At 43.7% G+C, this 495,714-nt stretch overlaps 6 protein-coding genes across 9 annotated transcripts in view; 3 read left to right on the top strand and 3 right to left on the bottom strand.

The window, feature by feature from the left end:
• Positions 1-29,837: 29,837 nt before the first annotated feature.
• Positions 29,838-255,311, top strand: LOC140728086 (ATP-binding cassette sub-family B member 6-like). The gene is made up of 20 exons (XM_073046274.1): positions 29,838-30,022; positions 37,766-38,298; positions 52,845-52,982; positions 70,761-70,947; positions 90,741-90,833; positions 94,865-95,057; positions 101,475-101,596; positions 118,589-118,698; positions 125,064-125,129; positions 133,734-133,859; positions 135,897-135,973; positions 138,427-138,490; positions 141,020-141,105; positions 155,968-156,025; positions 158,063-158,167; positions 199,736-199,910; positions 202,365-202,477; positions 204,333-204,427; positions 240,083-240,151; positions 250,535-255,311. The coding sequence occupies exons 2-20, from the start codon at positions 37,783-37,785 to the stop codon at positions 250,692-250,694; spliced, it is 2,553 nt and encodes an 850-aa protein (XP_072902375.1). The 5' UTR covers positions 29,838-30,022; positions 37,766-37,782; the 3' UTR covers positions 250,695-255,311.
• Positions 255,312-255,806: 495 nt separating this feature from the next.
• LOC140728085 (uncharacterized) lies at positions 255,807-284,308 on the bottom strand. 2 transcript variants are annotated; one of them, XM_073046272.1, is made up of 7 exons: positions 282,407-284,308; positions 272,621-272,893; positions 267,062-267,232; positions 265,521-265,652; positions 263,702-263,874; positions 258,924-259,178; positions 255,807-257,611 (listed from the first exon to the last, which is right to left on the bottom strand). In XM_073046272.1, the coding sequence occupies exons 1-7, from the start codon at positions 282,813-282,815 to the stop codon at positions 257,411-257,413; spliced, it is 1,614 nt and encodes a 537-aa protein (XP_072902373.1). In that variant the 5' UTR covers positions 282,816-284,308; the 3' UTR covers positions 255,807-257,410. The 2 variants fall into 2 exon arrangements, with proteins under 2 accessions (XP_072902373.1, XP_072902374.1); XM_073046273.1 differs by lacking the exon at positions 255,807-257,611 and having other exon boundaries at positions 259,072-259,178; positions 263,698-263,874.
• Positions 284,309-290,462: 6,154 nt separating this feature from the next.
• Positions 290,463-310,592, bottom strand: bcs1l (BC1 (ubiquinol-cytochrome c reductase) synthesis-like). Its single transcript, XM_073046270.1, has 8 exons — positions 310,265-310,592; positions 309,354-309,850; positions 306,663-306,802; positions 303,658-303,852; positions 301,205-301,268; positions 298,993-299,162; positions 292,571-292,688; positions 290,463-290,820 (listed from the first exon to the last, which is right to left on the bottom strand). Exons 2-8 carry the CDS (start codon positions 309,671-309,673, stop codon positions 290,568-290,570), a joined length of 1,260 nt encoding a protein of 419 aa, XP_072902371.1. The 5' UTR covers positions 309,674-309,850; positions 310,265-310,592; the 3' UTR covers positions 290,463-290,567.
• A 4,669-nt stretch (positions 310,593-315,261) lies between these two features.
• usp37 (ubiquitin specific peptidase 37) lies at positions 315,262-394,068 on the bottom strand. Of its 2 annotated transcripts, XM_073046269.1 has the most exons (25): positions 393,974-394,040; positions 391,546-391,602; positions 383,143-383,352; positions 379,842-380,001; positions 375,416-375,516; positions 371,204-371,379; positions 370,558-370,635; positions 369,175-369,263; positions 368,380-368,458; positions 363,324-363,485; positions 356,970-357,101; positions 354,521-354,644; positions 348,109-348,314; positions 347,129-347,246; positions 343,917-343,996; positions 340,731-340,895; positions 338,627-338,689; positions 336,129-336,270; positions 333,404-333,671; positions 329,478-329,641; positions 328,540-328,600; positions 325,782-325,897; positions 324,175-324,244; positions 322,388-322,526; positions 315,262-319,473 (listed from the first exon to the last, which is right to left on the bottom strand). In XM_073046269.1, exons 3-25 carry the CDS (start codon positions 383,296-383,298, stop codon positions 319,386-319,388), a joined length of 2,937 nt encoding a protein of 978 aa, XP_072902370.1. In that variant the 5' UTR covers positions 383,299-383,352; positions 391,546-391,602; positions 393,974-394,040; the 3' UTR covers positions 315,262-319,385. The 2 variants fall into 2 exon arrangements, with proteins under 2 accessions (XP_072902370.1, XP_072902369.1); XM_073046268.1 differs by lacking the exon at positions 391,546-391,602 and having other exon boundaries at positions 393,974-394,068.
• Positions 394,069-394,437: 369 nt separating this feature from the next.
• On the top strand, positions 394,438-415,864 carry cnot9 (CCR4-NOT transcription complex subunit 9). Of its 2 annotated transcripts, none has more exons than XM_073046266.1 (8): positions 394,438-394,674; positions 397,648-397,824; positions 406,875-406,990; positions 409,426-409,535; positions 410,358-410,467; positions 411,141-411,239; positions 412,817-412,908; positions 413,919-415,864. In XM_073046266.1, the coding sequence occupies exons 1-8, from the start codon at positions 394,651-394,653 to the stop codon at positions 414,085-414,087; spliced, it is 897 nt and encodes a 298-aa protein (XP_072902367.1). In that variant the 5' UTR covers positions 394,438-394,650; the 3' UTR covers positions 414,088-415,864. The 2 variants fall into 2 exon arrangements, with proteins under 2 accessions (XP_072902367.1, XP_072902368.1); XM_073046267.1 differs by lacking the exon at positions 394,438-394,674 and adding an exon at positions 394,890-395,019.
• Positions 415,865-458,813: 42,949 nt separating this feature from the next.
• The window catches only part of plcd4b (phospholipase C, delta 4b), a 58,190-nt gene continuing 21,289 nt past the window's right edge, over positions 458,814-495,714 (top strand). The window contains exons 1-9 of the mRNA XM_073046265.1: positions 458,814-459,289; positions 461,606-461,664; positions 464,231-464,389; positions 465,568-465,796; positions 468,719-468,848; positions 472,931-473,165; positions 482,079-482,280; positions 487,574-487,718; positions 488,654-488,806. Coding sequence (XP_072902366.1) covers positions 458,970-459,289; positions 461,606-461,664; positions 464,231-464,389; positions 465,568-465,796; positions 468,719-468,848; positions 472,931-473,165; positions 482,079-482,280; positions 487,574-487,718; positions 488,654-488,806 — 1,632 coding nt within the window. The 5' untranslated portion in view covers positions 458,814-458,969. The remainder of the gene's footprint in view (positions 459,290-461,605; positions 461,665-464,230; positions 464,390-465,567; positions 465,797-468,718; positions 468,849-472,930; positions 473,166-482,078; positions 482,281-487,573; positions 487,719-488,653; positions 488,807-495,714) is intronic.

Here is a 495,714-nt window from a genome sequence, read left to right as displayed (position 1 = left end):
GAGGACTAGTTCTGTGGTATTCAAGTCTGGGGATCCAAGACAAGACCAGGTACAACTTGCAGAGGGCTAGCTGAAGAGCAAAGGAACAATTCTGAATGAGGTTAGAGGCAGAATTGAATGCACATTAACTCTGGCAGGGTTTACTGGCCATTACTTTTTACAAAGCAAAGCCTAACATTGTGAATGGCAGTGATGCTCCATGACTTAAATGCCTTTTATGCATGCTTTGAAAGAGAGAATAAAACTAGTTTTGAGGATCCTTGTAGCTCTTGGTGACCGTGTGTGATCTCTATCTCAGATGCCAACATCAGATTGTCTTTCAAGAGGGTGAACCCTTGCAAGGCGACAGGATCTGATGGAGTACCTGACAGGTAAAAGTTGTGTCAAAGACGCTTGTGACTGTGTTCAAAGATGCTTTTCGATCTCTCATTGCTACAGACTGAAGTTCCCACCTGCTTCAAAAGGACACAATCGTACCAGTGCCCAAGAAAAGCAGGGTGAGCTACCTTAACGACTATTGTACAGTAGCACTAACTTCTGTGGTGATGAAGTGGTTCAAGAGGTTGGTTATGGTTTGAATCAACTCCTGTCTCAGCAAGGACCTGGACCCACTGCAATTTGCCAATCACCACAATAGGTCTACAACAGAAGCGATCTCTTCACACGGCCTTAGATCACCTGGACAATACTAATACTTGTGTCAGAATGCTGTTTATTGACCACCGATCAGTGTTGAACACAAAGATTCCTGCAGTTCTGATCAAAAGGATCCAAAACCTGGGCCTTTGTACCTCTCTCTGCAACTGGATCCTCTACTTCCTCACTGGAAGACCACATTCTGTGGATCGGAAATAACATCTCCGCCTTGCTGACAATCAACACTGGCGCACCTCAGGGATGTGTGCTTCGTCCACGCTCTGCTCTCTACGTGGCAAGGCACAGCCCAAACACCATCTATGACCTTGTCAACAGCACAACTATTGGCAGAATTTCAGACGGTGATGAGAAGGTGTACAGGAGTCAGATGTATCAGCTAATTGAGTGGTGTCACAGAAACAACCTTGCATTCAAGGTCAGTAAGACTAAAGAACTGATGGTGGACTGCAGAAAGGGCAACACAAGAGAACACACACCAGTCCTCATCGAGGGCTCAGAAGGAAAGAGTGAGAAATTTCAAGTTCCTGGATCAACGAGATCTATCTTGTGCCCAACATATTGATGCAGTTACAAAGAAAGCATGACAGTGGCCATATTTCATTGGGAGTTTTAAGAATATGGTATGTCACCAAAGATACGCCAAATTTCTACAGATATATTGTGGAGAGCATTCTAACTGGCTGCTTCACTGTCTGGTGTTAGGGAGGGGTGCTACTGCACAGGATTGAAATAAGCTGCAGAAAGTTGTGAACTCAGTCAGCTCCATCATGGGCACTAGCCTCCGTAGTATCCAGGACATCTTCAAGGAGTGATGCCTCAAGGCAGCATCCATCATCAAGGACTCCCATCACCTAGAATATGCCCTCTTCTCATTGATACCATCAGGGAGGAGGTACAGAAGCCTGAAGGCACACACTCAACCATTCAGGAATAGCTTCTTCCCCTCTGCCATAAGATTTCTGAGTGTACATTGAACCCAATAACACAACCTCCTTACTTTTTTTGCATTACATATTTAATTTAACTTTTTCCATATATATTATAAATAAATAAAATCCAATCAACTGATTGGATGGCATTTCAGAAACTCATTTGTGATGCAGGGAAGAAATCTTGTTGCTGATTGGCTGTGTGGTAAACTCCATGCATTGTGGTCAGAAGTTTTGCCCGCACCATCTCATAAATAGGATTAAGGTGTACATTTTTGTTTAAAGAATTGTGTGTGGAAAACCATGCTTCTAGGGATTCTCTTGCATGTTCACTTGTTCACTGATGCCTAGTCAAATTTGTACCCCTCTTGATCTTCATGGATATAGACTAAGAAGAGTTCCATGTTGCTTTACAGCCAGTTGATGTTCATGGATCCTTGTGGATAGTTTTCTCCCAGTTTGGTTGACGTAATATTTACTGCAGTCCCCAAATTGGATTTTGTAGACCACATTGATCTTGTCCAATAGCTTAGTTTGTTCTTTTGGTCTGCAAAGTACTCTCCTCAATGTTGCTGTTGGCTTGTGTGCAACTGAAATTCTATGAGCAATCAGGCTGTAATTTCTGAGATATTTTGAATGTGTGGAAGGACAACTTGTTTGGTCACTTCTTCGCTGGTGCATTGTCAACCTCGTAGGCATACCTGTATGAAGTTCAGCTGGTATCCATTTCATGTGAATACTTTAAGGAGATGTTTCTCCTCTTTATCCTTCAGTTCTGCTGTGCTGTACTGTGTCTCTGCTCCTTGGAACAAAGTTTGATACAGCTTTTATTGTGTGGTTTTGGGTGGTTGCTGTGATAATTTAGGATCTGATCTGTATCTTGCAGACAAAAGAATGAACCAGCCTATTAGACAAGACCAACATGGTCTACAAAATCCAATGCGTGGCTGCAGCAAATAGTACGCTGGCCAAACTGGGAGAAAACCATACACTAGGATTCATGAACATCAAAAGCAACACACACAAGTTGATGAAGGAACTCAGCAGGTCAGACAGCATCTATAGAAAAGAGTAAACAGTCAGCATTTTGGACCATGAACCTTCATCAGGACTGAGAAGGAAGAGGGAAGTTGCCAGAATAAAAAGGGGGGGGGTGGAGGGGAACAATGCTAACTGGATGGTGATAGGTGAATCCAGGTGGGAGGGAAAGGTCAAGGGCTGGAGTAGAAAAATCTGATAGAGGAGAGTGGATGATAGGAGAAAAGGAAGGAGAAGGGTCCCAGGGGGAAGTGATAAGCAGGTAATAGAAGTAAAAAGCCAGAGTGGGGAATGGTGGGGAGAGTTTTGTTCACCAGGAGAAATCAATATTCATAACATTAGGTTAGAGAGTACCTGGACAAAATATAAGGTGTTGCTCCTCCACTTGAGGGCGGCCTCGTCGTGGCATAGAGGAGGCCATGGATTGACACGTTGGAGCAGGAATGGGAATCAGACAAGGGAGCAGCGGAGGGAGTGACTCCTGTGCAAAGCGGGGGCTGGGGGGGGGGGAAGAGATAAAGATATGTTTAGTGGAGATGGCGGACATTGCAGAAGATAAAGTGTTGTATGTGGAGGCTGATCGGGGAGGTATGACTGTTCAAAAGTGATGATTTGCACCTGAACCCGAGGGGGACCAATATTCTCGAGGGCAGGTTTGTTAAAGCTGTTGGAGAGGGTTTAAACTAACTTGGCAGGGGGGTGGGAGCCAAATGAAGGGACTCAGGAAAGGATGGGTGATAAAAAGTGAAGATAGCGTGCAGTCAGATTGTCAAGAAGGGCAGGCAGTTGATGGGACTTAGTTGCAGCCAAGAGGCTGGGTATCAAATCATTAGGGATGCAGATTCAGAAAGGATAGCAAATACAGTACTCAAGGTGTTGTATCTAAATGCACATAGTATAAGAAATAAGGTGAATGATCTTACAATATTACAGATTGCCAGGTATGATGTTGTGGCCATCACTGAATCATGGCTGAAGGATGGTTGTAGTTGGAAGCTGAATGTTCAAGGTTACACATTATATTGGAGGGATAGAGGATAGGCAGAGGGGGTGGTGTGACTCTACTGGTAAAGAATGGCATCAAATCAGTGCAAAGATGTGACATAGGATCAGAAGGTGTTGAATCCTTGTCGATTCAGTTAAGAAATATTGGAGTATAAAAGTTGCATTGTTTGCTGTGTAACCAAAACTATGTAGTCAGCTTTGAGCTTGCTATTTGCTATGCATGTATCCAATTTAGTAGGAGAATGAAATCTTAAGAATGTAGAAGACAATGGTGTGTTAATAAGAGGCTAGCTAAGAGATGTAGATTAGAACATGATTAAGTCAATAGGTAGAAACAATAGTGGCGGATGTACTTGTGATACGCAACTATAGACCGATTGGATATGCTAATGCAACTAAACCAGGAGATTGCTATAAAAAATGTTGTGTACAAGGATTGGTGGGCAATCAGTGACCAGCCTCTGATGACTAGCTCGATGACTGTCTCAGCTTTGATTTGCAAATTAAAGTTTAACCCTTCTTGAAGAATCTTCTGCGTCTCCTGGTCGTATGTGGGGCACGAGAAACCACGACAAAATTGGCGACCGCAACAGGATCGGAAAGAGACCCGCGGAAAGGAAACGGCAGATTGGGGACGCTTCCCAGTCCTCCAGGGACCCCCACAAGGCTAACAGAATTAAGGGTGCACCCAAACAAAAGGTAAGCGCTTTTTGCGACAATTTGGACTAAGAATTCTGTTGGTTTTGGGGAGGTCTTGGAGTCTCAGAAGTGTGGAACCACTGCCGAAGGGTCTCTCTGGTCCAAAGAATCTGGCAGAATTGGGGGTTAACAGGAGGCTCAGAGGATTGATCAAGAACACTGCAGTGAGGGTAAGTACAAATAAGTTAATAAGAAGTTAAGTTAAGAAAAATTCCACGTGGTGTTGGAAAATCCCTGTGGATACCGCTTCATATGAAACGAAGGTCTGAACGGGCAGGAAAAGGGAAAATAGAGAAAATCCCTGTGGATACCGCTTCGTATGAAACGAAGGTCTGAACGGGCAGGGAAAGGGAAAATAGAGAAAATCCTCGTGGATACCGCCTTAAGAGATAAGGGTCTGAATAGACGAGGTGTAAAGAGAAAGTTCTGTGGATACCACTCTGAATAGAGGTCTGTACGGGCAGAACAGAATAGGAAACAAGGACAGTCCAATATATAGTTTAAAGCGCTGGTAGATAGATGATAGACTAGGCATAGAATTAGAGTAAATAATATTATCCAGTAAACGAACTGTGAAACTCTGAAATACCTTAAAAAGAGAGAACAACACGACAGGTAAAGGAACAGCAGTAGAGATTCTGAGCAAAAAATTCCCAGTAAATAAATATGAGATCATAAAAACTTCAGAAAAATAGGAAAAAAGAACCAAAAACCTGGTCACAAAATGGCCAAGAGAAGGAACGTTTGATGTAAGCTTGTGCGAAGAAATGGAGGCACTAATTAAAAATTACAAACCAAAAGATAAATCTAAGAAAAGAGGGCAAAAAAGAGAACGAGAAGTGGAAGTGCTAAAACACTTCAGAACGGAGGGAGAAAGGCTGAGGAGGACAGGTAGAATATTGATTACAAGCGAGGAAGACACTAAGGTGCTGGAGAAACAGCCTGTTAGAGAGAGAGAGGAAGGTACAGTGAGAAGCTGGCTTCAGCTCCGTACCCGGATGCGAAAGAAACAGAAAAGCCCCCTCCCTATAATGAGGAAGGAACCCCGAAGCAGTGCCCCCTGCTGACGGGAACAGTAAACATGCAGGGAGAAGTACAAGTTTGGAATAATGAGGAGGAAAAAAGACAATATGAGAAGGAAAAAGCGGCGATATGGAAGGAGATACAGGCAGAAAGGATAAAGGTGGAACAGGCAAAGAGAGAAATGAAAGAAGAGATTGAACGGATGAAATACTTGAGAGAGGAAATGGAGTATGTGTAGTATCGGTTATACCATAGAAATAAACAGACTAGAAAAGAAAGTGGCTCATCAGAGCAGGAAGAGATGAGGCATTCAAGAGGAATTGGAAAAAAGATAGGAGATGAGAGTCTTGGAGAAACACAAGAGAGAAGGGAATCAAGCAAAAGTAAGGATCATGAGGAGTCCCTGCCACAGGTGTACAGACACGGACAGGAAGAAAGAGAAGGTGTCTCATTGGAGGAGCAAGAGTTAAGTGGAGAGAGAGAGGATGCGAGAATTTGTGGGGAAGAGGTAGGAGGCAGAAGCCTAGAAGAGTAGAAGGAGGCGGTAGGGAGGCGACTTGCGGAAGTAGAGAGAGAGCTAGATAAGTTACTGAGAGGGGATTGCCAGAGGAGATGCGAAAAATACTCCAGGGGCCAACCAAGTATTGAATCAGGACAGAAAGGAAGGACTCCATAGGGAGACCGAGGGAAGAGCAGGACCCCGGAGACATTTGTGTGGGAGGCAGTAAAGACAATACCCTGAGACAGATGGGAAGTCAGGTGAGGAGGAAAGCCAGGGCAGGTGGGAAGGAGCAGGAAGAATGATGCCGTTGTTAGTTAAAGGATCAGGACAAGTGCAGTATATCCCTTGGGGATCCCAGGACCTAGAAGGGCTGAAAAACACTCTGCCCAATCTACATGAAGGAGCAGGGAAATGGATTAGAGCCTTTGAAGAAGAAACAGCGGGACGATTATTGGCTATGGGAGATTTGAAGGCACTATTGATAATGTTGATGGGAACCTCCAAATTTAACGAACTAATGGAAATGGCTGGCATAGTAAACTCGAACGACCCGAGAACTGATGGAGATGGGTTTGACAGAGTGAGGCAGAGGGTATGGCAGGCCCTCAGGAAGCTTTATCCACCCAAAGTGGACCCCAAAGCCTTAAAGGGGGATCCACTGGGAGACACTGAAAACCCAGCAGCCTACGTAGAAAACCAGTTGAAAAGGTGGAGACTGGAGACTGAGCAAGAGGTGGAAAATAGCTTATTTATCTCCACACTGTTCCGACATAGCATTTTGGGTGCAATGCCTCCGCAAGTAAAATCCAAACTGGAGGAAGTGGTTGGGCTGACGTCAATGACCCCACAAGAATTTAGAGACCACGTAGTCCATACGGTTGGGAAATACTGGAAAGACAAACAAAGGTTGGCTGAGCAGCAGGAAGAGGTGCAAAGAAAGTTAATACAAATGCAGCTCAAAGAACTCAAAAAGAAGGAAAAAGAGAAAAGCAAAAAGATGCTGCCAGCAACCACCGGTTCGAGTACAGCCATCGAACTGGATGAAGCACCACTATATGGAGGAACCGATCATACTGTAAGACAAGGGCTGGAAAACTCCATGCCAATAATCAACGTCTTTGGAGGAGCATTCCCACAAATGCCCTATCAGGAACAGACTAAATTCAAACAGCCCAGACAGGACTGGAAGTCCCAAGGAGGGGTACAGAGGAGCTATGGGCAAAGGGGACCAGTGAGGAAACAGGCGGAAAGAGAGGTAGAGAGACTGTGCTGGGGATGTAATCAGCCAGGTCACATGAGAAGAGATTGTCCGTTTACACCATAGCCTGTCACACACCAGCAGGAACTGATAAGAAGGGAACTAAAGTTTAGCCAAGGACCAGCCCCAACAGGCCCAAGCGGACCCGTGAACCCCTATGCGAGGTATTAGGGGTGCCCCGAGAACTTGAGTGGGAAGGGACATTACCCAATGATAACAAGGGAGGCAGATGAGGAACCCATTGTTCAGGTTATGTTAGAAGGGCAACTGACACCAATGATGATAGATACAGGAGCCACGTACACTTGTGTACAGCCACAGTATGCCCTTCACCTTCCCATGTCAGGAAAGTTTATTAAGACGGTAGGGTTCTTGGGGAAAACACAGTTGACACAGTGCACGGCTCCAGTGCGGTTGAGAATGGGAAATAAAGGAATTGTTTTGCTGGTGCTAGTATTTAAAGGAACTCCGATTAATTTGTTAGGCAGAGATGCCTTATTGAAACTGGAATTAAAATTAGAATGCACCAGAAATGGGCTGAGTGTGGAAAGAGCAGGGGCTCAATTGATAGTACGAGAAGACAAGAAGGCTAATGTCTTTTGGATAGGAGACATCACAGATCAGATTCAGGAAACCTGGGAAAAATGGAAAAAGGACGTGCAGGCTATATTACCCAGGGCTGTAATGCCCAAATCTGAGCTACATTGTACAGTGATTTTTGACGAGACTCAGAACAGGGAGTTAGAGGAGAGATGGCACCTGGAGGCATGTACCCAACAGCACCTGGAAGGGGAGGCTGTGATAATTAGAAAGCAAGGGGCAGCTTTACAAGTTAATTGGAACACCTTTTTAGAAAAATGGTACAGGATACCAGAGGCTGCGCCCCCCATAACGTTGTTGGTAAACAAGGGATATCAGTCTAAAGACTTAGGACCTTTAGTTAAGAGTGCTGAAACCGTAACAGTGTGGAGGAAAATCACACCAGAGGTGTGGATATCAGAAGACAACAATTGCATTAAAATAATGGTAAGTGTAGACATGGTAGGGACAGTGAGAGAGGTCGAACTAACTCCCCAACCACACATGCCATTGCTGGGAAAGGAAAGAGGCCAGCAGAAAGATAGGTTAGATGAGTTGCCATCTATTCTGTGGTCACAGCATGACACGGACGTAGGGAAAATAAAAACAGCTAGTCCGGTGGAAATAAGGCTGAAAAGAGGAGCAATTCCACCCAGGTGATCACAATACCCTCTAAGACCAGAAGCAGAAGAGGGAATAGCATCGACAGTGCAGGGGTTGCTTGAAATAGGAGTGCTTAAAAGAACAAACAGTCCATGCAATACCCCGTTGCTGCCGGTCTTAAAAGCAGATAAATCTAAGTGGAGATTGGTGCATGATTTGCGAGCGGTAAACGATGTGGTAGAGGACTGGCCAGCGGTAGTCCCCAACCCACACACGCTTTTGACTAATGTTCCACCAGAAGCAAGTTACTTTTCAGTGATTGATTTGTGTTCAGCTTTCTTCAGCATTCCTCTAGCCGACCAGTGTCAGTATCTGTTTGCATTTTGTTACGAACCCCGTAACTGGGTCACTTACCAGCAAAGATAGAGAGGTCCGTTGAAGTCTGATGGTGTCGTGGTTTTTCGTGCCTCACAAATGAGCAAGAGACGCAGAAGATTCTTCAAGAAGGGTTAAACTTTAATTTGCAAATCAAAGCTGAGACAGTCATTGAGCTAGTCACTGATTGCCCACCGATCCCCGGACACAGCATTTTTTATAGCAATCTCCTGGTCCAGTTGCATTAGCATATGTAATCGATCTATAGTTGCGTATTATACGTACCTCACGTACATCATTGTCCCTATTGTTTCTATCAATTGACTTAATTATGTTCTAATCTATATCTCTTAGCTACTTCTCATTAACACATCATTGTCTTCTACATTCTTAGGATATATGCATAGCAAATAGCAAACTCAGAACTGAGCAATGTTCTAATCTACATTTCTTTAGCTCTTTAGCTACCTCTCATTAACACACCATTGTCTTCTACATTCCTAAGATTTCATTCTACTAAATTGAGTACATGCATAGCAAATAACTGACTTCATAGTTAAAAATTATACTTTTATACTCCAATATATCCCCCCTTTGAGACCCAGAGGGTCTCACACAGAGAAGGAAGACGAAGAGTCTGCGCACAAAAGCCCCAATATACTCAAGCATTTATTCCCAAATCTCGGGTTAAACTATAATTTTCTGCGCCAAGACCTCAAAGTATTCTCTCCCTGTTACCCTGGGCCGCTGAGCCAAAAACCTGTCCCTTTGTACCTGAGATAGGGAAAAAGACTCAGCAGCCCTTACAATCTACTCCCACACTGTTGTTTTGCTTTTGTTCATCCTGCAAGTGTTGTAGGCTGTAACAATACACTTTCGGTGTTTCTTTCTCCACTAAGCTTGCTTCAGTAATTGCCACGAGCATCGGAAATTGTTTGGTTGCAGCACGCACTACAAGAGACTTGAGACAAGGAAGAAAGCAGCACAGCACAAACGCACAGCTCAACAATATAATACTGACAGTAATTGCTATTTTAGTCAGCCATGCTCCCCATCCTCCGAGTCTACTTTCTAACCAGTCAAATAACTGATGTCCAAACCCTGCATTCTGTTTGACCTCCGTCCGCAAATTCCTTAACTTATTCATTGCTCTGGTGAAAGACCCTTCTGGGCTAGTATTGTTTGGTATGAAAGTGCAGCATTGTTCTCCAAACACTACACACACACACACCCTTTTTCTGCCAAAAGCCAATCCAGTACCTGTCTGTTTTGCCACGCCACCCTGCTAGTTGCATCTAGCTGTTGCCCTAAGGCCTCCAGTGCATCATCGGTGTAGTTGATGAACCTCTGTTGATTGTAGTATATATAGTTTATCCATTCAACATTTTTGCTTACCCCTATCACAGGTATGATAGCTTTCCAGCCTGCATCTCATGCGGTGTCAGGCATGTTATTCGATTAGTTTGCATGTGGTAACTCATCAATGCTAACGGTAAAGCATCGACCCAATTAAGTTTAGTGTCTGCACAAATTTTGTTTAGTTTGGCTTTCAGGGTTCCATTAATTCTCTCTACCATGCCCTGCGACTGAGGGTGGTATACACATCCAAATCTTTGCTTTATCCTCAGCGCCTGTAGTACCAGTTTGACCACTTTCTGGATAAAAGCTGAACCATTGTCTGAGCTAACCTCTGTAGGTATTCCAAACCTTGAGATCACTTCATTTGTCAGGAATTTTACCACTGTCTTTGCCCCTTGATCTCTTGAAGGTACCACCTCCACCCATCTGCTAAATCGATCAATTACTACCAGCATGTATCTTTTCCCTCTCACTGTCTTTATCATGTCTACGTAGTCGATCACTAAATGTTTAAATGGTCCTTCAGGTACAGGAATGTGACCTATTGGGGTTGTAATTCCCTTCCGAATATTATTTTGTGCACATACCTCGCACTGTGACAAAACAAAGTCCACTGAAGCCTGTAAATAAGGTGACCAAAAACCATCCTTCTTTATTTTCCTTATCACTTCCCCCCTTGCACAATGGTCCATCCCATGCGCTTCTGAAACCAGAATCGTCAGTAGAGGGGTGGGCGCTACCAACAAACCATCTTCCATGCTCCACAAGCCTTCCGGGTTCTGCTTGGCCCCCCTTTTTCTCCACATTGTCTGTTCTGCCAAAGTTGCCTTACCTTGTATTTCAATTAGGTCCTCTATGTCAGGTTCTGGAGTTAGGCTTACCTGGGGGGCAATGACAGCTGACGTACACCCAGATGCTTTTCTGGCTGCCTCGTCCGCAGCTTGATTTCCCTTTGTTATTACATCATTTCCCTTTTTGTGTGCCTGGCATTTTACTATAGCCAATGCTTTAGGTTTCATTATGGTTTTTATTAAGTCTAGAATTTGCTGACAATGTTGTATGGGATCTCCATTACCTTTTTTAAAACATCTCTGCTTCCACACTGCCCCGAACAAATGGCATACTCCGTGAGCATATGCCGAATCAGTATAGATGTCTACTTTCTCACCTTCCATCATTTCACACGCAGCTGTCAGGGTGTTGATTTCTGCTAGCTGGGCAGAACACGGTTGGGGGCAGGACTCCATCCTAATAATCTTATAGCTCGACTGATCCTGCTGCACCACTGAGAATCCTGCGTGATTTCCATCATAATCCCTATAACAAGAGCCATCTACGAACAGAACCTTTTTATCTATATCCTCTAGTGGTTCTGACCGTAAATCTGCTCTCAATTTGGCAAATGCCATCGTCTTCCCTACACAATTGAGCCCCTGCTCTTTTCACACTCAGCCCATTTCTGGTGCATTCTAATTTTAATTCCAGTTTCAACAAGGCATCTCTGCCTAACAAATTAATCGGAGTTCCTTTAAATACTAGCACCAGCAAAACAATTTCTTTATTTCCCATTCTCAACCGCACTGGAGCTGTGCACTGTATCAACTGTGTTTTCCCCGAGAACCCTACCGTCTTAATAAACTTTCCTGACATGGGAAGGTGAAGGGCATACTGTGGCTGTACACAAGTGTACGTGGCTCCAGTATCTATCATCATTGGTGTCAGTTGCCCTTCTAACATAACCTGAACAATGGGTTCCTCATCTGCCTCCCCTTTGCCCATAGCTCCTCTGTCCCCCTCCTTGGGACTTCCAGTCCTGTCTGGGCTGTTTGAATTTAGTCTGTTCCTGATAGAGCATTTGTGGGAATGCTCCCTCAAAGTCAATTATTGGCATGGGGTTTTCCAGCCCTTGTCTTACAGTATGATCGGTCCCTCCATATAGCAGTGCTTTGTCCAGTTCGATGGCTGTACTCGAACCGGTGGTTGTTGGCAGCATCTTTTTGTTTTTCTCTTTTTCCTTCTTTTTGAGTTCTTCGAGCTGTATTTGTATTAACTTTCTTTGCACCTCTTCCTGCTGCTCAGCCAACCTTTGTTTGTCTTTCCGATATTTCTCAACCGCATGGACTACATGGTCTCTAAATTCTTGTGGGGTCATTGACGTCAGCCCAACCACTTCCTCCAGTTTAGATTTTACTTGTGGAGGCATTGCATCCAAAATGCTATGTCGGAACAGTGAAGTCATAAATAAGCTATTCTCCACCTCTTGCTCAGTCTCCAGTCTCCACCTTTTCAACTGGTTTTCTACGTAGGCTGCTGGGTTTTCAGTGTCTCCCAGTGGATCCCCTTTTAAGGCTTTGGGGTCCACTTTGGGTGGATAAAGTTTTCTGAGGGCCTGCCATACCCTCTGCCTCACTCTGTCAAACCCATCTCCATCAGTTCTTGGGTCGTTCGAGTTTACTTTGCCAGCCATTTCCATTAGTTCGTTAAATTTGGAGGTTCCCATCAACCTTATCAACAGTGCCTTCAAATCTCCCATAGCCAATAATCGTCCCGCTGTTTCTTCTTCAAAGGCTCTAATCCATTTCCCTGCTCCTTCATGTAAATTGGGCAGAGTGTTTTTCAGCCCTTCTAGGTCCTGGGATCCCCAAGGGATATACTGCACTTGTCCTGATCCTTTAACTAACAACGGCATCATTCTTCCTGCTCCTTCCCACCTGCCCTGGCTTTCCTCCTCGCCTGACTCCCCATCTGTCTCAGGGTATGTCTTTACTGCCTCCCACACAAATGTCTCCAGGGTCCTCTTCTTCCCTCGGTCTCCCTATGGAGTCCTTCCTTTCTGTCTTGATTCAATACTTGGTTGGCCCCAAGAGTATTTTTCGCATCTCCTCTGGCAATCCCCTCTCAGTAACTTATCTATCTCTCTCTCTACTTCCGCAAGTCGCTCCCCTACCGCCTCCTTCTGTCCTTCTAAGGTTCTGCCTCCTACCTCTTCCCCACAAATTCTCGCATCCTCTCTCTTTCTACTTAACTCTTGCTCCTCCAATGAGTCACCTTCTCTTTCTTCCTGTCCGTGTCTGTACACCTGTGGCAGGGACTCCTCATGACCCTTACTCATGCTTGATTCCCTTCTCTCCTGTGTTTCTCCAAGACTCTCATCTCCTATCTTTTTCCCACCTCTTCTTGAATGCCTCATCTCTTCCTGCCCTGATGAGCCACTTTCTTCTCTAGTCTGTTTATTTCTATAGTATAACCGATACTCCTCATACTGCTTTTCCTCTCTCAAGTATTTCATCCGTTCAATCTCTTCTCCCATTTCTCTCTGTACCTGTTCCACCTTTATTCTTTCTGCCTGTATCTCCTTCCATATCGCCGCTTTTTCCTTCTCGTATTGTTTTTTTTTCCTCCTCATTATCCCAAACCTGTACTTCTCCCTGCATGTTTACTGTTCCTGTCAGCAGGGGACACTGCTTAGGGGTTCCTTCCTCATTACAGGGAGGGGGCTTTTCTGTTTCTTTCGCATCCGGGTACGGAGCCGAAGCTAGCTTCTCACTGTACCTTCCTCTCTCTCTAACAGGCTGTTTCTCCAGCACCTTAGTGTCTTCCTCGCTTGTAATCAATATTCTACCTGTCCTCCTCAGCCTTTCCCCCTCCGTTCTGAAGAGTTTTAGCACTTTCACTTCTCGTTCTCTTTTTTGCCCTCTTTTCTTAGATTTATCTTTTGGTTTGTAATTTTTAATTAGTCCCTCCATTTCTTCGCACAAACTTACATCAAACGTTCCTTCTCTTTGTGACCAGGTTTTTGGTTCTTTTTTCCCACTCCTCTGAAGCCTTTGTGATCTCATTTTTAATTAACTGGAATTTTTTGCTCAGAATCTCTACTGCCGTTCCTTTACCTGTCATGTTATTCTCTCTTTTAAGGTATTTCAGAGATTCACAGTTTGTTTACTGGATAATATTATTTACTCTAATTCTACAACTAGTCCTAGTCTAACACCACGTGGACTTTTTCTTCCTAAACTAATCTAACACCACGTGGACTTTTTCCTTAACTAATCTAACTCTAATTCTACACCTAGTCCATTTTCCTTTCCCTGCCCGTTCAGCCCCTCGCTTCATACGAAGCGGTACCCACAGGGATTTACCAACACCACGTGGACTTTTTCTTAACGTCTTATTAACTTATTTGTACTTACCCTCACTGCAGTGTTCTTGATCAATCCTCTGAGCCTCCTGATAACCCCCAATTCTGCCAGATTCTTTAGACCGGAGAGACCCTTCGGCAGCGGTTCCACACTTCTGAGACTCCAAGACCTCCCCAAAGCCAACAGAATTCTTAGTCCAAATTGTTGCAAAAAGCGCTTTCCTTTTGTTTGGGTGCACCCTTAATTCTGTTAGCCTTGTGGGGGTCCCTAGAGGACTGGGAAGCGTTCCCAATCTGCCGTTTCCTTTCCGCGGGTCTCTATCCAGTCCTGCCGCGGTCGCCAATTTTGTCGAGGTTTCTCATGCCCCACAAATGACCAGGAGACGCAGAAGATTCTGCAAGAAGGGTTAAACTTTAATTTGCAAATCAAAGCTGAGACAGTCATTGAGCTAGTCGCTGATTGCCCACCGATCCCCGGACACAGCATTTTTTATAGCAATCTCCTGGTCCAGTTGCATTAGCATATGTAATCGATCTATAGTTGCGTATTATACGTACCTCACGTACATCATTGTCCCTATTGTTTCTATCAATTGACTTAATTATGTTCTAATCTATATCTCTTAGCTACTTCTCATTAACACACCTTTGTCTTCTACATTTTTAGGATATATGCATAGCAAATAGCAAACTCAGAACTGAGCAATGTTCTAATCTACATTTCTTTAGCTCTTTAGCTACCTCTCATTAACACACCATTGTCTTCTACATTCCTAAGATTTCATTCTACTAAATTGAGTACATGCATAGCAAATAACTGACTTCATAGTTAAAATTTATACTTTTATACTCCAATAATGGTACTATCTTTAACAGTATTTATTGGTAAAAAGACACAAAAATAATATCAATGCAAACATACAGATAAGATACGTTGTCAATACTAAATCTAAAAGTGCAGGTATAATAATAATCAATAAGAAATAAGCTCTATCGTTGTCTAGGGGATAAATGTATTGTCCGATGGAAATATAAAAGTCACTCAGTTCATTCAGGCTGCAGCCTTTGGTTGGAGTCAAGAGAGAGATTTTTAGAACTTGCTGGCTTTTCCTTTTATGATTTCGATCCTTCCAGAGTTTCGTTGGTGTGGCCTCTCCTTTAGCTAAAGCCGTTCTTCCGTGGTGAGCCCGCCAATTCCCAGGCAAGGGAAAAGGACGCACGCGAGCCCTACTGGCTGTCGCTATTAAACGCTGTCACGGGATTTCTAGCGTTTCTCCTGGTGCGTCTAAAGGGGTTGTTCCCCAGACCCTCTTTTATCCTTACTCACGGGGTCTCAGATGTCAATCAGGTTGGGATGATGCAATCCCTCAACCAGCCCACTCTGGTCATTCCCTGAGGGGCTTCAATGAATAGCACAGTACTCAATACACAATTCCGTCTCCAAGAGACAACAGCCGTTATCAATGGTTCCGCCTTGCTGAGGCCAGGACACATTCCAAGCCTTGTGTATTCTGGATGTCTCTCTCTCATTTCCTAGGTCCCAGACCCGAATTAATAGCAATCTTGCGATTCTCAAAAAGGAGGGGGCTACTTTGTACTCTTCGGCCCCTCAGAGTTGTGGCACATTCGTAACACCCCCTTCCTTCAAAGCCTTTTTACCATCAGTAAAAATGAAGTAATACAGTCTTACAGGATTTTAGAATCTAACCCAATACAAAAGAGTTTTTTTTTCACTACAGAGTAATACAGTTATACATTCAATTCAGCATCTAAACAGTTAACAATTACATTGTCACTTCCTTTAATATCTTAACATCTTGTACCTTACTAAAGTCTTGTAGCATCAGACTTCAATTGGCTAACCACCTATTTTTATTCCTTTTCTTCAGCAAACAAAAACTAAAGAGTTGTGATCTTAGCTTACGTGTATACTACAAAAGTTCATGCAAATACTAATCTTTATGTTACTTTCAAACTTAACAGTCAATCTTCCATGGGGGTTGTCTTTATTATTCACATGCTTTGTCGAAATCCCTTAAAACCGGATCCTGCTATTTAAAATGGCAGCCCGTCAACCCTCACCCTTTTTCCAGTTAACTCCCACGTGGTGAGCTTGTGCACCATGGCGAAATAGGCTTTCGCCCGCTCCTTTCATAGGAGTTATTTTATCAACAATGTGTTCCAAACTTATACCATTTTCCGAATTTCCACACAATTCTTTAAGTTTAAGCAAGTTGCTAGTTTTCTCTTCAGGACCCTTCATGCTATTAGTTCTCAATTTAAGATCTGCAAGCGATCCCTCTTTGTTCAAACAGCATTTTGAATTCTGCTTTTTCACACCACACTCTTGAATAACAATAGCGTGTGGGGCACCTTTACATTCCAACTCAACCTGTAATTGATTCGCAGGCAATGTGTTACCAAGCCATTGTCTCTGTAGCCTGGTTGCTGCTTCTGACATCAATCCAGACTTTAAAATTTCTTCATTCAATTTAGGAACTACACTTTTCCCTTTTCCTTCAATAATAAGATTCACATCACCACCTTTTATCTCCTCACTAACTTTTAACACACCTTCGAGCACAAACAACTGGGAATTCTCACTTCCCACTATTACCAAGGTTAACCCTTTCCTCACTGAACCAAGTCCATCTGACCCACAAGGACTGCATTCCTTTTCAACTGAATCAAATACCTCAGACTTTTTCTGAGCTCCATTACTAGGTTCGGTACCTCGTACATCCACACCTTGGACACACTCAAACGGGACATTTGCCTCTTCCAGGCTTTCAATACCCGTACCCTTTTCAAATTCTAAATTCCCCTGATCCTCCCAGTTACTCTCTGGGCAACTCCCTTCCAGTGTAAACTCAACCCCATCTGCCAACCCAGCAGACTTCTTCAAGGTAATGGCATCCTTTTCATCTAGGACTGCTCTCATTTCATTATCGGGAACATCTTTAGAATTTTCAACTTCTTCAAACAGTTCTGCCAAACCAGACAGATCATCCATGTCCAACCCTGGACCTTTTAACAGCCTTATCTGTTTCTCATCTTTACTTCGTGCTTCTATAAATTTTCTCCTGGCTAAGGGCAGGACTACCTCCTCTCCCTTACTCTCTTTCACTTTACTATTCTCCGTTTTACCACCCTCTAAACCCTCTTGGAACAGGGTCGGTAAAAACGTCTCGGCCAAATCGATACTGGCCTGATTTAAACTGCTCTCGTTCTCAGCTGCCTTTCTCGACATGCTGCGAGTGATCGTGCATGTGGGATAGATCTTGGAATCTAGGGGCGGGACCTCAACACTTTACAGGCTGGCTCGTCAGCTTCATTGCTGACCAAACCTTACCACCGGCTAAATCGTTACCAAGAAGGACGTCCACGCCAGTTCTCGGGAATTCTGATCGCACCCCTATTTCAACTGGTCCAGATACCAGATCACAATTTATAATGATCCTATGCAAGGGCACCAGTTCTGTCCCTTTTCCTATTCCTCTCAAAGCTACCATTCCAGTCTAGCGACCAAAATCTAGTACCTTACTGCTAATCAATGACAGTTCAGCTCCCGTGTCTCTCCAGATCCGCACTGGAACTGGTGGGTCTCCCTCTCTCACAGACACGGTTCCTTCTGAAATACATGTCTCAGACCCTTCTCGTACTCTGTCTACCTGGGGCTCTCTCGTCGATTTACTGATCACCACAGCACATCCTATAGGGACTGCTGCTTTCCATTTTCCTGTCTCCTTCCTCGGAGCAAGGCACTTGGATGCAATATGACCCACCTTTCCACAATTAAAACAGGTCAAGCCAGGACCTCTCCTGCCGTCTTGCCTCTCCTCCTCAATCTTACCACTAGCTCCCGGCGGGACCTCTGCCTCAGCCGGCGAGCTTTCTCTACCGTTCCCACGGTCTCTCTGGTAACTTTAATTCGAGGAAAACTTTGTCTTGTGGTTTAGGGCATATTCATCTGCGAACCTAGCAAATTCGGAGATGGACTTATTCGGTTTCTCATTCAAATACATCCGGATATCATCCAAAACACAACCTTTAAATTCCTCAATCAGAATTAACTCCCTGAGACGCCAAAAATCTTCGTCCACTATTTCTGCTGCACACCAGCGATCCAGGAGCACACCCTTCTCATAGGCAAACTCGGTATACGTCTGATTCCACCCTTTCTTTAAATTTCTGAACTTTTGTCTATAGGCTTCAGGTACCAATTCATAGGTCTGAAGAATGGCCTCCTTTACTTTCTCATAATTCTCAGACTCCTCCTCCTCCATGGACAATGCCGCATATGCCTGTTGTGCCTTCCCTTTTAACACACTTTGTAACAACGCCACCCACTGCTCTTTGGGCCACTTCTGATTCACTGCCTCCTTTTCAAAATGCAAGAAATAACTATCAACATCCGTTTCCTCGAACGGAGGTACTAACCTAAACTCCCGACTAACATTAAACCGCTCCTCTCGGTCTGACCCTTGAACTCTTTGCCTTTGCCTTAACTTCTCCATATCCAAGTCATGTTGCCTCTGTTTCTCCGCCTCCCTCTCCTTCTCGGCTCTTTCCTTTCCTTTCTCAGCTCTCTCCCTCTCTTTTTCAGCTGCTTCCAGCTGTTTTAACTGAATTTCATGCTCCCTTTGTTTCTCAGCTCTGTCCTGCTCCCTTTTCACCTCTAACTCCTTTAGCTGGAGCTCATGCTCCCTTTTCCTCTGTTCTGCGTCCAACCTCAATTTCTCCAACTCTAACTGAGCCGTCCCACTAGCTGGTACCTTTTCAGGGATATTTTCCAATATGTCTGCTGAAAACACATTCTTCACAATATAATACTGAGTTATGGCCCTCCGCATCTCCCGCTTTTTCATTGACAACCTCACCTCTGCGAGGTTTAGTCCTTTCGCAATATTTATCAATTCCGACTTTGTGGCCGCCTCTAGTGCCTCCAGAGTCGAGTTTTCTATAAATTCATCCACGTCCATCTTTGCTGATTTCCCATCTGGCTACCCGCGCAACCAGATCCAAGTTTGGACTTACAAGCCCGATTCACTGGCCCTCCAATTTGGTATCAAATCCCGAGACGAGATCCCCAAGTTGTTACGAACCCCGTAACTGGGTCACTTACCAGCAAAGATAGAGAGGTCCGTTGAAGTCTGATGGTACTATCTTTAACAGTATTTATTGGTAAAAATACACAAAAATAATATCAATGCAAACATACAGATAAGATACGTTGTCAATACTAAATCTAAAAGTGCAGGTATAATAATAATAAGAAGAAATAAGCTCTATCGTTGTCCAGGGGATAAATGTATTGTCCGATGGAAATATAAAAGTCACTCAGTTCATTCAGGCTGCAGCCTTTGGTTGGAGTCAAGAGAGAGATTTTTAGAACTTGCCAGCTTTTCCTTTTGTGATTTCGATCCTTCCAGAGTTCCGTTGGTGTGGCCTCTCCTTTAGCTAAAGCCGTTCTTCCGTGGCGAGCCTGCCAATTCCCAGGCAAGGGAAAAGGATGCACGCGAGCCCCACCGGCTGTCGCTATTAAACACTGTCACAGGATTTCTAGCATTTCTCCTGGTGCGTCTAAAGGGGTTGTTCCCCAGACCCTCTTTTATCCTTACTCACGGGGTCTCAGATGTCAATCAGGTAGGGATGATGCAATCCCTCAACCAGCCCACTCTGGTCATTCCCTGAGGGCTTCAATGAATAGTACAGTACTCGATACACAATTCTGTCTCGAAGAGACAATAGCCGTTATCAATGGTTCCGCCTTGCTGAGGCCAGGACACATTCCAAGCCTTGTGTATTCTGGACGTCTCTCTCTCATTTCCTGGGTCCCAGACCCGAATTAATAGCAATCTTGTGATTCTCAAAAAGGAGGGGGCTACTTTGTACCCTTCAGCCCCTCAGAGTTGTGGCACATTCGTAACAATTTACTTACAGAGGTGCTCAGTATACCTATACCAGAATGCCGCAAGGGTTTAAACATTCACCACATGTTTTTAATCAGGTGTTGAAGGCAAACCTAGAGGGCAAACCATTGGAAAGTACATTGTTACAGTATGTGGATGACCTGTTGATTTGCTCCCACAGTAAGGAACAGTGTGAGCAGGACACTATAACTCTGTTAGAGAAACTGGCGCACGGAGGACATAAAGTATCCACAAAGAAACTGCAATTTTGCACGCAGCAAGTGGAATACTTAGGCAGGGTAATATCCAAGGGAGTGAAGGCGATAGCACCAGTTCAGATTGAGGCAATAACTAAGGCCCCAAAACCCCAGACTGTAGGGCAGATGATGACGTTTTTGGGAATGGCAGGGTACAGCTCAGATTAGATAGGAGAAAATGCTGAGATTGTGGCACCTTTGAGAAAGATAATGAAAGAAGCAGGACATACAAATTTGAAGAACGGCTTACAGTGGAATGAAGAGGCGGAGATAGCTTTCAATACTATTAAGCAGGAATTGCAGTCAGGACCAGCATTAGTTTGCCTGACTACGAGAAGGTTTTTCATTTGTATGTATCCAACCGACAGGAGGGTTATGTCACAGCGGTTCTAACACAAGAGACAGGCACAGGAAAAGCAAAGCAGCCGATAGCATACTACAGTACGAGACTAGATGAGGAGGCTTGGGGGTATCCACCCTGTTATCAGGGATTGGCGGCGCTGTACTATGCATATGAAAAGGCATCATCTGTAACCCTGGGCTACCCTGTGACTCTGTACACACACCACAAAGTAGCAGAATTGCTGGAAAGAGGGAAATTTGTGCTGACGCCAGCCAGGATAGCAGCGTATCAGATGCTATTGACATTTCCAGACATAACTATACAGAGATGCACTACCAGTAATATAGCCGATTTTGTCCCTTTGGGCTATGAAGGAGAACCCCATGATTGTGTAGGGAAGAAGATGGCATTTGCCAAATTGAGAGCAGATTTACGGTCAGAACCACTAGAGGATGCAGATAAAAAGGTTCTGTTCGTAGATGGCTCTTGTTATAGGGATTATGATGGAAATCATGCAGGGTTCTCAGTAGTGCAGCAGGATCAGTCGAGCTATAAGATTATTAGGATGGAGTCCTGTCCCCAACCGTGTTCCGCCCAACTAGCGGAAATCAAAGCCCTGACAGCTGCGTGTGAAATGATGGAAGGTGAGAAAGTAGACATCTATACTGATTCGGCATATGCTCATGGAGTATGCCATTTGTTCGGGGCAGTGTGGAAACAGAGAGGTTTTTAAAAAAGCAGTGGAGATTCCATACAACATTGTCAGCAAATTCTAGACTTAATAAAAGCCATGATGAAACCTAAAGCATTGGCTATAGTAAAATGCCAGGCACATAAAAAGGGAAATTATGTAATAACAGAGGGAAATCAAGCTGCAGACGAGGCAGCCAGAAAAGCGTCTGGATGTACATCAGCTGTCATTGCCCCCCAGGTAAGCCTAACTCCAGAACCTAAGGTAGAGGACTGTCAGAAATGAGCCACGCTCCCGAATAATGGCTTCAAGACAAATTCAAGGAAACAGTTTATTAACAGTTCTGCAGAGTTGGGTGCCTTCAGAGAAGGGAACCCCGAACCTTACAGGGCAGCAGGTTTTATCCTTCTTCCTTACCCCTCCTCTCCCTGACTCGGGAGGTACACAGTCTTAGATTCAGTGTTTTCCCATTCCATATTTGGAGTTGTTTTTTTTTTTACACATTTCTGTAAAACAATAGTCCATATCTCAGGACTTCAATGATTACAATCTTCGCATATCTGCTCTGTTTTCCACAAGCAGTTAATCTTGTCAGGCGCTTCTGCATTCCTGCTTATCAGACATAATTAAATCACATTTGTTTACTGACTTTAACCCAGACATAATTAAATCACATTTGTTTTCTGCACTGACTTTTAACCTCTTCCAAGCCCACGCACATCTTAATTTACTTCAACTCTCACAAGGACCTAATTGAAATACAAGGTAAGGCAACTTTGGCAGAACAGACAATGTGGAGATGAAGGGGGGCCAAGCAGAACCCAGAAGGCTTGTGGAGCATGGAAGATGGTTTGTTGGTAGCGCCCACCCCTCTACTGACGATTCTGATTTCAGAAGCACATGGGATGGACCATTGTGCAAGGGGGGAAGTGATAAAGAAAATAAAGGAGGATGGATTTTGGTCACCTTAAGGCTCAGTGGACTTTGTCTTGTCACAGTGCGAGGTATGCGCACAGAATGCAGGGTTTGGACATCAGTTATTTGACTGGTTAGAAAGTAGACTCGGAGGATGGGGAGCATGGCTGACTAAAATGGCAATAACTGTCAGTATTATATTGTTGAGCTGTGCGCTTGTTCTGTGCTGTTTTCTTCCTTGTCTCAAGTCTCTTGTAGTGTGTGCTGCAACCAAACAATTTCCGATGCTCGTGGCAATTACTGAAGCAAGCTTAGTGGAGAAACACCGAAAATGTATCGTTACAGCCTACAACACCTGCAGGATGAACAAGAGCAAAATGACAGTGTGGGAGTAGATTGTAAGGGCTTCTGAGTTTTTTTCCCTGTCTCAGGTACAAAGGGACAGATTTTTGGCTCAGCAGTCCAGGGTAACAGGGAGAGAATACTTTGAGGTCTTGGCGCAGAAAATTATAGTTTAACCCGAGATTTGGGAATAAGTGCTTGGGTTTATTGGGGCTTTTGTGCGTGGACTCTTGGTCTTCTTTCTCTGTGTGAGACTCAAAGGGGGGATATATTGGAGTATAAAAGTTGCATTGTTTGCTGTGTAACCAAAACTATGTAGTCAGCTTTGAGCTTGCTATTTGCTATGCATGTATCCAATTTAGTAGGAGAATGAAATCTTAAGAATGTAGAAGACAATGGGGTGTTAATGAGAGGCTAGCTAAGAGATGCAGATTATAATGGTGTGTTAATGAGAGGTAGCTAAGAGATGTAGATTAGAACATGATTAAGTCAATAGGTAGAAACAATAGTGGTGGATGTACTTGTGATACGCAACTATAGACCGATTGGATATGCTAATGCAACTAAACCAGGAGATTGCTATAAAAAATGCTGTGTCCGGGGATCGGTGGGCAATCAGCGACTAGCTCAATGACTGTCTCAGCTTTGATTTGCAAATTAAAGTTTAACCCTTCTTGAAGAATCTTCTGCCCGTCTCCTGGTCGTATGTGGGGCACGAGAAACCACGACAGAAACTGCAAGGCTAAAAGGACGTTGATACTGTATACAGGCCTCCCAACAGTGGCTGGGAGGTGGACCACAGGTTGGAACAGGAAATAGAAAAGGTGAGTCAAAAAGGCAATATTATGGTAGTCATGGGAGATTTTTAACATGCAGGTTGATTGGGAAAATCTGGTTGGTAATGGATCTCAAGAAAGTGAGTTTGTTGAATGCCCAAGGAATAGCTTTTTAGAGCAGTTTGTCATTGAGCCTACTAGGGGATCAGCTATCCTGGATTGGGTGTTGTGTAATGAACCGGAGGTGATTAGGGAGCTTAAGGTAAAAGAATCCTTGGGAACCAGTGATCACAACATGATTGTGTTCAACTTGAAATTTGATGGGGAGAAAGTAGTCTGATGTAGCAGTATTTCAGTGGAGTAAGGGAAATTACAGTGGTATGAGAGTGGAGTTGGCCAAAGTAAATTGGAAGGAGCTGCTGGCAGGGATGTCAGCAGAGCAGCAATGGTGTGCGTTTCTGGGAGAAATGAGGAAGGTGCAGGACATGTGTACTGTATTCCAAAACTGAAGAAATACTCAAATGGTAAAATAATACAACCGTGGCTGACAAGGGAAGTCAAAGCCATTGTAAAAGCAAAAGAAAGGGCATACAACAAAGCAAAAAATTAGTGGGAAGATAGAGCATAGAGTTTTTATAAACCTACAGAGAGCAACTAAAAATAATCATTAGAAGGGAAAAGATGAAATATGAAAGCAAACTAGCAAATAATATCAAAGTGGATAGTAAAAGTTTTTTCAAGTATGTTTAAAAGTAAAAGAGAAATGAGGCAGGAAAAATAATAATGGGGGACAAGGAGATGGCTGATGAACCAAATAAGTATTTTGCGTCATTCTTCACTGTGGAAGACACTAACATTATGCTTGATGCTGTAGTGCATGAAGGATGAGAAGTGGCTTACTGTTACAAGAGAGAAGGTGCTCAAAAAGCTGAAAGACCTAAAGGTACACAAGTCCCCTGGACCAGAGGAACTGCACCCTAGGGTTCTGAAAGTGGTAGTGTTAGAGATTATGGTGGCATTAGAAATGATCTTTCTAAAATCATTGGACTCTGGAATGGTGCCAGAAGATTGGAAAATTGCAAATGTTACTCCACTCTTTAAGAAAGGAGGAAGACAGCAGAAAGGTAATTATAAACTAAATAGCCTGACCTCAGGGGTTGGGAAGATGTTAGAGTCAATTGTTAAGGATGAGTTGGTGACACAGGACTAGATGGTACAAAGTCAGCATAGTTTCCTTCAGGGACAATCCTGTTTGACGAACCTGTTGGAATTCTTTGAGGAGATTACAAGTAGGATAGATAAAGGGGATGCAGTGGATGTTGTATATTTGGATTTTCACAAGGTGCCACACGTGAGGCTGCTGACCAAGTTAAGAGCCCATGGTATTACATGGTTAGAGCATTGGCTGATTGGTAGGAGGCAGCGAGTGGGAATAAAAGGATCCTTTTCTTGTTGACTGCCAGTGACTAGTGGTGTTCCACAGGGGTCGGTGTTGGGACCGCTTCTTTTTTATGCTGTGTGTAAATGATTTAGATGATAGAATAGATGACTTTATTGCCAATCTTCATTTGCAGATGATATGAAGGTTGGTGGGGGGCAGGTAGTGTTGAGGAAACAGGTAGGATGCAAAAAGACTTAGATTAGGAGAATAGGGAAGAAAATGGCAAATGAAATACAATGTTGGAAAATGCATGTGCGGACTATTTTCTAAACGGGGAGAAGATACAGGAATCTGAGATGCAGAGGGACTTGGGAGTCCTTATGCAGAACACCCTGAAGGTTAACTTGCAAGTTGAGAAGGTGGCGAGGAAGGCAAATGCCATGTTAGCATTCATTTTAAGAGGTCCAGAATACAAGAGCAAGGATGTGATGCTGAGGCTTTATAAGGGACTGGTGAGGCCTCACCTTGAGTATTGTGAACAGTTTTGGGCCCCTCATCTTAGAAAAAATATGCTGGCATTGGAGGAGGTTCACAAGGATGATCCCAGGAATGAAAAGGTTATCACACGAGGAACGTTTGATGGCTCCGAGTCTGTACTCACTGGAATTCAGAAGGATGAGGGGGGAATCTCATTGAAACCTTTCAAATGTTGAAAGGTCTAGACAGAGTAGATGTGGAAAGGATGTTTCCCATGGTGGGAGAGCCTAGGACAAAAGGGCACAGCCTCAGGATAGAGGAGCACCCTTTCAAAACAGATGCGGAGAAATTTCTTTAACCAAAGGATGGTGAATTTGTTGAATTTATTGCTACATGCAGCTGTGGAGGCCAGGTCGTTGGGTGTATTTAGGGCAGAGAGTGATAGGTTCTTGATTGGACATGGCATCAAATGCTACAAGGAAAAGGCCAGGAACTGAGGTTGAGGAGGAGATAGAAAGGATCAGCCACGATTGAATGGCGGAGCAGACTTAATGGGCCAGGTGGCCTAATTCTGCTCCTATGTCTTATGGTCTTATGGTTTTATGGAGTTTTGAATTTTCTGCTTGTTTAGAAAATTGTCTATACATTTATTCCTTCTACCAAAATGCATGACCATACACTTCCCTACACTACATTCCATCTGCCACTATTTTAACCATTCTCTTAATCTGTCTAAGTCCTTCTGCAGACTTCCTGCTTCCTCAGCACTACCTGCCCTTCCAACTATCTTTGTATCATCTGCAAACTTGGCCTCAAAGCCATCAATTTCATCATCTAAATAGCTGACATTTAATGAGATAAGCAGTCCCAACACCAACCCCTGAAGAACATGTCACCGACAGTCAATCCCCTTTATTCTGACTTTTTGCCTCCGACCAGTCAGCCAATCCCCTGTCCATACTAGTATTTTTCCTGTAATACCAGGGCCCTTATGTTGTTAAGCAGCCTCACGCACAGCACCTTGTCAAAAGCCTTCTGAAAATGCAAGTAAACAACAAACACAGGCCCGAAACATCGACAGTGCTTCTCCCTATGGATGCTGCCTGGCCTGCTGTGTTCCACCAGCATTTTGTGTGTGTTGTTTGAATTTCCAGCATCTGCAGATTTCCTCGTGTTTGCTCTCCTTTGTCTATCTTGTCCGTTATTTCATCAAAGAATTCCAACAGATTAGTCAGGTAAGATTTTCCCTTAAGGAACAACTTTGACTTTGGCCTACTTTATCATGTGCCTCCAAGTGCCCTGACACCTCATCCTTAATAATGAATTCCAACACTTTCCCAACCACTGACGTCAGGCTAACTGGCCTATAATTTCCTTTCTTCTTCCTCCCTCCCTTATTAAAGAGTGGAGTGACATTTGCAATTTTCCAATTCTCCAGAACAATTCCAGAATCTAGTGATTCTTGAAAGATCATTACTAATGCTTCCACAAACTCTTCAGCGGCCTCTTTCAGAATCCTAGGGTGTAGTCCATCTGGTCCAGGTGACTTTTCAGACCTTTTAGCTTCCCAAACACCACCTCCTTAGTAATAGCAACTCCACTCACTTCTGCCTCAATACTCTCAAATTTCTAACTTGCTTGTGTCTTCCACAAAATACTTATTAAGTTTGGTCCCTATTTCTTTGTCCCCATTATTACCTTTCAGCATCATTTTCCAGCAGTCCAATATTCATTCTCGCCTCTCTTTTACTCTTTATATATCTGAAAAGACTTTTAGTACGCTTTTTATATTATTGGCATACCTTCATATTTCATCTTTTCCTCTCCTTATGTATTTTTTCAATGCCTTCTATTAGTTTATAAAAATTCCCAGCCCTCTGAGCTCCCACTAATTTTTGCTAGATGATATTCCCGGTTTTGCTTTTATGCCATCTTCGACTTCCCTTGTCAGCAATAGTTGCCTCATCCCTTTAGAATACTTATTTGTCTTGAGTCCTATCTATCCTGTGCCTTCCAAGTTGCCTCTAGTTAATAGCAGGAGACTAGCCATTGTTATTCTGCCATCATCCCTACTACTGTCCCTTTAAATCGACTTTGACCAGCTCCTCTGTAATTCCCTTTACTCCACTTGCCCATTTACCTCCTCAGGGCCTGCTGTAGTGAAGCATCCCCACAGGATGATGCGGCCACCACCATGCTTCGCAATAGGGATGATGATGTGCAATGTTTGGTTTATACTAATCATAGCATTTAGTTTGATTGCCAAAAAACTCAATTTTGGTTTCCATCAGACCAGAGAACCTTCTTCCAGCTGACTTCAGTGTCTCCCACATGCCTCCGGCAAACTCTAGCCGAGACTTCATGTGAGTTTTTTTTCCCCAACAGTGGTTTTCTCACTCTCCCATAAAGCTGTGACTGGTGAAGCACCCGGGCAACAATTGTATGTGCAGTCTCTCCTACCTCAACCACTGAATCTTGCAACTCCTCCAGAGTTGTCATAAGTCTCCTGGTGGCCTTCCTCACTAGTCCCCTTCTTGCACGATCAGAATCAGATTTATTATCACCGGCATGTGATGTGAAATTTGTTGATTTAGCAGCAGCAGTTCAATGCAATACATAATCTAGCAGAGAGAGAAAAAAATAAAAATAAAACATAATAAACAAGTAAATCAATTATGTATATTGAATAGCTTTTTAAAAATGTGCACAAAACAGAAATACTGTATATTTTTAAAAAAGTGAGGTAGTGTCCAAAGCTTCAATCTCCATTTAGGAAGCTGTTCCTGAATTTCTGAGTGTGTGCCTTCAGGCTTCTGTACCTCCTACCTGATGGTAACAGTGAGAAAAAGGGCATGCCCTCGGTGCTGGAGGTCCTTAATACTAGACGCAGCCCTTCTGAGACACCGCTCCCTAAAGATGTCTCAGTTTTTGAGGATGGCCTGCTCTAGGCAGATTTACAGTCATGCCATATTCTTTCCATTTCTTGCTGATTGACTTATTTGTACTTCAAGGGATATTTGGTGACTTGGAAATTTTCTTGTATCCATTTCCTGACTTGTGCTTTTCAATAACCTTTTCACGGAGTTGCTTAGAGTGTTCTTTTGCCTTCATGGTGTAGTTATTGCCAGGATACTGACTCAACAGCAGTTGGACCTTCCAGCCACAGGTGTATTTTTATAATCAATTGAAAAACCTTGCCTGCACACACTAATCTCAATTTAACTAATTATGTGACTTCTAAAACCAATTGACAGTGATGATTTGGGGTGTCATATTAAAGGGGGTGAATACTTATGCAATCAATTATTTTGTGTTTTATATTTGTAATTAATTTAGATCACTTTGTAGAGATCTGTTTTCACTTTGACACAAGTGTCTTTTTCTGTTGATCAGTGTCAAAAAAGCCAAATTAAATCCACTGTGATTCAATGTTGTAAAATAATAAAACATGAAAACTTTCTGTGTGTGTGTGTGTGTTTTATAAATACCTGAATTGCAGCCATTATCACGCTACCATGTCACACGTGGGCGTCTCGCTTGAAGTAAACATTAAATTAGACTCACATTTCTGACTGCTATGTCTTCCTTTGAATTAGTTTATTGTTTTGAAGTTATAAACCATAAGTTACCTGTACATTAGTGAAACCCAAGAGATTTGGGGTCTGTTTTGTCGAATACTTTCACTCCGTCTACAACGTAAGACCTTAAGACATGGAAGCAGAATTAGGCCATTCAGTCCCTGTCAAGTCCATTCTGCCATTCCATCATAGCTGATATACTATCCCTCTCAACCTTATTATCCCGCCTTTTCTCTGTAACTGTTGTCACCCTGACTAATCAAGAACCTTAAATATACCCAATGAGTTGGCCTCTGTCAGAAACCAGCCACACTCCCGAATAATGGCTTCAAGACAAATTCAAGGAAACAAAGTTTATTAACAGTTCTGCAGAGCTGGGTGCCTTCAGAGAAGGGAACCCTGAACCTTACAGGGCAGCAGGTTTTATCCTTCTTCCTTACCACCCCCCTCCCTGACTCGGGAGATACATAGTCTTATCCCATTCCATATTTGGAGTCGTTTTTTTACACATTTCTGTAAAACAATAGTCCATATCTCAGGACTTCAATGATTCCACAAGCAGTTAATTTGTCAGGCGCTTCTGCATTCCTGCTTATCAGACATAATTAAATCACATTTGTTTTCTGACTTTAACCCAGACATAATTAAATCACATTTGTTTTCTGACTTTAACCCCGACCTCTTTCAGAAACGCACATCTTAATTTACTTCGACTCTCACAGCCTCCATGGCTCTTAAAAGTCGTTTAAATGTCTCGGTCCGAAATGTCGATTGTTTATTCCCCTCCATTGATATTGTCTGGTCTGCCGAGTTCCTGCAGCATTTTGTGAATGATATTGAAGAACAGTTGATTGGTTAAACAGATTTGAAAGCGTTGGGCACTTTGGCGGCGTTAGATATGTTGCAGGTCGGAAACTTATTCCAGTTCCTGTGCGATGTGCTACAGCGAAGGCTGAACTCTCGTTCGTATAACCGAGCCACCGTAGAATTCTAGGGCGATTACACATTCAGGTCGAAGTGGTAGTTGTCTGAAGCCACAGACGCAAGAGATTCTGCAGATGATTGAAATGTCGAGCAACGCTCACACACAATGTTGGATTTCATGTGAGCTGGCTGAAGCGCTGTGTTATTGAGTGTGTCGGTCCCGGGTGTTCAAGTTTGCAGAGCGAGTGAATGTGAAACGAGGTGAGTAAAATCGTTTGTGTTGGAGATGGGAGAGCTGCGGCACACGGGTGGAAGGAGCTGCTGATCGTCACACGCTCCCTCCTCATTTTCTTTGAAGTACTGTTCGACTCTGCCTTTCTGAATTTAAAGTTAGATTCAGAATCAGGTTTAATATCACTGGCATGGATGAAATTTGTTTTGCGACAGCGGTACAGTGCGTAATTTCTAAAAACTATAAATTACAATAAACAATAAATATATAAATTAAATAAGTAAGGCAAGAATAGAGCAAAAAGATATATATATTCTGTGCATGTACGCAACATGTATATAGTGTACATGCACAGTAAGGGAGTTTAAGCTTGAAGTGACTGCATTTGGTTCCGTACACTTGGCTCAGCTGTTTTGACATTGACACCACTGTACTAAGCATGAGATCTTATGTAAAGCGCCAGTGTGTAATAATCAAATGTGCAATGTCATGGAACCAAACTTCAGAATATCTCTTCTGGGAACCTGATTTACCAGTCATACATTGGTCATTGCATAATAATGCTGTCTGGTAACACAGATTAAAAATTCTTCCTATCCTGTCTGCTCCTGATCTCTACTCTGTGACCTTCTTTATCTTTATGTTGCTTTTTATCATTTTCCCCATTTTTCCAGCATTTTGGCGGCACCCTTGAACCTGATTAACAGCTGCATGCCTGATGTGTTTGTATCAATGTTGATTGCAGGCCCAGTAAACATTCATTACCTACACTAAAGCACATCCAACAGTACAGGCCCTTTTGCCCATGATGTTATGCATTAGGTTTAATCCACTCCAAGATCCCTTCTACAGAGCCCTCCATTTTTCTTACATCCATGTACTTATCTAAGAGTTTCTTAAATAACACCTAATGTTTCTGCCTCTACCACCACCTGTGGCAGAGCATTGCACACATCCACCAGTCTGTTTTTTAATTTTAAGAAAGCGGCCTCTGACGTCCACCCTATACTTTCCTCCAAACAGCTTGTATTGGCCAATTGGATGGCTTTTCATAGAACATAACAGCAGAAGCCCTTGGGCCACAATGTGATGCCAACTTTTTAAATTGCTCTTAGATCAATCTAACCCTTCCTATCTACGTGATCCTCCGCTTTTCTACCATCCATGTGTCTATCTAAGAGTTTCTTAAATACCTCTAATGCATCCACCTCTACTACCACCAACCACTCTCTGTATTTAAAAAAAAGCTACTACTAACACCCCCTGTACATTACTCCAAACACCTCATATAAGCCATTTCAAAGTTAATTTATTATTAAAGTACATATATGTCACCATTCACTACCATGAGATTTGCTTTTTTTGTAGGCATTCGCAGTAGAAGTCCTTGGGTGGGTATACTTGAAGCAGAGGTTAATTGGCTTTAGATTAGTAAGGGCATCAAAGGTTATGGGGCTAAGGCAAGAGAATGAGGTTTTGAGGTATTATAAATCAGCCATGTTTGAATGGCAGAGCAGACTTGATGGGCTGAATAGCCTCATTCTGCCCCTATGTCTTATGGTCTAGTACAAAGAAATAAAACAGAATTAAAGAAAAACTACACACAAAACAGACAAACAACCAGTGTGCAAATATGTTCAAAAAAAGACAATAAATAAATGTTGCCTGAAGAAGGGTCTCAGCTGAAACATCGGCTGTTTGTTCATTTCCGTAGATGCTGCCTAACCTGCTGCGTTTTTCCAGCATTTTTTGTGTGTTGCTCTGAATTTCCAGCATCAGCAGAATTTCTTGTGTTCATGAATAAATAATACAGAGAAGGTAATACAGAGAAAGTAAGGTGGAAATGTGGATAGCTATCCCTATGAGCTCCTTCAGTGCATGTCAGTTTTTTAAACTGCAGAACCTGTATCTAAAGAAGAGGCTATTAACAGGTAAAGGGACATCGGGTTACTGGGAAACTTTAGTGGGATAGGAAGGTTCAGGACCTACATGTTCCTTGCAGGGCAAGGCTAGCAGGATAAGGGAACCCTGACTGACGAGTAATACAGACTTTCTGGTCGGGAAGAAGAAGGAGCACGTGTCAGGTATAGTAATCTGGCATCTAATCAATCCTTTAAGGAGTATTAAGAATGTAGGAAACCATTGTGGGAAACAAGGGAAGAAACTTCAGAGGAGAACCTGGCAAAGATTTTTGTAGTTTTATTAGCCACAGGTGAAGTACTGGAAGACTGCAGTGAGAGAACTTGGTTCATGGCCGCATTTCTGACTAGCATTCAGTTTACAAGAATGGAACACTGCCATAACCTGGGGATGACCTGTAGTTGGTTTATTTCAAATTCAGATGCATATGGTTGGGGAATTAAAGTTAAAGCAAATAATTATATTTTTAAAGGAAAGCAATCTAGTCTTAGAAATGTAATCCATTATCTTCATCTGATTCTACTCAAGGATAGTCAACATAGCTTTGTGAAGGGAAAGTCATGCCTCATGAGCCTAATTGAGTTTTTAGAAGAGATTACAAAAGAAATTAATGAGGGTAGGGTGGTAGATGTGGTCTACATGGATTCTAGCAAGGCATTTGACAAGGTCCCCCACAAGAGACTCATCCAGAAAGTTATGAGTCATGGGATCAGTGGAACCTTGGCTGATGGATAAAAAATTGGCTTACAGGAAGAAAGCAGAGGGTAGTAGTGAAAGGAAAGTATTCTGCCTGGAGGTCGGTGACTAGCGGAGTGTTGCAAGGATCTGTCCTGGGACCCCTGCTCTTTGTGATTTTTATAAATGACCTGGATGAAGAGGCAGAAGGATGGGTGAGCAAGTTTGCGGATGACATGAAGTTTGGAGGAGTTGTGGATGGAGCTGTAGGTTGTCGAAGGTTACAAGAGGATATAGACAGGATTGCAGAGTCGGGCAGAAAAGTGTCAGATGGAGTTCAATCTGGATAAGTGTGAGGTGATGCATTTTGGAAGGACAAACCAGAAGGCTGAGTACAGGGTTAATGGTCGGTTACTTAAGAGACAGACAGGCAGACATACTTTATTGATCCCAAGGGAAATTGGGTTTCGTTACAGCCGCACCAACCAAGAATAGTGTAGAAATATAGCAATATAAAACCATAAATAATTAAATAATAATGTTAATTATGCCAAGTCAAAATTAGTCCAGGACCAGCCTATTGGCTCAGGGTGTCCAACACTCCGAGGGAGGAGTTGTAAAGTTTGATGGCCACAGGCAGGAATGACTTCCTATGATGCTCAGTGTTACATCTCAGTGGATTGAGTCTCTGGCTGAATGTGCTCCTGTGTCTAACCAGTACATTATGGAGTGGATGGGAGTCATTGTCCAAGATGGCATGCAACTTGGACAGCATCCTCTTTTCAGACACCACCGTCAGAGAATCCAGTTCCACCCCCACAACATCACTGGCCTTACAAATGAGTTTGTTGATTCTGTTGGTGTCTGTTACCCTCAGCCTGCTGCCCCAGCACACAATAGCAAACATGATAGCACTGGCCACCACAGACTCGTAGAACATCCTCAGCATCGTCCGGCAGATTTTAAAGGACCTCAGTCTCCTCAGGAAATAGAGACAGCTCTGACCCTTTTGTAGACAGTCTCAGTGTTCTTTGACCAGTGCAGTTTATTGTCAATTCGTATCCCCAGGTATTTGTAATCCTCCACCATGTCCACACTGACCCCTTGGATGGAAACAGGGGTCACGGGTGCCTTAGCCCTCCTCAGGTCCACCACCAGTTCCTTAGTCTTTTTCACATTAAGCTGCAGATGATTCTGCTCGCACCATGTGACAAAGTTTCCCACCGTAGCCCTGTACTCAGCCTCATCTCCCTTGCTGATGCATCCAACTATGGCAGAGTCATCAGAAAACTTCTGAAGATGACAAGACTCTGTGCAGTAGTTGAAGTCCAAGGTGTAGATGGTGAAGAGAAAGGGAGACAGGACAGTCCCCTGTGGAGCCCCAGTGCTGCTGACCACTCTGTCTGACACACAGTGTTGCAAGCGCACGTACTGTGGTCTGCTGGTCAGGTAATCAATAATCCATGACACCAGGGAAGCATCCACCTGCATCACTGTCAGCTTCTCACCCAGCAGAGCAGGGCGGATGGTGTTGAACGCACTGGAGAAGTCAAAAAACATGACCCTCACAGAGCTCGCCGGCTTGTCCAGGTGGGCGTAGACACGGTTCAGCAGGTAGACGATGGCATCCTCAACTCCTAGTCGGGGCTGATAGGCAAACTGGAGGGGGTCTAAGTGTGGCCTAACCATAGGCCGGAGCTGCTCTAGAACAAGTCTCTGCAGGGTCTTCATGATGTGGGAGGTCAGTGCCACCGGTCTGTAGTCATTGGAGCCACTGGTGCACGGCGTCTTCGGTAAAGGGACGAGGCAGGACGTCTTCCACAGCACAGGAACCCTCTGGAGACTCAGGCTCAGGTTGAAGACATGGTGAAGTACTCCACATAGCTAGGGGGCACAGGCTTTGAGCACCCTGGGGCTGACACCATCCAGGCCTGCAGCCTTGCTTGGGTGGAGACGCTTCAGCTATCTTCTCACCTGTGAGGGCCGAAGAGTGTGGATGAACAGAGGGACCTTGGGGTTCAAATCCATACATCCCTCAAGGTCGCTGCACAGGTTGATAGGATAGTTAAGAAGGCCTATGGAATGCTAGGCTTCATTAATAGGAGGATTGAGTTCAAGAGTAGAGAGGTCTTTTTGCAATGCTACATATCTCTGGTGGGACCACGTTTAGAGTATTGTGTTCAGTTCTGGTCACCTCATTATAGGAAGGATGTGGAAGCTATGGAAGAGGGTGCAGAGGAGATTTACCAGGATGTTTCCTGGATTGGAAAACAGGTCTTTTGAGGCAAGGTTAGCAGAGCTGGGACTTTTCTCTTTGGAGTGTAGAAGGATGAGAGTGGACTTGATAGAGGTCTAAAAGGTTTTGAGAGGCATAGATAGAGTGGATAGCCAGTATCTGTTTCCCAGGGCACGAATAGCAAACACCAGAGGGCATATGTACAAAGTTAAGGGAGGGAAGTTTAGGGGAGACATCAGGGGTAAGTTTTTTAGACAGAGGGTTGTGAGTGCCTGGAATGACTTGCCAGGGATGGTGGTGGAGACTAAAACATTAGGGGTATTTAAGATCCTCTTGGACAGGCACATGGATGAAAGAAAAATGGAGGGTTATGGAGTAGTGTGGGTTTAGTATTTTTAAGGAATATATGGGTTGGCACAACATCGAGGGCCAAAGGTTCTGTACTGTGCTGTAGTGTTCTAGTGTCTAGTGATTCACTAATGCTGTGCAGGAAAGGATGCTTAGCTTCTTATCAGGTCTCTCCTGAATTTGACTCCAGGCCCACTGGTGTGGTGACTTAAACTACCTCTATATCAGTCGTAATTGTATATAGACAGTAAATGTTAGCTCAACATTTTAGGAACAGCTTCTTCCCCTCCACCATCAGATTTCTGAATGGATAATGAACGCATGTCCACTATCTCAATATTTTCTTTTGTTTTTTTTTTGTTCTCTTATGTACTACTTATTTACATTATTTTAAAATTGTATTTCTTGTTGTCATTGTTTTTTTTACTATTGTGTACGCAATATACTGCTGCTACAAAACAAATTTCACAACATAAGCTAGTGATATTTTAAAAATGATTCTGACTCTGAAATTTAAAACAAAACCAGAAGATGTTAGTAATAAATTAAGAAAATTACAATGTTAATTTAAAACAAATGAACAACAATGCTGAGCACTGAAGGAGTTTTAAAATTCATCAAAGTTGACAGAAAAGTTGATAAAGCCCAGAAGTGGTTGAGGCAAGTACAATAATGTCACTCAGGCAGAAATTGGGTAGGTACATTTAAAGGCGGGGGGGGGGGGGGGGGTAGAGAGAGAGAGAGAGAGAGGGGGGGGGGGAGGGAGGGAGAGAGAGAGAGAAAAGAAATTAGGATCGGCTGGATGGGCTCTGACTGGCATGGACATGTTGGGCTGAAGGGCCTGTATTCAAGATTCAAGAATCTTATTGTCATTCCCAGTACACGTGTAAAGGAGAACAAAATAATTGTAATTTGGATCCAATGCAGCACAAAAAAAACAAAATAAGACAACACAATAATAATAAAAACACAATAATTATCAATACATGAGATGCATAAGATATTACTCTGACTCAAAATAAACAGGCTGAAAGCTAGCAAGCAATACACTGAGAGAGATTTTACAGAATACAAGAGAAAATGAGGTGTGTAAATTAAATATGGGTCCCATAGAGCTGGGAGAAATGATATTGTATGACGAATGGAATGGTAGAAATGTTAAATATCAAATGTTCTCACTGTTACAGTAGCAGATGCAATGCACTGTGGGAGAGAGGAAGCAAAGGTCTAAAGAGTGATCATATGAAATAGTCTTAATGAAGTTAAAGTTTGCGAGATGTTTATGTGGTTAAGAGGCACCTAGTCTTCTGGATGTGTTTTTGGGAATAAACAATCTCAGGAGATATAGGAGTAGGACAGGAAAATATATACAAGTTTATCCAGGATTTAATGAATTAGTGGATCAGGATTTAGGAGGCAACTGACCTACTTCCATTCTGACATGTTAGTCTATGGCATCCTCTACTGCCACAATGAGGTCACTGTCAGGTTGGAGGAGCAACACCTCATATTCCGTCGGGGTGGCCTCCAAAGAGCTTGCAGTAATTTCACCCCCCTTTCCATTCTCCATTTTTCCATCATGCAACCTCACCCACCCGCTTTCCCCTTCACCTGATCTCATTTGCCAGCTTGCCAACTTTCCCTGTTCTCCTCACCATCTTATTCTGGCTTCTTTCCCCTTCTCCAGTGCTGATGAAAGGTCTCAGCCTGAAATGTCAACTGTTATTCCCCTCCATAGATGCTGCCTGACCTGCTGAGTTCTCTAGTATTTTGTGTGTATTGCTCTGAATTTCTAGCCTCTGTAGAATCTCTTGTGTTTACGATCTATTTCTTACATTCTTGGATTTCATTACACTTAAATTTCAGACTTGAGCCACAAGTTTGTACCCAGGGTTATGAATCATTGTAGAGAAATAATTGGTTATTTAACAATAATATACAAAGTATGTTTGAGTTAGCACTGTATATACATTCAGTGTGCACTTTATTAGTTACCTCCTGTACCTAATCAAGTGGCCACTGTGTAGTTTGTGGTCTTTTACTGCTGGTTTGTGGTTCAATGTGTGCATTCAGAGAAGCTCCTCTGCACACCACTGTTGTAACGTGTGGTTATTTCAGTTACTGTCGCCTCCTGTCAGCTTGAACCAATCTGGCCATTCTCCTCTGACCCCTCTCGTTAACGAGGAGTTTTTGCCCATAGAATTGATGCTCACTGGATGTGTTTTTTTTTGTTTTTACACACTATTCTCTGTAAACTCTGGAGATTGTTGTGTGTGAAAATCCCAGGAGATCAGCAGTTTCTGAGATACTCAAACCACCCCATCTGGCACCAACAATCATTCCGTGATCAAAGTCACTTAGTTCATATTTCCTCCTCATTGTGATGTTTAGTCTGAACAACAACTGAACTTATTGATGATATCTTCCTTCTTTTATGCATTGATTTGCTGCCACATGATTGGCTGATTAGATGTTTACATTAATAAGCAGCTGTACTAGTATACTTAATAAAGTGGCCACTAAGTATATAAGTTATTGACTGTAGCAATTATTCTTAGTTTCTGAGATTCTGATCTTGTTCTCTTATTCACAGCTGTCCGATTGGAAACAATGGTTGTTCTTGAAGGTTACTGCGAAGGCAATGCATCCTTATCCAAAATATGGATTCAACACGGATTATTCCCATGTTTTTATTTTACACTCGTCCCAACAGTACTTTTGAGCATTGCCTTTCTCCTTGGTGCACTGCAATGTGCTTGTTACAATATCTATGGGACTACAATGGAGCCAAAGTACATACCTCGCTCTCGTCTCTTCCGCCTTCAATTGTTCCTAACAGTAATCATGCTGCTGCAGTTTGGAACCTACATCCTTTGGCAAACCTTTGGCTTGGGCATAATCTGTGGATACATGATTCTATATTCGTGCCTATCTCCAGCTGGATGGGTGTGTACCATCTTACTACTACACCTGGAGCGCAACAGGGTGATGGTGCGGGACAGAACACGCGGCCATGGTACCATCCTACTGCTCTTCTGGGCTCTGGGATTTGCAGCGGAGAATCTGGCATTTGTGTCATGGAAAAGTCCTCTATGGTGGTGGTCACTGGACAGTACTGACCATAAGGTACGTTAGAACATAGTGCATAAAACATAGACCAGTACTGTACAGGAACTGGCCCTTCGGCCCACTATATTGTGCTGAACCAATTAAATTAGCAGTCAAATGACCAACTAAACTAATCTCTTCTGCCTACACGATGTCCATGTCCTTCCATTTTCCTCGCATTCGTGAATCATCCACACCAGGACCAACAAACTTAGAAGCAGTTACTTTCCCAAGCAGTATGGTTGATCAACACCTCCACCCATTAACTCCACCACTAGTTTATTATTTCCTTATGATTTTGCCAAACGTCAATTTATTAACATACAATGAATCTATGTATATAAGTTATCTTATGTATTTACATTTAATGTGTTTGTTAATTATTTTGTGCTCTTTATCTTTGTAGTTATTTTTTGGGGCTGCATCGGATTGGGAGTAACAATTATTTCTTTCTCCTTTACACTTGTATCCTGTAAATTGCATGAAGCAATCTTGAATCTTGAGAAGTCCAAAATGTATCTGCCTCTACCACTACAGGTAGTGAACTTCAGGCACCCACCACTCCCTGTATGTGGGTGGGGGGGGGGGGGACCCTTGAAAAAAGATGCTGTCTGTCTATCTATGCTTCTCATAATCCTATAAACCTCTAACAGATCTCCCCTCAGCCTCCACTTCTCCAGAGAATACAATCCAAGTTTGTCCTTGCCCTCTAATCCAGGCAGTATCCTGGTAAACCTCTCCAAAGCCTCAACATCCTTTCTATAACAGCACCATTGTTTAATACTAAGGTAGAGGTGAATTGTGTATTTACATTATGCCGAGCAAAATTCTTCAGAGCCACAGAAGATTAAGTGCTAAGGCACTCGTAATTTGGGTATCTACTGAGATTGATGGAACCCACCCACCTTCCCCCTCATCTGGTTTTACCTATAGCCTCCAGTTTGTACTCCTACCCCTTCCCCACATCTTATTCTGGCTTTTCCCCCTTTCCACGCCTGATGAATGATTTTGGCCCGATGCGTACTTTAAGTGTTGGTTTGTACCCAGGCTGTAGTGTATTATCACTCTACAGCATAACCACCTCTTTACTAGTGCTGTCCTTTCATTCCTGTTTGATTCCATCAGGGGAGATGTAAAAGTGGTTGATTTAACCACTATCGTCAGCTCAGCATACAAGATACTTGGGGAGCTCAAGTTCGAGTTCAAGTTTATTGTCATCTGACTGTACATTTACAATCAAATGAAACAATGCTCCCCCAGACCAAGGTGCACCTACTAAACATATATCTCACCCAGCACATAAACCAAACTATTATAAATACATGAATAAAGCATAATTCAAAATGCATGCAGTGCACAGCCAACTAAGTTATACAGTAAACAGCTTGCTGTCCTAGTGACAAGACCTTGGTGGTGACAAGGTATTCATTAGTCTCAGTCTGAGGGAAGAACCTATTACCCAGTCTGGCAGACCTAGTCCTGAAGCTTCTGTACCTCCTTCCTGATGGTAGTGAATCAGAGATTGTGGAATGGGCATTGGGGATTCTCAACAATGCTTTGGGCCCTTTGTCTGCGATGCTCCCAGTAAATGTCAGAAATAGTGGGGAGGGTGACTCAGCAAGTCAGGCAGCTGGTGCTGTCAAGCAGTGTGCGATCTGCTATGCTACTGTGCCACTTTAAAATCAGTCTTCAATATCACAACAGTGAAAGTTTATTTTATCTTCAGGAATCTAGACGTATAGGTGGGAAGCTGATGAACTTGATTGAGTTTAGAATGAAGTATTTTTCATAAGAACAAGGCTAGAGAGTCATAGAAAACTACAGCACAGAAACAGGCTCTTCAACCAATTCAGTCTGTGTCGATTTTTTTTTATCTGTTCAATGCCATCGTGCTGGCCCTGAATCAAGCCCTCCATAACTCTCCCATCCAGAATTCAAATAAATTTATTATCAAAGTACATTTATGTAATCATATACAACCCCAAGCATACTCAATAAATCCAATAACCATAATAGAATCAATGCAATATCACACCAACAGGGTGGACAACCAGTGTGCAAAAGACAACAAACTGTGCAAGTACAGTAAAGGAAAAAATATATATTGAGAACATGAGATGAACAGCCTTTGATAATGAGTCCATAGGTTGTGGTAAAAATTCAGTGATGGGGCAAGTGAAGTTACCCCCTCTGGTTCAGGAGCTGAATGGTTGAGGGTAATAACTGTTCCTGAACCTGGTGGTGTGAGTCTTGAGGCTGATGGCAACAACGAGAAGAAAGTGTGATCTGGGTGGTGAGGGTCACTGACAATGGGTACTACTTTCCTGCGTCAATGCTCTGTGTAGATATGGCCAATGGTGGGGAGGGCTTTACCCATAATGGACTGGACTATTTTACAGGACCCTCCATGCAAGGGCTTGGGTATTTCCATACCAGTCTGTGATGCAGCCAGTCAATCTACTCCTCACCGCACATCTACAGAGGTTTTGTCAAAGTTATAGATGTCATGCCAAATCTTCACAAACTCCGAGGGAAGTAGTACTTCCATGTACTTCTCTCACATGCTGAAATTAAATTTGCATCCACTACTTTCAGTGGGTGTTCGTTCCACACTCTCACCACCCTCTGAGTGAAGAAGTGACCCCTCATGTTCCCCTTAAACACTTCATCACTCGCCCTTAACCCATGACCTCTAGTTCAGGCTTCACCCAACCTCAGTGGAAAAAGCCTGCTTGGATTTACTCTATCTATACTCCTCGGGTGTACTTACTTGCTGCTCGTTACGCCACTGGCGTTTAAGGCAGCAATGAAAGTCCTCCATCTATGTCTATCCATACAGTCGCACACAGATACAGAGGGATTGCTGTTTCTGTAACAATATGTTTTTTGCTGGTCAGGATTGTTAAGCCTGAGCTGAACCCCCTAACCTGGAGGACTCTTAGTCTGGGCTCTATCCTTTGACCAGTTTGGTATGGGTGGCCCTACCACTAGCTGGAACACGAGGCCCTGACTCCATCCAACATAGTCCAGGTCATTGAGGAACACAAGCCTCCAAACTCCATGACAAGAATGAGGTCCTCTTGGAGGCCTCAGATAAATCTTAGTTCTTGACTTGTTTTGCATTGCTTACAAGGCACTTCCTGTGCAATATACAGTACCATGTATAAACTGCATTCTGTTATTGCTTTTCCATCTCAGTGTACTTGTGTTTGGAATGATCTCTCCGGATGGAATGCAAAGTAAGCCTTATTTCTGTTTCTGTATGGTCAGAGATGGAATCCTGGCACTGTCCGTAAAAGAATTTGTTCGCTGTCCCCATGATTATATGCATTTCTTCTGTGTGCTCTGGTTTCCTCTCACATTCTGAAGATATACAGTTAGGGTTGGTTGTGGACATGCTGTGTTGGTGCTGGAAGCGTGGGGACACTTGCCCAGCTCAATCCTTACTGATTTGATTTGACACAAATGACACTTTTCAAAGTACATTTTGAAGTAAATGTGACAGATAAAGTTAATCTTTAATCCTTAAACCTTTTGCCAACTAATGAGTCATCTCCGGATCTGTCTGATGGTATGTTTTTGTTTTCCTATGCAATCTTTCTGAAGACATGTGAAAGTGCCCCCAACTTTTGTTTCAGTAATGATTCAGCATTATTACAACTGTTCTAGCAACTCTGATGTAATCTTATTGTGGCATCCAAACGGCATTGCTGAGTCTCTGTTGTTCCAGGTTGTAGCTTTTAGATTCAAATTATTGTTATATATGTTAAATTATTGAGAAAGTTGTATATCTATTTGAAAAGCTGCTGAAAGAGCAAAGGAGTGAAGAGCTGAGATAAAGTGGGTAAGAATACAAGAAACAGAAATAGGAATTGGCAGTTCAGCCTCTGGGCATGCTCTGCCATTCATAAGCTTTAATATTACTGGCATATGTCATGAAATTTGTAGCTGTTGGTAGCAATATACAATTTTTAAAAACTAAATTATAATAAGAAGTATACAAATAGGTCATTGTAAATTGTTCTGTGATTAGGCTCGGGTTAAATGGGTGGGTTGCTGGACAGTGGGGCTCATTGGCCTGGAAGGGCCTGTTCACCCTGCATCTCTAAATAAACAAAGAAATAAATGAAATGAATAGTACAAAAAAAAATGAGGTACTGTACATGGATTCGTTGTCCATTCAGAAATGTGATGGTAGAGGGGAAGAAACGGTTCTGAAACATTGCCTTCAGGCTACTGATGGTCACTCCCTGAGTGATGGTGGTCCCTAACCATGGATGCTGCCTTCTTGAGACATCAGCTTCTGAGGATGTCCTTGATGGTTAGTGCCCATGATGGAACTTGCTGAGTTTCAGTAGAATAAAGGGCAGTCAGTTTACCTTACTGCCATCTTCTTGCACTAAATGCATTTTCATTGCTTTCCTCTCTATCCAAAAGTAGAAACAAAGACATTTGAAGCAGGAGACAGACATTAAATCAACTCTGCCATTCTATATGATCATGCCTGATTCTGTATTGTAGTTCTAGATATCTACTCTCTTCCTATTTCCCAGGTGCCTTCTCCTTCAAGTTGATAGAAAGGCATAGACAGAGCGGACAGCCGGAGACTTTTTCCCCAGGGTGGAAATGACTAATACTGGGGGGCCTAATTTTAAAGTGATTGGAGGAAGATCTAGTGGGAATATCAGAGGTGGGTTTTTACACAGAGAGTTGAGTACTTAGAATGTGCTGCCTGGGGTGGTGGTAAAGGCAGATACGTTTGGGGCATTTAAATTTCTTAGATGGATACATAGGTAAAAGAAAGATGAAAGGCTATGTGGAAGGGAAGGGTTAAGTTGATCTTCGAGTAGGTTATCGGATCGGCAGAGCATCACGGACCAATGGGCAAGCATACTGCCCGACTTTCCAACATATTAAGTGACTTAGTCTTGGTAGCTTTATGTGATAGAGAATTCCACAAGTTAATGAGCCTGAATAAAGAAAATTCTCATCTCAATCATTGTGTACTCTCTGATTATGTACTGACTTTCTTATTCACCTAGACTAATCATATCTTCCCTGAAGCCTCTCTATTTGTATGTAGGATGAACTGTTCTACAATAGATATTTGTCATCTCATCTGGCTTGTGACTTTGGTGCTGTTGGACTTGCAGATTTTTGAGAGTACTGGGTGTCATTGTTATTACTCTGCTACACATTTTAGTAAGATGTTACCAGGTGAGATCATAAATATTCTCGTGAACCTGGTGAGCCGAAGACTGCAGTAAATGAGCCTCTGAGATTAATTGAGCATAGAAAACAGGATCTCAGTGAACCTGACAAAGAACTATCAGAATTTCTGAAATGTGTCTCCTCATTTGCCATGATAAGGTCATTCTCAGAGTGGAGATGCAACTCCTCATCATATTCTGTCTAGGTAGCCTCCAACCTGATGGCATGTACATTGATTTCTCCTTCCAGTAATTTTTCCCCCTCCCCTTCCCTCTTCTATTCCCCACTCTAGCCTCTGACCTCTTCTCTTCACCTGTCTGTCACCTTCCCCTGGGCCTCTCCTCCTTCCCTTTCACCCATGGTCTACTCTGCTTTCTTGTCAGATTCCTTCTTCACTTCTTTACTTTCCCCACCCAGCTGCTTTCATCTATCACCTTCTAACTAGTCCTTCCTTCCCACTCCTGAAGAAAAGACTCGGCCCAAACCGTTGACTGTTCGTTCATTTCCATAGATGCTGCATTTTCTGTGAGTTGCTCAGAAACCTGAGTTTTACCATATTCCGTTACAGTAAGTCGTTATTTTTGGAGAATGAACTTTTATAAACAGGTAATTTAATATTGGCTCTAAATGGCTTCGGTTTGAATGTCATGTAAACAAGGGTGTAGCGAACTCATGATTTGGTGGGGGTCCAGTATTATTCCTGCAAGTTGTACAATCTTTTTGTTTCAAAGTTCAAAGTAAATTTATTATCAAAGTATGCATACTTTATACATCTTTGAGATTCCGTTTATTGTAGCACCCACAGGAAAGCAAAGAAATACAATATATCCCATGAATAAACCAAAGAACTACCCATAGTGGATCACTGTGACAAGTGAACCTGTGAAATGTCTTGAGCTCTTTTTCCAGAGATTACAGTCCTCTATAGGCTGACCAATATTTTCTTTGTAATACACCATTCCTCCTTGCACTTCTCTTGAAACAGGCAGGAGCATTCCTTTTGAAGATGTGGGTGCAGAAAATGACTTGATATGAGTCATGAGGACAATTTCTTCATTTTATCTCCTCTTTGAAATACACTTAGTGGCCACTTTATTAGGTACCACTGAGTATATGTTCATGCTCTTCTGCTGCTGTAACCAATCTACTTCAAGGTTTGATGTGCTGTACTTTTAGAGATGCTTTTCTGCACAGCACTGTTGCAATACCTGATTACTTGACTTATTGTCGTTTTCTTATTAGCACAAGACATTCTGGCTATTCTCCTCTGATGAGATGTTTCTACCATTCACTGGAATTTTGTTTTTTGCTTTTTGCACTATTCCCTGTAAACTCTAGAGACTGTTGTGTGTGAAAATCCCAGAAGATCCAGTTTAAAATGGTGCCGGTGAAGCTCTGCGACTACTGGCTGGTGGCCGCTGTTCTAAGTCAGGTTACTTGCATTAAAGATAATTTTTAGGTTACTAAAAGGACGTGTTTCCATTAATGGGAGAGTCATGGAGCCTAAGATCACGCCATTTGGCCTGTCTTGTCTGTGCTAAACTATTATTCTGCCTAGTCCCATTGACCTGCACCCAGACCTTAGCCCTCCATACTTCTCCCATCCATGTACCTATATAAATTTCTCTTAAACATTGCAATCAAACTCGCATCCACCACTTCCACTAGCACCTCATTCCACATTTTCACCACCCTCTGAGTGAACTAGTTCCCCCTCGTGTTCCCCTTAAACATTTCACCTTTCACCCTTAACCCATGACTTCTAGTTCTAGTCTCACTTAATCCCCAACTTTTGTTTCAGTAATGATTCAGCATTATTACAATTGTTTTAGCAACTCTGATGTAATCTTACTGTGGCATCCAAACGGCATTGCTGAGTCATTGTTGTACCTGAGTCATTGTCTCGGGTTGTAGCTTTTAGATGTCAAATTATTGTTATATATGTTAAATTATTGAGAAAGTTGAATATCTATTTGAAAAGCTGCTGAAAGAGCAAAGGAGTGAAGAGCTGAGATAAAGCGGGTAAGAATACAAGAAACAGAAATAGGAATTGGCAGTTCAGCCTCTGGACATGCTCTGCCATTCATAAGCTTCATTATTACTGGCATATGTCATGAAATTTGTAGCTTTTGGTAGCAATATACAATTTTTAAAAACTAAATTATAATAAGAAGTATACAAATAGGTCATTGTAAATTGTTCTGTGATTAGGCTCGGGTTAAATGGGTGGGTTGCCGGACAGTGGGGCTCGTTGGCCTGGAAGGGCCTGTTCACCCTGCATCTCTAAATAAACAAAGAAATAAATGAAATGAATAAAATAAATAGTGGAAGTAATAAGTGAGGTAATGTAGGTGGTTTCATTGTCCATTGTCCATTCAGAAATCTGGTGGAGAGGGGGAACATTGCTTGTGTGTCTCAGGCTCCTGTCCCCGCTCTCATGGTAGCAATGAGAAGAGGGCATTCCTTGGGTGATGGTGGGCCTTAATGATGGATGCTGCCTTCTTGAGGCATCGCCTTCTGAAGATGTCCTAGTAACCTAGGACCGAGATGTTCTAGTACCTTCTGTACCTAATAAACTGGCCACTGAGTGTATGTTCATACTCTTCTGCTGCTGTAGTCCATTTATTTCAAGATTTAATGTACATTTGGAGATACTCTTCTGCACACCACTATTGTAACATATGGTTATTTGACTTACTGTCACTTTTTTTGTCAGTTTAAACCAGTCTGGCCATTCTCTGACAAGATAGTTTTGCCATTAGAACTGCCGTTCACTGGATTTTTTTTTTGCTTTTTTTTCACCATTCCCTGTAAACTCTAGGGACTGTTGTGTGTGAAAATCCCAGAAGATCCAGATTAAGATGGTGCTGGTGAAGCTGTACGACTACTTGCTGGTGCCAAATTAAACAAAGAAAAAAAAGTCAATATTTTATTATTCACACTTTTTCTGGTACATGATTACTACGAACAATAGCGTGTAACTTCCCTGCCAGAATTGAGCTTAGAAACTGCCTGTAGGACCTGGCATTTTTGGAATGTGAACTGAAGTCTCGAAGGCGCAGGACAGTTGCGGCGTGTGTTAGTCCAGGCCAGAGAGCAGACAATAAGCCAATATATGGCCATTGCTGGAGCAGACGATGGCAAGTTTTTGTTTTGTGGCTGCCTGTAAGGAGGTGAATTTCAAGGTTGTATAAAGTATACATAATTTGACAAATGTACTTTTAACTTTGAGTTTGAGGTACTCAAACCACTTTATCTGTCACCGACAATTATTCCATGGTCAAACTCACTTAGATCACATTTCTTCCCTATTCTGATGTTTGGTCTGAACAACAACTGAACCTGTTGACAATGTCTGCGTGATTTTATGTATCGAGTTCCCACCACTGTTTACATACTTGCATTAACGAGTAGGTGTACCTAATAAAGTGGCCACTGAGGTTGTAGCTTGTAAGAAAGTAACATTCTTTTCCCGATGATAAAAAGCAAAACAGTGGATGATTAGACTAAAAATCTGGAGAAAATTAGATAATCAGAAAGCTAATGAAAAGAACAGTAACTGTAATCCAAAATTACAATAGATGGTATCTGAAATAAAATAAAATGATCTGAATAAATGTGGAAAATCTGCCCGAGTAATAAATAAAATGTCAAAGTAATAGTAGATTAATAAGCCAAAGGGTGGTGAATTTGTGGAATTTGTTGCCACAGGCAGCTGTGGAGCCCAGGTCATTAGGTGTATTTATGGCACGGATTAATAGGTCTTGATTGGGCGTGGCATCAAAGGTTACGGGAGGAAGGCCGGGAACTGGGGTTGAGGAGGAGATAGAAAAAAAAGGATCAGCCATGATTGAATGCCAGAGCAGACTTGATGGGCCAGATGGCCTAATTCTACTCCTGTATCTTATGGTCTAAATACATTAAATAAAATAATATTTTCTATGTTCTATAGTCAATCAGATCACTTATGTTAAAGATAATTTTTAGGTTACTGAAAAGGATGTGGAGAGGATGTTTCCATCAGTGGGAGAGTTATTAATTCATAGAACACTGCAGCATAGAATCACGCCCTTTGGCTTGTCTAGCCTCTGCCCAGCTATTAATCTGTCTAGTCCCATCAATCTGCATCTGTACCATACCCCTCCATACCTCTCCCATCCATGTACTTGTCCAAATTTCTCTTAAATGTTGCGATTGAACCCACATCTACCACTTCCGCTGGCAGCTTTCTTAGCCAACCTCAGTGGAAAAAGCCTGCTTGCAACGACCCTGTCTATACCCCTCATTGTATTGTATACCTCTAGCAAATTTCTTCAAATTCTTCTGTGTTCTGGGAAATAAAGTCCTAACCTATTGAACCTTTCCCTGTAACTCAGGTCCTCAAGTCCTGGCAATCCACTGACATCTTTCCTGTATGTAGGTGGCCAACATTGCACACAATACTCCAAATCACCAATATCTTACACAATTTCAACAATAGGTACCAACTCCTATACTCACAAATTTGATTTATGATGACCAATATGCCCAAAGCTCTCTTTACAACCCCAACTACCTGTGATGATAGTTTCAAGGAGCTATGGAATAGCATTCCCAGATCCCTCTGTTCTATAGCACTCCTCTGTGCCCTACCATTCAACATGTTAGCCCTATGCTGGTTTGTCTTTCCAAAGTGGATATTGGATCTGAGGGCACAGCCTCATAATAAAGGGATGTCTCTTTAAAACTGAGATGAGGGACAATTTCTTCAGTCAGAAGGTGGAGCTGTAAAATTCATTGCCACAGCCTGCTGTGGATGTCAAAACATTGGGTTCATTTCAGGCAGCAGTTGATAGTGAATTAGAGTTACAGGGAGAAGACAAAGGAAGGTGGTTCAGAAAATAAAAATCTGTCATCATTAAATGTTGGAGCAGACTTGGGGGACCAATAGCTTAATTATGCTTCTATATCTTATTTTCTTATGAAGTAGTAATGGTGCAGTCATTCAAACCAGTATGATGTGGGTTCTCTTTTGATGGGTGCTCGGGTGGCTGAGGGGCCTACCCAGGATCCACATATTCTGGTGCAGTGTGGGCAAGAATAAGTGGTGCTTGTGGTTGTTCGGTCTCTACTTTCACAACTGCCACTTGTTCTCCGCAGGATAGCAGAGGTCGTTCTCATGTAGTGCAGCCCCCTCCTGAACAGATTTCCTCTGGGTATACCTATTCAGTCTTCCCAGTTTTTTAGCTGTAATGTTGAATTTCTTAAGGCTGGTTTTGATGTTAAGTTAGAACGTAGAACATAGAATAGTACAGCACATTACAGGCCCTTCGGCCCACAATCCAGGAATATTGAGAATCCATTCCTGCCCTAGTGCCAGCCAAGTCTTCGTAATGGCCACTACATCATAATTCCATGTATGTATCCAAGCTCTCAGTTCATCACCTTTGTTCCTGATGCTGCTTGCATTGAAGTACACACACTTTAGCCCTTCTACCTTACTAACTTTATACCCTTTATTCTGCTGCTCTTTCCTCAAAGCCCGTCTATGTATTAGATCTGGCTTTACTCCATGCACTTCTTTCACTGCTCTATCGCTCCGGGTCCCATCCCCCTTGCAAATTTGAAGGGATTACTTTGCTTACTAGGGCTCGGTGACCTTGCTTTAACTGGGAGTAAACGATCTATTTGGGAGATGTGAGTTAGGCATTTGGATAACATTTATCCACTGGAGTTGGTGCTGCTTTATTGTGGTGGAGATGCTGTTCATGCTGGCAGCCTCCAGTGTGCTGGGGCTAGTGAGTCTGTCCTGACAACAATTGAAATAAAACAGATTTCTGTATTGGAAGGCTGCCTTGGGCTTGGGAGTATTTTTGGAGCGGGAGATAGGATGAGTAACTTCTGTGGAATGAGAAACAAAGTTACTTAGAATTACCTTGCATGTAAAAGCATACGTTTCAGGTGAAGGGGGTAATTTCAAAGGAGATTTTGGGGCAAGTTTTTTCCCACACACGGAGAATGGTGTAGGCAGAGGAAATTAGTTGGGTTGCCCATTTGATTACTAATTTAATGCTTTGGCACAACATTATGGGCTGAAAGGCCTATTCCTGTTCTGTACTGTTCTATGTTTTAATAATAACAACAACACAGCAATAACTTTATATAGCACCTTTCATACATTAAGGTTCAAGCTCAAAATACTTTACATAGATTGTAAAGATGAATAAATATAGTCATAAAAATATGAGACAAAGTTAAAAGCCTTAAGTAAAGACCAATGTTATATGGAGTACAATGTAATCATATATGCCAAATTATATAAATGTAATCAATATCAACAGGCATTAAGTAATCCGATAAGTATGTCAATTAAAAGAAAAATTAGGTTTTAAGAAATGTTTTGAAACATTCCACAGTACTAGCCTGACGTCAAAAGAGTATTCCAGATTTTTGCTGCATAAGAGTAAAATGACGCATCACCAGTTCTTGTGCTTGGCTCCAGGAACACTAAGCAAGCTAGTGTTCGTGGATCTAAGTTTATGATTTGCGATGTAAAGGGACAGAGACTCCAAAATGTGCGGATGAGCTAGATTTATTCAGAGCCTTGTATACAATTAAGAGCATTTTAAAATTGCCCTTCAAGGACACAGGCAGCCAGTGCAATGATGCCAAAACTGGTAAAAATGTGCTCAGATTACCCGACGTAGATTGGGAGATCACATCGCTGAGTACCTACTCTCTGCCAGAAAAAGCGGGATCTCCCTGTAGCCACCATTTCAATTCCACTTCCCATTCACATTCCAACATGTCAGTCCATGGCCTCCTCGATGAGGTCACACTCAGGTTGGAGGAGCAACTCTTTATATTCTGTCTGGTAGCCTCCAACCTGCTAGCATGAACATCGATTTTTCGAACCTGGTAATTGCCCTTCCTGCCCCCACCCCCCTTCACCATTCCTCATTCCTGTTTCCTTCTCTCATCTTAACTCCTTGCCAGCCCATCACCTCCCTCTGGCATTCCTCCCCCTTCCCTTTCTTCCGTGGTCTTCTATCCTCTCCTATCAGATTTCCCCCTCCTGCAGCCCTTTATCTCGTGGACCAAGCAACTTGCTGCAGTGGTGTCCCAGGTGAGTGAAGATGTTTATCCCAAGAGGGTGAACTTCCTCACCCTCTTGAGTGAAGAAGTTCCTCTTCAGGTTCCCCTTAAGATTTTCACTTTTTACCCTTAACCTTGTTCTAGCTGCATTTAACCTCAATGAAAAAAGCTTACTTGCATTTAGCCTGTCTAAATCCATCATAATTTTGTATACCTCCATCAAATCTCCCTTATTCTCCCATGTTCCAGGGAACCTTTTGTGTAGCTATAGTCCTCATCCAAGGAATCATTCTCAAATCTTTGCCGTACTGAATATCTAACGAGGATGTCATGAACGGAGCAAGCACAAAGAGCGAATGTATGAGATCATGAAAAGGCAACGTGACTTCATTGGACATGTGATTAGGAAAGAGGAGTTAGAATGCACGGTAATTATGGGAAAGACTGGAGGGAAGAAAGCGACAGACAGACAGACATACTTTATTAATCCTGAGGGAAATTGGGATCCCGTAAGGAAAGCAAAGACAAATGATGATGGAGACAGCAACCAGAGAACCGGAAATGAATACCAATGAATTGATCCACTTGACCCGAAACAGGAGTGTGTGGGCCATGGCAGTCAGAGCTCAAACTGGGCATGGCACCTGATGAGGATAATGACCATCTCCACTGCCCTTAAATCCTATAATGGTGTGAGCAGAATTGAGGGTTCTACTTCAGTTGAAGATGGACTAAGAGTTTTATAAAAATTAGGCAAAACTTCCCTGCTTTTAGACTCTATGCCTCTGTGGATAAAGCCTAAAGTTGTATACACCTTGTTAGCTGCTTCTCAACTTGCTTTGACAATTGTGAACAGCATCCTTGTCTATGTATCATAACTACACTCAGTGGCCACTTTATTAGGTACACTTGTACACCTCATTGATGCAAATATCTAATCAACCTATCATGTGGCAGCAACTCAGTACATAAAAGCTTGCAGACATGGTCAAGAGGTTCATTTGTTCAGATCTAACATCAGAATAGTGAAGAATGTGATCTAAGTGACTGACTGTGGCCTTTGACTTTGATTGTTGGTGCCAGAAGGGATGGTTTGATTATTTCAGAAACTGCTGATCTCCTGGGATTTTCATGCACAATGGTCTCCAGAGTTTACAGAGAAAGGAAAAACAAAAAAAAAAGCATCCAGTGAGTGAGTGGTAGTTCTGATGCTAAATATGCCTTGTCAGAGGAGAATGGCCAGACTGGTTCAAGCTGACAGGAAAACACCAGTAATTCAAATACAACAGTGGTGTGCAGAAGAACATCTCAATGCACAATGCATCAAACCTTGAAGTGGATGGCCCACAGCAGCAGAAGACCACGAACATTCACTCAGTGGCCAGTTTATTAGTGCAGGAGGTACCTACTAAAATGGCCACTGAGTGTATATGTGATGTGTATGACTGTATGTTCTGTGGTTTGCACCTTTACCCAGGAGGAGCACTGTTGCATTTTCCTGTATAAATATTATGGTTGACTGGCAATTGAACCTGAACTTGATTTTGATATTGCCTCTCTTCATTCTTCCTACCAAACTGCATCATTTTTTATTTTTGTTTAGAGATACAGTGTGGAACAGGTCTTTCAGGCCTAATGAGATGCACTGCCCAGCAACCCAATTATTTAACATTAACCTGATCACAGGACAACTTACTATGGCCAATTAACCTACTGACCCACCCATCTTTAAACATGGGAGGAAACCAGAGCACCTGGAGCAAATCAGAGGGTTTACTGGGAGGAACATACACATTCCTTACAGGTAACATCAGCATTCCACTCCAAACTCTGCCCGAAGATGTAATAGCATCGCACTAACTGCTATGTTGCCCTGGCACCCTGTATCTTGTCTTTCTCTGTGTTTGCTATTCTGCTAACCTGTTTGTATTCCACTGTAATTTATCAATGTCCTTCTTGTTGTTCGCAATCTAGTTGAATGCTGATGTTATCTGTAAGGAATTTCTTAACTCAACCCATAGGGACTCTACACCTTCCAATCCTATGTCATCTCTTTCCAATGATTTAATATTTCTTAAACACAGGGCCACAACACCCCCTCTGCCTACTAACCTATCTTTTCAATGTGCCGTATATCCTTGGACATTCAGCTCCCAATGGCAGCCGTCCTTTAGCCAAGTTTCAGAGATGGCCACAATGTATTGATGTCTGGTTCAGCTGCTGTTGACCATTCTGCTATTATATGATTATCACTACTTACCTTTATTTCTGTTTCCCAGGTACACTTTGGTCTGTGGATGGTGCGATACGTCTGTACGTTTCTGTTGTTTATCCTTGGGATAAAAGCCCCTGGTTTGCCTCCAAAACCCTACATGATGATCATTAATGAGGATGAACGAGATGTTGAATGCAGTGAGGTATGTGGATACTTCAAAGGGAGTATGGATCTGTTTCGCAGTTAGTCAAAACCTTGGAATAAAGCAATATGAGGAATAAAAACTGTCCGGATAACCAAAGGGAATCTTCCTCCACTTTCATTAGTCTGAAAAGATGGAATCAGAATCGGGTTTATTATCACTGAACTATGTTGGGAAATTTATTGCTTTGTGGTAGCATTAAGTACAAAGACAAAAATTACTACAATAAAGAAATAGTGCCAAAGATAAAATAACGAGGCGAGGTTCATGGACAGCTCAGAAATCTGATGATGGAGGGGAAGAAGGTATTCCTGAAGATTTGAGTGTGGTTTCAGGCTCTTGTACCACCTTCCTGAGTCTATAATCAATTCCTTGGTTTAATGTCTTGCTGGAGAGTTCAGAAGCTGTTTGTCACTACCAAATAATCGGTGTGTTGAGATGTGATGTGGATGAGCAGTATCAAGGTGTGACTGTAGAAGCAACTTTGAACTAGAAAACTCTCTTTGAAAATATCAATAACCACCTTTCTTCTAGGCTAACTACTGAAATACAAGGCATACAGAGTAGCAACCAGCTTTCAATCATTGACACCACACGTTCTGCCTGGGTAGTTTAAACCCAATGGTAAGAACATTAAATATTCTCCTTTCAGGTAAAGAACCTCCTGTGTTTTGATCTCCCACCTCCTCACCTCTTGTATTCCAATCCAAACTCCTGGTCTTTTTTATTCCACCCCCCCCCCCCCCAACCCCTCTTGGTTTCACTTTTCAATATAAATTTATCAAAGTAAGTACTACTATATATATCTGTATGAAATCCCTTGGCTGCGTAAGTCTAGTGAAGACCACCTCCAGCCCTGCCAAACTTGAGATTTTGAGGCACTCTCCCACCCCAAACTCCTATTTGTGTGGATGCTGTGTAATTTGCTACCCTGTTGTAAATTAGTGCCATGAAATAACAGACAGTACACTGCATACATTTAAAGGAATTTATATTTAAGAATCTTAACTAAAAGGTTAGTAAAGAATAACAAAAAGAAAAGGGCTCATTCTAATTCAACAGTCGAATGTGTACAAGTTGGAGTTCATCTTGAACTTCTCTGTCACTCATGAACTGGGCCCTCAGTCAGCGTGAACGCCCACACCATCTTCTGAATGTCGCTGAATGAGACCTTGAACAACAGGTCTCCCACCAGATCGTACGCTATGACCCATTCTCCCCAGTATCTTCTCTCTTCATCTCCCCCCGAACCAAAAGCCGAAGAACCAACCTTATTGTCCCTCACCAAAAAGAACCTCTGGCTAATTCGATGGCACACGTTCCACATCATCCCTTATCTTCAACAATAACCCAAACAGGCTGCTCTTACAGAACTGCTAAAATGAAATACATACAGCATAAAATGAAATGCCTACAGCATTACAGTAAAAGTAAGAACTAGGGCATTACACGTAACCAAATACTACCCTGAGCAAATTTGTGTAGATGTACTGTGGAGCACATTCTAGCTGATTGCATCACTGAACAGGATTGGAAAAAGCCACAGAAAGTTGCAAACTCAGCCGAGAGTCTCCATCATGGGCACTAGCCTCCCCAGCATCGAGAACATCTTCAATAGGCGATGCCTCAAAACGGTGGCATCCATCATTAAGGAATCCCATCACCCAGAACATGCCCTCTGCACATTGCTACCATCAAACAAGAGGTACAGGAGCCTGAAGGCACGTACTCAATGTTTCACGAGCAGCTTCTTCCCCTCCGCCATCAGATTTTTGAATGGACAATGAACCCAGGAATACTACCTCACATTTTTTTTTCCTTTTTATTGCTCTCTTTTTGCATTATTTTTTATTTGTTTATATATTTATTGCACGTTGTTTTTTTAAATAATGTATATTAACAAGTGCTGCTGATGTGAAACAACAAATTTCACGACATATGCCAGTGATTATTAAACCCGATTCTGATTCTGAGATTCATTTTCTTGTGGGCATTCACTAAGAAATACAATGGAATTGATGAAAACTACACAAAAGGATATAGAAACAATCAATGTGCAAAAGAAGACAAACTGCAAATACAAAAGAAACAAATAGCAATAATAATATTGAGAACTAGTTGTAGAGTCCTTGATAATGAGTCTGTAGGTTGTAGAATCAGTTCAGAGTTGAGATGAGTGAAGTTATCCACACTGGTTCAGGAGCCTGATAGTTGAAGGGTAGTAACTGTTCATGAACCTATTGGTGTGGGACCTGAGGTTCCTTCCCAATGGCATTAATAAGAAGCGTGCATGGTTGAGGACCCCACTGATGGATGCTGCTTTCTTGAAGCAGCATTCCTTGTAGATGCGCTCAGTGGTGGTGATAGGTTTACTTCACTTGTGACTGGATCTCCCCCTCCCTCATCTAATTCTGTCTGCCCTTCACCTCTTCTTTAATTGTCCCATTATCACCTTTGTAACCTTTATGTTCCTACATATCTTAATTTTCTCCACCTCTGCCATCCCCTTCTGGCTCCATCTGCCTCTCGTAGGACTCGTGGTCAAGCGAATGGGTTTGTGTGTTAAGGCCTGAACTATTTACTTGTTAAAGTTTTAAATGGTTGGATAGAAAGGTACAAATCCTAATTTATCAATCACACAAAAGTAGGCGATTTTTGTACATAGCAGACTGAAATACTGTAGATAAATATAGAACTGTAGTGAAAGAACAAAATACTGTTGTTCAATACAGATGGTTTGTAGGCCTTGGTAAGACTATAAAAGACGAGCAGAATTAGGTCATTCGGCACATTGAGTCTGCTCCATTATTTGATCATTTTCCCTCTCAACCCCATTCCCTTTCTTCCCCCTGTAACCTTACTAATCAAGAACCTATTAGCTTCCACTTTAAATATACTCAATGACTTGGCCTCCACAGCTATCTGTGGTAATGAATTCCACAGATTCACCCCTCTCTGACCAACAAAATTCCTCCTTATCTTTGTTCTAAAAGACCATGCTTGTATTCTGAGGATGCGCCCTCTGGTCCTGCTCTCCCGCTATAGGAAACATCCTCTTTACATCCTTTATATCTGGGCCTTTCACTGTTTGATAGGTTCCAATGAGCTCCTTCTCATTCCTCTGAACTCAGAATGCTGTTCCAAATCCGTCAAAAGCTCCTCATATATGAACCTTTTCATTCCTGGGTTCATTCTGGTAAATCTCAGTCCCTTCTCCACTGCCGGCAAATAAGGAGCTGGATACTGCTCACAATACTCCAAGTGCAGGCTGGCCAGTATCTTATAAAGCCTCAGCATTACATCCTTGCTTTTAGATTCTGTTCCTCTCAGAATGTATGCTAACATTGCATTTGCTTCGGTGTTGGTTTGTATGTTATCTAGAAACACAGCTTTAAACTTGCATCCTCTCAAACATTCAGGTTTCATAATTCCGTCAGTTACATTGTTAGACTTAATAACTCAACTTTAGGGATATCACTTACTGCAAGTATTTTCTAGGCTGCAATGACTCATGGCAACTCTATACAAAATACTACATCTTGAACATGTTATGTTGCATACATGGGACACGATCAGTTAAATTTCACCCGAAAAACGGGTTGTGGTGTTCTATACTTCTAGGTTTATACTGTACCACAGCACAGAAACAGGCCATTCAGCCTACCAAGTCCATGCCAAACTGTTGCCTGTATACTACTAAAACTCTCACACTCTGTTTGTCTGATTGTGACCTCCAGTTAGCGCAAACGGTGCATTACAGCAGCACTATTTTTGGCTAAATCGACTTAAAATGAGCTAACTTACAGAATGCAGGCAAAATTCAGGGTTATATATTCATATAAAATTGCTCACTCGCCAAAATCAACAGCCCCACTTTCACCCGAGAGCTGATGTCAGCCATGATGGAAACCGCGACGTGACACCACGACGCATGCGCACGGCCAGCCTCAGCAGCGACTCGCGATGCTCACAGCAGCGACAACAACCGGAGCAAAAGGGCAGAGCAGCTCCATTTCGAGCGCTCACATTCTGCTGATCACCATCAGCATGTGCAGGATTGGGACAGATCTAACTGCCACCCATCAATAAGAGATAATTAAATCTTATTGTAATGACGTACTTTGAGACACCCATCAAACCCTTTGCTGCGGTCAAAGGACAGTGGTGACTATATCACGTGCATTTAGGAGAGCACCAACCTCATCAAGAACAATCAGCATCCTGGAGGCTTTGGTGTTACTGCTTCGTATCTTCTATCCAGCATTAGGGTAAAAAAAAATGCCACGTGGAAAGAGAAGGGGGACATTACGGTCAAGAGATGACGCCAAACGTCGTCGGGAAGTGGCAAGGAAGGGAGAGAATAAGAATCGGTTGAGGCCAGAGCCATGCAACTCCAGGATCAAAGAGTCAGGACAAAAAAGATGAGAGAAGAAGAGACAGAGGAGGAGAGGCATGCATGTCTCCAAAATGACAACAACTGGCACAGGAGGAGGAGAGAGGAAGAGACAAAGGAGCTGAGAAATGCATGACTCCAAGATCAGAGACAAAGAATAAACAGCAGAAGAGGAGATGAGACAGCAGATGAAAGGACTGCACGTCTCCAGAATGACAACGAGGGGCACAAGGGTGGCAGATCCATGAGAAATGTTGCCATCAAAGTGTCCTGCGTTAAACGAGGAGGAGCTATATTTGCATTGCTACGTGTCGTCCTTCTTTAATAAACTGAGGTTTTCTTCTTCAATTCCCAAAGCAAAGCCATACCAGTAGCATTCAGGAAAATTTAATGCTCATTCTGGTCACATCAGACTGCACTACCCTTCTTTCAAAGGGTGCCCCAATGGGTCACCCCGTTGTCTAGTTCTTCCTAATCCCATTGACCTGCACATTGACCATAATCCTTCTTACCCCTTCCATACATGTACTTACCCGTACTTCTCATCAGTTTTGCAATTGAACCCGCATCCACCACTTCTGCTTTCTTTCAGCTTGTTGATCATTCTCACCACCCTCTGAGTGAAGTAGATCTCCCTTATGTTCCCCTTCAATATTTCACTCTTAACCTATGACCTCTATTTCTAGTCTCACTGAACCTCAGTGGAAAAAGCCTGCATGTATTTACCTTGTCTTTGGCCCTCAATTTTGTATACCTTTATCATATCTCCTCTCATTCTGCTATACTCCAGAGAATAAAATCCTAACCTATTCAACCTTTCCCTATAATTCAATTCCTAGCAACATCCTTGTAATTTTTTTCAGCTCTCCTTTCAATCCTAATGGGTTCTTTTCTGTTGGTAGGTGACTGGAACTGCACATACTGCTCCAAATTTGGCCTCACCAATGTCCTATACAACTTCAACATAACATCAGAATTTCTGTACATAGTACTCTGATTTATGAAGGCTATTGTGCCAAAAGCTCTCTTTACACCCCTACCTACCTGTGATGCCACTTTCATGGAATTATGGATCTGTACTCCTAGTTTCCACTGTTCTTTCACACTCCTTACTGCTCAACCATTCACTGTGTAGGACCTACCCATGTTGGTCCTACTGAAGTGCAACACCTCACTTGTCTGCATTAAATTCCATCTGCCATTTTTCAGCCCATTTTTCCAGCTGGTCCAGATCTCACTGCAAGCTTTGATAGCCTTCCTCACTGTCTCTATGCTCCCAATCTTGGTGTCATCCGCAAATGCTGATCCAGCTTACCACATTATCATCCAAATCATTAATATAAATGACAAACAGATGATGTGGACAATACAGATGACAAACAGGACCTTGTGAAGACATTGTTAGAGGTTTATACACAGTTTAGTTTTAGTTTTGTGCCTGTGCTAGTAGTCCAGGTTACAGAAGGTACCCAGTGATTGAGTTTTGTGTCAGATTTGAGCCCTTGATCTACAAACACCTTTCTCCTCACCAACCACAGGTTGTCTTGATGCATTGAAGGTGATGGTAAATTTAAACTGATGTCTGACTTTGAGAGGTTGGCTCTCGGGTTTGAGAATTAGTCCCTGTTTATCATGGGGACTAGTTGGTAAAGGACCATAAACACGAGAGGTTCTGCAGATGCTGGAAATCTTGAGCAAAACTCAAGTTCGAATTTCAATTCCAATGTCATCTGTAAGGGGTCTGTACATCCACACGGTGGAATGTGTGGATCTTCTCTGGGTTCTCTGGTTTCATAGAAACAAAGAAATCTGCAGCACATTACAGGCCTTTCAGCCCACAATGTTGTGCTGACCATGTAACCTACTCTAGAGACTACCTAGAATGTGCCTACCACATAGCCCTTCATTGGTATTGTCATTCTGCACTGTTATTGTTTTACCTTGTTCTGCCTCAGTGCACCGTGTGATGATCTGATGTGTATGGACAGTGTGCAAGATGAGCTCTTCATTGTATCTTGGTATGTGAGTCAAGAATAAACCAACACCAATATTTTTTCTGTATATTTTGTGCATATCTATGTTATGTTATAATTTCTTAATTTAAGTTTGTTAAATTACATTTGTTGTCATCTTGTAAAGTACTGTGCTGCTCCTGCAAAAAAAATATAATTTTCATGGCATATATACCATGGTTATCCAGTCCTAGTGTGTTTGTGTGTTGGTCTGTGTCTGTCTGTGTTTGTGCCTGTGGGTGTGTCTGTGAATGTGTATGTCTGTGTGTATATGTATGTGTCTGTGTGTTTCTGTTGTTCTCTGTGTGATGTAAGTGTGTATGTGGGTGTGCCTGTGTGTGCGTGTCTGTATGTGGTATATCTGCATGTTTGTGGGTGGATGTGTGTGTGTGTGTGTGTGTCTTGTATCTTTGGGTGTGTGTTTGTGTGTTGGTCTGTGGGTGTCTGTGTATGTCTCTGTCAGTATGCATGTGTGTGACGTGTGTGGTGTGTGTATGGGTGTGTGTCCTACAAGTCCAAAGAAGTACTGGTTAGTAGGTCATTGTAAACTGTCCCGTGATTAGGCTAGGGTTAATTGGGGTTTGCTGGGTGATGGGGCTCAAAGGGACAGAAGAGCTTATTCTGCACTGTATCTCTAAATTTAAAAAAAAAAGTAAAATTGCTGGCGGAACTCATCAGGTCAGGCAGCATCTATGGAGGGAAATAAACGATTGATGTTTTGGGTCAAGACCCTTCACCAGTCCTAATGAAAGGTCTTAACCCCAGATCACTGTTCATCTCCCTCCAAAGATGATGCCTAACATGCTGAGTTCCTCCAGCATTTTGTGTATGTTGGCAGAGGACCACTTTTACCTTGTAGATATTGTGAAAGGCCAATTTCCTCATGTGCTTCAGTGACTGAGTGGATGAAAGCTGGTAGCTCAGCCCTTGGGTGTTGCTAGGATCATCTTCACACCTGCAGCTCAATTACTAAGATTTGGATGACCTTGAGGTACACCAGGTGTGGTCTCACCATAAGACATAGTGGCAGAATTAGGCCATTTGGCCGTCGAGTTTGCTTGGCCATTCCTTGTTTATTATCCCCCTCATCCCCATTCTCTGGCCATCTCCCTGTAATCTTTGATGCCTTTACTAGTCAAGAGCCTATCAACCTCCGCTTTAAATATACCCACTGACTTGACTTCCATAGCCGCCTGGCAATGAATTCCATCGATTCACCACCCTCTAGCTAAAGAAATTCTCCTCATCTCTATTCTAAAGTGACATCCTTCTATTCTGAGGCTGTGCCCTCTGGTCCTAGACCCCCCCCCCCCCCCCAGAGGAAACATTCTCTTCATGTCCACTCTATCTAGGCCTTTCAATATTTGATAGGTTTCAATGAGATTCCACCCCCTCCCTATTCTCCTAAACTCCAACAAGTACAAGCCCAGAGCCATCAGAAGTGCTCCTCATACATTAACTCTTTCCTTCCTGGGATCATTCTGGTGATCCTCCCAATGCCTGCACATCTTTTCTTAGATAAGGGGCCCAAAATTGCTCACTATACTCCAAGTGCGATCTGACCAATGACTTACAAAGCTTCAGCATTACAGCTTTGCTTTGATATTCTGGTCCTCTTGAATTGAATCTTAACATTGAATTTTCTTTCTTACTACCAACACCAATGTGCTGTTTGTCGTAAGACTTCATCCCCTTACAAAAATAGACTTGCAGTCTGTTTGTCCTCCTAAGTATGTTACCTTTTGAATAATCTGATAAATTGACATTTACAGGTTTGCAAGAAAAGTATCTCGGTACAAGTGACATGTCCATTGACACTCCAGTTCCACTTTTGAAACTTAGAACAATTTGTTCTTTCAATTGCTTGCAAAACAAATTCTTTACCAGTTTGAACAGGGGCAGAAACGAACATTATTTTTCAATTTTGTCCCAAGTATTTGATTTATTTTAATAGTATTGAATGAGGGATAAACATTAAGATATTGGAGTGAGCCTCCCTGTTCATTTCCAGAGAATCTTTTGCAGAACAAGCCTCAATTCAACATTTCATTTAAACTCTCAGTGTAACTATGTGACTGTCATCCTGGATTATGGTTAAGTCTATGGAGTAAGGCTTGAAATTACAACATTCAGAGCATTACTTATTGAAACATGAGTGATGCTAAAATGTTAAAATGGTTTAATCAGATTTTTAAAAATCTGTTTAGTGATAGATAGTTTATTTGCTGAAACTTCTTGAACTGCTTCTGAGTATGGTAGCAAAGCTTATTAGCAAATAAAAAAGAAACAAGCTGCAGGTGCCGGAAATCTGAGAGTAAAAAGGAAATTACTCGAAGCACTCAGTGATTTAGAGAGTGTCTGCTGGCACCATTTAGATGGTTGCAAGAAGATGTGATGGCACAATAAGATACAGTGCCAGCAATCACCAATCGATGTTGGATTCCCTCTGCAGTCTATAAAGACCTTGTCTGCACTCCCTTTGACTGTGTGGATTTCCTCCGGGTGCTCCAGTTTCCTCCCACATTCCAAAGACTTAGGGTTATGTTTAGCATTAGTAAGTTAGTAATTGTGCAAACATATAGGGTGTCCCTAGGATAATACTCGTTGATTTGATTTGAAGCAAACGCCGCATTTCACTGTAAGTTTTGATGTGCATGTGGCAAATAAAGCTAATCTTTAATCTTTTTAATCAATGATGATCTCTGCTCAGAATTACCATGGAATGTGAGAAAATTGTTTAGAAGATTGCTGCCAGTTTGGGCTTACTCTCTCAGAAAGGTTTGCCATTCCTGCTCTGAACTGAGCCCTTTTCAAAATGAAAGTTTAAACGAAACAGTTTGGAAAAAGTCAAATGGTAAGGTTTGTTTTGTAACCGTTGAGACAGATTGTGGAATAGGGAGGGCTGCTGTTGGTCAGCCTTTCTTGTTACTTTTGCACCAAAAAATACAGTTTGCTTTTTAATTTATTTTCTCTTCTTCCTGACATTTAGTCTTTTAGCACAGGGAAAGCTGTGCTGCCTGAAGTCATTTCATAATGGAAGTGGACGAAAAGTTAAACAAGGGTAGGGTAGTGTAGCAGTTTGCGTAACCCTAATACAATGCCAGTGATCAGGGTTCAATTTCTGCTACTTTCGATAAAGAGTTTGCAAGTTCTCACTGTGGTCACATGGGTGAGTTTCCTCCCACATTCCAAAGATACTGTATTTGGGTTAGCTTTCATAAGTTGTGAGCACTGGAAGTGTGGAGACACTTGTGAGCTTCCCCAGCCTAGTTCTTGGAATGTGTTGGTACAAAATGCCACATTTCATTGTATGTTTGGATGGAAATGTGACAATAAAGCTAATCTGATCAAAGCATTCAGACTGAGGAAAGTTATAGAGATAGACTTCCAGGTACCAAGTGTGAGTATTCATTATCAAAATTCTAGCAAAAAGGGAAATTCCACCAGCTCTATCAAAAAACATGAATATGAGGAGACAAGACAAAGAAAACACTTTGAGTTTTGCACATAACCTAAGAAATAAATTGTCCAACATTGCAAGCATCTATCACTGTTTAGCAATGTCTAAATTCCTCTGCTCATCAAGACTTTCAAAATTCTTGCCTTTAATAGTGTATTGTCTCTTCACATTTTCAAAATTATATTTAATTCAGATTTCCGACAACTGTTGAGTTCTGTCTTTTAGTCCAATATGTTCTCTATTGATTTTCTTGCTCCTGGGCTTCCCTCATTCTATCACAAACAGCAACTTCCCTTCAACATTCAGTTTTTGAACCAAATGGCAAAACACTAATCTCTACACTTTGACAACTTTGCACTAAAATTAACTATTGTTGTTCTATTTGTAATTAAATTGTTTTGTAAATAAGTTTTTCATTGCCTCTGTACTTGTGCATTTGACAGTGAACCTTTGAAGCCTTTGAAATTGATCACCGGCCAGAATGCTGTCCATTCTTCAGAGTATTTCCAGCATGCCACTTTTGATAATCGTACAAAACCAAACTCACGGCAAGAGAATTTCTAAGAGAGCAAAGCTGACTAAGAGCAGAACTCTGCCTACTTTAAAATAAATGAGTTTACGAATAATTACAGCAAGGTAAATCTTTCTCATAGCTCAAGTGAGGCCTGCTTTTATAATACAGTAAGATTGTTAACAAAAACTGCTGTCTTCTAAAAATTAAAATAGTGAAGAGCCACCATACCAAGATGATTGAATTCCTTAACCCTCATATTTTTCCCTTTCATTACTTTCCTACATAGAGTTTAAACACCAAAATAAGATATTTTGCCCAATGGGAACCATGCTGGCATAGGTCTAACTTTAACTACCTCCATTTTTACTTTATTGAATCCTATATCAGGTTTTTTTTACTATTCTGATCGCTATCTAGCATACATTCCTCTCAATCATCGTTTATTATGGACAAAAATATTGGTGTTGAGACGGAGTTTTCACTCTTGAGTAACAGCTTTGTTTATTTTCTTCCTGTGGTTGTATCTACACTTGCATAATTTAAAAATTGCCATTTCTATTTCTTTCCATGTCCCTCAGCCTTCATTAGTTTTTTTTTTAGAGATGCAGCGTGGTAACAGGCCTTTCCGGCCCAGTGAGCCCTCACTGCCCAATTAAACCTATGTGACCAATGAACCAACAAATAACTCGTACGCCTTTGGAATGTGGGAGGAAACCCACGCGGTCAGGGGAGAACGTACAAACTCCAAACAGTTAGCAGCGGGAATTGAACCTAGGTTGCTGGCGCTGTAATAGCATTATGACAACTGTGCTGCCCGTAAATGGAAAATGCATAAACTCATCACTGAGTTCATTGCTCCCTGTAAGTGGCTACACAGATGGATCTAGTGATTAAGATGGCTTAGGGATGCTTGCCTTTATTAATCAAGGCATTGAATTGAAAAGTCAGGAAGTTACGTTGCAGCTTTATCAAACTCTTAGGTTGTATCTGGAGCATTATAATCGCACCATTATAGGAAAGGTGTCACTGATGAGGGTGATCTTTTACCTGAGAGTCATTTTTTCTGCAGTGTCCCCTTTGATTTTCCTTAACATCCAGTATTCCTGTCTTAAATATGCTCAGCATTTAGCTTCATTGCAGCTTTATAAAACTAGTTATGTCGTATCTGAAGTATTGCATAGAGTTCTGGTCACCCCAGATAGGAAGGATGACAATGCTTTGAGAAGGGTCCAGAAGAAGTCTTTCAGGATTTCTGTTTATTTTCCCTTCTATCCTCATCGTGTCAGCGCTACAAAAAATGCATGGTCATGTTAAATGATGATTAGTCTACATGCCTCTGTTTTAGGCCTACCTCTCTTCAGCTTTTCTAGTGACATCAATGAAATGGCCAGGTCATCACATTAGGCTTTCTGTTCATTTTACTAGTGGAGGATTGGTAAACTGGGAGCTGATTGATCCAGAACTGTCCAGCCCCACAAAGCACTTTTTTTTCCCAACCGAGTATGCAAAAATACTGGTAGTCAGCTGACATTTTGCTTTCCCACAGTTGAGCCTCGGAGATTATAGGGTTTTCGGCTGAAGTGAACAATGTCTCCTCTCTGAGAGCAATTTTCCTTTTACGACATCAGAGGATTAACTGAGGACAGAAACTTCTCCGTGTCCAATATGCAAGGGAAATCAAAGGAGACATAAAAACAAAAGAGGCTGTATGATATAGCAAAAATTAGTGGAACATTAGAGGATTGGGAAGCTTTTAAAAACCAGTAGAAGGCAACTGAAGCCAAAAGAATAGAAAAGATGGAAAAATGAAGGCAAATGATATGAAAGAGGATACCTAAAGCTTTTTTCAGATACATAAAAAGTTTAAAGAAAAGGGTGAAAGTGGATATCGGACTGCTAGAAAATGTACTGATGACGTAGTAATGCGGGTATGATCTTAAGTATTTTTTGTTGGTCTTCACAGTGGAAGATACTAGCAGTATGTCAGAAATTCGAGAGTGTCAGAGGGCAGTAGTGAGTTCAGTTGCTATTACCAAGGAGAAGGTGCTTGGGAAGCTGAAAGGTACGAAGGTAGATAAGTCACCCGGACCAGTTGGTGTACACCCTAGGGTTCTGGAAGAGATAGTTGAAGAGATTGTGGAGGCATTAGTAATGTTCATTCAAGAATCAGTAGATTCTGGAATGGTTTCAGAGGAATGGAAAATTGCAAATGAAAACTCCACTCTTTAATAAGAGAGGGAGGTGGAAGAAAGGAAATTGTAGGCCAGTTAGCGTGACTTCAGTGGTTGGGGATATGTTGGAGTCCGTTATTAAGGATGAGATTTCAGGGTAATTAGAGGCACATGATACTATAAGCTAAAGTCAGCATTATTTCCTTATGTGGAAATCTTGTCTGACAAATCTGTTGGAATTCTTTAAAGAAATAATAGGCAGGGTAGACAAAGAAGAGTCAATGGATATTGTTCACTCAGATTTTCAGAAGGCCTTTGATAGGGTTTTGCACAAGAGAGCTCATGGTATTACAGGAAAGATGCTAGCATGGATAGAAGATTGCCTGACTGACCAGAGGCAAAGAGTGAGAATAGAGGGGATCTTTTCTGGTTGTCTGCATGTGACCAGTGCTCTACAGGGCTCAGTGTTGGGACCACTCCTTTTCACGCTATATGTCAGTGATTTGGATTGCGGAAATGATGGCCTTGTGGTTGAGTTTGCAGACAATACAAAGATGGGTGGAAGGGCAGGTAGTGTTGAGAAAGCAGGGAGTTTGCAGGAGGACTTTGATTGGCAGAATGAGCACAGAAGTGGCAGATGGGATATAGTGTAGAGAAGAAGCATATGGCTGTCCACTTTGATAGAGGGGATAAAGGCATCGACTATTTTCTAAACATGGAGAAAATTCAAAAATCATAGGTGCAAAGGGACTTGGAAGTCCTTGTGCAGGATTCCCTAAATGTCAGTTTGCAACTTGAGTTGGTGGTAAGGAAGGCAAATGCAATGTTAGCATTCATTTTGAGAGGACTAGAATATAAAAACAAAGATGTAGTGCTAAGCCTTTATAAGACATTGGTCAGACCTCACTTGGAGCATTGTGGGCATTTTTGGGTCCCTTACCAAAGGCATTGGAGAAGCTCCAGAGGAGGTTCTTGCGAATGATTCTGGGAATGGCAGTGTTAACATATGAGGGGTGATTGATAATTCTGGGCCCGTTCTTGCTGGGGTTTAGAAGAATGAGGGGTGATCTCATTGAAACTTGTCGAACAATGAAAGGCCAAGATAGAGTGGATATGGAGAGGATGTTTCTTGTACTGGTTGACATAGGGCACAGCTTCAAACAGAGGGCTGTTCATTTAGGACAGAGATGTGGAAGAATTTATTTAGCTGATAGTAGTTAATTTATGGAATTCATTGCCACAGACAATGAAAATTCCAGTTTCTTGATTAATCAGGGCATCAAAGGCTATGGGGAAAAGGCAGGTGAACAGGGTTGAGAGGGATAATAAATCAGCCATGATGGCACGGTAGAGCAGACGATAGCTGAATGGCTTAATTCTGCTCCTATGTCTTATGGTCTTCTGATTTAATGACACAATTGTTGTTGGACAAAGCACATGTAGCGATGAATCAGCTTACCTTATTGATATGGAACACCTGATGGAGTAGTACTGCAACATAACCTCTCACTTAACGTCCGCAAAACTAAAGGACTGACAATTGACGTCAGGATAAGAAAGGTGGGCTTATGTGTGCCAGTATAGATTGGGCGTTAGTGGTGGGAGAGTCTGCAGTTTTTAATTGCTGTGCATAAGCTTATCAGATTATCTGTCCTGGAACCGGCACATAGATACAATCGCAATGTCTTTACTTTCCTTGGAGGTTAATGTTGTTCACTTGTCACCAAACACTAACAGACTTCTACGGATGAAAGAATCATGACTAGTTGCATCATGATCTGGTATGGCAATTTGAATGCGGAGATAATGTCCGAAGCTATAGAGAGTAGTGGACTCAACCCAGTACATTGTAGGCACATCCCTCCGCACCATCGGTAGTATCTATATGGTTTAGCAACATTGCGATCACTCTGATCACCTTACAGTTAAAAGGACTTTATTTGTTCTAGTTGTGTTTTTTTTCTCTCTGGCAAAATTTGCGTATATTTTATGTTTAATGTTTTATTGTGAATACTGCTTATCTGATGCAAATTGTCAGTGATGTTGCTGCAAGTAAAGTTTTCAATACACCTGTGCATATAAGAGCAGGAAGGTAATGTTGCAGCTATATAAAACTCTGGTTAGACCACACTTGGAGTATTGTGTTCAGTTCTAGTCACCACATTATAGAAAAGATGTGGAAGCTTTAGAGAGGGTGCAGAGGAGATTTACCAGGGTGCTGTCTGGATTAGAGAACATTGTCTGAAGAGGATAGGTTGAATGAGGGGCTTTCTCTTTGGAGAGGATGAGAGATTTTACAGAGGTTTATAGATAAGAGGCATTGATCAAGTGGACAGCCAGAGACTTTTTCCCAAGGTGGAAATGGCTAATAAAGGGGGGTATAATTTTTAAGTGATTGGAGGAAAATATGGAGGATATGTCAGAGGTAAGTATTCTTTTATACAGAGTGTGGTAGTTGTGAGAGGTGGACACAGACACTTAGGCATGTGGATGATTGAAAAATGGGGGGCTATGTAGGAGGAAAAGGTTAGATTGATTTTAGAGTAGATTAAAAGGTCAGCGCAACATCTTGGGCTGAAGGGCCTGTACTGTGTTGTTCTATGTGCTTCTGAATATGACAATAAACTCAAAATTGACATTGATTCTGGATTCTGCACCTTAGACAGTTTATTAGATTTGGTTTGTGAGCAGCACAAATCTGTTAACTAGGATTCAAGTATTAAATTAATTGAGTAAATCAGTCTTTACACTGAAATGTTAAAGCTCAGCAAGTGATTTCATAATAGAGCTGAGGAGGTAAAGCAATTTTTTTTTCCTGTTTGAGTGGAAAGACCTCAGGTTGGTGTGCCTTCCTTCAATCTTTCCCATCCTTGAGTATCCAAAAGGTAGGCTCTTGTGGTTTGGGTGTAGATTAAAGAATGCAACCCCTTGAATATCTGTAAATCTAACCCTTCCCTCCTATATAATCCTCCATTTTTCTATCATCCATGTGCCTATCTAAGAGTTCCTTAAAAATCCCTAATGCATCTGCCTTTACCACTGCCTCTGGTAGCACGTACCACACACCAACCACAAGATGCCAGGAGTTATAGATCGAATCAAATTCATAAATGTCTACCATTGCAAAAACATTTCTCATTCCCACTCTCCTTATTTGGACTCTGATAACCCCGCTTTTGATTGTTTTGCCACAGAGACAGCCCCTTAAGCATGTACCTAGTTAAACCCAGGAATTTTCACGGAGATGCGCCCAGCACATCTTTGGTTGTTAACACAAACAACACACTTCACTGTATGTTCCGATGTACACATGAGAAGTAAATGAACTTGAATCTGATAAAATAAAATTTATAGCAGGCAAGAAAGTTCAAAGTTGAAAGTAGATTCAGTATCAAAGTACGTATATGTCACATATAGTCACTCTGAGGTTCATTTTCTGGGGTCATTCACAGTAGAACAAAGAAATACAATAGAATTAGTGAAGAGCTACACGCCAACAAAGACTGACAAGCACCCAATGTGCAAACACAAATGAAAAATAATTATAATAAATAATTAAATAAATAATACTGAGACTATGAGTTGTAGAGTCCTTGAAAGTGAGTCGTTGTGGAACCAGTCCAGGGTTGAGGTTATCCATGCTGGTTCAGAAGCCTGATGTTTGTAAGTCCTAGTGGTCTGGGACCCAAGGCTCCTGTACCTCCTGCCCGATGGCAGCAGTTAAACCCAAGAATTTTCAAGGACATTACCCCAGCACATCCTTCAATTGTGTTGGTTGTTAACGCAGGTCACCTTTCAATGTATGTGTGATAAATAAATGAAATTGAATCAGATAAAAGAAAAGGTTACAGGAAGAAAGTCTGTTTTTTGCCCATCAAATCAATACCAAAAGATGTAGGAGCAGAACTAGACCATTCAGCCCAATGAGTCTGCTCTGTTATTCCATCACTCTCAACCCCATTCTCTTGTCTTTTTCCTATAATCTTTTGACACCCTAATTAATCAAGAACATATCAACCTCTGCTTTCAATATACTCCAAAGCTGTCTATGCCAGTGAATTCCATAGATTCACCACCCTTTGGCTAAAGAAATTCCTCTTCATCTCTGTTCTAAAGGGACATCCTTCTATTCTGAGGCTGTGCCCTCTGGTCTTAGACTCTCCCACTATTGGAAACATCCTTTCCACATCCACTTTATCTAGGCCTTTCAATATTTAATAGGTTTCAATGAGATTCCACCCCCCACCTTTCAGTTTTCTAAACTCTGTTGAGTACAGGCCCAAGCCATCAAACACTCCTTATACAATATCCCTTTCATTTCCAGAATCATTCTTGTGAACCTCCTCTGGGCCCTCAACAATGCTGGCACATCCTTCATCAGATAAGGGGCCCGAAACTGCTTACAATACTCCAAATGTCGCCTGACCAGTGCTCTCTATACAAGAGCAATCCATCTGATCCAATTCACCACCTTCTCCCCTTGGCCCTTGGTATTTGGATGCAAAATTTCCTTGTCTCACAGTTCCATGAGACAGATTCAGATTCATTTCAGATTCATACATTCCTCAAACCTACGTTGAAATGCCATTTGCATTAACAAGCAACACAACCTACGAGTATGCTAGGGACAGCTTACAAACGTCACCATACATTCCTGATCTTCCTAAGTAAAGAGAATAATTTCACTTTTGAAGCATGCTGATAACATAAATATAAACACAGGGGATTCTGTAAATGCTGGAAATGTAGAACAACTACACAAAATGCTGGAGGATAAAAGAACAATGTCTCATTATTTCAACCTTAAATAAATAACTCTTTCCCAAGTTGCTAATTGGACAACCCTCTCATCGTACAAAACAACTAGAACTAGAGGCCATAGGTTAAGGGTGAAAGGTAAAATATTTAACATGAGGGGGAGCTTCGTTTAGAGGTTGGGGTGAGTATGAAATGACCTGTCAGAGAACTTGGAACGTGGATTCAATTTCAACATTTAAGAAAAGTTTCGGTAAGTACGTGGATGAGAGGGTATGGAGGGACATTGTCAGATGCAGGTTGATGGGACTAGGCAGAATAATAGTTGAGCACAGACTAGATGGGCCAAAAGACCTGTTTCTGTGGTGTTGTGTTCACTGACTTGATTTATTACTTATCTAATATAATAATCTGATTATCCTTTTTAGCTTTTGTTTTCTACATTTAAACATCTCTACGTTTTCTCTTTCCAGCCTCTCTTAAATCAGAACAACAATCAGTCCACCTGGAAAGATTTCCGTAAGAAGGTGCAGTTGCTGATACCATACATGTGGCCCAAAGGAAGCCTCTTGCTGCAGCTTTTCGTTCTGTTATGCCTTCTGCTCCTTGTGATCGAACGAGTCATCAATGTTTTTGTGCCCATCTACTATAGAAACATCGGTAAGTTTTTAAAAATACACCAACTTCTTTGAAAATCTTCCCACGTTGGTGCTTGCACTAGGCAGAATGGTGGAAGGGGAGGGGAGGAGATTGAAACACTGGAGGTGAAAATATTCCCTACAGTGTGTAAACATTGTTAGTAATCCCTGTGGATCCATCTGGGGGTGGGCTTGGGGACAAGATGGTCTGTTGTATCTGATGATGACAGGAAACTTGGTGGAGAGTTTTTTAAAAATAGGAAAAGATGTTGCACTGGGACGGTTTCACTCTCTTGACATTGGAAGGCTGGGTCCAGTGGGATGAGTAGTCGTCACAAACTGGGATCATCCTTGGTTGTGGTGGATGATATGACTGCTTCTGTGCCTTATCATGTCCTTCACTCACCTCAAAGCATTGCAGAATCACCTTCCTGGCTGCTGGATTTCGTCTGTCCAGTCTGCTGGGACGGACTGTGCATGCTAGGACAGACATGTCCCAGTCTCACTAGGGTGTGAGGCCCATTGGCTACCCTCACCTGGTTTATACTGCTTGCCAAAGCAGTGTAACAGGGTGTGGCCACTGTTACGTGCAAACAGATACTTGGAGGTGAGAGCATCAGTGTCCAGTGAAGACCAATGGTGAGTGAGCTGCCCCAGATTGGACACGGCAAGCCCCTCCCTGGATACCCCATACACCCCTGGGGTACAAGATAGAACTGGAATAAAACTCTTTGCTGTTCACTGAACTGATTCCACAACTTATGGACTCGCTTTCACAGACTACAATTTATGTGCTCAGTATTATTTATTACTTATCTAATATTATTATTCTATTTTTCTTTTTGTATTTGCACAATCTGTATTGTCTTTAGCACATTGGTTGTTTGTCCATCTTTGTTTATAAATCTTATAAACTTTTCATTAATTCTACTGTGTTTCTTTCTATTTATAGACAATAGACAATAGATGCAGGAGTAGGCCATTCGGCCCTTCTAGCCAGCACCGCCATTCACTGTGATCATGGCTGATCATACACAATCAGTACCTCGTTCCCGCCCTCTCCCCATATCCCTTGACCCCGCTATCTATAAGAGCTCTATCTAACTCTCTCTTGAATGCATCCAGAGACTTGGCCTCCACTGCCTTCGGGGGCAGAGCATTCCACATATCCACCACTCTCTGGGTGAAAAAGTTTTTCCGCATCTCTGTTCTAAATGGCCTACCCCTTATTCTTAAACTGTGGCCTCTAGTTCTGGACTCACCCATCAGCGGGAACATGCTTCCTGCCTCAAGTGTGTCCAATCCCTTAATAATCTTACATGTTTCAATCAGATTTACTGTGAATACCCGAAAGAAAATGAATCTAGGCTTGTATACAGTGACATATATGTACTTTGATAGTAAATTTACTTTGAAATTTGAATTTTGATGGACGTCTGCCTCACCCAAGGTACCAAAAAGGGCAATCAGAGGATTAGGTTCTAAGTGGCAATTAAGAATATGGGATAAAGATTAAAAAAAGACTAAATGCTGAACATTATCTTTTGCCTTTCTTTTGGCTATATGCTTAGTTCTCCTTAGCTGGAGAGATGTTGCCCCACCCACTCATGCTCAATGGCTTAATGATATTATGTCCTGTTTAGATCTTGAAAAAATTCATTACTCACTTCTGAATTCGGACATAAAATTTCAAAATGTGTGGGGACCTTTTCTTGAATATTTTCATAACTCCTCTTTAGATTAAGTTTATTTTTTTAATCCCTTAGAGCTTTTTTCCCTCTAAGTTTTATGGTTTCTTTTTGATGGAAATTACATTATAGTTTTGGTAGTAGGCATTATTATTCTTTTTTTGTTTATATTTATGGTTTTGGGGGGGGTTGAATGCTCTGTTTAATTTTTTTTACATATTGTAATAGTTGGCCTAGAGTTTCTCAGTGGGAGGGAGGGAAGGATACTAACTTTATATGAGTTTATTCTAGGTGCTGTTTCCTTATTGTTATGAATTACACAATTGATATGTTTATTTTGCACTGTATTAATTTTCATTTTGCTGTTTTTTTTCTTTGTAGTTGGTTTGTAGAAATGCATAAAAAAAATTTAAAAAAAGAATTTTGATGGAAATTAAATTTCTAATAAAGGTTGCCTCTGTATAATTGGAAAGCTTTTCTAGGCTTGCCTTGGTTTAAACCTAAGTGATATATCATTAACTGGGTTTTAGTAATTGGAGGTTGTGATAGTGAAAATTTGGCTTATTATTGACACATAGACTCAGTGGCTACTTTAGGTGCACCTGTACATGTGCTTGTTAATGCAAATATCTAATCAGCCAATCGCATGGCAACAATTCAGTGCATAAAAGCATGCAGACATGGTCAAGCGGTTCAGCTGTTGTTCAAACCAAACATCAGAATGGAGGAAGAAAAGTGATCTAAGTGACCTTGACAGTGGAATGATTGTTAGTGTCAGACAAATTGGTTTGAGTATCTCAGAAACTGCTGATCACTTTAGATTTTCACACACAGCAATCTCTAGAGTTTACAGAAAATATTGCAAGAAACAAGAAAAAAAATCCATTGAGCAGCAGTTCTGTGGGTAAAAACACATTTTAAACGAGAGAGGTCAGAGGAGAATGGCCAGGCTGTTGAACCTGACAGGAATGTGACAGTAACTCAAATAAGTACGTGTTACAACAGTGGTGTGTGGAAGAGCATCTCTGAATGCACAACACGTTGAGCCTTGAGGTGGGTGGGCTACAACAGCAGAAGATGACACCAGTTACTACTCCTGTACCTAATAAAGTGGCCAATGAGATACAGTGAAAAGCCATAATTTTACACGCCCTCCTTACAGATAATTTCATCACATCAGTGCATTGAGGTAGTTCAAGGTAAAACAGAATGCAGAATAAAGTCAGCAAAAAATGCAGAATGCAGTTCTGATAAAAGGTTTCTGCTTATTCCACTTTATTCCATTTATGTTTATTCCACTCCAGAGATGCTGCCTGACCTGTTGAGTTTCTGTAGCACATTGTATGTTTTGCAGCAGAATAAACTGTTGTAGTTACAGAGAAAGTGTAGTGAAGGCAGACAAGGTGCAAGGTCACAACAAGGTAGATTGTGAGGTCAAGAGTCTCTTATCATATTAAGGATCATTGAATAGTCTTAGAAAGCAGCAGGCTAGAAGCTGTCCTTGATGCTGGTGGGATATGCTTCTGTGTCTTTTGCCTGATGGGAGGGATAAAAAGAGAGAATATCTGGAGTGAGTGGTGCTTTGGAAGCAAAGGTGAGAATAATCAGAATCAGGTTTATTATCACCAGCATACGATGTGAAATTTGTTAACTTAGCAACAGTTCAATGCAGTACATAATATAGAAGAAGAAAAAAATAAAATAAAATAAAATAATAAATAAATCAATTACAGTATACATATATTGAATAGATCAAAAATCATGCAAGAAAACAGAAATACTGCATATTTAAGAAAAGTGAGGTAGTGTCCAAGGGTTCAATGTCCATTTAGGAATCGGATGGCAGAGGGGAAGAAGCTGTTCCTGAATCGCTGAGTGTGCGCCTTCAGGCTTCTGTACCTCCTACCTGATGGCAACAGTGAGAAAGGGGCATGTCCTGGGTGCTGGAGGTCCTTAATAAAGGACGTTGCCTTTCTGAGACGCTGCTCCCTGAAGAGGTCCTGGGTACTTTGTAGGCTAGTAGCCAAGATGGAGCTGACTAGATTTACAACCCTCTGCAGCTTCTTTTGGTCCTGTGCAGAAGCCCCTCCATACTAGACAGTGATGCAGCCTGACAGAATGCTCTCCACAGTACATCTTTAGAAGTTTTTGAGTCTATTTGTTGACGTGCCAAATCTTTTCAAACTCCTAATTAAGTATAACCACTGTCTTGAATTCTTTATAACTGTGTCGATATGTTGGGACCAGGTTAGATCCTCAGAGATCTTGACACTCAGGAACTTGAAACTGCTCGCTTTCTCCACTTCTGATCCCTCTTTGAGGATTGGTATGTGTTCCTTCTAAGGAGGCCTTTTCTGGTTGTCAGTCGGTGAATAGTGGTGTTCCACAGGGGATGTTCAGTTGTGCTGTTCACGTTATATGTGAATGAACTAGATGATGGATTTGTTGGCTTTCTGGCCAAGTCGATATGAAGAGAGCTGGAGGAACAGATAGTGTTGAGGAGTTTGATAGGGACTTCGCAGAAAGACTTGCATAGATTAGGAGAATGGGCAAAGAGGTGGCATGTGGAATATAGTGTGGGGAAGTGTATGATTATGTACTTTGGTAGAAGGAATAAAGGCATGGACTATTTTTAAACAAGGAGTGAATTCAAGAAATTGGAGATACAAAGAGACTTGATAGTCCTGGTGCAAGATTCCCTAATGTTAATTTGCAAGTTGAGTGAATGGTAAGGAAGGCAAATGGAATATTAGCTTTCATTTTGAGAAAATAAAAGCAAAGATGTACTGCTGAGGCTTTATAAGGTGTTGGTTAGATCATATTTGGAATATTGTGAGAAGTTTGGGGCTCCTTATCTAAGAAAGGATGTGCTGGCATTTGAGACTGAAAATAATTCAGCCATGATTGAATGGCAGAGAGACTTGATGGGCCAGATGGCCTAATTCTACTCATATGTCTTATGATTTAAAATATATTTGATCAATTTTCATTTTTGTTTGTAATATCTTGTTCACATTAGTGGCTGCACAGTGAAAAATATTTCAAATGTTCTTTAGTAGGTGGAAGATACTTTGGAAAATCTCGAGGTTATTATAAGTGCCTTAGAAGCACAAATTATTTTTCCTTCCACTAGGGAATGGGGAGAAACGATGCTGTTTGGAAAGGGCGAGAAAGTCTAAATTGCATCCACAAACACAGAGAGGCAGGGATGAGATGCAAATTTGTGAAGCGTGCCATATTCCTCTGGTTCCAGAATGTGGTGACACTTGCAGGATGCCCCCAGCGTACAAGAACATCAGACATTGGAGCAGAATTAGGTCATTTGGCCCATCGAGTCTGCTCACCAGTCCATTGTGGCTGATTTATTATCCCTCTCAGCTCCATTCTCCAATTTTCTCCCCTGTAACCTTTGACATTAGACTAATCAAGAGCCTATCAACTTCTGCTTTATGTATATCCAATGACTTGATCTCCACAGCCTTAGGTTAACACAAATGACACTTTTACTGTATGTTTCAATGTATGTGTGATAAATACATGAATTAGAAGTAGATTAGATGCATTTAAGATTAAAAGGAGAAATGAATTTGATGGAGTGAGGTCAGGGATAACAGGAGAAAGCTAGTGTTGGATATATATACAGTAATTTGACATTGATAATTTGGGTAAAATGGCAGTGTCTGTGCTGTAAATCACATTTGGTTCTGCATTGTCTTTTTGTCGCAATAAGCTAGACCACATTCTCCTGTGGGTGGCACAGTAACGTACTGGTTAGCGTAATTCTATTACAGAACCAGTGACTAGACTTCATTTTCCTACTGCTGTCTGTAAAGAGTGGGTACACTTTCCCCATGACTCTGTAATTTCCCCTGGGTGCTCCAGTTTCCTTCCACATTCCAAAGATGCACGGGTTGGGGTTAATAAGTTGTGGACACCAGTGCTGGAGCTAGAAGCATGGTGACTGTTGTAGGCTGCCCCTAGCACATCTTTAGACTGTGTTGGTTGTTGATGCAAAATAATGCATGTATGTTTCGATGTACGTTTGATAAAGCTAAACATTTATCAGTGGAAAAGCAGTGTTGGGAGATCTTTCTTGCAGTGCTACTGTCTCAGCCAGGAGGGGGCACTCCTGACTGGTCAAACCCATGTTCCAACGTAAGTGAATTAGCACGAAACTACCTTTCAGCTCACGTTCACAAAACACACCAAGGATTCAAAAAATATAAAAATAATCATAGGCCTAGATAGAGTGGACAGCCAGAGACTTCTTCCCTGGGCAGAAATGGCTAATTCGAAGGGATATAATTTAAAGGTGATTGGAGGAAAATATAGGGGGGGGGGGGGGTGTTATGTTTTGTAACTCCAAAACATAAAAACAAATTGAAAGGAAACATGGAGTTGGGAATGTGGGTCTAACTTTGTTTTTACTTTAATCAAGGCATGTAATATGACATGCTGGCTTGATGATGTGTGCCATTCATAGACTATATGTATATATAAACCATAATGAATCAGAATCAGGTTTATTATCACCGGCAAGTGACGTGAAATTTGTTAACTTAGCAGCAGCAGTTCAATGCAATACATAATCTAGCAGAGAGAGAAAAAAAGTAAATAAAACATAATAAATAAACAAGTATTGTGGAATGAATGAATTATTTAAACAAAAGAATGCTTCATCAAACAATATATTTACAATATTACTGAAAAATTAAATACACTGCACTCCTCCCTAGTTAGCTATAAACTCTACATCAATATAGAATGCATCTCAACTTGTGTACATATATGCCGTATGTACTGTATACTATATAATATAACTACCATATAGACATCCACAGCATAGTAAATTTTAAAGTGCCCCATTCAAGCCTGAATATTCAATCACTGTGGAGGATTTCTTACCCTTATAAGATAATGACTTTCCTGACAAGGGTGGGAATCACTCTGCTTGGCTGCTGAGATTTGTGGCTGTGAAACAATCTGCGGTCATGGGGCCACCTTGTGGTGGTTGTAGGAGTTGACTCTGGGGCTGCAGGAGGTGGTTCTGACAACTCTGGTCAACTTTCTTTGCTAAAAAGTCAACTCTGCTCTCCTCGATTGATGTGTTGTCTCAAGGTGATATCAGATGCAATCTCCACTGTGTAGGAGAGTGGTCCAGTTCTGTCCTGAATTCACTTTCAGTTGACTTTATTGCAGGGGATGTGGGATGCAAATGGTGGATGGATCTCCAATCAGGTTGTAGTTGTCTCAGCCACTCAAACCCCAACAATGCTGGCCCTCCTGTTTTTACCACAAGCATGCCCAGTGTAACTTGTTGATTGTTGTATTTCACTGCTACTAATGTTATTTCCCACAAGAGTTATCTTTTCTCCAGTCTAAATTCTTAGTTGGATATCTGCAGGCTTCAGTTCCGTATGTTTCAAACTCATTTTGTGGAATGAATGAAACAGCCGAGCCTGTGTCCAATTCCATTTTAATTAATTTACTGTTCACTTCTGGTGTAAGCCATATTGCTTGTTTTTGTTGTTAGTCATACTGTATTGTTAGTTTTCACATTGTAAATCTCAAGACTATTCAGTTCTGTGCCACTCTCATTGTTACCAGAGTTTACATAAACAGCGTGCAAATTAGTACAACACACACAAACTGCTGGTGGAACACAGCAAGCCAGGCAGCATCTATAAGGAGACGCACTGTCGACGTTTCGAGCCGAGACCCTTCGTCCAGCATTTTGTGTGTGTTGTTTGAATTTCCAGCATCTGCAGATTTCCTCGTGCAGATTAGTGTTCTTTTTGAAACTGCAACTCGACCTTGTAGCTTTTTCTCTTCCCTGTGCTGTCCATTTATTCTTATCTGCCTGACATGCTCTTTGTTTGTCTCATACTTTGTTACATTTCCGTAAATTTCATCTTAAAACCTGCTTTAGTGTGGTGTATGTGAGCACCTGTCACAATGGTAATACAGTTTGTTCAGCCAAGCCAGTTTCTGGTTTGGTGTTACAGTTTTGTTCACACCATCTGGTATGGGGGAGGGGGGCTACTGCACAGGATCAAAGCAGGCTGCAGAGAGTTGTAAACTTAGTCAGCTGCACCATACGCACTAGCCTCCGTAGTATGCAGAACATCTTCAAGGAGCACTGCCTCAAAAAGGTGACATCCATCATTAAGGACTCTTGCTCCATCAGGAAAGAGACACAGAAGCTTGAAGGCACACACTCAATGATTCACTCTTCCCCTCTCATCAGATACCTGAGTAGACATTGAACCCATGAACACTACCTCACTCCTTATTTGATGTCTATTTTTGACTACTTATTTAAAAATTATATATATTTCTTGTAGTTCATTTTTTCCTCTATTATTATGTGTTCCACTGTACTGCTGCCACAAAGACGACAAATTTCACGACATATGGCAGTGATATTAAACCTAATTCTGATTCTGCTATGTGAGCCCTATCCACAAGGGTAACACAATTTGTCCAGCTAGGCCAGTTTCTGTTTTGATGTTGCAATTTTTTTCACACTCACTTTCATTACTGACTGCAATTCAATTGTATCTCTGTCTCTGTTTCCATTGATACAAGTATTTCAAATGCTCTTTTAAATGGGAGTTGTGCTTCCATTAGGACCTGTTTTTGAATGTTTTCCAGTAAGATTTTATAGACTAAATAATCTCTCCGTACATCCTTAAGCCCATGTTACGTACCCCGTAACTGGGTCACTTACCAGCAAAGATAGAGAGGTCCGTTGAAGTCTGATGGTACTAATTTTAACGGTATTTATTGATAAAAATACACAAAAATAATATCAATACAAACATACAGATAATATACGTCGTCAATACTAAATCTAAAAGCGCGGGTATGATAACAATCAATAAGAAATAGCTCTATCGTTGTCTAGGGGATAATGTATTGTCCGATGGAAATATAAAAGTCGCTCAAGTTCATTCAGGCTGCAGCTTTTGGTTGGAGAGAGAGACGATGTTTTTAGAACTTGCCCGTTTTCCTTGTTATGATGTCGATCCTTCGAAATGTCGTCGGTGGTGATCTCTTCTTTAGCTAAGCCGTCTTCCGTGGTAAGGCCTCAATCCCGGGCAACGGGAAAGGACACACGTGGACCTTCCACCGGCTGTTGCTATTAAACGCTGTCATGGGATTTCTAGTGTTTCTCCTGGTGCATCTAAACGGGTTGTTCCCCAGACCCTCTTTTATCCTTACTCACGGGGTCTCAGATGTCAATCAGGTTGGGATGATGCCATCCCCCCAACCAGCCCACGTTGCTCATTCCCTGAGGGCGTCGATGAATAGCACAGTGCTCAATACACAATTCCGTCTCCAAGAGACAATGGCCGTTTCCCGTGGCTTTGTATCGTTGAGGGGCCAGGACATTCCAAACCCCCTGTGGATTCTGCATCTCTCTCTCATTTCCTGGGTCTCCTGACCTGAATTAATAGCGATCTTGCGATTCTCAAAAAGGAGGGGGCTACTTTGTACCCTTTGGCCCCTCAGAGTTGGGGCACAGGCGTAACACCCATTACTAAACTCTCAATATTCAGGCAACTTCTTCAATTCAGCTACATACGCTGAAATGAACTCCTCTTCCTTTTGATTCTGCTTACGAAACCTAAAGCATTCTGCAGTTAACAATGGCTTTGGTTCTGAGTGCTGCTGCATTACTTTCATGATTTCAGCAAAGCTTATTTCGGCTGATTTGGTTAGAGCTATTAAACTTCCAAGCAAACTGTATGCCTTTAAACCCAATGCACTCAGCAAAACAGGTACTCATTTTTCACTGGCTATTTCATTTGCTTTAAAGAACTACTCAGTTCACTCAGTATACAAGATCCAGTTATCACTCGTGCAATTGAACACATCAATCTTTCCAATGTAGCTATCCATTTCTGCTCTTTTTAAAAAAAAATTATGATTATTATTACCAGGTACTCAATGGTTGTGAACCCATGAATTTGGCTGTTTTCTATCTTTTTTAAACTTCACTGTTTCTAATACCCTTCAATAGGTAGGTCATCTCAGGTTTACTTAAAACTTCCTTGTCTCCACTGTTATGTTTTGTAACTCCAAAACATAAAAACTAACTGGAAGGAACTCGTATGATGCGCTGATTGTGATGACGTATGCTATTAATGCATTTCGTACGTATAACCAAAATGAATTATTTAAAGAAAGCTTAATCAAACAATATATTTACAATATTACTCAAGTATTAAATACATAATGGGGAGGGTGGAGATATCAGAGGTAAGGGTTTTTTATACAGAGGCTGGCGAGTTCATGCAATGCACTGCCAGGGGTGGTGATAGAGGCAGATACATAGGAGTATGGATAGGCACGTGCATGATAGAAAAATAGAAGGCAAAGTGGGAAGGAAGAATTACTTATTTATTCAGAGAGAGAGTGCCGATCAGGACCTTCCAGCCCAATGAGCTACACTACCCAGCAATCCAGCTATTTAACCCTAGCCCAATTGCATCACAATTTACAATGACCAATAAACCTACTAATTTGTATGTCTTTGGAAAGTGGGAGAAAACTGGAGTACCTGGAGGAAACCCAAGTGGTCATGGGGAGAACATTTGAATTCTTTACAGACAGTCGCTAGCGTAATGCCAGCTGCTGTGCTACAACATTGCTACTGTGCTGTAGTGTTCTGTGTTTTAAGTTCTAAACTTTGTACTTGGAAAGTTTGAATCTTTCTGTGACAAGTAAAACCATAATAAACCAGTAATGTAAAACAGTACACTTATAATAGATATATCAAGAACATTTATGTTTAAGTAACACTATCACAACCTCTGGGCTTTCCAAAGAACTCTTATAGCTAATTGAGTGTTATGAAAGTGACTTGTCATGTGTAGGAGTTTCATAAACCTGACCACACTCAGCAAAGTTCCTCAGTTAGCAATGATACATGTGAATGCGTCATCTGTTTTAGGTGAAAGTTAACAAATCACAGATGCTAAAAAATAAAAAGAAAATTCTGGAAACGCTTAACAGGTCAAACAGCATCTGTGCCAAGAGAAACAGTTAATGTTTCAGGTCAGAGCCCTTCATGTTCAGGAATGGTTATTGCCCGTCAACCATCAGGCTCCCGAACCAGCGTGGATAACTTCACTCACCTCAACACTGAACTGATTCCACAACCCATGGACTCACTTTCAAGGACTCTACAAATTATGTCCTCAACATTATTTATTTATTTACTCGGTGTTATTATTTTCTAAGTGTTTTTCTCTTTTCTGTTTGAACAGTTTGTTCTCTTGTGCACATTGGTTGTTTTGTGTGCAGTTTGTATTTATTTAATGGCACAGCGCAGTACAGGCCCTTCTGGCCCAATGAGCCACACTGCTCAGCAGCCCGCCCATTTAACCCTAGCCTAATCACAGAACAATTTCCAATGACCAGTTAATCTACTGAACACCTTTGGTCTGTGGGAAGAAACCAGAGCACTCAGAGGAAGCCCACACAGTTGCGGGGAGAAGGTACAAACTCCTTACAGGTACCTGAATTGAACTGTGAACTCCACTGGCCTGAGCTGCGCTACTGTGATACAAAAGAATAATTGATGCTGTTGTGTTTCTTTGTGTTTATGTTGCGTGCCCACAAGAAAATGAATTTCAGGCCAGCATATGGTGACATATATGTACTTTGATAATAAATTTACTTTGAACTTTGAGGGTTGACTTTGAACATCACAGTTCTGAACTGTTTCTCTTTACACAGAAGTGCAAGGCGTGCTAAATGTCTTCAGCATGTGAGTTCCTCCAGCACTTTGTGTTGCTCCAGATTTCCAGCAGCTGCAGGATCTCTTGTGTTTATGTTTCCAGTAATTTCTGTTTTTTGAGTAATTTCTGTTCTTATTTTAAAGGGTTCATATTGATTACAACATTGGGAAGAGGTCCCTGCTTATCAGGAGTACCACAGAATCCTTTATGCCCACCAGAAAGGGAGAAAGGGCCTTGGTTTAATGTTTTAACCAAGGCAACAAATCTGAGAGTGAAGAACTGGTTCTTGGGAATCAGCTTAGATTTTGTACTGATTCAGGCCTCATTGTAGAAAATGAGGAGTTTTCAGCAGGGCTTCTGACCAAATTCAAGTTCAAATTTATTGTCATTCAACCATACACATGTATATAGCTACTTAAAATAACGCTCATCAGTGACCAAGGTGCAAAGCATATATCACGTACAGCACATAAGATAATATTAACAGACAAAAAAAAGTATTCTGTCAATGTGAAAGTTCACATAAAGTGCCTATACTATATATAGTTAAATATACAATAATATTACAGCTCCTAGCACTGTTATAAATAGTGTACTTAGTGATAGTATCAAAGCATACTGAAGGTATCAAAGCGTGGCAGAAGAAGCTATTTCTTAACCCAACCATCATTCTTCTACTGAGGTACCAAGCTTTCCAATCCAGGCAGTATCCTAGTAAATCTCCTCTACATCCTCTTTAAAACTTCCACATCTTCCTATAATTAGGCAACCAGAACTGAACAAACTATTCCAAGTGTAGTTGAACAGGAACTTTTTTAGAGTTTCAGTATTACCTCTTGCACTCAATCCCCTGATTAATGAAGGACAACACACCATATTCAAATTTGCAAAGATTCAAAGTACATTTATTATCAAAGTATGTATAAGTGATATATCGCTGAGATTCGTCCTCCTGCTGACAAGCCAAAAAACAAAAAATCACCATGGAACCCATTCAAGAAAACATCAAACACCCAATGCATGAAAAAAGAACAAATTGTGCAAATGGCAAAATGTGAGCAAACAACACGTGAGATATCAAACATCAAGCCAGGAGTCCAGGAGTATTCAGCTTAGTCCAGTTCAGCTAGTCCACTGCATGGCTGTGTTCTCTTTACCAACCTATCAACTTGAGCTGCCACTTTGAGGGGATAGTTTTTATTGGACGGGGATAGTTGATATGTGGAACTCACTGTCAGTGGAGGTGAGGGGAGTTTAAAAGATATTTAGACAAGCAGTTAGTTGGCAAAGTATAGAGAGAGCTATGTGGGCAGATGGCAGAAATTTGGCATGGACATGTTGGGCTGTGTTTCTGTGTTGTACAGCTGTGAGTTTAGTTAGTTAGTTAAGCCCATCATCCCTACTGGGGCATAGGCCTCCAATAGCAGCTTGCCAGAGTTTTCTGACCTGGGCTTGTCTTTCAATTTTTCTGCAGATGTAGCCCATCTTCAAAGATCCTTCCTCTCCCAATTTGGCATTTCTCTAGCTCTTGGTTTTTAAGGGGTGGGATGGCTAGCCTCATGCCCAACCCTCCTCTTTTCACAGCCAGCCTTGGCACAGCCTCAGAATAGAAGGGTGTCCCTTTAGAACAGAGATGAGGGGGGATTTCTTTAGCCTGAAGGGGGTAAATCTGTGGAATTTATTGCCGTAGACAGCTGCAGAGGTTCTTCTTGATTAGTAAAGGTGGCAAATGTTATAGGGAGAGGGCAGGAGAATGGGCTTAAGAGGGATAATAAATCCACCATGAGGAGTAGACCCGATGGGCTGAATGGCCTGATCCTGCTCCTGTGTCGTTTGGAATGTGATGAGTGACATTATTGTTAATTGTGAAAGCGGTCCAAGCTGCATTCTGCAGTCTGATCCTGGATAATGTGTGTGCGGCTTTTCACATGGATACCAGTTGTACTTGCCTCTCCCATCCAGTTCTCGAGACATCAAACATCTTGATTGTGGGATTTCTCAAGCTTTTTGCAGCAGTGCTCACATCGGTTCTGTCAGACCCTGAGGAAAACTCATTGATTTTTCTCTTCTTTTTAAACAAAATGCTTGCTGCTTGCCCTCTTCCCTGAACCAGTTTTGAAGAATATCAAAAGAGCCTGTGAGCTGGGCCCTATGAGAAATGTGTTGGCGCCACATTAAAGAGACGGAGTTAAATGCCATCTTTTCAACGCTCCATGACCTACGGGGGGTGAGGTCATCTTTCTTGCCAGTTAAGATTAGGGGCAGCGGTCCTCGAACAAAAGCAATGCCAAGCTGGTTTCCTTGCTGAGACAGTGCTGCTTTTGTCTCCATGTGTAAACTAGTGCCAAAGGGAGATTGCCGAGGGTTGGAGACTGACGTGGGACGTGTTTTTACTTTGTTTCTCAATCGCAGCTGCAGTGAAAAGGGAGCAGTGGCTTGCGAAGGAGGGATGAAGTTCCGAAAGATTGTCAGGAGCTGAGATCGGCTCTCACCAGTCCTTTGTGTGGGGGCAGGGGGATTGGGTGAAGAAAATGGAGGATTGTTTCTGCAGAGCAGTGGTACTGACACAGTAAGAATTCTACTTCACAGGAGTTAAAACGGAAAATGTGGAAATACTCAGGAGGTCAAGCAGCAACAAGGGATATTTTGGTTAATATTTCAGGTTTTACTTTCCTCAACTCAACACTGAACTAATTCCTCTACCTAGGGATTCACTTTCAAGGACTCTATAACTCTTGTTCTCAATTTTCTGTATTTATTATTGATCTATCTGTGTATTGATTTATTCTTTATTTTTCTTTTGCATTTGCACAGTTTGTCTTTTCCACATTAGTTATGTCAGTCTTTGTGTGTAGTTTTTAATTGGTTCTGTTGTGTTCATTTATTTGTTCTACTGTGAATGCCGGCAAGAAAATGTATCTCAGGTGACATATACATATGTACTTTGATAATAAATTTACTTTGAACTTGGAAAAATCTCTTGTCAAAACAGAGAGACGAATAATAAGCAAGAGATTTTTCAGATGCTGAAAATCTTGAGGAACACAGAGTGCTGAGGAACTCAGCAAGTCAGGCAGCAACAGTGAGAGAGGAATAAAGAGTCAATACTTAGGGCTGAGATTAGGATTGGAGAGAAACCAAGTTTATCAGTCAAAGTAAATTTGTTATTAAGGCATGTATACAGTGGCATGCAAAAGTTGGGCACCCCTTGTCAAAATTTCTGTTACTGTGAACAGTTAAGTGAGTAGAAGATGAACTGATCTCCAAAAGTCATAAAGTTAAAGATGAAACATTCTTTTCAACATTTTAAGTAAGATTAGTGTATTATTTTTGTTTGTACAGTTTTAGAGTGGGAAAAAAAGGAAAGGAGCACTATGCAAAAGTTTGGGCACCCCAAGAGATTTTAACTCTCAGATAACTTTTACCGAGGTCTCAGACCTTAATTAGCTTGTTAGGGCTATGGCTTGTTCACAGTCATCATCAGAAAAGGCCAGGTGATGCAAATTTCAAAGCTTTATAAATACCCTGACTCCTCAAACCTTGTCCCAACAATCAGCAGCCATGGACTCCTCTAAGCGGCTGCCTAGCACTCTGAAAATTAAAATAAATGATGCCAACAAAGTAGGAGAAGGCTTTAAGAAGATAACAAAGCGTTTTCAGGTAGCCGTTTCCTCAGCTTGTAATGTAATTAAGAAATGGCAGTTAACAGGAACGGTGGAGGTCAAGTTGAGGTCTGGAAGACCAAGAAAACTTTCTTAGAGAACTGCTTGTAGGATTGCTAGAAAGGCAAATCAAAACCCCCGTTTGACTGCAAAAGACCTTCAGGAAGATTTAGCAGACTCTGGAGTGATGGTGCACTGTTCTACTGTGCAGTGACACCTGCACAAATATGACCTTCATGGAAGAGTCATCAGAAGAAAACCTTTCCTGCGCCTTCACCACAAAATTCAACATCAGAGTTTGCAAAGTAACATCTAAACAAGCCTGATGCATTTTGGAAACAAGTCTTGTGGACTGATGAAGTTAAAATAGAACTTTTTGGTCATAATGAGCAAAGGTATGTTTGGAGAAAAAAGTGTGCAGAATTTCATGAAAAGAACACCTCTCCAACTGTTAAGCATGAGGATTGATCTATCATGCTTTGGGCTTGTGTTGCAGCCAGTGGCATAGGGAACATTTGGTAGAGGGAAGAATGAATTCAATTAAATACCAGCAAATTCTGGAAGCAAATATCACACCGTCTGTAAAAAAAAAGCTAAAGATGAAAAGAGGGTGGCTTCTACAACAGGATAATGATCCTAAACACACCTCAAAATCCACAATGGACTACCTCAAGAGGCGCAAGCTGAAGGTTTTGCCATGGCCCTCACAGTCCCCTGACCTAAACGTCATTGAAAATCTGTGGATAGGCCTCAGAAGAGCAGTGCATACAAGATGGCCCAAGAATCTCAGAGAACTAGAAGCCTTTTGCAAGGAAGAATGTGCGAAAATCCCCCAAACACGAATTGAAAGACTCTTAGCTGGCTGCAGAAAGCGTTTACAAGCTGTGATACTTGTCAAAGGGGGTGATACAAAGCACTGACCATGCAGTGTGCCCAAACCTTTGCTTCGGGACCTTTTCCTTTTTTGATATTTTGAAACTGTAAAAGATGGAAATTTAAAAAAAGTAATCTTGCTTAAAATATTAAAGAAATATGTTGTCTTTAACTTTATGCCTTTTGAAAATCAGGTCATCTTTTACTCGCTTAGCTATTCACAGTAACAGAAATTTTGACCGGGGGTGCCCAAACTTTGCATGCCACTGTATGTCCCCTTCCACTACCTTGAGATTCATTTTCTCACAGGCATTTACAGGCCTAGAATATAACAGCAAGGATGCAATGTTGAGGCTTTGGAGTATTGTAAGCAGCTTTGGGCCCCTTATCTCAGAAAGGACATTCTAGAGGGTTCATGTAAGTGATTCTGGGATTGAAAGGCTTGCTACATGAGGAGTGTTTGATGGCTCTGGGCCTGCACTCACTGGAATTCAGAAGAATGAGGGGTGACCTAATTGAAACCTATCGAATGCTGAAAAGCCTCGATAGAGTGGATGTGGAGAGGATGTTTCCTTTGGTGGTAGAGTCTAAGACCAGAGGATACAGCCTCAGAATAGAGAGGTGTCCTTTTAGAATGGAGATGAGCAAGAATTTCTTTAGCCAGAGAATGGTAAATCTGTGGAATTCATCACAGATGGCTTGGAAGCAACGTCTATATGTATATTGATAGAGTCTTGATTGGTCAGGGCATGAAGGGATATGGGGAGAAGGCAGGAGATTGGGGCTGAGAGGGAAAGTGGATCAGTCTTGATGAAATGGCGGAGCAGACTTGATGGGCCAAATGGCCTAATTCGACTCCTGTATCTTATGATTTTAAAATAAAAAAAAATACAATTGAATGTATGAAAAACTATATTTAAACAAATTCACACAAATTATGTTCAAAAGAAGAAAAACTCTAAATCAATAAATAAATAGATTAATAAACATCATTAATAATATGAGTTGTAAAGAGACCTTGAAAGTGAGTCCGTAGATTGTGGAATCATTTTAGAGTTGAGGTGAGTAAAATTATCCACATTGGTTTGTGAGCCTGATGGTTGAAGGGTAATAACTTCCAGAGCTTGGTAGTGTGGGACCTAAGGCTCCTGTATCTCCTTCTCAATGGTAATAATGAGACAAGAGCATGGCCTGGATGGTGGGGATCCTTAATGATAGATGTTGCTTTTTTGTGGTGAATGTCCTCAATGGTGGGGAAGGCTTTGCCTGTGATGGGCTGGGCTGTATCCACCACTTTCTGTAGACCTTTCTGTTCCTGGGCTTTTCAGTTACAGAGAATGTCAGAAGGACAGATAGGATAAAGGTAATATCACTGAGGGGTCAGGCTGGAGTTTCCATGGGGATAAGCTGTAGAGATCACATTGCCAATGGGTTAATTTGGATATTTAGGGAAACTGGAGTGGGGAAGCAGGAATTGAGCCGGAAGTATTAAGATGGAGATAGGTCAGTGTATCCAAGATAGTTCACTTTTTCTAAAAAAAAACACACTAACAACAGCACAGAATATACACTCAGTGGCCATTTTATTAGGTATACCTGTACACCTGTTTGTTAATGCAAATATCTAATCAGCCAATCATATGGTAGCAACTCAATGCATAAAGGATGCAGACATGGTCAAGAGTTTCAGTTATTGTTCAGTCCAAGTATCAGAATGAGGAACAAATGTGATAAGTGTCTGACTGTGGAATGATTGTTGGTGCCAGACAGGGTGGTTTGAGTATCCCTGAAACTGTTGATCTCCTGGGATTTTTACACATACCAGTCTCTAGAACTTACAAAGAATGGTATGAAAAACTAAAAAAAATCCACTGAGTGGTAGTTCTGTGGGCAAAAATGCTTTATTAACGTGCAGCGTCAGAGGAGAATGGCCAGACTGGTTCAAGCTGACAGGAGGGCAACAGTAACTCAAATAACGGTGCTTTACAACAATGTTGAGCAGAAGAGCATCCCTAAACACACAACATTTTGAACCTTGAAGTGGATGGGCTGCAGTAGCAGAAGGCCACAACATACACTCAGTGGCCAATTTATTAGACACAAGAGTCACCTTCAAAGATTACTTATTTACTTTACTATTTTCACGATTTGTCATCTTTTCACATTGCATGTTTGTCAGACTTCCTTATGTATAGTTTTCATAAATTCTATTGAATTTCTTTATTTTCCTGTGAATGCCGGCAAGAAAATGAATCTCAAGGTAGTAAAATTACTACCTATTAAAATAATAAAATTACTTTGTACTTTGACTAAGAACAGCTGGTTCCTGTCAAAATGACATGGAAGTGTGGCAAAATTTATTTTACCTCCTATACTACTAACATACCTATTACAGCTGAAAGCATTGCTGTCCTAGCGGTGGCATTGTCTGCATATTCCTCATTGGAATTACAATGCGAAGTTGATTCTTAAGACAGAAGCAGACTTGGGTCATTCAGCCCATTCATCGTGGCTGATTTATGATCCCACTCAACCCCATTCTCCCGCCTTCTCGGTTTAACCTTTGACACCTTACTCATCAAGAACATAGCACCCCTGCTTTAAATATACCCAATGAATTGGCCTCCACAGCTATCTGAGGCAATAAATTCCTCACACACTGGCTAAAAGAAGTTCCTCCTCATCTTTGTTCTTAAGGGATGTCCTTCTATTCCGAGGCTGTGCCCTCTGGTCCTAGACCCCCCCCCCCACTATAGGAACCATTCTCTCCATGTCTAATCTGTCTAAGCCTTTCAATAATCAATAGGTTTCAGTGAGGTTCCCCCCCCCCCCCCCTCCATTCTACTAAACTCCAGTGATTACAGGCCTGGAGGGACTGACTAAGAAGATGATATTTAGCTATTACTCACTGGTCATTCCACTGTAGCCTGATCTCTTAATGTTTCTAGTTCAAGTTCAAGTTCTGTTTTATTGTCATCAGCCTGTTCATATATACAACCAAACAAAGCAATGTTCCTCCGGACCCTGGTGCACCCACGTAACATATATCATACACAATACATAAAGTACAAATATTACCACAAATAAGTTAATAAAATTAAATATAAAATGCATGTATTGCACAGCACAGGTAGACAGTAAACAGCTTGCTGTCCTCATGATGAGACCTTGGTGGTGGCAGGGTATTCATTAGTCTCACAGGCTGAGGGAAGAAGCGGTTACCCAGTCTGGCAGTACCAGGCCTGATGCTCCTGTACCTCCTTCCTGACAGTAGTGCATCAGAGGAATTGAAGGATGAAACAGGTGGGAACTTCTGACCATAGCAACGAGAGATTGAAAATGTCTTTGAATACTCCCATCTGTTGGTTGGCACAAGTTTTCAGAACCTTACCAGGTACTCCATCGGGGTCCTTTGCCTTGTGAGGGTTCGCCTGTTGGCCTCTGAGACAGAGATCGCAGGGTCATTGGATGCTGCAGGGATCCTCATGGCTGTGGTTTTATTCCCTTTCAAAGTGTGCATAGAAGTTGTTGAGTTCGTCTGGGAGTGAAGCATCACTGATATTCATGATGATGGGTTTCGCTTTGTAGGAAGTAATGGCCTGCAAACCCTGGCAGAATTCATGTGCATCCAACTTGGCCTTTAACCTCTTAGTACTTGAAGTAGACCTCCACAATTCATTCCTTTTCTCCCTATAGATGCTGCCTGGCCTGCTGCGTTCCACCAGCATTTTGTGTGTGTTGCTTGAATGTCCAGCGTCTGCAAATTTCCTCGTCTCTGCAATTCATACCTGGTTTTATGGGACTTTCATCACCACACTAATGCACACCTCTTTTGTTCCACAGTGAATGAACTGAGTGACAGAGCCCCATGGAAAACTCTAGCCACAACTGTCTGCCTGTATGCCTTCCTTAAATTCCTACAGGGAGGTGGCACAGGTAAGAGATTGATTTAAGCAATATCAGTTTGAATCTCTGTTTAATCTAACCGATAGTGACATCAATGTCCCCAACTGAAGGCTGTGATACTCTGGAATTCTCTCCTTTATCTTGTTGTTTTGGTTAAAACATACATGTTTCTGCAGAGAAGGATCAGAGTCAAAGATCAGACTTCTCTTTCAACAACTCTTCCTCATGAGCACTCTACAACACAGTCGTAATGGGGGCTTCAATATGCAAGGTGATTGGGAAAATCAGGTTGATGTCGGATCACAAGAGAGGGAACACTTTTTAGAGTAGCTTGTGCTTGAGCCTATTCAGGGAAAGGCTATTTTAGATTGGGTGTTGTGTAATAATCCAGATTTTATTAGGGAGCTTAAGGTAAAGGAACCCCTAGGAGCCAGCAATCATAATATGATTGAATTCATATTGCAGTTTGAGGGGGAGAAGCACAAGTGACATGTATCAGTATTGCAGTGGAATAAAAGAGTAATGTGAGAGGAGCTTGCCCAGGTAGATTGGAAGGGGATGCTGGTGGGGCAGAGCAGAGGTGGTTGAAGTTTCAGGGAATAGTTTGCAATGCTATATGTCCCACAGAAGAAGTACTCCAGTGGCAGGGGTAGGCAACCGAGGCTGACAGAGGAAGTTAAGGGCTGCATAAAATGGTGGATAATGTAGCAAAGTGCGTGGGAAGTTGAATAATTGGGAACAGTTTAAAATACAACAAAAGGCACCTAAAAAAGCCATAAGAAGGGAAAAGATGAAATATGAAAGCAAAGTAGCCAACAATATAAGGGAGGTGGGAGTTGATAGTGGACCACTGGAAAATGATGCTGATGAGGTAGTAATAGGGGACAAAGGAATGGTGGATGAACTTACTTTGCTTCAGTCTTCACTGTGGAAGACACTAGCAGTGTGCCAGAGGTCTGTGAGTGTCGGGGAGCAGGAGTGAGTGCCATTGTTATTACAAAGGGGAGCATGTGAGGCAAACTGAAAGGTCTTAAGGTGGATAAGTCACCTGGACCAGATAGACTGAAGGAGGTTGCTGAAGAGATAGCAAATGCATTGGCTATGATCTTTCAAGAATCATGTAATTCTGGCATGGTCCTGGAGGACTGCAAAATTGCAAATGTCACTCCACTCTTTAAGAAGGGAGGAAGGCAAAGGAAAAGAAATGATAGGCCAGTTAGCCTAACCTTGGTGGTTAGGAAGGTGTTGGAGTCCGTTATTAAGGACGAGGTTTCGGGGCACTTGGAAAGATACTGGCATGGTTAAAGGAATGGCTGACAGGCAGGAGGCAGCGAGTGGGGATAAAGGATTTTTACCTGGTTGGCTGCCAGTGACTAGTGTTGTTCCTCAGGGCTGAGTTTTGGGACCGCTACTTTTCACATCGTTTGTCAATGATTTGGATAATGGAATAGATGGCTTTGCGGCAAAGTTTGCAGATGATACAAAGATAGATGGAGGGGTAGGTGGTGCTGAGGAAGCAATGTGATTGCAGAAGGACTTAGACAAATTGGAAGAATGGGCAAAAAAAATGGCAGATGGAATTCAGTGTTGGGAAATGTATGGTAATGCATTTTGGTAAAAGGAACAAAAGTAGACTGTTACCTAACTGGGGAGAAAATTCAAACATCAGAGGTGCAAAGGGACTTAGGAGTCCTCGTGCAAGACACCCAGAATTTACAGGTGAGTCTGTGGTAAAGAAGGCAAGTGCAATGCTAGCATTCATTTCAAGGGGAATAGAATATATAAAAAAGGAGATAACACTGAGGCTTTATAAGATACTGGTCAGGCCACACTTGGAGTATTGTTAACAGTTTTGGGCCCCATATCTCAGAAAGGATGTGTTGTCATTCGAGAGAGTCTGGAGGAGGTTCACGAAGGTGATTCCAGGAATGAAGGGGTTAACATATGAGGAGTGTTTAACAGCTTTAGGCCTGTACTCACTGGAATTTAGAAGAATACAGGAGAATCTCATTGAAACCCACCGATGGTTGAAAGGACGAGATAAAGTGTATGTGGAGAGGATGTTTTCTATGGTGGGGGTGTCCAGAACTAGAGTGCACAGCCTCAAAATTCAGAGGCAACCCTTTAGAACAGAGGTAAGGAGGATTTTTTTTAGCCAGAGGGTAGTGACTCTGTGGAATGCTCTGCCACAGAGGCCAAGACCATGGGTATATTTAAAGCAAAAATTGATAGTTTCCTGATTGGCCAGGGCATCAAAGGTTATGGTGAGAAGTCAGGTATATGGGGTTGAGTAGGATCTGGGAACAGTCATGATGGAGTGGCAGAGCAAACTTGATGGGCTGAATGGCCTAATTTTCTCCTATGTCTTATGATGAAATGGAAATCTCTTCACTCAGAGGGTGGTGTGAGTATGGAACAAGCTGCCAGTAGAAGTGATGGATGCAGACTCGACTTCAACATTTAAGAGAAATTTGGATAAGTACACAGATGGGAAGGTTGTGGATGGCTATGATCCAGCTGCAGGTCAGTGGGCTAGGCAGAATAATAGTTTTGCATAGACTAGATGAGCCAAAGGGCTTGCATTGTTCTATGACACTATGTCAGCCTGTAGCAGACAGATAAGAACTTTTGAACTGCAGACATAGTTGCAATGTAGAAAATGTTTGAGCCAGTTTGGATCTGGGAAGATTCCACTTCATGTCAGATGATAAAGATTATTTTCAAGATATTAATGATTCAAGGTTGTTTCATGTAATTTCCAGTATATCAGTGTAGAAGAGAACAAAATAATTGTTACTTGGGATCTGATGCAGCACAAAAAAAAACACAATAACAAAAAAACAGATTAAATATAAATCCATACGATAACTTATATACATAGATTGATTGTATGTCCATAAAGTGACACTAGGCACAGGAGTGTCTGCACTTAAGGTGACTCCAACAGGAAATAATGAAGTAGTGATGGTGCGGGGTGTGGAGGGGTGGGTTAGTGGGTGGTTGGGAGTGTGGAGGGGTGGGTTAGTGGATGGAGATGTTGATCAGCCTTACTATTTGGGGGAAGTAACTGTTTTTGAGTCTAGTGGTCCTGGCGTAGATGCTACGAAGTCTCATTGCTGATGAGAGTTGGAACAAACTGTCCATGAGGAGGCTGGGTGGGATCCTTCATGATATTACTGGCCTTTTCTGGAACCTTTCTGTATATGAACCCTTCATGGAAGGTAGGCTGGTACGGGTGGTTTTGGATATGGGATAAATGTTCTGGAGTCATTGAGTCACAGAAACCTACCCTTCAGTCCAACTAATCCATTCTGACCAAGTTGCCTAAATGACCTAGCACCACTTGCCTTGTTAAGCCCATATCTCTCTAAACTGTTCCTATACATGTTCCTGTCTAAATGCCTTTTAAAATGCTGTACCCACCTTTGCCATTTCCTCTGTCTGCTAGTTACACATACCCATCATCCTCTATGTAGGAAAAGCTTGCCTCTCAGGTCCACATGCAGCACTCTGTGCAAAAGTCTTAAGTGTGTATGTATGTGTGTATATATGTATATTTTTTTTAAGGTGGCTAAGACTTTTGCACAGTGCTGTATTTGTCAATGTGAAGAGGAGAATGAGTTTGTAAATCTTGTGGGAGCAAAGCGTGTTGGGAATGGTGAGGATAGAGTGACGCAGCAATCATATGGGACAGGTGACAGAGAAGGAATGCCAGGGCAGGGGATGGTGGGAGATGCAGGCACACCCAGCTCTGAGACACCAGGCAAGGTCATTTGAGTCCAAACAACTGGTTTAGTGATCATTACAGAATATCTCTCTGGTGCTTCCCATTCCCTTCCCTCTCCCTTCCCTTTTCCCCAGCCATGATTCCCGTCTCCTTGTCCCCTCCCCACTCTGAATCCACAAAAGAGGCCCATCTTAAAGTAGCCTTTGGAGAAAAAGGTCTCTGGCTGTCCATTCTACGGTATCTATGCCTCTTATCATCTTGTTTGCCTGTATAATTACCGGATAAATGAAAGTAAACTGCGGTTTATGCATAACTTACGATTGTTTCTGCTCAGGTGCATCTGGCTTTGTAAACAACTTACGATCCTTTATGTGGACTAAAGTCCAGCAATACACCAGCCGACACGTTCAGGTTGCACTTTTTGCTCACCTTCATTCTCTTTCACTGCGCTGGCACCTTGGCAGAAAGACTGGAGAAGTTCTCCGCAGTGTGGATCGTGGAACCAACAGTATTAACACCTTACTAAGGTAATTAAGATGATGAGAAAGGATATTCTTCAATTATAGTGATGATTCAGCCAAGATTTATGAGCGTTATATTCAAAGTTAAAAGTAAATTTATTATCAAAGTACTTACACATCACTATATACTTCCCTGAGATTCAGTTTCTTGCAGGCATTCACTGTAAATACAAAGAAGCATAATAGAATCAATAAAAGAAGCATATAAAACAAAGATGGGCAAACAACCAATGTGCAAAAGACAACACACTATGCAAATATAAAAAATTTTTAAAAACAAAATAATAATAAATAAATAAGCAATAAGTATTGAGAACATGTGTTGTAGAGTCCTTGAAAGTGAGTCCAAAGGTTGTGGAATTAGTTCAGTGTTGGATGAGTGAAGTCATCATACTGGTTTAGGAGCCTGATGGTTGAAGGATAATAACTATTCCTGGACCTGGTGGTTTGGAACCTGAGGCTTCTGTACCTCCTTTTGATGGTAGCAGAGAGAAGAGAGCATGGCCTGGATGGTGAGGGTCCTTGATGATGGTTGCTGCTTTCCTGTGACAGCATTGTTTGTAGATGTACTTAATGGTGGGAAGGGCTTTACCTGTGATGGACTAAGCTGAATCTACTGCATTTGGCCCTCCTTATCCGCGAGTTCCGCATGTGCGAATTCAACCAACCGTGAATTGAGAAAACCCAGAGGTGCTCTTCCAGCAATTGTTGTTCAAGCATGTATTGACTTTTGTTTTTCTTGTCGTAATTCACTAAGCATCACAGTATAACAACTATTTACATAGCATTTACATTGTATTAGGTATTATAAGTAATCTAAAGATGATTAAAGTATATGGGAGGATGTGCATAGGTGATTGTGGATCGGGATCGAAAAAAAACAGAAGTTCTCTAACGAAGTAAGTTGGAACAGGTATATCCGGTATTATTTAGCATCAGTTAGTCAAACGTTTGTCCTAGTATATATTTTACCTTTCTATGCATATAAAACACTTAAGAAATGTATGTATTTCAATACTAAGCAACGCAGTGGTTTAATTAATAATTGTAGCTTTCATCAGGGTAGGGCCTTTCTCACTTTATCCTTTAAAATTGTTCCGATCGTTGACTGACTGTACCCTAATGCTTTTCCAATGCTGATGGCGTTTCACCTCTTTCCGATCACTTTATTATTTCCGCTTTATTTTCAGTCGCAATCATGATTATTTTCGGATTCAGAGCTCCACCGGGTCCTAAGACCACTGCACTGAGACAGGTTAAATAAGGTCTGGGGTTCTGCTGGGTCCTAAAGTCCACCGCAGTGAGACAGGTTAAATAAGGTCTGGGGTTCTGCTGGGTCCTAAAGTCCACCGCAGTGAGACAGGTTAAATAAGGGATTTGAGCATCCGTGAGGGATCCCGGAACCAATCCCTCGTGGATAAGGAGGGCTGACTGTACTTCCTGTAGGATTTTCCGTTCAAAGGCATTGGTGTTTCCATACCAGGCTGTGATGCAACCAGTCAATATACTCTCCATCCCACATCTATAAAAGTTTGTCAAAGTTTTAGATGACATGAATCTTCATAAACTTCTAAGAAAATAAAGACACTGCAATGCCATCTTTGTAATGACATTAAAGTGCTGTTATCCAGGATCAACTTTGTTCGCCATATACATTTACATATGTTAACGATTTGCTGTGGGGTGTTGCCGCGACATGAAGTTAAAGAGCAGCGTTTGATGGCTCTGTGCCTGTAGCCATTGGAGTTTAAAAGAATGAGAGGAGATCTCATTGAACTCTATTGAATGTTGAAAGGCCCAAATACAGTAGATGTGGAGAGGATGTTTCCAGTAGTGGGGGAGTCTAGTACCAGAGGGCACAGCCCCAGAATAGAGGAGTGTCCCTTTAGAACAGAGATGAGGAGGAATTTCTTTAGCCAGAGGGTGGTACAACTGTGGGATTTATTGCCACAGATGGCTGGGAGGTCAAGTCATTGGGTAATTTAAGGTGGAGATGGCTAGGTTCTTGATTAGTAAGGTTGTCATAGGTTACGAGGAGAAGGCAGGAGAATAGGGTTGAGATGGAATCTAAATCTGCGAAGAAGGAATGGTGGACAAACTAGACTGGCCAAATTCTGCTGATGTCTTAAAAAAGAGCATTAAACAACTATAAATAAAGAATCATATAAAATACAGATCTGGAATAGAATGTCCATAAATACATAAATACTGGCGTGTATTTACAATGTAAACAGCATGATAAAAAGTGGTTTAAAGTGTTTATAGTGCAATGCATTGATGGGGGTAATAGATAGAAGGGGGTAAGGAAAAGGGCATACTACAATGTTGATCAGATTAACTGCTTGGGGGAAGAAATGTTTAAGATGCTATGAAGTTTTAATTTTAATAGCCCTATACCACTTTGCAAAAGGGAACTTTTTGGAATAATTTAGATTTGATTGGTAATGTCTAATTTTGCGCAAAACTGCAGGTGTTTCTAAGAGCTAATAAGTTTTAGAATTGTAGAGGAAGATCCCACAATAATTCCTTTGTGTTTTTTGAGAAATCTGTTTCTGAATGGCTGCACAACAGGGACAGTCAAGATGAAAGGAAAAACATTTTTTATTAATTATATTTCGTTTAGTGTGAAAGTTTTAAAACGCTTAAAATATTTAGATTTTATTAAAACTTTTTTGTAAATATTATTTGCTTTACTTTATTAGTTTTTGTCTTTCTGATAGTCAAATAAATTTAAGAAAACTTTTGGTTAGGCTGAATAGCTGAATTATACTCCTATGTGTCCTATGTCTTATGGTCTATTAGTCTTAACATGGAAAAGTACAGCGCAGTACAGGCCCACAATGTTGTGCCAACCTTTTAACCTACTCTAAGATCTAACCCTTCCCTCTTACATTGTCCTCAATTTTCTTCTTATCTATCTGTCAATCCAAGATACTTAATACTTAAATGCCCCTAATGTATCTGCCTCTTCCACAACCCCTGGCAGAACGCTTCACACATCCACCACTCTGTGTAAACAAAAATCTACTTCCGACATCCCCTCCTCTACTTTCTTCCAATCACCTTAAAATTATGTCTCCTTGTTTTAGCCATTTGTACCCTGGGAAAAAGGTCTCTGGCTATCCAGTCTATCTAAGCCTCTTACTGTAATGTACATCTCTATTAAGTCATTTCTTATGCTTTTTTTGCTCCAAAAAAAAATCCCTAGCTCATGAAACATGCTCTCTAATCCAGGCATCATCCTGGTAAATATCCTCTGCACCCTCCCTAAAGGTTCCACATTGTTACGAACCCCGTAACTGGGTTTCTTACCAGCAAAGATAGGAGTATCCGTTGAAGTCTGATGATACTATTTTTAACAGTATTTATTAGTAAAAATACACAAAAATAATATCAATGCAAATATACAGATAATATACGTCATCAATACCAAACCTAAAAGTGCGGATATAATAATAATCAATAAGAAATAAGCTCGATCGTTGTCTAGGGGATAATGAATTGTCCGATGGAAATATAAAGTTCAGTTCAGTTCATGCAGGCTGCAGTAGTTGTTGTTCGCGGTGTTGCAATTGTTGGAGAGAGAGAGAGTAACAGCTATTAACTTGCCGACTTTCCTTTTACGATCTTGATCCGTCGATGCGTTGTTGTTGTGGCCATTCACTTATGACCACTCCGTCCTTTAGCTAGACCGTTCTGTGGAGGACTCGTCACCCAGGCAAGGGTGGACACACACAAAAGCCCCCACCGGTCTCGTAGCGTCCCTCCTGGTGCGTCTGAGGGGTGTTTCCCCAGACCCTACTTTTATCCCCACTCACGGGGTCTCAGGTGTCAATCAGGTTGGGATGATGCAATCCCTCAACCAGACCACTCTGGCTGCCCCCTGAGGGGTTTCAATGAATAGAACAGTACTCAATACACAATGCCTTCTCCAAGAGACAATAGCAGTAATCAGTGGTTCCGTTCCGCTTTTGTTAGGAGGAGACATTCCACCTTTGTGTATCCCTGCGTTGTCTCTCTCTCATTTCCTTGGTATCAGCCCCGAAATAATAGCGATTTTGCGATTCTCAAAAAGGGGGGGGGGGGGCGACTTTGTACCCTTCTGCCCATCAGAGTTGCTCCTCATTCGTAACAACATCCTTTGCAATAATGACTTGACCAGGTCTGAACACAATATTTCAAGTTTGGTCAAACCAGAGCTGTGACATTACCTTGTGAGACTTTTGAACTCAATCCCCTAATTAATGAAAGGCAAAACACCATTTGCCTTCTTAACCACCCTATCAACTTGCACGGCAACTTTGAGGGATCTGTGGACATATTCTTTGCTTCTTTTTATTTGTTTTATACTTATGATTGAAAATAAATTTAAGAAAACTTGCAAGTTTTACTGTCAGTAAATAGTTTTGAAATAGAGTTATTGTTCCTTTAAATTTGTTGGTGTTACCACATCAGAGGATCTGCCCTTGGACCAGTTGTAAGAGCCATCTCAGAAAAGGCACACTTCTACTTACTTAGAAGTTTGTGTGGATTTGACATTTTACCAAAAACGTTGCCAAACATCTATAGATGCACAGTGGAGAGTATACTGACTGGTTGCATCATGGCCTGGTATGGAAACATGTTCAAGAACGGAAATGTCTACAGAAAGTGGTGGACACGACCCAGTCCGTCACCGGTAAATCCCTCCCCACCATCGAGCACATTTACATGGACTGCTGCCACAAGAAAGCAGCATCTATTATCAAGGACCCCGACACCTAGGCCATGCTCTCTTCTCGCTACTACCAGTGGCAGGAGATTTAAAAGCCTTAGGCCCCACACTGGCAGGTTCAGTAACAGTTATTACACTACAACCATCAGGCTCCTGAACCAGCCTGGATAACTTCACTCACCTCAACTCAGAACTGATTCTACAATCTACAACTCACTTTCAACTCAAGTTTTCAGTATTAATTTTTTTATTTGTACAGTTTGTCTTATTTTGCACATTGATTGTCTTTTTTTTAAAATCAAAGTTAAAGTAAATTTATTATCGAAGTACATAAGTACAAAGTACATATTATCAAAGGATTCAATTCCTTGCAGGCTTTTATAGGAAAATAAAGAAATACAAGAGAATTTATGAAAAAAACAATACTTAACAAAGACTGACAAACAACCAATGTACCAAAGAGGACGAACTGTGTAATTAATAAGTAGATAAATAATACTGAGAACGTGAGTTGTAGACTTCTTACAAGTGAGTCTGTAACTTGTGGAATTAGTTCAGTGTTGAGGTGAGTGAAGTTATTCACACCAATTTAGGAGCCTAATTGTTGAGGGGTAATATCTTTTCTTGAACCTGGTGGTGTGGGACCAAAGGCCCTGGTCCTTCTTTCCCGATGTCAGCAGCAAGAAGAGATGATGCTTTCTTGTAAGGTGTTTGGTCAGACCACACTTGGGAGTATTGTGAGCAGTTTTGGGCCCCATATCAAAGAAAAGATTGGCATTGGAGAGGGTCCAGAGGACATTTATAAGAATGACCCCAGTATTGAAAGGGTTAATAAATGGCCTAATTCTTCTCCTATGTCTTATGGACAAATGTTTTCCTTAATGTAGTCAACCTTGATTCGTCCTTGTCTTCAGTTTTTGACTCTTCAAGTCCAGTTCTTGTATTATCTCATCATCAAACCACTCTCCCTCCTCTCTCACTATGGCCTGTCTATATTCATTTTTTTATGGATAAGTCTGTGTGGTTGCCATTCTGCACACTGCAAATAAACTTTAAAGCAAAAGCATACCTTTTTCCTACCGGATATGCTTGTTTTAAAAAGCTACAATATTATCAGAGAACTGTTTGAAATCATATTGCTGAACAGAAGCCAGTGTTTCTCTTACCCATTGGGCAGAAGATACAAAAGCCTGGATGATGTAGCCCCAGGCTGAAGGGTAACTTCTTTTCCAATGTTATCAAACTCTTGTTATATAAGAAGGACTCTTGGCCTTACAATGTACCTTGTTATGATGTTGCACTTTATCGTTTATCTATACGATAATTTTTCACTACACTTTATTCTGCATTGTTATTATTTTACCTTATTCCAGTATTTTTTATGTATGAACAGTATGCAGAACCAGCTTTTCACTGTACGTGTGGCAATAATAAACCAATAACCAAACTGTTTGCAACAATTAGGTTTAATTTGGCATTTGTATTCAGCACAGACATCACAAACTAAAAAAAGTCTGTTCTTCTGCTGTACTGTTCTTTGCTCTTTGTAGGGGTAGTTAATCCAAATGTGTCCAAGCTGCAATCTCCTATGTTATCTCTTTACAGATGTTTAGTTAAGATGTTAATACTTTGCTGAGTATTTCCAGTAGTTTGTATCCTTCTAAAGATTCTAATTTTGCTTCATTTAATAAATAAATCTTATTTTCCAGCTACATCATCTTCAACATCTTCCCAACGATTGCTGACATCGTCATTGCCATCATTTACTTCAGTACCAATTTCAACGCCTGGTTTGGACTCATTGTCTTTGTTTGTATGGTGTTCTACTTGAGTAAGTACCCTATCATGTAATTTTTCCTATACTCTTTGAGTATTAAGTGTTACCGATTGTTTTAAACGATTACAATAAGATAGATAGGCCATAATGAGGTCACTCTCAGGTTGGAGGAAGAACTCTACATTCCCTCTGGATAGCCTCCAAGCTGATGGCATGACATTGATTCCTCTAGCATCAGCTAATTATTTCCCCTCCCCCTTCCCTCTTTTTTCATTTTCCATTCTGACTCCCCTCTTGCCCCCTCTCTCCTCACCTGCCTATCACCTCATCTTGCCCCTTCTTACCTTTCTCCCGTGGTCCACTATCCTCTCCGATCAGATTCTTTCTTCTCCAACTCTTTATCTTTTCCAGCTATCACCTCCCAGCTTCTCACTTCATCCCCCTCGCTCACCCACCTGGCTTCACCTATCACCTTCCAACTTGTCCTCCTTCCCCTCACCCTACCTTCTTATTCTGGCTTCTGCCCCCTTACTTTCCAGTCCCGAGGAAGGGTCTCAGCCTGGACCATCGACTGTTTAGTCCTTTCTATAGATGCTGCCTGGCCTCCAGCATTGTGAGTGTGTTACAGCAACTGCAGAATATCTTGTGTTATAGGATTATGAAAAGCATAGACAGGGTATGTAGTTGGTCTTTATCCCATCGTAAGGTTGTCAAAAATAAGAAGGTATAGTGTAGATTTAAGGTGAGGGGTAGGAGATTTAAACGTGACAATCAGGAAGTTTTTTTACACAGGGAGTGGTTGATGCTGGAGAAAGTAGTGAAATCAGATATAATTACACAATCAAATGTAAATTCATTTGAAAATGCAAGACATAAATTCAGTGGCCACTTTATTAGGTACCTTCTGCACCTAATAAAGTGGCCACTGAGTGTACGTTTATTGCCCTCGGCTGCTGTAAACAATCCACTTAAAAGCTGAATGTATTGTGTGTTCCGAGATGCTCTTCTGCACACCACTGTTGTAACATGTAGTTGTCTGAGTTATTGTCAGCTTCCTGTAATCTTGAACCAATCTAGCCATTCTTCTCTGACCTCTCTCATTAACAAGGCATTTTCACCCACAGAACTGAATGTTGTTTGTTTTTCAAAAGTTCAAAGTAACTTTATCATCAAACGACATACGTGTCCCTGTATACGACCCTGAGATTCATTTCCTTGTGGGCATTCTCAATAAATACATAGTATAATAACTGTAACAAAATCAGTGAAAGATTGCATCAACATTTCATCCAACCAGTGTGCAAAAGACAACAAACTGTACAAGTGCAAAAAGAAAGAAATAATAATAAATACACATTAAATATTGATGAAGGGTCCTTGAAAGTGAGCCCATAAGTTGTGGGAACATTTCAGTGATGAGTTAAGTGAAGTTGAATGACATTATCCCCTTTGGGTCAAGAGCCTGATGGTTGAGAAGTAGTAGCTGTTCCTGAACCTGGTGGTGTGAGTCCTGAGACTCACCTTCTTCCTATTGGCTGCAGAAAGAGACTCACCTTCTTCCTATTGGCTGCAGAAAGAGACTCACCTTCTTCCTATTGGCAGCAGAAAGAAGAGAGTGTGTCCTGGGTGATGGGGGGTCCTGACGATGGATGCTGCTTTTCTCTGACAGTGTTTGGTTTAGATCTGCTCAATGATGGGGAGAGCCTTACCTGTGATGGACTGGGCTGTATCCACTACTTTTTGTATGATTTTACATTCAAGGGCATTGGTGTTTCCATACCAGGCTGTGATGCAGCCAGTCAATATACTCTATATTCACCTCTATATTATAGATGTGTAATATAGTCAATATTACACATCTATCGAAGTTTGTCAACATTTTAGATTTCATGCTGAATCTTTGCAAACTTCTAAGGAGGCAGAGGTACTGCAGTACTTCCTTTGCAATTGAGTGTATGTGCTGGACCCAGGACAGATACTCTGAAATAATAACTCTGAGGATCTAAAAGTTGCTGACCCTCTCCATGTCTCATCCTCCGATGAGGATTAGGTCATGGACCTCTGATTTTTTTTCTCCTGAAGTTAACAATCAGTTCCTTGGTTTTGCTGATGTTGAGTAGGAGGTTATTCTGGAACCACTCAGCCAGATTTTCAGTCTCCCTCCTATATGCGGATTCATCACCACCTTTGATTCGACCTATGACAGTGGTGTCATCAGCGATCTTGAATATAGCATTGGAGCTGTGCCTGGCAGATAGTCATAAGTGTAAAGCGAGTAGAGCAGGGGGCTAAGCAAGCAGCCTTGTGATGCACCCGTGCTGATGGAGATTGTGGAGGAGATGTTGCCAATCTGAAATGACTGAAATTCAGAATCAGAATCAGGTTTATTATCACTGGCATGCGTCATGAAATTTGTTAACTTAGCAGCAGCAGTTCAACACAATACATAATATAGAAAAAATTAAAATAAATAAGTAAATCAATTACAGTATATGTATATTGAATAGATTAAAAATTGTGCAAAATCAGAAATAATATATATTTTAAAAATGAGGCAGTGTTCATGGGTTCAATGCCTATTTAGAAATCAGATGGCAGAAGGGAAGAATCCTGAATCGCTGAGTCTCCTGTACCTCCTACCTGTTGGTAACAGTGAGAAAAGGAAATGCCCTGGATACTAGGGGTTCCTTAATAATGGATGCTGCCTTTTTGAGACACCACTCTTTGAAGATGTCCTGGGTACTTTGTAGGCTAGTATCCAAGATGGAGCCGACTAGATTTATGACCCTCTGCAGCTTCTTTCGGTCCTGTGCATTTGCCCCCCCCCCCCACCCACCGCTCCCCATACCAGGCAGTGATGCAGCCTGTCAGAAAGCTCTCCATGGCACATCTATAAGAGTTTTTGAGTGTATTTGTTGACATACCAAATCTCTTCAAACTCCAAATGAAGTATAGTCACTGTCTTGTTTTCTTTATAGTTGTATTGATATGTTGGGACCAGGTCAGGTCCTCAGAAATTTTGAAGCCCAGGAACTTGAAACTGCTCACTCTCTCCACTTCTGACCTCCCTATGTGTTCCTTCATTTTACCTTTCCTGAAGTCCACTATCAGCTCTTTGGTCTTACTGACATTGAGTTCAAGGTTGTTGCTGCGATACCACTCTACTACTTGGCTACTCGCTCCTCATCTCCATATGAGATTCTACCAACAATTGTGTCATCAGCAATTTCATAGATGATACTTGAGCTATGCCTAGCCACACAGTCATGGGTATAAAGAAAGTAGAGCCATGGGTTAAGCACACACCCCTGAGGTGCACCAGCGTTGATCGTCAACGAGGAGGAGATATTATCACCAATCTGCAGGGATTGTGGTCTTCTGGTTAGGAAGTCGAGGATCCAATTGCAGAGGGAGGTACAGAGGCCCAGGTTCTGTAACTTATCAAACAACACACACAAAATGCTGGTGGAACACAGCAGGCCAGGCAGCATCTAACTTATCACTTACTACTTATTACTTGCCCTGTAACTTATCAATCAGGATTGTGGGAATGATGGTGTTAAATGCTGAGCTGTAGTCAATGAACAGCAAATTGAGGATCCAGTTGCACAAGGTATTGAGGCCAAGCTCTTGGAGCTTATTGATTAATATTGAACACTGAGCCATGGTCAATAAAAAGCATCCTGAAATGTGCATCTTTGCTGTCCAGATAGTCCAGGGTTGAGTGAACAGCCAATGAGATGGCACCTGCTGTGTATATGTTGATCTGATAGGCAAATTGGAGCAGATCCAAGGCGCTTCTCGGGCAGGATGTGATATGTTTCATCACCAACCTCAAGTCATTGAGGCAGGTCACCATGTTCTTTTTAGGCACCGGTATAATTGAAGCCTGCTTGACGCAGGTGGGTACCTCATGCTGCTAAAAGATCTCAGAGAACACTCCACCCTGTTGATCGGCACAGGTCTTTAGTACTTCCCCAGGTACCCCATCCGGGCCGGATGCTTTTCATGGGTTCATACAAAGTACACTGCAGATGCTGTGGTCAAATCAACATGTACAAACACGCTGGATGAACTCAGCAGGTCGGGCAGCATCCGTTGACTGCTCACTTCATGGGTTCACCCTTCTGAAGGCTGCTCACAATTCCACCTCAGAGACTGGATTATCAGGGGCTGTCGGAGTTCATGATTTGATGGTCAATGCAAGCATACAACCCATTGATCTCATCTGGAAGTGAAGCCCTATTGTCACCTATGTCGCTTGATTTAACTTTATGAGGTGATAGCATTCAAGCCCTGCCACAAACATCCAGCATCCTTTATTGATTCAAGTTTAGTCTGGAATTGCCACTTTGTTGTGATCTGTACCTGGACCTCTTGTAATTTTCTTGGTCACCAGACTTGAATGCCTCTGTCCTGGTCCTCAGCAGATTGTGGAACTCATGGTTCATCCAGGGTTTCTGATGGGGGAAGACTTTTAAGGATTTTGTGGGGACATGCCCGTCCACTACTGTTTTAATTAAGTCCATGATAACTATCGTGTATTCATTCAGATACACACTTGAACTCAGCCCCGTCCGCTAACTCAAAGCAATCCCATAGCTGCTCCTCCACCTCTCATGACCATCTCTTTGCTTTAATCTCTGGAGCCTTTGCTCTTTAGCCTCCGCTTGTATGCAGGTAGGATGGGTAGTTTTGCAGTGTTCTCTGTAAACTCTGGAAACTGTTGTGTGTGAAAATCCCAGGAGATCAGCAGTTTCTTTTTTTTTATTAGTTTTTCAAAACATTTTACAAAATTAAAAACCCCAAATCCCAATGAGGAGCATTAATACAGAGCAAGGTTAAGCATACAATAACAATATGCTACAGAGGAAGAGAATTTAACAAAAAAGCACCTAAATTAAAGACAAGTGAGCTTAGTGTCCTCCCCAATCCCCACAACACAAGAAAAAAACAACAACTCCAGACCAACCACCACACAATCTAGAGAGTATAAGTCCGGACAGTCAAACTCCCAGACTGTAAATACACTTAGCAACAGAGGATAATAATGCCTACTACCAGAAAAAAAAAGGGAGCTGAAAGCAAGGGACTGAAAAGAAAAAAAAACCCTAGTCAAGAGGAAGGTTATGAAAGTACTCGATAAAAGGCCCCCAGATCTTATGGAACTTTAAATCCGAATTGAGAACTGAATAATGAATTTTTTCGAGGTCCAAGCAGGCCATAATGTCGTTAAGCCATTGCGCATGAGTGGGCGGGGCAACATCTCTCCATCTAAGGAGGATCAAGCGTCTCGCCAGGAGAGAGGCGAAGGATAGTATTCGGCATTTGGTCGGACCCAGACATAAATCTGTCTCACCCCAAAAACCGAACAGAGCAATTAAGGGGTTAGGTTCTAGGTGCTGATTCAGAATACCCGATAGTGTAGTGAAGACATCTTTCCAGAATTTCTCCAAGCTAGGACAGAGCCAGTACATGTGGATGAGAGAGGCCACACCCCTCTTGCATTTATCACAGAGCGGACTAATGCCAGGGTAGAATCGAGATAGTTTAGATTTAGACATATGGGCTCTATAAACAATCTTAAACTGTAAGAGACAATGGCGAGCACAAAGAGAGGTTGAGTTGACCGATTTGAGAACTGAGTCCCAGCTCTCCTCGGATAAGGAGATATTTAAATCCTGCTCCCAGGCCAGGAGATCAGCAGTTTCTGAGATACTCAACCCATCCTGTCTGGCACCAACAATCAAAGTACCTTAGATCATATTTCTGCCCCATTCTGAGTTTGGTTTGATCAATAACTGAACTTCTTTACCATGTCTGCATGCTCTTATGCATTGAATTGCAGCCACATGATTGACTGACTAGATATTTGCATTAATAAGCAAATGTACCTAAGTGGCTACTGAGTGTAGAACAATTCAGTCCTACTGTGGACAAATGAAATTAGTGTAGTTGAGGCAAATATGTCAGCAGAGAAGTTGTGGACTGAGTGTTCTTCCTGTTTATGTGCTGGATGTCTCAATGATTTAGAAATATTAAGGTATTTAAATATAACCCTCAGGCTCGCCCAGCTCGTGTTCGTTTAGGGTAGTGGTCACCAACCTTTTTGAGCCCAAGATCCCCTACCTCGGTCTTAGTGAAAGGGGAGAGCGACTAGTTACACGCATGTGCACCGGGGCAGAAAAGACCGGAAGTAAAACCCCACAACCCGGAAGTAGAAATAATGTATAAACACAAGGGATACCCACCCTTTTTTGCACCGCGGACCTGTTTAATAGTGACAATATTCTTGCGGTCTGGCCGATGGGTGGGTGGGGAGGAGTTGGTGTTAAACACGACCAGAATACACCAATGCAGGTTCCTTATGTCCAGTCTATTCCGCAATTTTTTCGCGGCCCTCGGCACTTAGTTTCTGTCCCGCTTGCTCATGTTTTTTCCGTTGAAAAATCTCAACGCATTTGCCTTTAAGTGCGGGGTGCTTGGACTCAGGGTACTGAAGCCAGTTTGAGGGCTTCATTGCCTCGGACAGCCTCCCAGCCCAAACTGCAGCCTCCGCCCGCCCGCCGCCAGGTGCGGCTGGTCGCGGTTGGGGTGAGAGGACAAGGTCATGGCCGGAGAGGTCCCCTTGCCGGGGCCGCGGCGGTTGCAGTCCGGACAGAGTGACCGACTGAGCGAGGAGAGTGACAGGCCTGCCCCCCCCCCTGACCCCCCCGTACGATCTATTGGCTGACAAAAGTTTGTTTCAGTGGATCGCAGCATGATAGCTGCTCTGATACTTATGGAACCCTGAGCCTGAATTAGATAGTCTGCGAATATTTTAGCACCGGCTTCCCCACTTCCCCACGAACATTTGGTGTGGTGAACAGGTTTAGAGGCGGCACCCATCTGTCCGCGCTCCGGGCCCGTAGCAACAGCACTTCCTGCCAGCCACCCGAGGCGAACAGTGGCGCGAGGGTATCACTGCGTTTAGGCGCCTGATGACCTTGCATGGGTTCAAGTTCAACAGCGGGCATGACGGGGAAAGAGGAGAAGTGCAACTGACTCATATTGTTTCCTCGCGGCCCAGTGGTTGGGGACCACTGAAGTACACTGTGTACATGACGGGGGAGCTACACACATGCGCACTGGGCAGAAAGAACGGAACTAAAACCCCGCAACCTGGAAACAATCTCTCAACAGTATTTGTGTATTTATTTTTCTTTTTTTTTCGGGATCTACTGGGAAAGTCTCAAAGATTGACCAGTCGATTGCGATTGACGGGTTGGCGACCACTAGTCTAGGGAAATCAGCCTTCGGCCCCGCCAAACTGGGTAATCACATTTGTGTGAATGCTGTGTAACGTACCCCCAGTTACAAACCCACAACGCAAAATATCAGACAGTGCACCATATGCAGTTAAATGACAGACTTTATGAATCTTAATCTGAATATAGGGTTAGTCATGAAAATAAACAAAACAAATAAAAAGGCCCAAGTCAAAGTCAAAGTTACAGTTCGAGCTCACTCAATCGTCATCCTTTCACCATCGATCTCCGAATGTCGCCGACCTTCAGACCCTCAGATCCCAGTCCACTCCGTCTGGTGTTCTACCAGCTCTCTCCACACGCGTCTTCCCTCTTCGTCTCTCCTCGACAAAAGACCATGAAGACCTGGCTCCCAGATAGACAAGAAAGAACAACATGTTCTCATTGGCTAATCCCTGCATACCAAGCCCCGTTATCTCCTAGCCGTAACGCAAACATTGCTGCTACAGAGAAAGCATTACATCAGCAATGAACATTACAGAGAAGCCATTACATCAGCAATGAACATTACAGAGAAGCCATTACATTAGCATTAGCAGTGAAACATTACAAAGAAGCCATTGCAGAAAGGATCAACTTTGTTTGCCATATACAGGTACACATCTGAGGAATTTGCTGTTGTGTGTTGGCATGACATGCAACAAAAATCAACAACATGCAACAATTATAAAGAATAAAGAATTATATAAAAATAAATTAGATGATAAAGTATGGATATGGAATAAAATGTGCATAAATGCCAGCTGCTGGTGTCTAAATGGCTAAAGATTTAAAGAGAGATTTAAAGATTAGCTTTATTTGTCACACATACATTGAATCATCAAACCATCACTGAAATGCATCATAACCAACACATTCCAAGGATGTGCTGGGGCAGTCCACAAGTGTTGCCATACGTCTGGTGTCAAAATAGCACGCCACAGCACGTTAACTGTAACGTACATCTTTAGCACGTGGGAGGAAACTGGAGCACAGGGGAAAATTCACACAGTCATGGGGAGACTGTACAAAGTCCTTACAGACTGGTGAAGTGAACCCAGCTCACTGGCACTGTAAAGTATTACGGTAACCACTATAGTACTGTGCAGCCCTGCTACTGTGCCACTCATTGTCTTTTCTAATTGATAATAGCTGCAACAACTAAAAACATAAATACAAGGGGTTCTGTAGATGTTGGAGATCCAGAGCAATGCACATAAAATGGTGGAGGAACTCAGCAGGTCAGGCAGCATCTATAGAAATGAATAAACAGTCGACGTTTTGGGCTGAGGCCCTTCATCAGGATGGAAGCATACAACTCTTTAGAATGTCTAAAGGACATCAGGATTTAATGGAACATTTCCATGGTGATAAAATCAAGCACTCACACTGGAGAAAGCCCAGCTCCTCAGTTCCTTTCCTTAAACTGCAAGGCTGATCAACACCTCAACCCACTGCCCCCTCTCCATGCACCCCTACCACCACTATCATTTCCTGCCTGTCACCTTATGTACAGACACACTTGTGCCTACTCTCACTTTATGTTCATACCATCAATCCCTTTTTATATTATCTTGTGTATTTACACTTATTGTGTTTTTTATTACTACGCTCTTTATCTTACTGTGTTTTTGCTTGCTGCCTTGGATCCAGAGTAACATGATTCTGTTCTCCTTTAAACTTGCGTATTGGAAATGACATTAAACGAACTGGATCAAAGGCTCACTTGTTATCAAAACATCATCCGTACACAACTCAAATGTGTCTTCTCTAGGTAGCCACAAAACAAGAAGGAACATGAAAGTCATTCAGAGAGAAACATCAAACCACCCTCCACACGAAAAAGAATCGTATCCCAATCATCAGCCTCCAAGCCCTCCTTGAATCTCGAATGTAATTGGCACTGAGCCACAGCCTATAACTCCATTGTAATTAGTGAGTAATGTTCAACCTGGGATCAGTGCTCCTGCTGTAGCACATAAAAATGTTTCCTTAACTTGGGAGTCTCTGCAATTCTACATGTGGAATTGAATCACCTTCTTATTCAAAAGCATCTTGTTCCTTGCATTTTTACCCCAAACGTTTATAATGGAACAATAGGGGCGGTTAACATGATGCTTTTGCAGTGCCAGCGACCTAGGTACAACTCCCACTGCAAGGAATACTCTGGTTTCCTCCCACATTCCAAAGGTGTATGTGTTTGAGTTGGTAAGTAGTGGGTACGCCTTGTATGCCAAGTGTCAGAAACATGGTGACACTTGCTGACTGCCCCAGCACATCACTGGGCTGTGTTGGTTGTTAACACAAATGACGCATTTCACTGTATGTAGCAAAGCACAAGCGACTAATGAAGCAAATCTTTCATCTTTAGTGGCTAACATAACACTATAATAACGCCAGGGACCTGGGTTCAATTCTTGCTGCTTCCTGTAAGGAGCTTGCATGTCTTCCCCGTGGCTACGTGGGTTTCCTCCGCGTTTTCCTTTCCTCCCGTATTCCAAAATGTGCAGGTTCTGAGGTCAATTGGTCACATCGGCGTGACTGGGGTGCCGTGGGCTCGGTGGGCCAGAAGAGTCTGCTACCTTGTTGTTCTTTAAGTAAATAACATTGTCGAGGGAGCCTTTTCAAGATGTTGATTTTAGTGGTTTATTATTAGGATTTATTAGTCATCTCAAACTGCTTTTGGGAAAGTGATGGATGGAAAGCCATCGCCTTCTGAGGAAGGTGGTCCAAAAGTTGGGAGTGTGGGTTGGAGGAGATCTGGGGCTTGGATCAAGTACTATCAACAGAATATCTCCATGTTAGGATGGTATTGAGACTTGGATGGGAATATGTAAGTAGTGGCATACCCACGTGCGTGAAACCTTGTGTATGTTTTCCCTGTATCGCATTCGGAGAGGTGCTACAGAATGGTGGGTAACTTCCATTCATTTTGTCAGGTGGGCCACACCGCTGCCAGTTTGTGCTTGTGGAGGAGAAAATGTATGCTTTAGGTAGGTTGAGATCGACCGAGGCACTCTGGCTGCTGTGGGAGTTTTTGATAGGAAAGTATAGAGGAAGGTTTATACTCAAAGTTCAAATTAAAATTATTATTGAGTACATATATGCCAGCATATACTACCTTGAAATTCATTTTTGTGCAGGCATTAACAGTAGAACACGAGAGTCAATGAAGAACTACACACAAACAAAAACTGACAATCAACCAATGTGCAAAAGAAGCCATATTGTGCAAATAAAAAGAATAATAATCCAAAACACTTAGAACATGAGTTGCAGAGTCATTGATAGTTAGTCTGTAGGTTGTGGAATCAGTTCATTGTTGAGGTGAGTGAAGTTATCCATGTTGATTCAGGAGCCTGATGGGTGTGGGGTAATGACTGTTCTTGAACCTGGTGGTATGAATGCTGAGGTTTCTGTATATCTCCTATTTCCAAAGACATACGTCTTATGGTTAGTAAGCTGTGGGAAAGCTATATTGATGCAAAACCTGTGGCAACTCTTGCAGACTGGCTACAAATAATACAAATAATGACACAAATAATACATTTCACCTATACTTCCTGATGAAGGGTTTCAGCCCGAAACATCGTCACTACCTCCTCCCATAGATGCTGTCTGGCCTGCTGAGTTCTGCCAGCATTTTGTGTTTTTCACCTATGTTATGTTGTGCATATGACAAAAGTAAAGCCAATCGTTTTTTTTTAATCTAACCCACCTGTTTTGAGAGTGTTTGGAGTGGTTCTGAGAGTCGCTGGAAGTAGAGGGCTTTGCCACTTTAAGAGCTACTAGATGGTAACTGTTTCTGTCCCATTAAGGGCACGTGATGCTGAATTGATGTGTGTTTGTCTGTCGGCAGCACAATGCAATCTCCAGCTTTTAAAGTGGTCTCATCTTACATCACTCAGAGCAGAAAAATGCTTTCTGATGATAATTAAATCCTGTGTTCTTGGGAGAGAGCCTGTTCAGATGAAACCTAAAGAGCTACCTCGGGGCTTTTCCGTGTAATCGAACATCACTCCCTTTGTTAGAGAGGCCAGCTGTTTGGCTTTAATGTCTGTGATTCAGGAAACATGAAAGAGAGCCATTCCACCTCTGATTGACCAAGAGCTGAAACCAGAGAATATGACTTGTTCCCCACAGTAGGTAATTGAGGGGGTTGTGCTGAGCCACACTTTCCTGTATTGGTAATGTCTGATATGAAAGAACTGATTGTCAGGAGAGGCATTGCGGGAGTAGTAAACTGACACTTCGCTGCATTGTTAATAGTAGCGAACAAGAAGTGAATGAGTGCCTGACTTAGCTTCTGTTTAGGAACATAGAGATTGCTAGAGTTGACAGGCAGATCTACTTGCACTCAGTGGCCACTTTATTAGGTACCTGCTGGACTATCTAAAGAGACATCCTAAGAAAGTTGACTTTCTTAGGTTCTCTTATTAATTTCTAATCCATGGGCTCTACTCAAAGAATCCCACCCACCCAGCTCTTGGACTGTTTGTCTCACTTCCATCAGTGAGGAGGCATCCATGCTAGGACCACCAGACTCACAAATAGTTACTTTCCCTAAGCAGTAAGTCTGATGAACACTTCCACCCACTAACCCAACTTCCCCCCCCCCCCCCCACCACTACTTTATCATTTCTTGTAGGTCATCTTATGTACAGACACCCCTGTGCCTAATGTCACATTACGGACGTACAATCAATCTGGTATATATGCACGAGAAAATCTGCAGATGTTGGAAATCCACAAAATGATGGGGGAACTCAGTAGGTCAGGCAGCATCTGTGGAAAAGAATAAAGAGTCAACATTTGGGGCCGAGACCCTTCCTCAGGACCTGATGCTTGTATGTAAGATGCTGCCTGACCTGCTGAGTTCCTCCAGCATTTTGTGTGAGTTGCTATGTATATAAGCCATCCTATGCATTTATCCTTATTGTGCTTCTTTTATTATTGTGTTCTTTATCTTTTTTGAGCTGCATCAGATCCAGAGTAACAATTATTTTTCGGGAGCAGTGCTGTCGACAGCGCTTCTCCCTATAGATGCTGCCTGACCTGCTGTGTTCCACCAGCATTCTGTGTGTGTTGCTTGAATTTCCGGCATCTGCAGACTTCCTCGTGTTTAACAATTATTTTGTTCTCCTTTACACCTGTGGACTGGAAATGACATTAAACAAACTTGAGTCTTGAAAGTCAAAGTTGAGTGTTTTGTTATTACCCTACAACCATCAGGCTCCTGAACTGGCATGGATAACTTCACTCACCCCAACTCTGAACTGATTCCACAACTTATGGACTCGCTTTCAGGGACCCTACAGTTTTCTTTCTCAATATTATCTGTATATTTATTTACGCAAATTGTCTTTTGCACCTTTTTTTAGTCTTTATACATAGTTTTTCAAAAATTCTATTGTATTCCTTTATTTTCCTATAAATGCCTAGAAAAATTGAATGTTAAGGTAGTATATTATGACGTATATGTACTTTGGCAATAAGTTAACTGTAACTCTGAGTAATGTTATATGCACAAGTACGTGTATGCACAGATGCAATGAAAAACTTACATGCAGGCATATAGCATCATGTAAAGATTAAAGATTATCTTTATTGCTCATATGTATCTCTTGTACCTAATAAAGTGGCCACTGAGTGTATGTTCATGGTCCTCTGCTGCTGTAGCTCATCCACTTGAAAGTTCAATGTGTTGTATATTCGGAGATGTTGTAATGCATGATTATTTGAGTTACTGTCGCCTTCCTGTCAGCTTGAACCAGTCTGTCCATTCTCCTCTCACCTCTCTCATTAATAAGGTGTTTTTGCCCACAGAACTGCCACTCACTGGATGTTTTTTGTTTGTTGCACCATTCCCTGTAAACGCTAGAGACTGCTGTGTATGAAAATCCCAGGAGATCAACAGTTTTTGAGAGGCACAACCCACCCTGTTGCACTCACCATCATTTAATGGTCAAAATCACTTAGATCATATTTCTTCCCCATTCAAATGTTTGGTCTGAGCAACAACTGAACCTCTTGATCATGACCAGGTGCAAAGGAGCTTGGGAGTCCTTGTACGAACGAGATTCCCCAGAGGTTAACGTAGGTTGAATCTGTGGTGAGGAAGGCAAGTGCAATGTCATTCATTTCAAGAGGACTAGAATATAACATCAAGAATGTAATTCTGAGGCTTTATAAGACATTAGTCAGACCGAACGGAGTATTTTGAGGCATTTTGGGTCCCTTCTCTACGAAAAGATGTGCTGGCATTGGAGGAGGTCCAGAGGAGGTTCACAAGAATAATCCCAGGAATGAAAGGATTATTGTATGAGGAGTGTCTGATGGCTTTGGACCTGTACTTGCTGGAGTTTTGAGGAATGAGGGAGGAGAATCTCCTTGAAACCTAATGAATATTGAAAGCCTAGATAGAGTGGATGTGAGGAGCATGTTTCCTATAGTAGGAGAGTCTAAAACCAGAGGGCACTGTCTCAGAATAGAGGGAGGACAGAGATGAGGAGGAATTTCTTTAGCAAGACGGTGGTGAAACTGTGGACTTAATTGTCACAGACAGCTGTGGAGGCAAAGTCATTAAGTATATTTAAAACAGAAGTTGATAGGTTCTTGATTAGTCGTGGTGTCAAAGGTTACAGGGAGAAAGCAAGACATTGGGGTAATAAATCAGCCATGATGGAATGGCCAAGCCAAATGGCCTAATCTTGCTCCTATATCTTATCGTCTTATGTCTGCATGCTTTTATGCATTGACTTGCTGCCATGTGATTAACTGATTAGATATTTGCATTAACATGCAGGTCTATAGGTAAACCTAATAAATTAATCACTGAGTATGGTTCTGCTACTATCTAATCATAGATAATCCAGTAATGGTTGATTACATGCTCAATCTGTATTGTACTTGGTGGTTTGTGCTGAGAATATTTGCCAAGTGTAAGAAACTTGAATAAGACCATCAGACATAGGAGCCAAATTAGGCCATTTGGTTCATTGAGTCTGCTCTGCCACTTGATCATGGCTGGTTGTTCCTAATGACGCTACTTGAGTTTTCCTAGGTGAACGAACAAATTGGTGACAGTCTGGTGTTAGATATAGTGTATATGGATTTTAGTAAGGCATTTGACAAGGTTCCCCATGGGTAGACTTGTTCAAAAAGCCATGAGCATGGGATCCATGGAGACTTAGTTGTGTGTATTTGGAATTGGTTTGTGCACAGAGAGCAGAGGGTGGTAGTAAATGGAAGTAGTTCTATCTGGGGGTTGGTGAGCAGTGGTGTTCTGCAAGGGTCTGTTCAGGGAACACTGATCTTTGTGATTTTTATAAATAACTTGGATGAGGAAGTGGAGGATGGGTTAGTAAGTTTGCAGATGACAGGAATTTGCAGGTGGTATTGTGGATAGTGTAGAGCATAGGTGTCAAACACAAGGCCCGTGGGCCATATCCGGCCCAGCATACAATTATATCCGGCCCGCGAGATCATTTTAGATAGATCTATTATTTTAATTATTAATGGCCTGGCGATATGAAGCGCTGATAACACACAAACTACAGATCCCATAATGCAGCGCAACAGCTGCCGATAGGCTACCCGGGAACATTCCCGCGTCAAGCGTCTGTTGCTGTATACAACGCTATTCTGAAGTCAAAGCTGCAGTGTAATGGGACACTAAAGGCAAAGTACGACACTGCAGGGCCCGTACAGTTTATTCGCTCCATTCCTGAAGCAATGACTCAGCTCCGTCTACATGCGGCTCAAACCTTGTGCATGTTTGGTAGCACATATCTGTGTGAGAAGCTTTTCTCAGTGATGAAGATTAACAAAACATCACACAGAAATCGTCTCACTGATGAACACCTGCAGTCCATCCTGAGAATCTCCACAACACAGAACCTTACACCAAACCTAAACGAACTTGTTGCCAAGAAAAGATGCCAAGCATCCAGCTCTGACAAAACGGCATAAGAGCAAAGAAAACTGAGTGTTTTGATTTGTTGTTTTAACTTTTGCAGAAAAGCACAAATTTTATTTATATTTTCAGGGTTTTTTTGCAGCATGCTCATATTTCTAACTTGTATAATACTGACAGGAGATATTTTTATGGAGAGCAAAATATTTAAGTTATTTAAAGTTTTAGTTTATTTTTTCTGGAATAATATTCCTGTCTGTTTTTATTCATATTTATGTTCAAAAAATGTTTAGTTTTAGTGTGTTCAATAAATGTTTATCCTGTTCGGCCCGCGACCTAAAGTGTGCTTTCAGTTTTGGCCCCATGTGCAATTGAGTTCGACACCTCTGGTGTAGAGGGTTGTAATAGGATATAACGGTGCATTGATTGGATGCAGAGCTGGATGGAGAAGTGGCAGATGTTCAATCGAGAAAGACTGTGAAGTGATTCACTTTGAAAGGTTAAATTTGAAGGTGGAGTACAAGGTTAGTAGCAGGGTTCTTGAGTGCGGAGGAACAGAGGGATCTTGGATACCTCAAAGGGTGCGCAAGTTGATAGGTTGTTAAAATGGCTTTTGGTGTGTTGGCCTTCATTAATCAGGAGACTGAGTTCAACAGCCATGATTAATGTTGCACCTCTATAAAACTCTGGTTAGACCATATTTGGAATACTGTGTTCAGTTCTGGTTGCCTCATTATAGGAAGGATGTAGAAGCTTTAGAGGGGGTGTGGAGGAGATCTACCAAAATGCTGCCTGGCTTAAAGAACATGCCATATGAGGAAAGGCTGAGCGAGTTGTGACTTTTCTCTTTGGAGTGATGGAGGATGAGTGGTAACTTGATAGTGGGTGGCATGGTTAGCGCAACACTTTACAATGCCAACCGTAAAGTCAGGGTTTGATTTCCATTACTGTCTGTAAGGAGATTTTACATTCTTCCCATGACCACGTGGATTTCCTCTGGGTGTTCCAGTTTCCTCCCGCATTCCAAAAGGATGTACGGTCAGGGCTAGTGAGTTGTGGACATACTAGGCTGACACTGCTCTGCCTAGTACAATCCTCACTCATTTGATATGGCACAATGCAACACATTTCGTTGTATGCTTCAGTATAACAAGTGACAATTCAGAATCAGGTTTAATATCACTGGCATATGTTGTGACTTTTTGTTTTGTGGCAAAAAAGCTGTAAATTACAGTGAGAAGTATAAATACAAAAAAATTAAATTAGATATGTAGTGCAAAAGAGAGGATAAAATACTGAGGTAGTGTTCATGCATTCATTGCCCATTCAGATATCTGATGGCAGAAGGGAAGAAGCTGTTCCTAAAATGTTGAGTGTGTGTCTTCAGGCTCCTGTACCTCCTCCCTGATGGTAGCAATGAGAAGATGGTAACTTCCTCAAAAACCTCTATAAGATTGGTTAGACACGGTCTACCATGTACAAAGCCATGTTGACTATCCCTAATCAGTCCCTGTCTATCAAAACACTACCAGTGTATGTCCAGTCTCTTAGAACACCTACCAATAACTTGCCTATTACTGATGCCAGGCTCACTAGCCTATAATTTCCTCTTATGCTTTAGTATTAGCCATTTCCAGTCTTATGACATGTGACAAATAGAGCTAATCTTTAATCTTCATCTACTCAAGATGAAGGATGTGAGCGATCTTTCAGGAGTGTTTTCCCTGATGTGACTGGTAACTGGTTGAGAATGCTATCTTGATTTCCACTCATTATAGCCATTATAATGACTTTAGGTTTTATTTATATAATTGTTTCATGCTGTTGCTTTTTCTTGGTCTGCAGCTGCAACCATTCTGATAACTGAATGGAGAACGAAGTACAGGAGAGAAATGAACACCAGGGACAACGAGGCAAAGTCTAAGGCCGTTGACTCCTTGCTCAACTTTGAAACGGTAATGTTGATTTCCTGAGGTCATTACACTTCCCACATCAGACACCTGCTAAAGTGAACAGCAGCTGAAAGGATGGAGCAACTCATGCAGCATGTTGGAGGAACACAGCATGTCAGGCAGCATCTATAGAGAGGAATAAACAGTTGATGTTTCAAGTTGAGGCCCTGGTTCAGAACAGGAAAGGAAGGGGACGAGATCAGAATCAGAATTAGTTTTATTATTACTAACATATGTTTTGAATTTCAATGTTTTGTGACAGTAGTACAGTGCCATACATAAAATGTACTATAACATAATTTTTTCAAAAAAATTAAATAAATTAAACCAAGGCTTAGACCCAGGGGGAAGGGGGGTATACCTGGCAAACAGCCAGACCCACCCACCTTTCCCCTCATTTGGTCTCACCTATCATCTATTAATTTATACTCCTACCCCCCCCCCCACACCCATTGTCCCAACCTTCTTATTCTGTCTTCTTTCCCTTTCCTTTCCAGTCCTCATGAGTGGTCTCAACCTGAAACATCGGCTGTTTACTTCCCTCCATAGATGCTGTGGTCATCCAGCCTTTTGTTTAGGGTTGTATTCATGGGTGACTTTAACTTCCCTAATATTGATTGGCACCTGATTAGTTCCAGTGGTTTAGACGGGGCAGAGTTTGTCAAGTGTGTCCAGGATGGATTCCTGTCACAGTATATTGACAGGCTGACTAGGGGAATGCCGTGCTAGATCTAGTATTAGGTAACAGACCAGGTCAGGTCACAGATCTCTCAGTGGGTGAGCATCTGGGGGACAGTGATCACCGCTCCCTGGCCTTTAATATTATCATGGAAAAGGATAGAATCAGAGAGGACAGGAAAATTTTTAATTGGGGAAGGGCAAATTATGAGGCTATAAGGCTAGAACTTGCAGATGTGAATTGGGATGATGTTTTTGCAGGGAAATGTACTATGGACATGTGGTCGATGTTTAGGGATCTCTTGCAGGATGTTAGGGATAAATTTGTCCGGGTGAGGAAGATAAAGAATGGTAGGGTGAAGGAACCATGGGTGACAAGTGAGGTGGAGAATCTAGTCAGATGGAAGAAGGCAGCATACATGAGGTTTAGGAAGCAAGGATCAGATGGGTCTATTGAGGAATACAAGGTTGCGAGAAAGGAGCTTAAGAAGGGGCTGAGGAGAGCAAGAAGGGGGCATGAGAAGGCCTTGGTGAGTAGGGTAAAGGAAAACTCCAAAGCATTCTTCAATTATGTGAAGAACAAAAGGTTGACAGGAGTGAAGATAGAACTGATTAGAGATAAGGATGGGAAGATGTGCCTGGAGGCTGTGGAAGTGAGCAAGGTCCTCAATGAATACTTCTCTTTGGTATTCACCACTGAGAGGGAACTTGATGACGGTGAGGACAGTATGAGTGAGGTTGATGTTCTGGAGCATGTTGATATTAAGGGAGAGGAAGTGTTGGGAGTTGTTAAAATACATTAGGACGGATAAGTCCCCAGGGCCTGATGGAATATTCCCCAGGCTGCTCCATGAGGCAAGGGAAGAGATTGCTGAGCCTCTGGCTAGGATCTTTATGTCCTCGTTGTCCACGGGTATGGTACCGGAGGATTGGAGGGAGGTGAATGTTGTCTCCTCGTTCAAAAAAGGTAGTAGGGATAGTCTGGATAATTATAGACCAGTGAGCCTTACGTCTGTGGTGGGAAAGCTGTTGGAAAAGATTCTTAAAGATAGAATCTGTGGACATTTAGAGAATCATGGTCTGATCAGGGACAGTCAGCATGGCTTTGTGAAGGGCAGATTGTGCCTAACAAGCCTGATAGAGTTCTTTGAGGAGGTGACCAGGCATATAGATGAGGGTAGTGCAGTGGATGTGATCTACATGGATTTTAGTAAGGCATTTGACAAGGATCCACATGGTAGGCTTATTCAGAAAGTCAGAAGGCATGGGATCCAGGGAAGTTTAGCCAGGTGGATTCAGAATTGGCTTGCCTGCAGAAAGCAGAGGGTCGTGTTGGAGGGAGTACATTCGGATTGGAGGGTTGTGACTAGTGGTGTCCCACAAGGATCGGTTCTGGGACCTCTACTTTTTGTGATTTTTATTAACGACCTGGATGTGGGGGTAGAAGGGTGGGTTGGCAAGTTTGCAGATGACACAAAGGTTGGTGGTGTTGTGGATAGTGTAGAGGATTGTCGAAGATTGCAGAGAGACATTGATAGGATGCAGAAGTGGGCTGAGAAGTGGCAGATGGAGTTCAGCCCGGAGAAGTGTGAGGTGGTACACTTTGGAAGGACAAACTCCAAGGCAGAGTACACAGTAAATGGCAGGATTCTTGGGAGTGTGGAGGAGCAGAGGGATCTGGGGGGTACATGTCCACAGATCCCTGAAAGTTGCCTCACAGGTAGATAGGGTAGTTAAGAAAGCTTATGGGGTGTTAGCTTTCATAAGTCAAGGGATAGAGTTTAAAAGTCACGATGTAATGATGCAGCTCTATAAAACTCTGGTTAGGCCACACTTGGAGTACTGTGTCCAGTTCTGGTCGACTCACTATAGGAAGGATGTGGAAGCATTGGAAAGGGTACAGAAGAGATTTACTGGGGTGCTGCATGCTTTAGAGAGTATGCATTATGATCAGAGATTAAGGGAGCTAGGGCTTTACTCTTTGGAGAGAAGGAGGATAAGAGGAGACATGATAGAGGTGTACATAATATTAAGAGGAATAGATAGAGTGGATAGCCAGCGCCTCTTCCCCAGGGCACCACTGCTCAGTACAAGAGGACATGGCTTTAAGGTAAGAGGTGGGAAGTTCAAGGGGGATATTAGAGGAAGGTTTTTTACTCAGAGAGTGGTTGGTGCGTGGAATGCACTGCCTGAGTCAGTGGTGGAGGCAGATACACTAGTGAAGTTTAAGAGACTACTAGACAGGTATATGGAGGAATTTAAGGTGGAGGGTTATATGGGAGGCAGGGTTTAAGGGTCAGCACAACATTGTGGGCCGAAGGGCTTATACTGTGCTGTATTGTTCTTTGTTTGTGTAACTTCAGATTTCCATCATCTGTGGTATCCAATGTGTCTAGGTTAAAGGATTGTTCGTGTGCACATAGTGAATGGAGAGATACAAGGTACACAGTTGTTAGCAGGGGTAAAGAGATGGTGCCTTGCTGGAGGTGGTGGGAGGGTAGGGGGAGATGTTATATGATTGCTGAAGAAAAATGCATGAATTGATGTGAGATTACTTTCCCACGGGTTTGATAAGTTTTTTTTTGCTTTGTTGATTTGTGGCCAGTCTGATTGTAACAGTGCTTCAATTTTATGTCTTTCATTAAGAAAAAAATAAAATTAAAATCATATCCATATTTACCTCCCTCAACTTTTACATACCAATGTTCTTCATAGCTAATGAAAGTCAAAATAAGATTTATAATTAAAGTATGAATGCATTACCATATTATGTGCGTGTTGCTCAGAATAAAAAGATCCATTTAGAATAAAGATGAGGAGAAATTTCTTTTGCCAGAGGGTGGTAAATCTGTGGGATTCTGATAACCAAGTCATTGGGTATATTTAAAATGAAGGTTGATAAGTTCTTGATTAGTAAAAGACAGGAGAGTGGGGTTGAGAGGTAAAATAAATCAGCCACGATGGAATGGTGGAGTGACTTGATGGGCCAAATGGCCTAATTCTGCTCTTAGAAGAACTTTGAAAGTATACATAATATTAGTATGCACAGCAAACTTCCACAACTATACATGTCATAATGACCATGCAGCCTGTTTCTTTGCATGTTAATTGGGCAATAAACATAATCAGAATCAGAATCCCATTTAATCTCACTGACATATCGTGAAATTTGTTGTTTTGTGGCGGCAGTGCAGTGCTGTGCTCTACATAAGCAACTATAAATTACAATAAGAAACATATATGTATAAAATTAAATTCAATAATTAGTTCAGAAATAGTGAGGTAGTGTTCATCTGTTGGTTCATTGTTCGTTCAGATATCTGATGGCAGAGGGGAAGAAAAACATTTATTTAGAGTTACAGCGCAAAATAGGCCATCCTGGCCCTTTGAGCTGCACCAGCCCACAATCTCCCCGACAACCCGGATTTAATAACCATCATGACCAATTAATCTACCAATACGTCTTTGGACTGTGGGAGGAAAGCAGGGGACTTGGCAAAAACCCGCACGTTCCACAGGGAAGACGTACAGACTCCTTAAAGACGGCACTGAAATTGAACTCCGAACTCCGACAACCCGAGCTGTAATAGCATCGTGCTAAGCTCTATGCTACCATGACGTAGATGAAGCTGTAGCTAAAATGTTGAGCATGTCTTCAGGCTCTGGTATCTCCTTCTTGATGGTGGCAATGTGAAGAGGGGATTTCCTGGGTGATGGGGTCCATAATGAAAGATGCCGCCTCTTTGAGGTGTCACCTTTTGAAGGTGCCCTCAAGGCTGGGGAGACTAGTGCCCACAATGGAGCTGGCTGAGTTTGCAACTTCAGCACCTTTTTCCGATACTTGTAATGAACGACTATACAACCTATTCCATTGCATGTTAATTGGGGCAATAAATGTGAGGTAATTTATAAAACATATCGGGGCAAGAATAGTAGAGAGAAACTTCCCTGTTGGTCAGATAAAGGTAGGGTTCTTTTATGCCCACCATAGATACACGCAATGATCACTTTATTAGGTACAGGATGTATGTTCATGGTCTGCTGCTGTGGGCCATCCACTTAAAGGTTTGACGTGTTGTGCATTCAGAGATGCTCTTCTGCACACCACTGTTGTAATGCGTGGTTATTTGAGTTCTGAGATACTCACACCATCCCATCTGGCACCCACAATCATTCCATGGTTAAAGTCACTTTGATCAAATTTCTTCCCCATTCTGATGTTTGGTTTGAACAACAACTGAATCCCTTGACCACGTCAGCATGCTTTTATGCATTGAGTTACTGCCACATGATTGAGACGCATCAGGACCAATACATTTTGGCCCCATTAAGCCACTGCCCCAATTAGCCGAAGTTTCATGGAAATAGTTAAAAAGTTATTTTTTAAAAAGGCAAACTACCAAATAACTGATTAACAAATAAGGTGTTTAAACAAAATAGATAACAAATTTGAACACTACCAATACTACCACAGTACTATAAAGCTGTGTATTAGTTTGTAATGGTTATTGACAGAGGAAATCATCCGGTGTACGCTGCCATGTTCTTTTGATTAACTGTAAATAAACAAAATCAGGGTAATTTTATTGGCTAATGTCAGATCTTATCATGGTATCTGAGCAAGGGTCTAAAGTTTTTTCAAGTCAAAATAGAAAACAACATCATCAAAAGTCACTGCTTTTTGAATCAGCATCTGCTAGCCCAAATGGATAATGTAACACAAGCACACACAACTGATGCTATATAGAAACTGTTCACTCTAAGCACAGCGTAGTGTCTAATGCTAATGGCCACACAAATACACACGGCTGATGTGAGTTAGAAACTGTTCAGCACCAGTCTCCTATCCCAATTGAGCAGCACAGTGTCCCAAATAAACAAAGGGAATCCCGGCTATTTTCTCAATTTGTTTTTGTTCTTGTAAGAGTTGTCCCAAGTAAGTGGCTGCTCTGATTAACTGATGGCCCAGTTAGCTGGAATCAACTATATTAGGAAATTGCTGTGATGTGTTGGTCAGGGCACGACCAGCAACAAAAAGCAACAACGTTCAACAATGGTGCAGTCTAAAGCATTATGTAAAAATAAAGTTAGAAGTACAAATATGGAATCAAATGTGCATAAACACATAGATACCAGCATGTATTTAAAATGTAATAAAATGTAAGCAGCAATATTAACAGCATTATAAAAAGTCTACTATAAATGCAGAAGTCTGTACTTGATATGCTGTCTTGAAATGGCCTTATTCTGGGAATTGTTCCATGTCTGAAGAATGGGTGCGATACCACAGTGAGATAAGACAGTGCATGAATCTAATTTTCCTCTTTCTCAGCCTGGACACATACACACTGACATTTTAGAGTGCTGAACTTTATATTGGTAATCACCTGACTGCATTGAATAAATGCGTTTGTATCTTTGTTTACAGCTCAGACTTAAGTAATGCTGCCAAAAGTGCAGGAGGAACTTAGCAGGTCAGGCAGCATTTATGGAAGGGATAAGGAGTCGATGCTTTGGGCCTCCTGTTTGAGCACTAGAAGATCCTGATGAAGGGTCTCGAGCCTGAACTGTCGATTCTTTATTCCTTTCCATAGATGCTACCTGACCTGAGTTGCTCCAACATTTTGTGTGTGTTGCTCTGCAGATTTACTTGTGTTTCTCAGACGTGCACTGACTACCTTTTCCTTCAGGTGAAGTATTACAATGCTGAGCGTTACGAGGTGAATCGTTTCGATGATGCCATACTGAAGTATCAGGTAAGAACACATCAGAGTCATGACAATTCATAAAACAGTTCAGCTTCTCGATTGGATTAACTATGGTTTAATAAAAGTTTGTCAGCACTTCCTAATGCATTACCTGCACCAGCCTACCTGCCATACACAACTGTGCAGCACCAAATGGGTGTTGGATTCCCTAACAGAGGAGGGTACAGTGCTCATCCTCTTCAACAGGGGTACCCCCAGGGCTGTGTGCTGAACCCACTGCTGTACACTCTGCTCACACGTGACTGCAAGGCCAAATACCCGAGCAATCACATTCACCGATGACACAACAGCGGTGGGTCTCATCACCAACAACAATGAGATGGCCTACAGAGAGAAGGTGGAATTTCTCAGGGCTTGGTGCCACACAATTAACTTCTTCCTCAATGTCAAAAGACAAAGGAGATTGTTATCGACTTCAAAAGAATTCACTCCACTCACACACCGCAGCACAGCAGTGGAAACTGAGCAGTTTCACACTCCTGGGTGTGCACATATTTCACAACCTAGTATAGTATGGTTCCAGAACACATTCTACACAATCGAGAAAGCTAACCAATGTGTCTACTTTCTGAGGAGGATGAAGAGAGCTGGGCTATGCACATCTATACTCACATCCTTTTACAGACTGCCCAATGCATCACTGGCGTCAGCCTACCCGCCATTATGAACATACAGAAAAGTGCTGGGAAAGGGCCAGTAACATCATGAAGGATCCCACCCACCCTGTTCATGGACTGTTTGTCCCACTCCCATCACGGAAGAGGCTACACAGCATGTACACCAGGACCATCTGATTCAAAAATAGTTACTTTCCCCAAGCAGTCAACACCTCCACCCAGTAACCTACCCCACAACTCCCCCCACCACTACTCATTCACCATTTCCTGTCAGTCACACTATGTACAGACACACTTGTACACTTTATGGACATACAATCAATCTATCTATATATGGTATCTTACGTATTTATATTTATTGCATCTTTTATTATTGTGTTATTTATCTTTCTGTGTTATTTGTGCTGCATGGAATCTGGAGTAACAATGATTTTATTCTCCTTTGCACTTGTGTACCGGAAATGACATTAACCATCTTGAATCTTGAAACTATGGTCAAAGCCCAAGCTTCTTGCATCCAGCTGCACACTTGTTCCAGCTCCTAGTGTAGAGAGCCACAGGGCACCTATCATGCCGGTTATTCCTGTCACACGAGGCCTTCCATTGGTTGGGGCCGAACGTGGATGTTGTGTGTCAGCTGTTCTGCATTGTTGGTGCAGCACTGTCAGTCGATACACAAACCAGTATGCAAGCTGCAGAATGATATGCTGTTGTCCACACAGCAGGCTCCCTCTCTCCATGCAACTGATAAATCCAAAGGAACGGCAGAGACTGATACAGTTTGGCACCAGCAGTATCAAAGGCATTTCCACAGCATTGAATTCAACATAAGGCTGCATTAGGGATTTCAGCTCTAGACTTTTCCTTGGGATTTACTCCCAAAGCCAGTGCTATGAGTGGGTATAGCCGCAAGGCAGCAGAGGCTCGAGATCAGCATTTTCCTTCTGCCACAATGGAGCTTTGAAAATTAAAAAATAATTTGGAGTTGCAAGATTCCACAGAGATTTGATAGAATAGGTGCTGAGAGATGATTCTACAGACTAGAAATTTCAGATGAGGAGCACAGTTTTGGGATAAGGGTTTGGACATTTCAAAGTTCAAATTACATTTATTATCAAAGTACATATATGGTCACCATATACTACCCTAAGATTCATTTTCTCAAAGGGATTCACGGCAGATACAAAGAAATACAATAGAATCAATGAAAAACTACACACACACAGAAAAAGAAATGTACAGACATACTGTGCAAATACAAAAAGAAAACAACAATAATAATAAATAAATACAAACCCCATTTCTAGAAAAGTTGGGATATTTTCCAAAATGCAATAAAAACAAAATTCTGTGATATGTTAATTCACATGAACCTTTATTTAACTGACAAAAGTACAAAGAAAAGATTTTCAATAGTATTACTGACCAACTTAATTGTATTTTGTAAATATACACAAATTTAGAATTTGACGGCTGCAACACACTCAACAAAAGTTGGGACAGAGTTAAAATAAGATTGAAAAGTGCGCAGAATATTCAAGTAACACCGGTTTGGAAGACTCCACATTAAGCAGGCTAATTGGTAGCAGGTGAGGCATCATGACTGGGTATAAAAGTAGCGTCCATCAAAGGCTCAGTCTTTGCAAGCAAGGATGGGTCGTGGCTCACCCCTTTGTGCCAAAATTTGTGAGAGAATTGTTAGTCAGTTCAAAAGGAACATTTCCCAACGCAAGATTGCAGAGATGTCTTTCAACATCTACAGTACATAATATTGTGAAAAGATTCAGAGAATTCAGAGACATCTCAGTGTGTAAAGGGCAAGGTTGGAAACCACTGTTGAATGCGTGTGATCTTCGAGCCCTCAGACGGCACTGCCTAAGAAACCGTCATGCTACTGTGACAATTATAGCCACCTGGGCTCGGGAGTACTTCAGAAAACCATTGTCACTTAACACAGTCCGTCGCTGCATCCAGAAATGCAACTTGAAACTGTATTACGCAAGGAGGAAGCCATACATCAACTCTATGCAGAAACGCCGGCGAGTTCTCTGGGTCCGAGCTCATCTCAGATGGACTGAAAGACTGTGGAATCATGTGCTGTGGTCAGATGAGTCCACATTTCAGCTAGTTTTCTGATAAAACGGGCGTTGAGTTCTCCGTGCCAAAGATGAAAACGACCATCCTGATTGTTATCAACGAAAGGTGCAAAAGCCAGCATCTGTGATGGTATGGGAGTGCATCAGTGCCCACAGCATGGGTGAGTTGCATGTATGTGAAGGTACCATTGACTCTGAGGCGTATATTAGGATTTTAGAGAGACATATGTTGCCATCAAGGTGACGTCTCTTCCCGGGACGTCCATGCTTATTTCAGCAGGACAATGCCAGACCACATTCTGCACGGGCTACAACAGCGTGGCTTTGTAGACACAGAGTGTGTGTGCTTGACTGGCCTGCTGCCAGTCCAGATCTATCTCCTATTGAAAATGTATGGCGCATCATGAAGAGGAGAATCAGACAACGGAGACCACGGACTGTTGAGCAGCTGAAGTCTTATATCAAGCAAGAATGGACAAAATTTCCAATTGCAAATCTACTACAATTAGTATCCTCAGTTCCAAAACGATTAAGAAGTGTTATTAAAAGGAAAGGTGATGTAACACAATGGTAAACATGCCTCTGTCCCAACTTTTGTTGAGTGTGTTGCAGCCATCAAATTCTAAATTTGTGTATATTTACAAAATACAATTAAGTTGGTCAGTAAAACTATTGAAACTCTTTTTGTACTTTTGTCAGTTAAATAAAGGTTCACGTGAATTAACATATCACAGATTTTTGTTTTTATTGCATTTTGGAAAATATCCCAACTTTTCTGGAAATGGGGTTTGTACATAAATAATATTGAGAACATGGGGAGTAGAGTCCTTGAAAAGGGATCCATAGGTTTGTGAAATCAGCTCAGTGTTGAGGTGAATGAAGTCATCCATGCCTGTTGACTGAACGGTAATAATTGCTCCTGAACCTAATGGTGTTGGACCCAGGGCCTAAAGCTTAGGTTCCTCACTTAGTTTAAGGCTGAGAAGAAATTATGCTTTTGTTTTAACTTCAAAGGCTAAACACCTTTGTAAATTTCTGCCCTAGGTGACTGTTTACAGACATGGAGCATATTCATCCTTAGAGTGGTTAGATAGTTGTACACTAAAGGAATCATGGAAAGTTGAGAATAGATGAGCAAGGAACGAGAGCATAGAACATAAAACCATACAGCACAGTACTGGCCTTTGGGCCCACGATGCTGTGCCAACTTTTTAACCTGCTCCATGATCAATCTAACCCTTCTTTCCCACGTAACCCAATATTTTCTTTCATTCATGTGACTAAGAGTCTCTTAAATGTCCCTAATATATCTGTCTCTACCACCATCCCTGGCAGGATGTTCTATGCACCCACCAGTTTCTGTACAAGAAACTTACCTCTGACATCCCCTCTATGCATTCCTCCAATCACCTTAAAATCACTGCCACGTATTAGCTTTTTCTGCCCCAGGAAAAACGTGCTTGCTGCCCACTCTGTCTATCCCTCTTATCATTTTATGCACCTCTACAAAGTTACCGCTCATCCTCCTCCTCTCCAGAGAGAAAGGATAAAGAGCTAGGTAAGGATATGCCATTGTGTTTGAAAATGAAGGAGCCAGTGTAAAGAGCTGTACATCCTCCTATTACTTGTTCTTGAGCCCTCTTTATATCAGTTGTGATTATTGTTGCTGGTTAGTCAGACAGCACAACAGCACAGAAACAGACCCTTTGGCCCATCTAGTCCATTCCAAATTATTACTCTGCCTAGTTCCATTAACCCACACCAGGACCATATCTCTCTGTACCGTTCCAATCCGTGTACTTAACCAAACTTCTCTTAAATGTTGACATCAAACCCACATTCACCACTTCCACTGGCAGCTCATTCCACACTGGCACCACCCTCTGAGTAAAGCAGTTCCCCCTCAAACCTTTCACCTGTAACCTTTGACCTCTAATTCTAGTTTCACCCAACTGCAAATTTCCCATCCTTACTATTTATTACTCTGCCTACCAATATTAGAAACCATTTTTAATAGATCTAGTATAACTCTAATCACATACATAAAATAGTGTGATCACTCAGGTTGAGTGTGATGTTCTCCTAGGGAGTTATCTATTGGTAGGTTCTCGGGTGGCTCTACAGGCCAGTCTGGGATCCTCCTATTCTGGGCAAGAGTAAGTGATAGCTGTAGTTAGAGGTCGTGTCTTTTAGTGGTCCAGTCTCTCCGTTCACGGCTGCCACTCATTCCCATGTATAAACGAGGGAACAGATTTCCTCCAGGTTCATCTATTGAGTGCGGTGTCTTCCTAGTTTTAGATGTAATGCTGAATTTCTTCAGGCAGATTTTGATGTTATCTTCAAAGCGATTCCTTTGCCAATTGAAACAGCTTTAATCAAGCAAGGATTGAATTATCTTTCATATAAAGTACTGTATTTTACTTCAGTGGAACACTAAAGATTTTTAAATGCATTCAGTGACCACTTTTTAGATACCGTCTATGCCTAATAAAGTGGCCATTGAGTGTATGTCCATTTTTTCTTCTGCTGCTGCAGCTCATCCTCTTTATTCATGGAGAACGTGTGGCTCTTTGATTCGCTGTTGCCTTTGAGTCAGCTTGAATTAGTCTGGCCATTCTCCTCCGATCTCCTTCATTAGCAAGGCATCTTCATCCACCGAACTTCCACTCACTGGATTTTTTTTTCTGCACTGTTCTCTGTAAACTTTAGAGATGAGTAATGATATGGAAGATGAATATTAAGAAACTGAGGAAATGGAATGCAATTCTTGCAGGAAGTAGGGTGGGAGGAAATCTAGTAGCTGTTGTGAGACCATGGAAGTCATGGTGGATACAGAAAGCAATCCAAGTGCCAGATTACTCCAGTTGTGACTTTGAGTTTAACACCTATTGTTATGTCTGATTCATTCATTCTTATTGTGGATCTGAAATTGTCATCAGTACTTTTCAATATCTCTTCTATTTAATGAACACTACCTCAGTGTATTTTGGCTCTCTTTGTCAAAGTTCAAAGTAAATTTATTATCAAAGTGCACAAATGTCACCATATATAACCGTGAGATTCTTGCGGACATAATTAGTCCATAATGGAATAATAACCATAATGGAACCAACAAAAGACCAGGCCAACTTGGGCATTCTGCCAGTGTACAAGAGACAACTAACTGCAAATACAAAAAGACAGAAATAACAATAATAAATAAATAAATAAGCAGTAACAATCAAGAAGTGAGGTGAAGAGTCCTTGAAAGTGAGTACATAGATTGCGAGAGCATTTTTATGATGGGGCAAGTGAAGTATCCCATTTGGTTCAAGAGCCTTATGGTTGAGGGGTATAACTGTTCCTGAGCCTCGTGGTGTGAATCTTGAGGCCCTTGTACCTTCTTCTTGATGACAGCAGCGAGAAGAGAGCGTGTTCTGGGTGGTGGGGGTCTCTGATGATGGATGCTGTTTCCCTGCAAGAATGCTTCGTGTGGATGTGCTCAGTGGTGGGCACGGCTTTATCAGTGATGGACTGAGCTGTATCCACTATTTCTTTATCAGTGATGGACTGAGCTGTATCCACTATTTCTTTATCAGTGATGGACTGAGCTGTATCCACTATTTCTTTATCAGTGATGGACTGAGCTGTATCCACTATTTCTTTATCAGTGATGGACTGAGCTGTATCCACTATTTCTTTATCAGTGATGGACTGAGCTGTATCCACTATTTCTTTATCAGTGATGGACTGAGCTGTATCCACTATTTCTTTATCAGTGATGGACTGAGCTGTATCCACTATTTCTTTATCAGTGATGGACTGAGCTGTATCCACTATTTCTTTATCAGTGATGGACTGAGCTGTATCCACTATTTCTTTATCAGTGATGGACTGAGCTGTATCCACTATTTCTTTATCAGTGATGGACTGAGCTGTATCCACTATTTTTTTGGTAGGATTTTCCACTCAAGGGCGTCGGTGTTTCCATACCAGGCTGTGATGCAGCCAGTCAATATATCTCCACTACACATCTATAGAAGTTTGTCAGAATTTTAGATTTCATGCAAATCTTCACAAACTCCTGAGGAAATGGAGGCACTGCCCTGCTTTCTTCATAATTGCACTTACTGTATGTGCTAGGCCCAGGAAAGGTCCTTCGAGAAATTTAAAGTTGCTGACCCTCTCAACCTCTGATCCTCCTCCTGAAGTCAATAATCGGTCTTGCTGACATTGAGTAAGAGGTGGTTGTTCTGGCACCACTCAGCCAGATTTTCACTCTCCCTCCTATATGCTGATTCGGCACCACTTTTTATTTGGCCAAAAACAGTGGTGTCGTCAGCAAACTGGAACATGGCATTGCTTAGCCACATGGTCATAAGTGTAAAGCAGTTAGAGCAGGGTGGTAAGCACACAGCCTTGTGGTGCACCTGTGCTGATGGAGATTGTGGAGGAGACGTTGTTGCCAATTGGAACAGACTGGGGTCTGCAAAAGGAAATTGATGATTCAATTGCACAAGGAGGTATTGAGGCAAAAATCTTGAAGCTTATTGATTAGTTTTAAGGGGATGATGGACTACTTTTTGTACAACTTATATAATTTGTTTTTTATAGATAGATAGATACTTTATTCATCCCCATGGGGAAATTCAACTTTTTTTCCAATGTCCCATACACTTGTTGTAGCAAAACTAATTACATACAATACTTAACTCAGTAAAAAATATGATATGCATCTAAATCACTATCTCAAAAAGCATTAATAATAGCTTTTAAAAAGTTCTTAAGTCCTGGCGGTTGAATTGTAAAGCCTAATGGCATTGGGGAGTATTGACCTCTTCATCCTGTCTGAGGAGCATTGCATCGATAGTAACCTGTCGCTGAAACTGCTTCTCTGTCTCTGGATGGTGCTATGTAGAGGATGTTCAGAGTTTTCCATAATTGACTGTAGCCTACTCAGCGCCCTTCGCTCAGCTACCGATGTTAAACTCTCCAGTACTTTGCCCACGACAGAGCCCGCCTTCCTTACCAGCTTATTAAGACGTGAGGCGTCCCTCTTCTTAATGCTTCCTCCCCAACACGCCACCACGAAGAAGAGGGCGCTCTCCACAACTGACCTATAGAGCATCTTCAGCATCTCACTACAGACATTGAATGACGCCAACCTTCTAAGGAAGTACAGTCGACTCTGTGCCTTCCTGCACAAGGCATCTGTGTTGGCAGTCCAGTCTAGCTTCTCGTCTAACTGTACTCCCAGATACAGATATACACATACTGTATACTTATTTTAATTTATGGTTTATTTTATGTATTGCACAGTACTGCTGCCACAAAACAACAGATTCCACGACATATGTCAGTGATAATAAACCTGATTCTGATTCTGACTTGGTTCTGCATTGCTGCAACACACACAAAATGCTGAGGAGCTCAGCAGGTCTGGCAGCATCCATGGAGAGGAATTAACAGTCAATGTTTCAGGCCGAGACCCTTCGTTAGGACCCTTTAATGTTTAAAAAGGTGCATCCATCATTAAGGACCCCCATCACCCAGGTCATGCTTTCTTCTCATCGCTATCGACAGGGCAGAGATAAAGAAGCCTGAAGACACACACTCAATGTTTTAGGAATAGCTTCTTCTCTGCCGTCAGAATTCTGGAAGGACAATGAACCCATGACACCACCTCACTATTTTAGCTTTGTTTTTGCACTTGCTATTTATTTATTTATTTCTTACTGTATAGTTTAGTTGCATTGTACTGCTGCCACAAAACAGCAGATTTCCTGACATAAGCCAGTGATATGAAATCTGATTCTGATCTATAGTAATGTTTGATTTATTCAGTCTTATTGTGGATCTGAGTTTGCCATCAAAACTTTTCAATATTACTTTTTGTTTAGGTGGCAGAATGGAAAACAATTGCAAGTCTCCCAATTTTAAACCAAACTCAGAACATGATCATCAGTCTCGGGCTGCTCGCCGGATCACTGCTCTGTGCCTACTTTGTCACTGAGAAAAAGCTTCAGGTAGGTGGTGTCCTGCTGAGAGTGTCCATGGAACCTGTGGGCACTTCATGCTATTATGATCATGCTAGCATAAAGAATACTCCTGATTAATCCTGAACACAAGAGATTCTGCAGATGTTAGAAATCCTGAGCAACACACACAAAGTGCTGGAGGAACTCAGCAGGTCAGGCAGCGTCTATGGAGAGGAATAAGTCATCGACATTACAGGCCGAGACTGGTAATTCACTGCTTAGGGTGGTGCAGTAGCTCAGCAGTTAGTATTACACTATCATAGCGCCAACGACCTGAGGTCAAGTCCTGCCACTGTCTGTTTGTATTTTCACCCCATGACCGCTGTGCATGCTGCAGTTTCCTCCCACATTCCAAAGAAGTACAGGCTAGTACAGTAATTGATCACAAGGGTGATCAGTTAATCAGATCAATTTATCAGATGCTACCTGACTTACTGAGTTCCTTCGGAACTTTGTGTGTGTTATAGATTAATCCTCTTTTTCAGCTTGAGGCTTTATAAGGCATTTGTCAGGCCGCACTTGGAGTATTGTGGGCAGTTTTGTGCCCTTTATCTAAGACAAGATGTGCTGGCATTGGAGAGGGTCCAGAGGAGGTTCACAAAAAATATTCTGGGATTGAAAGAGTTAATGTATGAGGAGCATTTGATGGCTCTGGGCTTGTACTAACTGGAGTTTAGAAGGATGATGGAAGGGGGATCTCATTGAAACCTATTGAATATAGATAGAGTATATGTGGAGAGGATTTTTCCTTTAATGGGGGAAGTCTGGAATCATAGGGCACAGTCTCAAAATACAAGGATGTCCCTTTAGAATGGAGATGAGGAATTTCTCTAGCCAAAGGGTAGAGAAATTCCAAGAGTTATCTGATTATTTCTATTCCCTCATGCCTCCACTATGCCCTGTAAATTCCTCCTATCAAATATACATTCAGTAGCCAATTTATTAGTTACCTCGAGTACCTAATAAGGTGGCTACTGAGTGTATTTACAATATAAACTGTAAAGTTAACAGCACTGTAAGAAGTCAACCATATATACAAAAGCCTGTGCTTGATGTGCCTTCTTGACATTGCCCTGTTCAGGAAATTGTTCCATGTCTGAGAATGGGCATGTTGCAACAGTGAGGTACAACTCTGTATGAATTCCTCCATAAGAGTGGGCATGGAGAGGATGTTTCCTATATGGGGGAGTCTTAAGACCAGAGGGCACAGACTCAGAATAGAAGCACAAAAATATGACTGCAGATGCTGTGGATCAAAGAATACGTACACGATGCTGGAGGAACTCAGCAGGTCAGGCAGCATCCATGAGAAAAGAGTAGCCAACGTTTCGGGCCGAGGCCCTTCATCAGGAAACCTTTCTCACGGATGCTGCCTGACCTGCTGAGTTCTTCCAGCGTCGTGTACGTATTCTCAGAATAGAAGGACAGTCCTTTAGATCAGAGATGCGGGGGGACTTTCTTCAGCCAGGGGATAGTGAATTTGTGGAATTCACTGCCAAAATTGGCTGTGGAAGCCAAGTCATGGAATGCATTTAAAGTGGGATTTGATAGGTTCTTGATCAGTAAGGGTGTCAAAAGTTATGGAGAGAAGGCAGGAGAATGGAGTTGAGGGATAATAAATCAGCCGTGATGGAATGGTGGCACTGAATCAATGGGCTGAATGGCCTAATTCTGCTCCTATATCTTATGATCTTTCAGCCTGTAGTCAAGTAGGTTACAAATCAGAGTGTTCATCCATCTAGTCACATGTTGTGGGTCTGCCTTCCACTACCTTTTCTAGCAATGAATTCTGCTCCCTTGTCATTCCCTGTATGAAAACATTCCTAGTCAATTCCCTTCTAACTCATTCAAAGTTCAAAATAAATTTATCAAAGTACATATATGACACCATATTCAACCCTGAAATTCATTTCCTGGCGGGCATACTCAATAAATCCATTAACCATAAAAGAATCAATGAAAGACCACATCATCAGGGCAGACAACCATTTGAAATAATTGTATTTCCTTGTCTTATCTGTGCAGGTTGGCGATTTTGTCCTTTTTGGGACATATATCATTCAGCTTTACACGCCACTTAACTGGTTTGGGACATATTACAGGTAAGTGGTATGGTTTTTATCTTTTATCTCAAGGACCCCTCCTTTATTGCAATACTTTTTACTGCCACATAGAGTCATAGAACACAATAGCACAGAAACAGGCCCTTCAGCCCTTCTAGTCTGTGCAAAATTATTATTCTGCCTAGTCCCATTGATCTTATGATGAAGTCCTGATGAAGAGTTTTGGCCCGAAATGTTGGCTCTTTATTCTTCACCATAGATGCTGCCTGACTTTAGCATCTTATGTGTGAGTTACTGACTGTGGACTCTGTTCTGCACCATCAAAGTGGTCTCCCAGCAGACTCCAACTTGGTAAAGAACTGTTAAGAGGTACAATGAGTTGATCTCCTCACTGGTGAATTCTGTAGAATACATTGGGGCTTGTGCCCAGAGAGAGAGACTTTTTTTTTGTTTATTTCATTATTATGATTGGTCATTGTGGAAACCCCATGAGATGTTCTTTCAGAAGCAGATGTGTTCACCATCTCTCCTTCTGGTCTGTATTCACAGCCACGGGCATGGATTGGGGGGGGGGGGGGGTTGTAATCATCAGAATCAGAAACAGGTTTTTCATTACTGACGTACAGTACTGTGCAAAAGTCTTAGCCATGTGTAAAAGAAAATCTGTGAAGCAAAGATGCTTCAAAAAATAATGAAATATAAAGTTTCTAAATATCAAAAAATATTATAAAGAGCAACAAATTAAATCAGTGTTTGGTGTAACCACCCTTTTCCTGTAAAAGTAAATCAGTTCTCTTAGGTACGCTGTTACTTAGTTCTATAAGAAAATTGGTTGGTAGATTGTTCCAAGCATCTTGGAGAACTTGTCACGGATCTTCTGCAGATTTTGGCTGTCTTGCTTGCTTCTGTCACTTCAGGTAATCCCAGACAGCCCCGATGATGTTGAGATCAGGGCTCTGAGGAGGCCGTGCCATCTGTTGCAGATCTCCTTCTTTTCACTGAAGATAGTACTTTATAATTTTGACCCTGTGTTGGGGTTATTGTCCTACTGCAGAATCCACAAAAACAAAAGGGTGCCCCAAAGAATGACTGACAGTAAAAACGTTCAAATCTCAAAGCCCTCCCACTTCAGCCCCTCATGCACAAGCAGCAGCAAAGCACCGAACCTCCTCCCCCCCCATTTACTTCACCAAAAAGCATCAGAACCCTTTGCCCACTAAACAAGCAACAGCAAAGCCCATGATCTGCAGTACAACAAAAACGAATTGTTCACCTGACAATTCAACATGCCAGAGCCTCTCGCTCTCTCCCTAATAAAGGGAAAGAGAGGTGTTACTCAGCAAAAGGGGAGATATAAACAAAACAACTCACTGATTTACCGAGTTAAAGTCTGCCATGTCGCTTTTTTCTGAGTTCTCTGACTCAAGAATCGGCAGCAAACTCTCCCACTAATGAAAGAAAGAGAGAGAGCACACGATTCGCAAGTACAGGGCCCCTGACAGCTGATTCGCTGTTCCCGATGTTCTGCTTTCTTCCTCAATGCTTCAGTCGGCATAGAATCAGCTCATCCTCAGGGCTACAAAGCCGTGGAATCCCGAAGACGCGCTCGTGACCTTGGGATATCGAAAAATGGCTGGTCGGTGATTTGTCGATTTATTTGTTTGGTAATTTTATTTCTTGCACTGTACATCTGCTGCAACAACAAATCTCAGTCAGTAATGATAAATCTGATTCTGAAGCTGGGAGAGTCATGGAACACTATCTGCTTGCTCTCCCAACAGTTGCGTAAAAGTTTGATACCCTGCAGGACAAAGAAGCCAGCTCAATTGGCACTTCAGCAAAACTCTCATCCCCCCCCCCCCCCCCCACTGACAATTCTCTCAATTATTCTCTGCTTCTGAGATGGTGGAGGCCAGAGAATATATAAGTATGATAGTTAGATATTTGAAAGATGGTGGAATTGCGGGTAATGGGGAAGTAGCACAGAAGAGTTGAGGCCAACATAGACGAGCCATGTTTATATTGAATGGTGAGACAGGCTTGAGAGGCCAAGTGGCCCTAAATCTTAACTTTTTATCCACTCCATTGATACTGCCTGACCTAATGAGTTTGTTTCAAAGATTGAAAGATTAGATTAGATTTATTTGTCACATGTACATTGAAACATAGAGTAAAATGTGTTGTTTGTGTCAATGACCAACACAGTTCAAGGGAGCAGTCTGCAAATGTCAGCATGTTTCCAGCACCAACATAGCATGTGCACAATTCACTAACCCGAACCCTTTGAGATGGGGAAGAAGCCAGAGCACAGAGATGAAACCTACATGGTCACAGGGAGATTGTACAAACTTCTTACAGATGGTAGCAGAAATTGAAGCCTGATCTTCTGACCACTGGCACTGTAATTTGCCATGTAAACCACCACATTAATCTGCTGCTTCCTGGTACTTCCATTTTAAAAGTACAATTGTCTCACCTGTATTTTCCTACAGGATGATCCAGAGTTCGTTCATAGACATGGAGAATATGTTTGATCTATTCAAAGAGAGCCAAGAGGTGGGTGTTTTTTTTTCATCTTAAATTAATAATCTGGTTTTAAGAGCCAGCCCAAATGTAAATTTGGTCTGTTACTGTCAAATGTACAGGACCTAGTGAAAAGCTTAGTTTTGCATGCCATCCATGCAGATCATTTCATCACAACAGTGCATTGAGCTGGAACATGGGAAAACAATAGCAATTTATAATAACTTCTCTTTGAGAGGTCAAGGGTAAAGGGTGAGAATTGAAATGTTTAAGGGGAACAGAGGGTGGTGAGAGGGTGAGATGAGCTGCTAGTTGAAGTGGCGGATTTGGGTTCCATTTCAACATTTCAGAAAAATTTGGATAGGTACATGGATGGGAGGCATATGGAGAGCTATGAAGCAGGGTACTGGCCGATGGGACGAGGCAGGTTAATAGTTTGACGTGGACTATCTGTGCTGCAGTGTTCTACGATTCTGTGATTCAAAGCAGTATGGATGCCTTCACTCACCTCAAGTCTGAACTGATTCCAGGACCTATGGACCTACTTCGAAGGACACTGCAACTCATGTTTTCAGTATAATCTATCAATCTAGGTGGAGAGGGTCAGCAACTTTAAATTCTTCGGTGTTACCATTTCAGAGGATCTGTCCTGGGCCCAGTATGTAAGTGCCATTACACAAAAACCATGGCAGCACCTCTACTTCCATAGAAGTTTGTGAAGATTCAGCATGTCATCTAAAACTTCGACAAATTTCTGTAGATGTGTGATTGACTAGTAGTGTTATGGCATGGTATGGAAACACCAATGCTGTTGAATGGAAAATCTTACAGAAGGTGGTGGATCCGGTCCAGTCCATTACGGGTAAAGCCCCTCCCACCATTAAGCACACCTACTCAAAGTTCTGTCGCAGGAAAGCAGCATCCATCATCAAGGATTCCCAACACCCAGGCCATGCTGCCTTCTCGCTGCTGACATCAGGAAGGACGTACAGGAGCCTGAGGACCCATATCACCAGGTTCTGGAACAATTATTACCCCTCAACTGTCATGTTCCTGAACCAGAGGAGATAACTTCACTCAACTTCACTCACCCCATCACTGAACTGTTCTCAAAACCTATGGACTCACTGTCAAGGATTCTTCATCCCATTTTCTCAATATTTATTGCTCATTTATTGATTTTTTTTTCTTTTTTGTATTTGCTCAGTTTGTTGTCTTTACACATTGGTTGTTTGACCGTTGGGGGTGCAGTTTTTCATTGATTCTGTTGTGTTTCTTGGACTTACTGTGTATGCCTGCAAAAAAATGAATCTTAGGGTTGTATATGGAGATGTGTAGTTTGATAAAACTTTTACTCTGTACTTTGAACTATCCATCCATCTATCTGGCTGTCCATCTATTGATCCATCCATTTATTCATTTGCACAGTTTGTCTTCTTTTGCAAATTAGTTGCTTGTCAGTCTTTGTTTGTATGTGGTTTTTCATTGATTCTAATGTATTTCTCTGAACTTCTGTGAATGCCTGGAAGAAAATGAATCTAGTGATATTTACATAACTTCGTTAATAAATTTAATTTGAAGTTTGAACTTTGAATGCAAAATCAATGTTGTAAAAGATGAGAGGCATAAATAATATGGGCGGTGATAGTATTTTCCCCAGGGTCGGGAAGTCCAAAGCTTGGTGACATAGTTTCAGAGTGAGAGGGGAGAGATTTAAAAGGGATCTGAGGGGCACCTTTTTTCACCCAGTAGTGTCGTAAGCATGTGGAATGAGCTACCAGAAGAAGTGGTTGATGCAGGTACATTAGTATCAATTAGAAAGTATATGGGGGAGTAGGGCTTAGAGGAGTACGGGCCAAATGCAGGGAATTTGGACTAGTTGGATGGGCACTGTGGCTGCCATGGACTGGTTGGACCGAAGGGCCTGTGTTTGTGTTTTATTACTTTATGACCCTAATAAAGTCATAGTGGGTAGCGCGGTAGCGTAGCGGTTAGCACCACGTTTTATAGCGCTATCGGTAAGATCAGAATTCCATTTCCACACTATCTGTATGGAGTTTGTTTGTTCTCCCTATGACTGAATGGCTTTCCTCCAGCTGCTGCAGTTTCCTCTCGCATTCCAGAAGATATACAGGCTAGGGTTAGTAAGTTGTGGGGGTGCTAAGTTGGCTCTGGAAGTGTGGCCACACTTGTGGGCTGCTCAGCACAATTCTCACTGATTTGATTTGGTGCAAAACGGGCATCTCAGAGTTTCGTTTTACATGTGACAAATAAGGCTAATCTTTAAAGTTACAGTTGGAGAGAAAGTGCAGTACGGGCAGACAGTGAAGCGCAAGACGACAACAAGGTAGATTGTGAAGTCAAGGGTCCGTCTTATTGTATTAGAGGACCTTTCAGGAGTCTGATAACAGTGGAGCAGAAGCTATCCTTGAGCCTGGTGATACGTGCTTTCAGGCGTTTGTATCTTCTGCTAAACGAGGGTGGGCAGGAGAGAACAGATGACAAAGAGAATAATATTTTAAAAGAACGGTAAACTCAAAATGATTACTACGTATCTTTCAGGTTACTGATGATATCAATGCAACAAATCTTGACTTCAGAGTTGGAAAAGTGGAGTTTGACGAGGTTTATTTCAGTTACGTCGATGGGTATGTAAAATAATCGTGAATGAAGGCGTGAAGTTGAAGATTCTCAAAAAGGAGAAATAGTCTGCAATGGCTAATAGAATGTTGGGTCTTTACCTTATGTGTTCTGGAATACAATGGGGCCGAAATTATTCTTTAACTATTTAAAAAGCTTGCTCATAGCCCATCCGGATCATCAAACACATCGGTACAGCACAAGAACAGGCTCTTTGGCCCACAAGGTTGTGCTCAACCAAGTGGTTTACTGAACCAAACTAATAGCTTCTGCCTACGTAGTGTCCATAACCATCCATTCTTGCAAATTCCATAACATCACAAAGCATAGGAGCAGAAATAGGCCATTTGGCCCCTCGAGTCTGCTCTGCCATTCCATGGCTGATTTATTATCCCTTTCACCCTCAGTCTCTTGACTTCTCTTCGTCACCTTTGATGCCCAAACTAGTTAAGAATCTATCAACCTCCACTTGAAATGTACCCAATGACTTGGCCTCCACAGCCATCCGTGGCAATGAATTCAAAGGTTCATTTATTATCAAAGTATACAAATCTGAAATTCTTCAATTCTCCGGATGGCCATGAAACCAAGAAAAAAAAGAAAGGCAGCACAATCATCAACCCCCAAATCCCACCTCCCCACAAAAAAAAACAAACAGGAAAGGTACAGGCACATCATCCCCCCAAATCCCTCCTCCTGCACAAAAACCGAGCAAAATGGATCTGGCACATCAACCCCCAAATCCCTCCTCCTGCATAAAAATCAAGCAAAACCGATCAGGCACATCGACCCCCAAATCCCCCTCCCCACAAAAAAGACCAAAAAAGGATCAGGCATGTTGATCCTCAAGTCCACAGATTCACAGCCATCCTCATCTCTGTTCTCAAGAGTAGTCCCTCTAATTTGAGGCTGTGTCAGTGATATTGATACCTGATTCTGATTCTGAATGTTGGGAACAGGAACATGTCATTCAGCAGGTGCCATTTAATTGGGTTGTGGTTAATCCACAAAAGACCGTTACATTGTCTTTAATGCACCTAACTATGAGAAAGTACTTATAAATCTTGTAAGGTTCTGTTGACCAATATGCTCTGTAACCTCCTTTTATGAGGGAAAATAGGGCTTACTACTTCACTCCAAAATGACTTAGTTCCATTTTTAAGATTACATTTTATAAGATAAGCTTTGTTTGTCACATGTACATCGAAACATACAGCAGAAGGCATAGTTAACATCAACAACCAATATAGTTTGAGGGTAGCCCCAAGGGTCGCCATGCTTTCAGTGCTAAAATAGCATGCCCACAACTTACGAACCCAACCTATATGTCTTTGGAATGTGGGAGGAAACCAGAGCACCCGGAGGAAACCCACACAGTCACAGGGAGATAATGGCAGGAATTGAACCTGGATCATTGGCATTGTAGCGCATTGCGCTAACCTCTACATTGTCGTGCTGCCCTTTCTGGAACTCCTCACCAGATCAGATAGTTTCACCATACAATAGACAATAGGTGCAGGAGTAGGCCATTCGGCCCTTCTAGCCAGCACCACCATTCACTGTGATCATGGCTGATCATACACAATCAGTATCCCGCTCCTGCCCTCTTCGCATTCCCTTGACCCGGCTATCTATAAGAGCTCTATCTAACTCTCTCTTGAATGCATCCAGAGACTTGGCCTCCTCTGCCTTCTGGGGCAGAGCATTCCACATATTCACCACTCTCTGGGTGAAAAAGTTTTTCCACATCTCAGTTCTAAATGGCCTACCCCTTATTCTTAAACTGTGGCCTTTAGTTCTGGACTCACCCATCAGTGGGAACATGCTTCCTGCCTCCAGCGTGTCCAATCCCTTAATAATCTTAATAATACGTAGTCCATATATGTCAAACTCAAGGCCCGCGGGCCAAATCCGGCCCGCGGTGGAATTATCTTTGGCCCGCGAGATAATATCTAATTACTATTAAAGCTGGCCCCAGTAATCGAAGCGCCTATGGCATATGATATGGCTAATGCTGAGTTTATTCAGGACCAGGTTTTCAGGGTTTTTAGTGTTTATTCGGCAGTCTTGCTCAGCAGTCTTCTTCATAAGAAACGGAATTTGTAAAGTGAAACACCTTGTAGTTATAGCAGAGACTGAGACACATGAGAGCAGGCTGAAAAAACGGAGGCAACGAAAGCTGCGTTCGCACGCGTCCGACTGATCCGGCCCGCATGAAGCTGCATTTTGCTCAATCCGGCCCGTGACCTAAAATGAGTTTGATACCCCTGACGTAGTCTATTAAATTGATTTAGTATTTTAAATACCTCAGTTAACCTATATCCTATAGTCAAAAGATTGGATCTCAAGTTTTTTTATTGAACATAATACAAGCAATGTACCTTCCCCAAACCGAACAGACTTTCTCTTGCCTGAAGGATCAAGTATTTGTATTAAGAGAGTGTAGTTGGTGTCAGGAGTGTGCTGCTGATGTAGTGGTGGAAGCAAATGTTCCAACAGGCTCCTAGAAAGGCACGTGGATTTGTTAGCATTCATTTCGTGCAGACTAGAGTATAAAAGCAAGGCTGTAATGCTGAAGCTTTATAAGGTATTGGTCAGACCACACTAGGGGTATTGTGAGCAGTTTTGGGCTCTTTATGTAGGAAGATGTGCCTGCATTGGAGAGGGTTCAGAGGAGACTCGCGAGAATGACACCGGGAGAGAAAGGGTTAATTTATGAGGAGTATTTGATTGCTCTAGGCCTGTACTAGCTGTAGTTTAGAAGAACGAGAGGTGAATCTCATTGAAACTAACTGAATATTGTAAGACCTAGATAGCGTGGGTGTGAAGACAAAGTTTCCTATTGTCTTGGACCAGAGGGTACAGCCTCAGAATAGAGGGATGTCCCTTTAGAACAGAGATGAGGATGAATCACTTTAGCAAGAGGGTGGTGATATGTGGAGTTCATTGCCACAGAAGACAAGTAATTGGGTACATTTAAAGTGGAGGTTGATAGATTCTTAACCAATTAACCTACTAACCCATATGTGTTAGGAACATGGGAGGAAACTGCAGCATCCAGAGGAAACCGACAGGTTCATGGGAAAAACGTACACACTCCTTACAGACAGAGATGGGAATTGAACCTGGGCTGCAGGCACTGTAAAGCATTGCATTAACCACTGCTCCGCCATGCTGCCCATAAAGCAAAGGGTCGATATATGTGCGGAAATGCAGCAGCGAGGTCGCAGACCCTATGCAAATTACAGAGGGCGAGATGCTCACTGTCTTGAGGCAAATTAGGGTGGATAAATCCCCAGGGTCTGACAAGATGCTCCCTTGTACCCTGTGGGAGGCAAGTTCAGAAATTGCGGGGGCCCTAGCAAAGATATTTAAAACATCCTTAGCGACAGGTGAGGTGCCGGAGAATTGGAGAATAGCTGTTGTTGTTCCGTTGTTTCAGAAAGGATCTAAGAATAAACCCGGAAACTATAGGTCGGTGAGCTTGACATCAGTAGTGGAAAAGTTATTGGAAGGTATTCTGAAGGACAGGATATATAAGTATTTGGATAGAAAGGGACTGGTTAGGGATAGTCAGCTTGGCTTTGTGCGTGGTAAGTCATGTCTAACCAATCTTATAGTTTTTTGAAGAAGTTACCAGGAAAGTTGATGAAGGCAAGGCAGTGGAAGTTGTCTACATGGACTTTAACAAGGCCTTTCACAAGGTCCAGCATGGGAGATTGGTTCAGTCGCTTGGCATTCAAGATGAGGTGGTAAATTGGGTTAGACCAGGCATGGGCAAACTACGGCCCGCGGGCCATATGCGGCCCGTTAAGCTTTTTAATGCAGCCCGCAGAACTTGATGAAATTATATTAATAAACCTTGTTAACACCTCAGATCCATCCTGAGAATCGCCACAACAAAACTAAATCCAGACTTTGATGCGCTGGCTAAAAAGGGAGACCAACAACACTATTCCCACTGAAATTAAAAATAAGTTTCTTCGTTGTGTTATGTAAAAAATGCATTTGAAAATATTTTTTTCAATAAGCCTTACATGTTACATGTCATTTCTGTTAAGTGATGGACATGAGTAGTGCGCAGGTGCACGTACGTTCTCAAAATAAAAAATGCGCTCCAGATCAAATAACGCGCTCCGCATACTGGCGCGCTGTCACTGTTCTGTCCTTCTGCTGGTCGTTGTTGAGTTTTGGCACAGGGGACAATTGAATAAGAAGGAGCAGGACAAGTAGACCTGCATCTCCTACCGTTTTTGAAATAAAGACAGTCAGGAGGAGAGTGATGATGATAATATCTTGAAGGATAACAGAATTTTCAGTGCTTTAAAATAATAACTGTTACTATTAAAAAAAGCTGTATTTTATTCATTTAATTTTCAGTGTTTTAAAAGACATTTCAATAAATAGCTAAATACCATGGGACTTCAAAGACAGATATTTTGTTGTAATGCATTTGTTCATTTTCAATTGAAATTAAAGCACATGTTTTCTACATATTCCATGATATTTTATTTTCTCTTATGAGGTGTATTACCAAAACACTCCGTCCATCTGCTCCTGGTCCGGCCCCCCTGTCAAATTTTAGAACCCTTTGTGACCCACAAGTCAAAAAGTTTGCCCACCCCTGGGTTAGACATTGGCTTCACGAAAGAAGAGTCATCAAAAATGTCATCATAGGAAAGGCAGATTATGGTGCTGAAGGTGAGGTGGCTCGTTTCCAAACAGAAGCAATGTGTAGTGTGGAGAGGTTGTTGATAGAGTTGCAATGTAAAAGGTGGACAAAGTCAGAAAGAGTAACTAGAGTACTGAAAGTATTGTAATTGAATATAAGCAGTTTCTGGAATAAGGTAGATGAACTTGCAGCACAGTTGCGGAATGGCAAGTATGGTGTTGAAGGCATCACGGAATCATGGCTGAAAGAAGATTATAGCTGGGAGCTTAATGTCCAAGGATACACATTTTATTTTGGTTAAAAAATCAAATCAAATCATTACAAAGAGTTGACATGGGATCGGAAGATGTTGAATCATTGTGGATAGAACTCAGGAACTACAAGGGTAAAAAAAAACCCTGATGGGAGTTGTATGCAGAACCCCAAATAGTAGTAAGGATGTGGCCTACAAATTACAGTGGGAGATAGCAAATGCATGCCAAAAGGGCAATGGGGGACTTCAATATGCAAATAGATTGGGAAAATTAGGTTGATGCTGGATCCCAGGAGGGGAAATTTCTAGAGTGCCTACGAGATGGCTTTTTGGGGCAGCTTATGGTTGAGCCCACTAGGGGATCAGCTATTCTGGATTGGGTGTTGTGCAATGAACCAGAATTGATTAGAGAGCTAAAGGTAAAAACCCTCATAATATGATCAAATTCATCCTGAAATTTGAGAAGGAAAAGCTGAAAGATGTACTAGTATTACAGTGGAGTAAAAGGAATTACAGGGGCATGAGAGAAGAGTTGGCCAGAATTGATTGGAAAAGAAAACTAGCGAGTATGACAGCAGAGCAGCAATGGCGGGAATTTCTGGAAGCAATTCGGAAGGCACAGGATATATACATCCCAAAGAGGAAGTACGGTAGTATTCTGAAGGAAAGTTAACACAACCTTGGCTAACAAGAGAAGACAGAACCAAAATAAAAGCCAAAGAGAGGGCACAAATTGAAGCAGAAATTAAAGGGAAGATAGAGGGTTCGGAAACTTTTAAAAACCAACAGAAGGTAATTTAAAAAGGCATTAAGAAGGTGAAGATGGAATGGAAACGTAAGCTAGAGTATAAAGAGTATACCGGAAGTTTCTTTAGATACATAAAATTAAAAGAAAGGTGAGGCTGGAAGATGATGCTGGAGAGGTAGTTATGGGGAACAACAAAATGGCAAATGAAATGAATAAGTATTTTGAAGCAGTCTTCACTGTGGAAGACTGGTGAAGTTCCAGGTGTTAGGAATCATGAAGTGTGTGAAGTTACCATAACTACAGAGAAGGTTCTTGGGAAAGTGAAAGGTCTGAAGGTAGATAAGTCACCTGGACCAGATGGTGTACACCCCAGGGTTCTGAAAGAGGTGTCTGAGGAGATCATGGAGGCATTAGTAATGATCATTAAAGAATCACTAGATCCTGGAATGGTTCTGGATTTATCTCCTAGCCCTCATTGGGTAAATTTGGAAATTAAATCTGTACAAGGATTTTCATTGGGTTCTATCTTAGGGATTTCTCTTCCTTTTGCGTTTTCTAAATTACATAAACGAGTTGACAATCCAATAGTCAAACATACTCTACGTATATGGTTTCAATTTTGGAAATTTTTCGGGTTGAATCAATTTGTTTTAGCAATTCCTATTGTATCCAATTTCTTTTTTTCATCCCTCTATTATAGACAAAGCTTATTTAGCTTGGAAGACTAAAGGTATACTACAATTTTCTGATTTATTTTTGGATAATTGTTTCATGTCTTTTGAACAATTATCTAATAAATATAATTTGTCCAGATCTCATTTTTTTAGATATTTACAGATTAGGAACTTTTTAAATACTGTACTTCCTACCTTTCCAAATCTAGACTCAATGGGTATTTTGGAGAAATTGTTAGAACTAAATCCTTTTCAGAAAGGTGTAATATCAAATGTTTATGGCATAATTATGAAAATACGTTCAGAGGCCTTTTATAAGATTAAGAATGATTGGGAAAGAGAGCTTAACTTTATTGAGAATTGGGATAGAATTCTTCAATTAGTTAATTCATCCTCTATATGTTCTAAACATTCATTGATACAGTTCAAATTTGTGCACAGGGCTCATATGTCCAAGGATAAATTAGCTCGTTTTTATTCCCACATAAATCCTATATGTGATAGATGTCATTCTGAGGTTCTGGAAGACTGGAAAATTGTAGATGGCACTCCACCCTTAAAGAAGGGAGAGAGGCAGACAAAACAAAACTATCAGCCAGTTAATCTGACCTCAGTAGTTGGGAAGATGTTGGAGTCGACTATTAAGAATGAGGTCTCAAGGTCCTTGGAAGCACATGATAAAACAGGCCGTCGTCAGCATGGTTTCCTCAAGGGAAAATCTTGGCTGATAAATCTGTTGTAATTCTTTGAAGAAATAAGAAGCAGGATAGACAAAGGAGAATTGGTTGATTTTGTGTACTTGGATTTTCAAATGGCCTTTGACAAGGTGCCACACATGAAGCTGCTTAACAAACTACAAGCCCATGGTATTATAGGAGAGGTTTTAGCATGGATAAAGCAGTGGCTGATTGGCAGGAGGCAAAGAGTAGGAATAAAGGGAACTCTTTCTGGTTGGCTGCCAGTGACCAGTGGTGTTCCACAAGGGTCTGTGTTGGGATTAATTCTTTTTATGTTATATGTCAGTGATTTGGATGATGGAGTTGATGGCTTTGTTGCAAAATTTGCAGATGATATGACAATAGGTGGAGGAGCAAGTAGTTTTGAGGAAGTAGAGAGGCGTATAGGAGTGAGATATACCAACTAGTTGAGTGGTGTTGCAGCAACAACCTTGCACTCAACGTCAGTAAGATGAAAGGCCTGAAGAGCTGAATGTGGACTTCAGGAAGGGTAAAACGAAGAAACACATTGAAGGATCAGAAGTGGAGAGAGTGAGCAGTTTCAAGTTCCTGGATATCAAGATTTCTGAGAACCCAACCTGGTCTCAACGTATCGATGCCCCTATAAAGAAGGCAAGAGAGCGACTATACTTCATTAGGAATTTGAAGAGATTTGGTATGTCAACAAAAACACTCAAAAGCTACTGCACAGGACATATACATATACTGTAATTGATTTACTTATTTATTTTTATTTTTTTCTATATTATGTATTGAACTGCTACTGCTGTTAACAATCCACAACATAGGCCGGTGACAATAAACCTGATTCTGAGGAGGTTTATGAAATGATTCCAGGATTGAAAGGCTTGTCATATGAAGAGCGTTTGATGGCTCTGGGCCTGTACTCACTGGAATTCAGAAGAATGAGAGGTGACCTCATTGAAACCTATCGAAAGACTTTGATAGTGTGGATGTGGAGAGGATGTTTGCTGTGGTAGGGGAGTCTAAGACTACACACACCTTCAGAATAGAGGAGCATCCTTTTAGAACGGAGATGAGGAATTTATTTAGCCTGAGAGTCGTGAATCTGAGGAATTCTTTGCCACAATCAGCTGTGGAGGCTAAATCTTTATGTATATTTAAGGCAGAGGTTGATAGATTCTTAATTGGTCAGGACATGAAGAGATACAGGAAGAAGGCTGAAGATTGGGGCTGAGAGGAAAATTGGATCAGCCACGATGAAATGGCGGAGCAGACTCGGTGAGCCAGGTGGCTTAATTCTGCTCCTATATCTTATGGTCTTATGGTTGCCTCGCTGACTGGAGGCCTGTGACTAGTGGTGTGCTACAGAGATTGTTGCTGTGTTCATTGTTGTTTGTCATCTATATCAATGATATGGATGATAATGTTGTAAACTGGATTAGCAAATCTGCAGATGACTCTTAGATTTGGAGTGTTGTGGACAACAAAGAAGACTATCAAAGCTAGCCAACAGGATCTGGACCAGCTAGAAAACTGGGCTGAAAAATGGCAGATGAAATTTAATACAGACAAATGTGAGGTGTTGCACCTTAGAAGGACCAATCAGGCTAGGTCTTATACAGTGAGCAGTAGGACACTGAGGAATGTGGTAGAACAGAGAGATCTAGGAATAGAGATTCATAATTCCTTGAAAGTGGCATCACAGGTAGATAGGTTCATAAAGAAAGTTTTTGGCACATTGGTCTTCATAAATCAATATACTGAGTACAGGAGTTGAGATGTTATGTTGAAGTTGTATAAGACATTAGAATATTGTGTGCAGTTTTGGTCACCTACCTACAGGAAGGATGTAAATAAGATTGAAATAATGCAGAGAAAATTTACAAGGATGTTTCTGGGTCTTGAGGAACTGAATTATAGGGAAAAGTTGAATAGTTTAGGACTTCATTTCTTACAATATAGAAGATTGAGGAAAGATTTGATAGAGACATTATGAGTGGTATAGATAGGATAAATACAAAACAGGCTTTTTTCATTGAGGTTGGGAGCAACTAGATCTGGAGTTCATGGGTTAAGGGTGAAATGTGAAATGTTTAAAGGGAACGTGACAGGGATCTTCCGCATTCAGAAGGTAGAGTGTGGAACAATCTGTAAGAGCAAGTGGTGCATGCAGGGTTGATTTCATCACTTAAGAAAAATTTGCATAGGTACATGGTTGAGAGGGGTATGGAGGGTTAAGATCTGGATGAAGGTGGATGGGACTAGGCAGATTTATGGTTTGGCACAGACTAGATGGGTCAAAGGGCCTGTTTCTGTGCTATTGTGTTCTATGACAACCAGTACTAGTACAGTACAGTATAAATGCTATCAGTACAATACAATAAGTTCTTTCGTACAATAGCACTTACAAACACAGTGATGAAGTGCTTTGAGAGAGTGGTGATGAAACATATCAACTCCTGCCTGGGAAGTGACTAGGATACACTCCTGTTTGCCTACCATTACAACAGGTCAACACCAGATGCCATTTCATTTGGTATTCATTCAACCCCGGAACATCTGGACAGCCAAGATGGTGTGCATCAGGTTGTTTTTCATTGATTACAGTTTGGAATTCAAAACTATCATCCCCTTAAAACTAATCAATAAGCTTGAAGAGCTTGGTTTCAATCCCTCCATGTGCAACTGGATTCTACATTTCCTCACTTGAAGGCTCCAGTCAGTTTGGATTGGCAACAACATCTCCTGCATGATCTCCATCAGCACAGGTGCACCACAAGGCTATGTGTTTAGCCCTCTGCTCTACTCTGTGTGGTTGAGCACAGCTCAGAATTAGAATCAGGTTTAATATCACTGGCCTATGTCATGAAATGTGTTGTTATGTGGCAGCAGTACAATGCAAAACGTAAAAACTGTGAATTATGGTAAGAAGCATATATTTTTAAAAAAGTTAAATAAAGTAAGTGGTGCAAAAAGATAAATAAAAAATAGCGAGGTGGTGTCAATGTCCATTCAGAAATCTGATGGCAGAGGGGAAGAAGCTGAATTGTTGAGTTCCTGTACCTCCTCCCTGATAGTGGTAATGTAAAGAGGGCATGTCCTGGGTGATGGGGTTTTTGAGGCATCGTCCCTTGCCAGGGAGGCTAGTGCCCACAATAGATATGGCCGAGTTAACAACTTCCTGGAGCTTATTTCGATCCAATGCCATATTTAAGTTTACTGATGTTGTTGGCCAAATAAAAGGTGGTAGTGAATCAGCATATAGGAGAGAAATTGAAATTCTGTATGAATGGTGCCATAACAACTACTTCTTAGTCAATGTCAAGGAACTAATTATTGACTTTAGTAGGAAACCGGAGGGCCTTGAGTTGTTCTCATCAGGAGAACAGAGGAGGAGAGGGTCGGCAGCTTTAAATTCCTCGTTGTTATCATTTCAGAGGATCTGTCCTGGGCCCAGCACACAAGTGCCATTACAAAGAAAGCATGGCAGCACCTCTACTTACTTCGAAGTTTGTGAAGATTTGGCAAATCATTTAAAACTTTGACGGACTTCTATAGATGTGTGGTAGAGTGTATATTAACTGGTTACACCACATCCTGGCATGAAAGCACCAATACCCTTGTTGTAGATATGACCCGGCCTATCACGAGCAAAGCCTCTCAGCCATTGAGCCCATCTGCATGTATCATCAAGGACTCTCACCTTGCAGACCATGTCCTCTTCTCACTCCTACTGTCAGCGAGAAAGCACAGGAGCCTCAACACCCACACCATCAGGTTCTTAATACCCCTCAACCATCAGGCTCTTAAACCAAAGGCGATAACTTCGCTAGCCCCATCACTGAACTTTTCCCACGTCCATGGACTCACAGTCAAGGACTCTTCCTCTCATCTTATCGATATTTATTCCTTTTTTTTCCTTTTATTTGCACAGTTTGTTGTCTTTTGCACATTGGTTGTTTGCCTGTCCTGTAGGGTACAGTCTTTCAATGATTGCGTTTCTTGGATTTGCTGAGTATGCCCACAAGAAAACAAATCTCAGGGTTGGGTATGCTGACGTATATGTATTTTAATAATAAATCTGATTTGGACTTTGATAAAACTGTGTATTAGTTCCTTGTCCTTTACTGTCTAATTAACTGTAATCCACTGTATTTCAATCAAGTATCCTTCACTCCATGGACAAACAAGCCCAGCCTATAGCTAACATGCATGTACCATGCAGGCAGCACAGTAGTGAAAAAGCTCTTTACATCACCAGTGATCACCAAGGATTCAATTTCTGCCACTGTCTGTAAGAAGTTTGTAATGCTCTCCCCGTTACCATGCTGGTTTCCTTGGAGTGCTGCAGTTTCCTCCACATTCCAGAGACATACAGGTTAGGGTTAGTAAGTTGTTGGACTGTTGTGTTGGCACTGGAAGCGTAGAGACACTTGTGGGCTGCCCCCATCACATCCTCATACTGTGTTGGTTGTTGACCTGTAATCCGAGTCTGGTCTCACCACAGCTGACACATACACTGATAATACTGGGATTTCTCAGCAGGTCTGGCAGCAGCAGATTCCCGGCTTCTGCAGTTTTTAGATTTCTGTTATATTATGACAGTTGGAAGGTCTCTCCATGAGCAAATACACTAGATCTAAGCTAGCGTTGGAAGAAAAGCTGTGTAGATCAGATGCACACAAAAGATTTTGCGGATGCTGTAAATCCATTGCAAAATGCTGGAGGAACTCAGCAGATCAGGATCATCCATGGACCCTTCATCAGGACTGGAAAGGAAAGGGGACGATGCCAGAATAAGAAGGTGGGGGGAGGAGAAGGAAGACAAGCTAGAATGTGATAGGTGAAGCCAGGTGGGTGGGGAGAGGGAATGAAGTGAGAAACTGGGAGTGATAGGTGGAAAAGGTGAAGGGCTGGAGAAGGAATCTGATAAGAGAGGAGAGTGGACCATGGGAGAAAGGGAAGGAGAAGAGGTAAGAGGCCAGAGTGGGGAATTGAAAAAGAGGGAAGAGGGAGGGTAAAAATTATTGGATGTTTAAGGAATCGATGTTCATGCCATCAGGTTGGAGGCTACCTAGGCAGATTATGAGGTGTTGCTCCTCCAACCTGAGACTGGCTTTATCATGGCAGAAGAGGAGGTCATGGGCTGACCTGTCAAGATGGCAATGGAGATAGGATTTAAAATAATGGCCAGCTGGAAATTTCACATTTTGCGGATAGAACGGAGATGCTCAACAAAGCAGTCCCCCAGTCTACGCCGGGTGTCACCAATGGATCAGATATGAAGAGACTGCTGACTAGGGAATGAGATGCAATAAAATACAGTACTCTGTGAAAATTAGCAGCAAAATTTTGTCATGAATCAGAATTAGGTTTATTATCACTGGCATATGTTATGAAATTTGTTAACTTAGTGGCAGCAGTACGATGCAACACATGATACTATAGAGAAATAAAAACAGCCAGTGCTTGCTGTCTTCCCGATTCCGATAAGTGAAACTACTCTGTACGTACATTATTTCTACATTATATAGGCTGTGTATTTATCATTTTATTCCAGCTTTTACTATATGTTCGTGTTATTTTAGGTTTTATGTGTTATTTGGTTTGATTTGGTAGGTTATTTTTTGGGTCTGCGAACACTCAAAAATGTTTCCCATATAAATTAATGGTAATTACTTCTTTGCCTTACGCCATTTCAGCTTAGAAAATGTTTCATAGGAAGACTGTACTTTCGGATAGCGGGGTAGGGGTGGGGGTGTGGCGTGCGTGTGTGTAAAAAATAATTAAATTGAAAATAGTGCAAAAACAAAAATAATGTTCAATACAAAAAAAGTGAGGTAATGTTTATGGGTTCACTGTCCATTTAGGAATCAGTAGAGGGGAAGAAGCTGTTCCTGAACAGCTGAGTGTGTGCCTTCAGGCTCCTGTACCTCCTTCCTGATGGTAGCAATGAGAAGAGGGCATGTCCTGCATGATAGGGGTCTTTAATGGATGCTACTTTTCCGAGGCACTAGTACCCAAGATGGAGTTGACTAGTTTTATGACTTCTGGGGTTTTCTTTCGACCCTGTGCAGAAGCACGTGAAGAGGCTTTGAGGTTGCATCTGCCATAGACCTATTGTGGCAGTAGGCAAGTTGCAGTGGGTCCAGGTCTTTGCTGAGGCAAAGGTTGATTCTAGCCATGACCAACCATTCAAACCATTTCATCACTGTAGATGTGCCCACCTATCTACATGTCCACATTTTATGCTCAAAGAGATAAAGATTAAAGATTAGCTTTATTTGTTAAATGTACATTGAAGCTTGAAACATGCAGTAAAATGCGTAGTTTGTGTCAAATCAAATCAGCAAGGATTATGCTGGGCTACCTGCAAGTGTCACCATGTTTCCAACATAGAACACTCACAATTCGCTAACCCTAATCTGTGCGTGTTTTTTGGAATATGTGAGGAAACCAGAGCAGCCAGAGGAAACACGCACAGTCACAGGGAAAACATACAGACTCCTTACAGAGAGCTGTGGGAATTGAACCCCAATCACTGATCGCTGGGGCTGTAAAGCAAAGTTACCATTCTCAGCTTTGCTTTAGTATCCAAGTACATTAGATGAACTGATGCTTGCTCTCAGAGGTATAGTCATAGAGTTGAACAGCACCAAAACTCACTCAGCTATGCTTGCATCGCATTTGCCTTCCTACCACTTCAACTTTAAAGTTAACCTTTGGGGAATCCTGCACGAGGACTCCCAAGTCCCTTAGCACTTCTAATTTCTGAATTCACTCCCCATTTAGAAAATGGTCTATATATGTATGTCTTCTACCAATACACATGGCCATGCTCTTCCCATGTGTGTTGTGCTGGATGGGCAATATCCACAACTCTGGTAACCTCAAAAAGACTCCAGGAGATTGTGATTAGTTTTAATAAATTAGTTTGGCTGAAAGATTTAAACTATGATTGTTTGAAATTGGAGGCATTATACTGTAGGTTTACAAAAATAATGGCGTTTGATGATATTATAGAGTCACAGAGCACTTCAGCACAGAAACAGGCCCTTTGGCCCATCTAGACTGTGCTGAACTATTATTCTGCTTAGCCCTATCAACCAGCACTTAGACCATAGCCCTCAATACCCCTCTCATCCATTTTCTTATCCAAACTTCACTTAAATATTGAAATCAAACCAGCATCTGCCACTTTGACTGGCAGCTTATTCCACACACTCACCACACTCTGAGTGAGGTTCACCCTCATGTTCCCCTTTCACCCTTAACCCATAGTTGTAGTCTCACCCATCCTCAGTGGGAAAAGCCTATCTATATCCTCATAATTTTATGTACGTTTATTAAATCTCCCCCTCATTCAACCTTTCATTATAAATCAGGTTCTTAAGTCCCATCAAAATCCTTGTAAATTTTCTCTGTAGTCTTTCAATCTTGTTGACATCTTTCCTGCCTATGAGTGACTTGAACTACACATGATAATTTTATTAATATTAACATTGGTTAATATTGGAAAATTGGGTTTAGGTTAATTTGTTTACTATTGGAAAATGATATTTAAAGAGTGTCTTTGGCACCATTTATAAAATTTGCTGTTACTCTTTTGGACAATATTTCACAAGTAAAGCAATGTAGAAATGTACATGATTTTGCATTCTAATCTCTCCTAATCATCATAAAAACAGTTTCCTCTGTTTGAAGCTGTTGAGTGATGGATGCCTGTAAGGATTGCAAATGCTAAGATTCTTTAAATAGAGCTTACACTTTTACTTGGCCAACACTGTTAACACTGTTGTATTTTGTGCCTTCTCTGTTGCAGTAAAGAAATCTTGAAAGGCATAACATTCTGTGTTCAGCCGGGACAAACACTGGCCCTGGTAAGTTTACTACAGTGTGTTAACAGTGCATTTCTTTTTTTCAGACAGTAAAGTCACATTGTGGCAAGAATTCACAAACCCAAAACGGTCATGGGAGTCACATGACCTACCCAAGCAGCGGGAGTCCTCTCCCAGGTGGAAGGGTGCACACCATAACTTGCCCAAGTGGAGAGCACCACCTTGTTAACAGTAGTGCTGTTAATTGATGTCAGAATAGAATTAACTGAACTGTTTCACCCATGGCTAGGCAACCATCATCACCATAGAGACTGCAAGGATTTAGAGAAAATTTCTCCAGGAAATATCAACTGAAACTCCACCATAGATGGTCTCAAATCCAGCTGCAAAATGAGCAGGTTTGAACAACTCCCATCCTGTCAAAACCCAGAGCTACAGAAGCTCCAAAAACCTCATCCCTTGGAGAGGAAGGATCTTCAAAGATAGGCTACACTTGGAGATAACTTGAAAGACTACCCCAGGACAAAGGACTCTAGCAAACTGCTGGTGACAGCTTACACCCCAGTCAGGGTGACAGGCTTAAGAAGAATGATGAATGAGTAATAATTATGACCATGCCAATTTTTAGAGATATTGTCAGGTTGTTATAGCCGGGGGTGGTAATGGGGACAATCTCCCACTACCTATTAAATGCTCCCAATGGTGTGTGCCTCAAATAGCCTCTGACAGCCAAGTCCAGCTCCTGGCCTTCACAAGTGGCTTAGCTACTAAGCCTGGCGGAACTGTTCCTACTGACAGGAGAGGGGGCAAAGGCGGATTCCTGTCTCCTTAAAACCAGTGGCTTCAGACGGATGGGGCTTGCCAGCCGTGGTTGGCTGCTCATCTAGGAAAAGGAAATCTCTGATCTCAAAGCTCTGCTGTCTTGCAGCTATACCCACTCATGGGGAAGGTTTCGGGAGTAAACCCTGGGGGAAAAATCTGGAGCTGGAGTCCTGAAGGCAGTCTTACATTGCTGACTGGCAACTCCTGTGACGCTGCTGGTACCAAACTATATTGGACTCTACTGTTCCTTCGGCTTCCTCAGATGCATGGAGAGTGGGAGCTTGCTACATGTACAACAGCTTGTTCTCCATATCGTACTGGCCAGGCTTGCGTATCTAGACAGCTAGGACGCAATACCCATGGTCAACTCGGACCGACAGAGGCCCTCACTCACTCATTCACTGTAAGAATTACATTTTCAAAAAGAATAGTAAAATGGTATTTGTGCCCAGTTTGGCTAATGGAAAAATCTTCTTTTTACACAGAACATTTTATAACTACTGTATATTAAACAATATTATATTAAGGGCCCTCACCACCCAGAACATGCCCTCATCTCATTACTACTATCAAAAAGGAAGTACAGAAGCATGAAGAAGCACACTCAACATTAAGACAATGAACCCATGACGTCTACCTCATAATTTGCTCTCTTTTTGCACTACTGATTTAATTTTTAATATATATTTATAATTTATAGTATATTTATGAATTGTACTGTACTGCTCCTGCAAATCAACAAGTTTCACAGCATATGTCAGTGATAATAAATGTAATTCTGTTTCTGATTCTGAAAACGCAAGAGATTCTGCAGATGCTGGAAATCTTCAGAATTAAAATCAGGTTTATTATCACTGACATATGTTGTGAAATTTGTTCTTTTGCAACAGGTGTGCAGTACATAAGAAAGCTATAAATTACAATAAGAAATATATATGAATTTAAATTAAATAAGTAATGAAAAATTAGAGTAAAAATAGTGAGGTAGTGTTCATGGGTTCATGAATCAATGAGAAATTAGTGGCGGTGGGGAAGAAGCCGTTCCTAAATTGATGAATGTGTGTCAGGCTCCTGTACCTCCTCCCTGATGGTAGCAATGAGAAGAGGGCATATCCTGGGTCTTGAACAACTCACACAAAATGCTGGAGGAACACAGCAAGTCAGAGTATGATTCTAAATATGGGAATACTGCTTACCTGTAGATGATGTAGTAGTGGCTATTGAGTTAATAATTTTACGTCTTGTTATTTTTTTCAGGTTGGTCCGTCGGGCTCAGGGAAAAGCACCATCATCCGGCTCCTCTTCCGGTTTTATGACATCAACGGAGGTTGCATCAAAGTGGATGGTCAAGACATCTCAAAGGTAAAAGTGCAACTTCAGCTACTGGGATCTGCATAAATCATGAAGCTGCTGTCTGGATCTGAGAGCGTGGTGTATGAGGAAAGGCTGAGCAAGCTAGGGGCTTTTCTCTTTGGAGCAAAGGAGGATGAGAAGCGACTTGATAGAGGTGTACAAGATCATAAGAGGCATTGATAGAGTGGACAAGCCAGAGACTTTTCCCCCAGGGTGGAAATGGTAAGTAGAAGAGGGCATAATTTTAAGGGTATTGGAAGAAAGTCTAGCTGGGGTGTCAGAGGTCAAGTTTGTTAACATAGAGCGTGATGGGTGCATAGAAAATGCAGCCAGGGGTGATAGTAGAGGCAGATACTTTAGGGGCATTTAAAATACTATTAGATAGCTACTGTACATGGACGAAGGAAAAAATGGAGGGCTATGTAGAAGAGGAGGATTAGATTGATCTTAGAGTAGGTTAAAGTACAATATTGTGGGCTGAAGGGCCTGTCCACTGCTGTAATGTTCCAGGTTCTATATTCTATGTTCAAAGCTGGAATTGTAGTTTGTTTCAATGTGAATGAAATAAAGCTCCATGACCCTGCTTCACCTTTTAATAATACCAGTAATAAACTGCGTTTTGCTTCAACCGCACTCTCCTACCAGATACCCCAAACTGACTTTATTAGAGCTTTTAAAATATATCTAAGAGGCATCTTTTCACCCAAACAGTGATCAGTTCAGAGGGAGCTGCCAGAGGAAGTGGTTGAGGCTGGTATAGTAGTATCATTAAAGAAGGGCTTGGATAGGTAAATGTTACATTCTATATGGGGGACATCAAGGAGCAGTGGGCATGTGAAACCAGGGGTGGTGGCTGTATTGCCCTATGGATTTAATAACAATGGGAGGTAGCGGGTCGAGAAATGGAATGGGATTTGCTGTGGTTGGTGGAGGAGGTGAGAAGGGAACCTCTTTGAGGAAGATAGCCTGGATAGGGTGGGATTCAATTGTCTGTTTAAAAGCTGTTCCTGTTTTTGATTGTCAGCCTCACATATATGCAAGTTAGATTTTGTGCATTCAAGTTCCATTGTGTGTTGTATGTCAATTGGCATCCTTGTTCAAGTGTAGTGATCTACCAAGATCAGAAGTCAAAAGTGTTTTGTCTGTATCATTCAGTTTGCATCTCAGGTTCTGCAATCTTCCTTGAAATACTTAGGCATTGGATTAGGAAATAACTCATTCTGTCCTGGATTTTTGAATATTAGTTTTACATGTACGGTGAAACATCGAAGCATACAGTGAAATGCATCGTCTGCATCGACTACTAACACAGTCCAATGATGTGCTGGGTACAACCCGCAAATGTCGGCATAGTATGCCCAAAATTACTAACTGTAACCTGTACATCTTTGGACTGTCAGAGGAAACCAGAGAACCTGGAGGAACTCATGTGATCAGGGGCAGAACATACTAACTCCTTACAGCCAGCAGTGGGAATTGAACCTGGGTCACTTGTGCTGTGATGCTAACCACTCTGCTGTTTACCTGCCTGGTCAATAAAATATCGGAGCAGGATAGTGAGTAATCACTGCCATTTAATAAGATCATTCATCATTCTGTAGCTCAGCAATTTCCTGTCCAGTTCCCATCTCCTTTCAGTCTAATCTAACCGTACAGCTTCATCAGATTTCAACACCACACATTCTGTGACTGAATCCGGATCATTACACACAATTGACTAGAAAGCTGAGAAGACTGGCTGAATTGGAGACTTCAGAATCTGAATAAGGTTTATTATCCCTGGCATATGTTGCGAGATTTGTTATTTTGTGGCTGCAGTACAGTGCAAAACATAAAAATAAGTGGTAAATTACAGTAAGAAATATACGTATATAAAATATTTATTTGAGCATTTCTTATGTATTGCACTGTACTGCTGCCACAAAACAACATTTCACAACGTACTACATGGCAGTGATAATTCAAGATTTAAGATTGTTTAATGTAATTTCCAGTACACAGGTGCAGAGGAGAACAAAGTAATTGTTACTCCAGATCGGATGCAGCATACAAAAAAAACAATTAGATAAAGAACAGCATATAAAAAGACACAATAAATATGAATACATAAGATAGCTTGATACATAGATCGATTGTATGTCCATAAAGTGACACTAGGTGCAGGAGTATCTGTATATAAAATGACTGACAGGAAATGATAAGGTAGTGGTGGTTGGTGGTGTGGAGGTGTGGGTTAGTGGGATGTGGTGTTGATCAGCCTTACTGCTTGGGGAAAGAACTGTTTTTGAGTCAAGTGGTCCTGGTATGGATGCTACATAGCCTCCTCCCTGGTGGAAGTGGGACAAACAGCCCATGAGCAGGGTGGGTAGCATCCTTCATGAAGTTACTTGCCCTTTTAAGGGACCTTGATTCTAATATATGTGTATAAAGCTTTGATGGAGGATGAGTAAACAGGATTTATAATGTAGGCTTCATAGACAGAGTGTACACTCGGTGGCCACTTTATTAGGTATCGCCGCCTCTCAATGTAGTGAACAACGCTGATGACACTTTTTTAAAAAAACACAAATTGGTTCTGCTTCAGCTGGAAAACTGCGTCCAATTGTGGTCATTCATTTCAACCCACTCTGTAAAGCTCTTGTTAACTTCTTACCTAGTTTCTTTCTTGAACCAATTTTGTGCTTCTCTAGTTCTGTGCCCCTTAATCTCCTCCACTAATCTCTTGCATGGTACCTAGTCAAACTTCTTAATAACATCCATACATACTCCATTTCCCTGCTCTCTGTGTCTATTAATTATATCTTCAAAGATTTGTATGTGGCTGCATAGTAATATCTATTAAATACAAGTGCCTCTTTTTAAAATCTGTTCTGGCTATTACTAACTATTTGATCTTTAACCAGATACATGGGAATTTCATTTTTAATTAACTAATTTTATCTACCGCAGATGTTAAACTGGCTTTGCTTTAATTACCCGGATTAGTCCTACCTTCCTTTTTAATAAAGGTATCATATTGGCCATTCTCCAGTTCACCAGCACGCAGCAGACCTTCAAGTAGAATTTTGGAGGCCTTGGTAACGTCATCTTTGACTACTTTTGAAGTAAAAAGGGATGCATCCTGTTGAGAACTGATGTTTTGTCTTCTTCAGTGTATGCAAAGTTTTCCTTCAATAAGTTCATTCATCACCTGCAATATCTTTAGTAAATATTGATGCACGTTTAAAGGACCCTCACCACCCAGGGCATGCCCTCTTCTCATTGCTACCATGAATGAGGAGCTTCAGGAGCCTGAAGGCATTTTAGAAACAGCTTCTTCCCCTCCACCATCAGACTTCAAAATTCAAAGTAAATTTATTATCAAAGTACATATGTCACTATATGCAACCCTGAGATTCATTTTCTTGTGGGCATTCACAGTAGAACAAAGAAATACAATAGAATCAGTGAAAAGCTACACACAAAACCTGACAAGCAACCAGTATACAAAAGGAGACAAACTGTGCTGATAATAAGCAAATACATAAATAAATGGATAGATTCTGCACAGTCCATGAACCCATGAATTCTACCTCACTATTTTGCTCTCAGTTTGCACATGTTTGTTTTTTAAAATATATTTTTAATTTATAGTAATTTTTATGTAGTGTACTGCTGCTGCAAAACAACAAATTTCACGACATCATGCCTATGATAATAAACCTGATTCTGAAATTTTGCTAACCGTACTTGGGGCAGAAGGGGGGAGTGAAAAAATTCAGGAGATATGGTTAGTGCAAAAGGAAGACATGATAATACATTGAGGACAGGGTGCATGACTGGGGGAATATTGGAATAACGATGTGGATATTTATGTAGATCTCTAAACATGTCAGATTGGGGTGAGAGAATATTTCAAAACTACATGGAATTCTGGTCTCTGAATAGAGGTGTAGAATAATAGAATGAAGAAGTTATGCTACATTATTGGAGAACATGGTGGCATAACAAGTAGCATAACGCTTTACCATACCAGCGACTCAGATTCTTTCCCACTGCTGTCTGTAAGGAACTTGTATGTTCTCTTCATGACCACATGGGTTTCCTCCAGGTGCTCCGGTTTACTCCCACATTCCAAAGACATAGAGGTTAGGGTTAGTGAGTTGTGAGTATGCTATATCGGCACTAGAAATGTGACGACACTTGCACCCTGACCCTAGTACATCCTTCAAATTATGCCCCCTCATTTATGATGATTGACAAAAGAACAAAAACCCATTGAAAGTTTCTGCAGAGAGAGTATTTACTTTTCTCATCCCGGTCTCTTCCTGATATTCTTCAGAATTCTTCAAGATCTTCATTGAACTATTCACAACCCATGGATTCACATTCTAGGATTCGACAGCCTATGTCCTCAATATTATTTATGCACAGTTTATCTTACTGGTTGTTTGTCTTTGTGTGTGTACTTTTTCATTGATTCTTTTGTATTTCTTTGTCCTACTGTGAATACCTGCAAGAAAATGAATCTTGGGGTAGTACATGATGACATAAATGTACATAGACAATAAATTTATTTTGAAATTTGAACTTTGATCTTAATCTATCAGAAGTTTATCTCAAGATGGAAGTGGTACCGAAAGGAAAGCAAATTCAAGAACAATAATTTTTTTTTAAATTCTAAAGATACTGGAAATAAAACAACTACTAGAAGCATTTAATAGTTCAAGTAGCATGTGTGGAAGGCAAAACAGTTTTAACATTTGAGTCTAAAACTGAGAAAGCAAGTTTTCAAATTCTTTGCGGTTCTTTCTCAAAGGTCCTTTCTCAAAGATCCATCCTTCATGGGATTATTTCTCAAAGATCTTTTCTCACAGATCCTTTTACAATGATCCATTCTTTATGAGATTCTTTCTCAAAGATCGTTTCTTAAAGGTCTTTTATCAGGGATCTATTTAAAGATCCTTTAACATTCAAAGTAAATTTATTATCAAAGTGCATATATGTCGTCACATACAACCCTGAGATTTGTTTTCTTGTGGCCGTACTCAACAAGTTCAAAAATCTTAATAGAATCAATGAAAGACTACGCCAAACAGGGTGGATAACCAGTGTGGAAAAGACAACAAGCTATGCAACTACAAAAGAGAAGAAAAGTAATAATAATAATAAATAATAAACAAACAATAAACATTTGAGAACATTTAATGAAAAGTCCTTGAAACTGAGTCCATAGATTGTGGGAACTGTTCAGTTCAGATGAGTTAATATCCTTTATTAAGAACCTTTATTAAAGATAATTTCTTATCCTTCAATAAAGATCCTTTATCAGAACTGAGAAAGAGAGAAAGCAAGTTTACAGTAGCCAGGAAGGTGGAAGAGCAGGAGTTAGAACAAAGGGAATACCTCTGATAGAACGAGACCAAATGACTTCATGTAGTAGTTAAGAATAGCAGTTAGGATCCAGTTTTTTGTGTAACGTGTTGCCAACAGCAAAGCTAGTCAAGAAAAAAATCAAGAAAATGGCTTGGGAGAGTCTCTGTTGATTCACTGTCTTCTCACTGCAGCAATCAGAGTGCTAGGCCCCACACCATCAGGTTCAGGAATAGCTACTACCCTTCAATCTTCAGACTGAACCTGCGTGGATAACTTCACTCACCTCAACACTGAATACAACCTATGGACTCACTTTCAAGAACACAACAACTCATAATCTCAATATTATTTATTTATTTTTTTATTATTACTGTATTTTCACAGTTTGCACATTGCTTACTTGTCAGTTTTTGTTGTGTGTGGTTTTTCAATTTTGGGGACTCTGCAGCTCATATTCTACGTATTTTTTTATTCTTCACACGAATGAATGTGTCCTCTTGCACATTGGATGCTTGTTGGTCTTCGTTGTGTGTGGTTTTTCATGGATTCTATTATGCTTCTTGTTTTGTGGCTGCCTGCACAAAGATGAATCTCATGGTTGTATATGGCATACGTACTTTGATAATATATTTACTTAGAACTTTGAACTTTCCTTGAGAAGTTGCTTCTTGCAAACCAAGCACTGGTACTTGAATAGAAAAAGAAAAGAAAAAAAGACCTTAAGATATAGGAGCAGAATTAGACAATTTGGCCCATTGAGTCTGCTCTGCCATTTCATAATAGTTGATACAACCACATTCTCATGTCTTCTTCCCATAGCATAACAGTTAGCACAACGCTATTACAGCTAGGTATGTTTTGAAGTTCAGAATTAAGTTTTGGCGCCATCTGTAAGGAGTTTGTATGTTCTCCCCATGACTGCGGAGGTTTCCTCCAGTGCTCCGGTCTCCTACCACAATCCAAAGATGTAGGGGGTTAGCAGGTTAATTAATCATTGCAAATTGTCCTGTGTTTAGGCTAGTATTAAATAAGTGGGTTGCTGGATGATGCAGCACATTGGACTGGAAGGGCCTGTTCCGTGCTTTATCAATCAAACTGTCAATCAATAAACTAATGGATGAATGAATGAATATATAAATAACAGCCTATCAACCTCAACTTAAAATATACTCAGTGACTTCCCTCCACACCCGTCTGTGGCAATGAATTGCACAGGTTCACCATCCTCTGGCTAAAGGAAGTCCTCTTCATCTCTGTTCTAAAGGGACGTCCTTGTATTCTGAGGCTGTGCCCTCTGGCCCTAGACTCCCCCACTATAGGAAATATCCTCTCTGTATCCACTCTATCTAAGCTAGTGGTCACCAACCTTTCTAAGCCCATGATCCCCAACCTCGGCCTTAGTGAAAGGTAAGATCAACCTACTAAGTCATTTAGAGAAAAAAACAACTCAGATTGTACTTCCAACTTGAGGCCTTTTATTTGGGCTAATTGTATTTGAATTACATAAAATACTTTTGTCAAACTTTCAAATTAATTCACCCAAGAAAACACTATAACTAGCATATCAAACAGGCCATAGCTGTCTTTCTTTAAGAATATTACAATATTTCATACCTTTAATTCTAAGTTTCATTATTTAATTTTATTTCGACATAAAACAAATAAATAAAAATTGACTGTTGCACTCAGTGTGATGACTGGGGCTGAATACTTTCTGCTAGTTCCCTGAAATTTGGCTCATAACTACAGACAGCCAGTCTGAGACAGTCTGTGAAGTGCATCTGTCAGTAAGACAGCTCCTGTACGTAGATTTAATCATTTTCATCTGTGAAAATGGCAATTTCACACAGATAACTTGACCCGAAGTAGGCACTGACTTTTAGTGCACATGTGGTGAGATGAGGAAACTTCTCCCTGCTGACAAGCCCCCAAAAGTCACCGTCCCTTCATCTTGCTTTAAGCTCGATGTCATTTTGCAAATCAATTATTTCCATTTCAGTATCACTTGGCACACCAAATATTTGCTGGAATTTGGCTGCTATCTGTTCTATATCGATCGGCAGAAAGGGGCTTGAAATAAATGCAGCAATATCTTTCATGAAGTTTAACTCCCCAAAACGCCAATCAAACTCTATTGCCAATTTGTCTAGGTAAGCACAGTATATTTATATTTTAGCAGTAGCTCAGGGCGAAAAGCATTTTCTTCCTTGATGGCCTGTAGCATTTTCTCCAAGTTGGGGAAGTGTGTCAGCCTCCCGTTCTTTAAATTTGAAACCCAAACACCGAGCTTGGCCTTAAACCCATTTACTGCACTTAGCATGTGGGGCAGGTGTTGGTCTTTTCCCATGAGCTCGTTGTTCAGTGCGTTTAATTTAGCCATTAGGTCTGTCAGAAACCCTAAATCCAGTAGCCACACATCATCTGACAGTTCCTCGTGCTCCTCGTTTCTTGTCGACAGAAAAGTCTTTATCTCAGGCAGCAAGTCAACAAATCGCTGCAGCACTTTGCCGCGACTCAACCACCAAACGGAGGGGTTATACACCCATACGCACCAGGCAGAAAGAACGGAAGTAAAACCCCGCAACCCCGGAAGCAACCTCTCTTTACAAACAGCTTTCCATAGCAAGAGTATTGCTATATTACCATTATCCTAATTAGTATTGCTTATTTTTATATTGCTCACATTACAGCAGTATTTGTGTATCTATTCTTTTTTTTCGGGATCTACTGGGGAAGTCTCAAAGATAGACCGGTCAATCACAATCAACTGGTTGGCGACCACTTATCTAAGCGTTTCAGTATTCAGTAGCTTGCAGTGATATCCTTCCTCGTACTTCTATACTCCAGGTAATACAGGCTCAGAGCCACCCTGAGCTCATACCCTGTCATTTCTGGAATCATTCTCGTGAACCTCCTCTGGATGCTCTCCCATGCCAGCACATCCTTTCTTAGATTAGGGACCCAAGACAGCTCGCAATACTCCAGGTGTGGTCTGACCAATGACTTATAAAGCCTCAGCATTTCATCCTTGATTTTATATTTTAGTCCTCTTGAAATGATTGCTAACATTGCATTTGGCTTCCTTACCACCAGCTCAACCTGCAAATTAACCATTAGGGAATCCTGCACAAGAACTCCCAAGTCCCTGTGGTAGCTCTGATTTCTGAATTTTTTTCTCATTTAGCTTTATTCCTGCTACCAAGGTGCATGATTATGCACCTCCTTACATTATATTCCATCTCCCACTTCTTTGTACTAATTTGTCCACGTCTTTCTGCAGACTGCCTGCTACCTCAACACTACCTGTTCCACCACCTATCTTTGTATCCATCTGCAAACTTGGCCACAAATCCATCAATTCTGTCATCCAAATCATTGATATATAATGTGAAAAGAAGGGATCCCAACACTGACCCATACGGAACACTACTACTCACCAGCAACCAACCAGAAAGGGCTCCCTTTCTTCCTACTCTTTTCCTCCTGCCTGTCAGCCAGTCTTCTAAAGGTGGAGTACTGTCACATCCTGGTAATCAAAGGGTTAATTTGATTGATGAAGCTGTTCAGGTTGGTGGTTTCCCTGTTTACTCAGTGGGTTTGTAGATGATAATGTAAACTGCACCAACGTTTGATGTCGAGACAGGGATTAAACAGCCACTCTTGGATGAATGTGCCGATGGGTTCCTGTCCACAGATGTTTATGCATTTGGGATCACAGGAAGTCCTGATGCGAGCTGGTAAACTCTGCATTCAATCCTTTTATTTGTTTAGCCTTTGGATAAAAGACGCCACATGTGTAACTGGAGCGACTTTGTGTTTTTAATGTTGGGACCATTTAATCTGCTTCCAAACCTCAGTCATTTTCTCTTTGAATCAGCCTGACGTTTGGTGCCTAACAACAGGCACTTAATTAACCAAAGACAACACCTCGCAGTGGAGGTATCTTGCTGAGAATCATGTCACTCCCCACTAATCTGAATAGACTTAAAATCTTCTAATCCTTTTTATTGAGCCATTTTATACACCATTGAACTGAAGCACAGAAGAATTCCATTCAGCTTGTCGTGCCTGGAGTGTCCCTTTGATTACGCCGTCCAAGTAATCCCATTCCCCCTGTTCTTCCCCCGTGGTTTTGCATCTTTCCCCCCCCCCCTTCAACCATTGATCCTGTTCCTGTTTACTATTGAATCTCTTTCCTCTGCTCTTTCAGGCAATGGTTTCAAGGTGCAATAGAACATTGTTCTATTTCCAGTGTGAATAGTCTAAGGAAAAGTGATTAACTTTATTAACCATGTTCAAGATTGAAGATTCAGGATTGTTAAGTGTCATTTCCAGTACTCAAGTATAAAGGAGAATGTAATAATTGTTACTCTAGATCCGATGCAACACAAAAAACATCACAATAAAAAAACACAATAAAATAGCTTACATACATTGATTATATGTACATAACCTGACACAGGCACAAGAGTGTCTGTACATAAGGTGACTGTCAAAGGAAATGATGAAATGGTGGTGGAGTGGGTTAGTGTTGGGGAAAGTAACATGTACATCAAAACAGTGTCATGTGCATCAAATAAAATCACCCAGGATTGCTCTAGAGGCAGCCCACAAGTGTCACCACACTTCTGGTGCCAACATAGCTTGTCCACAACTTCCTCATCCTAAGCCATACATCTTTGGAATGTGGGAGGAAAATGGAGATCCTGGAGAAAACCCATGCGATCATGAGGAGAACATACAAACTCCTTACAGACAGCAACGGGAATCAAACCCCAATCGGTGATTGCTGATGCTGTAAAGCGATTGCACTAACTGTTTTCCTACTGTGCCACAAGTACAGTAGCATAGAAATTCTTGTGGAAGATCTCTGTTACTCCTGCCTCTCATCACCAACAACAATGAGACATCCTACAGAGGGGAAGTGGAAGAACTCGAGGGCTGGTGCCAGTCAAATAACCTCTTCTTCAATGTCAACAAGACAAAGGAGATGGTTATCGACTTGAGGAGAATTTGCACCGTTCACTCCCCTCTTTACTTTGGCGGCACAGCAGTGGAAGATAAGGGAGTGCACATCTCGCACAGCCTCTTATTGTCCCAGACCAACACCTCTACTTTCTGATGAGGCTATATCATTCTGGTTTAAGATGGCGTTGGTGAACCTCTGTGACTTCTGGCTGGTGGCTAACAAAACAAGGATAGCAACTAAATACTTCATTACCCACACTTTTTCTGGCAAATGATCGTCACAACAAATAGTCTGTAACTTCCCTTTGAACTTGGAGGCAATTTGATGTGCCAGGACCAAGGGAAGGTGAGGCGATGGGCGTGTTGCTGAGAGCATGGAAGAACATGCACGGGCACGGGCCAAATCAAAGCCATGGAGTCCAGGTGCCAGACGCAACTGAGTATAATGTGCAGATAGAGATTTACAAGCTGAATTGAAGCGGTGGAGTCCGGCGTATCTAAGTGGCAGAACATGTTCTTCGGACGGAGAGTTAAGCGCTGGGCCAGATTGAAAAGGTCAACGTGTTGGAAAGGTTAAGGTGTTGGGGCCTGAGGTGAGGTATGGGCTGATTAAGATCGCTGCTCCACTGCGTTTACTTGGTTCTGTGCTGAACTATGGGACTCTCTTGAGGACTTAAGTTCAGAAACACTACTTGCTTGCAGTTACTGTTTGCATGATGTATTTTTTCAATGCACGTTGGGTGTTCGACAGCCTTTTTTATTTTATTTTCTTATGGACATGATGTGGCTTTTTATTCTCTGCACGTTGGGTCTCCTAACAGTCTTTTTCATAAGTTTTAGTTTGCCTGTTAGGAAATGAATCTTAAGGTTGTATAATGTATACAATACTTTGATAATAAATGTACTTTGAACTTTGAGAACGGGACTGTACACATTTATACTCATGTCATTGTTCAGATGTGCAGTAGAGAGCATCCTACCAAGCTGCATCACTGCGTGGTATGGAAAATGCACTCCAGCAGCCAGGAAGGTTCTACAAGTCAAAACTTCCCAAAGTATCACTGGCACCAGCTTACATGCCTTCAAAGATTTATGCAGTTACAAGAAAAAGTTTGTGAATCCTCTGCTGTTACTTGGTTTTCTGTATTAATTACTCATAAAATATGGTCTGATCTTCATCTAATTCACAATCTATCTGCCTAAACTAATAACACACAAACAATTGTACTTTTCATGTCCTTATTGAACACAATGTTTACTTATTCACAGTCCAGGCTGCAATAACCTCCACCAAACGTTTCCTGTAGCTGCTAATCAGTGTTGCACAATGGCAAGGAGGTATTTGAGACCATCTCTCCACACAAAACTGTTTCAGTTTATCAGTATTTCCGAGATACCTTGTATGAACAGCCCTCTTCAGGTCATGCCATAGTATCTCAATTGGATTAAGGCCTGGACTCTGACTTGGCCAAAACACATATTTTCTTATTTTTAAACTATTCTGTTGCTGATATACTCTTGTGTTTCAGATCATTGTCTATTGCATCATCCAACTTCTATTAAGCTTCAGGTGACGGACACTGCCCTGACATTCTCCTGTAAAATGTCTTGGTACAGTTTGGAATTCATTGTTCCCTCAACAATTGCAAGCTGTCCAGACCCCGGGGCAGCAAAGCAGCCCAAGCTTCCTTCCGCCATTCCTCATCGAGATTTGGTGTTGGTGTGAAGTGCCTTTTACCTCCAAACATGGCGGTGTGCATTTCTGCCACGAAGTTCAAGCATTGTGGAACATCCAGGTGGTCTTTTGCAAACTTGAGATGTGCAGCAATGTTTTTTTTTTAGAGCAGTGGTGTCCTTCAACAAACACCATTCTTGTTCAGTGTTTTTCTTATAGTGGACTCATGAACAGAGTCTTTAGCAAATTCTAGAGATTTCTGCAAGTCTTTTGCTGTTACCCTTGGGTTCTTTTCAGCTTCTTCAGCATTGCACGTTGTGCTCTTGGTGTGATCTTTGCAGGAAGCCCACTCCTAGGGAGAGTAGCAACAGTAATGAGCTTCCTCCGTTTGTAGACAGTTTATCGTACTGTAGACTGATGAACACTCAGGTGTTTAGAAATGATTTTGTAGCCTTTTCCAGCTTCATGCATCTCCACAATTCTTCTTTTAAGTTCCTCTGAAGGTTGATTTGATGGAGGCATGGTGCACATAAGCAGATCTTTTTTCAAAGAAGCAGGCTCTGTCAGTAACCTGATTTTGTGTGTTTTTTTAATAGGGCAGGGCACCTCTACAACCCACACCTCTAATCTCACCTCATTGATTGAAACATCTGACTCCAAATAGCTTTTATAGAAGGCATTACCCCAGAGGTTCACATTATTTGTAAGCTTTTGCAACTGTATGCAGAAAGGTGCTGGAAAAGAGCCGGTAATGTTGTGAAGGATTTACCCACCCTGCTCATGGCCTGTTTGTCCCACTCCCATCAGGAAGGAGGCTATGTAGCATCCACGCCAAGACCACCTGTCTCAAAAACAGCTACTTTCCCAAGTAGTAAAGCTGATCAACACCTCCACCCACTAAACCACCCCCAGCTGCCACTACTTTATTGTTTCCTGTTAGTCACCTTATGTACAGACACTCATGTGCTTAGCCTCACCTTATGTACATTAAGATTAAATAATCTTAATTAGAGTAAATAATCTTGAACCTCCAACAGTCTGTTTAGTTCAGAGTTGGATCAGTTTATTGTCATATACATCATTGAAGTGAAATTCCTTGCTCACACGAGGCTCACAGAGTAAATGGTATAGATATTAATCATTAATACAGCGAGTATAAGACAACAGAACTGTGCAGAGTGTAAAGTAGTGCAGAAAGAAATGCTAAAGTAATAATGGAACAGGTATGAGAGTCCTGATGAGGAGTGTCGGCCCAAAACGTCAACTCATTATTCCCCTCCATAAATTCTGCTTGACCTAAGCTTCTCCAGCATTTTGTACATGTTACACTGGCTTTCTAACATCTCTTGTGTTTAGGGTTGAAGAATGAGGCAGCAATACCAGGAGGGGAATGTGAAAGAGATGAATGGTTCAGTAGTCTGATGGCACTGGGAAGAAGCTGTTCTTGAGTCTGGTCATCTGGGCTTCCAAATTCCTGTACCTTCTCCCAAAAGGTAGAAGGCAGTCAAGGGAATGGTCTGGGTGGCAGTATCCTTGACAATGCTGTTCGCCTAACTGATGCAGTACACTCTAGAAGACACCAGCAGTATGGTGGGAAGTTCCAGGTGTCAGGGGTCATGAAGTGTGTGAAGTTATCATTACTAGAAAGAAAGTTCTTGGGAAACTGAAATGTCTGAAGTAGATAAGTCATCTGGACCAGATGGTGTACACCCCAGGGTTCTGAAAGAGGTGGCTAAAGAGATTGTGGAGGCATTAGTAATAATCTTTAGAGAATTACAAGATTCTGGAATGACTCTGGAAGACTGGAAAATTACAAATGTCACTCCACTTTTCAAGAATGGATAGAAGCAGAAGAAAGGAAACTATAGGCCAGTAGTCTGACCTCAGTGGTTGGGAAGATATTGGAGTCGATGATTAAAGGATGAGGTTTCAGGGTACTTGGAGGCACATGATAAAATAGGCCATAGTAGCCATGGTTTCCTCAAGGGAAAATCTTGTCTGACAAATCTGTTGGAATTATTTGAAGAAATAACAAGCAGGATAGTCAAAGGAGAATCAGTTGATGTTGTGTACTTGGATTGTCAGAAGGCCTTTGAGAATGTGACACACATGAGGCTGCTTAACAAGCTATGAGCTTATGATATTACAGGCAAGATTCTAGCATGGATAAAGCAGTGGCTGATTGGCAGGAAGCAAAGAATTGGAATAAATGGAGCCTTTTCTGGTTGACTGCCGGTGACTAGTGGCATTCCACAGTGGTTTGTGTTGGGACCGATCTTTTTATGTTATATCTCAAAGATTTGGGTGATGGAATTGTTAGCTTTGTTGCAAAGTTTGCAGACACTATGAAGATGTGGAGGGGCAGATAGTTTTAAGGAAGTAGAGAAGCTATAAAAGAGCTTAGACAAATTAGGAGAATGGGCAAAGAAATGGCAGATGGAATACAGTGTTGGCAAGTGTACGGTCATGCACTTTGGAAGAAGAAATGAAAGGGTTGACTATTTTCTAAATGGAGAAAAAATACAGAAAATTAAGGCACAAGGGGATTTGGGAGTCCTTGTGTAGGATTCCCCAAAGATTAATTTGCAGATTGAGTCTGTGGTGAGGAAGGCAAATGTGATATTAGCATTCGTTTCAAGAGCGCTAGAATATAACAGCAAAGATGTAATATTGAGACTTTATAAAGCACAGGTGAGGCCTCCCTTGGAGTATTGTGAGCTATTTGGGCCCCTTATCTTAGAAAGGATGTGCTGAAACTGGAGAAGTTTCAAAGGAGTTTCACAAAAATGATTCCAAGATTGAATGGCTTATTATATGAAAAGTGTTTGATGGCTTTAGAAACATAGAAACTAGGTGCAGGAGTAGGCCATTCGGCCCTTTGAGCCTGCACCACCATTCAGTATGATCATGGCTGATCATCCAACTCAGAACCCTGTTCCTGCTTTCTCTCCATACCCCCTGATCCCTTTAGCCACAAGGGCCATATCTAACTCTAACTTTGGGCCTGTATTCACAGGAATTCAGGAGAATGAGGGGTGACATCATTGAAGTATATCAAATGGTGAAAGACCTTGATAGAGTGGATATGAATAGGATCTTTCCTATGATGGGAGAGTCTAGACCAGAGGACACAACCTCAGAATAGAGGAGTGATCTTTTAGAATGGAAATGAGGAGGAATATCTTCAGCCAGGTAGTGGTGAATCTGTGGAATTCTTTGCCACAGACATCAGTGGAGGCCAAGTCTTTATGTATATTTAAGGCAGAGGTTGATAGATTCTTGATTGGTCAGAGCGTGAAGAGATATAGGGAGAAGGCAGGAGATTGGGGCTGAGAGGAAAATTGGATCAGTCATGATGAAATGGCAGGGCAGACTCGATGGGCCAAATGGCCTAGTTCTGTTCCAATATCTTATGGTCGTATGGTCTATGATGGACTGGATGGAACAAAGTGATCAGGTTTATTATCACATATTGTGAAATTTGTTCTGCAGCAGTAGAATATGTGAAAAAATAGTATAAGTTACAATAAGAAATATACGTGTGTGTGTGTGTGTGTGTGTGTGTGGGGGGGGGTGGGGTGTGTGTGTGTGTGTGTGTGTGTGGGGGGGGCGGTGGTGCAAAAAGAGAGTAAAACTAGTGAGGTAGTGTTTTGGTTCATTGTCCATTCAGAAAGGGGAAGAAGCTGTACCTAAAACATTAGTGTGTCTTCAGCCAAACTGTCTTTACTGCTCTCTGTAAAGATTAAAGATTAGCTTTATTTGTCACATATACATCAAATATACTGTGAAAAGTATGAAATTGTACCACTGGATCTGGCAAGGTCTGTACAGGAGTAACCTCTACGTTGCAGTGTGTAATGTTGTGGTTTGTATTTATCTATTATGGGCACAATGTAGCACGTACAGACCCTTCAGCCCATAATGTTCTGCCAACTTTTTAACCTCCTCTAATATCAAAATAAAGCATCCCCCCTACTTAGCCCTCCATTTTTCTATTATCCATGAACCTATCTAAGACTGTCTTAAATGTCCAGAATGTATCTGCCTCTACCACCATCCCTGGCAGCACATTCCACACACCCACCACTGTGTAAAAACACCTACTTCTTACATCTCCCCTATACTTTACACCAATCTTCTTAAAATTATTCCCCCTCAAATTAGCCTGGGAAAAGTTCTCTGGTTATTTACTCTAAACTATGCATCTTGTATTCCTTTGTCAAGTCACCTCTCATCCTCCTTCACTCCAGAGAGAAATAGCTCAATCAACCTTTCCTCATAAGACACACCCTCTAATCTAGACAGCGTCCTGGTGAATCTCCTCTGCAGCCTCTCTAAAGCTTCCACATCCTTCCTATGATGAGGCGACCAAAACTGAACACGGTATTCCAAGTGTGATCTAACTGGGGTTTTATAGAGCTGCAACTTTATCTTGAGGCTCTTGAACTCATTTCTCCAACTGATGAAGGCAAGCACAACATAGGCCACATTAATAACTTGTGCGACCTTTGAAATGTCTTTGGATGTGAACCTCAAGATCGTATGGTCTTGTGCTCTCCCTGGTATTCTGACCTACAGCCACCACAGTGAACCACTTGCCTAGCCATTTTCTCATTACTGCTTGTGGGACATTGTTGTGAATGAGTTGGCTGATGTATTTTTTATATTAAGACAGTGATAAGACCATAAGATATAGGAGCAGAGTTAGGTTGTTTGGCCCATCAGGCCTGCTCCACCATTCCATCATGGCTGATTTATTATACCTTTCAAATTGTGGCTGTACATACATCACATACAGCATATAAAATAAAATATTACCACAACTGTTAATAAAATATAGTTCAAAATGCATGTGAAGTGCGCAGCACAAGTAAACAGCTTGCTGTCCTCATGATGAGACCTTGGTGGTGGCAGGGTATACATTAGTCTCACAGGCTGGGGGAAGAAGCTGTTACCCAGTCTGGCAGTCCTAATTCTGATGCTTCTGTCCTCCTTCCTGATGGTAATGGGTCAAAGAGATTGTGGGATGGGCTGAGGGATCCTCAGCAATGCTTTGGGCCTTTTATCTACATTGAATAGGGAGGAGAGAGACCCCAGTGATCCTCTCAGCAGTTTTCCATATCTTCTGTAGGATCTTGTGGTCCGATCCCTTGCAGCCAGAGGAGATATTCTCGATGGTGCTTCTGTAGAAGGTTGTTTGAATGGGAGCAAGGAAACTTGCTCACCTCAATCTCTTCACAAAGTGTAGATGCTGCTGTGCCTTTTTGACTGATGAGGGTGTGTGAGCCCAGGTTAGATCATCCATTATGTGCTCTTCACGCTCTTCCATTGATGTGAAATGGAGAATGGTCAACCTGCACCTTCCTGATGTCCATAGTCATCTCCTTTGTCTTGTCCATGTTGGGACTCAGGTTGTTGTTCTCACACCAGTTGACAGTCCTCTCTACCTCCTCTCTGTATGTCGACTCATCGTTGTTGCTGATGAGGCTGACCACTGCAGGACGCCAAGGTGGGATTTTGTACGAACCGTTACCAGCTGCTCAAAGCACTGCATGATTGTTGAGGTCAGTGCTGTTAACCCATAACCTTTGATGCCCTTACTCATCAAGAACTTACAACTTCCGTTTTAAATAGACCCAATGACTTGGCCTCCACAGCCACCTGCGGCAACAAATTTCACAGATTCATTTCCTCAGGCTAAAGAAATTCCTCCTCATCCCTGTTCTAAATGGATATTCCTCTATTCTGAGGCTTTGGCTTCTAGTCCTAGACTCCCCACCATAGGAAACACCTTCTCTACATGCACTCTGATGCATCACAGTGATGCAATCATTAGAATGCTCTCCGCGATAACATAAAACCATAAGGTAAAGGAGCAGAATTAGGCCATTCCACTCATTAAGTCTGCTCTGGCATGTCACCGTGGCTGATTTAAGTACTCTATGCTCTGTGAAGTTGAGTTGTCCAGGAACATGTAAACAGGTGTGAAAATGGATCTTATTCTTCTAACACTGTCAAAGATGCTTAAATTGGGTAATGACTGTCAGAATCGCATCAGATTTATTACCACTGACATATGTCATGAAATTTGTTGTTTTCTGGCAGAAATACAGAATAAGACATAAAAATTACTATAGCTGACAATAAATAGATAGTGCAGAAGAGGAATAGCAAGGCAGTGTTTATGGGTTCATCGTTCAGAAACCTGGTGGCAGAGGAGAAGAAGTTGTTTCTAAAATGTTGAGCGTGTATTTTCAAGCTCCTCTACCACCTCCTCAATGGCAGTAAGGAGCAGAGGAGATGTCTCCAATGGTGAATGTCCTTAATGATAGCTGTCAGCTTCTTGAGGTATTGCCTTTTGAAGATGTCCTTGATGTTGGTGAGGCTAGTGCCTCTGATAGAGCTGGCAGAGTCAACAATCCTTTTCAGCTTGATGCTATCCACGTTGGTTCGGGAGCCTGAATAACTGGTCCTCAACCTGGTGGTGTGAGTGGAAGGCTTCTGTGCTTCACGGTCAATGGTAGCAGTGAGAAGAGAGATGGTGAGGGTCCTTGATGATGGATGCTGTGTTCGTGTGGCAGAGCTCCATGTAAATGTGCTCCCAAATCTCCTCAAACACCTAATGAAGTCAGCCACCAGTATAACACGCACAAAATTCTGGAGGAACCTAGCAGGTAAGGCAGCATCAATGGATAGAAATAAACATTTAACGGTTCAGGCCGAGACATCATGCCAAGCTAAGATGTGTTATGACAGCCACTAGTGTGCTCTCTTCGTGATTATGTAAGTCTGTTGGGCGCAGGATAGGATCCAGAATGCTGTCAATGCATATCCAGTATCCTTTTGACCACATTGATTCCCAATGTGATTTCTCAAGAACACAAATCAAATTTGTCATATTTCCTCTTAAGATTGAAATTGGTATCTTATTTATATTTGAAATACAGCATGGAACAGACCCTTCTGGCCCAATGAACTGTATCGCCAGCAAATCACCTATGTAACCCTAACCTAATCACAGGACAATTTACAGTGATCAATTAATCTACTAACCTGTACATCTTCGGAATGTGGGAGGAAACCGGATCACCCGGAGGAAACTCAGTCATTAGTGGAGAGGAATGCACAGATTTCTTAGAGGTGATGTTGGAATTGAACACTGAACTCTGATACCCTGAACTGTAATAGCATCGTTTTAACTGATACTCTACCATGGTGTCCTTATTACAGTAGAACTAAAAACAATAAAGTAACCACTACCTCACTATTTTCTTCCTTTTTACACTATCTTTTGATTTATTTTTATATATGCACTAAGTCACCACTTTATTAGATACATCTGTACACCTGCTTGTTAATGCAAATATCTAACCATTCGGCAGCAACTCAATGCATGAAAGCATGCAGACATGGTCAGGAGGTTCAGTTGTTATTCAGGCCAAACATCAGAATGGGGAAGAAATGTGATCTAAGTGACTTTGACCGTGGAATGATTGTTGGTGCCAGATGGGGTGGTTTGAGTATCTCAGGAACTGCTGATCCCTGGGATTTTCACGCACAACAGTCTCTAGAGTTTACTGTGAAAGGTGCACAAAAACAAAAAGATCCAGTGAATAGCAGTTCTGTAGGTGAATTGCCTTGTTAATGAGAGAGGTCAGAGAATAGCCAGACTGGTTCAAGCTAACAGGAAAGTGACAGTAACTTAAATAACCACACATTACAACAGTGGCAAGCAGAAGAGCATCTCTAGATATACAGTACAACATGTTGAACCTTGAAATGGATGGGCTACAGCAACAGGCGGCCACAAACATATTCTCAGTGGCCACTTTATTAGGTACAGGAGGTACTCATAAAGGGTCCACTGAGTGTAGAGTCAAAGAGTACAGAAAAGGCCCAACTCATCCAAAGTGACCATGGTGTCCACCAATAAAGTAGCCACTAAGTGTATTTCTTATTGTAACTTGTCTTCATGCATTTATGCATCGAGTTGCTGTGACACGATTGGCTGATTAGATAGTTGCAATAGCGAGCAGGTGTGCCTAATAAAGTGGCCACTGAGTGTAAATTTCTTACTGTAACATAGTCATTTTTATGTATTGCATTGTACTGCTATTGCAAAACAATAAATTTCACGACATTTGTCAGTGATATTCAACCTGATTCTGATTCGGACCTGGTGGGGGTGGAACACCTCGTCCTGCTCCCTCTCTCTCTTTCTCTCTCTCAGCAGATGTTTAATTGTTTGCTTATGTTAGGTTGTGTTTCATTAGTGTTTCTGTTTTTTTAATGTAAAATGTGGGTTTATTTATTGGAAGATGAAAGGGCAGCAGGAATGTGAGCTTTGGTCAGTGCTGTGAAATGCTTTATTTCCCCCTTTTGAAAAGCTGTACCAAAGGAATCATTTCCTATCTGGTATGCGTTACTCTAGCTATGGACTTGAAAGAAGAAATACACAGGCACAGACAATTTTAAATTTCCTCGACATCGTGGTTGTAGTCCTGTCTGTTTATGTCTGTCTCAAGCAAAGGCTAGTAAAAGTAATTGGGCTAAGTGAACAAATTACTGCCATTTACAATCCCGAGCTTATTCCTTAAACAAGCAGTACCAGAATCAGGTTTAATGTCACTGATATAGGTCATGGCATCTGTTGTCTTGTGGCAGCAGTATAGAGCAAGACGTTTAAAAAAAACTATAAATATATTTTTAAAATTAAATTAGTGCAAGAAGAGCAAAAATAGGAATTCTTAATGGGTTGGTTCACTAACTGCACAGAAATCTGATGGCGGAGGGGTAGAAGCTGTTCCTAAAACATTGAGTGTGTGTCTTCAGGCTCCTATACCTTCTCTTTGATGGTAGGAATGAGAAGAGGGCATGTCCTGGATGATGAGCCTCCTTCGTGATGGATGCCACTTTTTGAGGCATTACCTTTTGAAAATGTCCTCGATGCTGGGGAGGCTAGTGCCCACGATGGAACTCGCTGAGTTTAGAAATCTCTGCAACTTTTTCCCAATCCTATGCAGTGGCCCCTTCATACCAGATGGTGATGCCATCAGTTAGAATACTCACTATGATACTATAACCACATGGGAGCAGAATTAGACCATTTAGCCCATCGAGTCTGCTCTGCTATTCCATCATGGCTGATTTATTATCCCTCTCTACCCCATTCTCCTGCCTTCTCCCAGTAACCTTTACTAATCAAGAACCTATCAATCTCCATTTTAAATATACCCAAAAACTTGGCCTCTACAGCCACCTATGCCAATGAATTCCACAGATTCACCACCCTCTATTGAAAGAAATTCTTTCTCATTTCTGTTCTAAAGGGATGTTCTTGTATTCTGAGGCTGTGTCCTCTGGTTGTAGACTTCCCCACATAGGAAACATCCTCTCCATGTCCACTGTGAGGAGAAAGGAGGAAAGTTAGTTGCATACAGAGTCGTATCTCACTGTTGTAACATACCCATTCTCAAACATGGATAATTTCCAGAATCAGGCAATTTCAAGAAGGTATATCAACCACAGGCTTTTGCATATATGGTAGATTTTTTATAATGCTGTTAACATTGCAATTTACATTGTAAGTACACTCAGTGAGCACCTTATTAGGTACAGGATTAGGTAAAGTAGCCCTTGAGTATACATGTTGATATTTATGGGCAGTGCCTTGAAAAAGCATTCAGCCCCCAACCCTTTGTTCACATAAATGAGTATTACAACCAGGGCTTTTGCTCAATTTAATTGAGAATTTATATTTGTGAATCACATGGTCCACTTTTCACAGTAGAGCCAAAAAAACAGGGAAAGTTATAAAGCATGAAAAACTACAAATTCAGAAATAATCATTTCCCCCCCCCCCCGGCCGCCCTTTGCTGAGTACTTAGCTGAACCACCTCTCGCAGCTCTAACAGCCTTTTGGAAAAGTATTAGTGTTGCACAACGTGATGGAGCAAGATATCCCTATTCCTCCTCGTAAAATTGCTCAAGCTGTGCCAGGTTATTTGAAGAGTGGCAGCAACCTTGAGGTCTTGCTAGAGATGTTCAATCAAGTTAAGGCCACTCAAGGATGTCAATTTTCTTCATTTGAAGCCACTCCATCTTTGGTCTGGCAATGTGCTTTGGGTCATTGTCCTGCTGAAAGATGAACTTCCTTCCCAGTTTAAGCTTTCTGTCTGAGGCTAGTGAGTTCTTATACAGGATCTCTCTGTATTTAGCAACTTTCATCTTCTCATCAATCCTGACCAGATTTACAGTCACTGCTGCTGAAAAGCATCCCCATGGAATGATGTTACTTCCACCATACTTTACAGTAGGTATGGTGTTAGCTGGCTGACGCGCAGTATTAGATTTACGCCACATGCCATTATTTGTTCTATCAGAGTGCATGACCATACTCTTCCCTACACTATATTCCATCTGCCACTTATTTGCCCATTCTCTTCATCTATCTATTCTGCAGACTCCCTGCTTTCTCAACATTACCTGCCCCTCTACCTATCTTTGTGTCATCTGCAAACTTAGCCACAGCACCATCAATCCCATCATCCAAATCACTGACATATAATGTGAAAAGCAGTGCCAACACCAACCCCTGCAGAATACCACTAGTCACTGACAGCCAGTCGGGAAAGATTTCAAAGGTACATTTAATGTCAGAGAAATGTATACAATATACATCCTGAAATGCTTTTTCTTTGCAACCATCCATGAAAACAGAGGAGTGCCCCCAAAGAATGAATGACAGTTAAATGTTAGAACTCCAAAGTCCCCTCCCTCCCATGCGTAAGCAGCAACAAGCAATGATCCCCCCTCCCCCCACCATCAAAAAAAGCATCGGTAGCCACCACCGAGCACGCAAGCGTGCAGCCTAATGCAACAACAAAGACCCAGACTTGCAGTACCCCTAACACTACTCGTTCACCCAGTATTCAACATACCATCGGTGCACGCTCTCTCCCTCTCCCCCCCAATAAAGGCGAAAGGGGTGTCTCCATTTCACAGCGAGAGGGGAGACATAACAAGCAACTCGCTGGTTTACGATGTTAAAAGTCCACTGTGTCACTTTTTCCGAGCTCTGTGCCCAAAGATCTCAGGTCTCTGGGTCACACAACCATAGATCTTCTGATTCCCACGACACACCGATCTGCTGGGACACCAACTTTCTATCCATCTCCAGAGCCATGAGATCTCGGCCCTCCAAAGGCGAGCTGAGCTCTCAGGCTGTGTCCTTGGCATGTCGAATAACGGCCAGTCGTGAAACCCTGCGAGCGGGTCCCATTCCCGCAAAGAGCCGTAGTCAGCCTGTAACTCCAGGTCAGGGTCTTCAAAGGAACCCTGAAAGGGAAAAATAGAGATATTAAAGATGGAAATAGAGCTGTTCCCGAAGATGCAAGCAAAGGAGTCGCTGTCAGGTGCCATTGTCTCCTCCTAAGCTCCTCCTCCTTTTAAAAGGCCCCCTTTATTCCCTCTCTTTGTCACCAGCCAGTCAGCCAATCTTCTTTCCATGTTAGTATCTTTCCTGTAATACCATGGGCTCTTATCTTGTTAAGCAGCCTCATGTGCAATATTTTATCAAAGGCCTGTCAAGAATTTAAGTAAACAACCTCCACTGGCTCTCCTTTATCTCTCCTGGCTGTTATTTCCCCAGTGAATTCCAACAGATTTGTCAGGCAAGCTTTTCCCTTAAGGAGATGATACTGACTTTTGCCTATTTTATCGTGTGCCTCCAAGTACCCGGAAACCTCATCCTTAAAAATGTTCTCCAACATCTTCCCAACCACTGAAGTCAGGCTAACTGGCCTATAATTTCCCTTCTTCTGTCTCCCTTATTTCTTAAAATATGGAGTGCCATGTGCTATTTTCTAGTCCTCCTGAATCATACCAGAATCTATTGATTCTTGAAAGATCAATATTACTTTCTCCACAATCTCTTCAGCTAGCTGCTTCAGAACCTTGGACTGTAATCCTTCTGGTTCAGTTGACTTAACTACCCTCAGATCTTTTAGCTTCTCAAGTACCTTCTCATTAATAATAGCAACTACCCTTCCTTCCTTCCTCTGGTACTCTCGAATTTCTGGCATACTGTTAGTTTCTTCCACACAAAATGCTTATTAACTTTGTCCACCATTTCTTTATCCCCCATTACTATCCACTCTCAACTCTCTTTCCCTCTTAATATATATGGAAAAACTTTTGGTATCCTCTTTTATATTTTTGGCTAGTTTTCTTTCATATTACATCTTTTCTTATGGCTTTTATCGTTGCCTTTGTTGGTTTTTAAAAGCTGCTTAATCCTCTAACCCACTAATTTTTGCTGTATTGTATGTCCTGGCTTTTGCATTTATGCTGTCTTTGACTTCCCTTGCCAGCCATAGTTGCCTTCTTCTTCCTTTGGAATACTTCTTCATCTTTGGCATGTATCTATCCTGCTCCTTCCGAATTGCTCCCAGAAACTCCAGCTATTGCTGTGATGCCATCATCCTTGCTAGTGTCCCCTTTCAATCAACTTTGGCCAGGTCCCCCCTCATGTATCTAATCCCTTTAACTCCATAGTAATACTGATACATCTCAAACTAGAAGGTGAATTCTATCATATTGTGATCACTGTTTCCTTTACTTTAAGCTCCCTAATCAAATCTGGTTCATTCATTACACAACACTGAGTCCAGAATTGTTATTCCTGTGGGCTTAATCACAATCTGCTCTAAAAAGCCATCTTGTATGCATTCTACAAATTCCCTCTCTTTAGGATCCAGCGCCAATCTAGCCGCAGATTGAAATCCCCAATGACTATTGTAACAATGCCCTTTTCACATTCCTTTTTCTATTTCCCCTTGTAATTTGTATCCCACATTGTGGCTTTCTGTTGAGAGGCCCATATTTAACTCCCATCAGGGTATTTTTACCCTTGCAGTTACTTAACTGTACGCACAAGGATTCTACATCTTCTGATCCTATGTATCACCTCCTCCTAAGGATTTTATTCCATTTGTTACCAACAGAGCCACCCCTCTGCCTACCTGCCTGCCCTTTCAATAGAATGTGTCTCCTTGGATGTTAATCTCCCAACTATGATCTTTTCAGCCATGACTCAGAGATAATGACAACATCATACCTGCCAATCTCTAACTGCACTATAAGATCATCTAGCTGATTCTGTATACAGCATGCATTTAAATATAACACTTTCCATCTTGTGTTTATCACCCTTTTCAATTTTGTCCCTGTGTTACAATTCAACTCACCCCACTGACTGCAATTTTGCCCTATCAGCTGCCTGTTCTTCCTCACAGTCTCACTACACACTGCATCTACTTGTATACCAATTGCCCCATCCTCAGCCCTATCACTCCTGTTCCAATCCCTCTGTCAAATTAAACCCTTCTCCAACAGTTCTAGCAAACCTGCCTGCAAGGATCTTAGTCCCCCTCAGGTTCAGGTATAGCCCATCTTTTTTTGTACTGGTCATACTTTTCCCAGCAGAGATCACAATGATCCAGAAATCTGATACCCTGCCCCCTGCACCAATTCCTCAGTCACGTATTCATCTGCCAATTATCCTATTCTTTCTATTCCTGCTTTCATCTTTCTACCTAACCTCAAATATTCTCTCTTCAGGACCTCCTCCCTTTTCCTACCTATGTCGTTGGTACCAACATGTGCCACAACTTCTGGCTGTTCCCCCTTCCCCCCTTAGAATGCTGTGGACCCAATCCAAGACATCCCTGACCCTGGTACCTGGGAGGCAAAATGCCATCTGGGAGCCTTTGTCACGTCCACAGGAATCTTCTGTTTGCTCCTCTAACTATGAAATCCCCTATCACTAATGCACTGCCCTTCTCCCCACTTCCCTTCTGAGCCATAGAGACAGACCCTGTGCCAGAGTTCCAGTTTCTCATGGTAGGTTGTCCCACCCAACAGTATCCAAAGCAGTATACTCATTATTGAAGGGGAATAGCCACAGAAGTACTCTGCACTGGCTGCCTAGGCCCTTTCTCTCTGCTGATAATCACCCAGATACCAGCCTCCCTGTAGCTTCAATTGATCACCTCTTCATTCTCCCGTATGAGCTGAAGGTCATCAAGGTGCAGCTCCAGTTGCTTAATACAGTCTCTAAGAAGCTGCATCCTGATACACTTCATGCAAATGTAGTTATCACGGAGGCTGGAAAATAAATCTCAAGATAGTATATGGTGACGTACAGTCAGTGGCCACTTTATTAGGCTCAGGAGTGGAAACTCGTGGTCTTCTGCTGCTGTGACCCACTTAAAGGTTCGATGTGTTGTGCATTAAGAGATGCTTTTCTGCACGCCACTGTTGTAATGCATGGTAATTTGAGTTACTGTCACCTTCCTGTCAGCTTGAACCAGTCTGTCCATTCTCCTCTGACCTCTCTCATTAACAAGGCATTTTCACCCACAGAACTGCTGCTCACTAGATTTTTTTTTGTTTGTTTTAAGCTTTTTGCTGCATTCTTTGTAAATTCTAGAAACTGTTGCACATGAAAATCCCAGGAGATCAGCAGCTTCTGAGATACTCAAACCACCCCATCTGGCACCAACAATCATTCCACAGTCAAAGTCACTTGGATCACATTTCTTCCCCATTCTGATATTTCGTCCAAACCTCTTGACCATTTCTGCATGCTCTTATGCATTGAGTTGCTGCCACATCAAGTCAAATCAAGTTTATTGTCATTTAACTATATACATGTATGCTACCAAGTGAAGTGTGTCTCCAGACCAGGGTGTAAAGCACAGTAGTACACATATAACACACAATAACTTAGGAAAGTAAGAAATAAATCTACAAATGCATTATTCGTAAATAAACAAAGTAAATTGCACAAATTAAATATTTGCTGTACAAATTATCTGTGACACTTCGAGTGTGATGCGGCATTGAGTTCAAAAGCCTAATGGCCTGAGGGAAGGAGCTGTTTCCCATCCTGACTGTTCTTGTCTTTATGCATCTTAGCCTCCTGCCTGATGGAATGTCAGATGATGCTGGATGGATGGGTTGGATCCTTAAGAATACTCAGGGCCCTACGTATGTAGCACTCTTGATAAATGTCCGTGATGGATGGTAGGGAGACCCCTATAACCTTCTTGGCATTCTCACTGTAGTTTGTAGGAACTTACAGCCTCTGCTGCTCCCATATCAGATGGAGATGCAGCTTATCAGGACACTCTCAATGATGATCCTGGAATATTCAGTTAAGATTGGAACGGGAAGGAGAGCCTCACTTCCCTCAATTGCCTCAGGAAGAGAGCCACTGCTGTGCCTTTTATTCAGGGAAGTGATATTGAGGGACCAGGTGAGGTTGTCTGTGATGTGAACTCCCAGGAACTTGGTGCACTGAGCTCTCTCTATGAAGGAGCCATGTATGCAGAGAGGGGAATGGTTTATGAGCTTGAGTCTCTGAAGTAGATACTTAGATATATAGTCTATGACCCTTTGAACCTTACCAATCTTTATCGATGCACATAGAAAGCATCCTACCCAGATACATCGCAGCAACTGCTCTGCCCTTGACCACAAGAAACAGAGAGTTGTGGACACAGCTCAGCACATCACGGAAACCAGCCTCCCCTCTGTCTACACTTCTCACTGCCTCAGTAAACAGCCACCATAATCAAAGACCTCACCCACCTCAGACATTCCCTCTTCTCCCCTCTCTCATCAGGCAGAAGATACAAAAGTCTAAAACTACATACCAGCACACTCCCGGATAGCATCTACCCTGCTGTTGTAAGACTGTTCAGTAGCATGATACGATGGGCCCTTGACCTCACCATCTACCTCGTTATGAGCTTGCACATTATTCTCTACCTGCAATGCACTTTCTCTGTTACTATAACACTTTATTCTACACTCTGCTATTGTTTTCTGTTGCTCTACCTCAATGCACTGTTGCAATGAAATCATCTGTATGAACAGTGTGCAAGACAAGTTTTTCACTGTACCTCAGTATTTACCAATTTCTGTCGCAAAGCAAATGAGTGGTAGAGAGGTAGAAAGAACAAATCCAGAACATGGAAGTCATGGTCTCAGTGTAAATAGTTGGACACAAGTGGTTTCTTTATTACAGTAGGCAACCATCAGGCTCCTGAACCAGCTGGATAACTTCACTCACCTCAACTCTGAACTGATTCCATAAACTCTGGACTCAATTTCAAAGATTCTACATCTCGTGCTCAGTAATAGTTATTTACTATTTATTATTAATATTATTTTTATTATTATTTGTACAATTTGTCTACATCTTGCACATTGGTTGTCCATTTTTGTGTAGTTTTTCAATGATTCTATTCTATTTCTTTGTTCTATTGTGAATGCCTGTAAAAAAATGAATTTCAAGGTAGTATATGATGACATATATGTACATAATTTGATAATAAATTTACTTTCAATTTTGAACATACTGTTTCGAATAGATGTATTGCAGTTCCTCCTCTTGCCACCTTATCAAACTCATAAGCTACGTTCACTGCTTTAGCCAAGATGTTTATTCATCCCCTGATCTTTTCCCACACCTTGGCTCCCCTTCCATTCTGTTTCTTCTCAAAATCAATTGTAAAGGACTCTTTTAATCCAATATTAGACTCTACCCAATTTTGCTACTGGTAGTATTAATGTGCACAGTCTCTTTAGGTATTCACTCACTTGATCTTCACTGGAAACATGAAAATCAGGTTTCTCTCCATTCTGCCTGGTCTCTAAAATCTTGAAACCTCATGGTGGCTAAAATCTGGATCTTCTGTTAACTATTGCTTTCTTTTAGCTCATATGCAGTACCCTATTGCTAAATTTAGATTCTTTGCTCCTCAAAGTCAAAGTAAATTTATATCTGTTACCATACAGAAGTTCAAAGTTCCAAATAAATCTATTATCAAAATACATACGGTATATGTCGCATACTATGCAACCTTGAGATTCATTTTCTTGCAGCTATTTACAGGAAAATAAAGAAGGGGTCTAAATAATGATGGTCTGAATAGTTGACCATAGTTTAGTTAGTAAAGATCTCTGATTCTCTGTGGTCAATAGATTGTTAACTGGAGGGAGAGGCAGGGCAGAAGGTAGGAGATCAGCTCTTATCTTTTTGATTGTCGAGAAAGCACTAGGAGCATTATTGCCGCCTTGTGCCTTCATGTCATGAAATTGGTTGTGGGGTAGGGGGAGGGTTGGTGAGGGTGGGAGTGGGTAAGCCTGAGGCCCCTGACAATGGCGTGACCTTTCCAGCACGATGCTTCAAAGCACAGGATAGCAGCCCATCAGGAAGCATAGTAAGATCAAAGGTAATTCTCACAGGCTGAAGCCAAGTTGATTGCTAAGAGATCAAAGCATGGGGAAGGAGGAGTGGGGGAGCTGGGAGGAGTGCAGTACATCTGAGGTAATTGATTCCATTACTCTAACCAAATCATGAAACATCTAAGTGGACACCGGAGCCCAGAAAAATTAAGTTCACTTGGGTGGAGCTTTTGTGCTTATGGTCAACAATGAATAAAGTTTAAGTGGTGATGAGAATAGGGAGGGAGCTATCATCAGCTGGCAGTGCAGAATGAGGGTATTGAAGATAGTATCAGGGTGCCACAGTAGCGTAGCAGTCAGTGCGACACTGTTACAACTCGGGACATCAGAGTTCGGAGTTCAGTTCCGGCATCTTCTGTAAGCAAGTTTGTACGTTCTTTCCCACGTGTATGTGGGTTTCCTCCAGGTGCCTCTGTTTCCTTCCACATAGCAAAGATGTACAGGTTAATTTGTCGTTGTAAAGTGGTCTGTGGTTAGGCCAGGGTTAAATAAGTGGATCTCTGAGCAGCCCAGCTCATTGCGCCAGAAGGGCTGTATCTCAAAATAAATAAAAAATAAATAAACAAATAGATCGGAATCAGGGTTAATATCACAAGCATATGTCATAAAATGTGTTGTTTTGTGGCAGCAGTACATTGCAATGTATAATAATAAAAAAAGCTACAAATTACAGTAATAAAAAATATCTATATATAAAAGAAAGAGAGCAAAAAAGGAAAAAAAACTAGTGAGGTAGTGTACGTGGGTTCATGGTTCATTCAGAAATCTGATGGTGGAGGGAAAGAAGCTGTTCCTAAAATATTGAGTGTGTGTCTTCAGGCTCCTGTACCTCTTCCTTGATGTTTGCAATAAGAAGCGGGCATGTCCTGGGTAACGGGTCCTTAAAGCTGGATGCTGTCTTTTTTGGGACATCGCCTTTTGAAGGTATCCTCAATGCTAGGGTGACTAGTGCTCATGATGGCTGAGTTTACAATTTTCTGCCGATTTTTCCAATCTTATGCAGTGGCCCCTCCATACTAGACCAGTCAGAATGCTCTCCACGGTACCTTTGCAGAAATTTGCTAAAATACCAGTATCCTCAAACTCTCCATGAAATATAGCCATTGTTGTCATGTTTTGTAATTGTATGAATATGTTGGGCCCAGAATAGATCTTCAGAGATGTTGATACCCAGGAGTTTGAAACTGCTCACCCTTTCTACTTCTGATCCCTCGATGAGGGCTGGTGTGTGTTCCCTTGACTTCCCCTTCCTGAAGTCCACCATCTAGTCCTTGGTCTAGCTGACATTGAGTCCAATAGTTTCCATGTTAGAATGAATGATAAAAATCACACAGCACAAGCCTGACTAGAGGCTTTTGGAGTGGTAGAATAGGTAAACGACCCTTGCAGATTACATCCTTTTAAACCTATAAACTGATTCAGAGCTGTTACTTGAAAGAGACTTGAAATCCAGACAGTTGTTAACTAACTAACTTCAACAATTAAAATTAGAATTCCAGTTGATTGCCTTCACCCATAATGGCATATAAATTGTATGGTAGTGTAGCAGTTAGCGCAAGTAATGACCAATCAGGCTTGGCATTATACTGTGAGTCAGTATGGTGTCAGATTGAAGATGGAGGCTGCAAACTCCTTGCAGACAGTGGCGGAATGGTACCCAGGTTGCTGTCGTTGTGAACCGTTACGCTAACTGCTATACCACCACCTAAGAGGATGAGGGCAATGAGAGCTCCTCCATCTGTAGTCTCACACCTTCTCCTATGTATCTATAGTTATTGTGTTCTGCTGAAGGGTTTCGGCCTGAAACGTCGACTGTACTCTTTTCCTTGATGCTGCCAGGCCTGCTGAGTTCCTCCGGCATTTTGTGTGTGTTGTTCAGATTTCCAGCATCCACAGATTTTCTCTTGTTTATATTTATTGTGTCATTGTTTATTATTGTGTTTTTCCATCTTACTGTGTTTTTTTTTGTGCTGCTTTGGAGCCGGAGTACCAATTATTTTGTTCTCTTTTACACATGTGTACTGGAAATGACATTAAACAATCTTGAATCAGCACATTGCCAGCCTTTCATTTTGTTGTGACCAAACCCTGAAATTCCTTCCCCAACAGCATCATGGAAATGTCTTCTCCAGAAGGACTTGCAGCAGTACTAGAGGTGGTTCACCACCATCTTTTCAAGAACTGTTGGAATGTGCAGTCAGGGCTTGTCAGTGATCTCGAGAAGCTGCCACCACCTCCCTCCTAGCAATGGGCTAGTATCTGAAGGGGAAGTTCAGCCCATCATGACTCCATGGATCCTGAGTTCCCTTCTCTGCTGAACTATCTATCATCATTGACTGGAATGTAGGAAAGAATCTGAGCTGTAAAGATTTTTAAAGATTAGCTTTATTTGTCACTGCATTCTAAGGAATAAAGTCCTTACTATTCCACCTTTTAACTCTGTGTTCAAGTCCCGGCAACTCATTGTAAATTTTCTCTGTACTCTTTTAAACTTATTAATAGCTTTCCTGTAGAAAAGTGACCAGAAATGCACACAATACTCCAAATTTGGCCTCACCAGCAACACTTGTGCAGATAGAAAATGTTCTGGGTTTTTTTTTAATGTGGTTGATATCTAAAAAGCTTAAACTTTATATGAAATACACTGTTTATACATTCAGTGACAGCATCGTTTGTGTTAACGAACAACCAATACAGTCAGAGGCTGTGCTGGGGGTAGCCCACAAGTTGGCAGCACCAACATAGCACGCCCACAACTTAGCATCTGGAGGAACCACACAAGGTCACACAGGACAACATACAAGTTCCTTACAGAGGCGTAATTGAACTAAGTGCGCTGGAGCTATAAAATGTTGCACTAACCACAGTGCTATCATACCACCCCAACTCTAGACTTCTAGTCACCCCGATCACCTTTAATCAGTGAACCTGTATCCCAGGAGAGGTTGAAATTTGATCACATTACGTCTGTTCAGCTTTACTCCATCTCATTAACTACAAAGTGGCCTTCACGTGAAACATCTGTGTTTCTTGGCTCCACGCGCCTGGCTGATTGAAATTAAAACCAACTAAACCTTCCTTGTATATACCATAAGCAGTGTATTTCATAGAAGTTTAAGCTTGTTGGAAATCAAGCACATAAACGAACATCCAAACCATCCTATCTGTACCAGTGTTGCTCGTGAGGCCTAATTGGAGTATTGTGTGCTGTTCTGGTCACCTACCTGCAGGAGTGATATCAATTAGAGTGAAAGAGTGCGGAGTCTTTCTTCTTGTGCTTCACATCAAAGAACATGGAACAGCACAGCACAGGAAAAGGTCCTTCGATCCATGATGTCTATGCTGAATTAAACTAAATCTCTCTTGTATGTATGTACGTGATCCATATTCCTCCATTCCCTACTTCTTCATGTGTCTGTCTAACGGCTTCTTAAGTGGCACTATCATATCCTCTCCGTTGGACAGGAACTAATCTCCATAACAAAAGGGAAACTGTTTGACCCCCCCTGCTAGCTCCATTCTGGAACCAAAATCCCTCCAACCTTGGTCAGAGATTTACAGTTTATGTTCTTTGAAGGTGCACTCACATGAGAAGCTTCCAGATCATTAATTCCTTCATTGAGTTATACAAGAGAATGGATTCAAGACAAAAATCCTTCACCAACTACTCCCACTGTTCAATATTCTTGCAGTTAAGATTTATGACAAGGGTCTGATCTCGATGTGATACATTCTATATCTCTGGAACCATCTCTTAACCAGGGCAGTTCCTTAGTGGTGTATCTACTGCAGATGGGAGAATCCTCGTGTATGGATGTAACTTTAATGTTGTTTTGTATTTGTACCTTCCCGGTAGCTCCCCGCAGCAACACACACAAAATGCTGGAGGAACTCAGCAGGTCAGGTAGCATGTATGGAGGAGAATAAACACTCGATGTTTCAGGGCAACACCCTTCATCAGGACTGGAAAGGAAGGGGGAAGGAGGTAGAGGGAAGTTGGGTGGGTGTGTACGGACAGAAGGGGAGGCAAGTGAGGGAGGTTTCTCACAGAGCTCAAGTCAAGTTTATTGTCATTTAACTATATACGTGTATATCGTCAAACAAGATGTTTCTCCAAACCAGGTACACAACACACAATAACTAAGGAAAGAAAGGATGAAATCTACATATGAATAGCACATAAGTAAAGTGCATACATTAAATATTATAAGGTACAGAACAGATGAACCAGTGACACTTCGAATGTGATGTGACAGGGATTCAGAAGCCTGATGGCCTGAGGGAAGAAACTTTCCCATCCTGCTTGTTCTTGTTTATATGTATCGGAGTCTTCTGCCTGATGGTAGAAAGTCAAAGAGGATCCTCTGTCACTGAAGCTCCCTGCAGCAAACTTTCCCCACACTGACTCTCTTCCTTTGATCGCTCCAGTGGACCAGAGTCCGTCCCCAGATTACCATTCCTTTCATGTCCTTCCCTCACATGGGACTTATTACCAAGAGCCTTCTGCCTGTGCCTGAGGCTTCCTGTTGCGCAGGGTTGATCACAGAACTGTGAGCAGCTGCCAGCATCTGGACGGATTGAGATGCAATTTTAAAAAAAACTGACCTGACACCTTGTCTCCTTGATGTTAATCTTGGCGAACAGCACAAAGTGGCCGTTTGCGTATGTGTTTGATGTATACCTGACACTGACGTCCATATGCTGCAAAGCTCTCGCAAATGATTCCAGCTTTCTTTTTATTATTATTTTAAAATTATTTTTTTTAATAGATTACAAGAGCAAAGATGTAATTCTGAGGCTTTATAAGGAATTGGTCAGACTGCGCTTAGAGTATTGTAAACAGCTTTAGGCACCTTATCCGAGGAAGGATCTGCTGACACTGGAGAGGGACAAGAGGAGATTCATGAGAAATATCATGGGATTAAAAAGGTTATCCTATGAGGAGTGTTAGCATCTCTGGGTCTGTACTCACTGGAGTTTAGAAGAATGAGCGGGATCTCATTGAAACCTATTGAATATTTAAAGACCTAGATAGAGTCGATGCAGAGAAGCTGTTTCCTATAGTGGGGGAGTCCAGGACCAGAGGGCACAGCCTCAAAATAGAGGGATGTCCCTTTAGAACAGAAATGAGGAATTTCTTTAGCCAGAGGGTGGTACAACTGTGGAATTTATAGATACACAGTAGAAAATATCCTTCCTGGTTGCATCACGGCCTAGTATGGAAACACCAATGCCCAAGAATGGAAAAACCAACAAAAAGTAATGGATATGGTCCAGTCCATCACAGGAAAAACACTCTCCACCATTGAACACATCTGCAAAGCACACTACAACAAGAAAACATGATCCATCATCAAGGACCCCCACCATCCAGGCCATGTTCTCTTCACTATTGGGCAGGAGGTACAGGAGCCTCAGGTCCCACACCACCAGTTTCAGGAACAGTTATTACCCTTCAACCATCAAGCTCCTGAACCAGTGTGAATAATTTCATTTACCTCAACACTAAACTGATTCCACAAACTGTGGAACACAGACAAAATGCTGGAGGCACTCAGCAGGACAGGCAGCATCTAGGAAAAGAGTAAACAGTTGACGTTTCAGGCCGAGACTCGTCATCAGGATTGAATGAAGGGTCTCGGCCCAAAACGTCGATTGTTTACCCTTTCCATAGATGTTGCCTGTCCTGCTGAGTTCCTTCAACATTTACATTTTGTGTGTGTTGCTTGGATTTCCAGCATCTGCAAATTTCCTCGTCTTTGTGTTACCACAAACTATGGACTCACTTTCAAGAACTCGTGGTCTCAGTATTATTTATTTACTTTATTATTATTATTATTAATTTTTTTTTGTATTTGCACATTTGTTGTTTGTCAGTTTTTGTGTGTAGTTTTTCATATCATCAATAAAAAGCTATTGATTCTATTATACTTGTTTCACTGCAAATGCCTGCAATAAAATGAATTTCAGGATAGTATATGGTGACATATATGTACTTTGATAATAAATTTATTTTGAAATTTGAACTTTAGAATTGGGGAAAATGAGTTACATGCTTTACCCCCCTTAAAATGGGGATTAGCCCGGCCTTGCCATTCTCAAGAAGAGTGTAAGAGTCCATATGTACGTCTAAAATGAGGCTCAAAAAATGGGCACAAAACCCCATTCAGCCCAAGGCTGTGGGTGACAGGGTATCTCTAATACTCCTGTTTTAAAATTGAAAGTGAACAGTTTAGCACTCTTATTTGGCATGTTCTTCAATTGACAACTGTCATCCCCATTCCCACCCTCTGGCCTCAGGACTAAGATCTCACGCCTGACTTTCTAACTTAATGGGAGAACAAAAGAAAGGCAGTTCTATATTTATCAGCCGTGATGAAATGCTGGAGAAGATGGCCAAATAGCCTAATTTTGTTCCTGTGTCTTATGGTCTTATATTTAGAAGCCAGAGCAATACCCAGGGAGAGAGAGAAATAAGACCATAAGATAGAGGAGCAGAATTAGGCCATTCGGCTCATAAAGTGCACTCTGTCATTCCATCATGGCTGATTTATTATCCCTCTTAACCCCATTCTCCTGCCTTCTTCCGGTAACCTTTGACACTTACTAATCAAGAACCTATCAACCTCCGCTTTAAATATACCCAGTGACTAGGCATCCACAGCTGTCTGTGGAAGTGAATTCAGAATCAGGTGTAATATCATTGGCATACGTCGTGAAATTAGTTGTCTCTGCGCCAGCAGTATAATATAATACGTAATAATAGAAAAATGTGAATTACAGTAAGTATATATTAAATAGTTAAATTAAATACATAGTGCAAAAATAGAAATTAAAAAATTCAAGGTAAAATTTATTATCAGAGCACATACATGTCATCACATACAACACTGAGATTCTTTTTTCTGCATAAATCTTGGTAAATCTATAGAACAGTGACTGTAATCAAGATCTGTAAACCTTAAAATGTACAAATGCAGATAATAAATAAACAGCAATAAATAAAAAGCATGAGATAACAATATTGAAGAGTCCTTAAATGAGTGTAGTTATCTCCTTTTGTTCAAGAGCCTGATGGTTTAGGGGTAGTAACTGTTCTTGAACCTGTTGGTGCAAATCCTGTGGTACCTATACTTTCTACCTGATGGTAGCAGCGAGAAAAGAGCATGGCTTGGGTGGTGAGGATCTTTGATGATGGATACTGCTTTTCTTTGGCAACGTTTCATGTAGACGTGATGTTGGGCCGAATTCACTACCTTTTGTAAGATTTTCTGCTTAGAGGCATTGGTGTTCACAGATCAGGCTATAATGTAGGAAGTCAATACACCTTCCACCACATCTGTAGAAGTTTGCCAAGGTTTTTAATGACATGCAGAATCTCCGCTGTAGTGAGATAGTGTTCATGGGTTCAATGTCCATTCAGAAATCAGATAGCAGAGGGGAAGAAGATGTTCCTGAGTTGTTTAGTGTGTGTCTTCAGGCTTCTGTACCACCTTCCTGATGGTAGCAATGAGAACAAGACATGACCTGCGTGATTTTGGTCCTTAATGATGTTGCTGCTTTTTTGAGGCATCGCTCCTTGAAGATGTCCCGGATACTACGAAGGCAGGTGCCCATGATGGAGTTGACTAAATTTACAAACCTCTGCAGCTTATTTCAATCCTGTGCAGCACCCTCCCCCATACCAGATGGTGAAGCAGCAAATTTCTGTAGAAATTTGCGAGTGTCATTGGTGAAATACCAAATCTCCTCAAACTCCTAATTAAATATAGTCAATATTGTACCTTCTTTGTAGTTGCATTTATATGTTGGGTCCACGATAGATCCTCAGAGATATTGACACCCAGGAACTTGAAATTGCTCGCTCTTTCCAATTCTGATTCCTTGATGAGGACTGGTGTGTGTTCCCTTGTATCACCCTTTCTAAAGACCACAGTCAGTCTTACTGACGTTGAGTATAAGGTCGTTGTGCAACACCACCCAACCAGCTGATCTATCTCACTCCTGTACACCCTCTTGTCTCCATCTGGAATTCTGCTAACAATAGTTGTATCATCAAATTTATAGATGGCATTTGAGCTATGCCTAGCCACACAGTCATGGGTGGAGAGAGAGTAGAGCAGTGGGCCAAGTACAGATCACTGAGATGTGCCAGTGTTGATTGTCAGTGAGATGGAGATGTCATTTCCAATCAGCACAGATCAGGTCTTCTGCTTAGGAAGTTGAAGGTCCATTTACAGAGGGAGGTACAGAGGTCCAAGTTCTGGAGCTTTTCGATCAGAATTGTAAAAATGATTGTATGAAACACTGAGCTGTATTCCTGACAAAGGTATTTGTATTGTCCAGGTGATCCAGTGCTGCATAAAGAGCCAATGCAATTGCATCTGCCGTAGGCCTATTGTGGCGATAGGCAAATTGCAGGGGTCCAGGTCCTTGCTGAGATAGGAGTTAATTCTAGCCATAACCAACCTCTCAAAGCACTTCATCACCATAGGTGTGAGTTTCGATAGTCGTTAAGACAGCTCACGCTACCCTTCTTGGGCACTGGTATAATTGTTGTTCTTTTGAAGCAGGTGGGAACTTTCAGCTGTAGCAATGAGAGATTGAAAATATCTTTGAACAACTCTGCCAATTGGATGGCACAGGTTTTCAGAGTGATGCCAGGTACTCCTTCGGGGCCTATCGCCTTGTGAGGGTTCACCACCTTGATAGGCTACCTGATGTTGACCTCCAAGACGGAGATCACGGGGATCCTCACAGTTGTAGTTTTATTCTCCCTTTCAAAGTGTGCATAGAAGGTGTTGAGTTCATTCTGGGAGGGAAGCATCACAGCCATTCATGATGTTAGGTTTCACCTTGTAGGAAGTAATGGCCTGCAAAGCCTGCCAGAGTTGACGTACATCCAATTCCATCTCCAATCTCATTTGAAATTGTGCCTTCGCTCTTGAGATAGCCCTTTGCAAGCCGTACCCGTTTTTTTTGTACAGACCTTGGTCGCCAGACTTGAATACCACAGATCTAGCCCTCAGCAGGCTACGAACCTCCTAGTTCATGCACGGTTTTTGATTTAGGTATGTACAGTATGATCTGGTAGGCACACACTCATCCACACAGGTTTCAATGAAGTCAGTGACAGCTGTGGTGTACTCATTCAGACTTGAAGATGAATCCCTGAATACAGTCCAGTCCACTGATTCAAAGTGGTCCTATAAGCACTCCTGCACCTCCCTTGTCCATACTCTCTTGGTCCTCGCTACTGGTGCTGCAGTGTGAGCATGGCATCCTCTGGTACCACAAGTAATATGTTGGTAATAATTATTTGGAGACTTCTAAAATCCTCCAAAGCTGGAAAAGCTGGCCTGGTTAAAATGCTCCAAAATGATAAAGAAGGCATCAGAATGTTCTGTTTCATGCCTGTTTATTACGTCGCTCAGTTGGTCTACAGTTTGTTTGACACTAGCCTGAGGTGGGATGTTCACTGCTACCAAGGTCATCACTGAGATCTCCCGCAGCAGATAAAATAAATGACACTTGATTGCGAGATTTTGTACACTACAAGGGTTTGATCCACCTCCTCTGCCTTTGAAAGACTCAGCGGTCCTACATTGGTGGTGTATCGTGAACCCATCAAGTTGTATTGCTGCGTCCAGGATGGCGGGGGCAACCAAGATTCCGTGAAACACAAAATGCAACAGCTTTTAATGTCTGTCTGGTACAGCAATCTACCTCTGAGATCTTCAATTTTATTTACCAGAGACTATGTTTGCCAGCAAGATGGTCAGTAATGGAAGTTGAAAGCCACACTTCCTTAGACAAGCTTTTAAACCAGAGCGACATCCTCTCTTCCGCTGTCTTAAAGGAGAACCGAGCTGGTGACCAGAGTCCATTCATTTTAAAACGATATTACTGACTGTATAGACCTTTGATTTAGTTGTGGTTCTCAGCTGTAGCAGACTGAAGGGGGGAGTATTTGACGGTTTCCATCGAAGCTGCACGCACAAGTTGCCTTCTTGATGTCACCCCAGAAGTAGAGAATTCCACAGATTCACCACCCTCTAGCTAAAGGAATTTCTACTCAACTCTGTTCTAAAGGGACATCCTTCTATTCTGAGGCTGTGCCCTCCGGTCCTAGACTCCCCCACTATAGGAAACATCCTATCCACATCCATCAAGGCTTTCAATATTTGGTAGGTTTCAATGAGATAACCCCTTGTTCTTCTAAACTCCAGTGAATACATGCCCAGAGCCATCAAATGCTCCTCAAATGCCCCTTTCCATCGTGGGATCATTATCGTAAATCTCCTGTTTCGTGGATATAGAGCCCAAAACGGCTCACGGTGCTCCTAATGGGGTCTGATCAATGCCTTATTGCAGCATTACGTCTTTTTATATTCTAGTGTTAACATTGCATTTGCCTTCCTTACAATGATTTAAGCTGCAAGTTAACCTTAAGGAAATCCTACACCAGAGCCCAACAAACCCATTTACACCTCCGATTTCTGAATATGTTCCCTGTTTATGACAGATGGCAGTAGACCCAGCAATCAAACCTGAGACCTTGGTCTCAGTAGTACTGTCACATGCTATTTTCACCTGTAGCTGCTATACCTACTCAACTAGTCAGAGATATAGGCCCTTTCATCTATATCGTATTATAAGCTTTGGTGAAAGGTCAAGTCCTATTGGTAAAAAGCCAGATGTGGGAATATGCTGTAGGAAAATAGGCTGCCAGCTTCCTAAAGTAGTAACTACATAAACCATCCATTGGCTGGAAAGCACTTAAAGATTATCTTTATTTGTCACATGTACAGAAATGTACAAAAGACTTATGTACATATATATAGCTAGCGTGCCCAAGACCTTTGCACAGTACCAGTTTTGTCAATGTGGAGTGGAGAGAGAGTTTGTAAATCTGGCAGGAGCAAAGGATGTTGGGACTGCGAGGGTGAGACGCAGCAGGAGGGATGTGGATTATAAAGCAAATACGAGGAAATCTGCAGCTGCTGGAAATTCAAGCAACACACACAGAATGCTGGTGGAACGCAGCAGGCCAGGCAGCATCTATAGGAAAAAAAACACTGTCAACATAGGAGGGATGTGGGTAAGGTGGCAGAGAAGGAGAATCAGGGGTAGAGACACCCAGCCCTGAGACATTAGGCAAGGTCATTTGATTCTAAACAATTGGTTTATGATAATTACCGAATGTCTGGTGCTTTCCTCTCCCTCCCCCCTTCCTCGTTTCCCAACCATGATTTACATCTCCCCACCCCCTTCTTACTTTCAGTCCACAGTGGAGACCTATATCAGGGTAGGTTTATCATCACTCACATATATCATGAAATTTGTTTTTCTTTTCTGTCAGCAGTACAGAGCAATACATAAAATTACTGCAGTATTATACAAAAGTTTCTCTCTCTCTCTCTCTAAAATGTTCAAGACTTTTGCACATTACTGTACATTGAAACATATTGTGAAATGCGTCATTTCCATCAGTGATCAGGAGGATGTGTGGGGGGCAGCCTGCAGGTGTCACAGTGCTTTCTGTGCCAACATAGCATGCCCACGATTTACAAACCCTAACCTGTACATCTTTGAAATGTGGGAGGAAATGTGGGAGGAATGTTTTAGGAACAGTAGGAACAGCTTCTCCACCACCCCCACCCCCAACCATCAGGTTTCTGACTGGTGCGTGAAACCACAAACATTATTTTGCTCTCTTTTTTCACTAATTATATATATATTAAACAATAAATTTCATGATAGTGATAATAAATTTGATTCTGATTCTGAAACCCACAAAATCACAGGAGAACATACAAACTGCATACAGAGAACAGCGGGAAATAAACCACCATTAACACTGAACAGATCTTTGAACGCAACCGATGGTCTCATTTTCAAGAACTCATGGTCTCAGTATTATATATTAATTAATTAATTATTTTTATTCATTTTTTTTGTACTTGCATAGTTGGTCTTTTGCACATTGGTTGTTTGTCAGTCCTTGTCTGTAGTTTCTCAGTGATTCTATTGTACGTCTTTGTTCAACTGTGAATACCTGCAACAAAATGAAAAAGAACATACATACTTTGATAATAAATTTACTTTGAACTGATCACTGCAAGTCATCATGAGATGGTGAAAGACCCTAAAGGAAATTGTTTTCAGTGCCCCTTGGTGTTGCATGCAGTCCTGACTTGGTTAGTGTAAAGCTGACTCAGGTTCTAAGGTTTCTTCTGAAAATCTCCATATTTGTTTGGCAGGTGAAGCAGCATTCTTTGCGTTCGCACATCGGGGTAGTGCCTCAAGACACTGTACTCTTCAACGATAACATTAGGAACAACATCCGGTATGGCAGAGTGACTGCCAGCGATGAGGAGGTGGAAGAGGCCTCCCGAGCAGCCGATATTCATGAACGAATTATCACATTTCTTGAAGGTATTGATCTGTATTTTTTGATGTGTTTAATCAGGAGATGGTCTTTTAAAGCCTATGATTAAAGGTTTAAAACATTTAGAACTGGCATCCTATGTCCACAAAATCATCAGATTACTGCATGCTTACTTGCAGGCATGTTATTACTATCTCTGTATGCTAGCAAACGTTCTTCAGAATTAGAATAAGCTTTATCAATGACAAATGTGTCATGAAATCTGCTGTCTTGCAGCCACAGTGCATCCCAGTACATACAAAAAGATTATTATGTGTTACAATAAGAAAAATTAAAAATATGTTTAATATAAAAAAAGATTTTTAGATCTTTTAGCTTAAAAAATAAATAGTGCAAAAGGAGAGCAAAATAATCTACCTTGTCATGATTTTACACATTAGCAATAACGTGCACTCTCTCGGTAGCTTTTACACTTTATTCTGCATTGTTACTGTTTCACCTTCTTCTAGTTCAATGCATTGAGTAATGATTTGATCTGTATGAACTGCATACAAGATAAGATTTTCACTGTTTTTGGTACGTGACAATAACAAGCCAATACCAATGCAAGTCGGTGAGCCTGGTGGGTGGAGATCGCGCGCACACGTGCGTATGTGTGTTAGGTAGAAAGGCATTTGTTTTGCTGTTGCTTTCTTGTTTTGTCATTGTTATTGTTGTTGTTCTGCTGAACACTGTGGGCATGCTATGTTGGAGCCGGAATATGTGGCGATACTTACCAAAAAGATTGAAAGAGTGCAGAGGAAGTTTACAAGGATGTTACCGGGACTTGAGGACCCGAGTTATCAGGAATGGTTGAATAAGTTAGGACTTTATGCCCTAGAGCATAGGAGATTGACAGGATATTTGATAGAGCTATATAAAATTAAGTGGAGTAAATGCAAGCAGACTTTTTTCCACTGAAGTTGGGCGCGACTAGAACTAGAGGTCATGGTTTAAGGGTGAAAGGTGAAACATAAGGGGGTACCTCTTCACTCGGGGTGGTGAGAGTGTGGAACGAGCTGCCAGCAGAAGTGGTGGCTGCGGGGTTGTTTTCAACATTTAAGAGAAGCTTGCATAAGAACACGAATGGGAGGGATATGGAGATTTATGGTCAGGTGCAGGTCTATGGGACCAGGCTGAATGATAGTTTAGCAGAGACTAGATGGGCCGAAGGGCTTGTTTCTGTACTGTAGTACTCTACGACTTGCAGGTTGACCACTTTGGTTGTGTTAGTTGCTAGCGCAAATAACACATTTCACTATTTCAATGTACATGTGATAAATAATTCTGGACCTGAATCTGATGTTTGGGTAAATTAGATTAGAACTGTTTAGTGTCGGCATAAATGACCATGAATTTTATGTTTGTAAGCCAAGATGAGCAGAAATATCTCCACATTTCTCTATCCCACAAAATCTGCTTCATTTACCACTTGATGCCTTTGTTTCAGTGTTAATTGCTTTGCTCATTTATGCTCCTGTGTAGTTGTTCTTGCAGAAACATAGCTCCAGGACAACATCCCATACACTATCGATCTTCATGTCATGACACTCAGGCACTTGTGCTAATATTAGTTTATTGTGCTATTGGAACTATATGTGCAGTGTGTGGCTGTGCGTACTGTATTTTTCACTTTTGTCCTGGATGTTTCATGTATGTGGTTGAACGACAATTAAAATTGAACTTGAGCTATAAAGTGACCTTGGATTCCCAGTACCTTATATAGGCACTATATAAATGCAAACTTTTATATAGGTTAGTGTACAGATTGCATAGGTTTTCTGTAGCCATTTGTATGTTTGGGATAGAAGTTATGACTCACCATGTCTTAAAAGATAAAGATTAAAAAGAATAGCTTAATTTGTCACATGTACATCACAACATATAGTTGTGCATATCACATCAATGTGCCTATGAGCACTTCATTTCTTCACATGCTATCTCAGGTTACCATTAAGTGGTCTGACAGACTGGACATCTAAGTGTATGCCTTTGCACTTCACACAAAAGAGCATCTTGAAAAGTCCATTTATTCAGATGTGTCCTTTTAACAATTCCTTATCTGTGCCTTTATAAATGCTAATTTATTTCTCAAGAAGATTTTCTAATAATTTTCCCTTTAATGATATTAGTGTTTGTGCCCTATTATTGCCTGATTCCCTTCTCCCTTTTTAAAGACTAACTTTATTTGTCACATGTACAGTGAAACATACAGTGAAATGTTTCATTTGTGTCATTGACCAACACAGTCTGAAGACGTGTTGGGGACAGCCCACAGGTCAGTATGCTTCTGACATCAATGTAGATTGCCCATGACTTACTATCGCTAACCCGTATGTCTTTGGGAGGAAACTGGAGCACCTGGAAGAAACCACATGATCAGGTGGCGAATGTACAAACTGCTTGAAGACAGTGGTGCTGTGAAGTGTTATTATCACCGCTGCATCTGTTCTCATACTCAGGTTATGATACACAAGTGGGTGAGAGAGGCCTAAAGCTCAGTGGAGGAGAGAAGCAGCGAGTGGCAATTGCCCGAACAATCCTGAAGGCACCTCAAATCATTCTTCTGGATGAGGTAGGTAAGAAGGAAAAGTACAAATCGTTCAGTGCCTGAGAGGTGACAGGCACAGACATTGTCTGGAATGCTCAGACCGATAAAATTCATAGAGCAATACAGCACGTTGCAGGCCCTTCAGCCCAAGGAATCCATGCTGACCACGGTGCCCACCCATCTATTCCCAATTTTCTGCATATGCATGCCTCTCCATGTACCTATCCCAGTGTTTCTTAAATGATAGCATTGTCCCCTGGCAGCTCGTTCCATGCTCTCACCTTCCTCTGCTTGAAGAAGTTACCCCTTATGTCCTATAAAACTTTCCCTTCACCTTATGAACCCCAGTTTTGGACTTCTCTACCCTGGGGAAAAGACTCTTACTACCCATCTTCTCAGTACTAGAGCTGACAGAGTCAAATTAAAAGCTGTCACAGCCATAACTGTAAATGAATCTAGACTCAAAAAGTAATGTTCACAGACATCATAGGCAAAGCACATCTACATGGATCGCTGCCACAAGAAAGTAGCATCCATCATCAAACACCCTCACCATCCAGAACAAGCTCTCTTCTCACTGCTACCATTGGGAAGGAAGTACAGGAAGCCTTAGGTCCCAAACCACCAAGATCGTGAACAGTTATACCCTTATAGCCATCAGGCTTCTGAAGCAGTGTGGGTAACTTCAGTCGTTTCAACTCTGAACTGATTCTACACTCCACAGATTCATTTTCAAGGACTCAACAACTCATCTTCTTATTTTTTTTAATCTATTTATTTATTTGTTTGTTTGCACATTCAGACTTCTGCACATTAGTTGCTTTTCATTGAATGCCTGCAAGAAAATGAATTTCAAGTTAGTAAATGGTGACATATATGTACTTTGATAATAAATTTACTTTGAACTTTGTTTTACAAAGGAGAGGTACAGTAAGCTCTGAAACAGATTGATGAAGTTATATCTTTTTTGGGGGGGTCAGTAATATGAATCTCTATCTTCAAGCTGTAATTAAAGAAGAATGTCTGATATTAACAATGATAAAGATAAAGGAAAAGTAATTATTCAGGATTCTGAGATCTTTGCCAGCCCAGATAAAATGTTTTCCAGATCTTCAGAGAAACACAGGCAGAAGCTCTGACTTTTGTTTTCTAATTCTCTCTGGCAATGGGCAAAATACCAGAGGATCAGAAGATTAACAACTTGGAATCATTGTTTAAGTATAGCACTAAATACATTAGGACGGCACAGTAGTGTAGCAGTTAGCGTAATGCGTAACAGTACAAGTGATTGGGGTTCAATTCCCGATTGAAGGATCAATTTCCCATTCCTGATGAAGCCTGATGAATGGTCACAGCCTGAAACTTCGACTGTTTATTCCTTTCCATAGATGCTGCCTGACCTGCTGAGTTCCTCCAGCGTTTTGTGTGTATTATAATGTTTTTTTTCCCTGCCAGTATAGTCATGGTGTAAAATATCATAAACTTCTGAGTCTTCTTCGTCACTTTAGCTTCTTTGTCATTTTGATATAACTTTCCAATTAATATTAACCATTAACCCACTCCTCCACACACCACACCACCATTACTTTATCATTTTCTGTCACAGTCACCTTATGTATAGACATCTTGTGCCTAATATCACTTTATAGACATACAATCAATGTATATAAGCTATTTTATGTATTTATATTTATTGTTTTTTATTATTGTGTTCTTTATCTTATGGTGCTTTGGATATGCTTCATCAGATCCAGGGTAAAAATTATTTTGTTCACCTTTACACTTGTATATTGGAAATGGCGTGAAGCAGTCTTGAAACTTGATATTTTGATGTTCTTTTTCATTAACATTACCATGCCCTTTTCTTGTGTTTGTATAGGCTACATCTGCACTTGACACACAAACTGAAAGGAATATTCAAGCATCGCTTGCCAAAGTGTGTGCTAACAGGACCACAATCATTGTGGCTCACAGGTAAGTGCTTCAAGAAAGACTGAACCAAAATTTATGCTGATATATTTCTAGCTAAACATAAATATTGTGCCCATTGCTTTGACTAAGTCTGAACCAAAAAAAATCTTCAGTTTTCGAATGTGCAGCACAGTCCTGTTCCAAATTTCCTACCATATGTGTAAGAACATCCCTGTAGAGACAACATCCCTGGTAGAGTGCTCAGAGGATGTGCAGACCAGCTAGCAGATGTTCTCACTGACATCTTCAACATCTCCCTGAGCAGCGCCACCATTCCAACGTGCTTCAAGGCTGCCACCATCGTCCCTGTGCCGAAGAAGCCTTCAGTGTCCTGCCTAAATGACTACCGTCCCGTTGCACTTACATCCATCATCATGAAGTGTTTCGAGAGGCTCGTCATGAGGCATATCAAGACCCTGCTGCCCCCCTCACTGGACCCCCTACCGTCCCAATCATTCAACAGATGATGCCATTGCCACCACCCTCCACCTGGCTCTAACCCATCTGGACAAAAAAGACACATACGTTCGAATGCTGTTCATCGACTTCAGTTCAGCATTCAACACAATCATCCCTCAGAAACTGACTGGAAAGCTGAGCCTACTGGGCCTGAACACCTCCCTCTGCAACTGGATCCTAGACTTCCTGACTGGGAGACCTCAGTCAGTCCGGATCAGGAGCAGCATCTCCAACACCATCACACTGAGCACGGGGGCTCCCCAGGGTTGTGTGCTCAGTCCACTGCTGTTCACTCTGCTGACCCACGACTGTGCTGCAACACACAGCTCGAACCACATCATCAAGTTCGCCAATGACATGACCATGGTGGGTCTCATCAGCAAGAACGACGAGTCAGCTTACAGAGAGGAGGTGCAGCGGCTAACGGACTGGTGCAGAGCCAACAACCTGTCTCTGAATGTGAACAAAACAAAAGAGGTGGTTGTTGACTTCAGGAATAGGCACAGAGCGACCACTCCTCGCTGAACATCGACGGCTCCTCGGTAGAGATCGTAAAGATCGCCAAATTTCTTGGTGTTCACCTGACGAAGAATCTCACCTGGTCCCTCAACACCAGCTCCATAGCAAAGAAAGCCCAGCAGCGTCTCTACTTTTTGCGAAGGCTGAGGAAAGTCCATCTTCCACCCCCCATCCTCATCACATTCTACAAGGGTTGTATTGAGAGCGTCCTGAGCAACTGCATCACTGCCTGGTTCAGAAATTGTACCATCTCGGATCGCAAGACCCTGTAGCAGATAGTGAGGTCAGCTGAGAAGATCATCGAGGTCTCTCTTCCCGCCATTACGGACATTTACACTACACGCTGCATCCGCAAAGCTAACAGCATTATGAAGGACCCCACGCACCTCTCGTACAAACTCTTCTCCCTCCTGTCGTCTGGGAAAAGGCACCGGAGCATTCGGGCTCTCACGATCAGACTATATAACAGTTTCTTCCCCCAAGCTGTCAGACTCCTCAATACCTGAAGCCTGGACTGACACCTTGCCCTACTGTCCTGTTTATTATTTATTGTAATGCCTGCACTGATTTTGTGCACTTTATGCAGTCCTGGGTAGGTCTGTAGTCTAGTGTAGCTTTCTCTGTTTTTTTTTATTATGTAGTTCAGTCTAGTTTTTTGTACTGTGTCATGTAAACCGTGGTCCTGAAAAACGTTGTCTCATTTTTACTATGTACTGTACCAGCAGTTATGGTCGAAATGACAATAAAAGTTGACTTGACTTGATATGTGTTAAAAATATGAGCAGAAACTGACTGGAGGCCTGTGACTGACTAGTGGTGTGATTTAGGGATTGGTGCTGGTATGGGAGTTGCGGCAAGGTATGAGTTAACATAATCAAAGTTCAAATTATATTATCAAAGTACATTTATATCACCATATACTACCCTGAGAGTTATTTTCTTGTGGTTATCACAATAAATAAAGAATCATAATGGAATCAATGAACGTTTGCACACAGATGGACAAACAACAATGTGCAAAAGACAACAAGTTGTACAAATATAAAAAGAAAAAAGAAGGAACAAAATACGAATAGTAAATAAATAAATATTGAGCACATGAGTTTAGAGCTCTTGAAAGTGAGTTCACAGGCCCAGGCAAGGATGGAATACAGATTGACTGCAGACAGCCCTGGCAAGAAAGGTCTTTGAAGAGCAGTTTCTCTTTGCACAGCAGGGGTGCCAAAGCTATTTCACTTACTGGAGACAAGATAAGAATGTATCGGAAGGATTCAGGGAACATGCACCAACTAAGGGACAATTGCTTTACTAATTTTAAAGTATCATCCATTTGTAGTTTCTGTTGAATTTTAGCACCTATATTGTGAATAGCAATTGATCTTGTAAGTAAGGAATTCGAACATACACAGTTTACCAAATGGCCAATATCCATAAAAGCGTGTCAATGCTGTATAAAAATTACATTTCTCTGTTCAGAATTCAGAACAGTGTGGTGAAAGGGACCATGCTGTACTGCTTGCGCACAAGAAAAATGAAATATGATTGAGGAATGAGTGCATATGTTCAGAGTCCAGTTAATCTGCAGTGACACTGGGTCTGTTGTTGTTTGTCACGTATTGTTAATTTTTTACACTTCAGTTGGACAAGACTAGAACTAGAGGTCATGGGTTAATGGTGAAAGGTGAAATGCCGAAGGGGAACATGAGGGGGAACTTCTTCACTCAGAGTTGTTGTTTGTCATGTATATTAATGATTTTAAAAAGGCTCTAAGAATTAGCCAGGAAATTATATGCCTGTGAGACTAACATCAGTACAGTCAGCCCTCCTTATCCGCGGGAGATTGGTTCCAGGAACCCCCCTGCGGATACCAAAAAAACGCAGATGTTCAAGTCCCTTATTTAACCTGTCACAGTGTGGTGGTCTTTAGGACCCAGCAGTACCCTGAACTTTATTTAACCTGTCTCAGTGCGGTGGACATTAGGACCCAGCGGTGCAGCTCTGAATCCGCAGTGTTTCTGTTCACGAAAATAATCACGATCACAATTGAAAATAAAGTGGAAGTAATAAAGCGATCGGAAAGAGGTGAAATGCCATCGGTCATTGGAAATGCGTTAGGCTACAGTCAGTCAACGATCGGAACAATTTTAATGGAGCATGTGAAAGGCCCTGCCCCGATGAAAGCTACAATTATTACTAAGCAACGCAGTGGTTTAATTATTGGAATACGTATGTTTCTTAACTGTTTTATATGGATAGAAAGGTGAAATATATACTATATACTAAGACAAATGTTTGACTATCTGACGCTAAATAATGCCGGATGTACCTGTTCTGACTTCAAATCCGACTTAAAGACAGACTCAGGAACGGAACTCGTTCATAACCCGGGGACTGCCTGTACTTTTAAATCATCTCTAGATTACTTATAATATCTAATACAATGTAAATGCTATGTAAATAGTTGTTATACTGTATTGTTTAGGGAGTAATCACAAGAAAAAATAGTCTATACATGCTCAAACAACGAGTGCTGGAGAGAGAACTTCCGGGTTTTCCTAATCTGCAGTTGGTTGAATCCGCGTGTGCGGAACCCGCGGATAAGGAGGGCCGACTGTAGTGGGTAAGTTATTGGAAGGCATTCTAAGGGATCAGATATATGTGTGTTTGAATAGACAGGGACTGATTAGGGATAGTCAACCTGGCTTTGTGCGTGGTAGGTTGGGAATGGGAAGAATTGTGATCTAAGTGATGCTGACCGTGGAATGATTGTTGATGCCATAAGAGGTGGTTTGAGTATCTCACAAACTGCTGATCCCCTGGTATTTTCACACTCAACAGTCTATGGTTCCTTAAGGTTGTCATAGCTGGGAGTGGCAGAGAGGATCAGTTCCCACCACCTATTAAATGCTCCCAATGATGTGTGTCTCAAATAGCCTCTGACATCCAAGTCCATCTCCTGGCCATCATGTGTGGCTTAGCTACTAAGCCTGGTGGAACCATTTCTATTGACAAGGGGTAAAAGTCACCTTAAAGCCAGTTGCTTCGGGCAGAGAAGGCTCAACAGCCATGGTTGGCAGCTCATCTAGGAGAAGGTAGACGCTAATCAAAATCAAACAGTTGTACCCACTCATGAGGAAGGCTTCAGGAGTAAACCCCCGCAGAAAAATCTGCAGCTGATTTTGCTAAGACAGTCCTACATTGAGTTGCAACTCCTGTGACGCCACTGGTGCCAAACTGTGTCAGTCTCTGCTGTTCCTTTGGATTAATCGCTGCGTGGAGAGGGGGAGCCTGCTGCATGAGCAATGGCTTTTGCTCTCCACATTGTACAGCCCTGGCTTGCACGTCACGTAGACAGCTACAACGCAATATCCATGACCAACCCCGACTAGTGGAGGGCCGACTCTAGACAGTCTCTAGAGTTTACAGAGAATGGTGCAAAAAACAAAAAAAACATCCAGTGAGCTGCAGTTCTCAGAGGGGAAACGCCTTGTTAACGACAGAGGTCAGAGGAGAATGGCTCAAGCTGACAGGAAGGTGACAGTAACTCAAGTATCCACACATTACAACGGTGGTGTGCAGAAGAGCATTTCTGAATGCACAGTAGCTCAAACCTTGAAGTGGATGGGCTACAGCGGTGGATGACCATGAGCATACAGACGAAATACATTCGTGGCCATTTTATTAATTACCTCCTGTACTTAATAAAGTGGACACTGAGTGTATGTACGTGGTGTGTGTGTGACAGGTATCATGGCTTTGACTTTGATATGTGACTTAGTTTGTGTGCAAGAAATTCCCATAAGCAATGTGATATTGACCAGATTACAAGTTCTCGCAGAGTTGATTAGGGGTAAATACTGTCCAGGATTCCAGGGTGAACTGCTGCCACCTCATCTCTTCTGACTGAACAGTACTCATTCAGGTATAGACTGGGCTTTTAGCCTAGAGTTTGTATTCAAGATGGGGGGGGGGGGTTAATTTCAAACAAGATACAAGGGACAAGTTTTTTGTTGAGAATGGTGGGTGACTGGAATGCACTTCTGGGGTGGCTGTAGAGACAGAAACATTAGAGACTTTTAAGAGACATTTAGATACGTACATGAATATGAAAAAAATGGAAGGATATAGAAATTATGTAGGCAGAAGAGATTAGTTATGTATTTGATTACTAATTTAACTGATTAGGCACAACACTGTGGGCTGAAGGGCCTGTTCCTGAGCTGGCTATTCTATGTTCTATGTAAGTTTCAGGAATGAGAACTTCAGTGGGAAATCTAAATAAAACCTTTGGACAACTGTGAACCTTTAAGAATTGACCGTGTAGTGTTAAACTTATTGAAAAAATTTCCTTCTAAAGTGGTTCTTGGCTTCAAAATGAAAGGAAGGTTCAAAAACTAAAAACAGTTGTAAATGGGCATCATGTTGTTTGTTCTTGGGCTGCACAACCATTTGTGGCAGTGTTTGCATGCCTGGTAGTAATATTGGCAGTGGTGAGCTCAGTACTCTATATGCTCACTTTAAAAGGGAGAATAACTAAACCTGTGTGAATCCTCATAGCAGTTCTGTCTTGGAGGCAGACGTCACAACATGTTTCAAGAGGGTGAGCCATCACAAGGCATCAGGTAGTGTACCGGATACCTATCCAGTATCAGGATACCGAATTCCTGTGCTGACCAACTGAGTGGAGTGTACTTCAGCCTCTCACTGCTGCAGTCAGAGGTTTCAACCTGCTTCTAAAGTGCATCAATCATACGAGTGCCCAAGAAGAGCAGGGTGATTTGCCTCAATGACTGTCACCCTATAGCACTCACATCTACTGTGATGAAGTGCTTTGAGTGGGTGGTCATAGCCAGTATTAACTCCTGCCTGAGCAAGGACCTGGACACACTGCAATTTGCCTATCACCACTACAGCGGATACAATCTCACTGGTTCTCCACTCAGCCTTGGATCACCTAGACAACAGCAACGCCTGCAGTACTGTGCAAAAGTCTTAAGCACATGTAAAAAAAAAACTCCATAAAGCAAAGATGCTTTCAAAAATGATGAAATGAAGAGTTTCTAAATATCAAAAAATGTACTACAAAAGAGCAGTAAACAGTAAAACAACTAAATCACATCAATATTTGGTGTGCCCAACCTTTGCTTTAAAATTGCATCGATCCTCTTAGGTATACCGTAGTGCAGTTTTATATTTTTAAAAATCAGCTGGTAGGAGAACTTGCTACAATTCTTCTGAAGACTTTGGCTGTCTTGCTTCTGTCTCTCCACTTTGTCCCAGACAGCCTTGATGATGTTGAGATCAGGGCTCTGTGAAGAGCATGCCATCTGAACCATAGGAGAAATCTAGGGTGCCAAAGACTTTTGCACAGTATTGTACGTCAGGCTGCTATTTAGTGATTACCGCTCAGCATTCTGCACTATCATCTTCTCTGTACTAATCAACAAGCTTCAAAACCTGGCCCTGTGTACCTCCCTCAGAACTGGATTCTCATATCCTTACTGAAAGACCACAGTTAGTGCAATTGGAAATAACATCTCCTCCTTGCTGACATACAGCACTAACGCACCTCAATAATGTATGCTTAGCCCACTGCTCTATTCTCTGTACACCCTCAAAGACACACTACAAAGGCCATCTATAAATTCACTGAAGACACCACATTTGTTGGGAGGTGATGAGGAGGCATACAAGAGTGAGATTGGTCAGCTGGATGAGATGTGTTGCAACAATGACCTTGCACTTAAAGTCAGTAAGACCAAGAAATTGTTTGTGGACTTCAGGAGGGGGAAATTGGGGGTCCTGAATAAAGGATTGGTAGTGTAAAGGGTGAGCTGCTTCACGTTCTTGTGCATCAACATCTCAGAGGACCTGTATTGTTCCAATCACAAAGAAGGCAAACAAGCCTCTACTAATTGGGAGTTTGAGGAGTTTTGGTATGTCACCAAAGACTCTTGCAAATTTCTACAGGCATCATCATCTGGTATAAAGGGGGCATTGCACAGGATTGGAAAAGGCTGCCAAGGTTTGTAAACACAGCCAGCATCATCATGGGCACTCTCCTCCTCATCATCAAGGACATCTTCAAAACGTGATGCCTCAAGAAGGCGGCATCCATCATTAAGGATCTCTTATCATCCAGGACATGCCCTCTTCTTGTTTGTACCATCAGGGAGGAGGTCAAGGTTCTGAATACACATACTGAACATTTTAGGAGCAGTTTCTTCCCATCTGCCACCAGATTTCTGAAAGACCCATTTTATTTCTCTTTTGCATGATTTATTTAATTTTTGAAACATAGTAAGTTTTTAAAAATGTATTGTACTGTACTGCTGCTAGAAGACAACTGCCATGTGGCATAGTGGCTAGCACAATACTATCACAGCTGGGAGTGTCGCAGTTCAGAATTCAAACCCAGCAACCTTGGTAAGGAGTCTCTGTATGCCCCTCCCCATGGAAAGCACGGGTTTTCTCTGGCTCCTCCCGCTTTCTCTCACAGTCCAAAGACGTACTAGGCAGGTCATTGTAAATTGTCCTGTGATTAGGTTAGGGTTTAATTGGAGTTGTCAGGGAACGCTGGGCTGTGCAGCTCACTGGGCCAGAAGGGCCTACTCTGCACTGTATCTCTAAATAAAGTAAAAATAAAATTTCACAACATACTGTATGGAATAATAACCTTGATTCAGATTCTGATTCTTAATGTGATCAGCAGTAAGATTCCACATTAGGAAACAACATTTTATTTTATTTAGGGATACAACACAATAACATGCCTAATTACACCCACGTGACCAATTAACCCACTAACCAACATGTCTTTGGAATGTGGAAGGGGACTGGAGCACCCCGAGGAAACTCAGGTCATCATGGGAAGAATGTACGAACTGCTCACAGACAGCAGCTGGAATTGAACCCGGGTCGCCGGTGCTGTAAAGTGTTATACTAGCCACTACACTGCCATGCCACCTCAGAAATCAACATCAGTGGATAGGCGAAGTGGCCGACAATTTTCTTGAAGTCATTAATTGTGCACTTACAGCAGTCCGCAATTTTCTTGGTTTTTCTTCTGATAACAGTATACAATTTAGCAAATTAGGCTTCAGACCTTGCACTTGCAATATCCACGTTCAAAGCTCAGAGTAAAATTACTATCAAAGTATGTATTTGTCATCATATACGTTTCCTTGTATATATCACCGTATATATTTCCTCAGATACATTTCCTTGTAGGCATTAGCATTGGAACAATAGAATCAATGAAAAACTACACACAAAAACAGACAAACAAATGTGCAAATGAAGACAAGCTGTGCAAATACAATAAATAAATAAATGAACAAATAAATAAGTAATGCTGAGGAAATGAGTCATAGATTGTGGAATCTGTTCAGTGTTGAGGTGAGTGAAGTTATCCACACTGGTTCAGGAGCCTGATGGTTGTCTGGTAATTACCGTTCCTGAACCTCAGGGCATGGGACCAAAGCTCCTATACCTCCTTCTGATGGCAGCAACCAGAAGAGAGCATATCATGGATGATGGGGGTATTTGATGATGAATGGTAATTTCTTGTGGAAGCACTGCTTATAGGGCAGGGTTTGCCTGTAATGGGATGGACTGTGTTGGTGGTCCACTGATGCACACAAAGAGGTGAAAATCTCAGGAGAACCCCGAAAATGAACAGGTATCTCTCAGATAAATTTATTGTAGCTGCTGTCTATGTCACTTCACCTTAGAAAGACTAAGACATAGAGAAGATGTTTCCTATAGTGGGAGCCTTAACACCACAGGGCACAGTCTCAGAGTACAAGGATGTCCCTTTGAACAGAGATGAGAATGAATTTCTCATCACTCGGGTGAAATTTCAGCTTTCAAACAATGTTTTGATAAGAAGATTGACGGGAGGGGTATAGAGGGTTATCGTCCCGAGACTAGGCAGAATAGTAGTTTGGCATGGACCAGATGGGCCAAAGGGCCTGTTTCGTTGCTGTAGTGTTTTATGACTCTGACTCTAGAACTGGCCAGTTCTAAGATCAACTGGAAAGAGTGATTATTTGAAATTGTTCAAGACAGGGTTGTGTACTGAGAGGTGTTACATTTTGGCTGGAAGATGAGGTGACCTAGCAAAAATTGAAAGGATTGGATAAAGTGGATGTGGAGAGGATGTTTCATATAGAGGGAGAGTCTAAGGAGAACCAAAGAGCACAACCTCAGAATATAGAGATGTTTCTTTAGAACAGAAATGAGGAGGGATTTCTTTAGCCAGAGAGTGGTGAATCTGTGAAATTCATTGCCACAGACAGCTGTGGAGACCAAGTCATTTAAAATATATTTAATGCAGAGGTTGATAGGTTCTTGATTGGTAAGGGTGTCAAAGGCTTTGGAGAGAAGGCAGGAGAATGGGGTTAGAGGAATAGTAAGTCAGCCATGACAGAATGGTGGAGCAGACGATGGGCTGATGGCCTAATTTGGCTCCTACATTTTATGGTTTAAACCCAGGAATGACTTCTGCTGTTTGTGTAGTCAGTTCTATGTCCAGGAAATCTTTGGTTCCATGAGGACAGCTGGCCTGGGTTTTGACCTTGTAGCATTTATCAGGTACCAGTAAGTCCACGTTCCATCTGTTTATTCCAGATGGAAGCATTTGCTTCACTCTGCCTTGATCATGCCACGCCCCATATTGATCCAATCAACATTACAGAGACTGATGAAAGGTGCCGACTGTTTTTAAGCATAATTGACCGTGTGTGAAGCAGATGTTTCTGAGATCGCATCATTCCAGACGTCTCTTTGACTAGACCATTCACAAACTGCTGTCAGTAACTTAAAAACATCACGCACAACTAGTGTTAAGATTGAATTTTGAGGTGAAGTACTCAAAAAATAACCTTAGGACAAGTTGTGTGGGGTGTTTTTAAGATGCACAATAGTGTTAAAATAGTCAACAATGTTTTAGAAAGATATGTAGAACGTATAGCAATACAGCACAGTGAGGGCCCTTCAGCCAACAATGTCATGCCAGTCTTTTAACCTACTCTGATCATTTTCATCCTTCACTCCAACATAGCCCACCACTTTTCTATCATCCATGTGCTTATCTAAGAGTTTCTTAAAAGCCCCTAATGTATCTGCCTCTACCACCACTCCTGGGAGGGTGTTCCATGCATGTACCCGTCTCTGTGAAAAAAACCTACCTCTGACATCCCCCCGGTTTGATTCAGGTCTGTCCACCATCGGCCAAAACGTATTTCATATGATTCATGTGTTTTGAAGGTCTCATTCAATAGATTTCAGCCCATAAGCTGATACGTTATTGCACTGTTCAGTGAGTGAAACTGTTGGGAAGAAATAGTTTTACCTTCCCATTCTCATGAATCACAGTCAGCAGTGTTTCACCTTGGGATTCCAGTGATAAAACAGCTAGCCTTCTGTATGGAGCATCCAACCAAATGTTTAATAATCTGATCTCTCGGACTTCAAAGTAAATTTATTATTGGAGTATGTATATTATCACCGTATACCACTCTGAGATTCTTTTACTTGCAGATATTCACAGTAGAACAAAAAAAACAATAGAATCAATGGGAAATTACACATAAGCAAAGACTGAGAAACGGCCAATGTGCAAAAGAAGACAAACTGTGCAAATACAAAGTAAAACACCAATAATAAATAATAAATCAATAATACTGAGGACATGGCTTGTAGAGTCCTTGATACTGAGCCCATAGGTAATGGAATTAGTTCGGTGTTGAACTGAGCGAAGTTATCCACGCTGGTTCAGGAGCCTGATGGTGGGGGACCTAAGGCTCCTGTATGTCCTGTCTGGTGGTAGCAAGGAGAAGTGGGGATCTTTGACAATGAATGCTGCTTTCTTGTGGCAGAGCTCCTTCCAGATGTGCTCAGTGGTGGGGAGGGCTTTAACTGTGACGGACTGGGCTGTATCCTGTTCCTGGGCATTGGTCTTTCCGTACCACGCCGTGATACAATTACCTAGGATACTCTCCAACATGCAGCTATAGATGTTTATCAAAGTTTTTGATGATATGCCAATCAATGCAAGCTTCTAAGAAAGTAGAGGTGCTGTTGTGCCTTCTTTGTAATAGCAGTTACGGTAGAATGTAGAGTAGGGTGGTAAAGAAGACATGTAACATACTTGCCTTCATCGCTCGGAGCGTCGAATGTAAACATCAGGAAATCATGTTGCAGCTGTTTTAAACTTTAATGTGGTGACATTTTGGAGTATTGTATACAGTCCTAGTCACTGCATGTGCAGCTTTGGACAGGGTGCAGAAGAGGTTCATCAGACTGTTGCCCGGATTAGAGAGTCCCAGCTATAAGGAAATCATTACAGCACAGTACAGGCTCTATCGCTCACAATGTTGTGCCATTCTTTTAATCACATTAAGCTAATCCTTCCCTCCTACATAACCCTCCATTTTTCATCATCCATCTGTCTATCCAAGAGTCTTTTAAATGCCCCTAATGTAAGATCTGTTGGAGAAACTTGTATTGTTTTAAGACCTTAAGACATAGGAGCAGAATTAGGCCATTCAGACCATCAAGTCTGCTTCGTGAATCTGTCACGGCTATTTATTATCCCTTTCAACTCCAGCTTCCTGCCTTCTCTCCATAATGTTTGACGGTCTTAGTAATCAACAATCTATCAACCTCCGCATTAAATATATCAATGACTGGGCCTTTACGGCCATCTGTGGCAATAAATCCATGGATTCACCACCCTCTAGCTAAAGAAATTTCTCTTTACCTCTGTTCTAAATGGACATCCCTCTATTCTAAGGCTGTACTCTCTAGCCCTAGACTCCCCCACTAGAGGAATCATCCTCTCCATGTCCACTCTTTCTAGACCTTTCAGTGTTCGATAGGTTTCAATGAGAACCCCGCTCCTCCCATCCCTCATTCTTCTAAACTCCAGTGTGTATAGGCCGAGAGCCATTAAAAGTTCCTCATACGGTATGTTAAACCTTTCATTCTCTGAATTATTCTTGAGATCCTCTCTCCAATGCCAGCTCATCTTTTCTTAGCTAAGCCACCCAAAACTGTTCACAATATTCTGAGTGTGGTCTAACCAGTGCCTTATAAATCCTCAGCATTACATTCTTGCTTTTACAGTAAATACAGTACTAGACCTCTCAAAATGAACGCTACATTACATTTGCCTTCTTTATACCAACCTGCAAGTCAACCTTTAGGGAGTCCTTTGCACATCTGATTTCTGAATTTTCTCCCTATTTAGAAAATGGTCTACATCTTTATTCTTTCTACCAAAGTGTATGACCATACACTTCCTTACTCTATATTTCATCTACCACTTCTTTGCCCATTCTCTTAATCTGTCTAATTCCTTCTCCAGACTCCCTGCTTCCTCAACACTACCTGTCCCTCCACATATTTTTGTTCGTCATCCAAATCATTGACATATAATTTGAAAATAAGTGGTCCCAACACTAATCTGTGCAGAACACCACTAGTCAGCAGCAGACAACCAGAAAAGACCCCCTTCATTCACAATCTTTGCCTCCTGCCAGTCAGTCAATATTCTATCCATGCTAGTATGCTTCCTGTAATCCATGGGCTCTTATCTTGTTTGGCAGCCTCATGTGCAGGCCATGTCAAAAGGCTTCTGAAACTCCAAGTAAAACAAGTAAGATTAGGGACTGAGTCAGCGCCAGGAGTTGAGCATTGGTCGAGGACAGGGCTTGCGTTAGTGATGAAGGTTAGTGTTATCAATTGAAGTATGAGTCAAGATTTAGTGTTAGGGACGGGTTAGTTCCACAGGTCAGCTGTGGGCCATGAATGGCATTTAGAGTTAGAGATTAGAGTTAGTTTAACAAGTTATGACTCTGATCAGAGATAGGGTTAGTGCTTAGAGATTGGGGCAATGGTTGCATGTTGAGGCTTAGGTGAGGGACAGGAATTTTTTATTATGACTTGAGAACCAAGCATTTCTATTATGAATGAGTTGGTGCTGGATCTACCCTTTTGCTTATAACCTGTGGTATCATACAGTCTGATCTCCTGTCTCATTCTTTGAAACTTCATCATTACAAATGTGTTCCGTTGTTACATTAATGACCATTCACAAAAATGCTTAATTACCTGCAAATGCCCTTTGAAACTTCCCGAGTTTGGGAATGATGCCTCAGAACTGCCCATCTCTTGACTCTCTCTGTCTCTGTCAGTTTCACTCTGTCTGTCTCTTCCCCATCTCTCTACATCTCCCTCCTTCTGAGGTGGTTTTCCCCTTTGGTTGTTGACCACGAGCTTGACTCTGTTTTGGAGAAAGCTGTTCCCTCTCCTATGGGTCTTGATGAGGTCACACTGTCAGGTATGAAGCCACTTTTTTTATTTAAACAAATTTAAAATTTTAAAATTATTTACAATGAACCATTCAATGACTCTCAATCCCTTACAGACATTTCCTCTGCAATCTGCACATTTCCACACTTTCAGCCACTCAGGTGGCACTCTGTTGGTTCATCTTTACACACCCTTGTTGTGGGGTAAACTCTCCGCCACCCTACCCCTCAACTCCCACGGGAGAAGAACTCTAGACTGTGGTCCTTCCCCACCGGGCCCTTGCGGTGGCTGCACCAGGTTTCAATGCGTCCCTCAGCACGTACTCCTGCAGCCGAGTCTGTGCCAGTCGGCAGCATTCCCCCACGGACATCTCCGTGTGCTGGTAGACCATCAAGTTTCAGGCCGACCAAAGAGCGTCTTTCACCGAGTTGATGATCTGCCAGTAGCACCGGATGTTGGTCTCCGTGTGCGTCCCCGGGAACAGCCCGTAGATCAGAGAGTCCTCTGTTACGCAGCTGCTGGGGATGAATCTTGACAATGTCCCTTCCATCCTCCTCCACACCTCCGTGAACCCACAGTGTGCAAAGAGGTGGGTCACCGACTCCTCCTCTCTGCAGTCCTCCCATGGGCAGAGGGGTGTGGGGACGACGATCCGGGCGTACAGGAGGGATCGGACTGGGAGGGCCCCTCTCACTGCCAGCCAGGTGAGGTCTTGGTGCCTGTTGGTGAGGTCTGGCGATGAGGCATTTTGCCAGATGAAGTGGGCGGTCTGCTCAGGGAACCACCCCACCATGTCCATCACATCCTTCTCCTGCAGTGTCTGCAGGACATTACGTGCTGACCACTGCCTGATTGATGGCCCTGTGGTCAAAGGCATTGACCTGGAAGAACTTTTCTACGAAGGACAGGTATGGTGGTAACGACCAGCTGACTGGGGCGTTGCGCGGGAAAGGGGCCAGACCCAGCCTTTGTAGCCAGGGCAACAGGTAGAGCCTGGGCACATAGTGGTACTTGGTGCCCACGTACCTGGGATCCACACATAACCTGATGCAGCCACACACAAAGCTGGCCATCAGGGTGACATTGCTTGGTGTTATGTTGTCATTTTGTATATACTGTCTTCATGGTTACCTGATCTACCAGACACATCCTGTTCCTTGTTAGCTTCTATTAGTCTCTACTGGGAGGCCAGCAAGCACGTTTGTGTGAGCATTTTGTTTACCCTGAATTTATCCCCTTGCCCTTTCATTGTCGAGATTAATTATCAGTGCACTTACATATTTATTATGGGGTGAGAGATTTATTCGACCAATGTATGGCATTCCATTTAAACTGGCAGTTTACAACCTACAAAAGCCCGGATCTCTGGAGGGTGAGATACGTGGAAAGTCAGGATCAGCATGTGATCCAGGCAGAGGCTGTGGTATTCAGAGACTCAGACACTCAGAGTCAGAAAGATGGAGCTTCCCAAAAACCAGGTGGAAAGTAATGTCTCAAACGAGAGGAAGTCTGGAGATGCTGGAGATCCAAGCAACACACCCACAAAAATGCTGGAGGAACTCAGCAGGCCAGGCAGCATCCATGGGAAAAAAGTACAGTCGACGCTTTGGACTGAGACCCTTCGGCAGGACTGGAGAGAAAAAGCTGAGGAGTAGATTTAAAAGGTGGGGGGAGAGATGGAGTAAAGAACTGGGAACTCTTCAGAGATTGTCTGCCTGACATCAGTGGTGGCATAAACAGAATGTGATACGCACCAGCTGCTCATATGACCACCACCTGCTCCCTTGGCTTCACGTGACCCTGATCGGGAGGCTAAACAGGTGCTACCCCTTGCTCAGGGGTGACCTGTAGGCTAGTAGAGGGAAGGAGCACCATACATCTCCTTTGGTAGAGACATATCTCCAACCCCACCCCCCACCCGCAATACATTCCTTATTTTAATTTATAGTTATTTTATTATTTATAGCAATATACAACTGCCACAAAAAAACATTTCACGACATACGTCAGTGATATTAAGTCTGTTGCTAGTGTTGTGGGCTATTTGAAGATTCACATGGACAAAGCTCACAAAGTGTCTGTTCTGTGCTGCTTGACTCTTGGTATGGGAAGCAATTTCCTTTTAGGACAGTTTATAGTACCCTGTGTTTGAAGTTTAAAATGAACTCTGTTCCATAAAGCAGCAAATACAGAAAATGCTGGAAATATATTGTGTGATGTTCTGGTCGCCCCATTATAAGAAGTCTGTGGAGGCTTTGGAGAGGGTACAGAAGAGATTCACCTGTTTGCTATCTGAATTGAAGGGTATTAAATAGAAGGAGAGGTGGAACAAACTTGGATCCTATTATCTGAACTGTCAGAGGCCAAGGGGAGATCTGATAAAAAGGTTTATAAAATTATATGAGCCCCAGAGAGGGTAGAGAGTCTCTTTCCCTAGGATAAAAATGTCAAATACTAGAGTTTCCCTGAAAACAGACTACAGGGAGTTAAGAAGGAAGTTGAGAAGCAGGACCACAAAGGTGGTAATCTCGGGATTACTGCCTGTGCCACGTGACAGTGAATATAGGAATAGAATGAGGTGAAGGATAAATGTGTGCTGAGGGATTGGAGCAGGGGGCACGGATTCAGATTTCTGGATCATTGGGACCTGTACAAAAAGGACGGGTTGCAGTTGAATCCCAGGGGGACCAATATCCTGGCAGGAAGATTTGCTAAGGCTACTGGGGAGAGTTTAAACTAGAATTGATGGGGGGTGGGAACCGAACTAGAGGAAAGGGCGGTTGGCCCACAAATAGAGAAAGCTTGGAGACAGTGCAAGAGGGAAGATAGGCGGGTGATAGAGTAGGGACGTGCTCAGAATGATGATTTGAGATGTGTCTATTTTAATGCAAGAAGCAGCATGAACAAAGCGGATGAGCTTAGAGCATGAATCAGTACTTGGAGCTATGATGTTGTGGCCATTACAGAGACTTGGTTGGCTCAGGGGCAGGAATGGTTACTTAGAGTGCCAGGCTTTAGATGTTTCAGAAAGGACAGGGAGGGAGGCAAAAGAGGTGGGGGTGTGGCACTGTTGATCAGAGATAGTGTCACGGCTGCAGAAAAGGAGGAAGTCATGGAGGGATTGTCTGCGGGTGGAAGTTAGGAATAGGAAGGAGTCAAAGGAAGGAGTCAAGAACTCTACTGGGTGATTTTTATAGACCACCCAATAGTAACAGGGACATTGAGGAGCAGATAGGGAGACAGATTTTGGAAAGGTGTAATTATAACAGGGTTGTTGTGGTGAGAGATTTTTATTTCCCAATATCAATTGGCATCTCCCTAGAGTGAGGGGTTTAGATGGGGTGGAGTTTGTTAGGTGTGTTCAGGAAGGTTTCTTGACACAATATGTAGATAAGCCTACAAAAGGAGAGGCTGTACTTGATCTGGTATTGGGAAATGAACCTGGTCAGGTGTCAGGTCTCTCAGTGGGAGAGCATTTTGGAGATAGTGATCATAATTCTATCTCCTTTACCATAGCATCAGAGAGGAATAGGAACAGACAAGTTAGGAAAGTGTTTAATTGGAGTAAGGGGAAATATGAGGCTATCAGGCAGGAACTTGGAAGCATAAATTGGAAACAGATGTTCTCAGGAAAATATACGGAAGAAATGTGGCAAATGTTCAGGTGATATTTGTGTGGTGTTCTGCAAGGGTATGTTCCAATAGTACAGGGAAAGGATTGTACAGTACAGGAACTGTGGTGTACAAAGGCTGTTGTAAATCTAGTCAAGAAGAAAAGAAGAGCTTACGAAAGTTTCAAAAAACTAGCTAGTGATAGAGATCTAGAAGATTATAAGGCTAGCAGAAAGGAGCTTAAGAAGGAAATTAGGAGAGCCAGAAGGGGCCATGAGAAGGCCTTGGCAAGCAGGATTAAGGAAAACCCCAAGGCATTCTACAAGTATGTGAAAAGCAAGAGGATAAGATATGAGAGAATAGGACCAATCAAGTGTGACAGTGGAAAAGTATGTATGGGACAGGAGGAGATAGCAGAGGTACTTAATATGTACTTTGCTTCAGTATTCACGATGGAAAGGATCTTGGCGATTGTAGGGATGACTTACAGCAGACTGAAAAGCTTGAGCATGTAGATATTAAGAAAGAGGATGTGCTGGAGCTTTTGGAAAGCATCAAGTTGGATAAGTCGCCGGGCCTGGATGAGATGTACCCCAGGCTACTGTGGGAAGTGAAAGAGGATATTGCTGAGCCTCTGGTGATGATCTTTCCATCATCAGTGGGGATGGGAGAGGTTCCAAAAGATTGGAGGGTAGTGGATGTTGTTCCCTTATTCAAGAAAGGGAGTAGAGATAGCTCAGGAAGTTATAGATCAGTGACTCTTACTTCAGTGATCAGTAAGTTGATGGAGAAGATCCTGAGAAGCAGGATTTATGAACATTTGGAGAGGTATAATATGATTAGGAATAGTCGGTATGGCTTTGTCAAAGGCAGGTGGTGCCTTATGAACCTGGTTGAATTTTTTGAGGATATGACTAAACATATTGATGAAGGTAGAATTGTAGATGTAGTGTTTATGGATTTCAGCAAGGCATTTGATAAGGTACCCCATGCAAGGCCTATTGAGAAGGTAAGGAGGCATGGGATCCAAGGGGACATTGCTTTGTGGATCGAGAACTGGCTTGCCACAGAAGACGAAGAGTGGTTGTAGATACCGGTAGGTCATATTCTGCATGGAGGTCGGTGACCAGTGGTGTGTCTCAGGGATCTGTTTGTTCTGGGGCCCCTACTCTTCGTGATTTTTATAAATGACCTGGATGAGGAAGTGGAGGGATGGGATAGTAAATTTGTTGTTGACACAAAAGTTAGGGGTGTTGTGGATAGTGTGGAGGGCTGTCAGAGGTTACAGCGGGACATTGATAGGATGCAAAACTGGGCTGAGAAGTGGCAGATGGAGTTCAACCCGGGTAACTGTGAGGTGGTTCATTTTGGTAGGTCAAATATGATGGCAGAATATAATATTAATGGTAAGACTCTTGGCAGTGTAGAGGATCAGAGGGATCTTGGGGTTCGAGTCCATAGGACACTCAAAGCTGCTGTGCAGGTTGACTCTGTGGTTAAGAAGGCATATGGTGCATTGGCCTTCATCAATCGTGGGATTGAGTTTAGGAGCCGAATGGTAATGTTGCAGCTGTATAGGACCCTGGTCAGACCCCGCTTGGAGTTCTGGTTGCCTCACTACAGGAAGGATGTGGAAGCCATAGAAAGGGTGCAGAGGAGATTTACAAGGATGTTGCCTGGATTGGGGAGCATGCCTTATGAGAATAGGTTGAGTGAACTCGGCCTTTTCTCCTTGGAGCGACGGAGGATGAGAGGTGACCTGATAGAGGTGTATAAGATGATGAGAGGCATTGATCGTGTGGATAGTCAGAGGCTTTTTCCCAGGGCTAAAATGGTTAGCACGAGAGGGCACAGTTTTAAGGTGCTTGGAAGCAGGTACAGAGGTGATGTCAGGGGTAAGTTTTTTACGCAGAGAGTGGTGAGTGGGTGGAATGGGCTGCCGGTGATGGTGGTGGAGGCGGATACGATAGGGTCTTGTAAGAGACTCCTGGACAGGTACATGGAGCTTAGAAAAATAGAGGGCTGTGGGTAACTCTAGGTAATTTCTGAGGTAAGGACATGTTCGGCACAGCTTTGTGGGCCGAAGGGTCAGTATTGTGCTGAAGGTTTTCTATGTTTCTAAATACTTCCCTTTTCCACGCTCTCCTGATGGCTCTGCGTCAGACCACAAACTAGTCCTACTGCTTCATGCTCTTCCTGCAGTGGGATTAGTTTGGGGAGGACACAGGCCTCAGTACAGGGCAGTAAGATTAATCTGAAAACAGACAGGTCTCCAAGGAGAGGGTGGGGAAAGTGGATTAGTTTTGGGTATAACACAAAGTTGTGGAGAGAGAATAGGGGAGTACTATGTGAATACAGTGATAGAATAGGTGGAAGACAGTGTGGGCTGGTGTGATTAGTTTGGGGGCTGACAGATTGCTTTGGAAATAGAGCTGGACCCTGTCATTATTTAGACACCAGCACAGTGCTGTGGGGAGAGGTGGGCAATGGCATGTGTTTGAGTTCTGAAACTCTGCTGCCTGGGGCTTGAGGTGTCTGGTATCAGTGGAGAGAGAGACCAGGGAAATGCGATTGGTTTGGGGACTGACACAGATCTTTGGGGAGAGAGTATGTTGTTGGGATTGATTTGGGAACTGACTCCAGATTTTAGGGAAAGACGGGCCTGTGGGATTAGTATGGGCTAGAAGGAGAATGTGGGTGTGTGTGTGTAAGCTTTGAGGCTGACTGAAGGCTGTTGGGAGAGAGTGGACCAGCGGTATTAATTTACAGACTGACACAGGGCTTTGGGAAGAGGGCAAGCCTGTGGAAATACTTCCATGGCTGATACAGGGATGGAAGGAGAGTGAGAGGGTGAGTAAGCTCGGGTGCTGACACATGGCTGTTGGAGAGAGCAGGCTTCTGAGATCTGCCTGGGTCTGAGATTGATTCAGGGATGTAGGTTAGAGTGAAGCAGGAAAATTAGTTTGAGGACTGACACAGAGTAAGTTCCTGTGTCTGATTTCAGGCAGAGTTCAGAGTTCTGAAGGAGTGAGTTCTGGGTTCTGATTTCTGGGTAAGCGAGCAGGGAGGAAAATGGGGTTGAGAGGGATAATAAATCAGCCATAATGGAATGGCAGAGCAGACTTGATTGTCCGAATGGCATAATTCTGCTCCTATGTCTTATGGTCTAAGTTAAATTCTTATCCCTTTCTGAACTTTTCGTCTTTGTATTTGTTCTGGAGACTTACAACACCCCTCCTGCACTCTCCTTCCTTTTTACTTTATCCTTACTTTTCCAAACAGGTGAACATACTATTCAACCCATCCCACTGACTGCAATTTTGCCCTGTCAACTGCCTATCCTTCCTCCGTCTCACTACACACTGTATCCACTTGTATACCAACTGCCTCATTCTCTGCCTTATCACCACAGTTCCCATCCCCCTACCAAATTAGTTTAAACCCTTCTCAACAGCTTTAGCAAATCTGCCTGCAAGGATTTTGGTCCCCCTCAAGCTCAGGGGTAACCCATCCCTTTTGTACAGGTCATATCTTCTCCAGATGAGATCCAATGACCCAGAAATTTGAAACACTGCCCCCTGTACCAATTTCTCAGCCACGCATTCATCTGCCAAATCATCCTAATCTTACCCTCACCAGCTCGTTGCTTCCCTTGAGATCCTGCTTTTCAGCTCTCTACCTAACTCCCAATATTCTGTCTTCAAGACCTCCTCCTTTTTCTTACAATATGTACCACAACTTCTGGCTGCTCACCATCCACATTTAGAATGCTGTGGATCTGATCTGACACAATCCCTGGACGGCAACATACCATCTGTGTGTCTCTTTCATGTCCATAGAATCTCCTGTCTGTTTCTCTAATTATTGAATCCCCTATCATTACTGCACTCCTCTTCCCCCTCCCTTCTGACCCTCAGACCTGGTCACCGCAACTTTCCCCGGTCGGGCATCCCCACAACGATATCCAAAGTGGTGTACTTATTATTGAGATAAATGGCCACAGGGGTGCTCTGGACTGGCTGCTTATTTCCTTTCTTTCTCCTGATAGTCACCCAGCTACCTGCCTCCTACAATTTAGGTGTGACTACCTCCCTGTAGCTCCTATCTGGACCTTTCAGCATTTGGTAGATAATCTCACCTTACAGCCAAGATGTAACACTTCTCAGGACACAACCCTGACTTCAAGCATTTCAAATAATTACACTTTCCAGTTTGTCTCAGTACTGGTCAGTTCTATGAAATATTATCAACCACGAATGGTAACTCCACTTATTGATTTCATTTGGAGATACAGCACGGTGACAAGGCCCTTCCAGCTCAGTGAACCCATGCTGTCCAATTACATTCATGTGACCAATTACCCTGCTAACCTGTATGTCTCTGCAATGTGAGAGGAAACCAGGGCAGCTGGAAGAAACCCACAAGCTCCTGGGGAGAACATACAAAGTCCTTACAGACAGTGGCAGAAATTGAACCAGGATCACAAGTGGTAATAGTGTTAAGCTAACTACTACGTTACCATGCCATCCCAAAGAGGGACCAATTCTCTTGCTCCCTCTCCAGAATGCTGCCTGACTTGTTGAGAATTTCCATCATTTCTATCACCTCCTCATTGATCTGTATGAGTCAGAGGTCATCCAGCTGCAGCTCCTGTTCCCTTGCATGGCTTGTATGCAGGTGCACGACAATAAAAAGCTTGTCTTGCATAGTATCCGTGTAGCTGGACCTGCGTGAGTGCTATGCAAGACAGGCTTTTTATTGTACCTTGCTACATGTGACAATAGTAACCAACTTACCAGTGACTTTGTACACCTCTACAAGGTCACTCCACATTCCCCTATGTGCCACGAAAGACCCTCCCTTCATAACTCAGTCCCTCGAGTCACTCACAGAAAACTTTGCCCTCATTCCATTGAAGTGGGAGTTTGCAAGCAACCATTCCCTTTGTGACTCCCACCCACCACCCACCTTTTCTAGCTCTTCCCCACTAATGTCCTCTCACCTTTTCCCATCCCACTATCCAGGGACCTGAGCATTACTTCCATGTGAAATAGTGATTCACCCGTACTTTATTCAATCTTGTCCATTGCATTCGAATTTCACTGTGGTCTCGTCTACAGTGGAGAAGCCAAACAGACACAGGCATAGAGCCTGCATTCAGTCCATGGGAGAGACGTGATCATTTGCATTGCCTGTTCAAAATTCAGGGCTAAACCTTGAGCTGAACAATTTCAGATAATGCATTTCCAGTTTATCTCAGAACTGGGCAGTTGCAGTGTAAGAGCAGGAAACCATGGGAACATTTATCACAGCACATAGGGGTGTGGGGACGGGGTATTGCTGATGAGTCACTGGTTCCAGGTGAGGGGGTAGGTGGGAAGGGGGAATGAAACGAGGAGCTAGAAAGTGATGGGTGGAAAAGGTAAAGGACAGAAAAAGAAGGAATCAGATAGGAGAGGCAAGTGGACCATGTGAGAGGAGGGACACAAGGTGAAGAGAAGAGAAGGGGTGAGAAAGGTGCTAGAATGGGGAATGGAAAAAGAGAGAAGAGGAGGGAGAGAAATTACCTGAAGTTGGAGAAATTGATGTCCATGCGATCAGGTTGGAGGCTACCTAGATGGAATATGAGGTGTAGCTTCTCCAAGCTGAGAGTGGCCTCATTGTAACAGTAGAGGAGGCCATGGACTGACATTTCGGAATGGAAGATTGTTTCCATGCTTGAGCCTAGACCCCATGCCACGGTCTCTGCACTGGGGCTTGAACCCACAATGTTTTGGCTCTGAGCCACAGCCGTTCTTTCTCTCCTATCACAGAGGAACAGAGGTTGTAAATGATATCAGCTGTTCATAGATAAATTCCATCATCAAGCATTCCCACCACCCAGCCCATGCTCTCTTCTCACTCCTGACATTAGGAAGGAGACACAGGAGCCTTAGGTCCCACATCATCAGGTACAGGAACAGTTTTTCCCCTACAGCCATCAGGATCCTGAACCAGCATGGGTCACTTCACTCACCGTGACACTGAACTGATTGCACAACCTACAGAATCACATTAAAGGGCCCTACAATTCATGTTCTCAGTGTTTTTTTGGTACAATTTGTCTTCTTTTGTCATTGTCAGTCTTTTTTAATGTTTTTTTTGGTAAATTCTATTGCATTTCTTTATTTCCTGTAAATGCTTGCAAGAAAAAGAATCTACATAGTTTGATCATTTTGAACTTTGAACTATCTACTTGCATCAGCAGTTTCAGAAGCTATGATCATATACTCAATGCACTCTGTGCAGTTATTATCCATCAGTGCTGATAAGAATCATGCCATTTACTGTATACTTCCCTCTAACATCTGACTACCCAGAACACAACCCGTCACACATACTTTGATAATAAATTTTACTTTGACTTTGAGTTTACGTTGCAAGTCAGATGTGGAGAGATTGTTATTCATTTAAAAGAGGTAATATTCTTTTAAAATCTTCATCTAAGTAAGCTAGGTTTCTGTCAGTTGTAAGTAGTCGTAACCTTCTTGCACTCAGTGTCAGTAAAACCAAGGACTAGATTGTGGATTTCAGGAAGGGGAAGTCAAGGAAACACTCACCAGACCTCATCGAGGGATCAGCAGTGGAAGGGGTCGTTAAGGACCCCATCACCTAGGACATGCCCTCTTCACATTGCTATCATCAATGAGGAGGTACAGGAGCCAAAAGAAGCACACTCAACATTTTAAGAACATCTTCTTCCCCACTGCCATTAGATTTCTGAATGGGCAATGAACCCATGAACATTACCTCAGTAATTTTTGTTCTCTTTGCATTACATATATATAGTATTGTAATTTATAGTTTTTTTATTACGTATCGCACTAATCTGCTGTCACCAAAACAACATATTCCAGTGATGTTAAATCTGATTCTGATTCCGAACTCTGTGTTTTCCTGCAGACAGAGCTTTCACAGTGTGTATGTGGTCGTGGCCGCTCCCCAGAGAGCCCTCTGGGGTTAATAGTGTCTTTTTCTCCATAACTAATTTCTGTATGAACAAAGAGCCAGCAGTAGAATCCTTTCTGCCCTCTTTGTGATAACGTTGTAAATACGTATCCTGCCCTTTGATCACCCACTAACTGTCCGTCGAATACTTTGATCCTCAGTCCTACAGAGCTGTAAAGCAGTGCCCCCACCCACTTTTTTGATGTGGGCAGGGTCTGTTTATGAGGAGTGTGTATGAGATTGAGAAATGAACAGGCAATTGGGGCAGGCATCCACCGCTCCCCACCAGGCACAAGTGGAAGAGAAAAAGATAATAGAAACCATTTTGAATGACTTTTGGCAGAAAGATGTTTTCAATCGATTGATCTTTTTGAAGTCTAACAGTTCCAGCTGGTGGGCGTGCCATTTGCCACATGCCCCATGCACTGATTTCCTGTTTGCAGCAAGTATGTGACTGCAAAGGATTGGAAATGGGAAGGGCAGTTCATGTCTTAAATGAAAGGCCGAATGGGAATCTGAAAGAGATTAACCTCCACTGGACTCTTCTGTGAATAGACTTTGGGATCCAGCTAAAGGCTCTAGATGACTCAAATATCCTTTCGATTAGAAATGGTGATGATATGAGTTAGGGCTTTTCTCTCTGGAGTGAAGGAGGATGAGAGGTGACAATAGAAATGTGCAAGATGACAAGAATCATTGATAGAATGGATAGCCAGAGGCTTTTTCCCAGGATGGAAGTGGCTAATACGAAGGGAGTATAATTTTAATATGATTGGAGGAATAAGGGGGTATGTCAGAGGTAGGTTTTTTACACAGGGAGTGGCGAGTGTGTGGAACACCCTGCCAGGGTTGGTGGTAGAGGCAAATACATTAGGGTCATTTAAGAGACTCTTAGATAGGCACATGGATGATTAAAAAAAAATGGAGGGTTTGTGTGGGAGAGAAGGTTTTGATTGATCTTGGAGTAGGTTAAAAGGTCAGCACAATATTGTGGGCTGGAGGGCCTGTACTGTGCTGCACTGTTCAACGTTCAATACAGGGGTGTGGCTAGTGCAGATGGAAGGGTGGATTCAGGAGTTGCAAAGGGAATGATTTCTTTGAGATTTTGAAAAGGGATGAGACAGAAGGATGGATTTTGTGGTGTTATCTTTTGGAGTTGTTTGATGAAGGACCTGAAATATTATTTTTGATCCTCTTTCCGCAGTTACTTCTAGACCTGCTGAGTATTTCCCGCATTTTCTGTTTTTATTCATAATTTGAGGGTTTATAGATTTTTATTTTTATTTTTAGGAAGTACCATAAAGTAATGGTAGTAGTGTGATCACTCAAGTCGAGTATGATGTTTTCCTAAGGGGTTGAGGACTGTACCTGTGTGTGACCTTGTTTAACTTGGGGAGATTGATGCACAGGCAGTCCCATATGGTCCTTGGCAGGTCAGGGTCAGAATCCACTGGCATGGAATGCAAGACGAATGGGGACAATTCACTACTGCAGCCTTCCTTTGCATTCACTGTTGTTGTGATGTGTCATCATCTTCTGACAACTCCAGCATTGAAGTCTTGGTTGGATCGCTCTTTGTGTACAACCGCCCCTCTCCCAACCTTACCAACATAATATACCAATTTGTGTACTATGCCCTGTCCTCTTAAGGCAAGCATGTCATATGCCTTCTTCACCACCCTATGTACCTGTGTTGTCATTTTCACATAGCTAGTTTTTTTCAAGTTCTTTCTGTTTATCAACCTGTTCATTTCAACCCCCACCCCCTTCTCTCTTTTTTCTATTCCCTATTTTTGCTGTCTGCTTATCCTTCTCTTCTCCTTACCTGTCCAACACCTCTCTCTAGTACCCCTCTTCCTTCCATTTTTCCCATGGTCCACTCTCCTCACCTGTTAGATTCATTCTTCTTTGCCCTTTACCTCTTCCACCTAGCTTCTTACTTCATTCTCCCTCCCCCATCCACCCTCTTTCCCCTCACCTGGTCCCACCTATCACCTGCCAGCTTGTACTCCTTCCCCTCCCCTCCCCTCACCTTCTTACCCTAGCTTCTTGCCCCTTCCTTTCCAGTCCTAATGAAGGGACTCAGCCCAAAACATTGGCTGTTCATTCTCCTCCAGAGATGCTCCCTGACCTGCTGAGTTGCTCCAGCGTTTTGTGTGTTACTATTTACTGTACATCTCCTGCCTCCCAAATGCATCATCTTGCACTTAATGGAACTAAATTCTCTCAGTCAATGTTCTCCCCAGATTTCCATCTCATCTATATCCTGCTGCGTCCTTAGACAACCCGTCACCATTCACAGTACCAACAAATTTCACAACACTCAGTGGCCACTTTATTAGGTACATCCTGGATGCTGCCTGACCTGCTGAGTTCCTCCACTATTTTGTCTGTGTTTCTCTGGATATCCGGCATCTGCAGAATCTCTTGTGTTTCTGATACTGCTTTCAGCTGTATTGACTGCATCAAGTGTGTAAAGGGCCAGAAACATCTTGAAGGATCCCATCCACCCGCTCATATCCCAGTCCCATCAGGAAGGAGACTACGTAGATCCACACCTGGACCACCAAACTCAAAAAACAGTTACTTTCCCCAAACAGTAAGGCTGATCAACACCTCCACCCACTAACCCATCCCACCACACCCCAAACCACCACCACGGTATTGTTTCCTGTCAGTTCACCTTGTGAAGAGACACTCCTAGCATCACTTTATGGACATACAATCAATCTATGTACATAAACTATCTTATGTACTTATATTTATTGTGTTTTTTCCTATTATTGAGTTCTTTATCTTATTGTGGGGTTTTTTTTTATGGTGTATCGGATCCAGAGTAACAATTATTTCATTCTCCTTTACACTTGTGTACTGCAAATGACATTAAGCAATCTTGAAGTGGAAAAATTATATTTTCATTTAATAATGTTTCTTGTTTTTCTAAAATCCAGCTCCATCTTTCGGTTTATATTTACTCATTCTGGCACAACCATGTTGAGACTGATGCCTGTTCTCCTGCATAATATGTAGTGAGGTATAAAAGATTTTAAAGATTAGCTTTACTTGTCGCATATACATCGAAACATACAATGAACTGTATTTCATCAACAACCAGTACAGTCCAAGGATGTGCTGGGGACAGCATGCAAATGTTGCCATGCTTCTGTCACCAACATAGCATATCCAAAACTTACTAACCCTAACCCGTACAAGTGGGAGGAAACTGGAGCACCCTGAGGAAACCTAAACGGTCATGGAGAAACCATAAAAACTGTTTACAGACAGCAGGTCCTCCAAAGTGTTACACTGACTGCTGCCCCACCATGCAGTGTTTTATCATTCATGACGTGTTTGTTGGCAAGTCCTTTATGTATATAGACCATCTCTAATTGCTCCTTGAGAATGTGGGGATGAACTAACGGGTAGGTAAGTAGCAGGTTTTAGCTCAGGGAATCCAGGATTTGATACCAGCTGTGACAAATAGATATTAGTATTATTCCAAGTCAGCATTTCCAGAGGGATTCTGCAAGTTATGGTGTTCCAAGCAGTTACTGTCCTCATCTTTTTAACAATTAACCATGGTGATAGCTGCTTTAAAAAGAACCCTAGTGAGTTATCGTGCTGCACTTGGTTGTTACTTTATTTTATTTAGAGAATGTACAAACTCCTTTCAGATAGGGCAGGTTACTGACAGAATATCTGTAAAAGTTTGCTAAAGTCTTTTGATGCCATACCAAATCCTCTCAAAACCCTAACAGTGGAGAGCTTTCTGCACAGAGTTTGGAGGCTCAATGCACAGGATCCAAAGAGACTGAGAAGACAATAGTCTTAGCCACTTCCATCATGGGCACAGACCTACAACTGTTGAGGTCATCTTCAAATGGCAATGCCTCAGGAAGGCAGCATCCATCATGAAGGATCTTCACCATCTGGAACATGCCCTGTTAAATAGAACGTAGAACAGGCCCTTCAGCCCAGAACGTTGTACTGACCCAATTAAATTTGTAATCAAATGGTGAACTAATCTCTTTGGCCTACGCAATGTCCATATCCTTCCTGTTTCTCATATTTATGTGCTTATCTAACATCTCTTAAAAGTCTCTTTGGTTCAATTTCTGCCCCTACCACCACTCCAGGCAGTGCATTCCAGGTACCCACCACGCTCTATGTAAAAAAAAACTTGTCCTTTATATCTCCTTTGAAATTATCCCCTCAGTTTAAAGCATGCCCTCTGGTATTAGACATTTCAACCCCCTGGGAAAAAGATATTGTCTGTGTACTTTATCTGTGCCTCTCATAATCTTATAAACCTCTTTCAGATTTCCTGTCAGCCTCTGCCACTCCAGAGAAAACAACCCAAGTTTGTCCAACCACTGAAATGCTCTCTAATCAAGGCAACGTTCTGATAAGCTACTTCTGCAACCTTTCCAAAGCCTCAGCACCCGTCATATAATGGGGTGACCAGAACTGTGTGCAGTACTCAGATGCAGCCCAACTAGAGCTTTATCAAGCTGGACAAGAGAAAATCTGCAGACGCCGGAAATCCAAGCAACACACAAAAAATGCTGGAGGAACTCAGCAGGCCAGGCAGCATCTATAGAAAAGAGTAAACAGCCAACGTTTTGGCTGAAACCATTCATCGGGACTGGAAAGAAAATCCTTCTCATCTTTTTTCCCACTCCTGATGAAGGGTCTCTGCCCAGAACATTGACTGTTGGAGTGTGTTTGTTGTTAACTCCAATGGCAAGTTTTATTGTATGTTTCTAGATATAGGTAAGACTCCTGATTTGAGGAAAGATATACTGCTTTTGGAGGAAGTACAAAGGAGGTTCACCAAGTTGATTCTGGAGATAAGGGTGTTAACCGAAGAGGAAATTGTTATTCAAACAAGAGGACATGAGTTGAGAGTTAGGGGGCAAAAGTTTAAGGGTAACATGAGGGGGAACTTCTTTACTTAGAGAGTGGTAGCTGTGTGGAATGAGCTTCCAGTAGAAGTGGTAGAGGCAAGTTCGGTTTTGTCATTTAAAAAAAAAATTGGATAGGTATATGGACAGGAAAGGAATGGAGGGTTATGGGCTGAGTGCAGGTCAGTGGGACTAGGTGAGTGTAAACATCGGCACGGACTAGAAGGGCCGAGATGGCCTGTTTCCGTGCTGTAATTGTTATATGGTTATATGAAAGATTGTGTCACCTGGGACAGCACTTGCTGGAATTTAGTAGAGGACATTTTATAGAAACATAGGACTAGCGAATAAAGTTTCGGCACAGACTAGAAGGACCAAATGGCCTGTTTTCTGTGCTGTAGCGTTCTATGGTTCTATATACAATTATGACAGGGATAGTTAAGATAGGGGCAGGAATGCATTCAATGACAGAGCAGGCTGGATAGGTCAGGCAGCTGTCTCCTGCTCCTGGTCACTGACTGGATCACCTCTATTCACAGTGTATATTAATGAGATAGACAAGAGAATTAAGTGTATGATACGTAGTAGTTAGTGTAATGCTATTACAGTTCCATCAACCAGGGTTCAAATCCTGGTGTGTTCTGTGGGGTGTTTGTACGATCTTGCCGTGACTGGGTGGGTTTCCTCTCCTCCCACTTTCCAAAGATGTTGGGGTTAGTAGGTTACTTGGTCAACACACACAAATGCTGGTGGAACACAGCAGGCCAGGCAGCATCTATAGGGAGAAGCGCTGTCGACGTTTCGGGCCGAGACCCTTCGTCAGGACTAACTGAAAGGAGAGATAGCAAGAGATTTGAAAGTAGTGGGGGGAGGGGGAAATGCGAAATGATAGGAGAAGACCGGAGGGGGTGGGATGAAGCTAAGAGCTGGAAAGGTGATTGGCGAAAGTGATACAGAGCTGGAGAAGGGAGAGCCTCGGGAGAAAGAAAGGGGGGGGGGGAGCACCAGAGGGAGATGGAGAACAAGCAGGGTGATGGGCAGAGAGAGAGAGAAAGAAACAAACAAACAACTAAATATGTCAGGGATGGGGTAAGAAGGGGAGGAAGGGCATTAACAGAAGTTAGAGAAGTCAATGTTCATGCCATCAGGTTGGAGGCTACCCAGCCGGTATATAAGGTGTTGTTCCTCCAACCTCAGTTTGGATTCATTTTGACAGTAGAGGAGGCCATGGATAGACATACCAGAATGGGAATGGGACATGGAATTAAAATGTGTGGCCACTGGGAGATGCTGCTTTCTCTGGCGGACTTGGTCACATGGGTGTAAATGGGCAGTGTGGCACACTGTTTTTATGAAAAAAATCTAAATCTGAATAAAATGTAAGAGGAACCAATCATCCTGCTGGTATTTGAACTAGTCAACATTAATAGTTGTTTTGGTTACAGTATTAAAAAGGGGTCCCGCGGTTGTGTAGCAGTTAGCGTGCCACTATTACAACTTGGGGCATTCTGGAGTTTGGAGTTTAATTTCTCCGCCGCTTGCACATTCGCACCATGAACTACGTGGGTTTCCTTCCAGTGCTCTGGTTTCCTCTCTCAGTCCAAAAACATATAGGATTAGTAGATTAGTTGGGCGTTGTAAATTGTCTTGTGATTAGGCTAGGATTAAATTGGGGGATTGCTGGGCAGGACAGCTCAAAGGGCCAGAAGAGCCTGTTCTGCGCTGTATTTCTGAATTAAATAAATAAGTTATGCTGCTGGCTTTATCTCTGACCCAGTGCTGTTGGCTGGCTACAACATCAGTTCCCTGTTGCATTTTCTTTCTATGTGAGGCCAGAACGTAATCCTCACTCTTTAGAGAACTCTGCTGTAGTGGAAATTGTCCCAGTGAGAATAATCAGCTAATGGACTGAAAGTGTTAATTTCCTCAGCTATAAACATTTAAAATGTGAGGCTAATTTGCCTCAGCCTTTGAGTCAATTCAATAGTAAGTGCGTTAACCTAATTAAGGGGTGGGGAATAGGATTCAGCGACCAGTCAGTCAGTAAAGGCCAGAGACCCAGAGCAAGTGCATGGCCGGTATATCCTGCATTCCAGAAATGACTCCTTCCCCACCCCCCAGCCTCAGTGAAAGGTACAATTAACTGGATTGCTTTTGTTCAAGACATTCCTAAGATTAGTTATGTTCTGCTGTGTACTCTCAATGATTTTTGAATTGAACCAAAAAAATCTAAGTTCCTCACTTCACATTTCTCTTGCTTTTTATGAAAAAATAATAAGCTTTAATTTACCATATGCATTGGAATATCTATTTTTTAATTATTTAATTTAGAGATACAGCACGGTATCAGGCCATGCTCTCTTCTCGCAGCTGCCATCAGGAAGGTAGAGGAGTCTCAGGACTCACACCATTAGGTCCAGGAACAGTTATTACCCCTCAACCATCAGGCTCCTGAAGCAGAGGGGATAACTTCAATTGCCCCAACATTGAAATGCTTCCACAATCTATGGCACTTTCAAGGACTCTTCCTCTCATGTTCTCAATACTTATTGTTTGTTTATTTATTATTATTTGCTTCTTTTTGTATTAGCACAGTTTGTTGCCTTTTGCACACTGGTTGATGCCCAAATTGGTGCAGGAGGTCTTTCATTGACTCTATTACGGTCATTATTCTGTTATGGATTTATTGAGTATGCCTGCAAGAAAAAGAATCTCAGAGTTGCATATGGTGACAATATGTACTTTGATAATAAATTTACTTTGAACTTTAAACGAGTCTGAGCCACCCAGTTAACACGTGTGACCAATTAACCTGTATGTCTTTAGAATGTAGAAGGAAACTGGATCACCCGGAGGAAAGCCATATGGTCATGGGGAGAGCATACAAATTCCTCACAGACAGTGGTGTCAATTGAACCCAGGTCTCTGGTGCTGTTAGGCATTTTGCTAACCACTACATTATCATGTTGCCAATTTACTTGAGCATTGTGGGTAATAATAATATTACTTAAGATGTTCACTAAATAATATTGTTAGCATTTCTGTTCTCCAGTTTTCCCGAGATTTACTTCCAACCAACAATATTTCAAATCTCTCCTGAGAGCATTTTAAACATGGTCTTCAATGTCTGTTTCACAGGCTGATCCTAGTTCTTAAAATGTACACAGAGTGTAGGAAACAAGAGATTCACGTGTTTTCAAGGGTAAAATAGCATCGTCAAAGACCCCACCAGCCACGCATAGTAATACTGGGCAAGGAATAGAAGAGAGCAGTAGTAATAGATGTGGCAATCCCAAATGACAGTAACATCAGGAAGAAAGAATATAAAAAGCTGGAGAAATACCAGTGCTTGAAAGAGTAGATAGGAAGGATTTGGAAGGTTAAAGCCAGAGTAATCCTGGTGGCGATAGGAGCACTTGGAGCTGTGGCAGCTGGACTGGGAGAGTCATTCCAACAACTCCCAGGAACATCTGAGATCTCAGTCCAGAAGAGCACACTACTAGGAACAGCAAGGGTACTGTATCAAACCCTCAAGCTCCCTGACCTCTGGCAGAGGACCTGACATACACCCATCCATATGGGGTGAGCAAAGTGTATATTTTTAAAATAAATAAATAATCAGGCAGAGGTAAAGGAGCCTCAGATCTTAAATAGCTATTACCCTATATCTATCAGGCTCCTGAACTGGTGTGGATAACTTCACTCATCTCAACACTAAACTGATTCCACAACCTATAGATTCAATTTCATGGAGTCTACCTACAACTCATGTTCTTAATATTATTTATTTATTTAGTTTTTATTTGAACAGTTTGTCTTCTTTTGCACATTGGTTGTTTGTCAATATTCATGCATGGTTTTTCACAAATTCCAATGCTTTATTTTCCTGTAAATGCCTGCACGGAAATAGAATCTCAAGATAGTACAGTATATGGTGACATATATATTTCATAATAAATTTTGAATTTGCCTAAAGTAATTTATAAGACTGTAATTAAGAATTCTAGTCTATATTAAATGTCACCAGTTGTGAAAAATTAAATTCAGATACTTATAAAGTTTAAACAGTGAATAAAGCACCAGTAACGTTAGTGGATGTGAAAGTTCAGAACTAGAACGAGTAAAACAATATACAGATCTTTCATATTCAAATTGGGCATGGGATACAAAATCTAGGTACTGTAGCTTTACTAATCTGTGAACCCAAATTAGGCTTCAGCTAGAACGAAATAGAAGTTGCTGGCAGTATTAAGCAGGTCCGGAAGCATTGTGAACAGGGAAAGTCCAGATTAGTGTTCCAGGACAGTGCCTTCAACTAGATTGTTGTGGTCAGTTTGAAACATTACCCTTGGTCAAGTTTACTAGGACCTAAGTGAGCATGTAGAAGAAATTTAATGGAATTGTACCAAAAATGAGGGGTTTCCTTCACAGTGATAAACTAGAAAAAGGTCATTATCCTTGTAGGAAAAGATGGTGAGGAATTTAATCAGGGCATTCAAAAATGGATTTGGATTCAAATTTATCACACATACATGGAAACATACAATAAAATATGTTGTTTACATTAACAACCATCACACCTAGGGATGTGCAGGGGGCAGCCCGCAAATGTCGCCACACATTCTCGCACCAACATAGCTTGCCCACCATGTTCAGCAGAACAACACAGAACACAACAATAGCTCCCTCTCTCTCTCTCCTGCACACATGGACAGTGTTCCAACTCCAGGACAGTCCTCCAGTCTCCTGACTTAGGTCATCAGGCTCCAACTTTCAGACTTCTGATCAACATTTGGTCTTCAATCTTCAGTACCAACACCCGGAACAGCAGAGGACAGCGCCCCAAACTCTAGGTGCGCTGACTGACCAGCCCTCGTGCCTCCTTATTCCTCCTCTCACGTGGACAGCAGCTCTCAGGACATACCGACTAGGACAGCCTGACATCCACGGATGTCTTAGTCACCCACCCATGCTGCCGGCCTCCGAGTGCAGAGCGGAGGCCTGGACTCTGGATGACCTCCGTCATCTGCCTGCGTGGCTGGATTCCAAACACAAGGCAGAGGATTGATCAATAACTTCTGCATGGGTCTGTCTGTAAACCCTAACTCCCCTCTCTGTTCCCCAAAGCCATCCCTACGAACCTAAACAACAACTATGTCTGAGCCACGATATCGATAGAGGCCACAGCTCAGCGCCATCTTGAGCTTTTCAAAGAATGAATGATGAGAAGGATCATCTCCAACAGTTTGTGTGTGTTGCTGGGAAATATTCAGCTCCAGCTGAAACATCCTGCTCATCAGGCCATGGGCAGCTATGGAACTGCTGTGATATCCTCCAATCTTAAAGTCCCTCAGTCCTCTATGTCTTTTGAACCTACTTCATGCTGTTTTCTTTAACAATGCTCCCTAATAGTGGATAGCAAATATCTGTCGATATTGTGTGGAATAGTTCTATTTTTTACTCTTATTTGTAAATGATGCTATCTAGTGCTTGAACCTTTTTCCTTTGAACAATTGGCTGAGTTGTTTTATCATTATCCTTCTTTCAAGGTACCTTCTGATAATTTATCCAGAATGAGTACTAGGCTCATTCAACTGCTACTCCTCAAGCGTTCAGTTGTCTTTTTAATGATAAATGTTCTTCTAATAATTTCTAACCCTTGGGCTTTACTCCAAGTCATTTATTGTTATTACCCTACAACCACCAGGCTCCTGAACTGGTGTGGCTAACTTCACTCATCTCAGCTCTGAAATGATTCAAGCAACCTCACAATTCAAGGACCCTACAATTCATATTCTCAGTATTATTTATTTAGTTCATGTTTTTATTTGCTCCATTTGTCTCCTTTTGCACATTAAATGTTTGTCAGTCTTTATTTAGCTGATAATTATTTAGACCATTCTTTATTTTTCCTGAAAAAGCCTTCAAGAAAATGAATCTCAAAGTAGTATATCGTAACATATACGTACCTATGTTGATAATGAATTTACTGTGACTTTATTTTTGACTATTGTAATTTGATCAAGTTCAGCTGCAATGAAAAACTTACTTGCAGGCATTCAGCATCATGTAAAGATTAAAGGCTAGCTTTATTTCTCACATGTATATCGAAGCGTACGGTGAAGTGCGTCATTTGCGTCGATGTCCAACACTGACTGTGGATTGTGCTGGGGACAGCCCAGAAGTGTCACTGTGCTTCCAATGCCAACATAGCATGCCCACAACTTTCTAGCCTGTACGTCTTTGGAATGCGGGAGGAAACTGTAACAACCAGAGGAAATCCGCACAGCCATAGAGAGAATGTACAAACTCGTTACAGACAGCAGTAATTGAACCTGGGTCTCTGGCATCTCAACTGTCATGCTGGTTCAGGAACGATTATCGCCCTACAGGCTCCTGAACTAGAGTAGATAACTTCACTCACTTCAACTCTGAACTGATTCCATAACCTAGGGATTCACTTTCAAGGACTCTACAACTGATGTTCTCAATAATATTATTTTTTTAGTATTTGCACAGTTTGTCTTTTTTTGAAGATTGGTTGTTTTCTCATGTGGAGTTTTTCATTGATTCTGTTCTATTTCTGTGTTTTATGAATGCCTGCAAGAAAATGAATCTCAAGATATATGGTGACATACGCCTTCTTTGATAATAAATTGACTGTGAACTTTTTAAACTTTGATTAAGTAATTTTAAAACTTACAAAACGATGATTGCTGAAATATGGGTTTTGTAAATAAGTATAGGAATGATGATGTGTACTGATTACAGATCTGTGGATTGTGGGCAGAGGTGTGTGAGTGGCCTGCTATCTCTGTATTGCAAAGGAAAACATTTTAACAATTTTCCTTTCTTTCAGATTGTCAACTATAATCAACGCTGATCAGATCCTCGTGCTTCGGGATGGAGAGATCGTAGAGAGGGGAAGGTATGCATCCCATTGTCAGGAACTTTCCAACAGATTTTATCACCTTTTATCGCCTACGTTTAATCTTTAAAATAAAATATCTTCCAAAGGATTTATAAACAATAACTACACAAAACTGTTGAAATTATCTCAGACATTGGTGAGGCCTAATTTGGAATATTGTGTGCAGTTCTGCTCACCTACTTACAGGAAGATATCAATGAGATTGAAAGCTTACAGGGAAAATTTACAAGGATATTGCCAGGACTTGAGAACCTGAGTTATGAGGAAGGGTTGAATAGGTTAGGAATTTATTCCCTAGAGTGCAAGAGAATGAGGGGAGGCTTGATAGAGGTATACAAAATTATGAGGGGAATAAGTGTGGTAAATGCAAGCAGGCTTTTTCCACTGAGGTTGGGTGAGACTAGAACAAGAGGTTATGGGTTAAGGGTGAAAGGTGAAATAATTAAGGGAAACCTGAAGCGGAACTTCTTCCAGTCAGAGGAGGTGAGAGTGTGGAACATGTTGCCAGTGGAAGTGGTGGCTGTGGGTTTAATTGAAACATTTAAGAGAAGCTTTGCTGGATACGTGGCTGGGAAGGATATGGAAGGCTATATTCTGAGTACAGTTTGATGGGATTAGGCAGATTAATAGTTTGGCACAGGTTAGATGTGCCAAAGGGCCTGTTTCTGTGCTGTAGCGCACAATGACTGTACACAGACCTGGAAGAGATCGATGCATCAGTCTAGGGCCTGTGCCAATAATGTATAGACAATAGACAATAGGTGCAGAAGTAGACCATCTGGCCCTTCGAGCCTGCACCGCCATTTTGAGATCATGGCTGATCAATTCCTATCAATACCCGGTTCCTGCCTTGTCCCCATATCCCTTGATTCCCCTATCCATAAGATACCTATCTAGCTCCTTCTTGAAAGCATCCAGAGAATTGGCCTCCACTACCTTCCGAGGCAGTGCATTCCAGACCCTCACAACTCTCTGGGAGAAGAAGTTTTTCCTTAACTCTGTCCTAAATGACCTACCCCTTATTCTCAAACCATGCCCTCTGGTACTGGACTCTCCCAGCATCTGGAACATATTTCCTGCCTCTATCTTGTCCAATCCCTTAATAATCTTATATGTTTCAATCAGATCCCCTCTCAATCTCCTTAATTCCAGCGTGTACAAGCCCAGTCTCTCTAACCTCTCTGCGTAAGACAGTCCAGACATCCCAGGAATTAACCTCGTGAATCTACGCTGCACTTCCTCTACAGCCAGGATGTCCTTCCTTAACCCTGGAGACCAAAACTGTACACAATACTCCAGGTGTGGTCTCACCAGGGCTCTGTACAAATGCAAGAGGATTTCCTTGCTCTTGTACTCAATTCCCTTTGTAATAAAGGCCAACATTCCATTAGCCTTCTTCACTGCCTGCTGCACTTGCTCATTCACCTTCAGTGACTGATGAACAAGGACTCCGAGATCTCTTTGTATTTCTCCCTTACCCAACTCTACACCGTTCAGATAATAATCTGCCTTCCTGTTCTTACTCCCAAAGTGGATAACCTCACACTTATTCACATTAAACGCCATCTGCCAAGTATCTGCCCACTCACCCAGCCTATCCAAGTCACCCTGAATTCTCCTAACATCCTCATCACATGTCACACTGCCACCCAGCTTAGTATCATCAGCAAATTTGCTGATGTTATTTTCTATGCCTTCATCCAAATCGTTAACGTAAATGGTAAACAGCTGTGGTCCCAATACCGAGCCCTGTGGCACCCCACTAGTCACCACCTGCCATTCCGAGAAACACCCATTCACCGCTACCCTTTGCTTTCTATCTGCCAACCAGTTTTCTATCCATGTCAATGTCTTCCCCCCCCTGATGCCCTGAGCTTTGATTTTACCCACCAATCTTCTATGTGGGACCTTATCAAATGCCTTCTGAAAATCGAGGTACACTACATCCACTGGATCTCCCCCGTCTAACTTCCTGGTTACATCCTCGAAAAACTCCAACAGATTAGTCAAGCATGATTTACCCTTGGTAAATCCATGCTGGCTCGGCCCAATCCTATCACTGCTATCTAGATATGCCACTATTTCATCCTTAATAATGGACTCTAGCATCTTCCCCACCACCGATGTCAGGCTGACAGGTCGATAGTTCTCTATTTTCTCCCTCCCTCCTTTCTTAAAAAGTGGGATAACATTAGCCATTCTCCAATCCTCAGGAGCTGATCCTGAATCTAAGGAACATTGGAAAATGATTACCAATGCATCCGCAATTTCCAGGGCCACCTCCTTTAGTACCCTAGGGTGCAGACCATCTGGACCTGGGGATTTGTCAGCCTTCAGTCCCATCTGTCTTCTCATCACCGTTTCCTTCCGAATGTCAATCTGTTTAATTTCCTCTGTTACCCTATGTCCTTGGCCCATCCATACATCTGGGAGATTGCTTGTGTCTTCCTTAGTGAAAACAGATCTAAAGTACTCATTAAATTCTTCTGCCATTTCTCTGTTTCCCATAACAATTTCACCCAATTTATTCTTCAAGGGCCCAACATTGTTCTTAACTATCTTCTTTCTCTTCACATACCTAAAAAAGCTTTTGCTATCTTCCTTTATATTCCTGGCTAGCTTGCGTTTGTACCTCATTTTTTCTCCCCGTATTGTCTTTTTAGTTAAGTTCTGTTGTTCCTTAAAAACTTCCCAATCATCTGTCCTCCCACTCTCTTTAGCTCTGTCATATTTCCTTTTTTTTAATGCTATGCAGTCTCTGACTTCCTTTGTCAACCACTGAGGCCCCTTTCCCCCCTTTGAATCCTTCCTTCTCTGGGGGATGAACTGATTTTGCACCTTGTGCATTATTCCCAAGAATACCTGCCATTGCTGTTCCACTGTCTTTTCTGCTAGGCTATCCGTCCAGTCAACTTTGGCCAGCTCCTCCCTCATGGCTCCATCGTTTCCCCTGTTCATCTGCAACACTGACACCTCCGAGCTGCCCTTATCCTTCTCAAATTGCAGATAAAAGCTTATCATATTGTGATCACTACCTCCTAATGGCTCCTTTACTGTGAGATCACTTACCAAATCCTGTTCATTACATAACACTAAATCCAGAATAGTCTTGTCCCTGGTCGGCTCTCGTACAAGCTGTTCCAAGAATGCATCCTGTAGGCACTCTACAAACTCCCTATCCTGTGGTCCAGCACCAACCTGATTCTCCCAGTTCAGCTGCATGTTGAAATCCCCCATAACTACTGCAACATTACCTTTGCCACATGCCGATGTTAACTCCCTATTCAACTTGCACCCAATATCCATGCTACTGTTTGGTGGCCTGTAGACAACACCCATTTGGGTCCTTTTGCCCTTACTGTTCCTCAGTTCTATCCACACAGACGCTACTTCTCCTGATCCTATGTCCCCCCTTGCAAAGGACTGAATCTCATTCCTCACCAACAGGGCCACCCCACCCCCTCTGCCCACATTTCTGTCCCTACGATAGCACGTATACCCTTGTACATTCATTTCCCAGGTCTGATCTCCCTGCAGCCATGTCTCCGTTATCCCAACAACATCATAGTTACCCATTTGCACCTGGACTTCAAGCTCATCCGCCTTATTTCTGACACTTCGTGCATTCAGATATAGAATTTTTAATCCATTTCTCCTCCCTCTGTTTGAATCGCTGCCTATTGTGCTTAACCCAGCTCCCTGAACTCCCATCGGGCTATACACCCCTAGAATTTTGTTGTCCTTCCTAAATTTACTTATTCTTTCAACACATTTAACTCCATGTTCCGTCAGACCATCCCTCTGTACATGTGTCCTTATCACTTGTCCCGCCTCACCTTCCTCTACTACACACTTAATATTCCGGAACCGTGTAGTCCCCACCTGTCCTTTATTCTTCCTCTCGCTATCCTCTCTCACATTCTGGATCCCCGCCCCTGCAAATTTAGTTTAAACCCCCCCAAGAAGCTCTAGCAAACTTCCCTGCAAGAATGTTAGTACCGCTCCAGTTCAGGTGTAAACCGTCCCTTCGGAACAGATCCCACCTTCCCTGGAACAAAGCCCAATTATCTACAAACCTGAAGCCCTCCCTCCTGCACCATCCTCTCAGCCACGTATTAATCTTTATAATCCTCCTGTTCCTTGCCTCACTCGCACGTGGCACAAGTAGCAATCCTGAGATTGTTACCCTGGAGGTCCTGCTCTTCAGCTTCGCACCTAACTCCCTGAACTCCCTACGCAGGACCCCCTCACTCATCCGACCCACGTCATTGGTCCCTACATGGACCACAAAATCTGGATTCTTGCCCTCCCTCTCGAGAATAACCTGCACCCGATCTGAGATGTCTCGGACCCCGGCACCAGGGAAGCAACATACCATCCGAGACTCCCGATCTTCCCCACAAAATCTCCTATCCACCCCCCTGACTATAGAATCCCCTATCAATACCACTCTCTTCTCTTCCCTCCTCCCCTTCCTAGTCGCGGGTCGAACCTCAGTGCCAGAGACAGGACCACTACAGCTTGTTCCTGGTAGGTCATCCCCACCAACAGTATCCAAAACGGTATACTTATTTTTGATGGGAACGGCCGCAGGGGTGCTCTGCTCTCTCTGTCTGCTTCCCCTGCCTCTCTTGACTGTCACCCATTTGCCTACCTCCTGTCTTTTCGGTGTGACTGCCTCCCGATAACCCTTATCTATCTCTGCCTCTGCCTCCCGAATGATCCGTAGTTCATCCAGCTCCTGCTCCAATTCCCTAACTCGGTCTGATAGGAGCTGCAGCTGGATGCACCTATTGCAGGTCTGGTCATCAGGGACAACTGTGTTGACTCTGACCTCCCACATACTGCATACGGAGCACACCACTGTTCTGTCTCCCCCATTACCTGATCCCAGATTAGTCAGAATAAATGAAAAGCAGGCTTCTTGCCAAAGTCCTCCTGTGCCGAAGCCCGCTGAGCCAAAGCCCAGCACTCTGCTCCTGCGCACTCCGCTGCCCGCACCGACGCTGCCCGCTCCTGAAAGTGGGTCGCTTTTTAAAGCCCGCGCTCGCCGCTGACGTCACCCGCGCTTGCGCAGCTTTACCTTCCTCCTCAGGTGTCCTCCAGGTAGGTCCGAGGGTCTCGGCCTACCTACAACGGCTGATCCTCCGATCTCCAGTCGTATGTCGATCACGAGCACTCCTTACTCCCGCTCCGCTGCCTGCACCGACGCTGCTCGCTCCTGAAAGTAGAGTCATAGATTAATACAACACAGAAATGCAGACAGCTTTCTCTTCTAGGGAAAGGATACAGGAGCCTGAAGATGCATGTTCAGTGTTTTAGGAACAGCTCCTACCCCTCCACCATCAGATTTCTGAACCAACAATGAACCACCAATGAAAACAACAAATTTTACAACATATGTCAGTGATTCCGATTTTCTCTCCCACTCTCTGTAGTTTTCTCTCTCCTTCCTGAGGTATAACAGGCAGTAGCATCATTAAAAGTGCAAAAAGATGGGGACGATGACACCAGAAATGAAAGGTTCTCACTGCTACACCTGGACTTTTTTTTACTCCACTTAAAGGAGAACTTCAACATGTAGTTTGTTAGGAAAGGAAAAGATGATTCCATTTTCAGGTTTTCAATCTCTGGAAACTAGGGTTGTAAAATAATCATGAATAAATCCAAGAGGAGATAAAGAGCATAAGGCCATAAGACACAGGAGCAGACTTAGTCCATTTGGCCCATCGGGTCTGTTCTGCCATTCCATCCAGGTTGATTTGTTTTCCCAAAACAATACTCAGCAAAGTGACCTGAAACATCGACAGTTCATTTCCACCTACAGATGCTGCTCGACCTACCTAGCTTCTCCAGCAAATTGTTTGTTGGTACATAGATAGGACTTTCTCCCACAAACAAGTCTGAAAACCTCAAATGCTATTATGGGGAATTTGGGAAAATGCAAGTAGGAAAACAGAATAGAACGATATGCTGGTAGGGTGAGGAAAGAGGACTGGAGGTTTATTTGGAGTGTGAATTTCTGGGCAAACATCTCTCCTGTTGCAGACTCAATATAATTCCTTAAAGGAGAGGTTAAAGGGAAATTAACCTTCAGAATTATGAGGGCTTTGATTTTTTTTTGGTTCCAAGAATCATATAGCTGGGAGTTGGTTCTTTTAGAATTCAGTAACAGTCATAAGATCAAGTTTAACCCTCTCCCAAATCCTTCCTCAATAAAGTACATGAATCCTGTATTGTGATTGTATTGCATGTCCCCCGTCAATGGTTTACAGAGGTTACCCTTCACACCACAATTGTACTTCCTAGTCCCCTCCGGAATTCCTTAGCTCTTTATCTCTGCTGAATGGCTTTAGGAATGTCATGTTTCCTGCTGCTTTCAAAGGCCGGCCTACCCCTGAGACTGAGGATTTAGTTCCTTCCTGTTTCAGGCCCTTATTTCATCAGATAGATCATTATCCTTTCCTTCACAACCTTAATGGGTTTAGTATTTACTTTTGCATGCTGTGCAGAAAGTAAACTTCACACTTGGGTTAATGTCATTCACAGACTGACTGAGGCTTGAATTGCCGGGGAGCCTGAGGGAAACCCCTTCAACCCTGTACATGCACTCTGCACACCTCTCACTCTCTCTCACAAGAGGTCCTGCAGATGCTGGAAATCTAAAGCAACTCACATAAAATGGTGGAGGAATTCTATGGAAGTGAATAAACACTCAATGGTTTGAGCTGAGATCCTTCATCAGGACAGTTGGAGTCCTGATTTGTTGCCTGACCTGCTGAGTTCCTTCAGCATTTTATGTGTCTTACTCTCATGTTTTCTCTCTCTCTTGCTCTCCTCCAGTCTCCTGAATTCCCCAGCATAGCGAAAGATTGTTTATTTATTTAGAGATACAGTGCAGAACTGGAGCTTCGGGCCCAACGATCCGCACTGCCCAACAACCCACTGATTTAACCCAAGCCTAATCACAGAACAAATTACAACTATTTAACCTGCTAACGGAGTGTGAGAGGAAACCAGAGCACCTGGAGGAAACCCACACACAGAGGAAAGAACGTACAATTGTGCTTACAGAGGGCGCTGGAATTGAACTCCAAACTCTGACACCCCGAGTTGTAATAGCATCATGCTAACTACTATGCTATGGTGGCACACTAAATTATAGTTTCTCTGTTAGTTTTAGATTCATTGAAAGTTAACATTGCAAATATTATTTCTGTCCATGTCTGGGAAATGAACAGGCAATGTTTTGGGTCGGGGCTCGTCATCTAGACTGGTCCAAACAAAGGGTCTCAACTTGAAACATCAATTCCATTACCCTTCACAGATACTGCCTGACCCACTGAGTTCCTCCAGAGTCTTGTGTGTTTCTCCAGATTGCGGCATAAACTGGATTAGGGGCACAGTCCTCCCCTCAGCACCCAGGACATGTCCTCTTCTCCTTACTGCCATCAGGGAGGAGGTACCCTAAAGACCTACACTCAATGATGCAGAAGCAGCTTCTGAATGGTCCAAAAACTCATGAACACAAACTTGTTTTTCTTTTATTTTTGCACTGCTTAGCTTTTTTAAAAAATAATTTTATATAATTGCACAGTACTGCTGCTGCAAAACAACAAGATTGACATCATGTAAATCATAATAATTCTGATTCTGTTCTGCAGTCTCTTGTGTCTGTTGTTACTTCTGTCTGCACTGGTCTCAAAACTGATGGCACCTTCCAGAAGCTGATAATTATACTTTTAGCAGTAAACTTTCAGCACTGCAGTTTGAGATTCAGTACAACATAGAGCATGAAATCTTTTACATAGTTTTGATGAAGATCTATATAGAACATAACTTCACGATGGACGAAGCCTGAAAGGAGGGGAAGTGGGCATGGAGCTAACAACTCAATCCTGTAAAAACCAAAAGCTACAAAAATTACAAAGACCTCATCCCTGGGAGAGTAGGATCTTTGCCTAGAAGGTATATGAAGTTGTGTAGTGAAAACGGAAGCCATGGAGCTGATTAACCTTTGGCCCAGGACAGAGGACTCTGGCGAGCTGCTGTCAGCAGCCTATGCCTCAGTAGGAGTAATGGGCTTAAGCCCAACTAATCTTACATAGAACATAGAACAAACTGGCCATTCATGGGTCCAGGCAGTGGGCAGTTGAGGGAACTGCCTGCCTACCTCCTGGGATTATGTGCATGCCCAGTATACCTGGAGAAGGAGCACACAGTCTTTATGAGTACAGTGAGAGATTTCAGAATCAGAATCAGGTTTATTATCACCGGCATGTGTTGTGAAATTTGTTAACTTAGCAGCAGCAGTTCAAATGCAATACATAATCTAGAATAAGAAGGAAAAAATAATAATAAATAAATAAGTAAATCAATTACAGTATACATATATTGAATAAATTAAAAATTGTGCAAAAAGTAGAAATAATATATACTAAAAAAAGTGAGGTAGTGTTCACAGGTTCAATGTCCATTTAGGAATCGGACGGCAGAGGGGAAGAAGCTGTTCCTGAAACGCTGAGTGTGTGCCTTCAGGCTTCTGTACCTCCGTCCTGATGGTAACAGTGAGAAAAGGGCATGCCCTGGGTGCTGGAGGTCCTTAATAATGGACGATGCCTTTCTGAGACACTGCTCCTTGAAGATATAAACATAGAAAACCTACAGCACAATACAGCCCTTTGGCCCACAAAGTCCCTACCCTAGAAATTACTAGGCTTACCCATAGCCCTCTGTACCTATCCAAAAGTCTCTTAAAAGACCCTATTGTGTTCGCCTCCACCACCGTTGCCAGCAGCCCATTCCACGCACTTACCACTCTCTGAGTAAAAAACTTACCCCTGACATCCCCTCTGTACCTACTCCCCAGCACCTTAAACCTACATCCTCTTGTGACAACCATTTCAGCCCTGGGAAAAAGCCTCTGACTCTGAAGATGTCCTGGGTACCCAAGATGGAGCCAACTAAATTTACAACCCTCTGCAGCTTCTTTTGGTCCTGTGCAGTAGCCCCTCCCCATAGCAGACAGTGATGTAGCTTGTCAGGACGCTCTCCACTGTACACCTATAGAAGTTTTTGAATGTATTTGTCAACATACCTAATCTCTTCAAACTCCTAATGAAGTATAGATGATGTCTTGCCTTCTTTATAACTGCATTGATATGTTAGGACCAGGTTAGGTCCTCAGAGATCTTGACACCCAGGAACTTGAAACTGCTCACTCTCTCCACTTCTGATCCCTCTATCAGTACCAGCCCTCCAGCACACGATGCTGTGCCGACCTTTTAACCTTCTCTAAGATCAATCCAACCTCTTCCTTCCTCCATTTTTCTTTCATCCATGTGCCTGTATAAGAATCCCTTTAATGTCTCTGATGTGTCTGTCATCACCATTGCAGTGTGATCCATGCACTCACCACTCTCTGTAAAAAAAAACTACCACTGCCATTTTCCCTATATTCTTATCTAATCATCTTAAAATGATGCCCCTTCGTGTTGGCCATTTCCACCCTGGGAAAAAGTCACTGGCTGTCCACTTGATATATGCCTCTTATCATAATATACATCTATATGAAGTCACCTATCAAGTCACATTAGGGTCATTTAAGAGAAAAGCCCTGGCTCACTCAACCTCTCCTCATAAGACATGCTCTCTAATCCAGGCAGCATCCTGGTAAATCTCCTCTGCACCCTCTCTAATCCAGGCAGCATCCTGGTAAATCTCCTCTGCACCCTCTCTAATCCAGGCAGCATCCTGGTAAATCTCCTCTGCACCCTCTCTAATCCAGGCAGCATCCTGGTAAATCTCCTCTGCACCCTCTCTAATCCAGGCAGCATCCTGGTAAATCTCCTCTGCACCCTCTCTAAACCTTCCACAACCTTCCTGTAATGAGGTGACCAGAGATGAACTGAATTCTCCAAGTGTGGACCAAGCTGGGTTTTAGAGAGTTTTATACTTATGAGCATTTTATCTGAATGGTGCATTCCACAAGTACAGCACTCGATTGTTAATGACTTGAAAAATTGGACTGGATTATATTTTGAATTAGAACGAGAGGTCGTGGGTTAAAGGTGAAAGGTGAAATGTTTTACGAGGAACCTGAAGGAGAACTTCTTCACTCCGAAGGGTGGCAAGAGTGTGAAAGTAGTGAATGCAGGTTTGATTTCAACATTTAAGAGAAATTTGGGTAGGTACATGGGCTGGAGAGGCTATGTTTCAGGTGCAGATCGATGGGACTAGTCAGATTAATAGTTTGGCGTGGACCAATTGGGCTTGTCCTCTAGTGTTCTATGACTATGATTGTAAATTAAATCCGCAGCTCTTGGACTCAAAATTGGATACCATTCCAACCCTAATTGTTTATGTCCGTTTCTGTTTCAGGCACGAGGCATTACTGGATAAAGGGGGAGTTTATGCTGAAATGTGGATGAAACAGCAGCAGTCCGAGGCATCTGGCTCATCATCTGACACTGAAGCCAAAGACAAGAGCACTGAGAAACTACAGCCTCCTGGCGGCAAGAAGGGCCAGAGGTCCCACTAGCTACTCAGCGGAGATTTAACCAGGAAATTACCTCACCATTGATGTTGTGAATGTACTGAGTTTGTGCTGAACATTATATCTCGTGATTGTTCCGGAACATTCTATGGATCAGATTCCCACAGTATCTGGTCATTCTTAACGAGAAAGGAAAATTGTCAATGATTTATAGATTTTTCTAAAGACCATAAAACCATAAGACATAGTGGCAGAACTAATCCATCTGTCCCATTTAGTCTACTCCCATCAAGGCTGATTTATTATCCCTCTCAATCACATTCTCCTGTCTATTCCCTGTAACGTTGATACCCTTGCTAATCGCGAGTCCATCAACCTTCGCCCAATATACTCAATGACTTGGCCTCTACTGTCTGTGCCATTGAATTCCATAGATTCACCACTTTCTGGCTAAAGAAACTCCTCTGTTCTAAAGGGGCATCCTTTAATTCTGAGTCTGTGCCCTCTGGTCTTGAGGCTGATTTATACTTCTGCGTCAAATGAATGCTTGTAGGTATGGAGTAGCCGCATAACCTACGCTGTACCCTACGCCCTACCATAGCCTGACGCGCACCTCTCCAAAAATGTAACTGTGCATTGCGGCAACACAGACTGCAACAACTGTGATTGGTCGGCTTGGTAGCATCGCATTTCCTCCTGTCTATAGGCATACTGTGCGTACACTGATGCAAAATAAATGAACTAAATTGTCAAATCTGCCTGCCAACATCCAAAAATATTTGAAATGCATTTCCTCGTCCATGTCTCTCCGTGGCCGGACAAGCACAGAAAATTCACCCTCCTTCTGCCTCGATCCGTTCAATGGTCGTACACACCATCTCCTCCAACGTTTTCTCTCTTTTCTGCGTTGCAGTAATTTCAATAAAAGTAACCCTAGTTCAACACTTATTAGCTCCAACTCCAACATGATGCACTCAGTCGCCATTAGAAACCCCACCACCAACTAGCGTTTTTGCAGTGAATTGCAGAGCGACGCAGACACACCAACGCACAGGTATAAATGCTCACAACGGCGCAGGCCACTTATGAAGGCTGCGGCGTAGGCTACTATGCAGAGCTATAAATCAGCCTTTAGACTCCACCACTATAGGAAACATCCTCTCCACATTCATTCTTTCGAAGCCTTTCAATATTCAATAGGTTTCAATTATATCCACACCACCCCCCAGCTCACATTCTTCTAAACTCCAGTGAGTACAGACCCAGAGCCATCAAGTGCTCCTCATACTCTAACCCTTTCATTCTCTGGACCCTCACTAATGCTAGCTCATCTTTTCGTAGATAGGGAGCACAAAGCTACTCACATAGCCCTCCATATCTCTTCCGTCCATGTACTTAACCAAACTTCTCTTAAAAGTTCCCTGTCAGGTTCCCCTGAAATATTTCATCTTTCTCCTTTAACCCACAGATTCATCACCTTTTTCCTCAGTAGAAAAAGCCTGCTTGCATTCACTCTATCTGTATCCCTTATAATTTTGTCTACTTCTGTCATTCTCCTACACTCCAGGGAATAAAATCCTAACATATTCAACTTTTCCCTTTAACTCAGGTCCTCAAGTCCTGGCAACATCCTTGTAAATTTTCTCTACATTCTTTCAATCTTATATCTTTTTTGTAGGATGGTGACCAGAATTCCACATAATATTCTTAAAATTGGCCTCACCAACATCTCATATAACTTCAATATTTATTGTGGATAAATATCCATCCATGGAAAGCTCTGCTACTCGATTAGTGGTTGTAGAGTCATTTGAGAAACCAATGGATTTCAGTTCAGCAGACTCCTCCATATGTCAGTGTGAATCCAGGTTTTGTGAACTAGTCATCAGAGTGAGACTGGAAAGCACAATTATTTAACTTGGTGTTTTCACTGACCTGCTAAAACACTTAGAAACACTATGCCCTTGTTGTAAATTAGACATGGCAATAAGAACCTTAGAAATGAGGGCAGTTGAAGACCATTTGGCCCCTTCTGTTGCTGCACAATATAGTAAGATTATAAACACAAGAAATTCTGAAGATGCTGGAAATCCTGAGCAACACACACAAAATGCTGGAGGAACTCAGCAGGTCAAGCAGCATCTATACTGTGGCAGGGAATAAACAGATGAAGTTATGAGCCAAGGCAGGATAGGAAGGGGTAGAAGCTAGAATAAGAAGGTGGGGAAGAGAAGGAGTACAAGCGGGCAGGTGATAGGTGAGACAGGATAGGGATAAAGCAAGAAGCTGGAAGGTGATCAGTGGAAGAGGCAAAGAAGAAGGAATCTGACAGGAGAGGAGAGGGGCCAATGTGAGAAATAGAAGGAGGAGGGGCACGGAGGGAGGTGATGGGCAGGTGAGGAAAAGAGAAGGGTTAAGAGGATAGCCAGTATGGGGAATGGAACAAGAAGGGGGAGAGGGGAGAAATGATCTAAAATTAGAGAAATCTGGCACACTGTAAATTATTATCAGTTCAAGGGGAAAGGCTGAAATCATGATTACCTTTGTATTTTTCAGATATTCTGTTTCATAGGCAAGTATTGTACTCAAGATACCCAGGGCTATTGTCTCCACATACCTCATTCTTCTAGTCTCTGCAGCTACAGCATCGGACTATGTATGACACTGTAATATAACGTTAGAACCTCTTGTTGTCTCGGGTGGAATGTTCTGTAATGAGTCTCAGCATCATCAATCTGCAGCTGCCTTGAAATTGTACAAGTTCAGGGATGTCCACCTCAGCATCGAGATCCTCAGTTTATAAATGGATAGCCATCCCTTCCACAAGCCAGCACTCCCTGGGTAGTCTAGCTTGTTGAACCAGTTTGATCATATCCTGGTTTGTCCCACAGCTTTCTGACCCAGACAAGAGTGCGCTTTCAGTTGTGAGTCAGCTCTTGGGATGCTTGTGTGTTTTCTGTTTATGGGAATGTATTTAATTTTGGAAAATGGATGTGTTAATGATTAACTATGTGAAAGATTTTTTTCTGAGATACTGTTTCTTTAGATAATTATTACTAATGCTGTTACCTCTACATACTTCCATCATTCACCCCTTGTTTGCTCAATGGCAAGTAAACAAGAGATTCAACAGATGCTGGAAATCCGGAGTAACACACACTAAATGTTGGAGGAACTCAGCAGCACAGGCAGCAGCTACTGTATGGAAAGGAATAAAGAGTTGATGTTTCGAACAAGACTCGAAGCACTTCCTGAGGAAGTGTCTCAGTCCAAAATGTCACCTCTTTATTCCTTATCATAAATGCTGCCTGACCTGCTGAGTTCCTCCAGCATTTTGTATGTGTTATGTTGCATGTATCAAGTACAGTGAAGTTGTATGAGAAATCTTGCTCTTTGGAGGCTCATTAAATGAAATAATTCCTCTGTCCAACAGTAAAATGCAACCACTGGAGTTAAACCGTCCATCAGGGGATGGAAGGAGATTCAAGTCCTCCAGGTTTGTGAAGGAAGTGAAAACTAATGGTGTCTGTAGAGTCCCTACAGTTTCTAAATATCTATGATGTGAAGTGATTGTTGGTTCATTTAGTAATAAAGTTATTGGTTTTAAACCAGGTGGGAGATATCACTTATACACAGGAGATTTCACATTGACTGGAAATCCAGAGTAACACACACACAATGCTGCAGCTCAGGCAGCATCTATGAATGGGAATATAGAGAGTTAACATTTCGGGCTGAGAGCTTCCATCAAAGCACTTTGGGACTCATCAGGATAATTCACTCACTATGACATTAATTGGTTTATTATTGTCACATGTACCGAGCTGCAGTATAAAACTATTTTGCACGCCATCCATACAGATCAACTGGTGATTAAGATAGAAGAGGGGAAAAGCAACCAAAGATTGCAGAATAAAGGAAGTGCAGTGAAGGTGGAGAATTTCAATATTCAGATAGATTGGGGAAAATCAGATTTTTATGTATTGGACTGTACCGCTGCTGCAAAACATCAAATTTCAGGACACATGACATGTATCACGCGATGTTTTACAGCGCCAGTGACCCAGATTCAATTCCCTCTGCAGTTTGCAAGGATTTTGCACGTTCTCTCTGTGACCGTGTAGGTTTCCTTCGGATATTCCAGTTTCCTCCCACATTCCAAAGATGTACGGGTTAGGGTTAGTAAGTTGTGGGCATGCAATGTTGGTGTCAAAAGCGTGTAACAGACCACTCCTCACAGACCTGAGAACAGAACAGCAGACACAGGCCACAGGAGGAGCATTGGGGTGCTATAGTAGTGTAGCAGTCAGCGCAATGCAATCACGGCTCGTGGTGTCAGTTCTATTCTGACACCATCTGTAAGAAGTTTGTATGGGTATGTGGGTTTCCTCCAGGTGCTCCAGTTTTCTCCCACAGTCCAAAACTTACCATTTATAAATACTAGATTTGTATTCAATTCCCACTTCTGAGAGTTGTGCACGGAATCTCAGCTCACACTACAGTGTGGAGCAGAGAGTACTGTGTTTCTGAGGGGAGCTTATGCAGAATTATTGCTGCTTATTGGATCCAGCACTACAAAAAGTTTTGGAAGATTATGAATTCCTTTGTGTTGAATTGTAGTTTTACAGCATTTTTATATTAAAAGGTGTTATGTAAATGCAACGTAGCCCTGCTTCTGAAATCTTTTTAGTGAACCGGACAATCAGCAGTTTCCTGATCACCACTACTGATACAACTTTTTAATGCAAATAGTTTCTCAAATTGACTTTACATTTGAACTATGGCTCAGGCCTGTGCATAATTGTCTAGTAATGCAATATATCCTATCAGATAGGCACGGTAGTGACTACTGTGACGGCGTACAGCGTCAGCGACTCAGGTTCCATTTCTGCCACTGTCTGTAAGCAGTTTGTATGTCCAACCTGTGACCACATGGGTTTCCTTTGGGTACTCCGGTTTTAACCGACATCCCAAAGACATAAAGGTTAGGGTTAGTGAGTTATGGGCATGTTATGTTGCTGTTTGAGGCATGCAACACTTGCCCATAGAACATCCTCGACGCTATTGGTTGTTGACCCAAAAGAATGATGGTCACTTTGACGTACATGTGGCAAATAAAGTTAATTATTCAAAGTTAGGTTCCAGAGCTGTGAGGTAGCATGTTTAAGTTCAAGTTTAATTTTCATTCAACCACACACACATGAATACATCCAAATGAAACAGCATCCCTCTGAGGCCAAGGTGCAAAGCACAGAAACAACAGTCACACACAGCACCTAAAAATGCATATAATTATGAAAGAAGAAAAACGTTGTCACAAAAATAAAATAATATAACCAAAGTTCATGAGTCTGATGTCCTGTAGATTGCTGGTACATAGATGTTCCACTAACCTCTACAAAATAATAAACAGGTAAATGGAGTATGTTGAGGGAACTGTTGTTATGTGAGATGAGTTACTCACGTGCTCCTTCTGAGTGATGCTTTTCAAGATGCAAGTTTGTTTACTATCCTTCAGTACAAGTGTAAAGAGGAACAAACAGATTCGATGCAGCATTAAAAACGCAATAAGCATAACAAACGGAATAAAAACAAATATAAAAACAATCCTATAAGACAGAATAAAAAACACAATTAGCATAAAGACTGTTCACTGTTATTTTCATACAAAAGTTACTTTATTATAAATATATACAGTCACTTACAATCAAATGAATAACACCTAGAGTTAGCATAAATAGGGTAGCCACACTGCACTGTGAACAGAGGATTCCCCTCCAGAGACCACATTCCTACAATTATTTACAGCTCCTAACTCACACTGTGCTCTTCATTTTCAGGAGGTGAACAGTTCTGCCGTGCATTGTGGACATGCTAAGTTGGCGCCGTAATGTGTGGTGACAATGGCAGGCTGTCCCATCACACCCTCAGGTTGCGTTGGTGGTTAACGCAAATGGCACATTTCACTGTATGTTTCCATGTACACATGGTAAAGACACTTGAATCTTGCCAGGACTTGAGGACCTGAGTTATAGGGAAAGGACTTTATTCCCTGGAGTGTAGGAGAATGAGGAGAGATTTGACACAATTATGAATGGTATAGATAGCATAAATGCAAGCACTCTTTTCCCACTGAGGTTGACTAGGACTAGAACTAGAGGTCATAGAGTCAAAGGTGAAATATTTAAGGGAAACCTGAGGGTGATCTTCACTCAGAGGGTGGTGTGAGTGTGTGAAAGTAGTGGATTGGGGTTCAAATGCAACATCTAAGAGAAGTTTGGACAAGTACATGGAGCGAGGGGTATGACAGGCTATTGTCCAGGGAAGAAAGAGGCTCATTTTGCTGTTGTTGTGTTGTCGTTTTTGCGTGCATTGTTCTGATGAGCATTGTGGGCCTGCTATTTTGGTGCCAGAAAGCACGGTGACGCTTACGAGCTGGTCCCAACACACCTTTAGGTTGTGATGCATTTCACTGTATGTTTCCATGTACAGGTGACAAACCAATCTGTATCTGAACTGGAATCTGAAGTACCACATCCTGAGTTGGAGTGACGGAGCTCGGGGATGAAGAAGAAACCAAGCAACCATTGTTCATTACAGCAAGATCTGTGCTGGTCAATACATTGAAAGTAAACAGAATCTTTTAACACAATCACTTCCCAGAAAGGAATGTTTAAAATATTCATGGTGTTAAAACCTTGCTCAAGGGCTTAAATCTGTGCTCTGAACAGTACAGTGTATGAGGGAGCAAAATGGAGCAGTTAGTGTGGGAGATCTTTCCTCTGGATGGTCTGGTACCACACCGCAGTTGGCAGGTTTTGGCAACCCATGTATTCGCGCTTCACCTCTTCTGGAGTCAGCGGTGGGTTGTTGTAGCAAGGCCCTCCATAGATGGTGCTGTTCATGAGGCCAGGAGTGGCCTCAACTATCCCAAGGGTTGAAGAGGCAGCCCGGGCGACATTCTGTGAAATAATCCAAAAATGGTAGGTTCAGGGTGAAGTCCAGCAACTCAACAACAATTTGCATTTCTGTATCACCCCATACTGCATGTCTGTGCAATTCGTTGCCACAGACAAATGTGGAGGCCAAGTCATTGGGTATATTTAAAGCGGAAGTTGATAGGTTCTTAATTAGTAAGGGTGTCAAAAGTTACGGGGAGAAGGCAGGAGAACGGGGTTGAGAGGGATAATAAATCAGTCATCATAGAATGGTGGAGAAGATTTGACGGGCCAAATGGCCCAATTCTACTCTTTTTGTCTTTTGGTCAAATGTGCAAGAGGTGCATTATCAGATAAAAATAGTACTGAAGTTAATTGGGCAAAGGTGTGACACAGGTCCACTCTCTTACAGCTCCAGTGACCCAGGTTCAGTTGAGACAACCACTGTCCTCCGCGGAGTTTGCACGAACTCCCTGTGACCGCACGAGATCCCCCCTAGGTGCTCCAGTTTCCACCCACGGGCTAATCAATCACTGTAAATTGGGTAAAGGGTAGAATCTTTGGGGGGGGGGGTATTTGGAAGAAAGATGGGTGCTCTTGATGGCTAGCACACTTAGTGGGTCAAAAGGCCCAGTTCCATGCTGTATGACTTTGGAATTGGTTGGTTACACTAATAAGCTTCTCGAAGAAAGAAAAAATGGGAGGGAGTGGAGATTAGCCAAGGAATTATCAACCTTAGAGTCTTCAACAGATCAACTATCAATGATCACTACAGAATTCATTTAGCTAGAACAAGGGAAAACAGTAACGGATGCAGATTAAAGTGATTCAGTTACAGAGAAAGTGTGGTAAGGTGGAAGATCATAATAAGGTCAAGAATCCAACTTGTCATACTAGGGAATTCAATAGTCTTATAACAGTGGGGTGGAAGTTGTTCTTGAGCCTGGTGTATGTGCTTTCAGGCTTTTGTATCTTCTTCCTGATGGGAGGTAGGAGAAGAGAGAACGTCTGGGGGAGTGGGGTCTTTGATTAACTCAATGGCAGTACCCACTGTAAGGACATTCCTCTGGTGAAGGGAGCTCTGTTACAGAGGTCGATCCTACAGCAACTTGCAGTACGAGGAGCCACACGATGTCTGGTTGCTGGATGATAAAGTCGAAGTTTTGGGCTGAGACCTTTCATTAGGACTGGAAAGGAAGGGGGCAGAAGCCAGAATAAGAAGGCGGGGAGAGGGGAAGGAGCTGTTCCTGAGTGTGGAGGAGGCAGAGGACAGGTCGTCAATTTAGGAAGGCGAGGACTGGTGTTTTGTTAAAACAATGCAGTGATCTCAACTGACCTTCACAATGTAATCACTGAGGCACTGATCTGGTTGAAGTTCTGTCCAGAATTCGGTAAAGCTGGAAGCCCAGGTGAACTCTGAACCCCTGCTATTGCTGATCAGGACAACGTTTGGATGTTTGGTGGACGCCAGGAGTTTTTTCATCAGTGTCCCCGAGTAACTTTGGTCAATGAACATGAACACTCTGTGCGCCTTGCACCCTTCGAGGTCAGTCAGCAGCTCTCCCACAGTGTAACGCTCCTTCTGGTCAGCCTGAGAAATCGAAGCACACACTGCGTCACCCAGCATCATTGCTGCTCTCCCTACTGATATTTTTTCATAGGACATAGAACAGGACAGAACCTTAGAGGCCCTTTGGCCCACAATGTTGTGCTGACCTATATAAACTTAGTCCATGATCAATCTAACCCTTCCCTCTTACACTTAGATCATAGAACATTACAGCATAGTACAGTGTCTGGCCCGCAATATTGTGCTGTCCTTTTTACCTACTCAAACATCAATCTAACACTTTCCTCCCACATAACTCTCTATTTTTCTATCATCCATGTGCCCATGTGTCCAAGAATCTCTTAAATGTCCCTAATGTACCCTTGAGTGTGATGGCTGTTAATGCAAACGACACATTTCACTGTGTGTTTTGATGTACATGTGATAAATCCAAATCTGAATCCAAATTTGCTTCCACCACCACACCTGGCAACGTAATCCATGCATCATACATTTTACAGCACCAGTGATTGGGGGTGGGTCAATTCTGGCTGCTGGCTGTAGGGAATTGTATGTTCTCTCCAAGATTATGTGGTTTCCTCCAGGTGCTCTAATTTCCTCCCACATTCCAAAACCATGTGGGTTAGGGTTAGTAAGCTGTGGGCATGCTATGCTGGTGCAAGAAGCATAGCGACAGTTGTGGCCTGCCTCAACACATCCTCGGATTGTGTTTGTCATTTATGCAAACAACGAATTCCATTGTACATTTTGATATTTGCATAAGATCATAAGACATCATGTCTGATTTATTATGCCTCTAAACCCTATTCTCCTGCCCTCTCCGCCATAACATTTGATAGCCTGATTAATCAAAAATCGCTTTAAATATACCCAATGATGTGGCCTGCACAGTTATCCATGGCAATGAATCTCACAGATTCCTCACACTCTGGCTGAAGAATTTTTTCCTTATCTCTGTTCTAAATGGACATCCCTCAATTCTGAATCTGTGCCCTCTGTCCTAGGCTTCCCGAATATAGCAAACATACTCTGCCCATCCACCCTATCTAAGCCTTCTGATATTCAAGAGGTTTCAATGAGATGTGCCCTTCTTTCTTCTAAACTCCAGTGAGACAAGCCCAGAGCCATCAGACAATCCTCATATGCTGACCCTTTCATTCCTGGGATGTTTTTTGTGAACCTCCTCTGTCCTTCTCCAATACCAGCACATCTTTTCTCAGATGGGGGGCCCAAAATTGCTGACAATACTCCAAGTGCGGTCTGACCAATGTCTTATAAAGCTTTAACATTACATCTTTGCTTTTGTATTCTAGTCCACTCAAAATGAATGCTAACATTGCATTTGCCTTCCTCACCACTGACTCAACCTGCAAGTTAACCTTTAGGGAATCCTGCACAAGGTCTCCCAAGTCCTTTTGCATCTCAGAGTTTTGAATTTTCCCCCATTTAGAAAGTAGTTCACACCTTTATTCCTTCTGCCAAGGTGCATGACTGTGCACTTACCTATATTTTATTCCATCTGCCACTCTTTTCACCCATTCCCCCAATCTGCCCAAGTCCTTCTGGGGACACCCTGCTTCCTCAACGCTACCTACCCCTCCACCTATCTTTTATTGTCTACCGACTTGGCCACAAAGCCAACAATTCCTTTATCCAAATCATTGACATACAACATGGTCCCAACACCAACCCCTGTAGCATATCAGCAGCCAACCAGAACAGATGCCCTTTATTCCCACTCTTTGTATCCTGCCATTTAGCCAATCTTCTAACCTTGGGCTCTTAGATTTTTGCCAGGCCTTTGACAAGGTACCGCACATGAGGTTGCTTAACAAGCTAAGTAAACAACATCCACTGACTCTCCTTTGTCTCTTCTGGCTGTTATTTCCTCAAAGGATTCCAACGTATTTGTCAGACATCATTTCCCCTTCAGAAAACCATGCAGACTTCGGCCTATTTTATCATGTGCCTCCAAGTACCCTGAAACCTCATCCTTAATAATGGACTCCAACTTGTTTCTAACCACTGAGGTCAGGCTAACTGGCCTTTAATTTTCTTTCTTCTTCCTCCCTTCCTTCTTAAAGAGTGGAGTGACATTTGAAATTTTCCAGTCCTTCGGAACCACTCCAGAATCTAGTGATTTTTGAAAGATCATCACTGATGCCTCCACAATCTCTTCAGCTACCTCTTTCAGAACCCTGGGGTGTACTCCATCTGGTCCAGGTAGCTTACCTACTTCAGACCTTTCAGCTTCCCGAGCACCTTCTCTGTGGTAATAATGACACTCACTTCTGACCCTGAAACTCTTGAATTTCTGGCATTCTGTTGGTGTTTTCCACAGTGAAGACTGATGCAGAATACTTATTCAGTTCGTCTGCCATTTCTTTGTTGCCCATTACTACTTCTCCAATGTCATTTTCCCACAGACCGATATCCACTCATCTCTCTTTAACTCTTTATATATCTAAGAAAACATTTTGCATCAACTTCTATATTATTGGCTAGCTTTCCTTCATGCTTCATCAGTTCTCTCTTTATGGTTTTTTTCCAGTTGTTTTTAAAAGCTTCATAATCCTCTACCTTCCCACTAATTTTTGTTACATGCCCTATCTTTTGCTTTTATGCTGTCTTTGACTTCTTGTCAGCCATGGTTGCCTCATCCTTCCTTTAGAATACTTCTACACCTCTGGGATGTATCTTCCCTGTGCCTTCTGAATTGCCCCTAGAAACACCATCCATTACTGTTTTGTTGTTAACCCTGCTAGTGTTCCCATCCAATTAACTTTGGCCAGCTCCTCTCTCATGCCTCTGTAATTCCCTTTACTCAATTGTAAAACTGATACATTCAATTTCAACTTCTCCTTCTCAAACTGTCTCTTAAGGGTTCTTTTACCTTAAGCTCCCAAATCAAATCTGGTTCATTACACAACATCCAATCCAGAATTGCCATTCTCCTAAGAGTCTCAACCACAAGCTGCTCTAAAAAGCCATCTCGTAGGCATTCTATAAATTCCCTCTCTTGAGATTCAGCATCAACCTGATTTTCCAAATCTAGTTGCATTGAAATCCCCCATAATTATCGTAACATTGCCCTTTTTACATGCCATTTCTATCTTCCGTTGCAATTTGTAGCCCACATCCTGGCTACTGCTCAGAGGCATGTGCATAACTTCCATCAGGGTCTTTCTACACTTGCAATTTCTTAACTCTACCCACATGGATTCTACACCTTCCAATCCTATGTCATCTCTTTCTAAGGATTTGATCTCATTTTTTACCTATAGAGCCACGCCTCTTCCTCTGCCAACCTGCCTTTCTTTTCAATACAATGTGTATTCTTGGATGTTAAGCTCCCAACTATGATCTTCTTTCAGCAATGACTCAGAGATGCCCACAACATCATACCTGTCGATCTCTAACTGCACTACGAGATCGTCTACATTATACCGTATACTGCCTGCATTCAAATGTAACACCTTCCGTCCTGTATTCATCCTTACTGATTTTGGCCTCCTGTTACACTTTAACCCATCCCACTGATCATAAATTTGCCTTATCATCTCTTTGTCCTTCCTCATGGTCTTACTACACACTGTATCCAGTTGCATACCAGCTGCCCTATCACTCCAGTTCCCACCTACCCCCCAGTTCCCATACCCCTGGCAAATTAGTTTAAACCTTTAGGTGTAACTCTCCCCATCAAGTGTTACCCGTCCTTCTTGTTCAGATCATACCTTCCCCAGAGAGATCCCAATAATCCAGAGATCTGAAACCCTGTCCCCTGCACTTAATCTTCAGCCAGGCATTCATCTGCCAAATTGTTCTATTCTTACCCCCACCAGAACGTAGCACAGGCAACACTCCACAGATTACTGCCTTGGGGGTCCTGCTTTTCAGCTTTCTGACTAAATTCTCTTTTTAAGGCCTCCTTCCTCTCCCTACCTATATTGTTGGTACCAATATGTCCCACAGCTTCCGGCTGTTCTTCTCCTTTTAGAACGGTGTGGACCCAATCTGAGATATCCCTGTACCTGGGAAGCAGCATAACATCTGGGTGTCGTTTTCACACCCGCCGAATCTGCTTTCTGCTCCCCTAATTATGGAATCCACTATCACTGCTGCAGTCCTTTCCTTCCCCCTTCCTGCTTGAGACTCAGTGCCAGAGACATGGTTGCCTGTGGCTTTCCACTGGTAGGTTGTGCTCCAACAGTATCCAAAGAGGTATACGTATTATTGAGGGGAACTCTGCACTGGCTGACCATTTCCCTTCCTCTCTCCTGACAGTCACCTGCCTCCTGTAACTGAAGGGTGACCACCTCCCTGTAACTCCTATCTATCACCTTACGTTCCCGTCTAAGCTGAAAGTCATCCAGCTGTAGCTCCGGTCCCTCTAAAGAGCTGCAGCCCGATAAACTTCATGCAGATGTGGTTATCAGGGAGATGTACACGTGACAAACAAAGTTAAGCTTTAAATCTTTAGAATGGTTTAGTAGGAGTGGGCCCTCCTGCTGGTTCTGAGGTTCTGATTCTCTGTAAATACCTACTATCCCATTGTTGTTGACGTCCCAGAGCAGCATGGTGCCATCATTCCTCGTAGGGCTGTTGAGATAGAGGACCAGAGAGTCAGCGCAATTGACGGCGCGGCAGATGTAAGCGATGTGGCTCCTGATCATCACCTTCTCTGTGGCCGGGTAGATGCCCTCGGTCTCTTCGCCCACTGCAACAAACAGAGGCAGAACTCAACTTTCTGAGCTGCACAAGTGCATCAAACCTGCCTGGATCAGAGGGCATGTTTTATGAGGAAAGGCAGAGCGAGCTAGGGCTTCTCTCTTTGGAGCGAAGGAGCATGAGAGATGACTTACTTTCTTTTCCATGTACCACACCAAATGGTTTTAAAAGTACTTGTACCTCCTTACATAGAACATTACAGCACAGTACAGCCCCTTCAGAAGTTGCGCCAACTTTTTAACCTACTCTGTGATCAATCTAACCCTTCCCTCCTACATAACCTTCCATTTTTCTATCATCTATATTCCTATCTAAGAGTCTCATAAATGCCCCTAATGTACCTGCCTTGCGTAAAACACGACATCGCCCATATACTTTCCTCCAGTCACTACCTCTTCCTCAGGCATCTCGTTTATTGTGATAATTTCTGGTTGCCTCATTATAGGAAAGACGTGGAAGCTTTAGAGATGGTACAGAGGAGATTTACTGAGACGCTGATGGATTAGAGAGCATGTCTCATCAGGATAGGCTTAGCAAGCTAGGGCTTTTCTCTTTGGATCAAATGAGGATGAGAGGTAAACACAAGAGATCTGCAGTTGCTGGAAATCTAGAGTAACACACAAAATCCTGGAGTAACTCAGGTCAGGCAGTGTCTATGGAGAGGAATAAACAGTCGACATTTCAGGCCGAGACCCTTCATCAAGACTGGTTAGGGGTCTTGGCCCAAAACATTAACTATTTATTCCCCTCCATAGATGCTGCCTGTCCTGCTGAGTTCCTCCGGCAGTTTTTACTGTATGTGTTTCTACAGAGGATGAGAGGTCACTAGCTAGAGACGTACGAGATGTTAAGAGGCATAGTTTGAGTGGACAGCCAGACTCTTTCCCAGGGAAGAAATGGCTAATACGAGAAGGCATCATTTTAAAGTGATTGAAGGAAAGTATGGGGAGTGGATATTAGAAGTACAGTAGGCTTTTTACACAGAGAGTTGTGGGTGTGTGGAACGCCCTATCAGGGGTGGAAGTAGAGGCAAATACATCAGGAACATTTAAGAGACTCTTGATCTTGTAGTAGGTTAAAAGGCCGAAAAGCTTATACTGTGCTGTAATGTTCTATATACCCATCATCCTCTGTATGAGAAAAGTGCTTCTGAGGTCCCCTTTAAACTTTTCCCTCTGACTTTAAATCTACACTGTCTTGTTCTGGGTTTCCCTACCCTGGGGGAAAAGACTATGACCATTCACCTTCTTTACGTCCCTGATGATTTTATAGACCTCTATGAGGTCACATCAGAGCTTTGTTTGCTCTTGGGAAAACAATCCCAGCCTATCCAGTCTCTCCTGAGAATTCAAACCCTCCAGGCATAGTAATATCTTCATGAAACTCGTCCGCACCCTCTCTAGCCGAGTCACATCCTTCCTAGACACAAGGTTCTGCACAAGCTGGAAGTCTTGAGCAACGCACACAAAATGCTGAAATCAGGCAGCATCTATGGAGGAGAATAAACAGTCAATGTTTGTGGGCTTGATGGAGGCCTGATGAAGGGTCTTGGCTGAAAATGTCGACAGTTTATTCCTCTCCATAGATGCTGCCCAGCTTGCTGAGTTCCTCCAGCACTTTGTGTGTTCCTGTTACCTGGGAGCTGTCCATCTCCTGCAAAGAAGGTCTTGATGTTCTCTGATCGGAAGCCATTTCTGCGTAGCATTCGATAGAAGTGGATCACGTTGTCAACGTGCCTCTGGTACGTGAGGTGTTCCTTCCACCCTCCTGAAAGGCAATGGGTAGGAAGAGAAAGTGGACAAGTCAGTGGACATCACTCTCGGGACCCTCATCCAGCCCAAGATGTAGAGGGTCAGCCAAGACTCATTAAGTGACCATCCCCTGTCTTATTGTGAATTCAGAACTTTAGATCAAAAAATGACACTGACCTCCAGGCAGAATATGCTCATTTAGCACCTCCCAGTGCCGCCTGTGGGCAAGCCTATTCTGAATCCACGCAGACAGGTTTCCCTGCATCTCATGGCACCTGACCTTCTCAATGACCTACCACGGGGAACTTTATCAAACGCCTTACTAAAATCCATATACACCACATCCACTGCTCTACCTTCATCAAAGTGCTTTGTTACATCCTCAAAGAATTTAATCAGACTTGTGAGGCATGGCCTGTCCCTCACAACGCCACACTGACTATTCCTAATCTTTATTCTTTAAAATTGATGAATGCTTTATTTGTGCCAACACAACAAATTCCTAATATCTTTAATGTGGCAAATAAAGTTGATCCTTGATCCTTATTCCTCTTGACTAGATATTCCACATCTCTAATCAGCCATGTTTCCTTCCCCCTGCCTAAACGGGGCAAACCTATCCAGAACTTCATACAAGTGCTTCCTAAACAACCTCCACATTTCCATTGTGCATTTCCCTGAGTACATACGCTCCAAGTTTACGCTCCCAAGTTCTTGCCTAATAGCGTCATAATTCACCTCCCCCCCAGTTAAATACTTTCCAGTACCATCTGCTCCTATCCCTGTCCAAGGCTATGTAAAGGTCAGGGAGGAGTTGTGGTCACTGTCTCTGGAATGCTCACCAATCTGTATATGGAGGAGCTGCCAAAGGAAGTGATTGAGGCAGGTAATAAAGCACTTAGGTACATGGATAGGAAAGGTTTGGAGGGAGATGTGCCAAATACAGGTGGATGGGACTAGCTCAGATGGGCATCTTGGTTGGCATGGACTGGATGGACCAAAGAGCCTGCTCCTGGGCTGTATGACTTTGACCATAGGGTAGCTGTGGAAGTGGAATGGGATCGTTTTTATTTTATTTAGTGATACAGCACAGAACAGGTCCTTTCAGCTCACTGAGCTGTGCCACCTAGCAACCTTGTTTAACCCGCGCCTAATCACGGGACAATTTACAATGACCAGTTAACCTACTAACCGGTATGTCTCTGGACTGTGGAAGGAAACCAGGGCACCCAGAGGCCACATGCACATGGGAAGAATGTAAAACATTCTTACAGATGATACTGCAATTGAACTCCAAACTCCAAAACCCTGAGCTGTAATGGCGTCACACTAACCACTCCGCTACCGTGGATTGATGGGGTCGCTGTGTCGTCACTCTCACATCCCCCCTCCCTAAACCCTGCACTTTCTCTCTCTCCCTCTCACCTGAGAAGAGTACCCCGTGGTCGCACGTCTGGTACATGCGGCAGGATTTCTGAGACCGCAGCTGTTGCCGGTGACACCGCCGAGTGTTTTTGTTCAGCTCACAGTCAGCAGTGGCGGGGTTGGGGCTGCTGATCACCAGAGGCCGGGGGCAAGGTGCGAAGCCCTTCTGTTCTACAAGGAGAAGAAAGCGAATAGCACATTGGCCCTCATTAGTCGGGTGACTGAGCTCAGGAGGTAATGTTGCAACTCTATAAAACTCTAGTTAGATCACACTTGGAAAATTGTGTTCCATTCTGGTTGCCTCATTATAGGAAGGATGTGGAAGCTTTAGGAGGAGATATGCCTCTACCTAAGGAGGTGTAAGGCACTCTTTCCCTCTGCTAGTCTGCAGGTCAACCTTGGGCAAGGTGTAGCACCTGCTTAGCCCCCGATTACCATGGGAGCAGGTGGTGGATGGTCGTATGAGCAGCTGGTGCATATCGCGTCCTAGTTATGTGATCACTGACACCAGGCAGACAATCTCTGAAGAGTATTGATAATGCCCAGAGTCACCCATCCTGTAAAGATTCTGCCCAGAAGGCGGCAATGGCAATCCACATCTGCAGAAAAATTTGCCAAAAACAATCATAGTCATGGATAAGATCATGACCACCCACATCATACAACATGCACATAATGACCATGATGATGATGTGGAAGCTTTAGAGAGAGTGCAGAGGAGATTTACCAGGATACCGCCTGGATTGGAGAGCATATTTTACGAGGAACAATTGAGTGAGCCAAGACTTTTCTCTTTAGAGCAAAGGAGGTTGAGAGGCAACTTGATAGAGGTGTACAAGATGATGAGGCATAGATAGAGTAGACAGCCAGAGACCTTTTTCCCAAGGTGACAATGACTAATGTGAGTAGGCATAATTTTAAGAAGATGTCAGAGGTAGCTTTTTTTACCCAGAGGGTGGTGAGTGTGTGGAATGCCCTGCCAGGGGTGGTGGTAGGGCAGACACATTAGGGGCATTTAAGAGACTCTTAGGTAGGCACACAGATGAAAGAAAAATGGAGGGTTACATGGGGAGGAAGGGTGATATTGATCTTAGAGCAAATTAAAGTATTGGCACAACATCGTTCTGTTCTATGTTCCATGTTAGTCCCAGACACATCCAGGCAATTCCTCTGAACCTGCGTGGATTCTCAAGGAGAGGAACAGGGAAGTCCTTGATCAGAAGAACTTAAAAGTGCTCACATCACTAGTGTGTTGGATTCTTCCTACAATGCACTATGATCCTGTCACACATTTACTCCAGGGATGAAGAGAAGTCCTTCAGTCAAAGGATTAGTCATCTTTTCTCTCACAACGATAACAACTGGGGTTTCTCTCATTTTATGGCATTGAGGGAAGCCACTGATGCTGAAGAAAGTTTCATAGAAGATGGGCAGAAAAATGACAGATGGAATTTAATGCTGATAAGTGTGAGGTCCACTTTGGGAGGACAAACCAGAGTAGGACTTGCATGTTGAGCAGTAGGGCATTGAGCAGTGTAGTAGACCAGAGGAATCTGGGAATATTGATCCATAATTCAGTGAAAGTGGCATCACAGGTAAATAGGGTCACAGCGAGAGCTTTTGGCACATTGGCCTTCATAAATCAAAGTACTGAGTACAGGAGTTGGAACGTTATGTTGGAGTTGCATAAAACATTGGTGAGGCCTAATTTGGAGTATTGTGTGTTAAGATGGTCACCTACCTACAGGAAAGCTATCAATAAGATTGTAAGGTTGCAAGGATATTGCCAGGACTTGAGGACCTGTAGGGAAAGGTTGAATAGGCTAGGACTTTATTCCCTGGAGCATGGAGAATGAGGGGAGATTTGACAGCAGTACGCAAAATTTATGAGGGTATGGATAGGGTGAATGCAAGCAGGTTTTTTCCTGGGTGACCAGAGGCATGGGTTAAGGGTGAAGGGTGAAATGTTTAAGGTGAACCTGAGGGGACAGACTTCACTCAGAGGGTGGTATGAGTGTGGAACGAGCTGCTGACAAAAGTTCAAGATGCAGGTTTGATAGAAACATTTAAGAGAAGTTTGTATAGAGACATGGATGTGAGGGGTACGGCGAGCTTTAGTACAGGTGTAAGTTTATAGGTCTAGGTAGAAGAACAGTTTGACCTGGACTAGATGGGCAGAAGGGCCTGTTTCTTGGCTGTAGTTCTCTATGACTCTATAGACGATGACAAGGTTACATTTGAAGTCTTTGTATAGGCTGAGGTACTACGTGCGTGGAATTCCAATAAGCACACAGGATTGCAGGACGAAGGAGCAGCTTGGTACGTGAATAGTTTCTTGCGGAGGTTGCTCTTCACACAGAAACTTGCAAAGGATGTCTACAATGCCAATGGAATGGGATGATTCATCCAAAAGTTTCTCAAAGGGTGTTCTATAAGCTACAACCCAGTGATAAAGCTGCCAGAACTAATAAATTATGAAGTTTTTTGACTAGGAAACATCTGTTTTATGTAATGTGATGTCTTAATACCATTTATAATGAGGAGAATAAAATGAGAGGAGCAAAAGGCTGCAGATACAACGGACAATCTTCTGGAAGAACACAGTGGTTCAGGCGGCACCTGTGGGAGAAGACAACCGGAAACATTAACAATTCCTTCTCCCTGACAGATACACAGGATCGGGAAAAGTTGCAGACTCTGACAGCCTCATCATGGTGACTCGCCTCCCCAGCATTGATGACACCTTCAAAAGGTGATGCCTCGAAAAGGCAGCACCCATCACCGAGGACTCCCACCACCCACATCCTCTTTTCATCAGGGAGAGGTACAGGAGCCTGAAGATACACACTCAGCGATTCAGGAACAGCTCCTTCCTCTCCACCATCAGATTTTTGAATGGAAAATGTACTCATTAAAACTACCTCACTATTTTTTTTCTTTTATTTGCTCTATTTTAGATAATATATTTACATTTACTCATCCATGCACACATACTCACATATAATTAGTGCAAAATATATCACTGTAAATTGTTGTTTTTTAAAATTATCCTGTACTGTATTGCTGCCGCAAAATAACGTATTTCACAACATATGCGAGTGATATTAAACCTGGTTCTGATTCTGAGATTCTGCTGGGCCCGTGGAATTCTTCCAGCAGATAGTGTGCTGCTCCTGATCCTCGACCACAGTTTACAGTTGGAGTCAAAAGATCGATTGAGGATCAGGAAGATGAGGCTTGCAGAAGGATAATTTTAACCCAATTTTGTGCTCCATTTCATACCTCCCAGTCAGGACATTTCCCCCTTCCTGGTGAGTTTGGTCAAAGTTACTCAATCCACTTTCTGATAAAACGTTGTTCAAATAATTAAAGCTAGAGTTCATCAGGGGGGTTTTAGAATAATGAAGTTTTCTGAGATTAATGAAATGAGGAAGAAATCTTATTAGAAAACCTAGAGTAAATTTTACTCTGTATCTGTGCTTCCTCTGCCCTGGGAGTGTGTGATAGGACAGTGTAGAGGGAGCTTCACTCTGTATCTGACCCTGGGAGTGTGTGATGGGACAGTGTAGACGGAGCTTCACTCTGTGTCTGACCCTGGGAGTGTGTGATGAGACAGTGTAGAGGGAGCTTCACTCTGTGTCTGACCCTGGGAGTGTGTGATGGGACAGTGTGGAGGGAGTTTCTCTCTGTATCTGACCCCGGGAGTGTGTGATGGGACAGTGTAGAGGGAGCTTCACTCTGTGTCTGACCCCGGGAGTGTGTGATGGGACAGTGTGGAGGGAGCTTCACTCTGTGTCTGACCCTGGAAGTGTATGATGGGACAGTGTGGAGGGAGCTTCACTCTGTGTCTGACCCTGGGAGTGTGTGATGGGACAGTGTGGAGGGAGCTTCACTCTGTGTCTGACCCTGGGAGTGTGTGATGGGACAGTGTGGAGGGAGCTTCACTCTGTGTCTGACCCCGGGAGTGTGTGATGGGACAGTGTAGAGGGAGCTTCACTCTGTGTCTGACCCCGGGAGTGTGTGATGGGACGGTGTAGAGGGAGAGTCACTCTGTGTCTGACCCCGGGAGTGTGTGATGGGACAGTGTAGAGGGAGTTCCTCTCTGTATCTGACCCTGGGAGTTTGTGATGGGATGGTGTAGAGGGAGATTCACTCTGTGTCTGACCCTGGGAGTGTGTGATGGGACGGTGTAGAGGGAGCTTCACTCTGTGTCTGACCCCGGGAGTGTGTGATGGGACAGTGTAGAGGGAGATTCACTCTGTGTCTGACCCTGGGAGTGTGTGATGGGACAGTGTAGAGGGAGCTTCACTCTGTGTCTGACCCTGGGAGTGTGTGATGGGACGGTGTAGAGGGAGATTCACTCTGTATCTGACCCCGGGAGTGTGTGATGGGACAGTGTAGAGGGAGCTTCACTCTGTGTCTGACCCTGGGAGTGTGTGATGGGACAGTGTAGAGGGAGCTTCACTCTGTGTCTGACCCCGGGAGTGTGTGATGGGACAGTGTAGAGGGAGCTTCACTCTGTGTCTGACCCTGGGAGTGTGTGATGGGACGGTGTAGAGGGAGAGTCACTCTGTGTCTGACCCCGGGAGTGTGTGATGGGACAGTGTAGAGGGAGTTCCTCTCTGTATCTGACCCTGGGAGTTTGTGATGGGATGGTGTAGAGGGAGATTCACTCTGTGTCTGACCCTGGGAGTGTGTGATGGGACGGTGTAGAGGGAGCTTCACTCTGTGTCTGACCCTGGGAGTGTGTGATGGGACGGTGTAGAGGGAGATTCACTCTGTATCTGACCCCGGGAGTGTGTGATGGGACAGTGTAGAGGGAGCTTCACTCTGTGTCTGACCCTGGGAGTGTGTGATGGGACGGTGTAGAGGGAGATTCACTCTGTATCTGACCCCGGGAGTGTGTGATGAGACAGTGTAGAGGGAGCTTCACTCTGTGTCTGACCCCGGGAGTGTGTGATGGGACAGTGTAGAGGGAGCTTCACTCTGTGTCTGACCCTGAGAGTGTGTGATGGGACAGTGTAGAGGGAGTTTCACTCTGTGTCTGACCCTGGGAGTGTGTGATGGGACAGTGTAGAGGGAGCTCCACGCTGTGTCTGACCCTGGGAGTGTGTGATGGGACAGTGTAGAGGGAGCTCCACGCTGTGTCTGACCCTGGGAGTGTGTGATGGGACAGTGTAGAGGGAGCTCCACGCTGTGTCTGACCCTGGGAGTGTGTGATGAGACAGTGTGGAGGGAGCTCCATGCTGTGTCTGACCCTGGGAGTGTGTGATGAGACAGTGTAGAGGGAGCTTCACTCTGTGTCTGACCCTGGGAGTGTGTGATGGGACAGTGTAGAGGGAGTTTCATTCTGTGTCTGACCCTGGGAGTGTGTGATGGGACAGTGTGGAGGGAGCTTCACTCTGTGTCTGACCCTGGGAGTGTGTGATGGGACAGTGTAGAGCTATCCCTGCCCTGTGAATGTGACATGCGATGTAAAAAGAGTTTTAAGTTAAGCGGTGCTTTCACTGGAATTGAGCGCTCATTGTGGCCACGGTCTGAGGGCTTGTCGACACCAACCTACACAGCGGAGTCTCTGCTCTTTGTTTTCGTCCTTCTGTCCCACCACCAATGGCACAAAATGTATTTCACACAGACCCTCAAGGCGCTCTTCCCTGCGGGACCGGGGCCCAGAGCTGCCTGCCTCTCTCTTCCGGCGACTGCCGGCCACTCGGCCCCTCAGCCTCCTCCTCGCTCGCTCCGTGGTGTTCTGCCGCTCAGCGCGGCCACTCCTTCTCTTCAGCAAGTTCTCACAGCGGCTCTTCAGGGCTAGTGTCATGCACTCGTGGTTACCTGGGCAACAGGACACAGTCGTTAGGGAGGGTACTTATTTATTTTGTTCCTATATCTCATATTGACTTTTGCCGCTCACTGCACTGCAGCCACAGATTACCTTGGCCTTCACCGGAAGACATGGTAGTTGGTTAAGAAGGCATATGTATGTTTGCCTTTATTATTCAGGCAATGAGGTCAAAGTCAGGAAGTCAGGTTGCAGCTTTATAAAACTCTAGTTAGGCCGCATTTGGAGTATTGAGTGCAGTTCTGGTCTCCCCATTATAGGAAGGGTGTCGAGGCTTTGGAGAGGCTGCCTGGTTTAGAGGGCATGAGAGGTTGGACAAACCTGGGTTATTTTCTCTGGAGCGGTGGATATCTGATAGAGGTTCAGAGTAGACAGAGTCGAAATGTCTATTACCAGAGAGCATGTGTTTAAGGTGAGAGGGGGTCATTTCAAAGAAGATGTGAGGGACAAGTTTTTTTTTCATGCAGAGAGTTGTGAGTGCCCGGAACGTGCTGCGGGAGTGGTGGTGGAGGCAGAAATGTTACAGGCTTTTTAAGAGATCTTTGGGTAGGCACCTCTCCCTGTAATTCAGTCCCTGAAGTCCTGGCAACATCCACTCTTTGTGTAAAAAATCCTACCCCTCAGGTTATAATGGCTTCCTCCTACATAGTTTAAACCTCTTCCCTTGTTTTTAATACACCTACCGGGGTGAAAAAGTTACCATCTATCCTATCTTCAAGTGGAAGAAATGCTACACCTGCCCTTTCACCTCCATGCAGGGCCCCAAACAGTCCTTCCGGGTGAGGCAGATCTGATGGGGTCATCCACTGTTTCCGATGCTCCCAACGTGGCCTCCTCTATCTGACATAGATTGGGGGACTGCTTTGTCGATCGCCTTTGCTACATTCACAAAAAAGCAGGATTTTCCAGTGACCAACCATTTAAATTCTCCATTCCCATTCCGACATGTCAGTCCACGGCTTCCCCTACTGCCATGATGAGGTCGCTCTCAGGTTGGAGGAGCAACACCTCATACTCTGTCTAGGTAGCTTCCAACCTGATGGCATGAACATTGATTTCTCCAAATTCCAGTAATTTCTTTCCCTCCCCCTTCCTGCTTTTTCAATTTCCCCGCTCTGGACTCCCTCGTACTTCTTTTCCTCAACTGTATAATACCTCTGTCTAGTGCCCCTCCTCCTTCCCTTTCTCCCACGGTCCATTCCCCTCTCCTATCAGATTCCTTCTTCTCCAGCCCTTTTCCGTTTCCACCAATCACCTCTCTGTTTCTCACTTCATTCCCCCCCCCCCCCACTCACCTGGTTTCACCAATCACCTTCTAGCTTGTACTCCTTCCCCTCCCCCACCTCCTTATTCTGGCTCCTTCCCCCTTCCTTTCAGCACTGATGAAGGGTCTCGGCCTGAAACGTCGACTCCATAGACGCTGCCTGACCTGCAGAGCTCCCCCAGCACTTTGTGTGTGTTGCCAGCACCTGAAGTCCAGGGAACTTGCAAAAAAATTTGATAAAGCTGTTATTGTGGCTCATCTTCTCGGTTCCAACTCAGATTCATTCAGATGCCGGAAAACAGATGTAGCCTAACAGGATAGGTGGAGTGAGCTAAGGCCTTTCCCTTTGGAGTGGAGGAGGATGAGAGGTGACTTGATAGAGGTGTACAAGATGATAAGAGGCATAAACAGAGTGGATAGTCAGAGACTTTTTCCTAGGGCGGAATTGGCTAATGTGAAGGGGCATAATTTTAAGGTGACTGGAGGAAAGTATAGGGGGCATGTCAGAGGTAGGTATTTTAAACACAGAGCAGTGGGTATGTGGAACGCCCTGCTAGGGGTGGGGGCAAAGGCAGATACATTAAAGAGAATCTTAGATGTAAGAGTTACATGGTTGAGAAAAAAATGGAGGGCTATGGGGGAGGGAAGAGTTACATTGATCTTGGAGTTGGTTAAAAGGTCGGTACAACATTGTGGGCCAAAGACACTGTACTGTACTGTGCTGTAGTGTTCAATGTTCTACAACCATGTAATCATGACTAGAGTTTCCCAGGGTTGTGCAATCTACAACTAGAGGGTACAATTTTAAGGTGAGAGAGGAAAGATTTAATCGGAACCTGGGGGGCAGGTTTCCCATCCAGAGGGTGGTCAGTATAACGAGTGAGCTGCAGAGGAAGTGGTTGAGGCAGGCAATTTAACAACATTTAAAAGATATTTGGACAGGTTAAAGATTAAAAGATTAAAGATGAGCTTTTTTTGTCACATGCTCATTGAAACATTCGGTGAACAACCAGCACAGTCCAACGTTGCCCCACATTGTGCCACGACTTTCCAACCCGTACGTCTTCGGAATGTGGGAGGAAACTGGAGCACCAGGAGGAAACCCACGCGATCACAGGGAGAACGTACAAACTCCTTACAGACGGCAGTAGAATTGAATCCCGATCTCACAGTTGGCACAGTAAAGTGTTACGTTAACTGCTGTGCTACTGTGCAAATGGGGCTAGCATCATCGGGAATCTTGGCTGGTATGAACGTGTTGGGCCGAGGGGCCTGTTCCCCTGATCTATGATCCTATGACAATCAAACAGTACAGAGAAAAGACCAAAACGACTTCTAGCAACTAACTAGATACAACATTAATCAATACATTTAACCAGGACCAGGAAAGAGGAGATTGAGGCGTGCAAGGCTCCCCACACCCTTTCTACAGGAGCAGCACCAAGTGTGTCCTGTCTGTCTGTATCATTGTGTGGTATGGGAACTCTAAGGTATCAGACTGCAAGACCCTACAGAGGGTAGTAAAAATCGCCGGGGTCTCCCTCCCCTATTTGTGACATTTACCAGGAGCGTTGTATATGAAGAGCTTGAATTTTTGTTGAGGATCATTAACCCCCCCCCCCCAACAATCTCTTTGACCCTCTACTGTCAGGAAGGAGGTACAGGAGCATCAGGACTGGGACTGCCAGACTGGGTAACAGCTTCTTCCCTCAGCCTGAGAGACTAATGAAAATCCTGTCACCACTTAGGTCTTGTCACTCGAACAGCGAGCTGTTTACTGTTTACCTGTGCTGTGCACTCACTACAAGCATTTTGAGTTATACACTCAAGTGACAATAATCTTGATCAGAATCAGGTTTATCATCTCTGACGTACGTGGTGAAATTTGTTGCTTTGCGGGAGTGGCAGAGTGCAGTAACAAAACAGAACTAGTAAATGGAGCCTGAGACAAATATTGATGCCGTGCTCATGGACCATTCAGAAATCTGATGGTGGAGGGGCAGAAATGTGAAAGTGGAGAGTGCGATTCGGAGACCCGGACCAGGGTCAGGAGGTTGGAGGCAGAGGCTCAGTGATGGTTTGTCCTGTGGTTGGAGGACTGTGTGTGTGTGTGTGTGTGTGTGTGTGTGTGTGTGTGTGTGTGTGTGTGTGTGTGTGTGTGTGTGTGTGTGTGTGTGTGTGTGTGTGTGAGAGAGAGAGAGAGAGAGAGAGAGAGAGAGAGAGAGAGAGAGAGAGAGGGTGGGAGGGAGGAACAGGGTTTGCTGTGCCATTGTTATTGCATTTTATTGTTGTTCTGCTGAATATTGTGGGCATGCTATGTTGGCGTAGGAATGTGGGATTGCCCCCAGCACATTTCATAAGGTGTGTTGGTCATTAATGAAAACAACGTATTTAATTGTACATATGATAAACAAATCTGAATCTGAATCGATTCCTAGCACCAATGGTTAAAATCATTGGGGTGGGGGGGGGGGGTTAATTTCAAAGGAGATGTGAAGGGCAAGTGTTTTTACACAGAGAGTGGTGGTTGCCTGGAATGCTCTGCCTGGGGTACTGGTAGAGGCAGAAACATTAGGGACTTTTTAAAGATGTTTAGACAGGAACATGAATGTGAGGAATATGGAAGGATATGGACATTGTGTAGGCAGAAGTCAAGTCAAATTTATTTATATAGCACATTTAATAACAACCCAAACACAAAGTACACTGCAGATGCTGTGGTCAAATCAACACGTACAAAAGCTGGATGAACTCAGCAGGTCCTCAGATGAACGTTTCGGGCTGAGACCTGCTCATTTCAACGGATGCTGCCTGACCTGCTGAGTTCATCCAGCTTTTGTACGTAATAACAACCCATGTTGACCAAAGTGCTGTACAGATCAGAGCAGATAGCTAAAATCATAAATACAAGAAACACAGACATAACCAACCAGACAAACAGCTTATAGGCACAAAAGAAACAACACAAGGGCCTAGGCACAAGCCAAAAATCAGCCAAGTCAGGAGGATTCAAATGTTAGTGAATAAAAGTAAGTTTTGAGCCTGGACTTAAAAGAGTCGATGGAGGGGGCAGATCTGATAGGGAGGGGAATGCTGTTCCACAGTCTGGGGGCTTGCAACAGCAAAGGCGCAGTCACCCCTGAGCTTAAAGTTAGATCGCGGGACAGCCAGGAGCCCCAAGTCAGCCGACCTGAGGGACCTGGGAGTAGAATAAGGTGTTAGAAGGTCTGCGATATAGGAGGGGGCCAGCCCATTTAGGGCTTTATAAACAAACAGGAGAACGTTAAAATCAATTCTAAACTGTACTGATAGCCAGAAGAGGTTAGTTTAGTTAGCCATGTGATTGATTCAGCACATCACTGTGGGCCGAAGGGCCTGCTCCTGTGTTGTACTGTTGTATCATAGGACCAAATGGCACGAGGCTTCATGGAACCAGACATAAAGGTGTACTGTATGCAGAGGTACACACCCCAACACACGTACACTTTAAACAGGCTCCCCAGAACCTGCTTCGATGCTCACTCACACAGAGGCTCAGTAGGTGGCTGGAGGAGGTGTGGTGACCGATGGAAACATCCTGTCCTGTATCTGTGCCAAGCAAAGAGGGGCAACTCTTAGTCAGAGGCCTCTGCAGCTACAAAGCTTCCGCCCTCCGTCAACATACTGACTGAATGTGTGAGGATTTCCCTCTGCACTGCAGCTCAGGCAGAGTTCCCGTTCCAACTCTGATGGGGAAAAGCTGCAGAGGGTTATAGACTCAGGCCCCATCATGGGCACAACCCTTCCCACCACAAAGGCAGAAGGCAGGACCCTCACCACCTACGACATGCCCTCTTCTCATTTCTGCTATCAGGGAGGAGGTACAGGAGCCTGAAGAGACACACTCAATGTTTCAGGAATAGCTTCTCCCCCTCCGCCATCAGATTTCTGAATGGTCCATGAACACTGCCTCAACTTTGTGCTCTCTTTTTGCACTGGTTGGGTAGTTTTTTAATATATTCTAACTTTTTATGTCATGCACTGCCACAAAACAACAAATTTCACAACATATGTCAACGACATCTATTCTGATCCCGAGTTCAGAGTAAATTTATTATCAAAATACATGCAGTATGTCACTATACATGACCCTGAGATTCATTTTCCTGCAGGCTTTCACAGTAGAACAAAGAAATACAATAGAATCAATGGGAAACTACACACAAACAACCAATGTGCAAAGGAAAACAAATTATGCAAGTAGTAATAATAAATAAATAAGTAATGCTGCATCTGTGGAGAGGAATAAACAGTCAATGTTTCGGGCCGAGACCTTTATGAATCCCGATGAAAGGTCTCGGTCATCTGTTCATTCTCCTCCATAGATGTTCCTGACTTGCTAAGTTCCTCCAGCACTTTGTGTGTTACTCTGAGGCAGCATGGTAGTGTAATGATTAGTGTAACACTTCACAGTGCCAGCGACCTGTGTTCATTTCCCACCATCGCTGCTCCCCGGTGACCCGTAGACGCCCAGCTCACCAGCAGCCTATCCAATGGAAACAGTGGCCAAAGAGAACACACCGGAACCTGCCTTCCTCGACTCAGAAAGCATCTCTTTCCCAAACTCTCTGTCCTGGAGCCCGTCTGCTGGAACTGGCAGGAGGAGATTCACTCTGGTCTTTGGGTACACAGCACTTGGCTCACAGATACAGTATCAATAAGCGTATCCCAGGCAGGAGTGGAAAAGCAACTAGCAGGCCCCTTGACCCCACCCATGGGTACTCTCACATCCTACTTACTACAGCACATGAGGCCATTCAGCCCAGGCTGCCTCCCAGCATGCAATACCATCATCTCCTCCCTCGTCCCACACTCACCTCAGAACATTGAACAGCACATTACAGGCCAGTCGGTCCACGAAGTTGTGCAAACCTTTTAACCTACTCTAAGATCAATCTAACCCTTCCCTCCCACGTAGCCCTCCATTTCTTTTCATCCATGTGCCTATCCAAGAGTCCCTTAAATGTCCTTAATGTATCTGTCGCTACCACCACACCCAGCAGCACGTACCACACACCCACCACTCTCTGTGTAAAAAATCCTACCTAGGGCAAGCCCACTATATTTTCCTTTGACCTCTTTAAACTTATACTCATTTCCACCCTGGGAAAAGGTCTCTGGCTGTCCACTCAAAGCATGCCTCTTATCATCTTGTATTCCTCTATCTAGTCACCTCTCATTCTTCTTCGCTCAAAGAGAGAAGGCCTGCTTGCTCAACCTATCCTCATAAGACATGCTCTCCAATCCAGGCAGCACCCCTGGTAAATCTCTGCACTCTCTCTAAAATTTCTAGATTTTCTCTCACAGCCTTGTCAACATCCTCCCCCCTCCACACTCCCCCTATTTGATTCCTCAACCCCTCAGCTACACACCACGGGCAACTCATAGCCGCTAATTAACCCATCAGCCTCCATCTCGATGGAATGAGGGGGAAATCCTGAGCACCCGTGGGAAACGGGAAGAACATACAAACACCACAGTGCCAAGGTCTGCAACTGTGAGCCAGCCTCTCTATCTGCCAAGCCATTGTGTGTCCTGACACTTCCCATCCTCCCTTCCACCAGAACGTAATCGGAATTCTCTGTTCTCACTCTCTCCATATACACCCATCACTGTACTTATGGCTCTTGGACATTTATTTTTAAACATTGCTTTTGGAGGTTTACAAAGTTATGAGAGGTATAGAACTTTATTCCCTGGAACACAGGAGAATGAGAGATTTGATAGAGGTATACAAAATTATAGGGGTATCAATAAGGTAAATGCAAGCAGGCCTTTTTCACTGAGGTTAGGTGAGACTAGAATTAGAGGTCATGTGTTAAGGGTGAAAGGTGAAATGTTTAAGGGGAACAGAAAGGGGAAGTTTACACTCTGGGAATAGTGAGATTGTGGAACAATCGGCCAGTGAAAATGGTGGGTGTGGGTTCGATTTCAACATTCAAAAGAAACTTGTATAGCTACAATGATGGGTATGGAGGATGATGGGACTAGGCAGAATAAATTGACATGGACTAGATGGGCTGAAGGGCCTGTTTTGGTGCTTTATGACATTTATCTGTTGCCCTCTTTTAGGTCCTTTCCACCAAACCCCACTGGTTACTGGTTAATCTCTAACCATAAGTCTTCCAACATGGCGGACATGTTGGCACTGGAACGTGTGGCGACTCTTGCCAGCCGCCCCACCAGTACATCCTTAGCTTGTGTTGGCTGTTAACTCAAACAACGCATTTCACTGTACGTTTCCATGTCCATCTGATAAATAAATCTGAATCTAAATCACAGCAAAGACCATTCAACAATAACTTGTATTTATGTGGCAACCTTAAAACTAGACACTCTCTCCCCCCATCGCCTGTTGGACAGAAGACACAAAAGCTTGAAAGCCAGACTCAAGGACTGCGGTTACGGCACTACTGAATGGTTCTCCAGAACGATAAGATGGACTCTTGAACTCACAATTTATCTTGTTACAATCTCGCTCCTTACTGTCTATCAGCAGCACTGCACTTTCCCTGTAGCTGTTACACTTTATTCTGCATTGTCACTGTTTCACCTTGTCCTCCCTCAATGCAGTGTGTAACGATCTGATCTGTATGAACAGGATGCAAGACAAGCTTTTCACTGTATCATGGTACATGTGACAATAATAAACCAATTTACCAAATTACAGTAAAACGTCCCAAGGTAATTATCCTGGAGATGTTGTTTGACACACATTTCAAACCTGGTTACTGAGACAAATGTTTGAAGCCTTGGGCAAAGAGACATTGCACGAGTATTGTACAGGGAGAGAGCTGGAGAGCTTTACTGAAGGAATCCCTGCCTAGAAGTCCCAGCACAGACCCAAGTGCTTCTGTGTCACAGCTCTAGAGATCCGGATTCAATCCCATCACCAACACTGTGTGTGTGTGGAGTTTGCATGTTCTCCCTGTGACCATGTGTGGGTTTAGACCATCGGGCAAAGGAGAAGAATTAGGCCATCTGGCCCGTCGAGTCTGCCCTGCCATTGTATCAGGTCTGGATTCTAATGTGTCTGCAAGAAGATAAACCTCAAGGTTGTATATAGTATACATACTTTGATATTAAACGTACTTTGAACATTGATTTATCATCCCTTTTAATCCCATTCTCCTGCTTTCTCCCCGTAAAATTTACTGCCCAGACTGATCAAGAATGTATCACTTTAAATATACCCAATGATTTGGCCTCCACAGATGTCCGTGGCAATGAATCCACAGAGTCACCAAGATCTGGCTAAGGAAACGCCTCCCCTTTCATTCTTGTGACCCTCCAGCTCATCCTTTCTTAGATGAGGCACGAAGTTGCTCACAATACTCCAAAGGTGACCTGAGCAACACTTCCGGTTTCCTCCTGCACTCCAAAGACGATGGGTTAACTGGTCACTCTAAATTAGCCCTGGGGTGTGGGGAAGGTCAGGAGAATCTGTCAGCTGCTCAAGTCCATCTGTGCAGAGCTGGAATGAAAAGCTTAGCTTCACAGGCACAGAGAAATTCGCAGCAGAAATGGAAACTAAACAGACTGACAGAGGTGTACAAGATGATAAGAGGCATAGACTGAGTGGATGGCAGGGACTTTCCCCCAGGGCAGAAATGGCTAATACCAGGGGGCATCATTTTAAGGTGATTTGAGGGAACCATGGGGGACGTCAGAGGTAAGTTTCATTTGCACAGAGAGTGGTGCGTGTGGAACACCCTATCGGGGTGGCAGATACATTAGGGACATTTTTAAAACACTTAGGTAGGGACATGGATGATAGAAAATATTGAGAGTAATGTAGGAGGGAAGGGTTAGATTGATCTTGGAGTAGGTTAAAAGAACGAAGCAACATTGCGGGTTGAAGGGCCTGTACTCTGCTGAACTTTTCTATGTTCTAAACATACATCATACACAACTTTTACAAGAGAAAAACATGATAAGAACAAAAGTAAAGTGTGGACTGTGGGTTAATTGTACGTTAACCTACCAGTGTGTAGGTAAGAGGGAAAACACGAGTTGAATAGACCATTCAGCATGATGAAATATGAGGATCGTCAGGGCAGGACGGCGACAGAGAGATGGAATGAGGTGAGAATTGTACAGTTCGGGTGGGGAGGGGTTGGCTGACACTGACGATGGGGGGGGGGGGAGACTGGTATTTGTGGGAAGGAAGGGCTGGTACGGGAGGACGCGCTGCTGTCCTTACCTAAGTAAAGTCCATCGCGTGCCCCACAACGCCGCTCGTTCACACTGAAGTCGACAAAGAAGACAGTGAGGGGGTGTCCGAAGCTGAGCTCAGGGCTGGGGTCCAGGGTGAGGACAGCATCGTGGGCTGTCCCCAGGCTAAGGCCGGAGTCTGGCAGGACGGTCAGCAGCTTCTCACCAGCCCGGGGTTCCGCCGCGTACACCGCCACCTCTGTCTGCGGCACCTCAGCCAGGCGACGGCACTCCGCCTCTGACAGGAAGGAGGCCCTCCGGCACAGGGAGCCCCGCAGGTATCCCAGTCCGGCCGTCGACCAGCGGTGCAGCCGCGCAGCCTTGAATTGCGACCCCTCGCCGGCCCGCACCTCCGCCAGGACTGCTGCGCAGAACAACCACTCCCAGTGACGGCACATGGTGGGGCAGCACCGGCGACCTGGAATCCCGGGCTCGGATCTAGCTGGGGATGCGGAGAGGCCAGCCGGTCACAACAGCGCAGCGTGGCGCATTTGGTGCAGCCTTGCTCACACCCGCACCCCTTCCCTCTCTCCCCTCGCGGTGGCTGCAGGAGGGACCGAGCTGCAGAGGTGACTGATTCGGAGTTTGTGTGGGAGCTGCTGTGTGAGAGTGCAGGTTTGGAAACTCAATCCCACCCTCTAGAGACTGACATCGGAAGAGGGCGGGTCTCGGGATTCTGCTCTGCTCCCACAGACTTCCCAGCACAAGGGTACAGTCACCCCACACTCGGGAAGAGGGAGACAGCCAGAGAGAGAGAGAGAGAGACAGACAGACAGACCGACAGAGACAAAGAGAGAGAATGGGAGAGAGACAGAGAGAAAGTGAGAGAGGGAGAGAGAGAGAGACAGACAGAGAGGAAGAGAGTGTGTGACAGAGCAGAGGGGGTTGAAAGAGAGTGAGACCGTCAAGACAGTTTCTGGTAGAGGGAGGGGGATTTACAGTGAGTCTGACAGAGAAATGGATAATCCCCTGTGGATTCCTCACAAGAGTCAAAGGGGGGTGCGAGGGAGAAGGGGAAAGACAGAGTGAGAGAGGAAGAAAGACGATGTGACAGGGAGAGGGAAAGAGACAGGGAAAGGCAGAGAGAGAGAGGGTGACAGACAAGAGACCAAAAGAGAGTGTGTGGGGGAAAGATTGAGATTGCCCAGACGGTTTTCTCTTAGAGAGAATGTCGTTTACAGTGTCTCAGAGAGAACTGGAGGATCCCTGTGGACTGAGAGAGAGTTCCTCTCACAAGTCAGGGAGAGAGGGGGAGGGGGTCGGAGAAGGGCTTAGACGGAGAGAGAGAGAGAGAGAGAGAGGGAGAGAGAATATGAAAAGAGAGACAGAGAGCAATCAAATGAGTTTCTGAGAGAGGGAGAGCGTGCATGAGAAGGGGAATTAGAGAGATGAGAGAGAGTGAGAGAAAGAGATTGTCAAGGCAGTTTTCTCTCGGGGAGAATGTCATTTACAGTGTCACAGAGAGAGAAATGTAGAATTCCCTGTGGATTAAGGGGGAGATCTTCAGAAGTCAGAGAGATGGGGAGGGGGCACGGGAAAAGGGGCGAGACAGAAAGAAGGAAAGTGTGAGAGTAAGAGGCAAAGGGAAACAGAAAGGCAGAATGAGAGGGAGACAGATTAAGAGTGAGTGTGAGAGAGAGAAGAGGAGAGAGAGGGAGAAAGAGGGGGAAGAGGGAGAGAGGGAGAAAGAAGAGGGAAGAGGGAGAGAAGGGGAAAGGGAGAGAGAGGGGGAAAAGGGAGAGAGAGAGAGAGAGAGAGAGAGAGGGGAGAGAAAAGGGAGAGAGGGAGGGAGGGAAAAAGAAACACTGTTAAGGCAGTTTTCTGTGAGAGACAGTATTGTTTACTTGTCCCAGAGAGAGAAATGGAGAATCCCCTGTGGACTTTGAGAGAGTTCCTCTCAAAAGTCAGAGAGGGGAGGGGGGCAAGGAGGGGAGGGAGGGGTTGGGGGGGAGAAGAGGGAGAGACAGACAGGGAAAGGAAGAGAGACAGAGATCAAAACAGAGATTGTGTGTGTGAGTGAGAGAGAGAGAGAGAGAAGGGGGAGGAGGGAGGGAGAGGAAAGGAGGGAAGAAAAGGAAGAAAGACAGATCAAAACAGATTGTGTGAGAGAAAGAGAGGACAGGCAGAAGGAGAAAGGGGAGAGATAGAGAGAGGGCGAGACACAGAGAAAGGGACAGAGATGGGCAGAGAGAGGGAAAGAAAATCAGAGACAGACGCAGAGAGTGCATCCCTCACGCAATTACTATGATGGAGAGAGAGGAGGGGAGAGGAATAAGCCTTCAATGGGGGTGTTGACATCAAGGAAACAGCCACCCGGGTACATTTTCCCACATTGCCACTAAGTCAGAGGTTGGGAAGACTTTGGCACTGACGAGACAATGACTTTACTGAGGGACCCCTGTTCCTGCTGAGAATGCGGCCCAGCTCAGGGACAATTCAGGGGTAGTAACGACATGTGAGGGTGATGAAGAGGAGAGGGCAATGAGGTCGAGGAGTGAGGGTATTGGGAAGAGGGAAGATGATGGGAAGTGTGAGGTTGCTGGGAAGGATGAGGGTGAGGGTATGAGGAAGTGCAAGGGTGAAGTTGTTGGGGAAGGCGGTGGGGGTGAGGGGGAGGGAGGTAGGTGAGATAAGGTAATGATGGGTGTGAGGGTGAACTCTGCGGAGAATGGGAGTGTGTTGGGGAGGGTGGCAAGAGATGAGGGTGAGGGAGTGGGTGGTAGGGAGCAAGGGGTTGAAGGTTGAGGCTGTTGGGGATGGGTCTGTGGTCTTTGATGGTGATTGCCTGTGGTGTTACTCTGTACCCGGGTGTGGGTCTGATCACACACCGAACCTTGGGACCCACAGGAACACGGAGAGGCTCCATTTTTGGAATTTAATGGGAATGTATCAGGATGAGAAAGGTTTCTGAGGATTGAGGGAACCTACAGAAAGAATGTTTTCCTGGGGACACAACAGAACAAGGTGAAGTTGACAGGGCACCTGTCTTCACTGGAGGAGCAGGAGGAAATTTCACGAACCATTTTAAACCCACCGAGGGTTTTGTCATGACAGGTACAGGGAAGATGCTCCCCCAGTTGGGAATCTGACACCAGGGTCCCAGTCTCAGGATAAGGAAAGTGTCAGCTGTGTAGGACTGAGATTTCTTCATTCAGAAAGTGGTGGACAGTTGGAATTCTCTAGCCTAGCAGCATGTGGTGGATCGGCCAGAGTAGAATATTTCAGTACATCAAACATGGAGCGGTACAGCACAGGGACAGACCCTTCAGCCCACAGTGTTGTGCCAAATTAAGATAATGACCTCTAATTAAAACAATCCCCACTGCCCAAACGAGTCTAGATCGCTCCGTTCTCTGCACAGTCATGTGCCTGTCTAAGATCTTCTTAAGCCACTCTATTATACGGAGCTCCACCACCACACTCGGAAATGCATTCTAGGCATCCACCACTCCGAGTAAAAAAAAGAGCCCTACATATCACCTTTGAACTTTAGTATTAGATCTTTTAACCATCAAGAGGAAAAGCAGTGGCTGTGTACTCTATCTGTGAGTATATGTGCACTCAATGGCCACTAACTGCTCATTCATGGTCTTCTCCCACCCACCTTCTGTCACTACACATGAAGGGGCTGCGTTGGGTGGCAAAGCCCCTCAAACAGTGAAAGAGGCATCACTTCAAGGGGCCACGTGACTGTGTTCGCTTCAACTCAAGGATCAACTTTCTTCGCCACATACATTTACATGTACTAGGAATGTATTGTGGCGCATTGGTCACAGTGAGACATGCAACAAAAGAATAAAGAATTATATAAGTTAGAAGTTAAAATATGGATATGGAAATACTTAAGTAGCAGTATGCGTTTACAATGTAAACAGCATTATAGAGAGTGTTTACTGTGCAGTGCATTTACAAGGATAATAGGCAGAGGGGAGTGGGGGGGGGGGGGGGCGCTAACTAGAATGGTTCATCAGATTAACTGCCTGGGGAAGAAACTTTTAAGATGACGTGAAGTTTTTGTTTAAATAGTCCTATAGCATTTTTCAGAAAGAAGCTTTAGGAAAAGGCAGTTAGCTAGGTGTGTTGTGATTTTTTTTCCTGCCCACTTGTTTGCCCTGGACACACACAAGTCCTGCCGTGATGGTAACTGTAGTCAATGATCTTTACTGCTGACCTGACAGATTGCTGTAGTTCCTGTGTATTGTACAGTACAGTAACAGGCCCTTCAGCCCAATAAGCCCACACTGCCCAATTGCACCCACGTGACCAATTCATCTACTAACCCGTACATCTTTGGAAAGTGTGAGAAACCCCAAGAGGTGTAGACTCCTTGTAGATAGTGGTGGGAAGATTGTGCTGTGCCAAACCAGACAGTAATGGCTGATGTGAGGATGCTCTCTATGATGGCAGTGTAGAAGATGGAAACTGCCTTTTTCTCTTTACATTTGTGGTCAGTACATTCAGTATTGGAAACTTGAAAGAGATCATGGTGGATCTTAGCACTACTTCCCTGTATTAAACTCATGAAGTCCTATCGGGATCTCAAAAATCTGACCATCTCTTTCAGATTTTATTCTTGCTAAAAAATAAACAGCACAAAAATAAAACCTTAAAATCTACACTACCGAATGTGCAGACTACAAGGTTTTGATTTTCTGTACAAAGCCACACTGCTTACAGTTTGCAGAATAGGCATTGTAGGTTACATACAAACATAATAGGTGGCAGGGTAGTGCAGTGGTTAGTGTGATGCTTTACAGTGCCAGCAATCAGACGACTGAGGCTCAGTTCCCACCAGTTTGTGCGATCTCCCCATGACCATGTGGGTTTCCTCCCACGTTCCACAGACGGCCTAGTGCGGAAACACCAATGCCCAGGAATGGGAAAGTCAACAGAAAGTGATTTTCACAGCGCAGTCCATCACAGGAAAAGCCTTCTTCACCATATACAAGAAAGCAACATGCACCCCTACCATCCAGACTATGCTCTCCTCTCACTGCAGGTGGTTCAGGAACCCGAGGTCCCACGCTCACCACAACACTGAACTGATTCCTCAACCTGTAGACACACTTCCAAGGACTTTACAACTCGCTCTCAGTAGTATTTTTTTTTGTATTTTCACAGTTTGTCAGTCTTTATGTGTAGTTTTTCAGTGCTTGTAGGCAGCGGGGGTGGGGGGGGAAATGTGGAGACCCCTCTCACGGGAAGAGTAGCTGAGAGGAACTAACAGGGAGCAGCAGGAACAGATGCTTACAGTGGTAAAGAAGGTTCAGCTGAAGTTTTAACTGCAGTAAAAAGGTGTGGGCCAGTGGGTGTAAATCTCTCCTCACCCATCGCCATGTCAGCCTGGACTCAGGACAAGCACGAGAGTGAGTAATTGCTGGCCTGGTCCATTGCCAGCTCTCCTATTTCACTCTACTTCATTAGTAGTTTTGAGATTTGATGTCAGCAAATTTCTACAGCTGTTTGCTGGAGAGAGTTCTACCTGGTTCCATCATGATCCGGTATGGAGGGGCCACTGTATCGGAAAAAGCTGCAGAGGGTGGTAAACTCAGCCAGTGCCATCACGTGCACTAGCCTCCCCACCATCAAGGAGTGATATCTCAAGAAGGAACCCCCACCTCCCAGGAGACGTCCTCTTCGCATCGCTGCCATCAGAGAGGAGGTACAGGAAGCTGAAGACCCACACTCAACAATTCAGGAACCGCTTCTTCCCTCTGCCATTTTTCTGAATGGTCCATAAACCCATGAACAGTACTTTGGTCAAAACACAGAGAACACTGGAGGAACAGCAGATCAGGCAGTGTCTGTGGAAAGGAATGAAAAGTCAACATTTCAGGCTGAGACCCTTCACTGGGACTGGAAAGGAAGCATCAAAGCCTGACTTGCTGAGTTCCTCCAGTATTCTGTGTTGCTTTGGATTTCCAGCATCTGCAAGATCTCCTGCGTCTCTGAAAACTACTTTAATATTTATTTTGTTTTGCACTATTAATTTATTTTTGCAAGTTACTATAGTTTTATGCCTTTACCTTGTTCTACTACAACTAAACAACAGTCAGTGATAATAAACCTGATGCTGATGTCTGCAAGGAGCATCGCAGGAAGGCAGCGTCGATCATCAAGGAGCCCCACCATCCAGGCCATGCTCTCTTCTCGCTGCTACCATCAGAAAGGAGGTACAGGAGCCTTAGGTCCCACAACACCTGGTTCAGGAACAGTTAGGTTCCTGACCCAGCGTGGATAACTTCACTCGTCACAACTCTGAACTGATTCCACAATCAACAGACTCACTTTCAGAGCCTCTACAACTCATGTTCTCGGTATTACTTATTTACTTATTTGCACAATTTGTCTTCTTTTTGCATATTGGTTGTTTGTCAATCTTTATGTATAGTTTTCATAATTCTATTGTATTTCTCTACCTCTGCAGGAAAATGAATCTCAGGTTCATGTGTATATGGCCACATATACACACTTCGATAATAAATGTGCTTTGACTTTGATTCTGATTCAGTTACCGAATGGTTCAAGTCAGACCGGAGTGCTTCAATCATTCAGGATTTGAGCTCCACCCTGAGGAAGGTTGCCTCAGTGTATTTTCCACACCCCATCATCAGCACACAGCATCTCTGACTGTCTCCCTGTTTCTGTCTTCTCCACATGCTTTCTCTTTCAACTGATTTTTCTTTCCAGCATGGTTATGTAGTAGTTAACGCATCGCTTTACAGCACCAGGGTTAGTAAGTTGTGGATACGCTATGTTGGCACTAGAAGCGTGGTGATACTTGCCGGCTGTCCCCAGCACATCCTCGGACGGTATTGGTCATTAACACAAATCATGCTTCTACTGTATGCTTTGATATACATGTGAGAAATAAAGCTCATCCCTCTGTCCTACTCCACACCCAGTACGCCACAACTGTTCCCTCTTACTGATCTCGTTCTCATTTAAAACTTCCTGTTGTATCTGTAGTGATCACAGATCACTGGGTATAAAAATATTCATCCAAGTCTGTCTTTTCACCCTCTTGCCAGTGAAAACTTCTTTTAAATCTCATTGAACATTGGCTGAGTGGATTCAGAATTTGCTTGCCCACAGAAGGCAGAGGGTGCTTGTAGACAGAGTGTATTCTGCCCAGAGGTTAGCAATCAGTGGTGTTCCGCAGGGATCGGTTCTGGGACCCCTGCTCTTTGTGATTTTTATAAATATCTTGGAAGAGGAACGGTGGGTGAGTAAGTCTGAGATGATGCAAAGGCTACTGGAGTTGTAGATCGTGTGGAGGGTCGTTGTAGTTACAGCAGGCCATTGACAGGATGCAGAACTGGGCTGAGAAATGGCAGATGGAGTTCAACCTGCAGAAGTGTGAAGTGATTCACTTTGGAAAGTTGAATTTAAAGGCAGAATACAGGGTTAGTGGCAGGATTCTTGGCAGTCTGGAGGAACACAGGGATCTTGGGGTACACATCCCTCAAAGTTGCCGTGCAAGTTGATAAGGTTGTTTGGAAGGCATATAGTGTGTTGGCCTTTATTAGTCAGTGGACTGAATTCAAAGGCCATGAGTTAATGTGGCAGCTATATTAAACCCCTGTTTGATCATACTCGGAGTATTGTGTTCATTTCTGGTTGTCTCATTATAAGATGGATGTGAAAGCTTTGGAGAGGGTGCAGAGGAAATTTATCAGAAATTTATAACATGAAAATAGGCATAGATTGAGTGGACAGCCAGAGAGTTTTTCCCAGGTTAGAAATGGTTAATGTAAGGGGCATGAAGTTAATATGATTGGAGGAAAGTATAAGGGGAATGTCAGAGGTAATATCTGTCTTACACAGGGAGTGGTAAGTGCAAAGAATTCACTACCAGGTGTTGTGGTGGAGGCAGTTGCATTTGGGACATTTAAGAGACTTAGGCACATGGATGAAAGTAAAATGGATGGTTATGTGGGAGGGAAGGGTTACGGTAGGTTAAACAAAATCAGCACAACTTTGTGGGCGAGAGGGCCTGTACTGTGCTATGTTCCACCCCAGCTGAACACACCAAGCATCGTGAATAAAAACTTATATGAGGTTTTATTATAAATATAGTCAAGTCCTCAGTTCGGAAGCCTCCGGTCCCCACCTCCTCCCCAGGGCAGTGCCTCCTGCTGTCCCAGCCTTTACTGACTAATCTCCTGGACGTTCTCGATGGCTCGAAGAGGCTCCAGCTTGAAGAGTAGGAAGTGTCCCTGCACTTGAGCGGCACTGATCCTGTCCGAGACGGCCAGCGCCCTGTCAGCAAACTGCTCCGCCAGCGCCGCTGGCTGTTCAGGGTAGAAGCGCTGGAACATCTGGCACAGCTGCCAGTGGGAGCAGTAGCCGATAAACTGCTTGCAGTCCACACGGCCTGGGCGGATCAGAGCGGGGTCCAACCTGTGCAGGGAACAGAGTGGTGGTCATTACAGCAGTCCACGGCTCCCTCAAAGGCTACACAAGTAGATTTGGTATAATCAGTACATCCAAAAAAAAATGTTTTAGAATCATAGAGCACTACAGCACATAAACAGGCCCTCTAGTGACCATTCCCCTCCCATCCATGTATTTATCCTAAATTCTCTTAAACGTTGCATCAAACCCTCATCCATCATTTCTGATGGTAGCTTGCTCCACAGTTGCACCAGCCTCTGAGTGAAGAAGCTCCCCCTCATGTTCCCCTTAAACGTTTCACCTTTCAATCTTAAACCATGACCTTCAGTTCTAGTCTCACCCAACATCAGTGAAAAAAGCCTGCATGCATTTACCCTATCTATACCACTCATAATTTTATATACCACTATCAAACCACCCCTCATTCTTCTATGCTCCAGGGAATAATGTCAACTTTTCCCTATACCTCATGTCCTCAAAACCTGGCAACATCTTTGCAAATTTTCTCTGTACTCTTTCAGTTTTATTGGTATCTTTCCTGTAGGAAGGTGATACATCAAATTAAGCCTCACCAACATCTTATACAATTTCAACATTACACCCCAACTCCTGTACTCAGTACTGTGATTTATGAAGGCCAATATGCCGAGAGCTCTCTCCATGAGCCTATCTACACTACGTGTGACACAACTTTTAAGGAACTATGGATCTGTATTCGGATATCCCTGAAGTATTCTACAATGGGCCAATGGTGTCAAAAACAGCATAAAGCAAAAACGGGCATACAATATAGCAAAAATTAGGGGGAAGCCAGGCGATTGGGAATCTTTTAAAAACAAACAGAAAAGCAACTAAAAAAAGTAAGAAAAGATGAGGTCAAGAGTCCATCTTACCGTACTAGAGAACCATTAAATGGTCTTATGACTAGAATACTGTAATAACTACATTCAATCCATAACAAGGGGAGAGAGAACACCGCAATGTATGGAAGGGACTAGAGGTGAAACTTTTTCATCCAAAGTGGTGAATCTTTGAAATTCTCTACTTGAGATATAGATAGATTTTTGAAGTTCAAAGTAAATTCGTTATGTAAGTATGTATGTCACATATTTTCTTGCAGGCATTCACAACAGAGCAGAGAAATACAATAGAATCAATGAAAAATACACACGGAAACGGACAAACAACCAATGTACAAAGGAGAAAATGCAAGTGCAAAAAAAAATAAACAAATAAATAAATAGAGATAAATAGATAAATAAAGCGAAGCAACTGAGTTGTAGAGTTCTTGAAAGTGAGTCTATAGGTTGTGGAATCAGTGCAGAGTTGAGGTGAGTGAAGTTATCCACACTGGTTCAGGAGCCTGGTTGCAGGGTGATACTATTCCTGAACCTGGTGGTGTGTGACCCAAGGCTCCTGTACCTTCTTCCCGATGGCAGCAGTGAGAAGAGGGCATGGCCTGGGTGGAGAGGTTCCTTGATGATGGATGCTGCTTTCTTGTGGCAGTGCTACTTGCAGAGATGCTTAATGACTGGGAGGGCTTTGCCTGTGGTGGATTTTTAAATGATAAAGTGGAGAAAGGTGGCACTGAGGTAAATGTTCGGTCATGGTCCTGCTAAATGCGGGGCCCAATGTGCTGATGAGTGCAGAGGGCCCGAGCTCGATGGGTAGAGAACAGTTCACGTGGGCTGTGGTGCTCTGAGTACACACTGATACTTGTCATTCCTGAGGCGGGCACACGGACCCCAGCGGTTACCTGTCCAAGTGGTTCGTGGTCATGAACACCAGCCTTGCCTCGGTTGATGCAACGCCATCCAGTGCGTTCAGCAGGCCGCTGAAGGTCAGCCGTCCCATCCCCTGGTACATGGTGGGGTCTGTAAACACAAACCAGACAACATGGAGAGGAGCAGCTCGATGCAAGCGGTGCTGTAGTTTCTCAGAATCAGTTTATTGTCACTGACATGCTTCGTGAGCTTTGCTGTTTTGTGACAACAGTACAGTGCAATGTATTAAAAACACGACACCTGCTGCTCAGGCACATAAAGACTAAATGAGCAGTGAAAAGGAGAGCAAAATAGTCAGGTAGTGTTCATGGTGGCAGAGAGAAAGCCGTTCCTAAAATGCTGAGTATGAATCTTCAAGCCCCTGCAGCTCCTCCCTGGTGGTAGTAACGAGAAGAGGGGATGCACTGGATAATGATGCTTCTTTCTTGACAGACAGAACAAAGAACAGTACAGCACCAGAACAGGCCCTTCAGCCCACAACGTTGTGCCAAACCAACTGAACTAGTAATCAAATAGCTAACTAAACTAATCCCTTCTGCCTACGCAATGCCCATATCCCTCCATCTTTCTCACATTCATGTGTCTATCTAAAAGTTTCTTAGAAGTCTCTAATGTTTTTGCCTTTACCGTCACCCCAGACAGCGCACCCACCAGTCTCCACGTAAAAAAACTTGCCTCTCACATCTCCTTTGAAAATGTCCCCTCTCAACTTAAATGCATGCCTTCTGGTATCAGACATTTCAACCTTGGGAAAAAGATGCTGTCTCTACTCTGCCTATGCATCTCATAATCTTATAAACCTCTATCGGATCTGCCCTCAGCCACTGATGCTCCAGTGAAAACAACCCAAGTTTGTCCAACCTCTTGTTATGGCACATGACCTCTAATCCTGGCAGCATCCTGCCAAACCTCTTCCATACCCTCTGCAATGCCTGACATTCTTCCTATAACGGGATAACCAGAACTGTGTGAAATACACCAGATGCGGCCTAACTGGAGTTTTATAAAGCTGCAACATAACTTCCTGACACAACTAATAAAGGCAATCATGCAATATGCCTTCTTAACCATCCTATCAACTTGTGTAGCCACTTTCAGGGAGCAATGAACTTGGCCCCAAGATTCCTCTGCTCATACCTGTTCAAGATCTTGCCCTTAACAGTGTACTATCTCTCTGCATTTGCCCTACCAAGGTGCAACACCTCACATCTGGCCCGGTTAAACTCCATCTGCCATTTCTCCACCTGTAGCTGGTCTATATCCCGCTGTATTCTTTATCAGTCTTCTACCACCACCAATCTTCGTATTATCTGCAAACTTGCCAGTTCAAGTTTAATAATCATTCAACCGTACATGAATACCCACGAATACAGCCAAACTACCCACGAACAGTTAACTCCGGGGCCAAGGTGCAACACACAGTACCGACAGTCACAAACAAGAGAATCTGCAGACCCTGGAAATCCGAGCAGCACACACACAATGCTGGGAGATCTCAGCAGGCCAGGCAGCATCTAGGAAGAGTACTGTCGACGTTTCGGGCCGAAACTCTTCGGCAGGACTAGAAAAGAAAAAGCTGAGGAGTAGATTTAAAAGATGGGTGCAGGGGAGAGAGAAACACCAGGTGGTAGGTGAAACCTGAAGGGGGAAGGGATGAAGTAAAGAACTGGGAAGTAAATTGGTAAAAGAGACAGAAGCCCATGGAAGAATCCAGACAGCCAATTCACAACAGATCCCATGCATCTTAATCTTCTCGATGAGTCTCCCATGAGGGACCTTATCAAACAGCTTACTAAAATCCATGTAGACAATATTTACAGCTCTACCTTCATCAATCACCCTTGTCACCTTGCCAAAGAACTCTGTCAAGGTAGTAAGAAACTATTTGTCCCACACGAAGCCATGCTGGCTCTCCCTAATTGGGGCATGGTTTTCCAAAAGCTCATAAACCCTATCCCTAAGAACTCTCTCCAGTAACTTCCTTACCACTGATGTGAGACTCATCGTTCTATGGTTTCCAGGATTATCCCTGGTTGCCTTTTTGAATAATGGAACATTAGCTACTCGCCAGACCTCTGGGACCTCATCTCTGGCTACAGAGGACACAAAGATACTAGTCAAGGCTCCAGAAATCTCTTCTCTTGCCTCTCTCAATACACCGGAGTATATCCCACCAATCCCTGGGTACTACTCCATTTTAATGCTCTTTAAGAGACCCAACGTGATCCGCTCCTTTACTTTTCGACATACCCTAGCATATGAATATGCTCACCAATGAGCTCCCTATCCTTCACATCCTCCTCTTTAGTAAATACTGATGTAAAGTACTCATTAAGGACCTTACCATGATCCCCCGCATCAAAGCAAATGTACCCCCCACGTTTTCCTGAGTGGTCTGCTGTGACTAGCGGTGTTCTACAGACTGTGTTAGGACTGCTTCTTCCTATCTTGTGCATCAGTGATTTGGATGATGAAATTGATGGCTTTGTGGCCAGGTTTGTGGACAATATGAAGACAGGCGGTGTTGATGAAGCAGAGAGGTTGCAAAGGGACTTAGGCAGATCAGCAGAACAAGCAAAGAGGTGGCAAATGGAACAGTGTGGGAAGTTATGGTCGTGCACTTTGGTAGATGCAATAAAATCATAGACTAAATAGGAAGAAAATTCAAAAATCCGAGGTGCTAAGGGATTTGGGAGTCCTTGTGCAGGATTCCTTAAAGGTTCATCTGCAGGTTGATCGATAATGAGGAAGGTGAGTGTAATGTTGGCATTCATTTCTAGAGTATTAGAGTGTAGAAACAAGGATGTAATGGGGAGGCCTCACTTGGGGCATCGTGAGCGGCTTTGGGCCCCTTATTTAAGAAAGGATGTGCTGACAACGGAGAGGGTCCAGAAGAGTTTCATTGGAATGATTCTGGGAATGAAAGGGTTATCAAATGAGCAGAGGAATAAGGTTTACATAGAGTGGATGTGAACAAGATGTTTCCTTTGTGGGGGAGTCTAAGACCAGAGGACACAGCCTCAAAATAGAGGGATGTCCATTTAGAACAGAGGAGGAGGAGGAATTTCCTCAGCTAGAGGGTGCTGAATCTGTGGGATTCATTGCCACAGGCAGCTGCGGAGTCAAGACACTGGGTGTATTTAAGGCAGGGGCTAACAGGTTCTTGATTAGTCAGGAAGTGAATGGTTATAGGGAGAAGGCAGGAGACTGGGCTTGAGAGGGAAATGGTGGAGCAGACACGATGGCTGAATGGCCTAATTCCGCTCTTACGTTTTATGGTCCAACCCTGCTGCTCTTGAGGTATGTATAGAATGCTTTGGGACTCTCTTTAATCCCCCTTACCAAGGACTTCTCATGGTCCCTCCTGGCTTTCCTAATTCTGTTCGAGTTCTTTTCTGGCTTCTTTATAATCCTCAGGGGCTTTGATTCTAGATTCCTAAGCTTTACATACTTTTTCCTTTTTCTTCTTGACTAAATTCATCACCTCTCTTGACATCCAAGGTTCTCTTACCTTACCATCTTGTCCTTCCTTCTGACTGGAACATACCTGACCTGTACTCTGGTCTTTAAACTCCCTCCACATGTCAGATGTTCCCTATTAACTCTCCCTACTTCCTGCCTAATGATCGCATAATTTGCCTTACTCCAATTTAACACTCTCACACAAGGCCCATACTTATCCTTACCTATGGCTATCTTAAAACTTAAGGAGATGTGGTCACTGGTGGCTAACTGTTCACCCACTGAAAGGTCGTTCGCCTGGCCAGGTTCATTACCCAACACCAGGTCCGGTACAACCTCTCCCTTTGTTGGATTATCTACGTATTGATTTACGAAACCCTCCTGGATGCACCTAACAGACTCTACCCCATCGAAACCTCTTGTACTCAGAAGGTCCCTGTCTATATTAGGGAAGTTGAAGTCCCAATTTATACAACCTTATTGTTTTTACGCCTTTCCTTAATCTGCCTGCATATCTGTTCCTCAATGTCCCAGTGGCTACTGGGGGGTGGTGATGGGGGGTCTGTAGTATAATCCCAGAGTGATCGCACCCTCCCTATATTTGAGCTCCACCCATGAAAGCTCAGCGGATGAGCCTCCCTCTGAGTGGAGCTGTGATGCTATCTTCGAACCGTAGTGCAACTTCCCCACCTCTTTTACCGCCTGATCTTTTCTAAAACATTGAAACCCTGAGACATTAAGCACCCTTTCTTGTCTGTCTCTCAACCAAGTCTCCGCAATGGCCGCAACATCATAGTCTGATCCATGCTCTATGTTCACCACCTTTACCCATAATACTCCTAACATTAAAATATACGCTTCAGACTAACTGTTCCATCTTATCTATTACTTTGCTCCTGCCTGTTTTTACTGGCCTTAACACCTACCTTCCTCTTCATCCCTCCACTTTCTGACCTGGTGCTCTCATTCCCATTCTCCTGCCATGTTTAAATCCTTGTGAGTGGCACCAGCAAACCTCCTGGCAGGGATATTGATTCCCCTTCAGTTTTGGTGCATCTTGTCCCTCTTGTACAGGTCAGCTCTACCCCAGGAAAGGTTCCAATTATCCAAGAACCTGAAACCCTGCCCCTACTCCTTGTACCAGTTCCCCAGCCATTTGTTCATCTGTCCTGTCATCCTGTTCCTGCCCTAAGTAGTGCTTGGCACTGGGAGTAGTCCACAGATTACTACACTGGATGTCCTTTCTTCAGCATCTTTTCTAAATCCCTATACTCACTGCGCAGGACCTCTTCCCTGTTTCTGCTTAAGTCATCACAACCTCTGGGTGCTCACCCTCCCACTCTGAGACATCCTGGACTCTTACCACCTGGGCACCGTGGACACAAACTCTCCCATCTGACCCCCCAACTATAGAGTCTCCTATCAGTATTGCTCTACCTGACTTTACCCTTTCCTCCTCAGCCTCAGAGCTGGTCTGGCTGCTGCTGTCATCCCCCAGCAGTATCAAAAGGGGCATACTTATTGCTGAGGGGAATGGCCACAGGGGTATCCTGGACTGTCTGCTGACTCCCCTTACTTCTCTTGGTGGTCACCCATCTGCTATCTGAAGCTTGTATAAAAGTTAGGTTTTATTAGGTTCTATTAGGTTTTCAGCTCCAGGTTTTAAATCCAGCTCCTGTTACTGATCTTGTCAGTTGTGAGTCCAAGTTCCTGCAGATGTAGTCATTACATATCCTGCAATCCCACATCTTTAATGGAGGAGTATTCCACTGCCTTAGCTACCAACCTGCCTATACTTGCTATACCGATAACTTCTCAAGTGTAATTTCTAGCCTCTGCCTGTTCTTGCCTAAAACTGGCCCACTCCAACAATCAACTGAGGTATCACCTTCTGAAGATATTCTCAATGGTGGGGAAGCTAGTGTCCATGATGGATTTGGCTGAGTTTACAACTCTCTGCCACTTATTCCAATCCCTCCAGACAGTGATGCAACCACTTAGAATGCCTTACACGGTACATCAGCACCAATGGATAGTTCTCAGGTTAAGGAGGTTTGGTTTGTCATCGAACACTTCAACAAACCTCCACAGGTTATCTTCACTGACTGATTTGGCATGAAGTTTGCAGCATCAATACAGTGCAAAGATGTAAAATTACTATAAACATAGGCTGAGTCCACAACCTTCTGCAGCTTTTTCCAATCCTGTGCATTGGAACTTCCATAGCAGACAGCGATGCAGCCGGTCAGAATGCTCTCCATAGTACCTCCACAGAAATAGGCAAAAGGCAAGCAGTTTGCAGTATTGATCTTCGTTAATCAAGGTCCAAGTTCAAGAACTGCAGTTCTATAAAACTCCGGTTAGATCACTTAAAAGTTTTGTGTTCAAGACCCTTTAACCTCCTGACCCTTCCCTCCCACATGGCCCTCCATTTTCTTTTTCATCCACGTGCCTATCTAAGAGTTTCATAAATGTCCCTAATGTACCTGTCTCCGCTGTTTGTGGTCAGCTGAGTTACTGTCGCCCTCCTCTCGGCTTGAACCAGTCTGGCCATTCTCCTCTGACCTCTCTCAATAGCAAAGTGTTTTTGCCCACAGAACTGGATGCTTTTGTTTTTCACATCATTTTCTGCAAACTCTAGAAACTGTTGTGCATGAAAATTGCAGGAGATCAGCAGTTTCTGAGATGCACAAACCACCCCATCTGGCATCAACATGGGCAAAGTCACTTAGATCACATTTCCTCCCCATTCTGGTGTTTGGTCTGAACACAACTATACAACCACCTTTGACCATATCTGCATGGTTTTATGCATTGAATTGCTGCTAAATGATTGGCTGGTTAGATATTTGCATTAATGAGAGGGGGGAGAGGGGGCAGAAAGAGGGTGGAAGAGGGACAGTGTAAATGACTGCGTGGTAACAGCACTCACTTTCTTTGGCAAGGTCTCGGCTGACGAAGGCAGCGTCCACATCCTCCAGGAGAATGATGCTCTGTTGTGGGGCCACACTCAGCAGGTAGTTGAGTCGGTCATCAGTGAGGCTGCGGTCACTCAGACTCATCAGGCAGATGCTGTACTCCAGCTGGCCTGCCAGGGCAGTGCTGAAGTGAGAGAACAGTAGGAATCAGCTTGGAGGCAGCTTCACCCGCGCAACTGGCCAACACAGACAAAGGCCGAGATGTCTAATGGTCTGGTCTCCTGTGACTTTGAGACAATGGATGAAGTTAACTAGGACAGCGCTGGGGATATGGTCAGACAAGAGACACTGCAGCAACACACAAAGTTGTAAGAACTCAGAGGGGGTGGAAGCATCTGTGGAAGGAAATGGACAGTTTGGACATCATCCCTTCCTGATGAAGGGTCTCAATCTGCAATGTCAACCATCATTTCCCACCACAGATGCTGCCTGACCCACTGAGTTCCTCCAACGCTGTGTGTGCTGATCAAAATCTACTGGAGGCAGTTTAATTAGCATGAACACTGATTCCTCTATCTCTGTAACCACTTCCCTCTGTCCTTTTCCCCTTATGGCACAGGCCTATTTTCCAGTGAAATACCTGCATTGAAAGATACGTCACTCTTTCCCCTCCCTGCCCTCTAGTCTGCCCACCACCCACACTCCTCCCTCTGGTTCCTCTCAACTCCTTCCCATTCTTCCGTGGACCACTGTCCTCTCTTATCAGATTCCATCTTCTTCATTCCTTTGTACTTTCATTTATCACTTTCCAGCTTTTTACTTCATTCCCCCTCTCCCTTTCCTCACCTGCCTTTCCACCCCTCACACGGATCTACCCGTCACCCACCAGCTCTTGCTCTACCCCTTCCCCCCCACCTATTTATACTGATCATCACCTCCCCTCTTCCTCTCCAGTCCAGATGAAGGGTCCCAACCAGAAAGTTATTTCCCTCAACAGATGCTGCCTGACCTGCTGAGAACCTCCAGCATTTTGTGTGTTGATACTGCTCAGTAAGAACAAGAGAACCAATAACTTCAGACCCATTCCACACAAGAAAGGACATAAAATATTACCCTCCCGACAAATCAAACCAGCAGAGAAACTCAAGACTAGATTAATTTCTCTGAAAAAATAAATTCCTTCTCGTATCTTACACTTTACGCGATAGTTTTGCTTGCACAACTACAAACACAACAGATTCTACAGATGTAGGAAATCCAGAGAAACACACACAATGTGCTAGAGGAACTCAGCAGGTCAGGCAGAATCTGTAGAAACTCTTCAGGCCGAGGCCCTTCATCAGGACTGGAAAGGAAGGGGGAAGGAACTCAGAACAAGCTGGGGAGCAGGGAAGCAGTACAAGAGGTAGGTGATAGGTGAGACCAGGTGAGGGGGAAGGTAGGTAGGTGAGGGAGGAGAAGATAAAGTGGGAAGCTAGGAGGGGATAGATGTTTGAGAGGTAAAGGGCTGATGAGAGTGGACTAGGGGAGAAAGTGAAGGAGGAGGGGCACTAGAGGGAAGTGAGTAGAAAAGAAGGGTTGAGAGGGGAGCTAGAATAGGAAATGGAAAAGAGAGAGGGGGGGAAGCAATTACAGGAAGCTAGAGGAATCGATGCTCATGCTAAGGTTGGAGGCTACCCAGACAAATACGAAATGTTGCTCCACCAACCCGAAAGTGCCCTCATCGTGGTAGTAGAGGAGGCCATTGAATGATATGTTGGAATGGGAATGCGGTTTGGAATTAAACTGTTTGGCTTCCGGCAATCCTCCCTGTTGTGGCGTAGCGGAGGTTTACTCACACTCTACGTGCGCGGGTACGTGGGTGGGAGGGAGCAACGGAGCTTCTTTTGCTGTTGTTGCTTTGTCGTTTGGTGTGGTCGAGTTGTTCTGCCGAACACGGTGGGGGTGCTACATTTGCGCAGGAATGTGTGGTGATGCCTGCGGGCTGCTCCCGGCACACCCCCAGGCTGTGCTGGTCATGGATACAAACGACACATTTCACTACGTGTTTCATTGTACACGTGATCAGGGAATCTGAACTACCAAGGCTTTGAATATGAAATTCCATTGTCTGCTGGAGTGGATTCATCAGCACAGTGAACTTATGTTCTACTATCATACTGAGTTTGCTGGAGACTGTGTAGTTCTCCTTGTAATCCGTCCCATCCACAGCTACGAAGTACTCACATAAAACTGCTCTTCCCACAGCCCGGAGGCCCGTACAGTAGGTAGCCACGTCGGTATGGAATCCCTGAGGAGAGCAAGGGGCAGAGACAGCACTGTGCGTTAGGTACAGCCTTTTATTTTCTACAAATAGACAAACAGACCTGGAATTGGAAGACTGTGTACGTGCATGGGGCAAGGCTTATTTGACGTTCTGTGTTGTCGTGGCATGCTATGTCACTGTATCGTGTGGCAACACCTGCGGGCTGCCCCCAGCACATCCTCAGATTGTGCTGATTGTTAGTGCAAACAACACGTGTATGTTTCCATGTATATATGACAAATAAATCTGAATCTGATTGGGGTTCAATTTGCATGTAAGAAGTTGTGACCGTGTGGGTTTCCTCCCACATTCAAGGGTCATTCAGGCCAGGGTTAGTGAGCTGTGGGCATGCTACGTTGGTGCCGGAATGCATGGTGGCATGTGCGGACTGCCTCCACCACACCCTCGGACTACGCTGGCGGTCGATGCACACGACGTGTTTCACTATATGCTTCGATGTACACATGACAAATAAATTGAATCTTAGAATCTTATTCATGACAAAAAATACACAGGAAGAAACAGTACATAAAAATATTTCACATTCATGGCCCGTACTTCCAGTAGCGCAAACTTTACAGAGAAAAAACACCAACATAATAACACACACAAAAAGCTGAGGGGACTCAGCAGGTCAGGCAGCATCAGGGGAATAGAGTCAGTGTTTTAGGCCGAGACCCTTGATCAGGACTGGAAAGAAACCCGGAACAAGGTGGTGGGAGGGGAAGGACCTGGCTGGCAGGTCATAGGTGAGACCGAGGGGGTTTGAAGTTAGAAGCTGGGAGGTGATGGTGGAAGAGGTAAGGGGCTGAAGAAGAAGGAATCTGATAGGAGAGGACAGTGGATCATGGGAGAAAGAAAGGGAAGAGGGGGACCAGACGGAGGTTATGGGGAAATGTGAAGAAACAAAGGTGTAGGAAGGGAGCCAGAAGAGGTAATTGAAAAAGAGATAAGGAGGGAGGGGAGAGAAATACCGGAAGTTAGAGAAATCAAATTTCATGCCATTAGCTTGGAGGCTACCTAGACAAATATGAGGTATAGCTCTGCAACCTGAGTGTGGTCTCTTCCTGATAGTGGGTCATAAATACAGAAGCAAAATCTGGCCATTTGGCCCAATGATTCCATTCTCCTGCCTTCTCCCCATAACCTCCGACACTCTTACCAATCAAGAACCTATCACCCTCTGCGTATACCTCGTGGTGGAGGCCACGTCCCACTCCTGCACTCAATGCCCTGACCATTCAGAGCACCTGGTACCACTCCATCTATGGAATGTGTAAATCTTCAAGTAAGCTTTGAAATAAATGTAAGAAAGACACAAAAAGTCAGTAAGCATCTGGGGAGAGTAAAATGGTCAATGTTCCAAGTTGAAGCCCTTTCGGATGAGTATTTTAGTTGGACTTGGGTTGTGTACCGATTGAAAATAAATCAGCCGTGATGGAATTTTGGAGCAGACTCGATGGGCTGAATGGCCTACTTCTGCTCTTTTGTATGTATTATGGTCTGCTGATGCCTGGGCTGGGAGCTGTGTTTTCTGCCCTGCATGCTCCAAGCCACAACTAATGGTCATTTTTCATTAGTCCTGTTCCCTGGACACACCAACCCCAGCGCCCGTGATAACTCCATCAATTTGATTCATACCTTCGCGAGAAGAAAGGAACCTCTAGTCACTTTGAAATTATGTCCCCTCATGTTAGCCATTTCTGCCCTGGGAAAAAGCCACTGGCTGTCCACTCCATCATGCCTCTCATCATCTTATACCGCTCTATCAAATCACGTCTCATCCTCCTTCAAAGAGAAGAGCCCCAGCCCACTCTAACTTTCCTCGTAAGACATGCTCTCTAATCCAGGCAGCATTCTGGTGAATCTCCACTGCACCCTCTCTAAAGCTTCCACATCCTTCCTATAATAAGGCAACCAGAACTGAATACAATATTCACACAATAAGTGAGAGTAAGCATTTGGCACGGACTAGAAGGGCCAAGATGGCCTGTTTCCGTGCTGTAATTGTTATATGGTTATTCCAAGTAAGAACCTTCACCAATGGCTAATACGAGGGGGGATAATCTTAAGGAGTTTAGAGGAAAGTATAGCGGGGATGTCAGAGGTGGTTTTATTTTAGAGGGGTGGGTGTGTGGAATGTGCAGCCAGGGGTGGTGGTAGAGACAGATACATTAGGGAAACTTAAGAAACCCTTAGATATGTGTGTGGCTTATAGAAAAATGGAGGATTAAATGTGAAGGAAGGGTTATGATCTTGGAATAGGTTAAAGAGTTGGCAAAACATCGTTGGCTGAAGGGCCTGTACTTACTAGTGTTCCCTGCTCTATGTACCTGCAATAACAGACGAATGAATCAGTGCCCTTGTCCCTTACCTCGGTCTGTGTACCATTTGGGGTTCCCAATGAAATCCTTGACGTCTTGGATGATTTTTTCTGAGATTCCTCTGTCCAGCACGACGGAGCTAAGAGGCCGGCGGCGCCTCGGAAATCCGAAGAGCCTCCATTCCGATCCCACTGCCGTGTACATCACCGTTTTCCCTACCTGCTGCTTGAGGGCCAGCTCTCTGGCTGGTATAAGGTGGTGGGGAAGAGGGGAAGAGAAAGACCACGGTAAGTTCCCCATCCAGTTGATAGGGTCATACAAAGTGTTTTTGGCACATTGGCTGTCATAAAATCAGAGTACTGAGTACAGGAGCGGTGGTGTTACGTTGAAATTGTATAAGGCACTGGTGAGGTCAAGGTAGGAGTATTGTGTGCAGTTCTGGTCAGCTTTTAGTAATAGACTAAGACAACTGCACTGCTCCAAAGAGCGCCATAGAAGGTCATTCTTACCCTCGGCCATTAGGCTCTATACTGAGTCAACCTATACCCAGGGAGGTGATGACCACTCCTGCTTGAGGCAACTTAATTTTTATTCTTTCCTACTTCTCTTCTAAAATCTGTATATCTGTGCACTTGTAGCGCTACTGTGACACTGTAATCTCCTTTGGGAGCAATAAAGTATCTCTCTATTTACAGGAAAAATATCAATAAAATTGAAAGAGTACAGAGAAAATTTACAAGAATGTAATCAGGACATGAGGACCGGAGTCATAGGGAAAGGTTGAATAGGTGAGGACTTTGTTCCTGGAGCTTAGGAGAATGAGATAGAGGTTTACTAAATAAAGAGGGGCATAGATAGGGTAAATACAAGTAGGCTTTTCCACTGAGCTTAGGTAAGACTAGATCTAGAGATCATGGGTCAATGGCGAAAGGTGAAATCTTTAGGGGAACATGAGGGGGCTAAGAGTGTGGAACGGGCCACCAGCTATGCAAGCTTAGTTTCAACACTGAAGAGAAATTTGGATAGGTACATGGATGGGAGTGTTATGGAGGACCATGGTCTAGGTGTGAGTCGATGGGAACAGGCAGAATAACAGTTTGGTACAGACTAGATGGGCCAAAGGGCCTGTTTCTTTGCTGCACTGTTCTATGACTGTCAAATAAAAACCTGAGAATTAGGAGGAGGCCATTCAGACCTCTGAGTATGTTCCTCCATTCAACAGGGTTGTACTGTGCTGAGTCTGTGGTAAGGAAGGTCAATGCAATATTAGCACTGATTTCGAGAGGACTAGAATATGAAAGCAAGGATGTAAAGCTGAAGCTTTATAAGGCATTGGTCAGACCACATTTAGAGTAACATGAGCAGTTTTTGGCCCGATATCTAAGAAAGGATGCGCTGGGTTTGGAGAGGGTTCAGAGGATGTTTAGGAAAGGGGGTGGTGAATCTGTGGAATTCATTGCCACAGACAGCTGTGGAGGCCAAGTCACTGGGTACATTTAAAATAGATTCTTGACTAGTAAGGGCATCAAAGGTTACGGGGAGAAGGCAAGAGCTATGATCGAATGGTGAAGCAGACTTGATGGGCCGAATGGCCTAATTAGGCTCCCATGTTTTATGGTCTTAAGGCTGATCTCCTTTAAGTACTATCTCCATTTCTGCACTGAGCTTCCACACACCCCACTCCACGGTAGAGGACTTCAAAAGTTCACCATTCCCTGAGGAAAGCACCTCTTCCCATCTCAGTCCTAAATGGCTGACCCTTTATTCTGAGTAGGTAAACCCTGGTTCTAGACTCCTCGAGCCAAGGGAAACATCTTCTCTGCATCCATCCTGGTGAGCCCTGTCAACGTTTTCCAAGTTTCAGTGAACATGTAACATTTCAGCACAGTACAGGCCCTCCGCCTGAACTGTTAGTGTACTCCACCATCAATCTAACCCTTCTCTCTCACACCAGGCCCTCCATTTTTCTTTCTTCCATGTGTCATTCTAAGAGTTTCTTAAATGTCCCTAATATATCTGTGTCTACCACCACCCCTGGCTGGGTGTTCCACCTCAGACATTCCCCCTGTACTTTCCTCGAATCAGCTTGATGCCCTCTCATATCAGCCATTTCCACCCTGTTGAACAGTACTTGGCTATCCACTCAATCTTTACCTCTTATCATCTTGTACACCTCTCATTCTCCTTCACTCTAGAGAGTGAAGCTCTAACTCCCTCATTAGACAAGCTTTGTAATCCAGGCGGCATTCCAGTACCTCTCCTTGGAACCCCTCTCTAAAGCTTCAACATCCTTCTGAGAACAAGGTGACCAGAATTGAACACAATATCGTAAACAGCAAGCCTACGATATATCAAACACAACAGGTCCGTAGACAGGTTTCAGGGAGCTTGTGAGATGGTGAACCCCCTTCCTGTCAATGAGACTGCTCAGTCCAGGGACAAGAACTGGATCAGAGCCGGGCAGATCTGGATCGGAGGACCGGTCGGTATTCAGGTGCAGGGCAGACGGTCAGGGTCGGACAGGGGGATTACTGAGGGGTGAGAGTGACTGGGAATGAGGTAAAGAGACAGTGATTGGGCAGGAGAGAAGAGTGATTGGAGGGGTGGGGGAATGGGGAGGGAGGAAGTGATTGGTGAGGGTGGGTCAGTGATCAGGGGAGAGTGACTGAGGGAGTGGTCACTGATCAGGTGGGGAAGTGAGAGACTGGTCAGCGGGGGTGAGTCAGTGGCCGGGCGGGAAAGTTACTAAGGGGTAAGAGAAGAGTGACTGGGGGAGGGGATTACAGAAGGGGTGGGTTGGTGGGTAAGTAACCAAGGGGACATTTTGTGGCAAAGGAGGGAGACAGTGACCAGTAACGAGGTGGGGGAATGACCCTGGGAGTGATGTGGGGGGGAGGGGGCGAGTCAGTGACAGGGTGGGAACGTCACCAAAGGACTGGTGGGGTGTGGGTGTGGAGAGCGACAGAGGGGGTGAGTTTGTGACCAGGTGAAAGAGGGTCCAGGTGAGGGGGAGGGGGTGGATGAATTAATGGCGGTAGGGTCCATTATTACAAACCTTCGGTCAATATGTCCTGGAAGATGTGGCGGTTGGTGCCCAATGAGGTTAAGGTGACCGTCTCCCACGGGATGCCCGTATTCAGGTCAACCATCTGCTTCTCGCGGTTCCTCTCCACACGGAGCCATTTCCCGCCGTACCTGCGATGACACAGAACAGCCCAGCATTGATCGGCCTCCTCTTGTGTAACTGACCTTCAGGCACAGAGAGAGACCCATCCCAGAACCTGCACTCAGAGCCTGAGGAAAACCCCAGGGCAAACCCCACAGTACAGATCAGGGAGAGGATCTTCACCCTTTCCCCATGGTGACACGATTCAGCGGGAACACACTCTCACCCCGGCAGCGGAGAAGCCAAGCATTCAAATCCCACGCAGAGGCCCAGCTGATACTCACCGGGCAGTTTGGAGGGGATGCTGCTCTCTGGAACTTCTGTGCAATATTAAATGTGTGGCAGCACAGTAGGGTAGTGGTTAGCACGGTGATTTACAGCATCAGGTTCAAATCCCACCAGTCTGTATGGAGTTTGTATATTTTCCCCGTGAGCACATGGGTTTCCTCCCACAGTCCAGAACATATGTGTTAGTTGGTCATGCGAGTGCAACTGGGCAGCGGGCACTTGTTGGGCCAGAGGGACCTGTTACCATGCTGGAGTTCTAAATAAGTAAAAATCTGAACTTGGTCTGGTCCTACAAGTCCTTTGGCAAGATCCCAATACAAGCTGTTCTGGATATTTATTGCCGCTCCCATCAACATCACAATCGAACAATAAATTTCACAATATACTGGATGTCAGAGATAATAAACCTGATTCTGGAAAACAAGGAACAATACAGCACAGCACAGGCCCTTCGGCCCACAACGTATACCGACCTTTTAACTCACTGTAAGATGAATCTAACCCTTCTGTCCAACACAGCCCTGCATTTTTCTAGCATCCACGTGTCTGTCTAAGAGTCTCTTAAAGGTCCCTAATGTATCTGCCTCCACTACCACCCTTGGCAGTGTGTTCCACACACCCATCACTCTCTTTGTATAAAAACTTACTTCTGACACATCCCTTTTAAACTTCCCTCCAAACACCTTAAAATTATGCCCCTTCGCATTCACCTTTGCTGTCCTGGGAAAAAGTCATTGAATAAACACTTGATCTATGCCTCTTATTATTACGTACACCTCTGTCAAGTTACCTGTCATCCTCCTTCGCTCCAAAGAGAAAAGACTTAACTCGGTTAGGGACTGAGAGTTGTGGGCATACAACATTGACGTCGAAAGCATGGTGCCACTTGCTGGCCAGCACAATCTTACCTGATTTGATTTGATGCAAACAACACATCTCACTGTGTGTTTCGATGTAGACGTGACAATCTTTCAATACATCATAAAGCACATTTCAGCCACATCTTTACATGGAGATTTAGACTGTCCTATAAGACATGCTCTCCAATCCAGGCAAACACCCTGGTAAACCTCCTCTGTACCCTCTCTAAGACTTCCACATGCTTCTTATAATGAGGGACCACAGTATTCTAAGTGTCATTTCACCAGGGTTTTACAGGGCTGCAGCAATACCTCGTGGCTCTTGAATTCAATCTCCTGATTAATGAAGGCCAACAAACCATGCACCTTCTTAACCACCTCATCAACCTGCACACCAACTTTGAGGGATCTATGAACATGGACCCCAAGATCCCTCTGTTCCTCCACACCGCCAAGGATCCTGCCGTTAACCCCATACTTTGCCTTACAGCTGTATCTCTAGTTGTTTTTAATAACGCATTGTACTGCTCCATGCAGCTCAATCTATGCATTCTGGAGGAGACAGGGGCACAGGCATGCAGAGGCACTCACAGAACATAAAACAGTACAACACATGAACAGGCCCATCAAACCAATTAAATTAATAATCCAATGGCCAACTAAACTAATCCCTTCTGCCTACACAATGTCCATATCCTTCCATTTTCCTCACATTCATGTGCCTATCTAAACACCTCTTAATGTAGCTTCCTCTACCACCACTCAAGGTAAAAAAAAACCTGTCTCTCATATCTCCTTTGAAATTACTGCCATTCACCTTAAATGCATGCCCTTTGATATTAGATATTTCAACTTGGGGAAAAGATACTGTCTGTCTACTCTATCTATGCCTCTCAGAATCTTATAAACCTCTATCAGGTCTCCCCTCAGCCTCAACCGCTCCACAATAAACACTCCAAGTTTGTCCAGCCTCTCATTATAGCACATGCCCTTTAATCCAGGCAGCATCCTGGTAAACCTCTCTTCTCACTGCTGCCATTAGCAAGGAGGTAGAGTAGCCTCAAGTCCCACACCACCAATTATTACCCCTCAACCATCAGGCTCTTGAACCAGAAGGGATCCCTCAACACTGTACTGATTCTACAACCTATGGATTCACTTTTAAGGACTCTGCAACTCATGTTCTTGACATTTATTGATACTTATTTATTATTACTTTTTTCTCTATTTTTGCATTTGCATAGTTGCATTTTGCTACATTAGTTGTTGCATTTGCTGTATGCATTTCTATTGTCTTTCTTTGCATTTACCGTGAATGCCAATCTCAGGATAGTATATAGTGACATATGAACTTTGAACCTCTTCTGCACTCTCTCAAAAGCCTCGCCATCCGTCCTATAATGGGGCAGCCAAAAGTACAGGCAACACTCACCAGACAAAGTGGTTGCCGGGGCTGGGAATGAAGTCGAAGGTGGTGCTGATCTTGCCGCTCTCATGCTGGTGGTAGGAGGTCTCCACGCTGAGATGCTGTGCCCGTCGAGCGTGGTGCGTGATCCAGTTCAGGAGCCAGTGGTAGCTCTTGTCACGGCTGGTCACCTCCAGTGTGATCATAAAGTATCTCCTGAAGGCCACCATTCCAAACTGGGCCCCCTTTCGTGTCAGAGCCAGTGCTGTGCCAACCCCAACCAGACCGAAGCCGGCCCCAAAATATGGGTTGTCCTTCAGGGCCAAGACAAAGTCTGAGAGTGGCATTCTTCAGTGGTGCATGGCACGGAGATAAACAGGATTAGCTGAAGGTCAACAATAACCCTTAAAACAGCTCCTGATCATTCAGGTCAAACTGTGCCCTGGGAGGAACCCCAGCCATCAGGACCACTGGCAACCCCAACACCACCTACTGACTCACTGATCCAGAGGCCACCAGTCCACCTAGACACAGGGAACAGAACAGACAGATAAACTTTAATGCAGGTGGTGGGGAGAAATGGGGCAGAGATTGATACTGGGCAGCCAAGGTGGGTGGGGGAGAGGAAGTGGGGGAAGGGGAGGGGGGAGAGGGGGGGAAGGGGAGAGTGGGGAGGGAGGGGGAGAGAGTGGGGAGGGGGTGGAGAGAGAGGGGAAGGTGGGGAGAGATGGGGAGAAAGGGGAGGGAGGGGGAGAAAGAGGAGGGAGGGGAGAGGGGATGGAGGGGGAGTGGAGGAGAGAGAGGGGGATGGGGAGGAGGTTAGGGGTATGAGGAGGGGGTGAGAGAGGGGTAAGGGAAGGAGAGGAGAAGGGGTGGTATGGAGGGGTGAGAAGAGCGCGGAAGGGAAGGAGAAGGGTAAAGTGTGATTACAAACTCACTTTCTATAACCAGTACACAGACGATCTCGGTCCTTCAGTAATGACGCTCCCCGTACGTTCTTCCGGCCGCCGCCGTGGTCTGAAGAAAGGTTCCGTCTTCTCCCGGATTCCTCCAGCCGGAGAGCTGCACGAAACCCCGCCGCATCTGGACAAACCAAAACTTGCGAACCCCGGCAGATCTGGACAGGCTTCCAATCCCTCAGTACACTGTAGTCCGGGTAGTGAGGCAAACAATTTTTGCACATCAAAATCCCCTAATACTCTATTATTGATGTTGGCGGAAATATGAATTTCAGTGCCACTGATGTGCTCCAAGACACAGGGAACCGGCTCCATTCAGTTATACATGGAGATATACAACACGGGAGCAGGCCTGGTCCATGCCGAGCAAAATTCACATCTAAGCGAATCCCATTTGCCTGTGTTTGGCCCACATCATTCTAACCTTTCCTACCATGTACGTTTTCCCTGTACAATTGCCTTTTAGATGTTGTTAATGTACTGTATCCGCCTCAATCACTTCCTCTGGCAGCTTGTATACTCCCCTATAAGGTCACCCCGAGTCTCTGAAATTGCAAGGAATAAAGTTATACCCTGTCCAGTTTCTCCGTATAACTCAGTACTGGGAACATTCTCATATTGTCTGTTCATGGCAGGGCACTGAGGAGTGTGGTCGAATAAAGGGCTCTGGGAATACAGATGCATAATTGGTTGTAAGGAGCTTTTGACACATTGGCCTTCATAAATCAGAGTACTGAGTACAGGAGTTGGAACGTTATGTTGAAGTTATGTGATGTTGGTGAGGCCAAATTTGGAATATTTTATACAGTTCTGGTGTATGGGGTGTCTAGGGAGGGGTGGTGGGGGGGGGGGGGCTGCCGTGCCCTTTTCAGGGCAGCTCGTCCCTCTTTGGTCCCCACCTGGCGCTCAGCTCTCACCTGTGGCTCCAAGTAGCTGTAACACGCGCAGCGGCCACCCCCCCCCCCCCCGGTAAACCGTCTCGGCAGACGGGCCAAACCGGGTGAGGGTAGCCGACAGGTATTCGACCCTCGGTGAGGTAGGGGATCTGCCTATCCCAGTGTGTGAAGTCTGGCCATGGCGGATTGAGCGATTAATGGTCCAACGGTCAAGAAGGCAGGCCAGCAGGTGTTGGAGGAGCGCTGAGAGCACAACAAGGCACTTAGACGTCCTGGACATCCACTGAAAGAGGTGGTGATCTCTTCAAACTCACCCGGCAGAAGGCAAAGGCAAACCACTGCTGTAACCTGCCACGAACATGATTTCCCACTATGTCAGAGCGGCGTGGAGGGAAATCAACCGCCAACTGGAAATTCCAGATGCGACCTACGACGACTGGTCACCCAACTTCAGGAAAGAGATCAATAAGTAGGATTGGGAGTGTTATAGAAAATTAACAATAATGATGCTGGAACATGACCTGAGTTGTAGGGAAGGGTTGAATAGTTTAGGACTTTATTCCCTGGAGAGTAGGAACATGAAGGGAGATTTGACAGAGGCATACAAAATTATTTCGGATATATTGCAGATAGGGCAAATTTAAGCAGACTTTTCCCTCTGAGGTTGGGTCAGATACGAACTGGAGGTTAATAGGTTTACAGTGAGAGGTGAAATCTTTAAGGGGAACTTCTTCATACAGAGGGTGGTGCAGTGAGGAATAAACTGCCAGCATAAGTAGTGGATGCAGGTTTGATTGCAACATTTAAGAGAAATTTGGGAAAGTACATAGATGGAAGGGTATGAATGGCTTCCACAGGATGGAGGAACATAGAACCTACTCCAATATCAATTCAACACATATCTCCCACATAGCTCTTCAATTTTCTTTGATTCTTGTGCCTATCACACCAGCCATTACTGTTTGGTTCGGTGCAGCATCCCCTCACAATATCCGAGGAGTTCAGCGAACTGTCGGGTCAGCAGAAAATGTCACTGCAGGACCAGTATGTGTCCAGGACAAAGAAGCGGGCAGGGAGAAAGAAATCATTTCAGACACTATTTGCCCTGTAAACTGCCTGTTCCAAAAGCTCCCTTCTGGAAAGCACTTAATACAAAAACTTCACACCATTTTAGAAGTTTATCCCCAGGCAGTTGATCTGATCAACTATTCTAGCTACCCCCCCACATCTCCCTCTATTACCTGTCAGTGCACTGCACTGTACACTTTAAACCACTTTTTCTAGTGCTATCTGTATTTTTTGATTTAACTCCTTGTATTTGTTGAATGTTGTATGTCACACTCTGACCAACACACATCAAATTCCTAATACATGTAAATGCATGTGGTGAATAAAGTTGACTTTTGATCTAAAAGTTTAAGTGTCTCTATGTATTGCCTCTCCCACCAACCCTGGCAGCACTTTCTATGCACCCACCACTCTCTGTGAATCTGAAACCTATCTAGTTGTCCACCCCATCTACACTGCTGTTAGTGCAATCACATCCTTCTTGTAACATGATGTACTGTGGAAAAACTTCTCTACAATTCCAGCAGAACATCCTTGCTCTCGTACATCAACATCTGACTATGCATAGTTGTAATAATCCAGATGACCAGCCTACCCACCTTAAAGGACATACTGAAAACACAGATCATGAAGGACTCCACCCACCCTGCTCATGGAGTTTGTCCCACTACCAACAGGGAGGAGCTACACAACATCCATGCCAGTCCCTCCAGATTTAAGAAGTTACTTCCCCCAATCTGCAAGGATGATCAACACCTCCACCCACTAACCCATCCCACCACAACCCCACTACTTCATTATTTCCTGTCAGTCACTTTATGAACTAATACTCCCGTGCTTACTGCCACTCTATGGCATACAATCTATGTATATAAGCTATCTTATATATTTATGGTGTACTTTTATTATTGTGTTCTTTTACTGTGTTTTTTGTGCTACATCAGATATGGAATAACAATTATTTTGTTCTCCTTTACACTGGAAATGACATTAAACAATCTTGAATTCTGAATGAAGAGTCTCAGCCCAAAACGTCGACTGCTTATTTTCCCTCCACAGATGCTGCCTGACCCACTGAGTTCCTCCAGTAATATTTTTTGTCTAATAAAAATGCTCTCAACTCCAATCCATCATTGAAGATGCTGACTCATGTTGGGCAGTATCGGTGGCAGGCAATGTTCCCTTCTCATTGCTGCCATGGGGAAGGGGGTACAGTCTTGGGTCCTACACCACCAGGTTCAAGAATAGTTATTACCCTGCAACCAAGAAGCTTCTGAACCGGAATGGATAACTTCACTCACCTCAACGCTTAACCGATTACACAACCTATGGATTCACTTTCAAGGACTCCACATCTCATGTTCTCAATATTATTTATTTATTTGCTTTTTAAAATATTTGCTGTTTGTCAGTCTTTGTGTGTAGTTTTCCATTGATTCTACTGTATTTCTTTGTTGTACAGTGAATAGCTGCAATAAATTAATATCAGGGTAATATATGGAGACATATGTACTTTGACAATAAATTTACTTTGAAATGAACAGTTGAGGTTTTAGTTCAAGACTACAGCTGGATTGAAAGATTGATCTGAAATGTTGACTGTCAACTTCCCTCCATAGATGCTACCCGACCCACTGATTTCTTCCAGCATCTTTTGGTGATACTCCAGATTCCAGCCTCCGTAGCCGTTTGTCTCTATTCCACCATTTGGTTGAAGAGAGGAACCCAACCCCATCCACCTACCCCAATTCCATAACCTTCCAGGTTGCGAAACCAAAGTTCTCATCTGAAACAACTGCTCCTCTTTCCACAGATGCTAGGATTGGGCAGGAGGTAAAGAGGTCTGAAGTCCCACACCAGCAGGTTGGAACATCCAAGATGGCGGCATGACGCAGCTTGCAGCAGCCACTCCGGAGCTGATTAACTGTTATTTGTGAAGCAGGGTGCCGTGCACAATCATAATCGGTTGAAAATGGACGTGGGAGCACGGAGGAACATTGGGAAATTTCCAGGAAGACCTTCGTTGCTGCTGCTGCTGTGTGGTCCGGGACTCTGCTGGGAAGAACAGGCCCCCAGACCTCAGGGTCGCATTGCTGATGGCTGTTGGCGGGGGCGTCTTAATATGCTCGGAGAAGCTGTGCCAGAGGCTCGGAGGTTCAATGGACTCTGAGTCCGCTGCGATCAGGTTGCTTTCAGTGTGTGCTGCGTCTGCGAGGCTGGGTTCGACGGAGCTTTCATTGTGTGCTGCGTCTGCGAGGCTGAGTCAGGTGGCACCGTGGAAGTCCATAGCGGGGGTATTCCCTTCTGCCGCCTGCCTGAGATGACGAGTCTCTCGGGACCCTGAGGACTTGTGGAAACCGTGTGGTGGTTTCTTTCGAACTTACAGTCTTTTAACATCTTTGGACTATTTTTACTGTGCCCATGGTCTGTTTTTTTTATCAATTATGCTATTGTTTGCACTGTTGTAACTATGTGGTTTTGTGCAGGTCTTGTAGCTTTAGTTTTTGGTCTTGTTTTGTCTGGTGGATTTGGAGCTCCTTTTCGGGGAACGCGTTAAGATGGTAGCGTGATATTAATACGCAGCAGCCTCTCTGGACTCTGGACTGGGGATTGCCAAATGTTATGTGGATTTTCTGGTGTAGTCTGTTTTGCCATATGCTTTTGTGATATCATTCTGGAGGAATGTTGTCTCATTTTTTAACTGCATTGCATTTGTGGTTTCTAAATGACAATAAACTGAATCTGAATCTATTTCCCTCCAATCATTCACAACCCTAATCACTGCATCAGTATAGCAACACTATGACTACTTTGATCACTTTGCACTAACATGGGTTATGAATTTTTTTGTTCTTATTTATGTTTTTCTTTGAAGGCTGCCTATATGATGGAGTTGCTGCAAGTACTAGAGCAGACATGTGTATACAGCAATGAACTTGACTTATTCGATGCTCTCGGACCGATTTTCATCCAATAGGGTAAAAAAGAACAAGCCCACAAACGGACAGACTATTTATTTGTTAAACAGATTCATGAGTTTTATTGTCACAAATCAGATCTGCAAGTGCCGTTTAAAAAAATCAAATCATCACAGGGACAGCAGCAATAGTCACAGGCAAAACTCATCTGCTAAAACACAGAAAAAAACCTTAAATATAGGAAACGCTGCTCTCAGTCACACCTGAAGGGAGACAATCTTGCATCACCATGGACTGTGGACACAGGAGATTGTACACACCAAACCAGTGTAGGTGGGGTTGTGAACTGAGCCCTTATTTCAAGAAAGAAGTGTCACATCCACGCAACTCTTATTGTCTGCTCTGACACAAGATCATTTACACACATAAATATCTGGATAGATATATATATATATATATATATATATATATTTATATATTATATAAATACAAGCAGTCACATTGGAGACCCGTTGTTGTGACTTGGCGGCTAGGCCATACTCAGGAACTGGACAAATAAAAAGTGAGAATTCCAGAAAATCAGCCCTTCTGCTGTGGACAGAGGAGCACGCCGTTAGTGAGCGTTATAGTGAGGCTCAATCTGGGCCCTCAGCCTGTCACTGTCGTCAGTGCTAGTGTGATTGTCCCTCCTGCTTGAATACAGAACTATAAACCCACACCCTCAACTGTGATCAGCATCTAATGGAACAACGAGGGAAGTCTGGAGGGTACAGTGACCGTCTTAGTTCCCTGCAACATTAAATCAGTCCAGTCCTAGTAACAATCTATACAAAACCTTAACCATTAATGAAGTTACTCCACAGATTTCACACAAGGAATCCTGAGTGCAAGGAAAGGACAGAGAGAGAGATACATGTAGCCTTCAGCACTGGGGGCAACTGACTGCTTGGAGGGATGGGGAAAAAAGATAGATGTGGTGTCCCAGGGGCAGCTAGCTTGGAACAGAGCGTTTCCGGAACATCATAACCTGCCATCACTGCCACCTCTGCTTACTGCCAAAAGTGAAACCCGGATAAATGAAAGTGAGGTAAACATACAGAGGAAGAAGTGTTTGTAGGAGTACTTGGCAGAGAGAAAGATCAGATCTTTAAGGGCGACCTCAACTAAGAATAGTTGAACTATAAGTTATTGCAAACAGATACAGGCCAGCCTGTTGATCAGAGGTCTGGCCACAACACCAATGATTGTTTCAATAGCAATCAGTTCAAAGATAATTAAGGAAAGAACAAAACCTCTGCACTACCTGAGAGTGCAGCATCAGTTGATTACTTCAGTGAGATTGGGAGCTGGAGAAGAGAGTGAGATCCCAATTGAGATTCAATCTGACCTCAGACAGGACAGAATATGTTGGCTAGTCATTCTCGCACTGCCAGGCAGGGAGCGTTCAGGCACCAGACATTAGGATTAGTTGCTGACAAGTATGTCCTGATCCTATGGGTCTGTCAACCTCTGACTGCAGGCTGCCAGGCCTCAACAGAACCCGGTGACTGGCTCTATGTATCAGGAGATGGGAGGAAGGGACAAGCAAGGGCGAACATCAGGGAAGCTGAGGGGCTCCACAAAGCAGGGAACTAGTGCTGAAGTCCTGGTGTGGAAAGATGAGCCTGCATAAGTGAGGTCTCCCAATAGTTGTTCAGTGAGGCTTCATTTGACTCAGTCTGTGCAAATGTGAACGTTACTCCTGCACTAATACAGAGCAGTTGCCCCACTCTGGTTAACATATTAGAGAACAGGGCTAATGGCTGGAAATTTATAGAACTCAGGTGATCTGGATTGTGACAACCAGATAAGGGACATGTGTGAAGAAGCTGTTCTTCCCTTTCCCACTCAGAGACAGGGTATCTCTGAAGTAGCTTTCATCTCATACACATAGACAGCACTATCCCCTCAACCTCAGAGGGACAACCCCACTCATCCACCATTGCCCCATTCCATATATAGAACCTAGCAAGCTGATGTAAACAAAAGGGCAGGCCAGTGTTTGATCCACAGAACTGACCCTGGGGAGGGTGTTCGGGGTAGGGGGGTAAGGGGCATTCCTCACAGCCCAGTGTTCAAAAGTACCAGACACAATAGTTGACTGATCCAGTCTGCTGTACAGACAGGACAGCAGAATCAGTGCTGGGAAAGACTTACTGCAGGGCCCAGTTGTGGTCTGATAACATTCTCAGCCTTTCGCCGCCCCATCTTTACATTGACCATCGCCGACAAAGCTAGTGTGACCTCACTTGCCAGAACAGGGGCATTTGGCCTTCACGTAAAATTAACTGAAGCCAAACGATGCGAGTTTTCTTCTTGCGCTTTATTTTTAATTAACACATAACTTAGTGAATTTAAATAAACATTTAAAAAAATTTTTCCCCTACTTATATGTTTTAGAATGTCAGTGGGATTTAGAAAATATGGAGAAGGCCTGACCACATGTCTGTGGAGTCCATGGGCAGAGCCTCAGCTCCCACTACCCAAGACTTCAACACCACTCACAGATTGCTTCACCTCACTACAATCACCACAGTGCAAAGACTCCACAACATCAGGGGTGAAAAAAAGAGGCAGTGAGAAAATGCAGGCTGGGACAGACACTAGCCATCCAATAGGGGAAGGGAGACTGACAGAATCATAGCTGAAGAAACAACACGCCAAAGGAGGTGGATATTCACCATGCTGTCTCTAAATGCAGGCTAGATGCAAAGATGCACCTCAAATTTAACAACAGCACCTCTGCACATCTGGAGTCTGAGTGCGAAATGCTGGGAACTACTGAGACAGCAGTCTAACACTGGGAGTCTCAGCAAGGACTGGTTCACTGCAGCAACATCGCACACAAGGGTGCCGTGGTTACAACAGAACCACTTCTAATGCACTGACTTATTCAATGCATGCTCAGCTATGCGAGGGAGTCTAAACTCTATGGATCTTATACCAGTGAGATGGCATTACAACCTGTGTAGATCAATGGGGAATGACCCAACCACCATCACATGTGATCATTCAACGGATGCTGCAGCTTGTTTCCACAGTCAAGGACCTTCCCTTGCTCTTGGAAAGACAAGAGCACATCTTGGGTGAGGCAAGGCAATGGTTTCCAGGGCATGGACCTCGAGGTGCAGAATGTAAAGTGTAGAGTGAAGTGGTGTTGCTGGAACTGAGGGATTCTTCCTCACCTCAACACAGGGAATCAGCAAGATCACTAGAAACCCTATAAATCTTGATAAAACCAAAACACAATTAACAGTAGATAACTCTTTGATAAGGGCGGCTTTCATTTAAGGCACACGAGCTGGTCTGTTGCTGTGTGAAGACTGCAAACCCTCTGTTGCTGGCACAAGCATGGGGACACCTTGATTACCAACTTCATGGCTGCTCGAGCACAAAGAGGGAGGGAGGGTGAGTGGGGCACAAAGCTCCAGCAGATCGGAAAGGCCACAGCAAATGGTCAGCTGGATGAGGAAAGCCAAGATTCCTAAGTCAGGGAGGGTGGGTGTGGGGGTTAGTTCAAGGCTCTGAAAGAACAGGCAGCCACAGCAACTGGTCAGGTTGGACAAGAAAAGCCAAGATTCAAAAGTCTTCCATTCTCCCAAAGAGAAAAAACATGACACCCCATTGGAAACATGTTAATACCGAATTAATGCTACAGCCTTCAAAAAAAAACCTTTACATATCACAACTCAACAATACAAAATGAAGTCTAAACCCTGCTTCAGCACTACGGTTTGAATGCCTCGGGGAGCTCCAGTAAGCTTAAAGCAACCACGTGAGGCTATGAACCAGGACCACCAAAACCTCTGCAGGGCAAGAGCAATTTTAGTTTGATATATTATATATTTCTTTTCTTTTAAAAAAAAAACATAAAAAACTCTCATGTCCAAACAGCCTCATGGTAGGATTCCATCTTGAATTCCGTGGGAATCTTTGGAATTAGAGACAGATTGACACCAGTACCAGACCAGGATTCATAGGAAAAAGTCTGGTGCAAGTTGCCTAGAGGAGTGAGCCCAACACACCGTGTTGAACTCCAGCACCTTTCCCTGGCTTGGAATGACCACAAGGGTCAGCACCCTGACCAGAGATCTATCACTATTTTGAGAGGTATTTTTCTCCCTAGGACTAGCTGTAAACGATATTCAGTCCCTGGTTTGAGTAACTTGCCACTGTCTGTCACAGAGGTTGTAGCACTGGTCTGCTGCAGTCCAGACCCGTTGGCTGTTGACTCTTCTCTGTCTCCACCAGCTCCTCCAGTATCTCCCTGTGGACGGGACAGAAGGAAAAATGGTTAGTGATGGAAGAGCTAGAGGTCAGAAGCAAAGGGTTTAAGGTGAAAAGTATTTTGTAGAATTGGGAACTGTAAGCATGTAGGACATGGGTGGCCCATTTACTCCTATCCACACATAACAGATGATTTCACCTGGTCCCTTGACATGACCTGTTTGGTCAAGAAAGCACAGCAGCATTTCAACTTCCTGAGGAGTTTGGGGCAGGTAGCAAGGCACCCCACCAATTTTTTACAGAACCATCGAGTGTGCATCACTGTCTAGTGCAGAAATTGTAAGGCATCTTACTACAAGACCCTAAGGATTGAAACCTGCTGACACATTGGGGTCTCTCTTCCACCCATCTGAGATATTTACCAGGAGTGCTGCATACACAGAGCCTTTAGCATCGTCAATGATCCCTCCCATTCAACCAACAATCTCTTTGACTACCTACCATTAAGCAGAGGGTACCACAACTTTAGGGACAAGACTATTAGGATGGGCAATAGCTTCTTCACCCAGCCCTGCTGAACTTCCTGCCACCACCCAGACTTACCATGTATGAAGTACCAGTAGCGTTATACTGTTTACTTTTAAACTTGTGTCATAAATGCACCTTATTATTTGTGGTAATATTACTTTGTGTTGTGTGTGAGCTAGTGTTGTGCACCTTGGCCCAGAGGAACGACGTTTAATTTGGCAGTATACACATGTATGGTTGAAATGACAATAAACTTGAACTTGAAGTAAGTTACAATAGTAGAATTTGAAGTTGGACAAGACGTTGTTGTGGCCTAATTTGGAGCGTTGTGTGCAGTTCTAGTCACCAACCTGCAGGAAAGTTATCAATAAGAAAGAAAAAGAACTGAGAAAATTTACAAGGATGTTGCCAGGACTTGAGAACCCGAGTTATAGGGAAGGGCTGAATAGGTTAGGAGAATGTAGGAGATTGAGGGGAGATCTGATAGAGGTTTTCAAAATTATGATGGGTATAGATAGGGTAAATGCAAGCAGGCTTTTTCCACTGGGGTTGGATAAAACTAGAACTGTTCACTGAAACCTCATCCCATTCCTGCTTCCCCCCTCACCTTTTTCCTTACTTGCCCATCACCCACCTCCGATGCTCCTCCTTCCCTTTCTTCCACAGTTTTCTACCCTCTCCTCGCAAATGGGACTAGCTTGGATGGGCCATCTTAGTTGGCATGGACCTACTCTGTATTGATTGACTCTATGACTAGTGTCACAGTGAACCCCATCTGATTTCCAAACGCTCTCCTTTTCCAGTCTGGCCTGTACACAGCTCCAAACCAACCCACTCACCAATGTGGATGAATCCTTCAATCTGACAACAGGTAAGTTTCTTCAACCCAGACTTACTGGACTTATGAAGTTTAATCAATAAAAAGCATAATGCTATTACACCACTTGCGACCCAGGTTTACTGTCTGTAAGAAACTTGTATGTTCTCCCGTGATCACAGGGGTTTCCCCTGTGCGTGTATGCTAACTTGTATGCTTCTACTGCCAGTGTAACCAGTTTCCAGTGCTTCCTCCCACACTCCAAAAATGTTCTATGGGCTCCATGGTTAATGGGTTAATTGGTTCCACGGGTGTAACTGGGCAGAACTGGCAAACAAATTTCATCAGGAACTTTATTTCCCTCACATCACATTAACAGGGCATAGGTAGATTGGAAACACTGGTATCTTTTACCCCAGTATTGAAATACCTGATATGCCAGGGTGGCACAGTAGGGTATTCATTAGGGTAACACATCAGCCTCCCAGATTCAATTCTTGCCACTGTCTGTAAGGGACCTGTATGTTCTCCTTGGGACCACATGGGTTTCCTCCAGGTGCTCCCGTTTCCTCCCACATCCCAAAGATGTACCGGTTAGTAGGTTAATTGGTCACTTGAATGTAATTGGACCAGAAAGCCCTGTTACTGAGCTGTATCTCTAAATAAAATTAAAATAACAATAGAGGTCACGCATTTAAGATGAGGGGGAGTTCGAGGAAATGTGAGGGCAAATTCTTATTTAAAACAGAGCGGTGAGTGATTTTAAAACTGTCTTTAAAAATCAGAACTGGTGAAGGGTGTCGGCCTGAAACGTTGACTCTTTATTCCTTTCTATAGGTGATGCCTGACTTGCTGAGTTCCTCCAGCATTTTGTGTGAATATACAGAGAATGGAGGGATGTGGGTCTTATGCAAGCTGAAGAAAACAAGTTAGTTAACTGGCACATGTTGGCTGAAAAGCCCGTTCTTGCGCTACACTGTTCAATGTTTCTACCTTTATCATCCCACCACTCTCTGTGTATAGAACTTAACTCTGACAATCCCTCTACACTTTCCTCCAATTACCTTAAAATTATGCCCCCTCATATTAGCCACTTCTGCCCTGGGAACAAAAAGTCTGGCTATCCACTCGATATATACCCATTATCATCTTGTACACCTCTTATCGTCACCTGTCATTCTCCTTCACTCCAAAAAGGAAAGCCCTAGCTTGCTCAATCTATCCACATTAGACACTATCTGTAATCCAGGCAGCATCCTGGTAAATCTACTCTGAAACATCCTTCCTATAAAGAGATCACCAGAACTGAACACAATATTCCAAGGAGGAACCTTCACCTATGGTTCGAGTTGGTAGGCCATTTCTGTCCAGGGTAAATATCTCTGGCTGTCCACTCAATCTGTGCCTCTTATCATCTTGTACACATCTTGAAATAGAACTGCTTCCCCAGTCCCCAGGGGAAGTGATCAATTGTTACTGAGGGCGGATGATGCCATTAGTCAGACAAGCAAAAGACAGGGGAAGCCTTGAAGTGAGGGCAGGTGGGGTGGTGCAACATTATTAGGTGGACTGGAAAGGGCAGTAAGATCCATGCATGTTCAGCTCTTACTTGTGCATGTAGAAGAATATGTAGCCACTCTTGTCTCGGTCTGCCTGGACTGTTCCCTCCACTGTCCGGGACACCTCCAGATCATTGTACGTCAGCCAGGTCTGCTTCTTTATGTCGAACACATCACTGATGTAGTGACCTTCACAGGGCGATAATTTCAACAATTGTTAGTTGGATTAGTAGAAGATTATGTAGACATTTGAGATTGTTGTTTTAATAAGATTAAAGAGAGTGATAGGCTTTATTTGTCACATGTACATCAAAAACACACAGTGAAATGTCTCATTTGCACCAATGACCAACTCGGTCTGATGATTGTGCTGGGGGCAGCCAGCAAGTGTTGTTATGCTTCCAGTGCCAACGTAGCATGCCTACAACTTATAAAATCTAACCCACACATCTTTGGAATGCGAGATGAAACTGAAGTACCCACAGGAAATCCACAGTCATGTGGAGAAGTGCAAACTCCTTACAGACAGCAGGATGAATCAAACCTGTCAGTTATCGCCAGCAATGTAAAGTGGTTGTGCTAACCACTAGGCTACTGTGCTACAATCCTAATGTAGAACGTGGTCAAACTAATTTATTTTCCTTAATTGCCTCACATTCTTCAATTTTAAATCTTAACTTGCAGACCAGACCTATCTTTTCTCCATATTTACTAAGAAATTATTTGCATAATGATCACTAGATGCAACATGTTTCTCCAACACACACTTCCATCAGCTGCCTTGTCTCATTCCCTAATAGGAGATCAAGAATCACACACTCTCTCGTTGGGACTTCTATGCACCGATTTAGGAAACATTCCTGAACACATTTGACAAATACTATCCCAGCTAGTCCTTGTACGATATAGGATTCTGTTATTCTAACTAATGAATCCCCTCTTACCACAGTTCACCTCTTTTAATTCCTTCCCTTCTGAGTCACAGAACCAGACTCAGTGCCAGGGACCTGACTGCCGTGACTTTCCTCTGCTGGGTCAACCCCGATACCTGTTGCTGGAGGGGATGGCCACGGGGGTACTCTGCATTGAATGTTCAACTCCTTCCCCCTTCCTGACTGTCACCCAGTGTCCTGTGCCCTGCATTTTCAGTGTAATATTTCCCTACCTGTCATATCTATCAACCCCTCAGACTCCTAAATGATCCAGAGTTGATCCAGTTCCAACGCCAACTCCTGCATGTGGAGTGTTAAAAGCTGCAGCTGGATACATTTCTTGCAGGTGAAGCAATCAGGTGATCTCTTGGTGAGGTTGATAAAACATACTGACTGATTGATTACAGGTTGACTGCAATTGTTTGAAACAATGACATGGGGTTTTCTACAAAAACCTGTAAATGAACTCAAGGTTATGGTCTAACTGCTGTGTAAAGCCGCTAAGCTCGAGCCTCTGCAATGGAATACGAGCCCACAAATCCTAACTCAGAGTAAAGAATGCCACCCACTGGGCTATGACAGACAGACCTTGAGAAGGTGGTGTTCATCATGAAGGAGCTAGGAGGTGCCTTCTTCTCGTAAGTACCATCAGGGAGGAGGTACAGGAGCCTGAAGACCCACATTCACATTTTCCCTTCTTCCCCTCCACCATCAGATTTCTGAGCATTCGATGAACACTACCTCTCTTTTCCACTCCTGATATTTTTTATTCCTTATACTCCTTATAACAGCTTTTTTTTGTCTTGCACTGTACTGCTGCTGCAAAACAACTAATTTCACAACGTACAGTATATTAATGATAATAAACTTAGTTCTGGTTAGGGATTAGGGTGTTAGGTACCTACCAGAGGAAGAGGAGCTGCCGATGTGACTGACGACACTGATCAATCTATAGGAGTGGACGAGCTCACCTGTCTGCAAGAACAGGAGGCAGTTAGTAAACCATCTCAGTCTGTCACAGTACATCCATTGCAACAAAGGCATGCCACACTGGACCCTGGAGACCAGGGCTGACCTGCCTCCAGACTACATATCTACCAGATGCACTCAAGCAAACCCCCAGACTTTTTTCTTAAACAACACACCCCTAACCCATGATGTTATCTAAGTGGATGATCAAGAATGGAGTGTAGATAAAGTAAATGCAATCAGGCCTTTTCTACTGAGGTGGGTGAGACGAGAACAAGAGGTTAAGAGTGAATGGTAAAGAACAAGGAGACTCTGAGGGGGAACTTCTCTCAAAGGGTAATGTGAGTGTGGGCTGCTAGCAGAAATGGTGGATACGGGTTCAATTGTAACATTTCAGCGAAGTTCCGATAAATAGATGAATGGGAAGGCTATGGTTCAGGTGTGGGTGGATGGGACTAGAAAGGGTAATAGTCTGGCATGGACTGGTTGGACCGAAGGGCCTGTTTATGTGCTCTATGACTAATGGGTTCACGTTATCCTCACCAGCCTGATTCGGAAGGGCAGTTCAATTCGGAGGTACAGTCTACATACCAGATGTCTATCAAAATATGTCCCAAAAACCAGAGGAGGTTTATGAGAATGACTCCAGGAATGAAAGGGTTAACATACGGCACATATTTGATGGGTCTGGTTCTATATTCGCTGGAGTTTAGAAGAATGAGGGGGGCGAGTCTCATTGCCACAGAGAGCTTTGGAGACCTTGGGTACATTTAAACAGAGGTTGATGGATTCTTGATGATTAAAGCTGTCAAATATTATACAGAGAAGGCAGGAGAATGAGATTGAGAGCGAAAAATATATCAGCCATGATGGAATGCAGGAGCAGACAATGAGCACAGCCAACTATGGCAATACTGGCACAGATTCACCATCCTGTGGCTAAAGAAATTCCTTCTCATCACGGTTCTAAAGGGATGATCTTTTAATTTGAGGCTGTGGCCTCTGGTCCAAGATTCCCTATACTATTGGAAACATCCTAACCACTGTCTAGGTCTTTCAATATTCGGTAGGTTTCAATGAACCCCTTATGTTTCTGAACTCCAGCAAATACAGGACCAAAGCCATCAAACACTTCTCGTATATTAACCCTTTCATTCCCAGAATAATTCGCATGAATCTCCTTTAGACTCCCTCCAAGGCCAGGACATCTTCATAAGGGGCCCAAAACTGTTCACAATACTCCCAACTGCATTTGTGGCTCCCAAATCTGTGGCTTTGTAATCCCAAGCTTATTCTGTACTAGTGATTAGGGCACAGTCTGTTGCAACCACTGTCCTACCCCAGCTACTAAGCACCCTCTAATGCCCTTCCCTTGGACAACATTGGTGGCGTGGAGAGGGGAAACTTGCAGCTTGGGCAACTGTCGGTCTTCCATAAAAAAAAACCTTGCCCAGGCTTGCACCCTGGAAACTTTCCAAGGCGCAAATCCATGGTCTATCGAGATGAATGGAGGCCTACTAAGTACCCAGGCCCATCATCTCACCTCAGCATTCCTCTTCAATTCCGCAGCTTCAGCTTCACTGTAATCCATGTCCAGAATTTCTTCATTGCCAGAGTCTTCATCTGAGCCCATGAGATCTCCAAATGAGTTATTGAACTCTGCAAGTACAGTATCATTGTTGTCACAATAAAATGAGATTAAAATTACAACAGTATTATTGTTGGGAAAATGCAAATTTGTGTAAAACTGTTAGCTCTATGCACCTTTATTAACTTTATTTGTCACATGGACACTGAAATTTCTCTGGAGCAGTGGACGCTGAGCTGAGATCTGACAGAGGTTTATAACATTATGAGAGGCCTAAATAAAGTAGACAGACAGTATCTTTTTCCCCAGGGTTGAAATCTCTAATAGCAGAGGGCATGCATTTAAGGTGAGAGGGAGTAATTTCAAAGGAGATGTGAGGGGCAAGTTTAAAAAAAAGTGATGGGTACCTGAAATGTGCTGCCCAAGTTGGTGGTCGAAGCAGATACATAAGGAATTTTTAAGAGATGTTTAGAAAGGCACATGAATGTAAGGAAAATGAAGGATATTGACATTTTACAGGCAGAAGGGATTAGTTTAGTTGGCCATTTGATTACCAAGTTAACTGATTTGGCACACCATCATGGGCTGTACTGTTCTATGCATTACTGTGAAATCCATAAGGCCAGAAGACATAGGAGCAGAATTAGGCTATTCTGCTTATCAAATCAGTTCCGCCATTTCATCATGGCTGATCCATTGCCCTCTCAACCCCATTCTCCTGCCTTTTCCATGTAACCTTTCATACCCCGACTAATTAAGAACCTTCAACCTTGGTCTTAAATACACCCAATGACCTGGCCTCCACAGCTGCCTATGGCAATGAATTCCACAGATTCACCACCCACTGGCTAAAGAAATTTTTTCCCCTCTCCATTCTAAATGGACACCCCTCTATATTCTGAGGCTGCACCCTCTAGTCTTGGACTCCCCCCAACACAGAAAACATCCTCTCCACAGCCACTATATTTAGGCCTTTTAACATTTGATAGGTTTCAATTAGATCCCCTCCCCCCATTTTTCTAAACTCAAACGAGTACAGGCCCAGAGCCATTACTCACTTGATTAGCCTTTCATTCCTACAGTCACGCTCATGAACTTTCTCTAAACCCTCTCCAATGTCAGCACATCCCTTCTTAGATAAGGGCCCAAAACTCACAATGCTTTATAAAGCCTCAACATTACATCCTTAATTTTATATTCTAGTCCTCTCAAAAGGAATGCTAATATTGCATATGGATTCCTTACCACTGACTAAACCTGCAAAATAACCTTTAGAGAATCCTGCACAAGGACTCCCAAGTCCCTTTACACCTAGCAGTTTTGAATTTTCTCCCTGTTTAGAAAATAGTCTGTGCTTTTATTCCTTCTACCAAAGTGCATGACCATACACTTACCAAAACTATATTCCATCTTTGTCCATTCTCCTAGTCTGCCCAAGTCCTTCCACAGCCTCCCTGCTTTCTCAACACTATTTGCAAGCCCACCAATCTTCATCTCGTCTGCAAACCTGGCCACAAAGCCATCAATTCAATTGACATGCAATGTCAAAAGCAGTCCTGACACAGACCCCTGGGGAACACCAGTAATCACTGGCAGCCAAGCTGAAAAAGACTCCCTTTATTCCCACTTTTTGCCTCCTGCCAGTCAGCCAATGCATTATCCAAGCGGCTATCTTTCCTGTAATACCAGAACTCTTATTTTGTTACACAGCCCCATGTGTGGCACCTTCTAAATTAGAGACCTGCACAGATTAGAAGAACAGGCAAAAAGCGGCAGAAAAATATAGGGCAGTGTATTGTCATGTACTCTGATAGGAGGTTTCAAAACGTAGACTATTTTCTAAATGGGCAGCGAATTCAGAAATCCAAGATGCAAAGGGACTTGGGTGTCCTCATGCAGCATTCACTAAAGTTTAACTTGCAGATTGAGTCAGTAGTAAGGAAGGCAATACAATGTTAACATTCATTTTGAGAGAACTGGAATATAAAATAAAGATGTAATACTAAAGCTTTATAAGGCATTGGTGAGGCCTCACTTGGAGTACGGAGAGTTTTGCACACCTTATTTAAGAAAGGGTGTGCTGACATTGGAGAGTGTTCGAAAGAGGTTAATGAGAATGATTCTAGGAATGAAAGGGTTATCATATGAGAAACGTGATTGGCTCTGGGCTTGTACTCATTGGGATTTAGAAGAATGAGGGGTGGATCTCATGGAAACTTGAATATTGAAAGTGCCTGACAGAGTGAATTTAGAGAGGATGTTTCTTATAGTGGGGGAAATCCAGGACCAAAGGGCACAGCATCAAAATACAAGGACATCCCTTTTAAAGAGAGATAAAGAGGAAATTTCTTTTGCTAGAGGGTGGTGAACTACAGAATTCATTGCCACAGACAGCTGTGGAGGCCAAGTCACAGGGTATATTTGAAGTGGAGGTTGACAGGTTCTTGATTAGTAAGGTTTTCTTTCAAAGGTTACAGGGAGAAGGCAGGAGTATGCGGTCGAAAGGGATAATAAACCAGCCATAATTGAATGATGGAGCAGACTCAATGGGCTGAATGGGTAAATTCAGTTTCCATGTTTATGGTCCCTTCCAAATAAAGATAATAGCTATTAATTCTTCACTACAGTGCTTGTGAAGTGTGCATAGTCACATTTAGCTACGTGACAGTGAGATCACTTCAAAGCTTCTGACAAATAACACCAGAAGCCTTACCTTGGATACTCAGCTCCGTGGCTCGTTTCAGGTCATCATCTTCTTTCATCTCCCGAGCCTCCTGATCAGTCAAAGAGAGAGAAAGCTTTCAGTAACGACCCTAGTTTAATGCCCAACACTTAGAACAATTATCACATATTACCCAGGCATGAGGAGCTGGGGATCACAGTTCAGACTCCACCTCCGCAACAGCAAGGCTGAGAGAATGCCGTGCCACTTGGAGATGCAGTTCTTTACACTAGACCACAGCTGAAGCTATACCAGAGATCAAACTGGCCAATTACACCTATGTGACCAATTAACCCAAGCTGTACATCTCTCGGAATGTGGGAGGAAACCCAGGCAGTAATGGGGAGAATGTACAAGCTCCTTACAGATAATAGCAGAAGTTGAACCCCAATCTTACAGCTGGCGCTGTAATCGCTATGCTTCCAAGGCACGCCCTTTCATCTTCAGTCAGCAAGAATCGAACTCTGATCAGTGATCGCTACAGCTGTATTACGTTGACTACTATGCTACTGCACCACCCTGACTTTCTGGGAGGGTAATGCTGAATGGATCCAAGACTCTGCAGTTACCACAAGCAGCATGTGGGGCACCATCGTAGCACAGTGGTTACTGCGACACTATTACATTTCAGGGCGTTCCGGAGTTTGGAGTTCAATTCCAGCACCATTGCCATCTGTAAGAAGTTTGTACATTCTTCCGGCAACAACATGGGTTTCCTCTGGGTGTTCTGGTTTCTTCCCACAGTCCAAAGATGTACTGGTTAGTAGGTTAGATATCATTGTAAATTATCTTGTGATTGGGCTGGTGTTAAATAGGTGGGCTGCTGGGTGGTGCACAGCTTGTTGGGCCGAAGGGACTGTTCCATACTCTTATCTCTAAATAAAATAAATAAACAAACATCACCATGAAGTTAAGGTTATGGAACTGACCTGTTCCTGGAGACTCTGGGCCAGAGCCTGCTGCAGCTCCTGTTCTTCCCGCTCTCTGTCTAGATCATACTGCTGTATCCAGTCCATCTCACCCTGAGAACCCTTCGGAGTCTTATTCTCCTTATTCTCATCAAAGTCCTTTATGGCTTCAGTGGTGTCGGTTCCTTTGGATGTGAAGAGAGGTTGAAAGTCAGTGGGTTACAGAGTGCTATTTAACTGCTCATTCCAGCCCAGAGTTACAACTCAAGGGAGTTTCCACCTGTCTGTGAAATGAGTTTGCAGAGTTTTATGAAAATTCTTATTTGCTAATATATAGCCCAGTCCTTGACACAATGTAAATGAACCACAGGGTTGTATATACTGACATACATCATACAGCACACACTTTGACAATAAATTTACTTTGAATTTTGATACAGCATTATATGATAATCATACAAGCTAAAGAGAGGGTGGCTTGGTATCTAGAGAAGGAATGTTTTCTTATTGTAGATTAACAGCTCTGTTTTGGAACCAGTGATGTGTCTGCCCTAGGAATCTATGCCACGATGGCAGTTTACAATGTTTAGCTGCACACTTCCGGCCCTGGAAAAATGCAGAGGAAACTTCACTTTGCACTGGTATCCTGTGACAGATGTAGGCTGGATTGCAATATTTAAGAGAATAAGTACAGATAAATATATGGATGTGTCGAGTATGGAGGGCTATCGTCCAGACACGGGTCAATGGGACTAGGTAGAATAACAGCTTGGCATGAACTAGATTGGCAGAATGGCCTGTTTATTTATCTATTTATTTATTGATATACAGCATGGAACAGGCCCTCCTGGCCTTTCGAGCTACACCGCACAGCAACCCCTGGTTTAATGCTAGCCTAATCAAAGGACAAGTTACAATGACCAATTAACCTATCAACCGGTACATCTTTGGACTGTGGGAGGAAACCAGAGCACCCGGAGGAAACTCGTGCAGTCATTTGGAGAACACATAATCCCCTTACAGGCAGCTGCAGGAATTGAACCCAGGTCGCTGGAACTGTAAAGTATTGTGCTAACCACGACGCTACCAGGTCACCCTGTTTCTGTCCTGTAGTGCCCTATAACTCAATGCATTAGTAGCTACTTTAGGGAGCTATGAACTTGCACTCTCCAGGTCTTCCTGTACATCAATACTCCAAGGTCAGTCCCTGCAATTTCCTTTGAGTCCAACCAGATTTTAACTCCTCATTCTTGCCTGGAATGAATTCCATGAGCTGCCGCTCCATCCATCTTGCCAGCTATGCCTTTTCCTATCTTTAGACATCCTTCTTCACTATCTACCTATTTTTGCGTCTTCTACAAATGTACTAATCAGACCTCTCCGTATTCCCTTTGAAGTCATTTACATACATTACAGACACCAATAGTCCAAGCATCAATCCTAGTAGTACACCATTTGCTACAGACACCCAGTAGGTAAAACACCCACCCACCGCTACCCTCTACCTCTGATCATTGACACAATGTTCAATTCATTTTGTCAACACATCTCTGATCTCTTGTGCCTTGACCCTTTGGACCTTGTCAAGAACCTTACTGAAGTCCATGTAAACCCTGTCTACCTTCACCAATTTTATTAGTCAACTCCTAAAAAATAAAACTGATTTGAGACACAATCTCCCCTGCACAAAACCACGCTGACTCCTCCTAATCAGACCCTGCCTTTCCCATGAGACCTCTCTCATGTTGGAGGAGCAACGCCTCATATTCAGCCTGGGTAGCTGCCAACCTGATGGCATGAACACTGATTTCTCTAACTTGCAGTAATTCCTGCCCTCCCACCCCTTCAATTCCCCACTTACTTCTTCTCACCTGCCTGGTCCCCTCCTCTTTCCCCTTCTCCATAGATCACTCTCCTCTTATCAGATTCTATCTTCTTCAGCCCTTCACCTTTTCCACCCATCATCTCCCAGCTTCTCACTTCAACCCCTCCCCCACTCACCTATCATCTACCTCACCACCTGCCCGCCCCCCCACCGCTTTATTCTGGCTTCCTTGTCTGACCCGCTGAGTTCCTGCAGCATTTTGTGTTGGTTAGTCCCTGACATTCCAGGAATGGGGATATCATTTCCCAAATCTGGATAGTGCGTAGACAGAGATGCACATGGATGATAGAAAAATAGAGGGCTATGTGGGAGGGAAGGGTTAGATTGATCTTAGAGAAGGTTGAAGGGTCAATGTAACATCGTGAGCCAAAGGACCTGTATTGTGCTATACTGTTCTATGTTCTGATGGAAACCTACTTGCAATACCAGTCATAAACAGCTTCCTAAGTGAAAGATCACACTGTTGAAAACAACTTTTATAGTTATTCAATTCAGTGGGTACAATAGAAGAGCATTACCCAAGAAGGCAAAATTCAAAGATCCCAGAGACCATCGTAGTGAGTCCTGATGAAGGGTCTCAGCCCGAAACGTTAACTGTTTATTCTTTTCCATAGATGCTGCCTGGCCTGTTGAGTTTCTCCAGCATTTTGTGTGTGTCCTCTAGACCGTGCCGTCTTCTCACAACTATCATCAGGCAGGAAGTACAGAAGCCTGACGTCTCACACCACCAGGTTCAGGAACATCTATTGCCAAGTGGCTCTTAAATGTCCCCAATTTATCTGCCACCACCACTGGTGTATAAAAAACTACCTCTGACATACCCCCTATAATGTCATGGAGTCACAGCACAGAAACAGGCCCTGTGGCCTATCTAGTCCATGCTGAACTGTTACTCTGCCTCATGCCATCAACCAGCAACTGAACCAAAGCCCTTCATACCACGCCTATCCACGTACTTATCCAAACTTCTCCTAAATATTGAACTCACACCCATCACTTCCCCTGGCAGCTTGTACGGTCCTACTTGTAGCACCTTCTGAGTTAAGAGGTTCCCCTTAAACACTTCACCACCTTGGCAAAGAATGCCTCTGGCTGTCCAAGATGCCTCCACAGAGGAAAAGCCCTAGCTTGCTCAACCTTCAATCTATGTTCAGTTATAGTTTAATTAAAATTGTTCTTGTGAATGCTGTTTTTCTGATGCTATATGCCTGTGATTATGCTGCAAGTTTTTCCATTGTACCTGTGCATAGTCATGGAGTCCTACAACACAGCAAGCCACAAGACACAGAAGTAGGATTACACCATCCAGAGTCTGCTCTGCTATTCCATCACGGCTGATGTTTTATCCCTCTTAACTCCATTTTCCTGCCTTGTCCCTGTTATCTTTGACATCCTTACTAAGCAAAAACCTATCAACCTTTAAATACACCCAATAAACTGGACTGCACAGCCATCTGTGGCAATGAATTCCACAGATTCACCACCCTCTGGCTGAAGAAATTTCTCCTCATCTCTGTTCTAAAGAGACATCTTTCTATTCTGAGGCTGTGCCCCTAGTCCTCGACTCCCCTACCACTGGAAACATCCTTTCCATGTCCACTCTATCCACACCTTTCAATGTTCAATAACCTTCAATGAGAGCAGATCCTTCAGCCCTTCTGATCTGCCTAGTCCCATCAACATTGTTTACATGACAGTAACTTGCCCTGCTGTTAAGAGGATCCCCAATGTTTGTGACATTTACCAGGAGCGTTGCAGACAAAGGGCCAAGAACATTACGGAGAATCCCTACAACTCATCCCACAATCTCTCTGACCCACTACCGTCAGGAAGGTGGTACAGAAGAATCAGGACTAGGACTGCTTCCTCCCCAAGGCTGAGAGACTAATGAATACTCTGGCACCACCAAGGCCTTGTCACTAGGACAGCAAACTGTTTACTTGTGCTGTGCACTACATGCATTCTATTAACTTGTTATTGGTAACAGTTTATTTTATGTGCTGTGTGAGATGTGTGTACAGTCAGATGACAATAAACTTGAACTTGAATTGTAGTGACCCACCTGTGTCAGTGGGATTTCTGGATTCATCTGTTGCTGTCCCTTCGTGCTGTTCCAAGAGTTCTTGAGCTTCGTCATCCCCGAAGCCGGTGTCAGGGCTACTGCTGGGCTTCTCCTGATCCTCCTCTGCACTGAGGGACAGAGAGGTTTCCTGCTTGCTGATCTCCAGCACAGCAGCCAACAACTCGTCGTCACTCATCTTGTCAAAGGAGGAATCCAGCACTGCTGTGGTGGGCAGGCGCTCTATCTCCTGCTTGCTTGCTTTCAAAGCCTTCCATGGGGATAGAAAGCACAAGTCAGATAGCTGGCCAGTCTCAGTCTTAAATTCGAAACAATCTTTTTATGGTATCTGGGGACCTTTCCTAAATTACGTTTCCAATTTATAAAGTTTAACAGTGCACAGACTTTTATGTATATTTTTATCTTCTCTTCTTAAGAGAATTTTTTTTTTCTAATTATCCATTATCACCCATCAGCTTTTTTCTTTGGTAGTTGGTAGGGGGTTGACTTTTTTTTTATATAAAAAATTTATTTTATGATGTATGACCTATCTTTAAATTTTTGATTACAGAGTGGTTTACCTTTATGTGATATGCTATAACATTTTGATCAATTTTATTACAATATATGAATGTACACAATTTATGTTGAGATGTATCTATGTGTTGCACTTTGTAAATCTTGTTTTTATCTTCTGAATAAAAATATTGTAAAAAGAAAAAGAAAAGCTGGCCAGTAAGCATACAGATGACAAGATGAACTCACATCATACTGGATACAGCCTAGTCCATCACAGATAAAGCCCTAGTCACTACTGAGCACATCTACACAGAGTACTACCACAGAAAAGTACAACCCCCACCCCACCCAGCAGGTCGGGCAGCATCCATGGAAATGAACAGACAACATTTCAGGCCGAGACCATTCATCAGGACTGAAGAGGGAGGGAGCAGGGACCCCCTCCCTCTTCAGTCCTGACAAAGGGTCTCAGCTCGAAACGTTGACTGCTCATTTCCACGGATGCTGCCCGACCTGCTGAGTTCCTCCAGCGTGTTGTACATGTTGCTTCGACTCCAGCATCTGCAGAGTACTTTGTGTTTCCCACCCCACCCATCCAAGCCATGCTTTTTTTCAATGCTACCATCAGGAAGGATACAAAAGCCTCAGGAACCACACCACCAGTTTCAGGAACAATTATCCTACCTCAACAATCAGACTCTTAAACAGAGGGGATAACTTCACTCACTCCAAACAGAACTATTTCCACCACTTCCAAGGATTCTTCATCTCATGTTCTCAACCAAAGGTGCAATTTATGTCTCTTTATGATCAGAAGACACTGCTGGTTAACAAAAACATCAAGTACTGCAGGTCTACTCCATCAGTGAGTTGCTCAATAGCGATGGGAGTGGGACTTGGCACAGATTGTGTTGCCACATGCTACAGGAAGGCGTTGGAATGCAGCGTGCATTCATTCGTGGACGGACGCAGGCTTGCTCTTGCTTACAACATCCAAACACCATCAAAATTCAAGACATCACCCTCAAAGACTTGGGCAGTATTATATTTCTTTTCATGTGGCTATGTTTACTTATATCTTCTATGTGCTGTATGTGCCTTGTACGACTGTTGGTATTGTGTTTTGGACCTTGGCCCCAGAGGAATGCTGTTTTGTGTGGTTGTATTCATGGATATTCACGTATGTCTGAATGACAAATAAAGTTGATCTTGAACTTAATGCAGTGTGGGCAGAAGTGGCAGCTATAATTAGTGGTTGGGTCTTTTCATCGCTCTGTCTCTCCTTTCACAGCTGTTGCTTGTTCTCTGCGGCAAAGCGGAGGTCACTCTCGTGTAGCACAGCTCCCTCTTGAACAGATTTCCTCCAGGTGTATCTATTGAGTGCAATGTCCTCCCAGTTTTTAGAAGTAATATTGAATTTCTTCAGGCTGATTTTGATGTCATCTTTGAAGCGTTTTCTTTGCCCACTAGGGGCTCACTGACCTTCCTTCAACTGGAGGTAAAGGATCTACTTGGGGAGACAAGAGTTAGGTATCCAGATGACAAGACCTCTCCATTGGAGTTGGTGCTGCTTTATTGTGGTGGAGATGCTATTCATGTTGGCCTCCTCCATTACGCTGGTGCTAGTGAGCCTGTCCTTCCAGCTGATCCTCAACATGTTACATTAGGGTCTTTGCTGGTCTTGTTCCAGGGCTTTCAGGTGCCGACTGTAGGTAGTCCATGATGCAGCCCCACAGAAAGTGGTGGGTGCATGGAATGCCCTGCCAGGGGTGGTGGTAGAGCCAGATACATACAGGGGACATAAGAAACTCTTAGACAGGCACATGGATAAAAGAAAAGCGGAGGGCTATGTGGGAGGGATGGGTTAGATTGATGTCAGAGCAAGTTAAAATGTCAGCATAACACCACACGCCTTAAGAGCATGGAACACAGAACATTACAGCACAACATAGGCCATTTGGCCCACTATGTTGTGCTGACATTTTAACCTATTCTAAAATCAATTTAACCCGTTCCTCAGCACAGTTGTACTGAACTGTTCCACTGTTCTATAAAGACAACACTGTGGACTGAAGGTCCTGTACTCTTCTATGTTCTACGTTCAGCACATGTTGGCTGATAGGCCTGTTCCTGTGCTGCCCTGTTCCATACTTGATCTTTCTAAAGATTGGGAGTGGTTAAAGCGAATCCTCAGGGGTGCCAGCCTTACCAGTTGCACTTCTTCATCCTCCTGCCGTATCTCTCGCTGAGCTTGCTCATTCATCTGCCTGCTGATCACCATGGCCCGCCTCACCTGCTCATCCTCACTGTCTGAGTCTTGGATCACGATCGAAGACTTGAAACAGTACTTCCTGTGCGAGAGAACATAACGGGAGGTTGTAAATGGGCAGCCCGAGTTAAGGAGCAGGACTTTGCCTTGATATAGCAAAAATCATTTCCACTAAACCAATGCAGCATGTTCTAAACTACTCTCTTTGTTCTGGCTCTGGGTGAACTACACTCAAACCACAGTGAGATGACCACCAAGTGACCTGTTAGTGTAGTGGTTAGCATTATGCTATTACAGCACAACACTATTATAGCGCCAGCGATCAGCGATTGGGGTTCGATTCCTGTCGCTGTCTCTAAGGAATTTGCTTTTTAACCATATGGGTTTCTTCTGGGTGCTCCAGTTTCCTCTCACATTCCAAAAAAGTGTAAGTTAGGGTTAATAAGCTGTGGGCATGCTATATTGCTGCTGGAAGCACAGCAACACTTGTGGGCTGCCCTGCACATCCTCGGAGCATGTTGGTCATTGATGCAAAATGACACATTTCACCGTGTGTTTGTACATGTGATAAATAAAGCCAACCTTTCAAGAAGCTCAACCCTTATCTGATAACTATCATAAGCTATATGTGGATTCAGTGGAGAGTCTAGTTCATTTTGATGCTGTGGGTCACAAAGCATCTACTCACTCACAATTTCCAGCAAATATCTAGGCCATTTTAGAAGAATGGGGGGGGGGGGGAGCAGAATCTCAATGAAATGTATTGAATATTGAAAGGCCTAGAAAGAGTGGATATGGAAAGGATGTTTCCTTTAGTGGCAGAATCTAGAACCAGAGGGCACAGCCTCAGAGTAGTGGGCCGTCCATTTAGAAAAGAGAAGGAATTTCTTTAGCCAGTTGGTGGTGAATCAGTAAAATCCATTGCCACAGCTGGCTGTAGAGGCCAGGCCTTTAGGAATTCTTAAAGCAGAGGTTGACAGATTTGTGATTAGTTTGGTTGTCAATAGTTATGGGGAGAAGGCCAGAGAATGGGATTGGGAGGAATAATAAATCTGCCCTGACGAAATGGTGCAGATGCAATGGACCGAATGACCTAATTTTGATGTTGTGTCTTATTGAGGGCGTTCAGAAGAACTTTACCAGGTCATTGCCTGGTATTAACTACCAAGAAGAGGTTAGATAAACTTGGATTGTTTTCTCTGGTTGAGGGTAAACCTATAGAAGTTCAGAAAATGAACCTCAGGGTAATAGTTGGTGACGTACATGTACTTTGATAATACATTTACTTTGAACTTTGCTTAGAACATTATGAGAAGAATGGGTAGGGTAGAATAAAGAAGACTTGTGAGGTTTTATTTTTATACACAGAGTGCTAGGTGGCTGGAACCTGCTGCCAAGGAAGGTGGTGGAAGCAGATACAACACAACATTTAACAGGTAGATAATGGAGGGATACGGATCATGTGCCGGTAGATGAGATTAGTTAAAAATGGCATCACAACTGGCACAGACATTGTGGGCTGACAGTCCGTTCCTGTGTTGTACTGTTTTATACTCAATGTAAGCAGGAAGAAGCTCTCAAAATTTACAAATTCTGATCAAAGTCAACACATTAGCTGAAGATAAAAATAAAGATTAACTTTATTTGTCACATAAAAATCAAAACAAACAATGAAATCTGCCATTTGTGTCAAAGCAAATCTGCCTGCAAGTGTCACCATGCTTCTGGCACCAACACTGCATGCTCACAACTCATTAACCCCAGCCATACGTTTTTGGGGAAGTGGGAGGAAACCAGAGCACCCAGAGGACACACTTATGGCCAAGGGAAGAATGTACGAACTCCTTAGAGACAGTGGTAGGAATCACAGCTGACAGTGTAAAGCATTGCACTAACTGCTTTGCTACCCTGAGAACCCCCTTTCACCCTTCAGTCTTATCTACTCCATTACATACCCAACTAGTGCATTGTTCACCCACTGGTCAATCCCAACACCCAACCCTCATTCCCTCTTCCATACCTGATGTTCTCTTGCCTCAACAGCACATCCATTTACCATGCCACCACCATGAATGCGCCTCCCCTCCACATACCCTCCTGCATCCCATACTTCTCTGCTTACCCAGTACCACTCCCCTGACGCATAAGACAGCAGAATTAGGCTATTCAGCCCATCGAGTTTGCTCTGCCATTTCATCATAGTGGATTTATTATCACTCTCAATCCCATTCTCCTGCCTTCTCCCTGTAACCTTGAACACTCTTTCTAATCCAGAACCCATCAACCTTCACTTTAATATACCCAATGACTTGTCCTCCACTGGGGTCTGTAGCACTGAGTTCCACAGATTTTGGTTAAAGAAATTCCCTTCATCTCAGTGGGCTCCAACAGTCAACAACCCCTGGATTACACCAGGAGACTATATTGTGTGCACTCACCTTCCCAACGTGAATGGGGCAGTTGTAGAATTCACTGACTGAGAGGTTTTCAGTGGCCGTGATCTGTGAAATTCCAACAGCAGGTATTGTGTTAAGAGCTGAACAAAATCTCTGAGTAAACACTCATTCCACCCATACAAAACATAACCAAAATTAAAGCTTCATTATTGCTGAGGCTTTTATCAAATAATCACACAAAACAGACTTATCAGGCTATCAGACTTATAAAGCATCAGCTGTGCTTTAGTCAACACTACTTTCACCTCCAGAGCATATCTTGGATTGAAATCCCACTTAGTTCATTGTGTACTGAGAGCACGACATTGTCAAAGGGGTTGTTTTGGATTATTAAACTGAGTCCTGATGAAGGGTCTTGGCCTGAAACATCAACTGTTTGTCCATTTCCATGAATGCTGCGTAACCTGTTGAGCTCCTCCAGCATTCTGTGTGCGTTGTTAAACCCGGGGCCTGTTTACTCTCCTGCAAGGCAGGGTCAAGTTCTGTCTACTGGCCTAGCCAATGTTTCTGCCAAAATTACAAATATGCAGGCAATACTTCTTTCAAAAGAGCTCACCTTTCTACACAGAAGACACAGTCAAGAAAGCACATCAACATTTCTACTTCAAGAGCCTGAACAAATCTGGTACATTCCCATCGGCCCTTGCTAATTGCACAGTACAATAACTGCTGTGCCCGTGACGGCAAGAAACTGCAGAGAGTAATGGACACAGATCAGCCCATCACAGAAACCAGCCTCCATCTATCAATTTTGTCCATGCTGCTTCAGTAAATCAGCTAGTGTAATCAAACATTCATCCACCCCCAGATATTCTCTTTTCTCCCCTCTCCCCATCGGGCGGAAGATACAAAAGCCTCATGGCACATACCATCAGGCTCAAGGACAGCTTCTATACAAGAGCTGTCATAAGACCTCTTATACAATAAGATGGATTCTTTTTTTAAAAACTTTTTTATTGTTTTCAAATAGTTACAGAATAAATGTGTATGAGAAAAAAAAATGTTACCCAGCCCCCCTCCCCTTAACCCCTCCCCCCTAACATCCCTAAAAAAAAAGAAAGAGAAAAAAAAAGGAATGTCTGGATATTGGAGGGTCCCCACACGCTCCACGGAGTTTGTAATAACTTTAGTGTATGCATTTATTTCTTTCCCCAAGTAACCAATTATTTCATCTTCGGAGCACCTATATATTTAATCCTGTCTTTTGTAAATAAGGGCGCCAAATTTTCAAAATAATAAGATGGATTCTTGACCTAAAATCTATTTTTTATGGCGTAGTACCTTATTGTCTGCCTGTACCGTACTTTCTCTGTAACACTTTATTCTGCATCCTTAATGCTTTTCGCTTTTACTACATCTGTATCGCTAGCATTCAAAACAAAATCTTCCACAGTAACTCAGTAGAAATGGCAAAAATAAACTGATTTACCTTGTCCCAGGCCATCCAAAGCCTTTGGTCAACAGTCTTTAGCACATGTATGCCTAAAACCTTTGTACAGTACTTCAGTAATTTTATATATTGCACTGTACTGCTGCCACAAAAAAAAAGTTTCATGACACAGGTGAGTGATGATAAACCTGATTCTGATATGGATCACTATTGTGGACTGAGAGTGGAAGGAGGCAGGGAGAGGGGAGGGAGCGGGAAGCACCAGAAAGCCATTCTGTAATGATCAATAAACCAATTGCTTGGAATCTAATGACCTTGCCCAGTGTCTCAGATCTGGGTGTGTCTGCATTCGTGCCAACCCGCCCGGCACTCCTCTGCTACCTGTCCCACACCCCTCCTATGGCACTCCACCCTCACCAATCCCAATGTCCTTTGCTCCCACCAGATTTACAAACTCACTCTCTGCTCCATGTTGACAAATACAGTACTATGCAAGTCTTAGGCACATATGTATTGCTAGGGTGCCCAAGACTTTTGCACAGTATAAGCAACAGCAGCCAGAACATAAATGATAGATACAGTAAATTATATATCAGATTGAGCAATTAAATTCCCCCCCTTTTCCATGCTCATCATTACCACTCCTCTATCCAAAACCTTCCCTTCTTGTTAATAGTGCACCCACTTCTAACTTACATTGGACCTTGTCCGTTCCAGGCAAGTGCAAAGGGCTCTCGTGTCGTCTCAGTGCAGTGAGCGGCCAGAGTCAGGTACTTGGGGATGATGACCTGTTGACCAAGCTTGTTATTCAGAGAGAGCTGCACGTTAAAACTGTACCGTTTCAAATGGAGGATGAGGACTCTGTAAGAAAATGTCAGTCTGTAATTAGAAGCTAAGAACTCACAACTGGCTGGTGGTTTTTTTGGATAGTGTACTAGATTGTCATCGGTTACAGAGGACAGACTCTGGTCCAGACTTGATCTTTAGGTGGAAAGGTCGATTCTCCGAGTATGGGCCAGGGACCAGAGGTTAGAGGTTTGATGTCTGCGAGTCTGAGAAACCGGGCCAAGTGCTTCCACTATTTTTGGTTTTCATTTGTGAGATTGTCATTACTGATCCAAGGACAGACGATGTCTCTTAACTGATGACACCCAAAAAGTCTAGCCTAGGTTATACAGTCAGGTATGCTGCATAGCATGTGGGTTTCTCTTCCTACCTAGGCTTGAACATGTTCAGTACACCAGACAAAGCTGAAGTATTGAGTCCAAGTCTGGTCCACACTAACAATTAAGTGGAAGAGATTTTCTAATTTTGGCCCAGAGGCAAACATCAGGCATGATGCTGGACTAGAGAATTTAGGATGGTTCTCTGGGAAGCACAGAATTAGAAGGTCTGTTCAGGGTATGCAGATTTAAATCAAAGGAACCAGTCCATGTTGTCATAAATTTAAACTAATCACAAAAACATTGGAGCGAGGACCTCTTGTGCAAAGTATGGTGATCTGGAACTGCCTGCTTATAACTGTTGTGGAAGCTGAGTTAATGGGATCTTTCAAAAGGGAATTGCCAAGATCTTTGAGGAAAAGAAGGGGGAGACTGATTGTGCCCACTTCAGCTCTTTTGTAGATCCGATGGGCTGAACAGCCTCCTGTATTATAATGTGGAGACTGAAGGGCCCAGAGGCAACCTGACCTGGGCTTGGAAGTGTGAGTAGAGCATGAATAAAAGGGGCTTGTCTCATCCTAAACTTGCAGGTTAATAGGTTTAATTCAACCAATTTTAAGAGATTTTTGATAGGCACATGAAGCTTAGAAAAATAGAGGGCTATGTGGTAGGGAAATTCTAGGCAGTTTCCAGAGTAGGTTACATGGTTGGCACAACATTGTGGGCCGAGGAGCCTATAATGTTCTGTAGATTTCTATGTTCTATATTCACAGTAAATTGTCCCTAGTATAAGGGTAAGTATTTTAATCCAAGTTGAGTTGATGGGAATGCAGGGGTTAAGGATGCTTGACTGTCGATGGAAGACTTGGTGAGCTGAGGGGCCTGTTTTTCCAAGTCAGCAAAATAAAAGCTGACCCTGCCAGCAAGATGACACAAACAAAATGCTAGAGGAATTCAGCAAATCAGGCAAGGAATAAAGGTCCAATGAAGTCTCAGTGTGAAATGTCGACTTTATTCCTCTCCATAGATGCTGGCAGCCCTGCTCAGTTCCTCAAGCATCTTGTGTGCATTACTGTGGATTTACAGCATCTGCAGTCTTTTGCAGTAATAATAACATTATAGAGTACTTTTCATATAGTTCAAATTGCTTTACATTGGGATAAAAGTACAAATACCTGTATAAAAAAAACATGAAAATCAAAGACAAAAAGATGTTAGTCGAAAGCAAGGTTAAATAAATAGGTTTTGAACTGGCATTTAAAAGTGTCAACTGAGTCTGTATCCCTTTATAGCTTAAGGTATTGAGCTCCACAGTTTAGGAGCATAGTTCAAAAAAGCTGATCTGATAATTATCTTTAGAGGGAGATCGTTTAAATTTAAGAGGCCAGCAGAAGACCTGAGAGATCCCAGACAATAAAGAGCTTTAAAAACAAGAGAACTTTATAAAATCAATTCTAAAGTATTTATTTATTGATTGACTGATTGAAATCTAGTATGGAATAGGCCCTTCCAGCCTTTCGAGCCACGCTGCCAGCAATCCCCCAATTTAACCCAAGCCCAATCACGAGACAGTTTACAATGACCAATTAACCTACCAACCAGAAGGAAGACCTTTGAACTGTGGGAGAAAACCGGAGCACCAAGAGAAAATCCATGCAGTCACGGAGAGAATGTAAAAACTCCTTATAGGAAGTGGCAGGAAAGGAAGCCATTGCTAGTACAGGAGTGGTATGCTCCCTCATCCTGGTTTTGGTTAAAAGTCTAGCACTGGATTCTGACTAAGTTGAAGTTTGTTAATAGAATACTTAGAAAGGCCAGTAAAAAGAGCATTGCAGTAATCTAATCTATTCAACGTAAAAGGCACAAGTTAGTTTTTCAGTATCTTTATGTGGCAGAAACAACTGTACCTTTGCAATATTGCTTCAGTGTAGAAATGCTGCGCTGGTCACTTTCTTTACATGGGATTTAAAGTTCAAATCTGAATCAAGGATAACATCCAGGGTACTTACTTCTGATTTTACAAGGCGAGTCAAATTCCCAAATTTATGTTTATGTATGAGTTGTTTATATAAACTTTTTGCACTGTTGGTTCAGACAGTTCCTCTGGCAACGTGTTCCACCTGCACACCATGCTTTATGTGGAAAAAGCTGCACTTGGGCCCTTTTTAAATCTTTCCCTCACACTTTAAACCCATTTTCCCTAATTATGGACTTTTATCACCCTGCAGAAATGATCCACCTTAACTACACCACTCATGATTTTAAACATTTTTGTAAGATCACCCCTCACTCTCCTATATATAATGCAAATGTGTAGGGAGCATGTATTCCCTTCCACCAGATCTCTGAACAGTCCACATACTGATACCTCACCATTTTGCTCTTTGATCGATCTCCCCCACCTCTCTCTGACCCCTTTCATCTACTTCTATATTAATATTTACTGTAATTTCTAGTAATACTTAATGTATAGCACTGTACTGCTGCCACAAAACATCAAATTTCACAAGCCAGTGATAATAAACTTGATTCTGATTTTAGGAAGGTCCAGTTACACATCTCAGGTTTTGCTTGTGAATCAAGCTGAAGATGAACACAGTACAGAGGACCCAAATTAAGTTAGTTTGCAGAATCAAGGAGGGCAAACTCTCCAACAACGTGAAGGGACCCCAACCTTCTACCTCACTTGTCACCCGTCTCTACCCACTTGATCACTGACCTTGGCAGCCTGCTGAACTTGTGGGTCACAATTGCGTTTTTCCCATTGCACTTCTCACAGGAGTATTCGATTTCTTCAGCCTGCAGTGAGAAAGACAAATCAGTTAGCCTCTGATTTCCCCAGCTCTTGATGCAGCTCCTTCACTCAGCCATCAACAGCAAGAGGATGGGATGGGGCTGAAATTAGGAGCGCAACTCCCAAATTCCCCCCTCCTCTCAGGTAGCAAGTCAAACCAACTGTGCTCGTCCAATTTACAATCTGTTTCAAGACAGGTGGATGGAGGTGTCCACTACCTCAGTTCTTCCTTGTTTAGCAAATGCCCCAGGATCCAGCTGTGTCCATCTTTATATAAAAACCTTTCTAAGAAAAACTGCTGCTCATTGGATGTTGCTTTTTTGTTTTTCACACCATTCTCTGTAAATTTTAGAGACTCTTGTGTGTGAAAATCCCAGGAGATCAGCAGTTTCTAAAATCCTCAAACCACCCCATCTGGCACCAACAATCGTTCCACAGTCAAAGTCACTTAGATCACATTTCTTTCCCATTCTGATGTTTGGTCTGAACAACAAATGAACCTCTTGACCATGTCTGCGTGATTTTATGCATTTGAGCTGCTACCACATGATTGGCTGATTACATAATTACATTAAGGAGGTGTACAGGTGTACCAGATAAAGTGGCCACTGAGGATGTATATGAAAACAAAAGGCTGACTAGAATATTTAAGTATTAAATGATCATCTTTCCTACTAAATTATCTATAGAAGGTTCGTATTCACCTGCTCTACCTTGAAAGCACTTGTCCTAAAATGAAAAGAAAATACATTTCACCAGGCTCCTAAACTGTGGAACTCAATACCCAAAACTTAAGGGATGCAGACTCAGATGAGACTTTTCTTTTATCTAACATCTTTTTATCTTTTATTTTCCATTGTAAAGCATTGCCTACATGGAAAAGTGCTCTATAAATTAGACATTATTCTTTAAGAATTTTTATTCAGGCACTTTTAAATCCTTGAATTCTGCCTCAGTGATATGATTGGTTGGTGCACTACCACACATCACCTATAGGGTCCGTGCAGAGGAGTGAGTCACCAGAATGCTGTCTTGACTAGAGACTTTGTCTTATCTCAGGATAAGTTGAGCAAACTAGGGCTTTTCTCTTTGGAGTGAAGGAGGATGAGATGTGTTTTAAGAACCATAGATCAAGTAGACAGCCAGTGACTACCTCAGGGTGGAAATGGCTAATAAGAGGAGGCATAATTATAAGGTGATAGGAGGAAAGTTTAGGGGGAAATGTCAGAATTTTAATAAAAAAAATAAACAAAGGAAGTAGTCAATGTGTAGAATGCCCTGCCAGGGTTGATGGTAGAGGAAGATACATAAGGGACATTTAAGAGACTCTTAGACAAACATATAGATTATAGAAAAATGGGAGGGCTATGTAGGAGGGAAGAGTTACGGCTTGCACAAAATCACAGTTGCATTGTATTGGCACAGGAGTATCTCAACATAAGGTGACTGACAGGACATGATAAAATATTGGTGGTTGAGGGTGTGGAGGGTGGGTTAGTTGGTGGAGGTGTTGGTCAGCCTTGCTACTTGGGGAAAGTAACTGTTTTTGATTCTGGTGGTGCTGGTGTAGATGCTATGTAGCCTCCTTGATGGGAATGGGACAAGTAATTCATTAACATGGTGCATGGGATCCTTCATATGTTATTGGCCCTTTTTCGGCACCTTTCTGCGCAAATATCCTTGATGGTGGGTAGGCTAGTGCCAGTGATGTTTGGCAGTTTTGTCTTGGGAGACTGAGCCATGTGTCTCGCAGTGAAGTGGCCGCAAGTCACAGGCACAATTTTAAGTTCTAGAGGTACTGCAGTGGGTTTTAATGGTATCAAACTGTTGAAGCCCCTCGGTCAGTAAGGTCAGAGGCCCAGTATCTGCAAGTCTGGGGCCACAGCTTAGAAGTTGGAGGTGGCTTGTCCTAGGCTTGGAGATCTGTGTGTGAGAGTGAGGGGTGGGAAAGCGATTTGTTTTGTTATTGGTTGTTGTATTTTGGTGGTGTGTTGTCCTGCTGAATATTGTGGGCATTCTATAATCGGATGGAACGTGTGGCAATATTTGATGGTTGACCCCAACACATAGAATGCAGAACTCACATAATAAACTTGATTCTGACAGTGTCTGTTAACAATACAATCCATGCTGACCACAGCATCCTCCCTGCTGGTCCCAGTTGCCTGTGTTTGGTCCATAACCCTCTATTTTACTATCCAAATGCCTCTTAAATGTTGCATTTGTACCCACCTCAACTACTTCCTCTGGTAGTTCAACTTGTATCTAATCAATTACTTTCCAAGTGAAGTGACTGTTGCAAAGTAGGAAGCAAAGATGTCAATTTAAACACATCAATTATGGGCAAGCCTGAACATTTCCAACAATTTGGCTGGTACAGGAATAAATTACTGGCAAGAACCTTTGTCGTAAACACAAGAAATTCTGCAGATCAGGCCACATCCATAGAGAGGAATAAAGAGTCAATGTTTCACGCGGAGACCCTTTTCATGATCTGATCATTAAATACTGTTCCCTTTTGGCACTTATTTTAATTTGTAAAAATCAACACTAGACAAGGATCCTACTTGTTTATCTAATACAAGCTCATTTGTTCTGACAACTTTGTTCATCCCATGACACACTACAAAGCAAATGTTGAATAGTGGCCCTTCATCCCTTTCTCTTTTCTGCAACTCATCTGGTTCCCCTCATCTTTTCCTTTCTTCCATGGTCCACTGTCCTTTCCTAACAGATTCCTCCTCCTTCAGCCTTTCTACCTCATCCACCCACCATCCCCCTCGCCTGGTCTCACCTATTACCTGACAGCTTGTACTCCTTCCCCTCTCCACACCCTTCTATTCTGATAGCTTCAGCCGAAAACATCTACTGTTCATTCTTTTCCATTGGTGCTCCCCGACTTGCTGAGCTCCTTCAGCATTTTGTGTGTCAACCACTAGAGTCATAGACCACAGCACAGAAAAATGCCACTGGCCCATCTTGACTGTGCCATTGAACTAGTTCCTTACCATACTTCCTGCCACCACCTGCCCCAATCCCCTCACCTCCCAATTTTCTCCTAACCTTCCTTTAAGTGCAAGTGCCCTCATTCATACATACACAGACACAAACATGGCAGTAGGTCAGGGGAAACACACCCTGAAGAAGAGGTCTATTGAATCCTGGATTGATCTTGGGGGCAGCTGCTTTCTCCGCCGCGGGAGGTCGATGGAAAGATCATTGAACTGCTCCCGCTTGGTGACACTTTCACAACACCTACAAGATCAAAAGACCAATAAAACAAAACATATTAGCAGTAATTCCAACACAGTTTACCAATACACACACCAATGGAAAGAAATAAATGGAGGGCAATGTGGGAGGGAGGGGGTTAGATTAATCTTGGAGTAGGTTAAAAGGTTGGCACATTGTGGGATGAAGGGCCTGTATTGCTCTATGTTCTAAATAGGAGGCCCAAAACTGTTTAGAAGTGCCTTGGGCAGTTGCAATAAGACTTCCCTAATTTTATAGGGCTAGGGGGTCTTCTCTTTGGAGCGAAGGAAAATGAGAGGTGACTTGATAGGGATGTACATGGTGATGAGGCATAGATTGAATAGATAGCCAGAGATTCCCCCCCCCCCCCCCCCCCCCCAGGGCAGAAATGGCATAATTTTAAGGTGACTGGAGGAAAGTATGGGGGGGGGGGGGTGGAAGAATGTCAGAGGCCAGTTTCCTTTATTACATAGAGTGGCAGGTGCGCAGAATGCCTGGGGTGGCCGTAGAGTCAGATACATTAGAGACTCTTAGACAGGATGAAAAAAAATGGAAGGCTATTTGGGAGAGAAGGGTTTAGATTGATCTTGGAATAGACCATAAGACATAGGAGCAGAATTAGGTCATTTAACCCATCAAGTCTGCTCCACAGAGTAGGTTAAGAAACATGGGCTGAAGGGCCATGTCCTAGTTTAAGTGATTGTTCCAGCTGATGCTGTAAACACCCCAGCATTATCTGGGTTCTGTTTGGCAAATGTTGTACACCTCTATGGCTCTACACTACAGAAAAGATGGATCTGTCATCTAGTTAAAGCGTGCAACCCCAGTTCTCCAACTCTCCCATCAAACCTCTCAACTGACGTACATTTTGCAACTGATTGTGTGCAGGACCTCAAACTCCACGTTGCAAATGACTGGGCAGGCATAGACCCTGGCAGCACCAGCCTCATGACATACTCGAGCCGCAGGACTCTCATCGGCTGCCACTGGCTCATTCTTCCACGTTTTGTTCAGCTTCTCCATGTCCTCCTTCAGCTGGTCCAGGCACTGACTCAAGAACTCATGGGCATCCTAAACAGACCAAACCATGGGAAGAAGCAATCAGAAACAGGAATGCAACGTGGCCACCTAGCCTGTCTTCAGCTCTCATGGCGAGCAGACCATCAGACTGTAAGACGGAGTCTGAGCCAAGCCAGACTCAGAGTTGTACAGCACAGAATCAGGCCCTTTGGCCCAATGTGTTCATGCTGACCTTTATGCCAATCTACATTGCTTCAATATACATTGTGTTTTATAGGACAGCTTTCATATTTACAGTACTGTGCAAAAAGGCATACGCATGTACAGCTCAGCTACCCAAGACTTTTGCACAGTACTGTACGTCAACGTGGAGCGGAGAGCGAGTTTGTAAACTTGGAGGGAGCAAACAATGTTGGCAATGGTGAAGGTGGGGGACCGGTGGCAGAGAAGGAGGGTGGTGGTGGTGTGGGTGCAGACACACGCAGTCATGAGACACCAGGCAAGGCCAGTTGATTCCAAACAAGTGTGTGTGCGCGCACATATGTATACACACACACCTCCCCCCCACCTCAGACTTTTGCACAGAACTGTATTTTTATTGGTTTTTAAAAAAATTGTGCTTAATGTGGTATTTTATGCTGCACTTGATCCGGAGTAACAACCATTTAATTTTCCTTTACTTTCGTGTACTGAAGAATACCAATAAACAACCTTGAACTTCAAATTTGTCCACATTAGATCTGTATCCTTCTATGCCTTTACTACGTAATCATCAACCTAAATATCTCTTGATTGAACACATGAGACTATGTAGATGCTAGAAATACAGAACAACACACACAAAATGCTGGAGGAACTTAACAGGTTAGGCAGCATCTATTGAGGGGAATAAACTGTTGATGCTTCACAGCCGAGACCCTTTATCAGGACTGGAAAGGAAGGGGAAAGAAGCCGGAATAAGATGTAGTGGGGATGAAGTAGTACAAGCTGGCAGATGATAGGTGAGACCAGGTGAGAGGGAAGGTGGGTTGGTGGCATTGGGGTAATGGTGAAAAGCTGGCAGGTGATAGGTGGAAGAGATAAAGGGCTGAAGAAAGGAGGAATCTGATAGGACAGGAGAGTGGACCATGGGAGAAAGGGAAGGAGGAGGGGAAATGGAGGTGTTGGCCAGGTGAGGATAAGAGATTGATTGAGAGGGAAACCTGGATGATATATATGTACAATGTCTGAAATACATCTTATGGAAGTGTTTGTTTGATGATGAACTTCAATTAAAAAAAATAAATTACAAAGAGAGGGAAACCAGAAAGGGGAATGGAAAAAGAGAGAATAGAGAGTGGGGGAGAACTTACTGGATGGGGGAGAAATCAATATTCCTGTCATCAGGTTGGAGGCTACCCAAATGTAGTATTGGGCATTGATCTTCCAAATGAGAGTGACCTCATTGCGGCAGTAGAGGAGGTCACAACCAACATGTCAGAATGGGAACAGGCAGTGGAATTAAAATGGGTAGCCACCAGAACATCTCACCTTTTGTGGTGGACAGAGTGAAGGTGCTCGATGAAGTTGGCACCCCACCACCCTCCTCCAATTTACATTGGGTCTCACTGATGTAGAGGAGACCACATCAAGAGCACTGGATCTCTTGACTGTATTTAACTCCACCATGCCCTCTGCAGTGAGTTGCAGATATCAACGAATTTCTGTGTAAAAAAAACCCTCAAAAATCTTTAAAACTGTTTCTTCTCCCCTTAAAACTATGCCTACAGTACCATTAACCAGGATACAGGTTGCAAGACATTACTCTAAGATCAATCTAACTCTTCCCTCCTACATAGCCCTCCATTTTTCAACCATTCATGTGCCTAAGAGTCTCTTAAATGCCTCTAATGTATCTATGCGTGGAAAATACTTAGCCCTAGCACCTCCCCAACATCACCTTAAAACATAACATCGAACACTAAACACAGAAAATAGAACACTACTGCATAGGACATGCCCTTTGGGTCAACAATGTTGTGTCAACCTTTGAACCTTCCCTCCCTTTCAGCCCTCCATTTATCTATCATCCTTGTGCCTATCTAGGAGTCTCATATGCCTCAAACATCTGTAACTGCTGGTTAGATAATCCAACCCAATGCTTAAAAATTAATATTTCACCCTCACACAAATATACATGTTCATTTTAATTTAATATTAGAATTGTTGATTGAAAAAGGGGCAAGTTCACACTATTGCAGCATTTCAAAGACATCTGTGCAGATACATGGATTGAAAAGGTTTAGAGGGATCTGGGACCAAACTAGGCAAATGGGACTAGCTCAGGTAGGCAACCAGATTGACATGGATGAGTGGACCAAAGGGCTATTCAGGTCACAGTCTGATCTGCCATTCCATCATGGCTGACTTATTATCTCTCTCAACCCCATTCTCTTGCCTTCTCTCCATAACTTTTGATGCCTTAACTAATCAAGAACCCACCAACCTCCACTTTAAATACACCCAATGACTTGGCCTCCACAGCCATCTGTGGCATGGCAATGAATTTCACAGATTCACCACCCTCTGGCTAAGGAAATTCCTCCTCAACTCTAAGAGGACATCACTCTATTCTGAGGCTTTGCCCTCTGGTCCTAGACACTCTCACTATTGCAAACATCCTCTCCACATCCATGGGTTCAATGAGATATCCCCTTATTCTTTATGCTCCAGTGAGTAGAGGCCCAGAGCCATCAAACACTCCTCATATGTTAACTCTTTGGTCCCTCAAGCCTGCCATATTTGGAGAAAGGTTTAGGGCCAAAAACCTAAATTAGGACTGACTGAGGAACTCAGTATCAAACACTGGCATGTAGGAGCACAAAGGCTGACTATATAGAGATGCATACAATCACAAGGATCTATATTCTGAATGTATAGTCTTTTTCCCCCAGGGCTGCGAATCAAGATCTAGAGGCTCCCACTCACCCTCAGTTAATGATAGGGGTCCATGGCGTAAAATGGTTGGGAACCCCTGGAGGTGAGAAGGGAGAGATTTAATAGGAAACTGAAGGGGAACTTTTTCGTGCAGAGGGGTGGTCAGTAGACAGAACACTGAACATTCCTAGACTGTTTGACGGACTTTGTGGTTTGATATATAGTATTGAGTGTTACTTGCTTATTTTTTTGCCATTTGTGCAATTTGATTTTTTTTGTATGTTGGTTGCTTGATGTTTTCTTTGAACGGGCTTCATGTTGTTTCCTTGTTTCTTGGCTGTCTGTGGGAAGACGAATCTCAGCGTTGTACACTGCATACACAGAATAATGAATGTACTTTGAACCTTTGAGGAAGTGGTTGAGGCAGGTAAAGTATCATTTAGGAAGCACGTGGATAGGTACAGGACATGGAGGCATGGGAAGTTAGCTGACTAGCTGAGTGGGCACAGTGGGCAGTTTGGGCCAAGGGCCTGTATCCTTGCTATAATGCTCTATGACTTTTTAAACCACCCTGTACATAGTTACTCATGGATGTTGTCTTAGGACTAGACTGTCAGATTAGCCATGATTTCGCTGGTTAATGGAATATCTGTCCTGATGAAGGATGTCAGCCTGAAATGTCAACTGTTCATTCCTTTCCACAGATGCTGTCTGACCTGCTGAGTTCCTCCTGCATTTTGTGTGTTACTCTGGGTTTCCAGCATCTGCAGAATCTCGTGTTCAGTATATAGAACAAGATTGCAGAAGTGGTTGAGGAAGGTGCATTAACATCATTTAAAGGAACTCCGACAGTTATATATAGGAAAGTTTAGAGGGATATATGCCAAAGGCAGGCAATTAGGGCTAACTTAGCAAGAAATCTTGGTCAGTATGGACCAATTGGGCTGAAGGACCTGTTTCTGTACTATGTAACTCTAAACCCAACACTGGAGATGTACACAACAACCCCCTCTAATGGCAGGTAAGCTTACTGCATCACCTTCACTGACATCAGATTCAAAGCACAACAGCAGCTTGAGCAAGACTAGAAGACATCGGAGCAGAATTTGGCAATCTGGCCAACCTAGTCTGCCCCACCATTCCATCATGGCTGATTTATTATTCTTCTCAACCCCATTCTCCTGCCTTCTTCCCACAACCTTTGGCATCCTGAGTAATCAGCAGCCTCTCAACTTCTGCTGTAAATATATCCAATGACTTGGCCTCTACAGCTGTTTGTAGCAACAAATTCCACAAATTCACTACCCTCTAGCTAACAAAACTACTCCTCATCTCTGATCTAAAGGGATGTCTTTCTATTCTGAGGTTATGCCCTCAGGTCCCAGACTCTGCCACAACTGGAAACATTGATACATACTTTTAAGAATACAGTAACATTTAACAGAAGCCTGAACTGTGACAGCTACCAGACATCAGTTTGCTTTCCCATTTGTCTGCATCATTTGTGCAGCCTCATTTCAATATTCCTACCAGTGCAATTCCTTGTTTGCCAGTTTCTTCCTTTGCTTAAGAAAATAGCAATGAATGGATTGATAAGACAATAGAAAATTTCCCACCAAAAATTTAGTGATGAACAAGAGATTCTGAAGATGTTGGAAATCCAGAGCAACACACACCCTGAAGTGCTGGAGGAACTCAGCAGGTCAGGCAGCCTCTATGGATGGGAATAAATTGTCAACATTTCGAGCAGAGACACTTTTGAATTATCTGGTCATTACATGCTCTGCTCTTACTGGCCCCTTTATTACTTTTTAAAGATCAAGACTAGGTCAACACCATGCTTGTTTATCTAATGCAAACTCATTTTTTCCCCAACAACTCTGTTAGTCCCATGACATACTATAAAATTCCTAGCAATCAATAGGGACGGCACAGAAGGGTAGTGGTTAAGGTAACGCTGTTATAGCACCAGCTGTAAGACGAGCTCGTGAGGAGTTTGTACACTCTCCACATGACCGTGTGAATTACCTCCAGGTGTTCTGGTGTCCTCATACATTCCAAAGACATACAGATTTGGGTTAGTGAATTGTGGCCTTGCTATGTTGGTGCTGGAATTGTGGCAACAACTGCAGGTGACCCCCAGCATATCACAAACAATGATACAAATGATGTATTTCACAGTACGCTTCAAAATACATAGGACATATAAAGCTAAACTTCAGTCAATCTCTAGCAGATAGTGAAATGACAGAGAGAACATTATCTAGTGGAGAAACCTTTGGGAATCAAAGACACTTTATCAATTCCCAGACCTCACCCAATTGTTTAATCATCACCTTTCCTGAGATATAGGAGCTTGAAAGTCTGGTCGAGCAGAATCACAAACAGCTTCATCCCTACTGTTAATCAGACTTTTGAATCAATCACCTCTCTCACATCCCCTTCCCAGTGGTGCTGCACCTTCCCACACTCTTAATTCTACAGAACCTCTTCCATTATGGTCAATTAAGCATTTCTTAAGCACTACCTAGCTTTGCACCATTATTTTAGTGCTCACCATATTTGTTGTATTTAGTATTATATTGGGAAATTGGTACAGTTAAAGTATCTTACATACCATTCAGATCAATTCACTGCAACAGTGCACTGAGGTAGGACAAGGTAAAACAGTGACAGAATGCAGAAAAAAATGCAACAGAAATTCAGAGTAACACACACACACACAGAATTCCAGAGGAACACAGCAGGTCAGGCAGCATCTATGGAGAGGAATAGAGTCAACATTTTGGGCCAAGACTCTTCACCAGGACTCATGGTCTCGGTCTGAAATATCAACTGTTTTAATTTGTGAGCTTCAGACAGCCAAGGAATTTCATTGCACCCTGGCATATCTGACAAACTAATCCAAATCTCCCTTTCCTTCATTTCCATTCCAACGCTGGTGTCATCCAAATCACTTAGAGATAAGCTTAGAGGCAGCACAGAAACAAGCCTTCAGCCCATCTATTCTGTGGCGAACTGTTATTCCCCCTCGTCACGTTAACCCGCACCTGGACCATAGCACTCTATACCCCTCTCATCCATGTACTTGCTTAAATTTCTTTTAAATGTTGAAATCAAATCTACATCCATCACTTCCGCTGGCAGCTCCCCCTAAGTGAAGATCTCCCCCACTCCAGGTTCCTCTTAAACCATGACCTTTAGCTCTCATCAGATCCAACTTCAGTGGAAACAAAGACTTTGTTCTAATTCCTCTTTGCCCCACATCCTACACAAGGGCTTTATCAATGACGGAAAGCAGACCATCCCAGCCTCTCAGTCCCGACCGCCGTGATCCTTACGTTCTGCACGTATCCCGAGAACCTCTCCGCAGTGGCTGATATGGCACTCTTCACCTTCTTCAGCAACTCCTTCTTTACCTCCAGGCTACAGTTATCCTTCTTCACCATGAGCTGGACAAACCGCCTGCCAGAGATCAAACACACAAGGGTCAGAGGCAGCTACACACCCACTCTCCCACAGAACAGACAGCATGAAAATACTGCTTCCCAAAGTTCAAAGTAAATATATCAATGCTGATATACAGTCAGTGGCCACTTAAAATATTAAGTACCGCCTGTACCTAATAAAGTGGCCACTGAGTGCACGTTCATGACTTTCTGCTGCTGTCCGCTTCGAGGTGCAACGTGTTGTGTGTTCAGAAGCTCCTCGATACACCACTGTTGCAACACGTGATTATCTGAGTTACTGTCACTTTCCTGTCAGTTTGAACCAGTCTGGCCATTCTCCTCCAACCTCTGTCATTAGCAAGGAATGTGACCACAGAATGTTACTTGACTTTTTTTTAAAAAGTTTTTTGCACCATTGTTTGTGAACTCCAGAATCTGTTGTGCATGAAAATCCCAGATTAGCATTTTCTGAGATAATCAAACCAACCAATCTGGCACTAACAATCGTCTCTGGGTCAAAGCCACATAGACCACACTTCCTCCCCATTCTGATGTTTGGTCTCAATAACTGATCCTTTTGACCATGTCTGCATGCTTTTATGCACAGAGTTGCTGCCACGATGGGCTGATTAGATATTTGTATTAACAAGGTGTACAGCTATACCCAAAGAGATGGCCACTGAGTGCATAAAACCATATACTACCTTGAGATATTTTTTTTGTAAATGTCTGGAAGAAAAGTAAAGAAATACAATAGAACTAATGAAAAACTATACACAAAGATACGCTAACAAAGAAAAATCGTACAAATTAAAAATAAATAATACTGAGGATGAGTTGTAGAGTCCTTGAAAGTCCGTCTGTAGATTGTGGAATCAGTTCAGAGTTGCGGTGAGTAAAGTTTTCCACACTAGTTCAGAAGTCTGATGGTTGTAGGGTAATAACTATCCCTGGGGACTTGATGGTGTGGGATCCACGGCTCCTGTACCTCCTTCCAGATGGCAGCAGTGAGAAGAGAGCATGGCCTGGACAGTGGAGATACTTGATGGATGCTGCTTTCATGCAGCAGGTCAGCACAACATAGTGGGCCAAAGGGCCTGTACTGTGCTGTATTGCTCTATGTTCTAACTCACACTCCACTGAGACTCAAGCAAGAAAAGGCCTCACGCTACCCCATATACACCCCAACCCTACCCAATACTGATTGGCAGAAATGTTGTATTCACAATCCCAGTGACCTGTGTTTCTTGAGAGCACGTGCATGGGCTGTGTTAGTGTGCACAATTTAAAAGTGAAATTAACACTTCTACAGAAAGTGTCGGTAACTTCTCAAAACTGCAAATTCACATCACAACATAGAACAGTGCAGCACAGTGCAGACCCTTTGGCCCACTATGATGTGCTGGCCTTTTAACCTACCAATCTAACCCCCCTTCACATAACCCCCTATTTTTCTTTCACTCATGTGCCAATCCAAGAGTCTAAGGTATCTGCCTTTGCCACTACCCCCGACAGTGAATTCCACACACCTACCACTCTGTACAGAAGCTACTCTAATACACCCCCTATAGGTTCCTCCAATCACTTTAAAATTGTGCCCTCTCATATTAGCCATTTCCACCCTGGGAAAAAGTCTCTGGCTGTCCACTCGATCTATGATTCTGATCTTCTCATACATCTCTCAACCCACCTCGCATCCTCCTTTGCTGCAAAGAGAAAAGCCCTAACTTACTCATAACTCATTCTCTCTAATCCAAACAGCATCCCAGTAAATCTCCTCTGCACCCTCTGTAAAGCTTTTACATCCTTCCTGTAATGAGGCAACCAGAACTGGACACAAACCAGGGTTTTATAAAGCTGCATTATTACCTCACAGCCTTTGACCTGAATACCCTGACTAATGAAAGCCAATATCATACACCTTCTTAACTATCCTATTAACCTGTGTGGCAACTTTGAGGGAATCTGAGGATGTGGACCCCAAGGTCCCTCTGCTCTTCCACACTAAGAATCCTGCCATTACCCTGTACTTTGACTTCAAGTTGTATCTGTAGATTTTTTTGATTCTTTCCGAGATGATCTGATCACACTGATCTGTATGGCTTAAGCTGTGCATTCCAGAGGAGGTTGGGGTATCCGAATAAATCTCCTCTGCACCCTCTCTAAAGCTTCCACATCCTTCTTATAATGAGGTGACCAGAAATGAACACACTACTCCAAGTGTGGTCTAGTCAGAGTCTCTCTAATGCAGACAACATCCTCTGCAACATCTATAAAACTTACACATTCTCATTCTTTCTATAACGAGGTGAACAGAGCTGGACAGTTCAGAAATACTTACTTCAGTAGAGTATTCGCTGGGATCTTCCTCCAGGGGATTCCCTGCTTCAAAAGATCCATTGAGAGAGACTGAAGAGAAAACAGGGACTGCAGGATGGCATTCATATAACAGGTATTGCCAAGGTTTGAAAACCTGCCGACCAAAGCAGACAAATGCCATTAGACAGAGCAGAGGTACAACATAGTATGGCACTTTGTCTCTTGAACCTGTTTGATCAGTTATCGAGATAATTTTGTAGTTACTTGCTCATCAAGTGGCTAGGCAAAGCTGAAATGCCATCTAGAAATTTGCTGATTATACAACTATTGTTGGCAAAATCTTAGATAGAGATGAGAGGGTGTACAGGAGTGAGGTATACCGGCTAGTTGAGTGGTGTCACAGCAACAACCTTGCAATCAACGTTAGTAAGACCAAAGAGCAGATTGTGGACTTCAGAAAGAGTAAGACAAGGAAACACAAACCAATCCTCAGAGAGGGATCAGGGCGAATGAGTAATTTCAGACTCCTGGGTGTCAAGATCTCTGAGAATCTAACCTGGCCCCAACATATTGATGCAGCTAAAATGAAGACAAGACAGTGGCTATATTTCATTAGGAGTTTGAGGAGATTTGGTCTGTCACCTAAAACACTCAAATTTCTATACACGTTCCTTGGAGAGTATCCTGACAGGCTGCATCACCGACTGGTATGGGGGAGGGCCACTACACAGGATCGAAAGAATAATGTTATAAATTATTCATCTCCATCACAGCTGCTAGCCTCCATAGTATCCGAGACACCTTCAGGGAGTGGTGCCTCAGAAAGATGGCATCCTTTATTAAGGGCCCCCATCAGCCAGGACATGTCCCTTTTCTGATCGTTACCATCAGGAAGGAGGTACAGAAGCCTGAAGGCACACACTCAGCTGTTCAGGAACAGCTTCTTCTCCTCTGCCACCCAATCTCTAGATGGACCTTGAACCCATGAACAGTACCTGACCTTTTTAAAAATTTGTTTTTGCACTGTTTCTAATTTAACTATTTAATATGCATATATATACTTACTGTAATTCAATATTTTCTTTATCATGTATTGCACTGTACCTCTGCCGCTAAGTTAACAAATTTCACGACGTATGCCAGTGATATTAAACCTGACTCTGATCAAGTAACTGCTTTAAAATATTGAAAGACAACCTCTCCCACATTCACCTTTTATTTACTTTATTTAGAGATACAGCACAATAACAGGCCTTCTGGGCCAATGAGCCCGTGCCACCCAATTATACCCATGTGACCAATTAACCTACCGACCCATACCTCTTTGGAATGTGGTGTCGCACGTAGATAGGGTCCGAAAGAAAGCTTTTGCTACGTTACAAAATAAGTCAATATATTGAGTACAGGAGTTGGGATATTATGGTGAAGTTGTACAAGACATTGCTGAGGCCTAATTCGGAGTATCACATGCTGTTTTGGTCACTATCTACAGGAAAGATGTAAACAAGGTTGAAAGAGTACAGATAAAATTCACAAGGATGTTGAAGGGTTTCAAGGACCTGAGTTATAAGATTGAATAGAACTGTACTCCTAAGAAGAAAGAAGACCGAGAGGCAGTTTTGATGGCGGCATGTAAAGTTACGTGGGGAATAGATAGGGTAAATAAAAGCAGACTTCTTCCACTGAGGTTGGGTGGGACTACAATCAGAGGTCATGGGTTAAGGGTGAAAGGTGAAAAAGTTTAAAGGGAACTAAGGGGAAACATCTTCATTCAGAGTGCTGTGAGTGTGGAATGAGCTGCCAATACATGCGAGCTCGATTTCAATGTTTAAGAGAAGTCTGGATAGGTACATGGATGGGGTATGGAAGGCTATAGCCCCGGGTGCAGGTCGTTGGGAGTAGGCAGTTTAGATGGTTTCAGCATGGACTAGACGGGCCAAACGGCATGTTTGTGTGCCACACTTCTCTTTGACTCTATGTGGCAGGAAACTGGAGCAGCGAGGAAACCCACACAGTTTCAGTGAGAACAGACCAACTCCTTACAGACAGCACCAGGAATTGAATCCGGGTTGCTGGTGCTGTTATCGTTTGTCATATCACCAAAGTGGATGACAATGCAGCAAACTGGATCAGCAAATTCGGGGATGATGCCAAGACTGGGGGTGCAGTGAGGAAGGCTATCAAAACTTACCGTGGGATCTGGACCAGATGGAAAAATGGAGATGGAATTTAATGCATCAAGTGTGAGGTGTTGTACTTAAGTAGGACTAACCAGGGTAGGTCTTACACGATGAGCGGTTTCTGTGCCATAGTGTTCTATGACTACGTTATTGGACCACCCTAAACTTTGTTGTTTGATGTTCCTGAGATGATGCAGCAAGAATTCTGAGTTAAAAGCTGTCAAGGAAAGGTCTAGTTACTCTGCTGCACCAAACTGCAGCTGTCTTTACCACTTACTCTGGCAGTTTGCTTCACATACCCATCACGCTGTGGAAAAAGCAGCCTCTCAGTTCCCTTTTATTTATTTTTCTTGCAAAGTGGACATTTTTCTTCATTATCCTCCATTTCCCAAAAGATTGCTCAACTTAACTGTAGGTGGGTAACATCAAAAAGGGGAACAAAACAAATAACAAAAACAAAATCACTCAATTACAAGTGAGTGTTAGAGGGTTGTAAGGCAAGATAAAGCTATTAAACAGGAAGTACTGTGCAGCACTTGGGCTGAGCAATCACTGCAGTGACACATAGAACAGTACACCACAGAAACAGGCCCTTCAGCCCACAATTTGGAGTACACTGAGCAGTTTTGGACCCTGATCCAAGAGAGGCTGAGCTGGTGTTCGAGAGGGTTCACAAGAATGATCCCAGGAATGAAAGGGTTAGAATATGAGAAGCATTTGATGGCTCTGGCCTGTACTCACGAGTTTAGAAGAATACAGGGCAATGTAACTGAAACCTACAAAATATTGAACGGCCTAGATACGGTGGAAGTGCAGTGGATGTTTTCTATAATGGGGGAGTCCAGCATGAGAGAGCACAGCCTCAGAATAGAGGGATATTCATTTAGAATAGAGATGAAAAGACATTTCTTTAGCCAGAGGGTGGTGTAGCTGTGGAATATATTGCCAAAGACAGCAGTGGAAACCAGGTCATTGAGTATATTTAAAGTGGTGATTAATAGGTTTTTGATTAGGAAGGGCATCAATGGTTACAGGGAGAAGGCAGGTGAATGGAATTGAGAGGGAAAGATAAATCAGCCATGAGCGAATGGCAGAGCAGACTCAATGGGCTGAAAGACCTGATTCTGCTCCAGTGTCTTATGGTCTAATGCAAGCTTTGAATCTGACGACAGTTGCAGTAGGCTTGTTTACCACTAGAGGGTGCTGTTGTCTGCCTCTCCAGTGACGGGATACTAAATCAGCCACAAAGGAATGGCAGAGCAAACTCAATGGCCCAATTCTGCTCCCATGTCTAATGATCTATGGTAAACATTGAGAGATATGCTGCTCCCACAAAACACCAGTGAGAGCAAGGTGCTAAGCAGGTCAAATCACAGGAGGAGTTTACTGTTGAACACAGATAGGAACATAAGTACCAACTGGTATTGGGCACTGGTGGAAAGATTTCTGTGGATAAGCCCGGACTGGTATTTTATAGTCTGAAATGTGTCATTCTAATTATACAAATGCCCAGCAAGATTCAGTCCAGTACCATTGATCCCTTGATGGAATTCCCCAGAACCTTCCTTCTAGACTCTCATGATTGATGGAGGGACGGGGGCAGGGCAGCGTAGCAGTTACTGTATTGCTTTACAGTGCCAGCCACCACTGATCGAAGTTTAATTTCTGCCTTTACCTGCAAGGAGCTTGTACATTCTCCCTGCGACCTCATGGGTTTCCCCCAGCTGCTCCAGTTTGCAAAGACATACCGGTTAGGGCTAGTAAGTGGTGCACATGCTAAGCTGGTGCCAGAAGCATGGCAACACCTGCAGGCAACCCCCAGCACATTCTCGGATTGTGTAAGTTCATTTCATTGCAAGTTTCGAAGTACATGTAATAAATAAAACAAACCTAAATCTTCTTCATTCACTCGACTGGATTGGAGAGTTTCAGTAACAAGAGAGCAGCACGGGTTCAATTCCCACTGCTGTCAGTAAGGCGTTTGTACCTTCTCCCTGTGTCCATTTGGGATTCCGCTAAGAGATCTGTCTTTCTCCCCCCACCCCCACCATGTTGCAAAGACGGTCAGGCTAGGGTTAAGAAGTTGTGGGAATGCTATGTTTGCACTGGAAACGTGGCAACACTTGCAGGTTACCCACCACACCTTTGCCGATTTGACACAAATGATGCATTTTGCAGTAGGTTTTGATATATACAGTGGCACGCAAAAGTTTGGGCACCCCTGGTCAAAATTTCTGTTACTGTGAACAGTTAAGTGAGTAGAAGATGAACTGATCTCCAAAAGGCATAAAGTTAAAGATGAAGCATTCTTTTCAACATTATAAGCAAGATTAGTGTATTATTTTTGTTTTGTACAATTACAGAGTGAAAAAAGGAAAGGAGCACCATGCAAAAGTTTGGGCACCCCAAGAGATTTAAGCTCTAAGATAACTTTTACCAAGATCTCAGACCTTAATTAGCTTGTTAGGGCTATGGCTTGTTCACAAGCATCGTTAGGAAAGGCCAGGTGATATCAATTTTAAAGCTTTATAAATACCCTCACTCCTCAAACCTTGTCCCAACAATCAGCAGCCATGGGTTCCTCTAAGCAGCTGCCTAGCACTCTGAAAATTAAAATAAATGATGCCAACAAAGCAGGAGAAGGCTATAAGATAGCAAAGCGTTTTCAGGTAGCCGTTTCCTCAGTTGGTAATGTAATTAAGAAATGGCAGTTAATAGGTCAAGTTGAGGTTTGGAAAACCAAGAAAACTTTGAGAGAACTGCTCATAGGATTGCTAGAAAGGCAAATCAAATCCTCCATTTGACTGCAAAAGACCTCAGGAAGATTTAGCAGACTCTGGAGTGGTGGTGTACTGTTCTACTGTGCAGCAACACCTGCACAAATATGACCTTCATGGAAGTCATCAGAAGAAAACCTTTCCTGCGTCCTCACCACAAAATTCAGTGTCAGAAGTTTGCAAAGGAACATCTAAGCAAGCCTGATGCATTTTGGAAACAAGTCCTGTATACTGATGAAGTTAAAATAGAACTTTTTGGCCATAATGAGCAAAGGTATGTTTGGAGAAAAAAGGGTGCAGAATTTCATGAAAGAACACCTCTCCAACTGTTAAGCACGGAGGTAGATCGATCATGCTTTGGGCTTGTGTTGCAGCCAGTGGCACTGGGAACATTTCACTGGTAGAGGGAAGAATGAATTCAATTAAATACCAGCAAATTCTGGAAGCACCATCTGTAAAAAAGCTGAAGATGAAAAGAGGATGGCTTCTACAACAGGATAGTGATCCGAAACACACCTCAAAATCCACAATGGACTACCTCAAGAGGCACAAGCTGAAGGTTTTGCCATGGCCCTCACAGTCCCCCGACCTAAACGTCATTGAAAATCTGCGGATAGACCTCAAAAGAGCAGTGCATGCAAGACGACCCAGGAATCTCAGAACTAGATGCCTTTTGCAAGGAAGAATGGGCGAAAATCCCCCAAACAAGAATTGAAAGACTCTTAGCTGGCTACAGAAAGCATTTACAAGCTGTGATACTCGCCAAAGGGGGTGTTACTAAGTACTGACCATGCAGAGTGCCCAAACTTTTGCTTCGGGCCCTTTTCCTTTTTTGTTATTTTGAAACTGTAAAAGATGGAAAAAGAAAGTAATCTTTCTTAAAATATTAAAGAAATGTCTCATCTTTAACTTTATGCCTTTTGGAAATCAGGTCATCTTTTACTCACAGTAACAGAAATTTTGACCAGGGGTGCCCAAACTTTTGTATGCCACTGTATGTAACAATTAAAAACTTCGCCATTGAAGGTCCAAGCCCAGCTGTGAAAGGAGGTTTGGGCATGGGGCTAGCAACACCATCCTGTAAAACCCTAGAGACCATAAGACATAGGAAAAGAGGTACAGAATGTCAACAGAAACAGACCTGACATCTGGGAGAGGAAGGATCTTCAAAGATGGGCTACACCTCGGGACAACCGAAAAGACTGGCCCAGGACAGAGGACTCCTGCAGAGCTGCTGTCGGCAGCCTATGCCTCAGTAGGGGTGATGGGCTTAAGAAGGAATGACAAATAAAACTAATCTCTCTGAATCAACAAGACTGGTCCCATCAGCAGAATGGCTGGTTCAGAGCTCCAGTGAAACAAAACACCAGAGGTGGGCCAGGTTCGTGCAGTTGACCAGGAGCCTGCCTCATTCCTTACCCTTGAAGCTGTTGTGGGAGCTGGGTTGGATGGGGCACCCGTGGTTTATTCCATCCCATGTAATCTTGATTTGGACGCAGTTTCTTCACCGACTGGGGTACGGGCTGAGGTAAAAGTCCCAGGTTTCTTTTTGCTGAGGAAAATTGACCCGAGAGGCCAGACCTGTCAGAAGCAAGTAAATTAAATAAGTCAACCCAACAACGTTTATCCTCTGTTACCGACCCCTCTTCTTTTATTACCTTTGTTCTCAATAGTTTAAAGTTCACAGTACGTGCAAAAGACTTAGGCACTCTAGATTTTTTATATGGTTTCAGATGGCATGCCATGCACAGAGCCCTGATATTAACATAATCAACACTGTCTGGGATTACCTGAAGCAAGCAAGACAGCCAAAGTTCTGCAGCAGAACTGTGGCAAGTTCTCTAAGATGCTTGGAACAACCAACCGATTTTTAAAAAATATATATATAAAACTGCATGACAGTGTAATTAAGAAAATTGATGCAGTTTTAAAGGCAAATGGTGGTCATAACAAATATTGATTTGATTTAGTTTTTTTTTACTCTTTATAGTAATGTTTTAGATATTCTCATTTCATTTTGAAAACATCTTTACCTTACAGAATTTTTCTTTTACATGTGCTTAATACCTTTGCACAGTATTGTATGTCACCATAAACTACCTTGAAACACATTTTTGCATGATTTACAGAAAAATAAAGATATACAATAGAATTTATGAAATGCCATACATAACAAAAACTGAGGAAACAACCAATGTGCAAAAGATGACAAATCGTGCAAATAATAATAAATACTAAGAACATGAGCTGCAGAGTCGACGAAAGTGAGCCTGTAGGTTGCGGGAACAGTTCAGAGTTGTGGTGAGTGAAATTATCCATGATGGTTCAGGAGTCTGGAGGTTATAGTGTAATAACTGTTCCCAAAACTGGTTTTGTGGGACCCAATGCTCCTGTATCTCCTACCCAGTGGTAGGGGCAAGAGAGGAAGGCCTCTCTCATTTTTATTTTGGAGAACAGCTCCAAAAAGGTCCCTGGCCTGGAATCTATCTTCCCTCGTCTCTTTGTGCCCACAACAAATATTGCTCATCCACCACTTGCTTGCAGACTAACACTGGCTTTTCATTTTATAATACCAAGACTATAAAAAAATTCATTCTAAACAAGCTTTTATAACCTAAAACATGTGCCTGGAGGCAGAGGGGTTAGGCTATATAGGGACAGGAGATACACATCCCAAAGTGGAAGAAATATTCTCAAGGAAAGATGACACAACCATGGCTAACAAGAGAACTCAAAGGCACCATAAAAGCCATAAAAGGGCATATAATAGAGCAAAAATTAGTGGGAAGTTAGAGGATTGGGAAGTTTTTACAACCCAACAGGAGGCATTTAAATAAGTCATTAAGAAAGTAAATATGGAATACGAAAGTAATAGCCAATAATATTAAAGATGATAGCAAAAGTTTCTTCAGATATAAGTGCAAAAGAGAGGAGAGAGTGGATATCAGACCCCTGGAAAACAATGCTGGAGAGGTAATAACAGGGGACAACAAAATGGCGGACGAACTGAATAAGTATTTTGCATTGGTCTTCATTGTGGAAGACTCCAGCAGTATGGTGGAAGTTCCAGGTGTCGGGGGCATAAAGTGAGTGAAGTTACCATAATTTAAGAAAAGGTTCTTGGGAAATTGAAAGGTTTGAAGGTAGATAAGTCACCTGGATCAGATGGGTACACCCCAGAGATCTGAAAGAGATGGCTGAAGAGATTGTGGACGCATTAGTAATGATCTTTCTAGAATCACTAGATTCTGGAATGATTCTGGAAGACTGGAAAATTGCAAATGGCACTCTACTCTTCAAGAAGGGAAAGAAACAGAAGAATGAAACTATAGGCTGGTTAGTCTGACCTCAGTGGTTGGGACGATGTTGGAGTCGAATATCAAGGATGAGGTCTCAGGGTACTTGAAGGCACATGATAAAGTAGGCCGTAGTCAGCATGGTTTCCTTTGGGGAAAATCTTGCCTGTCGAATCTGTTGGAATTCTTTGGAGTATTAACAAGCAGGATAGACAAAGCAGAATCAGTTGATGTTGTGTACTTGGATTTTCAGAAGGCCTCTGAAAAGGTGCCACACATGAGGCTGCTCAACAAGCTATGAACCCATGGTATTACAGGAAAGATTCTAGCATGGATAAAGCAGAGGAGAAAAAGCATTCAATAGATAAATTCCTGGGGTTGGACTGGATTTACCACTGGTTACTAGAGGAAGCAAGGGAAGATGTTGCTGGCCACAGGAGTATTGCCAGAGAAGTAAGTGACAAATGCTGTCCGTTCTTCAAGAAAGGTAATAGAACAGTCCTAGGGATTTATAAACCAGTTAATCTTATGACAGTAGTGGGCAAACTATTCGAGACAATTCTTTGGGACATGACTTACAAGCATTTGGAGAAACACTGTGTTATTAGGCAGAGCCAGCGTGGCCTTGTGAGGAACATGTCATGCCTCACAAGTTCAATTGAGTTGCTTGAGGGATTGACAAAACAAATTGATGAAGCTTGAGCAGCAGATGTGGTGCTTATGGATTTTAGTAAGGCTCCCTGTGGTAAGTTCATCTAGAAAGTCAGAAGAATGGAACCAAAGGAAACTTATCTGTGTGGATTTGGAATTGGCTCCTCAGAAAGCAGAGGGTGGTAGCAGATGGAGTGTATTCTGCCTGGATTTGTTGACTAGTAGTGTTCCACAGGGATCTGTTCAGGGATCCCTGCTCTTTGTGATTTTTATAAATAACTTGGATGAAGAAATGGAAGGATATATTAGTAAGTTTGCAGATGACAGAAAGTTGGTGGTGCTGTGGATAGTTTAAAACATTACAACAGGACATTGATAGGATAAAGTGACAGGCTGAGTGGAGAAGTGGCAGATGGAGGTAAACCCGGAAAAGTATGAAGTGATTCATTTTTATTTTTAAGATTAAACTTGAAGGCGGAGTGCAAAGTTAATGGCAGGATTCTTAGAAGTTTGGAGGGACAGAAGGGCCCTGGCATCCATCAATCACTTGAAGTAGCTGTGCAAGTTGATAGGGTGGTTAAGAAGATGATGGCGTGCTGGCCTTCATTAGTCAAAGGACTGAGTTTAAGAACTGTGGAGAAGTCATGCTGCAGTTATATAAAACTCTGAATAGATCACACTTGGAAGTATTAACCAGTTCTACAGAGGGTGCAGAGGATATTTACCAGGATGCTTCCTGGATTAGACAGCATGTCTCACGAGGACAGAGTGAGCAAGCTTGGTCATTTCCATTTGGAGCGAAGGTGCTGACTCGATAGAGATATACAAGTGGCAGAGACTGAGGGGACAGCCAAAACCTTTATCCCAGGCAACTATGGACAATACTAGAGGACATCCGTTTAGGGTGAGTGGTGAAAGGTTTTACAGGAGATGTCAGAGGTAGGCCGTGTGTAAACACAAAGTGGTGATGCCTGGAATGCAGTGTTGAATGGTGGTAGAGGCTGATAAAATAGGGACATTTAAAGGGCTCTTTGACAGCCACATACATTGATGCAAGGAAAATGGAGGGTTATGGACTATTCAGGAGGGAAGATGGTAAAGTAGGTTATATACAGTAGGTCGGCACAACATTGAGGGTTGAAGGACCGTACTGTGCTGCCTGACAGGGGAAGAAGATGGAGAAAAGAGTGGAAAGGGCGCAGCAGTTAGCGTAATGTTATTACAGTGCCAGTGACCCAGGTTCAATTCCCACTGCTATTTGCGTGAAATTTGTCTGTTCTCCTCATGACTGTGGATTTCCTTTGGGTGCTCCAGTTTCCTTCCACATTCCAAAGATGTACAAGTTAGTTAGTTTATTGGTTGCATGGGTGTAATTGGGTATCGCAGGCTTGTTGGGCCAGAAGAGCCTGTTACAGAGCTGTATCTCTAAATAAGAAAGTAAAATGCCTCCAGATGGGTTGATATCTCCTTTTGTGGCTAAAATCTGTTTGATAATAGAGCCTGTAAAACATCCTCATTGGAGTTTGAGAAGATTTGGTATGTCATCAAAGACTCTGGCAAAGAGCTTTCTTGCCCTCTGCCATCAGACTTCTAAACAGTCCATAAACCCAAGGACACTATCTCATTATTTTAATCTTTTTGCACTTTTTTTTAATGAATATGTATTCTTATTTAGAGTATTTTGTAAGCATCGCCAGAAAACAACAAATTTCTTGACATGTCACTGATAATAGCTCCTGTACACCACCCTCAACTACCACCTTGAAGAGGCAATTTGTTGTTAATTGCTGATTAATAACCAACACTGATTATTGTTAATTCACCCGTTTTCCCTGGTTGTATCGTCAATGTCAACTTTCATATCCAGAGTCATTGAGCAATGGTTCGGGCCTTCTCAGCCCCACTTGTCCAAGCTGGCCGACTCCCATCCAAGCCAGTCCCATTTACCCACATGTGGCCTATATCCCTTTAAAATCTTCTTATCCACATATCTTCTAAACACCCACCTCAACCACTTCCTCAAGCAGCTCCTTCCTATATTGACAACCCGTGTGAAAAGGTTACTCCTCAGGTTCCTATTAAATCTCTCCCCTTTTATAAACCTGTTGCCTGTAAACCTTAGTTCCCAGCCCTGGAAAAAGACTGCATTCCACCTGATCTCTACCTCTCGAGCCTTTTATTCAACCTCATAGGTGACAGGACTCAATCCAATACCATCGTCACCACGCTGCTGTACCAGAGCAATACAAGTACCAGTGGGAAAACGTGCAGTCATGTAATCATACATTTTAGCCCTCACACACCCTCTGTAAAGGATTTCAGACAAAACTACAAGATGTCCCATCTAGTCTACCCAGCAGGCGTGTACAGGTTTATTCAGTGCCAGCAGTTTCAGATAAAACATGCTTCACATCCAACAGACTTGATGTATGATTTCACCCAGGGCTACAAAATGCCTCAGCAAATAGTTAACAAAGCAAAACAAATACAGATGGGCCTAAGTGGCAAAAGCCCCCGGCAAGGCTTACCTGTCCAAGAATGAGTTCCCTGCGGAGTAATCCTTAGAAGAGGCTCGACTTCCATAGAAGGACTGGAGTGGCATCACACCTGCAAGAGGAAGAAAGATGCTGAAGTGCAGAGTTTGAGTCCACTGGACTGCATCAACCCATCTGGAGGAATTTTACTTTCTTATTTAGAGTTACAGCACCGTAACAGGCTCTTCCGGCCCAACAAGCCCGCGACACCCAATTACACCCATGCGACCAATAAACTAACTAACTTGTACATCTTTGGAATGTGTAAGGAAACTGGAGCACCCGGAGGAAACCCACAGTCACACTGAGAACAGACACACTACTCGTTGATAGCGGTGGGAACTGAACCTGGGTCACTGGCGCTGTAATAACATTACACTAATTGCTGCGCCCTTTTCCACTTTTATCTCCACCTTCTTTCCCTGTGAGGCAGCATCTATGGAGTGTAATAAACAGTCGACATTTCTGGCTGAGAAGGAAGGGGGAAGAAGCCACAATACAATGAAGAGTCTCGGCCCAAAATGTTGAATGATTATTCCCCTCCATAGATGCTGCCTGATCGGCTGAGTTCCTCCAGCATTTTGTGTGTGTTGCTCCGCGTTTCTACTATCTGCAGAATCTCTTGTGTTTATAGTTTTTGAGCTAGCAGAACACCAAGAGCAAAATCAGTTTTCTGCACTTCAAATCTGAGAAACCTTGTTCGCTCAGAGCCTTAGAAATAGTGGAATGGGGGAATGAAGATGCCATGGACCAATCTTAAAAGTTGGTTCAAACAAAGAAAATACCCACCAGAACTCCTGTTCTCTTCAACTTGCTTCAGGCTTAGCTGCTTTTCTCGGCAGAATTTCCGACCAGAGTCTCCACTTGCCTTATTGTTGCTGTAACAACAAATTTTGATTAATAAAAAGATCAGTTTATATCCACATTAGCCCCACTGAACACCGAAACCAAATACAGCTGTCAAAGTTACAGTCATTTGCAGACGTACAGGTGCAATGGAAAACCTTATAGCATGTGCACAAGGTCAACGGGACTGGGTAGAATAACAATTCAGCGTGAACTTGAAGGACCAAAGGGCCTGTTTTCCATTGAAACCTATGTTATATTGAAAGGCCTAGATTTAGTGGACATGCAGAAGATGTTTCTTATAGTGGCGGAGTCTTGGACCAGAGGGAGCAGTCTCATAGTTGAAGCAAGTTCCTTTAGAACAGAGATGAGAAAGAATTCCTTTAACCAGAGGGTGGTTCATCTGTAGAATTCAATGCCACAGACAGCTGTGAAGGCCAAGTCATTGGGTATATTTAAAAACAGAGGTCGATACATTCTTGATTAGTAAGGGTGTCAAAGCTTACAGGGAGAAGTAGAAAGGGGTTGAGAGGGATAAGTCAGCCAAGATGGAATGGAGGAGCAGACTCAACTGGTCAAATGGCCTCATTCTGCTCCAATGTCTTAGGGTCTTATGAAAACATGTCCCTGTCCTGTGATCTTTGAGATAGAGTTGATTTATAATTTAGCTCTTGATATATCCATACTCATGTCATTCTACAGATGCACAGTAGAGAGCATCTTAAAAAGCTGTATCACTGCTTGGTGTGGAAGCCACTGCAGCAGACAGGAAGACTCTACAAGAAGTGTTCAAAACTGCCCAACGCATCACTGGCACCAACCTCTCTGCCATCAGACATATATAAAAAAAGGTGCCAGAAAAAGGTCAGTGATATCATGAAGGATCCCACACACCATGCCAATGGACTGTTTGTCCCAATCCCATTAGGAAGGAGGCTACTTAGCATCTGCACCAGAACCACAAGACTCAAAAGTAGTGACTTTCCCCAAGCAGCAAGGCTGATCCACACCTCCACACACTAACTCCACCACTAATTCATTATTTCCTGTCAGTCACATTAGCAACACTTTATGGACATACAATCAATGTATACAAGGTATTTTATGTATTTATATTTATTGTGTGATCATTATTATTTTGTTATGTATTATTAACAATTATTTTGTTCTCCTTATACTTATGTAGAGGAAATAACATTGAACAATTTTGAATCTTAATCATAACCCAGTGTAAAACAGTATAATGCATCTTTCTCTGACCTGGGCCATTTCATTCCTATGTTAAGATACAGCCTCAATTGCTTCAGAGTTCCTGCGGGTACTGACCTGGAAGCATCATTCTCTTTAGGATAATCTTCAGTCAGCTCCAAGTCTGGGGAAAGCATCCTCTTTCTTTTCTCACTCCTTTAAGAACAATATTGACAGGATTAATATATCAAATTCACTAAAAATTATGGTGCAAAACATTTGGAGAGATATCAGAAAGACACCCATAAACTGAGTGGCTTCACTACTGGAAGCATTCCTGAATGTCCTGCCTCCCTGGTAAAGAATATAGAACAGTACACCACAGGAACATGCCCTTCAGCCCACAATAGTGTGCAAAACCAACTAAATCAGTAATCAAATGGCTAACTAATCTCTTCTGCTGATATAATGTCCATACATGTTGGGTCAGAAGGGTGTGCGTGTGTGCACGCAAGCAAATAAATAAGGACTTGGGAAGATTAGGAGAATTTTCTATGGTCAGGTTGTTTTGGTTATTGCAAGCAATGCATTTCACTATATGGTTTGACATACATGATAAATAAATGAATCTGAATCCAAACTGTTCTATGTCCTAATACACTTATTGTCCAAGCAAAATGACTTGTTCTCATCCATCTTACACTGATTTGACTGATGTCTCCTAACCATCATTAAATTGTATATAGATAAGGCACAGTGGAAATAAAGGTGTACAGCCTCCTACCTGTTCTCTGACTTGACTGCTCGGGATATAGCATGAGAGGGTGACGTAAATGCTGGCCCCAGCCGGCTGCCTGGGGTGCTGCTTGCCTGCAGAGCTTTAGGTCCATGCTGAAGGTTTGATCGGCCCGGACTGCTCATGCTTTTCCGGTTTGGAGTCTCATCTCGCCTCCCTGGCGTCTGCAAGAAACATTTCAATCGGAGCTCGTGTTTAGAAGGAGAAAAGGAAAGCAGCAAATGCAGGAAAATTCATTTAAAAAAAATCAAAGCAAATAAGGATGATCCCGACCAGGCACCAAATAACTTGCTCTATGTGCAGACATTTCCAAGGGTATCTATTTAGAGTTACAGTGCAGAACAGGCCCTTCCAGCTCAGTGAGCTGTACCACCCAACTATTTAATCCTAGTGTAATCAAAGGACAATTTACAATGGCCAACTCATCAGTATGCCTTTGGACTGTTGGAGGAATCCCATGCACAAGGGAAGGACGTACAGAGGACAGGCAACGCACACAACAGGCCAGAGGAACTCAGCAAGCCAGGCAGCATCTATGGAAAAGTGTAAACGGTTGACATTTCTGTTGGAGACCCTCATCAGTCCTGATGAAGGATCTTGGCCTGTAACATCGACTGTTACTCTTTTCCATCTCGGCCCCAAACATCAACTGTTTACTTTTTCCATAGATGCTGCCTGAGCTACCGAGTTCCTCCAGAATTTTGTGTTTGGTTGCTTGGTTTTCCAGCATCTGCAGATTTTCTCTTGTTTGTGTTTATAAAGAGGATGCCAGAATTGAAATCCAAACTCCAACGTCTGAAGCTGTAATACAGGCAGTCTTCGGGTTACGTACAAGTTCCATTCCTGAATCCGTCTTTAAGTCGGATTTGTACGGAAGTCGGAACAAGTACCTCCAGTATTATTTAGTGTCAGTTAATCAAACGTTTGTCAGTATATAGTATATATTTTACCTTTCTATGCATATAAAACACTTAAGAAACATATGTATTCCAATAATTAAACCACCGTGTTGCTTAGTAATAATTATAGCTTTCATCGGGGCAGCGCCTTTCAAATGCTCCCATTATTCTCACTTTAAAATTGTTCCGATCGTTGACCAAGTGTAGCCTAACGCTTTTCCAATGACCAATGGCGTTTCACCTCTTTCAAAACACTATTATTTCCACTTTATTTTCAATTCCAATTGCTTCCCGTCAATGGATCAGACACACTGCCAGCAGCGGCTCCCGGGGTCCGCTGGGTCCTCAGGACCACCGCATTGAGACAGGCTAAATGGGACAAGTGGGGGCTGTGCTGGGTTTGGGTATTTGATCCTCCACAATATTCCGCGTGGGAATTTAAACTGGAGGTGGCAGTGTTTTTTTTAATGAAGTTGCGAGCTCGACATCAACCCAGCATGGATGGTACAGAATCACTAGATCGACATCAACCCGGCACGGGAACGGTCTATCACTGGATCAAACTCAGGAAACTCCATTCTCCAGCCCGGCACTGATCTCACTGTGCCACCAGCCGACCAGAACGGGGGGGCGGCGGGTGGGGTCAGGGTGAATCTTACTAAGAAAAGTTTAAGCCAAATACAAAGTTAAACACTCAACACAGTGTTAATGGCAATGACTTAAAATGGCGGATGGCGTTCTCCTTCCTCGGTTCATAAGTACGAGTTGTCCGTTAAGTCGGACGTTTGTAACTCGGGGACTACCTGTAGTGTTGCAATAACTGTTACGCTACTGCGGGACCTCAGTGTAGATTGGAATATCCTTTAAGTATTTTGTCAAAGTCTCTGACAAACTGGTTGCATCATGGCCTGGTATGGAAACAATAATGGCCAGGAATGGAAGTCTACAGGAAGTGGTGGATATAGTCCAATGCATCACAGGTAAAGACCTCCCCACCAATGAACAAGAAGCACTGCCACAAGAAAGCAGCATCCATCATCAAGGATATCCACCATCCAGGCCATGCTTTCTTGTCGCTACTACTATTGGGCAGGAGCATTAGATCCCACACCACTTGATTCAGAAAGTTATTACCCTACCAGGGGTGTCAAACTCATTTTAGGTCACGGGCCGGATTGAGCAAAATGCAGCTTCATGCGGGCCGGATCAGTCGGACGCGTGCGAACGCAGCTTTCGTTGCCTCCGTTTTTTCAGCCTGCTCTCTTGTGTCTCAGTCTCTGCTATAACTACAAAGTGTTTCACTTTACAAATTCCGTTTCTTATGAAGAAGTCTGCCGAATAAACACTAAAAACCCTGAAAACCTGGAACCTGAATAAACTCAGCATTAGCCATATCATACGCCACAGGCGCTTCGATTACTGGGGCCAGCTTTAATAGTAATTAGATATTATCTCGCGGGCCAAAGATAATTCCACCGCAGGCCTTGAGTTTGACATATATGCCCTACACCCATCAGGCACCTGAGCCAGTGTGGATAACTTCACTCAGCTCAACACTGAACTGATTCCACAACCTAAAGACTCACTTCCAAGGACTCTATAAATCATGTTCTCAGTATTAGTTATTTAATTTTTTTTTTATTAGTTGCAGGATTTATCTTCTCTTAAAAAATGGTTTTGTCAGTTTTTGCTTATGTATAGATTTTCATAACTTCTATTGTATTTCTTTATTTTTCTAAAAAATACCCGCAAGAAAATAAATCTCAAGGTAGTATATTGTAACATATTACTACTTCACTCACTTTATAGAAACTATCTTATGCATTTATATTTATTGTCCTTTTTATTATTGTGTTCTTTATCTTATTACATTTTAATGGTTGTGCACTGGATCTGAAGTAGCAAGTATTACATTCCCTTTTACACTTTGTGCTGTAAATAACGTTAAACAATCTTGAATATCAAGGATCAACTTTGTTCTCTATATAGTTAACATGTATTTGGAATTTGCTGTGGTGTGTTGGCCAGGGTGCACCATGCAATAAAAACATTCAAAATTACAGGCATAAAGAATGAAGAGTTATATAAAAGTGTTATAATGTAGCGATGTGCTACACACAGCACTGAAATAACGACACGCAGGTCGTTTCGAGACTAGTTTATTCAAAACTTCGCGGCGCCGGCATTTAATTCCTAGCACCCGCCCTCTCTGGGCAGAAATGACGTCAGAGGTGCATTACCAAAATCTCCCCCCCCGCACGCTGGCTATTTGAGAGCCGATTCGCCTGCGCAGAAAGTGGGTCGCCACAATAGGTTAAAATACAGATATAGAATAAAAAGGTGCATAAATACATGAATACCAACATGTATTTACAATGTAAACAGCATTATAAAAAGTGGTTAGAAGTGTTTACAGTGCAGTGATGGGGGTAATAGAGGAGGGTAGGGGAAGTGGCTAACTAGAATGGTTGATCAGATTACCTGCGTAGGGGAAGGAGCTTTTAAGATGATGTGAAGCTTTTGTTTTAATGGAAGGGAACTTCTGGAAAAGACAGCTTGCTGAGTGAAGTGTCCACAATGATCTTCCTGCCCGTTTCTTTGTCCCAGACACTTACAAGTCCTGCAGTGATGGCAGACTGCAGGCAATGACCACTTCTGCTGATGCATACTTTCAACATTAATCTTACTTTGAATTTGATATTCACAAGTTTTCAACACTTCAGAACAGAATCTCAACAAAGCAGCTACTGCCCTGGTTAGAAGTTTTAAAAAAAGAGTCCCATAGCCTCCTCTACAGCCTCAATGAGGCCACTCTGAAATTGGAGGAGCAACAGCACATTTTCCATCTAGGTATCCTCTAACTCAATGGCATGAGCATCTATTTCACCCCTTCCCTCTTTCTTCTACTTCTCACTCTGGCCTCCGACCCCCTCTACCTCTTCCCCTTGGTGCCCCTCCTCCTTCCCTTTCTCCCATGGCCTACTCTCCTCTCCTATCAGATTCCTTCTTCTTTAGCTCTTTACCTTTTCCACCTATCACCTCCCAGCTTCTTACTTAACCCCCCTCTCCCAACCTGGCTTCACTTATCACCTAGCTTGTACTCCTTCCCCTACCCCACCTTCTTATTCTGCCTTTTTCACCCCTTCCTTTCCAATCCTGGTGAAGGGACTCGGCCCAACACATCAACTGTTTATTCCTTTCCATAGGTGCTGCCTGACCTGCTGAGTTCCTTCAGCATTTTGTGTGTGTTGCCTTTAAAGTCCCATTATTTCACAATGCAAACTAGGCAATAGTTACCCACCTGATTCTCTATATTAGAGAGCTGACGGTGAGATTCTTTTGAGACAACTCTGTTTCCTAACATTCCTCCAAGGTTGCTGGATCCTTGACGGGTCTTCATCCCTGGAAAGTTATAACATGCCGGACGTGAGATAGAACTGAAACAAGCTGGCCACTGAATGGAATGACCCAGATCCAAGTTAGACAGCAAGGTGCAAGTCACACAGTCCCTGTCTTTGCAATGGGGGGGGGGGGGGGGGGGGGGAGAGAATACTCGCTCAATCCCCATCTAGATGGATTCCAATTGCACCTACCTGTCCAGGAACATGGTAACAGAAATTACTGCACGTACTTAATGCATTAGATTCAGATTTATTTATCCCATGTACATCAAAAAAATCCAGAGAAAAGCATGAGTTACATTAACAACCAACACAACACAGGGATGTGTTGGGAGCAGCCTGCAAATATCACCACACATTCTGAGACCAACACAGCATGCAAGCAAAAACTCTTTGCTCTCTTTTTGCTTATATTTCATCTGATAATTTATGGTACATTTAGGATTTATAGTATATTTTACCTACTGAACTTAAGTAAACAAATTACACAACATACATTATGTTGGTGACAATAAACCTGATTCTGACTAACAACGAAATAACAGCAGCAAAACAAGATGGTTTCCTTTCTCCCACCTGCAGACACACAAGAGCCCTCCAACCCCAACTCCCAGAACTAACATGGATTTAAAAACCTCCATTAACTGTGCTGATATTTTATCTTTGAAGAGTTTCAGAGTAGAGAAGGTCTTCAAGTTTCTGGGTGTCAACATCTTGGAGGACATGCAAAGGGCTCAACACATTGATACAATTAGGAAGAAGGCACACCAGCAGCTATCGCTCATTTGGAGCTCGAGGAGATTTGGTATGTTACCAAATACTCCAGTAACTTTCTACAGTGAAAGCTTCTTGCTGGTAGTGACTGGTGCGGAGGCTCAAATGCACAAGGATGCAGAGGGTTGTAAACTCAACCAGCTCTATCACAGCACTTGCCTCCCCCATCATCTAGGACATCTTCAAGAGGCAGGCTCACGAGGCGGCGGCATCCATCATTAAGGACACTCACTATGTGGGACATGGCCTCTTCAAATTACTACCATCAGGGAGGAGGTACCAGAACCTAAAAACTCACACTCAACAATTTAGGAATAATATCTTCCCTACTAGATTTCTGAACAGTCCATGATCCCAAAGAACAATACCTCCCTATTCCCTTTCTTTTTGCACTATTTTATAGTGTAATTTGTAATTTATAGTAATTTTACTTCTGCTTCGTCTGCTCCTATATCTTACGGTCTTATACTGGAAGAATTGGATCGGCCATGATTGAATGGCGGAGCAGACTCGATGGGCCAAATGGCCTACTGCTGTTCCTATATCTTATGGTCTTTAAGTCTTTGCTTTGTACTACTGCCACAAAACAAATTTCACTTCATGCAAGGCAGTGCTAACAAATCTGATTCCGATTCCTGTTATAGAAAAGATGTTATCAAACTACAAGGAGTGCAGAAAAGATTTACCAAGATTTGCCTGGACTTGGGAACCTGCAGTACAAGGAGCAAGTATGTAGACTAGGACTTTATTCCCTGGAACATGGGAAATTGTGGGGTGACCTGATAAGGGTATATAAGATCATAAGGGTATATATACAGGGTGAAAATACCTAGTCTTTTCCCAGGGAAAAGATTGTTAAAAAACAGGGCTGTGGCTTAAGACCAGGGGTAAGAGATTTATTTGATAGATTTTTATATTTTGCACTGTTGCCACAAAACAAACAACTTCATGTCAGCGTATCACATCTGATTCTGATTTACAAGGGAACACTCATAAACTTGCAGAATGTTTATATAACTGACAAATTGAGTTCAAGAATAAGATGACTTCAGTTGCAAGCCCAGAATCTAAATAGGGTGCAAAAGGGTCAGAGAGTTCAACAACAAAAATCATTGAAAGCAGTGATGCAGATCAACAAAGATATTTAAAACAAAAGGCAAAACTGAACTCTAGGTTTTATTTCTGGAGAGTCAGTCAGTAATCAGACTTTAAATAGTGAGAGTCAAATAAAATGTCAAATACCAGAGAGCACAGCTGTGAGAGGGAGAAAGTTTAAAAAGATTAACACAACATAAGAGCAGAATTAAGCCATTTGCCAATTGAGTCTGCTTTGCCATTCCATGATGGCTGACTTATTTTCCCTCTCAACCTATTCTCTCACTTCTTCCCAAGTTCTTTGATAATAGTCTATTAATCCCTGCTTTAAATGTACCCAATGACTTGGCAACTGGCAAAATACCTCATCTGTTTTAAAGGGACATCCTTCTACACTGAGGTAGAGCCCTCTTGTCCTAGACTCCCCTAAGAAGCCTCCCTTCTACGAAGTGTCAACACTTCTCACTACCTCAGTAAAGCAGCCAGCGTAACCAAAAGACCCCACCCAACCTGGACATTCTGTCTTCTCCCCTCTCCCATCGGCCAGAAGATACAAAAGCCAGAAAGCACGTACCACCAGGCTCACGGACAACTTCTACCCCACTGCTCAACAGACTTCTTGTACTATTAGATCGACTTCGGGCCTCACAATCTACCTCATTATGCTCTTGCATTTTACCGTTTACTTACAGTGAACTTTTAAGGAGCACCTTATTCTGCGTTGTTACTGTTTTACCACTTTCTGTCTTAGTGCGCTGTGTAATGATTTCATCTGTATGACCAATATGCAAGACAAGCTTTTCATTATATCTTGGTACATAGGACAATAATAAACCGATACCAAATCAAACCCTAACAATTAATACATGCTGTAGCGGTATCGTTAAACACAGAATTTAAAGACTTTTCCCCCCAGTGGTATGCTGAACTCCCTTGTATAGTATTAGAGGTGATTAGCATAAAGGTTTTTAAGGAAAGTGGATCCAACTTGAAAAGGAAATAGAGGGTTCCAGTTCTGATACATTTATCAATTGTACATTGAAACATGCAGTGAAATACATTATTTACACTAACAACCAACATACTCAAGGATGTGCTGGGGGCAGCCTGCAAGTGTCGCCAACACAGCATGACCATTACAGATTACTATCTAAATGGAGTCAGGTTAGGAAAAGGGGAAGTACAACGAGATCTAGGTGTTCTTGTACATCAGTCAATGAAAGCAAGCATGCAGGTACAGCAGGCAGTGAAGAAAGCTAATGGCATGCTGGCCTTTATAACAAGAGGAATTGAGTATAGGAGTAACGAGGTCCTTCTGCAGCTGTACAGGGCCCTGGTGAGACCCCACCTGGAGTATTGTGTGCAGTTTTGGTCTCCAAATTTGAGGAAGGACATTCTTGCTATTGAGGGAGTGCAGCGTAGGTTCACAAGGTTAATTCCCGGAATGGCGGGATTGTCATATGTTGAAAGATTGGAGCGACTGGGCTTGTATACACTGGAAATTAGAAGGATGAGAGGGGATCTGATTGAAACATATAAGATCATTAAGGGATTAGCCACGCTGGAGGCAGGAAGCATGTTCCCGCTGATGGGTGAGTCCAGAACTAGAGGCCACAGTTTAAGAATAAGGGGTAGGCCATTTAGGACAGAGATGCGGAAAAACTTTTTCACCCAGAGAGTGGTGGATACGCGGAATGCTCTGCCCCAGAAGGCAGTGGAGGCCAAGTTTCTGGATGCTTTCAAGAGAGAGTTAGATAGAGCCCTTAAAGATAGCGGGGTCAAGGGATATGGGGAGAGGGCAGGAACGGGGTACTGATTGTGTATGATCAGCCATGATCACAGTGAATGGCGGTGCTGGCTAGAAGGGCTGAACGGCCTACTCCTGCACCGACTGTCTATTGACCACAATGTTCAGCAAAACAGCACAAGCATCAACAATAAAACAACAGCAAAACAAATCTCTTTCCCATTTCCACACACACACACACACCCCCGCCCAGGCTGCCTTCGGGCCTCAGATCAATAATAATAAAAATAACAACTTATTTAGAGCACTTTTCATACAGACAATGTAATTCAAAGTGCTTTACAATGGGATAAAGTGCAAACATGAAAATAAAAGACTAAAAAGATGTTAGTTAAAAGAAAGGTTAGATACTATAAATAGGTTTTGAGCTGGTGTTTAAAAGTGTCAACTGAGTCTGTATCCCTCAGTTTTAAGAATTGTATTTCACAGATTAGGATAGTTCAAAAAAGCTGAACTGCCAGTTATGTGTTGAGGGAAATTGTTTAAATTTAAGACCAGTGGAAGAAGACCTGGAGCTTGAGCAGGATTGTAAAATGGTCTTGTCGCAGACCGTCAGACCTCCAAGCTCTGGATATGTTGATAGTACCTGGATGACAGCAATCCCAATGAGCATCAAATGATACGCTTTCCATGCTGAATGTGGTACTCACCGCCAGAGCTGAGCTCCTCCAGGTATTCCTTCAGGAGCAGAGCATCAGTGCTCAGAGCCTTGTCGATAATCAGGCTGCTCTTGTCTTGCAACGTCACCAGCAGCCGGCTGTGCTGCTTCATCGAGGGGCTGATCTGCACCACCTTCACATTTTGGCTGAGCTAGACATACGCAAGGTGGCACAGAGAAAGAGCCTGGTATCAGAGACTGTTATTCACTCTGGCAAGCCGGACAGATGCTACATGTACCATTCACCACCTCCTTCAGCGCAATTCAGTCATTACAGATGAGGTGACATTTCACCCGTAAGTCTGTGGGGTCTATACTTGGTGCTCCCTTCTCTGTATCAGTGATACCTGATGCAGAACTGCTTCATCGTGCACCTTCACTCTCTCTGCCACCATAACATCCTGCATTTTGTGGGAGAAGGAGCGAAGGTGCATGAGGGTCCATTTGACTTCGCACTCCAACACGTCCGTCCACGGTGACACCACATTCACGTTGGAGAAATAACACTTCATATTCTGTATGGGTAGCCTCTAACCTGATGTCATGAACATCACTTCTCTAGCTTATGGTAATTTCTTCCTTCTTGCTTTTTCCATTCCCCATTCTGGTTATCCTCTCACTCCTTCTCCTCACCTGCCTCTGATGCCTGTCCTCCTCCTCTTTCACCCATAGTCCACTGCCCTCTCCTATCAAATTCCTCCTTCTTCAGCCTTTTACTTTTCCCATCCACCTGGTTTCACTTCTCACCTACCAGCTTGTACCCCTTCCCCACCCCATCTGGATTCCGTCGCCTTCTTTTCCAGTCCTGATGAAGGGTCTTGGACCAAAATGTCAACTGTTTATTCATTTCCATAGAAGCTGCCTGCTCTGCCGAGTTCCTCCAGCAGTTTGGGTGTATTACTATTGGACAAGTTTAGTGCAAGAGTCTGGATCCACTAGTCCACTCAATTGGGTCAAAAACTAAAGTTTGGAAAAAATAATCCAATGCATTCAAATGCACAACTTTGCAAAACTGGGTACATATCTGTGTCATTTTAAAAAATAAATAAATAACCCTTTGAACTTAGGAAATAAGAGCAAAATAAATTGAGTCAATTAACTACTTGCAATGTCTGTTAAAAGCTGACTTGATTGATCTCAAGGTAATGGAGGGTGCAGAAGAGGGTTACCAGGCTGATGGCTTGGTAGCGTAGCAATTAGGGCAACACTTTACAGTGCCAGCAATCGGGGTTCAATTCCCACTGCTTTCTATAAGTAGTTTGAACATTTTCTTCATGACCACATGGGCTTCCTCCAGATTCTCTGATTTCCTCCCACATTCTGAAGATGTACAGATTAAGATTAGCAGGTTCTGGACACACTATGTTGGTGCCAGAAGCGTGGTAACATTTGCTGGCTACCTCCAGCACAATCCTCAGTTGCAAAATGACACTTATACTATTAGCTTTTTATGGACATGTGACAAATACAGCTAAGCTTAAATCTTAAAATCATAGAGGGCATGCTCTATAAAGAGAGGTTGGATAAACTTGGGTTGTTTCCTCTGGAGTGGTGGAGATCCGGTAGGTTATAAGATTGTGAGAGACATGGATAAAGCAGCTAGCCAGTATTTTATCCCCCATGATCAAAGTATCAAAAACTAGAGAGTATGCACTTAAGGTGAGATGGGGTAATTCTAAAGATTTGTAGGACAAGCTTTGTATTCTGCAGAGTGATTGGTATCTACAAAGCACTGACCAGGATGCTAGTGGAGGACGGTATGATTGAGGCATGCAAAAGGCTATCGTAGATAGACACACGATTGTACAGAGAGTGGACGGATTTGGACCTTACGTCTGTGGAAGGGATCTGTTCAGTACTTAATTACTAGTTTAATTAGTTCAGCACAACACTGTAGGTCTAAAGGCCTGATTCTATTATATATTATTCTATTTATCTGCCTAGTCCCATTGACCTGCCCCCAGACCATAGCTTTCCATACTTCTTCCATCCTCATACCTATCCAAATTTCTCTTAAATGTTGAAATCAAACCCACATCCCCCACTTCTGTTACAAGAACACGTATACTGAATTGTATCAGATCGATGGTGAGATTGTGCTTGCCTGTGAGCATGCACATGTTCGACAACTGATTACACAGTGAATCTATTGGGCCTCCCACAAATGGAAGAGACTCTCTTTCTATGCAGGTTTTCTAGAGCACATGTTTTCATTTCAGTGGGTCTGGCTCGTAGCCCCCACATTGTACATTGCCCGGCAAGTAACGTGGCTAACGTGACTCAGTAAAATCATTTAATCATACTACTCCAACATCATTCTTGCTCCGGGATATGTAACTGATATAATTCAGTAATAGATTTGAGTTCAAATAACTCAAATTATGTTCCAAATCTTCGCTTATTTTGGTGCAACAGTACCTGGAATGTCAAGACGTACAAAAAAGCTGGATGAACTCAGCAGGTCGGGCAGCATCTGTTGAAAGGAGCAGTCAACGTTTCGGGTCGAGACCCTTCGTCAGGACTAAAGAAGGAGGGGGCAGGGGCTCTAAAAAGGTGGGGGGAGGGTGGAAAACCAATCAGAGGAAAGATCAAGGGTGGGGGAGGGGAAGCAGGGAGGGGATAGGCAGGAGAGGTGAAGAAGGAATCTAAGGGGAAAGCACTATGGGTAGTAGAAGAAGGCAGAGTCATGAGAGGTGATAGGCAGCTGGAAGAGGAGACAGAGTGAAGGTGGGATGGGGGAAGGGAGAGGGAGGGATTTACCGGAAGTTGGAGAATTCCTTCACATTCTCATTCTGATATATCCATACATGGCCTCCTCCACTGCCATGATGAGGTCAAACTTCGGTTGGAGGAACAACATCTCATATACCGTCGGGGTAGTCTCCAGCCCCTTGGTATGAACATTGAATTCTCCAACTTCAAGTAATTCCCTCCCTCTCCCTTCCCCCATCCCACCTTCACTCTGTCTCTTCTAGCTGCCTATCACCTCTCATGACTCTGCTTTCTTCTACTACCCAGAGTGCTTTCCCCTTAGATTCCTTCTTCACCTCTCCTGCCTATCCCCTCCCTGCTTCCCCTCCCCCACCCTTGATCTTTCCTCTGATTGGTTTTCCACCCTCCCCCACCTTCTTTATACGGCCCCTGCCCCTCCTTCTTTAGTCCTGACGAAGGGTCTCGACCTGAAACATTGACTGCTCCTTTCAACGAATGCTGCCCAACCTGCTGAGTTCATCCAGCTTTTTTGTACGTCTTGAATTGACCACAGCATCTGCAGTGTACTTTGTGTTTAGTACCTGGAATGTTTTAGCAGGGCCTCCAGATTTGAAGATCACGATCAGAGAAGATTTATTGTCCTTCTCGACGATTTCAAAGCTCCCCTCCCTCCATTTTGTGGTGCCGGTCTGGATGCTGTGGATCCGGATCTGGCCAAACACTTTCATTAGTGCCATTGTGTAAAGGATTTAAATCAGGCTTGCAAGCAGCCGTCAACTCCACCAACAAACCTGCAACAGAGATTATTATAAATGGATTAGGTCCCCTGAAGAAATTAAATCTCACGTAAAACTACCAAAGATACATCCTGTGACCAAGGACAACCAAACTCATGTTTTAAATCAAAAGCAAAACAATTGCAAACGATGAGAGTCAGGTGAGGCAGCATCTATAGGGAGAGAATCAAGAGTTAATCTCAGATTGCTGACCCTGCATCAGAACCAGAATAATCACTGACATAGAATGAAGGACCTTACACAGCACAATACAGGCTCTTCAGCCCACAAACCTACTCTGAGGTCAATCTAACCCTTCCCTCCCACTCAACTCTCCCTTTTTCTATCGTCCATGGGCCATCTAGGAGTTTCTTAAATGTCCCAAATGTATTTGGCTCTACTGCTACCTCTGGCAGGTTGACCCATGCACCCACCACTGTGTGAAAAATCTGCCTCTGACATCTTCCCCATACTTTCCTCCAAACACTTTAAAATGACAGGAATTTCGTTGTTTTGCAACAGCAGTATAACACAAAGGCATAAAATTACAATAAAGATTGCTAAAGAGAAGAAATAATGAAGTAGGGTTCATGGACCATTTAAAAATGTGACAATCTATTTTTATTTTGTTTAGAGAACAGGCTCTCTGGCCCAACGAGCCACACTACCCAGAACCCACCTATTTAACCCTAGCCTAATCACAGGACAGTTTACAATGACCAATTAACCTGTATGTCTTTGGAATGAGGAAACCCACCCAGTCACGGGCATTGTAAAGCATTGCGCTAAGGGCTACACTACTGTGCCACCCCACATCTGATTGCTGGAGGAAGAAGCTGTTTTTGAATTGTTGTATGTTGGTCTCTGAATATTGAACCTGAAATGTTAACTTGACTTTTGAGTATCTGCAGCATTTTATGTTTAATTCATGTTTTTAAGTTCCTGAGGGAAAGTGAAACATTATTCCCATTTCTCATTCTCCCCAAAGTGAGCCATGGCATGTCCTATCCTGCGCCCACAAAAGGTGCATTCCACCATCTCTCAGTTGACGAAGCTACTTTAAACAGAGATATTAATCAGCAACAAGGCTAAGTTATTAAGCTATGTTACAGAAGTTTAATGTCTTATAAAAAGGCCAAAATAAGAATTACTTTACCCTTAGAGCTCTTGCGCAGTCGTGCTTCATCTAGAGATTGTTACTCAAAATCAAAGTAACATTTATTATCAAAGTATGAATAAAGTTTAGATTAGGCTTTTTTTTAAAAAAACATTTACACTTAAGCATCAAAACATACAGTAAAATGTGCTGCTTGTATCAACAATGTGCAGTTCTCAAGTGTTACTACACTTCCAGCGCCAAGAAGCATGCCCACGATTCTCTGATCTTAACCTTTGGAATATGAGAGGAAACTGAAGCACCTGGAGGAAACCCATGCAGTCACAGGGAGAACGTAAAACCACCTTACAGACAGCAGCAGGAATTGAACCCATATCTTACAACTGGCTCACTGTAAATCAACGCACTAACCACTAGGCTATCATCATATTCTACCTTGAGATTCATTTTCTTGCATGAAAATAAAGAAATACAATAGAATTTACTAAAGAACTGTACAATAATAAAACTGACAGAAAGCCTCTCTGGAAAAAGAGAACAAATTACAAAAAAAAACTGAGAAGACGAGCTGTAGAGTCCTTGAAAGTCAGTCTGTAGATTGTGGAATCAAGTCAGTGTTGAGGCGAGTGATGCTATCCACGACGGTTCAGGAGCCCTAACGGTTGTTCCTGAACCAGGTGGTGTGGGATCTAAAGCTCCTGTATTTACTTGGTCTTGTGATCAATTGGTCCACTCCTAGATTTTAAGAGTAATTTAGCAAGTCAGGCAGCATCTATAGAGAGGAATAAAGAATCAATATTTCAGGCCAAGACTCTTCATGGTCTCGGGCCTGAAATGTTGACTGTTTTAATTTGTGAGCTTCAGATGACCAAGGAATTTCATTGCACCCTGGCACATCTGACAAACTAATCCAAATCTCCATTTCCTTCACTTCCATTCCAACACTGGTGTCGTCTAAATCACTTAGTGATATAGAGTACAACAGCACAGAAACAGGCCTTTCAGCCCATCTATTCCATGCTGAGCTGTTATTCTCCCTCGACACATTGGCCCAAAACCCTTCATCAGGACTGGGAAGGGGGAAGATACCACAATAATATGGGGCAAGAGAAAGGAGTACAAGCTGCCAGGTGTGTGAGGGTGTAAGAACCTCGGAGGTGATAAGGGCTGGAGAAGAAGGGCCCCAGGTGAAGGAGATATGTAAGTGAGGAGAAGAGGCATGAGGCCAGAGTGGGGAATAGAGAAAGAGGAAAGGGGGATGGGGAAAAATGGCTGGAAGTTGGAGGGCAGAGGATACCTAGTCAAAATATGAGATGTTGCTCCTCCAATCTGAGAATGGACTCATGGTAGGAGAGGAGACCACGGACCAACATGTTAGGACAGGAATGGAAATAGGAATTAAAATGTTTGGCCACTGGGAAATTTGATTTTTTTGCCGATGGAGCAGAGGTGCTCAAAGTGGCCCCCCAAAGACAGTCGGATCTCAGCAAGTAGAAGAGGCCAGATCTGGAGTACCAGATGCAGTCGATGATCCCAACAGATTAGCAGATGAAGTCTTATCTCACCTGTAAGGACTGTTTGGGGACCTAAATAGAGTTGAGGACAGAGGTGAATGAGCAAGTGTACACTTCAGCCACTTGCAGGGATAAGTGGGACGGGTTGAGTGGACAAGGGAATAACTGAGGGAACGACCTCTGTAGAAAGCGGAATGTTGGGGGGGGGGGGGGGGGGGAGACAGACGAGGTCGATGATAGGGTCCTGTTGAAGATAGCAGATGTTGCGGGAAATGATGCATTCAATGCGGAGTCTCAAGGGGTGGTAGGCAAGGACAAAAGGAACTCTATCCCTGTTAAGGAAGTGGGAAGATAAGCTGAGTACTGATATCCAGGAAAAGGAGGAGACGTGAGTGGGGGCAGCATCAATGGGGGGAGTTTGGAAACCCTGTTCTTTGAAGGAGGACATCTCTGATGTGAAGTGCTCCCCTTCCACCTTCCTTTCCAGTCCTGAAGGGTCTTCGTGTGAAACGCCAACTGTTTCTTCCTCAGCATAAAAGCTGCCTGACCTGCTGAGTTCCTCTAACATTCTGCATGGGTTGCTCTGGATTTCTAACATCTGCAGAATCTCGTGATTAAGAATAATTTTCCAGCAACTTTACTGCCAAATCTGTTACCAACAGTTGTTTTTGAATTGGAAGAGCTCACTTGCACCATTAATTCCTGCAATTTCTGACACTACATATCAGTGTTACAACTCTCGCTTGTAATACTTGTAAACATACCTATAACTTGAACAAAATCCAAGTTTTGGGTACCTTTACAACAGTGAAAAACCTCATAACCATTACAGATGTGTAATTTTGGAATTTTTAGGTCAGCGACCCTGGGCTTTGATATCTGCCCTCTTATCAACTGACATGATAGGCCAAGTCACTGAGTACATTTAAAACAGAGGTTGATGGTTTTTGATTAGTCAGGGTGACAAAGGTTATGTGAAGAAGGCAGGAGAATGGTTTGAAGGGGATAGTAAATCAGCCATAATCAAATGGTGGAGCAGACTTGATGGGCTGAATGGCCTAATTCTGCTCCTACTGTAGGTCCTGTGATAGAAATCATGGAAGACAGAAACATGGAGAGATGTGTAAGAGGGAAAGGTTAGATTGATTTTAGAGTAGGTTAAAAAGTCAACTCAACATCGTGGGCTGAAGGTGCTGTAGTGTTCTATATTCAATGACAAATGTTTAAAATTCTATAATTCCAGGATCTCCCAAAGATAAGACAAGAGCTACCATTGGGAAGGAGGTACAGTAGCCATCGGACCCACATCACCAGGCTCAGGAACAGTAAATACACTTCAACCATCAAGGCCCTGAACTAGCATGGATAGCTTCACTCACCTCAATGCTGAACGAACTAAATCCACAACCTCTGGATTCATTTTCAAGGACTCTACAACACATTTTCCATTTTTATAAACTTACTTATTTGTATTTGCAGCTTGTCTTTTTCTGCACATTGGTTGTCAGTCTTTATATGTAGTTTTTCATTGATTCTACTGTGAATGTCCACAAGAAATCGAATCTCAAGGCAGTATATGGTGACAAATACATACTTTGATAATTAATTTACTTTGAACTTTGAGTGAAAAATTGTGAGTTGCCAGGACCAGCAGTTGAGCTGTCAGGAACACTAGTAGCTTAGGAGAGGCTAAAATCAGAAAATGATTCAAAGAACTGTGACCATGGTGATAGCCAGGGAATTAGGATTCATTAAAAGAACTAAGGCATCATCGGAAATATAATAAGACCCGAAGGACCACAATACTACAGTGATGCATTGCTCACACACAGCACGAGCTTCAAAAACACAAATTACTCTTGGGGGAATCATCAGCAATACACTACATGGGAGTCAGCTTATGTTAAAGGATAAACACATCTCAAATCACGATTATAGAAGAGGAATCAGAATCAGGTTTATCGTCAATCCCATACATCATGACACTTCAACATGGGGAAATCTGCAGATGCTGAAAATTCAAGCAACACACACAAAATGCTGGTGGAACATAGCAGGCCAGGCAGCACCTATAGGAAGAAGTACAGTCGACATTTCGGGCCGAGACCCTTCGTCAGGACTAACTGAAAGAAAAGATAGTAAGAGATTTGAAAGTATGAGGGGAGGGGGAAATCCAAAATGATAGAAGACGGGAGGGGGTGGGTGAAGCTAAGAGCTGGAAAGGTGGTTGGCAGAAGGGATACAGAGCTGGAGAAGGGAAAAGATCATGGGATGGGAGACCCAGGGAGAAAGAAAGGGGGAGGGGAGCACCAGAGGGAGATGGAGAACAGGCAAAGAGTGATGGGCAGAGAGAGAAAAAAAAGAGGGGGGGAATAAATAAATCAGGGATGGGGCAAGAAGGGGAGGAGGGGCATTAACAGAAGTTAGAGAAATCAATGTTCATGCCATCAGGATGGAGGCTACCCAGACGGAATATAAGGTGTTGTTCCTCCAACCTGAGTGTGGCTTCATCTTGACAGTAGAGGAGGCCATGGATAGACATAGCATAATGGGAATGTGCCCATTCCATCATGGCTAAATTATTAACCCTCTGAACCCCATTTTCCTGTCTTCTCTCCATAACCTTGGACATTCTTACTAATCAAGAACCTATCAACCTCCACTTTAAACATGCCCAATGACTTGGCCTCCACAGCTGTCTGTGGTAATAAATTCTTCAGGTTCACCATCCTTGGGCTAAAGTAATTCCTCCTCATCTCTGTTCTAAAGGCTGTCTCTATTCTGGGGCTGTGCCTCTGGTCCTAGACTCTCCCACTATTGGAAACATCCTCTCCAAGATTATTTCTATTTGTCACATGTTCATCAAAACATGAAGTGAAATGGATTATTTTCATCAACGACTAACGCAATCTGAGATTCTTCTGGGGACAAACACATATATCCATGCTTCTGGCACTAGCACTGCATGCCTACAATGTTCATTAGGTATTCTTACACGAGAAGCCGGTACTGACCAGTACCAGGTGTGGGGGTTTGCAGTAAATGCACAAACATAAAAATATGCCCGAACAGTATCACTGTCCGCAGACAGCTGCTTCCTAACGTGAGAAACCACCTCTCTCTTCTACCAAGATCAGTAAATTGAAGGCAATAACACACAAGGTTGAGCTAGTGATGACATCCCTCTGCCACTAATATGTTTAATACTGAGTTCAACCCAAATATTTCCACTAGACCACATTTACATCATTCAGTCATTTTGCCTCTTTATGTCCCATTCCCTTCCTGTCTCTGCACTTAGCACTATCTAACTTAACTTCTATCTCTGATGAAAGACCATTAACTAAAGTTGCAAAGACGTACGGGTCAGGGTAGTAAGTTGTGGGCATGCTATGCTGGTAATGGAAGTAAGGTGATATCTGATCTGCCCCCAAAACAACATCCGACTGTGTTGGTCGTTGATGAAAACAGCCCACTTCACTTCATGCTTTGATGAACATGTGACAAATAAAGCTAATCTCTTTTTAAAGCAACACACACAAAATGCTGGATGAACTCAGCAGGTCAGGAAACATCTATGAAAATGAATAAACAGTCAACATTTTGAGCCAAGACCCTTTATCAGAACTGAAAGGAAGGGTGAAGTTAGGGGGAGGGAAAGGAATACAAGCTAGGTGATAGGTAAGGGGGAGAGAGGGGATGAAGAGAAAAGCTGGCAGGTGATAGCTGGAAAAGGTAAAGGGTCAGACAAGAAGGAATCTCATAGGATAGAACAGTGAACCACAGGAGAAAGGGAAGGAGGAGGGGCACTGGGCTGGAAGTAATAGGCAGGTGAGAAGAAATGGTAAGAGGGGAGTCAGAGTGGGGTTATTGAAGAAGCAAGGGAGAGGGGAAAAAAATTACTGGAAGTTGGAGGAATTAATGTTCATGTCTTTAGGTTGGAGGAAAGCCAGACAGAGTGAGGTGCTACTCCTCCAAAATGAGAGTGGAGTCATTGTGGCTGGAGACAAGCCCTTGGACCAATGGGGACTGTAATTAAAATGGTTCGCTACCAGGAAATTCTGCTTGTTGTGGACGGGGCTAAGCTGCTCGATAAAGCGGTCCCCAAATCGATGCAAGGTCTCACCAGTGTAGAGGCTGCAGCATCAGAAGCACCGGATACAGTAGTCGACCCTGGAAGGACTGTTTGAGGACCTGAATGGAAGTGTGGTAAAATCCTGTTGAAGATGTGGAAGTTATGGAGAATGATGTGCTGGATATGGAGGCTCATGGGGTCCTAGGCAAGGGCAAGAGAAACTCTATTCCTATTAAGGCAGTGGGAAGATGGGGTGAGGGTGTTTGGGAAATGGAGATACAGATGAGGGTAAAATCAATGGTGGAAGAAGGGAAATCCCGTTCTTTGAAGGAGGAGGACATCTCAGATGTCCTTGAATGGAAAGCCTCACCTTGGGAACAGATGCTGCAGACACCAAGGAATTGAGAAACGGAAATAGCAGTTTTACAGGAGATGGGGTGAGAAGAGGTATAGTCAAGATAGCTGTGTGAATCGGTTTTTTAATGTTTTTTTTTAAAAATTCTTCAAACCTTGTCACAATAATCAGCAGCTGTGGGCTCCTCTAAGCAGCTGCCTAGCACTCTGAAAATTAAAATAAATGATGCCGTTTCCTCAGTTCGTAATGTAATTAAGAAATGGCAGTTAACAGGAACGGTGGAGGTCAAGTTGAGGTCTGGAAGACCAAGAAAATTTTCTCTGAGAACTGCTCGTAGGATTACTAGAAAGGCAAATCAAAACCTCCGTTTGACTGCAAAAGACCTTCAGGAAGATTTAGAACACTATGGAGTGGTGGTGCACTGTTCTACTGTGTAGCAACACCTGCACAAATATGACCTTCATGGAAGAGTCATCAGAAGAAAACCTTTCTTGCATCCTCACCACAAAATTCAGCGTCAGAAGTTCGCAAAGGAACATCTAAACAAGCCTGATGCATTTTGGAAATAAGTCCTGTGGACTGATGAAGTTAAAATAGAATTTTTTGGCTGCAATGAGCAAAGGTATGTTTGGAGAAAAAAAGGTGCAGAATTTCATGAAAGAACACCTCTCCAACTGTTAAGCACGGAGGTAGATCGATCATGCTTTGGGCTTGTGTTGCAGCCAGTGGCACGGGGAATATTTCACTGGCAGAGGGAAGAATGAATTCAATTAAATACCAGCAAATTCTGGAAGCAAACATCACGCCGTCTGTAAAAAAGCTGAAGACGAAAAGAGGATAGCTCTACAACAGGATAGTGATCCTAAACACACCTCAAAATCCAGAATGGACTACCTCAAGAGGCACAAGCTGAAGGTTTTGCCATGGCCCTCATAGTCCCCCAACCTAAACATCATCAAAAATCTGTGGATAGGCCTCAAAAGAGCAGTGCATGCAAAATGGCCCAAAAATCTCACAGAACTAGAAGACTTTTGCAAGGAAGAATGGACGAAAATCCCCCAAACAAGAATTGAAAAACTCTTAGCTGGCTACAGAAAGCATTTACAAGCTGTGATACTTGCTAAAGGGGGTGTTACTAAGTACTGACCATGCATGGTGCCCAAACTTTTGCTTCGGGCTCTTTTCCTTTTTTGTTATTTTGAAACTGTAAAAGATAGAAATAAAAGAGTAATCTTGCTTAAAATATTAAAGAAATGTCGCATCTTTAACTTTATGCATTTTGGAAATCAGGTAATCTTTTACTCGCTTGGCTATTCACAGTAACAGAAATTTTGACTAGGGGTGCCCAAACTTTTGCATGCCACTGTATATTTTATCTTCTTCTGATTTCTTCCTTTTTCTTAATCACATACTTTCCGTAACTCAGACCCAAGCACTAGCTTCAGTTTTCCTTCTATTTCAGTCTGCTGTTGAGTTTTACAGTGTCTATTAAGATCATGTCTTCAATGTGAGAAAGTGTTTTCACAAACAATGCACAACAGTTTTCCTGACAGACCCACTATAAATAAAAACTAATTTTCCCACTGTTCATTGAATTCACGCTTACTATCACTTTCTGCTTTTCTTTTGCACTGTGATGGATAACTGAATGTACAAACGAGGCTTAATTTTCGAAAAAGTACAAAACTGCAAATGTTCACAAAGGACGAACAAAGCACAATTCCGTAGCGCATGAGTGTTAATTGTAAACCGATTGGCAAAAACCTGCAATGCGCCGCTGGTGCAGACACCTGGCGCCTCAGTATCAAACAAGTATTAAACGTGTATCGAACAGTTATGGAACGACTGCAGAACAAAAGTCCTTCTTTCCTAGTTTGACTCATTTAACATTTTTTAAAATTGAGAACAGATTAATGTGAAAGAAGATAACATTCGCCAAAAGATGTGCACGAAATAATAAAATCGCTAAAATAATTGCTAAGTTTTAGATTTATTCTCAGTAAAATCCTTTTCTAGCTCTAAGCTACTTGAATCCCTGTTATAGACTTCTTTTTACAAATCGGTTTTTGGTTAATACTTTTTGCATGAGTAGACTTTTTTATTATTATCACTGGGGTGCAATGCGCCACTTTGGGCACATGCACCATAGGTTGGCCATCCCTGTTGTAACAAATAATGCTAATCTTCAACCTTTTCAATCATTAGTGCAATTGGGGAAGGAATTTCAAGATCTTGGTCCAATAATACTGAGGGAATGCCAACATATTTCCAAATTTAGATAGCACCTGGCTTGGATCTCAGGTGCCTGGTGCCCCCATTCTTCTTGGTGGCAGTGGTCATAGGTTGGGGTGGTCCTGTCATACACTTGGCAAATAATTGTCATGGCATTTATTAGAAATGGTGCATACTGGAGCCACACCAACTCCCCCACCCACGTGGCTTTACCTATCACCTAGCTTGTACTCCTTCCTCCTCCTCACACCATCTTCCCCCTTTCTTCCCAGTGCAGATGAAGGGACTCGGTCCAAATCAACTGTTTATTCCCTTCCGTAGATACTGAGTTCCTCCAGCATTTTGTGTACTGCTTTGAAGTCAATGGTTTGTCAGTGGCTGAGGAATGAATGCTTAGCTTAGAGGATGGGAGGCGTCAAGCAAGTTGCTGGATCTGAATTCTTCTAGCAACTGAAGGTGATGGTGTATGAACACATCACTTATATCCTCAGCATCCAATTTGACATGACCTGACCAATCCTTCCTAATACCAGCAAACTACGCAAAGCACTGAACATGCCCCACAACCACAGCAAAAAAAAAGATAGCTACAAAACATTCAAAACACAGGGATGGAGCAATCTGTAGCACCTCACTGACTACCTGCATTGCTCGTTTCCTGTCACCCAATTCCACAACCACAACTCATCTCCCCCTCCCATCATTACCGACCTCTCCCCATCCCAGTTCAGTGCATTTGCTCTCAATCTCACACACACTCCACACTCTTCCTTCCCCTCCTCCAATCATGGAACCTGACCCACCCCTCCTCCCGCCTAGTTATTCCCTCTGTACTTCAACTCTCCTCCTGCCCCCAATCCCACTCCCTCCCCTCCACCTCTCAATCCTGCCACTCTCACTCCCTCCCCTCAGTCCCAACACTTCACCTCCATCCCACCAACTCTAACTCCCTCTCAGACCCCATCCCTCCCCCACCTCCCAATCTTACCACCTCACCTCCCTTCCATCCACACCTTTATCCTGCCACTCTCATCCCTCAATCCGGTCACGCCAGCACTTTACCAGACTCTCACCCCCACCTCTCAACATCCCCTCACTCCCGATTCTCCACTCCAACGAGACCAGGCGAACGGCGAAGGGGACCCACACGGGGTCCCGGCATATTACCGGGCAGTTCCCATGGAAACACTCACTCCCGCCACTTACCTGCCGTTCTCAGGGAGACCACCTACCCGTCGTTCCCGCCACTTACCTGGCGTTCCCATGGAAACTGCTCCCCGGAAACTCACCGTCGGCCCCCGTGCAGACCTCCCCCTCCAGCCCCGCGCGCTCCCGCCACTTACCGGGCTGCCCGTTCCCATGGATACCGCTCCCGCGCGCCGCCCGAGCAGACCGTCACCACCGCGAGATGGCGGGAACCAGACTCGCGCTCCCAGGCTGCACCGCGCGCACTAGCCCGACGGGAAACCCAACCCCCGTCCCGGTTCAGCCCCCCCCCCCCCCGCATTGAATCGCCGCCCTTCGCCGGCGGAACCTGTCGGATAACGGGGAAACGCGGAGTGTGGGGGGGGGGGCAGGTAGAATAAATAAATGGCTCCCCGTTCCGGTCTGAAAAGGCGGCCAGTAAAACCACTGCCGGCCTTCCCCCCTCCGTCAAAATATTGCCTCATCAAAAATATATTTTCTTTTTAATATTCTATCTGATTTCAGCAATCCTCCGGTACTTTTATTCAACAATTGCAGCGAAGTAAAATAAATTTGAATAGAAATACTGTACTTCATGATGCACCGAGGGGTGAAAGGGCAAAGGTTATGAGGTTTATGGCGCCGATCTTTCTTTTATTTTCAGGGCTGACCGTGCTGTGGTCACTGCGGTGGTTTTTTAAATTGGGAATAATTTTAATAAGGTGATTTTATTCAGCCTCCGGCTGTATTTTGGCGGGCGGTTTATCAGGCGGGGTCAGGGGTCGGAGTGCGGCCTCGGGCTCGCTGGACTCAGGCGGCGGCGGAGGAGCGGAGGATGCACAGCCTGGCGGCGGGCGCGGTGAGTGGCGTCCCGGGTCCCGTCCAACGGGGAACGGGGAGGGCTGGCAGGACCGGCACCCTGGGGACGGCTCGGGTTTGGGGCAGGGGAGAGGCTGGAGCTGCCTGCTGACCCACTGCACCGCGGATACGAGCTCCTTTCCTGCATCTCCCAATCATCTCCTCCTGATCCTCCGTTCACCCCTTTCCCTATCCACACCCTGCCCTCCCCTCTCCCCCAGAAGGCAAACAATAAGATGCAGGGCCATAACAAGCCAGATTGTGAGGTCAAGAGCCCATTTTATTCTGCTAGTAAGCCATGCAATAGTCTTGCAACAGCAGGATAGAAACTCTTCTAAGCCTGATGGTACGTGCTCTCTCAGCCTTTTGTATATTCTGCCCTGGGGAGGAGAGAGAATGTTTAGGGCAGGGCTTTAATTATGTTGGCTGTTTTAGTGGGGCAGGAGAAGTACAGAGACTACGTAACGGAGCACGTTTGACGGGCGTACTGAATTTCTTTAGCCTCCTGAGAACATGGAGGTGCTTGTGAACTTTCTCGACCGGGACATATAAGTGGATGGACGAAGATAGGCTATTGGAAATGTTCAACCCCCTCGATCTCCTGATATAAACAGAAGTTTGTGAACTGTGTTGCTTACATTGGGTGGAAAGGTCATGACACCATGTCACTAAGCACCCTGTCTCCTTCCTATACGACAACTCATCGTTATTTGAGATGCAGCCCACTGCAGTTGTATCATCTGCAACCTTAGAGATGGAATCAGAGCAGAATCTGGCCTTGCAGTTATGAGTGTGAAATGCATAGCCACTTCCTGCACTGTCTCTCTGTCAGTCATAATTAATGGCCAGCTCATCCATTTATAGATACTGCTGGAGATTTGTTCAAAGGATTCAAGATAGATGCATGATTTAGGGACAGGGATGAGGGGAGTGAGAGGTCAGGGGGCAGTAAATGAGTTGGGAGCAAATACCGGAGGTTAGAATTTAGGACGGAGGCTAGCAATCCCCAAAGGTCAAAAGAATGAGGGACACTGATTCCCGAGGTCAGTAAATGCTGGGATTCAGTGCCAGAGGTTGGTGGGTAGGTCGCTTGGGTCAAAGCCTCAAGGTCTGGAGGTCGGAGGCCCAGACAAGTCAAGTCAAGTCAACGTCATTTCAACTGCAGTGGGCTGCATCTCAAATAACGATGAGTTGTCGTATAGGAAGGAGACACGGTGCTTAGTGACATGGTGTCATGACCTTTCCACCCAATGTAAGCAACACAGTTCACAAACTTCTGTTTATATCAGGAGATCGAGGGGGTTGAACATTTCCAATAGCCTATCTTCGTCCATCCACTTAATGAGACAACGTTTTTCAGGACCATGGTTTACATGACACAGTACAAAAACTAGACTGAACTACGTAATAAAAAAAAAACACAGAGAAAGCTATACTAGACTACAGACCTACACTGGACTGCATAAAGTGCACAAAATCAGTACCGGCATTACAATAAATAATAAACAGGACAGTAGGGCAAGGTGTCAGTCCAGGCTTCAGGTATTGAGGAGTCTGATAGCTTGAGGGAAGAAACTGTTATATAGTCTGGTCGTAAGAGCCCGAATGCTTCGGAGCCTTTTCCCAGACGGCAGGAGGGAGAAGAGATTGTATGAGGGGTGCATGGGGTCCTTCATAATGCTGTTTCCTTTGCGGATGCAGCGTGTAGTGTAAACGTCTGTGATGGCGGGAAGAGAGACCCCGATGATCTTCTCAGCTGACCTCACTACCTGCTGCAGGGTCTTGCGATCCGAAATTGTACAATTTCCGAACCAGGCAGTGATGCAGTTGCTCAGGACGCTCTCAATACAACAAGGGAGAATGTGATGAGGATGGGGGGTGGGAGATGGACTTTCCTCAGCCTTCGCAGAAAGTAGAGACGCTGCTGGGCTTTCTTGGCTATGGAGCTGGTGTTGAGGGACCAGGTGAGATTCTCTGTCAGGTGAACACCAAGAAATTTGGTGCTCTTTATGATCTCTACCGAGGAGCTGTCGATGTTCAGCGGGGAGTGGTCGCTCCGTACCCTCCTGAAGTCAACAACCATCTCTTTTGTTTTGTTCACATTAAGAGACAGGTTGTTGGCTCTGCACCAGTCCATTAGCTGCTGCACCTCCTCTCTGTAAGCTGACTCATTGTTCTTGCTGATGAGACCCACCATGGTCTTGTCATTGGCAAACTTGATGATGTGGTTCGAGCTGTGTGTTGCAGCACAGTCGTGGGTCAGCAGAGTGAACAGCAGTGGACTGAGCACGCAACTCTGGGGAGCCCCCGCGCTCAGTGTGATGGTGTTGGAGATGCTGCTCCCGATCCGGACTGACTGAGGTCTCCCAGTCAGGAAGTCTAGGATCCAGTTGCAGAGGGAGGTGTCCAGGCCCAGTAGGCTCAGCTTTCCAATCAGTTTCTGAGGGATGATTGTGTTGAATGCTGAACTAAAGTCTATGAACAGCATCCAAACGTATGTGTCTTTTTTGTCCAGGTGGGTTAGGGCCAGGTGGAGGGTGGTGGCAATGGCGTCATCTGTTGAGCGGTTGGGACACAGCCTGTCCTGGGGTTGGAGGCCTGTGTTTGTGTATGTGAGTGAAAGGGGGTTGTTTTATTGTTGTTTTCTGTATGTTGTTCTGCCGAGCAGTGTGGGTATGCTGTGTTGGCACTGCAGTGTGTGGTGACGTTGGGTTGTGTTGGTTGGTAATACACTATATGTTTCAGCAGCACATACAAAGTGCCAGAGAAACTCAACAAGTCAAACAGCATCTGTGGAGAGAAATAAGCAGTCAACGGTCTCAGCCTGTCATGTTTATCTCTCCATGACATACGGATGGCCATATGACATATGGAGTTCCTCCAGCATTTTGTGTGTGTGATTCTGATTCTGCAAGTTCCAGCTATAAGTTGGTAAATGTTCCATTATTTTTTCTTCTTTTGGACCTGCTCACAGCCAGTTACTGCACTGGCCCAGGTGGATCGAGAGAAGATTTATCAGTGGATCAACGAGCTGTCGAGCCCCGAGACCCGTGAGAATGCCCTGTTGGAACTCAGCAAAAAGCGAGAGTCAGTTCCCGACCTGGCACCCATGCTCTGGCACTCATTTGGAACCATTGCAGCCCTACTACAGGTAAGGATGTGTGTCAGAAGATGGTGTGAGATATGTGGCAGTCCAGTAGAAGCTGTACCCTTGCATTTCATCTCTGTTAGACTCTTAAGACCATAAGATTTCGGAGCACATTTGACCAATCAAGTCTGATCCCGCCATTATCATGGCTGATTTATTATAATACCTTTTTAACCTCATGCTCCTGCCTTCTCCCTGTAACCTTTAGCATCCCTTACTAATCAAGAACCTAGCAACTTTCCAATAACTTGGCCTCCACAGCCCTCAGGTTACAGACTTCCCCCACTGTTAGAGTTATCCTGTCCTGTCCTATCTCTGCCAAGTCACCTCTCATCCTCCTTCACTCCAAAAAGAAAAGCTGTCACTTGCTAATGAGGCGACCAGAACCGAACACAGCTCTTAAACTCGATCCTCCAACTAATGAAGCCCAACACGCTATACACCTTCTTAAGAACTTTATCACCTTCCACAGCAACTTTGAGGGATCTATGGATGTGAACCTTAAGATTCTTCTGTTCTTCCACACTACTATTAACCCTGTATTCTGCCTTCAAGTCTGACCTTCCAAGGTGAATCACTTCACATTTTTCCAAGTTGAACTCCATCTGCCATTTCTCAGCCCAGCTCGGCATCCTGTCAATATCCTGTTGTAACCTATGACAACCTTCTTTCTACACTATCCATAACTCCACCAACATTCTGCAAACTTATTAACCCCACTGCCACTTCCTCATCCAATTCATTTATAAAAGTCACAAAGAGCAAAAGTCCCAGAACAGTTCGCTACAGAACACTGCTGGTCATTTGATAGAGCAATATGGAGAGATCCTGTAATGGAGCTGAAGATATTTTTAAGGGCTGGTGTATGCCGTTTATTGGCAGAAGCTTGCGACATGGATTAGTGATTTCTGGCTAGTTGCCAGAATGCCTACTGATCTCATCCTTCACTAAAATGGATTTTGAACATTATCCAAAGGATACATTTTAAAAGAATCAAATGCTTTTAGAATGTAGCAGGAATTAAAGGCAAAGGGTTATGGCTGAGGAGAGGTGCAGTGCAGTATTGACTGGTCCATAATGGCGGGGAAGAGGGTTCTTCAGTCAGCGTCCATGGCAGTGGTGCAGAGGGGGTTAGGGAAGGGAATTTTTGGGAATTGTGTATTTAATATTTCGGTAATATTTGAGTGATCTTGTGTAGATATTGGTTGATTAAGCATTCTTGCTTGCTTAAATAATTTGTTACAGTTATATGTATAATATGTGAATTGCATACATCGTCACACTACCATGTGAAGTGAGGTATTTTTAAAACGAACTTGAGATGGCTATCGACCTGTTGAAGCGCAGCGAGGTATTCAATCTAAAAAAAAATGCAGTGAAGAACGGCAAGTTTAAAAAAAACGCAGCCCAACACATGCAGAGACTGTCAAATTAAAAAAAAAGGCAGAGAACAACAGAATTCAGGGTTCATTAACAGTGAGCACCTGGTGATAATAATCATAAATTAAAAAGGAGCAGAAATGACTGGCTACATCGGAAAGATAGACTCATTTCATTACACTACAGATAAGTGGATTATATACTGAGCAAATTGAACAGTATTTTGAAGTATATGAAATAAAAAAAATGAGAAACAAGCACCAATTTTGCCGAGTGCATTTGGTTTAAAGGCATACAGTTTGCTTCAAAGTTTAGGTGCTCCAACCAAACCAGCAGAAATGTGCTTTGCTGATATTTTCAAAATAATGAAGGATCATTTAGAACCAAAGCCTTTGTTGATTACAGAATGCTTTATGTTTCATAAGCAAAATCAAAAAGAAGAGTGCATTTCAGCTTATGTGGAAGAACTTGTCTGAGTGTAGACAGTTCAGTGATGGTCTTAATGATGCACTGGGAGATCATTTAGTTTGTAGAATCTTACAAGAAAGCATTCCGAAATGGTGCCTAACTGAAACACAACTTGCATTTAAAAGAGCAGTTGAAATCACTGTATCAATGGAAACAGCAGCCAGAGACACAACTGAGTTGCAGTCAGGAATGAAAATGAGCATGAGCAAAATTGCAATGTCCAAGCAGAAGCATGCCTGGCTGAACAAATTGTGTTACCGTTGTGGCAGGGGCTTGCATACACCAGTCTATAATTCATGTTTAAAGGCAAAACTTGCAGAAAATGCAACTAAGTAGGACACACACATGAAGCATTCCAAGCAGACAAAAATAAATGAACTGCACAGGGAAAAGAAAAAGATCAAAAGTGAAGTTGCACTTTCAGAAAAAGCACCAGTCTGCATGCTGTTGATTATGATCAGAGTGACATAGGGCTGAGTAGCCTTGAGATTTTCAATAGACAAGCAATATGGCTTGCACCAGAAGTGAATGGCAAATTAATTAAAATATAATTGGACACTGGCTTAGCTGTTTCAGTCATTCCACAAAATGAGTTTGAACAGCATTTCAAAGATACTGAACGGAAGCCTGCAGATATCCAACTAAGAATCTATACTGGAGAAAAGATGGCTCTTCTGGGAATGACATTTGTAACAGTGAAATACAACAACCAACAATCTACAACACACACAAAATGCTGGTGGAACACAGCAGGCCAGGCAGCATCGATAGGGAGAAGCGCTGTTGACGTTTCAGGCCGAGACCCTTCGTCAGGACTAACCGAAAGGAAAGATAGTAAGAGATTTGAAAGTAGTGGGGGGAGGGGGAAATGCGAAATGATAAGAGAAGACCGGAGGGGGTGGGATGAAGCTAAGAGCTGGAAAGGTGATTGGCGAAAGTGATACAGTGGCCACATATTTTAATTCCACGTCCCATTCCCATTCTGATATGTCTATCCATGGCCTCCTGTATTGTCAAAATGAATCCAAACTCAGGTTGGAGGAACAACACCTTATATACCGGCTGGGTAGCCTCCAACCTGATGGCATGAACATTGGCTTCTCTAACTTCTGTTAATGCCCCTCCTCCCCTTCTTACCCCATCCCTGACATATTTAGTTGTTTGCCTGTTCTCCATCTCCCTCAGGTGCTCCCCCCCCCCTTTTTTTCTCCTGAGGCCTCCCGTCCCATGATCCTTTCCCTTCTCCAGCTCTGTATCACTTTCGCCAATCACCTTTCCAGCTCTTAGCTTCATCCCACACCCTCCGGTCTCCTATCATGTCGCATTTCCCCCTCCCCCCACTATCTTTCCTTTCGGTTAGTCCTGACGAAGGGTCTCGGCCCGAAACGTCGACAGTGCTTCTCCCTATCGATGCTGCCTGGCCTGCTGTGTTCCACCAGCATTTTGTGTGTGTTGTTGTTTGAATTTCCAGCATCTGCAGATTTCCTCGTGTTTACTAACCAACAATCTACATTGGGTGATTACAAAAACAGGAAGACCAGCATTGTGGGGACGTGAGTGACTTGAGACAACTACAACTTGGAGATGGATGGAGATCCATCGACCATTTACATGCCACATCCCTGAAATAGAGCTAACTGAAAACAAATTAAGAAAGGTACTGGATGACGCCACAACTGTCCCCATGCTGTACACCGTGAACTGTTGCCAAACAGGGCAAACAGGTAGCAGTGCTGACCTCTGTGCCTCTGGAAGGCATATTGGACCAATGAAGGACCGTGCTACTCGGAAATCATGAAAGTGACAAAAGCAGTGGTCCGACTACAACAATATTTTTTGCAGCGACATATCTGAGAAGACTTCTGATATGTTAATCAAACAGTTACTTGTGAACTGTGGCTTGGTTTTAAGCTGCAAAAGAGTTCCAGGAGCTTTAGGAGAGTTGCAAGTATTTGGCTTTTGTGAGTATAAAGAACCAGAATCTATGCTGAAGTTTATTGCATGAACTTCAAATGGGAGTCATAAAGCTGCTTGTAAAAGTAGAGCAACACATCAAAATACTGGAGAAGTTCCTCCAGCATTTTGTGTGTGTTGCTCAGATTTCCAGCATCTGCAGATTTTCTCTTGTTTGTAGAAGTAGCTGCATAGACCGAAGCCCAGCTGGATGAATGAAAGGCCAAAAGGGAAGGAGTCAATGGAGATTCATATGAAAGTAGGGCACTTGTCAAATGATGTTGTGGATGAGGAAACCAAAGGGGAGAAATCAGATCATAAAGAGAGCAATGGAAGGATTAATAAGAGAATGCTCCAGTGAGCTAAATCGTCTTCCCAAAATCAAGATGCATAAACTAGAAGAGAAGAGAGGAAGAAGAATGGTGGCGACTGCTGTCAGAACCACTTCCTGCAGTCTGAGTCAACTCCTACAATCGCCATGGACGACGCCCCGGAGCCTGAGATTGTTTTCACAGCCACAAGTGTCATCTGCCAAGCGGAGAGAGACCTCTCTTGTCGGGAAAGACATTATCTCGCAAGAGTAAGAAATCCTCCACAGCAATTAAACCTTTAGGCCTGAATGGGACAAATTAAAATTTACTATGCTGTTGTGTCTATAGTAGTTGTATTTTAGATTGTGTATATAGTTGAGATGCATTCTATATTGAGTTGGAGTTTATAGCTGAGCAGTAGTCATCGTCTGAACCCTTAGTGCCTAGGTGGCACATGGGGCCTCCACAAGGGTCTTCCATTTCTGCCGGTCTTTCACTCTGCTGCTCGCCGTTACCCAGTTCATGCCGACTTCTTTCAGTTCTGCTTCCACAGATCTTTGCCATGTCATTTTGGGCCTGCCCCTACTTCGCTTTCCTTGTGGGGTCTACCTTAGTGCTACTTTTGATAGTTGATCATTTGGCATTCTCATTACATGGCCCTGTTAACCTGCTCAGTTGAGGAAAAAACACCAGAGACACGAATTAACCTCTGAGGTTTTTATTCAGCGGAGAGTTTGCAACCACAGGCACTCTGGGCGTACGGTAGCCAACTCCGAATCTGTCGGTTTACAGAGGTCATACTTATACCCAAAAGCGGGGCAGTACATTTACAAATATGGTTACCGATTCAAATTCATCAATTGATTGGCTATTGCATAGCTAAGCACACGAAATACTGGGAATAAGTATAGACACAAGCGAAATACTTGGAATAGGTACAGACGCAAACAAAACACTCAAAATAGGTATTTAGCTCAGATATTTCGCCAGATGCATTGTCTTGCGGTAAGCAAGGTTCCCTTTCTTTGTGGTTGCCATATCCATCTATTTTAGTTACTTGTTCCCTGTCCTCCTACACTTCCCTAATCATATACTCTGTCCCCAGTCCTGTACACATACTTTGCTACACTTACCCCTGTCCCCCCCCCTACACGTACCCCTCACCCTCTCCACATTCTCAGCCCAGCCATCTCCATCGTCTTCTTTTCACACAAACTGAGATTGATTCCATATTGCAAGATGTAAACAAGTCTTGGTTTCTGATTTTCTCAAGCCAGAAGATTGTCTTGATACGTCGTAAACATTTTGTCTGAAACGTGTCAAGTTTCTTGCAGATGTCTTTCATCATCTTCCAACATTCACTTCCATAAAGTAGCATGCTTAGGACGTTGCTTTTAAAAATTCTGATTTTGGTGTTAAGTTTAAGTTGTGTGGATTTCCAAACTGCATTGAGGCTGCCAAAAGCTTGATTTGCTTTAGGTAATCATGCTAATATGGCCTTACCAATGTCTCCATCACTGCTGACTTTACTCCCAAGGTACATGAACTCATCTACCTCTTCCACTTACTGATTATTGATGATTACTGGTTGGAGGTTGGAAGCTTTCATCTTCATGATCTTTGTTTTTCTCACTTGAATGTTCATCCCAAGTTGTGATGCATATGATCTGATTTCTCCTGAATGTCACAATGACAACTTGCAAACTGATATCGTCAGCAAAAACTAGGTCTTCAAGTGTTGAGGTAAGTGTCTAGTGAATATCCCGTTTCTTTTCTGTGATTGTTTCCCTCATAAGCCAATCCATTGCTAAAATGAAGAGCAAAGGTGATAGGATACTTCCCTGTTTAACTCCTGTGCATACCCTGAAGCTTTGTCAGTTGCTTTCCACAAATCACTTTGCACTGAAAGTCGCTGTACATCATTTGGATAATGTTTACAATTTTTGGGGGAAATCCATATCTTCTTGAAATTTTCCAGAGTGTTTCCTGGTGGATACTGTCAAATGCTTTTTCGAAGTCCACAAATAGTGCATAAAGATTGCTGTTCCACTCTGCAGATTGTTCGAGAATTTGTCTTAGTACGAATATATGGTCTATGCAAGATCCACCTTTTCTAAAGCCAGCTTCTTCTTTCTGAATGATATCTTCCACAACTTCTGAGATCCAATTTAACAGGATGTGACTGAAAACTTTGCTTGTAATTGAGAGGAGTGTACACCTCTCCAGTTGTCACATATACTTAAATCTCCTTTCTTTGGCAGTTTTACAATAAGTCCAGTTTTCCACTCCTCAGGTATTTCTGCACTTTTCCAGATGGTGTTAAAAATTTGACACAGCACACGGCACATTTCTCTACCACCTCCCTTAAGCATTTCTGCACTTGTCTCATCTTCTCTGGGTGCCTTTCCTGATTTCATTTTCTTAATGGCTTGCTGGACTTCTTCAGCTGTGGGTGGTTCTGTGGAGATAGCAAGGTCTTCATTACTCTCACAAATCTCAGGGGTTTCTCGAGGTGTTGGTCTATTCAAAACTGCTTCAAAATGTTCTTTCCATCTGGTTGTTATTCCTTTCTCATTTTTGATAATATTGCCATCCTTTGCTTTTATAGCGATATGCTTGTTTCCATAGTTCCCCTTCATGCACTTGATTATTTTGTATAATGTTCTCATAACCATATTTTTTGCAGCTTTTTCTGCTTTTGAGGCAAGTGTCTCAAAATTGTCCTTTCTGCAGCTTCGTTGAACATCCTTGTCATTCTCGGCATATTCAGCAGCAAGTCTCTCCTTCAGGCGACGGGAAGTTGTACTCAGCATTCTTTTCTTGGTTTCTTTCCAGGTTGTCTCACTAATCCATTCTTCTTTCTGTTTCTTCTGGTATCCCAGAATCTCTTTACTAATCTCCTTCATCACATTATTAAAGTCATGGATTGTCATGTCAGTATCTTTGCCAAGTATGCTAAATCTGTTTGTAAGTTTGAGTGTAAATTTTCTCTGTATCTCAATGTTTTGAAGTTTGCTGGAATCAAAGTATCGGCCTCTGCCTAAGCCCATTCTCGCTTTCCTCAATTTTAGTTTCACTTTTGCTACAAGAAGATGGTGATCGCTGCCAACATCTGCTAGCCTTTTTACCCGAACATCGTTGAGTGATCTCTTCCATTGGTTGTTGATAATGATATGGTTAATCTGGCTTTCTGTTTTCCCATCTGGGGATTTCCACATGAGTTTATGGATATCTCTATGCTGGAAAATGGTGCTTCCTACTGTAAGATGGTTCATTTCACAAAAGTCACGAAGTCTTTAACCATTGTCATTCATGACTCTCAACACCATGCCTTCCAACAGTACTTTTGTGATTACTGTTTTCACTTCCAACGCTTGCATTAACGTCCCCCATTATAATGAGCACATCGTGTTTCGGGATCTTTTCCACGGCAGCTTGAAGGCTGTTATAAAACTCATCTTCAGTTTCTTCTTCCGCATCCTCAATAGGTGCATGTGCCACAATTATAGACAGTTTAGCGAACTTAGAGTTTAAACGAACATACAGGAGTCTTTCATAGATGGGGTTCCATTCTAATAAGGCCCTCGAGGCATCCTTGTCCATGATGAGTGCCACACCTTGTAAATGGTGGTCGTCCGTGCAGCCTGACCATAGGATTTTATCGCCAGATGCTAGGGGTTGCTTTCCAGAATCTGTCCAATGTGTTTCTTGTATTCCAAGCAGCTGCGGACAGTAGTTATGGAGCTCTTTGATAGTCTGTGCAGGCTTTCAAGTTTGCTATAAAGTTTGAACATTCCAGCATCCAATATGGATAGTTTCTTTGGGTGAAAGAAGATTAGCTCTCAGTCCAGAGATGTCCTGGTGGCTTTGATCTCCATCCATCATAATTTCTGTTCCCAGTTCCTGCATCACTCTTCTCACCGGTATCAATAAATTTTTTTGTTTCGGTTTCTGTAGCGATAAAGATTTTACAGGGTAGGGTTGCTGGCCCTACGCCCAACCCCCAACCTGGAGGACCAGGTGCTGTATTCATCTGGTCCTTCACCTGGAACCTGCCCAGCAAGGTTGAACCTACCAGGGACTGAAGTCCCAGCTGGTATAACTCCCAGGATCATTAAGGCACACAAACCTCCCCACCACGATAAGGAGCAGCACATGGGGAAGAAGCAGGTAGTAGTGATGTATATTTAATACATCAAGCAGGTAGTAGTGATGTATAATACTTAATACTTCGGAAATATTTGAGTAATCTTGTGTATAGGTTGATGAAGAATTCATTATGAGTTGTATGTATAAATGTGTGAATTTTGTATGTCATCACTCAACCACATGATACATGCGCACCTCGTTTAAAGTAAACACGAAGTTAGACTCACATTTCGGACTCTCGTGTCCACCTTTAAAATAGCTTATTGTTTTGAAGTTACAAAACTTAGCAGTCAGTTTCCCCAGCAAGTTGAAGTTTTGGTCAGTTGTCCATGGCGGGGTAAATTTTGGTCAGTTTTTCACAATTTTTTTTGAAATTTTCACCTCTTTTGTTTTTCTGCTTCTTGCTGTTTCTTTTTCTATTTTGTGTTTTTTCTCTTTCAGTTTTCTGTTTTTTTGATTCTTGGTTTTTCATCTTGTTTTTTTTTCGATTTTCTTTTCTTTTTTTTCCCTTTTTTTGTCCTTTTTAACCTTTTTTCTGGTTTTCTTTTCCTGTTTTCCATGCTCTACAGTTCCATGCTTTTTGCTCTTTCCTCAGCCTATCACCCACAGCTTGGGAAAACTGGTGTTGTTGGTGGGCAGCTGCTGTGTAGGTCTGTGGTCTGCAAACTTGCTTCAGTGTAACCTTGCTGAAGCTATCCTGCTTCTGACAGATGGGATTCAGTGCGCTTCTGTATTCCTCCCCACTCCGTTTGCCCTCCTGGTTAACATTTTATTCTTTTTGTTTTTCCCTAGGAGATTGTAAATATTTACCCTTCTATCAACCCTCCAACTCTGACAGCTCATCAGTCTAACCGCGTGTGTAACGCACTAGCATTATTACAATGTGTTGCTTCACATCCAGAAACCAGGTAATTCCCCATTTCCTTTCTCCTCTCTGTGTTCAAGTTAAAGTTTATTGTCATCTGACTGTGTGTACATATATACAACCAAATAAAACAATGTTCCTCTGGACCATGGTGCACCCACAAAACATGTCACACACAGCACATAAAACAATATTATCACAGTAAGTTAAAAATATAATTCAAATGGCCTGTGCTGGCCTTCAGTGGACCAAACTATCCCTCTCGGACAGTGCAGAAGCGTGAATCTTAAGGGTCATTAAGAAGGCATATGGTGTGTTAACCTTCATTATTCAGGGAATAGAGTTTGAGAGCCATGAGGTAATGTTGCAGCTCTGTAAAACCCTGGTTGTAACACACTTGGAGTATTGTGTTCAGTTCTGGTCGCTTCACTATAGGAAGGATGTAGAAGCTTTAGAGAAGGTGCAGAGAAAACGTACTAGGATGATGCATGAGTTAGAGGGCATGTTTTTTTAAGGACTTGTTCAGCGAGCTCGGACTTTTCTCTTTAGAATCAAGAAGGATGAGTGGTGACTTGATAGAAATGTACTAGATAAGAGACATAGATAATGGACAGCCAGAGACTTTTTCCCAAGGCAGAAATGGCTAATACATGGGAGCATAACTTTGACGTGATTGGAGGAAAGTGTGACAACATGTGGATGTTAACACAAATGATTCTCATTTCATAACGAAGGGTCTCGGCCTGAAACGTTGACAGTGCTTCTCCTTATAGATGCTGCATGGCCTGCTGTGTTCCACCAGCATTTTGTGTGTGATGATTCTCATTTCATTGTATGTTTGGATGGACATGTGGTAAGTTAAAGGATCTGAGTCGCAGTCTGGAGGGTACCAGTACAGTTGTCAGATTACTTGCCTTGCTAGTCTCAGAACTTAGGAAGAGAGTAGGTGACCCCAAACTTAGGAAGAGAGTAGGTGACCATTCACTTGAATCTGTTCAAATTGCTAGTTTTTCTTGTTTGGACTTGCAAGGCTAGTCTGTATAAAGAGCAAAATACTGTAGATGATGGAAATCTGAAATAATACAGAAATTGGTTGAAATTCTCGGCAGGCTAGGCGGCACTGTGGAAAAGGCTGTGTGTCGTCGACCTGCAATGTTGACTCTGTATTGTTCTGTGGCTGCTATCTCAATGTTAATATGAGGGGGCATAATTTTAAGGTGTTTGGAGGAAAGTGTAGGGGGATAAATTCTTTACACAGTGGTGGGTGCATTAGGCAGCATGGTAGTTAGCTTTACAGCACGAGCTATAAAATCAGATTCCCGCCACTGTCTGTAAGGAATTTGTATGTGACCTCGTGGGTTCTGTCTTGGTGCTCCAGTTTCCTCCCACGATTCAAAGATGAATGGGTTGGGTTTAGTGAGTTGTGGGCATACTATGTTGCGCTGAATGTGTGGCAACACTTGTGGGTTGCCCCCAGCACATCCTCACTGATCTGATTTGACATAAATTACACATTTCAATTTGTTTCAATATCCATGTGACAAATAAAGCTAATCTTTAACTTTTATATTTAGACACATTGGGGACATTTAAGAGACTCTTAGATAGGCATATGGGTGATTTGAAAAATGGAGGGCTATGTGGGAGGGAGGCATTAGATCGATCTTGGAGTACATTATAAGGTCGTTGCACCATAGTGGGCGGAAGGCCCTGTACTGTGCTGTTCTGTGTTCAACGTTGCGTTTATTTTACATGTATGCACTAGTAGTTAGCACATGGCTTTTACAGCTAGGGGTGCCAGAATTCAGAGTTCAGTTCCGACGTCCTCTGGAATCAAGTTTATATGTTTCTTCTCGTGTTTCCTCTGGATGCTCCAGTTTCCTCCCAGTCTAATGACATACTGGTTAGTAGGTTAATTGGTCATTGTAAAATTTAGCTTGTGATTAGGTTAGGGTTAAGTAGGTGAGTTGCTGGGCAGTGTGGCTCATGGGGATGGAAGGGCCTGTTCTGCACTGTTTCTCGAAATAAATCAATTAATTAATAAACTGCAATAAAAATCTTTCTTACAGCAGCATCGCAGGCACATAGCATCAGATAAGCACCGTTCACGATAAAATCTTAAACATGTTATAAAATGTTTTCAAGAAGGAATTTATTTATGTATTCAATGCAATATTTATGTGTTTCATTGAACTGCTGCTGCTAAGTTAACACATTCTATGACATATGCCTGTGGTAATAAACCTGATTCTGATTTGAACAAAAACAAGTCCATCCTATTGCAAAATGGTCATAGTGTTGCTAAACTGTGCTCTAACTCCTTAAGCATACCTACAATTTTCTGTTTGTATACCAAGTCCATAGAATCTTATAATTAATTAGTTATATCTTGATACCTTCTGGGTAAATTTATTGATTTATTTTCAGTCCACAATCCGGACCTGTCTGGTGATGAATGGTGTTTTCCCTGTCTTTCAGGTCAGCATTCCTTGCAGCTCACATCCCCCTCTTCCTCTATCCATTCTTGCACACCGTAAGCAAAACAAGACCCTTCGAGTATCTGCGACTCACCAGCCTCGGTGTCATAGGTGAGCATGTTCACTTTCCTCTCTGTGGCGGGTGTCTTGTCTGTATGTTTTTAAACAAGTCCTTTCAACCCAGCTTGGCCATCCTGACTGTTTAACCTAATGAGCTTATCCCATCTACTTTTGTTTGGCCATATCCCTCTAAACCTCTCCTATCTATGTTCTTACCTAGATGGTTTTTAAATTTTTGTTATTGTGCCCAGCTCTACCACTACTTCTGGCAGCTCATTCCAAATCCATACTCTTCTTTTGCACAAAGAAGTTGTCCCTGATGTCACTTTTAATTTCTTTATCCAGAGGGTAGGGAATTTATGGAATTCATTGACACAGATGGTTGTACACAAGTGATTGTGTATATTTAAAGCGGTGGTTAATATGTTCTTAATTGGTAAGGGTGTGGAAGTTTACGAGAAGGAGGCAGGGGAATGGGGTTGAGAGGAATAATAAATCAGTCATGATTGAATAGTTGAGCAGACTCGATGGGATGAATGGCCTAATTCTGTTTCTATGACTTGTCAGCTAAGTTTCCTCCAATCCCCACCTGTTATCAGCATTCCTGTTTGTTCCATTATCTCTCATGCTGACTCCGTACCTGTCTTCTGACCACTGTCTTCCAAATTTGTGGTTTCTAACATGAATCAGTGTAAACCCTTTTTCAGGTGACTTCACCACACACTGGGCAATGGGTTTACAGAGGGGATGGTGTTTGATTTTATGTCCTGTCAACACAGATCCAACCCCCAAGTGATCATCTTTGACTCTGGATATGCTTGTTTATGGATATGGATATGGATATGGATTGTTTAAAACCTTTCCTTTATGCAGGAGCCTTGGTAAAAACAGATGAACAGGAAGTCATCAACTTTCTTTTGACAACTGAAATTATTCCTCTCTGTCTTCGTATCATGGAGTCAGGAAGTGAATTGTCGAAAACGGTAAGAACTGGAGGGAAACATTACAGCATGTTCCCCGTCAAGCCAGTGCTAGCTCTCTACAACAGCAATTCATATTCCCCGCTCCTTTTTTTTTTACTCTTTTTTTTGTGCTTTGTTCTCGAATGTCCAGTCCATTTTGAAGGAATGATGCTGGGAATTGAAGGATTAATTTATGAGGAGAATTTGACAGCTCTGGGTCTGTGCTCGCGGGAGCTTAGAGGAATGAGGGGGATCTCTTTGAAACCTATCAAATATTGAAATGCCTAGGTAGAGTGATGAGGAGAGGATATTTCCTATATTGGGAGAGTCTAGGACAAGAGGGCACAGCCTCAGAATAGAGGGATGTCCCTTCAGAACAGAGATGAGAAGGAACTTCTTTAGCTAGAGGGTGATGATTGTGGAATTCATTGCCACAGATGGCTGTGCAGGCCAAATAATTGAATATATTTAAAGCGGAGGTTGAGAAGTTCTTGATTAGAAAGGGTATTAGAGGTTACCCGGAGAAGACAGGAGAATGGGGATGAGAGGTATAATAAATCAGCCATTTATTGAACGGCCAAATTCTGCTCCTATGTCTTGTGGTCTGGGTTAGGAGGAGTTGATGGGTTCAAGGAGGACTGAATTTGCTGATGGGTTGAATGCTCTGTGTAACCTCCCTATTTCTGGACCTTAGGTTGCAACTTTCATTCTACAGAAGATTCTCTTGGACGACACAGGACTGGCTTATATCTGTCAAACCTATGAGCGATTCTCACACGTGGCCATGATCCTGGTGAGCTGAGGGAACGACTGTGGCCTGTCTCCACCCAGGGTTGGGAATGCACTATTCACCTTTTCTCATGTTACAAGATTAGCTTTGGTGGTCTTATGTACATTGAAACGTCCAGCAAAATGCAGTGTTTGCATCATTTACCAGCACAGTTTGACGATTGTGCTCAGCAGCTCCATGCTTCTGGCCATGCCAACTTAGCATGCCATCAACTAACTGACCCTAACCCTTACATCTTTGAAATGTGGAAGGAAACCATAGCACCTGGAAGAAACCCACACAGTCATGCGGAGAATGTACAAACTCCTTTCAGCAGTGTGAATTGACCTAGTCATTGGCACTATAAAGTGTAATGCTAGCCACTAAACCACCATCTGCCGAATCACTGCCCCCGCACTCAGTCTTTCTATAGCTCTCCATTGCCTCCTTGTGTTCTCTTCAAAACTTGCTTCTATCTTTGCATCATTATCAAGTTTTAACAACCATGCTTTAATTCGTTTATTAAAAACTAAAAACTAGAGGCTACAATAAGAGAGGAAAGATTTAGAACATAGAACAGTACAGCATAGTATAGGCTGTACTGCCCATGGTGTTGTGCCAACCCTTTAACCTACTCCAATATCAATCTAACCCTTCCTTCCCACATTACTCTCTAATTTTCTGTTCTCCATGTGCCTATCTAAGAGTCTCTTTAAAGTTCCTAATACATCTGCCTTTACCTCCACCCTTTTTATATCAAAATAAACTTTGCTCACAATTAAAATTTATTTACAAGAATAAACTGCAACACCTTTAATTCTTACATTCATAGTCAATAGGTTACGTAGTGTTCAACTATGTTCCTTAAAATCAATAGGGCTGTTGCCAGTCATGGTCCCCTGGGGTGGTACACTATTATAATCGGCAATGTGTTCTATGCACTTACCAGTCTTATTAGAAAATCCTCTCTGAGATACACCACCTTCCATACTTCCAATCACCTTAAATTTTTCCCTCTCATATTAGCCATTTTAACCCTGTTGAACCCTGGCTTTCCACTCTACTTATGCCCCTTATTTTGTACACGTCTGACAAGACACCACTTATCCTCCTGTGAAAGAGACTTAATTTCTTCACTGCCAGAGGAAGTGGTCGAGGTGGGTACAATTGCAACATTTAAGACACGTTTGGATAATTACATGGAGGGGAAGGACTTGGGAGGTTAAAGGCCGAAGAAGGGCGACCGGAACTAGAGTATACTGTGACCACATGGGTTGAAGGGCTTGTTTTGTGCTCTGTTACTCTCACTCAATGAAAAGTTGAGGCTCAAATGCTGATCCTGACAGCACGTAACTCGTTACATCGTGCTAATGAGAGAAAGGTCCATTTATGTTACTGTCTGCTTCTTGTCCACCCGTCAGTCTTCTGTCCACATCATCTACACCGTGGCATTTATTTTTCACAATAACCTCTAATGCAATGGCTCATCAAATGTCTTCTGAATCTGGGTGTAGTACATTCACCAGTTCCCTTTTATTCACTCCCACATTGCTGCAAATAATTCCAAAAAACTTGCACTAACACAGTCTTCTTGTACACAGGGTAAGATGGTGCTGCAGTTGTCCAAAGAGCCTTCGGCCAGGTTGTTGAAACATGTTGTCCGATGCTACCTCCGTCTCTCTGACAACCCACGGTGAGTCAAGAGTTAGCAGAGTTATGGGGGTGGGGGGGATACTTCTTATAAGAAGGATGTCGAGGCTTTGGAGAGGGTGCAGAAGAGGTTCACTAGGATGCCTAGATTAGAGAGTATGAACTATTTAAGAGATTGAGCAAACTTAAATTGTGCTCTTGCTGCGTTAGAGGCTGAGGGGGTGATCTGATAAGAGGTGTCTTAACCTTATGAGAGACATAGCTAGAGTAGAGAGAATCTTTTTCCCAGGGAAGAAATGGCAAACACCAGAGGACATGGTTTTCAGGTTAGAGGGGGACATTTAAAAGTGGTTAAGGTTTTTTAGCATAGAGAGTGGAAAATGTTGCTGGAATAGGATACCAGGGGAAGTAGTGGAACAGCCAGTTTTTGTAGTTTGAGGCTTTTAGACAGTTACCTGAATATGAAGGGAATAGAGAATATGTACCCTATTATAGAATGTAGAACAGTACAGCACGTTATAGGCCTTTTTGGTCCATCATGATGTGCCGAACTTTTCATCTACTCGTAAGATCAATCTAACCCTTCTCTCCCACATAACCCTCCATTTTTCTTATCATCTGTTTGCCTGTTTCCTTAATGTCCTTTAAGATAAAATGTCCTTTACCACAACCCTGGTGGGGCATACCATATGCTGTGTTTATATTTAAAAAAATTTACCTTTGACATTTCCTTCCCCACCCCCCCATGATATTTTCCTCTAATCACCTTAAAGTTATGCCTCTTTGGATTAGCAATTTTGCCCTGGGAAAAATGTCTGACTGTCCACTTTATCTATGCTTCCTATCATCTTGTACACTTCTATTAAGTCACCTTTATAGAGTAACTAATGACATCCCATATTCCTCCGGTGATTGAAAAATATGGCCTTAAAGTTATTACAAGAGGAGGAGATTTAGTATAAACTGGCATTAAGTTTGTGGGCTGAGCATGTACTGTTGTGTGCCGGCCACTTGTTCTGAGGTGCTTCAATGTGTCTTGTTTGGGTTTGCTAGGGCAAGGGAGGCACTGCGACAGTGCCTGCCCGACCAGTTGAAGGACACCACCTTTGCCCAGGTGCTGAAGGATGACACCACCACGAAACGCTGGCTGGCCCAACTGGTGAAGAACCTCCAGGAGGGGCAGGTCACTGATCCTCGGGGAATCCCGTTGCCTCCTCAGTGACCTCCCACGTGCCCCAGTTCGTCTGGCTGGAACATCTCGTCGCTACCATGGTGGTAAGGGGTGGGACAGCGTTACATCTGTGCGCCTGCCTCTGTCTCCGAGATGTTTGCGAGGAGGATTGTAGCAGATCGGGAGCCCCCATCTCTGTTGCCCTCTCAACTGATGGGTGACACAGCACTGCAAGGAAGCTGGCTAAGCGGTCACACGGAGAAGAATGCTGGGTTATTCGTGGGCGTGCTTCATGTGGGAAGCCAGACTGAGATTCACCAAGGATAGCTGAACAGTGTGCTTTATTTCCTCTTCTCATGTCTCTTGTGGGATACTTTATTTTTGGTGTGCCACATTACTGTAGCAGTTATTGTGACACTATTATAGCTCGGGACATCGGAGTTCAATTCCAGCATCCTCTAGCAAGTTTGTACGTTCCTTCCTATGTGCGCATGGATTTCCTCTGGGTGCTCCAGATTCCTCTCACAGTTCAAAGATGTACCGGTTAGTAGGTTAATTGGTCATTTTAATTGTCCTGTGATTAGGCTGGGGTTAAATAGGTGGGTTGCTGGGTGGTGCAGCTTGGTGGGCCAGAACGGCCTTTACCACACTGTATTCCCAAATAAAAAAGGTAAATTTTGGTCCACCTTCTAGAATGTAGCTATCCCTTTCCCGTGAGTTGATCCATGGACAACTCATCTGGAGTGCGAGGAATTCTGGTGCCAGATCAGTTTTTGATCTTTCTACCTTTGCACATCCAGTGGCAAGCTTTGTATGTCTCCCATTTGCTCCCTTTCTCGGATGCTTTCAGTTGTGCCTGGCTCCACTGTGTTGGAAGGGGGAGTAACTTGGGCGCAAATGAACACAAAAGTCATTGGTTCCATCACCTCCAAACTTGATGCTCTTTTCCCCATCTATTTTTCTGTTCTACCTCTCTCCTCCCTCTCAACATCCTGCTGTCCAGCCCCAGACATCCTTCAGTTAATCAGCCTATCCTATCCTTTGTCCAAAGTTCTTCATTTGCACAGCTTTGCCACTGGTGACCTGTTCCTCCACCTCCTGGTGTCTTGCAGACCTTCAAAAGGCGTCTTTGTGTGTGAACTTTAGTCAGATAAGCTTCCGGTAGGAGTCATTGTGGAGGCGTACAGTTGGAAGTGAAATCCTGTATGGAAGTAAGGGTGGAAAATGTGGCAGGTTGTCCTAGCATTTTATTATCATTGCCCTCAGTTTGTCTCAGGGCAGATTGGAGATTCGAGGGAACCTGTTGTCCTGCTCTGGCTGCTTGTATTCTAGCCCAGGACCAGGCTCAAACAGCCCGTGCAGCCATTACCCATTACTTGCAGGGCTGCAAGCACTCTGGTATCTGTGCCCACCCAGGCACACCATTCTGCCTTAACACACCCAATCCTGTATTCCACTAGAATCTGGGCCCCTGGCAACTGTGCCTCCCCAGGCCCACCATTCTGCCTTTTTTCCACTGAAATCTGGGCCCCCAGCAGCTGTGCCTATCAGGCACGTCATTTTTCTTTAACGCACTATAGCCTGTTTTGTACCAGACTCCAGGTCACCAGCAGCTGTACCCACCTAGCCACATCATTCTGCTTACACACCCCAGTCTGTTTTCCACCAGGCTTGGGCTCCCGAGGTTCTGTAATACCGCTAAGACAGTTGGCTGTTTTCACCTCCTAGTATCCCAGTGAGTGGCATGAGGATGGTGATTGTAAGATAAGTCTGTTCCATGATTTGCTGGGACATTCCAATCTGAAATTAATAAATATTTTTTAAAATATGGTGTGTACATGCTTATCTGTTCAGGCACGATGATAAATTGAGATGCTAGGGCCATAATGCTACCTGGTTAGCTCTACATTCCTCTACACTTCACCTGATCAGATAAACTATGGTCTAAACACCAAGGTGCCATGGCCAAGAAACCTCATCAACATCTCGACTTCCTCAGAAGGTTAGGGAAATTTGGCACATTACTATTGACTTACCAATTTTTATTGATGTACATCTTATTTGGATGCATTAAGGCTTGGTTTGTGTACTGCTCCGTCTGCCATTGTAGACATTGCTCAGTACGTTATGGAGACCAACCTCTCAACCTTGGACTCTTGTCTAAACTTACTGTTGCAGCAAAGCAGCCAGTGTACAAATCAAAGTCCTTTCACATCAGGCATTCTCTCTCCTCCCCTCTCCCATTGGGCAGAAGATATAAAAGCCTGAAAACACGTACCATCAGGCTCAAGGTCAGCTTCTACCCCGCTGTTACAAGACTATTGAATGGTTCCCATAGTACGATATGATGGATTCTTGACCTCACAATCTACATCGTTGCACCTTATTGTCTATCTACACTGCATTTTCTTTGTAGCTGTTACACTTTATTCTGCACTTTGTTATTTTACCTTGTTCTATGTCAATGCACTGTCTAAAGATCTGATCCGTCTGAATAGTATGCAAGACTAGCTTTTCACTGTACATGCGACAATCATAAACCAATTTACTAATTTATATTCTTCCATTACCTGCATGTTCCTGTCCAAGTGCCTCTTAAATGTATATTAAAAAATTAATCTCAATCCATTTCCTTTGTGGCCTCCAGTAGTGACCTCTTCCTTGATGGGCAGCTCCCAGTTACCTCTGTCCCAGTCTCATCATGTATACCTCAGTGAAATCTCCCCTTGACATTTCCTTCTCTGTTACCACACTCTGATCTATACTTGTAACTGCCATCCCTCATCCTGGTAACTATTCCCATCAATTTTTTCTGGATCTTCTTGAACACTTCCGTATTCTTCTGATAATAAGGTGACCACAGTACTCCAACTGACACTGTACTGCTATGTTTTTGAGGTTCAGTGTAACCTTTGTCTTATCAGTCTCTGCCGATAAGGCCTAGAACTGTGTGTGCTTTATTAATTACTTCCCCAAACTGTCTCCAATTCCAACAATGTATCCACCCGTCCCAGTCCCTCTGCTCCTGAATCCCCTAGAGAACAATATCCTGTCTCACCTCTCCTCAGTCCTCCCACTGGCATGCACCATCTTGTAGTTCTTCACATTAACCTGCTGTGATTTAAAGTTATTATCATTCTTCAGTATATGAGAGTAAAGGAGAAGAAAATTATTGTTACTCTGGATCTGATGCAGCATTGGGATGAAAGGGACTGTGTGGCTATGGAGAGGAGTGGCTGATGTGTAAGTAATGGTGGTGGGGGTGTTGATCAGCCTAACGGCTTGGGAAAGTAACTGTTTTAGAGTCAATTGGTCCTGGCGTGGATTTATCACCATCCTCCCAATTCACAATAATGACCTCGGTCATCTGCAAGTTTAGAAATTTGGCCCTCTTGACCATCTGCAAATTTCAAAATTTGGCTTACACCCTCAAATCTAGGTTGTTCATAAAGATCAAAGAAGCAGTGACCCCAATGCTGATTCCTGGACAACTGTTATTCACAGTTCTCAGTTTGAAAAGCAACCATGCATCACGACCCTCTGATACCCACTCGTGTCCACTTTCAATCACCTTGTGAATGCCAAATAGTTACTGCCTGGGCAGCTGGTTGTCCAATGAGGACAGATTGGGGAGGATAGTCTTGTACCTGCTGGGGTTTGAATGGAAAATAGGAAGTACTGAGGATTCCTGTCAAAATTGTTTGCTCCCGTGGGAGAATCTGGACCCGCTGTTTAAACATGAGGGGTCACTCATTTCTCACAGAGAAGAGACAAGATGTTTCATTTGTCTTCGGAACAAAGATGGTCAGATACGAGATCAATAAGAAGTGAAGGTTTACTAGATATGAGTTTACAGTCAGATCAGCCATGATCTTATTGAATACGTAGTTTAAATCCCTGACTAGATTAGTGCAACTCCGCAAGGGTTAAAATGAACACTGTCAAGTCTTTCTATCTACAAGAGTTGTGAAAATTCGAGTACAGTTGGCCCTCCTTATCCGCGGGGGATTGGTTCCAGGACCCCCCGTGGATACCAAAATTTGCGGATGCTCAAGTCCCTTATTTAATGTGTCTCTGTGCGGTGGTCTTTAGGACCTGGCGGCACAGCTCTGAATCCGCAGTGTTTCTGTACACGAAAATAATCATGATCGCGACTGAAAATAAGGTTGAAGTAATAAAGCGATCGGAAAGAGGTGAGACGCCGTCGGTCATTGGAAGAGTGTTAGGGTACAGTCAGTCAACGATCAGCACAATTTTAATGGAGAATGTGAAAGGCCCTGCCCCAATGAAAGCTACAATTATTACTAAGCAACGCAGTGGTTAAATTATTGGAATACGTATGTTTCTTAAGTGTTTTATATGCATAGAAAGGTAAAATATGTACTATATACTAAGAAAAACGTATGACTAACTGACGCTAAATAATACCGAATGTACCTGTTCCGACTTCAAATCCGACTTAAAGACAGTCTCAGCAACGGAACTCATTCATAACCCGGGGACTGCCTGTACTTTTAAGTCATTTCTAGATTACTTCTAATACATAATACAATGTAAATGCTATGTAAATAGTTGTTATACTGTATTGTTTAGGGAATAATGACAAGAAAAAATAGTCTGTACATGCTCAAACAACGAGTGCTGGTTTTCCGGGTTTTCCTGATCCGCGGATGGTTGAATCCGCAGATAAGGAGGGCCGACTGTATCGTGACCATCAAATTTCATCATTTAATAAAATAGCCTTGCTTTAGTTTCCTCCATAGTTAGAATAATCTGCTCACCAGGCAGCTCACTGACAGTCTGTACTGAGGAACTGTGTAGATTTGACAAAGAGCATCTCACCTATTTGATATCAGGTTTCTGTTGCAGGCTGAAGGACCCTCTCTGAACACCCAGTTGGCTCGGACTCTGCTCACAGATCCCAACACACTCCCTACTCCCTTGCCCTTCTAAGTTGCTGCATGTTCCATGCTGGGTCTCCCTGTCACACTACCTCTTAAATTCTCATTTTCATTCATTCTCATTCTCTCTCTCGCTCTCTCTCTCTCTCTCTCTCTCACACACACACACACACACACACACACACACACACACACACACACACACACACACACACACACACACACACACACACACACACACACACACACACACACAGAGATATATATATATATATATCTATCTATTTAGCACTTCTCCTATAGAGAAGGGTCTCAGCCCGAAACATTGATAGCGCTTCTCCCTATAGATGCTGCCTGGCCTGCTGTGTACCACCAGCATTTTCTGTGTGTTGCTTGAATTTCCAGCATCTGCAGATTTCCTCGTGTTTGCCTCTTGAATTTATCTCTGTTCCCTAATCCTTCAGTCTGTCAAAACCTCAGCAGAATTGATGATGTAAGTGTAAGCTTTGGTTATCTTCATAAATGCAGTGCAAAATACCTGCTCCGTTCACTGTCCTTCGAAGTTAGCTTTGCAGATCACAACTGGGCTATGCTGGTTGCTTGGAGTGGTTCGGAAAAGCCAGTGAATAGGGTGCACCTTTAGACAAACGAGATGCTAGAAATCCAAGCAAAACACACAGCATGCTGGAGGAACTCAGCAGGCCAGGCAGCATCGATGGAAAAGAGTGTAGTGGACATCTTGGCCCGAGTTCCTCCAGCATTTTGAGGGTGCTTTAGAAATGGTATGTGAATTATTTAATGTTTATGACATCCTTGCTACCTGGTTAACTTCGGGCTACTTCCTGTTGTTGGTGTGTGAGCAGATAGAACTATTGGTTTCCACAGAGTTCCCCAAACATAATGATCACAGATTTACTCTGGAGTGCAGTTGCATCAGCATGTTTGGCATTCCTTGTTTGGCATGGTGGTGTAGAAATTAGCATAATACTTTACAGCACCAACTGTAAGATCATGGTTCAATTCCCACTGCTGTCTGTAAGGAGCTTGTACATTCCTCCTGTGACTATCTGGGTCTCCTCCAGGTGATCTGGTTTCTTTCCACATTCCAATATGACTTGGGGGTTAGGATTAGTAAGTTTTGGGCGTGATATAATGGTGGCCTATCTCCAGCACATTTTTGGACTGTGTTGGTTTTTGATGGAAACAACACATTTCACTGTATGTTTCAAAATACATGTGACAAATAAAGCTGATCTCTCAAATTTCGTGACCCAAATGAGAATCAGGTTTATTATTACTGACTTATATGACAAGGGCACATCACGTCCTGTAGAACAAGTACTATTGGTGGAATATTGTCAGGGTCAATAGCTTTTGCTGTATCCAGTCCTGTATTCATTGTATGTTTTGATGTACTTGTGACAATTTAGCTAAACCTTTAAGATCTTCGACACAAATGTTGGAAATCCAGAGTAACACACGCAAAATGCTGGAGGAAATGGTGATGAGAAGGCATACAAGAGCAACATAGATTAGCTGGTTGAATGGTGGTGCAGGAACAACCTTGCACTCAACGTTAGAAAGACAAAAGAATTGATTGTGGACTTCAGAAGGGTAAGTTGAGGGAATACATACCAATCCTCATCATGGAATCAGAAGTAGAAAGGGTGAGCAATTTCAAGTTTCTAGGTGTTTGCTGTCTTGAGGCAAATTAGGGTGGATAAATCCCCAGGACCTGACAAGGTGTTGCTAAAGTCCGTGTAGACAATATCCACTGTCTTGGTAACTTCCTCAAAAAGCATGTTTAGATATGAGTTATGGGAGGCAAGTGCTGAGATTAGAGCTGAGAAGAAAATTGGGTTAGTCATGATGAAATGGTGGAGCAGTCTTGATGGGCCAAATGGCCTAATTCTGCTCTTTATGGTCTTATGGAATGCATGGGAATCACCGTGAAAGAAGCTGATCTACTCAAAGCCATAGCATAGACTGCAGTGTTTAGGGTAATAGTGAAACAGGAACCGACTCCAGAGAGAGAAAACCCCCAGGAGCGAAAAATAACTTGCTTTTCGACAATCACCACTACCAGGGAATCTTGCTCCGGCTGCCCTGTCACTGTGATTCTCCCACACTGCTACCACGCCTGGACAAGCAATCTTGATGGAACCTCCATATTCTGCCATGTACCTTTCACAAGGTCTTACAGCACAGCCATAAAACAGAGTGGACCTGTTCAAAAGTGTGTTTATTACTTGCAAGGAGAAGACCACCTCCACTCCTCAGAAAGGATGGCAGCCAGCTTCTGTTTTTAGAGTTTACAAAGTTTGGTTTTATACAAGTTTTCAGGCTTTATTTTTGGCTTTTATCTATTCTGAGTGTCAGCTCCTCCACTAAGCAGCTGGAGTACTTTTATTCAAGGCCAAAATGTACTGACCTTCCCTTAGTTACACAATGAACAATGATAAGAACATTACATACCTCCTGCCACGTACACGCTTAGCATTTAGCAAAGCACTCTGGGGTTATACAACTTCCATTTTGTCCCATTGCAAGATTAAATACATAAAAAACATATCATTTTTAATATATTTCCACAGCATTCAAGATAAGAATTAGACATTGGCTTTGAGGGAGAAGCCAGAGAGTTGTAGAAGATGGTTGCCTCTCTGATTGGAGGCCTGTGACCAGCGGTGTGCTGTGGAGTTTGGTGCTGGTTCGGTTATTGTTTGTTATTTATATTAAAGATTTGGATGATAATACGGTAAACTGGATCAGCAAACTTGCAGATGACGCCAAGATTAGGAACAGTGATGAAGACTGAAAGCTTGCAACGTGATCTGGACAAGCTGGAAGATTGGGCTGAAAAATTACAGACAAAATATAAAGCAGATAAGTGTGAGGTGTTGCACTTTGGGAGGACCAAGCAGGGAAGGACGTGCACAGTGATTGGTAGGGCACTGAGGAGCGCAGTACAACAGAGAGATCTGGCGATACAGATCCATAATTCCTTCCGAGTGATGCCACAGGTAGATAAGATTCATAAAGTTTTGCACATTGGCTTTCATAAATTAATGCATTAAGGAGTGGGATGTTATGTTGAAAACATATAGGACGTTGGTGAGGCTTAATTTGGAGCATTATATCCAGTTTTGGCCACCTACCTACAGAAAAGATGTAAATAAGACTTTGAAAGAGCGCAGAGAAAATTTACAAGGATGTTGCAAGGATGAGAGGACATGAGTTACAGGAAAAGGTTGAATAGGTTAGGATTTTATTCATAGAACGTAGAAGATTGAGCCGAGATTTGATCAAGGTACAGTATACAAAATTATGAGAGGTATAGATAGGGTAAATGCAAGCAGGCTTTTTCCACTGGGTTAGGGTAAGACTGCAACTAGAGGTCATGGGTTAAAGGTGAAAGCTGAAATGTTTAAGAGGAACATGAAGGGGATCTTCTTCAGACGGTGGTGTAAGTGTGTAACAAGTGGTGGACGTGGGATCGATTTTAACATACATCGTGCATCATAAAGATGCATACATTAGGATGCTCTTCATTGACTACATCTCAACATTCAATACTATCATCCGTGCAAACTAATCAATAAGCTTCAAGACCTTAGCTTAGGGGTTCCCAACCTGGGATCCATGGATCCTTTGCTTTATGGTATTGGTCCATGGCACTTAAAGAGTTGGAAACTCCTGCCTAAACCTTAATACCACTTTGTGCAATTGTGTCCTGGATTTCCTCACATTTAGACTGCAGGAAGTTTGGATTGGCAACGACATCTCTTCCACAATCTCCATCAGCACAGGTGCACCACAAAGTTGTATGCTCTACTTATGACTGCGAGGCTAAGCTTAGCTCCAATGCCATATTTAGGTTTGCTGATGACACCAGTGTTGTTGGCTGAAACATTGTTAGCATATTGAAAATTGAGATTGAAAATTAGTCTGAGTAGTGCCACAACAACCTCTCTCTCAGTGTCAGCAAGACCAAGGAACTGATTATTGTCTTCAGGAGAAAGAAACTGGAGTTCCATGAGCCAATCCTCATTGGGGGTTCAGAGGTAGTGAGGGTAAGTAATTAAAAATTCCTCGGTGTTATCATTTCATTGGATTTGTCCCGGGCCTGGCATATAGGTGTAATTACAGAGAAAGCATGATAGTGTCTCTACTTCCTTAGAAGTTTGCAAAGATTCAGTGTGACATCTAAAACTTTGCCAAACTTCTACAGACAGGTGTTGGAGAATATATTGACTGGTTGCATCACAGCCTGGTTTGAAAATACCAATGTCCTTGAATGGAAAATCCTGCAAAATGTAGTGGATACAGCCATTCCATCACGGGTAAAGCTCTCCCTACCATTGACCACATCTGTATGGAGTGCTATCACAGGAAAGCAGTAACTATCATTGACTCCCACCACCCAGACCATGCTCTCTTCTCACTGCTGCCACCTAGAGGAAGATACAGGAGCCCAAGGACCTATACCACCAGGTTCAGGAATGGTTATTATGCCTCAGACATCAGGTTCTTGAACCAGTGGGGATAACTTCACTCACCCCATCACTAAACTGTTCCCGCAATCTATGAACTCACTTTCAAGGATTCTTCATTTCATGTTCTTGATATTTATTGCTTATTTATTGTTTCTTTTTTTCTTTATTTTGTATTTGCACAATTAGAACATGGAAATCTACAGCACATTACAGACCCTTCAGCCCACAATGTTGTGCTATTTCAGCCCTGGAAGAAAGCCTCCGGCTATCCACATGATCAATGCCTCTCGTCATCTTATACACCTCTGTCAGGTCACCTCTCATCCTCTGTCACTCCAAGTAGAAAAGGCCAAGTTCACTCAACCTTTTCTCATAAGGCATGCTCTCCAATCCAGGCAACATCCTTGTAAATCTCTTTTGCACTCTTTCTATGGTATCCACATCCTTCCTATAGTGAGGTAACCAGAACTGAACACAGTACTCCGAGGTTTGACCAAGGTTTTCTATAGCTGTAACATTACCTCATGGCTCTTGAACTCAATCCCATGGTTGATGAATGCCAACACACCATATGCATTCTTAACAACATTGTCAACCTGCGCAGCAGCTTTGAATGTCCTATGGACACGGACCCCAATATCTCTCTGACCCTCCTCACTGCAAAGAGTCTTCCATTAATATTATATTCTGTCTTCAAATTTGACCTACTAAAATGAACTACTTCACAATTATCTGGGTTGAAGTCCATCTGTCACTTCTCAGCCCAGTTCTGCATCCTATCAATGTTCGGCTGTAACCTCTGACAACCCTCCAGACTATCCACAACACCCCCAGCTTTTGTGTCATCAGCAAACTTACTAACCCACCCTTCTTCATTCAGGTCATTTATAAAAATCACAAAGAGGAGGGGTCTCAGAACAGATCCCTGTGGAACACCACTGGTCACCGATCTCCATGCAGAATAGGAACCATCTACAACCACCCTTTGCCTTTTGTGGGCAAGACAATTCTGGATCCACAAAGCAATGTCTCCTTGGATCCCATGTCTCCTTACTTTCCGAATGAGCCTGGCATGGAAAACTTTATCAAGTGCCTTACTGAATGCGTATACACTACATCCATTGCTCTACCTTTATTAATGTGTTTTGTTACATTCTCAAAGAATTAAATCAGGCTCGTAGGGCATGAACTGCCCTTGGCAAAACTATGCTGACTAACCCCAGTCAGATTATGTCTCTCCAAATGCTCATAAATCCTGCCTCTCAGGATCTGCTCCAGCAACTTGCCTACCACTGAACCAAGACTCACTGATCTATAATTTACTGAGTTATCTCAATTCCCTTTCTTGAATGAGGGAAAAACATTTGCAACCCTCCAAATCCTCTGGTACTTCTCTCGTCCTTATTGATAATGGAAAGATCATCACCAGAGGCTCAGCGATCTACCTCCAAAATGCTCTCCCACGAGAGATCTGACACATGACCAGGTTCATTTCCCAATACCAGATCAAGTACAACTTCTCTTCTAGTTGGCTTATCAACATATTGCATCAGGAAACCTTCCTGAACACACTTAACAAACTCCATCCCAGCTAAACTCCTTGCTTTAACGAGATGCCAGTCAATATTAGGAAAGTTAAAATCTCCCAACAACCCTATTATTATTGAACAGTTCCAGAATCTGCCTCCCTATTTACTCCTCGATGTCTCTGTTACTTCTGGGGTGGGGAATCTATAAAAAACACCCAGTAGAGTTATTGTCCCCTTCCTGTTTCTGACTTCCATCCACACTGACTCAATAGATAATCCCTCCATGACTTCCTCCTTCTCCGCAGCTGTGACGCTATCCCTGATTAGCAATGCCCTGCCTCCATCTCTTTTGCCTCTCTCCCTGTCCTTTTGGAAACACCTAAAGCCTGGCACACCCAGCAGCCATTCTTGCCCCTGAGACATCCAAGTCGCTGTAATGGCCACAATGTCACATTTCCACATATTGATCCATGCTCTAAGTTCATCGCTTTGTTTCTGATACTCCTTGCATTGAAATAGACACATTTCAAACCATCTGGCTGAGTGCATCTTTGCTCTAACACAGGGGTGTCAAACTCATTTTAGGTCACGGGCCGGATTGAGCAAAATGCAGCTTCATGCGGGCCGGATCAGTGGGACGCGTGCGAACGCAGCTTTCGTTGCCTCCGTTTTTTCAGCCTGCTCTCATGTGTCTCAGTCTCTGCTATAGCTACAAAGTGTTTCACTTTACAAATTCCGTTTCTTATGAAGAAGACTGCCGAATAAACACTAAAAACCCTGAAAACCTGGTACCTGAATAAACTCAGCATTAGCCATATCATACGCCATAGGCGCTTCGATTACTGGGGCCAGCTTTAATAGTAATTAGATATTATCTCGCGGGCCAAAGATAATTCCACCGTGGGCCGGATTTGGCCCGCGGGCCTTGAGTTTGACATATATGCTAACATCTACCTATCCTTCCTCACCAACTCACTACAGGCTGTCCCTACTTGTGCTCCAACTGCTCCATCCTCGGTCTTTTCACTTTGGTTCCCACCCCCCTGCAAATCTAGTTTAAACCCTCCTCAATAGCATTTGCAAACCTCCTCACCAGAATATTGGTCCCCCGCAAAAACAAGTGCAACCTGTCCTTTTTGTACGGGTCACACCTGCCCCAGAGAAGGTCCCAATTATTGAGAAACCTGAATCCCTGACCCTTGCTTCAATCCTTCAGGCACACCTTTTTCTGCCACCTCATTCTATTCCTGTACTCACTGTCACGTGGCAGAGGCAGCAATCCTGAGATTACTACTCTTGAGGTCCTGCTTCTCAGCTTCATTCCTAACTCCCATATAATCTAGTTTCAGGACCCCCTCCCTCTTTCTACCTGTGTTGTTGATAACAATATGTACAGCCACCTCTGGCTGCTCACACTCCCATTTCAGGATATTGTGGATGTGTTCAGAAAAATCACGAACCCTGGCACCTGGGAGGCAATCTGTGTTTCTTTTTCACACCCAGAGAATCGCCTATCTGTCCCCCTAACTATAGAGTCCCCTATTACTGCTGCCATCCTTTTCTGTTCCCTAACTTTCTGAGCCACAGGGCCAGACTCGGTGTCAAAGGCATGGCCACTGTTGCTTCCCCCGGGTAGGTCATTCCCCCGCCCCCCAACAGAACTCAAAATAGAGTACATTGTTAAGGGGGATGGCCACAGGGGTGCTCTCCATTCCCTCTCCTGACAGTCATCCACTTATCTGTCTCCTGTGGCCCTGGTGTGACTACCTGCCTGTAGCTCCTATCGATCACCTCCTCACTTTCCCTAACAAGCCAAAGGTCATCAAGCTGCAGCTCCAGTTTCCTAACTCTGTCTCTAAGGAGCTGCAGCTCGATGCATCTGGCACAGATGTGGCCAGCAGGGAGGCTGGAGTTCTCCCTGATATCCCACATCTGACACCCAGAGCAGAAAACTGGCCTTGCAGTCATACTCATTATTCTTATGTTAGAGGAAAGAAGAGACATGAAGGTAAATTACTTCCTTACCTCACCTAGGCCCGTCCTTGCCGAAGCCCCGATGAGCCAAAGCCCTACCACTCTGACTCACGCTACTCCAATGACCACTCCTTCGATGACTACTCCGCTAGGCAGTGTCTCACTTTTATCCCTGAACCTTCTCAGCGGCCTTGTACAATGATGAGCTACTGTGTCTGTGTACTTCTCCCAGTCGAATCTCCCGCTGAAAGAAACTCCTTGCTTTTTAAAGGCACACGAGTGAATCTGCAGATGCTGAAAATAAATAAAAACACAAAATGGTGGCAGAACTCAGCAGGCCAGACAGCATCTATGGGAGGAGGTAATAACGACGTTTCGGGCCGAAACCCTTCATCAGGAGTGAAGTAACATGGGACGGTCGAGGGGGGGATAAGAAGTGGGGGGAGGGATGAAGTAGAGAGCTGGGAAGTGATAGGCTGGAGGGAAATGGGCTAGGGGGAAGATGGAGAATTATGGGAAATAAAAGAGAAAGAAAGGTAGGGCTGGGGGGGAGATTATAGTGTGGCCTCTACCGTCAAGATGAGGCCACACGCAGGTCGATGGAGCAATACCTTATTTCCCGCCTAGGTAGCCTCCTGCCTGCCGGCATGAACATCCAACTCACAGACCTCCGTTGATACCCCTGCCCCCCCCCCTTACCCCCATCCCTATCTATTATTTTAGTCTGGTTCTCTTTCTCTCTCTTTTTCCCCCCTCACTATAATCTCCCCCCCCCCCCCAGCCCTACCTTTCTTTCTCTTTTATTTCCCATAATTCTCCACCTTCCCCCCAGCCCATTTCCCTCCAGCCTATCACTTCCCAGCTCTCTACTTCATCCCTCCCCCCACTTCTTATCCCCCCTTGACCATCCCATGTTACTTCACTCCTGATGAAGGGTTTCGGTCTGAAACGTCGTCACTACCTCCTCCCATAGATGCTGTCTGGCCTGCTGAGTTCTACCAGCATTTTGTGTTTTTATTCCTTGCTTTTTAAATCTTCTCAGTGGCCCAGCATGATGACAAGCTACTGCATCTGCGCACTTCTCCCAATCGAATTTGTTGTCTTTTTCACATTGGTTGCTTGTCCTTGCTGTTAGGTGTGATTTTTCACTGATTCTATTATGTTTCTTGGATTTACTGAGTACACCTGCAAGAAAACAAATCTCAGGGTTGTGTATGGTGACATATATGTACTTTGATAATAAATCTACTTTGAATTTTTAACTTTGAATGTTTAAGAGAAATTGGGATAGTTTCATGGATGGGAATGGTTTGGAGGGGTCTGTTCTGTTCATTGATGTGACTTGGCAGATTAATGGTTCAGCACAGAGTAGGTAGGCTGAAGGGCCTTCGCCTGTACTGTGGAGTTCTATGACTCTATGATAATAAATCTAATTCTGAACATTCTCAATTCTCAAGTTGTCCATATCATTAGAAAATAATATTTTCTGGAAACCAAGACCAGAGAAGAGAGAAGAGGGTTAAACGCACTACTGTCTTAGTAGTTTCCCCACCAGAGGAGGATGATGCTAGACTGTGAAACTCCTCTGACAGAATGTTCTCCTCACAGGCGCTGCTTGACCTGCTGAGTAGATCCTGCCTTTATTTCAGGTTTCCAGTGTCCGTGCTTTTCTTGCTGTGTCACTGAGTTATGGTGGAGCAGACTCGATGGGCCGAATGGCTGACTTCTGCTCCTTTGTCTTATGGTCTTATTATTATTATCACTACCAGTGCACCATAATGAAAGGTTTGTGTAATCAGTAGCTGAGGATGGATTTCAGATCATTAGGGGAACTTAACAATAATGTTCCTACTGCCTATGGGTGGCAGGGTAGAGATATGTCTCTACCAAAGGAGGTGTAAGGAGCCCTTTCCCTCCGCTAGCCTGCAGGTCACTCTTGGGCAAGGTGTAGCACCTGCTCAGCTCCCCGATCAGGGTCACTTGGAGCAATGGGAGCTGGTGGTGCATATCACAAGTCCTGGTTATGCGACCACTAACACCAAGCAGACAATCTCTGAAATGTATTGACAATGGCTGGGGTCACCTGTCTTGTAAAGACACTGCCCAGAAGAAGGCAATGCCAAACCTTTTCTTTAGAAAAATTTGCCAAGAACAATCATGGTCATGGAAAGACATCATACAACATGGCACGTAAAGAACAAACTGTGCTGCCTATGTAGTCCGATGCATGATGGCTAACCAGCACATGATGGACTGAAAGACCCATTTCTAGAATCTATTGGATTCTGGATTCTGTATCCTGTATCCAGTGCTCCTGATGCAGCCCTCTCTACTTTGGTGAGACCTGACATAGATTAGAAACATAGAAAACCTACAGCACAATACAGGGCCTTCGGCCCACAAAGTTGTGCCGAACATGTCCCTACTTTAGAAATTACTAGGATTACCCATACCCCTCTATTTTTCTAAGCTCCATGTGCCTATCCAAAAGTCTCTTAAAAGACCCTGTTGTATCCACCTCCATCACCATTGCTGGCAGCCCATTCTACACACTCACCACTCTCTGCATGAAAAACTTACCCCTGACATCTCCTCTGTACCTTCTCCCCAGAACCTTAAACCTGTGTCCTCTTGTGGCAACTATTTCAACCCTGGGAAAAAGCCTCTGGCTATCCACATGATCAATGCCTCTCATCATCTTATACAACTCTCTCATGTCACCTCTCATCCTCCGTTGCTCCAAGGAGAAAAGGCCGAGTTCACTCAACCTGTTTTCATAAGGCATGCTCCCCAAACCAGGCAACATCCTTGTAAATCTCCTCTGCACCCTTTCTATGGCTTCCACATCCTTCCTGTAGTGAGGCGACCAGAACTGAGCACAGTACTCCAAGTGGGGTCTGACTAGGGTCCAATATAGCTGCAACATTACCTCTCTGCTCCTAAATTCAATTCCATGATTAATGAAGGCCAATACACTGTATGCCTTCTTAACCATAGAGTCAACCTGTGCAGCTGCTTTGAGCGTCCTATGGACTCGGACCCCAAGATCCCTCTGATCCTTCATACTGCCAAGAGTCTTACCATTAATTATATATTCTGGCTTCATACTTGACCTACCAAAAAGAAGCACTTCACACTTATCTGGGTTGAACTCCATCTGCTCCTTCTCAGCCCAGTTTTGCATCCTATGTCCCGCTGTAACCTCTGACAGCCCTCCACACTATCCACAACACCCCCAACCTTTGTGTCATCAGCAAACCTTCTAACCCATCCCTCCACTTCCTCATCCAGGTCATTTATAAAAATCACGAAGAGTAAGGGTCCCAGAACAGATCCCTGAGGCATACCACTGATCACTGACCTCCATGCAGAATATGATCCATCTACAACCACTCTTTGCCTTGTGTGGGCAAGCCAGTTCTGGATCCACAAAGCAATGTCCCCTTGGATCCCATGCCTCCTTATTTTCTCAATAAGCCTTCGATAAGGTACCTTATCAAATGCCTTGCTGAAATCCATATACACTAAATCTACTCAAACATGAGGAAATCTGCAGATGCTGGAAATTCAAGCAACACACACAAAATGCTGGTGGAACGCAGCAGGCCAGGCAGCATCTATAGGAAGAAGTACAGTCGACGTTTCGGGCCGAGACCCTTTGACAGGACACTACATCTGCTGCTCTTCCTTCATCAATGTGTTTAGTCACATTCTCAAAAAATTCAATCAGGCTCGTAAGGTACGACCTGCCCTTGACAAAGCTGACTATTCCTAATCATATTATACCTCTCCAAATGTTCATAAATCCTGCCTCTCAAGATCTTCTCCATCAGCTTACCGACCACTGAGGTAAGACTCACTGGTCTATAATTTCCTGGGCTATCTCTACTCCCTTTCTTGAATAAGGGAACAACATCCGCAACCCTTCAATCCTCCGGAACCTCTCCCGTCCCTATTGAAGATTTGAAGATCATCGCCAGAGGCTCAGCAATCTCCTCCCTTGCCTCCCACAGTAGCCTGGGGTACATTTCATCTGGTCCCAGTGACTTATCCAACTTGATGCTTTCCAAAAGCTCCAGCACATTAGGGGACCACTTTATTGAGCACCTTTGCTCCATCTGCAAAAAGCAGGATTTCCTGGTGGCCAAACATTTTAATTCCTATCCCCATTCCCATTCCAACATGTCAGTCTGTGGCCTCCTCTACTGTCACGATGAGGCCACACTCAGGATGGAGGAGCAACACCTCATGTTCCGTCTGGGTAGCCTCCAACCTGATGGCATGAACATTGATTTCTCCAATTTCTGTTCATTTCCCCCCCCCCCTTCCCTTCCCTCCCCACTTATCTCTTCTCCTCACCTACCTATTCTGCAGATGATACAAAATTAGGGGGACAGGCTGATAACATTCAGGCAGCAGAATCAATACAATTAGATCTAAACAAAATCCAAATGTGGGCAGATATATGACATGAAATTTAATGTATGTAAATGTGAAATATTACATCTAGATAGTAGAAATATTAAATATAAATCTACAATGGTGGGTCGAGTTAGAAAGTGCACTGTATAAGAAGGATTTGGATCATCCTGGTAGACTCATGACTATCACCATCCAGGCAAGGCACAGAAGCGATTAGGAAGGCTAATAGAATGTCGGGTTATATAATGCGCTCAGTGGAGTTCAAGTCAAGAGACGTTCTCCTTAAACTGTATAATGCACTTGTGAGGCGCTTGTACAGCCTTAGTCTCCATATTTTGTCAGGGATGTGAAGACACTGGAGAGAGTTCAGAGAAGAGCGACGAGACTTATTCCAGGTCTGCAGGGTATGAGCGATGAAGAAAGATTGAAAGGATTAAAACTTTTAAGCCCAAGTAGACATAGAATGAGAGGAGACACGGTAGAAGTGTTCAGGATCATTACGGGTATAAGTAATGATAGTAAAGAATGTAGTAAAGATAGTAATAATGATAATAAAGAATGCCAGCTGCTACTTCAAAATTAATCCATCATCAAGGACACGGGGCCAAGGGTGGAGATTTCAAACAAACATCAGGAAGCATGTCTTTACACAGCAAGTTGTGGACACATGGAACAAACTATCCAGTTGTGTAGTTGAGAATAGTCCCTTAGAGACCTTAAAATCTAAACTTGGTAGTTATTTCAACACACAATGTGAATAGGAATTTGTCAAGCTTGATTGGGCAGAATGGCCTGTTCTTGTCAAAATCTTTCTTATGTTCTATTCCCCTCCCCCTGGTGCCCCTCTTCCTTCCCTTTCTCCTATGGTTCACTCTCTTCTTCTATCAGATGAACTTCTTCTCCAACCCTTTACCTTTTCTATCACCTCTCAGCTTCTTCGTTCATCCTCCCAACCCCCACTTAGCTGGCTCCACCTATCACCTCCTAGCATGTGTTCCTTTCCTTCCCCCACCACTTTATTCTGACCTCTTCCCCCTTACTTTCCAGTCCTGATGAAGGGTCTCAGCCCAAAACATCAACTGTTTTTTCATTTACATAGATGTTGCCTGACCTGTTGACTTCCTCCAGCATTTTATGAAGGAGAAGGAACTGTTCCTGTGTCTTCAGGCTCCTGTACTTCCTTGTCGTTGGTTCCAGAACTGTTGGTATGCAGGACCAGGTAAGGATGGGAGATTTCTTCCACAATCCCATGCGATTTCCGAATATCCAACAGTTCTCAAACCAGCTAGGTTATCTTTGATTCCAGATCAGATGAATTTAAACTCTGGAATGGCCAGAAATGGCAGACTAGGGATGGGATTTGAATTTCAATTTTTAGATCCGTCAAAGTTGCCGTACCACCTGATAGGGTGGTTAAGAAGGCATATGGTGTGATGACTTTCATTAGTTGGGGAATTGAGTTCAAGAGCCACAAGGTAATGTTGGAGATCTGCAAAACTGATCAGACCATTGTGTTCCATTCTGGTTGTTTCTTTATAGGAAGGATGTGGAAGCTTCCGGGAATGAAAAGTTTGTCATATGAGGAACATTTGATGGCTCATGATCTGTCATTCGCTTTAGGTCGCATCTGGAATTTCCAGTTGGCGGACGATTTCCCTCCACGCCGCTCTGACATACTGGGAAACCATGTTCGTGGCAGGTTACAGCAGTGGTTTGCCTTTGCCTTCTGCCAGGTGAGTTTGAAGAGATCACCACCTCTTTCAGTGGATGTCCAGGACGTCTAAGTGCCTTGTTGTGCTCTCAGCACTCCTCCAACGCCTGCTGGCCTGCTTTCTTGACCATTAGACCATTAATCGCTCTCTTCCACTCAATCCGCCATGGCCAGACTTCACACACTGGGATAGGCAGATCCCCTACCTCACCGAGGGTCGAATACCTGTCAGCTACCCTCACCTGGTTTGGCCCGTCTGCCGAGACGGTTTACTGGGGGAGTGGCTGCGCATGTTACAGCTACTTGGAGCCACAGGTGAGAGCTGAGCGCCAGGTGGGGACCAAACAGGGACGAGCTGCCCTGAAAAAGGGCACGGCAGTCCCCCCCCCATCAGAGGTGTTACCCCTCCCTAGACACCCCATACACCCCAGCTGTACTCGCTGGAATTCGGAAGGATGAGGGGGGGGGATCTCATTAAAACCTTTTGAATATTGAAAGGCCTAGACAGAGTAGATGTGGAAAGGATGTTTCCCCTGGTGGAAGGGTCTAGGACAAGAGGGCACAGCCTCAGGATAGAGGGGCGCTCTTTCAAAACAGAGATGCAGAGAAATTTCTTTAGCCAAAGGGTGGTGAATTTGTGGAATTTGTTGCCACATGTAGCTGTGGAGGCCAGGTCGCTGGGTGTATTTAAGGCAGAATTTGATAGGTTCTTGATTGGACACGGCATCAAAGGTTACGGGGAGAAGGCCAGGAACTGAGGTTGATTGAATGGTAGAGCAGACTCGATGGGCTGAATGGCCTAATTCTGCTCCTATGTCTTATGGTCTTATGGAAGCTTTACAGAGGGTTGCAGAGAAAATTTACCAGGATGTTGCCTGGATTAGAGAGCATGTCTTATGAGGAGAGGTTGAGCGAGCCAGGGCTTTTCTCTTTGGAGTGACGGAGGATGAGGGGTGACTCTGTAGAGGTGTATAAGATTATGAGAGGCAGAGATAGTGGATAGCCTGCACCTTTTTCCCAGGGCGACTGTGGCCACTAGAGCACATCTACGAAGGTGAGTAGAGGAAGCTTAGGGAAGATGTCAGAGGTAGGTTTCTTACACAGAGTGTGGTAGTTGACCTGAGCACTCTGCAGGGGTTGAGGTAGAGGCGGATACAAAGGGGTGTTTTCAGACTTTTAGATAGGCACATGGATATAAGAAAAAAATGGAGGGTAATTTTAAAAACTAATAACAAGGCGGTGTCTATGAACTGTTCAGACATCTGATGGGGAGGGGAAGAAGCTGTTCCTAAATCACTGAGTGTGCATTTTCAGGTTCCTGTACCTCCTCCTAATGGTAATAATGAGAAGAGGGCATCTCCCAAATACTGAGGGTGCTAAATGATGGATGTTGCCTTCCTGAGGCACCACATTTTGAAGATGTTCTCGATGATGAGGAGTCTAGTGTCCACAATGGAGCTGGCTGAGTTTATAGCCCTCTGCATCATTTTCCATACCACACAGTGATGCAAGCTGTCAGAATGCTCTGCACGGTACAGTGGTATAAACTTGGTGATGTATCAAATCTCCTCAAGCTCCTAATGAAATAATGCTGCTATTGTGCCTTCTTCATAATTGCATCAATGTACTGGGACCAGGTTAGACCTTCAGAGATGTTGGTACCCAGGAACCTGGAACTGCTCACTCTTTCCACCACTGACCCCATGGGTGGCTAAAGATCCATTAGGGAATGTCTCTTCCTGCACAGGTTACAGTCCTGTCAGAATGCGGAACCTGGCTGTAACATCACATTGGGAATGTTGGAACTGGCAGGGGAATGAAGGTGCCCCTCTCCCCACCCTCTTATTCTGGCTTTTGCTCCATTTCCTTTCCAGTCCTGATGAAGGGTGTCTGCCCAAAACTTTGGCTGTTAATTCATTTCCATTGACGCTGCCTGACCTGCTGAGTTCCTCTAACATTTTGTGTGTCTTGCTCAGCAAACAATCTCTCCCCTTTCAATCATCCACAATGCAATCTTCCAAACTCATATTTAAAAATCAGCAATTCTGGAATTTTTATTTCAGATATCCTGTATTCCTTCCACATTTTATCACCAATTTAAATGCACTTTTTATCACTGATATTTTGTATTACCTCCCTTTGATATTTGTTACCTTGTGTTATTAATCCCTCTGTCATTTGAGCTCACCTCCTTTTCTCTATTTTCTCCCCTCCCCCTCCCAGCCTTTCTCTGCAATTTTATACCCATGTATAAACTTTTCCCAGCTCTGATAGAAGGTCATTGCCTTGAAGTGCTGATGTTGTTTTCTTCTCCATGTATGCTGAATGACCTACTGGATATTTCTAATGTTATCATAGGACACTACAGCACAGAAGGACAGATAGTCCTGATGAAGGGTCTCGGCCCAAAACGTCAACTGTTTATTCCTCTCCATAGATGCTGCCTGACCTACTGAGTTCCACCAGCAGTTTGCGTGTGTTAGTCTGCTTTCCAGCATTTGCAGAATCCCTTGTTTTTATATATTACAGCACAACACGGGGCATGATGTTGTGCTGACCTTTAACCTACTCTAAGATCAATCTAATCTTTCCCTCCCTCTTTGCCCTCAAATCTTCTATCATCCACGTGCCTATCTAAGAGTCCATTAAAAACCTCTGAGGTATCTGCCTCTACTACCACCCCTGGCAGGACAGTCCATGTACTTGCCAAGCTCTGTGTAAAATAAAGTGTTAACTTTCCACCTTTCAAAATTCCAGCACTATTATTGTCCAGTTGAGTAGCAACATCACAGGCACACCGCATCATATCCACAGCAATTGCAAGAAAAACATACATTAAACATAAATTATACACAATATTTACAAGAATGAGCACAATTGTAACAAAACGTCCATTGTAGTGTTGCTTAATAGTGATGGGGTTGGGCTGGTTTAGGAACCAAATGGTTGAAGGGAGGTAGTTCCCGAACCTGGTTGCGTGGGACTTCAGGCTTCTACTGAACTTCTTGAGAGTGTTATAGTAGGTTGAATTAGTGGGTTTGTCTAAGAGCAAGCATCAGGAGGGCAGAAGTCAGAATAAGAAGGTGGGGAGGGAGAGGAGTACTAGCTAGCAGGTGTTAGGTGAGACCAGGTGAGTGGGTGCAGGACAGGGACGAAGACTCGTGACTCCCCTCCCCATCACCTCCACCTACTTCCACACCTTCTTCCCTTTCTCCCATGGTCTACTCTCCTCTCCTATCAGATTCCCCTTCTTCAGCCCTTTTACCTATTTCATCTACCTTCCACCCACCCACCTACCTTCTCTCTCACCTGGTTTCACATAGCACCTGCCAGCTAATACTTCTTGCCTTCTCCCCATCTTCCTATTCTGACTTCTTCCTTCCTTCCTTTCCACCACTGAAGAAGGTTCTTGGCCCAAAATGTCAACTGTTTATTCCATCTATAGATGCTGCCTGACTTGCTGAGCTCTTCCAACATTTGTGTCTGTTTCTTTGGACTCACAGCATCTGCAGAATCTCTTGTGTTTTTATTATATCCACTGACCACAGTGCCACGCACCAGGTGGTGATACAACCAGCCAGAATGCTCTCCGTGGTTCATCTGTAGAAATTTGCAACAGTCTTTGCTGACCTCCTGATCTCCTCAAACATGAAGTATGGCCTCTTGAGTACCTTCTTTGTGATGGTATCAATGTGTTGGGCCCAAGGTAGATTCTCTGAGATGCTGATACTCGGGAACTGGAAGTTGCTCGACCCTTCCACCTCTGACCCCTCGATGAGGGCTGGTGTGTGTTCTCCTGCCTCCCCCTTCCTGAAGTCCACCATCAGTTCTTGGTCTTGCTAATGTTGAGTGTGAGGCTGTTGTGGCAACACCACACCACCAACCAATCTGTCTCTCTCCTTTACACCTCCTTGTCGCCACCTGAGATTCTACCAATAACAGCGATGTCACTGGTGAATTTATAGATGATGTGTGACATCCATATTTATGGTGACTGATGGAAGGTGGTGCTGGAGCCTGGTTAAGGAATATATCACCTATCAGGTCAGTCAGAGCACTCTCTACTGGGTTCAGCTTCACAAGCTAATTGTTTGTCTGACCTAGAGCGGCAAGGTATAGCTACATCATCTCTCATGGACTGATTAGGGATATTCAGCATTGACTATGGGTGGGAGGTCATGTCTGATGAATCTTTTGGAGTTATTTGGAAGGAATCAATGAAGGCAGGGCGGTTGTCTATATGGACTTTTGATAAGATCTTGCCTGACAGGCTATACCTCCAACTTCTGGTAATTTCTGCCCCTTCACCTTCTCTGTTTTCCATCCCCTATTCTGGCTCCCCTTCTCTTCTTACCTGCCCATCATACCCCACTGGTGCCCCTCCTCCTTCCATTTGTCACCATGGTCCACTCTCCTATCAGATTTATTTTCAGCCCTTTACCTCTCCCTCTTCTCATCCCTTCAGCTTCTCACGTCTCCCCTCTCCCATCTACCTACCTACCTACCCACTCACCTGGTCTCACCTATCACCTGCCACTCCCCCACCTTATTCAGTTTTCTGCCCCCTTCCTTTCCAGTTCTGGTAAAGAGTCTTGGACAGAAACTTCAACTGTTTACTCCCTTCCATAGATGCTGCCTGACTTGCTGAGATCCTCCATCATTTTGTGTGTAGCTCAAGGTTTTCAGCATCTGCAGAATCTCCTGTGTTTACAACAAGCTCGGACTCAGAGGGAGCTAGTGAGGTGGATTCAGACTGGCTTGATGATAGAAAGCAGAGGGTGATGGTTAAAGGTCGATTCTCCGACTGGAGATCTGTGATTGGTGGAGTGCCCCAGTGTTTTAGGATCTCTTCTTCATCACTTATGTAAGTGATTTGGATGTGAATATACATGGCATGACTAGCAAGTTAGGGCATTGAGTTTAGGAGTAGGAACATTATGTTGCAGCTACGTAAATCATTAATGAGGCTGCATTTGGAAAATTGTTACAGCTTTGGTCTCCCTGTTATAGGAAAGCTGTTGTCAAGCTGGAGAGGATGGAGAGAGATTTACACGGATGCTGCCTGGACAATGGGGAGACGTTACAGGGAGAGGTTGGCTACACTGGATCTTTATTCCCTAAAGTGTTGGTGAATGAGGGGTGACCTCGTAGAAGTTTATAAAATCATGAGGGTTATTTATTCATTTAGTTATTTAGAGATACAGCATGGAACAGGAAATTCTGGCTGAGCAAGTTGCATTGCCCCTGCAACCCACCTGTTTAATCCTAGCCCAATCACAGGACTATTTACAATGGCCAATTAACCTAATAACTGGTATGTCTTTGGACTGTGGGAGGAAACCAGAGCACCTGGAGGAAACCCACATGGTCAAAGGTTTCAAAGGTACATTTAATGTCAGAAAAATGTATACAATATATATCCTGAAATGCTTTTTCTTTGCAACCATCCATGAAAACAGAGGAGTGCCTGTAAAGAGTTAAATGTTAGAACCCAGAAGTCCCCCCCCCCAAGCTCCCTTTCCTCCACCAGCAATCCCCCCTCCCCCTATTGGCACCCGCCATCAAGCGCTCAAGTGTGAGCAAAGCAATAGCAAAGACACAGACTTGCAGTTACCCCAAAGACTACTTGTCCACCCAGCATTCGACATGCCACAGGCTCTCTCTCTCTCCCTAATAAGGGAGAAAGAGATGTCTTATTTCACAGCGGGGGGGGGGGGGCGGTCGTAACGAACAACTCACAGGGAGAACCTACAAACTCTTTATGGACAGCGGCAGGGTCTCCTTATGGACCTGGGTCACTGGCTCTGTAATAGCTTTACGCTAACTGCTTTCCCATACCATGTATAAGGTGTGTGGTCATAGTCTTTTCCCCAGGGTTAAAACATTGAAAAGACAGTTGAATAGTGTGGTAAACTATGTATACCTGTCTGGACACGCCCCTCGCTGACTGCTCCTGTGGCTCCTCCCACAGACCCCTGTATAAAGGCGATTGGGGCACTGCTCCTCCCTCAATCTCCGAGATGTCATGCTCCCTTTTTGCTGCTAATAAAAGCCTATCATTCACTTCCAGTCTCCGAGAGTTATTGATGGTGCATCAGATAGGTACATGGAGGGAAGGGACTTGGAAGGTTATGTGTCGGATGCAGGCAAATAGGGCTAGCGTGGAGGATGCTGCGGTCTGCAGGGACTAAATGGACTGAAGGGCCTGTTTCTGTGCCGTTTGACTCTTTGACACTAATAAGTTGAATTGTATAAGATGTTGGTGAGGCCAAATTTGGAGAATTGTGTGCAGTACTGGTCACCTACCTAGATATAAATAAGAAAGCCATTAATAAGATTGAAGGAGTAAAGAGAAAACTTACAAAGACATTACTGGTACTTGAGGGCCTGAGTTACAGGTAAAGATTGAGCAGGTTAGGACTTTATTCCCTGGAGAATAGGAGAATGAGCAGAACTTTGATGGAGGTATATAAAATTATGAGGGGTATAGATAGGGTAAAGGCATACAGGCATTTTCCACTGATGTTGGCTGAGAATAGAACCAGCGGTCATAGATTAAGGGTGGAAGGTGAAATATTTAAGGGAACCTGAAGGGGTACTTCGTCACACAGAGTGTGGTAAGCATGCGGAGCAAGTGCCAGTGGAAGTGGTGGATGCGGGTTTGATTGGAACATTTAAGAGAAGTTTTAGGAAATACACGGATGGGAGGGGTATGGAGGGCTGTGGTCCAGGTGCAGGTCAATAGGATTAGGCAGAATAACAATTTGTCACGAATTAGATGGGCTGAATAGGCTGTTTCTGTGCTGTACAGCTCTATGATTCTATGAGAGGGAGGTAATGGCTGGTTCTAAGGTCCATGGGCTTGGGCCCAGTGTAGCAGCAAGGCCGGCACCAGGAATTATTTCGGAAACTCCCTTTGTATCTGTTGCCAGTTCACTCAGCATCGAGTCATAATTCATTAAAAATGTATCTGCAGAGCTGAGTTACTGTGCGCGAAAGATCACACTGCCACATGTCTAGACAGCAGACGCAATACTTGGTGTTACAGATCCCCTCTCCCAACCTCTTCCCGAAGTGCAGGCTTTACGTCCTCAGCTGGATGTAATTTACAAGGATGTTGTCGGGACTTGAGGACCTGAGTAATTGGGAAAAGAGCACAGAGCATAGAGCACTGCAGCACAGTTCAGACCCATCGGGCCACGATGTTGTGCTGATAGATCGATCTACCCCTTCCCTCCTTCATAGCTCTTCATTTTTCTTTCATCCATCTGCCTATCTAAGAGTTTCTTAAATGTCCCTAATATGTCTGCTTCTATCATGCACTCACCATTCTCTATGTAAAAAACATTTATATCTGACATTCCCCCCCACCATAAGACATGAGAGCAGAATTAGCCATTTGTCCTATCAAAGCTGTTCCACCATTACATCCTGGCTAATTTATTATCCCCCTCAACGCCATTCTCCTGCCTTCTCCCCGTAGCTTTTGACTCCTTACTAATCAGCCTCTGCTTTAAATATACCCAGTGACTTGGCCTCCGCAGTCATTTCTGGCAATGAATTCCACAGATTCACCACCCTCTGGCTAAAGAAATTCCTCCTCCTCTCTGTTCTAAAGGGATGCCCTTGTATTCTGAGGCTGTGCCCTCTGGTCCTAGACTCCCCACTATAGGAAACATCCTCTCCACATCCACTCTATCAAGGCCTTTCAATGTCTGATAGGTTTTAATGAGATCCCCCTCATTCTTCCAAACTCCAGCGAGTACAGGCCCAGAGCCATCAAACACTCCCCATGTGTTAACCCTTTCGTTATGGGATCATTCTCGTGAATCTCCTCTGGGTCCTCTCCAATGCCAGCACATCCTTTCTTGGAAAAGGGGCTCAAATTTGCTCATAATACTGACCAATGCTTTGTAAACTGTCAGCATTTCATCCTTGTCTTATATTCTAGTTCCCTCAAAATGAATGCTAACATTTATACCTCCTTCAATCAGTTTAAATTGATCACTCCTTGTATTAGTCAATTCTGCCCTGAGAAAAAGCCTCTAATTATCCACTCTATTTGAGCTATAACATTATCTTGTGGCTCTTAATCTCAATCCCCCGACTAATGAAGGCCAACACAGATTCTTAACGACCCTATTAACTTGTGTGGCAACTTTGAAGGATCTATGGACTTGGAGCCCAAGTCCTTCTATTTGTTCCACTGCTAAGAATCCTGCCATTAACCCTGTACTCTCCATTCAAGTTCAACCTTCCAAAGTGAATCACTTCACACTTGTTTGGACTGAGCTCCATCTACCACTTCTCAGCCCGGCTATTCATTATACCAATGTCCCATTGTAACCTATGATAACCTTCTACACTATCCACAACACCACTAACCTTTGTGTCATCATTAAGTTACCAAATCTAATAATCCACTTCTTATTTCGTGACTTTTATAAAAATCTCAAAGAGCAGGGGTCACAGAACAGATTCCTGTGGAACCTCACTAGTCACTGATATCCAGGCAGAATATGCTTCATCTACGACCATCTGTTGCCTTCTGTGGACAAGCCAGTTCTGTAACCACACAGCTAAGCTTTCCTAGATCCCATGCCTCCTAACTTTCTGAATGAGCCCACCATGGGGAATGGCATAAAATGCTTTAATGAAATCCATAGTCACCACATTCATTCTACCTTCATCAATATGTTTTGTCACATTCTCAAAGAATTCAGTCAGGCTTGTGAGACAAGACCCACCCCTCACAAAGCCATGCTTCTACCCCTAATCAGACTATGCTTCTCCAAATGCTCGTAATCCTGTCTCTAAGAGTCTTCTCCAATAGCTTGCCTAGCACTAAAGTAAGATTGATGAAAAGATTGAATAGGTTAGGAATTTATTCCCTAGAGTGTTAGAGAATGAGAGGAGATTTGGTAGAGGTATACAAAATTATGAGGGGTATAGATGATTTAAATGCATGCCAGCATTTTTCACTGAGGTTGAATGAGACTAGAACTAGAGGTCATAGATTAAGGGTAGAAGGTGAAATGTTTAACGGGAATCTGAGGGGGAACTTCTTCACTCAGGGTGGTGTGAGTGAGATGTCCAGTGTGAGTGTGCAGAAGTAAAGAAGTATTGAATGGTTGGGGGTGGGGGAGGGGTGGTGAAGGGACTTGTTTCACTGTTGTTGTTCAGTTTTGTTGTTGTGTTGGTATTTTTGCTTGTGTTGTTTTGCTCAACATAGCGGGCATACCACGTGTGGCGGTAGTTGCAAGCTAACCCTTCATACCTCCCCTCATTGTGTTGGTTGTAAATGCTAATAGTGCATTTCACTGTATATTCCGATACAAATAAATGACTCTGAATCTGAATCTGGCCAAGAAGACTTGAAGGAGTGAAGGGTCTAATTCTGTTCCTATCCCTTATGGTCTTTTGGGAACTGAAGGGCATCATTTCCCGCTCAGGGGGTGGTCCATAAATGGAAAGCGGTGCCAGAGCAAGTGATAGAGGCAGGTACATTTGGACAGGAAAAGTTTAGAATATAGATCGTAAGACATAACAGTATTAAGCTATTCAGTACATCAAGTCTGCACCACTATTCGATCATGATTGTTTTATTAACCCTTTCAATCCTATTCTCCTTGTAACCTTTGATGCCCTTACTAATCACGAATCTATCAACCTCCGCTTTAAATATACTCAATGACTTGGCCTCCACAGCCATCTGTGACAATAAATTTCACAGATTCACTGCCCTCTGGCTAAATAGATTTCTCCTCATCTCAGTTCTAAAAGGACAACAGAAAAGCATATGATTATGCATCTATAGAAATGCAGAAATACATCTTTATTTTTGTTTTTAAGTCCTCTCAATGTGCACGCCTGCATACCATTTGCTCTCCTAACTACCTGCAGCTCCCTGCCTGTGAGCTTTATGTGAATTGTGTACAAGGTGCCCAGGTCCCTTTGAATGTTAATACTACTCGATCTCTTGCCAGCTAACAAGCACAACACTGTTTTGTTTCACAAATGGAAGTGACTAACCTTACATTATGTTCCATCTGCCAAACTCTTGCCCTCTCAATTTGTGTGTGTGTTCTTGAAAGCCCTTCGCACCCTCCTCCGCGCTCCCAATCCCATCGAGACTTGTGTCATCAACACACCAGTAAAAGACAAAGGCAGCATCTGTCGTTAAGGACCCCTATCACCCAAGGCATCCATTAAGGGATCTATTACCTCCAAACCCCCTCCCGAAGGACAATTAGGAATAGACAGCGGGCAATCCCGTTCCCACCAGCAGCACTCTATAAAACAAGGAAAACAAATTTTCCAAAATATTCACATCCATTATAACATTTCCATATCAGAATCAGGTTTATTATCACTGACATTTGCAGGGAAATTTGTTGATATGCGGCGGCAGTACAGTACAATACATAAAAATGACTACAAATTACAATAAGAAAATGTAAACATTAAATAAGCAGTGCAAAAAGAGAGGAAATTAGTGAGGCAGTGTTCACGGGTTCATAGGCCATTCAGAAATCTGATGGCAGAGGGGAAGAAGCTGTTCCTAAAACATTGAGAGTCTTCAGGCTCCTGTACCACCTCTTTGATGTTGGTAGTGAGAAGACAGCATGAGGGTGGTGAAGGTCCTCTTGAGGATATTGTCTTCTTGAGGCGCCACCTTTTGAAGGTGCCGTTGATGGTGAGGTGGCTAGTGTCCATGATGGATCTGGCTGAGTTTATAACTTTCTGCAGCTTTTTCTGAACCTGTGCATTGGAATGTAATACCAGTGAGAATGCTTTCCATAATACCATAAGAGCATAAGAGATAGGAGCAGAATTACACCATTTGGTCCATTTCGCCATAACTGATCCATTTTCCCTCAGCCCCAATCTCCTGCCTTCTCCCTTATCTCTTCATACGCTGAATCTACCAACCTCTGCCTTAAATATACCCAATGACTTGGCCTCCACAGCTGCCTGTGGCAAAGAATTCCACAGATTCACCACTCTCTGGCTAAAGAAATTCCTCCTCATAACCGTTCTGAAAAGATGCCCCTCTATTCTGAGGCTGTGTCCTCTAGTCCTAGACTCTTCCACCATAGGAAACATCCTCTCCACATCCACTATAGAGGCCTTTCAACATTTGATAGGTTTCAATTAGGTCACCACTTATTCTTCTGAATTCTAGTGAATACAGGTCCAGAGCCATCAATCGCTCTTCATATGATAAACCGTTCAATCCTGGAATTATTTTTGTGAACTTCTTTTGAGCCCTCTCCAGTGTCAGCACATCCTTTCTAATATAAGGGCGCCAAAAGTGGGCTTCACCTGTGCTTTATAAAGTCTCTACATTACATGCTTGTTTTTATGTTTTAGTCCTCTTGAAATGAATGCTAACATTGCATTTGCCTTCCTCACCATTGACTGAACCTGCACATTAACCTTCAGAGAATCCTGCACAAGGACTCCAAGTCCCTTTTCCCCTCAGATTTTTGTATTTTCTTTCCATTTGGAAAATAGTCTAACCTTTTATTTCTTCTGCCAAAGTGCATGACCATATATTTCCTGACGCTGTTTTCTATCTGCCACTTATGTGACCATTTTCCTAATCTGTCTAAGTCCTTTTGTAGCCTCTCTTCTTCCTCAAAACTACCTGCCCCTCCACCTATGTCTTTGTATTATCTGAAAACTTTATCACAAGGCCATCAATTCCATCATCCAAATCATTGACATATAATGTAAAAAGAAGTTGTCCCAATACAAACCCTTGTGGAACACCACTAGTCAATGGCAGCCAAACAGAAAAGGCTCCCTTTATTCCCACTCTTTGTCTCCTGCCAATCAGCCACTGCCTTATCCATGCTAGAATCTTTCCCGTAATACCATGGGCTCTTAACTTGTTGAGCAGTCTCATGTGTGGCCCTGTGTCAAAGGCCTTCTGAAAATCCAAGTACTGTATACAAAATCAACCGATTTTCCTTTGTCAATTCTGCTTGCTATTTCCTCAAGAAATTCCAACAGATTTTCCCTTGAGGAAACCATGCTGACTACAGCCTATTTTATCATGTATCTCCAAGTACCCTGAGACCTCATGCTTAATGATCAACTCCAACATCTTCCCAACCACTGACATCAGCCTAATTGGTCCATAGTTTTCTTTCTTCTACCTCTCTCCCTTCTTGAAGAGTGGAGAGATATTTGTAATTTTCCAGTCCTCTGGAACCATTCTAGAATCTATTGATTCTTGAACGATCATTACTAATGATCTCTTCAGCCACCTCTTTCAGAAACCCCATTGCTACCTCTCCACAGTCGGATGTCCACTCTCATCTCTCTTTTACATTTTATGTATCTGAAGAAACTTTTGGTATCGTCTTTAATATTATTGGCTAGCTTACTTTTGTATTCCAACTCGTCGTTTTTAATGAATTTTTTAGTTGCCTTCTCTTGGTTTTTAAAAGCTTCCCAATCCTCTAACTTCCCACTAATTTTGCTCTATTATATGCCCTCTCTTTGGCTTTAACTCGTCAGCCACGGTTGTGTCATCTTGCCTTTAGAATAGCTCTTCCTCTTTGGAATGTATTTATCCTATGCCTTCCGGATTGCTTCCAGAAGTTCTAGCCATTGCTGCTCTGCTGTCATCCCTGCCAGTGTTTTTTTCCCAATCAATTTTAGCTAACTCCTCTCTCGTGCCTCTGTAATTCCCTTTATTTCACTGTAACACTAATACATTTGACCTTAGCTTCTCTTCATATTTCAGGGTGAGCTTAATCTTATTATGATCACTTTCCCCTAAAGGGTCTTTTACTTTAAGCTCTCTAATCAATCCCACTTCATTGCACAACACCCAATCCAGAATTGAACTTCTCCCTCTTGGGATCCAACACCAACCTGATTTGCCTAATCTAGCTGCTGTTACAAGGGGGCGTTGGGAGCGGACCCAAGTGCACTGAGATAGTATAAACTGAGATAGTATTTATTGAGAATTACTAAGAAGGCCAGGAATGAGGACAAATCATCAACATGGAAGTAAACACTGGATAACAAACCGGTAAAACCTGGACTTAACTTGGACTCGACACTTGGATCTCGACTCAGATTTGGGACTTGACTTGACTCAACTTGGAACTCAGACTTGGACAATGAAGATAGAATACCCAACTCAGAGCAGCGGCGAACGGCCAGACCCACTCAACTGGAAAGGACTTGGACAACAAGGAGACGAAACCACACGATGACAGTCCATTCGTATCTTTGCCTAGAGTGGCAGTAAATGACCAGCAAGTCTCAGCCGGCCACGAAAACGACAGAGTTCATAACTTACTCAGAGCAGCGGCAAACAGCCAGCAACGCAGCTGGACATGAAAACGACTGAATTCACTAAGGCAGCCACAGGCACCGAAGCAACTTAGAGTTCATGATTCTCAGCGGCTCCGATGATGGTCCAGACTTCTCGGCAGCCCGGAGCCTGAATCCGCCAGCCTGGCTTCCGGTGACAAGCTTCCGGTATGTGGCCTCTGGTGACGTGTTTCTGGTGACGAGCTTTTTGATGTGAGTTTCTGATGACGGAAATAGCTGAACCCTGGAGCTATCCATGTTGCAGGCTTGAAATGAGGATCAGGTGCCTCAATCAAGGTGCCCAAACGGAACATGGGGAAAGAGGAAATAACTGGAATGTGGAGTCCACGGACTGGACCGTGAACTGAAATGCGGAGTCCATGGACCAGATCATGACAGCTGCATATTGAAATGCCCCATGACTATTATAACTTTGCCTTTTTGACATGTATTTTTATCTCCCGTTGTAATTTGTAGACCACATCCTGGCTATTGTTTGGGGGTCAGTACTATATACAACTCAATAGACAATAGACAGTAGGTGCAGGAGTAGGCCATTTGGCCCTTCTAGCCAGCACCGCCATTCACTGTGATCATGGCTGATCATACACAATCAGTACCCTGTTCCTGCCCTCTCCCCATATCCCTTGACCCCGCTATCTATAAGAGCTCTATATAATTCTCTCTTGAAAGCAGACTCCCTCTCTTGACTCCCATCGGGGTCTTTTTACCCCTGCGGTTCCTCAGCTCTACCCACAAAGATTCAACACCTTCCAACCCTATGTCACCTCTTTCTAATGATTTGATTTGATTTTTCACAAACAGAGCCACAGTACCCCCTGTTTTTTCAATGCAATGTGTATCCTTGGATATTAAGCTCCCAGCTATAATCTTCTTTCAGCCACGATTCAGTGTTGCCCACAACATCATACATACAATCTGAGACTGTGCTACAAGATCATCTACCTTATTCCACATATTGCGTGCATTCAAATATAACACCTTCAGTCCTGTATTCAGCCTTTTTGATTTTGTTCACCATTTACATTGCAACTCGTCCTGTTGACTGCAGTTTTGCCCTGTCGTCAGCCTCTCCTTGCTAGGAGTCTCACTACACACTGCCTCTGTTTGTAAACCAAGTATCTCATTCTCAACACCATCACACCAGTTCCCATTGCTCTGCCAAATTAGTTTAAAATGTCCCAAACAACTCTAGTAAACCTGCCTGCAAGGATATTGGTCCCCCTCGGGTTCAGGTATAACCCATCCCTTTAGTACATTTCATACCTTTCCCAAAAGAGATCCCAATGATCCATAAATCCATACATTCACCTATGAAATCATTCACTGGTGTGTGACCGGGCAGCAATCCAGAGAGTGGTTCCATTAGACAGACGCAGCATGGATTCAGAAAGGGCAGGTCCTGTTTGACAAACTTACTGGAATTCTTTGAGGACATAATGAGTGCAGTGGATAGAGGGGAACAGGTGGATGTCGTATACTTGGATTTCCAGAAGGCGTTCAATAAGGTGCTGCACAAGGGACTTATAAATAAGCTGCAGATGCATGGAGTTGGAGGAAGTGTATTGGCATAGATAGTGGATTGGTTAACCAATAGAAGGCAGAGAGTTGGTATAAATGGGCTTCTCCGGTTGACAGTCAGTGGTGAGTGGGGTGCCACAGGGGTCGGTGCTGGGCCCGCAGCTGTTTACCATTTACATTGATGATTTGGAAGAGGGGACTGAGAGTAGTGTAGCAAAATTTGCTGATGTCACTAAACTGAGTGGAAGAGCAAATTGTACAGAGGATGTGGAGAGTCTGCAGAGGGATATAGATAGGTTAAGTGAGTGGGCCAAGGTCTGGCAGATGGAATACAATGTTGGTAAATGCAAGATCATCCACTTTGGAAGGAAATAGAAGAGCAGATTATTATTTAAATGGTGAAAGATTGCAGTATGCTGTTGTGCAGAGGGACTTAGGAGTGCTTGTTCATGAATCGTAAAAAGTTGGCTTGCAGGTACAGGAATGTTGGCCTTCATTGCTAGAGCGATTGAATTCAAGGGCAGGGAGATCATGCTGCAACTATACAGGGTACTAGTGAGGCTGCACCTGGAGTACTGTGTGAAGTTCTGGTCTCCATACTTGAGGAAGGATATACTGGCTTTGGAGGCAGTGCAGAGGAGGTTCACCAGGTTGATTCCAGGGATGAAGAGGTTAACCTATGAGGAGAGATCGAGTCGCCTGGGACTATACTGTCTGGAATTCAGAAGAATGAGAGGGAATCTTATAGAAACATACCAAATTTTGAAAGGGATAGATAAGATAGAAGTAGGAAAGTTGTTTCCATCGGTGGGTGAGACTAGAACTAGGGGACATTGCCTCAAGATTCAGGGAAGAAGATTTAGGACGGAGATGAGGAGAAACTGTTTTTCCCAGAGAGTGGTGCATTTGTGGAATTTTCTGCCCAGGGAAGCAGTTGAGACTTCCTCTCTAAATATATTTAAGATACAGTTAGATACATTTTTACATAGTAAAGGAATTAAGGGTTATGGGGAACAGGCTGGTAGATGGATCTGAGTTTATGGACAGATCAGCCATGATCTTATTGAATGGCGAGGCAGGCTCAATGGGCCAGATGGCCTACTCCTGCTCCTATCTCTTATGTTCTTATTACTACCCTGAGGATCCTGTTTTTCAGCTTTCTACCTAGCTCCCTAAAATCTCTCTTCAGGATATCCTTACCTTGACTACCTATGTCATTGGTGCCAATATGTACCTTCTGGCTGCTCACCCTCCCTCTTGACAATGCCATGGACCCAGTCTGAGACATCCCTGACCCTGGCACCTGGGAGGCAGCATAGCATCCGGTGTCTCTATCTTACCCACAGAATCACGTCTCTGTTTCTCAGACTATGGAATCTCCTATGAACAATGCAGTACAGTACTTCTATAAAAAATTGCTTGACTCTTCGGTGACATACCAAATCTCAAATTCCTAATGAAATATAGCTGATCACATCAACTAGTCAGCTGCAGTGTCCTCTAAAGTATTGAATTGCAGATCGCAATTCTAGTGCACTGTTTGCTAAATGAATCTTGCTGAGGGTTGATAGGTCAACATTTGGATTCTATATTTCATAGCCGATCATGGAAGCAGAATGCTGTCAGTTATTTTGACAGCACAGTCCGTGAGTCTGACCCTGTCTCCTGCTCCTCATTCTCTGCCCTCTGTCCTCGGGTTCATACACGTCACCTGCAGTCCACGTCATTCTGTTCCCAACTGCTTGCCAACTCCTTCAACCTGTCTTGTCCTTTGCTCCTTATCCTGCACCTTCCTGAATCTCTCTTACATCAATAACTTCAGTCCCAAAGCCTGTAACATATTATAAAGATCACAAAATTCCAGATATTCTGTTGTTGGCCCCGTTTAAATACTCTCCATTACTCCTGCCCTTTCCCCTCAACCTCATTGTCCTTCCTTCCATCCCTCCCTCTCTTCTACTCTGATTCCCTCCCTCTCCTCTTCCACTCCCCCCTTCTCAATTGATTTATTTTTGTTTAGAGAGAGAAGCACAATAACAGGCCCTTCGAACCCAACGAGCCCAATTATAGTATGTGACCAATTAACCGACTAACCCCTACTCGTTTGAACTGTGGGAAGAAACTGGAGCACCCGGAGGAAACTCACAAGATCATGGGAGAACGTACTAACTCCTTACAGACCCCTTTCATATCCCTCCTCTTGTACCACTTCATTTCCCTCTCCTCCCCTTTTCATTTCCCTGCCTCCCTCCAAAACCCCACCCCTCCATTTTTGTTCCCTCCGTTTCCCTCCCATTCCCTTCCCTACCCTCCCTCTCCATTTCTTTCACATCCCCTCCCATCCCCATTCCCCTCATCTCCCTTCCCCTCACTCTCCATTTTCCACACCTCCCCTTCCATTTCCCTCCCCTCCCCTCAATTTCCCTCCCCCTCTCTTTTTCTTTCACATCCCAGCCCCTAGCCTTCATTCCCCTCATCTTCCCTCCCCTCGCTCTCCATCTTCCATACCTCCCCTCCCATTTCCTTCCCCTCCCCTCCATTTCCCTCCAATTCCCTCCATTTCTCATTCCTCCCCTCCCCTTCATTTCCCTCATCTCCCCTCCCCTCACTCTGCATCTTCCACACCTGCCCTTCCATTTCCTTCCATTCCCCTTCCCTCCCTTATCCTACATTTCCCTCTACTCCCCTGCCCTCCATTTCCCCCTCCCCCTCTACTTCTACCCCTCCCCTACACTCCAGTCCATTTCTCTTCCACCCCCTCCAACTCCTCTTCCTTCAGTTCACCTCTGCATGCATGAAAGGTATGGATCTGGTGGACACTCGTGCACATTTCCCCAGGGTTGTGGACTCCAAAACTAAGAATTCACAGAGACTAGAGAAAGGTTTAAAAAGGACCTGAGGGGTAGCTTCTTTACAGGGTAGTGAGAGTCTGGAATGAGCTGCCAGAGGAAGTGGTCAAGGCAGGTGCATTTACAACATTTAAGAAGCATTTGGATAGGTATATGGAGGGAAAAGGTTTGGAGGGTTTTGTCTGAATGCAGGCAACTGGGAATGGCAGGGAGGATGCTATAGTTGTAATGGATTACTTTGGCTTCTTTGTTCTCCATTCCTCTCCTCCAGTCCTCTTTCCCTCCCACACCCTCCCCTCCAAACCCTTTCCCCTCCTCTCCTGTTCCCTCACAACCCCTGCCTTCTCTCCAGTTCCCTTCCACTCCATTCCCCCTTACCCATTTCCCTCAATTCTCCTCTTACACCCCCTCCCCTTGAGTTCCCCTCACACCTCCTCTTCTCTGACTGCCTACCCCTGCAATGCGTACATCGCCCCAGTCAGTGCTGCATTGGACCTTGGCCAATAAACCTCTTAACGCCTATTTCATTCAGCAAGCTGGGATTTGACCAAATTAATTTAGTACATTATGCCATCCAGCATCTTCAGACGCTCTGATAAATCTTTAAGTAAGCCGCAGTCTCACTGATGCAAAGACCTTTTCATCTTCTCCCCATCCTTGTACCTCACACTCTCTCTTCACGAATGAGAGAGTGAGAAGATGGAGAGGAAGCTCTCCTTTTACCTTCTAGAAGTTTCCTCAGTACTTTGTTGTTCTCTCCTTTCCTCATGCTCTTTTCTCAAACACACATCCATCACTCCCTGTAGCTCAGGTCTTCATTTCCAGCAGCATCCTTGTAAATCTTCTCGGTACTTTTTGAATCATACTGTTATCTTTCCTGTAGGTAGGCGATCAAGACTGCACACAACGCTCCAATTTAGGCCTCACGAACATCTTCTACAACTCCAACGTACCATCCCAACTCCTGTACCCAGTACTTTGATTTAAGAAGGCCAAAGTGTCAAAAGCTTTCTTTATGACCCTATCTACGTGTGATACCACTTTTAGGAAATTATGGATTTATATTCCGAGATCCCTCTGTTCTACTGCACTCCTTAGTGTCCTGCAGCTCAAGGTGCAAGTCCTACTCTGGTTTGTTCTCCCAAAGTGCAAAACAACACACTTAAGTTCCATCTGCCATTTTTCAGCCCATTTTTTTCAGCTGGTCCAGATCCTACTGCAAGCTTTGATTGACTTCCTCACTGTCAGCTATGCCCACAATCTTGGTATCATCTGCAAATTTGTTAATCCAGTTAGCAGCGATCTGCTGGAGGAAATGTGTGGGTCGAGCAGCATCTGTAGAAAGAAAGGACTTGTCAAGACCCTGCCTCGGTATTTCTACCTTGAAAACTGCCTCTTACATCTCCCCTAACTGTGGTCCCAAAAGTGGAGTGGGGAAAGATGCAGAGAGAGTGGGGTGAGATAGGGAGGGGACCAGGGTGATGGGGAGAGTTAAAAGTTAAAGTCTGTCCCGAGCCTTATAGGCTCATCAGCGGTGGTTATTATGCTGGTTTCCGTGGCGTGAAGCCACTGCGAGTACGAGACCCCCACCCCACCCCCTGGATAGGACGCCAGTTTATCGCGAGGTTAACCCCCAGCATTTTGCTGGTACCCCGTTTTCAGCTGGGTGGACTGGAGCAATGTGTGGTTAAGTGCCTTGCTCAAGGACACAGCACACTGCCTCGGCTGGGGCTCGAACTCATGACCTTCAGATCGCAGGTCCAAGGCCTTAACCACTTGGCCACGTGGCGCACAATGGGGAGAGGCAGAGAGAAAGTGAGGAAGGAGAGAAAAAGATGAAGTGTGAAAGGAATGGGCTTGAAGGAAAAAGGAGGCAGAGAGAGGTTATTGGAAGGAGGGAGGGTTCATGGACCATTCAGAAATCTGACGGTGGAGTGGAAGAATCTGTTCCTAAAACGTTGAGTGCGGTTCCTTGGTGGTAGCAATGAGAAGAGGGCATGTCCTGGATGGTGAAATTCTCTAGTGATGGATGCCACTTTTTTGAGGATGCCCTTTTGAAGATGCCCTTGATGCTTGTTGTGCCCGTGGCGGAGGGAGAAATAGAGAGAGGGAGGACAAGAGTGCGGACAAATAGATCTGAGATTAGCAAACCAGTGGGTTTCAGAAACTAACCCATTACTGTATTTCTGGTCTTGGTCTCGGCCTTTGACCTTTAAAAAGGGATGCAGAGAAGGGATTAAGTTGGGGAGCATCAGAACTGGCAGGTCACCCAGTAAGTGGCAGAGACGTCCACAACTTCCAGCTGTAATATAAGGTACCACAGATTTGCTTATCCAGTTAGCAACAACGAATCTGCTGGAGGAAATCTGTGGGTCTAGTGGGGTGTGTAGGGGGAAAAGGACTTGTTGAAGTTTTGGGTCGTCAGTACCTCTACCTCTGCAAGCTGCCTCCCCTAATTGTGACCCACAGGCAGAGGAGGGAGCGACGCAGAGAGAATGGGGTGCCAGGGTGCTGTACTCCTGTAGACAACTAACTGAAGGCCTCAGTTTGTGTCCCAAACTTTATAAGGGAGACCATTTCATTTATTTATTTAGAGATAAACAGTGCAGAATGGGCCCTTCCGGCCTTTCAAGCTGCCCTGCCAGCAACCCCAGCCTAATCAAGGGGCAACTTGCAATGACCATTTAACTGTCCAACCGGTACGTCTTTGGACTGTGGGAGGATTCCCAAAATTCCTACACGGAAGCGTCCTTAGAGTGAGTAGTCTAATGTAGAAAGACATCCACTAGATATTGTTCAGGAGAACAAGAGAGCTATATAAAATTATAAGGACATTGATAGAATTACTTTACCCTGGTAGGGGTGTCAAAACAAAGAGGTTCAAAGGTTCAAAGGTCCAATTTAATGTCAGAGAAATGTATACAACATACATCCTGAAATGCTTTTTCTTCACAACCATCCACTAAAACAGAGGAATGCCCCAAAGAATGAATGGCAGTTACATGTTAGAACCCCAAAGCCCCCCCCCTCCTGTGTGTAAGCGGCAGCAAGCGACAATCCTCCCTCCCCCAATGGCAAAAAAAAAGCTTTGGCACTGCCTCTGAGCACCCAAGACTGAGCAAAGCAACAGCAAAGACACAGACTTGCAGTTACCCCAAAGACTTTGCGTTTCACCCGGTATTTGACATAACACCGGTTCCCTCTCTCCCTAATAAAGGAGAAAGAGATGTCTCCATTTTCCCAGCGAGCGGGGAGACATAACAAACAACTCACTGGTTTCCGATGTTAAGAGTCTGTTACATTGCTTTTTTTGAGCTCTGTGCCTGAAGATCGCGAAGATCTCAGGTCTCCAGGCACACAGAAGATATCCCAACTTCCCCAACAACACACGGGTCTCCTGTTATGACACCAACCCTGGATCCGCCTGTCTCCAGAGCCCTGAGATCCTAGGCTTCCGAGTTCAAGCGGACTCTTAGGCTGAGCAGCCAGCTATGAAACCCCAAGAGCGGGTCCCATTCCCGCAAAGAACCGTAGTCAGCGTGTAACTCCAGGTCAGGGTCTTCAAAAGAACCCTGAAAGGGAAAAATAGAGATATTATAGATGGAAATAGAGCTGTTTTCAAAAATGCAAGCAAAGGAGTCCCCATTAGGCGCCATTGTCCCTCCTAAGCTCCGCCCTAAGACATAAGATTTAAGATAACTCAAGGACTTATGGATCTGTATTCCCACATCCCTTTGTTCTAGCACACTCCTCAGTGCCCTATCAGTCACCATTACACAGTCCTACCCATGGGTGCAACAACGCCTTATACAACTTCAACATAACTTACCAACTCCTCCACTCAATACTTTGATTTACGGAGGCCAATGTGACAAAAACTCTCTTTATGACCCTGTCTACGGTACCTGTGGCCACTCTCAAGGAATTCTGGATCTGTATTTTCAGATCCCTCTCCAATTGCACTCCTCAGTGCCCTAATATTCACTGTATATCTCCTACCCTGATTTGTGCAGGGAGGGGGATGTAGTAAGGAGGTGGGTGAAGGGAAAGGAGGGTCTTCAGAAGTCAATTTTGGAATCTTACCCTTGAGTAGAAACACAAAACGCAATGCAGTGACGTTCAGGAAGCTGGTGGGCGTGTAGAAAGTACATTGGTGGGTTATTGTTTCTTCTTCTTAAGCCCATTACCCCTAGGGTGTAGGCTGCCAACAGCAGTCCTCTATCCTGGGCCAGTCCTTCAAGCTGTCCCAGATGTAGACCATCTTCTTAGTGTATCTTTGCTCTCTCAGGGATGAGGTCTTTAGAGCTTTTGTTGGAGTTTTTGTAGCTCTGGGTTTTTACAGGATGGGGTTGCTAGCACCATGCCCAACAATCCTCCTTTCCCAGCTGGGCTTGGAACCGTCCATGGTGGAGATGATTATTGTTTCATTCCACAGAAGTAACTTGTCCGATCTCAACCCTGGCTGCGAGGTGGAGTTTTCCAACACTCCGAAACTGGCCTGGGGTGTCCAGGGACTGACGATTCCATTTGCAACCCATAAGAAGTCTGGTAAGGCTACACATGGAATACTGTGTGCAGTTCTGGTCACCCCATTACATAAAGGATGTGGAGGCTTTGGAAAGGGTGCAGCAGAGGTTGCTGCCTGGATTAGAGGGTAGAGCTTTAAGAAGGGTTTGTTTTCTCTAGAATAGCGAAGGATGAAGAGATACCTGTTAAAATTATCCGAGGCATAGATCTGGTAGATAGTCTTTTTCCCAGGGTAGAAATGTCAAATACTAGGCACTTAATGTGAGGGTGGAATGCCTAAAGGAGGTATGAGGGGCAGGTTGTTAAAACAGAGGATGGTGTGTGCCTGGAACGGGTTGCTAGGGTTGGCAGTAGAGGAAGAATCTCTTGTTCTCGTGAGCACAAGAGATTCTGCAGATGCTGTCAATCTTGAGCAGCACACACAGAATGCTGGAGGAACTCGGCAGGTCGGGCAGCATCTGTGGAGGGGAATAAATAGTCAATGTCTCAGGCGGCTATTTCATCGGGACTGGAAAGGGAGGGAGCAGAAGCCAGAATAAAGAGGTGGGGTAGGGGAAGGATTCACAGGCTGGCAGGTGATAGGTGAAACCAGGTGGATGACTGGGTGGGAGAGGGTGGATGAAATGAGAAGCTGGGGGTTAATGGGTGGAAGGAATCTGAAAGGAGTGGAGAATGGACCATAGGAGAAAGGGAAGGAGGAGGGGCACCAGAGGGAAGTGATGGGCAGGTGAGGAGAAGGGGAGCCAGAGTAGGAATGGAAGAAGAGAGAAGGGGAGAGGGGAAAAAGTACTGGAAGTTGGAGAAATCAATGTTCATGCCATCAGGTTGGAGGCTACCCTGATGGAATATGAGGTGTTGCTCCTCCAACCTGCAGTTGCTTCGTCGTGGCATTAGAGGAGGCCGTGGACTGAAATGTAGGAATGGGAATGGGACATACTGAGTTCCACCATCCCAGGTAAAGGCCTCTCCACCACTGAGCATGTCTGCAAGGAGCACTGCTACAAGACAGCGGCATCCATCATCAAGGTCCCTCAACATCTAGACCATGTTCTCCTCTTACAGTCACAGCAGCCTTTGATCCTACAGTTATTACCCTACAAGCATCGGACTCCTGAACCGCCCTGAATGACTTCACTCACCACAACATTGAACTGATTCCACAATCTACAGGCTCATATTTAAGGACTCTACAACTCAATATTATTTCCTATTTATTTATTCATTGCTTTTATTTTTTTTTTGCATTTGCAGTTTGTCTTGTTTTACACATTGTTTGTCAGTCTCCGTGTGTAGTTTTTCATTGATTCTATTGTATTTCTTTGTATCTTCTGTGCATGTCTGCCGGGAAATGACTGTCAGGTGATATATGCGTACTTTGATAATAAATTTACTTTGCACTTTGAATTACTGGAATATTAATCAAAGTTGCAAGGCTACAGGGAGGGAGCAGAGAGTCGAGGAAAAACTTCCAAAGAGCTGGCATGGACAGGATGGGCTGAGAGGCCATTTCCTGATGCTGTAAAGGATATGACTCTATGAAAGAGCACTCCGGCATGTAAGGAGAAAATACCTTATTAATTATAGAGGAGGCCACTCTGGTTCCTGTTCATATGGCTGAGGCCACAGAAGACTGACGTGCTTGCTTTAAGGTTTGGCCCGGACTTCTCCAGCTGACTAACAAACAGCACCGATCAATTTCTCCAGTTAGCTCAGCAGCTGAGCATGGGTGTGGACAAGATGCAGACACGGTGCTCACACCCAGCCGTGGTCCTGTGAAGGGCACTTTCCTCCGTGCCTCCCTCAATGGGGCACATACTCCTCGGGTGAGTCCTGCTCTTACGCCCACAGGTCTGTATATGCATTATTTAACCATGGCTCGCTCTGTGTATACGATAAGATCAGCTTTATTTGTCACATGTGCATTGGAACCGACAGTGAAATGCACTGTCTGCGTCAACGACCAACACACAGACCAAGGGTTGTGTTGGGGGCAGCCCGTAAGTGTTGCCAAGCTTCCGGCACCTTCACAGCGTGCTAACCCTTACCAATCTGTATGTCTTTGACATGTGGGAGGAAACCCACACGGTCACGGGGAGAGGACACAAACTCCTTACGGGCAGTGGTGGGAATTGAACCTGATCTTTCAGTCACTTGTGCTGTGAAGCATTACACTGTATGCTACATTTTGTGTGTTGTGTGTGTGTGTATGAGAGAGAGAGAAATAGAGAGACAGAGAGGGAGACAGACTGACAGAGAGAAAGATCTCTCACGTGTGTGTATCACAATCTGTGTATGCTTGTGCATATCACTTGCTGAACTGTTTAACCTTCCTGGTCTCTCTCTCTCTCCCTCTCCCTCTCTCTCCCCCTCTCTCTCACCCCTCTCTCTCACTCCCTCCCTTTCTCTCTCTCCTCTCCCCCTCTCTCTCCCCGTCTCTCTCCCTCTCTCTCTCCTCTCTCTTTCCCTCACTCTCTCCTCTCTCTTTCCCTCTCTCTCTCCTCTCTCTCTCCCTCTCCCTCTCTCTCCCCCTCTCTCTCACCCCTCTCTCTCACTCTCCCTCTCTCTCTCCTCTCTCTCTCCCTCTCTCTCTCCTTCTCTCTCTCTCCCTCTCTCTCTCTCCTTCTCTCTCCCTCCCTCCCTTTCTCTCTCTCCTCTCCCCCTCTCTCTCCCCGTCTCTCTCCCTCTCTCTCTCCTCTCTCTTTCCCTCTCTCTCTCCTCTCTCTTTCCCTCTCTCTCTCCTCTCTCTCTCCCTCTCTCTCCCTCCTCTCTCTCTCCCTCTCTCTCTCCCTCTCTCCTCTCTCTCCCCTACTCTCTCTCTCCTTTCTCTCTCCCTCTCCCTCCTCTCCCTTTCTCCCTACCTCTCTCTCCTTTTCTCCCTCTCTCCCTGTCTCTCTCTCTTCTCTCTCTCTCCTCTCTCTCTCCCTCTCCTCTCTCTCCTCTATCTCCCTCTCTCTCTCCTTTTCTCTCTCTCTCTCCCTCTCTCCCTCCCTCCCCTCTCTCTCCCTCTTTCCCTACATCCCTCTCTCCTTTTCTCTCTCTCTCTCTCCCTCTCCTCTCTCTCTCCCTCTCTCCTCCTACCCCTCTCTCTCTCTCTCCTTTTCTCTCTCTCTCTCCCTCCCCCCCCCTCTCTCTCTCTCTCCCCCTTTCTCCCTTTCCCTCTCTCCCTCTCTCGGCGCCAGTTGCCGAGTACTGCACAGTCTCATGAATATTTTAAGCAGTGTCCTTGCACCCTGACAGGTCGGATTGAAGAGTGATAAAGGGATATAATTAAATGGATCAGGTTCAGCATGTGAGGGTTGGACGGGGGAGAGTGGGAGGGGACTGTTGTTCAGGTACAGAACTGGGCTCATCACCTACTTCCACCCTCCCCCCACCAAGTTAAAGGGGAAGGCTTGAAGTAAGGCAGTTTGTCTGGCATGTGAGGGGTTAAATCAGCAGGCTAGAGGCAAGCCCACAAACCGCCCGCTCAGGCTAATTAGTTCCTGCCCAGACACTCACAAAATGTTGGAGGAACTCAGCAGATTGGGCATCTATGGAGAGGGATAAACAGTCAACGTTTCGCAAGAAAACCCTTCACCAGGTCTAAAAAGGAAGGAAGTGCTGATGGTAGTGAGGAGAAGAGGGTACGTCACAGATGAGGGTCCTTAATGACAGACACTGCCAGCTTGAGGACAAGCACTATTGACGGATGCGCTATCTTGCAGATAGTGGGGAGAGTTGTGCTCACGATGGAGCTGGCTGGCTGTGGCCCTCTTGCCATCCTGTGCAATAGAGCTTCCTCACCAGGCAGTCTTCATCTCCATGATACAGCTGTAGAAATCTGCTGGAAACTTCCCGAGATTTCCCAGCACTCCCTTTCCCTCTGGTTGGTACGCTGTGAGTATGTGGGACATCGTTCCAGAGACGGTCTGCGTACCTGGAGCAGGCTGGATGGAATGCTTCACTGCCAGAGACACCTGTCCCTCAGGTGAGGCACAGTCAGTTCCCTGCGGAGAACCGAGAGGCCCACAGAGCAACCAGGGTGAAGGGTCTGCATTTCACTGCCAGAGACACCTGTCCCTCAGGTGAGACACAGTCAGTTCCCTGCGGAGAACCGAGAGGCCCACAAAGCAACCAGGGTGAAGGGTCTGCATTTCACTGCCAGAGACACCTGTCCCTCAGGTGAGGCACAGTCAGTTCCCTGCGGAGAACCGAGAGGCCCACAGAGCAACCAGGGTGAAGGGTCTGCATTTCACTGCCAGAGACACCTGTCCCTCAGGTGAGGTACAGTCAGTTCCCTGCGGAGAACCGAGAGGCCCACAGAGCAACCAGGGTGAAGGGTCTGCATTTCACTGCCAGAGACACCTGTCCCTCAGGTGAGACACAGTCAGTTCCCTGCGGAGAACCGAGAGGCCCACAGAGCAACCAGGGTGAAGGGTCTGCATTTCTGTAGTGCCCTTCACCTAAAGAAGTGATTTCACTTGTGTATCATGGGGAACTACACAGCAAGAGTCCACAGTGTTCATCTGACCTATTCCATTATTGTTCGTTGGGGGGTGAATATTGGCCTCAGTACCGTCCTCCCACAGTATGACTCTCCTTCAGTATTGCCCCTCCCACAGTGTGACCCTCCATCAATGTAAACTAAATAGAGATTTTTGCCCCCCCCCCGCCTTCTCTGGCGGATGACTGAGCTGACAGGCTGGTGACAGAGAGAGAGAGCGAGAGAGAGAGAGAGAGAGAGAGAGAGAGAGAGAGAGAGAGAGAGAGAGAGAGAGAGAGAGAGGATGGAGGGAGGCAGAGAGAGAGACACACACACACACAAATAGACAGAGAGACAGAAAATGTAAGAAGGACACAGACAGGGTGTCAAAAAAAGAGAGAAGGAGGGAGAGTAAGAGGGAGGGAGGGGAGAGAATAAGAGCACAGCCCATGATCTCACTGCTGCTCAGCCAGAGATGCAGGTAGATCACGTGCTGGAGGATGAGCAGGGCAGCATATTGATATTGACATGGTGACAAGGTGCGGTATCTTTGCTGAGCCCTTTTGCAGTGAATAGCTGGGGTCGTGCGGAGTGGGTGAGAGTTATTTAGATGGCACGTATGAGTAGCAGTTGGCAAAACAATATTACAGTGCCACAGTCCAGGTTCAATTCCCACTGCTGTCTGTAAGGAGTTTTTACGTTCTCCCTGTGACTGCAGGGGTTTCTTCCACCTGCTCCGATTTCCTTGCACAACCCAAAGAAGTACAGGCTAGGGTTAGTGAGTTTTGGGCATACTGTGTTGTTTTTAGAAGCACGGCGACCTTTGTGGGCTGCCCCCAGCACATCCTCAGGCTGTGCTGGTCTTCGATGCAAACAATGCATTTCTTTGTATTTTCAATGTGTCAATGTTCATTGATCTACAGGAAAGGAGTCAGTAAGACTGAACGGGTGCAGAGAAGACTTACAAGGATATTGCCAGGATTTGAGGACTCGAGCTACAGGGAAAGGTTGAATAGATTTGCACTTTATTCTCCGGAGTGAGGGAGAATGAAGAGAGATTTGACAGAAGTACACAAAATTTCCAGGGCTATAGATTGGGCAAATGCAAGCAGGTTTTGTCCACTGAGATTTGGGTGAGACCAGGACAAGAGGTCATGGGTTAAGGGGGAAGGGTGAAATGTTTGAAGGGAACATGAGGCGGAGCTTCTTCGCTCAGAAGGTGGAACAAGCTGCCAGTGGAAGTGGTGGTTGTGGGTTTGGATAGATGCCTGGATGGGAGGGGTATAGAGGGCTATGGTTCGGGTGTAGGTCAATGGAACTAGGAAGAATAACAGTTCAGTATGGAGTAGATGGGCCAAAGGGCCTGTTTCTGTGCAGCAGCATTCGATGAATCTGTGACAAATGAAACAAAATGTTATCGTCTCTCTAGGTTAAACACCACCAGGTTAACTGCTCACTGGAGAACTGTCTGCAGCCATAGAAACCTGGAGAAGTGCAGACTGCAGAGGATAGAGGGTGGGGTCCTGGCCCTTGATCTGAGAGTGGCTGGTCTGAAGGAGAGGTGGGAGCAGCCCCATAAGGCAAGGGTCCAGGAGGTCCTGGAGCTGGGGGTGGGGACAGAGCAGGGAGAAGGAAGCAACAGGAGGGATTTTTGACAGAGCTAGCAGAGGCTGATGGGCCGATGGGTCTGCTCGTTGGGTGGTGGGTGGGGGGGGGGGGGGGATGGGGTTGGTGATCCTGGGAGCTGCCTGCCAATGACCAGGCTGTGTCAGTTGTTTTAGGAACACCCTTGACCATTCCCAATCCTGCCTGTTGTTCCAGCTGCCCATCTGCCTTGGAATCTGCACTGGTGCCAATGGCGTCTTCCCGGGCCAGCGTGCGTAAGTACCTGACCACCGAGTCCAGCGTGGGGTGGGGGTGCGGAGCGGGTTGGTTGCAAGCTAATTCCTTCTAATACCCCGCCATTTCCTGCACATCCACGTGCTTACCTAACAGCTTCTTAAACACCCTTATTGTATCTGTTCCCACCACCACACGGCAGAACACTCCAGACACCCACCACTCTTTGTGATTAAAGTATCTTGTCCTGCAATTCTCCTTTGAACTTATCACCTCTCACCTTAAATACATGCCCTTTAGTATTAGGCACTTCAACCCTGGGAAAAATATTTTGTCTACTCTATCTATGCCTATCATAGAGGGGTAGTTGCTGGTCACCCCTCAACCTCTGCCGCTCCAGAGAAAACAACCCAGGCTTGTCCAACCTCTCATTATAGCACATGCCCTCTAATCCTCTTATGTACCCTCTCCTAAGCCAGCCAGTGGCGTAGTGGCTTCTGCACTGGACTTCAAGGTGAGGGGTCCTGGGCTCAAATCCGGTTGGCTTCTTGCATGCTTTCCACCATACTGGGTTGAGCGTTGAGCTAGCAACTCAGCCTTGTAAAAAAAAAACAGACAAATTCTGAGGAAACAGCAAGGTTGCCACCAAATGTGCCATAGGGCGTGGAGAGGAACAACATCAATCCTCTTCCTATAAAGCTTCCACATCCTTCCTATAATGGGGTGACCAGAAATGATTGTAATACTCCAGATAAAGTCAAACTAGAGTTTTAAATAGCTGCAACATAACTTCCTTACTCTTGACAAATAAAGACAAGCATGCTATATGCCTGCCGTTCCATACCATCAACCTATGCTGTTATGAACTTGGACCTCAAGATCCCACTGTACATCAACACTGTTAAAGTTCTTGGCATTAACTGTGTATTTCCCTTTTATATCTGACTTTTTGCAAAACAATGTTGCATCTCTATAAAACCCTGGTTAGACTACAGTTGGAGTATTGTGTTCAGTCCTGTGTGCCTCATTATCAGAATCAGAATCAGAATCAGACTTTAATCGCCAAGTACCTGTGCACATACAAGGAATTTATTTCCGGCAGATGTAGTCTCTCTGCTCATAACAATAATAATGATAAATATAAATGAAAATATAGATTATACATACAGGTAGTGCAATCCAAGTAATAGTTAGCCAACAGTTAACCAGCAGTTAACTGTTCAGCAAAGTGACCGCAGTAGGGAAAAAACTTCTCCAGTGCCTATTAGTCTTAGTTATAGGAAGGATGTGGAAGCTTTAGAGAGGGTGCAGAGGAGATTTACTAGGATGCTGCCTAGATTGGAGAGCATGTCTTCTGAGGATAGGTGGAGTGAGCTTGGGCTTTTCTGGTTGGAGAGAAGAAGGATGAGCGGTATCTTGATAGAGATGTGCAATATGGTAAGATGCATAGATCAGGTTGATTGCCAGAGACTTTTTTCCAGGGCGGAAATGGCAGGTGCTCGCACCCTTTCTCTCTTCCTCAGCTGCCCATCACCTCTCCTGGTGCTCCACCTCCTTTCTCTCATTGTCCACTCTCCTGTCCTATCAGATTCCTTCTTGTTCAGCCCTTTACCTCTTCCACCTATCACCTCTCAGCTTCTCACTTTATCATCTGACAGCTTGTACTCCTTCCCCTCCCCGCCCGTCTTATTCTGGCCTCTTCCCCTTCCTTTCCAGTCCTGATGAAGGGTCTCGTCCCGAAACGCCAATTCTTTATTCCTCTCCATAGATCCTACCCGTCTTGCAGAGTTCCTCCAGCATTTTGTGCAGTATTCTATGTTCACTTACCACAATTAATCTCCAATCTGCCATTTCTCTGACCATATCTGCAACCGAGCTGTCCTTTGGCAACCTCCTACGCTACCCGCAATGACACCGCTCTCAGAATCAGGTTTACTATCACTGACCTGTCTTAGGAAATGTGTTGTTTCTTAGCAGCATTTCAGTGTGATACAGTAAAATGACTATAAAATACAATAAGAATATACGATGGTAATAATGCGAAGAGGGCATGCCCTGGATGGTCAGGGTCCTTAACGATGGATGCTGCCTTCTTAAGGCATCGCCTGTGGAAGATGTCCTCAATGCTGGGGAGGCTGGTGCCCATGATGGAACTGACTAAGTTTACAACCCTCTGCAGCTTTTCCTGATCCTGTACATCGGAGCTCCATACCAGACAGCAATACAACCAGTCAGAATGGTCTCCACAATACATTTGTAAAAACTTGCTAGAGTCCTTAGTGACAATCCAAATCTCCTCAAGCTCCAACGAAGCCTAACCGCTCATGTGCGCGCTTTGTAATTACATCAATATGTTGGGCCCAGGACAGAGACAGATCTTCAGAGATGTTAACACCCAGAAACTTGGCACCCGCTCTTCCTTTCCACACCTAACCCCCCGATGAGGACTGGTGTATGTTCCTTCAGCTTCCCCTCCCTGAAGTCCACAATCCCCACCTTGGTCTTAGTGACCTTGAGATTGCTTAAACTGTCTCTGGAGCTTCCCACCCCTGGACGCTGGGCGGCAGGTTGCTGAGGGGGCGTTCTAACCGTTGTGCCTGTGGGCAGGGCTGCCAGTGGACGAGGACCTCCGGGCAATGCTAGGCGGGGCGATGATGAGGAAGGTGAAGTCCCGGAGCTGGAAGAGGCCGAGATACTTCAAACTGCAGGAGGACTGCATGAGTATCTGGTACCAGTCCAAGAAATCCGGCAACCCTCGCAGCAGCTGTGAGTCCCTGTGGGCCCGGGGGTGGGGGGAGGTGTGCGGGGACAAGGCGGCTGACGGAATGGGGAGAGGATGGGGCAAGGGAGGGCGCAGAGACTGGGTGGAGAGGAAGAGGAACACACGAGAAGGTTGGTTAGGGGAGGGAGGGGTGATTGAGGTGAGGGGTAGAGACAGTGAGTGGGAGTGGAAAAAGTTGAGAGAGGTGGAGAGGAGGGTTGAGGGAAAGGGCAGTTCGAGGGAGAAGAAGTGGGCACTGAGAAAGGCTGGGGAAGGGGTAGGTGGGGGGAAGGAGCAGAGAGGGGTTAGGCAGAAAAGGGAGAGTGGAGGGCAGAAGAGGAGACACAGGGAGGGCCAGAGAGTGAGGGGTGGTGGAGGTGCGAACAGTGAGAGAGGGAGGTGAGGGATGGCAGAGAAACGCAGTGGGAGGGAGAAAGTGGGTGGGGAAAGAGGATCATAGAGAGCTGAGGAAGTTAGAGGAGCACAGGGGAGATAGAGGGAGAGGGGCAATTGTTCTGAGAGGAGTGCGGTAGGGAAGTGGGGATAAGGGAGGAGAGAAGGAAAGGGCATTGGTGGGAGAGATTGGGGAGAGGGGGAGATGGAGGCTGAAGGGACGGAGTGACAGCAATGATGGAGAGCAGAGAGAGAACGGGAGCAGGAATTGAAAGTGGGGGAAGGGAAAGGGTGTATAGAGGTTGGGAGGAGAGGAGGGTGAGGATGCAGGAGAAATATATTGGGGTAGGGGAGGGGGAGAGAGTGATGAAATAGTGAAGGGAGACTGGAGATGGAAATGGGAGGGAGAGAGTATGAGGGAAGGGAGGAAAGGGAGTATTTGGGAGACGTGGGGTTGGGGAGGGAGAGGAAAGGAGAGGAGAAAAGGTTGGGGTAGTAAAGGGGAGAGAAATAGCTGATAGATGAAGTAAAAGAATGTGATGAAGAGAGATTATTAGAGAGAGAGAAAGAGAAACTTCTCCCCCTCCCTCCCTCCCCTTCACCCTTTTCCTCCCTCTCTAGACCTTTATCCCTCTCTCCCTTCACCTTCCCTTCTCCCTTCCTCCCTGCACCTCCTGCCCCCGATCGGCCTTGTGTGGGCCAGTGACCTGCCCGGGGAACCCACAAGTAAGGACAGGCTGTTGAAGTTCCAAGTTGGGTCAGTGCTCTCCCTCTCCACCCTCCCCCACAGTCTCCATCAGTGACATCGAGGCGGTGCGCGAGGGCCACCAGTCCGAGGTTCTGCAGAGCACCGCTGATGAGTTTGACCCCGAGCGCTGCTTCACGCTGGTGTTCCGCGGCCGCAGGGGGAACCTGGACCTGGTGGCCGACTCCCCGCGCGAGGCGGGACACTGGATCCAGGGTCTACGCAAGCTCATTGAGACCGTGAGAAACATGGACCAGAAAGAAAAGCTCGACCAATATCCTTCCCTACAGCTCATTCCAGTGGGAATTTGAGTTTGCAAATTTGCGGGAGGAATTGGGATGTCCCTCAGGTAGAAGCAATTGGGACTGTGTAGAGGGAGCTTCACTCTATGTCTGACCCCTGGAATGTGTGATGGGATGGTGTAGAGAGAGTTTCATTGTGTGTCTGACCCTGAGTGTGTGATGGAATGGTGTTGAGGGAGCTTCCTTCTGTTTCTCACACTGGGAGTGTGTGATGGGAAGGTATGGAGGGAGCTTAGACCATAAGATACAGGAGCAGAATTAGGCTATTTGGGCCATCGAGTCTGCTCCACCATTTCATCACGCCTGATCCAATTACCCTCTCAGCCCCAATCTCCTGCCCTCTCCCCATACCCTTTCATGCCCTGACTGATCAAGAATCTATCAAACTCTGCCTTAAATATCCATAAAGACTTGGCTTCCACAGTTGACTGTGGCAAAGAATTCCACAGACTCACCACCCTCTGGTTAAAGAAATTCCTCCTCATCTCTGTTCTAAAAGGAGACCCCTCTATTCTGAGGCTGTGTCCTCTGCTCCTAAACTTTTCCACTGTTAGAAACATCCTTTCCACATCCACTCTATCAAGGCCTTTCACCATTTAATAGGTTTCAATGAGGACACCTCTCATTTTTCTGAATTCTGGTGAATACAGGCCCAGAGCCATCAAACATTCTTCATATGACAAGCCGTTCAATCCTGCAACCATTTCTGTGAACCTCCTTTGAACCCTCTCCAGCTTCAACAATGTTTTCTAAGATAAGGAGCTCATAACTGTTCATAGTACTCCAAGCGAGACCTCACCAGTGCTTTATAAAGTCTCGACATCCTTGTTTTTATATTCTAGTCCTTTTGAAATGAATGCTAACATTACATTTGCCTTCCTCATCACAGATTCAACCTGCAAGCAAACCTTTAGGGAATCCTGCACAAGGACTCCCAAGTCCCTTTGCACCCCCAAGTCCCTTTGCACCCCAGATTTTTGTATTTTCTCTCCATTTAGAAAATAGTCAACACTTGCATTTCTTTTATCAAAGTGCATGAACATATACTTCCCAACACTGAATTCCATCCGCCCATTCTCCTAATCTGTCAAAGTCCTTCAGTAGCCTCTCTACTTCCTCAGAAATACAATACTTGCCCCTACACCTATCTCATATTTTCTGCAAACTTTAAAACAAAGCCATCAATTGCATCATCCAAATCATTGACATATAAAGTAAAAAGAATCAGTCCACAGACCCTGTGGAACACCACTAGTCACAGGCAACCAACCAGAATGGATTCCCTTTATTTCCACTCTCTGCCTCCTGCCAGTCAGCCACAGCTTTATCCATGCTAGAATCTTTCCTGTAATGCCATGGGCTCATAGCTTGTTAAGCAGCCTCATGTGTGGCACTTTGCCAAAGGCCCTCTGTAAACCCAAGTACACAACATCAGCTGATCTTCCTTTGTCTATCCTGCTTGTCACTTCTTCAAAGAATTCCAACTGATTTGTCAGGCAAGATTTGAGGAAACCATGCTGACTACAGCGTATTTTTTCATGTGTCTCTAAACACCCCGAGACCTCATCCTTAATAATCGACTCCAACATCTTCCAAACCACTGAGGTCAGACTAACTCACCTATAGTTTCCTTTCTTCTGCCCTTTTCCCTTCTTGAAGAGTGGAGTGACATCTGCAATTTTCCAGTCTTCCAGAACCATTCCAGAATCTAATTCTTCTTGAAAGATTATTACTAATGCATCCACGATCTCTTCAGCCACCTCTTTCAGAACCCTGGGGTGTACACCATCTGGTCTGGGTTACTAATCTAGCTTCAGACCTTTCACTTTCCCAAGTACCTTCTCTTTAGTCATGGTAATTTCACACACTTCATCACCCCTGAATCCCGGAAATTCCAGCATACTGCTATAGCAAATGCAGCACTCAAACTGTTAAATCTAAATACACAGAGTATAAGAAATAAGGTGGACGATCTTGTCGCACTATTACAGTTGTCAGGCATGATGTCGCGGAATCGTGGCTGAAGGATGGACGCAGCTGGGAACACGCTGCACCAGAGGGGACAGGAAGTTCGGCAGAGGGGGGTGGCGTGACCCTGCCTGCAAAGTTCACTCTGCCCTGACCTCAGGCATGCGTGATGGGACGGTGTAGAGAGAGCTTCACTCTGTGTCTGACCCTGGGAGTGTGTGATGGGACGGTGTAGAGAGAGCTTCACTCTGTGTCTGACCCTGGGAGTGTGTGATGGGACAGTGTAGAGGGAGCTTCACTCTGTGTCTGACCCTGGGAGTGTGTGATGGGACAGTGTGGAGGGAGCTTCACTCTGTGTCTGACCCTGGGAGTGTGTGATGGGACAGTGTAGAGGGAGCTTCACTCTGTGTCTGACCCTGGGAGTGTGTGATGGGATGGTGCAGAGGGAGCTTCACTCTGTGTCTGACCCTGGGAGTGTGTGATGGGACAGTGTGGAAGGAGCTTCACTCTGTGTCTGACCCTGGGAGTGTGTGATGGGATGGTGCAGAGGGAGCTTCACTCTGTGTCTGACCCTGGGAGTGTGTGATGGGACAGTGTGGAGGGAGCTTCACTCTGTGTCTGACCCTGGGAGTGTGTGATGGGACAGTGTGGAGGGAGCTTCACTCTGTGTTTCACCCTGGGAGTGTGTGATGGGATGATGTGGAGGGAGCTTCACTCTGTGTCTGACCCCGGGAGTGTGTGATGGGACAGTGTAGAGGGAGCTTCACTCTGTGTCTGACCCTGGGTGTGTGTGTGTGATGGGACAGTGTGAAAGTAGCATTGTCCTCTTGGTAATGACTGGTGTCTATACTGTGAGCCTGTTAGCAGATGATGAGGAGGGAGTGTCACTCTTTGTACAGTGTGTTCTGTTTCCTTCACTCCCGCATGTGGATTAGTGACTGTTTCCAGAAGGCTGACAAGGATAAGGATGGTCGGATGAACTTCAAGGAGGTGCGAAATTTACTGCAGATGATGAACGTCGACATGAATGAAGATCACTCCTTACGGCTCTTTAAGGTGGGACCCTCAACGTGAGATTCATTCTCGCTGTCTTACGCGACCTGTGAAATGTGTTGTTTTGTGGCAGCAGAACAAAGACGTAAAATTGCTCTAAGTTACAAAATAAATAGTGCAAATAGAAGGAATAATGAGGTAGTGTTCATGGACCATTCAGAAATCTGATCGCAGAGGGGAAGAAGCTGTTCCTAAGTCGTCGAGTGTGATTCTTGTTAGGGGGAACCGACGGATGTGCTGGGCTAGTCCCTGGCTGTTTGGCCCATCATTTTGTCCTAGCTCATTGAAGAAGCAGACCAGTTACTTGATTCTTCCCTTGGAGTCTACAAACCCATCTTCACCTAGCCTCTGTTTCTACCATCATGCCACCCTGACCATACAGGTGAAGTAATTTGTCACTCAGTTTAGAGTCATACAAACCTAGGAAGCAGGCCCTTCATCCCAACTCATCCATGTTGACTGTGTTCCCAATGAGCTAGTTCCTTCTGACCGTGTTTGGCCCATAGCCCTCTAAACCTTTCCTACCCGTTGTTGGATTCTGATGTTTTTTGATCCAAAGTTCTTTCAGGAGTCAAGAATGAGGCATAAAGCTTGTTACGTCATGATCATTTTATTAGCATGAAGAAGACAAAGGAATTGGAAATGGAAAGCAGCAAGAGTCTAGTAGTGAATGGCAGGAAAGAACAAAGAAGAAATAGAGAAGAGATGGCGGGCCAGTGTGCTCTGCTCTTCTCATACCATGGATAACAGACATTCCATTCAAATTTGTAGATAAGAGTTAACCAATCAGAGTAGTCTCTACTCAAAGAATGCGATACCCAAGTAGCTTCCACTAGGGGGCAGTGTAGAATTGCAGATACATAGGCAATTACATGAAATACAAGCAGAGTGGAAAGGAAGGGGGAGGAAGCCAGAATAAGAAGGTGGGGGAGGGGAAGGAGTACAAGCTGATAGGCGATAGGTGAGACCAGGTGAAGGGGAAGGTGGGTGAGTGGGGGAGTGTGGGATGAAGTGAGAAACTGGGAGGCAATAACTGGAAGAAATAAAGGGTTGAAGAAGAAGGAATTGTATCAGTTCCTCCAGGATTTTGTATGTATTTCTTTTAAATTCTGCTAATGTGTCCACCTCAACCACTACTTCTGGCAGCTCATTCCAAATACAGACCATCCTTTGCATGAAGAATTTGCCCCAATGCCCCTTTTAATTTCTTTACCCAGAAGGTGATGAATTAATTGCCACAGATGGCTGTGGAGGCCAAGTCATTGGAAATATTTAAAGCAGAAGTTGATAGGTTCTTGATTAGTAAGGACGTCAAAGTCACGGAGAGAAGGCAGGAAAATAGGGTTAAGAGGGAAAGTAGGTCAGCCACGATAGAATGGCAGAGCAGGCTCAATGGGCGAACCCAGTTCTGCAGCTGAGTCTTAAGTCTAAGTCTCATGCCCCTGATCACTCCTGTTTTTAACAATCCCTCCCTGGAGAAAAGACTTGTCCTTCAATAGCAGCTGGTGACTCTCTAGGTTGTGATGTCTTGGACCACTAGAAGTATTTGAAGAAAATGGTGGGTAGATTTTTGATAATTTGAGGAACTGAGTGCTGTGGAGAACAGGCGGTGAGGAGGAGATGAGGCCTGGAGTGATTCATCCACGATCCTACTGAATGTTGGGAATGGATTTTCCTGCATCTGTTGTAGACCATAAGGCATACAGTTGGAGTAGAAGTAGGCTATTCAGCCCATTGAACCCGCTCTGCATTTGGTCATGGCTGACTTGTCATCGCTCTCAACTCCATTCTCCTGCCCTCTCCCTGTAAACATCAACACCCTTACCAATCAAGAACCCATCAAAATCCTCTTTAAATACTCCCAATGACTTGACCTCAACAGCTGCCTGGGGCGATGAATTCCACATTTTCCTGTGTTCCCATCTACAGTATATAAAGCTCCTCAGCCCTGGAGTGATGGATAGGACACACCTGGAGTACTGTGTGTAATTCTGGATTGAAAAAATCACTGAGAGGATCACTGCCACCTCCCCTATTTGTGACATTTACTGGAAGTGTTGTAGACGAAGGGCCTGAAACATTGTTGAGGATCCCTACCACTAATCCCACAATCTCTCTGGCCCTCTACCATCAGAAGGAGATACAGGAGCATCAGGACTAGGGCTGCCAGACTGGGTAACAGCTTCTTCCCTCAGACTGTGCCAACACCAAAGTCTCGTCACTAGCAGATTACTGTTTATTGTTTACCTGTGTACACACACCATGCATTTATGAATTATATTTTATTAACTTATTTGTGGCAATACTTTGTTTTATGTGCTGTGTGTGATACATGTTTTGTAGGTGCACCGTGGCCCAGAGGAGTGTTGTTTCGTTTGGTTGTATATATGTACAGTCAGGTGATGATGAACTTGAACTTGGTTGCCCTATTACAGGAAGTATGTGGAGGCTTTGGAGAGGGTGCAGAAGAGGTGCACTAGGATGCTGCCTGGACTAGAGTTTTGAGCTGTACGGAGAGGTTGGACAGACTTGGTTGTTTTATTTTTAGCGACACAACGCGGTGTAGGCCCTTCCAGCCCTTCGAGCCATACCACCCCAGCAGCCCCCGGCAAACCCGATTAACCCTAACCTAATCACAGGACAATTAACAATGAACTTACCTGGTACGCCTTTGGACTGTGGGAGGAAACTGGATGACCCAGAGAAAACCCGCGCATTCCTTGGGCAGGGCATACGGAGACTCCTTACATAGCAGCGCCAGAATTGAACTCCGAGCTGCGGAATGCCCCGAGCGGCAATGACGTGGCGCTAACCGCCACACTACCGTGGCAGAGGCAGGGGGGACCTGATAAAGTTATGCAAGGTATCATGGACTGGTGGTTCAGACTAGGTGGGCTGAATGGTCCAATTCTGCTCCTTTGTCTTATGGTCTAAGGCGAGAAGGAGTACGTTTATAGGAGATTTATGAAACAAGGGTTTTCGCAGATGGTGTTAGGTGCTTGGAATGTGCTGTCAGGGTTCCTGGTGGAAGCAGATACAAGAATCGTGTTTAAAAGGCTGTCAGACACATGAATGTGTAAGGATGGAAGGAGATGATTTACGTGCAGGCAAGTTAAATTAGTTTAAGTTGGCATCATGGCTAAAAATATATTTTAAAAAGATTAAACACAAGAGCTGCTGCGGATGCTAAAAATCCAGAGCAACACACACAGATTGCTGGAGGAACTCAGCAGGTCCTGATGAAAGGTCTCGGCAAGAAATGTTGACTGTTCATTCCTTTCCATAGATGTTGCCTGACCTGCTGAGTTCCCCCAGCATTTTGTAAAAGTTATTTTTAAAAGATTAGCTTTATTTGTCACATGTACGTACAAACATCAAAGACTAACACAGCCCAAGGAGGTACATGGGGCAACACAGTGTCACCATGGTCCTGGTGCCAACACTACATGACCATGACCTACTGACCCTAACCTGTAGGTCTTTGGAATGCGGGAGGGTACTGGAGCATACGGTCATGGGGAAAACCTTATTGAGGGAATTGAATCCTGATTGCTGGCACTATAAAGAATTGTGGTAACCACCATGTTGTCATGCCGCTAATCCAATCAGCAACCTCTCCTGCACCCTCCATTACCTTAAAATCAGCCAAGCCAGCTTTTAGCAAACATTGCAAGTGGTTAACCGACTTAATATATTTTGCTCTTATTTCCTAAATTCAAAGGGTTATTTCTTAAAAGAAACAGTATAGATGCACACCTAGTTTTACTGTTAGAGTTGTGAAGTTGAATACATTGGATTATTTATTTCAGACTTTAGTTTTGACCAATTTGAGTGGACTGGTGGGTCCAAACTCATGCACTAAGCCCAAGTCCAATAGTAGTATTTACAAAATTTTGTAGGAACTCAGCAGGTCAGGCAGCATCTATGGAGGGGAATAAACAGTTGACGTGTTGGGATGAGATCCTTCATCAGGACTGGAATGGAAAGGGGAAGAAGCCAGAGTAAGAAGGTGGGAATACCGGGCTCCTGTAGGGACCTGAGGATATTTCTCACCCCTTTGTCTTTCTGCTCGTGTTGTGTTTCAGATGGCGGACAGGTCCCAGTCGGGAACACTGGAGGGTGAGGAGTTTGTCCTGTTCTACAAAGCGCTGACGAAGCGGGATGATGTTCACCATCTGTTCAACGAGTTCTCCAAGGACGGGAAGAAGCTGACCCTCCTGGAGTTTGTGGACTTCTTGACCCATGAGCAGCATGAGCCAGAGGGCGGTGTGGAGAAGTTTGCCATGGACTTGATCATCAAATATGAGCCGTCAGAGACAGGTACGGCAACCAGAAGTTAAAACCTTCCTCTAACATCTCATTGGACTATAAGAAACAGGAGCAGGAGTCGGCCATCTAGCCCATCGAACCTGTTCTGACATTCAGTTAGGTTAATCCTGGACTCAGCTCCACTTACCTGCCTTTTCCCCATAACCCTGAATTTCCCTGCTATGCAAAAGTCTATCTAACTTCGACTTAAATAAATTTAATGAGTTTGCCTCCTGCTTCCCTGGGCAGAGAATTCCACAGATTCACTATTCTTTGGGAAAACAGTTTCTCCTCATCTCCTTTCTAAATCTGCTCCCCCAAATCTTGAGCTATGCCCCCTAGTTCTAGGTTTTCCCCCCACTTGGTAAGTGATAGTTCATAGTTGGGAAAAACAAAACTTTCCTGCTCAACCTCATTGATCCCTTTCATAATTCTATAGGTTTCTATAAGATTCTCTCACATTCTTCTGAATTCCAGCAGGTATAGTCCCAGGTGACTCAATCTCTACCCATAGGCAAACCCCCTTATCTCTGGAATCAACCTGGTGAACCTCTTCTGCACCGTCTCCAAAGCCAGTGTATCTTTTTTAAAGTAAGGAGACCGGAACTACACACAGTATTCCATGTGCCCTCTACAGATGCAGCATAACCTCCCTGTTCTTAAATTCAATCCTTCTAGCAATGAAAGCCAACATTCCATTTGCCTTCTTGATAGCCTGTTGCACCTGCAAACCAACCTTTTGGGATTCATGCACAAACACTCCCAAGTCCCTCTGCACAGCAGCATGCTGCAGTCTTTCACCATTTATATAATAATCTGATTTTCTAATTTTCTTTCCAAAGAAAGTGATCATGTTTTACTCCATCTGCCAGACCCTTGCCAACTCGCCTAACCTATCTATATCTCTCTGCAGACTCTACATCCTCTGTACAATTTGATTTACCACTCAGTTTAGAGTCATCAGCCAACTTTGCTACACTCAGTCCCCTCTCCCAAATTGTTAATGTATATCGTGAACAGTTGTGGGGCCAGCACTGACCCCTGTGGCACTCCACACTCCACTGACTTCCAACCAGTGGTGTACACACATTGATTCCAACACTTTTCCCTCCATTGGTTAACCAAAACCTTATCCATGCTAATAAATTACTCCCAAATCTATGCATCCTCATAGATAAGTCTTTTATGTGACACCTTATCAAATGCCTTCTGGAAATCCAAGTATACGAGATCCACCCACGAGCCACTATGTTCGTCATATCCTCAAAATACTCTCCTAAGCTTCCTTCCACTCACCTTAAATGGATTTCTACTGGTGTTGGCCATTTACGTCCTGGGAAAAAGTCTCTGGCTGTCCACTCTATCTATGCCTCTTACCATCTTGTACACCTCTATCAAGTCACCCTCTTATCCTCCTTTGTTCCAAAGAGAAAAGCCCTGGCTCGCTCAACCTCTCCTCCTAAGACATGCTCTCTAATCCAGGCAGCATCCTGGTAAATCTCTCTAAAGCTTCCACATCTATCCTATAATAACCATATAACCAGTAATATGGTTATTATAGGAAGGATGTGGAATGAGGCAACTAGAACTGAACACGATACTCAAGTGTGGTCTAACCAGGGTTTTTTAGAGCAACAACAATACCTTGCAGCTCTTTAACTTAATCCTCTGACTAATAAAGGCCAGTGCGCCATACACCTTCTTAACCGCCCTATCAACTTGCACGGCAACTTTGAGGGATCTATGGATGTGGACTCCGAGATCCCTCTGTTCCTCCACACTGCTACAAATCCTACCATTAGCCCTGTATTCTGGCTTCAAATCGACGTTTGGGATTGAATTTCACCTGTGACTTCTCAGCCCAGCTGTGCACCTTGTTGTAACCTACGATCCTGTTCCTTCACATTACTAAGAATTCTGCCATGACCAAAGGTCATGGCCTAAGAGAATGGAGTCATCCGTTCAGAAAGGAGGTGAGGAGAAAGGCCTCGAAGTACCTTTCGAGATGTCTGCAGTGGAGGGCGATGGAGGTGATTCTATACAGAAAGGGTAGAATTCTGGACCTTCACAGAATATCCAAGTTAGTGCAAAAAGTGGGTCTTGGGTGAAACATCACCCAAGTTTTTACAGTGAATAAATGTGGATGTGCGGTCATTCAAAGCTGAGGTTGAAATTTCTGGACTCCAAAGGGCATTGGGAAGCAGGAATCGTGGTTGCGTCAGATCCTAGAAATGAATTGAAAATATCAAAGGGGAAGGTGTCTCACTGTGGAAAGGGCGGTACTGAGGGGAGGGTCACACTGTGTGAAGGGTGTTAGTGATAGAGGGTCACACTGTGGGACGGGTGTTAGTGAGAGAGGGTCACATGGTGGGAGGGGTGTTAGTGAGAGGGTCACACTGTGGGAGGGGTGTTAGTGAGAGAGAGTCACACTGTGGGAAGGGTGTTAGTGAGAGAGAGTCACACTGTGGGACGGGTGTTAGTGAGAGAGGGTCACACGGTGGGAGGGGTGTTAGTGAGAGAGAGTCACACTGTGTGAAGGGTGTTAGTGAGAGAGGGTCACACTGTGGGAGGGGTGTTAGTGAGAGAGGGTCACACGGTGGGAAGGGTGTTAGTGAGAGGGTCACACTGTGGGAAGGGTGTTAGTGAGAGAGGGTCACACTGTGGGAAGGGTGTTAGTGATAGAGGGTCACACTATGGGAGGGGTGTTAGTGAGAGGGTCACACTATGGGAGGGGTGTTAGTGAGAGGGTCACACTGTGTGAAGGGTGTTAGTGATAGAGGGTCACACTATGGGAGGGGTGTTAGTGAGAGGGTCACACTGTGGGAGGGGTGTTAGTGAGAGAGGGTCACACTGTGTGAAGGGTGTTAGTGAGAGAGGGTCACATGGTGGGAAGGGTGTTAGTGAGAGGGTCACACACTGGGAAGGGTGTTAGTGAGAGGGTCACACTGTGGGAGGGGTGTTAGTGAGAGAGGGTCACACGGTGGGAAGGGTGTTAGTGAGAGGGTCACACTGTGGGAGGGGTGTTAGTGAGAGAGGGTCACATGGTGGGAAGGGTGTTAGTGAGAGGGTCACACACTGGGAAGGGTGTTAGTGAGAGAGGGTCACACTGTGGGAGGGGTGTTAGTGAGAGGGTCACACACTGGGAAGGGTGTTAGTGAGAGGGTCACACTGTGGGAGGGGTGTTAGTGAGAGAGGGTCACATGGTGGGAAGGGTGTTAGTGAGAGGGTCACACACTGGGAAGGGTGTTAGTGAGAGAGGGTCACACTGTGGGAGGGGTGTTAGTGAGAGGGTCACACACTGGGAAGGGTGTTAGTGAGAGGGTCACACTGTGGGAGGGGTGTTAGTGAGAGAGGGTAACACTGTGGGAAGGGTGTTAGTGAGAGAGGGTCACACTGTGGGAAGGGTGTTAGTGAGAGAGGGTGACACACTGGGAAGGGTGTTAGTGAGAGAGGGTCACACTGTGGGAGGGGTGTTAGTGAGAGAGGGTCACATGGTGGGAAGGGTGTTAGTGAGAGAGGGTCACACGGTGGGAAGGGTGTTAGTGAGAGAGGGTCACACTGTGGGAGGGGTGTTAGTGAGAGAGGGTTACACTGTGGGAGGGGTGTTAGTGAGAGGGTCACACTGTGGGAGGGGAGTTAGTGAGAGAGGGACACACTGTGGGAAGGGTGTTAGTGAGAGAGGGACACACGGTGGGAGGAGTGTTAGTGAGAGGGTCACACTGTGGGAGGGGTGTTAGTGAGAGAGGGTCACACTGTGGGAAGGGTGTTAGTGAGAGAGGGTCACACTGTGGGAGGGGAGTTAGTGAGAGAGGGTCACACTGTGGGAGGGGTGTTAGTGAGAGAGGGACACACTGTGGGAGGGGTGTTAGTGAGAGAGGGTCACATGGTGGGAAGGGTGTTAGTGAGAGAGGGTCACACTGTGGGAGGGGTGTTAGTGAGAGAGGGTCACATGGTGGGAGGGGTGTTAGTGAGAGAGGGTCACATGGTGGGAAGGGTGTTAGTGAGAGAGGGTCACCCTGTGGGAAGGGTGTTAGTGAGAGAGGGACACACTGTGGGAAGGGTGTTAGTGAGAGAGGGACACACTGTGGGAGGGGTGTTAGTGAGAGAGGGACACCCTGTGGGAAGGGTGTTAGTGAGAGAGGGTCACATGGTGGGAAGGGTGTTAGTGAGAGAGGGTCACCCTGTGGGAAGGGTGTTAGTGAGAGAGGGACACACTGTGGGAAGGGTGTTAGTGAGAGAGGGACACACGGTGGGAGGAGTGTTAGTGAGAGAGGGTCACACTGTGGGAGGGGTGTTAGTGAGAGAGGGTCACATGGTGGGAAGGGTGTTAGTGAGAGAGGGTCACCCTGTGGGAAGGGTGTTAGTGAGAGAGGGACACACTGTGGGAAGGGTGTTAGTGAGAGAGGGTCACACTGTGGGAGGGGTGTTAGTGAGAGAGGGACACACTGTGGGAAGGGTGTTAGTGAGAGAGGGTCACACTGTGGGAGGGGTGTTAGTGAGAGAGGGTCACCCTGTGGGAAGGGTGTTAGTGAGAGAGGGTCACACTATGGGAGGGGTGTTAGTGAGAGAGGGTCACACTGTGGGAAGGGTGTAAGTGAGAGAGGGACACATGGTGGGAGGAGTGTTAGTGAGAGAGGGTCACACTGTGGGAAGGGTGTTAGTGAGAGAGGGTCACACTGTGGGAGGGGTGTTAGTGAGAGAGGGTCACATGGTGGGAAGGGTGTTAGTGAGAGAGGGTCACACGGTGGGAAGGTTGTTAGTGAGAGAGGGTCACACTGTGGGAGGGGTGTTAGTGAGAGAGGGTCACACTGTGGGAGGGGTGTTAGTGAGAGGGTCACACTGTGGGAGGGGAGTTAGTGAGAGAGGGACACACTGTGGGAAGGGTGTTAGTGAGAGAGGGACACACGGTGGGAGGAGTGTTAGTGAGAGAGGGTCACACTGTGGGAAGGGTGTTAGTGAGAGAGGGACACACTGTGGGAAGGGTGTTAGTGAGAGAGGGTCACATGGTGGGAAGGGTGTTAGTGAGAGAGGGTCACACGGTGGGAGGGGTGTTAGTGAGAGAGGGTCACACTGTGGGAGGGGTGTTAGTGAGAGAGGGTCACACTGTGGGAGGGGTGTTAGTGAGAGAGGGTCACACTGTGGGAAGGGTGTTAGTGAGAGAGGGTCACACTGTGGGAGGGGAGTTAGTGAGAGAGGGTCACACTGTGGGAGGGGTGTTAGTGAGAGAGGGTCACACTGTGGGAGGGGAGTTAGTGAGAGAGGGACACACTGTGGGAAGGGTGTTAGTGAGAGAGGGTCACACTGTGGGAGGGGTGTTAGTGAGAGAGGGTCACACTTTGGGAAGGGTGTTAGTGAGAGAGGGTCACATGGTGGGAAGGGTGTTAGTGAGAGAGGGTCACCCTGTGGGAAGGGTGTTAGTGAGAGAGGGACACACTGTGGGAAGGGTGTTAGTGAGAGAGGGTCACACTGTGGGAGGGGTGTTAGTGAGAGAGGGACACACTGTGGGAAGGGTGTTAGTGAGAGAGGGTCACACTGTGGGAGGGGTGTTAGTGAGAGAGGGTCACCCTGTGGGAAGGGTGTTAGTGAGAGAGGGTCACACTATGGGAGGGGTGTTAGTGAGAGGGTCACACGGTGGGAGGGGTGTTAGTGAGAGAGGGTCACACTGTGGGAGGGGTGTTAGTGAGAGAGGGTCACACTGTGGGAAGGGTGTAAGTGAGAGAGGGACACATGGTGGGAGGAGTGTTAGTGAGAGAGGGTCACACTGTGGGACGGGTGTTAGTGAGAGAGGGTCACACTGTGGGAGGGGTGTTAGTGAGAGAGGGTTACACTGTGGGAAGGGTGTTAGTGAGAGAGGGTGACACACTGGGAAGGGTGTTAGTGAGAGAGGGTCACACTGTGGGAGGGGTGTTAGTGAGAGAGGGTCACTCGGTGGGAGGGGTGTTAGTGAGAGAGGGTCACACGGTGGGAAGGGTGTTAGTGAGAGAGGGTCACACTGGGAGGGGTGTTAGTGAGAGAGGGACACACTGTGGGAAGGGTGTTAGTGAGAGAGGGTCACACTGTGGGAGGGGTGTTAGTGAGAGAGTGTCACATGGTGGGAAGGGTGTTAGTGAGAGAGGGTCACACGGTGGGAAGGGTGTTAGTGAGAGAGGGTCACACTGTGGGAGGGGTGTTAGTGAGAGATTGTTACACTGTGGGAGGGGTGTTAGTGAGAGGGTCACACTGTGGGAGGGGAGTTAGTGAGAGAGGGACACACTGTGGGAAGGGTGTTAGTGAGAGAGGGACACACGGTGGGAGGAGTGTTAGTGAGAGGGTCACACAGTGGGAGGGGTGTTAGTGAGAGAGGGTCACACTGTGGGAGGGGTGTTAGTGAGAGAGGGTCACACTGTGTGAAGGGTGTTAGTGATAGAGGGTCACACTGTGGGAGGGGTGTTAGTGAGAGAGGGTCACACAGTGGGAGGGGTGTTAGTGAGAGAGGGTCACACTGTGTGAAGGGTGTTAGTGATAGAGGGTCACACTGTGGGAGGGGTGTTAGTGAGAGAGGGTCACACCGTGGGAGGGGTGTTAGTGATAGAAGGACACACTGTGTGAAGGGTGTTAGTGATACAGGGACACACTGTGTGAAGGGTGTTAGTGAGAGAGGGTCACACTGTGGGAAGGGTGTTAGTGAGAGGGTCACACTGTGGGAGGGGTGTTAGTGAGAGAGGGTCACACTGTGTGAAGGGTGTTAGTGAGAGAGGGTCACATGGTGGGAAGGGTGTTAGTGAGAGGGTCACACACTGGGAAGGGTGTTAGTGAGAGGGTCACACTGTGGGAGGGGTGTTAGTGAGAGGGTCACACTGTGGGAGGGGTGTTAGTGAGAGAGGGTCACACGGTGGGAAGGGTGTTAGTGAGAGGGTCACACTGTGGGAGGGGTGTTAGTGAGAGAGGGTCACATGGTGGGAAGGGTGTTAGTGAGAGGGTCACACACTGGGAAGGGTGTTAGTGAGAGAGGGTCACACTGTGGGAGGGGTGTTAGTGAGAGGGTCTCACACTGGGAAGGGTGTTAGTGAGAGGGTCACACTGTGGGAGGGGTGTTAGTGAGAGAGGGTCACATGGTGGGAAGGGTGTTAGTGAGAGGGTCACACACTGGGAAGGGTGTTAGTGAGAGAGGGTCACACTGTGGGAGGGGTGTTAGTGAGAGGGTCACACACTGGGAAGGGTGTTAGTGAGAGGGTCACACTGTGGGAGGGGTGTTAGTGAGAGAGGGTCACACGGTGGGAAGGGTGTTAGTGAGAGAGGGTCACACTGTGGGAGGGGTGTTAGTGAGAGAGGGTCACACTGTGGGAAGGGTGTTAGTGAGAGAGGGTGACACACTGGGAAGGGTGTTAGTGAGAGAGGGTCACACTGTGGGAGGGGTGTTAGTGAGAGAGGGTCACACGGTGGGAAGGGTGTTAGTGAGAGAGGGTCACACTGTGGGAAGGGTGTTAGTGATAGAGGGTCACACTGTGGGAAGGGTGTTAGTGAGAGGGTCACACTGTGGGAGGGGTGTTAGTGAGAGAGGGACACACGGTGGGAGGAGTGTTAGTGAGAGGGTCACACAGTGGGAGGGGTGTTAGTGAGAGAGGGTCACACTGTGGGAGGGGTGTTAGTGAGAGAGGGACACACGGTGGGAGGAGTGTTAGTGAGAGAGGGTCACACTGTGGGAAGGGTGTTAGTGAGAGAGGGTCACACTGTGGGAGGGGTGTTAGTGAGAGAGGGTCACACTGTGGGAGGGGTGTTAGTGAGAGAGGGACACACGGTGGGAAGGGTGTTAGTGAGAGAGGGTCACACTGTGGGAAGGGTGTTAGTGAGAGAGGGTCACACGGTGGGAGGAGTGTTAGTGAGAGGGTCACACAGTGGGAAGGGTGTTAGTGAGAGAGGGTCACACTGTGGGAGGGGTGTTAGTGAGAGAGGGTCACACTGTGGGAGGAGTGTTAGTGAGAGGGTCACACAGTGGGAAGGGTGTTAGTGAGAGAGGGTCACACTGTGGGAAGGGTGTTAGTGAGAGAGGGTCACACTGTGGGAGGGGTTTTAGTGAGAGAGGGTCACACTGTGGGAAGGGTGTTAGTGAGAGAGGGTCACACAGTGGGAGGGGTGTTAGTGAGAGAGGGTCACACGGTGGGAGGGGTGTTAGTGAGAGAGGGTCACACTGTGTGAAAGGTGTTAGTGAGAGAGGGTCACACAGTGGGAGGGGTGTTAGTGAGAGAGGGTCACACGGTGGGCGGGGTGTTAGTGAGAGGGTCACACTGTGGGAAGGATGTTAGTGAGAGAGGGTCACACTGTGGGAAGGGTGTAAGTGAGAGAGGGTCACACTGTGGGAGGGGTGTTAGTGAGAGAGGGTCACACTGGGAAGGGTGTTAGTGAGAGAGGGTCACACTGTGGGAGGGGTGTTAGTGAGAGAGGGTCACACTGTGGGAAGGGTGTTAGTGAGAGAGGGTCACACTGTGTGAAGGATGTTAGTGAGAGAGGGTCACACTGGGAAGGGTGTTAGTGAGAGAGGGTCACACGGTGGGCGGGGTGTTAGTGAGAGAGGGTCACCCTGTGGGAAGGATGTTAGTGAGAGAGGGTGACACACTGGGAAGGGTGTTAGTGAGAGAGGGTCACACGGTGGGAGGAGTGTTAGTGAGAGAGGGACACACGGTGGGCGGAGTGTTAGTGAGGGTCACACGGTGGGAGGGGTGTTAGTGAGAGGGACACACTGTGGGAGGAGTGTTAGTGAGGGTCACACTGTGGGAGTGGTGGTACTGATAAAGGATACTGTGAGAGGGGCAATACTGAGAGAATGATGCACTATGGGAGGGTCACACTGTCAGTGAGACCTTAGCTATTCACCTCCGAATTAATGACTCACTTTGACATTTAGTTTCCTCTCAGTCACTGTCTCATCCGCCATCTGCCTATTTGCAGCCAGGAAGTTGTATGCCATGACGCTGGATGGGTTCCTCATTTACCTCTGCTCTCCGGAAGGATCCATCTTCAATCTCGAGCACGAACCTGTCTACCAGGACATGACGCAGCCTCTGTGCCACTACTTCATCTCCTCCTCCCACAACACCTACCTGCTCGAGGACCAGCTTCGGGGACACAGTAGTGTTGAAGGTTATATTAGGTACACCATCAACCCCCACCCCAAACCTATTTCAGAACATAGAAAGAGCATTATGTCACAGTTTAGGCTCTTCGGCCCACAATGTTGTCCTGACCTTTAACCTTCCCTCCTACAACTCCGCCCATTTTTCTGTCATCCATGTGCTTATCTAAAAGCCCCTTAAACGTTCCTGATGTATTTTCCCCTACTACCACCCTGACAGTGCATTCTATGACCGGCCACTCTCTGTGTGGGAGAAAAAGCAAGCTTCTGTCTTCCCCCCTATACTTTTCTCCAGTCACCCTAAAACTAGACCTTCTTGTCTTAACCATTTCCACTCTGGGCAAAAGTCTCTGGATGTCCACTCAGTCTATGCCTACTATGATCTTGTACATCTCTATCAAGTCTCCTCTAACCTTCTGCACTCCCAAGGGAAAAGCCCTATCTTGCTTAACCTATCCTCATAAGACATGCTCTCTAATCCAGGCAGCATCCTTGTAAATCTCTGCACTCTCGCTGAACCTTCCATATCCTTCCTGTAACGAGGTGACCAGAACTGAACACAATATTTCAAGTGGGGTCAAACCAGTGTGTAATAGAGCTGCAACATTACCTCACCGTTCTAGCACTCAATTTCCCGACTAGTAAAGGCTAACACAACATACACCTTCTTAACTACCCTATTAACTTGTATGGCAAGTTCAAAGGATCTACAGATGTGGATCCGAAGATCTCTCTGTTCCTCTGCACTGCTAGGAATCCTGCCATTAACCCTGTTTTCTGCCTTCATATTCAACCTTCATTATGTCTATAATGTCTAATACCGGAGGACATGTATTTAAGGTGAGAAGGGGGCAAGTTCAAAGGAGATATGAGGGGCAAGTTTTTTCACACAGACACACAGAAGATGGCTGGAATGTGCTGTCTGGGGTGGTGGTAGAGCCAGATACATTAGGGACTTTTAAGAGACGTTTAGATAGGCAGATGAATGTGAGGAAAATGGAAGGACATGGACATTGTGTAGGCAGAAGAGACTAGTTTAGTTGGCCATTTGATTACTAACTTAATTGGTTCAGCACAATATCATGGGCTGAATGGCCTGTTCCTGTGCTGTACTCTTCTATGCTCTTAAGAGATGTTGAAACAGACACTTGAGTGGGCTTGGTATAGAGGCATACAGACCTGATACAGGCAATTGGGATTCACGTATTCAGTCATAAAGGCATCAAGAAATGTTTAGATTAGCTTTATTTGTCACATGTACATCAAAACATACGGTGAAATACATCGCTGGTGTCAGCAACGGACACTATCTGAGGATGTGCTGGGACAACGGTCGCCAGGCCAGAGCGTGCCTACAACCTACTAACTTCCTTAGAATGTGGGAGGAAAGCAGAGCACCTGGAGGGAACCCATGTGGTCATGGGGAGAACGTACAAACTCCTTACAGGCAGCGGCAGGTATTGAACCCTGATTGCTGGTGCTGAAAATCATTAAGCTAACTGCTATGCTCCCGTCCTTCACCCCTTCCTTGTGCTCAATCCTACTGCAGCCCCCACTCTAGAACTTCTCCGAGATAGGACTCAGAACCTCTCATGAAGTTTCTTCATCCTGAAACCACCCCCCCCCCCCCCCATCTGAGCTCTTCCTCACCATTGCAGGTGTCATCTCACCTTCCCTTTGCTGTCTGGGGAGGGAACCTCCAGGCAGCTTGGGTCACAGAGACATACAGCACTGAATCAGGCTCTTCGGCCCAATTAGTCCATGCTGTCCACTGTCCCCACTCAGCTAGTCCTAATTTCTCACGTTAATCTGCAGTTCCATCTAAGCCCCACCCTTCATGTACTTGTCCAAGTCCTTCTTAAATGATGCTATTGCACCAGCCTCAACCGCTCCCTCGACAGCTCATTCCATATGTTTACTATCCTCTACATGGAAAAAGTGAGACCATAAGACAAAGCAGCAGAATTAGGCCGTTGAATCTGCTCCATTCTTCCATCATAGCTGATTTATTATCCCGCCCAATCCCATTCTCCTGCCTTCTCCCCATACCCTTTGATGCCCTTACTAATCAAGAACATATCAACCTCCACTTCAAAATATACCCAATGACCTGGACTCCACCATCATTCCACAGGTTCACACTCTCTGTCTAAGGAAATTCCTCCTCATCTCTGCTCTAAAATTATTCTGAGGCTGTGCACCCTGGTCCTAGATACCCCCATGTAAGGAAGCATGCTCTTCACCACCATTCTATCTAGGCTTTTCAATATTCAATAGGTTTCAATGAGATTCCCCCCTCATTCTTCTAAACTCCAGATAATACAAGACCAGAGCCATCAAAGGCTCCTCATGCTTTAACCCTTTCGTTCCTGGAATCATTCTTGTAAGCCTCCTCTGGGCTCTCTCTAATGCCAGAACATCTTTAAGGGAATATGGGGCCCAAAGCTGCCCACAATACGTCAGTCACATTCTGGCCAATGCCTTATAAAGCGTCAGCATTACATTCCTGCTTTTACTGAATACTCCAGTCCTCTCAGAATGAATGCTAACATTGCTTTTACCTTCCTTTCCATCAACTCAACCTGCAAGCTAACCTTTAAGGAATCCTGCACAAAGACTCCCAAGTCCTTTGCACCTCTGATTTCAGAATTTTCTCCCCATTTAGAAAATAGTCTACACCTTTATTCCTCCTACCAAAGTGCATGACTACACACTTCCCTACACTATAATCCATCTGCAACTTCTTTGCCCATTCTCCTGATCTGTCTAAGTCGTTCTGCAGACTTCCTGCTTCCTCAGCACTACCTGAACACTACCTGCCCCTCCACCCCTCAGGGTCCTCTTTAAACCTTCCCCTCTTGCTCCAAAACCCATGCCTCCTAGCTTTGGTCTCCACTATGCTGAGGAAAAGACTGATATTGTCCACCAGTGTAGCCTTAGCGTGGCCACCCCCCCCCCCCCCACCAGTTACCACGTCCGTCTGGCCCTGGCATCATCCTTGTAAATCTTTTATTTTTTATGCAGACAGACAGAACAGTAACAGGCTCTTCTGGCCCAACAAGCCCACACTCCCAGTTACACCCAATTAATCTATTAATATGTAGTCTTTGGAAAATGAGAGGAAATTGGAGCACCCAGAAGAAACACTTTTGGTCACGGGGAGAACGTACAAGACTGCGGTGTCAATTGAACCTGAGACGCTGATACTGGAATAACGTTAACTAACACCTACGCTGCTGTGACTTCCATACCATCTTCTCTCTGCTCTTTCCAGTCTCACCATGACCTGAACCATACACAGTACTCCATGTGTGCCCTCACCAACATTTATACAACTGTAACGTAAGGTCCCAAATTCTATACTCAGTGCACTGACCCACGAAGGCCAGGATGCTAAATGCCTTCTTCACCGCCCTTTCCAGCTGGCTCCTTTTCAGAATTTTTCTCTGTTTGTTCACGCACCAGCACGCTGCTGGGATCCATTTTCCCACCTCACCCCGGTGGCGACTCCCCTCTCTCGAGACTGCCCTTCCTCCTGATGTTGCTGACTTCAGGTCCCACACTCCACCCCTCCCCAAACTCCCCATCCCAAAGCTGGTGAGAGGTTAGAAGGTGTTGGAGGTTGGAGCTCCCTGTTCACCTCCCTCAGTTCCTCAAATACTGGATCCTCATCCTTCCGCGTGTCAAACTGCGGGCACCTCGTCACTCAGTCCCTCAAACCCTGGGAACCTCGTCACTCAGTCCCTCAAACCCTGGGAACCTCGTCACTCAGTCCCTCAAACTCTGGGAACCTCGTCACTCAGTCCCTCAGTCCCTCAAACTGCGGGCACCTCGTCACTCAGTCCCTCAAACTGCGGGCACCTCGTCACTCAGTCCCTCAAACCCTGGGAACCTCGTCACTCAGTCCCTCAAACTGCGGGCACCTCGTCACTCAGTCCCTCAAACCCTGGGAACCTCGTCACTCAGTCCCTCAAACCCTGGGAACCTCATAACTCAGTCCCTCAAACTCTGGGAACCTCGTCCCTCAGTCCCTCAAACTGCGGGCACCTCGTCACTCAGTCCCTCAAACCCTGGGAACCTCGTCACTCAGTCCCTCAAACTCTGGGAACCTCGTCCCTCAGTCCCTCAAACTGCGGGCACCTCGTCACTCAGTCCCTCAAACCCTGGGAACCTCGTCACTCAGTCCCTCAAACCCTGGGAACCTCGTCACTCAGTCCCTCAAACTGCGGGCACCTCGTCACTCAGTCCCTCAAACCCTGGGAACCTCGTCCCTCAGTCCCTCAAACCCTGGGATCCTCGTCCCTCAGTCCCTCGAACTCTGGGATCCTCATCCCTCAGTCTCTCAAACCCTGGGAACCTCGTCCCTCAGTCCCTCAAACTGCGGGCACCTCGTCACTCAGTCCCTCAAACTGCGGGCACCTCGTCACTCAGTCCCTCAAACCCTGGGAACCTCGTCACTCAGTCCCTCAAACCCTGGGATCCTTGTCCCTCAAACTTTGGGAACCTCGTCCTTCAGTCCTTTGAACTCTGGGCACCTCGTCACTCAGTCCCTCAAACTCTGGAATCCTCATCCCTCAGTCCCTCAAACCCTGGGATCCTTGTCCCTCAAACTTTGGGAACCTCGTCCTTCAGTCCTTCGAACTCTGAGAACCTTGTCCTTTAGTCCCTCAAACTCTGGGATCCTCGTCACTCAGTCTCTCAAACTCTGGGATCCTCGTCACTCAGTCTCTCAAACTCTGGGATCCTCGTCACTCAGTCCATCAAACTCTGGGAACCTCATTCTTCAGTCCCTTGAACGCTGGGAACATTGTCCTTCAGTCCTTCAGACTCTGGGTTCCTCATCCCTAGGTCAATAACTCTCTGGGAGCCTTGTCCCTCATTCCTTCAAACTCTAAATTCCTCATCCTTCAGTCTGTCAGACTGTGGGAACCTCATACCTCAGCCCCTCAAAGTATGAGATATTTGTCCCTCCCTCCCTCCCTCCCTCCAGCTCTGGGACTAATTCCCCTCTTTTCCTCCCCAGTTCATGCACCTCAGATTCCTTTTTATTTATCACGTTTCCATGGAAACACGGTGAAATGTCTAATTTTCTTTAACAACCTACACAACTTAAGAATGTGCTTGGGGCAACCTGCAAGTGTCGCCACATATTCTGAAGCCATTATAGCCTGCCCACAAACAACACAGAACACAACAGCAGCCCCGTTCCTCCCTCCCCCAACTCACACAGACAGGCTCCTACCCAGGACAGGTGGTGACGGGGCCTTGCCAAGTGCCAGGTCTCCTGCACGGACTCTCCTCTCCACCGCAGGGCTCTGAAGAAGGGCTGCCGCTGTGTGGAGGTGGACTGCTGGGACGGCCCGAACCAGGAGCCAGTGGTTTACCACGGACACACGCTAACCTCGAAGATCCTCTTCAAGGACGTCATCTCCGTGGTGGACAAGTACGCCTTCAAGGTGCGTGCGTGGCATTCGGCACTGACCTGCGCCCCCCTATCCCCAGCACCGGCATTGTGGAAGCAGCTTTCTGGGATATTCCTGAACCCCGCTTGTCAGCTCGTTCCCGAGACCTCTTGGTGTGACAGGATTAGGAGGTGGCTGGGACTTGTCTAGCGATGCCGGCTGGCGTTACGGGTGGGAGATACCTTGAGTGTGCGTGTTAGTGTGCACGTATGCTGATGTATTAGTGTGTGGGCTGAGTGTGTGAAGTGTATTAGTGTAGGGTGTGTGTAGCAACGGTCCTTGTCCCCCCCCCCCCCCCCCCCGGGAGGGATTGGCCCCAGCGACAATGAAACTCCTGTGGAGCATAGCACTGTGACAGAGAAAGGTCAAGTGGCCAGTTTTCATCTTAGCGCCTGGTGGTGGTGGTGGTGGGGGGGGGTATTTTTGGGGAGGGAGGGGAGTGCGTGGGGACAGGATGGTTGGGAGGACGGGGAAGTGATGTGGGGGTGGAGGGGGAGGCAAGGTGAGCAAGGGTGATTGAGGAAGGAGGAGGACGCGGGAAGTGGGGGGGGCAGTGACTGGGCAGATTGAGGAATGATAAGGGAAGGTAGGGAGGGGAGGATATTGGGATAGAGCGACATGAATGTGGAGTGAATGGGGAGGGGTGATCGAGGGGTGTGGGTAGGGAGAGAGGGGAGTGTTGGGAATGGAGAAGAGTGATATGGGAGGGTGAGGAAGGGTAGTTGAGGAGGGTGGAAAGGGAGTGAATGGGGGGTGGGGGAAGGAGAAGAGAATGATAGGGAGGGAGGGGCCTTTGGGGAGGGCTTAGGAGGGAGGGAGTAATTGGGGAGGATGAGAAGAGTGATGGGGTGGGTGGAGAGGGGTGACTGAGGAGGAATGTGTGGTAGTGAGTTTGCCCCTCTCACTTTCCCACGTTCCTTCCCTTTCAGACCTCCGATCTCCCCGTCATCCTGTCCATCGAGAACCACTGCAGCCTGGAGCAACAGACAGTGATGGCCCATCACCTCACCACCATCCTGGGGGAGAAGCTGTTGACAAGTGCCATTGACGTGCAGGTCCCCAGCACACTCCCCTCTCCAGAGGTGAGCACAGAACGGCAGCCCCCTCTGTGCCCCCACACACTGCTCTGACCACTTGTCAGGGGCAGGCGACTGGCTCCAGAGTCTGCGAGAGCCTTAAACATTCGGCAAAAATTTATTTTCCCTGATGGATTGGGATTCTGTTGAGCTGAAGGGGTCTTCAGCCTGAGGGGCAGGGTGTAGTGTGTTATAGAGTTGGAATTGGTTTATTATTGTCACATGTACTGAGATACAGTGAAGAGCTAGCCTTGCTTACTGTTCATACAGATCCGCCCATTACAGGTAAACAGGGTAAAGTGATAATAGAGGGCGAAATAAAAGTGTAATTCACACAATGAGCTGGAGGAACTCAGCAGGTTAAGCAGCATCTATGGAGAGGAACAAAGAGTCAACATTTCGGGCCACGGCCCTTCATTGGGAGTGAAATAAAGGGGGAAGATGCCGGGATGAGAAGATAGAGGAGGGGAAAGAGGACATTTGAAGGTGATAGGTGAAGCCAGGTGGGTGAGGGGGGGGGGAATGAAGTGAGAAGCTGGGAGGTGGGAGAGGTAAAGGGCTGGAGAAGGAATCTGATAAGAGAGGAGAGTGGAACATGGAAGAAAGGGGAGGAGGAGAGACACCAGGATGAGGTGATAGGCAGGTGAGGAGAAGGAAGTAAGTGGAAATTGAAGAAGAAGGAAAGGGGAGGGGAAAAAAATTACCAGAAGTGGAAGAAATTGATGTTTATGCTATCTAGATGGACTATGAGGAATAAAGTGTTGGTGACAGAAAACTATTCCCACCATATTTTCTGCATAAATTTGGACGTTTCTGTGGGTATTCCACAAGTATTAGGAATATTGTGATGGAGAGGTTAATCTGAAGGATTTCAAGTGACAAAGTAGTTTCCAAATCTGTTTAGCATTCTTCGAGGAAGTAACAAGCAGGGTGGACAAAAGAGAGGCAGTGGAGGTCATTCACTTGGATTTTCAGAAAGTATTTGATAAGGTGCCTCACATGAGGCTGCTTAACAAGATAAAATCCTATGGTGTTACAGAAAAGATACTGGCATCGATAGAGGAATGGCTGACAGGCAGGAGGCAGTGAGTGGGAATAAAAGGGGCCTTTTCTGTTTGGCTGCCAGTGACTAGTGGTGTTCCTCAGGGGTCAGTATTGGGACCGCTACTTTTCATATTGTTTGTCCATGATGTAGATAATGGAATAGATGGCTTTGTGGCAAAATTTGCAGATGATACAAAGATAGGTTGAGGGGTAGGTAGTGCTGAGGAAGCAATGTGATTATAGTAGGACTTAGACAAATTGAAAGATGGGCAAAAATGTGGCAGATGGAAGTTGAAACTTCATAAGACACTAGCCAGTCCACACTTTGTCAACAGGTTTCTCAGAAAGGAGTGTTGTCATTGGAGAGAGTCCAGAGGAGGTTCACGAGGATTACTCTGGGAACAAAGGGGTTAATATATGAGGAGCGTTTGGCAGCTATGGGCCTGTACTCACTGGAATTTAGAAGAATGCGTAGGGATCTCATTGAAACCTAGCAAATGTTGAAAGGACTAGATAGGGTGGATGTGGAGAGCATGTTTCCCATGGTGGGGGTATCCAGAACTAGAGAACACAGCCTTAAAATTGAGGGGTGGTCCTTTTAGAACAGAGGTAAAGAGAAACTTTTTAGCCAGAGAGTCTTCTTCTTTGGCTGTCCATCGATTTCAGTGTTGACTGTGCTGAGAGTTTAGTCTCTGCAGGCACGTTTATGGGCCACAAGACCAGCACTGGATCAGCACTGTCTCCCACATCAGTTGCATTTGTGATTTGACTGGTCTAGCACTGAATGTCTGCCTTCATGACCTGCTTCCACACCATCCAGAAACTCCTCTTCCAACATGCCTTACACAGTAATAAGACAGACGGTGTCGTGCCCCCACCATACAATCTCTCTGGGCTTCCGAATCTGATGCTAAGTGGTACACTGGAGTGTAACAGACTTAGCGGAAAAGGAAGCTGCCCCGCAGTGACAACTAACTAGTCTAGTGATGCCATCCGTTGACCTGCACTCCGGTTCCTCCGCATGCCACCAAGGCAGCTGTACCATTGACCCTTTTGGATTCATCTGCCACAGACACCACCAGATGCCCTGCTGCTGGCATCCTCGTAGGGTGCAGCCTTGGCTTGAAGAGGCATAACCTACAAAGTAGCAAAGGCATGCTTACCTCCTTCACTTAGCTAGCCATGATCCTACTACTAGATCTAGTCTAGTAGTATACCGATGGAATATCACCTTCACGGCTAGGTTAGACCTGCCAGAGAATGAATCTCCGCCGTACTTCACTGATGTTTGGCCAGTGTCACTCCTACGCCACGGTAGGATTTTGTAGGAGAGTAGTGAATCTGTGGAATGCTCTGCCACAGACTGTGGAAGCCAAGTCCGTGGGTATATTTAAAACGGATATTGATAGTTTCCTGATCGGTCAGGGCATCAAAGGATATGGCGAGAAGGCAGATGTATGGGGTAGAGTGGGATCGGGATTAGCCATGATGGAACAGACTCGATGGGCTGAATGGCCTAATTCTGCTCCTATGTCTTATGGTTCAAATACTAGACATTCAAGGAATTTGGATGTTTCAGGCATTTAACCTCTTACACAAGACTGGGGAATATTGAGGATTAGAATTGGTTTATTATTGTCATATGTACTGAGATACAGTGAAGATCTTGTCTTGCAGACTGTTTATATAGATCCGATCATTACACAGAGCATTACCTCATTACATTGAGGTAGAACAAGGTAGAACAATAATAGGGTGTAGAATAAAGTATTACAGAGAAGGTGCAGTGCAGGCAGACAAGAAGGTGCAAGGTCTTAATGAGGTAGATTCTGAGGTGAAGACTCCATCTTAATGCTGTAACAGCAGAGTAGAAGATGTCCTTGAACCTGGTGGTACGTATTTTCAGGCTTTTGTATCTTTTGCTTGATGGGAGGGTGGAGAATGTCCACGGTGGGTGGGGTCTTTGATGATGTTGGTTGCTTTACTGAGGCAGTGAAGAGTGTAGACTGAGTTCATGGAGGGGAGGCTGGAGTCTGTGATGTGCTGAGCTGTGTCCACAACTCCCTGCAGTTATTGTACCAAGCTGTGATACATTTGGATAGGATGCTTTATATGGTGCATTGATAAAAATTGGTGAGGGTCGATGGGGACATGCTGAGTTTCTTCGGTCTCCTGATGAAGTTGAGCTTTCTTGGCCACAGAGCCTCATCTCCAGCACTTAGTGTGGGGGAAGTTCCCCATCTGGAGTGTGAGCCTGTCACCAAACAGGCCTGGCCACCAATCCTGGGCCACTGGCTTCCAACTACTCCACTGGGCTAGGCCTGGATTTTGACGCTTTCAGTCTGCATCTTGTGGGGCAGGTTGGGGTTTCGGCCGGTTGTGTTGGGAGCAGAGGAGGCTGAGTGGGAACCGATGGGAGTAGATGTTGCTCAGGTAGATAGTCGGAGACTTTTCTGGACTTGCAGGTATCCAAAACTGGGTTTTAGAGGGAAACCAAGGAAAGATGTTTTCACTCCAGGATGCATTCCCTGATGTGATGGTGGAAGCAAGACAAAGTCTCTGGAGGTGATCTGGAAGAAGATGATGTGAGTTTTTTGAGATCAGATGTTTTTTTCCCCTGTCAGGCACTTAAAAGCCTTTGCATTTCTCTTCCTCAGAGAGGAGTGGAAGCAGACTCATTAAATATTTTTAAGACAGATGGAGATAGATTCTTGATTGGCCTGGGTATAAACAGGTTACAGAGGGTGCTCGATAATGCACTGAGTTAAAGCCAGATCACCATGGTCTTGTTGAATGATGAATCAGGGCTCGAGAGATCAAATAATCCAGTCTTTCAGAGATATGACCAATGGTGGGGTGGGATGTGACCTCCACAGTTGAGAACTAGGGGGATAGTCTGAAAGAAAGGGATTAAATGGCTTTCAATCCCATAACAGTTGTTTGCTTCATGGGACACATGACAAGTTTATAGCTGGTGCAATACTTTAGAAATGTGGGTAGTGGGTGGAGGGCTGGTAGTATTATTTAATGAATTTAGCAATACAGCACGGTAACAGGTTCTTCCAGTCTGACGAGCCCACACTGCCAAATTACACCCAGGTGACCAATTGACCTACTACTCTGTATGTCTTTGGAGTGTAGGAGGAAAGCGGAGTGCCCAGAAGAAACACACGCGGTCATGGACACACTCCTCACAGACAGCAGTGGGAATTGAACCCAGGTTGCTGGTGCTGGAATAGCATTAAGCTAACTTTGTACTTTGTACTAACGCTGTACTTTCTCAGGAAGCTGAAGAGGTTTGGCTTGTCAGCAAACACTCATAACATGCTTATATATGATGTAATCAGAATGGGATTTGTATACAGCTTGTTTGCAGTGTGTTAATGAGAAGATCACCCCATATTTAATTAGCGATTGATGGATAAATACCAAATTAATTTATTTTATTTATTTAGAGATACAAAATGGGTCAGGCCCTTTTGAGCCAACAAGCCAGCACTCCACCTATTTAACCCTGGACTGATCATAGGACGATTTACAATGACAATTAACCTACTAACTGGTATGTCAATGGATTATGAGAAGAAACTGGAGCACTCGGAAGAAGCCCATGGACACACGGGAAGTTAAAACATTCTTACAGAGGACGCTGGAATTGAACTCTGAGTGACAAAACCTTTGACATCCATGATGGTGGCGTAGTGGTTAGCATGACATTGCTCCAACTTAGGGCATTGGAGTTTGGAGTTCAACTCGCCTGTAAGGAGTTTGTACATTCTCGCCACGACCGAGTGGGTTTCCTCCCACAGCTGTACCAGTTAGAAGGTTAATTGTTCATTGTACAGTATCCTGTGATTAGTGTTAAATAGGTGGGTTGCTGGACAGTGAGGCTCATTGGGTTGGAAGGGCCTGTTCTGTGCTGTATCTCTGAAAAAATAAATTCACAGCACAGGAACAGATCTCTGACACATGATGACCACACTGGGATACTGGAGAGAGCTCTGTGCCTCTTGTACAGTGGTTATTTGAACTATCTGAGGGCTCAGAGTGAGTTCAGTTCACTCTCTGATCGAACAGTGGAAATATCCAGCAGGAAGTTCTTTGTACTGATTGGGAGTCTCAAAGTCATCTGCACAAGTCCATGCAATGAAAAACTTTCTTACAGGAGCATCACAGGCACATGGCATTAGAAACTAGAGCCAAGCAGCAGAGTACAGCACAATGTTGTGCCAACACTTTAACCTACTCCAAGATTAATCTAACCCTTCCTTACATAGTCCTTCAATTTTCATTCATCCATGTGCCTATCTAAGAGCCTCTTAAATATCCCTAATGTATCTGCCTCTACCATCATCCCTGGCAGAGCGTTCCACGCACACACCAATCTCTGGGTTAAATAAACCCCTACCTCTAACATTCTTACTATAATTTCCTCCAAACACATTTATGACCCCTCATTTTAACCATTTGAAGCCTGGGATAAAGTCTCTGGCTGTCCACTTAGTCTGTGACTCCTACCATCTTGGACACCTTTATCAAGTCACCTCTCATCCTCCTTCACTCCCAAGAGAAAAGCCTTATCCTGCTCAACCTATCAAATTCAAGCAGCATTTTGGTAAATTTCCTCTGCGCCCTCTAAAAATTCCACATCACAAGAAACACATTAAACAAAAATTATATTAAAAAGAACGTAATTAGAACAGAATAAAACAAAGTCTATTTTAGTGCAAAGTGGTCAGAGTGAGGTAGTGATTAGGTTTCAAGGCCGAATGGCTAAAGGGAAGTAGCTGTCCTGAACCTGGTGATGTGGCTTCCGTACCTCCTGCCCGATGGTAGCAGTGAGAAGATGGCCTGGGCTGGATGGTAGAGGTCTTTGATGATGGATGTTGCCTTCAGATCATAAGACATAGGAGCAGAATTAAGACATTCAGCCTATTAAGTCTGTTCAGCCATTCCATCACAGCTGATTTATTATCGCTCTCAATCCCACTCTCCTGCCCTCTCTTCATAACCTTTGAGGTCCTTACTAATTAAGAACTTCTCCAGATCTACTCAATAGTTCCATTTAATATCAGAGAATGTATACAATATACAACCTGAAATTCTTGTTCTTTGCAAATGTCCACAAAAACAGAAGAGTGCTCCAAAGTGTGAGTGATAATAAAATCTTTAGAACCCCAAATCCCCTCCATTAACTCCTTCCACACACAACCAGTAGCAAGGCAATGCCCCCTTCCCCCGATTCCTCTAAACTCTAATAAGTACAAGCCAAGAGTCATCAACTGCTCCTCATACATTCACCCGTTCCAACGTCAGCATATCTTTTCTTAGATAAGGGGCCCAAGACTGCTCACAAGAAGTACAATCTGATCAGTGCCTTAAAAAGCCCCAGCAGGACATCCTTCCGTTTATATTCTAGTCCTCTCGAAATGAATGCTAACATTGCATTTGCCTTCTTGAGGCAACGCCTCCTGTAGATAGGCAGGGAGGGATGTGACCTCCAGTGTGAGGAGTTGAGAATCAGGGGCAGAGTCAGAGTAAGAGATTGGCTGTTTATGACTGGGGTGGGGAGAAATTACTTCACTTAGAGGGTGGTAAATCTTTGGAATTCTCCACCCTGAATAATGAGAGCAGGTTGTCCTCAGTCGACTTCTGGATATGTGGGAAGTCAAGAAGAATAGAGTGAGTGAAAAAAATGGCAGTGAGGACCATAAGACATGGGAGCAGGATTGGGTATTCGGCTTATCAGGTTTGCAATTTCATCATGGGTGATTTAATATTGCTCTCAACCCTTTTTCCTGCCTTCTTCATGTAACCTTTGACACCCTGACTAATCCAGAGCCAATCACCCTCCGCTTTAAATATACTCG

The sequence above is a fragment of the Hemitrygon akajei genome, chromosome 5 (genome assembly GCF_048418815.1).
Source record: "Hemitrygon akajei chromosome 5, sHemAka1.3, whole genome shotgun sequence".
Taxonomy (NCBI): Eukaryota; Metazoa; Chordata; class Chondrichthyes; order Myliobatiformes; family Dasyatidae; genus Hemitrygon; species Hemitrygon akajei.
Note: the sequence above shows the minus strand (reverse complement) of the source record. Positions and strands in the feature narration are given on the sequence as shown.

Coding starts and splice junctions, on each gene's coding strand:
- LOC140728086 (XM_073046274.1), top strand. CDS start 37,783: ATGGTTGTTCTTGAAGGTTACTGCGAAGGCAATGCATCCTTATCCAAA. Junction 52,983..70,760: donor GAGATGTTGAATGCAGTGAG/GTATGTGGATAC, acceptor TTCTCTTTCCAG/CCTCTCTTAAATCAGAACAA. Junction 202,478..204,332: donor AAATCATTCTTCTGGATGAG/GTAGGTAAGAAG, acceptor GTGTTTGTATAG/GCTACATCTGCACTTGACAC.
- LOC140728085 (XM_073046272.1), bottom strand. CDS start 282,815: ATGTGCCGTCACTGGGAGTGGTTGTTCTGCGCAGCAGTCCTGGCGGAG. Junction 272,894..282,406: donor ACGCGATGGACTTTACTTAG/GTAAGGACAGCA, acceptor CCTGTTGCCCAG/GTAACCACGAGTGCATGACA. Junction 265,653..267,061: donor CCACGGGGTACTCTTCTCAG/GTGAGAGGGAGA, acceptor ATTGCCTTTCAG/GAGGGTGGAAGGAACACCTC.
- bcs1l (XM_073046270.1), bottom strand. CDS start 309,673: ATGCCACTCTCAGACTTTGTCTTGGCCCTGAAGGACAACCCATATTTT. Junction 301,269..303,657: donor CAAATGGTACACAGACCGAG/GTAAGGGACAAG, acceptor TGCTCTCCTCAG/GGATTCCATACCGACGTGGC. Junction 290,821..292,570: donor ACCACGAACCACTTGGACAG/GTAACCGCTGGG, acceptor TTCCCTGCACAG/GTTGGACCCCGCTCTGATCC.
- usp37 (XM_073046268.1), bottom strand. CDS start 383,298: ATGGCACTAATGAAAGTGTTTGGCCAGATCCGGATCCACAGCATCCAG. Junction 329,642..333,403: donor CAGAAATCCCACTGACACAG/GTGGGTCACTAC, acceptor TCACATCCAAAG/GAACCGACACCACTGAAGCC. Junction 325,898..328,539: donor CACGGAGCTGAGTATCCAAG/GTAAGGCTTCTG, acceptor CTGTACTTGCAG/AGTTCAATAACTCATTTGGA.
- cnot9 (XM_073046266.1), top strand. CDS start 394,651: ATGCACAGCCTGGCGGCGGGCGCG. Junction 394,675..397,647: donor ACAGCCTGGCGGCGGGCGCG/GTGAGTGGCGTC, acceptor ACCTGCTCACAG/CCAGTTACTGCACTGGCCCA. Junction 397,825..406,874: donor CCATTGCAGCCCTACTACAG/GTAAGGATGTGT, acceptor GTTTTTCCCTAG/GAGATTGTAAATATTTACCC.